Source organism: Anas acuta, chromosome 4, assembly GCF_963932015.1.
Source record: "Anas acuta chromosome 4, bAnaAcu1.1, whole genome shotgun sequence".
NCBI classification, from domain to species: domain Eukaryota; kingdom Metazoa; phylum Chordata; class Aves; order Anseriformes; family Anatidae; genus Anas; species Anas acuta.
This window is the reverse complement of record NC_088982.1, coordinates 29,602,237-30,174,654: the sequence shown is the minus strand read 5'-3', so window position 1 is coordinate 30,174,654 and position 572,418 is coordinate 29,602,237. Positions and strand designations below refer to the sequence as shown.

Genomic DNA, 572,418 nt, shown 5'->3' with positions numbered 1-572,418 from the left:
GAGACAGTCTTGCTCCACACCAGGGTTTGCCATGAAGTGCCATTGTACTTTCACTGTCCCCCTCCTCCTCTGTCCTCCTCTTGCTCCCCTCAATGACAGGAGCCTGGCAATGCCCTGGTCCTCCGTTCTGACACAATAACCTCTTTTGATTTGGGAGTACTCAAAAGCTTTTTGCTTTTTCCACAACAACCTACCAAGCAAAACCCCAAAACCACACAAATCCAGATTTGCATGCATAGGCTGGAAAAGGGATGCAAGCACTTTAAAAGATGGGTCTGACCTGAAGGGAAATTAGTGAATTAAACTGAAGGGCCCTGTGTTGGACAGATCAAAGACTCCTCACAGGCTCTGTAAGCACTGTGGCTTCATCTTCTGAAACGTAACATGAACATTTACACGCCTCACAAGTGCATACAAAGTACATTACCCTTATTTGTTCTGGGAACCTTTTATAGCCCACTAAAGTACATTCTTGGCTATTTAAATGCCCCCAGGCTTTTGTTTCATCATGCAGGGCTTCAGAAACCCCACTTGCCTTCAGGTATCAGCAAGTCAAGTCCTGAGTGCATCAGAACATAAGCCACTCCTTCTCCAGCCTTCATCAGGTCAAGTGCTTTCCTTATACCTCTGCAAAGGAAGCCTTCTGCACATGGACTCAGGATGAGCCACTGAGTATGGCATCCCCTTCCCCAGACTGCAGGCGCCAGGGCCATCTCTTAGTTCAGAGAGCTGTGCTGTTAAGCAGATAAGAGACATTAAAGGCTAATCAGTTCCATGGTTGCTTTGCCAAGTACTGTGGGCCAAGGATCAGTTTGTGCTGCCATTTAGCATAGCCTTTCATTGTCAGAACATAAACTGAAAGGTGGCAGCTAAGGAGGAGATCCCTGTGGTAACAGAGACCTTTTCTCAGCAGCAAAAGCTTCTAAAAGAATAGCACAGCTAATACATAGCTAGACAACATAGTACTTTAGCTTCCTCAAGGGTCTTGAAAAGCTGCCAGAAATTGAGAGAAGATTTTTAGTGCTCCATTTGCAGGGACTTAATCACACAGCCTGTTTCTGCACCTGTGGGGAAAGTATTTCATTTACATGCTATTCTCCAGTGCAGTAACCACTCTTTTCCTGAATGAAAATTCCTTCACTGCTTGCAAGTGAACTAAACTGGATCTGTTATCACCATCAATCCCAATACTTGTGCTCATTCCAGCATTCCTGCTTGCCATTCCACCCTTCACCACTCCCCGACAACTGTTTCCCTCACTCATGTCAGTTTCCCAGATGCTCTTAGGCACACAGGACCTCTTCCCCAGCCACATCATTGAACCTAGACAGAGTGACAGAAGAAAAACACTTTTAACCAAACTGTCAGGCTTCTTATACCCATTCTGTGTCGTTTTATCAGAGCTTCGTTGTTTTGCTTCCAATTCACTCCTTCACCGTGGGACACATTCCCCTTTCTTCTCTCCCATCACTACAAGCAGTGACGAATGCGTTGCAGTGCTACAGTTGTGACTCTACAGTTGAAAATGACATTGAAAAATGAAGCATCAACTTCACTGTTGTCGTCTTGCACAATCAGAGTGAAGTAGCTGTGTTGAGAGCAGAGAGGTGTGAGGCAGAAGAGTGGATTTTCTACCAGCAGCTCCAGCTCTGAGCCTCACAAGCTGAAGATAAGCTGCTCTCTTGCACAAAGCTGAACAGGAATTTCATACAAGTCATGCCACAGGATGAATAACTCCCCAGCGTGCTAGGTGATACAGTCAGCAGCTGAACAGTGCTTGCAGTGCACATCCAAGAGAGGTGCATGAGTATCACCAGGCTTCTCATCACACCCACTCTTATCATGCAGTTGTAATGACCGTGTTAGGAAACAAATTACCCATGCTCATAAGCCTCACTGGGATAACTATTTTGTTTGTAGGGACCCACAGGGTAACAGCAGCAGGTCATGGTTCATCTGAATTGATTTGCCAGCTCCTATTCTCTGAAGCTGTACTACATACAGAAATCATTCAAATACACCAGAAGTGTACCACAGACCCAGCGTAGACAAACTACACATTTCCCAGTGTATGGAAGGGTTATGTTTGCCTGTCACTGCCTGCCCATCCTTCTCCTTTTGTCTTTGATTCAAGATACAAGCCACACACTGACCAGCACGTGGACAGCCACTAAAGAGAGTACAAGGAGGTTCACAAGCACACAGACATACAGCTGAGGCTTTGTTCTGGTCATGTTTACTTGCAAGGCAAACACTTAAGCATTGTTTCTGTTGGACAAATTGTAACTGTCCAGCAAGGAGAGATCTAGTTCCAGCTGGTTAGAGCTGTTTTTATTTCTTACCTCCTCCCCCACCCTCTTCAATAACCCATGAATCCAGCTTATCCACAGGAAAATAAGTACAAGCTGCCCATTGGCTTCTTTCCCACTTCAAATTGACACCGAGCTAACCCCAGTCCATACCAATACTTCAAGTAGAGGAAACATACTTTATTAAGTGTAGCTTGAAAGGTCAACCCAAAATTGACTGATGTGTCCAAGACAAAGATCCTGCACTTCTGTTGATATTAGGAGCAGTCAAGAGTGAGATGCCCTTTCATAGTCCCCACTGAAGTGCTCTCAGCTTGTCACACAGCACTGGACACACAAGTTTAATACCACTGGAGCATAGCTACATGAACCTCAGAGCTATTACCTAATAACTTTTTGCCTTGTGTAGCACCTGACAACAAACAGCAATCATCCACTGTGCAACACCAAATGTCACAAAGCCAGTCTCAGGAGATGACTAGGAGAACAGTACCATCAGAACAAAGCCTCTCATTTTCTCTGTTGAATGCATCGCAGAAAAGTAATACAAGAATGCCACTGTTTGATTTCTATATTCTTTCCAACAATTTAAATTTTTAAAGACAACTTATTCCTTTAGAAGGACATTAATACTCAATCACGGCAGAAGAAACACCAATCTCAAGAAGTACAGTCTTCACAGGGAAGCAGCAGCAGAAGCAGACTGGTATAAAGGGACATCAAATGCGTTTCAGGGCTGCAAAGAGAACCCTGTTGTCCAGTAACACAGAGCCAAAGTGACATTTTGAGTTACTTAACCTGAAGCCCTGCTCTTTAAGAAATCTGTGTCATATGAAAACCATCCCAGAAGACACTCATTAGCTTCACTGTTACGTCAAGAAGGTGGTTTCAAAAATCTCTCCCATCAACCAGTCTTGTAATCTACTACTTCAAGGACTGAACTCAACCATCAGTTCCCATTTGTAGTTTTAGTTGACAGGACTACAGTTCAGGCCCTCTAAGAGCAGCAAGATCAAATGCATTGGGGAAAAAAATGCAATTGCATGGAACATCACCAGGGAAGGTTGTTTCTTAGTATATTTGAGGGTAAGACCTACACACAGAGTCAGCAATTAATTTCACATATCTGTTAAAGGCAGATGCAGAATCCTGAGGGCACAGAGCCTATGCCACCAGAGTCAAGTCTGAAACCCATTTTTCAAATTATCCTAATTTTGTCATACAACATTTGGTAATGAAAGTACAATTCCCCCCCCCCCCCCCCCCTTCTCTAATTAGTAACCACTGTTCCCTTACCATAGTAAGGAAATGCCTTCAAGTAGCCACAGACACAGGGGAGTCTTGCAGAGCATAGTTGAAAGGCAAGATTGCTCTATCATCATGAACCCTGTCCTACAACTCCTGGCCAAACAGTAGGACTGGCAGCTAAGTGCACAATTCACATACATACAGTTTGTGTTTGTATGTGTGATCAAAGAAGCACATTTCAAGGGCTTACAGAATCCAAAGTAACAAACTGAACATAAGCCCCAAAGTTCTTAATTTATTAACCCCACCTCCACATCATTATTCAAATCAAGTCAAAGAAAACAGACAAAATGCACAGCATTTTATGTGCTTCTTTCAACTTCTTTCCATGACCGTGTAGTACGTGAGAATTCAGAGCTTTCTGACCCAGACATAGGTTTTCCCCTTTAGAGGAAACCTCTCCTTGTTCTTCTGGACCCTGAGGAGGGATGGCAAGCTCAACTTCTAGTTGTGTGAGGCTAGCTCATTACAGCAGATCTCATGACTGTCCCTCTGGCCTGTTCCTCCCTTTATGAAGAATTCTGTAGATAAACTTCACTTTATCAAAAGGGAGGAAGTTACTGCCGGATACGGAGAGTCAGGAAGGACAGCAGCCCACTGCACAGCAAAACAGCTTTAGAGGAACAGTTCTTTTTCCACACAGATAGAAAAACAAGACTTAACCATTTGAGTGCCATGCCACTAATTCAGCCTGGACTAGGCTTACCACTCCTGCCATTTTAATTGCAAGGGCCTTCCCTTGCAAGGGGGAACTGAGTAAACAATTTAAGCTTTCTGGTGGCTGGAAATGACAGGAGTGATAATCCCCAAATTTTAAGGCAGGGATTCTGTACTTCAGTGTAGCAGGTACCAAGCCCTTCTCTCTGCCCCGAGCTCCCTGTATAACCTCAGCTGGGCATTATGCTCAGGCATAGCAGTCAGCCAAGAACACAGTGCCCAGGAGAGCTGATAAGTACTGGTCTGGTCAGGTTATCAAACAGTACAGCAGCAAGGGAGAGCACTGTATGCCCAGAAGGAGTCCAACACAGTTGTTTCAAGACTCACTTGGGCTATCTTTAGAGGGACACTTGCAAAATTAAGCAGATTCACAAGAACATAAATAACTGGGATACTCTTTCCACAAGTGCTCTGCTCAGTCCTCCTGTCTTGTTCAAGTGCAATATCTGTGGGCAAGTGATAACACCTCCCCATCTCAGGCTGCAAAGCCCTGTATAACTTCATCTCAGCTATGGCTGTGACAGCTGGCCAAGCTGTTGCTGCAGAAAGCACACAATTCCTGTCCTAGGCTCAGAGTCACATGCCCAGAAGGGGGTTTCACACTGATGCAATGTTTCTTCCTGAGGGATGACTTGGCCTAGTTGAGGCATCTTTTTGTGGGCTTTTCCCTTTTGAAAGGAGGAAAAAAATATCAATGCTTTGTAATCATTTATTTAGCAATGTACGTCTGAGCACATAAGTTCTATAAAATGTATTTCAAAGAAATGTTAATTTTCTTTGACCACAAGAAAAAGATTCCACTGCTATTTCTTCTAAAATCATTTAAATACATAAGAGGTAACACATCATCTTTATTGGCTGATTAACGCTCTCACACTGCTGTTGATATTACAGCACTAGGTTGACATTAGAATGTTAATATATAAAAGAAACAACAGGCCTTTAACAAAGGCAATGAAACCCCTTTCTTTGGAAAAGCGCTATTTCTGTACTGATAGAAAACAGTACCCCCTGAGTTTAGATGAAGTTCCTGCACACCCAGAGCCTATGACACACAGAACAGAAACAGACAAAAAATGGCTTCTCCAAGAAGACCCTAATGCAGATGACAGCAACAGCCAGTGATCGCTGTCACTCCCCACCACCCTTGGCACAGGATTCCCAGGCTCTCTGGGCAGGCCATTAGCTCTAGGCAGGCTGCTTTACTTCTGCAAACTGCTGTACAGAGGCTCAGCCTTGCAAATGTACTATGCAAATGCCCAGTGCACCCAAGCACACTCTGTACCAGTGCCTAGTGTCTGCATGGTGGCACCTGCCCATCAGAAGCACAGCAGAGAATTTAAGATAACAAATATCAGGAGACCTATGGTGTACTTCTCCCTGTTGTCATGGAAAGAAACCACAACCTGAGCAGATGCTCATGGCAGAACACCACAACCCATACACAAAGTGCTGCTGCTCCAAGGAGCTTTACATCTCACACAGCCATCCTCAGGGTGGCACAGATGCATCCTGTGGGATATTAAGGGTGGCAACACCACAAAGCCATCAAGGTAGCTAGAACCAATTTGGTTCAGCTGCTAAGCAAATGACATTGGGGGAAAAAAAAGAGCAAAGCCTTCCAGTGGTTACTGTCCCCTGTTAAACACCTCACTTCTGCAGGGGTGAAGGGTTGGAACGAGCAAACAATTGCAAGTGCCTCACGGAGTCTGCACACAGCACACCTCCCTGTACTGAAAAGTAGAAAACGGTTTGCTCAAGCCCAGCATACTACAACCCAGGCTCTTTGCTGGCTGGCAGGCACAGAGCTCTGTATTAACAGAAGGCAGGTCAATCATGATCTTGTTTACAAAGAGCAGCCACCTGAGTGAAGAGCACAACTTAAACCTCAGAAGGTGGGAGCACTTAAATCATCCTGGACAGTACCACACTACGTCTCCCAGCCCAGGCCTTAGTCTCATTTACTTATAACTGCTATTTTCTGGGTGAGTGCTGCAGTTCATGGTTTGCCTCTTCATTTTTTGTTTCAGTGCTGTAGGATTAAAGTCCTCTGGGACTGGATCACCTTAAAGGATTAAGCCTGAATGTCTTCACACAACCAACAACTTGCCACCTGGCAAGATGCCTTACATCTGCATATTCCGATAAGATAAGGAGACATCAAAGGTGTAACTAACTGCCAATAGCCTCTCCAGGCTCCTTTAACTCTGCCCCTGAAGCATTGTTACTTTGAAGTAGAAGTCATTTACTCCCCACTTATGTAAGTCCTTCAGGGCAATCTCCACCTTGCTTAAGTGTAGTCTATCTGCACCTTTACCAGAGATAAGTTACAGCACAATCAAGAGTTGGAGCACTGGAAGGAGCAGCACACCACAACAGCTCATCAGCACTGACAGTCACCCTGCTCTGGGGCCCAAGTCACCTCAAGGCTCAGGCATCACATCAGTCATCTCCTGGTGCAATGCTCTTATGAATACAGTGACAGGCTAATCTGGGGCTGTAATAACACCTAAGCAAACATTTGTGAAAGTTCTTGTTTCTCTAGGATTTGTATCCAATAGTGTATTTTATTGCCTCTTTGGAAGGCCATCCTTCTCATCCTTTTGTGTGAAACAAAACACTGTCTACAAATAAATATTAATTGCTTCAATATAAAGTCCAACACTTCCTATGGGTTTAACACAGGTCTGTTAAGCCAAACCTCCTGATTCTTATTTTTAAGAACTTGGGAGTGCATTCAGATGCCCTTCATCAGTTCTGCTGGAAAGACAGCAGGTACCATCTAACAGCAGTCACAGAACTAGTAATGCTAACTCCTTTTGATCCTGAAAGAAACACAAGATCTTCAGAACTGTGTTACAGAGTTACATGCCACAGAGTTACTCTCGCTTGCAGAGCTGCAAATTCAACAGCAGCAGTTTTAAATTAGAGACATGCTCCAAGCAAATATGCTAGTTTAAAAACAACTGCAACAGGCATGATACTCAGTCTGAGAACATTATGCAACATTACATCTACATCCAAAAATAAGCTAGGTTAGGCAAATACCTTGCAGGAGAGCAGCAAAACCAAAGTTGCAAAAATACACCATCACCCATCACTGGAGTCACCACAAGTAAAAACAAACAAAAAACAACAGCAAAGAAGTTGCTTATCTTCCTTTGCCCCTTTTATGTTGTATATAGTCAGATGGGATACAGCTGCTGTGATAACTACAAGGTCCTGATTGATCATTGCTCTGGAGGAAGACAGGCATTTAAAGAGGCACTCACACCATTATACTGGCAGTTATTGTAATATTGGCTGCTTGTTTGGTGTGCCAGGTAAAAAGGAGCAGAAGCCCATACACATCCCATTTGGAAGCTGAAACCAAGCACTGTCATTTCCATTCCTGTAATCTGTTCCTTGCAGACTCCATCTATGGTGAACAGTATTTTTCAATAATGTAGAATAGATCTGGACTGAATCATATCACCGAGCCCTACCTCTTGAGCCACAGAAGCAATCTGAGCAGCGGAGATATTTTGCAACTATAACAAAATCTTCCTTCTAAGTCCTTGATATGCTTTCAGAATAGGACAAGGTTAACAAAGTGAGCTGTCCAAACTCAGCTGGCAGAGCTGTTGGCAGTCTCCTGGTCACACAGGTTAGCATGTTATGTGTCATCCAATGTTGTGTAAACTTCATTGTTTTAAAAGTCAAGTCACCCGTTTCAGAAGACTGCCTTAAGCAAGGGTGAAGGATGTTTTGTGCTTCCTGAACTCAAAGTCTCCCTATGCAGCTGTACCCAAGAGACTCAGAAACTTCCTAGTCCCAGTGCTCTTTTTACAGATTCCTTTCCCTTATCGAATCCAGGATCTGGAAAAATGGTTTGGCAATGAAATTATTGTAAAATCTACGGGAAGCTACAGGAAAACAAAACGAAATAAAACAAAACAAAACAAAAAAAAAAAAACAGCCTTTGAAACAACCTTGATATTCAGCCATGCAGAGAATTCAGTGCTTGAGAGAACTATTTTTGGGCGATGGAGAAGAAGTTGCAATTCTCTTCATGCCCCGAACACGTTGACACTAGAGGTGCAAAAAAGCAAGAGCTGTTCCAGACACGGAAGGGAAAGGAGGGGGACGTGCAAAGCACAGAGACAGACCACGTAGGCAAAACAGGAAGCTCTGGCCAAAAAGGAAATGCTTGAATGCTGTCTTAAAAACATTTTTTCTGTGAAACTCCGGGCAGTTAGAAAGAGGTGAAAGAAAACCAACTTTCTGCTGAATCAGCAACTTAAATCTCATGTTCTGCAGCACATGATCTCTTGTATTTTTCCTCACTGCACAGAACGCAGCTTGCAGCAGCTCATGCCACCACCAAACCCGGGGAACTCCTAGTAAGAGGCTCTGAGCACACATCCTTTCACTTCACATGCTCAGTCTGCATCTGTCATTTCAGGCGGTTTCTAGAAGTACAGGGACACGCTCAAACCTTCTGCAACAAATGCTTTTCCACGTTTGGAAGCAGCTTGTCCAATGATGATACTGGTTAAATCACACAACGTGATTTTTAGTCTCTATTCAGATGCCAGGATGGGGAATACAAAAAGTCACAGCTGATCCTGTGTGTCACCTGAGGCTGGTTTCCCCAGAACACTCGGAAAGAGTGAAAATAATGAAAAAAAAATGAAAGTAACATTAAATTGGCTTACTTTATTTCTCTGCAGGTGTAAGGAAAGAGGAAGCAGGTTCTTTATGTAGAGGTAGGAGACCAAAACTTTGAGAAGTGAAGGAACAGTAGAAGTGGCAATTGTCTAGAGATAAGAGCCATCGTTATATATCAGGGTCTGACATCAGATGAAGTAGGTCACAGATCTCACTGACGACTTGGCATAGGCACAGCCACATAGCTTCTTCTTTCTGTGAATTAAAATCATTACAGACATTTAGGTTGCCTCTCTCCAAGCATTCATGCGTACTTCTCATGAATTAATGACAGGGTGAGAATCAATAAACATGGTTCTTCCTACCTCAGCCATCTTAAGAAATAATTGAAACTTCACAGACCTTAGTTGCAAGTGCCCATTTAGTTTGTTAAATGCGAGGGGATCTCTTGTACAAAAGCAAGTCAGCTTCTTAAAGCTAATTTAGATAATCCCATGATCCCTGGAACCACAAACAGGCAAAATTTCCAAGTACAAAGATGGCCCTGTAGTCAAAAACTCTAAAGTTGAAAGCCTCTTTGTTTCCTGCAATCAGCATCATCTCCCAAGTTTTCTCAGAGGCCACTGTAAAGAGGACGCCACTCCAGCCTCCATTTTGCAGAGCGTAAACCTTTGTTGCCTAATGTGCAGAGCTTCTCCAGCACAGAGGGTTGTTGTTGTAAGACATACACAAACTCAAACAGACACACACAATCCACCCAACCTGCTTTTGTTGCTCTGGGGGTTTGGCGAAGCCCATTATACATTTTGCTGAGTATTTTTTTTTTTTCTAGTAATGGTGAAAGGCAGTTTTCAGACAGCCATCAATGGTGATCTCAAACTGACGGGCCAGCAAAACGTTGCAAAACCCACAAAAGAGTTTGCTTTCCTTGGCAGTACGCCCGATTCTGTCATATTAATGCTCTGCCAACAGCTATTGTCCTTGACAAGTGACTCTGCACAGGCAGAACAGGATCCACTGCAAAAAAAAAAATCTTCCCATGTCCTACATCGCTAGCATCTTCTGAGCCTTTAGAAAGGTTAAAATATCTGCCAACGCCAGAAAATTCATGTCCCCTAGAATACAGAACTATGTTACAAAGCTTAGGGACAATGATTTGGCATTGGAATAAACTCTGTCCTGGAGAAATTAGCTGGAAAATGGCACAAAGTATAATCAGAATAGGCCTAAGCAGACTCCACAGAGCAAAACAAGACACAACAAACTGGTGTATGAGGCCGCGCAGAATTTCTACTCCTTGCAATGTCTTTTGTTGTTGTTGTTGTTTGCTTGTTTCCACCTAAAACTCAGTTTGAGTGAAGAGGGAGTGATATATTCAGATGGAGGGGCCTGTCTCCTCATTTAGAGCAATTAAGCATGCAGCCGTAGTGACTGCATGCACATCTTTGCTTTTGTCTGTCAGCTGGGAGAGAGCACAGAGATAATGAGGAGAGGGTGTTTACACTGTGCATGGATAGGCAGTTAAGTTAGCAGTTAGTACACAACTGGCTTCTTCAGAGACTGGATTAGGGCAGGAGGATAAAAGCATTTAGGCGAACTGCTAAAATACTGTGTGACACTGAAATACCTTGTCCAGGTTCTAGTTTATTAATAACCTCTCATTTATAATGAATCAAAGTGCAGAAGTGTTCCCAAATAAAAGATCAAAACATTTTCTTTCAATGAAGAGCAGATTCTTCTTCCTCCCATCACAGACACACTCCTGCAGAAAGGTTTTGTTCCATTTAGTTGTGTTTTCTGATGAATATAATGCTATAATGCTTTGTTGCAAAGTTGTCAGCCAGCTTGAGCTAAGTAGGGCACTATCAAACTGCTTAAATATTGACAGTGAGTATTTTTCTTTAAAAAATAAAGGAAGTGAAAGAACATTGTAAGAGGCACAGAAAAATTCCCCTATGTAAAATCAGAGCTAAAGGGGGATTTCTGGGATCCAGTGAGAGCAGAAAGTACAGAAGTGGCATGTTGATCTATCTGTCATTCAGTGCTGGTACTGGGCATTTAACCTTTGGATAGCTATTACCTTCTGTAGAGGGACAGTATCTCAATAACAGCACGATGAAGTCTGTAGGTACTGATTGTCACAAAGGAACACAGCTACCTGAGTGTGCTTAGCTTTGGTTTAACAGAGAGGACTCCACAGCAAGCACAACTGTGGTTACAGCTGCTGCTCCAGAACACGTCAGCTACGAACTGCTGAACCAGGAAGAGGTGCCCCCAGCCAGCGCAGCGCCCCGACGCACTGCACCTCGCGCTGTCTCAGTAGTTACACCCTCCCTGGGAGGGTTTTCCCGTGCTCAAGGAGACATTAATGCTCGCTACTGAGTTAGGATGTATTAATTAGGATGTGTTAAAAGGACACCCATCCATGCTATGCCAGCTGCTTCTGAGGGGAGAGAACTCCCAGCATGCAAAGTCAGACGGTTCAAATCTCCTTTTGCCTTTCAGCTCCACAAGCTTTCTCACACTTTGGCTGATCTAGAGAGAAATCATGCCCCCCATCACTTCTGCTCTGCTTTTAAGGCAGCAGAAATAAAGGACATATATTCCTTTCAAAGAACGTGCAAATGTTGGTGCAGAACATCATGTGTCTGTTTTATTTGTTTTTATTGTTATTACTGTTCTGTTCTTGCTTTGGGACGTTAGGCAAACCTTTCTTTCTCTGATGAAAGAGCAAAAACACCCTCTGCGTACCTGAAGCAAGATGATAAAAGCTCATAAATGTTTTTGCCGTGTTCTTGTGATGGAATCTGTGCACCAGAAGAGGATGTTCATGAATGAGATCTGAATTTTACAGGAACATATTATGCTTGTGGAGTGCAAATAGAGGTCCACAGTTGCTGTGCTCTGATTAGTGCAATTTTTGCTAGTCTTTACGTAGATCTTTTCATTCACATGAAATTGTGCTTCCTTTCCCACCCCAGGAGATCATGTCTGAGTTTTCAATAGAGTAACTTTTTATAAACCGAGAAAGTGTTACCATTTTTGTAGCTGAGAGCCACCTGTGTGTGAACCATGCATTAAAGATAAAATTTTCAAAGGTAGCTTGGGATTTGACTACTCAATTAAACTAAGAGAAATTGCATGTCCCAGTCCTCTGAGGTGCTTTGGAATAATCTCTCTCTAAATGTAGCAGCCTAATGAAAATCCAAAGGCACATTACGACATTTTCATCTTTTTTTTTTTTTTTTTTTTTTTTAAATTTTATTTTCTTCCAGGAAACTATGGGTTACTAAGAGGAGGTAGAAAGACAACAGGCGTTAAAAAATATCTCTGTGTCCCACAGGGGAAAATCTTTTTTCATTCTTCTGGACTGCAATCCAGTCAGTAATCCGGCTGCTTCTTTCCTGGAGTATGGCTCTGTTACAAGGCAAGGGCAGTCTGCTGCGTTTTGGGGATTCCCTTTCTGAAGGCAGTCAAAGGGCACGGCACAGCAGCAGTCAGCAGCATACTTCAGAGCTCTTTGGATCACAGCGACTGCGGGCACAGCAGGTGTTCATACTGGTCAGGGTGCTTCGTTCAAGCTCACACTTCTGTATTTCAGTTCCTATGGGTATGTAAAAGACCTTGAATAAAGTGACAGGCATGAAAGGCATTAGGGTGCTGAGGGTAACGACTGACCCTGATTCCCCTGATCGGCCATATCTGCAGCACCCACCATCCACCCTCTCTCTGCCCATTGGCTCACAAGCCCTTTTTAAGCTCATACTCGTGTATTATTTTTTTGTCCTGTACAATACTGGTTGTGTGTGTGGTGTTTGGTCCTCTATTTTTCCTGATTTTTTGGGTGGGTGCCACAGTTTTGTCATCACTGTAGGGGTTGTTTTAAAGGCTAGGTTGTGACTGTAGCTGTTATCATTGTTTTACTTAATAACTGATATTGCCCATTGATGCTGATGGCATGGCCCTGGCTGCTGTGTGGTAGTGAGAAACCCTGGCATGTCTTCCTTAGAGCAATCTGCTCTTGCGGCTCCTTCAACCAGATGTGTCAAGCTTCAGCCTGTCTTTCATTTGCAGTATGTAACAAGAGTAAAAGGCCTGAGAGACAGATCCTTGCTTGCTACAAAGTGCAAGGTACTACTGTACTTAAAAAAATGACTTTAAATGCTATTGTCAGTGAGGAATTCAATGCTCAATAAATTGTCAGCCCATTTCGTTAGCTGGGATATGCAAAATGAATCTCTAAAGAGTTTACAGCACTTCTTTATCCCATTACTGCTTAGATGTTGAAAGCTTTTTAATTTGCTGCTTTGTTCAGGGCAATATCACTGTTTCTATAGTTAGTCCCTTAGCTTATTGCATTGTAAAGCTGTATATGTGAGCTTGGTGAGTCATCTGTTTGAGAAACCTGGAAAGAATTAGAGAACGGACATACACGTGCTGATGGGCTGTTTCACTTAGACTGTATTTTCCCTAGCAAAGGTATAAAAACCAGATGACTTGCTTGAAATAAAATTTTTGGGAAAGATGACCAATATTGTCCATTTAAAAGTTACCTGGGATATTCTCATACAATTCAGAGAATGTTTTGCACAAAAGTCCACTCGGTTTGGGATTGTAAAATGCCTCAGTCTGGTAATTGTTTAATGTTTTCCTAGACAGAAACTGTGAAGCTGTCTGGTTTAAGTGATAACTCAATCCAGATGCTAGCCTGCAAAGAGCAAAAGTATTCACTAGGCAGAATAATTCTCTGGTTTTCTGGGTGATAAATTCCCAGATCCCATCTTGCGAGGAAGGAACATACTACCCCAAACAGTAGCAACTTTACCAGAAGTTTTACGTCTTATCAAATGGCTCGCTGAGAACAAGCTGCTGACACCCACCCAACAATGACATCAGGCTTTGTTTTTGCCAAGTATTCATGGTGTGGGAAAGGGGGAATTTGGACTCGTTCGACATTAAAGACCAAAGTTTCCTGCATTCTGGTGTATTCACTAAGCAGGATACATCTTGGGGTAATTTTCTATGAAAGGTCACACAGTCTGTCAACAGCTGAGTGGTAAAGGGCTGGGGGAGCTCTGGTATTTGTTTACTTACTGTCAAATCTATTTCTTAAGGACGATTTTTCTCCTCAAAGTTTGTTAGCTAACTGTGTTTCACACCTGTAAGCTCCCTGCAGAAGCTTGCTCTCCATTGAAGTCATTCCCTGGGTGCGCTGCGGTCATATTTACACAGTTGTTAAGCTCTGTAACACTTAGTGCTAAGTCAATTCAGGAATGAAATAGGGAACGGTACCTTGTTCTCTGATAATCGGGTTAATTGCTTATTTGACATTGCTTTGCAACTGACTGAAAGCAGAGTTTACAGTAGAGAAGGTGAATATAACTATCCATGTTTCTGTTACTGGAAAAACAGTTAAACCTGTTAATGAACATGGGAGGGAAAGGAGATAAAGAAGTAGGAGTGGAAGATTTTTGAAGTAATCTGAAACTTGCTGTGAACTTTTTTTTAAAAAGTGGCCCTTTGTTTTCTCTGCAGCTGAATGCAAAGCTCCCCTTTCCATCTCCTTTCTGAGTTTAAAAATCTCGTGTCTGGTTCTCAGATTTGAAGTTAACTGACAGCGCTGATGGCCAAAGCTGCTGCCCCACAGGGAGAGCATATAGGGAGAAATGCAAATTACACTCAACGCAGGTCACAGGGTTGATATAGGCTCAGACTGCAACAAGAAAATGTAGGTGGGTGGTGTAAACTTATGCTCTCCACCTGCTGTCGAGACAAGAAAACTTCAAGTCAGTTGTTTCTTTTAATCTGTTCCTTGAAATGAAGGGTTTTTGTCAAGGTGAAGGCCTGACCCATGAAGAGAAACCTATCACTAATTACACAAATGCATGATTTTGTATTACTAAACCAACTGTTCAGTTAAATACAGATGTCCTTGGTACAAAGGAAGGTGACTTTCACAAAGCTGGGGCATGGGGAACTTAGTGGAGACAGCTTTTATTAAGAAGCACCTGTAATGGTTACACAGTTGAATTCAAAGGACACTGAACTGAGAAAGGCAGGTGCTTGAACAAGCAGCTGTGGGTTAAGCCCTGTACCTGAAGTATGGCCACAAAGATGTCTTCCCTCCAAAGCAACTTTCTGGCACTGAAGTATTTCAAAGCAGGCACCTGCACCAGCAAGTTGTCTCATGCTTCAGCTGAGAATATTTCCTTGAATGCTATGTGGGGCTTGCAGGCCACATGCCTTGTAAGCACGGCCCCATACGCAGAAATGTCAGAAAGGAGATGAACCGTACCGCTGGGTAGTGCCTGGCTGTACTCCCCTCCTGTGTTGCAGGGATGCTGGAGGCAATTCCCAGTGGACACGTGTGGGGCCTGCGTAGTAGCAGGCTGTGCAACCAGGCAGAATCTTCTGCTGGACCACAGAAGAGTGGGGAATGGCACTGGGCAAGTGGAGCTGGGAGCTGCCTGGCTGTCTCTGGCTTACAGACAAAGTTTCCTGGAGCAACAAGCTGTTCTCTCAAATAGAGGTTAAGGAAGTAGCAGAAGCAGAGTTGAGCTGGACTGCCTGCTGTTGTAGAATTACTTTTAGCAGTTCAATTCTATCATTTTAAATACAGCATTTAGCTAGAGATGGCAAATTGCTTACGTGGAGTTTTGTTGAGGTTGTGGCAAGACATCCTTCCTCTCCCCTGGTTTCTAAGTAATTGCTTTGGTTTCTTTTGGCAGAGTTGGCAAACCATAACAGTACCGGTGAGTTTTCTTATCTGAAGCGTGGCATGCGTGAGCTCTGTAATTGGCTTGCTGCGAGGCAGGATGTGCACATCTTCTTGGTAGCAGCTCCCTTAGAAGAGAAACTGGAGTCTGGACCTGGGAGAATTGTGGAGCCTGCCAGCTGGCTGCTTCTCTGTTAGATGCATTTCGTTATATTCCACTTCCAGTGCGTTTTTTCTAGGGAAGTGACACCACCTGCTGCCAGCCTGAGAAGCTGCCTCTTTCTCTTCCTGGTTGCTACAGCCACCTGCCAGGCGTCCGTGCTGATAGCGTGCTACAGAAGGCTCAAGCAGGGAAATTCAGACAAAGCATCACGGTCTCTGTTTTCTCTCATCTGTTTCCACATTGTGGTGGCAAGGTTGTTCACCGCATACAGATTTAAATCAACTAGCTGACTGCTTTTCATGAAATCCTAACTGGGTTTGGAACTGGGAGATACAAAGCCAGTATTCACCTTGTCTGCTGCTGCTCTAGTGTTTTGTAGAATGTCATAAGATCACCAGCAAATATGAGATGAATCTGTCTTAAGCCCTCCTGCAGAGACAGAAAATCATACCAAACCACAAAGCGTGATGCTGTGGACACCTTCATGACCTCTTATTACAGCTGTGATAGTAGAAAGAACAGTACCAGCATGCTTGCCTTTCTCACCGCTGTAACAGGTATTTCATCTCTGTGACAGGCTGTCAGATTTATGGGCTTTATAGAGCAGACTATTGGATAGAGCTCCTTTACGACCTTTAGCCTCAGCTTCCCATGGTAATGATCACAGTACCAGCAACTGAACTAATACAGAGGCATAAGGTCAGAAACAGACACTTGTGCAACACAAATGGGCAGTGAAGAGGCGCCCTGCAATGACGGTTTTCAGACAATTTGAGAACAGAAATACCCAAGCTGAAGAGGAAGTTGCCATACAGAAATGACAGCTTGAAAAGATTGGTCTTGCAGCTTGGCCAATATGTGAGAAATGAAAAACCACCTGCATCAGCAGCAACTGCTGGAAAGCTGCTCTGCGTGGCAATGGCAAAAGTGCAGTCTGTTTTTACTTTACTTACATCTTTCTTGATTTATACTAGACAGAGTCATTCATTACTGTGTGCTTGACACTACATAGTCCCATTCTATCTTCCATTTTAAAACTCTTAGGTCTCTTTATAAGGATCACCATCTCTTTTTGTTATGTGAAAAGGTATCAGGACAATCCTAAAACTTTTCGTGAAGTCTTCTTTGTAATTGCTTCCTCCAGGACTGGTGAAATCTGTGACTGGAGCTTATCAGCACGAAGGTGGTAACACGTGAAGTGATACTCAAATTTAATTTTAGTTGGTTTTATTGGAAAAGAATCCAGGTTTTAGGTGGCTTGCTGATAAAACACAACTAGAAAAATGGGATTGGATGAAATTTTACTATTTCCACTGCTCCAATGTTGCATCATATTTCCTTAATGCTGTACAGCTGCTGAGGGGCTGTTAACGTTTTATAACATGCTTTTACCTTGCAGGCAGCCACAGTCTGTATTTGGCAGAATCAGCCTTGGATGACTTTTAAGCACGTTTTGCCTAGACCACAGCATTTGGTAAGATAGGGATCAGCAACTGCCTGAAGAGACATGTTTAAATAAGCATTTGTTTATTCTGATACTTAATGAGAAAGCAGCTAGTGTTGCAATTTTACACTTAAAGAGCTTTGCAAAATGAATGACAGTAAACAGGAGAAATGTGATAGTACCACTAAATGACTTTCAGCTATGTCCTCCACAGATTTTCAGCAACTGGACCATGTAGCCCTTAGAAGTGTTAAACTGCCCTGAGAAAAAACCAACCACAGTTGCAAGGTAGTAACAGACATCTGGTAGTAACTTCTATCTGATACTGGAAGAATTCTTACAAAAAATCACTCTGACATCATTAACCCATGTTCACCCCTTCCTTGTTTTTTTGACCAAATTCCTGGTGTGTGGAGCTTGAGATGTTTGTCCATTACAATTCAACTGTTCAATTCTTTTAATTCCTTTTAATTCTTTTTTTTTTTTTTTTTTTTTTTTTTGGGGGGGGTGATTGACGGTGGTGGTAGGCTAATAGATTATTTTAATTAGTTCAATGGACCTCACAGCTCTACAGTGAAAAAATCATGCTCCGAAGAAATAAAAACCTGTCAGACTGACTTCTTGGAGGTTTTTCATCTCTCTCTCTCTCTTTTTTTTTTTTTTTTTTTTTTTTTTTAACCAGATTTACTAAAGGACTGCAGTTTGTAGGAAGCTTTCTAGAGTTAACTGCTTGTCAGAAACTGAAGGCTGGTGGCCCCTGTTACAACTTGACATGGGATGGTTTAAGCAGATCCCGTCAAAAAGCAGAGCTGTAACTCTAGCTGATGCTCTTAGGTTCAGATGAAGGCCTTGTTTCTGAAGTTCTTTAAGATATCCAGCTGCAGTGCGCTGTGCTTTTTTAATGAGTTCAGGTCCAGGGCTGTTTTAGATTACCTTGAAAAGATTCTCATTTCAGCTACAGGAAGCCACTCTCATGAAAGCAGGCAAGAAGTGTTTGCCCCAGGTCACCTGAATTTAGCATAATGGTTTTAGCAAAGCCAACTTCCTTATGAAAGTCTGAGCCTGATGGAGAGTTCCATGGGAGAATATATGTACATCACACGAAGGCTGTGTACGGGTATAGATGCCTATATACGTAAAACTTCCAAACGATTTCTGGTGTGGCAGTCCAGCTGACTGATCACGTGCAATCACCTCAAACTCTTGAAGGAGGAAGGGGACTTGGAAGGTGCCAAAAGATAATTTATCACTCCGGCACATTGGTCAGTTCCTGGAAGGTCTACAGATACTGCAGCAGCTGTGCATACTTAGTTTTCCTCAAGAGCTGGATCAGTCTGTCACTGATTACCCCAAGCCATGTGCCAAAGCTAGAAACCTGCACCATCCTATCCTGCACTATTAACCTCTGTCATGAACACAAAAAGGAGTGAGGTTTAGGACACACAAGGCTATAGCAAATAAGGGCCATAGCACAGCTCCCAGGAAAGTTATTTTTGAATGGTCATCCATGAAAGCTCCCCCACCTTAATGTTTCGTGAATATTTCAGGTTAGTACCACTAACAGAAGTGAGTAGCAGGGTAGCTGTATCCGTGATTGACAGCAATAGCATCTGAGCCCTTCTGAAGGGATGAGTTTTATCCAGAGGGTGTTTTGTACTTGGAGGCATCTTTTGGACAGAGCAGTATGTTCTCCTATGTGTTCTCCTATATGCACTGCACAAATGCTGTCATCTGCCAGAGATTTTCTCAGTATCAGGTCTGTATGCCTTATTTATGGTGGCGCTACTGTGTCTGAACCATGGCACGATCGAGGCTGTCTTTGAGAGAACGAGGAAAACACGATGTGCTGCAGACTTAAGACCAGATGTCCTGTCACTTTTCCAGTGAAGGTGGAGAAGAAACCCATTGAGTTCCATGGGGACATATCCACTCTGAGTTCAGGTGTACTCAGAGAGGGCAAACCATAATCTCGAGTAATTGTTTCAGTTTGCAGTCTCATTAGGCTTCCTTAAACTGATGTGGTGTAGTACATCTTCTGAAGTAACACTCGAGAGCTCATAGACTTCATGCTGCGGGTTCTGAATTCTTCAAAAGTTAACTAAAACACAGAAGTGATGGCAGAACAATGTCACTGCGTTTACCAGCTTCATCTCAGAAGTCAATGCGACACAAGAAGATCTGCAGAAATAATCTCCTCAATGAGAATCTCACAAACTAGTCTCAATTAAATGGCATACTCAGTTGAACTCTGCTCAGAAAAGCATACAGCACAAAAGTATGGTGAGTTTGCTCTCACCTGTACCGAACTTCTGTAGAGAACCTTTCATAGGGAAAAGAAGGAGAAAGAAGGCTGTTGCTGCATCCCATCCTCTGTTCCCCAGCTCCAAGTTTTTGCTGGTCTACCTCAAACCAGTCTCCAACTTCTATTTCTCTTCTGCAGGCTGACTGTAATGAACATAGGGACTTCTGTAGGTATGCACAGGTATTGCTTTTATAGTAGCAGCAGTTCAAGCTTTGCATTTTTTTCATCTTGGTATGAGGCATTATAAAATGCAGAATTCACCTGCATTTTGGAGTTTGATGAGGTCTAAAATGTGAAGAACGATGAACAGTGTGACATTTTTCTGTATCATGAGAATTTTCCCATTCCATGACTATGAACATCGTGTCAATAACTGTATTAAGAAAGATACAATTTTACATGTGAAGCAAATATTTGAATTAATTCCAGTGGGATAATGAGAAACCATTGTTTTGGTACTAATACATCACGTGGTCAGGAAACAGAAGAGCTACCCTTGCCTCATCCCAATCATTTCTGTGAGAAAGCCTTCAGGGTCCCTATTACCTCTTCAAATGTGGACTTGGAAAAGGTCCTCCTGCAGGAAAAGCTAAGGGAAGCTGACTGCAGCATCTGGAGGCAGCTGCCAACATAGCACAACAAGCAGCCTCACAATTACATTTTGAGAAGGTCCTGAAGGTCCTGAGATGCACCACACTTATTGTCCACATCAGCTCAAAATTCCCAAGCCTAAGCTTGAATTTTCATGTGTGTAACACCAATACTTTGTTTTGCTTGGGGAAAGGGCAGTGTAATGGCAGCTTTCCTCCCAGGCACTTTAAAATGTTAGTTAGTACTATTCAGTATTCAAACTTGGAAATTACGTGGGTCTTAATAGGTATTGGAGCCCTTAGAGTTAACAGCACTGCCACATTTATTTTGAGGAATCACTAATGTGAGCTCAGATTTATTTTTTAGAATTTATCTGACTCTTTTCTAGCAATAAAGGAAAAAAAATCCTCTGGTCCTGTACTCTTACTGTATTCTGAAGATGCTCAAAGATCAAATTTTGTTACGTGAGGTCTGTTTCCAAAGAGACATGTTTGTATCACATGGCAAAATTTCTTCCTGCTCAGGCACCATTTCATTTTATTATATTCATGCATCTTTCTCTGCAAAATGTTCATCCACTTTTAAACTTTCACCTGTTCTGCCCTGCTGTGTGGACAAAAAGAATGTTTTACATGAGTAAAACAGCCACTCGAAATTAAGCTGGTTGTTTTCAACAGGTAAAAGTACCTGTAGCCAGCACAAAAAGGATCAGTAGGTTGAGCATGGGAACAAGCATGCAAGGCTGGATATCCCCAGTTCCCCTGATTTCAAGTTTCTGCCTGGCTTTAGGAAAAGCTTTTTGATTTTTGTTGAAACTGAGGCAAAAATGAACTTCAATCAACACAGCAAAGTTAATCATTCCCTAAACCATTTTACCCACCCTTGGGCCTTTCTGATTGAACTATGATGACATCGTAGTTGTTGTAATGCATTTTTGTAGGAAAATATTTGTATTATCACATGCATCAGCAGGGGTTGTACCAAAATATCCCCCTGAGGGGCAGGAGGTATTTGTTTTTTTACAAGCTTTGGATTTTTTTTGAATCCTCATCCTGTTCTAAATATGGGAGAATGACATTCACTTCTCTTTTTTAAGGCTTCTCTCAGACTGCTATTTTCTGCTTTATACTGAAGGAAAACTATTTTGCTTTGGTCCTGACTTAGAGGGGAAAGATCACTGTAGAAGGCTGGGGCTGTGAAAATTGAAATAAATCCGAGTCTTATTTAGCCTAAAAGAAGAATGCATGTAGCTGGCTTACAAGATTTCAGAGAACTAAAAGTGAACAATTAATAAATAATAATTGATAATTGATAGGAAGGTTTCACACCAGATGTACCGTAGCAGATCACTGACCTGCAGGGAGATCAGCAGGGGAGGGTGAATGAATTCCTGACAGCGAGCTCAGTTGGGTGTCAGGGTGAAAAGGAAGAGCATTCTGGTTCAGCAGCAGTCAGTGAATGCAGGCTGGGGCTGTGTGGACCTAGCAACCAAAGACTGCAAGAAAAAAGTTTCTCCACTGTTTCGTCAAGCTCACACACTTCTTGTACAGAGAGGAAAGCAGAGTAAAGCACCTTGCTAGACGGAAATCATGTGGGTGATTATCTGTGGAAAGATTTGCAGTGGAAAGCATGTGAGCTGATGCAGATAGCACGCAGGATCAACTACCGAAACAGAAGTGACGTCTGCTTTTGGCTGTATCCAGGTTTGGGGCAGCCTCCAGTGGTCGTCCTAGGCAGGGTATTTTGAAGGTAGAGTGAGCTGCTTCTCTGCACCACCGCTGGGGAGGCGGCTCTTAATGCTGCGCGGGGCTACGGACTTAGAGACAGAAAAAGCCAATGTTCATTTTTGGTCGGATCTGCGGGTGAAGCTTGCTTGAAAGCTAAAGCCACAAGTTTCCGTGCCTGTGCCTAGCACGCCGTGAGTGTGGCTTGGCAGGGTAATTACAGAGTAATTACCTCAATAAAAGGTATCAGTGAGAAACAGATCCTTAAAAAGAATAACCATGATGCCAAGATTACATTATTTTAGATACTCTGTCTTTCCCTGCAGAGTTCCCCCAGGAACGTAGGGCAACCGAGGCACTGCAATGATTGTGCTCCGTGGTAGTGTAAGGGTAATTGAAATTCGCTGTTCCCTCCTCCATTATTCAGTATAGCAACATACAGAAATTGAGCTTGTAACATATATATTTGCAGAATGATTTTTATATCGCATTAACAAGATGTGACACTAATGCTAATTCTTCATTAGAGGAAACATGACAAGTCGGGTGATTTAATATGCATTTAGCACTGAAAGACTTGTAGCACATGCAGGGGGACTTTTATTGCTGTTTGACTGCTTTGGAAATCTAAATGCTCTGCTTAGCTGCAGGGGAGGTGCTGACAGCAGCACTGCTTTGCCCACCTAGGCCTCAAATGTGTTCTGTGGTCCCGGTGCAGAGACCATTTCTTTGTGGACAGGCATTTCATCTTCATGCCCTTTTTTATTTCAGGTTTCTCTCTGCAGAAATCGCATTGGGAAGGGGAGAGAGAGTTGTTGCTATCTAATAAATGGCAATCTGATCTTAAATGATTTAAAACAAACAAACAAACAACAAACAAACAAACAAACAAACAAACAAAAAAACAAAGATCAACATCAATATGAAGTGCCAACAACATTTGTTTTAAAAACAGGATACACCAACTGCGAAAGGGAGAACTTGAACAGCTGGGGTGAAAAGGAGCTAAGAGGGCCCAGAAATTCCTACTTGTGCCACAAAAGGCTGAACCTTTAGCAGAGAAGCCGTACCAGAGATGCTAAAATAAAGACCCCAGACACATCGAGCCAGCAGCTCTCAGTTACAGGCACCGCAAGTCTCTCAGGTGAGCCTGTGCCAAGAAGCAGCAGGTGTGGAGTTGGTTCAAAAGATGTTTTTCATTTGCTCACAGTTTGCTTTTGGCCTGCAGGAAAGAAGTGGCTTCCTCCCTCCTTCTCTCGTGCATCTTTCTGTCCCATGCACTGTGAAAGGACAGCAGTTGTCACCAGGGCTTTGCTGCAAAGCAACGTTAGTGAACAACTAAGGAGGAAAAACAGCCACTTGCTGACATACATACTTGGAAAGAAAAAAAAAAAAAAGGAGAGAAATCCATACATCCCACCTTATCTCATTTTCTCTTCCTGCTAGTGTTCAGACAATTGAAATGGAAAACCAGAGAGATCCTCAGGGGTGGGGAAGCAAATCCCAGACAGGCTATGAGCTCAGTCTTTCAGGAATGCTGACTTAGTTGCTGGATTTAACAACCCAGCAAACACGTGTTCTCTCATTTCTGCCCTCCTGTCAGCTCCGCTCCTCTGCGTGGGCTGATATCAGGGCAGAACTGCGACAGGAGGCTCAGCGTTCCTGCGGGGTTCTCCTACTGCCGCTACCCTCAGCTGCTGGCAGAGCACCCGCCTGTCTTGGGCTTCGGATGCTTCATTCAGACAAGGCTTTGCTGGTGCTGCAGAAGTGTAGCAAGTAGCACCCGGAGCTTGCAGAGACACCCTGGCGGAGAAAATGAGTTTCAAAGAGAGCAGAATGTGCCAGTGCCAGTGTGTTTCCTGACACATGATGGGGGTAGAGAAACTCGGTGAGGCTGTAGAAAAGAGCCTGTGGTCCTTCACCCTCCCCTTCTTTGGCTGCTTGCTGGCTCTAAGGCTGGGGCCAGGGGACACTCGCAGCCGATCAGCAGCACCACCTGCAGAAAGACTCGTCAGCAGGAGGTACTGGGGTGGCTGATAAAAGCCAGGAGCCAGCAGTGCACTCCTCAGGCACACGCACTGCCCTCTGCTGCCAGATGCCTTGGAGCTGCTCATGGATTGACAACATCGTGTTTGGGCAATGGCTGGCTGGACATCAGGGGACAGCGCTTTGTTATGAGGCCAGCCAGGCAGGGGGACAGCTTGCCTGGGGAGCTTGTGCAGTCTCCATCCTTGCGGGTTTTGTAAACCTGTCTAGATTTGATGTGTCGGCCTCAGAGGTGCCCAAAGCTACCAAGTGCCTCAGGTAGCCCCAGTCCCCAGTGTATGCCTTGGTGGCTCGGTCCCAGTGTGTGTTTTTTGGTGCTTTTTGCAGTGCCAGATGCCTGTTCTTGGGTCTCCTTGTCTTCCCTGAGCATCTCCTTAGCAGCAAGATCCTTACAAGGCCTGCGCAAGGCTCCTCCTGATGGTGATCCCAAGTCCCCCGGGCCATGTGGCTTTCACCCACACCGAGAGACCACACAGTGTCTGTGTCACCGTCTGAGGCCAGCTCTGGCAGCAGAAGCTGAGCTCTCCCACAGGGCAGTGACCCTGCTGTGTACCAGCCCCATCTCAGCCAGTTTTAGCTTCTAAGGCTCAGAGGAAGGTCCTCTCCTGTGGGGAAGGGGTGGGGCATGGGTGAAAGGAGGCTGGAGGCAAGACAGGTGTCTCCAGGGAGCTGTGTTCATCTTGAAGAGGGTGAGAGCCTGTGGAGGGCATCAGACTGGTACAGATCAGATCAGGTCAGAAAGGCAGATGTGCCCTCTGCAGGCACAAGGGATTTACTGCAAACCACTGGGGTGACGTTTAGGGCTGGATCTTGGGAAGTTATTTGGGAAATGGTCATTGCTCATCACCTGCATGATTGTGTCTGGGCTCTGCTGGAGGACAAGGAAGGACTGCCCAGAATGCCTTGCTGTTTTGTTCGTTCAGCTGCCAGAAGCCCTCAGCGTTATCAACACGCAGCTGCTGTTTGTGCAGCACAATGCCCTCTGAAGCTTCCTCCTGGAGGCCGCACCGTGTCTCCTGCAGCAGGCCAGCACTAGGCCAGGAGAGGAGGTGACATTTTCCCTGTGATAGCTACCCCGCAAGGACAGGTGAGCAGCAGTGAGTTCAGCAGGTAGGAGCAGAACCAGGTTGTGTTCACTCACAGCAGTGAGCCAGCACTTCAGCTTCACTGGCCCCGAGGGAACACATTGGTCTGGTTGGATTTACTTCCGTTTTTCTCATGGGGAAGCTTGGACTCTCCATGAAAATCTGCCTCCCCACTGCTAGGTGTCTCACCCGTCACCTGAGAGAAGTGATAGGGAGCAAGCACAACAAAAGCCCCCTGGGGTTTTAAATAGGGGCAGTTTTGGGGCTGCTTTCACCCAGCTGAACCCGACAGGTAGGTGGCCTTGGGTGTGCTCAGCGGAGAGCTGTTTACCCCTCTAGCCTTGATTTATTCTGGTGGGGGGTTGCTTGTTTGCTTTATTCCTGCAGTCTGAGGACTGCTCTGGATGCTGTTCCCGTTTCCACAGTTCTGTCTTTTTGGTGGCAGCATATTTGTGGCCCCACCCCAGCTGTGATGGGGAGGTTACCCAGCTAATTGTTGTATTGTCACTTAATTCCAGCGGCAGTACCGGCCTCGTCCCCCCACTCACTGCCCACCTCCAGCAGCCGTGCGGGGCTGAGCAGGGCCCACTGGGGGCTGCTCCCGGGACTCTGGGCAGGAGGTGAGTGGGGGCTCCTGTCCCCTCCCCAGGGGTGCTGGCAGCGGGGCGCCCACTGGGCACCGGAGGAATGAAGCCTGTGGGGCTGCAGCCCAGTGGGTCCCTGCCTTGGCAGAGCAGTGCGCGGTGACACGGGCACAGCCTTTCCCCAGGGGCTGCCCACCAGTCTTACAGCCTGACACCGCACATAGTTGCCTGTCCCCCACTGCTTGCCCAACATCACAGCTAGGGGCTGGGAACAGCAGCCCCAGCCAGTGGGGTTGGGGCTTGCAAAGAGACTGGGCGCTGTGTTATCAGAGTGAAAAATGGAGGCTGAAATCCCATGGGGTTGTGGCTTCAAAAAGAAATTAAGTCCTTCGTTTTCAGAACTTGAAAAGGGAGACTAATTACTATGGTTTTGGACCCCATAAGCCAGCTCTCTGGGCCCCACAAACAAGATATTTTGGATGTTTGGGGGATTCACAAAGAGACTGTCAGTTTTTTAGGAAGCTCACTAGATTAAACCTTGCTTTTTCAGCAGTTGAAAATGGGGACTTAAATCCTGTGGTTTTGGGGCTTCCCCTCCCGCCCCCACCCCCACCAAAAAAAAAAAAAAAGTTAAAGCTTTCATCTTCAGAGCTTAAAACTGGAGACTAACAGCTGTGCTTCTGGGAGTTGCAAACAAGCTCAGGTGGCTGGTTAGCTCAGAAACAGTCAGGCTTTTCTGAAGCTCACAAAAAAGTCTTTGAAAATGGAGACAAGTCCTGTGGGTTTGGGGCTCAGAAAAATAACCAGTCATACATTTTTCATGCTTGAGAATGGAGACCTAGTACTGCATTTTTGGGACTCTGATATGGAGGCTAAGTGCTACATTTTGGGGACCAGAACTGGAAACTAAGTCCCATGTTTTCACAGCTTGAAAGCAAGGTACTGTGCTTTGGGGTCCCAAAACAAGCTGCAGGAGGTGTTTTGGGGACTCCAAAAGTGAGGGCCCACGCCATGTTTCTGAAGCCCGGCCAAAGACCCAGTGCTGAGTTTTCAGTGACTGAAAATGGAGGCTCGGTCCCATGTTGGTGGGGCTCAGAAAGCGGCTCCACGCCCCATTTTGGGGACCGGGCCATGGTGACTGGGTCAGCAGCGGTGGGATTGAGCCCAGCACCCGTGAGCAGGCCAGTATTGGGCCCCTTGTTTGTTGTCTGTTACAAGCCTACCTTGTAGAGCAAAACAAAGGTCTGACTGCTGGCTGCTGAGGTCTGGAAGCGTGGAGGGGATCGCGCTCCTTCAGAGATCTCTGGCGCTAGCAGGTCTTGTGGCTGAGGCTGCTCCTCAGGGCAATTTTCAGTGACTCAGGCATGGGCAGTTGTCTCGTGCAGTTTCTCATTTCTCAAACCACTTCAACTCATGCAACCGTGTAACTTTCAAAAAAGTAAATGCTGGAATTTGCCAAGCCACCAACCACAAAGGTTGGATCAGGGATTACCTTGCAGCATGCGATTTGGTTCCTCAGCACCACGAAGAAGCAACACGGCAGACGAGAGCAAGCACCTCCAGCTTTGTTTCTTTGATGCACAGTTCACGCCCTTCTCGCTGCCCTCACTGCATCTCTCGAGCCGGACACCGCAGCACCCTCAGCCCTGCGGGGCACCAAGGGCACGCACCTGGAACGTGCCCGAGAGGAGCCAGGGTCGTCCTCCTCCCTGGGCCATGCACCCCCAGCTCAAAGGGATCAATGTGCACCAAGGGCCCGGCCACCTGGGACATGAACCTACCGTGTAGAGCGATCCTGCCTTGCAGCTCCTTTCAGCAGGAGCAACCCACGCCAGCACCCCCAGAAAGCAGCAGGGGACAGGACGTGGCTTCTCAGTGCCACTGGAGGGGCTTCCAGTCCTTGCATCTCTTCCAACAAAACGTCCCAAAGTAATTTATGCAGCTCAGCAAACCAGAGCTTACTGACTCTGCTCAAGTCAGACACTTCAACTCGAGTGTGTGATGCTGCACCAGGACAGCTTCCCAGGCATTTGACAAGCCAGCAAGTTTTTTCCTAAAACATTTTCTGTATAGCAAGGGCTGAAGCAGCACCCTACACCAACCTACAGTCAAGAGAATTCGGGACATTGATAAATGCTGCAGACATCAGTAGTTTATTGGTATGTTTAGTCAAAACACATTCAGAATGGAAACTTAAAGGTAAAAATACTTCCCACCTGCAACAATTAAACTAGAATCTACTAGCATATAATGCTTGACACGTTACAGCAATAAAGATGGTAATCCACTGTCTTGTATAACTACTAAAGCCAAGATGGTCAGCCAAGTTTGTTGAAATAGAACCGTAATGACAAAATACTCCCACCATCCACAAATCAGCAACTAACAGTAATGGTCAGCGAATCCCTTCCTTTGCTCTAAGAGGTACATTTACTATAAAGAGGGTCGAGAACATGTAAAAGTCCACAGTACAGCAGGTGAACTATCACCATGTAAACTTCTCTGGATGACGTTCCAATGGTTGTTCATGTCACTTAAACAAGAAGCAAGCCAGAAAGCTGAATGGCTCAGTAGCTCTTTTAATACTCCATTTTTTGTTGTTGAGATTATTCCCAGTGCCATTTGCCATACAAATGAAATAGGTGGCAGCAAAACACCATCACGCTACAAAAGGGGAAAAAAAAGGAAACAAAAACCCTACAGAAACACACCAGTGGCAAACTGCTAACTGAAGACAGCAATTTGTCTGAAGGCTTCAAACTTAAGTTGCGTTGTGTGCCGAGCAGTTCAAGTACTATAGATTTCCGGGTAACAGCTGAAAATGCAAGAGACTTTCAACCAAAAACTGAAACAAAAAAATGGAGACTAGAAGAAATGTGCCCCAGAAAAAAAGTGTATGAAAATAGTGCAAGACTTACCATGAAACACAGAAGACCTCGAGTCTGGGAGAAAACAGACAGATGCCATTTCACTTTGCCTAATGTATCTGTAAAGTATGTGCAAAATCTTCCAGCTTACTTGAAAACAGCAAATGATTGCATAATCCAGAGACAGATTGATATTTCGCTCTATCTGCTTTTGCTTGAAATTGCTGTTTTTTTGAGGTCTTCCATGCTTAGAAGCAGCTTTAAGTGGTCACACTCGCACAGACTCACACGCCAACACACACCCTCTTTTACTCCTGACGCCTCGGAGCCAGGTGCTCGCTGCATGCCCCAGCACCGAGCTGCACTGTCCTGTCTGCTGCAGCTGCAGTTCATGGGAATGTGCTCCAGAACGTCACCCCAGAACAGACCTCTCAACTGGACAAACCCACAAGTAATACTGAAGAAGAGGACGCCTCCTTTCTATCCTTAAGTCCGGAGCCACTCAATGTCAACTTCAGCTGAGAGTAATGTGCAAAATGAGTAAGAGTTTAAAAAAAAAGCACAACTGGAAAATGCAAATACTTAAGAGCTGCTATTTTGTTCTCTGAAAATTGCAGTATCCTCATTTGATATGCTCACCCTCACAAAGGATGCTCAGTTCTACTGATTACGAGCTGGCCCAAAACGTTCACCATTCTCGACTGGCTTCTGAAATGTCCAAGAGAGATTTCATTTCCGATTTCTGTAACTTTGACATTGATTAAAGAGAAGAGACAACCTGGAGACTACTTGGATGCCTTCTTCCTCCCTTCCCCCCCTCTGCAAAAGAACAGACGAACTTGTTAATTGAAGAGCAAGGTGGATGATAATTTTAGCAACGTTTACTGATTGAAAGATACTGCAATTTTTAATACAATTTTCAATGATTTCTTTTAAATGCTTTGCAGCCGAGTGGCTTTGCAGCACAGTAATTCATACACTATACTGTACAAAATCACCAGCAAGACTGGAATGATGTATTCATAGAAGGCACCATCATGCTTATTACATTACCAGAGAACTCAAATACAGTCAAGACAGTTTTCACTGTACAATGCTTATCGAAGGGGAAAGGGGAAGGAGGAGTGTGTTGAGCAGCCATCCCTGTACTGAAGAGGGGCAGATAGAAAAATCTGACGTGAGCTATCAAACTTGCTTAGTACTCGGGACTACGACTTGGAAACTCTGGGTTCTGTTTAGTTTACAGCTAAATGGATTCCTTCTGGAATAAACTTGTAGTCTTGTTAAGGTTTGTGTGTGTACATATGTTGGTCACAGCAAGCAGATCAGATGCCCGCATCGTTTCACAAGCTATTCTGTCTGAATAAGAGGATGAAGGGTTTTTTTTTCCTCCGATGCCTCCTGCAGATGTCAATATAAATGAGTTCAGAGTACCCATTAGTGCATTTTGATGAGTGCGTAAACACGAGTTTGTTTGGAGCCAAGTGTTCTAAAAAAAAGAAAAAAAAAAAAGGCAAGCTTCTCCAATTGCACAAATTGCACTATTTGTGTTTCCAACAGTAACAGGCAGAAACAGTAACACTTACACAAAATGTGCAGCAGAGGGTTTTTGACTGCAAGGACCTGAATTCTATTGGGCATGTCCTTTAGTTCACTTTTGTTTCACTTTTGTTGCAGATAGTTTACTGGTCTTTTTTTTTTTTTTTTTTTTTTTGATTTTCCAGTCCTCAATTCTCCAAGTCTACATTTATAAATTAACAGCGTGACTTCTGTTGTGAAACTGGGGAAAGAACGTCCACCTCAATTTAAACCGGAAACCAAAGGATGCTTTCACATCAAAGAAATGATCAGAAGGGCTGTGTCACATTCCAAAGCCAAAAAAAATTAACAAGAATGCAAACACGATGGATAATGTACCACTGCCAAGACTGTCTGCCCACAGTGGAGATTTCAGCGACGCTGTCCTGTGAAGCGGCCTTCCATTTGCCCGGTTCCTCGTCCAGAGCCAAGTTTCTGCGCCATGCCACCTCTCGGCGGGGGTCCTCTTCCATCCCGGTCTCGCATCATGCCACCACCCACTATTCCACGGGGACCCCCAGGGCCTCTATCATTGCGCCGAATATCCCTACGATCATCGCCTCCGCCTCTGGTCTCTCTTTCACGAGCAGCTCTTGTTTTTTTCTCTTCTACGTTCAAGCGCACCTCACCCCGGAACATAATAGGCTTATAGGGAAGAGTTTTCAAGGCACACGTTAGTCACCATTTCACAAAGTCCATTTATACAATGTGTATGAAAACACAGCATTCACTGCGTGCCTCACTTACAAGTCAGACACAAAAACTAACTGCTAACAGTTCCCTGCGACACACAGTGTTAGCCCTAACTGCCTGCAGTCAATGGAACAGCATTTTTTAATTCATCTGGCATGCAAAAAATTAAAATATCTTCCTTACTACGGGCAGGGGTTGTCTTTAACCTTTCTGCTTCAAAGCTTAAGCTCCTGAAGAACTGCTCTGCCAGGTCTGACTCGCATACTAGAAATGGCAATGGCTGTTTTCTCCTCTCCAATTCCTCAAGTCACAGCTGCAAATAACTTGGCTCCTTTCTCTCAGCCCCAGGACACAGAATTTACATGTCCTCAACATGCCCTTCAAAAATTCACATGCTGAGCTTTCAGCTTACAGGGGTCTCTAACAGTAAGCGTTCAGTTCCATGTGGTATTGAAGTGCGAGGTAAAATCCCTGAATTCAGTACGACACGGCTGGGGGAATGCTGGCATAGCTCACGTAAGCCACAGAGCACTCTTGACAGACTGAGTAGGCCCAAACTACTCACACAGAGTGCCTGTTTTTCTTACAACTCGTGTTTATGAATGAATGTCAGAAACAACAGTGGCATGAACTAGAATAGAATCATAGAATCATAGAATATCCCGAGTTGGAAGGGACCCATAAGGGGTCATCGAGTCCAACTCCTGGCACCGCACAGGTCTACCCAAAAGTTTAGACCATGTGACTAAGTGCACAGTCCAATCGTTTCTTAAATTCAGACAGGCTTGATGCAGTGACCACTTCCCTGGGGAGCCTGTTCCAGTGTACGACCACCCTCTTGGTGAAGAACCTCTTCCTGATGTCCAGCCTGGCCTAAATAGGCCTAACTATGTGAGTTTTAGGGCATCCTTCAATGGATGCTCAGCGATTAATACTTACTTTTGCAACCAAAATTCTCTGGACCGGCTCAGAGTCATCAAATACCACAAAACCAAAATTAGGCAGTTTTCCTCCCACTCCTTTAGTATTTATGCGAAGTTCTACCACATTTCCGAAACCTGTGAAAGCACAAGGGAAAAGCCACGTTACCAAAACTTACAGTGTCAGCTCTGCTACCTCTCCTTGCTTCTCAGATAACACTCGTGGGGTTACGTCACGTAGAGTTCCCCCGTGTGGCCACAGCGAGTGCTACATGCCTTTTCAACACAGGACAAGCATCTGTTTTTCTCCTTCGTCTCTGCAGCTGAAATTGCTACTTACTCATGAAGAACTCTTTCAGTTCACTCTCATCTATATCATGCGGCAAGTTCCCAACAAAGAGCTGGTGACTGTCTGGATAGCGAATTATTCGACGATTATCCGACTCGTTCTGCTCCATGTCCCCTCTCCCTACCGGGAACAGAAAGAAGAAGGGAGAGCCACCAAGGTTAGAGTTCTGTGTGGACTCCAACAAACACATAAATGTGCACAAGCACCAGGCACACACGCTCAAACACTTCTGTACCTTCAAGCTCTCCAACTCCTGTTTACCATGGATGACGGGGGGGGAGGGATACTACCTTCCTCTTACATAGTCCTAATAATTCTGTCATGTTCCTGTTGTATCTGCAATCATGCTCAAAAGGAGTTTGCTAGTTATTATAATGTAGGTTGATTTTTTTTTTTTTTTTTAATATTTGGATTTAAGTCACTTTTTCATCACTTCCTTAACCTAACAACAGTATCTGTATTTTTGCACTCATTAAAAATCGTGTTTGCCAGTCACCTCTTCTGTCTTTCATCTTCCACCATTTTGTCCCAAACAAAAGCCAGAGTTCCGTACGTTCTCCCACACTCAGCTGAAGTTTATTTAGCACCGTACCAGATGAAAATCTTTCCTGGTATCTCCCTACTAAACCATTTCCTGCCTTGCAGTGTGACAGCAGCACACTATCACCCCTTCTGTACCTCAGATACGACAGGGGTCATACGTACCCCTTTCCTCCATTTCCCCATTTACAAAAAGCTTACTAGCTTGCTTAAATGGTTTTCTTAAGAAGGTAAGATTGCTCACCATTTGAGACTATACAAGCCGGAAAAACGCATCTAAAATTATTAACTGACTGAGGTTGAGATGGTGGAAAGGTTTTATTCCAAAACAAAGAGTAGCGCAGGCCACAACAACAGCCATTTAAGACCTCTCACTTTTGAAGTTCAGCAAAATCAGATAACATGGGGAAAAAAAAACAAAACACATCCTATGTGCAGACTACCTTTTCAGAATTGTATCGAACTGCATAAAAGGTGTTCAGGCACGTAAGCGAGTGGCCTGACTTAAAAAAGAATTCACCAACACAGAGGACCGGAATTAATGCCTAATCTTCGCATCAATTCATCACCGACTTGGACAGGGAACCGTTTTCCCCCATTTCTAGTTGAAGATAGTGGGAACGGACAGTTTATTATCAGCCAAATACAACACAGCTGCAGACCAGATCCCCGAAGGAGATGCCTCTCATGACTGGCCCCAAACAGACACAGAAGCTGTCCCACGTTACCTGGCCGAGGTCCTCGGGGTGGAAAACCTGGTCTTTCCCTTGGGCGCTGTTCACGTACACGAGGAGGCTGAGACTGAGCTTCAGGTTTAGTTTCAACTCTTGGCTGAAACAGGAGAACACACATTGTTAAATGCCATGTATTAAAGAACAGGCCTAGTAAAACAACAAAAAACAGAACAACACAAGACACAGGTAAGTGGCATGCACAACACAAACTCTGCAAGATACACATCCACGTAAATGTGTTTGGGAATACATTTTTTCATCTCTTTAAATTCCTCTGTACCAATCCAGGACTGCAGTGTTCAATTATCTCTGCTAAGAGGTGCAAAGCAAGCATCTCTCCGTCAAAACGTCTCCCCATAGCATGGCTTTTTATTTTCCATGTTTGACCAGGCATTGAGACCCCAACACCCCATAACTGAAGAATCCCTCAACCTGACTGAAATCCTGATGGATTGAATAAAGCTTCCTCATGCCAAGCTCCAACTTCATGGATTAGGAGGTAGCCCAAAAGAAAGCACAAAACAAAACAAGCCTTTCCAATTATGCTATTTCTGGTACAACACAACCACAAAATACACCCTTAAAATTCTCAGGGACTAGGAAACATACATTCAAACTTTTGCAACCAAATACTGCTTGTAAAGGTAATTTGCAAAAGACAAAAGCAACAAAAATATTTCTATGTGGCCTGCTGGCTACTGACGCAATATACAACATGTTTTAAATTCCATCTTCTGTAGGACAGTGGAGCAGCTGCTGCTGCACGGGGTTCTTATCTTGGAAAAACAAACCCATCCTTAGGAACACATTGATGAACAGGAGCTTCTGAGGAAGGTTAACTACAAGGCCAATGGCTACAGGCCCATACTACTACAGAAAAGGAGCTAATGTTAAACATCTCCCTTATTTTCCTTGAGGACTTGAGACAACTGCCAGTTACAGTCAGAGAACCTCGCATGGTAAAGAGACGATGTTATACAAGAAACGCCCTGCTATTCAGCACCAAATCAGCGTTTCAGCCCTCTTATCACTCATGCTCTACCTAGCTAGGCATTAGCTTATCCTTCCAACGTTTCTACGGTGTTTTTCAGCCCTAAGAATAAACTGGAAAAATCAGCTTTGTCTCCTACAGAAAGCATTCCTTCATCGGACCTCCTCGTGGGTCACTGGAGCTCCCCTGGCATCTTTTCCTCACACATTTTTACTGCATGAGGAATTGTACTTCAGAAGAAAAACTCGAGGCCTTCAGACCATGATTTCCTAGAGACTTAACACTATCAGGCTTCAACACTCCTTCCTGCCACCACCCATAGCAAAACACTTGTTAAGTCCCTGATGTCCTTCTGCTAAATCCCAAAAAATGGGTAACTTTCACCCGCTTGCCTTGCCCTCCGCTCCCCTTCTCACCTACCACACACATTCTCTCTCCCAGCCCACCAGCTGACCTCACTAGCTGCTCCCTAATCAGCACCACCCATTTTTGCAGAGTTCTCTGGTGCTGCTCAATGGGAAAACACTGCTGCAAAACTGTGCTCCCCCAAACTACTGTCATTAACGTCAGCATCACAAGAGGCCTGTTACGGGCTGCCATTTCCAATCTAAAAAGCAGCTGACTGCAGACAGCACAGAGACTGGAGTGGAAGCCACAGAATAAGGATTCTTAGCAGACAAGCAGGACTAAAGGAGTTCTCGAGCCCAGGAGCCAAGTATGCCACAAACCTCAGCCTACTGGGGCGTAGAGAACAATTAAAGAGAAGAAGCTATTGTCCCAACTCTCTCCTGGAGCTCACAGTGGAAGGGAAAGCAGTCTCTTGATGCTACAGCAATGCTACTGGCAACCACAGCAAAACCAACCACAGGTCAGCCTTCACTCACAAACTTTGGAAGTAATCATTCCCAAGGGACAGGAGGATGGGGAAGGAAGAGCAAGAGAACAGGAGACTCCAGAGGCTGGTACATTTCTGGTTTTGCAATCTTACGTGCTTTAAAAGCTTCTCTACAGTGCAATGCCTCCCACGGTGGAAACACATGCACACAAACAACCTACTAGCAAGGCAAACCAACAAAAAACCCCAAATGAAACAAAACCAAGAAAATAAGCAGATCGTCTCTCACCTAATTGCCAGCAGCTAGCTAGGATGTATACCACACAACTGCTACCGCCCTGCCTGAGGTAAATGTGGTCCATGAAACCCACTAAGAGGCACTCAGTCACCTTCACAAGGGCATTACAGATCTAAAAATGCCCAAAGCACCTGAAGCGTGAAACAACAAAACACCTTTCAGTTCCTTCTCCTCTTAGACTCAAGTCCATAAAGCCTGAGTCTGCCTTAAAATACATGGGATTTACGTGTGGCTCCATCTAACACACAACCCCCTCTGCAGAAAATCTATCCAGAATCTCAAGAGATTTCAGGAGTTGAAGCAATGCATCTTCCATAAACAGATCCTTCCCTAACTCACCATTTCCATGTCAAAAGACAGAAGCTGAGGAGCACCCTGCCTACCTCCACCCCTCTGGCATCTCCAGGACAGCCAGTGACAGAGTCTGACTACCCGAAAATGCTCTAAGGGACGCTTGAGTTGATCAGTGCGGGCAGACATCATTCCCCGTCAGCTTCTCAATATGACTACAGAAACGGGAGCCAGGAATGCTGAGCTGTTTGACCTCACAGGTGTGAACAAATTGCAGCTGGATCACTGCCAAACGAGTACACACACAGTCCTTCAAGGGGTTCTGACTTTATACCACAGGGGCTTGATTTTCTACTTGATTTATGAGGGCAAACTGAGGTGACGTTGGGGAAAAGAATGAGAAGGGCAGTTACTGGCTGCTTTGTAGCATCACTGCTGCTGGTTCGAACAACACCCAATGGAGTCACTCATCCACTGGTGCCATCTTCTGCCCTCATTTACATGCATAGTATCCAATGTCAAGGAATCGGAAAGAATGGGACAAGGCTGCCACTGATCACTAACCCCTTGCAGAAATTCTTTAGACATCTTTTCCACCAGCTTTCTGAACACCTTGTCTGAAAAGAACGCAAACTAAGGAGCTAGGAACAGATTAATTCTGTCTCCAGAAGAGCCAAGCGTAGGCTCTTCCTACTTCAGAAAATTCCATGCAGAACTACTTAAACATGAAACCACAGCACAAGTAATCTAAGAGGTAAAGAGCATGACGAGCTGCAGAGGCATCATGTGAGTTTAAGGGAACGTCTATAAGCTGTGTTCTACGACTCTCCTGCATGGATAATTTTAAATGCTACTTGCAGTCATGTAACAAAAATCCAGCCTCGCTACTTTAAATAAATCATCATTACAAAACAAAGCTGGTTTTTGGTTTTGCTTAAGGAAAATCTATTTTGTACTAGAACAAAGAGTTTTACTGCTCAAATACCACCTGAATAACTCAAAGCCCTGTTGAAACTGATGAAAACAGATGAGTTTCCCAACCCATCACACAGCCATTATCTGATTTCCACAACAGCGGTAAGACCAGAAGCAACACCAAACAAGGAATGTTTCCTGGTTTTCTGTTGTTGTTTTGTTACACATGCACTTAGCTGAAGGGCAATCCTAGACAGATTCCTCTGTCAGTTAAAAAAAAAAAAAAAAAAAGGAAATCAGTGCAAAAGCAGCAGCTGCAATAACCCAGCTGCTCTACTGAAATGGCAGTCTTTGTAAAAAGGTGGACATGAGGTACTCACAACATCCAGTACTTCTGGAATATGGCATCAGTAGAAAAGATTAAAGCACCTATTTTTTATATTGAGGGGGTTTGGTACGCATAGAGGAGGCTGAATTCAGAATCTCAGGCCGTCTCGCACCAGCTTGGCATGAGCTATCACCTGGTCAAACTTTCTGTCCTCTTTGCCCTCCTCCCCCAGTCAGCCTAGGAATGGGAAGACAGCATTGTCCTGGCCAGGAAATGTGAATCCTTCCATTCCTCACACAGTCATAAGTTGGTACAGGGTTCTGTGACAAAGTAATTGTAAATGGATAATGGAGTCCAAAATACTTCTGTAGATGTGACCCTTTCAAGGCAAACTTGCTTGTGCTCAAAAATTGATGTAATCCCTTTTACTGCGGGGGCACTTCTGCCAGAAGAAATTCCCCCTTCCACACATTCTTTAGGAAACTACTGTCACACAGGGGAAGTGGTTTTTTTCTCTCCTCATAAACCAAACCATATCCCAGTAAGATAGGTCAAAATATCAGTAGTCATTTCCTGATTCCACATCAGCAGTTTTTAAAATTACCATCACCCAAAGTTACACCAGGTAAGTGTACGTGCCTTCACTTGCAACAAGAAGGTGAGTGCAGTAACATTTAAGACACAATTCATTTGTGCAACGTAAGTCAAACAAATTGATCTGTTAATTTAAAAACTGAAGCAGTTTGCAGAAGTAATGAGACAATCCAAGGTGTTCACAGATGGGTTACCTGTGAGACTGGTGCTTTAACATGGGGTGGAATTCCAGAGGAAGAAACAGTACCACTAGGAGGCAGGTTTTTACTGGTCACTGAAGCCCAAGAGAAAGCCTGCAGGAAATGCAACAAACCTAGGCTACTAATCATGGCAAACCACTGACAATCCTACAGGGAAATTTGTCCGCTGAAAATACACTTTTGGTTCACATCTGACTGTTAAGTAACATTTGCGCTAGCATTATAACGAGGATACAGAAGGAAGGATTTGCAGTTGTAGTTGTCTGTGAACTCATCAGCATGTAGCAGTTGTGTACCATATTCGCTACTGCTGCTTGGGCGAGCGTGGTTCCCTCAGCATCCCCAGATCACTGCTTTCCATCATGAAACCAAACCTAGGACTGAAAACCCTGCTGCATTAAGCGTCTTCTGCGCAATGGAACAAAGTGAGTGCCAGGAGTTAGAGGTAAAAATGCAAAAGAGAAACAGGATTGGAGAGATACGGGAGACTGATACTGGAGCTGGAAAACAACCTCTCTCCAGCTTTCATCCATTCCTCCCATCTCTGTCAAACTCCCTACGTGTTACCACACCAGACGACGCATGGCATTCATGGTGTTTTTTGGAACAGGCAGCCTGCCTCTAAGGGAGACAGTCAAAGCCCTCGTACTGTTTTTAGACCTATACTATAATTTTCCAAGTGTCCATGCATTGTGTTTTTATTATTTTTTTTCCCCCTAGGAAGAGCAGTGGTTCCCATTTCCTGAGTTTTTTTTTTAAAACCATATCTTAACTCCACATTTAAAAAGTTTGACACATGCATAAAACCACACGCACACTCTGCAAACATTGCATTTACAACAGGTAATGAGCAACACTGAAAAATAACATTCTTTTTTTTGGCGAAATTTCACAAGTTCAAGCTTCAAGCCTAGCTGTTCATACAGCATGACCCTGAAAAGAGATACCAGTCTGGCCACTCGAAAAGACTAAGTTCAACACCAAGACTCCTCGTTTACCACCTGCACCTAGAAGCACAGATATGGCTTGTAACTAACCTTTGGTGGTTCTTGTGGTAATGAAACAGGTTCTACAGGAGGTGGAGAAGGAGATTTCTCTTCTAACTCCTCGAGGGTCTTTTCTTCTGCTTCAGCTTTCAGTTCCTCAGGTTTTGTTTCAGATTCCAATTCTGGCTCAGGTTCGTGAGACGATTCTTCCAGTGCCTCCTCTATCCCATTGCTACAATAATCAAATGCATTTTATGCAGTTTTTCAATTGGTTCACATTTTATGGCTGTTTCTCAGTTATACTATGGTAATGACTGGTTTGAAAATTATTTGGTTTCCAGTTGCGACCATATGGTACCTACATATATGATACTGTGAGAAGTTAAGCTGTACTCCTGTAGCTGCATACTAAATCACATTTTACTTTTGCTGAAGTGAAGACATTATACTTTTCTCTGCAAAGAATCTGAAAATTACACAGACATATAAGCCCTGAAAGGAATATATACTAAACTCAAGAGCTGCTGCTCCTAAAAAAGGAAAAGCAGCACAATGAGAGACCAACAGAAGATTAAGCTATACACAGAAACGAAGCTGATTTTGGAAGGCTATCAGCAGCTTATTTACAGAAGTGCCATAAAAGTTCATTACAGAAGCAGCTGCAAGTCTTACTTATTGAAATTTACATGCACCTTCTTCTCCACTCTGTGTACATGAAACATAAGGGGCCTGAAGTTATTCACTTCTCTGTTCAGTCACCCCCAAAGTTTACCAAATTCCACATACTTCTGCCTACGCAGCTCCAGCCATGAGTTACCATATGCCTAAATAATGACTACTGCATTTTTAAGCTCTTTCCAATTGGCACAGTAACCCAAGGATAAGACCTGGCATAGCTCTTTAAAGCCTCAAACACTCCCCGCAGAATCTTGAAGAAGCCACTGCCAAAATTTCAGCAGATCCCATTCTCCCATAAGATTTCTCATGAAAAGCACTACATCAGCAGCAGCAAAGTAGCATTACTGCTGATGCACTTAATGGACATCCTCTAATAATTTGATAAACATACTTATTTTTTGAATAAGGAATCCAGTCAGTTCTGCTTGTCTGAAACACATACCTAACTTCTGAAAAAAGCAGTTCAAAACATAACAAAAAATATTTTTCACATAAAAACATAAGGAAACTTCTTTTTTTCTTGTCTTGTTTAGATTTTAAGACACTCAGGACAGAAGCCTATTCTTCCAGTACAACTATACAGCAACTTCTCAAAAATCCATTTTTCCTCTCAGATTTAAGTGCCAGCTAAATTTGAGGACTAATATATCATTAACCACCCTTTTGTTAAGTCATCTGTTTATATAAATTCCATTGTACCACCAACTCACTATTTTAGTTTAATCACAGAATCACAGAATTGTAGGGGTTGGAAGGGACCCCAGCAAGGAGTCTCCAATCACTAAGACTCTCCGCCCTTTTTTGGGGGCACTGGTTTTGATGCAGTGCCCTGCCCCGCCCCGCTCCCTATGCTTGGTACTTCCCCCAACCTTGACATGCTTCTCAGGGTTGCTTTCTGGGTTCTGATTACCATCCAGACCCTCAACCTTTTCATTTTCCTGCCCAAGAGCCTCGAATCTATTACCCAGGGACACTGTGGGGGTTGGTGGCACCGTGGGTGTCAGGGGCAGACACCTCTTTCTGCTTTGAGCCGAGATGAGGGTCCAGCCCCTTTCCTCTTGTGGGCAGTCAAGCCCTCTGTCCTGCAGGTGAGCAGCTGGGTCAGCTACTACCCCATGTAGGGACCTCGGAGAGGGCTGCTGGGCATCAGCAGGGGCAGGTGTACACCTCCTGTCTGTCTCCCTCAGAGACTCCCAGGAGCCCCTCAGGTTGCTGTTTTTTGGTTCAATAGATGAAGACTACATTACATTTTACATGATGAAAACTACACTAAGCACATGCATAAATGTATTTACTACCTTTTCACCTCACATTTGTAACTAGAAGTGAAAACAACCAGTGAACATGAAAACATCCACTACTTCCTCTCTCCATTTGATATCCAATGTTTAAAAAATAATGTTAACATAGCATACACAGATCACAGCACACCAGTTTAAATGCAGTTTTTCCTTAAAAAAGCACTGCCACATAATAACATGGACATCTTACGTCACAGGGTGGTTTTCATAGTAAGTGCTGCTTGCATTTTCTTGCACCGGTTCAGGAGATGGTTGTCTTTCCTCCTGCTCCTCCTCCACCTCTTCTTCAGACTCTGACACAAGAGAAAAAATTCCTTGAACACCTCTGCAAGCATATGCAAGTTGCACTTAAAATACAAGCATGTTGAACTAGTAGTAAACAAAGGAACGCTTCATCAACAAAATAAGGCAAGAATTAGCTGCAAGGAGAGATGGAAGACCCTTCTGTTCTTTCAAGAGGCTTTGTTTCTTATTGTTTCCACAAAAAGGAGACACTAACGACATACTGCTGCTAAGAAGTTCTGGGAGGAGGGTTTAAGGATCTTTAAAGCAGCAGATGGTTTTCATATGCTGGCAGTAAAAGAGAAACACTGTATTATTAGCTCTTAAATCACAGTTTCTAAAACTAAGAAGATAAACCTCAAATAGAAGAGCAATGATTTGCCTAAGGTGTTTTGTTCTATTTTATTCTATTGAGATAATAGAAATTCCAGCTTCAGAATGCACACATACGTACATTCCAGTTGTACTCTCTTGGGCTCAGTGGACAAGGTGGGAAAAAACCCATCCAGAACAATAAAGCCAAGTTCAGCCAACGGATTGAAATGAACTACTCAATGTGATGATGACATAAAAGAGAAAGCTCAGAGTGAAAAGCCAGTTAAATTTTATTCAGAGCACTGTACCTACAAATCTGATTGAGCAGAGAAACCAAGTCTACTGAATGAAACTGAGCTGCAGCAATGTGCTATTACTCACTATTTCTGTTCTGTACCAAGCCTCGTCTGCCCTAAGCCAGTTTAGTCCCTGAAGGGACTGGAAGGATAGAACAGCACAAAATTAACACCACAAGTACAGCTCTTCTCACCTTCATCAAGTTCTCCTTCTGAATCTCCAAATACTTCATCTTCGTACCTGAAGATATCGTTATGTACATAGAACTTGTTTGGAACAGACCCCTGTAAAAGAGCAACAGGCATTTATTTTTTTTGCGTATACAATACATTAGCAGTCAGCAACGCGTATGGATGAGAGGTCTAAGCTTTGGGGGTACATGCCAACATTTTGGAATAGGATTATTTCATAATGGCATTTTCCAAGTGACATCTTTTCTTTAAGCTAACGACTGAATGGTAACTTCTGTCCAAATTAAAAACAGTATTTCAAGCAGAAAGTAACACTTTGCTAATTCACAACAGTCATAGGTACTGCCTAAAGGTAAGCCCCTCCATTTCATCAAGTCACCTGTGGAATTTTCTGTACTGCTAAAGCCTTTTAATAAAAAAAAAGGAATGAAATTCCACAGGGTGACTGTATGCTTAAACTGCTGCACAGAAAAACAATGAAGCAAATCAACAAGGTTCTAAAACATGAATGATCAACCAGCCACACAATAGTTTGTGATGAAAAAGGGGAAGATGTAGGAAAAAAAAATAATAGAAGTGACTCTTTATCACAACACAGCTCTGCTCTCACTCAGAAGTGAATTTGAGCAGTAACTTGCAAAGCAGTGACATGCTTACATGTGACAGCAAACTTCAATCAAGTATAGAACTACACTGGAGACATGATCTGCAGAGCTGACCAGTATTTTTTCACTTGTAAAAATAGCAGTTGCCAAAAGCAAGCTTCAATTTCTATTTGCATTACTAGTACAATACCTCAAATCTAAAAAAGTTCAGGACAGGCCTTATACACTCATTCCTCTGCACACACATAATCACAGAATGGTTTGGTGGGCATTATTAATTATTTATTTATTATTTAATGATAGCCTCTGGGGTAAGCTTTAAAAGCCCGACAGTATCTTCTGTCCCGGTATGGCAGTTTGTGTTCACAGGCCAGTTTTTCATCACTGCTCTTAGAAGTTAAAAACAATCTTGCTGATACTTACTTCTGGAGCAAGTACAAAAGTCTGCATGAACTTCCTCATTGGCTGCCCGTTGTTCGACAGCTCCCCCATAACTTGCACAACCACCCCATCGCTCAGAGTAGCGTGAGCATCCACGTGACGGATCTTGGTGTGGCACTCACTGAACTGTAGTGACATCACTTTCTTGTGTATCTCCTAGAAGCAGACAGTTACATGTTAACTACATTGAGTTCTGTACCTATTGAGAAGCTGTAATGTGTCTGTTAATATCAAAAAGCAGCCCGTTGAAGCGCAAAGGCAAATATAGGAAACCTGAACCATCTTTCACTGTGAAGAATCTACATGAGCTCACGTGATTTTGTGCTTAGAACGAAAAGAAAAAAAAAAAAGAAAACGAACAAACAACCCTCCTTCCTGACTTCCTCCCCCCCCAAAAAAAAAACAAACAAAACACACCTCTATGCATCTATCAAGTACCCAAACATCACAGCAGTGAGTAGCATCTGCACCGTCATGATATTTCTACTGCCAAACCAGGTTCTGCTGCTGAAAAGAGAAGCAACAAAACCTGGTCTGGTCTCAAAGCAACACTGCTCAAAGATGCAGCCACCACACGGACAGATGCTCCTAGGTGCCAAACATTTTGATAAAAAGCTACAGCCACAGCAAAAAGAAATGCTTTTTCTGGACTTAGGTTGTTTCTTCTGAAGTTATCTTCCATTACAAGACACATCCACCCAGAGAAGAATTTGGTAACATACAGATTTCAATTTAATTCCCCAAGATCAAAGTCCTTTCACCTAGAAACCACGTCTAACTGAAACATGATGCACCTAGAGGGCTAGTCTAACAGGTCCTCTTGATTTTGTTTCCCACCCTAAATATCATTTCTGCAGGCCAGATGCAAAGCTGATCTATCAAACGCAACCCACAGTAACAGCATCAACTACCAAGAACATTTAGGCCTCTGAAGAGGAGGCAGTACCAGAATATACTATTGCCCAGGTAAGCAAGTCCAACTAACTGATTACAGAAAATGACTGATGTATACATTAAGCTCTGCACGTTAGTGAGGACTTCAGGACCAGTTTGGATACGCACAGCTTGACCGTACACTGCTTCCTGCGGTTTCCCACTGGCATCCAGTCCTCCATGGACGTAAGAAGAGTTCCTGCCATAAAACCTGCAAGTGAAGAGATGTAATGAAATTCATGCCAATGAAAAAAAAAAAAAAAAAAAAAAAAACAAGAACAAAATCCAACAAGTGTTTTAGCCACAAATTACAGAGCTCAAAGCAGTAGGAATGTCAGGGCAAACAATGATTCAAGATATACCCACCATGTCTCAGGTTCCAAGGCTACAGAAACAAAAAAGATGAACATTCAGAAGTGCAGCTTGCCCGTTCTGGTCAAGGTGGCTGTTTCAGCTACAGGCTCCCCCAAAACTGAAGTCACCTGCCTGGGTTAGTCACACTCACCCCAACACGTGACCCTGGGGAGGAACCACCTCTCCTCTGGACCCCGGTCCTCTTCAACACTTCTGACAGCACTGAGGGCTTCTGACCTGGCTGCCGCCTATGCAGCTCGACTGACCAGCCACCCCACCTGCCCATCCATCCCATCTCTCCGGTACACACGACTGCAATTTTACACTTGACATTTCTCAGAATCAATGGCCAAAGAGCTCATTACCGAACTCTGAGGCATTAGAGAAGAATAAATTCTTTTAGGCACCACAACTGAATAAATTTTGAGCCTAGAACAGTCTAAGTTCTGTTTTGAATATTTATTGCCAGCTTATAAAGCATGTGACAAATGTTTAACAGCTTCTGTAAAATTACATAAATAGCAAAATAAGGCAAAATAGCAAAAGATAAGGCAAACACATCATGTCACACCTTTCTTATTTAGAAGGAAGCCTTACTATGGCAATGACTGCCAGGAGGTCTCAATTCCTGTACTTCACCTCTCTCTACAGCACACCACTATTACCTACCCCTATACTTTATATATGAAATATCACTTCCTTGAAGTGTTTCCACCAGCCCGTTCTCACCCAGAACAGAAGGGATACAGACTGTTTCTACCTAGCCAAACAAGCCAGCACACAGGCTATGTTAAAATATGGAATTAAACACTTGAACTTGGGCATTTGCCATTTCTTGGTTTATCCCACTAAACCAAGAAACTCCTTCCAATTCTAGTTGCTTGAATATACCCATCCAAGATTTTAACTCCCATGATGTCCTTAGTGTCCAGAAAGAATTCTGGGAAATATTTGACTATTTTCTTTGGTACCAGCTGCATAACCCAATTGCTGAGCGTGCTCTAGCACTTTCCAACAGCAAAGACAAACAAAAGTTCTGTGGCACCAATGGGAAAACATCTACCAACTCTAAATTTCAAAGCAAGCCCTCTGACAGGCAGCACATCCTACCAAGTGCTTTCAGAGGGAGACCAGGAGTTTTAACTTGCTTTTAACGAACTGTTCACACTCTCTGGTAGGCAGAAAACACGAGCAGGATCTGCAAATTAGGAAAAGAGCACCCACTGAGTCCCTAGTTAAATGGAAATATCCATTTTAAGTTAAGAAGCCAGTAAAGCCACACAAATTCATCTGAAGCATGCCAGGCATGGCAACTACACTGACTAAAACCCACTTGGAGGGTGAACCCATCTCTTCATACTCAAAAGCTGTGGATAAGCTCTGGATAAAGCATAATGACAGGACTTGGTGCGTTTCTCAAGCTTTTAGTAGGATAAACCAAGCGCATTACCACTTGCTACCAAACTCCCTTACTCACTGCAAGAATAAATCCTTTTTCTTCTGACATCAAGCTCTGGGAAGCCCTGACTCCAAAACCTTTATGTGGCAGTGAGCAAGTCATTGTTTAGACTAACAGCAAGAGAAAGATCATAGATAAGATGCTCTCTCAGAAGAGCCCCACTCAGACACAACATACAGCCAAAGAACACAAAGATAAATGACCTCCTTATCCAAGCCTTGCTGGACAGGAGCAGCCACCCATGCAGCCCCGAAAAAGGGACAGCGGTGGCAGAGGTGAAAACTGCCTGGAAGATACTCTCCTCATGCAGCTCAACAAACAGCTAGCTAATAACTTGTTCACCCAAACCAGATCAAACCTCTAGGACAATCTGTGCAGAGGTATTTAAGAGAAATTTCACAGTTGCTGTCCGTGGTGACGCTCGTGTCACCTTTCAAATGAACAGAGGAGAGTGCTCAGGCACAGAGTGCCATCTGCACAGGGGAGTTTGTGGGATGGCTGCCACTGCAGATCCCCAACCTCAGCAGGGTCACTCCAGGCAGCAGGTAACCAGCCAGTCACCCGCAGCCCCTCAAATTCAAACGAGAAGAAAAATCCTGTTGAGTTCTTGGTTGACAGCCCGTGATAAAAGGGCTCTATGGACAATTGGAGGCTACGGAGTTGCCCGTTCCCACTCAACGTACCAAGCACACAGCACAATTTGGCGAGCTGCATTTCAGAACTTTTAGAGTGCAGCTTGAGACAGAGGGCTGGGAGTACTGCCTACCCTACTGCCTTCTGTAAAGCACTCAAGTCACCCTCAACATGCTACATGTCTCCACAGAAGCATTATTTCCTCACATGTAGCCTTCTGCCAATTTTGTGTCACCCCAAAGTGGAAACATCCCCAATGTACTGGGAACACCAGCTCCATAATGCTCCCATAGCTCACGTTAATATCAATGGAACAGAATTACTGTTGTAATATGAAGGGGAAGCAGGGGGAAGGCCAGCCTGGAACAGCTGCCTGCTTTTCTCTGAAGCAGCTAGGGAAGAAACAAAGCAGCAGTATTTTGCTTTTTAAATCAAAACACACATCTACTCCCCTCCATGTCCAGCCACGGTTATAATCACTATCATTACAGGTAAACGCTCTTGTGAACAAAATCAAAGATTATTTTCAACACCACGTGTGAGGCATGGGTGATTTACCCAACGTTCAACTGCCACCGAAACAGAAATGTCACAAAAAGGAAAAGGCAACCTCACTGTACAATGGTGAGAGTTCTTCTACCTCTGGTGTTAAGCTGTAAAGCACAGCCTAATCATCCCTTACATACTAATTCTCTGTCCCTTTGGTTATGCAAACACTTTCTGGGAATTGAGGTAAAATGACAGCACACTTCCCAAGAAAGCTGTCCTACCAACTTTGGCTTTCCAAGGTGCTTTTGCAGGCGATTTGGGGACATCACCCAGAAAAGACGTGTAAGGAACACAGTCCTCTCTAAGAGCAAGCAGCAAGTTCATGTATCAGGTATCGATGCGTGACACGGACATGTCTGTCCAGGTGTTGATCTGATCCAACCATTTTGTTGAAATTTCAGGAACAGAGAAAAAAAATCTGCCATTACTGACAATGCTGCTTATGATTTCTGTAAGACTTGGCAATGCAGATAAGGAAAGCCCAACATCCACTGCTTGGACAATCCCACACCTTAAAATCTAAATTCAAACACAGAACAAACATGGTTCTACAGCACTTCAGTCACTTAAGACAAAATCAGTTCATTTTCCCCACCTCAAAGCTACAGGTGAAAAGCAACATCATTCAAAAGGCTGAAATATTAAGCTAGCTGTCAGGGAGCTCCAGTTTGTTCTCAAACAGCTCAATTTTTCACCATCAACCTTATGTCAAGTTCTGAGACAAGAGCAATCCAAGCAGTGATTGCTTAAAGAGAAAAAAAAAAAAAAAAAGGAACAAAACCCAACACAACCAACATCTGCAACACTACTTTCAATGTTATTTCTTACAAGTCAGCGCTGCTCTAAGTCCAAATGTGGAAATGCAAAGTCTTACATGACAAACTGCATGTAGCCAATGAAAAATGTCATAAGAAAAAATAGGAAGGATCACATCCAGGGTACCGCTTAAACAGTGGACACAGGTAAATAAAACTACTGAACTGGTCACCTACCTTGTCCGGGCCCTGACTTTTATATCTCCAATCAGTATCTGGATAAAAGCTCCCCAGAGGCAATATAAAATATACAGTATCCTGAAATTATTATTGTGCTCATCTTAGGTGATGCACGCAAGTGCCCCCTCTGCCGCGCTCCTTCCTTTTCTATCTTCTTATAAAACTATTTCTGCAATATGTCCACATTACCATCACATCAGTTAAGAAATAGCTCTCCCTTTCATGAGGGAAATACCTTGTAAACATGGGCCACATTTGGTTCTAGAGCCTGAAGAGTTTTTTTAAGATGAATTATTTTCCAAAAGCCCAGAGGTTAGCCAGGTCAGTTTCCTGCCACACTCAGAAATTCTGAGTATCTCATTTCTGATGAAGAGTACGCACTTTTGTTCCAAAAGATGAGGTACTTCAGCGTGAGAGCATTACCTGTGCAAGAAGTCAGGAGCTTTATTTAGAAGAGTGTAGTACTGTCTCACGAACTCCCGCCCTACGAGCAGGGGACTTGGCTTCTCCATCACCATTTCTTTGGTACACAGTGTCGAATGCTGTAATTAAAAATATTTGTGTTAGTTTGAAAAGAAGGCTGTGTATCACATCTTCCTCATAAAAGGATGAGCATAATAAAATTAGAAGTGAAACAACTATATGAACGGGAACTTAATTCAGGAACTTAACTCACCCTGACCTCCCTTTGAATAAAAAGATGTCTGTCAGTTCACATCCTATTTTGACTAAGAGGGAACAGCACTAACACATCAATTCTTGCTAAGTCCCTTTTAAAACAAGCACTTCCCACCCCCTGCCCCAAAACGATACTTTTAAGTGTCTAGCACTATTTATTTAACATTTTGGCAATAAACTGAAGACAAACTAAAAATCTAACACCAAGAGCACTACAAAATGAACATGAACACATTTTCTTAAGTCAGCCAGTAACATTTCTTTATCTCAAAGCAGATCTGCTTCAAAAAGCTCCTGACACATACGTAGTACAAAGAAGGTAGCACTGATACTGTGAATTTGGAATAAAGTTGTGAATCCACAGGCTGGATTCACACTCCATGAAGACTGGGAAGAGAAACCAATACGTCCCAGAGATGACCAAAGCCTTAGGTTCCATGTGTCCAGGCTAGCTGCATTTCATATTTGCTACAGAAAAAATAAGTTAGGTTGGAAAGGACGTCTGGAGGTCACCTGCTTCAACCCCCTGAGCACAGAACAACCTTTTTGTATCACCTTGCCTGTTCAAACAAATTCTGCAGAAGTATTTACATGTTTGCAATATGCAACTTCTGCTTACAATTTGGACAAGCTGGCCGTTATTTTAACATGGTCCACCTGGGAGAAGCACAGCTCCACATCCTCCCAGCAAGTAGCTGAAAGCAGCAGTCATTTATCAGCCCGGTCTCTGTTCCCCAGCCCTCTGAGTCTCCTCTCTCCAGGTGCTCCAGCCCCAGCAGCCCTGGTGGTCCTAGGCCAGCCCCATTCTGACCCATCAGCTCCTTTCCTGTCCTGGATGAGTCTGGATGTTGCGAGGGGCAACTGGAAAGGACAAATCACCTCTGCTCACACTGCCCGTAATGCCATCGCCCTTCATCACCGCAAGATTAGCGCGCTGACTCAAGCTCAGCTCTTCTGCCAGGACACCAAAATCCATTTCTATAAAGCTGCTTCTTAACCAGTCATCTCCCAGCTTTGACTTGTCCCTGGAGTTTTTCCACCCGCATTTAGGACTCGGTCATTTCCCTTCACTGAACTTCCTGACGCTACTGTCAGCCACCTTCCCCATCCTATCCCTCCAAAAATTTGCTGTGGACCACTGCAGCCCATCATCCACATCACCAGCAAGGTGCTGAACAGCCCCACCATTGCCCCTGGAGAAACGTTTGGTACTGTGCTGGACTTTGTACCATTGAACACAACCTTCAGATGCTGACAGTGCGGTCAGTTCTTACCCATGGGCTCACATTACGGTGCTTCAAGTCCCCCATGAGATCACCCCCAGCTTCTGAACGAAAGCTTTGCCTACTTTCTCTCTTTCAGAAAGCAAACCTGCAGGCAGGACAGCAGGCAAAAATGACCAAGCAACCAAATTTTTGAACTTGGAGATAATCCTAAAATGAGATTTCTGCTTTGTTATCAAAATAACCTAAGCCCAAGGGACAATACAAAGGATTGCTCCCAGTCACAGCTGGCCAGGACAAAATGCACATGGGGAAATTTGCAAGTTCACTTCAGCTCAGAAGAGCCTGGAATTAAAGGTAACGTACATGGGAACGCCACCACAAACACACCATATCCTCCATCAGTAGGGAACTGATGAAAAACAACAACAAAACAAACAAACAAAAACAAAATAAAAACTATACTTAGCTCAAGAAGTTTACTTGTAATGGACTGTCAAAACAACCTCAAGCTGTCCAGCAGAGCCACAAGGCAACACCAAGATCCATTACCAAATGCCGTTTGGCAGGAATCACACCCAAAGGAGCAGCCTCACAAATGTGCCGGCAAGGCAGTAGGCAAAGCCTGAAATACAAATTTCAAGCCAGGAGAAAAGGAAGCAGAAAACTTATTTAGGCTTATCCAAAATCTCAGTTATAACCTTCCAAGACTCTGGAGCACAGCATTAGCTGAGACTCGTAGCGACCCCGGTCGGAAGCCATTTTGATCATCAGGTTTAAAAAACATCGGCCCAAATGCTATCGGACGCCAGCAGCTTGAGCCTTGCCCATGTCCAGGACTGGATCCTCCAAATAAACAAAATCTGAACAGCTCGAGGATCTTCCTGACCTGATTCATCCTACAGCAACGGCACACATGCGGGAATCTTATTGAGAAACCAACCTTAAAAGAGCGATTTCTGTACGTACACAAGTTTTGCTGCTGCCCTGACCCCCAGCAGGTGATGAACACGGAACAATGATCACCACAAGCATTTGTCAGAGTCCACAAGGACAGAGCTTTGAAACTTTTCCCTTTTTTTAAGCAGAACCTGCTAAAAAGCAGATCACAGGCAGCACACATTCTTATGAATATAGCATTAAGCAAAGTACATATGTTAACAAATTGCTGGCATACCACAAGGAACACTGAAAATGCCTCTGGGTACAAAACATAATAATCTGTGACAAGTCATTACACGACATCAGATCACACTAGATCTTTTCTTCATTGGAAGCTGTGCTATTTCAGGAAAGGCCGCCGAAACCTTTCAGAAGATCTGAGAAAGGCAAATATGCAATGATCACACCGAGCCAATTCTTCCCTGACAACCTGGGGGAGAACTGGGTCTACATCCCAAACAAGATGGGTGCAGTCCCCCCCCATCCATGGTTCAAGTGACAGCATGACTAGTTTATATCACAGGATGCTGGTATTTTACAGGATGTCTCAGTACAACTCTTCAGCTGTCTCGGTGTTACTTGTGTTATTTCCTGCAGCACCTCTCAGACCAAACTGCCAAAGGCTTTACGAAGCATTCAGGTCTCCAAGTCATGATAAGGCAGTAAAATAAAAATGCAGGTACTGCATGCTTTCCATTTTTTCAAAAGATTTCAATCTCCACATGTCCCAATTAGTACTATGCCTCCTCAAAGCCCAAGTCTAAGCAGGCCTGAGGGTTTTAGAGTGAATGTCCAAGGGAAACTGAAGCCAAAACTTAACTTGCCAAATTTCCAACAAAAGCTAAATTGCCAGCGAAGGCAATTGCTGATCTGTACCAACAATTTAAACAGTTAAAAATGGTTGAAAACTGTTTAAATAACTTAAAACCCATTGTTATCTCCATGTTTTGCTGGGCACTGATGGAAGGCCCACAGATATGCACTGTATAAAAGCTCTTTTTCCAGTTTTCATAGGTATGTATGTACTTGCGAGTTGAGGAATGACAGCTAAGAAGCAATCTGAGCGTTTTTCTCACTCGAATAAAATGAACAACATTTTTAGATTAGCCCGAGCTGTCTTTGGGAAAGCGTCTTAATGAGAACTTAGCGCTCGAGGCACTAGAGAATGTACTAGCCAAAAAGAAAACACTGAAACAGTGTTGGCAACACCAGGAATTACAAAAATTTGTCTGCTGGTTTCTTGACAGCACAACTGTTGTGCTAACGGACCCCTTTCCATGCCATAAACTGAGGAAAGGCATGAGCTACCCAGATGAAGTCGCATGAACACTCGTGCAATCGCTGCTCGTCTGCAGACAGGACCAGACAGGCTCGGCACCGTTACCTCAAACAACCAAGCCCTATCTTGAAAAACTCCTGTTATGTCCGTGCTCTCTTTGCAAGAAAACAAAAGCAAACAGAGAGTTACCACAGAGACGAACTGTTATTTGCACGTGAAGATAAGCAAATGAACCAAAACAGAAAGGAGGTTTTCTTTTGAAAAGCAACTGCAGGATAACGCTGAAATGACCAGCAATGTTAGTGTAACTTTGTGACAGCACCAAAGCTACATTTGGTTAATTTCAGGTACGAAATTATTACAGACTTGGGACAGCTCTGCAAAAAAGTATCTTTTGATCGCCTAGGATAGCAAATGTCAGCCATGACAACCAAAGGGAGTTAGCCTTTGCAACTAGATGAAAGTGTTCAGAGATAAAAGATGGAGACATAGCTGACACTGGGACTATTGTGCTCAAACACCCGGGTATCTACTGCTGCAATAATTTCTTCAATGCACACTGAATTAATAGTGTGCAAATTCATTCAGCCTGCAATCTTCTTTAGACACAAAACTTGCCTTTATTAAACTGTGTTTGTTAACCCTTCCTGCGGGGGTGAGTGGTAGAAATGAACAGACCTACCACTCACTCACCAGTCGGTGCAGGAAGGCAGCAGCGATTGCTTCTCAAATACTGAAGGCCACCAAGTGCTGGGTAGTCAAAATGTCCACCAGCATGCATCTTGCTCATGTGAGATCTCTCACATTAGTGAAACCTTTTTTTTCCCCCAAAATAAATGCAAGTTTTCTGTTATTCCCTTAGAGGAATTATTGAATTTATTTTTTATTTTTTGGTTTATTAACATGGAAGTCTCATCCTCCAAACTCTGACTACAGCAGTTCTTGCATGACTACAGGCACCCGGCTACCAAGCTACAGTTTCACACCAACCTGCCACAGCATGGTTTGTTCTTAAATCCAGGCTCCTGCAGCTCGTGTCAAGGCCAAATACTGCCTTACAAAGGTGTGCTTGCTACTGGGATCCACGTGAGATCCTACTACTGTAAAACGTTGAATCGGGCTCCAGAAGCAAACTGCAGCTCACAGTCCAAGCTGGGGCATCTGCAATAAAAGCCCTGTGAGGCTAATAGGTATTCTGGGCTCGATGGAAACAAGCAGCAACTACACCGGAAAAATACTGAAAGAGCAAGTGAAAGTCCCCAGCAACCCAGTTCATTACCGAAACCACCTTCTTTTGTTCGTGCTCTGCAAGGTAAGTGCTCAGATCATCCTCTGTCTGCAAGCGAGGGCCAGCAAACCCGCGTAATCTCAGAGAATCACATTACTTTATGATCTCCTTTACCTAATCCAATCCCATCTGAATTGGCCGAGCCCCAAGGCACAACATACAGTTCTTTCCAATCAAGCTGTTCTGTGGTAATGTTTTTTATTATTTTTTTTTTCCTTGAGAAGAGCTTAGCAGCCCCATGTACTTTAGGTATGTGAGTACCACAGCGGACTAGCACCTGGGCAGCTGAGCTGTGTCCTCCAGGAGCTGACACCCACCTGCACGACAGCCCCAGGAATCGCAGGTAGCGGCACCACCTTTGTGGGGAAACCACGCCACATCTCCCTGGGTGCTGCCATCCAGTGCCAGGTTCAGTGCCTTTTTTCTGGGCTCTCTGCAGATACACCAATTAGTCTGACACGTTAGTCCTTTCACGTGCTCCCTAAATTGCAAAGCACTTCTTCGTTTGTCAAACACTCTCAAAAGAAATGACATCCAGTGTCACAACTGCTACAATGAGAAGGAAAAATCAAATCCAACACTGCGTGTTAAGATGCTGTTTCCTCAGCATGTTTTCAGTACTGTAAGATACTCTTTAAGTGTGGCTGTAGATGCATAATTTGAAACCTCAGTTCCATGCAGAAAAACATTTTATCCATAAGGACACCAGCAGATAAGTAGATTGAATGGTCGGCTCATTCCGTTTTCTCTCCAGTTTAAGCTTCACTATCACAGAAGATTTTATTCTGCTAATGAAAAATTCATATGATACAGATCATACTTCTCCACAGCGAGCCAAAATCTGCCAATTACAATATTATAAGAACATTTCAAATGGTAAACAGGGATTATGTCTCTTGAACCCAAGCTACCAGAGTCCAGAACAAGTTTGGGAGCAGGATGTTCCCGCAGGAATGAGAAAGCTTTCCTGATGCAGGTATGGCCCTGCAGGCATACTTACACACAACAAACACACAATGCGTTGGTAATGACAAATGAACTTCAAAAACAACACCGGTTTGTCAGCAATAACACCTTCTCAGGTAAGAAGGCAAGCTGACAAAGCCATACCGGGTCAGAGCGCTGTGATAACGCATCTGTCCTCCTGTTAGGGACTCACGTGTACATCAGAGAGCTTGCTCCATGTTACTTCACTTGACGACTGCCACACAGCACCGAGTAGGGCAGCGTGGCCTACACTGCAGTGAAACCATCCCACTAAGTTGGTCACCGATCTCCTTCTGCTACTGCTCCCTAATTAAAGCTACCCATAAGAGAAATGAGAAAACCCTGAGATAGAAAATGTGCTTTACATTAGAAAGAAAAGCTTATTAAGGGAAATCATCTTTCCCCTTGTACTCCTCCATCAGATCACAGGTCAAAGAACACCGAGCTGGCTTTAAGTGCACCGGTTACACATAAGTAGCCTACCTGCACAAGAATCGATTTACGAACAAAATAATGTACTCCATTTCTCAACGGATCAAAAATACCTTTGGTGTCTTCACGCTTCTTTCTGCAACCCAGCAGAACGCTTGCACACTGAACTTGCAGCACCTACAAGGCACAGAGGGCTCAGGAACTGCCAAAGCCACAGAGGAGACCGCAATCAGGAACGCTACAAAATGAAGCCAATCTTCTTGCTTGGAAGCGAGCCATCATCTCATCTTCCCTCACCCTCTGCTGTGTCAGTTCTTTCACGCAGCGCCGCTGGGCACAAAGCTCCGGGCCCCAGGGAGCTAAAAGCTTGGCCGGGGGGCTGCTCCTGTGCCCCCGGGCTGGAGCTGCAGTGACCTTTACCGGGCTGCTCGGAGGAGCAACAGCAAAATGAGAGGGGCTGGGAGCAGCCCCTGTGTGCGGGCAGCCAGGCCTCCTGCCCAGCCCCAGCCCCAGCCCCAGCCCCGTTAGGGGTGCCACCGGCCGGGCAGAGCAGCGCAGCGCAGCGCACGCCCAGGCCCGGCTCCGGGCGGCGTTTCCGTACCGATGTCTCCCCGCAGCCCTCGGGGGGCCGCGCACGGAGGCCCCGGTGCCTCAGCGGCCCCCTCAGGGCTCCCCTCAGGGCTCCCCCGCCGAGCTGAGGGCGCGCAGCCCCCTCCCCGTCCCCCTCCGCCGCTCCCCCTCTCCCCTCTCCCCTCAGCGCCGCGACCGTTACAACCGTTACCCCCCCACCCCCCCCCTCACCCCGTAACGGCCGCGCTCACCCGCGGGCAGGGGCTCGGCGCTAGGGGCGGGCTGCGGGTCCCGCCCGGGGCCTGCTGGGCGCTGACGGGAGCGGGGCGGCGGCGGCGGCGGCGGCGGCGGCGGGGGCGGCACGGCCGGGCGGGGGGGGGAGGGGAGGGGCCGGGCCGGGCGGGGCAGGCCGGGGCTCCCGTGCGCGCGGGCCTGGGCGCTGCGCGCGTGCGTCACCGGAGGGGAGGGGGCGGCCGCGCGTGCGCCGGGCGGCACGGCCCCGCCAATCCCCGGCGGTGACGTATTGGGGGGGGGGGGGAGCGGCCGTTGGCGGCGCGAGGGCGGCCGTTGGCGACCGTTGGGGCTCGGTGCGCCGCGCTCCCCTCAGAGCCCCCCGGGCTGTGGGGCTGCAGCCCCGTGCCCCCCGCGGCGCTGCCCTGAGGCGGGGTGCGAGGGGGAACGTTTGGGATAACAGCGCCCCTCGGCCCGCTGGGCTTATAAGGGGGGCAGGGGCGCTGCTCAACCTCTGCGGCACCCAGAAGGGTTGCAGTTAGGGGCACTGCTGGCGTTATCATTTCTCTCTTTTTTTTTTTTTTTTTTGTTCTGAACCTCTGCTTAGGGACACTTCTCGTGTTCTTATCGTTTCTCTCCCTTTTCAACCTCTTTCCTCGCTAATAGGCAACCGGCTGACCCAGCACCCCAGAAATTAAAAAAAAAAAAACAAGTCAGAAATTCGCCAAGCTCCCGGCTGGCAGCGAGCCGCCCCCAGCCCCGTGCTGCCGCCCCCCCGGGGCCGCCCCGCTGCCCCCCGACCCCGCGCACGGCCCCGCAGCGCCGTCCCCGAGGGGGCGGGGCTCAGGCAGACCCCGCCCAGCACAGGCGAGGCCCCGCCCCGCGGCGGCCACGTCGGCGCCACGTCGCGGCGCAGGCGCGGCGGCCGCTTCCGTGGCGGGGGCGGCGGCGGGGCCGGGGCCGGGGCCGGGGCCGGGACTGGGACTGGGAGCAGCGGGGCCGGGAGCGGGGCCGGGGCCGTTCCGGTGGCGGCGGGGCCATGAATTTCCTCCGGGGCGTCATGGGCGGCCCCAGCGCCGGGCCGCAGCCGTCGGGCGCCGAGACGGTGAGGCGGGGGGGGCCGGGGCGCGGTGGTACCGGTACCGTGATGGTGCTGTGCCGGTTCCCGTGACGCTTCCCCTCGCTGCCTCCCTCAGATCCAGAAGCTGTGTGACCGGGTGGCCTCCTCCACGCTGCTGGACGACCGGCGGGACGCCGTGCGCGCCCTCAAGTCGCTGTCCAAGGCGAGTGGCGGCGGGGCCGGGCGGGCCGGGCCGGGCACGGGGCGGGGGCCGGGGCTGGCTGACGGCTCCTTGTGTCCCTTGTGTCCCGCAGAAATACCGCCTCGAGGTCGGCATCCAGGCCATGGAGCACCTGGTTCGCGTCCTGCAGACCGACCGGTAAGCGCCAGGCCTGCCCGGCGGGGCTTTGGGGTGGGCAGCGTGGGGCTGGCTGTAGGGCCGGCGGTCACAGCTGGAGGACTGCGAGGGGACAGCGCTGCAGCAGCTCGCACGGAGAGGGCGTGGAGGCTTCTTCGGCAGTACTTACAACCCAGCTGGAGGCCATCCCGCAGCGTGGTCTGTAGGCGATGCCACTGGCTGGGACTGGATGGTCCTCAGAGGTCCCTTCTGCGTAAGGTGCATCTTCGTGCTTCCAAGTGTCCCGTTGCTGCAACAGGTGGCATTAGGGAAGGGTGAATCCAAAGCTGTGGTATTAATTAAAAAGCTTTTGAAGCAACTTCAATCAACCTGATATCGGACAAAAGGTGATGTGGGTAGAATTAAGAGTAAATTAACAAAGTCAGCAGATGTGGCTCTTGGACTTGTGTATGTTGTTAAATGAATGGGTAGAATAGTTTTGTCACTGGGAATGTTACTTGTAGGGTTTGACTAGGAGGTGTGGATCCCCTCATGTTGAATGAGTGCTCTTACAATGCTCGTCTTGGTGCTTTGGAAGGGTTTATGCAATGTACAACTTGGTTATCTTGGCTGTGTTTTCCTTCTGCAGTTGCTTGCACTGATAGCAGTCGTGTGTCGCAACTTCAAAGCTGTTGGCAGGGCTCTGATTAACACTCAAACCCTGCGTGCTCCTGGCTCTTAGATAGGTGTATTGTAACAAGCTTTCAGTATGAGATTGAATGTCAAACTTGTTTTTTTAAAAAAAAGGATATATCTGAAGGGATATGTGGGATACATGCATGCCCACACACCAGAAACAGCAGTGTCTTCTGATGTCAAGAATTAAGCAGGGGTTCAGGGTCTAGAAGGAGGCCTCAGGGATCTAAGTGACTGTGGCATCTTGCTTTGCTGAAGTATACAGGACAAGAAAGCCATTCATGTTCACCTGAAGGCTGCTGGTGGCCCTGCTTACCAGGCAGGCTGTGAAGGTTTGGGGCTGCTGTCTAAACAAGTCCATGCTAGAGTTAAAATTGTACGTGTGGGCTGCATGCAGCTTAAATGGTGGAAACAGGACAAGGGAGGTAGCAGGAGCAACAGTCACCCCAAGGGGAAGCCCTTAAAAAAATGAGGTCAAGGAGCCTGGTTCATCCACTTATCTGCTGTTCAGGCCAGATTTGAACTTGGAGAAGGGGGGCGGGGCTCCACTGATCTCCTTTTCTTTGAGATGCTAAAAGAGAACTTGGCTGGGCATCAACCTGGAGCTTTTCTGAGCTTTTTTCACCTCCACTTGCCCCTTCAGAATTCGTGTGTACTGGAGCTCTGTTCAGGGGTGTTGCGTGACTCAGCAGCTCAAAAACCAGGAGGTACATCTTTGTGTCTTGGGTCTTTAGATGAGAAATACTGGCTTCCACAAAAAGTTCCTAGATTAATTTCCTATGGGATGATGTTAGTTTTAGGATGATGGCTTGTTTTAGAGCCGTGGCTATGGGCTGTGTGTGCTTAGGTGGTGGGAGCACACTGTTTGGTAGCAGTGAGAGCAGAGCAGAGGCTTTGGGGGCTCTTGCTGTGGGAGTACAAGTGGCTGCCAGCTGATCTGCACGGAGGGTTGAGAAATGAGTCGCAGGCTCAGCTGTCGGGGTGGTGTCTTGTGGGGGACAGCTGGCATGCTGTCATCCCCACGTGAGGGGCCACCCCTGCGTGTCATCCATGAGGGACTGTTGCAGTGCCCACTCAAACTGCCCTGAAGCTTTCTGCAGAAGTGAAAAATGCCCCTTTCTTTCTCCTGGCCTCCTTAGTTATTTTTTCTTTTTGGATTGCAGCTGTTTAAGATTATTTAAGAAGCAAGCCAACTTTTCAGAAAACAGAAGTGTGTGATTGACTCAAACTGCCCTCTCACATGGCACTGCGTTGATGTAACTCATTCGCACGTGCTGCTCCTGTACCTTGACTGGCTGTGGTGAAGTTCAAGTTCACAGAAGGTCTAGAAATATGATTAGTAATATGAAAGGAGCAGGGAAAACAGTATGCTGAATCTTCTCTTCCTTTCTTTTTTCCTCTGTTGCGTAGCTTTAGAAGGATATGCTTTTTTGGTGATCATTAGGTTGCCCTGAAGATGATGGGTGAGGGAGCTCCGGAGGTGCAGGTTATTTGCTGGGAAGCTGCTGATGGCTGTTGCCTCACTGACAGGAGATGTTGCTGATCGTGTGGTTGTCTCAGATGTGTGCCTGCAGCTGTTTTGTTTTTCTTGCATCAAAATATGATCCTAGCCCATAGGATTTTCCTCTTAGTTTTTAGTTGAGTAGAAGTGGGTCTTGCTTGAGTTTTGTCAGCTGAGGCTCCTTTTTTTTTTTAATTTTCTCTGGTCTTTTTTGCAGGGGTGGGGTGTTTGGGTGGAAGGAATTTGGGGGAAGGAGCCAGCAACAGGCAGGGGTCACTGAAACAGCAGAGTCTGCCTTGCTAGTGTGCATAACAGCAGCATGGAAAAGCTGAAGCAGCTTTCTGATAAGAAATTATTTTTTCCTAATGCAAACAAGTTTGCTGTGAAATTGTGATCTAATGGAAAAGTTGTTTGGATTAAAGGCCTTTTCAGTCAAGTATGGCAGCACAACAGTTAATTGTTATTTCTGTAGAGCTGGAGTAAAAGCAGGAACATCTTTTATCTCCAGTGCATTTCTTGGTTGTGGTGGATCAATTGCTCCTTCCCCTGGAACTTGATGTGATATGCACATGGACTGCACCAGCTATGTAGCAGTTTTTCTTTGATTTTCTGCCTGATCTCTGTGCTGCTCATTGCCTTGTCAATTGCCTTTTAGCTCTGTTCAGCTGTAAGTCATGCTCCTGTGTTCCTCATTGTGAAGTTGATATGGCAGGAAAAGTAAGAAAGAAAGATTTACAGCTTCATCTCCGAATTTCCTTAGGAAAAGGTCCTGGTTTGCGTGGCTGTGTGGAAGTGCTGGGTACTTCTTTCTTCCTTTTCTTATTCCTCTTCAGATCTTTCATGGTTGCTTCTGGCAGCTTCCTTTTTTTTTTTTCTTTTTTTTTTCCCAGCCTTTATCTGGAATAGAAATAAACTCCTTTTCTCTTTTAAGTGTACAAGATGCACTACCTGGTACACCGTTTCCTTGTAGATTACCATAAACGCCATCTCTTGCCTGGGCTGAGATACAAATGTTGAAACTGGCTCTATAGAAAACTGACTTCTTTCACTAGCTTTTCAGCTATGCATATCAGCCATCCTGCAGCCTGAAAACACTCCGGAGTTAGCCTTAAAATGTTCCAGACCCTTATACAAACCAGCATTCTTTGGCCATATGTTGTAATATGAAGAAGGAACTGTGATCTACAGGAGGACCTTTCCTTCTCCTTGCTGGCTGTCTGGATATTGCCACATCCCACCAGGGACTATTTTCAAAAAAGCTTGGCATGGGCTGTAGCACAGATCAGCACCACTTAACTGTTGGTGTGGAGGAAGGCAGAAGAGCAAAAAATTAACTTGACCTTAGACTCGTTTTATTCTGTTTATATAAAACAAGAATTTTAAAATTTACTTGTGGCAGTTGTAGTAGTTAAAAACCTAATATGAACGTGAGAGACAGAATTTGTGTGCTTCAAGTACAGACTTCAGTTGCTTTGTACTCGTATTTCCAAATTTTTAGAGTTGTGTTATGCTTTTAATTAAAGCTTTTTAAGAGGTAATGTTGCTTGTTAGTCCTTTGATCACTCTTCCATGAGCTGAGTTTTCAGGGTTAAAAAAAAAATTGCCTTCCTTTCCAGGTGTGCTATCACTGATGACATGATAGAAACATTCAGCTATTTCAGACTTCACTTGACAGGATAGATCATGCTTGGAAGAGGAGGTAAAAGCTTTTTGAGGCGCCCTACCTGGGCAGCACAATATGTGGGTACTTTCACTTCCATATGACTCTTCTCTGCTATTGTTTGTGAACTCGGGGAGTGCTGACTTGCCATTTCAGTCGAATGCCACATAAAAGCACTACTAGCAGCAGGAGGATGCCCCAGGTGGCTTACGCTGGATTGCTGCATTTCAGAAAGACTGCATCTTTTATGGATGTGTGAGAGACTGGAAATCTTTTTCTTGGCTGAAGACTTTCACTACAGAGCAAGAATTGCACAGCTTCCGTCTGAACAGAATAATCAGGAAAATACTGTTGTGTGTGATGAAGACCAGATGGAAGCAAGGCAGTGAGTTGCAAAGATACGGTGCTGCTGTCCTCATTTTGTGATGTGTTCTTCTTTCAACAAGAAAAACAAGGCCAGCTTTTTCCATATGCACATAAAATTTGGTTATTCTTTTGTAGCAGCTCTGATTTTCCTGGGAGAGGAAAGGAAAAGCGAGGCTGAGACTTTTTTTTCTCCCCAAAAGTCTCCAGGAAGTCACTTATGTGTTGTTCAGATGTGGAATTGTTTCAGTTACATGCAAAGGAAGCCACAGGCTTTGTAATACTGTGTTGAACTAAAATTACATTAAAGGTAAAGGGTGAAACATGCAGCTGGGAAGTCTGATCATACCTGCAGGACAGGAAGGTTTACATAGACTAAAAGCTTCTTTTATTTGCTTCGACTTAGATTTTGGCAGATTTTTGTAGTTGTTGCTTCCTTTACAACACAGCTTAAACACAGGTGGTGAGTTGTGTGACACTGAGGAAAAAAAAGAAGTGCACGTGTCTGCCTCGGACAACAAGCAGGGCAAGGATTCAACTCAGAACCCAATGGGAAGGGACAAGCCATGCTGAGCTGTGGTAACTGCTAGTTTTGGATTTAGTGTGTCATAGAAAGGGAGGTGAGTTGTTGCTCTGAGAGCCTACTCAAGTCCTTGCTGTAGTGATGCAAGAAAGGTAGGGGTGGGTTGCTCCATTCTGTCTTCTCAAAGCCGGTGGATCACCTTAAGGCAGCTCTGCTTTTTGGCTGTAATAGCAGCTGTAAGTTTGTCATCTTTAATTAGTGGTCTAGCAGAGGTAGCTGGCCTCAGTTAGGGCTTGGCTCTTAACACTGCTGGTTGGACAGGTTGTTTTGAGGGTTTGCTGTGAACTGGCGTAGTAGCTTCCTGAAATATGAATGAATCTTCAATGGTGTGGAATCCTCACTTTGTATGCCTTGGAGATTAGTGAAAACAAAGGCTTAAAAGTTTGAATGAGAGGTCTTAGTTTTGACAGCGTGCCCTTCCAGTGCTTGGCCAAGACATTAAAATAGCTGCTAGGTTTGTCCCTACTCGAGGTTTCTCCTGGCAGGAACAGGTTGAAAGGTGTGACTCAGGAAATGGGAGACGTGCTCACCATGAAGCTTCCTGTGGTTGTCTTGTGTCACCAGACTTTGTGGATGTGGCCACCTCAGGGAGTGGAACGGGCAAAGGGAGTTTGACTTCATTTAAGGGACTGGGAAGTTCATGGTGGGTAAAAACATGGCATTATACAATACCCATCGACGTCAGTTCTCTTTTGCAGTAGTGCTGTAAAGGCAACTGCAGGAGCAGAAACCAACATCGTAAACAAGAGATTGTAAGAGAAGTTGGAAATAAGTAAGTCATTAAAGCAAAGTGGTTCTTTTATTTGCAGTTCAGATTCTGAAATAATTGGCTATGCTTTGGACACTCTCTACAATGTAATATCGAATGACCTAGAAGAGGAGGAACAAGGTAAGCTCTTAATGGTTATGGTTGTATTAACTTGGGGGTGCTTTCCTTGCGGGTTTTGTTCAAGTTATGAACAGGAACAATGTCCAGTTTACTAATATGTAGACTTGCTTTGTTATCGCATAGCTGTTAAGACAATGTGAAGAAAATCTGTTGACACAGCTTGCACTAAAGTAATGCTGGATCTTGTGCTGATCTTAAAATCAGTGTTATGTGAACAGCACCCAGGTTGTATTTTTTCTAGTTTGTAAATATCACCAGGTCATTCTCTGCTATTGGTGAAGGACAGTTCGGACTGTTACTGTCAAATAGGGCTCTTCTTTCTGAGAACTTAACGATACCAAGAGATAAAGTCTCAGGTACCTTTGATAAGGTGGTTATAGTAAGTGTGAAAATGTTGCTTGCCAGCCCTGTTATGGTATTTTATGAAAACACTTCCCAAGATAATTAGACTTGGAAGCACAGTTGACAGTTATGTTGTGGAACTTATTTCCTGAGGCTCGTTATGCTAGTCCCTTAAAAGTAAGGGCAGCACACAGACTGACTAGGCCTACACAGTTAGCCAATGCTTTGCTATTTTGTGGTTTCTGCCCCTCCAGCCTTTATTTTATTTTATTTGTTGGTCAGCCACCAAATCTGGTCTGAAAGGCCAATGAAATTACAGCAGCCATGAAAAGTAACTCCTTATTTTATAAAAACTTTGGTACTCTGATGAAAATGACAGTAGTAACCCAAATTAGGCTTGAGCAAGAAGAATGGTTTAAAAATTGAATAGATGTGCTGGATCCAAGAGAGCCAGATGTTCTGGCAAGCAAAATAGCTGCTGATCATAACGAGTTCAGGCTCTTGAATGGTGCTGAGGGCAGGATGATCCAAGCTCCCTCATCTTTAGCCTCTCGGATGTGTGCAGAGAATAGGGATGGGGTCTGGCAGAGCGCTGTGCAAGTGCTAGCCTGGGAGGAGGCTTCCATCAGGGAACAACATCAGGCTCTGAGCTTGTGTGCATTTCCTGCTTTAACTACTGATAAATATCCTGTTGGGAAGTAGGTGAGGATTGTCTGATATGTAGGCATTTCTGCCAGTATGTTTGCATCACGTTACGTCCTTCTGAGGTGTACCTTCAGCAACGCATTGCCTCTTACCTGAGGAGGCTGCAAGAGATGTGTAAGCTGAAATCCTTTGTGTGTTGCATTACTCTTAACTTTCTCTGAAGTTGGCAGTTAGCTTTACTTGCCCTTCTTTTCCCTGTTTGTGGTAGTAGCTTTCATTCTTGACTCAACAAGAATGTTAATAGCAGTCTTAAGAAGAGCAAAGAATTGACAAATTTGAGTTCTGTATGTGAGATGATGGGTGTTGTGAAGGGTACAGGATGGTTCTGTACAGCTGCCTGAAGGAGTGATTTGCCACAGAAATGAGGATGGCTGCCTTGGAAATCTGAGCTTATGCTACTATTGGTTGTGCTGTTTGAAAAACTATTCAACTTGTGAACCTTTCTCTTTCTCTTTTTCTTTGATCTGCATTGACAGATGATTCTGAAGGTAAAAACCCTTTTACTTGTATAAATATGGCACTTGATAGATGTAGTTGCTACTCACACCCGTAACACACTCTGCTGTTTAAAAAGGACACTGTAAAGACTTGCATTAAAGTTGAGTGCATTTTGTGTTCTGCTCTGAAGTACAAATTTGCTTTGGAGCTGAAGTGGCTTCCCAAGGTACTATTTCATGTGATCTGGGCATGCTGAATGCTGGCAGACTTGTTGAGATAGTAATAATAAATTCTTGTTTGGGATGTCATGCAAGTGCAGCCTCAGTTCTTGTAGGGTTTGAATGGGAAGAAGGATGTGCAGAGTTTTTTGTCTTCAAGAAGCCCTGAAGTTTGACACAAATCCTTCACAGTGTCTCTTTTAAGCAATGCATGTTAAAAATAGTGTTCACCTCTGCCATAAGTTCACCACTAACGCTTATTATTCTTATTTCTTCAACTTTTTATTAAAATGCACTTCATGTGTTGATTCAAAGATGAAATTCTAATTGATAGTGCTGGATATTGGTACATCTTTAAAAGATAATCTTAAAAAATGGAAGCTGTTCTCCTCATTTGAGCCACATCCATGTAGATTTTTAAGAGCAATTTTAGGCATAATTCTGGAAATAGCAAGAGCTTAAAAAACAAATACCTCTCCCGCTGTCCCCTCACTTTAATTATTTTAATTCTTCCTTTTCTTAGAAGAGTCAAAAACATGCTGAACTAGAACCAAGCTTTTGGAATAAAAGTAGATCTCTGGCAAGCTAGTAAGAGGTAGTGTATACTGATGACTGCTGTTTTTTTTTTTCCTTCTTGCCTTAGCACCCAGAACTTGGGCAAGGATGAGGGTTGGGATTAGCAAGAATCCAGAGTTGAAACCCTTGCTATTTGTAGCTGAGCATGGCTGTAGGAAGAGATGAGCAGTCACGGCCTGTGGCAAATTCCAAGTGAAATATTTTAATCTAAGCCTGTATTTTAAATAAAGGGCAAAAAAGTTCAGGTTTATTCCTTGCTTTGTTTGCAGCAAGCTACAGTGTGCACAATCCATATATGATTCCTCAGCTCAGTTGCCCTACTTTACAGTAGCAAGTTTGGCAACTGCCCTTGTGTGGATTTGGTTTGCCTGTTGTGTTTTTTTGTTGATGCACTGTGGGAGTGGCCCAGACTTGATAAGCCCCCTCCTCTTCAGAGAGGGCCATATCAGATGTACTTGGGTTTTGCTAGATGTCAGGGCTAGAGTTACTCCTGCATGTGATTTGTCTTCCCTTTTGCTACCTTCTGTATTTCATAGTTTGTCCTCTTAAAAATTTGCAGCAGATTGGTGCTGCTTCTCTGTCACCTCATGTAAACTACCTACCAATCTCAGCCTCATTGGGAGGATTATAATGAGACTATGTTACAGGAACGATCAGTTTCAGTCTGATTACTCTAAGGCCACATAAAAAAAGGCCTCTTAACTGTACTGAAATCCTTGAAGATAGATGTTATAACAAACTCAGCTTGCAGTGTTTGATGGGAAGGAACAGTTTCAACTTGAAGGAAATTGGCTTGACTGAATTAAATTTTTTTCTTGGCGCCAGTCCAAGCAAATAGGTAGTCCTTTGATTTCTCTGTTTTGGTGTGCCCCTAACAAGGTACAGAGTTTCAAGATTATTTCTGGTCTTTGACCCTATTTATAGGTGCTTGGCTGCCAACAGTTGGTGGCTGTGAATCTTATGGTTCAAGTGAAAGGAAAAAAATCCTTGCTTTGCCTTCCATTACCCAAATCAGACTTTCAGATTTGGTCAGAAATTGTTTTATTGTTTGTTTGTTTTTCCCTGTGCTTTATGCTTCGAGCCATTCTTGTGCCTGTGGTTTCATCAGCTGGCATGGGATGGCATTGCAGTGCTGAATGTATGTGTGTGGTTGGTAGGGTAACCTGGTTTAGAAGATGAGTGGCAGTGCTTTTGCTGCAGGCCTTACCTGCTGTGTTTCTGGTCTGTCCTACCTGGCACATGGGACAGAGGCAGGGCTGATGGCAGCATGCTCTGCGGGACAGGAGTTGCTTTGAGGTTATGGAGAAAGGAGGAACAAAGAAGGAAACTGTTCAGGAGATGTGTGGGGAGAGAAGCTTTGTAGGGAGAAAAGTGCTCAGCCAGAGTTGGGAATGTGAGTGGCTGCGTTGTGTTGCTACCCCTGTGGCTGATCAGTGTGCATTTAGCCCCTTGGTTTGTTATGTTGCTTTGAGAAACCTCATAGAAACACAGCTGAGCAAGGAACTGATGTGATTTTTTAACTCAATGAGATACTAATTTCTTAGAGGTGGCCACAGGTGTCACAGAACTGAATTCTCATCTCTTGAGTGGGACTGGGTTGCTCAACTACCTTGGCTGAAAAGCTCCAGTCCCAGAAACTGTATTGGAGCTGAAAATACCTTCTCCTCCTGTCCAAAACGAAAACAATCTGAAGCTACCTCTGAGTTAAAATTGCTATTTGTGAGTATGTCAGTGGAAGTTCATTAACTGTGCCAACCATTAGTGCCTAAATAAGATAGTTTTGTAAATTGTCACTCAGACTGGAAAGCCAGCAGTGGGGCAGAGATGTAGTTTGCATATTTTCTGTTGTCTTGTGGGATACTTTTGCTTATTATCCATTTATGCAACAATGATCAAATAATTCTGTGAGACTGAATTGATCCGCTACTTTGATTCCGCACAACTGGAGAGTAAATGGAATGACGCTTGATTTTCTTTGTGAAATTAATTTAGATGCCAAGGCTGGGAGGCTTTGATACTTAGCTCTTCCACAGTTATTCTCTCTTCCTGATGTTTAAGTCCCGTCTAACTGCTGTGTGAAAATATAACTGAGGTTACTTATTCTGTGACTCTGTGGCTTACTTTCTCCACTACTCTCTTGAAGCCTCTTGGTGTGAAATATACATGACCCTTGCAAAAAGGTGAAAGGTGAAGAATCCTGTACTGGTTTAGTTGAGCTTTGTGGAAATGTTGAGTCTTTCTGCTCTTCCTTTGTCTGAGTTCTCTGGTCCCATAGAATTGTTTGGTTTTATCTGAAACAGGTGACGGTCTGAAAACGTTGAATGTGGATGTGATCAATGGGAAGAGGATTTTTTTTTTAATATTTATACTGGACTAGGTTTCTGTTTGGTAGATTGTTAGTTCCTTCCTTGATTTTAAAACAGCTCTCAATAAAAATTGTTTAGAGTAGCCTAAGCTGCTGCTTTTCTTTTTGTTTTGTGCACAGCTTGTGGCTGTTTGTTTTTGAAAATTATTTAAACTTATTAACACTGTATCAATGATCAAAAGCTTGTCTGTCACCCTTGGCTCTATTTTAGTGAGAATAAAAATACAACTAACCAAAGTTATTCTGTTTATGTGTTGTAATGCATTGTTTTTGACTATTACAGAAGAAAACTCACCTAAACAAGTTGATGATTTGGGAAGTCAGTTCACAGAGATTTTCATTAAACAGCAAGAAAATGTCACTCTCTTGTTGACACTTGTGGAGGTAAGCAACACCTTGGTGCTGGGAATACCGAAGGATATGTAGTGCTGCACAGTGAGGTTACCTTAATGCATGTTTTCACCTTTCCATGGAAGCATGTGTCAAATGTCAAGTGCCTGACTGCCTGGCAAGTTTGGGGTTGGAAATGAGTGAAGTCTGTGACCTGGATGAAAGCCATTTGTTCCAACCTGAAAACAAGATATCACTGAGAGGGAGGAGGGGATGCTGAGGAAGGGATGATGTATGTTCAGTCTTCACCTGTAACTTGGTACAGAGTTAAAATAATACTTCTCATCTGAATCGGTGATTCAGTGGGTGACTTCACGGTGATGGCTTAAAACCATAAGGGTTAGAAGTACGGAAAGCTCTGTGGGGTGACTCAGTAGAGATGTAGGCCCAGTCACCAGCTCCTGAGTTTAAGCTGACCTGGGGAGCCCAAAGGTGTGGTGGTGGTCGAAGCCAGTGTGTAGACTCATTAGTTTTTGAGCTTTCTCTTTCTTTCAAGATCCTACTTTAACAGAAGTTGTTGTTGTTTGGGAATGGGGAGAAGATAGAAGAGAGCCAAAGGCATTGCTTTTTTTTCCCAAAATTTCTGAGTAACATGGGTTGATCCCATGAGGGCTGGGCTGTCTGTTCTAGAAAGAAGAATTAGCTAGGAAAGCAACCCCTGAGGGGAGGGAGGGAGGGAAGGAAACTGCTGGGACTTCGACTTGCTTGTATAATAAAATCAAGAACCAGTGTTTTGATTTGTCGGCCATGTGTTGTAATACATGTAGGATGAATGGAAAAAGAAATGGACAGGAGATAAAATCCCTTGCCAGTTTTATGTCTGTTCATAACTGTTATCTCCAAGAGGAAGTGGAATAATGAGGAATTTACTACTTAATTACCTCTCTATCTTTGCAGGAATTTGATTTCCATGTTCGTTGGCCTGGAGTGAAACTACTTACATCACTTCTAAAGCAGCAAGGACCTCAGGTGCAGCAGATAATTCTTGTCAGTCCTATGGGTGAGTGCTCCAGTTGTTTGCATGTGAGCTTCAGCTTGGAAGCTCACCAAACAGAAGGCAGAGAGCTAGAGCAGTTTTGAGTGAGGTGTTATCAAGACCTCTAGCAAGAAAAGAACTGCACCTTTTATGCCTGTTTTTGTGTACTTCTTGCAGGTGTTTCTAGACTCATGGATTTACTAGCAGACTCGAGGGAAGTTATACGAAATGATGTAAGTATAGAACAGAGGCTGTTGATTCTCTTCATAATTAGCAGCTGTCAACTGTGTGAGCTGCTTAATATTTGTGCAGAATTTGGATTAAGTTAAATGAATGCATGTGAGGGAAGCATCATGGTTATTAATTAAAAATACTAGAGTCTTCCCTTGAGTCAGGTGGTTTCTGCATGTCTTGCCACAAATCAGATAATGAAGACAAGCTGTTCCTGTGTATTTGCAAGCATCGAGTGTTGTATTCCTATTGTGTTAGCTGATCTTTCTCGTGGCCCTCTGTCAGGTTCAATTGTCTTTTTCCTCTTTACTCATCAGACAGCAGAAAGCTCAAATTACTTAGTACAGAAGAGATGAGGTGTCTTACAAGTTTACTCTTTGTTCTTGTGTATAGCCACTTAGCATCCTTTTTGGCAGTGTTGTGCTTCTCTTTTCAAGTGTGGTGAGGCGTGTGGTAAATACTGGGTGATGTCCATGCTGGGTTTGGTTACCTGTGCCAAAAATGCAGGGGATATGCAATTCTGTTCTCTGATCCTGGCCAGGGCTTATGCTGCTCTTTTAGCATTCTTCTGAGAGCTGTGACTTGTGACAAGTGGTGTTCTTTAGTAAAATTCAGTAAAACTAAGTTTTTAATCACTTCTTCACTCTTTCTACCAAGGGAGTCTTGCTGTTACAGCAACTGACAAAAAGTAATGCAGCCATACAGAAGATTGTTGCCTTTGAAAATGCCTTTGAGAGACTTCTGGATATCATAACAGAAGAAGGAAACAGTGATGGAGGTACAGATGTGTCTAAGGCTCTTTTCATGGTTGTGCCTTCTGGTTTTACACAAGTCAATGGGTGACTGTTTAAAAGTTGACATGAGTGTGCAATTGGAGCTTGTTAAATGGTTAGAAGGATCAAAACACATACCTGGGTTGTAACAAATTAAGCAGAAACATGAGCAAGTAGGCAGGTTTTCAGCATATTTTGAAATCTAGCTTTGAGATATTTGAGTTAAGATAACAGTTAATTTGTATGGGCATGTGTGCATAAGTGTTCATGTTTGGTTTATATTTGTGAGTGCATGTACTTGGGCAGTGTCCCCTTTTGTCACTTACTGAGTTGAGTGTCAGCATTCCTCCTGCGAAATCCCTGGATGCTTGGAAGTAACAGCTTGCTGTGTATCTTCAGCATTGCTGGTGACTTCAGTTTTCTGGTCAGTTCCTAGGCAAATCATTTACCTGGGGGTGAAGGATAAGAAAAGGAATGAGCAAAAATGATGTTCTTACGTATTTCCTTTGTTTCTCTTGGCAACTTGAGTTTACCACCGGCTGCAGTTTGCTGCAGGATCTAGTTGAGTAAAAAGATGACCTTCCTGCAAGCTGCAGCAGTAGTTAACATACTGCTGGTCTCCCAGCAGAGCTATTCCAGGTATTTTGGCGTGGAAGGATTAAGCAATGCTTTAAGTTAAAGCTGCTATTTTTAGGCAGTTAATAATTTTAGGGGACTCGGTATGTAAACTCCCATGTGCCAAGAATCATTTCTTTTCTCCTTCTTACATGTGTGTTCCTCCTGCCTGTGGCCTGCTGAGGGCTGGATTACCACCTGTGGCTCTGCAGTGGGAGTGGGAAGGGGGGAATGTGACAGCTGGTCTCTTGGTTATCCCACTCTCAAGTCTGGCACTGTCTGTGTGTTTTAACAAGTGTAAGAACTAAATATTTATCCTTTCTATGAAGTCCAGAAGGCAGCCCAGCAGTACCAGGAGCAAGCTACCTTTATTTGTGTTGTCCTCTGGACAAAGTTGTCCAAGGACTTTCTCTCAGAGCACATAGTTGATTAGCACCTGTAGTTTGTTTTCAACGCATACAGTCTGTAAGTAAAAACAACAACAAAAAAAAGCAACAAAAGCAAAACCTAAAAAAAAACATTTGCTTCAACTCCAAGGAGTGCAGTTTATATTGGTTTGTTGTAAGGGATGTTGATAAGAATTGCTTCTCTTGTCATTTTATTCTTCATTAAAAAAGTAAAATGAAACTCTGAAATGAGTCAAAATTGTAGCTAGTGATTACAAGCGTGTATAATCAGTTACAGTTTAGGTGCACTTTAAGAGGAATTTAATTTTAGTACTTAAGCAACACTACTGTCTCTGTCTTAACTTGAAGTACATATATTTCAAGACACCAAGTGTTCGTGAAGCTTTGTTTCAAGTCCTTCATGTGACTACCAATTAAATTATCATATGAGCTATGTATTCTTCGAAAATACTGTTTCTGCTTCAGACTTGTGGAAGAACCATAATTTTGGTTTCATTTGAAATATGCTGGATCACCAGTGATATATTTCACTTGATCTTTGATTATTTTTTCATGCTTGAGGTTCACAGTTCTTGATCAAAATTTGATGGTGTTAAGAACAAAGAGTTCAGAAGTGTGTGTTCTGTGCCTCCTAGAATCTGCTGAGTATGTGGAGAAACTAATAACTTCTGTCTCACCTTTGATTAATCTTTTTTATTCCACCAGGAATAGTAGTGGAAGACTGTCTCCTCCTTTTACAAAACTTACTGAAGAATAATAATTCCAATCAGAATTTCTTTAAAGAGGGTTCATACATTCAGCGCATGAAGCCTTGGTTTGAAGTCGGGGATGACAATTGCGGTTGGTCTGCACAGAAAGTAACTAATCTTCATCTAATGCTGCAGGTAAAACATGTCTTCTAGCTGCTAGTACCAATATCAAGGCTTCTTCAGCTTTGCTTACAGTGAGGAACACATGCAACATGTGACAGCTGAGAAATGTGTGCTTTCTTTAGCTCACAGTATTAGTGTGCCAGTATTAATGAGAGATACTCCTTTCAGTGCACGTACGATTTCTAAATGCTGAACTCGTAATGGGTGGTGCATCAAGTAACTTTATTTCATGTAACTTAAGATGTAACAGTGATCGGAGTTAAATATATGACTAGAGGTGTTCTTATAAAGAATCCTCCTGAATTCATGTGTAGTTATGGTGCACTTACAGCGCTGTTCAGTGGATTCATAATTATTGATTGTAGGACGCATTGCCTTCTGCTCACCCCTCCAGAAAAACACATTTTCCTGTTACGGAACACTTCATGTAGAAACTTGAGATTTATGAAGCTAGTTTCTTGCTTCCCAAAATGTAGCTCTGACAAATTGTGAGCCAAATAAAAAATCAGTGTGATTGTTCACAACTTAGTTGGAACCTCTGCAATGGAGTCCAGTGCTTGAGAATTTGAGGGTTACACTAAACTCAGCATCAATTGACCATACTTAGTAATGAGGTGGATGTGCTGTTTAATTGTTGTCTTTTATGCCTGTTTTTAGGAGCAATTGTTTTTCATGGATAAATCATGTTCTGCCTTTTGGAAAGTCTGGGACTCTCTTTACATATGGACTTCTTTTTCCCCTCTAGCTTGTTCGGGTACTTGTGTCTCCCACAAATCCTCCAGGTGCTACCAGCAGTTGTCAGAAGGCCATGTTTCACTGTGGGTTGTTACAGCAGCTCTGCACTATCCTGATGGCAACGGGAGTTCCTGCTGATATCCTGACAGAAGTAAGAGGGAACAAATAGATATGGGAGTGGGTGAAAATAAATGGGTGAAAACAGGAATCTACAGGGATGACTGCAGTGTCTCTGCAGCAACTGGTTACAGTACTTGTTAAGCATTTATCTCAGATGTTGACTTCCTATATGGAGAACTCACGTTTAAGAGTCTTTTGAATTATAATCTGCAGCCAGAAAATACTTGCATTTGCTTATTTTTTTTCTTCTGGATTTCAGGATATCCCAAAGAGGCTGAACTAATTCACGTTCTTCCCATGTGTGTCTATTTCTTTTGTTTTTTGTCTTTTTATTGCTCATATTTAAGTTTCATTTTTTGTCTGCCCTCTTTGTAGACCATTAATACTGTGTCAGAGGTCATTCGAGGATGCCAGATGAATCAAGACTACTTTGCCTCTGTCAATGCACCTTCTAATCCACCAAGGCAAGTGTTCAATTATGTCAGGTAATGATGTATTGGTATAGACAACAACAGTCAAATCCAAAGGATTTTTCAGTTCAGAACTTGAAATTCAGATACAGACAAACAGCTTCAAGTTCACATTGGGCATAATAGGTATAGCATGAAGGTGTCAGTTGTGTTTCCACAGAGATGAGGCTTAGAAGTCATTTTATTTAACTTTACTTGGTGGTACTTACAAAGTGAGTGAGCAATTAGTTGACAAGTTCCTAGGTCAGGAGGGACTGCTGCTGTTAGCCAGAGGATAGTTTGCAAAAGGACTTAGAGGGTAGGAAAATAAGTGGGTAATTAAGAATATACACCAAATGGTTTATCTACAGTTGTCTTCATGCACAACTTTGTCCTAAAAGCTTTTATTTTTATTACCAAATAGGCCTGCAATTGTAGTGCTTCTGATGTCCATGGTAAACGAAAGGCAGCCTTTTGTGCTCCGATGTGCTGTTCTCTACTGTTTCCAGTGCTTTTTATACAAAAACCAAAAAGGACAAGGAGAAATTGTTTCGACGCTTCTGCCATCTACTATTGACGGTACGTAAGACCACCATCTCTACACTGAGTTGTGAAGCAGTGGAATAGTTCACTGCATCAAATGTTATCTTCCCCAAAACTATTTACCTGTTACTGGTGCCAGATCCAAGCATGATGATTTGGTTTAGGGTTTCTCTAAGACTTGAAATAGATGGCCTTTAATTCTTTGTGCATTTACAGTACAGTAATGCCTTAAATATCTTGCTGTTTCTGTGGTGTGTTGTAATCTCATTTGTACCTCTGGCCCCTTTTGGTAGCTACAGGTAACTCCGTATCAGCTGGTCAGCTGCTCTGCGGGGGCCTCTTTTCAACGGACTCTCTCTCTAACTGGTGTGCTGCCGTGGCCCTGGCCCACGCCTTACAGGAAAACGCGACTCTGAAAGAACAGCTCCTGAGAGTTCAACTGGCGACAAGCATTGGCAACCCACCGGTGTCACTGCTGCAGCAGTGCACCAACATCCTCTCACAGGTATGGCCCTGACTGGCCCATCAATGGGATAAAAATCCAGGTGTACAGGAAAAATGGTCGTGAGCAGCTGCATCACAGGAAGACGTTAGTGTTAGCCCAAGGACAAGGATTCTCTCCCCTCCTGTTTAAGATTTGCTTAAAGCACCCTGTGCTGAAGGGAGGGGGGAGCAGCAAATCTTATTGTTCATCAAGCATTTATCTTGCATTCTGTCAGTAGGCAGGGGGCTTTAAAGCACATGGAACTTAAACTTAGTTTAAAAGACAAAGCAAACAGGCAGGATCCTCAGGCACATCTTGCTGTTGCTGCAGAAGTGCCCAGCTGGCATTTAGCCTGTAACTGCAAGCCTGAATAGTCTGTCCTCTATTGGTGGCTGTTGGTTTTGCTGATGGAAGGCAAAAACTTGTTCTGAAGTTGTACAGTATTTTATTACCTGGCTTTGGAAACAGGTGGTTTAACTTGACCTTCCAGACCACACTTCCTTGCGACATTAACTTCTATTACACATCCTTTCTTCCCAAATGGTTGTAATGATAGGGAGATAGTTAGCTCTGGGCAGTGATTAGGCGTTCCTGCAGTTAGGAATAATGGCAAAATGCTGGAGTTTTAAATTAATTGATGGGACTTCTGTAATTTGCTTTCCCTGATTATAAGCAGAACTCTTTATCCTTTTCCCTGCATTTTTGTTTAAGATGAATTTGAGATGATATAACTGCCTGTGGCTATGTAGCCTTAAATGATGCAGGGGATTGAAACTTTGGGGGAATGTTTCTGAAATGTGTTCATCTTAAACGTTCTCAAGTAACGTGTGTATAACTTGCAGGGTGATAAGATCGACAGACGGGTATGTATTTTTTGGCACAGCTTCGGCATTTTCTTGCCAACAGCAGGCCTTTTCCTTTTGTCTTGGGTTTTGCTGGGGAGGTTTTCTTTAACTGCTCTTTGATGTGTTTCCACTCACAGCTTTGTGTTGCAGTTGGGTTTGGGTTTTTTCCTAGCATAACCACCTCTTTCTGTGTCTCCAGGGGATTCTCTGGGGGTGCTCCACAAAACTATGGGGTCAAGATCTTGGGGAACATGGGTGCTTTCTTTCCAATGGGGTGTACTCATTTGCCGTTTGTACACCTGACAGGCGCACTTTGCTTTTAAGAAAAATTAAACTGTTAGAAATGCTGTTTCCTCAGACAGGCCTGTAGCAAACAGCTGGTGCCATCTGAAGTGGGAACATGCTGCTCATTTCCTGGCTGCTAAAAGAAAGATGGTGTTTAACCTGCCTTTCAGCCACTCTGTTACACTTAGCAGAAGCTTTTGAGTTTTAACCATGGAGCCAGTGATTTGAATAGCATTCAAATTACTAGCATTCAATTACTTATTACTAGTGAATGACCCCTGAAGTGAGTTGTCTGACTTTCAGGCTGTGTTCCTTAGAGCGCTGCTGAAGTAGTTGTCAGTTGAAGCAGAAACAGTTCTTGAAATATTGCTGCTGTGGAGTTGTGTACAGAATTAGCTTATTTGTAGTTGTGCAGAGGGGTGGGGTTGGATTGTTACCAGCCATGAATTGTAGGACAGCTGCCATGGAGGACTGGAACCTGTTAGAGTAGTGATTCTCATGGCATGGCTAGAAAATGGGTGTGTATTAATTAGGTGTGTATTAGGCTCTTCTGGGCTGTGTGGGAATGATTAGGCCAAATATTTTAATCTTCAGTCTAGGATGCCATGCTTGAGTACACATGGTGTGCAGCTGCTTCCAGGGGGGTGTGTGTGCTGGAAATGCCAACCTACACAAGCACAGGCAGCCTTGTGCTGCTGATGAGATTGTAATAGAAGACTGGTGGAAGTGTCAGTTTAGAAGTCTGCAAATGTCCGGTGGGACGAGACTGCCAGTTAAAGCAGTTATTCTCAGTGCAGGAGGTCTGGGGAAACAGATTGCCAGCAGTTTTGAACCAGTCTGAAGTGTGAGGAACGCTTGGTGGGGAAAAATGAGCAGTCTGCCTGTTCATTGGGTAATGGAAGGTGGGACTATTAAGGTATGTTCCTCTGCAGGCATTTCTGTGGTAGGCTGTTATGCAGTTGCCTGTGTCATGAGGATGTTAATGCATCTAATCTGGAAGGGATTCAGGAAGAACTGATGTTTTTACATTTTTTTTTTTTTTTTGTGGTAAGGCAGTGTACAGAACAGGTGACTCCCAGAGGCCCTGTAGTGGCATCTAAGTGGCCCCATAGTTCTGTGAGGATGTGAGGAAGTAAATCACCTGCGCAGCAGTTTTGGTCTAACAAGAAGGGCCTGTGTGGTCAGCAGGTTCATCAGCTAAGGTGTCTGACAAGGCAGTACTAGTGCAATCCACTGCACCAGTGTGGCATGGTAGCTTTTTGCTCTAAGAACTTGAAAAATGCAAGAGATATCATATTTTGTCTAAATTTATGATTTACCAGAGGATTGGAGTGTGAACGCAGTTCTTACCTAGTGGGTAATAAGGGCTAGTGAGGGAATATTTGTTGAAACGTGTTGTTAGAAGTCTGTCATGTCATCTCATGAGCAGAGATGTAGAAGTGTTCTAGATCATGGAGGTTATGAACTAATTTTGAAGTACATGGTGGGAGGGGAGACCCCCAATGCAGGTGGGGGAAGCTCAGTGGGCTGGTCCTGAGGACAGAAAGAGCAAAAAAGAGAAAAGTTTACTGGGACTAGGCAGCCTGCAGGGAGATGCAAGTCAGTGGAAACCAGTCATGGGTTTCAGGTAGGAGGTTAGCAGCAGGGAAGATAATCAGTGCATTAATGCAACGCAACAACAGGGTCGCAGAGAAGCTGAACGGTGACTCCTAACAGCATATGTAGTACTTACTCTGGCAATAAAACATGGTAACGTGCAGTTGGTGCTGATGGTTGTAGTCTCTGCTGTTCTGACACTGTTCACTTGGGTCTCTGGAAGTCAAGGTGCGGATGAGGGCCAAAGGGCCAAACACTCCCTTTTCCCATGTAAGCAGTATTATGGTTGGCTGCCACAGTCTGTCCATAATTCTGTTTTCTTTTTCCACTTAGTGGAGATTTGCTTCATTTTAGTGATGACGATATCTTAAAACAGATCATAGCACCTCAACAGTGCTTGAAGGCAATCTCTTCAGGGCATGGTATTTAGTCCCAGTGGAGTTGGTAGGCTCCGTTCCTGTCCGTCCTGCAGTCCACAGTGGCAGATGGTTGCTGGGAGCCTGCTGCAGAAGAAGCTTCTTGCCAGAGTGATGCTCACTGGCTGTTTCGGTGGCGAAAAGGCTTATATAAAGAGCTTGGGAAGCTTGTTTTTGTTGTGCTTTAATGCTTAAAAAAATATATTGTCTCTAGCCCTAAAGTGTAGGGATTTCCAGAGGCAAGGATTGAAGTCCAGTGTCTCAAGCACAGATAATTCTCAGGCATGGACTCTTCTTTGTTGTTGACTAACTTTTATCTTCTTGCTGCTGTTTTGATCCCTGTGACCACTCCCATCAGTGTATTTTCTTGCCTCCCGCTTGAAGGCATCCCAGCAGGTCCATATGCTTCATCTTGTCTTTGAGACTTGACTTAATCTTCCAGTTACTTTACCAAATTCATGAGGTGCTCGTGTGAAGCGGTTTTCCATGCAGGGAACATTTTGCCAGGCTGCCTCGTGAACGCTGACCGTCTGTGAAGGGATGCACGCCTGCCTTAATGCTGCTGTGTCCATATTTATCTGCAGCACAGACAAGGGGGAGAGAACCGATGTTTTCATCCACAAATAGACTTTCTTATTTTTTTTCCAGTTAAAAAATAAATCCCTCAATCACAGTAGCGAGCTTTCCCCTTCCTGGCTTAATGTACATATTGTTTTGTCCGAATAGAAAGGTACTTCAATATTATGTTAAGAACACATGGCAGTTTGTAGGCAGCAGCAAATGGAAGTGGTTGTAGTGATGAATCTCTTAGAGGGCATCCTTACCTGCCTTAATTTACACCTTGTTCCTTCTTTGCAAGGGTTGTGTGTATGTTTCTTTATGTTACCCTAGTATTAATTAAATGCAAAACTAATTTGTTATGAGTTGATATTGATGCTAATTTGCTTTGAGTCATATTTCACATCTGTGTTGCTTGTTTTTTTGCTCTGAAAGCAGCTAAATATGAGTGGTTTAATACTTGTTTCACCAAAGCACTAGAGCTGTGTTCAGTATAACTAACGAATGGGTATTTTGAAAGATGTGACTTTTTGTTCTAAAATGCACTGAAAGGTGAGTTCTGAATCAGTACAGCTTTTTTTTGGTATTTTAGCCTTTGATTGTGGAAAGATAGTAATGAGGGTGGTGTTATTTTTTCCAGGGCAGCAAAGTACAGACCAGGGTTGGACTGCTGATGTTGCTTTGTACTTGGCTAAGCAACTGCTCTATTGCTGTCACACACTTCCTTCACAATCCAGCCAATATTCCTTTTGTATCCTTGACTTGTTAGCAGATTAGAATGACTTGCCTAGTAGTTATTTGGACTGTCCATGTTAAAATCAAATGCTAATCTAGATCAGTTAGCAGGGATATTGCATGCTGTGCAAGGAAATATATCAGGGCAGGAGATAGAAGCAGCCTTTTACTGCCAGAGGTCTGTGTATGCTGACCTGCCTGTAAGATGGGCGTGTAACTTCAGGCACAGCAGAAAGCTAGGCCATCTCAGGGAGGGATTCTGCCAATTAAGTATTGAGTGGCTTTTTTTTTTTTCTTCATTTTAACAAGCCCATTGAAGTATTTATTATGAATTAGGCTCTTCTTCAGAAGTAGGGGGCATGTTTCTAACTTGTATTGAAGCTTGTTTCTATGCTTACTCATGAGAAAAATATCTGACTACAGTACTCTAGGCCAAACTGTTATTTAAGCTAAAGATTTGTTTGGGAACAAGTGAATCTCTTAGGTTAAGCAGAACCACTGGTTTCCCGAATCCTTTGAATTGTAAGATAGCTTGTTGGTGTCCTAATTAAGCTTGGTTTTAGATGTGCAAATAATTTTAAGAGGAAACTTAGACTGAAACAGCAGATTTGGAACAGAGAAGTATGCGGTATGTTTTGTGCTTATTTAGTATCTCAAAAATCCTTAACAAGAGCTCTAGCTCACAGGGCAGATAGCTGAGAACCTTGGAGAAGAGGAACAGCTCGTGCAAGGCCTGTGTGCACTTCTACTTGGCATTTCCATCTACTACAATGATAATTCTCTTGAAAATTACAGGAAGTAAGTATGATGTACAAATAAGTCTGTAGGGAAAGGTCTGAATGGCAGATAGTAGTTTAAGAGTCTCTTAAATACTTGGTTGAATATTTTCTGTGTGTGTTCCTTACAGGATGCAAAGTACCTGGACCCCAATTTTAGCTAGGCAAAACAGATCATTGTTTTGCGTAGGTCCTAACCTGTGTATTCCTAGGGTGTGAACAAATGCCAGTGTCACACTGAAAAATCCTAGGTGTTGAATGTAAAGCATGTAATGCAGATAATCAAAATTGTAACTGGGAAAACAAAAACCTCACTAAGACGAGGGGAAATGGCCTCAAGTTGTGCCAGGGGAGGTTTATGCTGAGTATTAGGAAAAATGTCTTTACTGAAACGGTTGTGTGGCATTACAATAGGCTGTCCAGGGAAGTGGTTGAGTCGCTGTCCCTGGAGGTCTTCAAAAAATGTGTAGTTTTAGAACTTAGTAGTATGGTATAGTGCTAAACTTGACTAGTAGGTTAATAAAGGTTGGACTAGGTGACCTTACAGGTCTTTTCCAATCTGAATGATTCGATGAGCTAAGAATGTTTTTTTTTTCTTGAAGTCTTGCACCGTGGTTGATTTTTCTCCTCTTATTTTTAGAGAGAAACTGAAACAGCTGATTGAGAAGAGGATTGGCAGGGAGAACTTTATTGAGAAGCTTGGCTTCATTAGCAAACATGAACTTTATTCCAGAGCTGCTCAGAAACCACAGCCTAGTTTTTCTAGCCCAGACCACATGATGTTTGATCATGAATTTACCAAGCTTGTAAAGGAATTGGAAGGTGAGATGTATTTTAATTTGTGGGTTTCCTTGTGATGAGCTGATGACTGAATTACCAAACATGCTGAATGTCCTATTAAAAGTAGTGTGATTATATGAAAATACAGCATTCTAAGAAGCACGGGACATGGATTGCTCTACGCTATCATAAATCCAAACTTGCAGTTCAAATATTTTGTAAAATTATTCCCAGTACACATCCGTAATCAGGGCTTCTAGTAATTAGACTTATTGTTAAGTAAAACAATTCTTACTACGTGCTGTGAGTTGCCACACTGTGGCAAAGGAGTGTATTTGTCTGTGTTCACACAGACTGAAATGGGTGGTGATGGAAGCTTGACTCACAGAAGTACACAAGCCAGCACTTTGCAGATTTGTTAAGACAAATTATGAATAATGAATTTCCTGGCTTGTTAGAAAATAATGGGGACTCCATTCTTAGTAAGGCTTTATCTACACATTGCCTTCACACTCCTAAATCTCTTACTTGTGCAGCCACTTAGGCAAATAGTTTTAATGGAGCATAATGCAAGTGAAACACACCTTTGCTGATGGAAAGGACTCAAAACACCCATTCTGAAACTGTCGAGCAGTAAGCATGCAAACCTCCCTATAAAAAAAAAAAATGCTTTTTCCTATTTTTTAAGACTGTTTTTTTAAGACTTGACAAACTGTTGTCAACAGGTGTCATAAGTAAAGCTATTTACAAGTCCAGTGAAGAAGATAAAAAAGAGGAGGAGGTTAAGAAGACATTGGAACAGCATGACAACATTGTGACTCACTACAAGAAAGTCATCAGGGAGCAGGTAAGAGGCAGTCGCTCCATTTCCCTGTTTTTAGAAGCTGTTTATACTGACTTTTGGAGCTATCACCATGCAGATACAGTAAAACAAGTAAGAAGGAATCCAACAATGCAGGTATGCTTGAAAAATACTAAGGCCAAGAATAACTGGCTGAACTCAAGTGTCAGTGCTTAGAATACTGGTTAAGTTTAATTGCTTTCCTGAGGTACATCTTTCTCTTTTGTGTTTATTTCTCTTCAACTAAGTAACTGAGAAATGTGCAGCAACTTTTTTCATTCTTATTTCTATGCTCTCGCTTCTCAAAAGATAATAGATGAAATGTGACTCAAAAGGAAACAAAGTTTCCTTGATCAAATTTGGGTATACTTGGTGAATCTTTTCCAATGGTAGTTTGCTTTTTTTTTTTTCCTGCCACAGTTTAAATTGAGAAGTAAAGGACCATAGCTAAGTAATTTAGCTAGAGGGGAACTGCAGCAGGTTTTCATAGTTCCTGGACACAGCCTGCTGCAGTATACCTGGAATTAAGGGACACTTTTGAACCTCCAGTGAGGCTTTATTGAACATATGACTGCAATTACCACTGTTTCTTTCAAGACTTCATAAGCAGACCAAATGTGTGCAGGATTCAGTGGGGTGGGGAGAAAAATTGAAAGATTTTGTATTTTTGACTCTTTCTGCTGCCCATGGTATGGAGATGGTGGAGCTCTCCTCTGAGAGATTCAGAATGCGTTGGTCTTCTGTGACAGACTACTTCTATCTTTCCCCCACCTTTTTCCCTAGGAAAGCTATCTACGTTTGTATGCAACTTTTCTGCTAATCTGTCATAGGTAGCACTGACAATTTCTGTAACCAGTGATGTCTACTGGTGGAGTACAGTTTTTTCATCTGTCTTTTTGTACCTTAGAGCATTGTATTCAAATGTTATTACTGAAAGTGCTTTCTTTTCTTTTCACAGGACCAGGAGCTTGAAGAGTTGAAACAACAGGTTAACACTTTAAAATCTCAAAATGAGCAGCTTCAAACAACTGTTACACAGCAAGTGTCACAGATCCAGCAGCACAAAGACCAATATAATCTCCTTAAAGTACAGCTAGGTATGTTTCAGAAACAATAACAGTAACCTTGCTAGTGCTGAAGATTGTGTGTAGTTTATGCCAAGCTATAGAACAGATGCAGCAAATAATCCTTTGTCATTGCAGACATGCTGCGTTATTACACAGTATATGAAAATTTCCCATAGAGATGAAGACTTTGGGGAAAGTCGATGTTGAGCATTGCTATAAACTTCATTTAAGCATCAGATTTGCTCTAACTAAAAATAAGATATTTTTAATAATATTAAAATACAATTTAATATAAAATAGAAATAAATATAAATAATAAATATAAAATATTAAATCATAAGTTAATAATACTTAAAATATCTTACTTTAAATGCCTTCAAACTACAGAATAATGTGCAGTGAGAACTGAAAGGACAACCTGAAAATGTGGTGGAAGTATCACTTGTTTTTGATTTGTGCCCAAGTTTTAGGTGTCTTGCAATACTAGTTCCTTTCTCAGAATGACATGTTAGTGTATCTTGAGATAGGGCCTACCTGCCATGCTGCTACCTGGGAAAACAAGCACCTAGAGAAGATGGCTACAGCCCAACAATCCATTTCCATGGACACATGGAAATACTGGGATTAGAAATAGCTTCTGATCCGATGATGGTGTTAATTCAGTTGCCCACCATGACAAGACAAGCCCTTCCTTGCAACCCTAGCTCCTTAGCTGCAGCTGTGCTGGGTGAAGGGCTGGAGCTGATGCTGTGGGAAGTGGTGGCTACCAGGGAACTGCTGGTAGAAGCTTATTCCAAAACAGTTATGCCCTGTTCAGTCTTAAATCAGAGAGAGTCCATGTGTGCTACAGCTTGTGTCTCAGAGTGAAAATTTGAGTCAGGGAAGAATCTGTGGTATGGCAGATGCACAAGATGAAGCATATCATTGTCAGTAGAGGGGGCTAATGGAATGCTTAAATCAGGACAGCACATACGAGTTATTCCAAGGGCAAGATGCCTGAGGAGCTGTGTATGTCATAGACCTGGTTTGTTAGTATTAAACATAAGGTAAGGGAACAACTGCCAGTCATTATAGAATGAACTGTGTATGTATTTCTTTGGTTTGAACTGAATGGCTAGAGCAGCATGCAGATTAGTCACAAATAAGGAATAGCAAATTAGACCTTGTCCTTAGACTTCTGATAGAGAATTTTAAAACTCTGTACTTGGGCTCTTTACTTCAAATAACTTGTATTGCCTTGTGGGATGAGAGGAGGAGGAGCAATGAATTCTTTGATTTTTGTGTTAAAAAATAACTTTGAAAATGATGTTAGTGAACTTTGTTATAATCTGTCTCCTAGGAAAGGACAATCAGCATCATAACTCCCACAGTGATACAGTTCAGATGAATGGCATTCAGGTGGAGGAAGTGAGCAAACTGAAAGAGGAGTTGGAAGAATGGAAAAACAAGCATGAGCTGCTGCAAGGGCAGTTGAGGGAAAAGGATTCTTTGATTGAAAAATTGGTAAGGTCTAACTACTGTCTCAGCAGATCTTGACAGGGCTTCTGTTTTTGTTTTAAAATTTTATTTGCCTTATGCTGCGAAGGTCATCACTGTGATGGCAGTCATGCAATCAGTTATGATTGCGTGCTGATAATAAGAAATACAGTGCAGGATGGCTTAATGGGAGCATGTGTTTTTTCCTTACTTGTTTGTTTTCTGCTTCACGCTGTTCCCAGGAGTAGCCTCTGTAGCTCGTCTGCTGTAGTGTAGAATCTGCCTTCTTTTGCTTGCCTTCTCTGTCTCAATTGGTGAAAGATATATTTTGCTTCTACCTTAGAGGAGACCATTCAGTTGTGCTCTTGCTATCAGAGAGCTTTATGACATGCATTTATTAACCTGTTTTCACCTTTTAACCAGGGAACAGTGATTCAAGCACACAGTTCACTGTGTGTTTGGACAACATAACTATAGTCTGTTTAGTTGTCTGATTGATTTTTCTGTTGCTATTACAGAAGCCTTTGCAGTTGGAAACGGGAACAGAACAGTCTTCACAGACGAGCAAATCCAGTGGCTTGGAGCACAATAATGAACTACAGAAGGTGAACTTGTGTTGCTTGAGCAAAGCTGTAGTGAACAACGGTAGCTTGGGATGGGAAGGGTCAAGTTTCAGGGAGTGTCAGGATTTCTGAGCTTCCTGATAATATTCATGGCCTTCCTTTGTGATGATAGTAGTGATCTTGGTGCACGGAGATCATATATCCAAAAACGAACTGCTTGCCTTTTCTAAGCAGCTTTAAGCCAGGAGTAGAAATGTCAGCTTGTGCAGACTTGAGACATTTTTGTGTTTACCCATTGCCAAGTATTGTTAAGTGTTCTTAAGAAAGCTTCCACGTATTAGATGTACAGCGCAGAACAAGTGCTGCTCTATCTGTAGGTTCAATGATTTAGCATAACTGTTGTGCAAAAAAATACCTAGCAGTTTTGCAAAAACTTGAAAACTTGGGAATTTGGGAATTGTGATTGGAAAACAAAGAATGTCCAGGCTGATGTGCCTTAGTGGCTTTCTGCACAGAGCGGATCCACAGAGGATGCCGGTGGGAGTGCTAGTGGGGTGAAACCCTGTTATAAACATTAGTCTGGCAAGTGGCTTTGGGCATTGCATAGAGAATAAATTCTTCAGAGTATGGGGTGGAAGTGATGTTTGTTGCTGCCTAGCTTTGTCTTCTAGAGAAATGGTTGCTGTGTTGTCACTAAGACATTTGCACCCTTCCACTTGTGTAGCTAGTGCAAAGCAATTTTTCTGGTAGCATTTAACCTAACAAAAATCAAGTGGGAAGAACTGTTTTGCTTTCTAAAACTAAAAATATTTTCCTTTTTTGTTTTCCAAAGGAATTAGAAATGCTCAGGACTCAGATACAACTACAGTCCGCAGAAATCACTAAGCTACAGGCTGAGAATCAGAAGCTACAAGTAATGGTACTAGTAAAATACTTATTTTTTCTTTTGAGACAAACTTTCCTGCCTGTGCTGTCAGTAGCATTTGTCCTAAACCAAGCTTGTTTGAAACGTGCGTGTCAGAAAGTGATTCCAACATTGTTTTAAATGAAGTAATTTATTACCTAGACAAATCCTTCCTGAGGAAAGAGTAGATGTTACTTTAGTTAGTGCTTTGCAAATTGTGAAGCCATTGGTTGTTGGTGATTTTACAGAAGTCATTCAGTGTTTTAAGTTTCTACTGTTACCAAAGGGGAAAAACAAACAAACCTCTCCTGTGAAGCACAACACGTGATACAGCATACATTAGAGGGATGATTATTTTTCAAATATTGGAGGATACTACTTTGGAAACTTACATAAAATTGCTCAGCAAACAGGTACATCGGTCTGCACAGACCTCCAAACATAATATGTTACATGTTGAATACTAAATATTATATATGGAAAAAAATGGCCAATAAAGCCATTGAGGAAAGGTTTTAAAAAAGAGGCAATCCTGTCCTCAGAACTAGCTAATGGCATTAGAAAGCATATGTTGAGCCTGCATACCTTGTTAGGGAGTTGTGTGAACATCCTACTGACATGTTTCTGCAGCAGAGCTCATGGTTCAAGTTGTAGGTCTGTGGGCCCCCTGAACAACTGGAAGGAGAGCATTCAGTGATGGTGCTCAAGCAGAACAGGAGTAGTTGCTGTGTGCCCTGCTTTTGTAGCTCTGCAATGACGAAGATAAGGAAGCTGGGTTAGCTGAAACTCTTGCTTCTGGCTGGCTTGTTCTGATTTATGCATCACAGTATGATTTCAACATCACAAGAAAAGGACTTTGTGTGGGGAGAAGATCAAGTGTTTCATGCACAGATGAGCTTGGTGAGGAAGGGTTTTGATATTTTCCAGTGTAAAAAGGCTCAGCTGCCACATGAGATTCCATTTCACGTGTGTTGGCTGTGTGTGCTTGCGTGGCAAAGGCACGTTCAAGTGTTTCATGCTGCCATCAGCTGTCAGGCCAATTCATTGCCATCCAACAGACTGCTGGCCTTTCCTAGAGCTCTGACTTGAATGTGCTACAACTGCAGAAGCATTATCTTACGTTCATTCTGTGTTGGTTGTTTTAACTGAAAGACAGCTGCCACATTTTGGAAACCTTAACTTTGGGAAGGGCTGGCTTACACCACAATATTCCTATTTTCAGTAGTCACATAAAAGATGCATATACTGCCCCATCTCTGCAAGTATCGAAGGCCAGGTTGGATGGGACTTTGCACAAATGGAAGATGTCCCTGAACGTGGCAAGGGGTTGCAACTAGGTGAGGTTTAAGGTTCCTTCCAGCCTCAACCATGCTGGATATTTAGCCTAATTAAAAATCGAAACAACAACAAAAAAATCAACCCTTTGGCACTTAAGAACCATCTGAGGTGAGAGCTGGTGGCCTGTAAGTGACTGGGTTGGTGTACAAAAAAAATCGGTACACCATAATTTCTGTGAACTAAAGGTTATACCTTCTTTTTTGTGTATGCATATGCATGTATTCAGACCCCAGAAAGCATATGTCTGTTTTCTGATGATTTCCAGTGTATGATGTAAATAACTACCATACTTTGGCTATGCTGTAGCAAGAAAGTAAGCTTTTAACATCTACAGGTAACTGTATAATGTCTTGGCATGCTGACTTTGTGAGGCATTCAGTGCTCCTGACACTGCTTTTTCTTTTGCACAGAACACAAGCGCAGATCCTGCATTAGGTGACAGCAGTGCAACAGCAGCAAAGAACTTGGAATTAGAGGGACGACTTGTGCAAGAAGTGAAAGATTTGAAGGTCAGTAGTGGATGAACGCCAGACCAGGTCACTTGACGCTCAGCCTTCAGTTAGGACTTGTGCAACTGGAAACGCTTTGGATGGAGGGGGTTTGTGCTGTCAGGATTTTCCGTTTTAGACAACAGAAGGGAAATTGAATGCATCTCTTTTGTTTTTCACTTGGGGAACTTAAGCCTTGCCTGCCTTTGAAGCCTTTAAAGATTTAGTAAGAAGGGTCTAGGAAATAGCTTTACTGTGACATGGACAACCTGACTTGACTGTGGGAGGGTAGTCACTCTTTAAAACTCCTACCTACCTTTCTCTTGGCTGGTAATAGGGGGAGTTTGGTTAAGGAACTGTAGGAGTGAGGCCACAGGACGGTTGGTGGGGATCGAGCAGTTACAAGTAGTGTATGCGAAGTGTTTGTAGGAAACAAAGCAGTCTTCCTTGCTTAAGGTGTGTCTTGGTGTGGGATCTTTCCTGTTGCCAGAACGAAGTCAAAGCCCTTTCTGAAGAAAAAGCATCACTAAAACAACACCTAGATTCATCCAACAGTACAGTTGCCATCTTGCAAGATGAGAAAAGCAAACTTCAGCAAGAAGTTGCAGAATCAAAAAAAGAACAGGATGATCTTCTGGTGCTTTTGGCTGACCAGGATCAGAAACTATCTGCCCTGAAGAATAAATTGAAGGATCTTGGTGTACCGGTAAGCAAAACAATGTTTCAAGTAAGTTCTCAGGTCCAAGGCTCGCCTGAGCAGTCGGGGTATGACAGTGCTTTATCCAATACATCTGGTGAGGCATCCTTCTATAAATGTAGGGCTGTTGGATCTACCAGAGTTGCTTTCTGAACTTAAGTTGGCAGCTAGCAAGAAAATTGCCTCTTGGAAGAAGTGTTCAGATGTACCTGCATAAGCATTGTGATGAAAACACCTTATACTGTATCCATGTGTCTGGAATGCTATCTGACCATCTGCCCTTGCTGTTGCTTGTCCTGGCTGCCAGCTAGAAAACAAAGGGTGGCATTGTAATGCTCCAAGGGCTTGCTCTGCAAAAAATCCAAGTGATTACTTAGCAAGCAACTAAAGCTTTCTAGCTCTGCTGCAAATGGTCACTGCAGCATCTGAGAGGAACTCTGGGCAGTTGACTTTGACCTTGTGGCTTGCAGCTGAACTTGTGACTGTAAGGTGGATGTCACTAGGTGATGTGCTGCAGTTCTTGTGGCTGAATGCCAGATTTGAGCCTGTGTTTCTTATGCAAAAGCAATCATTCTTTCTGATGCAAATCATTTATGTATTAAAGATTACTTTTTGGTAGTTAACAGTTAATCTGGTCTAGCTTCTGCTATCTGGATAAAATGTTAGTCTAGGGGGTACTTGTAGCACGTGTAGAAGTTAAACTGTGAGATTGTAAGATGACAATTTGAAGAATTAATTGATACAGCATGATGATTTTAGGTTACCTTTTCAGCCTGTTTTCACTCCCTCTGCATTTGTTTAATCTTCAAAGGATTGGATCCTTTGACGGAAAGGACCTTATTGCTCACAACAGATCTTTATTCATTTCAGGTTGAAGATGAGGATGATATTGAATCTGGAGATCAAGCAGATGAAGATGAGGATGGGGATGAAGAGGAGCAAGACTAATGTTCTTTTGTGTGTTACAATGAAAACTAGATTGCATTGTTAGTGGGGGAAAAAAATCTATTATTGGTATACAACCCAAAACATCTGCTTACAAGAAGCAGAGGGGAAAGTGGCAACTATGGGACAAGTTATAAGTTACTGAAGTGTCTGGAAACCCTTCATACTAGGTAAAGCAAACAAAAATTACTAAGTTCTATATGAGTATCCCAAACTTTACTTGTTTAGAAGTTGCTTTAGACACTGTTTAAATTATGGGGATGACAATGCTGTTCATTGTCATTACAAGAGTTCTGTGCATTTGTTTACCATTTTAACCTTCTGGAACTCTTAACGTAATTAAATACAGAAGTATTTGGTTTAACATCTGTCAAATGGAATCATTGCCTCTGCTGTCAGCATGGAGCTTCAGTGTAATTTGTGGCTTCCTTTAAAGAGCAGTGGCGAGGTGGAAGGGCTGGGGTGGCTGTGGTGTGCGCTGGCCACTCTGCTGCCCTCCTGAGCTAGTTCTCTAGGTGTGAATGGACCTGAGCATCGAGTGCCTTGACGCCTGGTACAGCTGCATTTGGTACCTCCTGGAGGGAACTCGAGGGAACTGCAACGTTATGCTAATAACGTGGAAGAGGCTTCACAGAAATGTGCACAAGCAAGGTAGTGTTTTTTAAGAAGAATCTCTTTGGAAAAACGAAGACCAATATACTCATTCTAAGGATCTAATGTGCTACCAAGTCAGCATAAAAATAAGTTAAAAAGAAATCTGTTGACTACTTCAGTAAGGAAATGAAAACTACTATGATTTATATAACTTATTGGCTCTTGATGAGTGAATAAAAGGTTGAATTTTAAAAGAAAAAAATGAATAGAGTAAACGCATCCGTTCTTGGTAACAAAAATAGGTATGTCCACTTAGCACTCATTTAATTCTCTTGTCTTGTTTTAATAAAATATATTTTAATACATATTTGAAATTGTTTAAAATCCAGTCAAGTGTGACAAATTAAATGAATAAAATACACTGAACTGGGGGGCTAATCAAATGAGCACATAGTGGGGTAGTTCAGTTTTTGCTTTTTCCAAAAGCATCAACTTCAGTAGCTGCTTAACTTAGAACTTTTTTTGTAAACTCACAGTAGTTACTTGATCATAAGATTATTTGATGTAGACCAGAGAACACTGGCTTGTTAATATAAATATTTTTACATGTCATAGTCTGTTTGCGTAACAAGAAATGTTTGGAAGTAGTGTTAAATTAAGCTCCACTCATGCATTCCATCCTTGGACAGTTTTTTTTAGAACTGGTGGGAGAAGAGCAAGCAGCGGAAACAATGTTAGCATAGGAGCTGAATTGTGTTTGTGTGTGAGTACAGATGGGGAGGAGAACTCCTACAGATGATGGCCTGGCTGTTGTCATCAGTGTGACTTGCGTTCTGCTGAATGTGATGGAACACGAAGGAGCTGGCCATACAAAATTCAACAATGAGGGAAGAAGGCATCCAGGCCCCAGGGGCTGTTTAGATGGCTTTACCACCTTATGCAGCGAGAATTGTGGATAGTTCTTGATAAATTTACTTTTGTTTCCTAGGCAGTACTTCCTTAAAAAAAAGGGGGGGGGGGGAAGGAAGCAGGAGATGCACAAATTGCAAAAAGAAAGCCAGAGAATAAGTTGTGAAGTGTTCTTACTCTTTGCTCAGTGATGTGACAGTTCTAAAAGTGAGGTTTTGTCTGCTTGCAAAACCTCCCAAGAAACACTTTGTAGAAATTAAGCCCCATTACCTAGACAAATCTCACTTCATGGTATGACCAAAATTCTCTTGACCTGAAACACAAGGAGGAGGATTCACAAGCCACAATTGTGGCTTTGAGAGCTGACAGGTTTTCCTGTGTTTTTATTTCTATGGAAATGGGGGAATCGAGGGGTATTTGCTTTGCCAAGAGTATTTTGGAGTTCTTGAAGATGAAAAACGGGTTGGAGGGATGCGTGGCTTTTAAAATCACTAGGGGCACTAATAACCAAGTATTGTGACTTTGCCAGTTGATATGTTGCTTCTGCCCAAGCTCTGTGGTTGAATTTGGCACCAAGTCACTGAAATGGTACACTACCACCCTAACTTTAAGGTAGTTTTGTTGCAGGATTGGATTATTAAAAATAGCTTAAGAATCTAAGTGCCTGACTCCCACTGCATGCATGGATATAGGGTGAAATATCTACCACCCCCTGAAAATTCCGGATGTGACAGTTTCTTCCTCAGGTACAATGTTATGAGAGTCATCAGGCAGGATGTTTGCGGGCTACAACACCCACCAAGTCTTTGACGTAAAATGTTGACTGTAAACTGTGTCAGAAACTTAAATCAAGACATTAGGGTATGAATTTTATTTGGTGACCTAGATAATTCCACTTACTATCTGTCCTGACTGTGCCTGCTGGATTTTATTTCATTGTGGCTGGAACACACAAATTAGGTACTCATCTGTGCTGAGGATGAAGCTGTTGTGATGGCTTCCCTGTCCCTTAGGTAAATGGCGTTGATAAGAATTGCAGTGGAATTTTTACTCCAGCCCAGATGGTAATTTGTGTGTTCCCAGAGCTCAGAGAGATCGGCTTGAGTCTAACCAGAGCTATGATGGGAGTTGCAAAGCATTTGACTGTGCCCATGTGCCATTATGAATGGTCCTTCATAACAGAGGAGCAGAAAGGAAGGACGTGCTCAATTTGTAGGGAGATGAAACTTCCACCAAGTGATTCAGTCACAACTGTTATCAATTAACGCGATGGGAACTCATGTCTGCACATCCTGGAAAGTCAAGTTTTAAATTTTTTTTTTTTCTCCATTATCACTGCTGGCAGTGACAGCTTCAGTACCCTAGTGTCCTGTGAGCACTGGCACTGCTGGTTGCTTTTGTCAGCAATACCACCACCAGGGTGCTGGTGACAATTTGTCCTACCTATTTTGAGAAGATAGACTTATATCCAGTTGAAACTCTCCCCATCACCGTTAATTGTCCTGTGGAGCATGTGATGTTCTTTGCAAAAGTTGGCTCCTTCAGTGGAAAGCAAAGGCAGCTATAGAGAAGGATTGGTGTCAGGAAGCCTTGTGGCTTTGTTACCTGTGACAAGTTTGGAAACTTATGTGGCCTGTGAAGTAGGAACAGCGCGGAAATTGGCTTTTTACTCCCTGCATCCTGCTAGGTGATCTGTGCCTTGCACATCTGTTGTCCAAGCTATGCATTTCTTACGTTTTCCCAGATGTTTTTTTTTGTTTTCTGGTTGCTGTTTGCACCAACTCTATAAAAACACTGTGGGCAGAAATAAATACTTTGGAAGTTGACTACATAATCCAAACATATCCTAGAAGGCAAGAGTACCTCTCAATTACAGGGAAAGGGAATAAAGAAAGGCGAATGAGGGGGGAAAAAAACCAAAAACTAGTCATTCCCCTGATGGGACAGAATCACCTGAAAAATCAACATGAATGCAGATTCAGGATGCGAAAGCACAAGGCATGTGGTTGATGGTCTGGCCTGATGTCAGTGAGAAACAGTTAAGCAGGCACCCTTACCCCGGTATCAGTGCCTCTCCCAAAGAATGGAACATCACAATTTTTTATTTTTTTTTTATTGCCACTCTCTGCAGTTATACTTGGGAAGTTTCTACTTTTGGATGCAAATTGAAAATGTTTGAAATTGGAAAGGAAAAAAACTAGGCAAGGTGGAAAGTTCAGGAGACAGACAAACGGGTTACAAACAGGTTTCAAAGAGGCTTATTCAAAGCTCTCTTCCCAACTAGAAAACCTGTTTTTGTTGATGATTTTATTGCACCATTCCATCTGTGCCTCTTCATACTGGTAGTAGATGTGTCTAGATTGTAACTGTACAATTGTCATGGTAGCCTTTGCCCTGCAGGTATTCACTTGATGGTGTCATGACACAGTCAAGAATATAAAGAGATTTTTCTTTTTGTGGAATCTCTTTTTGTCCCATCATGATCAAGCCATCATGAATGCAGGTATTTTTTCTCCCTCTGAGCAGGATGTGAAGCGCTTCCACACTCTTTGTCAAATCAAGCAATTGATACCAAGAAGGTGAATAGATCAAAGATTTCTAGCTTGATTGTTACGTGTGGTGAGAACAGCACACATTAACAGGCTAAGAGACGCTAAGTTGTAGAGAGGATCAGGAGTGAATAACAAACAAACAAACAAAAAAACACAAGTAATTCTGACTGTTGTATGGTAATATTAAAGCACTGTAACTCACTTTGAGTGTCCAGAGCAGGCAGCGTGGGTCTGTTTCTATGCACCTGTTCCAGGCAAAAGGGTGTTCAGGAAGGGTCCAGCCCTCAGGGGGTCAGGGTAAGCTCAAAAATGATCAAATCCTGTTTATTTCTGTGAAGTTCATCCTAGAAAATAAAACGATAACAAAGGGTTGAGAAATGCATGGGGCCTGGAGACGAAATCCTCAGTCTGAAGAGGAACGGGAGGAGAAAAACAGCCTTTTCTGTTCTCTAACTGCCCAAACAGCATCCTCACGTTAAAGAAGTGGGGGACCAGGTTACCTCAGCCTCATTCCTTCACAAGGAAAAGGACCCCAGTACAGAGGGGGGGTTAGCATCAACCAAGAATGAAGTCCCTGTGGTTGCCTGAGTCGTGCACTTTTCTTGGCCTGCACAAGCATGTGATCACTTCCTACTCCTTATATCAGAAGACAATAACCTCATGATGCTTTTTTGATAGAGGACATCATAGCAGGAGCAAATTTTTGTGATGCAACAGACATGGATCCTGAGGCTAACGGTGAAGGTCAGGCCAAGGCAGAGAATACCCTTGCTGCAGAGTGTCGTGCCTCAAAGCTGAGAATTTCACTGCTGGGGAAAGAGAGGGCAGTCTGGTCACTGACAGCCGCTCCAGGCCACACGTGTTTTGCTAGCAGCAGTGTAATAAATCACCAGTTAGACAGCCTGCTTGACTGGAGGGAGATACAAATGCCCATCAAGAAGAGCCACTGCTAAGGGGCTGATGCATACATGTGTGTGAAGATCCTTCAGAAAGCAAGCTTTCTGGGGTTAGTGTTATACAGGGGCCTCAGAGTGACCCCCATAACAGCTGGGCCCCAAGACACAGCCCTAAGAAAAAAGACTCAGCCCTGCCCTGACTGTCGGTGAGACCTGAGGCACAGGGCAGCCGAGACTCCCCCAGCCAGATCTGTATCTCCTGGCTGACCCGGGGTGCTGGGGCTACGTGACAGAGCGGGTGAGAGAGGTGCTTCCCAGCTCACAGGGCTGACAGGGAGCATGCAGCTCGTGGCTGCAGGAATGAACAATTTCTGGCTCTCCCGTTGCTGTATCTCCAGTTAGGCAATGGCAGAACAGCCCGACTTTTCTGCTAGTCCCTGGCTGTGCCTGGAAGCCTTGTCAAGAAATTCAGCTGGTGATGAGCCCAAATAAGAAAAGTTCTGCAGCCACAAAAGGAAACCAGCTTGCTCCTTGGCCTCTTGGCTCCCATTTGGGTCAAGGAGGAGCCAAAGACCGAGTTGATGCTTTCATGCTTCTCAGTTGGGCCGGATGCCGACTTCCAACAAAATTGGAGGCAACCTGCAAAAGAGCACAAGTCTAGGGCGAAGCTTTGCTAGCACTTGCATGACTGCATTTGCTGCTAAAAAAAAGCATCAGGTGTGGACGTTTCACTGGCTAGTCAGCTTAGCTCCCTGATAAATCTAGTCCAAAAGCAAAGGAGAAATGGGGCTTTCCTGGTAATTAGGGACGTCCCAAGATACACAGTGGTTGAAGCTATCAGCACAAGCCTTCCTGACCTCATTTGGTGATAGACTCTGGATGCTGAACACACTGAGATTAAAACTGAGCTGAGACCAAAGCACAGCTAAACATCAACTTCATGTCATTCCCGATGATTTGAACAAGTTGGTAATGAGAGCATGGTCGCACGCCAACTCCACCTGCCCTCCTGGGGGACACCAGACTCTCACCTGCATGCTTTCAGCCCCAAAATGATGATGCAAGGGACAGCGGATTTGCTGCAGGCTGCATTCTTCTCCCGGTGGCTTTGAAAGGTGTGCGTGTGGCTGGGAGGGAGAAAGCTGCCGAGGTAATTAGTTAAAGTTGTTTATCCTTAGGCACGTCTCTGTAGCCGTCTGGGCCTACCACAGCCATACCGGGGAGCGCTTTGCCACCACCTCCCCTGACAAAGAAAAGCACAGCAGGACCGATGCAAGAATAGCACTTGTGTGGTGAAGGCTAGCCAAAGAAATAGATGTGAAAGGAGGGCTTAAAGCCCAGTTAGAACCCTTTCTGCTTTGGACTGCAGTGAACTGCTTTTCATAAACAGGAGAAAAACACCTGGCATGGGCATGGAGTTGCCTGCTGGTTGCGCTCCTGCCCAGTCCCTTCCAGTGACCGGCAGCCCCAGCACAGAGCTGCTCCCCTGGCACTGTGTGTGCCTCTGTGGGGAGGGGGCAGCAGGCACTAGGCTGCACCAGTTGCACCCCTCTGCAAACCAGTGGCACTGGACAATGGGCGCAGTCCAACAGGGCCAGGGCTTGCCTTGCTCGTCCGCACTCCTCAGTCCCTGTGGTGTGAATCCTCCTGCAGCCTACCACTCGGCACCGAGGGTAAGACTCGTCGAGCTCCAGCGTGGCCACCAGAGGTCATGGTGTTCCCACAGACGGCACCAAAACCCGCTACAGCAGCCCTGAGCTGGGTGCTGGGAACTGGAGCTGCGAAGCTACAAAGGTTAAACCAGTGTCAGCGTTTCTGAGCCAGCTAGATGGTAGCTTCTGGTTTTAAACAGAGCTTTAAGGCAAACGCTACTAAAAAATAAAATAAAATAAAATAAAATAAAATAAAATAAAATAAAATAAAATAAAATAAAATAAAATAAAATAAAATAAAATAAAATAAAATAATCCACCAAACTTCTTAGAATGCTACCTAAATCCCTAAATCCAGAAATTCTAAACCCCCAGTAGCTGTGTGGAGCCCCGGAGCCATGTGCTACTGTGCTGCTTGGGTTTGCTGATGACCATGCTGGCTTTAGGCAGTTCAGCCTAACTTTTAGCATTGTCCTGCCCTGCTGTCCTAAAAAAGGCGATTTTATCTTCTGCTAAGCAGCTGTGCTGGGCTGTGCTGCCAGTTCAAACCTGCACAGCATTGTCCAGTGGTGGCACAGATGCTGAGGAAGAGTTGGCTTTGATAGATTTGGTGGGAGTGTTGTTAGTGGTGTGTGTGTACGTGTGTACTTTTTTTTCTAGTATGGTACTCAAAGGGGAAAAATAGGACAGACTGCCAGGTCATAACGCAAGTCTTTCCTTGGAGCTGGGGCCCTGTTCAGCACACATGGACACACACTTTTTACTCTCTGCTTGCAGGCTGCTGCTATGGGTCTTAGCTGTTATAGTCCCCAGAGGTATCTGGATGCATGGAGAAGATACATGCTGTGCCAGGCACCAGGTCCCACGTGCTTTCCCTCCTGGGACTGCTGGCTAGTTGTGACTGGAGCAGTGTTGCACCGTGTGGTTTTATACCTTAGGTGAGAGGTAAGGAGACTGTTCCTGCACGCATAGCTAACCTTGGACATCTCTGGGCTTCAGCATACGCAGTGCACTACAGAAAGCCGTGCTCTGTTTGCAGGAAAGACTGAAGTGAGACAGTCTCCAAGCTTGCACAGAGCTGGGTTGGCAGCCCCTCACGTCTTGTAGGGCTGCAGCTTCGATGAGCTCAAGCCCTTGAGCAGGGTTGGAATAGCTGGACATCCTGTGGGATGCAGGTTCCCACCCCTGCTGCACTGGAGCTAGCAGCTCCAGGCAAACGGTGTAGTGGGGCTTCCCTGCAGTCAGTGCGAGGACACACTTCTGGGCCTTCGCATGAAGAGCAGGAGATAGCACATCTCACAGACATTCAGTGGTTGTCCTGTATTAAATTAAACCACACCGTGGGCACACAGGGCTCAGGGCTGGCCCATCCTGTCCCATCTACTCTGATCTGTCCTTGCAGAGCATTATCTGGAAGGCCCGTGTGGCATTAAGCTTGTGGCCTGTAGCAGAACTGCCTGGGTTTGTGGAGGACAGGCCGAGACATCCCCTTTTGTCTCCAGGATCAGAAAAGCCTTGCCTCCTCCTCTACAGTGAAACTTTTCTGCATGCCTGCAGTGGTTCCCTGTTACTGTGCTCCTGCCTTCCAGCTTGTGAAATCCTGAGATTTCTGTTGTGTATTTCTTAAGCAGCAAACACGGAACTTTTGCTGAATTCTCCAGTAAAGATGGGTGTCCCTGGGAGATGTGGGATGGCCAGTCCCCCTGTCCCTGCTCCTTGGGTGGAACAGGAGGGATCCTGTTATGCTTCAGGCATCAGGCCAATGCCAGCACTTTGTCAAGCGAGGTTCAGACTTAGAAACCTGTTGTGATGTCTGTGGAAACCTGAAGGCCTGTCTTTCCATTCTCTGATGAAGAGGTGACACATTCTAAGAGGAAGAGCGCTGGACCAAGTTAAAAGATCCAAAATTTTCCCTGCACCACTGCGTGACCTCTGCACATGAGTAGCTTGATCTGGGATAAGCTCAGGAATTGAGCTGCCCATCCAGTCTCCTCTTCTCCCCTCTCACAGGCTCCTTTTTGATAAGCTGCTGCTCCGGTGTGCATTGCAAAATTGACTGCAGGGCTGCTCGTTTACTTAGGACGCAGTAAATCAAGGACTTAATAAAAATCACCCAGTCTGAATGAAATGCTTTATCTGACCGGAAATATGAGCATGCTTGAGATCATACAGGGTGTGAGCAGTAGGTGAAAGTGTTTGAGCTATCTTGTTACAGGTAGCCAAGGTGCTTTAAAATACAAAAAAGGGGATGTTGGCTCACCCCTGCTCCCTCCTGTGTACCTGCCCCACAGCAAATGCTCACAAGGGCTGGTGCTGAGGCTGAGCCAGCGGAGGCGAGGACCGAGAACACATCAGCAGGCCACTTGCCAGGGTAACTGATCCTTTTGCTGCAGGAAAAGACAGGGTTGTGTCAGCAAGCCCAGCTGCACAGGCATACGCCAAAGGTAGAGCAGAAACACGCAGGTTCACTCATCAGGCCAGGAAATCCACTTGGATAAGAATGTACTTTATTATACACTCCACTTTTTGTCATAATCTGTCTGGAACTGATTTTATCTTGCATGCTGTGCACTTCAATGGAAAGGAAGGGGGTGACGGTTGGGCAACTGATACGAGGCTTCCACCCTGCGCAACCTCAGCTTCAGGTGGCTGATTACTCACAGCTCTTCCTGGCAGGACCCAGACAACTTGCCTTTCGTAGCATTTTGAAGCACATGTGCAGCTGCAAGCCACAGACCTGGCTGCCATGCCGAAGGTAATGGCGTTTGGACGGGGGCCCGAGGGGGCTCAAACTGCTGGGAGTTTTGCCACTTTCTGGGCCGCCTCGAGGACTCTGTGTTAGTATCCCCTGAATGATGGATGCTGCCGAGGGGAGCTGCAAGCAGTGCTAGGTTTTTCTGGCACTCCGTTGATGGCCTTGAAGGGCTCCCAGCTACAAGAAGTGTCACTGCTTGCATTTGTTTGTTGTGTGGAGGACTCTTCCAACCTAGATGATTCTGTGATTCTGTGCTCTGCATGCCTGTGGAGTCATCTGGTCTTCTGGCAGATATGTCAGACACCTGGCAACTTAGAAGAGATACCCTTTATCCAAAGCTATCTTCTTGATGTGCACTCTTGGGCTGGTTGCATCATCTGTACAAATCCCTGACTTGGCCCTCTGCAGAGGAGCGCTCTTCCCATGCACAGAGAGCACGCGAGTGTCCAAGCTGCGCCCAGCTCCGTGCTGAAGTGCTCTGATGTGATTACTGGGGTCTTGAGACAATTTCCTGGTGAAGTTTCGTAGACTCTTGAGTCACGTCTGCCCTTTGCTCTAGAAATCTGCTGTGACCTCAGCAGGCAACAGAAAAGCTGAAGTGAGAAATTCCCCCCATTTCTGCTTTTACCTTTTTAGCGTAGCTTTTACAATGGGGATGGCTATATAGTATTTTTCCTCATCCTTCAATTCCTGTCTGAATGTTCCTGGTGATGCTCCCAGCTCTTCATCAGAAGTTTGTGCTGACTTCTGATTGAGCAGATAATGTGCCTGTTATTCTTTCCTCTCTGTTGCTTCACGGTATGCAACAGGATATTAGTCAAAACAATTGCTTCCAGGTACCTGCTGCTTCAGGAATGACCTATCTACAATTATCTGATACTTGCAGATTTGCTGCTGTGTTTCCCTGAAGGATCTCCCAAGAGAAGTGTCAAGACACCAGGCCTGGTGATGTAGTACATCTCTCCCTTGCTACATGACAGGACTGACAGCAGCTCTGAGTCGCTGCAAGCTCAGGAACCGCACAGAGGAGCCCTGCTTTCTGCCAAAACCAATCCTTACACCCCATCCTCTCTGCCAGCAAGGGAAAGCAGTACCCCTTGCCTAGTATGATGCTGATGGAGATGTGCTTCTAAGTGTCTGTTGTATCCAGCACTCAGTGACATGCATGAACCCTGGCTGTCTGCACCACATGGAGCCGTGTTGTGCTGCCTGCAAGGAGCAGGTTCTGAAGGAACTCTTGCAGCACAGTGCTCACACTTCATTTCTCCCTGCTTCTCTGACTGAATTTCCAGTCAGTTTTCCAGGCATGTGTGTATGTCTTGCATCTGTCCAGGTCTCAAAGAAATACCAGGTTCCTAGAGAATTCCTCGGGAGAAGGGGAGGAAAATCCCCATTTTGAATGTACTCACTCTTGAGACTCTCAGATGATGCTTGTGCCACCTGTAACCTCACCACAGCCTCCTTCCAGTTCCCTCAGACCTCTGTGAGTACAGGGCAAAACAGTTTCAATCACTCAATTCTCTATTCTTTGACCAAAGAGAGAAACCAGGAGAGAGAGAGGTTGCTGGGTTAGAGAAAAAGCCTCCTCAGTGGGGAGAGACATGGGGACCACATTGCAGTTGTGGCCTACGGACAGTGTCCCTTCACACGGACTGGGCAAGGCCCCTTGCTGCTCAGCCCCTCCAGTGTCGCAGCCAGACGCGAGGAAAAGGAGATGAGACAGGCCCTGCCTGCTCAGTGTTTTCAGGATCAAAGCAGAAGGCAAATTAGGGAGGAAGGAGCTGGCCCCATACAAGCTGGGTTCCTGTAACACCTCAGAAGACGGTCGGCGTGTCAGAGCAACGGGCAGCAGCCAGTGTCTGAGTGTGCCTGGCAGAAGACCAAGCAGGCAAAGACACGCTCTGTCTACTGAGTAAACGGCGAGCAATCTCCTGTGAGATCTTGGCAGTGGGACCTATTCTGCAAAATCACAGCTTCCGCTGGGGTGTTTGCTTTGTGTGGAGCTGGGCTTTGTCCCATCGCCATCGGCAGAGGGGAGCAGCTCAGTGTGTGCGAACAAAGGCCCTTAGGAAGCCCGGGCTGCTCTGACAGATCCCAGCCTCCCACTGGCTTTCCAGGAGCTGAACACGTACAGCCACCCAGACATCCTTCACACGCCACGCAAACCTCAGCCCCAAGAGCTGCTCTTTGACTCAGCTGTGCTGCCATTGGCCCAGCTCTAACGGGCAGAAGAGTTCTTCAAAAACTTCCAGTCCCTGCAGGATAAAGACCTCCAGGTGGTAACATAAACATCCTGCACATCCTGTGTAGGAGAGTATAGAGTAAGAGTACAACGAACATTTTTGCCGCCCTACATCATAGCTTTTGTTTTCTTTAAAGCACCAAGACGCATGGGAATTGCGGGCCCGACAGCTCTAAAGACAATGATGGCATACAGGGAAGCTGCTGCTCTGGTTTGCTTCTGCTCTGCAGGGAATTTTGGCTTTGTCCCGAGTAGTTTCGCTGTATCTGGGCTGTGCGCTGCTGTGGGGTGGGCTGTTAACACTGAAATGCCAGACATTTAGAGTCATACCTTGTATGAGCAAGGAAACTTGAATCACGACGTTTTCCCAAACCTGACTTCATAGTTTCCTCAAAAGTTTTCAATTTTCAAAAAAAAAAACAAAACAACAACACCAAAACCCACAATAAGAGCAATTGTGTATATTGATATCTCCTGCTGAGAAGCCACAGGTTAGGCAAAGTGAGCCTTCGCTGGATTTAGCAAAAGCAAATCAGACGTGGGAGCTTTGACTCTGTGTCTAGGGTGCTGTTAATGCTTTCCAATTCCTCTCTTGTACTGGAAAATTCAGTACAAGAGGGGCCTTGTAGTAGCCTTGTAGTTCTGTTACCATTATTATCACAAGAGGTTTGGAATGGGGATCAAGAAAGGGTACCTTGCTTGAATTCATGCCAACGCTGTATTTATGATACAAGACAGAAGTGTGTCCTGGAGATGCATTTATGGCACATGACTGAAACACTGCACCTCAGAGATGGATTTTGTGTGAGTATGGATACATATATCCGTGACTGTACCTTTACTCTGCCTGTAATTAAATTTTATTCCCATGACTTCAGGTCAAATGGAATACCTTTCAAGTGCCTCAGTGATACTTCCATGCTAAGATCTCAGCTGGCATAGGAGGCATGGGGGACACCTCCCTGTCACTTCAGGGACTCTGTACTGATTTGGGGAGGGGGCTGACCTTCTGCATCTACCTGGAAAGAGAGACACTGCAGTGCTGGGCTTAACTGCACCCAGGACATCCCAGGGAACTGGTATGTCGAGGCCACAGCATGTTCTGCAGCTTCTGTTGAGAAGTTCCCACTGGCCTGTGAAGCCTGTGGCTTAGCATTTGTCAAAACTGTAAAGATCGATCCTGTGACTTGATGTGTGAGAAGAAACTATGGCAAGAAAATATATAAATACTTTGATGGCTGAACTAATATTATTTTAATCTGCAGGACTGTTTATACACTCAAAGCAATACACTTTCAGCAAACAAGGATTTTAACTTGGATTTGGCAAATATGTTAGACTGAGTTAAGGACCTGGGAGAGTGACATTTTTCATTTCAGTTTCACTTTGTTTTCATGTCATTTGATTTCAAGGAAACCCTTTAAATGTTTTCCATTTGACGTGTTCATGATGAAAACAGACAGGATTACAGGCTGGAAAAATGAAAGGTTTTGGTGAACATCAAAGGTGTTTTTTTGTTGTTGTTGTTTTGTTTTGTTTTCCTTAACAAAAATGCCCTTCTCGACCTAGCTTGTTAAAATATATCTACAAAGGAATCTGTGAGGCTGTCATGTGGGGAAATGCATCACTTCCAAGTTGATACTGTTTCCCCAGCTCTACCAGACTCCAAGGTGCAAATGCTCAACTGAAAACAGGCCAAGATGAAGCAGTCATATGTGAAAGCCAGAGAGTTTTGTTGGCAGTTTTGTTCCATTACTGCCTTTCTTGTGTGATTCCGTATCTATCTTGCTTTCTTTTATTATCACAGCAGTATTTGTGGAATAAAACTGAACAAACCTGGCTCACAGTAGGTAGAAGAAGGCACAGACTCAGCTGCCAGGATGGATTCTGCCAGTTGCAGAAGACAGCATTCACTTCCCCAGTTGTAAAATTAAAAATGAGTTAAACATCCAGCGGGTGTTAATGGAAGGCACGAACCACCCTGCAAACCGCAAGCCTTGGAAGAAGTACAAACTAAACGCAGACAGGAAATCCCCCACCCAGCCAGGACCTGGAAGTTGCTTACACCTGAAGGAGAAGTAACTGGGGATGGTTTACTTTAGGTTGATTATTTGCAAATGACTGAATGTGAGTGACGTTCATTCCCTTAGTTCTAGAGAAGCATATCAGATGAGTGAAAAAACAGCCCTTGATATCTCCTCCGACCAGTTTCCTCCAACTGGTAGGTTGCCTCCCCGCTGAAGACCCGATTCTGGTCTCTCTGCCAGCCAGCTAGACAGCTCGAGACAGCTGGGTCACAGCCTCAGGGCATTCAGGGCTGGCTGAGGGACAAGAACAGGGAATTAAGCCCACAAGCTGCAGGAAGGCAAAATTTCTTTGTCGAACTGGGTTGTGATGTTTTGAGAATTACCACTTACAATAAACAACCTTGCTCCTATTTTTTTCTATTCCTTTGCATGGATCCAAAAGCTGACTGAGATTGCAGGGCAATAGATAGAGTGCATATTTTTTGGATAGGGTAAAATAGCTATAAGCATGGCCAAGGAAAAAGTTGTCTGGGACAACAGTTCCATGCTTTTCTGTCTGGTGTCCCATCTCACCTTGCAAGAGTAACAAATCTTTTCTGAAATCCACCCACTCTTACTAGTAGTCAATTTTTCATTTCCCTGTTCACATGCCTCCCCTGTCCCAGCATGCCCTTGTTGGTTCAGACTGGCTCCAGCTAACTCCATGCACATTTATCTTGCAGAAACAATCAATCACTTACATTTTCTGGTTTATGGCTGTTCTCCCATCTGGGACCTGGCTCCATGACAGTTTGTTGTACTACGTGACCTCCCTGTCCTCCTGGAGACTCTGCTCCAGCTCCAGCTCCACGCGGCAGCACCAACAGCTGCAGGTTAGGCCCTGCAACAGAAGAGGGAAGGACTGTGTCTCTCTACAATGGCCAAACAATTCATTCTGTCACTTTCCAAGCATGCTTTTACTGGGAAACAGGAGCTTATGTTGATTGTCTATGACAAAGGTGGATTGGTGAATTTCAGAGCTCTCTGGGAGAAAGGCCTTTGGCTGCTGCTACGGATGAAACATTAAACTGATACTAAGCGTACTCATTTTCAAGTGTCACGTTTTCATTACGTACACCACATAATAAATAAAGGCACAGCAGTACCTCAAGGCCCCTGAAGACAGAGACGATGGCAGTGACGAGCAGAGCAAAGTTGAAACCTGTGCGTGTGTTCTAGCGCGTTCTGCTGAGCTAGCTGTCAGGGCTGTGCTTCCTATGAGAGGTATGAGCTTGGTCTTGTTATCTAATTCTCAGTGTACCAAGGGAGCATATTTACATTGCAAAGTGTTCCTCGTATCCCATTTGGTCTATGCAAGGCAATTAGTAAGGATTTTTAAAGCCTTCCAAATAAACTTCAAAGCAGGAGCACTTCCTGTTGGAAGGGAAGGGCTGCCTATGAGTCTCTCTGAACGTCGGCTGCTAATCGCTTCCTTTCCGTGGCCAGGGCTTTCCCCACCGGTGGGCTTCTCCTGCATTTGCTTTCTTTTGCAGAACAGCCTCATGAATCACACGAAATCTCTAGAAACAAACCAAATACTGAAGAAAAAGGCTGGCGCAACAGAGGCTGGAAGAGAATTACACAACTCCCAAGGCCAGTGCCACGAATAAACAGTTTCCCAGAGTGGGCTGCTGCTTGTCACCTCTCTCCCAGTTAGTGTCCCTCGGTTCAGAGCAGGCTGACCCATCTCCAGTGAGGCCAGTGTGTGAGGTGCACATCTGGCTGGATACAGGCCCATGAGTACATGGGCAGAGCAGAAAGGAGAGGGAAAGGACACTTGCTCTGCTGGCCCATGGGTTTCTGACCCCAGGAGAGCAGAGTGCCGCCAGCCAGGCTGCTGTCCTGACGTCAGCTCAGTGCTCAGCACCTCCTCGCTACCTTGATGCTGACGTTGGAAGGAGATGCCACGCTTTGCACACCCCTTTCTGCACACAAGATGGAAAACGCGACCTGCAGCTGCTTATGTGACAGCTGTTTCCTGTGAACACTGGCAGGGTGTGCCAGAAAAACCTTCTGAGTGAATCTTGGGCCAAGTTGTTTGCAGACACTTGGTGATTTAGGGAGCCAACCTGCAGGGAACCCCGCAGAAGGTTTCTTCTTCATTGCATGCCTTTTATTTTCCCAAACTATCTCAAACCCTGTGAATTAAAAATTGAGACCCAAATGTAAAGGAATCGCTCTTCGTTAGGTGAGAGTCCTTGTGTCAGACAGATGAGTTGACCTGCCTTCTTTCTGGGATTATGGATATTTAAAATGCTCCCTTCTTCTCCCAGTGAAATTCCCTCCTGGCTCAGGATACCACCGTGCTCCTGTGCTGTCTCCTGCTGTCCCCCCAGAGACTGGGTCCTTCACAGGCTTCAGGAAATGATTGAGGCACTGAGCAGAGGCAGAAAGCTTGGCTCTTGGGTAGCCTGAGAAAGCGGTGGTGTTTCTCAAGGCAGATGAGCAATTAACTGAAACGAAAGGCAGTCATTAGGTGAAGATGCTCAGGGTTTACCTGGCCTGCCTTAGCCATGCCCATGGCATTTCCCCTAGTCAAGTGACAGATTGCAGGCACATTTTAGTTTAACTGTGAACCTAGTATAATTACGGAAACGTTTATCTTTTGGAAATGTAATTGACCCTTTGGAACTGACATACCATGGAGGTGAAATTAAGAAAAGGAAAAACACACTGGAAATATTTGGGCAATTTCCTCTTGGCACATAATTGCTTGTTTTGTGACCTAAAAAACAGTATTCCTTACACTCCTGCACAAGGCTATGGGTTACTTAAACTATTTATAGGTGCTTTGATCCTATCTTTTTTCTGCAATCGAGGCGGCGAAGCTTGGATCAACCAAATGTGACATAATTCTGGATGCTGCCACCCTGAGCCATGCCTCAGGTGACCTACCAGCTCCTCGTAGCCGCTGTGGGCATGCTTTATCAGCTCCATCTATTACAGACTTCGAAGAGGTCCCTCCCTAGTGCAGAGGACGCTTGAGAAATGAAGGATACCAGGCATGCTATGTTGTGTCATCAGCCCTTGATGAAGGAGTGAGGGAACTGTACCCTGGCAGTACTTTTCCACTTGCTTTCCTACCTGAGAGCTGTTAACTGGGCTGTTACGACATGTATGATCTTCAGTGAGGTTAATCCTTGCAGAGCCAGAGGTCAGATTTGGCTTGGAACACCTCGTTTGTGTGGTGGTCTGTCTTAAAGCTAACACAAAGTGAGGTACAACACTTTGTTTTCACATGTGAGAGATCTTGGATGTTCCTTCCTTCCAGAAGGGATCTGCATTTGCATTGATAATGTAACTCACATTCATTGATTTGTGTTAACAGTCACTCCAGATATCTGCAAAGCAGGAGGGTTCAAGTCCACGGAGCCTCTTTTCATTCAGCAGTGACTTTCCATCATTTCCCATGGTCAAGCAGGAGCACAACTCTAGAACTGGCTATTTCCCACAGAAAGGGAATCCCAAAGAACTTGATCTTCTTGTTTTGACATTGTGATTGCTTTGTTGCCATAATATTAGTGTTTTGTTTTGACAGTGATGAAAATACTTGGTTGGCAAAAGTCAGTAGCATTCTATTGCATTTGATGCCTGAGACACGGTGTTAAACAGAACTGTGAAAGGAAACTGTAACACACACACACACAAAAAGCATGAAAATTATAGTCTTAGGAGGCAGGATGAGGAAAGAGGAGCAGCACTTCTGAAAAGGAAACCTGAAGAGAAGAAAGATGCTCTCATATCGAGTCTAGATCCCAGACTGCAGCCCATGTCTCAACTTCCTGTCCCAGAAAAACATTTTGGTTTTGCGAAGTGTTTGTGCATCTCAGGGAGTAAAGACTGGGACAGAAAAATGTCAGGTTTTTCTTTTCTGCCAAGACAGACACACTAGAGCTGGCTTCCTGCAAGCAAGAGCGTGACTCCTGGGCATGGCAACAGATGTGGTGAGAGAAAGGATGTGGTGGGACTGGAGAACCCTGCTGGAAGGGTTCTCAGGAGGGGAGCCTGTAAGAGATCCTACTTACCTTGTTATGATGGGAACAGAAAGGGACTGAGGATGTCCTAAGAAACCTGAAGATCTACAGAAGGATGAGGTAGAGGAGCAAGAAGTAGTGAAGGGCCAGTGCTTTGTCGGGTCCGTCCCTCAGGACATCACTCCTTCTGAGATCTCCTGCTCCAAGCCAGGAAGAGGTTTTGATTTCTAAGTGGCAGAGTTGCCATGGGTTGTGTGGGAGCACAGTGGGACTCAGGTTTCAAGCAGCAGGAACGGTGAACGGCATGGCCAGGCTGATAACCCTGTGGATTTGCATGAGATGACTGCCTACAGCTACCCTTAGTTCCCTTGGCCTTCCCACTGAGGCTGACGGACAGTAACACCAGAACAATTTAGGCAGGACCTACCCTCTGGCCATGCGTGGAAGGGCAGGAACTCGCATCCAGCTCTAGATCACAGAAACACCAGGCTTCTCTGCTGAGGTTCAAGGATGTCGAGGATGTATTGGGGCCTGGGGCAAGCTGCAGGCTTTGTGCACCCATGACTTACTGGAACAAGCTAGCCAGATTTTTATCCAGAACAAAAGAAACCCAGAGAAGGCTCTTCTTCTTAGGTAATTGTTTCTCCATTACATCACTGAGGATTAACCTGGCATTTTCAACACGGACCTTTTGCTTGTGAAATCCTGGCCTTTCAAAGTCTCCCATTTGGGCCTCTTCTGTAGTTTTATTACAAAAAACCTTGCAATTACATACACGGAAATTCCCGCTTCTGCCTACGAAATGATGTGACATGTAAGCAAAAGAGCCTCCAAACAAAGCATCTGAAACAAACTTCACTAAATGTCCTGTTCTTCCAAAATTACACTTCTCGTAAATATTTTTCTGCCTCATTTCCTGTGTGCTACTTGTTACTTTATTTGTTTAAATCAAATCATCATGTGGCAACTCTTAACATACATGATGTGAGTGTAAACAGCCTAGAAGCAAGTGAAACTGCATGGATGAGAAGGACAAGCAAGCAGAAAAGGAAACCACTGATAACATAAAATGCAGACTGATAAAACCAATAAAAAGCTCTCATCTTTTCTGACTGGCACTAGACGACATTGAAAAACTGACCTTTAATGTGTGCGCCAGAGGCCTCCTGAAGGAAGGTTTCAAAAGACCAGAGGGCACAGAGTTTGGGCTAACGTGGTGGAGTCTGAGGCGCATCTGCTCATGACTCAGTGCTTCTGATGTCATTCCTGTCGCTGGCACGAAAGACAGAAAAAGCAGCGAGTTCAGACGGGACCAAGGCAACTTGTAACAAAATGGGTGGGATGTCACGCACCAGACTCTAGGAAGCCATTGGTGTCTGGTCTCCCTGACCAGCTCTTCGCTCAAACACCTTCTCCCTCCCCACCGAAAACAGCGAGGGAGAAATCCTCTTTTCTCCCTTGGTGCACAGACCAGGCTGCCATGCTCTGCACACAAACTCTGCAAAGCTTCATCATGCTTAATGGAAGGTTTGAGGCCTTTGCGCTGAGATGGGAGATACCCAGGCCGAGACACAGAAGTGTTTTAGCTTTCACGTGGTTACTGAAGTGAGGCCCTAAGCATGCATGGTGTGTCCACAGACCTCTCGTTCTTTCCGTGCTGCACACAGAGACATTTGCGTATTGTTCTGGTCCCATCTCTGGAATTAGCAACACTGCCTTTATTTCGGGTGGCTTTCAGGCCTTTCAGGTGGCTGTGTCTGAGCACTAATTGTCAGTCCTTCTTCTTCTGTTGTCCTTTACTCCCTATCATTTCCATACTCCCTTTTTCATGAAGCAGTGCTTTCTTCACCACATCGGCATGTCCTCAGCAGCCTGCAGGCAGCATCCCAGACAAGAACCCTAAGTTGTGGCCCATCCTGTAAGAATGCCATCTGCACACGGGAGGCACGCAGCACTGACCTTGCTGGTGGAGGCAGGCTGTGAGGTAGGGAGCTGCAAAAGATAAAATGCACCTGTTTTATTGAAGGCATGTTTACATCGAGGATCAAATCCTGTCTTACTCTGCTAAAACCGTAACGTGGAGTGGCTTTTCTGGAACAGCTCCCTGAGTGGGCATGTCCAAACAGCAGCAGGAGAACATCAAAAGCTGCAGTGATCATCCGCAGATAAGCACCCGAACTGTCTGATCCTGAGCTACCCCCAGGCACGGCTTATTAGTTTGTCTGCCCGTGATGAGCTCTCAAGAGCCTATAGCTCTCCTTTACACCCAAGCCTCTTTCCACGGCGCTGGCTTCACACACACGGTCAAAGGCTAACTGCCTGCTGGTCAGGAAGGTTGGATATCCAAGGTTACTTGATGGAAAACCCACAGCGTGAAGTCCTTTTAGCAGAGAAAGGACTGGGAACGCAGACTTGGGTCAGTGCTAGAGCAAGTCCCCGTTGCAGTGACCCAGCCACAGTGGGAAGTGTGTTTGCATCAACCATCTCTCAGTAATTATAGCAACAGATGACTTGAGATCAAAGTGTGTTTGTGAATGATGTGGCGAGGTAAATGTATGTAAATCTCAGCTTCTTTATCTCTAGATCTGTCTTTAATGCTGACTTCTGTCCGGCTTTAACCTGCCCTGGGAAAACATCTTAGCTTCCATCGCTGCAGCGCCAGCCCCGACAGACCCCCAAGAGCCTTGCCCCATGCTCGCCTCCTCGCCCTGTGCCCAGCACGGCTGCTCCTGGCTGGCACAACTGCCACGGCACAGCAGCTGCTCGACTTTGGGGCCTGATCCCCGAGCTTTTCTCAGTGCAGAGGGGCGCATTTGCTGTACTGGTGACTCAACAGAGTCAGGTGCCCGGGCGCTTTGTGCCGACATGCTGAGGTGCCGCCAGTGGTTGCTACTTCCAGGCCTTCCCCTCCCACTACTTGCACCCCAGTGGGCAGCTGCTCCTCCTCTGGCCACAGCCAAGGGCTCCAGAGCTGATTTCTAATCCGAGTTCTCCCGGCCTTGCACCACCACCAGGCCAGGCTGCAAGCAAGGTTTCACAGGAGGGATGTTTGTTCGGCTTGACACGAAAGAGCACAAGTGTACGGCGGCAGCCAGTGGCTGACCAGCACATGGAGGGGCTGCCATTTGTCCAGCCCTGTGGCTGCCCTTCATCTGGGTTGAACCTGTTCCATCTTCTCTCTGTCATGTATTCCCCTATCAGATTCTAGCATGTTTATCCTGTATTTTCTAACTAGTTAATTGCTTCACCCACGATGCTCAGCTCCACACCAGGTGCTCTCCGCGTGCCATCGATCTGTAAGCACCCCATGGGGATGTCTCCTCTCTGCACATCCTGCTCTGGATAGCAGCACACATGGCTGGCAAGATCTTTGCAAGCCCTTCAGTGCTCTGCAATGCCCTGTCCCACTTGTCTAGTTCCTAGCAGTTTTACAACCTTGCTTTCAGTTCCACTTCATCTGCACAACTGCAACCTTTTTTTTTTTTTCTTCTTTATAACACGATTTTTTGCCTACAAACCTCTGCATAAAAGGAGCAGGAGAATTCTTCATGTTAGCTTAAAATGCCATGTGGGATAAAATCCTGCTGGAGGAGTAGCTTGCAGGGAAGGAGTGCTAAAGGAACCGCAGCTGTCCTTGCCTGTCCCCTCAGAGGCTGACCACCAGGGGCTGGTCCTGGTTGTCCTGCAGGGAACTGGAGTGAATGGCTACAGCTGGAAAGGACTGTGATGATCAGACGTTCGATTTGTTTTGTCATTTGTGCCCTGGATACTCACCTGTCTCACCTCATGGTATAGCACGTAGTGGATGGTCAGTTCTCCAGCAGAGGTTAGAAGACACGAGGCAGGGAGCAGTTTTCTAAATGTGAGGAACAAAGACAGGAAAGATACTTTACACACAGGTCTGTCGTGTGGCTGCACCCTGGCTCCAGACATCTTTCCTGCCCAGTTCCTGACTGAAAGTGTTTGAGTCACAAGCAGTAGAGTGCAGAGACAAGGCCAGGGTGGTTAGAAGTTTGGTAGGGAGAACGAAAGCTGATTTAGAAAGCACTCCCCAGATGCCTCTGAGAAAGTCTCGATCTCTCTTCATGATCTCTGTTGATTTCTTTTTTTTTTTTTTTTTTTAATTCCAAAGGCATCTCCGCGGCCAGTACCTTCTGCACAGTTACACCTTGGCAAGGACAGCCACATTGGGTAAAGTGTTCAGTTGCCACCTGGGCCTAGGTAGCAATGCCATCTATGCACAGGATTTCCCAAATCACATCAATCAATCATCTAGATTTTCCATTGCTTATGTTGAGATGCTGTGTTGCTCCTGCTTGCTTATTTCTCAATAGAGTTGAGAGGCTTAATTATTGGGTTGCAAAGCTCCCAAGGGTCTTATGAAAATTGAACTGGAAGAGCGAAGTAACGTGACATACCGTGCATCCCTAAACCACGATAGGTTGCTATCCAGAGATTTGCTGTAATCCAGGCGAAGTCTGTCCCCAAAAGCAGCTGCCCAACATGCATGCAGTTTGCTTGCTATCATCAAAGTCTACAGGATGAACAGGTGATTCATTATCATGTAGGGTAGTGCTTTGAATGTTATCATTTCAGCCTCTTAAATGCATAATCTTTCTGTCTCTGGGATCACATCTTCCTGATGAAGAACAATTAGAGTATCCTGTGGTGAAACACTGGATTATTATTAATGAAACTTGCACTGCCCCAGAGTTTTAATTGAGTTAAGTGTTTAAATACATACCCAACTTAAAACATGTGGGCACTCTCATTCCTGCCACAGGAGTTACCAGTGCTTTTCACACAATGCCAAGAAATGTTAACTGTTAAAAACACATTAAAAACATGTTTGATCGTTTACTAACCTCAGTTCTTCACATGTCCAAGTCTAAATCCCTCATCAGAAAGTGCTGAGCACTTACTGTTCCATTGAAACCATGCAGGTCTTCTTTAATTACATAGTTTTTTTCCATTCTGCAGTTTTGTAGACAGAAATTTCTGATTTTTGCCAGTGCCATAGCTATCTGCAGATTTTTGTTTGCTTCTAAGTCACATTAAGTTTAGATCTGTCGTGTATGGAATCATTTGTGTCAAAATATTCAAGACAGGAGGCAAGGAGACAAGCTTTGGTGTTCATACAGAAAACTTAACGTAGCTTATACCTTTGACTGTGGCCCTCAGTGGCAACCCATTTTTGTCAAACTGTATACAAACTGACAGCAGAGATGAAATGCTAGAGCAGCTTGTGTGGTAGGGACAAAGGGGGTACCCTGGGCCACAACTTCCACCTGGCTCAGATTTTAAGTAGCTGAGGTTTTTGCCCATGTGCAGAAGGCAAATGAAGGTTTGCTAATAATTTAAAGGAGGTCAGGGCTTGGCATTAATGTTCCTGTTCCCTCATCCCCCCTTCCAATGCAAGCTACCAGATAGAGACAAAGACGTTTCAGGATCAGCCCTGTCTTTGCTACCTGTGTGTACAACTGCAGATACAACTGTGTATCAATTCCTGCACGGAGACCCCCAAGCACTCCTGCTAAACTGGTTGGATTTCCTGGCCCATGTGCTGGAGCAAACGCAAGGCGATTGCGCAAAAAGGAGCAGAGACGGCTGGATTTGCTGCTCTGGGCCTTCCTCTTGCTGTACCTCACCTTCATGGGAGAAAGGCCAATGGGGGCATAGGCACTGGCTGCTGCCAATAGTTATCAGTGAGCAGTTCATGTACGTCTGGTGCTCTGCTGAATGTCATGATCCAGGAATGCAGCTTCTGCTCAGGCATTTGCCAGCTGGCCGAAGCAACTGCAGGTGTGTAACTTTTTATTTGTTTATATATGTAAATCAAGTCCAAAGTCTCAAACGATTAAGTCATGCAATGCAAGGCATGTGACAGAGTGGTTAAGAAATAGTGAAGGGCAGACAAGGGTGACAGGAGGAAAGCATTTCAAAGTGGTAGCTAGCTGTGAGCTAAATCATGTTGGAATTGGGTAACCTGGATTTAGGGGAGAGGTTGGAAAGGAAGGGCGTAGCATTGGGAGTGGAGCTCTTTTTCCCTCTGGAAAGGGCCCTAATTGTCAGGCTTGGGCCCTGATTTTATTTTACCTACACAACTGTAGGACCAGTGTGGGTCCACCAACCTCAGAGGAGCTGGGCTTGATGCCCACAGAAGCAACAGCAGTTACTGGGGTTGGCTGTGAGCTTTGGGAAATGCTCCTGGTACAAGCAGCAGCCTCCCCTTCTTCTCTTCTCTTCTCTTCTCTTCTCTTCTCTTCTCTTCTCTTCTCTTCTCTTCTCTTCTCTTCTCTTCTCTTCTCTTCTCTTCTCTTCTCTTCTCTTCTCTTCTCTTCTCTTCTCTTCTCTTCTCTCCTCTCCTCTCCTCTCCTCTCCTCTCCTCTCCTCTCCTCTCCTCTCCTCTCCTCTCCTCTCCTCTCCTCTCCTCTCCTCTCCTCTCCTCTCCTCTCCTCTCCTCTCCTCTCCTCTCCTCTCCTCTCCTCTCCTCTCCTCTCCTCTCCTCTCCTCTCCTCTCCTCTCCTCTCCTCTCCTCTCCTCTCCTCTCCTCTCCTCTCCTCTCCTCTCCTCTCCTCTCCTCTCCTCTCCTCTCCTCTCCTCTCCTCTCCTCTCCTCTCCTCTCCTCTCCTCTCCTCTCCTCTCCTCTCCTCTCCTCTCCTCTCCTCTCCTCTCCTCTCCTCTCCTCTCCTCTCCTCTCCTCTCCTCTCCTCTCCTCTCCTCTCCTCTCCTCTCCTCTCCTCTCCTCTCCTCTCCTCTCCTCTCCTCTCCTCTCCTCTCCTCTCCTCTCCTCTCCTCTCCTCTCCTCTCCTCTCCTCTCCTCTCCTCTCCTCTCCTCTCCTCTCCTCTCCTCTCCTCTCCTCTCCTCTCCTCTCCTCTCCTCTCCTCTCCTCTCCTCTCCTCTCCTCTCCTCTCCTCTCCTCTCCTCTCCTCTCCTCTCCTCTCCTCTCCTCTCCTCTCCTCTCCTCTCCTCTCCTCTCCTCTCCTCTCCTCTCCTCTCCTCTCCTCTCCTCTCCTCTCCTCTCCTCTCCTCTCCTCTCTCTCCTCTCCTCTCCTCTCCTCTCCTCTCCTCTCCTCTCCTCTCCTCTCCTCTCCTCTCCTCTCCTCTCCTCTCCTCTCCTCTCCTCTCCTCTCCTCTCCTCTCCTCTCCTCTCCTCTCCTCTCCTCTCCTCTCCTCTCCTCTCCTCTCCTCTCCTCTCCTCTCCTCTCCTCTCCTCTCCTCTCCTCTCCTCTCCTCTCCTCTCCTCTCCTCTCCTCTCCTCTCCTCTCCTCTCCTCTCCTCTCCTCTCCTCTCCTCTCCTCTCCTCTCCTCTCCTCTCCTCTCCTCTCCTCTCCTCTCCTCTCCTCTCCTCTCCTCTCCTCTCCTCTCCTCTCCTCTCCTCTCCTCTCCTCTCCTCTCCTCTCCTCTCCTCTCCTCTCCTCTCCTCTTCTCCTATGGTCAATGCATTGTCTATAGATCTTTTTTTTTTCCGATTTGTCATAGTTTACTCCTGGCTTCTCCATGGCAGATGAGAAAAGGCAGAGAGGTGGATGGCATGGGCTTGTGGACTGGACTCTGTCTGCTGGGCTCATGTTGGATCACGCTGGAAGTCTTTAGCAGAGTGGAAAATGCCCACTTTAATGGAAACTGGATTTGAACCTGTAATTACCACAACCATCGCATGCCTAATTTGCAGTTGTGTGCACAAACACATGACTTGCCCATGTGCTAATTGTGCTTTCACATTAAATGCTCCTGGGTCCTGGTCTTTAAAAAAAAAAAAAAAAAAAAAAAAGTGTCTTTAGCAATACTGGTCTGATCTTCCCAGAGATGAGTAGGAATTTCTGTATTGACTTCAGGAGAGCTAGACTGCATCCCTGTACACAACGCCAGCCCAGTGGCAGACATCAAATAATGTTGTTCCCCAGCAGTCTACTGATGTTATCGCTGCTTCTGTGAGTAGCAGAAAGAACAAGATCCTACAATGACAAACCACAACGTTTGTTGTGGTACCTAAAGACAAGTGAAAGAAGAGGAAACCTTCCCAAGTGAAAAAAAACAACATGCATTTCACGTCCCTTTTTGTTTTTCATGGACCAAGCACCTTGGAGACAACTTGCTCATGATCTGCTGAAGAGGACTACAATCCATCAGGGAAGACAGACATACAATAGCTAGAAGGAAAAGTAACAAAAAATTGCACCCAGAGTGCTATTGAAGAATTGCACCATTACAAACGAATCATTACCTTGCACATAAAATTCTACGTCAGTATCACATTTACTAATTTTTAAGGAGTACAATTCCACGGAACAATGGCAAGCTTCTTTTAAATGAATTGATATTGTTGCTTCTTGTTGGCAGCTGCTCTCATCCAGACACTAAATGTTATTTACAGCATTGCCACAGGGAAAGCACTGGAACAGATAGTAATTGTTTCACCTCCACTGAATGTTGGCTTAACAGAAATGAAGTGTTTGCATTTTTGCTATGAGTATTTCTCTTTTAGGCATAAGACTAGTACAAAAGCTGCATGAGGAACTCAATTTGAGTTTCTGGTAATCAGGAATGTCAAATTTTACATGCTGTTGTGGCCTGGTTTGTTCTCAGAAGGGACTCCTAAACTCTTAAGCTCAGATTCGTCAAATCCTGTCATAACAACTTCCAGTCTATGCCTATCTAATGAAGAGTTTCTGAATCCACACTAATTCAGAGAGGTGGGTGTGGAACTTGTGTTAAATGCCGATCTTGTACCGAAAACCAGTCAAACAAAGAGTAAGAAGAGTGCAGACTCAGCAAGGATTCACCATTCGCATTCTGCCATGGACTTGTGGTAAATGAAGCTGGGCCAGGAAACCCAAGTGGGTTTAAACTGGAACATGGTAAATGAATTAACAGGATTGTACAAAGGGGCTGGACTTGCACCAGGAATTACTTTCCAGTCCCATATTCCTACATAAAGTCTAAAATACATACCAAGTCATCTGAATAAACGTGTTCACTGACCTCACTGGATGTTGCATAGATGTGTCACCAGGGAAGAAAAATCAGACCGTCTGCATTTGATGTTTACTCATTATACATTTACACTAACACCACAATTTACACACATAGAATTGAAGTATGTAAATGTTGACCTAAATTTTGATATGCGGTTAGCAGTTTGGTTCCTGGGCACTCCTGAATTCCTCTGCCTTTGAAACGTGGGACTGCCTGCAATCAGTTTGGGCTCCCCCTGGACAGCCCGCTTGCAGTCCCCATTGCCCATGAATGCGAGTGCTATGCTCCAGGCCAGTGCTAGGAAAGTGTGCCCAACACCTGATGATAGCAGTTAGCAAAAGGAAAGATGTGACACCCTGGTAGCTGTCCCATTTTCTCCTGTAAGTTCATGTGCCTTGTATGGCTAATCAAGATACAAGAGCTCTTGTTGTGCAGTTTCACTGAAGATATTTGCTCCAACGAGACATATTAGTTTGGTCATTTCCTTACTAGATGCCCTTGATAGTTCTCCCCCAGGAGAGTAACTGCTCCAAATATAGAAAGACACTAAGAGAGAGTTGAGCAATATGCCCTATAGACTCCTATGCCCTATCATCACGAGGCTGTATGATTTCATTCAATTACCAAGTCCTAATATGTGTGTGGCACTTTGGACTGATTGTCTCCCGGCTTGTGCAGAGCTGCTCAACAGAGAAGGAAAGTACTTTTTCATCGGCACTGTTTGTTTGTTATTCCTCTGTGAACTCCCCCAACTCCTCGGTGTCAACACCTGGCAGCTCTGTCGTGTTGGTACTGCTTGTTTGTCCTGTTGCCCCAAGTGCTGTGGCGGGTGGGAATTTGGCTGGCCTTGGGGAAGCGAGCCACATCAAACACAGGCATTCGGAGTCGCATGTGGATTGTGCTGCCTGTTTACTCCCCGGCTGGGAGTGCAGCACGATGGGATTTGGGTGGGCAGTGGGTTTGGGCTCAGCTCGCTGGGGGAGATGATCCTCTGCAAAGATGTCACTGCGCTGATCAGAACGATGGGAAGGATCTTCCCAAATGATATGGAGCACGGTGTTTCTGGACTAGTGACACCGATGTAAAGGGCACCCTACCCACACTGGTACTGCCATGCACAAGTTCACAGAAGCCAGCTTTAAGCTTGAGGCAAGAAATATCACATCACCATACTGCAGTGAAGTCCTGCATCCACATGTGCATCACAAGGTCTGGCTGCCCTCTTTTTGTGGCTATAGGCAGGCCCACAAACTCTCCCAAGTCAGCTGTAGCCCCTGTCCACTGCACGGCCTTGCATAGCGCAACTTTACCAGCACCTACAAATCCAGTTCTGTCCCTAAAAAAACGTGAGTAGAGCAGTGGTACAGACCATATGTCAGGGCGGAGACTTCTCCCCAAACCAGATGCAGCTGTTTGTTGTGTAATGGTGCCTATGAAGTTTTGTAACTCTCTCACATACTGGGAGGACTCACTTGATGGCAAGGCTAATTTCACTTTCTGACATCTCTCATCCATCAGAAATTCCAGGCCAGAGCTTTAAAAAGCAACTAGTGACTTAGGATCTCATGACTGCTGAACACATAGGCTGAAGTATCTAGGCAGGCGTGCACAATGCTCCTCCTCAAACCTCCTCCTTGTAACAGGCATCAAAACTGTGGGTCACTCCAAAAGCCTGAGGCCGGGATCTGGAGCTAACACTTGCCCAAGACAAGTCACAGAAGCTCCTTCTGAACCAAAATGTCAGCTCTAACCCCCAAAATGAAGATCCCTGCCTTGGACTTCAGCTGAGAAGGTGCACAGGAACACCACCTGCCTGAATTGTCAGAAACACAAAGCCTGGCAGTGCTGACAGGCTTATAGTGAGACCTAAACGTGACCATTCGGCCTCATGTCAGGCTTTGATGCTTATGCAAGCAGTGTGATGAGCAGACGACAGTGGTTTGGCTCTCTTTCCTCAAATGGGAACAGAAAATGGTGCCTTAAGCCGAGCTGGGATGTTTCAGGAACTGGCTGACATGTGAGGGGGGCCATGGATGCTGGGCAGGCTCAAACTGAGGGGGTCTAACAAGGGCTGTAGGAGCCTATGCTCCTCTTACAGCTTCCTCCAGACTTAGCTCACATGAAGATATGGATATCACCTCCAAACACCTTCCTCAAAGCAGCCCTGCCACGTGGGCTCCACCAAAAACAGCGTGGCAAAGGGATGCCCAGAAGGCGATTGCTGCATTACGCTGGTGCTGGCCTGCCTGCCAAGTGGGCTTTGTGGTCCCAGGGGTCTGCTTTGATGAGCGTGACTCCTTGTCCCTGGAGGGATAAGTCCAGTCGTGGTGTTCGTATCGCTTTATCTCCCCTCTTGCATCACAACACTGCTACTGTAACCTGTGGGCGACTGGCAAGCACTAGCCGAAGTGCTGCTCCCTGAAGAGGAGGCTGGCAATCGCGGTCTTGCATCATTTGTGAGTGTCTGACAAGCCAGCTGAGGGCCCTCACACGGGGGGAACGCAGCACAGCTCCTCCATGTGCTCTTCAGCGGATGAGGTCTGTCAGCTTCTCCCCAGGGATGAGGAGCTGAGGTCTCCACTGCTTGGCCGAGGATACCCAGCCAGAAGCAAGGCCACAGTCACGCTGCACCGGCCTACAGCCTCAGCTGTGCCAGGCTGGGTTTGCTGTTCAGGCCAAGGTGATCTGAGTGCCAGTAACATGTAGGGTTTGTACGGAAGTGGTTGATGGCTCTCTACTTCTTCATGACTTGCACCACATCAGTGTTCAGAGCTGGCTCCTGCCTTGGATGCATTTTCAACAAGACGGGGCTTTCTCTGCGAGACCCTGCAGAAATTTCTCCAGCGGAAATGTAGCTAAGTATCTCCAAGACCTCTCCATCCAGCAAGACTGACCCTATTTGGATGATGTTGCTGGTGAAGTGAATACAGCGGAGCCTGGCAACTGTATCTTACATATAAAGGTCTTTAGTTAAGGTATAAAAAAGCATCTTGTCTCCCTGAACCCATCCTGAACTCTGCCCCACACTGATCCCTAACAAAATGGTACATGCATCTGTCCCACCCAGGCCTACAATCAGTGGTGACTCACTGTCATATATTCTCATTTGTGCATTTACTGCCCAGATAACTCTCCATTAGGCTAATGAGTCATTCTTTTACGCCCACCAAATACATAGCTAGGATTCTGTTGCTTTCTGCTATTCATAAATTAGGGGGAGAAGGAGAACACATACAACATCGATCCAGAAAATATCTCCTCTGCAGAAGCTCTCCAAAGGTAGAACAGTTGGATTTGTGAGTCTCCAATGAGTCTCATTCAGCACAGTTAGTGAAAATAGGGGTATGCTTTCCCTACACATCCTAATTTGAATCATGTCTGCTATTTAAAAGGCAAAAAGACCCTGGGAGGAAGAGGGAGGAGACTGCTGGCTAGGTACGGAATGCTGACAGGTTTAATAGGGTTGATTAAAATGTATTGTTAAATAATTGCCCAGCACACTTGAAGCTCAGACATTTTCCTTGCTTGTTGCTTGTGAATTTAGTGAATAAGATCCCCAGCCACACAGGCCACATTCCCAGAGTTCAGCTCACTTTAGGTGGCTAGGGGCTAAATGCATTGCTTGCACTACCTGGAGTTCAGTTCCATATGCTCAGTCTCTAGCAGGACCCAACAGTGAAGTGAAAGGTAATGTTCACACAACTCTTCTTTACCAAGCCCAGGGCATCAGTGTTCTGAGACGTGTTGGCCCCTACAGATGTCTGTGACCATCACAAGGATCAGAACCCAAAAGGCATCCCCTCCTGCTCTGTGTGAATAAGCAGTTCACAGCTGGGTTCAGGTGGGTTGTCTGGCATCTCTAGTGGGGATGTCCACTTTCAGAATTCAAATAACTGGGTTTTTGGGAAAAAATAAGGCCCCAACAACTTCAGACAAGCACTGAAGAGATGGCGCTATTTGGTGAAGTACCTCATGCCGGTCTACTTCTAGAGCAGGAGGATTTGGGTCAGGGCTTTGTAGGCCATGGTTGGGGCTGCTTCTCTGAGGAGAGGAAACAACTTGATTCCATGAGTCAGTAAATTTCAAGCAGGCCAAGAGACAAAATGCTTGGCATAACACAACTGTATGTGTACACAATCCATGCAAACTTCTCTGACATATTAGACTAGGAATTGCCAGCTCTTGCTAGTCTGGTGATATTTGGAGTGCTCCTTATGACCCCAGAAGACAGGGATTTCTGAATAAGGCAGAAATCTTTTCCTTAAAATGGGTTTCATTCCCTCAGAGCTGTGGCCAAAAAATTTGAAAACATGATCTCAGTACATCCAACAGATGAGAAATCAGTTGGCAAATAAGGAAGTGTCTCTACTATATCTATTTTTTTGAGAGTAATGTGGTTTCTGCATGTCTAAAGGTGGCCCAGACATTTATTTTTTAAATGCTTGATGTGGCCATAATGCATAGCTGTAGTTGAATGCTCTTTTGACCACTTTCAATTATACTTTGTGGCTAAGGAGACGAGCTGCCTCGACTTTGTAAATAAAATAGCGCCTTGGTGTCAAAGAGAAAGACGATGGGAAAATTTCTACTGACTTTCTCTCTGATTTGTGCTGCTGACAGGGCAGGAGCTGACCTTTCCTCCTGCCAGCCCAGTGGATGCCCCCTGCCAGTGAACTGACAACTGCTTAAGTCAACAGCCAACTGGTTCAGCTTCTTAAGGCATATCAAATTATTTGCATAAACACTGTAACCAGAGCAAGAATGAAGCAGGGATGGGCTTGAGCTTTCGAAAGGGTTTTTCCGACACAGTTTTCTTATCTTCATTCCTCTGACTGTCCCTGCACTGCCTGTTTAAAGCAGTTGCTCCCCAGACACTGATGGTCCCAGGTTTCCTCTGGATTGGTGCCTACAGCAGGAGCCTGTGGGCTCTTTGAGGAGAGCTTGAATTGCCAGTTTCTGCTTAGTGTGGGCACTCGGTCTATTTTGTTCTTTCTCCGGTGAGTTGTATTCATGACACAGAAACGAACATCATATCCTTGAAATCCCTGCTGTGTGTCTGAATTTGACCTGTTGCTAGAGGCAGGTTAACAGAGAGATATGTTGCACAACAGCTAAGACTCACTTCCTTAATAAAATAACCTAAAACACTGCAGTGTGATACAGGCCTTCTGTAAATGGGCAGTGGCTTTATTGAATGACGTTACATTTCTGTACTGCCAAGCACTTTGGCGTGCCAGTTTTAGGCAGCTTCCCCTCAGCAAAAGGGAGGAAGGTGTGCAAGGGTGGCTTCCATGCTCCTGTGTTCTGCCAGCAGCAGCCAGAGCGCAGGGCAGCATAGGTCAGGAAAGAGCTGTGACTGGGGGAGGTTATCCAGCCCTTGTGCCCCCAGCAGCCACTTTCTGCTTGTACTGTGGCTCACTGCATAATAATCCGTGCAGAGACACAAAGGCCATTGCCACTCGGTGGTTCCCTCTCTGGTAACTGGAGTTTGAAGCCAGGAGAAGTGATCTTGCAGGAAGAAGAAAATATAAACCAGCCCCGTATGCACATGTAGCAAACCAGTCCCCATGCTCCCTCTATGTCTCTGTAGGTCCACATTCCTTATTTGCCTGCTATAGCTACTGCAGATATGTTTTCCTTCTTTTTTCTAAATAACAAAGCACATTTGTAAAAAGTTGAGTTCTTGCTAGGGGCTTTTGCTCATTCCCAGAGCTTGCAGAGGATCTTAGTCCTATCGTCTTTGCTAGGAAAAAAGTTCTTACACCTGCTCTGAAGGGACAGCATGTCATATTAATGATATTGAATAAGAAATGTAGACTCCTCATTTCAGAGGCAGATCCTGGAATGTGCTTGGTATTCAGATGATAACTTGTGTCTGTAGCAACTTGCTGAGTGATGTCTTGAATCACTCTTTGATAAAGTGATGTGTTTGAAGTTTCCCAAGATGGTACCTTGCTATCATTCCCTTTCCAGTACTGTCACTCAGAGTTCTTCAGCCTTGCCTCTGTCGCCAGGTGGTCAGACTCGAGTCCCATCCAACCAAACCAAAAACCCACCTAGGCTTACTCACTTATTGATTCAGAGCAGGCATTGGAAAAAATAAGGAAAACAGTTTTTTCCTGAACAAGGTCACTTAATACCACAAGGGTATCTTTTCCCCCAGTGAACGTAATTAGAACAAGACCCTTCCAGCCACCCAAACAGTGCTTTGAGTAGGCCATGTCATGTGATTTTTGGGGTGTCGGCTCCTCTTGTTTCGAGGCTATCTCCTACATAAATGAGGTTTAATTGCTCCCTCCATTGAGCCTGACAGAAGAGTGCTAACACACCCACTGGCTGTAAGCAGGCCTGCGACTGTCTGGAGATCAAAGTCAGTAGTGCCTCACGGCAGCCATCAGTACATTCCAGGGTAACGAGAGCCCTGCGAAAGGTATGGAGAGCCCTGTAGCCTTACAGTGCTCCCCACCCACTGCTGACTTCCATTAATTAATTAACTCTGCAGCTTTGTTCCCTTATCATAACCCTCCCAGCAACAGCACAATAAATTGTACTTGCAACAGATGCTTAGATGAGATGATCCCAGGTCTTTGCAACTTGAAACAAGGGTGGGAAACTCATAGCTTTGCGGTGATCTCCAATTCATTCATTATACAATCGGATTTTAATTGCTTTAAGAATATGATTCTAGCGAATCTGGCCTCTAGTATCAAACACGCTAGACACTTCAGTTGCTAAATCTCCGCTGCTATGTACAGTCAGACTATCCCTTGTGGTCTTCTTCACTTCAGTGGGGTCTAAGGTATTGAATTATTTGTAGAAATTAATGCTGTGGTTCACTCACCCCACGTTCACCCACTGAGCAGATAGGTGCCACGCTTAAGTTAGCTGTTTCGAGATAGTGAAGGAGAGGGCATCTCCACAGGGAATTCATTTAACATGAGGTATCTACAATAATCCAGGTGAATCATCCCCTGGAGATGTTTCTTTCTCCTTCGGCTGGCTATAAAGGAGGGTAGGCATTAAATGCCTAACTTAATGACTAATGAAGTTAACAGTAAAGTCCACCCTATGTGTACAGAGATCCGAGTATGAGAATAAACAGAAGGTTGCTCTGGTGTAGGGTTTGACATGAGAAGAGCAAGCAGATTGATGCCTCATCCTAGCACCGGTGAACAAGCCTCCATGTAGAGAGATCAGTATCAGTTGCTGGATGGGCATAAAATTCTGTCGGTATGCTTGGGACAATAAATGGTCTGCATGATCAGGTCAGGCAGCATGCAGCTCTCAGTGGGCACCTTCCAAGCAGAATGAATCCCTCACAGATCAGTTAAAAACCTATCTAGGAGAGCTAGTAACACGGGAATTACTCCATGCATGTGTATGTGTGTGTGCTGACAGGGAACAGTGAACGTTCCCGGGGATCTAATGTTGTTAATCTCAAGACGTTGGAGGTGGGTGGGAGAAGATCTTTTTTTCTGATCCTTTCAGACTGTCAGGCAGGATAAGGGTCAGAACATCAGCATTTGAGGCTCATGAGCGATTACCTGATTTACTCTGCAATTGACTTTCCTGGAATTTCATCTTGGGCATATCTCTCAACAGCAGTTTTTAATAGCTCCCATGGGAGCCCTATGTTACAAACACAGACTAGGTATTCAGATCCCTTGAGGTGGTTTTGAAGATAATTTGTTCTTAAAAAGCCAGTCTGCAATGTGCAAGCTCATACCAAAGTCCTGCTATCCAAACTAAGTGTGTCTAAATGTAAACATACTGCATGAGAGTGATACTGCTTTTCAGATCCAGATTCAGAACCAAAGAGCCTGCTGAATCCTGCGCTGAGATCTTTCCCTGCAGCACTGCTGCCAAGTACCTCTGCTTCAGTTTGATTTGGGCAAGACAAATACAGCTTCTTGCAGAGCCTTAGGGTTGGCTGGTGAGGTGTGCACAATGGGCACGCGGAGTGCTAAGAGACACATGCACAAGTCTTGTGTTTGGTGGCAGTAAAGCAACTGGCTCCTGAAGGGCTGGAAATAAGGCTTTGTGTGCCTGCCTGCTTGCTTAGAAACCTCCAAGGCATGCTCAGGTGTCACTGGAGGCAGCTCTGGGGACTCAGTAGGTGGCAGCCTTCACCTTGACTTTGCAAGGAGTTGTCACCCTGTGGAGGGTGTTGGGGTGTTGTGAGCATGGGGGATAAAGGCACCCTGATCCTGGCACAAAGTGCAGAGCCTGGACAAAGCCAGCTGTGAGACTTCATCCTGGGTGTGAAGAGCCCCAAGACAGAGCCCAGAGTAACTCATCTCCTGGTCAGTGAGTGCCCTTGGGGGTTGGCAGCCATTTACACCCCAGGAGGTACTGCTAGCATCTCTGACTCCAGCACTGTCCAAGTGACCTTAACATACAACCAATGCAACTGAAAACACAAACTGAACAGGTTTAGCACTTTGGAAGAGGTTTGGATCTGCAGAATCACATCCACTGCTCATTCATATAGCAAGCAGGAGCAGTACAGTTTTCCCCTATTTTTGGAGGGGGAAACTCGCTACAAGGAAGAAAATGGGGCACAGGAGGGCTGGTGGATCTGGGGGGGCATCATCTTCCATCTGGGTGGGGAAGCTGAGCGATAGCAGTAGAAGCCTCTTCAGGGTGGACAGCTGCAGGCAGGATGGCCTCGCTTACCTCAGCCACGGCCTTCACATCCTTTCAAACCTGAGAGTGCCTGAGAGGCTCCTAAGCAACGTAGCCCCTTTCCAAAGCTCTTAGAGGTTTCAGGCCCTGTCAAGCTGAATGTTTTTGAACTGTTCACCTGAAAATGAGGAGGAACCATTACTAATGTGAGAAACCATCCTGGTTACTGGCAACGCCTACCTTACCACTTGGCATTATGCCTGCCTACCCTTCTCTCTACCCCTGAACAAGCTTGAACGAAATAACAAGCATATTTTCTCTACTTACTGAGAGGCAGATTTATACTCATGCTCTTGTCATTCTCTCTCAATACCTTACATAAACCACCATTGTTTTTGGAGAGACGCCAGAACAGTTTGAAGGAATGTGTACAGGACCTTCCAAACCAGGGTTTCCCCACGTTTCTGACTCTATAATCCCCCTATTGAGAGAGCTAAACCAATAGGCTCATACTTCCTGCACAGAAAATCTTTTCCAATTCCATCCACTGCCTTTAAAAACAAACAAGGAAACCCACAAACTCATGCCCAGCTATTATCATGAAAGGGAAAACAAGAGATACAAAGCAAAAGAATTCGCCGCATGCAGATCTGTGAATGCTACGTCCGTGAGTGAGGAGACATTTGCTTTTGTTCTGCGTAGTCAAATGTGTACTAATCTTTAAAACACCTTCACTCAAAAATTGCAGCTAATTGCTTAGTCAGAGGGGATTTTCTATTTTTGCAAAGATCTCTGCTCAAGCTCCAAGTGTGATACTATCGAAAACAGTATATAGTGTTAGACCATAAATTCAGAAATAACATTTAGGCAAAAGACTTTGAATAAAAAGCTTTGAAAAGCTACCTGAAGGGGGTTGGAGGGACTTACCTGGGACCACTGCATTGTTGCCATAGACAGCAAAATTCAGAGTTGTAGCTCAGAATAGGCTCTGCAGGGTGAGCATTAAGTATGGGAACCATTGGGTGTTCACTAAATGCACAGGTGACTATCTTTGTGACAGAGAGGGGAAACACGCAGCTCAAAAAAGAACAGAATTAACTTTTTCTCTACCACTTTGTCTGCAAAGAGGCTTAAGTGGCCTCCTTGGGTCCAAAGAAGATGACTGGTGACAGGGGTGATATCAGATATAACAGTTCTTAAGCCTCCCCAGCTCATGATAGATCTATTTGTTGGAAAACTCTCCTGCTCCTTCAATACAAGTTCCCAACTGAAACAACCATAAAGATGGCCTGCTTTGAGCTGTCATCCCCCGAATCTGGGAACTGCTGCTCTAAGTCCTGCTGTTATTCTCTCATACAAAGAGGGAGACTCATTAGTGCAGTTATTCCAAAGGGAGTGAGCTGTGGTGTGAGGATTCCTAGGGGACATTTGATAAAAGTAGGGACTTGCCTTCTTTTGGACTTTCTCCTATGGATCTGCACAGGAGTTGACTTACCAGACACTAGCCAAGATGATCTGGCTGGAGGTGCAGACACAGCACGTGGGGGCTTGGGAAGGAGCTGCAGCATTCTCCCAGGAAGGCAGCATGTGCCTGAGGAGCCAGCAGCAACGTGAGGACAAGGTGGGATGGCTGTCTGGGGGACTCTCCTTGTCAGAGCAGTCTGCAAAAGCAAGAACAAACATGTTAGTCTCTGAATGCCTACAAGGATGCAGCACGAGATGTCTGTGAGGTTACAGTGCCCACACCGGAGCAGCAAAAGCTCCATATTCCCATGGGCTAGCTGGGAGCTCCCAGCTTCCTGAACCAAGATGAGTTTTCAGTGGGAAAATGTAGAAGATGAGTTTTCATGGGATCTCCACGGAGGGATGTACACGGCTGGCAGAAGTCTCAGAAATCTCCATGTGAAGGAATCCTAAATCACATAGGAACTTTTAAAAAGGTGACTCCAATGTCCCACCAAGGCCTTTGACAGAAGAGCAAAGGACCATTCACTCTGTTGTAGGTAACAGCATTCATCCCAAGCACAGCACCCATACAAATTAACCAGCTTTACAACACCCTGTCAGGTATTTGACAGGGCAAGAAAAACATCTCCGTTACATTGCCCTGTTATCCAAGGGCATGTGGGAATGAAATTTCCATTGTTAATTATTGGTAAGGTCGTTGGTGTCTGGTACCGTGCAAGGGTTTCATAAGGAATGCAAACGCAAGTGCTCGGATGGCCAAGCAGCTGCTGCATTGGCCATGGCCTTCCTCAGATAAGATAATGCAGCTTTTCACCCTCTTCCTGTGCAGTCATAAGGGTTTTTTGTTATCCATACTGATAACCACACAAATGTCGGGGCATGTCCCCTGCTGGTCTGGGCAGCTAACCTGGGCACGTAGTAATGGTTGCTTGTTTGGTGTGCCAAGGCCAGGAAATGTTAGTACTTTGAGAAATTTCGGCTGAGAAGAGGCCCCTGACTCTCACCAGTGCAGTGACAGCGCAGCAAAGATGAATTATCACCAAGATAACGTAACCTGCTGTGTACGGCCTCTGCTCTGAATCCCCTGGGCCTGCAGGCTGAATTTCTGCCTGTACATGCGCCCATCCTCCCTTGTACATCCCCTCCTTCCTTGGCAGAGAGTTGCTTTTACATCTGAGGAGCTCCACAGAGAACTCAGGGGCATGCAGGTCAATTCCGTCTTTCTGGACTGGAGTGTGGCAGCCCAGCAGAGGCATGTTTGCTGTTTACACGTTTTGCATATGCAGATTCTCACCTCCTCCACAAAGCTGGAGTGGGCCTAATTAGAGAGCAGAGCATCAGTAACCAATCTGCAGAAGGAAGGAGAGAAAAATATGCCCGTGGCTTATCACAAGAGATGGACAAAACCCAAGAGTGGTTTACTTTCTGCTAAAGCCGCCTCTTTCTCGTGTAAGTTTGGGGGTGGTTTTGTTTGGGGATTGTTTGGCAACCAGCCATAGGAAGCATTTTTTCACCTGTGCCTCTGAGAAAACAAAATCATTTTCCTTTCCAGGTTATTTTTAGGCTGCATCCAAGACTGTAAAACTGGCATAGAAAAGAAAGTAAGAGCTCACTACGGTAATCTCTTCTGTAATCGAGAACAGCTCTGAACGTGAGGGACACCTGGGAAGTACCAAGTGGCAGGACAGGAAGTCATCACACTGCTTCTGCTCAGATTCCCTGAAAGACCTACAGATTGTCTGCTGCTTCTCTTCACATCACCTGCACCTTGCTTTGCTCCCATGAAGGTGTGAGTTCAGGTCGTTTTGTCATGAAAAGCTGGGCTTTTTAGTTTGTGCTTGACTCAGGTGGGCCAGAGGCACCTAAACCGTGCAGGCACCGAAATGGAAAGGCACTGGGCACCATTTCTGCATCCTTGCCACGAAGGACCTTGCCTGTGTTTTAAGTGTCTGGTTTCACATCTAACATTTTATAAAAACATCCTGTGATTTTGAGCTGTACTGCTAGTTGTTTGCAGGTTGCCACCAGTAAGCCATTATTTCCTAGCACTGCCACGTGGAATAGACCAGAGCCTTCTAAAAAGGTTATCAGGAAACAGCAGAAGTTGTCCCAGTCCTTTGAACTGTAACTACACAGCATATGAAACCATATGAACACAGACCCTTTTCTGTGAGACCTAAAAGGCAAACTCTCCTTTGCCAGGCTGCTTTTGGAGAGGTAGCTTGCTTCAGACCAAGGACATGTGCCTCAGAGCACGTCTACCCCAAGATGCCATTGAGTGCATGTTCTTTTTGCTGACAGCGGGAGCTGGGCATACCCGTGTAACTCAGTGTGTGCTGACTGTGCATAAGTATATAGATCTGGGAGTATTTCCCATAGCCATACCCAGTACAGAGGGCTGGTGAGGAGAGATCAAAAATGGGAGTTGAAACGTGCCCAGCCCTATGAAAGACTTTTGTCCATTTTCAGTGTCCTCCTTTTTTTTTTTTTTTTTCTCTTGAAATATTCATGCACAAGAGTGTTTCTAAACTGTCAGTGCTTGTGAGCTCCGAGTGCTGTGCTGCACATCTCAATAAAAGAGTCTTGTGGAAAGCCCACAGCCTCCTCTGTGTACACAGCAATCTCTCTTTTGGGGATGTCCATCTCCCCCGAGTTCAGCCTACCATCCTTGAGCAGTTACCTGATGCAGTGCAATGAACTCCCTTCTGGGTGAGCCAACTGCCTTTCTCCTAACAGCATCAGTCCTGCTGGGACCCGATGTCTCCTCTTCTGACAGCTCATTTAGGGCACCAAGTGGATGCTATGAAGCTACGGGGACAGCAGTATGGTGTGCGAGTGCCAGAGCTAATGGCTGAAAGGGTGGCCTGATCCCTGGCACTGCACCCTAGGGATGCACAAGGGCTAGGTGGAGAAAGTGGTGAAGGGCGGGATCCCCTCTGTGCTCCCCCTGAAGCGAAGCTGTTGGTGTCACCGATGGCAGCAGAACCTGGTTAATGCCAGAGCACCCTGTTGATGTGTTTATAATAAGCAGCTAAATCTCTACCTGAAAAATGTTATAATCCCTGTGGGGCCCAAAGGAGGTAACTGGAGAAAGGCAGGCCTGGGGTGACACGCTTAAGGCATAGCTTTTTGAAGATGTTTCTCCTGACCCAAAGGGAACAGGCAAGAAGCCATGGAGACTCCTGTAAGCACCATCTACTACAGCACTGATGCGGCAGACAGACATCAAGCCCGAGGTGCCTAACCTGCTCCGGTGCTTCAGGAAATCCCCCAGGTGTCTCTCAGCCCTTACACGTATATGAACATCCCAAAGTAGCACGGGGGACTTGGGTGCTGCAGACAAAGCTACGTGAAGAGAGCTGAACGTGCTCCTGCAGCCTGGCTATGGAAAACAGGATTGCTCAGGCTTGCAAAACAGCGTGAGAATGTGTGCATGAAGTCTGCAGACTTCTTCCTCATTCCCAGTTCACTTGGGAATAATTGTTTACTTTAGCCAAGCTCTTCCTGATCTATATCCATAGATCAGCACTAGGCTCAGCACAGCAGCCTGTCATGCAGTATCTCCACACATGAAAGCAGACAACAGAGATACAAAGGGACAGTTTTCCCCTCAGCATCACCATGACAGCTTTGAGGATTTCGTGGTTTTTAGGCAAGAGGCAGCAAATAGGAGGCTGGTACAGGTTTCAGTCGCTGTCTTTCAAGCCCGAGCATCTGGCCAGCTGTTTGGCCCCGTGAGTGCGGTGCCATTTTAGAGAGCAAGTGTGGTTGTTCTGTGGTTTCTATTGTTTACGTGCTCAAGAACCCCAGCTTTTATTCTCTGGTTACCTGTCTGCCTCCCACCAGTCTTTCAGGTCTCGTGTTTGGCCGAGAGCGCTGAAGGTATCTCCTGTCGCATCTCGCTGGTCCCAGCCACGTGTTTGGTCTGGGCTCCTGCCTATGCTTATTTGATGTGTGACCCATGCACAGGCTGCCCCGTACCCAAAACGCTTTCAGGCAAACAAAGGAGTGACCAGGCTTTCGGGTGCGATGCAAGGGAAGGCTGAACTCAGACACTCTGTCCTGATGAGAGGCGCTGATGTTAATCGCCTGCCTTTGATCCGTTTGCCTTTCAACTAGAACTACCATCTTCACCTTGCCTTCCTCCAGGCTTTGCTCCAAATGAAGACCTGCACAGCTGCCAGGGCACATGATAGGAAGTGCCACATCCAAGCAGATCAGAAATCTCGAGCCTTGGCGAGGATTTTCTACAGGTAATTGAGGGTGTTTGCATTTTGCACAAGCAAAAGGAGCTGGGCTTGTTCAGCCTAGAGAAGAGGAGGCTCAGGGGTGACCTTATTGCTCTGTATAAGTACATTAAAGGAGGCTGTAGCGAGGTGGGGGTTGGCCTGTTCTCCCATGTGCCTGGTGACAGGACGAGGGGGAATGGGCTAAAGTTACGCCAGGGGAGTTTTAGGTTAGATGTTAGGAAGAATTTCTTTACTGAAAGGGTTGTGAGGCATTGGAACGGGCTGCCCAGGGAGGTGGTGGAGTCACCATCCCTGGAAGTCTTCAAAAGACGTTTAGATGTAGAGCTTAGGGATATGGTTTAGTGGGGACTGTTAGTGTTAGGTCAGAGGTTGGACTCGATGATCTTGAGGTCTCTTCCAACCTAGAAAATTCTGTGATTCTGTGATTCTGTGAAAATCAGTACCGGTTTGTGCAGCTAAGTACACGGCTGCACCACTGCCTAGTCTGGACATGCAAATAGTCCTCGCTGAGAGCAAGCAGAGCCTTGGGAGAGAACATACAAATCTGGGACCTGTTTCAGTTCTGCCGGAACAGTTTTCAGATAAATGGGTTTTACTTTGCTACCCCCAAAAAACAAAGTTCAGTCGTTAGAAATCAATGCTAGTTTCTTGACATCAGTGATCTATTCAAGATGTGTAAGATACACTCAGGGCACTTGCAGATCTTTCTTTTGAGGCACAAAGTGCAATTTCTGCACACCGGTACTAAAAATGTTAAGATTTAAAAGCTACTTTCATCTTACTCAAAATAAAGATTAAATGAGATTTTCACAGCAGGTTATCCTCATGGTCTGGGGGTGAAGTTTTATTTTGCTCCTTAGCTTGTAGGATTTAAACAGGTGCTTTTAAATTGCCCCCCCCTAGATTCGCCTCAGGTTGGATATCAAACTCATCAGTGTTTAGGAGACATTATTCCTAACCAGAATCCAAATTTGACCCTGGACAGAGGCAGCATCAGCATGCAGAGATATTTTTTTTCTGATTTTTGAAATACACAGCAGAAGAGCAGACCCACGGCTAGGTCCGTATCAAGGCACCTCATCAAGCGCCAAAGTATGCTGGTCCCCTCCGCTCCCTGCAACTCCCCTAACTAGCCCAAAAGCGTGCTTTCCCAGGCAGACTGTTTCTAGGAACAGTATCAGCAGAGTAGCCTTGCAGCTCATTAATGCTAATAGCAGTTGCATAACACACAGCTGAATGTGGTTAAACAGTAAGCTAAGAATACATCCCAACTGCATAAGGTACGACTGCCAGCCAAAGTTTGAAAATGAGCAGCATTCCTTATTGTTACAGCCAAATTTCTCTGTGATTGCAAATGCTCTGAAGGGGACCATGTTTCAAGGGGTCGCAAAACCGTGCCTCTAGCATAATCCCCCACTGAACCGCCACACAGATGGCCACAGTGTGGAAGGAGTATGAGCTTGCCCTCTCACTGTTCTCCCCATGCAAGAGCTCAGGACACTTCTGGAAGGCCAAGTGCCCACTGGAGGGAGGGAATTCAGTCCGAGAGAATCACAGAATCATTCAAGGGCCCATTTCTCATCTGTTTTGTAATAGCTCCTTTAAAAGCTCTTGATTGTCTTTAGGTAACCAAGCTTCGGATCATATTAAAACCATAATGCCAGCTGACTGCTAGGGCCATTGGGTAGCATGCGATGAAGCTCTGTATATACAAGCTAGACTGAGCCCTTAGTTTCCATGTTGCCATGAACAGAAAACAGCTCTCTGCTGTCTGCTCCTTGCCAGGGGAAGTGGGCAGAGTGTTTCCCTCAGGAGATGCTTCTCTGCCCTGGCACTTGACCTGCCAGCGTGCAAAGGGACCCTTGTAATTTAGTGACAGGCACCCAAAGTGCTTTCAGCTTTGTTTTCCTTTGAGTGCCACTCAACTTGGCTGCTTTGTCAGATTTCATTACTTTTACAATCCTTCATTACTTTTTTTCTGAGCTACATCTGCGTGTCTTCTGGTGACTTCTTGTGGTGGGCTTTGCTGTTCCAAATGCCACACCATCAGTAAGGATGGAGCTTGTATGTGGCCAGTTCTCACTTGGACAAGTTGAATTTTCCTCCCTGGAGAGCGAGCAGACTTGCTTCAGGTGAAAGCCAAGGTTCTGGCCAGCTTGTAAACAGCATAAATGATGAGCAAGTGAGATGCAGCCTTCAGACACTGATGCAAATGGTCCGTGTTTTGTAGCAGCAACACAGGCAACAGTTGTTTAAATCTATTCCTAAGCTTCTGGCTGCTTCTGCCAGTTCTGGGGGCTCCTGCCACCACTGTGGTGCCCAGGAAGGATGCAAGTCTCACTCTGCCTGCTGGAGTACAATCCCTCTGCCTCTGGCTGGCGACTGCCCTGCACCAGCCCTTGGTGGGGGATTCCCCTACATGTATACCCAGAGAGATCTGGGTTCAGCAGGAAGACAGGTCCTTGGCTCACCAATATTTCCTGCATGCCATGTCCACTTGTTCACAGTGAGGCAGTCTTTTGCTCTAGGTGCCAGGGCTCTGTTGCCAGCCCCAGAAAGCAGCATTTAACTATAAATGCATAGCTGCGGTGCCACTTCCATCAGGGAATGTGTCCTGAATGTAGCTGAGTGAAATGAATGGTAGGGCTGAATTATGAAGACATGGGGCTGTGGGAGTCTGACTTGTGCTGCTATGACTTTGAAACAATGGAAAATATTAAATAAACCCTAATTCCCTTCTGGCACATATACACACTATAAATAAACATTGTAAGTATGTAAATAGCACACAGCTCCTAGCAGCTGGATCACCTTTTGAAATAGCAGGCAGAGGTGTCTGCTACTCTACAATAGAGGGATTATGTTTGGCCAAATTATGCAATTCATTTAAATGCACGCTGTACAGTAGCATAATTTTTGGAAACTATATTGTTTGGCCCTTCTGAGAGATTCCCAGAAGTAATTCCTGCGAGGAGCACACACCCAAGCCAGTCAGAATTTCTGGAATGACATTCCAGTTGCTCAACACGTGGTTATGCAGATAGAAGAGAAAACAGAGCGACGCCTTAGCCAGTATAATAGATAAGGGTGTGAGAATTCAACTCGCTGGCTAGCACATGAAAGTGTGAATGACCTCGCCCCACGTCCAGGATTGCTCAAGCCATAGGAGATGTCAGTATCGATACACACATCTTCGTTTATAGTCACAGGATAATACTCTTCTAAATGTTTGCTTCTGCCCTCAGACCTTAACCCTAGAACGGAGAGAAAGTGCAACGCTTGTTGAACAAAGTGCTTGCAAAGTTGTTCACCTCTGCCTGCAGAAAAAATGATCACTGCAGTTCTGCCTTTTATTATTCATTCCAGCTGAAGACCTGCTGCCTCTTCAGATAAACTCACGTGCAATTAGAGGAGGTCAAAGTAACGGGTTCTCAGTTTTCTGAGAACTGAGACAAGTGGCTCCACGCTGTTATTCTCCTGTATAACAACCGGGTCATCATCCCGACATTACATAGAAAGTGACTCCACTCGGCCGTAAAATCCCAGAGCACATTCAGCCTTCTTCTATAAAGCACCACAAAGCTTGAAACAAACATAATTTCGTGTGTGTCCTCAGTATCTGCCAGGAATGGGCCAAGAATTCTTCTGCTGTGTCCATAACCAGAAGAAAAGACTCTAGACAATTAATTCATTGCCTAGCAGATGCTGGCAGTTATAGCCAGAAGTTACGGGTTAGGAGGGGGAAGGAGACAAGGGGAATTGCTCGATGTTCATTCCTCCTCATGAAAGCTGAGGTGAAGATATCATTTTGAAAACGCAAGATGCAATGAAATACCTGGTGGGTAGAAGTTAGGGATAGGTGCTGGGTGAAGGGGCACCCAAACCCTCGCTCCAGAGGAACCCTGTTAAGTTTTGGGACTAAGACCAAAACAAGCAGTCCAGTGCTAATACAACGGGCCCAGCACACATCCTAGAAAACCTCGATTTGAAAAAACACGATGTTTAAACAGAAGGGCTGTCCACATTTCAAGTAAATGTTTCTTCCTGAGCTACAGGGAGACCTTCGGTAGCAGTCAGTGTGTCTTGTGTTACAATTAGGTTCCTAACTGGGCTACAATGCTGATTAATGCAACCAAGGCCTGTGAATAGAGGTATGAGTAGGAAGGATTAAACGAGAGAGAAAACACAGCAAAGAATGCCTCTCCCACAGGAAAGAAACATGCTTGCAACAGGTGCTTGAACATATCCCAGAAGCATTAAGGACTCCCTCAACCTGTAAGCTGGCCTGCAGCTCCTGGTATCTACCCTTTATTAGCAATGAATCAAACCCTTCATTCCTGATCCTGGAACATGATTTTCTAGTAACTTCTCTGTGCTCCAAGGAAGAGACAGGAAAGGCGATGAATTAAGAAAGTCATCTTTTATTGATCTTTCCCTTTTTGTTTATTTTTAGCCTTTCTAATAGCTCTGCTGTAACTTAGAGACACACAAAAATATATATATGGGAAGCTCCTGTGGCTTGTAACATAAGGTTATATTAGAACGTTGCTGGGTCTCTCCAAATTATGGGAGATGGTCCAGACCCTCAGAGATAGTAAGACCCTTAATTCTTGCTGGAAGAAAAGGATCTTTGAGTACCTGGACCTGGCTGTCTAATGTCCTCATTCCAAATGTATCTGCAACTTGTCACACACTAAGTGACTAATGCCAAGACTCTCAGTGTCTCAATAAAGTCAGCAGGATACCAGACTGCCCTGGTACAGTCTAGCGAACGGTTCTCTGGAACCGCTTGCCTCAAACCCTAGTGACATGGCACATGAACAGTTCCCTCCCCCAGCTTGCTTTGCAATGTTACTGAGGTTGCAAAGCCAGGCATTCAAAGTTCATAAGAGTACAGGCAGTGTAACCTTCATCCTGGCTGCTTACACGTGCTTTGCTAAGGCCTTGAATTATGAGCCACACCAGACCACGTCCAGGTTCTTCTGCCACAGATTTTCTTCAGATGAAGGCCATGGCCCAGACTGGTCCTCTAGAGAAAGCCTTGCCTGTTGAGCAGCCGCATCTCAGTGAAGTACCCAACGGTGTTCAATGGAAGGGCATTTGTATGTAAGACAGTGTGTAGTGGTGGGTGCAAACAGCTCTGGGTTCCTTAAAAATACCACCTATCAATAGGTGATGAGAGAGCAAAGGAATTATCTAAGACATTATGACTATAATGGCTAAATGCCAAAAACGTGGAGGAAGGTGTTAATTGCAAGTTTGGCTGTAGTATAGCCAGGGATTCCCAACATAACCAATTAGGGAGACCCTTCTGTGTAGTGGATCCAACAAGCAAACTCTCCATTATACTCCAGGGACAGCACCGTCATTAGGCACTGCACCCAGCAGTAGTGCTAAGGTGGGATTTGGCTTTCATCCCAAATCATCCATCTTCTCTCTCTGAAGAAATGCCTAGCACTTAAACAGACTTTAGCCTCTAAAAAATATTAAAGCTCTAACCAGAGAAAATCATATGTGCACAGAGATTAATTTCCACTTATTAATGATGTAGTACACAGGATATTGTGATGCAAATATTCATACCAGCCCACCTGCTGCAAAACTCTGACCTTCCCTTTTACAACCACACCTGCACATGCAGCATGTCTATAGCTAGAGCTTATTCAGAGTGACTCCTGTCTGGCATATCTCACACAGACCGAACCCCTTTTATCAGCAGTTCTACCCAAGATCATGTCATACCTGCTGGCAAAGAGAGTTACCAGAATTTCTCTCAGGCCTCCTGCAACACATGAGATGGAAATGCAGTTGACGCTACCCACAGCTGACAGCATATCTATAGAGTCACCCACTTCCTACCATTTCCCTCTTTCACTGTCCCACCATCACCAGCGCTGGTACTGGGACAATCCCTTACTTTTAGAAGTGTCAGGGAGGATACTAGAGCATAGGTTTGGGTAAGAGTGATTGAGAGGTTTGTTTCAATTCCACTGGAACGGGCTGCCCAGGGAGGTGGTGGAGTCACCATCCCTAGAAGTCTTCAAAAGACGTTTAGATGTAGAACTTAGGGATATGGTTTAGTGGGGACTGTTAGTGTTAGGTTAGAGGTTGGACTCGATGATCTTGAGGTCTCTTCCAACCTAGAGATTCTGTGATTCTGTGAAGACACTACTCCTATTTCACACAGCTGCAGATGGGTGCTTGGTCATTTGGGCTGAGCAGTCAGGCACAGCTGGAGATAGTCAGTTCACACTTGTGTGTACTCCTGGCCCAAGAAGCAGTGTGAGAGACCTTGTAGGCATGAAGTTGGTTGGGTCTTTCTGTTGGGAAGAAGCTAAGGGCTGCTGGAAACCCACACTTTTCTGCTTTGTGTTACCCATGGGAATTAAACTTACGGTATCTCAATTTAGCTACATTAGAAGTTAAGCAATAATCTTCACTGGTCTGGGCAGTGACGCCAACCTGCAGGCTGCCTTCTCAGCCTGATGTCAGACCTGCCTTATCACTGTGGACTTGGCCTGTGATCTGAACTCCATGCTGACCCTGGCTGCACTGTAACAGGTAGGTGTGAGATGCTGAACGTCTAAGGAAACCCCCTAGACCAAGATTAAAAATCCCATCTGAAGCTTTTAATGCTGGTTAGCCAACTCTCTACACAAAAGGCAGAAGTGACAAGGGGTATTTGTTTTACCAGAAAAAACTGCTCCACTGAGAATAAAAATACTAACATTTCCCTTGATTTAAAATTTAATAAAAAGATATGAAATTGGTAAGAAGGTTTGGGTTTACCTCAAAACTTTACTCTGCTTATTAGCTCAATAAATGTACGAGGTAAGCTTCACCTTGGTATCACTTTGGTTATATATGCTTTCTGGGAACGGCAGTGGTTTCTAGGGCCATTAAGTATTTGTCTGCATGAACGATGTGTTTTTGCTTTTGCTCACTGGCACACTGCTAACGTACTTTCCCCAGGAGATGTTTGTTGTACCAAAATAGCAACTGAATGAATGAAAGTTCAAGTAGAGCTATAAATAGAAAGGGCACCAGGTTTTCACTCTGCGTATATAAACCATTTCACACCCACTTCCTCTTGTCTGCCATTAACTCTGAGTTCTGAAGTGAAACAACCTTTCTGCACTTTGGAAGAACAAACAGCAGAACAATAAAGAGACCAAATTGCTACGAGAAAGTCACTGAAGTTCTGCGCAGGAAAGAAAAGACGGAGAGACTATTCTATATATAGTGCTAAACCCTTTGGCTGAAGTTGCCAAATAGTAATACCTGGTTTAAATTTTAGCAATACTTACGTGGGAATTTGGGGCTGGAAGAACGAAAATGACTTGGGTGGAATTTCACCCGCTGTTCTTCTTTAATGGTCCCTCTCACGCAGGATGTGGAGCAGAGCCAAACGCTTGGTGTGTGGGTAATGCCGACTTGCACCTCCTGGTGGAAACCAGCCTCCAGAAAAGAACAGGCAGGGCTGAGGGCAGAAAAACAGGGAGAGAAACTTCAGGAGACGTAAAAAGAGAAAGAAAAGCTAAGAAAATAAACTTTTTTTTTTTTTTTTTTTTTTTTTTGTGGACAAACACACTGTCTTTTCACACCAAAGACAGAGCACACAGGCATTCTTCTGATGTTGCTTTTGCATGTAAATATATACCTTTTCTTGTCACCACTGGCTGTGTTTAGGACAACTAGGTACAGAAGGTAAGGGGCTACAAATACAAATGGGGTGGGAAAGTAAGTGCTCTAGGAGATAATCTCTGCTGCAAGATGCAGTCCTCACCAAAAAAAAGCTGATGAACCCTCACACTATGCCATAATTTCTTGTGCTTCCCCTGGGCAGGCACTGCGTAGAAGTTCTCTCATGGAAATGTTAATGTTCAACTACTGGTGCTGAGAGAAAAAAAAACAAATAAACCTAGAAGAATGTAGCTGGGTCAGCCTAGGTTAGATGAGGTGGGAACTCCTTTCAGTTTTAGTTGTTGGAAATAGATACCAGACAAAATCTCACTGAGAAGAAACTCTTGTCCAAAAATGTAGGCTCATAAAAATAAAATGAGTTGGCAGGTTGGATTTATTATTGTCTCAGCATGTGATATGACATCTGCACATATAAAGGGATGTCCTTCTTGCTGTTTATGGAGGTTACTTGGAGCTTGGCATATGTAACACTTGGCCTGTCGTGAGGAGTTTTGTGCTGTTTCTAGGTGCAAATGTGATAATGCGTCACAGAAGAAAGTATCACAACATGTCTCAATGTGTCTCATCTTCTGATGAGAACTCCAGACCACTTCTGCACAGCTGTCTGAACAGAGCTCCCATCTGATCATTATCGTTTCACTCCTAGCAATGGAAGTGGCTGTAAGTATTTTTTTTTTTTTTTGACTTAAAAAACTGTTGAGGAAACTAAATGGAAATGCTGACAGAACAACTTCCTGGCTTTCTTCTGAGCAACTGGACATGCTAGATATTTGCTCAATCTCATTTACATCGGTGTGTATCGCACTGGGGGCTGGGTGGAGAGGTGAATTCGGCTCACACCAGTGAACGGGTTGCTCCTGAAATCTGCTGTTGAATCACTGCTTGTTAACCCTGGGACCAGATTTCCTGAGTCAGATGGTCACTGCCAGTCTATTTTCTCCCTCGTCCCTCCCAAAACTGCACCGCAGGGAAACAGCCTGGATGAGAAAGGAACTCTGTAGCTGTGTTTATAAAAGTGCTGCAGTGCAAAGCTGCTTATCCCAGGACTTGCACTACTGTATACAATGTGAGCAAGGAAATAATCTGTCTGGGAAGATGCTGCTGTACATGAAAGCATCTGCCTGCAGCTAGATTCCATCAAAGAGTAGATCTGTGGATTGATTTTCCCAGTATGACATCTTCCATCTGCAGAACATTCAAAGGTTCTTTTATTAGCCCGGCTGTTGTTCATGATTCCAGCAACATGATGAAACAGCTCATAAAAGGGCACCCGGCTCCACTGCCCCATAAGCAATACAGAAAGTCCCCAGGTGAGGTGGTGGCAGAAGCAGGGCCGTGGTAACAGGGAGGAGCACGGGAAACACATTTCTCAGCTTGCCTTTTCATGGAAGCCCACCTCACCTCCTGGGGACAAAGCCCAAGAGTCAGCTTGTGCCAGCACGGCTCACACGAGCAAACTGCATGACAAACGTGAGCGCTGTCGGTGAAAATGGAACATTCCTTTCCTATTTCTGTCTCCTGCTTGGGTTCTCTGCATGCACAGGCACGTTTCTATGCATTTTCATGGCATTTGCAATGATGTCATGGACAACCTTTTGCTGACTTATGACCCACAACAGGCAAAGTACCATTGGCTTCTGGAACAATGAAGAAAGTCAGTAAGAAAGCAGGAATAACATTAATTAAATAAGTACAGCAAACAGAGGGACAGAAGTGACAGGTAATTCCCACAGTGACCTGCCACGGGTATTTCTGAAGGAGCCAGTGAATAGGGGAGGCTGTCAGAGCACCAAGGAGATTTGGACACAGCAGAATATGTTCCCTAGGGCTGAGTATCTGAAGCCTGAAGAGCCACATCAAACATTTTTGGACACAGTATACAGCATGTCAATTTGCTGGGGACTGGGCTCTGCCACAGGACATGCTAATACCATACAAGAGGTCTGAAAAAATCCTTGGAGCAACCACACAAATTTGCATATCCTCCTCCAGAAAGGGATTTTATTAGATGGCTAAGACAATTTATTTAGCATCAGGGTGCTTTGATGTCCTGAACCTATTAGAAAGCTCTATTAGACCATTATGTTGTTGAAATACATTCTCCTCTGTGTCAGAGCGAAGCTGTTCCTGAGCCATTCCCTGTGCTTCTTACTTATGGGAGAGGAATATGTTGATCCCCAAGAGCATTTCCTACCGATCCACTTCTCTTTATCATCTGATTTACAGGTCTGATCTTGACTTTTCACCACACCCAGACTTCCCATTGACTTCAAGGAGCAGGACTCTGTGGGGGCAGTGTGAAAGTCACCCAATAAAGGTTTTCAAGAGGAAGCAGCTGAATTCATCTCCTTCAGAATTTACATAGATCTGGAAGATGCTGACAGGTTTGCTACGGCAAGCACAACACGCGGTGTCAACTGAAGTGGTACGACAAAACGAAGAAGGACCGTGCAGAGCAGCCCCAGTGTCTGCGGTGACAACCCTTCCTTCCTGCTCCTCGGCGTGCTGACTGCAGAGCCCCCTCTCTCAGCCCCCAGATGGGAAGGGGCTCTTGCAGACATTATCTGTGGCTCACAAGGAACTGCCACGGATGCAGATTCACTGCCATTTCCTACCACCCGCTCCAAAATGACAGTGGAAGCACCGGTCCTAAGGACAGGCTGGGTTATTGTTGTTTCCTCCATGAAGAATTTGCCACAAATACTTTGCTAATCCTCAGCTCAAATTAGAGACTTCTCATGTCTGATGCTGCGTGCATAAAGAACATATTACCTTTAGAGCTGGACAAAGACTAGGGCAGCTGTAAAGGGCCCCAAAGCAGCACAGAGAACCACGTGCAATACTAGAGCAAGGGAAAGCCTGACCAGCCTCATCTCCTAGCCACCTCTGAAGCAGCCTTGGAGACACCAGGACACAGCAAGGCTTTGCCAGCTGCATCACTAGCATGTGGTGCAGCTACAGCAGATTGATCTTGTGCCTGGATAACCCTAATAATGCTATTATAAACCCTGCTTCTGTAAGGTTTGGAGGGGAAGAAACCTCCTCCTTCGGCTGAGGAGAAAGAGAAGCGATGCCCTTGAATAGCACTGTTTGTATAAATGATTGTGTTTTTTACCCAGAGTTCATCTGCTGAGTTCTCTGGTTTGGGAGGAGCCTGAGTGAGTTTTGATGTGTAAAGCAGGGTAATGGATTTTCGTTATTAAAGGGCTTACAAATTGGCTGGCAAGCCCCAGGTGAGAGGTCACTGTGCAAATAAAAGGTTTGAGCTGAGCGAGGAAGCTTGGGTTTGACTGAGAGGACAGGGAAAAAAGGTTTTGCTCTGCAGGATGGCAGGTCGGCCTGTCTGAACAGAAACTATCTCACAGGCCCTTTTTTACTCCGAGTTTCTCTGTCAGGCCATTTGTAGAGTGCTGTGCAGGGCTGATAACAGCAGAATTAATTCAATCACGAGGTTTTAATAAATCTGTCTGCAGCAGAGAGGAATGGAATTTGTCACAGGTTTGGCTAAGACAGTCTGACCACAGACTGACAGAGAGCACCCCTCAGGCCAGATGCCAGTGCTGTGCATGTGGTACTGGTGCCAGTGGGGCATCTAAAGCCAGGCTCTTCATATTTTGGGGCTCGAAGGGGTTAGGAGTGGGATGGCTGCTCACCAGCTTTGAGACTATTGCTGCTCCCCTTGACCTCAGGTTCGCCATGCCATCTGTTTCAGGAGTGGCAAACACAGGCTTCCACCAGAAAAGAGAGGTCTCAAGAAACAAAACTGGAAGGAGCAATTAACAGTGTGGATTTCCCAGAAGTTTATGATGGGCTTGGTCCAGCACTGTCCGTAAAACCGCCCACAGTATCTCCAGCTATGGTGACAGGCTCTTCATCTCAGTATAATCTTTCCCTTTGACAGCTCCAACTCCTGCAATGATATGGGATTCCCACCTCTCATTTTAAAGAAAGAAAGTATAAAGAACTGCCTTTCTAGTCCACAGGCTTACAAAGAGATATTAAAACGTTTGCCCCCTGCATTCTGAAAGATGGCTAGCAAATAAGTGTAACTCAAAATACATAGATTAAAATGTCATATGCCATCAAGTTGATATGAACCTTCAGGTTTTTGAGAACTCTGCTTGTGACTTCTGAGTATGAGGGTTTAGTTACGCAGCAGGCAAGAGTGCCATGCTTGCCTCAGCAATTCCATGTCAAATACACTTCACTGACAAGCAAAGAGATGCAAATGTAAGTTGGGATTTCAGACTCCTGACTGTTTCTGTCCCCTTTGCACACTGTAATGAAGACTAATCAGAAACTGCCTTCATGCAACACCGCTGGCTTTAATTACTGACTTTCAGAAGGCATTTACACAATGGAGGTTTAATAGTAACTTGGGGGGAGGAAGGAGGAAAGAGATCTCAGCAGGAAGGGAGACCCTCCTCTTCCGCTCAGCTCTCCAGGATTTGGAAGGCCAAGAGGGATTCGGCAGATGCAAAGTAATGGCACTTTGTGTACTGAAGGCAGCCCAGCAGCAGCTGTGAAGAGCATCTCAGAGACAATGCAGGCCTGGGGATAAAGGTGGCTGTGACAAGTTCCTTAAACTTATCTAATCCTCTAGCAAGAGAAATATCAGCCTTAATGCTTTTTAACTGCTGGACAAAATGTAGGCACCTATCTCCCCTTGTGGGGGAGCTGCATTAGGTGGCACGAGGGATAGTTTTCCCTTTGTTCCTAAGGCTGCAGGGAAGGAGACAACTTGCACATGTGAGGTACAGGCCACGGTGTGGATCCAACAAGCAGGGATAAGCTTTCCCAGGTCCCACAGTGCTCTTTGGCTCAAGCTGTGCTCTGGCAGCAGCAGTCTAGACAGGACAATTTGGGATGGCAGCTTTACTTAGGGCCTCCGGAGGAGCCTGAGGTAGACTCAAGCTTTTGATTCATATTCAGGCTGTGTTCTCTTGTGTTCAGCACTGCCTTAACCCAAACCAAAGAGGCCTTTTTTTTTTTCCTCTCCTTCATGAACCTCACTCAGGTGTCTTTCCTGCAGCAAAATCCTCTCCTTCCCTAACCATCACTGTTTTCCCAGCTGCCCAGAGCTCTGTCTATTCTTTCTTTGCAGTCTGGTCAACTTGTAGGAGTAAAACTCAAAGACCTCCCCAAAATCCTGCAGCCCAGATGCAGCAGGAGTCTTCTTCCTCCTACACAGTGCTCTGCAGGGGTTGAAAAAGTCCTGAGGATGCTAGAATATGTTAAGGAAAGACAGTTGTGCTGCCATGTGCTTTTATAATGCAGTAACACCTTGGATCCACTCACAGACTTAGTCATCCTGTTCCCCATTTTTCTTCTTGAACTACAAGAGTCTAAGATGGCACAGCTGAAGAAGGGCATAAAATGGCTTTAGCAGCAGGAGAGAATAAATAGATTGGATCTCTCAAACTCAAAAAGCAGAGGACTAAAGGAGAACACACTAGAGCTCCACAGTGACATAGAGAATGCAGTCAGAGAATGATTTTTTTTTTCCCCGTAAAACAAGAAGTAGGAAAAAATAATCATAATTATTAGACTGCAGTTCTGAACCAGAACTTTTCCCACAATGATTTGCTTCAAGGCTGCCACCCGAATTTCCTCGCTGCACCCATCATTCTTTTGAATCTTTTTTGTGCATTATTTACCTGTGGAACTCATTGCCACAGCTTGCAGTCAAAGTCAGAAGCATAAATTGGTTGAAAAGTGGCCTAAAAAAAATCCAAAGAGGGCTCGTCAAAGAATAGTGAACATTATGGTGTGAATGTTATGTTACTGTTCTTAATTTCTTTTTTTTTTTTTTCTCATTCTTCTCCTGCCTTCCCCTTTCTCTCGAATCTGCGTACATCCCATTTCCTATGACATGTTGAGTTTTCAGTGTTACTGCTGGGCTTGAAGAGATGGTTTCTTTTATTTGCCTTTCAGCCATAAGTTGCAATTATGTTTCACAATAATTAAGAGGCAGAAATGAGAAATAAAACTCATTTTAGTAAGCGATAAGGCAGTGAGAGAAGGGCATAGGGAGATCGGTTGCCCCAGGGAAAAACTCTAAATCCTACAGATAGAAAGAGAAAGAAGCAGCATGCCAGAGAACAAGATCTTTTAATACCCCTGAGTGTTTTGTCCAAGGCAATGGACAGCAGGAGGAAGGATGGGGGTAGGGGAAAGCTTTGAGCCACAAACCCCATGCAAGTGACTTGTGAAGGACCAGTTGCAGTGCATTCATAATGCACTTGCCTGTTAGGTCTGAATAGCTTGATGCAGCAGACGAGCCTCATCAGGGAGCTGAATAACTTGCAATTTCACTCCGATGCTGAAAGGCAAGTTTGCACTGAGAGCATTTGCAAGAGGTTTCTGCTGTGGCTGTAAGGGTAACGGAGGGCAAGAGCTGCACCCCTGCAGCATTAGGTGCAGCTTGGTCACTTGGCTGCTGTGGCCAGAAGCTCCTACCATCTGAAGAGAAAATGTTACGATTTTTTTTGCCTTGGGAGGCAGGTGATTAAATGTGTGCCACTGGATGAAAGGCAGGGGATGCAGTACCAGGCTGGCTGTGCTGGGGCGCTGCTTCCCAGCAGAAACTCTGATGGTCCGAGGAAAAGGCAGCTGTGCCTCCTTTCCTGTGCCAAGGAAAGCTGCCCGAGGGGCGCAAGGTTTCTGTGGTGCCTCTGAACTGAGGGTGAGCCTGGTGAGCCAGAGTGCTGGGAGGGGAGTAGAGAATGCTTTTACTTTGCATTTCATGAACAATCAAACACACTAAAATGATTCATTTCTTCACAAAAGGTGAGTGCTCAGGTCTGCAGTTACAAGACAGCTGTTTTTTTGTTTTGTTTTGTTTTGTTTTGTTTTTGGTTTTTGCCCCAATGGGAGGCCAACAAAGACTTTTCCCCAAGCAAGCATACACTGAGCAATGCCAGACTACAAACTGATCTCTTGTTCTCTTCATTTCTAAGTCATAACCGATGTAACAGTGGATATCAAAGAAGTTTCACAGGTAATCTGACTACTGTGCATCCAGCACCAGTGGCTTGGTATCTGATTTCACAGGCCATAAATAATTGTGCATTTTCGGTGGAAAACCTACACATAGAGGTGACAAGTTACTTTGGTTTTGGTTTCTAAAGGATTTGTGGTTGAGCCTATTTCCTGACATTGATGGCCAGGCCTTACCTTCCTGCTCCTCAGGAGCCAGCTGGGCAGTACTCGGGCACAAAGAGACGTTTAGCAAATAATTGCACAAGGTCATTCGGTGCAACTTGTGAAATCCTGGTTTGGGGAAGTTTTCAGTGTGAGGCAGTTCGTATTCAATTGGTTTTCAATAGTGAAATCCCTTCAACTTGTGGACTGTAGAGCACTTCCAGAAGCAACAAAGGGAAACTGACCCTTAAGGAATGTTTGGAAAGGCTGCAAGAGCAAATTTCAGCCAACCTTGTCCCACTTTCCAGCTTGTAAGACCACTCATACAGAGCTGTGCCTGAGTCAGGAGAAGCAGTGACCAAGCAAACCTTCTTCTTATCCTGTACAGAGCAACATGATTGAGTAATGGAGGGCTTGCACAGTGTAGAGGAGGTAGCAAGGCTGATGCTGCTCTGTAGCAGCTGGCTTCCTTTTCTGCATTCCTGTTGGCCCTACAGCTTGACCAGTGCGTCCTACCTCTTTTACCCTCCTTTAGCTACAACGGATGCAAAAAGATGTCGCTAGCAGAAGTCTAGTGGATCTTGATGCAACTAAAGAAGCATGGGGCACTCAAGCTTCAGGTCCTGTTTCCTCTCATGCCTAAACAAAGATTACAGATCTTTGTTTAATCATTCCCTGGATGAAAACACACTGTAGCAATTATCCCTCTCAGCTCACTGAGTGCCTCTCCCTCCATGTCCAGCCGAAGAGAAATACCTGCTCTGTCTCCTTTGACACCGTGCAGGTGCTGAGAGTTGCAACACGCCTCAGAAGGCAGCACTGGACAGCTGGGCTCCCCTGATGGCATGGTTGCACCACAGAGAAGAGCAGCAGATGACATGAAGGAAGGGGGACTGCGACCCGGCAGGTCAGCAGCTCCATCACTCTGAGAGATGTCTCTGGGAGAAATGAATCACTTGAGGTCTGAAACCAGCAGAACGGGACTGGAAGCAGTACTTTATCTCAGGCAGGTGCCTAGACCAACAGGCTGTAAATTGGAGCATTTTCTGTCTCTCTTGGACTTCTCTGCCAGAGCTGCTCTTTGCCAATAAGGATTTAGTGGTCTGTTTTACCTTTCTGACCCCACAGTCCAGCAGAGCTGTCATGAGCTAGACTGCTGTCAGAGCCAGCACAGATCTTGCTCACAAAGCGACAGGAACAACCTGCTCCTTGCACAATGGCAGCACCCCCAGAGTAGGCCTCCTGTCTCAGTATCTTTTGATCTAGAAGTTTCCCTTCACTAATATAAAGAATTTGAGCTGAGGGTAAGAATTCAGATGTGTGTGGCCCAGGTCTGAGGGAAAACGGTACAGCGGATGCCCTAGGGAATGACCCCGAGCATCTCTCAGATCTTACAGAGCTGACGAAACCAAAGCAGAAGCATGTCAGTGGAAATGCAGAGCCTGCATTTCGTGTGTTTGTAACTACCTTAGTTATCACACAACAGTAAGGGTAACTGTATTTTTTCATGTTCTCTTGTAGTAGCTCTCCTGTTTTGACCTAACTCGTCCCAGTCCAAGGCCTGACAAGTAGCTGGTCATAAAAAGAGAACATGAACCTAAGAGAGGCAATGCCTGTGGCTGGAGGCCTTGCTGAACAGAGAAGGGAAGCAGGTTCAAGTCCTGAATTCAGCTCAGCCTCTTGCTGCCAAGATCTACTAAATGCAACTGGCCAGACCGGGGAGGGCTCACTCCAAAAAGCCTGCTGGTTTGATGGAAGTGCTAAGGGAAAGGATGGAATTCTGGAACCTCTGGAGCCCAGGAAAGATAAAGACAGCTTGCCTACTACAAAACCACAGTGCTTGACCCTGTGAACAACCTGTGGGCGAAGAACAGAAGCACAAAAGTTCTCCTTTCAGAGGTGCGTAAGGAAGTGCAGGGGCCTGCTCACAGCTAGCTGGGTGACAAGGTTGATTGCTTTTATACTAGAAAGTAAGACGTCCCCTGCTCAGGGAATGAGGAGCAGACTCCTACCATTGTGAAGGAATGGCTGGCCACCATGCCACTCTTAAAGGTGCTCCAACCCATGTACCCAAACTAGATTTAAGGACCAGTGTTTTGGAAGATGCCTTTCCTAGGACCAAGCCAGCTACACTGGCAGACCTTTGGATATTGTCCAGGCCTTCTTCAGCTCTGACCCCATCCTTCCTCTCTGCGACAAGTCACAGCACCGCTATACAAAGATGACTACTCAAGGAATGGCTCAACAGCCACCCTCACCACTGTGCTCACTCCCAAGCTGTACAGACTGCCACGTGGGAGAATTCACCCCAGAGCTGGTTAGGTCACAGATCTGTCCAAATAGGGCCATTATGGAGGAAGTAGGATGCTTCATTTATTTGGGTACCTTTGGAAACAGCATGTCTGTACAACCCTAATTTGGCTGTCTTATGTGTATGCATTATGAAACAGCCTCATTACACACACGGGCAATATTTTATTTTTGCCTCCTTTCCTACACAGGACAGGGCCTGCTCTAAGGATGAATCAGAGGAGAAGACTATTGTCTGTAGCATCCCAGCTTCAACATCTGCTCAATCTGGACGATGATGTGTAAGTGAAGCAGGCAACTGTAGGAAGAGAAAGGATTAGGGCAGTCAATTGCTGCCCTGAGGACCTGGCAACTCTCCTGCCCCTGCTGAGCAAAGGAATGAAAGTTTTTCAGGGTTGTTCACCGAGCGGATGCAGGCACCCCCCCTTTGCTGAATGCTCATCTGCACAGCTTTGGAGTAGTCCTGCAGAAATGCAGGAAGCTCAGCCACCAAAAGGAAAGAATGTTCTTTTTTTGGCTTAGCCCTTATCAGGCTCAGGTTAGTCTGCACAGTGGGCACCAGTGTCAGGCTTTTTCAACGAGAGGCTTGCAAAATACACAGGCATCACAGGGATGAAGGGTTCAGAAAAGCTGGAGAAGGCAGTTGTTTTTGTTTGTGAGGTACAATTTGAATTATGGATTGCAGCACAGCCTAAAGATCCATGCACAGGCAAAATGAGAGAACTTGTGTTGGCTGCTGGGTCACAGCAGTCTTGTTGCACTGCCATTGTCTCTCTCACTAGAGAATGAGAAGCTGTTTGCAGGTTCTGGCAGAGGGGTGTAAAAATCCACCCAGATTTTAACCTAGCATTTTTCCACCAGGAGATCTCAAAGCTGGAGATGCCTGTTACCCTCCCTTCACTGAACTGGAAACCAGAGCACAGGGAGGTGGAAGTCAACTAACAAGATGCAAAATTGGCTCCCAATACATCTGAGTCTGTCGATTATTCTCCAGCCACTGGGCGCTGCTGTCCCCTTCTCTCAAGGGTTGCTGCAGGGTTTCCAGCTCTTGCAACCCATCTTGCCTTTGCTGTTTCACCCCGCAGCCACTACAACCGTGCCCTCTTTCAGCTCTGTTGTTCCCAGCCACTTTTGTCTCTGTTGAGCTTTACCAGGCTTCTCCAGGTGAACCAATTTCTCCATGGTCGCCCGTTCCCAGGTAAACTAAGTCGAAAACTTTCTGCCTCCAGAATTTGTACTCTGGATGACCTGCGATGGGAAACAATTATTTTGGTAAGGCAGGTCTGTGAGCCCAAGCAGATTGGCCGAAGCATTCCAGATGTACAAGACAGCCAGAACCATCCCCAACTTCAGTCACTACAATAGCCAAGGAAGGGAGTGTTCTGTTTAGCTGTAGCTATGGTTACAGTCACATTAACTGCACACATTTCCGTTTTGGAGTATTCGTGGGGCAATATAAATTTCCGCGATGCCAGAGGCCTGTTAACATGCAATACAGTTATTTAGTGCCTTAGTGACATACCGCTCCTTGGCATGTCAGGCTGGATGTGGGCTGGTGTGCAAACTGAAGTGTCACCAAAGGTTTATGGGAGGAAGGATTGCTTCTTCTCACCTACTTGGGAAGGGAATTAGGTAAGAGTTGCTTGATTCCTCAGTTGCCTAAGCATGAGACCTACATTCTCAGTACACTGAAACAACCAGTCCAGAGAGAGACTATGTAGAAGCCCCACGGGTTTAAGGAAAAGCCACTCAGTGCCTATAGGTGGTCAAGAATCAAACCCTTAAATATAAATAAATTGACTGCAGTCACAGGAGTAGCTCCAGTGGAGCTGTTCTGATGGAACAATTTGAAAGGGCAAAGCTAAGCTGCTGTTTTAAATAGGGTTTGGATTATTTTTTTTTAGATCTGGGGTCTTATGTTGGAATTACCCGAAGCCTTTAAAAAACAAACAAACAAAACAACCAACTGGGTTTGTGGCTTCTGCCCTTACCTCACACCTGAGCACGTCAAAACTTGCTGCGCAGTTATGCTGAGGTAAACTGCAAAAGTGCAGGGGTGAAGGATGCAGTAAGTAGAATATAACGACTTTATTACATTAATGATACAGCCAGGCAAAGAAATTGATGCAAGTGGTTAGGACTTTTCAGTATCTTTAAAGGACAACTCCTTGAGCAGGTGCAGGAGAGTGGGCGTAGTCTTTGCCCCACTGATGTCAGTGGGAACGCCCAGTGTCTTTTGAAGCAGCCCCGATGTGGAAATGCTTTTCTGCTCCTCTCCTGGGAGCGTGTGAATTCTCAAGAATCGGAGCTGCCTTTTAGCTGCAGAGGTGACTGATTTACACAAAACCGGATAGCAAGAACTTCCTGAGATGACCCTGTTTTGTGAGGAGATTCTAATCTCATGACAAGTTTGTCTAGCCAGATAATGACAGTAATTAGCCAGGAGGCAAGAAGGTGGATCTAGGTATTCTGCTTCATGAGTAAGAAGGATGTTTTATGGCAGTGGAATTAGGAGGTGGATGGAAACTGTTAATATCCTCAAAAATGGAGTTGGAACAAGCAGCACAGCACCGAGGACTGAACCTGAGAGATCCCCCATGTTGCTCTCCCTGCAAAGTGGACAGCTCTGAAACAAAGAGGCCTTTTATTCAGAATAAGCCTGCACTAAGCCAGCACCAGCATTTACCAGCAGGAACATTACCCTTATCGTTCCTTCTGCTCGGCAGACCACTTTGTCTGAAACACAGAGCAGGGAAAAAAGGACCCATGCAATAAAAACTTGTCAGCATTTCAGATATTCAAACAAATTTGCAGTGGAGAAATGAGTAAATAGAAGAGGCAGGCTGCAGCCAATCTCTTAGTAAAGACTGTATTGTACAGCCTCAATCTAGGACACAAGGAGCCGAAAAATATCCCTGCAGTTACCAAGCAGCTTGGTAGGGCATGCCTGCTGCAGCATTATCACCTGCCCTTATCTCTTGTCGTTTCCAGTCAAATATTTGCAAAATGCTTACACGCAGGGTAGATAACAACCCACAGACATGGAGAAAACAGAATACTTAAATCAAAAGTGTGTGGATTTTTTTTTCACTGAAAAAAAAATGCCTTTGTCTATAAACTGAAAGTGAGACATTCCTTGCAAACAGGTAGCTCTGGTGGTATAAAGTGATGCAGTTTTGTCTTTTTGGGGTGCTGCCAGACACCCTGAAATGATAGCGTGGAGAGGAATGTGAGATTTCCCCCTTTCATCATAATGGTTACTTTGAAGCCTAATTACAGCCATTTAAACGCCAGCCTATTAGCCGTGCTATCGCTGATCGCCCCACTGAAATGCGCAGCCAGATGGAGAGGTTCTCTCCTGGAGCTGGCTGTGCAGCTTGGGCATCGCACTGGAGTTTGGGATGAGCATGGAGCAGCGGTGCAAATTACTCCCAGCAGATTGATTCCCAACACCTGTAGGTACCATGATGACTGCAAGGCCTGGTGACATTTGGTGCCACATTCCTGTTGCAAAACATGTCCCCGCCGTGACATTTCACATTTCTGTCTCTGCACAGTGCAAAAAGCAGGCAGCAAGGCTCAAAGCCTGGAAGTCCGAGTGCTTTGCCTTCTCCCAAGAGAACTTTGACTGCTAACTCAACTTGTAAATAAAGGCCTAGCACAACCGTGTCTCTTCAACAGTGGAAACAGAGCAGGGGTCCAAGAATGCTGACTCTTTTGCTATCTCATCTTCTGTTATGAGCTACACCAGTTCGTTTCTGCATGGTTCTTGATGCTGCTTCTCCTAGGTGGGCCACCCAGCGCAAGCCAGCTATTCACCTGGTATAACTGGAATAGCTGTGTCTACCGCATGTCTTAGGGGGATATTCAGGAGCAGAAGATCTGACGCTAATGAAGTTCTCGTGCATCTGGTCACATTGTAAGGTACGTGAAACCAGTGTGGGTTTCCTTTAACTTGTTTGGTTATAAACTGTGGCAGTTCAGCTGCTTCATGACCAACCGAGACACCCCTGCAGCGGAGGCGGTATCCTCTGAGGGCTGGAGCAGAGAGCTCGGGCAGGAATAACAACAGCTGTCCCAATACAAAGTGTTCCCACTTGTGAATCAAAGCCCTTACTAAGATCGGGTCATGTCCAGACACGCTTGATATTTATTCTTGCAGACATAATATGAAGGCACGGATCCATCCTTTTTCTAGTGCATCTCTTTTTTTTTTTTTTTTTCTTTTGCAAAGGGAGAGGAACAGAAACTGAAACATGCACTTGCTAAAAGGTTGGAAACAGGAAGCTCCGTTTAATTTGCACATTTTTTGTTTTGATGAAAAGTAGGAAATATGAATAACAGCCTTTTATTTCAAATTTGGCATAAAAATTTGCCTTCAAGGTAATGCCAAATAACAGACTTCACACTGCTTGGAATTAAGCTGATGATATTCAGTGGAAAGTACAAGGCAAAGACTCAGCTCTACGAGCATTTCATTTTGTTAAATTTCCCCACACAAAGCTCATTTCTGAGAAACCCACAGAACTATTACTGTTTCCCCCTCTTTTGATTTCCTACTATTATGTATTCGGGCTTGTTTTTCATCCTTTCTGGTCTTCTGCTGTTTCTATGGAGGAATACCCTGGTTATACTGGAAATTCGGACACAGACATCCAGCAATTCAGAGAAAGCGTCAAGTGAGTTTATGTTTCTAATCCTACAGAAAAATAATTTTTAACTATTTAGAGAAACTATAATGAGTCTTCTATCAAACTCTCTGGGCCTTATGAGAGGAGTACAATTAAAAATATTTCTGAAATTTTTTTTTTTTTGCAGATGTTATCTTTTTTGATTGAAGTTATTTCAGACAGCTTCTGTGTGGACAGAACTGTACCTCATTTATCTGACTTATTCACAGACTCAGAGAAAGAAAGAAAGGATCCTAAAGCAGAACGACACATCTCAAATCAGCTAAGAGGAAAGAGACTGCACCGACACTGGAAAAATTACAGGCTGCAAGTTTTTCAGCACTGACTACACTGGGATCACAAGTAAAGTTTGACTTCATTCTGGCCTTGAGATAAGGCAGATGAGTGGTTGTACACAAGCAGCAGCTGCGTATAGATGATTTTGTTGTTCTTACAGCAGGATGCAGTGACCTGCTGTCACTTTGCCAGAAGTGCTGTTTCCACAGTGGACTGCTCCTGCCATTTGAATTGAATCTGCTTTAATCCCTGCAGGATATAGACCTGACATCTGTGTAATGACAACGAGTAACTGGGCTTGACGTAAAAACTTAATGGAATTATCCCAAACATGTGATGCTAGCATTCAAAAGCAACTACATCACGTAACTTCTCTTCCTTTCCATTTCATGACTGTAACTATGTTGTATATTTGAGAATCTGTGGTGTTGCATAAAGGGGAAAAAATAGATTCCTGATAAACCACTGTCATAGTGATGGTCATTAGTGACTTCATGGTCTTACGATGAGAAAGTGGTCTACAGCGTGATCTGAACCTCTGTGAAGGAGCTGCAAACTACTGGCAAGCCTTACTCAGTAAAAGTAGTCTCTGACTCTACATAGACAAATTCTGGCTGTTCTATTCACATTCAGTGGCATCTCCCTTCAGCGGGTCTCTCCACACAGTGGTGCAGCTACTGTACAGAGGTGGTCTTTATCAAAAGCACTGCAGGCATCACCATCTCATAACTCAGTCATTCTGTGCTCTCTTTCTCAGTTTTCACAACCATGTCAGGAATCAGGTCTGTAGCAAGGCTTCTATCCTCCAAATTGAAAAAGAGGAAGATGTGATTTAGTCTTGAGGGAAAGGGCCTATACAAGTTCTGCATAACTACTAACAGAATTTAGGATCATCAGTTTCTAAAGGTAAAATTTTTGTATGGCTGAACTATTCTAAAGACCAGATGAGTAGTTCTTCATTATCTCCCCCTCTAATCCCTGTGAGAATAACACTTGTAAGAAAGTGCCTCCTCTCCTTTCTGAATCAGCTCAGGAATTTTGATCTGATTTGGCTTTTCAAAACCTAGCAGCATGTAAGTGAAAACCTGTTTTGGAAGGTAACTGCAAACGTCCCTGCCAGGCAAGCTGAAATAGAATGTTTCCGATGACTTAAGTGAAATGTTGTCCAAAACATTCTACACTTTCAGGAAGTTTTGGGCCTAGAGAAAGCATTTCCCGAGGTTAATTCCAAACAAAATGTTCTTTGAGCAGCGGAATGAATGAATCCTAGTTTACCAGGCACCTCTGTCCTTTGTGCCTTAGTCCCACAACAAAAACCTTGACCCCTGTGTAAAGTTTACATGAAATTAGTCAATGCATTCAGAAGTTATTAAGAGGAGATTGACACATGATGAGACAGATAATGCACTCATGGCAGGCTCCCCTCCTTCAGAATCCAAGCTGAAAATGACCCTTCCAGCTTCTGCCCAGCCCAGCAATTATAATTGCTAGCAGTAAATAGCAACACAATATAAACAACATAAGTTCATCTGTATGCAAATATTACATTGGTATTCCATGCACAAGTATAATTCATGTTGTTGGGGATATATAATTCTGAGATTGATTTTAATAACTATTCCTCTTAGTGATAAGGGATCTATTACTACCTGCATTGTTAAATATAATAAAGGAGTTTATGTACAAAGAGGAAATGGTGGCACGGGTTATAGAATTAAACACACAGGAGAGTTCCTGTGTCTTGCCACTTGTAAATAACATGACAAAGCTGGCATCACATGTGCCAGGTGGGTCTTCCCCCATCTCTTACCTAGCACGGTCTGAACAGCTAAGTGAGGAGTCCCATAGCAGTTTCAGCCAGAAATTGTTCCCTCAGTGAAAGTGCAACTAAAAAAAACCATCCAGAACGAGAGTTTCCTGACAAATTTGCCCAGACATCTAGATTATGAGCACTGTAACATAAGCAGGTTGGTTGGGAGTAACATTAAAGACATGGCTTCACAGACCCAAAAAAGCCTGAATATATCTGAAAAGCTTGCACTTAAGGATTGACTCCACCTCCTGAATAGGACCATTCTTTAACGATTCTTTTCTACTGGTGGTTGTACAGAGAGCTTGTTTCACTGGATTTGTTTTTAAAGTCCTGTGTGTTCACACTGTCTTTTTTCACGTTTTACCTCTCATTTATGCATTGCTATAGAAATGGTAGTCACAAACTGGGAAGAGTGACTTCACGAAGGGAGTAAGTATGAGCAGATGGCCATCAGTCTGTCCATTCTCATAACCATTACACAAGCAAATTTCTAATACTTCTGGCATGGTTTGAGACTTCTGGACCATGTTTCTGCAGATGATGTTGCTGAATGGACCACTCCTAGCTCTTGGCTCCTCAACTCAAGAAAATGTGTCCTTTGGCATTTGTTTCACATGAAGACTGGCTTTTTGTGCTACTCACCTCTAGCCACAGGGGCTGGTACTGCTGAACACCTCCATGCTGCTCCTTAGCAGAAGCTTCTGCCCAGGTACAAGTGCAGGCAAATTCGATTCCGAGCACCTGGTAACACTGCCCAAACACAGATTGGCCTGAGTGCTTCAGAGGTAAAGCACATTTGCCCTCCTCTAAGCCTGCCTTGTTGGTTTAGGTGATGTATTTCTATGTCCCCTGTGCAAGTTTTGATTCAGATGGCTTATATAAAGGCATGCTGGAATAAAGGGACTGTTTACACAAGCAGTTCACGTGCCCAGATGGGAAGAGCACTGAGTGCTCGAGAGGATGAAGGTAAAGAAATATAAGGTTTATGAAAAGAAGGAGCACAAAGTGAGGAATGTCGATGTGGGCCTTTCTCCCCTGTGCAAGCACTTAGAATGTTTACAGAGGGATGTTTTTGCATTGCAAGTGAACAAAAAAGGCAGATCTAAGGGTAAGAAGTTCAGCTGAAGATCAGAAACCACCGCCTGGAAGCACAGGTAATCAATCTGTCCTGCTCCTCGGGACAGCCTCTGTGAGCGATGGCCTCCCTGGCACACTGGTGTTGGGAACATTAGGTCTTTCCACTGCTCTGGTGAGGTGCGGGCTCTAGAACCTAGGCCTCTTTCCACTCTTATCCATCTTCTCTTCCAGGAAAGAGCTTCCAGGACAAAGATTATTAATTTATTTTACAGATGGGAAAACTAAGGCAAAGGACAAGGGAGAAGCAATCATCCTACATCAGCCCCTGGGCCTGGCAGTCTGACTCCCTCTCCACCTGAAGGGTTTTGTGCGTGGTTGTCACAAGCACTCTTCGCAAGGCCCAGGAGAGAGGATGCTTGGATTTTCCACTCCTAGCTGACAGTGCAGCTGAAAGGCACACAGCCAAAGAGACCCAGCAGCCCTTGGAAGAAGCCTAATGAAGCTAACGAAGCCAGCTACATCAGTGATCACTATCTGAGTCCCTCTGATCTCCCCACAAGGCCAAGACAGCCCTGGTGGTGGGGATGCCATGAGCCACTGCCAGCCAGCGGAGGGCAGGGCACAGGGAAGCGGGCAGGAACGTGCCCTGCCACAGCGGCCTTGGCACAGCCGGCCCTGCTCCCTGCTCCTAAATAAACGGGGAGAACCCAAATCAAATGCCAAACCACACTGGACATTACATTACATTACAAATGGAGACATGGGCATCACTAGGTAAGAATGCCAGCTGGCACTGAGCTAAGAGGGCTTTTCTCCATTTCTCTCATCATCTTTTGTTCAAAAACTTCCCAGTTATACAATTAAATTCCTACACTTCTTGCAGTCATTTCTGCAAACACGATTTCTGCAGATTCTTAACTTTCCATTTTTCCCAGGAAAAAAAACAAGCTTACCAGTTCAGGAACAGCACGCAAGATTTTTTGATTTCTGAACTGTTAACCAACAGAGCAAAATGCACCCCTGGACTTCGCTTTACATAAATGATAGATCAGGTCCCCATTCCCCACCTTGGTGCTGGGTCCCTGGAAGCCTGAGCAGAGCTGGCTGATAGATGCACTGACACAAATTCGTACGCCTTTATCCTGCTGTTCATCCTGGCCTCCTGCATTAAGGCATTTGCCCTGCTGAGTCCTTTGAGGGTACAGCTGCAGATCGTATCTTGCTGGCATCATGTTGATTGCCTAACCTGAGTCTCCAGCTCACAATTACACCCCGGGTGTGACACCTGACCCTACAATAACTTCCCTGCAGACAGCCCCTCTTTGCAGTGTCACACACAAGGTTTATAGGGCTCCAGTTTGCCAGAGAACACAAAAGCATCGCTGTGAATGCAAGCTAGAGAGGTCGTATGGCTGAGAGAAAACAACCTGCCTCCAAAAACTGCATCTGAAGGATATGAGTGGCCTTGTACAGCAGGTAACCCTGATCCCAAAAGGGGCTTTGAGATACAATGACAGCAAGAACGTGAGATAAGACCTAACAGCTAGAAATATAAACACACGCACAAGCATTTATGCGGGGATGCAAGAGATGATGTCAAAAAAATCCATCTGGAAAAATGTGGTTTCTTCAGGCTGAATGAGAGAGCACCAGCTCCTGTCTTTCCTGTGCTAACAGTGCTGAGCTGTGCCTCACAGCGTGTCCCAGCTGAGGATCCACCAGCAGCTCAGCCAGCATGTTTAACCAGATTTTCCACCACACCTTTGGGCTGCAGCACACTGTCATTATATCATGCGTGCCTGAAATATCTCAGTAAAGCCAGGATAAAGGAACCAAAGGACCTGTTTCTGACTGTGCTCACAGCAACCAGCGACAGCTCTGTGTGGTCTTCGGTTCTTCTTCCAGCCCCAAGCACTCTGGAAGAGCAGCATCCCGGGCGTGCAGCACCTCCCTGCTGTATTTCTCTGTAAGCAGCCCAAGCATCTCTGCAGGAGAAGCGAACCATCGCAGGGCAAGGAAGTCTCCAACGCATTACTGTGCATACGAGGTCCCTCATTAGCCGGGTTCAGCCTGTGACACAGATAAGTCATGTCTGCGGTACATGTGTGGGAGGGTGCATGCATGCATACTGAGATACACATGTGCTACTGCTTAATCCCCTTGCGGACAGACTTCATATTCAGAAGGAAAAAATAAAAAGGACAAATGCAGAGTTCTCGGCCAGCAGCCAATGCAGAATCTACTGGGCTTGGGGGAGGAGAACAGCAACAGAAAGTGTATGGTGACACCTGTGCCACTTGAGAGTCAGAGTGCTGAAATGATGGGCACACCTCTGACAAGTTCCAGTAAGGCCAAGCCCACCTCCTGCACAAACGCCCGCATTAAATACATGGCCTGCCTGTTCCCTGGCCCATGTTCTGAATGGCTCCGTGCTCCACGACACTTTTTAGGCATTTCTGGTTGAATTTCTTCATGGTTCTTCCTGTTCATGGAGAAAGAAGCTGCACATTTCAGAGCTTACTCTTTGCCCAGCCTAAGCCATGATTGTTAACAAGTCTTATTCTCCCAAGACCCAGACATCCACCTTCATGGAAGAACATGAATCTTTCTATAGGATGGGCCCTGTCATTTGTATCAGGAGATAATGTCTCGCACTTTCCTCATTCCTTTCTCCTGAGTAATATCTTCTCCTGTAAATAGATGAGGGAGGGAAAAAAGGAAGCCAAGCAATTTCTTCACTGCCTCGCAAAACATTAATATTCCCCGAATATTTGTTCAGGGCTTAGTTTGAGCCAAATAAAATGGTTTTGCTGGACCAGGACCAAAGCCTGATTTTGACCTGCAGCTGGGCTGCCACAGGGCCTTTTGATCTGCTGTTTGCAGGTCACTTGTAGCTATTGGCTGCAGCATCATAAGAAACATGGCCTGGCTGCATAGCTCAGCCTGCAGAGCAGAGAGAGGGCAGGTGGCACAGCAACTCTGCCACGTCCAGGTTAATCCAGAAGAAACTAAATGCTTTGGCGTTCCCAAGTGGAAATTGCTGCTGCAGACAACACTGCTCTCCTCCCACTTCTCCAAGTTTAATCCAGCACAGAAGCACAACTTTTGGGACCACAAGACCCTGCCGTCAGCACCAGAGCAGCACTGCACTGACATACAGAGGTATCATTTCTTGACTGCCCATTTCTTTAGTCTCCTCCTCTCACCGTTGTATTGCCTTTCTGTGGGCTGGCCTTACGCTGCTTGGTATTGCTCCGCCTCAGGTGTACTTGTCAGGTGGTTTCACCGAGACCCTACCAATTCTGTTCCTGCTTTCCCTGCTTTTCAGTGCCATCCAGCCCTGGCTCAGTCTTGACATATTTCCTCCACACCCAGACTCACGGCGGTTCTTTGCTGTCTCCTACTGAAACCATGAGCCCGTTTGTATCCTGCTTGCATCCTCCCAGCAGGTCTCGCTCCTCTCAATGCCCTTGTTCCTGCAGCACGCCCTCAGAAAACCCCCAGGATTTGCACACAGATGCACACATGGGGGAAACGAAGAACAAACACACAAAACATCACAATTCAGTGCGATGCAAACCATGATAAACTCAAACTGCTCCTGACAGTGCAGTCATCCACCTGTACTGTCTTCCCAACATAGAAAAAGAACTGCTTTAAATGTTGACAATCGTTGTTATTCAGAGCTTTGGGCTCTGCAGCAGTTATGCTGTGTATTTAGTTAGTAGATAGGATGTGTTACGAACTTACGCAGGAAACTATTGCTGCCAGACCTTGCTATTTCTCACACTGGTGAAACATTACTGAGCATGCAACAGGTGAGACCACCACATCCACAACTGCAGAGCAGCGTTTTCAGAAGCCTTCAGCATGGGCCCCAGCTTTTGCCCCATTGAGATCAGTGGAAGAACACCACTGCTACTGATTTCAGGGAGTGCTCCAGCGTTCTGAAAATTAACCAAAGATTTCAGAAGGGCTTCTTCTTCTGTCATCTGTGAAACCTGGACCAAATGATGTGGTTATGCTGCACCTGTATTTTGTCTTAAAGGATCCCAAACTATTTATAGTCACTTACGCTTTACTTTCAGGTGTGTTTGGGTGGGTAAGCAGCAAGGACAACGCCATACACTTAAGTCACCTTACTGTAAACAACGATATCTTCAAATCATACGCAGTGCTGAGTGGATGAGCGGGTATGTGCCTGCACAGACATATTTTGTTCTCTGTCCCCATTGGACCGCCTGGTCCAACGCTCGCCTCACAGTGAATCTTCCCCTGCATTCTTATATAAAAGGAAAACATTCTCAAAGAGAGAAGTCTGAGTCAAACAAAATGTCGGCTTCTACTTGGAACAATTCTGGTTCTTTGAGCGATTGCTTCATTTACCAAGAAGTGAAAAAAATTGCAAAATTTAAACGATCGTTTTTAGAATAAATAAAAGATGTTTGGTCTGAAAAGGGTAGTGTTAGACCTTTCTGCGTTGCTTTATTCCTGGACCAATTTCATAGATCTACCATACAGATGTTCTGACCAGAAGAAAGAAAAACAGCCTGCTCCCTGCCATACCTCCCACCTGCAATCATGGTCAGAGATTAGCAGCTGGGCACTTTCCCAATAATCCTGTTTGCTGATCCGACGGCAGAACTCACCCTGCACAGCCTCCCCATGGAAGACTATACGTTAATCAAAAGAGAGCTCTTGAAGCATTAAATTGTGTTTCTTTACCTCTAAAACAAACACACAAGCCTGCAGATCACAGCCGGTGTTCTGCATACCCGCACCTTCTCACATGAACTCCAGTACCTCTTGCCATATATACTAATGACAGGCAGTTCCTCACTGTCCAGCTCGAAGCTGACAAACTCCACATCAGACTTATCTTCCTAGCTTTGCCCCACAGCCCACTGATTAGAAAAGAAGAGAAATCCCATGTGGTGCCTCAAATCATGTACAGAAAAGGAAAAAACAAACAAGAGGCCTCCAAGCCACTCCCTCTCCACCAGAGGCTTTCCAGAGCTGTTCACAACCACCTTGTAAATCCCTCTTTGACATCTGAGTAGCTGCTCCTCAAGCAAAATCCATTTCCAAAGGTGTGCTGGATCTCAGACATGGTGATACAACAATGGAGAGAGGTTTTTTATGTTTGCTATTTCGACTAAAGGCCTGTGAAGAACCAGAAGGGCAAAGCCACCTCTATGTCTGGTAACTGAGTGAATCAAAGTGGCAAGACACAGCAGGTCCCACAAATTACACGCGTTTCCCTATTTTGTTCCTCCTTTTCTGCTGGGAAATGGTGTCCTGATAGAATGTGAGGCCTCTGGATATTTTCTCAGGATTTCTGAATGTCCTACACATGAGTCAGAGTACTAGATCTCCAGAGATCACAGCCGTGTCTGCAACCCACATACAGACCGTCAGCCAGACGATCCATTTCTGAGTCATGGAGAGAGACAGTATCTGTTTCACTTGTGTGGCTCTCTTCTCTGTGTGAAGCTCTTTAAAAATGGGAGACTGCTCAGACGAGTGGACTCACAGCTGGACCCCAATGATAAGATAAAGGTTTTCCTTTTCCTAAGGGACAGAAGGAACTGTGCAGTTTCCTGCAATGCAGACAAAAAATGAGCTCCTGCAAGGACATAAGGGTTGTGGGTATGTGCAGGGGGAGCTCTTGTTTTCAACCTGCCCTTCGGTTCTACTTAAGAAGTGAATTATTCCAGTTTTTTGTTCTAATATAATCAACTTTGGAGTTTTAAAGCCTTGATGGTCTTCTTTGGAGAGCTGGTGATATGGAGAAGGCCTAGGCAGACCAACCTCAAAGCTCTGGTTAACTTGGGATCCTGCCACAGCCACAGGAAGTCTGCACTTGCACAAAGCATCTGGAGATGTCCTGCTTTTTGTGAAGGCACATTTCAGACAAATATGACTAACGGCATTGCACCTCTGCAAAGCATGTGGTGACAATCCTTTCCACACATACAGGATTTGCATGGCAATAATGACTCGGCAGCCTCAGCTCTAACTGTTGCTGGATCAATACAGGCAGCTGAACCCTTCCAGCCATCACCTACAGGACACAAGAAACATCAAAGCCTTTCCGAGGCAAATCTCCCGGAGAAAGAAGGAAACTGTCACACCACTCCCCTCAGTTTCTTTCCTGCCTTGAGAAAGCTGGGCCTTACAGACTGTGGCTGTTATAACACAGCATGTGTTGGCAAACGCCTTGTTGCCCCCCAGACTGGACAACCTGTGAAAGACTCAGCACCGAAAGGACAGTAATTTGCTCACAATTATCCAAGCACCGTCAATCATGTCAATGCAGCACTAGGCACTGTTCCTGCGTGATGTAGCCTTCTAAGTCAGTTGGGATGCAGAAGGAGCCAGGCACTATCTTCCCTTCAGAGCCAGCAGGTAACAGGCGACTGAACCCTTTGTGGTATCCAGCATTGGGTGCTCTGGAAAATTTTACTACAGCGCTGTTCCTCCCTGTGTTTAGTTCCCTGATGGAAACAAAAGATGGGCTTTCTGTCCTATTTCTTTTGGAGGCAAACTAGATGCAACATGAGAACACTAAGCCACCTTTTGCAACGTTTTGCTGCCTGACTTCTTGTTGTCCCTGTGTCTCCCCAGCTGTTCCCTGCTGCACCACGCTTCACTGCACAGTCACAGTGCACAGGGCTCAGAAGAAAAGTCCAGGACCCCACCTCTAACAGCACCCAAAAGGATGGGTGCTGGGCCTGAGTCTGCACCCAGGTTTCTGCCACCCTGTGTCTTGGGGTCATCTTCAGACGGAGGCTGTACCTGTATCTCTGCACTCAGCACCTTTTGCTGCAGTTCTCCTTTCACTGGCTCTTTGATTTTAAAGCCATTCATATTCCAAGCCAATCCGTACTAAAAATAGGCTTCCTTACTAAGAATGGCACTGGCATTACTCACTTACCTGCTACGTTCTCATCTCACACTATATGGCCACACCTCCGGCTGGAGGAGTGTGTTTCAGTAATCATCCACAACTATGTGCTTCTGTGAGCAGGTTTTGAAACTTTGCCATCCTTTGGAAGCTCCCACTGTTTTTTCTTTCATGTGCTAATACAGTTTGGTGGCTTATCTCCTTTCACATCCTTGGGGCACACCTCTTTGCAAGACTATACTGACAACCCAACCAAGTGGGAAAAACACACAGGAGACAGAGCTGTCCCCCTACTCCCCCCTTGCAATTGAGGGCAATCTGCAGTTCTCAACTGAAGGGCACGCTGTTCCTACTTGCATTCAGGAAGAAACAATTTGCTGCTGGAACTGCTGCATCCTTTGGCTTCATCTGGCAGCCTCTCTGCTCCAGCTGCTCATCAGTTACTAGCACGGAGGCTTGCAGGCTTTCCAGGTGGGAGGTACGCTCTTCCCGCTCGGTTTTGCCAGACACTGAGCGTTTCTGTGAGGTATCGCTCCTCCTCAATGCCCCTGGACATCTAAGGCTATGGGAGGTGGGACATACCTCCAGCCAGATCTAGCTGCACACTTAGATGAATCCTACATATATATTTTTTTAATTATTATTATTTTATGTTATTTTATCTTTCAGTGTTCTTTTGTGTTTTGCACATCACTTTCAAGTGCAGGAACGTGTTTCCTCCTGCTGTCCGTGTCAGAGGTGCAGCCAGTGCTCGAGCTGACTGTCACTTATTTGCTCTGATAAGGGGTTAAATATGCACAGGTAAACCTGGGCGTATGTTCATAATGCAGGTGGCAGAGATACTTTAAAGGAGGCACCTTTCTTTGTTCCCTTAATGATTCATTCATTGGGAGTGTGGGAATTAACCTATATAAATTTTTGCTACTAAGGAGATACACCTAGATCCTGAAATAGTGGATGGGTGAGAACCAGTTACAGAGACTCCACACATTGTCCTGGTAGCACTGAGAGAAACAAACCCACAACGGAAGGCTGGGAATAAATGACTACATGGCATTTCTCACGGCACATTCTCGTTGCCTCCTGTTTTCCGGTGACTCACCAAAAATCCTACGGGGCTGCAAGAGACACTTCTGAGAAGGGTCTGACTTCGCGTGAGAACTTCAGCAGGGCCCCCTCTTCCGGGGGCTAAATTCTGCCCCCTGGAACTGCTCATGGGTGTAGCTGCTACGACTTGGAATCAGCAGCGAGCGCAGGCAGCCACACTTTGGTTGCACCAGCACTGGGAGGCAGGTGTGAGATTGCATCAGGAAGCCAGAATAAAAAGGGAGGCTGGCTTTCCACCAAGGCTGGCTCAGTGCCCCCTTTGTAAGTTGCAGCTTACACCTCATCAGCTGGGAGGTGGAGAAGAAGGAGATTTGTATTTCAGGCACCTCACTAACGGAGAATTTGACTCCCTCCAGCCTAGCTAGAGGAGGAAGGAAACCTTTCTGGGAGGCTGTGCAGAGTAGTATGAAATCTCCAGACTAACTCTTGGGCTCCTGGTATTTTCTGATTTTGTTGGAAGAGCCTTAACGGCTCAGTAAACAAGTTGATCAGTCTAAGACACCTCACCAAGAACATGTCAATCCTGGTTTACCCACTGGACGTTATAAATTACATTAGCATCTGAGGAGCTTGCAGAAGCACGAGGCAATGGTCAAGTAAAGTGCTGGGGTTCCTAGGGAAACACACTGCAGCCCACAGCTCGGAAGGATACGTGTAGGAGAAGGAAGATCTATTCACACACACAGGGATACCACACAGGACATAAACTACAGTCAGGAGGAACAACAAGTACCTGGGCGCTATACTCAGACAGGATGACTCCTTCCTGGCAGTGTAGTGCAGTGAAGAAAAAACCTTCCAGTGGCTCTCTTGTGCCCACTACCCTGTCATTTGTGCTCGGTGGCCCCAATCACACTGGCCAGGCTTCTGAGCTGCAATTAGCCACGCGAGCCAGAGCAGCGTATCTGTGGGCTGTGCGTGTCCTTTGGGAGGCCAGGCAGACATGCCACACCAGGTCAGGGCAGAAGGCGTGTGGGCACAGCGAGGCAATGCAAAGCATTCTCCTGCATGGCATATCCTGTTTCACCCCAAGATATGTACAAGGTCACCGTCTGCTTACCAGTGCTCATGGGTGATACCATCTGTTTAATCAAAGTTCCCCACACGACAAAGTCATCCCAGATGCTTTGCATTGGAGACAGCTTTTCCAATAGTAATTAGCGAGGTGGAGGGGGAAGGAGCAATCGTCGGGCTTCTTTTTGCATAGGTCGCGGCATCGGCAGCAAACGGCCTCTCCTCACCTCTGCTTCCTCCTCCCCAGTAACTGTGGGACTCCCTGCTCTTCGCTTTGGTAGCTACGGCAGGGGAATATTTCATAAACAGGCCCGAGGGTTTGTCTGCTGCCTGTCCTACTTCCCAGCAGAGTACCCGAGATCAGCTGGGCTGGCACATGCCTGCCCGTATCACGCTCCCATGCTGCCTGGTTGGAGACTTACCCACTGAGGTCGAAGATTGCTCCTCACACATGGTATCGGGCTCTCAGCTTAAGTCATGTTTCGGTTCGCAGTTGGGTCTCCAAATCATCACACTGGCCCTAAAAATCAGGAGAAGAAATAAAGTAAGCCCTGTTATTTTTGCGAGTTTCTCAGTCTTTAGGGCAATATTCAATTCATACACTGAAGTTGATCCCATCTGTCTCCAGGGGCTGTAAATGTCCTCGCTCAGAATAGGTATGTGAAACTTTAGGTTCTCAGGCCATGCCTGTCCTTGGTGCAATACCCCATTAGGCACCTCCAGGGACTAAGCCCGAAGGGACTGCTTAGTCTAGTCCTCCGCAGCACCAGGCACCTGTAGATATTTAGATCTGATGCACAAGCATACAAAATACGAAAAGTTTCAAGATTCTCCAAAGATTCACATTGAAACACTGCCAACAAAAAGACCCAAATCTACAACCTCCTTGATGCACCATCTGTGATGGAAAGGTTCACAGTGAAGTCATTTGTGTTGATAACCTTGCACGCAGCAGCCAGTCTGAGACATCCTTTCTGAAAGGCTACAGTGCCTTCCATAAAGTTATCTGTGTCATCAGCAGTTAATCAGCACAGACCAATTGATTTCATCTTCCACTAAACAAGGGCCTGGCTTGTCTTTGTTTTGGTAGATGTTTGGCCGTGATAGCTCTGTAGCTATGACAGTGAAAGACAGCATGTTTCGGTAGCACTTTTAGTGCTGTTTTACCTACTATTTCTCTCTGTCACCAGGCCTGGAGCCCAGGGGAGGGTTAATCCCTTCACTTGTTTTGCCAGGTAACAGCTGTTCCACTTTCAGGATCCGCGGATCACCCAGTGAGATGCTTTTGGTGAGGGAAGTGGATATCCTTGCAGAAGCTCCTGTGGGAGGAGCTTTGGGAAAACCAGTCAGAACTGGTCCCGCCAGCCCAGGAGCATTCCTGCTCCCATGCTGATGCAACTGGATCCAATCTGCTGGCAGACCAGCTGGCTGCTTTCCAAAGAGCTCCCTCCAGAGTGGCTCACACACTGAGAGCCGAGACCAGGGATGGTTGTGATGAAATTTGAGCAAGGGGCCGAAAGGCTTTCACCCTTCATTAAAGCTGGGAACACCTGATGGAGATAATGCTTGCTCTTGATCGGCTCCTCCCAAGAAAACATGAGCTGCCTTGGTTTGCTGCAAGTTTACCATTCTGCATGTAGAGCATCTCCCCAGCACCAGCGAGACCAGGGATGTTGAATCACTGTGTTTAACCGTAGCGCAATCCCTTGGGATGTACGAGTGAGAATCATTTAGAGACTGTTGTGCAACATCAGTGTGAGACGGTAAAGCTCAGAGTTCTGTCAGTGGCAACACTCAACTTACTCCCACTCGGGATTTAGTGTACAGAAGCTTTACGCGACGCTCTCTGCAACCAAACGTGGCCTTCATGCATCCCGAAGATGAAATAGGTGAACTGTGAACACTGCTTATGCATACTTTAGAACCAGGCGAAACCAGATATAGGGTTTTAACAGAGAAGAAGATGCAAATGTGAACAGTGTGTTTAAACTCTACTCCAGGCACACCAGGAAGGCCTCAGTTACATGTGCACATTCTGAACAAAAGCAGCTATTAGCACAAGCAAGGCAATCTCAGCAAAGAGAACTATGAAAAGCTTTAAATATGTCAAAGCAACATTTGTTAGACCACAGTGAAAGGATGGGATCTTCTGAACACTGTTGTTTTCCTTCACCTCTCACTAAATCAGTAACAAAGTTCATGCCAATGCTATTGGGACCGCGATTAGACAGCTGACAGCTGATGAGCTCCCCGCCATTACCGTTCACTATCCCTTCCCAACTTTTCTTGTGATATTTCTGCTAACAGACACAAACTGTCGAGCCTTGCGCTGCTTGCTCATTAGCGTTGCAGTAAGTGATTTCTTATGTAAATTGTGCCAGCCCACAGAAAAACCAGTTCAATTCCAGTCTGCACTGCTGGGATGGACACAGAACAGAGGAGAAGAACTGAGATGCTAATGATCCTGGTGGTGGTTTGTAGTTTTTTTGTTTTGTTGTTGTTGTTGTTGTTTAAAATAAAGGGAAAAAAAAGACTGGGCATAAAAACAGGTATTGCATATGTTCCACAGCAAGCACAATCACCCTCAAAAATACTCCAAATACAAAATTCCCCTGGCTGCCTATTTGCAAGTGCCGTCACCAAGTTTGTACAAACAGCAGCAGTTTCTATGCACCTAATTAGAGGTTTGAAGCTGAGGAGCAATTTTGTCTATGGACCTCATGTCTTCTTTCAAATCTTAACTTTATCTTTTAAGGGCATGTTTATGAAGCTGATGGTAACATGTCTTTTCCCATGTAGAGTCTCTTAAACACTGTAAATGTGACGAAGAAAAATAAACAAGTATTCATGGTAGAAGGATCCTTTTCTTCCTATTGCTGTTGCTAACACAAGCTTCTCAAAGGCCTGGATGTTGTTTCTGGTTTTATCAGTGTCACGGGGTGGATCACTGTGCCAGTATCCTGCCAAGCCTTTCCCACACTGCAGACCAGAAAGAGGTGCTTAGTGCTGAGCCTACAAAAGGGCACTCAAACACTGGCAGAATTGCATGTGCTCTCATAGAACAAAGGCCATTAACACTATGCCCTTCCTTAATATTTGCAGAGGTACAACAGAGATATTGGTTGAATTTGGCACAATAAGAGTTGCTTTAAGGGTGATAACAAAGGTTATGGGAATTACCTGAGATCAGTGTTTAAAATTGAAGGGACAGTTAACGTTTTTCACTGTTGGGGAATTGAAATGGAAAACCTTGTACCTGTTCTGGCCCATTTAGCCTTAGTCTAGTACTCTATTCTTTCACCTTACCTCCCTTCAGCTGAACTCCCAACTACTGCCATCTTGCTCAGACAAAATGCTAGCGCTTGCTTAGAACATCTCAACAGGATTAAAACACGTAGCTACTGCTCATGTTCTTGAAAAGCTTTCATCCTAAATGAGAGGGACTAAGACCTGACAGGACATTTGTTGCCCTAAGCCCTGGTTTGGTTTTGCTCTGTTCCGCTCCACCCAGGAGGTGTCTGCCTTTCATCCCTGACAGTAATCATCTGCAGGCATAAAACAGGAAAGTGCCTTTTAACTGGAAGAGGAGCCAGATCCACAGGAGGCAGGTACTGTATGAAAGCAATGCAGACAGATACCAACGGGAGCCACACTAACTCCGTGCCTATGGAAATTACATTTGAAAGTTTCATTTGCAACTCTCTCTTTGCATTTTCTCCATGTGCCTTTAATCATTTCTGAACATAAATCACACTGGTTAGAAATGAGAGGGCAAAGGATGCATTTAGAAGGGAAATCTTGTGGCCAACATGCGGGATAGCTACCAGGTTCAGGTCTTGTTTGACCTCCAGTAAATCACTTTATCATCCCAGCAGTGAATTAAGCGGTGGAAGACAGATCTCACAACACCTCATACGATCTGGATTGTTTTTGAGGTGCTCAGACCCTAGGCCAGTCGGAGCTGTCTAAGTGGACAATCCAACAGCGACATTTCAAAATATCTAATTGCTTTGGACACCTAAAGAGTCTTTGCTGTTTCTGCAGTTTTTAACTAGTTAACCTGAACTACTGATGTATTTCCTTTCCTAAGCAAAAAGTACCAAGACATGTACTTGGTGATCTTCTGGAAAACTAGTAGGTTTCACCCAGGAACTAATTTGATCAGTAAGTGACTGCAGTCTGGTACCCAGAAACAAACTCATCACCAGCTGTATAAGGAAAACCACACCCAAAGAAGGAAGCTATTTTTTAAGGACTGGACCAAACTGTTGATAGGCAAGAATCCATCAGCAGTTAGAAGCAGTGACGGTGTTACCTGACTTAGCATGCATGGTGTTGGAATGAAGGTTTGACATCTATGTTGGGATGTGTGGGAAATAATGGATAAGATCTGGCTCTCAGATTACTTAGTTGTGTCCGAAATGAACAGAGAGGCTGCAATAATATTTCATTCAAAAAACACTGAGGTGAAGACTGACTTTTTCTGAATTATATGCAAAGACCTGTCTTTCAGACACAAAAAACATGGAGATGAATTTTCTTTTTCAAAAAAACAAACAAAAAGCAAACAAAAACCCAAACACCCTGCCACTCTCCATATCAAGATGATTTTTGAAAAAAGACACAAATCCTCCTTCCTTGGCTTTAGGCCGAGACCCACAGTAAGCTAACAATAGCTGTTTCCCTCTGACATTCACAGGCGTAGCTCTCTCAACTGAGCAATCTCACGAGTCATAGGCAAAGCCAGACCTGCAGTAAATGAGGATTACTTGCTCGAGGAAGGTGTAACCAGCAGAGGAACGATAGGTATGTACAGCTTTGTTCACAAAATGAGAAGGAATCAAAGTTTGCTTATTAAAGGCTGTCTGACCTTTCTATCCACTGATTTATCTCCTGTGAATAGCCTCCACCACCGACACAAACACTTTGCTCTTGCTCCGTGAGCACGCTCACTTACCGCATTCAGTTGTCACCAAGAACATGAAGCCATCACTTCCTATCAAAGAAAACTCCTCAAGAGCCAAGTGACTGCAGGACAGTTCACTGAAATGAGGCATACCGTTAGTGCATTGAGAAAACCTCTTCAAAACCAAGCCGGCATTTGTCCCCGTTAACAACCTTGCCTTCAGATATGTTTGTTCAAGTAGTTTACTGAAGTACTTGTCATGCTAGCAGGATAGCAAAGTATATTGATATAAAAAACACACAGATATTTTAAGAATACTAAACTTTACACCGACTACCGGTAATGGCACTGAACAACTCAAAGATGGATTTAAGCTAATTGCTGCACTATGTCTACTTGCAGCAGCTGCCAATGCAAACATCTTCACAAATGTTCCTGTATATCAGGAAGAAGAAAATATCTTTAACTTGCACCTTTCCTGTGCCACAGAGAAGAACCAGTCTTTCTATGATATCCAGCAGGCCAAGATTTAAAGGAACATCTGCTACTGAAGAGGTCAAGCCTCCCTCTTGAAGGAGACAAGGGCCACTGAGAGGAAGGTAGGAGGAGGGTGCAAGGTTCACAGGGAGAAAGAAGGCTGTTCTGGTTACAGACAACTGCAAAACATGCAAAAGCGTCACGAAGCCACAACAGAAGAAACATAAGGAACTACTATGTCTTCTAAAAAATCACAGAGATCGCAGAGAACAAAACGTTTAGGAAAGGGGAAGGAATTATGCAAGTAGACGTGACCCACACTTTACCAGAATTCCTGGATACTGAGCTGGATACCAAAAATGCTTTGCAAAATCAGCCATGTGTGCAGAAAATTGTGCAAGAGAGGTCAGGCTGCTCTTCCAGGTCTCAGCAGAGGCAGCTACAGGTAACAAGGACACAGAAGCTCTCCTGTCAAAGTGACGCTACCATTGGAAGGCCAAGAAAAATCCGGAGACAAAACTTCCTAATAATGTGCGGGACCATGTGTGGGATGCTTACTAGAATGAAGGAAACTCCAAGATGAGGGGAGCAGATGATGTACATATCCTGAAAAACAGACCTGGCTGTGCAGGACCAGCATTCACGATTCTCTTTGGCCTTGCCCTGCAGCAGATCAGATTTGCTTGTCACACAAATGTCACATCCATGAATTTCAAGAGACTTACATATTTATCATTCCATCCAACAGTTGTTTTTTTTTCCAATCAAACAACCCACTGGGCACACTAGGTCTTAATGGTGCTTGTGTACCAAACTCACATTAGGAAGCTGGTAATAAGCTGTAATTAGTCAGTGCCATAGCTCCAGCAGAAAAAAAAAATATTGTTGCTTGCTAAGAAGAAAAAAGTCATGAGTATTTGCCTACAGTTCCAGTTGATCAAATGCATATTTTTTTATTTTTATTTTTTAACTGGAAAGCTGCATGTTAGTTCTAAATACACAATTAAGTATTATTCCTGGACAGGGCAAATCCACCTCAGTTTTGTGCACTAAATTTCTCAAGAAAGAATATCCTCAGCAAACATTCTACAGTGCTCAGAAAGGCCACCACAAGGAACACAGAAAGCTGCCTGCCTAACACAGGACAGCTGTTAACACATGCACAGCCACCTGGCAGCAATCAACAATTTTCTGTCTTGATTATTGACAAGAACTGCAGTCCAAGCCAGGACAACTGCAGCTGAGGCTTAAACTTTCAAGATCCCAACTTCTCAGAAATGGCTCAGCTGGGCACCTGCATTTTGTAACTCCAGTCACTCAGAGTATGAAAAACATACAACAGATGGAATTTACAAGTTGCACTGTAGCAGCTTCACTTTTGTTAGGCTTCAAAGCTGTAACAGGAAGAGTGAAAACACCTCAGTCTTCTGTGATAGTCTACTATCACACTGGTTTAGCCTATCAAGGAAAAAAAATATGGTATTTACTTTATAAAGATGACTGAAGATGGAAATGATTTGGGTAGAGAAGGCTCATGGCTTTCATATGAGTTGCAATCCATTCCTGGTCTCACTAGGCTATGCCTCAGCCACTACTGAGATTGAGCTTGTTTACTCCAAAGCAAAAACCTTGGCATGACTTACAGAAACAGCTTTTCTTGCCAGAGCTCTAATACCAAATGTCTGTGGAAAAGCCGCTTGGAGAGATGCTATTTACTTTGGTAATGAAGCAAGTTCCCTGGAATGAAGTATTGCCATATTCCCAAGAGATGTTGCAATACATTTACCTGTACCTCAGCTACACGCCATACAGGCTCTCACAGAGAATGTCTGAGAACAGCCTGGCTAAGCCAAAAGGCCAAGGCTCAGCTCTGTGACACAGGACTGTGCCCTTCTCCTACAGCAAGCACACAACTTAGGTCCCAGCAGAAAGTTTGAGGTCTTTTTTTTTTCCTGAAAGTTTTCCAGTCTGCCACAACCTAAGACACAACAGTTAACCTTCTTGGAGACCCATTTGAGAGAGAGGCCTTCTCACATCTTTATTCAAACCATGGATTTTAAGCAGCACTTGTCCCTTTGAATCCCTTTTTCTAGGCAACTTGGACCTCAGACCCCAACTCCCTCCTGGAAATGCTTAGAGGGAACATCAGCACACAGTTGGACTAATAATCACATGTGGAAGGAGAGAAATTAAAGGTAGACTTTACAGGCCGAGGTTTCCTTGCTGTTTAGAGTCACAGGCCTGAGGCTATTCTGCTTTTCCTCATTTACTTAAGATGGGATTCCAAGCCACCATTGAAATCCTCTCTGACCACAGTGAGATGAAAGACTCTCCCTGTTCAACAATCCCAGCTCTCCTTTCACTGCAAATGGCTACTCATCTGCTGAAACTTGAGTTTCAAATTTTGCTTCCAATGAGGTAGCTCACTAATGCCCTCCCTAGTCCAGTACTTAAAAGGCTCCTTTGTAGTTGAATTTAATGGACTTCCTACTGAAGCAAGCACTTGCATTTGCACATTGTTTACAAACAACTTGCACTCTGAGAAGACCACCAAGCTCTACTTTGCACCTGCTGTAGGTTAGGTCTTCCCAGGCCTGTTTTGTGCACTTAAGTGTTAGAAGTCATGCTTAGAGGAGAAACCAAGCTCTAATTTCAAGTGTTTACATGTACTCCTGAGAGCAGGAAAAACTCTTACCATGATAAGATTATAAAAAAGTTTAATTATAAAATAAATAAGTTTGTTATGGAAACATTAAATATTAAATACAATAAATGTACACATTTACAGATATAACTTGACAATTAATGGCATTGCTCTGTTACCAGAAGAATTCTGATCTATTTAGAAAGTGCACACAGTCTTTCAAGAAGAAACTGAACTCAGATAATACTCCGTGCTCAAGATTGCATGGGCATTCAGGAAACAGGGTCCTTGGGTCAGAGAAGTTTGAGGTAAGTAGAGTTCTTCACACCAGGAGGTAAAGCACAGGAGACCACCACTTGCTGAGTATCAGTGCATCAATTTATTTCTTCAAAGGAACAGGATCTTGGCTGAGTTGTCAAATGGTTGAATCTGATTCACATCACTTGACTTCAATGCTGCTCAAAGCAGCATCCAACATCTGGATAACAGCTGTTTGTAGCCAATGGACAGACACCACAACAGGAGTGCCCAGGCTTATTGCTTTTTCAAGCATTGCTTTCCTTCAGGGACAGAGCTTCAGACCTTCTTAGCATCCTGCGGAGGCTAGTTTTAACTTTGGCTAGCACACACACAGATGGATAGCTCCACTCACACAGTAAGTCCTACTGAATTTAGAGAGAGAACCTTCCACACATACAGTAACAGAACCCAGGTGTGGCTAACAGATTTGTCACCAACACCCTGCAAGTCAGAACTGGAGATGAAATCGTTTGAAGCTGGTATCAACAGGGAGCACAGCAAGAGCAGAATTAGTTTTGTCCACTGAGGCCTAGTGAGATAAGCTCTTCTCTAACTTTGGGGAGAGGGAAGGGAACATCCTCCCCTTCGCCTCACTTTCCTGAAAGCCACAACTTCTCCTCAGTTAGAGCTGCCAAAAGAGACTTGCTAGCAGAAAAAAAGTCCATCCACAAAACAGCAGAGACCAGAGGTCTAACACAGGTAGAGAAAGCTCAGTAACAGCAGTCTCCAGCAGGTCCTGATAGCAAGTCCTCTGCCCCTGCAGCAGCAGCTCCCTCCATGTTGTTGTACAAAGTAGAGTGGCAACTGTTCTCCCCAGCAAGTGGTTCAGCAGCAAGTGGCATGTTGGGCATCTCCTTGCAGCAGCCTCCGTCTTGATGAGTCAGGGCTTAGTGGCAACAACTCCAGCCCCCAGTGTCCAGGTGGATGTGGCAGGTAGCCAGAGGTACCCTGTAGCTTGGCAGTGGCCACAGCAGAATTGTTCTGTAAGGGGCAGACCAGGCACGTTAACCATCACCCAAAACATGAGCACTTCGCACTAGAAATAGGCCAAACCTACATCCAAGGCAGGCAGGTTAGCTATGTGCACTCTGCTACACATTCTTCAGCTTCAAGCAAAGATTGAGCAGAACTCAGCAACTGTCACGGGACAAAGCTGGGACAAGCTCTGTAGTTCACATGAGGTAAAGCGTAAGTACTGTATGCCAAAGTTTTTCTGGACTATCCTTTAGTTTCTCCTTCAGCTTGTAGTGTAACTCCTGTTCAATAGAAGTCCTTGAAACTGCTGTTTAATGCAGTTCTGCTCAGAAGAGAGTAACTTACTTGCTCATTAAAAGCCACCACATTTCTCCCTAAAGCAATCCATCTATCCAAGGAGCTTCAGCACTGTTGCTTTGAGTATGGAACTTGACTGAGGAGCTATCTGTGGTGGTCGCTGAGTTGGCAGCTTGGTCTTTCTATATCCCCTAAGCACTGCAAACTTGCTAATGCCTTGAAGAGATGTGAAAAGTCTCAGTACTTCTCAGGAGGGATAATGATCCATCTGGCTGCTGTGCTATATCCTATGATAAGGCCTACCAGAAAGCTAACAGTGCTGTTGAAGAGTTCACAGAACTGCAACATGAGTGGTTTCAGGAAACCAGTAACCTGGGTCACTCGCATGTAACCTACCTGCTTCAAGGCACTTGATGTGTTAAAAGGTAAGGCTAGCTTTGCTAAACATGCATTCAACTCCTGTGTTGTTAACCCCAACCTAGAAAACCTGAAACAAGTTTCACATCAGCTTTCATACCTGCTTTTTCCTCATTTACACACCAACATGTCCATTTCTGTTTTCTTGCCGAAGTTTTTTCCTTTCTTCTTTCTCTTCATACTGCGGACACTTTTTCCTGACCCTGTGGAATAACATCATGTTACAGGTGATTTTGAACCCTGACAAAGCCTTCTGTCACAAGCCCCCCATTCTCTGCACCATTCACACTTATCCTTCAAATTCTCAAGCAACCCCAGAGCACCAGGAATTTTTGAGCACAACTGTTTAAATGTTTAACTATCCATCTCTAAGCTACATCTGACAGCTTGATAACCTGACAGATCCTCCAGGTTAAGTACAGGCAGTTTTGCCACACAGAGCCAGGGCTTCCTGATTCAAGCTTCACTAGGTATCAAGAGGAAGAGGCCTTGCTGCAAAAAGCCCAGAGGTCTTTTGCAACCAGCTGCAAAGTGAAGACTGCTTTGCTCCTTCCTGGAGCAGGACTTGAAGGGAACAGGAATTTAAGAGATTTGTCAAAATACCCATCAAAAGCAAGTTAACTGATTTTTTTCCCCCTGAAGTCTTTTCTAGTGTTCCCAACAAGCCACCTCTGGACACAGGTACAGATAAATGAACCTCACGGTTCAAGCTCATGAGTGTTCATGGGACAGATGCAGTCCTATTGCATGGCTTGCCTCAGCAGCTAACTCTGCTCATTTTCTTACAGCACTACAGAACTGGTTCTCTCTCATAGCAGAGAGGAATGAGGCAGTGTTCAGAGAGCAACTGTTCTTCCCAGCATTCCTCAAGTTCACATCTAAATATGAAGCAACAACAACACGACAAATGCACACCTTGTTTCCTGAATTGCACAAAAGGGTACAGCATGTACCTAATTCAATGTACTTCTAAATCTAAAATTAGACCAGATTTCTGAGTTTCACCCACACTACCCCAAGCCCTGCTGCAGTGTCTGACCTAGAGAATTGCTCCTGTGCTCAGTTAACACCAGATCCAGGATCCCTGTGCCAGCTACCTAATGGCAGCAGCAGAAAGCCTAGAGAACAAGAAGCCAAGGCATAGATGGGTAGAAGCTGCTGCATGTACCTTGTACAGAGAAACACAGGTACAGAAGAGGCATTCATGCAAGGCATGAAGAACATTCCCACTGAAGTTTTTACTGTACATAGAACAGGACCTGAGATGCTGTTTACCTACTGCTCTGCATTGTCTGCAGCCATTAACCAAGGAATGGTTGTTTCCTCAACCTCAACAGCACAACCTTTTGGACAGACAGCACTTGCTCCCTTATTTGGTTCTCCCAAAGCACAAGTATTTAAGCCCAGCAACCTCCATTGAGAAAAGGACAGCTAGAGGACTGTTTCCTTACCTCTAGCTGTGTACCCAGCTGTTGGATAACAGCCACATTAGTCACATTACTGCTGGCAGAATTATTCTGCACAAGGATTAGGAAATGCACTGCTGCATCAGCGTTAATGCTCCTCCTCCACCTCCTGCTGATGCTTTGCAGCACCAGTACTCTGGTTGTAGCAGGAAGGCTCTTGATTTAAAACTTAGCATTCACAGGCTGCACATAGCCAATAATAAAAGAGTAAGTGAACACCTGATATGAACTTTTCAGACTTCGCTTCTACCCTCAAGACATCTTCAAGCCAGGATAAGAACTCTGCCCTTTTCGAGGTCTCACACACAGTCCAGACAAGCCACACAGACTTTTGACACAACCAGACACAAGCCCTGCTCACCCTTAAGCCAGCCAGACGCCCAAGAACATAAATACTTACTGCACTATCACAACGATAAGTACAGTAACGAAGCTGATGCTTGAGAGCAGGACAGCTACCACTACCAACACGGTCTTGGAGTAGTCTGCCACATCATTCTTCCTTTGAGTCTTCATGAACTGTTCACCACAGCGCTCACCAAAGAAATCCTGATGACACCTGCAAGTAAACATCAACACAAGTTCTTATCAGCTCCCGTACTGTCTGGAGCCAACGACGCCTACACACACATTCAAGCCTGACTTCAACATCTTCAGAGTTTCACATGAATCTCAAGATGCTCTCTTCAGAGCATGTTCATGAAATGCAGTCACTGCTCTAGCACAAGATTTGTCAGCATTTCAACAAGTCGAGATTAGTTTGGGCGTGATGTTCCAAGAAGACACGCCTTTTCATTCTTTTGGTTCAAGTTTATGACCAACTGATGAGTTCAGTGGCTTGTTATGCATCTCAGATTCCATCATCACTTAATTTACATGGCAGAAAGATTCTCAGTCAAAATACTGCACGAGATGGATCTAGGCCAACTTGACACCAATTTTTCCTCTAAGCCCTCATATGCCACCAGCACATGCAAATCAGAGCTGGCTCACAAGGTGCATGTAACTTACTTGCAGGTCACCATCTGGAGATGTTCTAGGTATACGCATTCACCATGGATGCAAAAGTTTTTGTATTCCATTTCACAGGGAGTCCCTTTCTTTTTGTTCTTCCCTTTGTTCTTCTTCCTTCTTGATTTGCCAGCATTCTTCTCACCCCCTCTCTTTGTTGTCTTGGGCTTAACCACAGGTTCAACTGAAAAAAGAACAAGAGGACTCAGTCTAGTAATGCTAAACAGACAGATCCTGTGAAAACGAAATAAGATTTGGGAATCACTTCATGAGAGCCTATGATTGTGGAGCATCAAATGCAAGCGAGCAAAGACCTGGGTACTTGACATCCAGCACAAATGCAGCAAGTTCAGAAGCTCATTAAGCTCAACTCTGATACCCTTGAGTCCTGAGCAATGCAGGCAGATTGCAGCAAAAGAAGATGGAGTGGATGAAGAGCAGAGTTAAAGGACTTAGCCGCGTTCCACATGGCTAAGACACTTGAGTGAAACCACATGGGTTCAGTCAAGGACTTCTGAAGAATATGAGTTCACACTGAGCCAAGCCATCCACACATTTTATAGCGATGCAGATGCAAGGCTACCAGCCTCCATTGCTCTAAACTCTATTTGCATCAGTGATGAAAGGCTTTGTAAGTTGCTAGATAGTCCTGGGCGCTTGTCAAGCCAAGACAGCCTGCTATCCCAGTTAGCATACTTGTTTCTCCCAAATAACCTGCAGTGCTGTCCTCAGCAGAAGAGATAGTTCATTTCCAGTTCTCCTACTTTGAGATGAGTGCACCAGAGGAGTGAAAGCAGGAGAGTCCACAAGAGTCAGGTTATTTGTTCTGCCACTTACTGTTGCCCCTCATTATCTCAATTAAAATAAACCTCCCAAAGAGTGTGGTTTAAGAGGCTGGTGTTTTAGTAGCCTTTGGATTTGAGGGCATCTTCCTTTTGCCAGGGAGAACAAGCATAGGGCAGTCACTGACTAGGTGAATAAACTCCACAGACACATGGCAACAAAGCTTGATAGCATTATCATAGAGCAAGGTGGTGAAGCACTGGTTCTCTGCACAGACCATCCCTTTTCTGCTAGCCATAAAACAAGTCTTCCCCAAGTGATGCCACGCTATTCAGGAGTAACAGTTAACCACATGAGGTCTCAACAACAGAGAAGACATTTGCAGTCATCTTCCAGACTGTTTATTTCCCTATAGTGCCTCAAAGAGATAAAAATTTGGGGATTATTTCACTCAGAGCACTACACATGCAGGCAGTTACCACAATAGGATGCAACAACTCCATAGCCCTGTATTTCTAGTGACAAGAGATGGCACACAAAGTACACAAAGAAACAAGGTGTAGTTCACTGTTGTCTAGACAGCAATCATTTTAAGTTCTAGAGCAACAAGCCTGGCTTGAAGTTACTTAAAAGCAAAAACGCCTTCAGCAACCAGAAGTCTGATTCAAATTGTATAAGCTATATTAATATGTAAACTAGGAACACTGTTCCTGCAGCAAGGTTTCCTATCCCTAGAAGTGTGAACTTAAAACTGACAGCTGAAGCCTCCGTCCTGTCCAGTTGGACTTGATATTTAGGTTCACACTTTCGTAATTGAGGCTGTTTCCATTCTTCCTTCTTCAAGGAAGAGGCTGTTGGTTTGATCTACGTCCCCGTTTGCAAGCTGCATAGCCAAGAAAACCATCCACAGTTGAATCATAACAGCTTGAAGACTCCCTCCACAGATAAACCTCATGCCAAGTAGCAGAGCTTGTCTACAAACCAACCACCTTTGGTAACAAATCTGGTTTCTGTGCAGTTAGACAACACAGAAGTCACGGAGCCAGTAGTTTTACTGGCTAAACTGCTCGCTAACTCTGACATTCCTGTTCCCCCTGAAGGTCTTGCAGTCACAGAAAGCTTGAACAAGGGTCCACACGTTCCTGTACATAATATCTGGAACATGCTCCCCTGAGTCTCATTCAAGCCTCAGGGTGTTCCCTCAGGAAAAACAGTAGTTGGATCCCATCCTAGAAGGCAACAGCACCGATTACTATCCTGCACTGAATTGCTAATCACTCATAGGTATTCCTTTAGCCACAGCCTCCACAACTTGTCTCACAACTGCACTTACGATGAGAACCAAGAAGGTCCTCCTGTCCCCTCTGTTTCTGGTCTGGTGGGCTGCTCAAATGTCCTCATTGCTTCCAGGACTGTTTAAGTGTTGGCTAAAGGATGCCTAACAAGCACTTCTGCAGCCACATAGGGGGTTTGCGTTGGTTTCTCCTGCAAAACTTTAGTCAACTCCAAGTCAAGTAAGCATGAGAATACACCCCGAAAAGCCTTCAAGGCAGGACAACCAGCCTCATCTCAACCCCTCTCCTGAGAGGGACAGCACCCAGCAGCCCTGCTGATGCTCCCACAGCAGCTAGACAGTCACTCCACCACAGTTTTCCTGTGAGGAAAGTAGCACAGCGGCTCCCACACCCCTTAACTTCAACTCCCACTGCGCTGCCAAACCTGACACCCTATTTCTAACCCAGCAGGAGCACTCGGGACGAGAAGGGGCAGCACGGAGCAGGCGAAGCACAGCCGCGGGGAGGGACCGCCGCCTCACCTCGGATCAAGTCATCCACGATGTACTGGTGGACGGGCAGCGCCTCTTCACCCTCCTCCTCCTCCTCCTCGTAGTCGGGGCTGGGCACAGCCTCCCCCTGGCGGCCCTCAGCCTCCCTCGGGCCGGGCTGGGTGCCGTTGGCCGCTGAGGCGGCGGCGAGGCGGGCTGTGAGGAGAGACGGCGCCGTCAGGGGGGCGCGCAGCCCGCCAACCCCCCCAAACCGCCTCATAACGGCCCCAACCGCCGCCCGCGAGGCGCCCTCACCGCCCTCCCCCGCACCTGCGAGCGCGGCCAGCGCGACGAGCAACGCCAGGGCGCGCATCGGGGATCGCGGCGGCGAAGGGAGTGTCGGAGGAGACGGCGGCGACAGGGGAAGCGTGGCGACAGGTGGAGTGTCGCGACAGGCAGCGGCGCGCAGCGCTCCATGAGGAGCCGCCCGCCGCCGCCGCCCCTTTTATAGGCGGCTCCGTGACGTCTCTGGGCGGGGCCACAGGTGACGGGAGGGAGCCGTGAGGGGAGGGGGGGGGCGGCGCACGCGCACCTTCACAGAGTCACACAGAATTTCTAGGTTGGAAGAGACCTCAAGATCATCGAGTCCAACCTCTGACCTAACACTAACAGTCCCCACTAAACCATATCCCTAAGCTCTACATCTAAACGTCTTTTGAAGACTTCCAGGGATGGTGACTCCACCGCCTCCCTGGGCAGCCTGTTCCAGTGCCTAACAACCCTTTCAGTAAAGAAGCTCTTCCTAACATCTAACCTAAGCCTCCCCTGGCGCAACTTTAGCCCATTCCCCCTCGTTCTGTCACCAGGCACGTGGGAGAACAGGCCAACCCCCACCTCGCTACAGCCTCCTTTAAGGTATCTGTAGAGAGTGATAAGGTCACCCCTGAGCCTCCTCTTCTCCAGGCTGAACAAGCCCAGCTCCCCCAGCCGCTCCTCGTAGGACCTTGCTGAGCGCGCTCGGGGGGCTCGCGCCCGCCGTTAACGGTCACTCCCCCCCCCCAACGGTCGCGCTCCCGCCTCAACGGTCGCCCTGTGGGGAGCCCCCCTCAGGGGGTCAGCGGCTCCCCCCCCCGGGCTCCGCGTCCCCCCCTCCCGATGCCGTGAGGCGGAGCGGGGTTGCCATGGCGAGCCCCGTACACACACACACAGCGCGGCACGTTTATGGCGGGGCACGCCTCCGCTCTTTGCTCTGCCCCCCGCGCCTCGGAGGAAGCGGGTTGGCGTGTTTTGGGGGGCAGTAAAGGCGGTGATGGCCCCGCGTGTGGGGCCGTGGGTGGTGTGCTCGGGGAGCAGGACGTAAGTAATGACTGACGGAGTTGGGGCAAGGAGGGGGGCAGCCAGCCAGGGTGGGCGCTCACCCCTGGCGAAAAGCCCTACAGGGGTGCGAGGACAGCAGGTGGGTGCCTCTTGGTGCCGGTCAGCACCACAGCACGGCCCCACAAAGGCTCAGCGCGGAGCATCAGAGGGGGACGTACGGTCCCCAGGAGCTGCGAGATGGGAGCTCTCTGCATCAGGTTCCTCCTCACGGGGTGTCGTAAGAGCATCCCCAGTACTCGGCTATAAGGAGGAAGCAGAAGAGGGTGGGATGGCCGTGAGAGTCAGACAAAGCTCTGCTCTTCTAATTGGGATGCTCTGGAATGCCATTTGCAGCTCAGGGAGCTGCCGGAGCCTTTGTTTAACCTGGCTGGGATCAAAGTTGCTCGGTTATTAAGTCTTCTCCCCTCTTCTCTGCAGGCCAAAGGAGGACACACAGCTCCTGGGGCTCTGTTTGGCTCTCAGGCTCATGCCAGCTCCGCGCCAAGCACTCCAGAGTGGGTAAATCTTGGGAAGTGATGCCTGACAGCTCCAAAAAAGACGCTGCCAAATCAGTCGCTCAGTCTTCATTTGGGGGCAGCCTGGGGCTCAACGCAGCTCCCTCCCCTCCACCACAGACCTGACCTACCCACCCATAACCCCTGTAAGGTACAGGCCACAGACCAAGTGTGAGCACAGCTTCTCCAAAGGCAGAGATGCTGACTTTTGGGGACAGGGTCTGTTCTGCCTACAAGTGGGGTTTGTTTTGTGAGAATGGCCAAATAGAGCTGCCTAAGTTGAGACCTTTCCTGCCCCTCGCCTGACATGCTCAAAGCTGGCTCCTACAGCTTCCCTGTTTTCTTTTTTTTGCTGCCTTTAAAATGAAGTAAATTTCTCCCGGCCTTTGTTAGAGAGAAATTTACCGGGAACACTTTGAGGTAATTCTTTCAATCTCATTCCAAGAAGCACTGAAAATTCCAACCTCGTGCTGTGCTTGGCAAATTGCTAAGCAAGTGAAAATAGAAGCTAACCGGGGGAAAGGTTTAATGACCCGAGTGCAATTGACTGTGTTACCTGCACTGTTTAGAGACCAAATATGGCACATCCAGCTACTGACTCTGACCTCGCTCCTGAAATCTCCAACCAATGGCTCCGCTTCACCAGCTGGCAGCGGCAAGGAATTTGGCTTGGCACGCTACAAATTTGTTCGGCATTTTGCTGACTTCCTCCTGCCTCTTCTGCTTCCTGCAAGAAAAACGGGTGGCCGGGCATAAACTAGCACAGCTCAGGAATCTCTTCTCCCTGTGAAACGCTTTAGAAGTGCTGGTGGCCACAGCAAAGGCATGAGAGTGCTTTTCTTTTGGCATCCTGTACTGCCAATGCAGCTGGGATGTTTGGGGCAGCAAGGTGAGACACTCAGCATCCAGGGAACATACCGAGGGTGCTGGCTGCCAGTTGGACAGGAGGAGGGTTGGGGGAGATATCACCAGAGCTTTTCCCAAAATGCTTTCCAGCAAAGCTCTGCGGGCTTCTCTGAGATGACACCTCCAGAGGTCAGGTGTTTTGGGGAGACGTGCAGGGAGGGAAGCCCCCAGTGCTCTGGCTGATAGGTCACCCACACAACTTCCATCGACTGCAGAGGGAGCCACAAGCAGGACAAAGATTTTGGAAACCTCTCCCTTGCTGATCTGTAGGGCCAGCCTCTGACCAGCTTACCTGCCACAGGCCAAGGGAAATCAGACACTTCCTGAGCAGGGAGGGCCTGGATCTGCTCTTCCCAACTCCGTGCCCCCATCAGCTGCATGCTGTCGGGCAGGAGGTGCTCAGCTTGACCATGGCGTTGTTCCCAGGCTGGAAGGACGCTTGGACTTTGTCCCCAGGCTGAGCTGCTGGAGGACGTCCCCAGCAGTGATGGAAGGAGATGAAGCTTTGAGGGGGCTGCAGGACTCACCCCTGTGGGCTGCCCCACTGCAGTGGGGCTGGCAGGGCAGGGTGCTGGGCCAGTGAGGGGCAGGGCTCGCTTTTGGGAAGGTGCTGGTTCCCCGTGGATGCAGAGTGCCACCTACTGAGCCACCGCTCCCGGCAGCACCTGGGGTTTTCCAGCAGGACACCCTGCTGTGGCTGCAAGCCACTGTCCATCCTGCTTGTTGCGGGGCACAGGGAGCTTCCCCAAAGGCTGGTGAGCCTCGCAGGGTGCGATTATGGCACCTCAGCCACGTTGGAGGGGAGATTTCTCTCCAACGGTCTGCCTGCCTTCTCCCAAGCTTGTCTTCTCGAGAAACCATGCCAGGGGTGAACGTAGTGGCTGCGCTTCCTGCTCCGGAGCAGTGCATCATCTGGCTAGCTGCTCCCTGGGGCTGTCAGACCACCCTGGCAAGGGCATGGTATCCTGAGACAGCAGGTCAGACCCTGCCACGCAGACATTTGTGGTGAATCCCAACTGTGGTGAATTTCCCATTCTGTGGTGAATTCCAACAAATTTTTGCTGGCAAAATTAATGTGCTCTCATTTCTGTACAAGTTCAGCTCTCCTCAGCTTTCACTTGGCAGCTCCTGGGACCTGCTGTGCCCCTCACTGACTGTGATCCATCAGCATGAGGTGATCAAACCAGAAAGATGTGCCCAGGATGTGAAGTTACATATTTTCAGCTCTCAACGATGCTGGGAGCCCCCAGACTGGCAAAGGATGTGGATTATATTTCCTTCTCCTCTGGCCCCGCGTATCAGAGTGAAAGCCACCCTGCTCTCACTCCGCATGGGGTGGCCAGCAAGCAGCCTGTCCCTTCCCCGGCCTTGTGGTGACAATCAGGGGCTCAGGCAGGGATTGTAGAGGCCAAGTGACGCCAGTCCTGCCTGGCCTTGGCGGGGCACGCTTGGGCATCGTGTCCTCCAGCAGAGTCCGCATGCCAACCACGATCTCATTATTCACTCTCTTTACTTTTGATAAAACTCCAGAGAAATGCGTGAAGGGAAAGGAAGTGGCAGAAATTGCTGCCCATTAATTTTCTTCACTGACATCAAATGTTTATTTTGTATGGGCGGGCGCAGCTGACCTGGGTGTTTGAACATGAGTTATCCTTTCTCATCCATCCAGTTGAGAACAGGTGGAAAAGGGTGATGACTCAACCCGGAGCAGTGTCTTCTGGGCAGCTCACTAGACTTTCACTTGATTTGTGATCTGCAGATGCCAGTATCTTCTGCTATCAGCAGCTACCTCATAGGCAGGGAGAGAGCTTTGAAGTGAGGCATGTGTCACTCCAGTTCCTGCTGATGCAAGTCAAGATTGCTGTAATTAAGAGGATGTGGATGCCTAGCCTGGGTTCTTGGTGGGAAGGAAGGGGAAACAATACGGCATTTCTGGAAATTGGTACAAAGGTTCTAGTCTCTGAGAGACACAGGCATTTGGAGGACCATGCAGCCCTGCCATGAAAGTCAACAGCAACATCTCTCCTGAGGCGGTGACAGTCTGACAGTGCTTGATTCCTTTCCCAGAGACCTAGGTTGAAGCAGAGATTTCATGAGTGAAACCCATCCAGAAAGGGAATAATTTATGCAGGTGTACTACATCAGCTGCTCACCCCAGGGGAATCTGCCCAGTGGCACATGTCTTTAGCTGCTCCACGTTTGACTGCAAAATCTTCTGCAGCATGCCTAAAGAATAAAAACAAAAAGGACAGAATCTACAGGCGCCCATGACAACTACGAGATCTGTGTTTTTCTCTCATTTACATCAATACAAATGAAAAGCAGCCCCCTGAAAACCCAAGGGGTTCCTAATCAGCTAAGGGAAACTCTAACAGCTGTGTGCATCCCTGCCTCACCTGATGAGGCATGCAATGGCACTGAGGGATTTAATGCTACCAAATCACAGCGGTGGGATTTTACACGTGCTTTCCACATCTTTCAGGAACAGCCAGCCTGAAATTTGCAGAATGTCCTGGGCCATCTCCCACCTCCTGATGACAGGCCGGGCTCAGATTTGCAGTGGTGGCAGGGAACACGTTACAAATCAGGCTGGGATGGAAGTCCTGCCACACTCCAGGAGGATTTTTGGGAAGCTGCTTGCTGTTAGAGCCCTGCCCCAGGCTCTGACTGGTTAATTTTCCACACAGCATGCACCCAGCAGCTCTCATTTGACCAAATACAACCTCCAGCGCTCACCCACTCATTTTTGTGCAATTTGCAAATGCTCAGGGGCAGATTCTGACCCCAGCAGTAATTGTAAGGGCCTGAAGCGGTGAGCGGGGTGAAGCAATGCTGGATTTACACTAGAACTGGGAGCTGGCCCTCAGCTAACAATCTCCTTCTGTAATACCAGCTCCTCCATGCCGGAGAGCACTGAAACCTGCTGCCCTTTCTTCCATTTCCTCGGGCGATCACAGAAACATTCCCCAGGACTCCAGGGCTCGTGGTCCTGCCCACGTCCTCCTGGAGTCAGCCTCCACATGGTACTACAATGCACCACCACCCTCCTGACCCTGCTTCCCTGGCCCCACGGTACCAAGAAGGAAAGATGTTGTACAGGAGTCCCTATAAAAACTGAGGCTGGACCTCTGCTGTTGTAATCTGTGCACTGAGGTACCTGGGCAATGTAACTCTGGCCCCTTACCTTGCATTTCACACTGCTTCACCTGCACTCTGCACACAGGTGCATATATTCAGAATACCCTGTTGCTCTCAGGTGGGCAGAATCACCACAGTATCTCTCTTCTCCACACAGCTTCTTGGGTTGCAGCCCTGCACGGTCCCTATAGAGGGGGAGAGCCATCTTAATGCATTCCAAAGTTGGACGTAGGTCATGTATTGTTTTGCAAGTACCCCCAACATATTCATTTTAAAGAAGAGAAAAATTGTTTAAACTTTTCCACCAAGGTAGCAAAAGCTGCCTGGCTGCTGTTCATTAAGGCACAGTCATCTCCCAGCACTCAGCTCAGAGAATGTGTGTATTTATATGAGCAGTGTGGCTGTTTGAAGAATAATGTCTCCACTTGGAAAAAAAAGGCTTCTTTTTTTCTTTAGTGTCTTAGAGATTGAGCTGAAAAGACCAGAGCAGAAATCTTCACCTTAAATCCCCCCCACAAAACAAACAAAGAACAACAACAACAAACCTACAACAAAATCTAGAAGTTCTATACTACAATGCAGAGTTTTTAAAGCTAGAACATGGTTGCCTCTAATGCCTGGAATTTTAGTTATGAGTCTTCTGTTTCCTTCATTCCATACAACTTCTGGATGATCACTTTTTTGGCTTACTGTGATAAAGTGGCTTTCTGTAGGCAAAAGCCCTTATGTAGTTTTTAATTATTCCATGCCCACTGCAGCTTTCTTTTTAAGGACACCGTGTAGTATAGTCAGAGCAAATAGAACCACTGTTTTAACAGTGGAGGAGCAATCTTTTATGGGCAAAGTTCCTCAAGGTGGTCCTGTACAGATGGGGTGGCAACAATTTGGGGTTACAAATCAGGCTGCCCTAGGAGGATCTTCTCCATGGAAGTCTGTCTGACCTGAAGTGTGTTGATGCCAATGAAAGTTGCAAAGTGTAGCTTGAATAACTGAGTTTGTTAAGTGGGGTGAATAACATATCCCTTTCCTCACCTTAGTGGCTTGGGTATGAAGTCACTGTAGAGATGCGTATCACCTAATTTGAAAGCATGTGAGTAAATTACATGGTACTGCACGTTTTGAGGGATTATCGTCTCATATGAGGACCGAGAACACGTGATAGAAATAGCGTCATGTTTTTCTTTCATATTGCATGTTATTTTCAACATCGTTCAGAGCAGCAGAGAAATAAAGTACACGTGAGAATTGCTTGGGAATTCTCTCCTGGAAGTGCAGGGAAAGTTGTAGCTTTTTAATTTATAATCTTCCTCACACAATGTTTTTTTCAATTTGGTTTGTAATTTTGGATGGCTGGTGAGAAAGATGGATGTACACAGGTGAACAGAGCATGGAGAAAAGACTTCACCTAGCTGTGAGCTGCTACAATTGGGAGCTGCAGCAACCTGGTCAAATCCCTTCAGCCAAGAAGCGGTCTCTGCCATCCAAAGTGAACACGTTTTGTCCCATCATCTTTACAAAGACGCATCTGGCCCATGCCGTGACAAAAGGGCTGTTGTTTCTTTGCTGCTTGCCCATTTCTCATCTCTGCTGCATACATCGGTTTGTTGGCGTGTGACTCAGGCCCCTTAGGAAAGCTCTCAGGAGGAGTCAAACTCAAGTCCTATCTTCCGGTGTGAAAATCAAACACAGATTTTAGAAATAAACATGTGGAAAGCCCTTTGCCTGGCTGTTGGAGGGACCCCTTACTGCAAGCCCAACTCGTGTGCAGGTTTGCTTTGCTTTTGCTTTCTGCAGCGGAAGCAGAGCGCAGAGTCCTTGGTGTAAGCGCAACTCATCATATTTCCCTCGATCTGAATGGTTTTCTCTCTGAATCATCCTGCTCCCAGGAAGAGGAGGACATCTGGCACTGTCTTGCCACAGCTGAGTTTTTGCCACTGGTGCATCAGGAGGTGAATTTTCTTTACCTACCTGAAGTCATTTGGTATGTGAAGAAACAATGAATCACAAAGAGAAGCCTAAAGCAATTAGAAATTCCTTTCCTCTCACCTTTGCCAAAGCTAGATTTTTCCCCAGAACAAAGCCCGGGCAAGCCTTCCTACGCACAACAATGATTACGTAGATCACTCTGGATTTTGTTTTTTTCACAGACCATGAGTAAGCAAAGAAATTGAGGAGAACACTCTATTTCATGGGCATGTTTGTTATGCTTCCTTGGAAATCCCATTGTTAGCTGGTAGTACCTGCATTTGGCTACAAGTCCCGTGCCCTCCTGACGTCGGCTGCCTTTAATTAATTGTACTAGCAAATAAACATGAAATGCGACAAACTACAAATGCGCCACCGGACTAAGTCAGCCCTTGCAATTTGGGTGGTCATTTCACCGTGATGAAGTGGGACCAGTGAGTGAGTGCCTTGTGATGCTGCTTCCAGCCTCACACGTCCATCTGTCAGCGAAACCTGTGCACCTCATGCACCTTCCTCCTTGCGTGTTGTGTCTGTCCCCAGCAGGCTGGAATGTGGAGCCAAAGCTTTCCCAGGAGAGGACTGCTGAGACACACCACATGAGTAAGGTCTCGTTTGCATAAAGATTACATACTCATGCTGTGAAGAAGGCTTCCTAAGCACAGTCTCATTTCCTTCTGCAAGTAAGTTTGCCTTCATGTAGGAAAAAAACAAAAACAAAAACAAAAAAACTGTTCTTGAAGTCCTTGGACAGAAACCTGTTTACATTGGCATGCTACAAAACTGTCCTCTTGGCATGTTTGGGTTCTCCTGGTCTGACTGCATGGGGACACACAGTGCTCTGAAGCAAAACCGAGTCTCCACAGTGAGTGGGGTTCATGTCTTGTACTCACATGGGCTGTGCTTTGCTCGCAAAAAGTCTCGTTCCACTCTCAAATTCAACGTGACCAACACACAAGCATATGCATCGCTCCTCCTGTCCCTGTGGGCTACACCCAAGAGGTTTCAGTGGGGACACGTCTGCATCCAGTGGGGAAGGAGGGACCTGGAGGTACTGAATGCACCGCTGAGCACTGAGCTTTGGTCTCCACCAAATGCTTTCCCTGAAATGTAGAGCTCAGCTCTGTTGCATTGCCATGGTAAGAGGTAGCTCACCTGCACAGTGGGAAATGAACTGGTTTCAGATGAATGCAGGAGCTGGTATGGGAGAGCAGGAGCTGAGAGGAGATGCTGGTGGTGAAAGGGATTAGTGTCAAAATCAGCTTTCTGGCAGAGAAAGAGATCTTTGTCTCTATTCCCTCCTACCTGGGTTATGTTGATCCGAGTTACAGAAGGGCAGGATGGATTTACCCATTTTGTGTAACAGGATTTGTCCCCTGCTCTGCCTTCTGAAACCTTCGTTTGAGATTTACCTGCTTCGCTGATACTGAACGATGTCTTCCATTCTTAACTCCAGAAGGTTGTTCCCAAGCTTGCTCAAGTTGCATAGAATTAACACGTTTCTAAAGAAAGAGAGAGAGAAAATGTAATGTGTTTGACTAAATTTAAATTATTTTAAGATTTAAATAAACACTATTTTAACATGCATGAAACAGGTCACTGCAGCCAGAAAATCATTTTTCCCCACATTAGTAGATTGGTGGCAAATAAAATTAAAGGCACTTAAAAGAAAGAGCTGAGCTGGAAAAAATGAATCATAGAATCATAGAATCATAGAATAATAGAGTATCCTGTGTTGGAAGGGACCCATATGCACAAAACTTTGTTTGAAAACTCAGAAATGGCCATACAGTTTCAAATCAAGAGTCATGTTTCAAGCATCCTGCCCCACACGAATGCCAAATGCTTCATTTTGCAGGTGTTCCATGTGGCACCTTAAGTGACATGGTAGGTAAACACTTTAAAAGTTTTGAAGGAAACTGAAAGGAAGAGAAGCCAGGCTGCTTGGGGCCCTGTTGACCTACAGTGACAAGTGGCCTCGCACTCCAATTTAGGAATGCCTCTGCAAAAGGTATTTTCACCCAAGCTCCATCCCATTCCCACTGCTAACTGGAGAGTCAGTGTATTCCCAGCATGCACCCACACAGCAGAGCTGACACCTGTGCCATTAGCCCCGCTGTGGATGTGGCTCTCGTTTCCAAAGTCCAAGCTGGGCCTGTGAGGATTTTTGGACTGACGGGGCTTTGCTGGTTGGTCCACTGATAGGCAGCATGTACCCATCTCACCATCCATGTGCATTGTGGCATTGCTGAAGTGGCTGTCCCTTGTCAGCAATCCCATGAGCCAGACCTTTGGTGCAGTGAGTGGGGCACCAAGGCAGCCTCTCCACTGCCGCTGAGCTCCGGTGTCTGAAACGGAGACTCCCTGCTGTCCTGCAGGTGGAAATCCACAAGGGAGGCAGCCAGGTAAAGCATCGCATCACCAGTAAACAGAGGAGACTCCGAGGGAAAGCTTTTTCTGACACAGCTCCGCACCCAGTGCGAAGAGAGCCACGAATGCACACACGCCATTTCCTCGCCACCCACGGCTGCCAAATTACCAGCAGGGCAATCAGAGATCTCTCCGTCCTGGGTGGCCGCTGGTGGGCAAAGTGCGTCAGGGCTGAGCTCAGTGCCAAATCCTCGGGAGGACGCAGTGACTCCTGCATTCTCAGACCATGAGCTCGAGTGGTTCGTTTTGAAGTTGATGAATTTGCAGGAAGGGCGGCTTTGGGGTGAATAAAATTCATCATTCCCTTGGGAATTGCTTCCAGCCTCTGCCAAAGACGGGCCTAGTTTCAAGGTACCTGTGGCCATGAGGGACGAGACTGACTAAATGCCCTTGGTGGCCGCACAGCTGTCCAGAGCCTCCTGAGTGCTCTGGGTTTGGAAAGAAAGGAAGACTTTGCTGGTAAATGTCAGGAAACTGAGCCTTGCAGTAATGATTAACCACACCGAGGACAGCATGCACAAGGAACGGTGAGAACCTTCCAGGAGATGTGGTTTGTGCCTTTCGGATCAGGACAGACCAAAGCCGTGTGTCTGCCCCTATGGAGAATCTGACTTTCCAACCTCGATTTCTATTCCCAAAGAGGACAGTACACTAAAATTGCATAAGTATTGTTTCCATGGGGGTGTCAGCAATGCTGCAAGCTTTGTGTTAAGAAAACTCTGAAACTCTTCATTTCTATGTTTTTCAGTGCATACCAAAAAATAAATTATTTATTTATTTTTTATTTTTTTTTTGGTAAGCTCAGAATGTTCTCTGCCATTTGGGGCACAAAATGCTTCTTTTCCCCAGGAGACTTCTGAATGTTGCTTCCTTCTGCCAGCTAACTCCTGGTGGCAGGATGGGGCAGGGAGGCAAAAAATTGGGGATGTGGAAGTGGGAGATGTAGTCCTTGAGGTGACCACTAGGCGGGAATGAAACCAATGGCAGAAGATTCATGGGGCACTGACCTGTACAGGAATACTGACTAATGAAGTCTTTTATTTTTTTTTTTTCCTTTCTTTGATTGATTTGAGATTATTGGAACAAAAAAGCTTGGGTGAGGCAAAAAAAAAAAAAAAAAAAAAAAAAAAAAAAAGTTTTAAACAGTGGCTGAACTGGCTGAAATAGCCCAGTCCAGTGACCCTAGTGGAAAGGAAACTAAGTAAATGGATTAATTTGCTGGGAGAAGAAACAATCCCAAGTCAGAAAGTTTTTGCTTGCAGAATTCGTGTTTTCCACCAGAAAAATCCTTCTGATGGGCCTGCACCAGCAAACCTGACTGCAGATCAGGAACACGCAGCTCTATGCGGGGAGCGGCCGACAGGCCCAGCTGCATCACCACGTGTCCCCGCTCAGGCAGCGGCTGAGGAGGAACGAAGCGAGTCAGGCCAAAGTCACAGCCTGAGCAGAGCGGTCACCGCAGCACCGAGAGGGCGCAGGCAGCCCTGGCTTTCCCAGCAGAGCCTTCCAGCTGCTGATGGTTGGGTTGGGACTACACTTGGCTGCGGTATTCTTGTCCCATTTCAAAAGACAAATGTGATACTAAAGGGAAGAAGAGGAGCCAGGGCTCTCGGAGCAGGTTTGGGAAGGGTTTGTGAGCATCTCTTGCAGAGCTCCCCTGAAAATGATGGCTTGCACTCATTCCTGGGTTTCCCTGCTGATTTAAAGCCCGTCTGATCCTCCAGTAGCTGACCTGATTTGTCTGACCTTGCTCAGAAAAATGCCGCTGTCCTCCTGGCATGTTTTCTACAGAAAAACAGGAGTTTTCTGAAACTTGCTGCATCTTGCTCCACTGTTTTACAAAGCTTCTTATAGGCATGGGTGGGCTGAGCATGCGAACCTCTTGTATGTTTGGGAAGCCAAAGGTGCATTGATCTTGTGAGGTACCGGGTCCTCCTGTTTGCAGCTAACTTCAACATCGTGTTCTTTTGCTATCACAATCTCACCATCTTTTCTTGCCCTCGTCTAAACTCTTCAGTTTGGTTTCCATCACCTCCCTCTCAGAAGTGACCTGACATGGGTATCCTGATGGAGATCCATCTCCCACTACCTATTATCCTCTCCTAAATTAAGCCCTATTTCCCCTCCTCTGCTGCCTAAGTGACAGCCATCCTGGCAGAGGCAGCTAAACTGGCTTTTCTTCCTCATTCATGTGGCTTGTACAACTGCCTCTGCTTCCCGTTATAATGAAGGGCATTGACAACCAGCCTGAAGATCTGGAACTGAAAGAGGACCACAGGACCACTGGGGACCCCTGGCAAACATTCAGGGACCAGTGGTGAAATTGAGGCTGCTGCTGGTTCACTATTGCATCTCCTCTCCTGAATTCCTGCTGGGTTTTCATATCAAGACTTCGATGCCCTCTGATGACTGGGTCAGAAAGATCAAACTGGCATCCAGTGGGGTAGGGCAGAGAGGTTTCTCAATATTTTTTGATCAATTGTTGTAATCTCCCAGTTTGCTGGGAAAGCTTTTAATCATACAGGGTGGAATTATATAATGGGAGTGCTGGAGTAATTTAGGTTTGGCACTAGCTTTATTAAAATAATAATAATTATTTGTGCAAGACCAAACTTCCACCTTTACTGATGGAGCACCTTCCTTCCTTTCTTGCTTGCTTGCTTCCTTCATCCCTTTCATCCATCGTTTCTTCCCTCCTTCCATGTGTTCATCTGTCCATCTGTCCATCCATCTGTCCACCCATCCTTTCTTCGTCACCAAGAAGGATGGCTGCTACTGACCCAGCCCGGCTCTGCAATGAGTGAGTGATTTGTAAGTCTTTCCAGCCCTTTTCACCTCCCCTCCTCCCTGTGCCCCAAATCTGGCCTTCTCACGAGCAGCACCAAGGTGAGGTGCCAGCTGCTCTGCGCAATCTCAGACTTGCCTCAGTGGAGACTGGAACCAGTTGTCCAAACATCCTCCGCCTCCATGATGTAACCCAAGATCGTCAGGGAGGCTTCCTCCGGCTCTCAGCAAGCTCGGGGCATTACTGGCTGACGCACTCCAAGGAAACCCGTCGAGGGGGACACATGACTCACAGAGGCTTGAGATTGCCACAGCACCTCTAGTGACATTACCACGAAGCACGCAACAGGCAAGGCGGCAGCTGGACAGAGAAAGGTCAGCCTCTGGAGCTTGGTACGTCGCCGTGTCCTCTGTTGTGTGGGCCACGGGGGATGAGCGTGCTATGGCTGTGACCATGGGCACTGTGGCTACGAGGGTTCCACGTTTAGTAACAGCAGGCACGCAGCTGAAAAACCTTCCCCCTCAAGAAGTGATAAGCGAAGGATGGCTTAATTTGCTGTGCCTGCTCCCACGCTGATCTCTCGGCAGCTTTGTGCCTGGCTGCTGTGCCTCTTACTAAAACCACTATGCTCCCTCTTACTAAAAAATAAGGATGGATGTTGTGAGCAGGGGAAATATAAACAAAAGTAACTTTTGCACAAAAGCTAAGCACTTTGGAGAGTTCACAGTACTTCAGAAAAGCACTGTCCTTCCACAGAACACCAACACAAGAGTTGTTGCTATTTTCCTAGATCTGACAGCCAAGGTCTTGAAAGCAAGCGTCAGTCATCCTTTGCCTGAATCTCAAGAGGCTGGAATGGGTTTCAGATAGGAGATACAGATGTGTGGGCAAGAATCACACAGCAGGGATACTGACAGGGCAGGTCTGAGGTGGGATAGGTCTGAAAATGACAGAGAGATGTCAAAGACAGCTGATGGGAGATGTGGGTGCTCAGCGCTCCAGAGAGCTCCTGCCAGAAGCATCTCATGGAAAAACTGCACAGTGACATGGTGGTGGCCCTGGGGACATCTGGATGCTTCAGTATCAGCTGGGTCTTGCCATTACTGGTCTCTAGTTTGCATTCCCACCTGTTCCATGCATTTTCTCTGCCGTGATGCAGCCGGACATGGGGACTGGAGAACTTCCCTGGCAGGACACAAAGCTGTTTGGCAAGAAGGGCTTGCACAGGGCAGCCCAGGGGGCACGGTGCAGGCACTCTCACCAACAGAGACAGCCAAAGGTGTCTCTGAAAGCGGGCGGTGAGGGTGAGGAAGAACTGCAGCAGAGAGATGGAGGTGGTGCCAGCAGAAACCATGGAAGGAATGAGGGAGGTTCACTCTCTGAGAGAAATTACCTGGGGTGTGTCGTCAGGACCCGGCTGCGTGGTTGCTGGACTGGCAATCTAAGTCCAGCCGGCAAGCTGTTGAGGTGGCAGGCTGGTATGTGGCCCCAAGCTTCTCAGTTGCTCAATCATATGCAGGAGTGAGAAAAATACAGGGTCTGGAAGGGCTGCTATGGGCTGGGATTAAGATGAGCAACAGGGTAGGTGGAGAAAACCCAAGCCAAACTAAAACAGTCAGCTAAAAGTTAAGACGTAGGAAAACAAAATCCTGCCTAAGTCTGAAACTGGACTGTTTCTCTCAAATTTCCCCAACCCGGAAAGCCAAGGGCAGGGTAATCCTCATGCTGCTGCTGTCACTGCAGTTTAAAACTTGTGTGATTGCTGCAATGGAGGGCTGCAGAGGAAAGAAGCATTTCTGGTACTGAAGTTGCTCATGGCCAGAGGGGCTGGCAGAGAGCAGCTGGGAGACCTGTGGAGCGCAAGGCAGGGAATAATTTAAAGCCTTTCAGACTTGAGCTTTGCTAATAGCACCTCAAATACATGGGGTCATTGTTTACAAAAGGTTAGCCGAGCGGCTGGAGTCTCTGTGATGCCCCAAGAGGAGCAGCAAGGGCAGTGTGTGGGAGTGGGAGCAAAACCTCTGGGTTGAGCCTTGCCGCGGAGTCCAGGAACAGTTTCTGGAGGATGAACAGAGACCGGCCAGAGCGGTTCACAGCCAAGCCGGGAAGCCTGAGGTGGAAACAAAGATGTGTCACCATCCTAACTGGGTCACAGCAGGAACAGCAGGAGGCTCCAAGAATTGATTTTTGCCCCATCTTCCCAGCAGAGAAGGCCATGCTAGCAGCAGGCTGGGGCTGGGGTTGCCATTCACTGTCACCAGTCACCCAGCAGAACAGGTTCCCCGGTGACAACCGGATTACAGGAGAAGGAGAGAGGAAGTGAAAAGCTGAAGAGCAGCTAATGAGGGCCCTGCGACACCGGGCCCAATTAGCAGGGATTGACCAACAGTCCCCTTCTAACTGGATGCCAGGGAAAAATCAGTACCGCCTAGCCCCAGAAGCTGGTGGTACGTCTGCCAGAGAGGGACCCTGAGTGCAGGCACACGAGAAGGTCCAGAGTGAACAAAGCAGAGGTGAGGAGCACAGGAATTGCCGCCGTGCCAGGCCACAGCACTGCAACCAGAGCTCACACCCGGTGCCTTTGAGCATCTGGGCCCTCCTGCTGCGTGCTGCTGGAGCTATCTGTCGTGAGTAACGTCAGTCTGTGCTCAGATCATGCCTTTGCTTTGCTCAGTAGACATCCTTCCTCCTCCTCACCTCATGCACTGCCTTCGGGGCAGCTTGGGGAAGAGCAAAGCGGTGGAAATGGGCAGAATCTGGGCAGAGCTATCTCACTGCAGCCCTGCTCTGCCCGACCACACCTGTGCTGCGCTTGGTGCTTGTAAGCGGGAAGATAACAGGGAAAGTAAATCAAAGTCAGGATGTGAGTACCAAGGCAGGGAAGAAGCAGAGCTATCATTTCACGTGACTCATCTTTTCCAAAGGAAAGGGTGTAGGCCACATGGCCAGGGGCAGAGCACTTGGGCAAACCTGTCCCACCTTGCCTCCCACTGCTAGCTCCAAGGGTCTTCCTTGCACCACTCCTTGCCCAGAGCCTTGCTATAATTGGCCTCCTTTTGCCTGTTTGCTGCAGATGTGCGTGGAAGAGCTCCCACGTCTCTTTCCATGGCAAGACAGAGACAAGATGATACAGAGATGGGATGATACTAGGCAGATTGAAGCACTATTACCTTCAACACGCAGTGGAAAAACAAGGAAGGGAGGTTCTGGTGATCCCCCCTTTCACTTGTTTGATCTTGAGAGCACTTCAGACACGATGATACTTGAAGGAGATGGAGAACGAGCCAGGTTAGTCCTCCACAAGGGCCTCTGCCTGACTGAGCCGGAAGCTTTTGCAATGTGCTGGGCAAGCATCACTTCTCCTTACAGAGATGGGAGCTTCTGCAATAGCACTCTCACTTTGTGATGTTTCAGGTCCCACCAGCTTCCTTACCAAGATCCTGTTGCACACCCACAAACATCAAGCAACACAGAGAAATGCAGTACGCAAAGACCAGGAATGGTGTTGAGGTTGCACTCGTCTCACATATTCTTGAAGCGTGAGAAGTGGTGGGGTTAACGTGGACGATTCAAGTTTTGCAAGGCCCCTTCCTGTTCACAGCAAGCACAACGCTGGGTGCGGCTAAACCCAGCAGGCTGTTCTGTCATTATTTCAGACCAGCAATATATCTGCATGGAGCACAAACTTGCAAGCTTTCCTTTCCCCTGCTCACAGCTTTACAACAGACACTATGGGGAGGATTGGAGTGCTGGTACTGCTCCTGCAGGAGCTTTCTTCCTGTAGCTAGATTCATACACGAAGTTGCAGTGTGCTACTGTGGTCAGCTGTGGAGGCTGATTAACTTGAAACACCACTGTTGTAATCCAGGACATATCCAATACAACTTTCCTGAACATAGGGATGAGCCCAGATCCATGCTGCTGTCACACAGCCTGGATAAGCAGCGCTAGGAGCTGCACTGTTCCTTTAAGTCTTCCTTCAGTTTTGCTGGCTAATAGCTATGTTTGTTGGAACTAAGGTGCATGGTATTAGAAGCAGTGGTTTGTCCATCCAAAATTAACTGCTGGAGCTTCAAACATCCTGCTCAACCAAGCCAAGCCAAGCCAAGGTTCACTTCAATGAAAACACAGACACATTTTGACTTTGTCTAGAACTTTTATTTCAAGGAGTAAAATTGTTTTGAACATATTCACAAGAATAAATATAAAATTACTCTTCAGAGTAAGACCACTTTTTACAAAAATATATCTCTATCGCACAGAACCACTTACGTGGGGTTCGCATTAAGAAATATTTCATAAAAAAAATAAAACACTGAAAATAAAATGCTTGACCTATACTGATTGGATCACCAAACAATTGAAATTTGTAAAAGGATATAAATATTGTAAATATTGTTAATAAAAATAACATTTAAATAGATGGGAAGACTCCGAGTCTGTCCGGATGAACAGAACACTGTACAAAGTGATTGTTTCTTCTACAGGGCACCGACCTCCTTGTATTCACTGGTGTTCGTATGTCTCTTCTTGTGTCGGTACCTGAAAGTAGAGAAGAGAAACATCAGTTCTGGAAAGCCAGTAATTCCAAATGACTTTCTGGGGAGTGAGGGTGGGGGGGGGAGGGAAGGAAGAAGAAAAAAACAACTCTACATGACCTCCTTGTGCTTGTTTCAACTCTAGCAGCTAGGCTTTCTCTGTGCTTATTTCTGGATCTGAGATAACTTGCAGGCAGAGTCTCATTTCTCAGCTTGTCCCTGACGATTTCACATCTGCATTAAAGTCTTGCTGCTGGCAGTAGGCTCATCTTTGTGAAATCCTGCTGGATCCTTGCCTGCAATAGGGCTGAGTACCCTAACCAGCTAGGCCATCTTCTGTTTGATATGACATGCCACGGAGTCTTCAGGTGGGGAAGAGTTGCTACATCAGTTACCATCTAGCTATCAGACCTGTGAAGCTGAGATCTCCCTCGGGGGGTTGTCCCACCTTCTCGGCTCTCTGACAGCAGCTTACCATTAGTTATGAGCATGAAGAACAATTCTTGATGCTTTTGTGTCTGTTAGTGGAGAAGACTGCTGTCCTGCGTAGTAAAGCTGATAAGGCACTGCTTGTGATATGGCACAGTCACCGCAACAACATGGCAGATCACCACGTTGGCTACTATTAATCCAACTGCTCTCCAGTTCCTGCTGACTGGGGAAATGGCATTACCAGCAAGAGCAGCTAGGGTTTTCTGTTCCTTGTCTGTTCTCTCCTTTACCTCAACGTACCCTCTCCAAGACAGACATGAACTAATCTACACAGTTCTCCAACAGGGTCAAAGAGCATCTGCGGGTACTTTTGCCTAAGCATGACTTTGCCTTCAGTTTGGGGTATGCTGTGCAGTCATCACACTACTATTTTGGTTCATGCCAGCAGGTCTTCTCATCAGACCATCTCCATGCAATCAAGTGAGCCTAAGTATCTCAAGTCCAGCTGGAGGCCCTCGGTGGATATCTTATTATGCACACAACAGATTTGCCTTTCTGAGCCACGAAGATGACGTCTCTTACCTTCTGCAGATGTAGTAGCTTGCAATGGAGATGGCGATGAGGGAAAGCAGGATTAGGATGACTGTCAGTGCTACATACTCCGTGCTGAGGGGTTGTCTGACAAGTTCCGAATGCACACAACGGACACCAGAGAAGCCGACATCACACCTGAAGATGAGAGGCAGAATTAGAGAAATTGCCATGGGGTTACATTTTAGCATTCCACAAAGCATGCTATACCACTGGCCTGTTTCCTCAGGGACAAGCAATTTCAACTTAGATAACTGAAGCCCACGTGGTTTTAGGAATGGATGCACATCATTCAAGTAAGTGAGAAACACCCTTAAAAATGCCTAGAGGGTCTTTCTTTTTTAGACTTAATCAAAGGAGAGACCTTGCTGCTTTGCCTGAGGTCTGGATCTCACACTATTTTAACTACAGATGAACAACAGGAGGCAGAGCAGAATGAGTGTACCATGTTTAAGGTGGGTTGGTGACTAATTTCAGGTGTCTAACTAAGACTGTCACTCTGGTTTCACTGCTGCCAACATACATACTTAATGTTTGCTTAAATCCAGCTGAGGTCTGTTATAGATATACTGCTCCTTTTGCAGTTCTTGTAAGCATTAATGCCTTGCAGGGTTGGTGATCCAGCTAAGTGTCAGCAAGATCAAAGACCACGTGCAGCTCATCTCAAAGCCCACCTCAGGGAGGCTGCAGGACACGCTGCACTCTGTCCATACCTGCAGTAGTGCTCATCCAAGTCCACTATGTACACGCACTGTCCGTGGAAGCAGTAATCTTTCATTTCAGGCTTGCATCTGGTTATCCCAACTTGAGCCACACGAGGACTGTTCTCTGTTTGGACTGTGGAGAGATTTGGTTAGCATCTCATCAGCCTTAGTTTCCCTTTCAGTTTCCCAAACAATGTGCAAGTTTTACCAATAAAACTAACAGCCTAGCTACCAACCAAGCTGTAATGCAGCAGGCACTGAAGCAGGTGAGCCTTTTGAATAAGGAGAGGATTTTCCCATGTTAGAGTTACATCGACTCTCTCCTTACAAGTTCCACATTACCTATTTCTGCTTTTACAGAGGTATTCTCATTTAAGACACAGATCTTAGTCTGAAAAGGCAATTTTAATGAAATACAGGTTGTAAGATGGCTCCCGCTCAACAAGAGTGAACACTTTGTGGGATGCTGGAAATGTGATTCAACAGTAAGCTATTTGCAGAGTCAAAGTGATTTCCAAGGGTGGCTCGGTGAGGTCACCAGCCTGAGGAAGATGGGAACCAAAGACTTGTCGCTTGCAAAGAGAGCTGTGCAGTACACTTACTTAGTGCAGTTGTGCAGTTTTCCATTTCACCAGGTTCACATAATGGGATCACTGTTGTGCCCGCGACTGCTTGCAATAGGTAACCTACGAGAGAATAGAGTCGACATTAGATTCTTGTTCAGTATAGGTAAGCTTAGGCGTGACAATTGTGCATTCATCACAGGAGAAGTTCTTTTGGTGATCGAAATAGAGAACACCTTGAGTCACAGCAGTCCCTGGGGAGAGGATTTCCCAGGACTCAAGTCAGCCTGGCTGTTGACTCAGCACCCTGCTGCTGGCTTCAGAGACCACATACCACTTGAGGTAGGCTTAACACATAAGCTACCATTTGGCAGGAGCGAGCTTCCTCAGCCCTCTACTTGCTGTAACCAGGTTGAAAGGGTGGCCAGCTCCTGCACTAACACTCACTCTTGTGCTCACTTGCACAAAGATAACATGAGATACCAAACCCTCTTTGGTCACTGGCTCTGAGACATACAGACCAGCACACGGATCCTGGGCCAGTGTCACTCATCTCAGAACACCCCAGCAGAAAATGGGTCCACTTCCATCCTTCCTTCACCGTCCATACAAAAGCAAGAACTGCACCTTCCAAGCAGGTTTGATGTGGGTACCAGCCACACTGTGAGACTGCACCAGGCAGGCTGAGGAGTCTGGCTGCCAGAGCAGCGGCTGCATTCCCTTGGGGAGCAGGGACCCTTGTTCCCTTCTCAAACAGATGCATCTTATAAAGCATTCTGACACTTTTCAGGGTATCAGCTGCACAAGGCCAGCTTTCAGGTATTTTGCAAGTCAAATGAACATTTCCAATGAGGATTTGAAGGCCAGCAAATGCACTTGTAGCTTCACGGCCAGCCTACAAGGAACAGTCAATGTTTGTGCCCCAGCTGGCCATAAAATCCACTTGGCGAACACTCCTGCTGTGGTCATAAACTAACCTGCTCATGAACTGTTTAGTCATCAGCCCCATTCCACAGAAGTCTGTAATTTGTGTCTTTGGGCTGTTTGCCTCTATTAACTTGTCAGGTCATGCATGGCTAATGGAGGGAGTGTGCCTTCATAATTTCTTGATCACTCTAATTCAACTCCAGTTATTAGAAAGTTTCATTACATCTCAGTGTTAAATCTAGCAGCAATTTACGAATTTCCTGCAATTCATCCATTTCTGGGTGATTAGTAAGGTTTCCTTTCAGATTTAGTTCAGTTAGATAGAAGAACAGCAGGAACATCTACCTTACAGAGATAGGTTTTTTTTTTTGTTTGTTTTGCTTTAAACATGAATCCTTCTCCCTTCATCCCTCTCCACGACATTTCTTGCCAAGTTAATGAGCCAGGTTTCCACCAAGCTTTAGTGAAAAGGACAAAGATGAGGTCCACCACAGCAAGAGCCACAGAAACAGAGCAGTGATACGGGACTCGTATCGGAGACTGTGCCAGAGACAGCTGCTCCTGCTAGCGTGACTCAGCAGCCTTTCACTCCAAGGGGCAGGACCAGAAAGTTTACTTTCAGGGTGGGATTTTTTTAATTATTATTATTGTTTTTTTTTCATACAGCACCTTATGTTCAGTATAGATTTAATCAGAATCAGCGGTTTAATGCTTCTGTAAGAAAAACAGAAAATTCAAGTGCTCAAAAGACAAGTGCATCAGCTGACAGACCACAGCAGCTCAGTTACAGCTAGAACAGCAGGCTATGAGGTTTGACCAGGGACCTGGAGTCCTAAATGATGCTGAGAAAAGAGGATTTACCAAGTCTTCTTCCCAGGAACTAAAGGGACATTTCACGAGTGCTCCATGGACTAAGCTGCTCCCTCAGCAGGGCGCACCTGTGGTGCAGGACAGCCCCATCCCAAAAGCAATGCTGTGCTTTTGGAAGAAGGGATGCTGAGGTCCTGAGACTGGCAAAAGTGCCCTGAGCCTCCCTCCTATTAGCCACCTCCTGCTGCTTTTGTCTCTGTGTGACGTGCTGTGGCAGGATTTGGTCTGGGGGGCCACCTGACTATGATGAACATCAAGCAAGCCAAAAAATGCTGGGTGTACCTGAGACGTCCACTTCTATCACAGTTAGTTAAGCAGATGGATTCATTAACTGAAGATCTCCTTTAGCCTACACAACTTGTCTTTCAGCTTGCGTTCTTCCTTGTTCTCTGAGCAATTTAGGCAGCTGCTTTTTAGTCTAAAATTCTCAGCTTGACAGACACCAGCCCCTGGCTTCTGCATTTGACAAACTCCAACCTGGGCACGCTTAAGAGGCAGCTCAGCTATTATATTTGCTCCAGAAAGAGGCACTGCTTTCCATCTGGACCTGTCCCTAGAGAGGAAATGCCTGACACCTGTAAGGGACAGATTAAAACACACCTGCTCATACAAAGCCCAATAAAAGCTTGCTCCACTCCCACCGTGCACAGCCACCGATAGCCTCCTCCACCTGACTGCAGGCACACGGAGCAGAGAGGCTGGAGCACAGGCGTGGATATTTGCTGACACCCAGCAGTATTTTCGGCATGTGGGCAAAGTTCTTCCTGGTCTGCACTGTTACATTTTGCCCTTTCCCCCATGCACATATTTTCCCTCTGACATCACTGGGAGGGGGATCCTGCAGGAGGATAAGGGATCCACATGGTGCAGGGACAGAGGAAAACCTTTCCCTGAATACTTATCAAGTGATGTATATCAAATACAGGACCTGGGAGAGGTAGTTTTATTTTTATTCCTTCGCTGTTCACTGAGCAAATACTCTACAGGGTACAAGATAAGAGTAATGAGATTGTTGGTATTCATTTATGCTTCACAGGAATGCGAGTGCCACGCGGCTGGCACACAAGCGCAGTGCCCCGGATGGCACCGCGGGTCTCGCTGTACGAGTAGCTCTGACAGCAGCAGCTGCTCCTCAAACAGGAATATTGCTGCTGCTTTCATCCTTCAAGGAAGGACCAGGATGGAGAATAAGGAACAGAGGCCGGCCGCCTTGGCTTCCTGCAGCCTTCATCAGAGATGACATGCAAGGGCTAATTATCAGTTCAGCCACTCAAAGACAGCTACAGTTTCCAGTTGCTGAGTGCTAAGGATGAAGGATGTACATACAGGATAAACCTAACTGAGAACCTTTACAAGATTTACCCCCAATTTAAAGGCAGGTTGTTAGGTATCTGAGAGGTGTTGGGCCCCACCATCATTTGAGTTACTTTGCCTGTCCCTGAGATCACGAGTCACACACCAATTCACCTGGACAAGACCTCCTGATGCTATTTCACAGCAGCATGGTCCCTGTGGCACAGAGACAGTGCCTACACTTTTAACTCGTGTTGCACTTCCAAATTGACGCCAAGCACAGCAATGCAGCTGGTGGATTTCAGCCCATTTTAACTCTAGGGACAGACTGAGCTGGACCCCCATCACCTGATTTCACACACCCAGAGCATGTCAGACTGTCTAGGGCTTTCTTTGCATAGAATAAGCAGAAAACACTGGAGGAAACATTGAAGCTAGCCAATCTGTCCCACTGGCTTTGTGAGCATCACCACTACCACCACTTAACTCTAGTGCTTAACCTTCCCTGTCTCCGCAGCTAACCTCCCTGCCTAGTCACAGATGTTTGCAGGCCACCCCAGACCAAGCAAGCCCCTCTGCAAATAATGGCCAGGTGGGTGGTTGTGTTCCAGATGAGGACCACGGAAATGCAGGGTTAGCCATGGAAGCTCTGCTAACAGCTTGCTCTTATTCAAGATTTGGTTGTGCAACCTTGCTCACATCAACCACAGCATCTCCAGAGTTCAGGCTATCCGTGTACGCTGGGCATGCTTCCTCAGAAAGGGGAAGCAGTCATTTGAGATCCTTTTAACCACCTCAGAGTGATGCATCTCATCGTTGCGCTCAGGATACAACACCTGGCTTCTGACTGATGCTTCAGGTGGGATGTATCCGGTGCTAGTTGTCTGGCCGTGCCCAGCAAAACAGGTGCCAGACACTCCTCTTCCTGAGATGAGACATACAGGCCATACAGGTTGCTCTTCTCACCCATGTGAAAGGAGATGATGCTAACAGCTCTTTCCAACCCCCACCCCCCTGTGGCCTGCCTTACTTTGGCCAGTTCTTCATACGGAGGCACCAAAATTGATGGTGCTGAGAGCGATGCAAATAAACTACCCCTAGGGCAACAGACTGCAGCACCCGTGCATGGTTTGGAAAGCATTGCCTGCATTTCCCCATCTTGAATTTTGTACCCCTGAGTGCAGAATTGCAGACTCCAAGCTGGGGACGTCCAGGGCCAGGCCAGAGCAGCTCTACAGCAGCCCTGGCAACACCAGCCTGCAAGGAAGGACCGTCACTCCTAAACTGCTGCGGGCCCACACGATCACCTTCAGCACTGTGCCAGCACTTAGACAGAGATAATGCGGATAATTACTTACTGTGTGCACCCAGTCATCTTAGTGCTGCTTCCACCCCCATGGAGACCTGCACAACACTGATCTTATTCACATGCTGCCCCTGCTCCTGCACCACTCTGCTTTCTGCCATGAGCACGTGGCAGAGCTCCCTATGCTGCAGAAGTAGAAATTTGTTATTTCTCCCCATCAGACACATCAGCCACTGATGTTTTCACATCTCCAGACTTACCAACCTTTGTGTTGAGCCTACCTGCCCATGGCCAGACAAACACAACACAGTAAACCATAAGACTGGCAGCTCCTGAAGCCCATGAGTGTGGAGATGTGAGGCTTGACTGGGTGTTTACAGCGACTGCAAGGAGACCTTGGGCAAGTTCTTGCCCAGGGCTCCCACAGTAACTCACGGAAAAGGCAGGGCCAGGGCTCAGCTCCATCACTGCCACCTCCTCTCTGGCTGGCACAGTGCCACAGCTCCCTAGGGACAAGTGCCAGCTCTCTCCTGTCACTGCCTTTCTGCTGCGATAGCCCAGATACAAAGCTGACGAGTGCCACTTGAGTTAGGCTTCAGCCTTTGAGTGGCGAACCTCTTGAGCCTGGCAAAACATCAGCTACAGATGGACCTCCCAGCTTTACTGACCTGGGACGGAAGGGCAGTAAAGTGCTTATAACAGTTGCTATGAGGCCATCTAGCTGTGACTAATCTGTCCCTTACTATTAGATTTTGTACCTGTCCCGGAAATAAATAAATCTGTATACAAATCCATGAAGACACACCAGTTCCTTCCAGTGCTAGTTTTGTGCGAAGCATGGCTGAGTCACAGGCTGAAAGATGTTTAACCTGCTGTCACTGAAAGTAAGATGTTATGCTGCAGCAGCTCATCTGTAAGCCCTTGTGGAAATACCCGGCTAAGATGACAGAAACTCGTGCTGCAGTGGGGTTAGCAGATAGGGAACATCTGTCCCAAAAAAGAGGTCTTTGGAAGCGAGCTTCCCCATCACCTGAGACCCTGAGCCCAGCACTGTCAGTGTGAGAACATGCCCTGTCATTACAGCAGTGTGTGAGGGCTCCAGGTCACCATCCTGCCTCCAACACCTGCTGCCCACATACTTTGAGTCATCTCAAAAGGCCAGCTACACGCAGTCCCTGCCAGCACCCAGGCTCTGGGGCTCTCGATGCTCTCAGGACACGGACGTTCAGTTCAGACTGTCAGCTAGCTTATGCGATGCGAGAGGAACACGTGCCCAGTAGAGAGGTGAAGTATCAAGGCACAGGAGGCCACGACCTGTTCTGTAAGCAGAAGGAAGCCTCTACTGCTGTGGGGACTCACCCGGAGCACAGCCTGGGTGAAGGCAGCCGGGCAGGACAAGGTGACAGAACAGCTCGTTCTGCCTCGGCCAGGGCTGCGCTGCAGGCTGAGCAGGGGAGAAGCACAGACACAGAGAAGCAAAGCAGTGCCCTGCTACAGCTCAGCGCCCTGACAGCAAGAGCTGCACGCTCCGCTCCTCAGCCTGCAGACACCCGGCCCTGCCTGCTGCTTTGCCTCGGGGAACAAACGTGCCGCGTTCACCTCAAGACAAGTTTCACCCTGCGTGTGGCCAGAGGTCCTCCAGCAGCCAGCGACTGCCCCAGCCCTGTCCCCGCCGGTACTCACCGAGGAAGAGCAGCAGACTGCGGGCCCGCAGGCGGCCGGTGTCCATCGCCCTCATGTCGCCGGCTGGAAGAGGAGGAGATGAAGAAGAGGAGATGATGAAGAGGAGAAGAGAGGAAGGCAGTGGTGGCAGGCAGTGCTGTGGCGGCGGCCGCGCCGCCAGGGCTCTTTATGGGGCTGCGGGAGAGGCGGGGCGGAGCGGTGATGAAACTCTGGCCAAGCTCCGGGCAGGTGCTCGCCCGGCCTCGCTTCCTGCCCCGCCGCACCCGCACCCAGGGCCCTCCCCGCCTGTCCCCCCCGTGCCCGGTGGCGATGGCCCGAGGGCAGGCAGGGGGCATCCCCAGCCATGCTGTGGGGCGGGCAGGGCAAGGCTGGCAGGGCAAATTCCTCCGGTTCTTGGCTGCTGTCCAGATACACGTGCTTGGGTTATCCTTCATTTTTAGCAAACGTTGCTGCGTACGGCTCTCGTGGCCATAAAACCACCTCAGAGCAAACAGGCCGAGGAGCTGGTGCCCACAGCTCACCCTGCAGCGGTGGCACCGCTGGCACTCAATTTATCGGTGCCAGGAGCAGTGGTGTGAGACTGGGTGGGAGCGGGGTGGATGCTGAGCAGGGCTGTCCGGGGGGCCCTGCCTGCATGGGGGGCTGCGGCACGGCCCCTGTCACTGCTTGCACGTAAAGCAAGAAGGCAGAGCAGGGCAGGCATCCGGAAGGCTACCCCCTCCTTCCTCATCTCCCATCAGTTCCCAAGTGACCCTCAGCCCACGTGAGCCTCAGGGCTAGGGGCAGAAAGGGTCTATTAAGTTCCAGCACAGGCCGCAGGAATGCCAGCACCTCACCCCGCACCTCGACAGGCTGTGACAGGCTCAAGGTCAGCAGGTGCTTACACCACGGTGCCCCCCCAGCCCAGCTGGGTACTAACGGTCCTTTGGTTCTTTAGGCAGGACCCTTGACTGTCAGCACTTGGTTGTTGGTGGTTTTTTAATCCTTTCGTGCATCCTGTTGAAGCCCATGCACTCTATGACTAGGTTAAACAAGACCTCGTTCTGCACTTACATCCCATCATCAGACGGTCGACGGGCACATCCACCCCCACATCCCTCTGTACACGCTTCCCTGAAATATCAAATGCTTCTTCTCTGAAGAAGCTGCTCAGCAACAGCGGATATTTCTTTTCCTTCTAAAGCAAAAACCTTCTTCCTCTGCCTTACCTTTTTTGAGCACCAAAAAAGTCAAGGTGATACCCAATTTATTGCAGGACTGATAAGCATATCTCGTAGCATAAGGTATTTGAGTATTCATAACAAGGTGCAGTTTTAATAGCTGATAACTCAAGTATTCATAGTTTGCCTACTTTACAAGTGGTTGTTGATACAAGAGAGTTAACTATAGAAGATAGATACTGCAGAATATGGCACAATCTATCTCCATGTTCAGATTCCAGTTCTGAGCAATAAATGCATTAATTCAGGCAGTTTGGGAATAGACCTGGTACTTACAAATCACATTCCTGCTTGCTTAGGTAACGTTTTTTCAGATCTATGGAACTGTGGAGATGCTGAAATGAAAAAGATCAATGTGTTACTATTGAACTACGTCAGCACAAGCAAATTATGCAAATGGTGGGAGAGTTGGCAGGATCCATGAAACTAAAAGCAGCGTGCCAGCAGCGCATACACTCTGGTACTCCACAAGAAAGCAGGACATGATTTAATCTGACACTTTCTGAGTCCATTTTTCTCCCTCTAGCATTACGGTCATGTCTTACCCCCATATAATCACTTTACTACCTTAAGGTTAGCAGATGGTAGCTTTTCTGATGCCACATGACTTATTTTGTTGCTTCTTTAATTCGGGCTGATCCCCCTTATTAAGGATTTTATTGTCTACTCTTTCAGTGAGTAAAGGAAGGAATTGCAACCATTAGGAAAGCGTTTCTGTATGCGGGCATTTTTCAGGATGCCTTAAAAGCAACATCACTGTAGAACTTCCACTTTATAATTAATTTCACCCTTAAATTCCTACCTGATTTATCCTCTGAAAAGAGAGCATTTAATTATAGTCCTGTACCGGTATTCAGATACCGAGTAACGCTGACACCATTGGAGCAATTCATTGGAATTTCCTCTTTCAGATTTGAATACATGGAAAACAAGTATCATATACACATCTGTTTCATCTTTCTGTAATTTTCTTGGTCTCGTGGTATGTGATTCCACATCAGACATCCCCGCTTGCAGATTTCACCATCCTCTCCTCCATGTGGAGGCTGCCTCTTTGGATACGGCTGATGCACACTTTAAGAGCCAATTTTCCAAGCAGCTATTCACATTGAGTAGCACCTTCCTGCACTGATAGATTCATTGTAAGGCAGATTCATTACATCCCACAGGTCTGAGTACAGAGGGACATGCCTGCACAATGCTGGAAGGTAGCACTGATTGGGCAACAGACCATCATGGGTGTATGTCAGCTGGTGGCCTCAATTACAGCTGGGGTGAACTGGCACACCCAAGCCAAGCCAGTGATGGATTTATGCCACTTGCCATCGGACCAGCAAGAAGCCCCCCAAGTAATTCCATTTGTCAGGGTTTTCTTCTTCACAAAGTGTAAAGAACTCGTGCAGAAAATGTACTAGCTTTTATTACCTTACAACATTTTAACAACCAACTTTAAAGAAAATTTCTATTTACAAAGCACAGGGGCTCAAGTCAAATCGATTTTGTGTTTCATCCTCTCACTGGAGCAATTATGCATCTATTCTTCTGAGACAAAGCAGCTGATTCACGGCAGTGATCATTTCAAGAGTATGATTTCAGTTTTTTGTTGATTAGTCTATCTCACATTCATGATACAGAGAATTTTCAATGAACAAAATACCCTTTAAACTTAGAGGGGAAAACCAGAGGTTTCATGTATGTTTCTCTGTGCTTCCAAACAGAATACTTGTCCTCATGGTGATTTTCTGTGGAAGATGCATTCATGGTAATGAACTGTCACTTCATGTACATGTATGTGTTCTTACATAACTGTATCCATCAGTGACAGGCAACTACTACTCACTTTAGCTGTTTTCTGTGGAACTTGCATCCAGTTTTACACATTGCCATTCTGGGTGTGGATCTGCATTGGTTTTTGTCCATTTGGAAGACCACCTATTTCCAAAATCAACATCACCTTGTTAGAAAGCAGTTTTGAAAATACAAGAAAATCATTCCTAGTCTTGCACTGAGGCACTGGACACCCTTACACGAGGGAAAAACAAACAAACAAACAAAAAAAACAACAAACCAACATTTTCATAAATTCCTGGGAAAATCAGCAAGCTTTTTTCTTTTAAACATCACAAAAACATGCTTCAGTGCATGTGTACCTCAATTTTCATTTACAATAAACTTTCATTACTGAGCATTAAAGATGCTCAAGAAATGCTCTCAAAATATCAGTATGCTAATTGGAGCATAGTTCACAAGACAGCATTTAAATTTCAACTACAGAAGATGGGTATTAAACACAAACACCTCAAATAGTAAAAAGTATGGGGCTTACATGTGACTAAAAAGGGAATATACTTAACTGGGATTCATGGACAAGTTAGTGTGAAGGAAATGGAGTAAGGAAAAAATCTGGAGCTGAACTTACTCCATAGCAGATCTAAAGCTGACCTCTCTATGTATGCGATGAATCATTTAGGCCCAGTGTTCTTAAACAACCAAGCTCTCCTATAAACTATCCGAGTTCAAAATGCTATCCTAAGGCTGAAAGCGGCTGATGCCACTTCTTGTAAATGCACCATGAGGTCAAAGCTACTGGACAACAAAGATATTTCACTGTTTAAAAAAAAAAAATCAATCCCTCCACCCCCCCTCCCCCCCCCCCCCCAAACTTTCTTATTTCTTAGGCAACTTCTTGGATTAGCATTAACCAGAAATTAAAAAGGAAAACAAAAACAAAAAGAGAGCACTAAACCCCATCCATCTCAATGCATTTCAGATGATGGAAAGGAAAAGGCAAACAGATCTGTCAGTTCGTTCTGGATTGCTCCCTACAGGGCAGTTTTTCACTCTGCTGGCTTGTATGAAATTTTCATTACTCTCTCCTGGGCAATTCCTGAATGGCCCAACACATCTTGCTAGCAGGAAGAGCTTCTTAATGCTCAGCTGATGTTTTCCCTTTCCTAATTACAGCTCCCTGCAAGGTGATTTCTTAGCCTCCAAGGTGGTGATAGATTTTTTCATTGATACAATTTCCATGGCTCCCGTCTTTATTTGTTACTAAACAAACCCATGCAAACATTTGGTGTGTAAAGGGTGTTATTAAACTAAGTCTCGCCTATATATTTAGTCCTTTTTTTCCCCTTCTTGCTCCAAATCATTTGTTGTACCAAGACAGCTCTGCTCAAAGTAGATCCCCCAGAAGTAAGATGCACAGAGCTGATTCACATGAACAGGCATGAAGCTCCGAGCCATTCAGGTGTTATGACTTTTTCCTCCTTTTCTTTTGTCTCAAAACTCAAACTTCAGTGCATGCATACAGTAAGGGCTTTAAGATGCATGCTGCCAGCCTTCTGAATTGCCTCTCATGACCTGACTGCATTTTACTGTTGACAAGCAAGCAAATCAATATGTGAAAGCGTGTTGCTGGCCGCTGACCATTTAACGCTTCTCCTCGATAGCTCAGAGTGCGACATCCCTCTTGGGACAGTGAAATGCCAGCGAGAACCACCGCTGTGGGGATTGACATGACTCATCCAGCACTCACTGGTTCCAGTTGGGCTTTCACCACAGCCGTCAGCCCCGGCTTTGTGTTCTCCTCCGCTACCTTCCTCTCTCCTGCTCTGTCCTTCTGGATAGCTGGCACTAAAACAGGGAGAAGAGAGTGAGAACAAAAAAGACATTCTGTAGAGGAGTGCCACCATCAAAGGGAAGCAAACAGCCTGCCTTGGCCTCCACATTTTGGCTGTGACTCAGTGGTGACTGCCACTTGCATGCTGGACATGCGCACAGGGAGCTGGGGCACCCTCGCCACGAGGGGTGTGGCATTAGGGATGATGGAGTAAACAGCAATTCACCTGAAACCAGATTAGCCAGCACACGTTCCCGAAACAGAACCTAGGAAAGAGACAAGTCCGCGGTGTATTTGTTTGGCCTGGTAACGAGAGCTAGGCATGGGAGCAGATGCACTTAGTGGAATTCCCCCATCCACTAGCATTATGGGACACTCCTATTACTGTTCTTATAATTACTGCTAATCATTACTATTACTGTAGTGACCAAAAAAAAAAAAAAAAAGCAGTCAGGATCAAGCCTTCATTGTCCTGGCTGTTGTCATGCAGGGGCGATGAGACAGCCTGCCCCAGGGGATCTATAAACGTGGGTGCCCAATTCATCACTGCAGTCATATTCAAACTAGGACACCGTGGTCTACAATGAAGCTCCCCTAGGACCTGAGCAAAACGAAAGCCTGGCATTCCCTCCAGCTGAGCTATGATGGCCTTGTTTGCATTAGCTTGGAGCCAGGATGTTGATATCAGGGTGCTCTCTGTTGAAATGCAGCTAGAAAGGCAAGAAGCTGATCAGGAATACCTTGGGGTCTCAACACTCAACAAGATGTTTCCATTCCGTGTTTTTTCTCTGTGGGCCCAACCTGCAATAAAACTCCATATTCTTTGATCTCCAGTGAATTTGGTATCACCAACTCTTGAAATCCAACTGTGAGTCACATGGCATGCGGAAACCTCTGGGGTTTGGTTTGGGAATGACCAAGAATAACTGAAATCATCTTCTAGTCACCTTCTCCTCCCAGCCATGGTTTGAACACTACCTCAGGTATCCAACCTCCCCGAGACAGACCGAAGAAGAGCATTAACCAGCTTCGTCACACACTGGGTACCAACAGGGAGCTCTAAGGAAAGACTGCAGGCTTCTATAAAGATCCTTTCTCTCTGAAAGGAGCTGTGAGTTTGCCCCAAGGTGAAGGAAGCAACCTAAGATGATCCCCACACCAAGACCCCCAGGGAACTTGTCCCCACCTGTCCAACAAGGGTAAGGAGGGTGCTGGTCACCTGCTGTGTGCATGGAGATGGGATGAGGAGAGAAACCTACTGAAGTTGTGTCTTGGGGTCTCAACCCCAAGTCCTGGGGACAAGGTGCCAGCAGCTGACGGTGATACTTCCACGGGTAACTCCTCTGCATGGCACCTCTGCACCCACCTCCTCATCCAGCATTGCTCCCTGCAGCAGGGTGCTATTGAAGAGATGCAGGAGGTTTCCTTCAGGATACTCCAAGTGCACGTGTGTAAAGCAGGAGTGGGAAATGACAAAGGCCAGGGCTGGGTTTAATTAGACTGGTGTTAGTTACTCCATTAAGAACATCACCAACCTGGGGCTGGCAGTTCTTGATTACCACTCCTATAGCCAGTGTCTTGGTCCTTTATACATGAAAAAGGGGGCTGTGGATAAGGGTCTGGTAATTCCAGTGTGAATTGAAGCTAAAGGGTGAATTGCCAGGTGAGGAAGAGAGTACTCCGGGAAACACTAGCTAAAGCTGCCAAAAGCACTCAGTTCTCTGGATCTTGTTCAATCTGCAGTAATAATAGTCCCTCTGAAGGGCTTTCTAGAGAAGTCAGGCATCCCAGAAAACCATTTTTTTTGGTAAGAGTCCAAAGAGAAGCTGCACATTAGATGCTCAGGATGAAACACTTTTGGTCACCGACTTACAGCGTGCCTGCAGCAGAGGTCACCCCTTCATAAATAACACACGTTCCAGCTCCACACCCAGATTAAGCTACCCTGCCCAACCAGGCATACAAGCCAGCTGACATCAACCAAAACAAAGACCATGAAGTTAGCACGGGAGACGGCCTGTGCTGAGCTGAAACACGCCGGCCAGCAGGGCTCATGCAGAGCATGGCCCAGCTCTTTGGCCTCCATCCTGGCTTCGCAACCCTCCCCCCGTTTTGTTCTCGTAACATTCCCCGACGTGGACCAAGGAGCGAGATTTCCAGGAAGGACTGCTGTATGCAAAGCTAATTGCCACTCTTTCCAAATCAACCTCTTTAAAGGGCACATAGGTTAACTAAATGGGAAAAGAGGTTTCAGTGCAAGTCTCTTCTCCCTCTTCCACAGAGTGCTCTTATGCAAGGCGCTGCACACTGCAGCATGCGTGTGATTACATGGGGGCAGCCCGGATTGCCGTGTATACTAACTGTGCGACGTGTCATCTGCGCCGCCGACTGCGCTGCAAATGCTGAAATTGTCTTTTACGTAGATCTACATAAGGCTGGACCCTTTAGGCAATGGCCTTCAATTGTTTACAGGGTTTTTATAAACAGGATACTAACGATTTGTAAATATCCCGCTGGAAATCCAGCAGTTTAATATATATGTGCCCGTCTGTAATAAATCTATCTCCACTAAAACTTCACTGGTAGTGTTACACAACTGTTACTGACCACAACAATTGCGTCTAATTGCATGTACCAATGATTCTGCTTCGTCTCTCCTACAGTTTGATCCTGGGGTTGGTACATCTTCAGCACGTTGCCCGGGCAAGCAGAAATCCAAGAAATAATGCATTATTGTTGCCAGCATTTTCCAGGCTTGCACGGTGCATTTCTCCTCAGTCAGAGAAAGAGCAGGAGAATGTGCTGCTCTGAATTCCTGCTGCTGCACCTTAGCTAGATTTGTTTATTGTGTGTTGTTTAATTTTTCACATCAACTTCTCTCCAGGTGAATGCAGATGGGGACACGTACACGTACACCTACAGACATATGGCACACAGAAAAATCTTTCTTTAATATTTTCTTGGGGTTTCCTTGAGCATTGCAGAAGAGAGTGTTTAGATGGTCAGCAGCTAGGTATCTGTCTGTAAACAGTAAATTTCCTGCAGTCAAACCAAAAGTACCTTTCGAAAAGAAGTTGTAACACAACCCTCTCGTGTTGTATCAATCCACCTACAGACACATCCTCTTGGCAGTGAGAGAGGCCAGCATTTCCCTCTAAGCTAAATATTGTACTAAAATTCATGTGTGCCTACCTCAGTTAGCCCACATTTAAGAGACAAAGTAGCGAGCTCTGGGGGATGGATAAGTTGCCTTCATGCAGAGGGAAACTCCAGCTTGAAAACCAACAGAAGGACTGCACTAAACCCACGGCGTGGGAGAAGAGGCAGCATAATGTTGTGTCACTCCTGATGCAAGTGTGAATAACCCACTGCTGGGAGTGCACTGATGCAAAGCAGTCTGTCAGTACGTCCTTAGCTTCAAAATAAGCGCCTTAAGGAACTGTAATGACAGACAGTAGCTGTGCTAGCTTAAGGTCAGATCCCAGTAAAGCATTTGAGAAATACTTGCCCCAACCTTAAATACTTCTTCAGCAAGTGAGGGAGTCCTTGTAAGAATTTATGTTGTTGCCATCTCCAAACATGATGCACATAAAAAAGATCGTCTCAGATATCTGGTGCCATCCCTTAACAAAACCCTGGGGTTTGCATGTGACACAGATCCTAACGCTGTCCCCTGACTGTTAATGCTTCTCCGAGTCAAGCTGGTTTCCCCCAGCTCCCACACTTACTCTGCAGCAGTGCTAGCGAGGTTGTGCTGTTGACCAGAAAACCTCTGTGGCCTCTCATCCAAGATCTTATCTGCCACAGAGAGATACTCAGTCAAGCCATGCACTACAGCAGAAGCTGTCTGTCCGGGCCAGTCCAGGTTACCATCCCTGCTGAAGATGGTTGTGAGGGTAAACAGGGCACAGCTTACTGTCTTGGCCTCTCTGCCAGGCTACGATAGCCCCCTAGCTCCATCTCTGTCCCTGAATGCGAAATACTCCATGGAGCCTGGTTGTCTTGCAACGATTTTTTCCCCCTCAGTATATATCAGAAAAAAGGACTGCACTTGCACATCTTGTTAATCCTGCCTAAAACTATGGGAAAACTGAGAGCAGCTCTCCCTGTGCTTCACAGCCTTCCTGTTCTGCATCTCCTCCCACCTGCACACACAATTCCCCCAGACTTTGGTAGAAAGATGTGAGTCACATGCTGTGTCACAAGCAAGAAAAAGCTAGAACATTGATCTCATTTCTGTCTGCTTCCCAGAATAAGGTCAGTGACACCAAAGCCTTCAAACCCCGTTTTCTTCTCATCTCCTTCTATGCCCGTCACTTAGGTGAGAGGACTGGGAGGGCAGGAGAATTGTCTCCTGCCATACTCGAGGCACGGAGAGCAGCCTTCGCTCCGGATGCAGGAGCTGCCTTGGCTGGACCCAAGGGGAAGGAACACAGACTGCTCTGGTGTCATTCCTGCTGCCACCACAAGTGGGAAACGTTGGGCCTGTTTTTCACACCTCTATCCCTTCATTAGCACCAGCTGAATGGAGACAACTGGCAATGAAATTGTGGCAAACTTCGTAAATTTCAAAACCAGGAGGAGAAGGCAGTGTTAAGTCCTGATGTCACTTGTTCTGAGGTAGATCACTGTTTTGCACTATGAACTCAGCTGGGCTTCACAGATGGCTTTGCAGATAAAGCACGAGGAAACTAACTTACACCCATTGCAAGTGTATCTACAGCTAAGAAATGAGATAACTGAATGCCCTTGGGGAGATATGAGAGGCATTTAAAGCATAAAAATTGCTCACCTTTCCCTTACCTGGTAGGCAGATAAACAGAAAAGTTCCTGCCCAAAACATCTAAAGGTCTGATGTAAGCCTTCCAAAGCAAAGGAAATAGGACTCGGTGGCAGCTGTGGCAAGAGAATGTGCTACCCAGTGGCAGAACATTCCCAATTCGCTCAAACTGGGCAGCTCTGGAGAACTGCTCAAGTCTGCAGGGATCACGGGCAAAGTAAGTGTGGGAGGGCAGAGGCTCACGCTTCTGTGCTGGACACAGAGGCCGGGGTGTTTCACAAGGGCATTCGCAGCCTCCCAGGTGCTGCGCCGTGCTCAGACTTTCAGTCACGTGGCTGTTGGGATAGACACTGCTCACCACACGCTAAGGGAGGGTGGGAGCAATTTGCTTTACTGCTCTTGCCAAAAGCCTCTATTAGTAGATGTTATGAAAGCTCCACAGAGGCAAAGCATTCCTAAAACCACTTGATTAAAATTAATAACACCCGAAACTCCCCCCAGTTGTTTATGGACGGGAGCGCCGAAGGAGGCAAGCAGCAAAAGCAAAGGCAGAGAGAGAGAGAGAGAGAGGTGTTCCCCTTCCCTACAGCGTGATGGGCCAGGGGAGTCCCCGCATCCTTTCAGCTGGCTGCTGAGATGCTGCCTGCTTCCCCCGCACCGAGGGCGAGACTGGTTTTTGATCTACAGGTGCCAAGACCTACTTAAGGATTGAGCGTTGTTCCAGCGCCTATGAACTACCCTCGCAGTCTTCAATGCTTTCACCCCCACGGCATCCCTGCAGCTATTTTGGGACCTCTTGGAGGGTGGAACCGAGGCACGCGCAGCTTACCCGAGGCGCGTGTCGAGGCACAGGCTTCCACCTGCATCTCCCGTGATCCCTGCTCCTGCCCTGCTTGCAGATCACTTCCTCTGCAGGTGGCGAGTGAGAGCAGCACCGGCTGCCTCCCAGACTCCTCTTCCTCATCCCAGAGCCCAGATCCACGCTGTAGTAGAATAAAAATGTCAAGCTGAACGAGGAGGAAGACTTGCAGTAGCACAACTGTCAGGCTGCTATGCTTAAAGGTGACAACCACTCTGTCCCTTGGGCACACTGACTGCCAGCTGGCAGATGTCAACTCCTGTGCGCGGTGGTCTCAGAGACCCAACCCGAGCTTTTTTCCCTTGGCTGCTTCCTCACCCTTAGCACGGGCAAAATGAACTTGCAGCTGACATCCTGATCCCAGGCACTCTGTTGCCTTACAAAAGGGATGGGAGATTTAGGAAGTCTGCAGTGTGTGACAGACACGTTTTGAGCTCAAGCTTCTGAAATAACAGGTCTGCTGAAGCAGGTGTAGGCTTTCTTTGTGCTGCCCCAAAACTCATGACACAGGGAAACCTTGGTCTGAGAGTGACCTGCATTAATGCATATGAACTGTAATGCTGTCTTATTTGTATAAGAAAATCATTTTGCATACAGCTTAAGACCATAATCCTTGGGGAATTTGATTTGTGGAAAGGCCTGGACTCAAGATCTAGTGTAGAACATGAAAAAATCTCTGTATCACTAACTTTTGCTCTGGCTGGAAACAGAGGAGGATTTACCTTTGCAGCCAGTAGCTATTAACTGGAAATCATTCATCAGATGGAGTCTCTGAAAGCTCTTCCATCCGAACCCCAGAACTTTTCCACACACCCTGGGATATACAGCTCCCTGTGCCCCACTGTGCTGTGCTACCAGGCCTCAGTGCTATGTTCCCTTTCATCTCGTACTGCTACTGGTACACATATGAGTGCAGAGCTTCTGCGCTGGCCTGGCCCGCTATCCCCCACAGCCAACAGCAGTAACCAGACTAACTCATGTATAAGACTTTTGGGGTCTCATCCACAGGGCCTGGCTGGGTCCAGTGACACAGATCTGCCACCACACCGCAGCAGAACCCCACACAGCACTCTCACATGAGGCTCGGGATGGAGATGGGTTTGTGTTGTTTTCTACCCAAGTTCCTTCGAGGATAATGGTATGTTTTCCGCAGGGCTTTCTGCACATGTACTGATCTGTGTGAACCTGAGTTCTAGGTTAACCAAGATATTTTTATGAGAAACAAAAGACAAACTTGCTGCTCAACAACATTACCAAAATCCTTGGGATCTAAGTCAGAGCCCGAGCTTGGCAGCAGCACAAGGTACATCCTGTACATTAAAATCTGAAGTTTTCTATTGTACATTCAGGGTGCATGGGTGAACATTTCACTACTTATTTCCATGTCTGCTAGACACTGAGCACAGAAAATGTTATTTGGCATAAGAGAAATTGTGTACGTGGCAGCAGAGAGCTAGTGTGCTGAGCGAACAGCAAGTAACAGGAAACAATGCACAGTCTTTAAGGGATTCAAATGTTTGATGACAAAGGGAATTTGGCTCCTATCTGTGTCATATTTTCTTTTGAAACAGCCACAGCACAGAGGAGAAAAGCTAGAATTCACTTGCATTGCAGGTAGTGCACACACTGTTCTGAAGTCCTATGCCAGGCTTTAAAAGCTGGTAAAAAGAAAATCCTACAGAACCACACAAAGGCTAATTCCCACCACTGCCAGGTGTAATTTCACAAGTCACCCCTCAAAGCCAGCTGTGCTAATTCTGGTACAATTTCATCTGCAGAACAGGAGAGGAAGAACTGGCACAAATACAAGAGATGCTCCCAGATTCTCCTGTGTTACAGCAACCAGAAGGCTGTTCATAAGCCTCATGAAGTTGATGGAAAAATGACCAGGACTTCCACAGGCTCTGTCCAAATTGTCCTGTATTTAGAAAAATACTCAAGTTTTGTCCCCCACCCAGGGGTTTTTAACCTTCCAATAGTATTCAGAGCATGCTTACATTTATGAGTTGCTGTTACTGCATAGCATGGTGGCCTGCATCTCTCATCCTGCTCCTCTTACATCCCACGGAACTCCCTAGTAATATAAATATTAAAAAGTACATTTTAAGAAATTTAAGTAATTGAGTGCCCATGGCAATCAAAAGCCTAAAAATGCCTAAACACCCAAACACTAATTCCATACCCACTGAAATCAACAGGGGTTTTACTACAGCCCGCGGCAGGTCTTGGAGTCAGGCCAGAGCTAATTGGGAAAATCCCAGATCCCTTTTAATTCTCTTAAAAATCCTCGTGTTAAGACATTAAATGGCTGCATTTCACAAACACTTAATGGTCTAAAAAGCAATCAAACTAACCCTTTGCGGAATCATCCTAAATACCTCTTTTAAGACTTTCCAGGTTGTAGTTTGAAAGTGGCACCTGAAATACAAGAATGTGCTGGACCAGTTTACAGCGGGATCCCACACCGGGATATCTGTCCTCTGCCTAGATGAACGGAGAGGTCAAACCAGTGCAAACTTGCCCTGAATAACAGGAGGGGAAAGCAAGAATGGCAGGCTCCATCTCTCCTCCCAACCCTGTGAAAGCTCGCGGACTTTCTTCTCTTTGGGGGCCTGGCCCAGCCCTTGGCATTGCTCAGAACCCGGGCAGAAACGCTCCTTGGCACCTCTGCTCTACAACCCGTTGGAGGCCTCCACACAGAATAAACCCAGGGGATTTCCTCCTGCACCACAGCACTTGCTGATGGTGGAAGGAGGGGACACCTGCACTGGGAAGGCCAGGAAACCTTGGCCTGTAAGGAACCATGCTGGAAAAGAAGAAAGGGTTGGAGGGGAATGTCCGAGGCCACACAACCCAGTCCAACTTCCCCTAAATCCTCTAAGGTTTTGCTGAGGTCACGACCATTTCTGTGCAGATCTCAAAGCACGCGCGCGTGTGTCTCTGTAAGGTCATGCCCTTCGCCTGCGTCACTCCCCGTTCTTATTTGGAACAATCAGGAAGAAACTCCTGGTGTTTCTTGGCTCCTGCACACATTTTTCATGCATAGGGGAGCACCCAGCCCATAGAGAACATTTTTTGCTGCTGTAATCTTGATGGGAAAAGCAGTTAGTGATGGAGGAAGGCATTCAGATGGCTGAGATGTGCCTGAGGGAGGAGACCTCACAAACATATTTGCACTTGAGAAGCAATGAACGTGCCACCAAAAAAAGTCAAGAGAAGTATTAACGAGGCGAGGGGAAAGGGCAAGAGAATTTCCAGTCTTTCAGCTCCTCGGGAGCCACACTGCATTTGTGTGCTGGTTCATTCTGGTAAACCAGGACAGCCTGAGCCGGTGCTGCTCTGAGAGCAGCAGGCAGATCTGCAACATCACTTTTACCTGGAAAAGGAGGAAAGGCTGAGCTTTAACCCCCAGCTGCTGGACACACACCAGTCCTCATGACAATGACAGCCAGTTGTGGGAGGGCAGTGAGCTCCCAGGCACTGCTGTAAAAGGACTCACATTCTGGAGGGCTTGGATTAACAAAATCCCTGTCTTGGTTCAGTCAGGTTGTCTGATCACCAATCCATATGCAACTACAAAACCCAGCTCAACTGCTGGGGTCTGCATTCATTTAACAGGGGCTGCATGTCCAGCAGGGATACTTCAGAGCTGCTCTTTTAAGCAATCTAAGCCAAGCCGCACGAGTTCACCGTTGTGTAGGGGCTGTACGGTCCTAAGTGGGAAACCAGGACACAGCTGAAGCAGAAGCCACAGCAGTGAGACAGGCATCTCCTGCACCCTTCCACGGGTCTTACCACTCTCTGTGCAACTGGTCAGCTCTTTCCAGTGGTCATTCTGGGTTTTGAACTTAGTTTTGCCTTGTAATGCTCAATCCTGCTTCTTCTGACTTGTTTTACAGGATCAGGCTGGAAATTACAAGCTTCACGGGTTCATCAGCCTTTGTCTTCAAGTTCATGCCCATCTTCAAGTTCACAGTTCTGCCCCTTGCCACCAAGGCAGCAAGAGAAATTAGCACAAATTCCTACTGGATTGTTTTCACAGCCACCACTCTACCTGCTACAACCTTCAGGTATCCCAGCATTTGCTCCCATGCGGACCCAGGTCTGATCTTGAATTGAACAGAAGGATGAGGCCCTGTCACACGGCAGTTAGTCAGTCATCCAGTAACTCTGCACCCACTTATTTTCCTTGCTGGAAAATCACACAGCATAACCACCATCCTTCCCAGCAGTTCTCCCGCTATGCCCACATTCTGTGCCAGAGCTGCCAAGACCCAATGTCTAAGATGCTAAGAGCTGCCACAAAGCACAAGTGCAGATGAGGCCACCTGAGGGGCCCCTCCTCGTGTTTTGCTGTCTCAGCAACATCCCTCCACCAAATAGGCATAAGCATGTGCATATAGTCTTGAAGAGAGGGCAAAGACACAAACACTTAGGTCAAAATCTGCATGTTCTGGCCATGTGGCATGGCCCCATAAAATCACGGTCCCCACACTGTCCTCTGCCTGCCAGTGCCTCATCTTAGATGCCTCACCGCCCTGTGGGGTGGCTGCTGGGCTGGTTGGCTCGCAGGGCAGGGATGCCCTGAAAGCTCCTGGGTCCTCCCTGTTACGTAAAGCTGTTGCAGCTACCTGCCAGGCCTACCGGTTGCCCTGCAACCTTCCAAATCCCAAGGAGTATCTATTAGACAGCTTCCTGGAACAGCGCTCCTATTCACATCTGCCGCTGGGGCTCCGTCAAACGGCCAGCAGAAGTCAATAAAACGCAGCTCATCATGGGATTTGCCGTAACAATGGGACACAAACAGACTTAGTCTTACGTACAGAAATGATGTCAAACAAATTAGCTTTGCTCAGGTTAGTCAGATGCTCTTGCAAAGCACGGCCCTATCTTCTTGTGTCTCAACCCTGGCTGTGCTATTTCTCAGCAGGAGCTACCAGGAGGCATCTTTGTGCTGGAGTCCTGCACAGAGAAGACAGAGGAAGAGTTCTTGGCTTTTTCTTCGCCTGCCATAGCAAAAACGATGACAGAACACCACTATAAAATAATTCAAAGTAGCAAAGAGCAGAGCATATGTCGTAAAGTGACAGTGACGAGCTGTACCACTCCCAACCCTGGGTCACATTGTGGCTCCTTGCCTTGGGAAGCTGAAGACAGATCAATTTGCAAACAGAAACAGTGCTCCCAGGAGGTCTGCAGCCCCTGCACAGCATAAGGGGTGCACTCAGCACCAGGCTCCTGGACGTGCTGTGCCTGGGAAGCCTTCTCACAGCTGCCTCAGCCTGGCTCCCCATCATCTGTCTCTCCTTGGCCAATGACAAAGCCACCACACGGTATTTTGGGTCAGTCATGGCCAGGAACCACAGCCACATTTCAATTTCTAGTACTCAAAGAACCACCTAGCTGTGCATCTGCCTGTTAAAGGACAAAGTACTGTTTAAATAAGAGTGTCAAAATGGAACTGTTGTTAGGCAACCTGTTTGCAAACCTGCACCAGATAAACTCAACACGAAGATTTCATTAAAATTCTGTGTTTAAGTGAGTCACTGTCAGATACAGAACCCAAACGTGCCATCTGGATACCTCTGACTTCTGAGTTGGAAAACCGATCCCAGAACTACCTGCCAATTTCGCAGGAGTCCTGATTGCCTAAATGGGGAAAAAAATTGGATGGGCATCTCCCAAAATGTGGCTTGGCAAGACATGCCTCAAGTCCCACGTTCAGCTCATCTTGAACTGTTAGAGAAGACAAGCTTTTACCCTAGCTTGGGAATTTCTCATATTTTTAAGATTAAAATTTTAATTTGTCCAACTCCATCAAACTAACAATCAATTGGACCAGCTATACAACAGCCTCAGTGTGGTTATGTGACCTGTTGCTTCTACAGGGATGTAAGAGCAGGACACAGACCATAACCCATAATCCATGAGCTATATGGAAAAATCCCATGATGGAGAGCATTATATTTGTATTTTTCTGTGTCACTTACTGCCTACATTGTGCCTTTCTCTTCTATGTGAACATTTATCAAATTGAAGCCCCAGAAAGGAAGAAAAGAAAAGATTTAGATGTGAGACCATGAAAACATGATCGTAGGTGCTACAGATTTCCATCCTTTATTAATAAGATGCCTACTGAATGGCTACCCTGCCTCGGGGTCTCTTTCAGGGTCTCTTGCCAGGCCTCATACCTCTGCTCTTTCTTAATAAAAACAAAATATTGGGCTGCAAATGGGAGAAAAAGCCATTACGTAGGCTGTGTAAGGGCCCAAAGGCCCAGGGTCTATACACCCATCTTGTTTTCTGGGATTTAGATCAAGTGACTTGGCCTCCCCGTGCCTCTGTTTCCTCTCATTTCATGGGTCCTCCTCCAGAGGAGGCACAAACCAGCAGCAGCAGCTGTGCTGCGACACCTCCTTCAGCTCGCTGAGAGCTGCTTCTCAGAGCCTGCTCTTGCTCACACTCACTTCAGCGAGAGTAGGAGCAGCCCAGAGCCTAGTCATAGTACAAGATTTTATTGCTGTCATGATAATTAATGACTACTTACACTGAGCTTTTAATGAGTAGCTGCGCTTTTCTGTTTGTTTGTTAACTGGGTCGTAAAGGCATCCTGAGTGATTTCCTGGATTTATAGTACAATAGGGACCTCTACAGGTGCTTCCCTCTCCAGAGCCAGGCGAAGGACGTGATGTGCACGAGCAGCCACACGTCACTGCAGATGCCATCAGAGCTCTACAAACGCAGTGACCAAAGCACTGAGCTGTGCAGACAGCACTTTCAGTCTCTCAGTCGTCAGGCCAATTTGCTCTCTCGTGCCTTTGAGCCACCCAACACCTTGAAATGTAAACAATAACCAGTACATTCTCCCCCCTCCTAGTTTGTCATGTTCACTTTTCTCAAGGCTGCCCTGAAATTGTTCTGTTCCTGGCCAGGAGCTCCTGAAATGAGCAGGACTTCCACAAACCCTGCACACAATGGGTTGGAGCTAACCGCATACAACCTGCTGATCATTTACTTGCACATGTGAATTGCCTTTTTTTCCCTCCCCTCCCAAGTACTGGTTTGTTGTCATACTTCTCAAACAAAAACCTTGTCCTCATGTCATACACCACCCAGAGCTCAAATGAATATTCAAGAAGGAACTCTTGTTCTTGCCTTTGAACTTTCATCTTACCTAGAATTCCCTTCTTTTCCCTCTCTGAAAACTACTAGTGCATTATCCATCAATGTGATAACCATTTCTTAAGAGCACTAAAAGGAGCAAAAACATGACCTATTGGCTACAGCACAAGAGGCTCCGAGGAGTCTGGATTCGCTGCCCTGATGCCTCTCACTCACGTGAAGTTAGTCCGTCCTCGTCTCAGTTTCCACAGCACATCATCCTCAAAGCACTGATCTGCTTCACGTAGATGCTGTGAAGTCAAATCCATTAAGTTACAGAGGTCATTGCAACTATTCCTAACATAATTATTAAATTCATTATTTTGCCAAATTGGCTTTCTCTTTGAGGGATGCTTTTCCAACCACAGCACATTACATGGACCAGAAATTAAATAAAACAGAACTAGTGTTAAGAACTAAAAAGTCAGGAAGTTATGCTGAGCTATGTGATTGTTTTTGCCTGAAATAGAGAACTGCTAGCACTTCACCTCTAGTTCCTAGGACATAACCCAGCATTTATGGCTCAAATGATGCCCAAGGAAGCCTTTTGCCAGCCACATAAACACAAATCTTTTTTTTTTTCTTTTACTACACACTAGAAGAAGCTGTTCTTCCATTGTATGTGAGAAGGATCAGACACACTGCTGTATTATCATCCAAACCCTGTTCTCAGTTATCAACAATAAGAGAAAACCTTCTCTGAGGGAAAACTCTCCTACCTGCCTGCCTGCCACCACATCTCTCAGACTAGCTCCGGGAGCCTCTGGCACTGCCTGCTGTTGCTGACTGGCTATGAGACGAGTTGGGCCAGTGGCCTGGCTGCTTGCATGCCCCCTGCTCAGGCTGCTGATGCACTCATGGGTGATCTTGGGCACTGCTGGGAAACAGCAGCACACCCCGTCAGGAAGGTGGGACAGTTTTCAGTGCCCACAGGGACACTTTGTGCACTGACTGTCAGCCAGCAATATGCTTCCTTCCAAGATTAAGAGAAGTATTTTGCCAGGACATTCATCTTTTCCACAGGCTTGCATCCCAGCATTTTAAATGGGCCTTGCTGCCAGCAGGTACACTGCGGGCTACCCAGGTACTTCAGAAGAAAACGGGTGTCAGATGCTGGGGAGGAGCTCAAGTCCCAGCCAAGCATTAGTGACAAAGTGCACCCAGATGTTGAGAGAGGATTGCTGCAAAGTAGGGAGAGGGTTTGGTTGCGTATGGACAGCTAGGCTCAAGTGATGCACTGTGAGGCACTGTGGTGTGGTTCCAGCAGCCAGGATCGCATGCAAGGCAATGCTTCATCCTTTGCAAAGGCAGGTCCCAGTCTTTAGCATCTCTCTCCCCTCCCTGCTGAGCTGGTGCCCCCACTACGCCTGATGCAGGGGTACCCAGAAGCCACACAAGCACAGGGTCTCCTCCCGAAATGGCAGTGTTTTTGGCACGTGCAGCTAATAGGAAAGAGAAGCTCACAGCTCTGTTAATTATGCCATTACAGAAAGAGTCTGAGCCTGATAAATGAGACAGGAAAGACGATCCCGATCCTCTGACGGGCCAGTTCTGCAGGAAATTCAGCACTGTAAGCAGCAACAGACAATACTAGCCCAGTAGCACCTGTCACTTATCAAGGCAGGGCTCAGCACAGCTGACTCCACGAAGCAATCTGAGGCAGCACAGACTTCCTCAGCAGGGTCACTGCATCAAACAGCTGAATGATTCATTCCTGCAGGGATGCCTCAAACACAGCTTGGGCCTGATGAAATCCCTTAGAACAGCAATGACAAGGCTCTTCTCCCAAACGGGCTACAGCCCGTAAACACTGTGCAGGCTGACAGAGAGAACAGTCATCTGTGCTGGTGCCACCAAGCTGGGATGTTTGAGGAGCTGGCAGCCTGCTCCCACATCATGCTTTGGCACAAAGGATTTGGCACCCAAGTGGTGAGGAACCCACATCTGGAAGCCTCACTACCAAATGGAAAAAGAAAAAAAAAATAAAGCAAAGACCTCCTTTCTCTTCCTTCTTCCATCTGTCTTTCCATTTTACTCTCCCCGCGCTTAGACCAAGTTTTATTTTGCATGCCATGGACTCATCTGGTATTTCACTCTGGAGCTTTTCTTCCATTAGCACAAAACCCCTGCAAAATTTCGCAGGCAGCCCTCACAGAGCTACCTTGGTCCTGAAAGCAAACTAGAAAAAGTTTCCTGCCAAACTGGGGCCTTGAAATAATCTCCCTTTTCAGCTGGCATCCATGTTCTAGCTAAACATAAAAAAATATCAGTGTGCGTTTCTCTAGGTACAGAGTATCTCTGTTTTGAATAAATACTTTTCAAGAAGCACTTCGATGACCTGCAGCGCACCCATTTGGCCACCAGATAGTGAAGAACATCAGTGAGTGGATTCACAAATGGTTAAAACACACACACACAAATCCATCTCTTTGTTGACAGCTCTTTAGGACAAAAGAAATTCCAGCTGTTCAAACTCCTGCCTTGAAAACTCCTCAAGCAGCTGCATATATGCACTAAAAAAGTTGTGCTCCTGTGAATGGCTGCTCCATGACAGACTTCTTGATGCAGAAAGATTTTTTTTCTACAAGCGAACACAACACTTGCAAGGTGTGTGTGGGAAGAGACACTGGAAAAGATTAATTTGCATGACAAATGCTTTGCAGCTTTTCCTCTTTTTGGCCTGTCCAGCGATTAAAATTTTCTCAGAGATACAAGGAAGATCTTTAACCTGTGTTTTCCTGATGACGTGCAGTTTTTAACAGGTACTTCAGTTCAGCCTTTGTACAGTGTGTGTGTGCAAGGGGTGAAGGGTGTTTTTTGCATGCCTAAGTGCATTTGCACAGGCATTAACATCTGATTGCTCTCTCACTACATACAGGTGACACAGAAAACAGGGCAACAACTGAAAGCTGACTTCAAAATCATGTCCAGTCAGGGTGATGTGCTGTGAGGTTTTTTTGTTTTCCTTTTTTTTTTTTTTTTTGTATGAAATCAAGAGCTGAGACGACTCAGTTACTGACCAGGATCCCCCATGTGAGGAGCCCACTGAACTTCTGAACACTCAAGTGCTCAGTGTGCATTTACCTCCTCAAAATCCAGCCTTCCATACACACTTCAGCATTACCATTGTAGTCTCACAAATACACAGCTTATTATTATTATTATTTTAAACAAAAAACAAATGACAACCATCCTCTGGTAAAAATGAACTTGCATAACAAAGAAATTGAACCTCTCAGCAACGCACAGCAATTTAGGAGCCTGCATTATTCCACAAAAATCCCAAAGATTGTTGAGGTACCTATCTGCCTTTTCCTTGTAGATGACTAAGCACAGCAAATTTGTCTACAATGTGCAACAGCTGAAATGAAAAATCTCTGGGAGACATCTCCAGTCTCATCGGCACTGGCAAATCCTCCAAATGTCAGTGAGAAGTCACAATTAGTGCCACCATCCTTACAACCAACTCAGTCTCTTCTTGACCAAAATCCTCCGGCCTTCGCATTTCTTTGTAGGAAAGATGAAGGAAAACAAGCACCTGGTAATAATCTGTCTGGCCAGGACGAAACAAAATCCCTGTGGCCATTTCTTTTTTATCTGAGTGGTCACATTGTGCACCGGATGTGCACAAGGAGTAAAATGAATATGCTTCCTTGGCAAAGCTATGCTAAGTTGCATAACAAAATTCCAGATTCTGTAGCAGCTGGAGTCTTGCTCTGAAATCACCGTGCAGCAAAGCAATGTTTTGCATTAAGTTTCAGCAATGTGATGAGCTGCTATATGATGTTTAGGAAAACTTGTGTTCTTTGTCACAAGCACACTCCATAATCCATTTCAAGAAAGATGTTGAATTCCTTCTGTCGTCAAAAACGTTAAGAACTTGCTGTGTCCCAAGGTGTCATAGTCTGATTTTCCAGAAATTGCATACCTGTTATTCCAGATTTTACTAAGTCTCCGAGAACAATGTATTTTCCTCAGTCCAAAGCACTTGATGATTTTGTCCCATACGGCAATAGAAGCAGAATCCAGATGGCTTCTCATCAGCACATGATGTTCAGAAAACAATTCCATTGTGAAACAGGTTGTTTCAGGGAAGGAGAAAAAAAAAAGACAGGAAAGACCAGAGCAGAACACTGTACTAGGGCTTGAAATGACCAAAAACTAGATATAATGACTCAGTCCTCTCCTGGACAAATATGAACCGCAGGAGAGCGCTGAGAAGGCTGCAAGTATCCCTTGCTGTTCTGACCTGCTAATCTAGCAGCCTTCACTAGAAATATCAAGTCTTTCTTCAAAAGTGAATGGAGCCCAGCAGTTCTGCAGCAGTTCCGTTTACACACTCGCTCCGTCACTCCCTTCATTTCACCTCGTCAGCGAGGCTGGGGTACCTGCTAGATGGTGGGGGGTGGCCCTCCAAACAGAACAGCCTCTTGCCTACAGGCAGATTGCTAAGTGTCCCAGCGCCACGTCTTCACAACGCCGTCTCTCCTGTGCAGACTTTGTAGGGCGATTTCAATTTCCTGCATCTAAAATGGAAAAGGTTGTGTTGTTTTAATCATACACCTGTAAAACCCCTGTAGTCTGAACAGAACTAGATGTAATTGCTCAATTCATTTAAGTAGACCCAACAAAACCCACTTTTAGCAAAGCTGCACCATGTTATACAACCGGCAGATGAGAAAGCAGAAATATTGAGCGTCAGCTCCTTTAAGATCACACAACAAATGCAAAAACACGCTCCCAATGCCCTTGTCAAAACTCTGCACAGCTTTCCCCCCCACACTGTAATTCAGTTGAACAGAATGAGAAGGTTACACGTCTCCCATACCTCTTTCTTACGTAGCAGTAGATGATGGCAAGTATCCCACTTGTCAGTATCCCTACACCAATTCCCACAGCAATGTAGCGTTCGTAAGAATTATGTGCATAGGAATTTAGTGTTAAATGTTCACACCTCTCTCCATTATAACCTGCAAGGCACCTACAAATTAAATATACACCGTGTAAAAATTACTCAGAATATCTTAGACTTCGTACTGCAGAAACACATGTTAGTTTTGAGTAGTTTTAAACAATTTAGAACAAGTCTAAACTAGGATAGACTGAATCTGGGACTCAGTCAGAACCTCTTCAACAAGACCACCAGTTGTCCCAGTCTATCTAGGTTATGTAAGCAGCTGTACAGTAATGGAGTTGGAGCTGACATCCTAAAATATCCTGTCCCCTTTGCTGCGCCTGCTGTGAACATTCTTTAACTATGGCGATAGTTCTGATCTAAGATGCCACCGAGGCTGTGGATCTAGAGAGTTAATTCTCCCTCTTTCTTCCTTAGTATTGTAACAGCACAGCATTATTGCTTTGTCATCAGTCCTGAGCCAGCACAGCATCCAAGACTGCGCCAAGCTTTAAGCCTGCAGATACTTCGATGCCACTTGAAAGTTGTGCTCTGCTGGAAATTGGTTACATTACAACAATAAAGCATAGCAGAAAAAGAAACAAGGCTAATTCTAGAAGAAGAGTACTTATCAACAGTGTTATTTACTTGCAGATGGGTTTCCTCAGCTCACTGTGGAAAGCGCAGAGTCCATTAATACAATAGCTGTGGTGTTCTTCCAGACAGGTCTGCATAAGCTTCAAGAGCCTCGGCTGCTCTGTGTACTCTACTGTCAAAGGGGAAAAAGCCGTGTTATATTTGGAAAAAAATATATAAATCGAATAATTCAAAAATATTTTCACAACTCAAGAGGAACAGACAGCTCCTGCAGAAAGACACCTAATATACAGATTCACTGGGATAGGTCTCTTGACAAACGCTGCTATCAGAACAAGCTTCTAAGATCCACCAGCTTGACTTTGGAAGAAGAACAAACTGCCAGTAAATTACTTGCTCTTGAGGAGTGCGTAGAAAAATGATGATGGAATATTTGCTCAGGGGGCTATGGGTACAATGAGAGCACTGAATTATTCTTAGTATGCTTCCCAGTCTGAATTCAAACGATGGATTCTTTTTTCCTTTTCCTCCAATCACAAGACAAATTACTGCACTCCTGTCTGTCCGTGCTGCAGCTACAATTAAGCGAGGAATGGCGGGATTGCTCCCTCGATCTGTTCTCCATGGTCTCCTGTTAGCAGAGTGTCCAGTTATGGATTTATCAATTTGTCACAAGAAAAGGGCTGCAGCAAACAGAAAGAAGGCTCAAAGTCAGTTTGAACTGGTCTCTCGACCCAATTTACAGCAATCTCTAGTGGGGTGGGATGTCCAGTGTGTTACTATCTGAGGGGACAGTTCTAAGATGACTGAAGATTATTTATTTGCTCACTGAGCCTACATCAACAGCAGCTTTCCATTAGGACCACAAGAAACACACAATCAGGTGGGAAGGTGACAAGGTGACCAGGTCTGCTCAGTGACTAACCAACGGTGCAGCAAGCAGAAAGCCTCCTTTCAGACTAAGTGCTGAATCAAGGTTTAGAAAGCTTATACTGACGAAACAATTATCAGATTCAGGACTAACACCACCAATTCCCCCCATTTTCTGAGCCAAGTTCAGTGTGAGTCGTTTCACAGCAGGAATCCACTCATGCACTCAGATTGAGCAACACTGCTTTGAAAATAGTGCCCCCTAACATCTTACAGAGAAATCAGACTTTCAGCTTATGGAGAGGTTTCTACAGAACAAGGGATGATTCAAGTCTTCTCGAAAAAGAGCAGAGGGATTTCTTCTTTCTCAGGCAAAGTTACAGAGGAGAAGGAAAAGCATGTCTTCATTTAAAACATAATTCTTTGGGCTGAGAAAACAGCACGTTTCCAGCACGTTTCCTAGTCTTGTAAAAAGTAAAACAAAGACTCACAAGTGCCTCTCAGTGATTTGTGGAGAAAGAAGTCCTGAAGCTACAAATGCAAGGCCAGAAGCTGTATTACCAGCTGCATATTTTTGGCCTAGTAATCCAGCGACAGACAACACGTGTGCACTGCGGGAGATGCCCGAGCTCAGGCCCTGTCTGTACAGCACACTGCAGCGCAGCAGAGAGGGCCTGAAACATCTCCCAGGTCAGCCCCGCATGCAGCAGCACTCAGTGGTGAGCTTCACGCTCCCACTGCTAGGTTGCCAAAGCATCCCTCCTGATTTACACCACCTTTGCCGAGAGATGGCAGCCTTCCATCCAGCGACTCCTGGAAGAAAGTTTGTTTAGTGCACACAGACACTGCCCCGGAGTACCGAAGTCAGCACTGTCATCAGAAACCAAGGTCAGCCCTGAACAGAAGCCTGCCTGGAAAGCGCTCAAGACAAACGTCTTGTAACACAGGCCACAAGCGAGCGAGCCTGCCCTCCCTCACTTCAGGAGCGAGAGCTTTGTCCTGTGTGGGTTGCAAGATCCCATCTGAAGTGTATGCACGCAAATCCCAAGTGCTAATTATTCTGACATTGCAAAAGTACAAATGATTACCTTTACAAGAATGATGAGTCTCGAAAACAAAAAGAAAGATTTTCTAACCCATCCCAGAGCATTATGCTAATTCATATCACATTATCCACCTAGATACTAAACGAGCTGTTGAACAAACACATCCATGTGCCCTTTCAAGTCATGTGAGGAAAGAAAAGCATGCTGTGTAAGCACCCGACAGCTGCCTACCACTGAGTCATTCCTGCAGATACACTTGGCAAGATCCGACATGAAATCAAAAACGACAGGAACCTGGAAGCCCGGGCATGCCAAAACTGACAGACCGGCTACCAAAAGAGTGAGCCACTAAGACCACGACAGCTCAGCCTCAAGGTATGGTGTGCCAGGGAGGAACGGGAGCGTCAGAAAGGGGAGGGAAGGGGTCAGCCCCAGGTTCGGGACCTCCCTTGAAGTCACACAGAGGAAGTGGCTTGTGGCAATGAAGGGGCCTCGTTTTTCCCCATTAAACCAAGCCCGTCCCAAATTCTGGCTGAAAATTTCACTACAAAGGTTTCATTTTGGTTGAAAGAGCATCTGAAGTTGTTCGTCCCTGCTTTGCAAGCTCTCCACACATTTTTTTCTCTGACTGATCACAGAGCCTAATGCTTCCCAGTGCCAGCACTGGTTACACTGGCCTGCCTAAGGTATAACAACAGGAAACTGGACGTGGTCTTGTAAATGGGATGAAGATGGAGTTGTTCCTCGAGCAGAAATTGGTCATTTTCCACAAGCTGCACTTCAGTCCTCAGAGGACTTGCAGTCCCACAGAAAACTTCTGTTTCCTCTAGTGATTCTTACCCGGGAATTCAGTTTCTCTGGTGACTCTTCAATCATTTCTTTCTCAATCTTCTTGCCAGAAATCACATTTTCTGATTTATCAAGGGCTGCGTATAAGGTATGCCTACATATACTTTTAACTACCTGTGCAAACGTGTGCTTGAAGGGCATTTGTGGTATTACTGAGGAAAACACGCTCTCAGCTAACAGCACGGGGACCTAGTTGATTTGCACAACTGCAACTAGCAGGGAACAACTGCAGTCACGGTTGTGTTCCTGTAAACACAACTCTTATTTACTAAAATATGACCCATAACTCCTGCTGGCTAGAAATAATACAGGGTACGTATCGAGTCCCAACAAATACGGCTACTTCATTATACTCCTGCGCTAGAAGAACCATGTCAGACACATCCACTAGGCCAGACCACAGACGCTGGGCTAATAAATCAAACTACTGCAGTCAAAAATCAACACCACCTTGACTGTTACAAGTATGTAGATATGTGTGCAAGTGCATATACATATGTATTATATACATATATATACACATACACACAAAAATAATACTGTCCAACACATACAGCATGTGTACGAATGTGCTTGTGTCTATAAAACTGTACCACGTTGACAAAACAGACACAAAAAGAGAACAGCAGTTTGACTTGTTATGAGAAAAATAAAAAGCTTATGGATCTACTAAAAAAAGCTTGCAAGACATCCCAAGATGACTTACAATTAGCAGAAATGATTTGTATGCATGTTTATGTTCTTTTAAAAGTACAAAGACATTAATAAGTATCACAGTTAAAATCCTTTCCTCCTTTACTGACCTGCCAAAACCTCAGTTCCAGATCGCACAGGTCTCCAAAAGTAATGACATCACTAGCACCTGAAGTAACATCAAGAATGCAGCTTGCAGGATAAACACAGCACTCTGGTCTCAGATGTTGGCAAGTAAATAGCTTGAGTTCACATTTCAGTCAGAAAAGAAAGTGAAGAGAGCGCTAGCACTCTGAAAAGGGCTGGGGAAGCTGTGATAGCCGAAAGCAAAACTGCAACAAAGAAAAACTACTGAGTAACCGTAATGAGAGGCATCACTTTAAGTTATGTTTGCTGCATTCTCACTTCAGTGCATAAAGACTCAGACTGAAGATAGCTAGAAACCAAGCACTATTTAACATAAATGACCAGTAAAAGTGTAGATAATCTATCCCAAATAGCCTCAAAATACCTTCCCCTAATTATAAAAAGGGTTGAATAAGTGATTCTTGAGCTGGTCAGCAACGAGCCTACCACAGCTGAGTGACAGCCATTATTTCAGAGAGGATTTTAAGGCTCCATGAATAAAGTAGCTCATCCCACACGTACAATATATTCAAAACCCAACTTTGTCTAACTGACAGGAGCCTTACAGGAGCTATTAGCATAAAACAAAATAAAACCTATTCAGTGGCAGATTAATAGAGAAAAACAGAATGGAACACAAATACCTTCAGTGTTGTTTTTTGTCCAGTTATTCCACAACTCTGTGCTGAGGGATGAAACAGTAATAGCCGATTCTTCACTCAGTGCCCCCATTGCTGTGTAATGCAAATAGATGCTTACTGTAACAGAAAAACTCAGCGTATCTATTCAAGGTTCATTTCATTCAGAAAGCATTTACCCACTTATTACAAATTCTGATGCAATGCAGAAAAGTAATAACAGCTCATGTGAAATGTTCCTGCCTCAAACCTCCTTTTGTCATGGAATAATTATTATGATTGTGAGAGAAAAAAAACCTCTCATTTGCAGAAATCCAAAATCCATCTCCATTCGATTATCTATGTAACTTCTGACAAGGCTACCTGCAATATACTACAGACGATACTACGCCTACTTAACAAAGTAGCCTCTTTTCCAAGTCTAAATTATTATTTATCTGTTAAAAACTTTGTTGAGGTTCACATTAACTAAAACAATGCTGCTTCACAACGTCTTTGCATGTTTTCCACTCCAACTGCTTATTTCAGGTAGAGTGATCTCCTGCTCCAGAAAGCCCGGTGTACTATGCCATAGAAAAGCCCCTCCAAACCTACCTTTCAGCAAAATATAAATTAGCATTCCAAATGCCATTGCAGGCAGCTGCTTTAGCACCTTTTCAATTCTTCTTTCCAGGTAGCTCGTTTGCTCTGCTTATCTGTGCTCCCGTGTGTTTTCTCTTGCACTTATATGCCATGAAGCGTCATCTGCTGTTCTCGCCAATCAAAAAAAGGTGCATCTGGCAACAACCTCAGCCCCCGGGGCAACCACACATTTATTTAGGAAACTACTATTATCTAGCAATGGGATCAGGTTTTCTTTTGAAACCCTAGTTTCCTATTACCTGTGGGCATTATTGTGCATGCAAAGATGCAGTTTTCAGGAGCCCTGGTATGTGCCAGAGCAGATCAATGAAATACAGCAAAAACAGAAGTGAGCAAAACAAACAAAAAAAAGATGTATTGTGAACAAGGTGCTCTTTCTTTCCCTTAGCAATGCAAGCCTTGTGATAATTCTAGGCAGATGGTCAACATTCAGCTTGCTGCCATGGATTTCAGGAAGCGGGGTCCAGCCCCTGTTTTGCCCCAGTCCCTACTGTGCCCCAATTCGCTGCTATCCTGACGAGGAACTGTGAGTGCAGCTAGTGCAAGGAGTAGGAAGCGATCAGACACACAGATAACGGCTGATGTTCTCCAGCAGTGACTGCCAGCAAGAGGCCTTTGATCACAGGTTCTGGGGAGCCGGAGGGGCGTGCTAACCACTTTGCATTCAGCCTGCCCTGCGCACAGGCCTCTGAAGCAAGGCAGGGCACCAGCCCCAGCGGAGTCTGTGGTTGTGCAGGGTGGCAGGTGGGAGCCGGCAGAGCACAGAGAAAACAATGGAGAGAGAAAATACTGGCTGAAAGAGGAGGCTGTACACGGCCATGCCATCATTCCTGCTGCCTCTATCCAGCCACGAGAGCGCATCGCTCCCCTTTCACGGAAGTGGGTAGCATAATGAGAGCAATCATGGTTTTTACATCAAGTATTTGTAGGTCTTTAAGACATACCTGACATACACAGTTCTTGTACTAAGCTGCTCTCCACAGCCCTAAATACTCTCCTTTGTCACAGGCACCTTGGAACAAGTAGGACTGGTCCCTCCAAAGGGTTCTTAGGCAGCCACACACACTAGAGGAGATCATCAGAAAGGCACAGTTCAATAACATAAAGTCACTTCAACATCCCCAAAACTCTTGACTCTAACCCCAAGAAAACTGCTAACTTCACCCCAACTTGCGGTTTCTTGACTGTGAGCTCTGAGCAACAAAAAACTTACCACAACTGATTTAAAAAACAAAAACCACACAAAACCTTCTGATAGATGCACTAATAACTCCGGTCAGCTCAAGTTCTCCCTCTACGCCACGCTCTCCTCAGTGATCTATGGGATTAAATCTAACCACTTCATAAGTTCAGGGAAAAACACAAGCTAGTTATGCACATTTTAATTATGCGTTCTCCTGCTCATGGACTGCATTCCAGGAGGCTTTTCCCTTCCTTCAGTATCCTGAATTGCCACATGCCTGCACACTGATCTAGTGCAGCTCGTGCATTCCCCGGATCGACGGGAGTGCGTGTGCCTTCCTGGGTAACCTTTGCTATCAGTCCCAAGCAGGGGTAAGTCTCATGAGCCTTCCTTTCAACACACATCTGCACAATGGGAACTTAATCCGGCTTGAATCCGAGAGGCGGCTTCATCATTAGGCAACAGAGCTGGGCGCGGTAGGCCTGTGAGAAGGGTTCAGCAGACGAGGCCGTGTGGCTGTCCACCACGGGGTGTTTATGCTCGGACCAGACCTGGCTGGGTCCTGGCACACGAGCGTGCTTTTCAGGCTGGAAACAGGCTGTTACCTCTGGACGTCACGGCGGAGAGCACTCTCACAGATGCGTCTGGCAGCTCCCAGACCAGCACGCCGCTGAGCGAAACCTCCGTCTGGCTGGCTTTTGTGCAAGGCTAACTCATCCGGGAGAGGTGAAAAGAGAAAAAGCTGAAGATGCACAATGAACTGCTTGCAGGATATGAAAGAGGCAGACTCATTCGAGTGACATAAGCAAAATGCCTTAGGTTGTTCTTCTGCCAAAAATGTGGAGTCCGTTTTCAGTCAAAGCACAGAAAATGACCGTCGGTTCAGGAAAGCAAAGTGAACAAAAAATAATACTGAACAAGCAAAACACAAACAACGTTCCACTCTTAACATGCTGAAAAAGAAAAAAAACAACACCAACTGTATTAACATTTGCCACAGAAAGATCTGCAGAACTGAACAAGTTTTATTCCACTTCAGCCCATGATGGGTTGACCAACTGCTTAATTTGAACAGATAAGCAAATGTCTGCACTATTGCTTCCACGTGCTTAGTAATGCATCTGTAAAGCTATTTTACAAAAACTACATTAAGCAAAACTCTCAGAAAGACCATCAGAAGAACAAGCAGCACAGAAACAATGATCCATTTCCTTCTTTTTATTACAGCAAGCATTATTTTTTTAAATAAACAGAAGCAATATTGAGTCACACTTCTTTCTCTTCCCCATTCAAGTAATCTTGAGTCTACTGGCATATGCCAAAGGCTCATGACTGAAATAAAGTTTGCCCAAATGAGATAAATTTATGAAGACAACAGCCCAAACTGATTCCCACTGACTTCAGTGGGAACTGGGGGCGGCTCTTCACGTCGATAGTGCATACACTCAGTAAACCTGGCATCTTCACAGTAATGCCATCTGAAATTTCATATTGCATGAGACTATTCTGGATCTGTCTTTGGAACTAAAAGATTAAGGTATAGAAACATACTGCTAATTATTCCTCTTCCCACTTATTTTCCCAGTCTCTATTTCCCTTTAAAGCAAGCATCTTATTATCCCATCCAGTTCTCTCTAAGCAGCAAAATGTAAACAAGGAAAGGGCTTAGCCTTCCACCATGAACTAAAATCCTTCATGCTGCTTCAGAAAACAAGAGAACAAGTAAATTATTTCAAATTCCAATACAAATATTTCCATCATGGATAAACTTTTGCTTCTCTCTTTCTCTTCCCCCCCCCAGCATCATAGAAATGTACATTAAAAGTCGCTTTAACAACATTCTATCCAGGTCAAGTCCAATCCAACCAAGTCACCGATTCAAAGCTTTTTTTTTTTTTTTTTTTTTGTAGGTACCATGTGTGAAAACATAGTCAAACAAATCCAGACGTGGCAAGAAAACAATTCTGGCCTCAATTCTAGGTGCCTATTCATGAAGTCTTCTTAAGTATATTTAAGAGGAGAGTTTAGTCAATGTTTAAGTACACAACTGTTTTAAAATGCATACTAAGCATTTGCATTGATTGCCAGCAATACTGACTGACAGGTGAAACAAATTCCAGTCTTTCATTCCTTTCAGATTTAAGATTGATGCTATCTAAATGTTTACCCAAAATATAATATTAAAGACTTTAAACTACACGTGGAGTGCTCCATGACATCAGAACCTAACCCAAAAGGTATCTAGCAAGCTGAAATCCAGTTTTTGTATATTTTAAACAGGGTTGAGGGTCCCAAGTATTTAAATAAACTCGACAATAGCACCCCATCTCAAAATAAACAGGCATATTTGTAATTCAAGCTTTGTTCTTCATTTTCACACACGCAGTCGACCACCACCAATACATCAGCACAGGTCGCATTCTCCAATTCAGTTTTGCTCACAAGTCAGTGGGAGGTAACACAAAGCATCTTAACATTTTGTAAACCATCACCTTCAATATAGTTTACATGAAAAAATAAATACAACGTAGAAATAAATATCTTTGTAGTAAAAAATAAAGGTTTTGTATGTCAATAAATAGAACAACTTGGATTCTTCTTCCAAGACAGCCTGCTTGCTCTAGTAAAGGAGCTTTTTAGCAACTATGAGGGTGTTCTTCAGAAGCATTGCAACAGTCATAGGTCCCACCCCTCCTGGCACTGGTGTGATAAAGCCAGCTTTCTTCTTTACTTCTAAGAGAAAAGAGAGAAAAAAAAAAGAAAAGGTATTGACTAAGAACATGCCCAAAAACGTTTTTCTCCTTCATTTGTCCACACACGCCTAACTGATATCAAACACGAAGGCCCATAACTCGGGACAGGACTGGAGAACACGGGAAAATGAAAAGGCAGAAATCTTGTTACAACCATGGTAGTCTTGGGATACAGTCAGAGCTGTGAGGTAGTGCTGTTGATTTGAGTATTACTATCCAGGAGCTATTTGCAGGGCATAGCTTCACAATCTGCTTAAGCCAATCTACCCACAGAAGGCTTTCCTCAAGGGAGGAAACTCCCACCAAACCTCGTTGCTACCAAGACAGGACTGCCCCGGGAAGGCGGCTCTGCACCTGCGGACCTTGATGCCACCCTCAATACACCAAGGATCTCCTTCTGAAGGCAAAATGTTAAAGGCCCAAAGCAAACCTATTTCTGAGGAGCTGCAAGAAGAGCAGGACACTACCAAAACTGACGGCAAAACACAATCAAGTTACCACTTCTTTAGCCTCTTTTCCTCACTGCAGTTTGCAGCTTCTAACAAAGACATTGTACCATCATAAAAAAGAGCTTCAGAAAAACGTAGTGGGAGAGAACAGTTTCCTGGCTGATTTGGTTTTTGCTTCCTAAGGCGGATAAAGAACAATAAATACAACTGTGCATGAGGAAAAACAGATGGTAGTGGCAAAATTCCCACTGCAATGACAGCCATAAATACTCAGCTCCCTCAGAGAAGTTTTATTTAAAATTCTATTTATTTATTTGTTTTAAAAAAGCACCGAAGTGTTACTAGGGCGCCTATACTAAAGTGGAGGCACTGATTTTATTTAAGTCTCAAAGACAAAAATGAATTAGCTCCAACCACATAGCATGTCAGACTAGCCAAAGTTAGCATGTATCTCAAGTGCTCGTGCTAGAAGATCAGTATGCCTGTATTTTTTTAAAGCATTTAAGGTAATACCCATCAAGTTCAACTCTTTGCATGAGGAATTAATATCACGTAGCTAAAAGTCCAGACATATTCACTGTGCAAGATATAATAAACTGAAATTTCAGGTTACTTGTAAAGGAATTCTGTGCACCTGGCTGGGAATTCATTGCATGGCAAACCATAATGAGCAGTTATTTGCTAAAAATGGTTAGTCCAAATGGCATATTACTGAGTACTATGAAGTTTTTTTCCAAATGCTATCGTGAACCCTAGCCCTTGCTTAGAAACAATTTCCTGGAAAGTCGCATTCACCCTGCTGTCACCACATGTCTGAAATGAACTGGGGAAGGAAGCTGCAAGCTTGCCACATAGATGCAGTCTGTGGTGAATCTGACTATTTGAAAAGCATCGTTTTTGACAGGGTGCACACACACAGAAAACACCAAGCAAGAGCAACCCCGAAGCTACAGCCATTTCATGTTGGAGATGAGGAGACATTTCTTCTCAGAAAGAGTGGTCAGGCATTGCAATGGGCCCTCCAAGGAGGTGGTGGCATCACTGTCCCTGTGGGTGCTTAAGGAGAAGTTGGACGTGGTGCTAAGGGACATGGATTAGTGGGTGACAGTGGGTGACATGGGTGGTAGGGGGATGGTTGGACCAGATGATCTTGGAGGGCTTCTCCAACCTTAACAGTTCTGTGATTTTACAGAACCCACTACATAGCAGAATCTAAACGTATACCTAACCCTGAGAAGCAATCAATGGATGGAAAATTTAGCAGCTTGATTTTGGAACGAGCAGCATATCTTGCCTCTGCTTTAAGTGTATTCCTCTTCAAAGTACGTGGTGCTTCATTGTTCTGAATAACAAGCTCTTAGAAAAACTATCAGAAAAGAATTTGAAGAACTGGATATTATCTTCTTGAGCAAAACGTTTATTGAGACTTTCAGGGAGGTTAAAGGGAATGAAAACCACCATCTGAACTCCTCAATGCAGGGCCCTAACAACTGGATTCACAGAAGTTAGCGGCAAATATCTCTCTGAACTGAAGAGCAGATTAAGCCTCACTGAGGAGAGTTGCTAATTACAGCTGAGAAGGTTTTAATTACTCTGCTGATTGGTACCACCAGATATACTATTAAAAAGTTGGAAAGCTAAACAAATTGCAATGTGAGTTGTTGGTGTTTTTTTTTCCCCAGTTATTCTTAGTATTTTCAAACACAAATAATTTGTCTTATTAGTTATACTATTTTGAGCTGCCTACTGTTTGAGATGGGTGTTTATGGTTAACACTTACTGCAAATTCCCAAGTCAATGTCATAATTATTGAAATGTACCCACATCTGAAGTGAACACTGTAACAATTAACATACAAAATGTTTTAGACATTTTACATTGAAATGAGCCCATTTCCATGGCAATGTTACACGTTTCTCTTTGCGGTGTTATTCAGAACACTCCTATCTTACTTACACAGAGGTGCAGTCCAGAGCTCGACCGTGCCTTACTGAAAGCAGCCTTCTAATGAACATCATGGATAACATCCATTGCCTCTAGTGCTAGTAACTGTGCTCAGGAGTAAACACAATATTCTGTTTTCACAAGTTGTTGGGAAATTTCTCTACCATACTCTGTCATTATGGAAATAGCTGTGGGTCAGCCTGGCAGAAGCCTTATTTTATATCAGCTAGAATACAAGCACCTGGATATCTTATTCACAAAAGCTAATCCAGATTTTTAAATAACAGGTGTCTAAGTTACATCTGATAAATCTCCACCTCTACGAGTTAACTTCCATCTGGTGAATGTAATTCTCTGAGATGAATGCCAGTGATCAAAGGGGGGAAAATAACCTGGTCCTTTCCTTGCAAAGTGTAGTTGGCCAGATGGTCCTAAAATAGCACTTTTAGTGTGACTGATCTCATCCCAGCACATCAGGTGCTGCACTGTTGCTTCCTTCAGAAGGTCTTGTTTCTGCTTCTCAGCAGCAGCAGCACTTTGTCCCTAGCTTTACCTTGGCTTTCTGGAGATGCGTGCAGTTCTCCCAGGCATTTCTCTGGCCATTTTGAAAATGTCGGTATACAAATTAGGTGCCTATGGGGGAGGAGCTGCTATTTTGCAGCTTCTTTAGAATCTGAAAATCTTCCTTTGATTCTTCAGAAGAAATGAAATGTAGATTATTTCCTTGAAAAACAGGATCCACTGCTTTGGAAACAGCCCTTCATTCCTACGTCCCTTTAAAGCTAAGAACATCAGACACCTAATAGGGTTAATCACACAAACCAAGGGCAAGTCTCAACCTGAATGCAATTCTGGGTCTTGTGCATCTGCATTAAGTGATGCAGAATAATTCCTGCCTAAGCATTGTTTCCACACAGCTTTATTAGTCCCTGTAAAGCTTCCCTGGGATCACTGCATCCCTGCAGCACTGTGCAAGTGTAACTCACGTGCCCAGCACTGACAGTAGATAGCCCATGCTCTGCTCTACACACATTTTGGGATTATTCACTGTGCACTGTGGGATACCATTCAGCTAATACACCCCCCATTTCTCACAATTCCTTCTTTTTGATATTACCCGCTAACGATCTCCAGCAGAAAATTATGCAGCATGGCTAATTTCAAATTTAGCTTATTAGCAGAGACAGGTGGATGGAATATTGCAATAGCCCTGGGATAATAAGCAGTGGCAGCAGAAATTCAAGATGCTAATGATGACTTCCTTAGACCCCTGCATGACATGCAGACTCCTCTGTGAGGGAGTATCCAAACTCTCCTATCCAAAAGCTTACTGCCAGCAGTCAGTGATTGCTCTGTCTGGCCTTCTGGCAGTCATAACCCAGTGCTAACATTCCCATCAAGCAAAACGTTCTGCCCACAACCCTCTTTAGAAGCATCCACCCGTTGCAACTAGTAGCCTACACAACTATGAAAATAGGCAACATGCCACTATTTTGAAATGGAGTGAAGATTCGAGAATTTGCAAAATAAGATGGTTTCTTGCATTAGCAAAGTGTAACAACGGGCAATGCTACCCCTGGTTTTTATCAAGGAACAACGTGGTGACTGGATTACGAAGACTGGACTTGTAATACTGGGACTTGTATTACTTGCAGAAAGAATGTCACTTCTTCAAATTGAACAGGAAAAAAAGCAGTAGCAAAAGCAGCTGGAACATCCACATTCTGTTTTCATGACCACTGTTTGGATAAGCGGCACAGAGAGATATGTTGGAAAGGATTCAACAGTCGGTGAAGAAGCCTACAGCCTGGAAGGTAGCACAGCGAACGCAGAGCAGCAGCAAACAACCATCAAAGTGACTGCTGTCACAAGGCCGGGGCATCTGCATCCCACAAACCCTACCTGAAACAACTGCAGAGCCCCCATTTCCACCAAGGAACTGGCTTCTTTCAAATCTCAGAAACTTGTCACCTCGCCCGACGGCTTGGTAGTCATCAGGACAGGATCTGTTTCCCAGGTTTTTATTGAACTGATGTGTTTGCTCCACCTGGTAGTGCTACAGGAGCCTGTTCCATTCTCCTCCTTAACAATATTCAACACCTCCCTTCCCTCGTTTTCCTGTGGTCACTGCATCTGATCATCCCTCCTTGAAAGCAGATTTACAATACATGCCCACCACTGGTCACTGTACTGCTGGTTTGTCAGGGTACTCCTCTCTGCTGTTCAGTACCAGAAACCTCTCCCTGCTCGTGGTTGGGCACCTCTTGTCCAAAATCTGTTACATTGCCTAGGCATTACAGAACAATTCTCATGTATAAACCCCTCCACTGATGTTCCAACTATATCGCTTAGAAAGCTTTCTTAAATAAAAAGTTGTCTTCATAGGTACACAATAAAGACTAAAAACTGAGTATTAGCAGCTGCTTGTCAAAAATATGGGAAGAATCACACAAATGTAGCCAGCAAAAGCTGTTTTGCTCTTTAAGGAAACTACACTACCGTTCTATACACTTCAGCCTCACAGGCCTGTCCCAGTTCATTTTCAGATACTGTTAGTGATCATTTTTGACATGTTTTGCCCAACACCACAAAGACTTGCGTACCCCACAAACAGCACAATTCAGCACTAACACCACCTTTAATGAGCTGGAAAAGCTGCAGTGGCAATTTGTGTACCAAAGCTCCTTCCTGGTTCTATGACAAACCTCCAATGCTAGGGCACCGGGAGCCTTGGAAAAGGGCACTCTCAGGCAGGAGCTACCTGGGGGTGATGACAGCAAACTGAGGGAAGCCTTGCAGCTGCTTTTTAGGGCCCAACTCAGGAAGTAGCTCTGAATGCTGTGCTTTTGGAAAATAGCTACTATCGCCTGGAAGGTCTGCTACCAGCCCCGGACAGGTAGCAGGGCAGGGAGGTGAGCAGCTCTTTGAGGCTCCTGTGTAACAAAGGTTAGCTCCTACACTGGTGTGCTGCCACCCTGCTCTACCAGTCACACCTGGCAACAGTGCTCCACCCAGAAGAGCTGTTTCAGTTAAATGCTCTGGGTAAGCTGCTGCTTTATTTCTCGTTCCTGGTCCTCACAGCCCTCCTCTCCCTTTAGCTTTAATGCTGTGGCAACAAAAGCCCTAAAAAACTGGGCCAGCTACACCCACACGAGCATTATCCTGTCCACAGAAACATGTGCCCCTTTCTGGAACTGAAATTCACTGCCTGAAAGTAACTCAAGTGGCGCTGCGATGATCTAAGGATGACACTGCTTCCCATCCTCCCTCATGGTGGCTCACGGAAGTTCCAAGGCGACCCCTCCCTGGTCCAAATATTTTGGCAAGTTCTTCACATAAATAGGAGCACACTGAACATGCTGTGCTGGTAACTCGTGGAGAGATGCCCATGCAGTCTCGAACATCCCAGCGACATCGAGCTGGGTACCTTGAAGCTGCACAGGTGACCTCCACCTAAATGCAGTGTTTTCTCTCCTGCTCTTCTAGATATCTTAGTACTGCACATGGAAGTGTTCTGGAAAAAATAAAATCTTTTTAATGTGAGCAACTTGGAGCACAAAAATAAAGAGGATCTTGAGGGAAAAATCACAAGCCTTATTTAAAGACATCCCAAAACACAGCCTGGGATTTTTGCCCAGAATGAACAGGTAAGCCTGGAAAGTGCGAAGGGTCTGGATGCCACTACCACAAAGCCAGCCGCCTGAGCAGCTGTAAACATGATATTTAGGTTACTGTTAAATTGCTTTCAGCAGACTAAACCATCTCGTCGTTTCTTCTGATGTAGTGGAGTTTAAAGGACAGCCAGAGTGTGTCCCTTGGCTTCAGGGGGTGTACACACACACACACAGCAGCAGTCAGTCCTCAGGCCACCATGGGAAGTACTGTCACCAGCAAGGTCTCTGGCTGCAGGTGACTGCATGGAGCTCAAGCTGCCTACAGCCCGAGCGGACGTGACTCTAACACTTGCAGATTTTAGAACATATTTCAGAACCGCAAAACTAATTTTCAACTGCTATCAAATTCTCCTGGCCTGTGGTAAGAATTTTTTCCTTCAGGTACTTCTTATACCGAATTTACAAATGCATTAAAAAAAATCATTAAAAAATACAGTTATTTCAAGTGTCATCCCCTTCTTGTTAGAGATCAACTCCTGTTTCAGACCTGCTCCCTAGATTAGAAGACAGATCCAAGCATTGCTAAGACATTACAAAGGAATAAAAGCTGTTTCCATCTACCTCATCAAGTGTATTTCCTCTACCAAGGGTTTTTAGTCCGATGGCCCGGTTAAGTCAGCCACCCCCAACCATTTCTTACAAATCAAGTTTAACCTCTGACTTGCCAGTTAAATCTTTTTCATACCACCAAACCCCCACTCCCACCCCAAACATCCTTCTGCTTGAGGAAGGGGATGAGAGAATAGACCCTGGTGGGCTACGTTACGTTAAACAGGTGCCGTACGTCATGCCAGCTTGTGTGCTTGGCCTTAAACTGCAAAAATCATTTTCACTTAAGCTTAAATATAAATTCAGTCAAGTGATCAACAGGAGGGAAAGGATAAAATGATTTAGTACATGAATACACTAGCTTGTTGCATTTCCTAACTGCCAGATCAGTGCTTGGCAAGGGTGACTTACTCTTTGGTATTTTGAACTGTATACACAGGGATAGTTTTTTTTGTTGTTAGAGATTTAGTGAAACTTTCACCGATACTAATGAACCAACAACAATTTCCCTTTGGCAATGCACAGTGAAATGCTACTTGGAGCTGCAGTGGCATAATCCAAGTTGAAGTTCCTCCCTCTTTTTTTGGATCTTCCCTCCCCCCAGGTAAAATCCTGAGAGCAACCCACAGCAGACATGACGAGACAGATACAGTGCATTGCTGAAACTCTGAATCATGGCATGGCCATTGAATCTAGACTCATTACATTCAGAAGGTCATACATTTAAAGAAAACAAACAAAAAGGACACGCTGTCAAGTTTCTGAAAGTCATATTGTTTTTCAAACATGCTAAAACAAACAAGCAGGAAAAAAAACCTGCAACTCCTCTCTACTTCATTTTAGTTTATTTCTGAATACGGAAAACAACCTTTTAGTTGTGATGGCAGAAGCAGGGTAACAACTCAAAAAATTTTTCAAGGTGCACTCTAGAAAAATATTTCTAACAGAACTATTTTATACATCCAGCTATAAATTCCCAAATGCATGCTGAAACAATGACTTAGCTACACCCGTGCGGTTAATTTCATTGATTTTAGCAGACAGATATCATGTGTGATGAGTAAAATACGCAGGAACTAAGCAAGTGATGTAATTTGAAATACATACAGTGGGCTAGAAACATTCTGAATATAATTAAGCTTTGAGACATTATGCCAGCCAAGATGTTAATAACTATGAAAAAAACCCTGTGGGTTATTTTCATACTTATCAAAATAAGGAACTGTTGAGAACCATTAATAATGTGGGTAAATGCTGTCTAAGCTTCCCACACAACTCTGCCAATAAGCTTTAATTTTCGACTGCAACAATCCTGCTATTCCAGTCTGGAGCTTCTCCAGAGCAGAGATATTTAATCCAATTACATTGTAAACTTGCTCTGCAACACATTAAACATAAAAAGATCAATATGTAACATCACATATTATCTCAGTTAGGCTTGCCTGGACCAAGATTTTAAAGAGCCCAAGATGAACCCACCTTAAACTTTAGTATAAAAGGTACTTCTGAAGGAGAGGTTAACGTTTTCAAAAATTTAAGTCTAAGTGTGAAAAGAGGCTTGAGAAATTGTAGTATCACAGTATTTGCTATGATCAGTGGGAAACCTTACACTTGTGAAAGGGCAGAAACTGTGTGTTGTTTTTGTGCAGGGTTTGTGTGTGAGCGTGCATGCATACTTCTGAGACGCTTTAAAGATTCTCAAAGGATAAAGAAGCCTGGAGACAAGCATCTCTCTAAAACTGCTGCCACCAAACATCCATAAGAGCTCATCTGCATCTCTTAAAGGCTGCTCGTATATGTAATTAGAAGTAACGCTTGCTGTTAAATAACATATCATTTCTTAAGAGCAGGTACATGAACAAATTGCTTGTTTCTTATTTAAGAAAACAAACACACACTCCTTCAAGTGTTGTCTTATCTGGGACATGAGCAATTCAAAGTATTCATCATCAAAGAATCCCACCAACTTTATGTGAACCTATTGGATAAAAACATTAGTGTTTCACTGACCTTCAAAGTCCACATCCCCAACTAATTTGGTCTTTCCCGTAAGAGGATCATGGATATGATTGATGCCTATATCTATCACAGCTGCACCTTCTTTGACCATATCGGTTGTAATCAACTTCGGGATACCTGGAATCATCAAGGTATTTGATTAACACAGACAGATAGTCTTAGGTCATCAGTTCCAAGTTATAGTAATGTGTGTATGCAAGTGTTATGTATACTTACACCAAAAAAATAAAAAGAAATCTTTCACTTAAACTTTTCTTGACACATCACACAGAGAATACAATTATTCCTTGGCTTCACACAGCCTGTAACTTTTAGACAAAAAGCTTGACAGCTGTTTATTCTGAGCGAATATTTTCAGATAAGCCTGTGGTCACGAATGTAGTCAACATGATTCCAGTGAACCATGTGCTTGCCGGTTTGCGGTGGCAAGTCACCTTCATAACTTTTCCAAAGAAAAAAAAAGCCGGATGATAAAGGTGTTGCATGAGCTACAAGAAATTCCACCAGTCCAGAAATGTCAGGAACTTCTGAAACAAACCATGTATGTTATCTTGGCAATGTTTTCTTTTGTCTTGGCTTTTTTTAGCATCTGTATTCGATTCATGCTACTCTTCTTGTCTTCTCTGACCGATCACGTACTCCTTAGATGCAATACTTTTCAGGCAGTTAATAAAATACTAAATACAAGCTACACAAAATGTTATTGTAAAAAATTAAAAAAAAAAAAAGCACGGTGAGAGAATCTGATCTATGTCACCAGCTTATTTTTCATTACTCCAATATATGAATGAGGTAAACAACAGAAACAAACAAACAAAAAAAAGGGGCCAACTCAATTTACCCATAAGTGTCAGATCCGTCTGCAAGAGAAAAGCAACTGCCTTTCAAATAGAACTTCTTCCACCTGACCTCCTAAGTGAGAAAAGAAAAGCATACTGGATAGAATCCTGGCCAGGTAATTGTACTCAGGCATAACTGGTAGGTAACAACAGGCTCTGGTGGTTCTTTATGAAAACCTAAGTGTGTGTGGAAAGAGTTCTACAAGGGCCAGGTGTTCATTTATAATGACACTAATGTGACAGAAGAGAACAACTACTATTTAGTAGTGACACAAAATGCAAATGACCCAAAGCTGGAAAGAACTTGAAACAGATTAGCTTAGATTTCAAACACCGCCGGCAAAAAGGAGAAAAGCACCAAAAAGCATCTGACATTCAACAGCAAGAAAGGCAAGATACCATTCCTTTACATACAAATGATTACTCCTTGCAAAGGCAAGGCAGTCAGCAACTGGTTAGGTGGTCACTTTTCAACAAGAAAAAATTGGAATTAGATCAACTGAACCTGAACAGACAGTCACACTACTGCAAGACATGCAAAACTCCTGATCCCTTCAACAGACAACATCAGCTGGGATACCATGTTCCTGCTGTGGATGCCAGCTTTCTCTGATCTGCCTGTCCATCTCTATGAGCACCAACAAGAACAATGAAGGTTATGAGGAAACGCTGCCCCGAATGAACTTGCCTGATTTCGTGGCAGCCTTCAAAAACACAAAAAAGCTTTTGGCACTAGAAAAGTACCTAGGCTTCCCATCCCCACAAACATCCACAATCGATGTTATGCAAAAAAATAAATTGTTCTTTGCTGCGCTGTCCAGAACTTTTAAACCATAAGAACAGAGGAGCAGGGGAGCAAGTAGCCGAAGAAAAGAACCATGTCTCTATCACAGGAAATGTTAAAAGCAGATTGAACAGGTATGTCAAATATCCATCGCAGTGCACCAAAAGTTAAGACAGGGGCTTTCAAAAACCTTCCTTGCTCTACTTTTCTATGATTTGCCATTCTGCCACTTGGAACAGACTTCCCTGCTTGACCAAAGATGCCTGACCTCAGCATCACATACCTTCATCAGCTCCAGGTGAGCTACATCTGGATAATTTCCTGGGATTTGACACTTCTGTTGTAAAGAAACCCTAGCTAGCAGAGTGCTGTGACAAGCCTCCACAGCACTTTCATATACAACTCGTTTTCTCAATGCCTTTAAATTCCAAATATGTTGATATTCGTTACCAAGATGTTTGATAGTCAGCACATATAAATGCTAAAAGGTCACTTCAAGTTCTGGACAAAAAACTTGAGGCAACAGCATATGTTCCCAGTCAGCACAGTTCATCTATCTGTATACATGGCAAGCAACACCAAAACAATTATTTAGGTGCTAGGACAAGAGAAGCACAACAATGACAACTTAATTGCCCACAGTATCTGAGCCGGTTCCTACTAAAGGGATAGCAAAACACTGCTTTCTAAAGCAGCAGTCCCAAACTGTAAGCATCTTCCATTTCACAAAGAACACTGCCACAGCAGACAGCACTACACATTTACTTCACGATTAATCTCACTGAACTTCCCAAGCGTTCTCAAGTAATAGGTAATGCCTTTCTAGCATACCAACAGCTCCAATGAATGCACACAAAAGACCTTTCTTTCAAGTACCAGGAGTTCAGGAGAAGCTCTCTTAATGAACAGCAAGTTTAACGCTGCCCTAGAACAGAAACACGAGCACTGCTTACCAACAGCAGCATTATGTGTGACCAGACATCTGAAAATTAATTCCTGGACAGACTCAGAACAAATGAACCACCTCTTCAAATGCTAAGGCAAATTACTATCTGAGACCTACGTCTAGTGCTATCTAGTGCTAAGTCAGTACACGCTATCAGAGAGTCAAGACTACAAAGTCATCAGCCATCATCTGCATTACATTAGCCTATCACACCTTAAAGGCAACAGCTGCAATCTTTTCTGTGCATTTGCTTTAAATGACTTCCAAAATTTCTTTCCTGCTACACAGACTCCAGCTTGGAATGAAAGGAAATTGCAAATTTCAAATAAGTTAAATTTTTACCCTGCTTCTTCAGTTACCCCTTCAGTTTTACGTTCTTTGAAGAACGTCTACCTTGGTAGTAGTATCTGCGAAGGGGGAATCTAAATTCCCTCTGCTGCCCTCTCCATGAAATCAGCCTTCTCTCAGAAGGAAAAAAAAAAAAAAAAAAGAAGAAAGCACATCCATGTTTTTTGGGAGTACGGTGTTATTGGAGGCAACTGCTGGCATACAAGGGCTATGGATTCATTTGAAGTGCTGGATGTCTGCCAGCAAGTCATTTGGCTACAAGCAACACAAGAACCTTCCTTTCCTTTCTCACTCCCCCATAGGACGCAAGCTTGAAACTCTGCTTTTAATGTTGAGCAAGCCAAGACCTCAAATTCTTTCCTATGCCGTTGATAAGATCTGGCTGCATCTACTTCATCGCTCTTATGCAATCAATCGCAAGCTGGCTGGTAATTGGATAATGCCTTCGTCTTATGGGGGTTAATGATCTGTGTGTGATAGGGATGGAAGCACATTAACGGAAGTTGCACAGTTACACCCTTTGTAAAATGGTTTGATAATAGGCCAAATACTTAATAGCAACAAATAAACTAACCCCCAAACCAAATGAGCAGATCTATTTACTTAAGCCTACTTTACATACCAAGTAGGGAGAGATAAGCGTTAGAGCAGCTATTCCTAAAATGCAGTGATTGAAGAATGTGGGAAAATCTTTCTTCACTAGTTTTTGTCAAAAAACAGTGAATCATGCTTTCAATAAAAAAAATAAACTCCTCCGTAATCCCAGTTTAGGTAGAACAACTGTAAGGTAGCTGAATCCTGAGGAAGCTAACCAGAGACTGGCTGAATAAAGCACCCTGGCAAATCAGCAATTCCCATGCAGGAGGACCACAGATCATGTCCTGAGGGACAGCTAAAGTTTGCCCAGAAGAATTTCATCTGGCATTTGGCACCTCTGTTCCTTCTCTTCACCTTCTCTCCGAAGGTAGCAGGCAGGTGAGTTGCCTCTCCCAAGACAGACTGGAAAGCCCAGAGAGCAGCAGCAGCAGATTACAGAAGACAAAGACTGCTTACTGCCTCCATCACTGCCCTGGAAACACTGCAACAGCTGCATGAGCACCATAACTAAAGCTGTACTTAGTCTGTCAGTATGAGACCGGTCTGATTGCAACAGGAGCAGACACCATAGGATGTCTGCATAGGCAGGGACAACGGCTTATGAAGTCTGTAGTGGGATGCAAAGTGCCAGGTGTGCTTGGGAGGAAATACTACAGTCTGGCTAGAAAGGCAAAAGCTGTGTGGCACAGAGTTGAGAAAGCTCCAGCTGGAAGCAGAGACAAAGATTTCAGGGAGGGAATGAAAATGAGAATTAAGGGAATGCCTTATGATGCAATGAGTTGGGAGGGGACGAGAGAGAAGGAATAAATTGCATCAATAGTTACCATCACAGAAATCCGTACAACCAGGGTACCTGGACAACCAGGGTACCAAGGATGGGAGCAAACAAGAAGCAGCCTCTGAAGATGGGCATTCCCAAACTCCAGCATAAAGACAGAAGCATCTGGTGTGAACTGTTTGAGAACCATGAACGCAAGTGAACAGGAAACTCCTCAGAGACAGAGCACCACAACAGAATGAACACACTTACTGTCACAAGTCACCAAAAGGGGAGGCAGAGGGCAGGTGGCTCTTAGAGCATTATATGGGAAGAGGAAGATAGGAATCTTGCTCTTTTACACAGTGTATTGAATTTACGTGGCAAGTTTGGTAGCAGCAGGGCTGAAAGAGAAGCCTCAGTGAGGAGTCCACAAGTTGCCCCACGTTAGCTAAAAGCCAGTTCCAGCAGACTCTACAAGGGATAAAAGGGAGCCGATGCTGGGCAGAGCTATACCAATGAGCAACACTGGTTTGACTTCTATGAGAACACAGGCAAGAAAGGAAACAAATGGCTGCACAACAGCAGCTGGGAAAGGAGATTGAGAAAAGATGTAAGAAACGAGATTGCAGGCACCGTGGTCAGTGAAGAAAGTGAGGATGAAGTGGAACACAAGTTCCTCAGCAGTTCCCCTGCATGGTGTACCATGGCAGAGCAGTTCTTTGTCCTCATCTCAACCCTTGAGCCCTTTTTCATCACATTGTCTCCCCTCTTGCCTTGCCTGGGAGAGAGAAGGCAGTTATGGTGGAGTTCAGGGTGAAACCGACTCACAGAAAGCTTTCTTCCCATTGCACATCTTGCATGGTGGTCTGTGACACTGTAAATGCTTCCTTTCTTGCACTGCTCACTTCATAGGTCACATGTTTCGAGGGTTGAACCCAGCACCATCCCAAAGGCCCAATGCACACAGTTCTAAAGAAGGGGAACATGGAGGGACACCTCCTCCCCAGAGTTCTCTCTGGGGCAGGGCCGCATGCTGTTTGCACAATCTAGCCCTAGGTTTTTTCATCATTCAAAGCATATCTCATGTTGTGTAATAAGTGTTGTATCATGCTCTTCTTACAAATGACATGAGGAAAATAATGTGAACAAACACAGCTGAATTGCTACTGAAATGTTTCACTACAAGCGTAACTGATGACAAAGCATTCAGCAGACAAAAAAACCTTAAACTATGATTAAATCAGAAGCAGTATATGTTGATATTACTAGTTTATTTCCAATTAGCAGACACATCATTATTTTTCTTTCCGTGTGAGAATTCTGGTCTGACCCACAGTTGAGTAATCCCATGTGGGAGAACTGAGCTGTTTCTTGTTCCTGACCTGGCATGAGAAAGAGGTAGCGCAATTAAGCTCTGAAAAAAGGACATCTTGCTTCAACAGGAAGTGATGAGCTTTGGACATGTACCTATCTGTCCAAATCTGGAAAATAACTTCCCAGGACTTGGTCTTGAGAATGGTGAAGACAGAGGAAGGGAAGAGAAAAGGACAAAGACAGAATCTGTTTGTGGTCCTCCAAAGCAGTATCAGAGAAGGAAGATGGCATGAACTGCAAGGGGACACAGAATTTGACCAGAGGCTGTTTGTTTTTTTTCCCTGCTTAATTCATATTTGAATTAATAAATTCCAGTCAAGTAAAAACAAAACAAAAAAAAGCTCAGAAGCACTGCTACTTGTTTCTTTCTTCTAGACAAGTCAAACAGAAAGTATTTCGTTCTACATTGCTTTAAGAACATAGACATGGATCTTTCAGAGCCCTTCCTTTTGGCAATTACCATTCTTTTCCTCTTGACATGATAATTGTCAACATACCAACAAAAAAAATCAGCCATGAATAACATGCATATGTTACCAAAACTACCATTTAATTTGCCAAGGCTGCCCTTAATTCCAACAGCAAGAGAAAGATACCATTGTTTCATGAATGCAGCCTCCAGCTGATTTAAAGAAACCCTCCTGTCAAAAGTTAGATGACTCATGGTTTTTGCACTGTACAGAGAATGTTTTAATTTACATAATTATACCTGTATAAACTATGCACTAACTGGTTCCCAGTCTTGAGTTCACTCTGAAGTCTCCCTAAGGGAAAGGTGTCACATGTGATGAGAAACAGTTTATGAGTCTGCAAATGTGAAGGGCAAGAACAAAGAGCCAGATCACTTGCCTTTCTTACAAGAAATCCTACATACTGCAACACCCTCAGCAAGCATGAGCACCAAATATTTGGTAAAGCAGGTGACATAGCTAGTAGTGCCATCAACAGACACTAAGCTTTTCTTTTTACGTTGTAAACATTGTGATGAGAGTACTAACAACTAATATTACCTGCAGCTACTATGACAATGTCAGCAAGTTGAGTATGGATCTTGAGCTGCTCTTTCGGCGTGTATCGGTGAGTAATGGTCACTGTAGCATCACCTGAAAGGCAAAAGACGGGCAATTAATTGATACATACAGAAGGCCTGTAAAGCATTTACTTTCAGGTACATGTGAATCATTGTGGTCCACCAGAAACAGTAAAGATGACTGTCAAATTTGTCTTGGGATGCATCACTTACTTCAGCACAGTCAGAACGCTTGTAACACTTGCCTTTTACACGCATGAAAAAGTACTTATCCTTAAAAACTCACGCAGGATTAATTGATTCATATACCGTGGACTGACTCCATCAGTTTCATTACACTTAGTAGAATTACACAGAGAAACCCAGTATGGAATTTGTTGCCTACATTATTAAGCACAACCTGTGGAATGCACCGTAAGGCTGTTGATTGTCACAAACTAAAGCTTCAAATATAATATCAGCGTGTTCAGACCTCTGTCCTCAACCACATTTGTCATTCATCTGTCCCGAAACTCCCTGGACGCTCCCTTTGACATCCTGTTGTATGGTCAGTGCTTAGCCTTTGGCCTCTGTTTCTGACGAATTTTGACTGCTCAAGGAACAAACAGTAATTCACGTTCAGTGAAGTAGCATCATTTCTTACTGATGTGCTCCCTCTCAAGAATGAGCACGGCTGATCATCTGACCAAAGCCACACGATGACAACCAAGGCTCTTCTCTTCGCAGGGCCTAATTGCGTAGGGAACAAGCTTAGCAGCCATGACAACAGTGACACTCTGGGCTAAAGGTCTTCGCTTAGACACTGTCTAAACAACAATTGCATGCAGGGGGCAGACAGCAAAATCCCCCTGTTAACTGGAACACTAACAGATTTCAGTGAGGAGGGATGTTCTTCAACATACATGCAGAACACAATCAACAGCAGCGTCAATATTTATATGATCTGTAGGATTCCAGTTGGATGGATCTGAGCATGTTTATCCCTGTAACCACTTCAGGAATAAATACATCAAACGCATACATTTTTCCACACACACACAAAGCATTTAAAGTAATTGTTTTGCGTAGCTCAAGTGCAAGAACAGGAATGGAAGAGACTGACTAAAAGGCGCTCAGATTTTGCAGATGCCCTACCAGCTTTTCTATCTCCTGATAAAGGAAAAACTGCTGAACACTTACTTGATACCAGAGTAGGAAGTGTTTGAAGTTATCACAAGCAGAAGACCACATCCTTTTAGGCAAACTCAAAAGCTCTGGGGCCTGCTCCTGCATGTATCCACATTGCTTGGCAAGAAGCTACAAATAAACCCTGCTGCTAGAGCATAAAAAACCTTGTGCAAATGAAGGGAGATGCTTTGGAGAGACCACTGCACACAAAACGAAGTGACATGGCAATAGGGACTGAGGTCTCATACTGAGTGCAACACCAAGGGTAGCAGTCCCTCTAAGACCGCCCATGAAAACAGCAAAAATAGCAGCTATTAAATGAAACTCCTGCATATTCTGATGCCATGCTTCTCCCTCACAACTATTTGTACTGCATAGTTGTCTGGTGTTATATCCCCTCATTTCCACCTTCAATTCATCATGGGCTCCAAAGTCACATTATTAGCCATTAAACTTAAGATTTTTGCCATCTCTGTCATTACAACCACAGCGGCTGCCTCTGGAATGCATTTGACTGTCTAATCTGGACCTCTTATCTCATTACTTGTCTTCCTCAAGCATCTCATCTTCAACCTGACTGCACTCTGACTTCTCGGCTCTTTTCTCACAACTTTCATCCCCCTCCTCCTTCAGTTATCACCTGTCCTCCTTCAGTCTCTACACCTCATACCATGTCCTCAAGGAGAGCAAATGAAGGTATTTTCAGTTAATGACAAAGAAGTACAGATGTACAGAAGCAATTTCTTGAAATGAGAATTGCCAGCAGACATCTTTCACCAGTGTTCTTTTATTTCCTATGTATGCAAGTCCATCAAAAGCCTAGACAGACAATCGTCTTAAGAACATCTCTGCACTGCTAGCCTTTCTTGCGATAGAAACATCCCAAACAGTACATAAAGCCTGCATGTCTAGATTCCTTCTATTTTCCCTCTCTCCAAAGTCACTTATTGATCCAAAGGGTAACTAATAATAGTAAAAAAGAAAAAAAAAAGAGGAACATGACAAAAGAATTATTCATTGTTACTTTTGATTTTGCTAATCTAAAGCATCATCTCTCCAATTGTTGATTTGTTTTTATGGAGGTCTCACACATTCTTGAGTCATGTACAGACTGTAGAGACAGCTATAGTTTTCCTCCTTTGGAGGCCTCATTCTAAAACAAATTAAAAACAAAACGCTGCCTGCTGTAGGACAGTCATGTCTGCTCTTTGGTGAGACACACTTCCCTTCTCTAGGAAATGTTCTATGAAGGGTGATCCTTCACACATGGAAGTCAACCTTAACACTGGATTCTGGAAATAAAGGTTTGAATAGAACAATAATATTCTGTTATCTAATGTTCAGATAAGGATAAGAAAGATATTCTATCTGGAGCTACAATCATTACTTCCAAAGCTACATATATAGTAAGGTTATTTTTACTTCTTATACTATATTCAGCAAGCAGGATGAGAGAAAACAATGCATTAGTTATTAATATTCACAGCTTTTAAGAATTAAAATAATTTCCTGTCAATAATTTTGAAATGCATGTCTGTAGTCAGCTCCTGAAACCAAGCAATTACTCCCAACACTAAAAATAAATAAATAAATAGCCAACCCCACCTTCCAGAGGGGTAAGCCCAGAAGCTTACAGACACCTCCAAAAGAGTAGATTTTCCATTTGAGATCAGGCCAAAACAGACAATAGCTGCTTTTACACTGTTACTTGTACTGTAAGAAGTCAGAGGAAGATATTTAGGAAATAAGGTTTAGCATGATACTGCAAAGCTAATTCCCTAGCTTATAATGTAAAGTCTCTTGACCTGTCTATGAAGAACACAAATTGCTCTGTAAGTTTACAGATAGTTTTCCTACGTGATCAGTTATCGCCACCTGCAGGACGTTACAGTTTCTACATGTCACAGATGAAGACAGACCCCAGCTTTCCAGTTCTGCTTCTGAAGAATCGAAAACCTACTAACAAAAAAAAAATAAAAAATAAAAATACACCAAAACAAACCTAAAAACCTATCCATACACCTTGCATCACTTTTCAACCACATTTATTTCACGAAGTCAGTACCAGTTGCTGTTAAAACCCTATCCTGACTGATAAACCGAACGCATTTTATCAGCACTGGCAATGTCTCATCTGGGCTCTAACCTCATCAACAGAAAGTCAAAAAAAAAAAAGCTTCCACTTAATTTGTCTTAACGAGCTTAAACCATTCTATATGTGCACATAGAGGAAAGCCTGCCACTGCTCGGTAATAAATAAGAGTGTGCGATTTTACAAGTCATTTTCAAGTTCAAAATATTTCATCTAGCAGCTGCACACTTACAAAACGAGGTAGCTTTAGCATCTCTAACACATATATCTTGCCCTGCTACCAGCTGCTAAAACACAGGTGGAAAGGATAATTCCACTTCAGCCATTACTTTTACTACATTCACATTTCCAATCTGTACTTTAGCTCCACCTCCTCCATTTCAGGCACCATTAGCTTTATGCATTCTCTTTCACTGCCTGTCTCAGCTTATCTCAACTGACTTCAGCTTCTCCTCTGTCACAATACGTCCCTCAGTTGTGATAACCACTGCGGTAGAGCTGAAACCGCTGTCTAGCCTGCCTTCCCTTCCACACCCAGCCAGGCTTTTGCTCTGAGCAGGACAAGATAGTTAACTGCAGAACACCAACCAGATCTTCAAAGGTAACCCACTCCACATGTCTGGAGTGCAAACTGTATTCTCAGCTTGGAAAGGATTTATTAGCAGGTACACAACCAATATGTGTTTAGTGCCTGTTCAGTGTGCAAGAACAACAGATGTTCTTTTATTTTCTTATTGTCAGATGCCTTACACGGTATACTACTGCTTTGCAGGTTGGAAAACAAGAAGGACTGCCTTATAAAGGCATCCACTTGTTCAGAATAAGCAAAGATAAGGTTAATAGGTAACAATAACAAGTTAACTCTTCTCACATCTAGATTCCAGGGTGGGGAGAGGTATATTTGAATGTTTTTCTGTCCCCACACAGCACACTTGACATGCATAGCATAAATGACAACCCCAGCAAATGGCACTACTGGTGAAGTACATGTGCATTATGCCAGAAATGAGAGCCTAGGCAGGCTACCTTGCAGAACAAAGCTCATTCATAGCCCAGCAGGCTCACAGACCAGCTCCCAAGAACAAGTCACACTGTTGGCCAGTACAGCTGGTACAGCTATAGGTACAGCTACAGTCCCAGAATATAAGAAAACTCAGATAGGACCCAACTAACTCAAAAGATGACAACTACAAAACACTATTTACAGCATAAAAACTTATGCACCACTGCTTAGGGTTTTAGAATAAGTTGCTGAAAGAACCACAGGTTGCTAAACCTCTTAATTTCCCACTGAGAAACATGGGAGTAGGTTACAATGTCAATCTGCACCAAAGAAAGCCTCTTATCAGCTTCATTGCTGGATCACTGAAAAGCACTGCCAGTACTACATGGAACCCAGTATTTGCAGTAAATGGCAAAAATCCTACTAATTTTCACAGGAATGGGGATGAGACCAAAATTACACACCGATGGTAATTACAATTCAAACACTCCGAGAAGTTTCAAATAGCAACTTTCCCACAGAGGCTGAATGGAAAAACCAACTCTATGATTAGTAAGAAGCTTTTAGCGTTTCATTATATTAATAACAGATTTCACTCCACTCCTATTAAATTTGCCTGGGATTAAACATCCACGTTTACCTCCTTTGAGCACACCATTGTGGCAGTTTCTAACATCAAAATGAACCTGCAAAAATAAATATTACACAGAATACTGTTGTTGTTTCCTACAACATAGTTACAGCAGCACATACATGCTTCTATAATTAAAATTACTCCAAAACATTTCCCTTACAGCCTATGATTTCCAAGGGGATACAAACTGCACTGCAGAAAAAAATCCCCCAGACCAACAAATAGTATCATAAAGCTTACACTGAAAAGCTACTTCGTTGGTAATTAGTGTCCTCATAATCACAGCCTAACCAGCATAGCACAACATAAGCATCACATTTAATGCTTTTATTTATGTATGGAAAAACTTGAAATCAGCATTATATAAGTGTGAAGATAAGACTTAGAAGCTATTGTACTTAGTATAAACATCATACAAACTGCTGTAGCTCTAAGGCTAGGCTGTCAGGTACTATCCTCAATGTTTGGTGCTAGCTATTTAGAATTATAGAATGGTTTGGGTCGGAAGGGACCTTTAAATACCATCTAGTTCCAACTCCCCTGCCATAAGCAGGGACACCTTTCACTAAGTCAGGTTGCTCCAGGTCCCATCCACAGAATCATTTAAGTTGGGATATGATCCTTAATTTAAGTGGAAGCTGTTTCAGAAGGTTAAGAAAGTGATGATGTAACACCAGAAAATGTTCAGTCCAGAAACTAACCTTCTCTCCTGAGAAATGATCAGGAAATAAATATATCAGCAAATTAACTTCCTTGCTCCAGTTGCAACTACCACACAATACAGAGAAGCTCTCTCTTTATCCGAATCCTCAGGTTAGCTTAATTTTAATGATTTTGCAAGTTAAAGCATTAAAATACTTGACAACATTGACCGTCTTACCGCCAGGTCTTTCATGCTCTCCATCAGTATGTAAAAGCATTGAAATTGGCATTCCAACATTCTTAGATCTCCCAGCTACAACAACATTTTTTCCAAATGTTTGGATTCCTTCAAAGAAAACACAGAACAAAACAGAGCACAAGATTTTATTTTGCTATTTGGAGATAAACCCCTTCTTCTCAATGCCCAATATATAATTATTTGCCGTTGCAGAATGCTGATACCAATATGACTTGGAAACCCACAACATTGAAGCCCCAAAACAAGTTTTGACTTTCAGAGTAGAAACAGAACTGGCAACTAATTCAGGTCATCTAAACTTCCTTTCGGAGGGACTTAATTTCTGTTCTCTGATCACAAAGTGAAGCAGAAGCTCGTACGTCAGTCAATAGGAGCATCTATAGCTACACATTAAAATGTCATATTATAACTATCCTTTCCCCTTCTAGTGACCAATTACATGTTCTCATTTCTGTTGTTCTCCCCACCACCTTGCCCCACAAGAAGTTACAAATTGATATCTTGTATTTAATAATTAATCACAAAGTTAGGTAATATTCTAAGTTCCTTGCAACACTAACAAGCAGAAAGGAAGTAAAAAAAAAAATGCTTTGAGTATTTCACATGAACCACCACCTACGCTTAATTAATAGTTACAATACTGGTAAAAAATAAAAATAAAAATCTCATTATCTTTGGCACCTCCTTATTTTTTTAGACTGATCCCCTAAACACTGTTCTTCAATGAGTGCAAAACATTAGGATAGCCCACACCTTCTCATTCACACCTGACTTCATTCATTTTCTGCTTCTTAAATAAAAGTTTCAATATTGTTCAGTTTCTTACCTGTCCGCTTTATTATTTCCCACACGGCAGCAGCAGTTGCAGGTATTATCGAAGGCTGATCAAGACACAGACGTCCAATGTTAATAATATGAAATCCATCCACATCCTTTTCGGGTGCGATAGCATTACAAACTGTTCGCTCATCTATATGGTCTGGGAAACATTGCTTTCTAATTACATTTCTTTCACTTGTCAGGGGTCATCAATCCTACCCGAATCATTACACTGAGAAAAAAAGTTTCATCTAGCTAAAATAATTATCTCCCCCTCAATGATGAAAGTTAGAACCTCAACCCTCCTAGTCATCTCCTGGAAATTCAATGAGTCAGTGCACAACATTGCTAATAGAAAAGATTTGGTCAAACTTTAAGACTGATACTCAGCTATCAATGATGACAATTATTGAAGAGTTTAAGCACAACACTTGAGTCTCTTTTACGATCTAGAAGCATTAATTATCATTTGGCTCACAAAAATCATTTTGTGCATATCACCCCTCTAACAGACAGCAAGATACATGACCTAAGTTTTAATCAAATGTAAGGAAATGGTAATCTCAAACAATTTTTACAGGTCTTATCTTCAGTTTTAATTTTATAACATGACAATTGCTTTAAAGAATTTGCCAATTTGGGGGTGAAGATAGATCCTACTTCTCTGGGAAACTAAGAATGAAAAAAATGTGTGATAGCAAGGAGCTCCAAACATTAAATACAGTTGAAATGAAGATACCTGCACATAACTTATTATTTATAACTATTCATTATAAGCATTTTTCATACATGCTAGCAACACAGGATAAGTCTGCAGCTGCTTAAAGCTTACAATACATAAACATTGATAGTAATAATTATAAAGATGTGTTAGCCAGTTCCAACTCTGAGAAGTTACAAAACCAAATATAAAAGTTACACACATTAGGACACTAGAGAAACAGCTCTATAAAGCATGTCTCCAATCTGACCCAGAAAGGACATTTAAAAAATATATTTAACATTTTCCAGAACTACATTCAAGCTTTAGTACCATCTCAGAACGAGTTTTTGCATCTCTTCTGTAAGGATGGAATGCCCATTCTAGGCTAGATCCCTAACTGAACTCTGCTATTGTGAGGTGACACATCCCAAAGGCCAATTCGGGGTGCATAACAGGATGTTTAAAAAAGCCCAATAAAGGGAAAATGAGTGTTGATCATGAAATTGAGACGTTTCCAATAACAGTGTTTTATAGACATCTTTATGGTATTCAGTGGTCACCCTGCTCTATTCATGTGTTGTCATATTTTGCATAAAAAGAAATGAGCTAATTAAAATATATCATGCATACTAAGGAACTTAAAACATAATGAGCTCATGTTAAAAGCTTTCCAATTAAAACAAACAAAAAACACCTTAGAGTTAAATCAGACCACGCTTAACAGGTTTTACTATTATGATTTGAGATTGGAACTTTATCCCTTGGGAAAATGGAGAATTCCTTCTGTATCCTACTGATATGGGCCTGTGGAAATTAAGGTGTTAAGTAGTAGAGCAATGTCTTTCCTGTCTGTCTTTAGCTTCCCTGAAACAGACAGGCAAAAAGTCAATTTCATGTAAGAGGCAGAGAAGTCTGTTTCATATGCATTTTTTCCACTAAGAATTGATTTATGGAATTTCAGAAAAAGGGCACAATGTACTGGAAAGAAGTACAACTTTATAGCTAGGAACATGTCAGCTGGCACGGGCCTGAGAAACAAAGATGCGGACACCTTCCTGGCCTCATCAGAGTTGCTTATAGAACGCCGGCTTGATCATCATCATCATCCCCTATGCTCCTCCAACAAGAAACAACAGCTGCAATTGTTTATGTAGTAGAGTAACTACCTAATGTGTAGCCTTTACTTGCCACAAGATATTCTTCCTGGTTTACTTCCACTGGGCTACAGTATCTTCCCCCCCCCCTTCTTGCTCCAGAGGAGCAAAGCCATTTCTTCAGTGTGTTAGTGCCAGTCTCACAGAACACGCTTAGCCTTCTTTCAGCTGAGGTTCACCCAAACCTCCTTGCTGTCATTCCAAGCTCTTATTTACACAACAAATAACGCGTGCCTCCAATGCAGACATACTAAAAATGAAGACTGGTTTTCAAAAGAGAGGACTGATGAAAATGATAACAACGGAACAAAAGAGATTCTTAAATATGCCACGTGGATCGAGAAACATGGACTGGAAGCAAGGAAGAAGCAGTTCAGCAGCAGCGACGAGCTCCTTAGGAATCTTCTTGAGAAGCTGTACAGGGCCCTTGCTATGATTTTAGTGCTTGGCTCCATGGAAGCAGGTTGCTCTTTGGCTGGCACTGTCCTTCACAACAGAAGGACGTGATGTTTATCCCAATTTGTCCCACACCTCGTCACTGCTTAGAATGCAAAAAAAAAAATCATATTTTCATCATTTTATCTCAGACAAGCATCTAACATGTCACAGCCATCTTCCAGGCAAGGGAAGAGATAAGGAAACTCTCCACGAAACCATTACCATATCAGAAGCAATGCACTCAAAAGGTGCACAGAAAGGAAGTTTTCCTCGGGCAAAGATGATAATCCTCAAAGTTAAGTTGCTCCATCTCACAAAAGTCAAAGAGAACAAAGCTATTCTCTGCTTCTATTTTTATCCCAATGTTGATCAAAAGCCACACCTGTGTGTGGTTTATTGAAAAAATAAATAAGTATCCAAAACCACACAACCATCCCAGCTGTGGGGTAAGCAGCCACTACTGATCAAGTTTTCACAACTTCTGGGCTTTGTATCCTTCCATTACACTACAAGTTGAAAGGACTTTGGAAAATTGGAGGTAAATAACTTTTCTGCCCTTCTCTCTAATGTTCCTTTGCCAGAGCATGATATTTAGCAGTAAATAAATAATATCAAGTAATAATTCAGCACTCTAAGCTACATCCATTATAAAAAGAATTCCCTGAACATTTTCAGTTCATGATGGATTAGATATGTACCTTTACTGTATATCTACATGGACAAAGTGGTTTTGGAAAGGTTCTGCTGTTAACTAAATTACTCCAAGGTTTTACTACGGTAGGCAACAGCAAGGCTTCAAATTACCAAGTTCTACAGGTTAAATGAAAAATATTTAGTCTTAACATAGTTACTGTGACATGCTGCAGTTCTTGAAGGGGATGTTAACCCAGTTATTTGTGGCCTTAAAACATTTAAAGGTACTAGCAATAGACACATGAATTGACACAACTAGAGTCATGTTCAGATTGTTTCTTTTAAACCTGTTGAACATTTGAAAAATCACTAAGGCTTCAGTCCCTTGTTGAATTATGTATCACTCTGTACAACGAAGGCAGACTGCTCAAAAGCCTATTGCACGTCCTGATCCATCTGATATCAAGTATTTCTGCAAGCGGTACCCAACTATTTTATGTAGGGTCAGCACAAGATAGATATGTGACACACAACGCCCACACCACCTCCCTTTTCTGGGGAATGCCGCCACAGATTGCGGGTCTGGAGGGTGGCTCTCCCCTATGTTACACACACTGCAGAAGTTTTCAACACTGACAGCTGAGGGATGAAATCTCTTGTATCAGTTCTTGTTAACTAACCTGTCTGCCCTGATCTCTTCTTACAGAGAGAGATCTTTGTTCTAAGCAAACCCACCACTTTCAGCCAGCTCCACTAGTTCTTTACTTTATATCCAAGACCTCCTTCTTACTGGTGTTATACTTCCACCTCGTGGCCAACTTATTCCAGCAGGTGGCAAATTTGGGCACAACCATTAGGTAGTTTTCATATAATATGAAGTGCAAGAATAAGAACATAAATCAGTGTTCATTTTCCAAAGAGAGGACAATGAGTCTATTATCAATGTGAACAAAACACATCTTTCTCTTCCTCCGTAAACATACCACCTGTCCCGTTGATGTTTTGGGGATACACAATTAAGACTGTAAGAACTGCCTGAAAGCAAAAACCAAGACTACAAAAGGGGAAACAAAGAGCTTACTTAAAAACTGATCTTCCACTTCACGATCACTAGTTTTGTTTACAAACACTAACACACATCAGGTCCCACCTTGTGCTAGGAACTTGCATCTATAAATCCCCAAAAAAGACCACTTCTGCACTTCAGAGCCTACAGTCTAAATATGTGATAAAAAGCAACAACTGGAAATACCAAAGTGGAGCAAACTCAACACGCCAGTCAGTTTATTACAGTTACTCTAGTAATTCAGGCACATCTCTACAAGAAAGTTTACACTGGTTTAAATAAGTTGATTTAGGTAAGTTTGTAAGAAAATCTGCAAAGTTTACCTCTGTCTAAGGACCATCTTGCCAGCTACTGACAACTCATTTGTACGGATCAGCCAGGTGAGTTTTTAGTATGGACTGCAAAGGGGTAAGTAAATCAGCTAGAATATTATAGAGGCTTTTAGGTCCTTAGCACAGAGCTCACCTGGAACACTGGGGAAAGCACAGAACAGGCAAGAATTGGAACTACTGTGAGAAAGGCTGTAGCATCATCTGCTAAACAGCATAACTTGGCACAAGGTGGGGGGATGAAGAGCAAAGGTCTGTGGCAAAGGTCTTGGAGTTCAAGGAAAAGCAGTGCAACATGTTAAGAAGAAAATAAAACCAGAGAAGTCAAATAGATAAAATGGACAGGGTTGTTCTGTATACAACAAAAAATATTTCTATAATCTCTTCATTTAGTCCTTCATTATATGTGTCCTCTTTTGAGAGTTTCTTGTATCACTGAGACAGACTTGCCACAGCAAAAGGCGTTAAACATTTTTCTCTCATGCTGACTGTATTAGAGGGGTGGGATAAGAGATCACTTACCTGGGAGAGGTAGCTGAACTAATACACCACTAACTGATGGATCCTTGTTGAGTTTCAATGTCATATCTAACAGTTCTTCCTGAGAAACATCTTCAGGCCTTAGTACGATCTCACTAGAAATGCCTGATAACAGAAACATATTTGTAATCAGGAAATTGATGTACACAGAGCTTATTCATTTTGTCTATCAACCTGCCTGATGCTTGACAAACATCTTCAATAATCATGCAGTACTTCCAAAAAAAATCCCACTTAAATTCTATGGGCTTTAATGCTGTATTTCCAGTTGTCAAGTGCAATCTCACAATGAACCATGCAAAAAAAAAAATAAATCAGTAGTTTGACCAAGTAGCTTCAAAAGTAAAAAAAAAAAAAAAAAAAAAGTTTTAATACTGGTAATATGACTGTTTTGTTACTATGAGATAAAATTCAGATTTTTCAAGTTACTTCACAAGATTGCAGCTCCATGGTGAGCAATAAAGTTGAAGTTTTCTGTTTAAGCTACTTCCATTTGGAAGTGAGATGCTGTACTGACTGGTCCTTATTCCAGGATCAGGGATTTACTTGAGTAAAATCAAGTAAAGATACAAAGGAGATCACTCTCCTACTTCTAGATATATATGTTTATATATATATTTAAAGCACTGTATCTTGCCCTTACTACAATAACATTTATATTATATTGTACATACCTACAGCTGTAGCTGCTTTTACCTTGTTTCTGACATATATATGGCTAGCTGGATTGTCTCCTACTAATACAACAGTGAGATGAGGCCTCTTGTTTCCAGAGGATATCCACGATTCCACATCCCTTTGAACTTCCTTCAAGACTTCTTTAGCAAGCTTGGTCCCTGAGATAACAGTTGCTTCATCGCTATAAAGACAAAAAGGCACACAACATTTACCTCTAAAAAATTGCACGAACAAGACACTTTTTAGTTTGTAATCTACTGTGTTAAACACTTGCAAGTCCTTGGACTAGCCAATTCAGTAGCATTCCAAATATTATTTGAAAAAATTCTAATGCAGTACAAATCCACCTGTGGAAAAAAAAACCTCTCATTTAAAGGGAATTTTATTATCTTCAAATGCTTTTCAAATAAGATCATCTAAGTGCTACCAGTGCATACAAAAGAGAAGCTTCACCTGCCTTCTGCCTCACACCCCACCGTCCCAGCACACATAGCCAATCTGGTTTAGTAGTTATCAATTCCTGTGCTTGGGAACAGGACACAAGAGCAGTCGTACACCGTGAAGTTGTTTCTGTCTTAAGGAAGTTTTCTACTCACTCTATAAACTTACTTCAAAAAATATATGTGACATGGGATTCTGTCCAAAGCTTGATTATAACGTATCTAAGCTAATTTTAAGAAAGCTGAGAAACACCTACACTGATTAAGTCAAAAGCTGCTCTTACACCCTCTGTTTTCATGTCCCCGTCCTTCCCAAAATCTTGCTCTTCACCTCAACCAGCACTACGGCAGACAAACATCCTCCTCCTCCTAGGAAGTGCCCACCACCATTGCCCTGCCTGTGTAGCAAAGCCAGAGGAAAACTCAAGTGTCTCATGCTTCCAACTGGCTGCAGTCCCCCCCAGCATCATTCCCTCCAGTGATCATGACCCCAACCAAGGATGTGGAACCCCCCAAATGCACCCCTCCAACCTGCAAGAAATAAGCCTTTAGTATGCATCGCTTTCAGGTATTATGATATTAACTTTTTAATGAAATAAACCAACCTTTGTAAATCAACTTTACTGCTTAGCAGGGGAAGGAAAGAATCAGCAGGAACAGAGAGAAAGCCAGAGAGCAAGGAATTGTGGTGTCACTGACTCAGTTAGAAACAGTGTATGCTATACAATTTGACATCATGCTTTTAAGCAGCCAAGACGATGAAGTTCCATTTCACTTCTTCCAGAGATACGTGCACCTTCTGCCATTCTTGGTAAACCTTAATAACCCAAGAAGCTAAAAGCAGAAGGGTGTGAAGTTAAGTAAACTGGGCAGGAAGAAATTCCCCAGAACACCAAAATACCAGGCTAAGGCTTTATATAAAAGAAGTCATCTAAACTTCACTTCTCTATCTGACTGACAGATGAGGAAATCCTGTCTACATTTCAGACCACTAAACAATAGTGCTATGAGGATTCAGCTACAAAGAAGAACAGAATATCTGAACACACACTTTTCTGGGCCAGAAATAATAGTAGCCAACTCTATTTTCTCCTACAACTCATTCCCTTCAAACAATATGACAATTTTTGAGCAATAAGATGACAACTGTTGAAACGTATTTTAAAATAACATTTATTTCAAGTGGAACACAAGGTAGATCATGGGTGGCAGAGGGTGACATTAAGTAAGAAATTCAACTGACAAGTCCAGCCCTGGACCTTGAGTGATACTGGTGACAACAAAATTCAAACTTAGCCTTTAAGAGCTTTACCAATTTCTTTTGTCAACTTCCTGTGCTCTCCTCAGTGGCTAGCTGCTCAATGATCAAGTGCGTCTCTACCAAAACTGCTCTTTAAAGCCTGTTTTATTGGCAATCCCCACATGCCAGCTTGATCTTTCCTTGCTTGTTGCCTGTGTGCTTACTGTCAGCAGAGGTGCTGCTCACCTTGCACAGTGTGCATGACGTTTCTGCACTGCAGAAGCTTTTACCTATGCTGTTTGAGCCTCTTGCTTCCTCACAGAAACTCAACCACTCCTAACACAATATATACCTACAGTTAAGCTTCCTTCCACAACTCTCCGATATTATGACAGCAACAGCTTTTCTGACTGTGAAAATGCAGCAAGGTAACACCTAGTCCCTGGAAACAGAACTACAGATGCGGAGTTACCAGTGAGAAGACAGACTTGATCTTACCGAGCTGAAAATAAACTCGAGCTTGCTCCTTGGAAAAAAAAGGCTTTACAGGTACACACAAACAGACCATAAACCCTGCTTGGAAATGAATGCATAAATTCAACATGACTACCATTTGACATATTATAAATGTCCCCAGTAGAATTATGGCACCAACATGGAAGAGACTTAAAAATAATAACAAATAAATAAATCACAGTGCCTAGTATTTAAGGGAAAAAAAAAAACAAAAAGCAAAAAACAAAACCACCCTGCTGAAACCAAACTATCCAACCATTCGTCCCATTAAGCAAACCAACTTAGGGCACAATACATGAACATCTTGTTTCCTTCAATTTTACTCCAGCTTTAGCTACTTCCCAATATAACCTTCAGCACTGCTTAACTTGCATTAATTTTTAAATTAAAAAAAAAAATCAACATGTGGTTTTATTTTTTTTTTTCCTATAGGCCTCCTCTTTATGTTCTCATTTCCATACTTCTCACATCTGAATGATTTATGCTTTGGCTATACATGCCTTTGGCACAGGACACTTGATTCCACGTACTCATTATGCTAAATAAATAATCAATGCTCATCTATGTAGCAATGGCACGTATATTTAATGATACAAAAATTTAACAAAATACATATTTAATGATACAAATGTATATTTAATGACACTACTTAATTTTTTAATGGCAGCAGATACAAAAGCCACATCATATTTCATTTGTACTCTAAATGCATTGCCAAAGTATTAGTTCTCCTAATCCTTAAGCAGCCAATTTTAAGTGCATGCCTCTTCCCCAAAAGACTAACCACATACTCATTAAGTTTTGAGGATCTCATGTAAATCTGACCATACTCACCCCACCACATTCAAACTTCTCAGTCAAACAAGGACCAAAAAAATCAAAAACAAATGAACAGAACCACAGTGCTAAAAAAAAAAGAAAACAAAATACCACAATACACACACACAAGAAAACAATCATCCCCTCCCCATACACATACTATAAGCTAGGACAAAACGTACATAATATGTCATAGGTAGGAGGTGCATTGATTACACTACACGATGCTTGCATCTTTCTCAATACAGCATAAAGCAAATTTTACAAGCCTAAGTGAAAGTCAATTATAAAAGATAAAAACTTGACTGAACAAACAGCTTCAAGTTTAAAGTACTCTAAAAAAATGGATACTCTGGGGCATCCCAGATTATAGGAAATCAAAATGATCCCACATTAGTTCACATACACAGAAGAAAAAAAACAAACTCAGAACATGGCATGAAGGTGTGGGATGGCCCTACTTCCAATGGGCTATCCTCTTCTGATATTCCCATAGCCATGTGGATACTTTCAAGATTTAAAAAATAATAAACAAACAAACAAAACAAACAAACAAAAAAAAACACAAAAAACACAACTTATCACTTGACAGTGTAGCTCTATTTGCCATATCCATAACTTAAAGGTGCTGGGGAGTGAGATGCTAATAAGTACGTATGCATTTATGCTCTTATGGAAGTGACTCCAGGTCTCAAGGATAATCTCACTGAAAATGATGTATAAAAAATACTTATCTAAAACTGTGAGCCTTTGCTTTGGAGGCTGACTGTGAAACACACAGCAACTGAAATCACTAAATAATTTGTGAAAGGTCAGTATCTTACAGAATTACAGATAAATAGCCTGTGAAGTTTCAGATGCATTGTTCTCTACTCATCTCCTCAAAAAAAAAAAAAAAAAAGAGAAGCAAAGTAAAACATAAGCTTTTTTTTTTTTTGTGCTGATCTCTCTAAATCTTATTATTACTTGTAGCAGGCCGGAAAGCTTCCCCCCACCACCATCCACTCATGGATGGTGATCACAGACCTGATTCTACCCATGCAGGCTCGACCACGCACGATTTACTAATCTCAGTACAATGTTATCAGCACAATCCTTTTTTTGAGCAAAGCAAAGCACAGTAGCTTGATAATGGTTCTGAAACTCAGCATCCCTGTTGCCACAAGGCCCAGGCTATTAAAAGCTTTCCACATGCCCACCAGATTCCACCAAGAAGAATCACTGGAACCAACCTGTAAATATTGCTACTGCAACAACCATCGCTTGGGTTGAAATGTTCACCATTTCTTAAAGTTCCCTTGCACAGGTTGTGTAGTAGATTTGAAAGCTTATGTCACTATCGTATATAGCAAACATAACCCTTTTTCTAATCTTCCTTGAAGACTATCTTACTATCTAAGAAAGAAGTAGAAGCTTTGCCCTATCTCAGCCAGCACCTAAATCATAGGTTTTACAGAAGTAAATACAAATGAAACAAGTGTAAAATAACCATTACATTACTTAGAATATAAAGATTGTATTCTTCCTTCCCAAAGTTAGGTATAGTGCAATCAGCAGGTATTAAGTTGTGTTACCATTCTGCAAATCTACTTGATTAAACACAATTAAGAAATCTCAGTACTTGGTGTTCACACTTAACCATACATACATGTATATCAGTTATACAAACCGAAATCTCGGTACTTTAATAGGTCATCTAGAGAGGTCCTAAAATGAATTACTTCAGTACTTATATTATCTTAATTGATCATCTTGTAGAAAGCCAATATATTGCTCTTCTTATAAAAGATTTTAACGATTTAAACTCCCAGAATGAATTACTTATTTTTACACCTTGTGCTCAGTTAAACTTCAGCTTCTGTTACTTGAACTCAGCTTGACACATCAAATAAGAAAAGTACACATTTTACTTCTATTTTCTACAGGGACAGCAGCATTTACTACTTTCCTTCATTATTATTTTCTGTTGAGTCCAGAATTTCATTTAGAATTCTGTACAAATTCAGGATGTTGTGGAAGCACAAGTTATCTGTTGTCTAACAGAAGCGTGGTTTAAATTAAATAAAAACCTCTCTGGTAAAAAAAAAATAAAATAAAGAGACCTAGTATATATATAAAAAAAAAAGAAATTGATTAGCTATTAAAAGAATAAAAGGTTGATATCTCCAGCAGAAATCACTTCCTCAGCCTGAGAACCCTGACCATCCAAAACACAGACATCTGAACCTTCTCTGCAAATACGCATGCTTGATGCTTTAACATGCATTTGTACACACAGGCAGTTAGCACTGGTGGTGTTTAACATATGCTGAGTTAGTTTGCCCAGATTAATGTATTTCATGCTAACTTGCAAAAGCAAATAAAGCCTTCTGTTTTAGATAAAAGTCAGAATGACTTTCAACCACTACAGATCTGATCAGGTTTTCGCATTACTCCTTTCTGTACTATATCCTGGGGGGAAAACAAGGCTGCACCTAGAATAACATTCAGTGGGAAAAAAAAAAAAAGACACACAAAGAAATGATCTAAAAAACAATTTTGCATTGTCTCAACTATAAGAAGCCACACAAAAATAACTTGCAATTAATACTAATGAGTTGCACATTTGTCTATTAGCATAGCCAAACAAGGAAAATATTTGGTGACAACTCACCATATGGGCCAAATAAAGCCAACAAACACCAGATTTATTGAGGGACTCGTGTCTAAACCTTGTGAACGCATGGGTGTTAGAACATTAAGGATTTTTAAGTATTACCCTAACAACATATGGAAAAAATGCAGTGGTGAGTTCTGAAAAAAAAAATTATTTCCTCTGCTAGTCTTAAAAATAGGGAGAAAAAGAGATTAAAACAAAAACACCACACCTATCTCCACATTAATAAGACAGTATATACATCTGCTCAAGGAAAAATGCTCACGGCTGTCAAATTGAGAAATAGCAAATACTGTAGCATGTTGATGCTTAAGCAGATTGAGAATCTAGGTTAACTCCTTCGATGGAAATATTACTTGAGAATCACACCAAGAAAGGCATCAGGTATACAGAAAGGTTATACACTGCAACAAATTAGCCAAAGCACTCAAAATAACTGAATTATTTTTTTAAATATATCCACACGGAAAACTTGACAGGGTGGGATGTCAGTGAGCAAGCACGTTTGTGCTCCTTGCCCCGCTACCATCACACCTGCTCGTGGATGCTCTTGGTCTGAAGCCTGTCTGAAATTACAACAATTCACGTACTGAGTCTTTCTTGTGACTTGCAAAACGTTACACCAAGACGCCAGCTACTCTTTTAGATCCACATACACACCAGTCCAAAATCATATGAGGCTTCACAACAGGATCTTCTCAACTCTATATATACACCATAATTTCCAGTGAAAACCTCAGTAAAAGCATTATCATAGGAGCACCTGCTTTTACCTGAAATTTAAAAAACAGTTACTGCCAACAAGGAACAGAAGTGGGCATACGTTTTTCCAGAAACACAGACATTTGTGCAGAAAAACTGCAGAATCACATGCACCAACAAAACATACACAATGCCTAGAAGGTGAAGATGCTTAATGCGGTTATCACGGTTTTGCTTACCAAGCTTTTCATGTTTGAAAAGAGGCTACAAAGCTTTCAGCAAACACTGCAGTGCTATGTGAGATACACAGACACTGCTTTTAGTCTTTTTCCCCCATTTTTTACTTCATACTCATCCAGAAGAGAGCAGCTGCCTGCCCTTCTGAGGGCAGAGATGCAAAAAGATGGACCCCCACCACCGCATTTTCTCTCTTCAGAGAGAAATTCTCCAGTATCCATTAAAATATCGTTATACGACCTGACAGACGCCAAAAAATCAGTACAAGCTAATTCTGCGTAAAACAATCAAGACACAACTGCAGGTCCCGGGAGCAAAATTATCCTGAAAAGGCCGATTTCTGCCAGCAGGGGGAAGGAAAGCCGAGCCGCCAGGGCTCTCCCGCCCAGGTCACCGCGCGGACCCCCGGGGAGCAGCCGGGGGAGGGGGGGCCATTTTGTGTCGCCGCCCCACACCTGAGGGGGGGCCATTTTGTGGAGCCCCCACCCCGCGGCGGGGGCGTGGAAGGCGAAGGCGCCCCGTACCTGGCGGCGCTGCGGGGGGAGCCGCTGGCGCTGCGGGGCGCCGGGCAGGACAGGGCTCGCCATCTCCTCAGGGGAGCCAAGCAGGGGCGCAGCGAGACGGTGAAGGAGGAGGAGAAGGCGGCGGCCGCCATTTGCCTCCCGCCGCCCACGAAGCGCAGCCGCAGCCCGGCGGTGGAGGGAGGAGCACGGGGCAAGTAGCGGGGCCGGGGGCGGGCTCGGAGGAGGAGCCGATGGCTCGGAGTGGGGCAGCGAGGCTGAGGGGCGAGGCGAGGCGGCAGCCCGGGAAAATTAAAAAAAGGAGGGGTTTGAGGTAGAAAACTCCTCAAGAGAAGGAGCGAAGGGCGGGCGGCGCCTTTGGCTTTTGCTCTGCCTGGATCCTGTGAGCTGCTGTTCCCGCCAAAAGGCGGCGTGGCGAGCCCGGCGGGCTCAGGCAAGCACAGGATCCCAGAAGTGTTTAGTGTGGAAAAAAAACTTAAGGTCATCGATTCCACCCATCCAGCTAACACTGCCAAGGCCACCACTAAGCCAGAGAATCATAAAACCATGTCCCTAAGCACCACATCCACACATTTCTTGAGTAGCTCTGGGAATGGCGATGCCACCGCTTCCCTCGGCTGCCCCTTCCAAGGCCCAGTCAGCCTGTCTGTGAAGAAATTCTTCCTAATATCCGATCTAAACCTCCCCTGGCACAATTTGAGGCTGCTTTCTTGCATGCTATCACCTGTCACCTGTGAAAAATGTCTGACACTAACCTCATTATAGTCTCTTCAGGCAGCTGCAGTATGATGCCCCACATAATTCTCAGGTACATCCTCTTGTTTTCCCAGTGGAAGTTTCTTGGACTTCCTTGTGATTCATATATTAGTGCCTTCTGTCATATTTTATTGTAGACTTTTCTCTACATCCAGAAGAGAAGAAGAAAACTAAACAAGATCTGAAATACAAAGCATGCCAAAATAGTAACAGCAATCTTACCTGCAATACTGAGCCTGTCTGAGAGCTGGCAAATTCCTTTATGAAACTGGGGAACGCTGTGTAAATGATACAACAGATTACTATGGCAGTTTCTGCTATAGCACTGGCAAATTTTTTGATCATTTAGGTGTTCACATAAGGCTTAGGTGCTTACACAGAAGATGTACATACTGTTTTTTAATGAGGTATCATCCTAGATATCTCTCATATCTCTTCCAGTCTTGTGTATATTATTTAAATCTTCCCTTTTAGCTTGCCATCTCTTATTTTATATACAGTAGCAACACCCTCTAGCATGTATGTACTACATTAATTGTAAAGCTTTCTTGAAAAGCACACTTATCTGAGATTCATTGACTCAGTTATAAACACTGCCCCTTATTTCCATGATTATTTTTTGTCACTACCCTGTTTGGAGAGAACTTAACATGTGAGGATATAGGAATTCTCATGAAAATTTATGGTCCTAAACAGATACCAAATCTTTAAGACATAATTAGATTAGATTCTAAATCAAAATACTGACACTTACATGCTGCTGGAAAGGAAAAAATGTATTTCTTTTTACTTCCTTTCAGATAATCCTGAAAATGAAGTAGGTTACTTGAAAGATATATATATATATACATATATATATATATAAAAAGAGGAGGTAATATATTAAGTTAAAGAGGATAACAGAGAACATGACAGAGAACTGAAGAAAAAAAATCACATTAGTACTAAAAATTGGTATTACAGAGATGAGAATTCTGTCAAAAGTTTCCTTTTGTCAAGGAAGAAGAAGGTTGTCTACTCATTGTTTTTCATTATTATTTTTGTGTGTGTGTGTAAAGTGTATACTTGATTATAAAATTTGGAATTGTTGCTGTTAAAGTTTTCCACAGACAAAATATCCAACAAATATTTCTCTTACTCGTTAGTACACTAGAAAAGTAGTTTTATGATAAGTATTTTTGGTAAAATTTGCTATTCCGGTTGTGACTGAAAAACTGTTTTAGATCAAAAGTACATGAGTTACAGAATGTTTGCGAATACAGGTGAGTATATTCTTATATTCAGTGACGATAAACCCAACAACAACAGAAAAACGAAGTTATCTACTATCTTTTGCAAACTCATCTTTTATATCAGTTGAACTCCTTCAAATCATATCAACCCCTAAAGACATATGAAGCCAGGTATTCGATACCCAGTAATATGAGGATGAAACCTTTTTTCTTGTCCATAGTTGCCTAGTTAGGCCTTAGATCCTATTTAAGTTTAAAACTAAAATATCACACTTTTTTTTTCTTTTTATTATTTTTAAATAAATTAACTTTTGCATCATATTGGCCATCTCAGCTTTGACCTTGAGGCTATATCTATTAATAATTACCAAAAAAAAAAAAAAAAAAAGCTATTTTTATCAGTGGTTCACACCACTGCCTTTTCCTATGACTCCTGGAACAGGATAATCTGAAAATCCGTGTCTGCTGTAAGAACAGTTCAATCTAACAGCTCCCAGAGCAAAGCCTACAAAAAGTGACCCCATTGCTATTGCTAAAGGTGCACTGAATACATTACATAGAAAACCTTATATAAATACTACAATAATAAAAAATAGTAGCATGTTATCCACACTGAGCTGGTGAAATTGGTACAAAAGACAAAGCTGAAAATATGCCATTTTTTTTTTGCTTAACAGTTAAAGCAAAGTTAAGCATCAGCAGCTGCGAAAAGGTAGGTAGTCTTAACAGGTTGTTTCAGAGTATGTTATACTTTGTGTGTTTTTATGTGAAAATGATAACAGGCTATAATCTTTGGGTATTAACAATCCCACCAACCTAAAAATATCACTTAATAGTTATTTGTGTCTAAATGGGAAGTTGATTATTTTTCTTTTGGTATGAAGCCATATCACCGTTCTCTCATCTTGTAAAAACCCTTATCAGGAAATGTAGCTTAAAAAAAAAAAGTGAATAATTTCTTTTTATATAATTCCTTTTTATATCCTGGGGGAATAATATATCTTTGATGGCTGCTCTGCTTTTTCTTCTCTTTTTTGTCTTCCCAGCTACTGGAAGCTGTATATTTGTATAAGATAAAAAGGCTGAGAAGAAACACAGTCTTAGTTTAAGAAAAAAAAATGAGTCTTACTTTTGGAAAAACATAAGTCAAAAACATTTTTCCTCTTAGGTAGCTTTGTATTTGAATTTATTTATTTATTCATTCGTTTATTTTCCAGCCATTCTTTACTATCTCTACACCCCTCTCCTCTGTTTTTAAAGAACACCGATATCCTGGATGAATTTATTTCTGTACTTGCACAAAGGGATGTGCTTTTCTTCCCTGGTTTTCGAGGTCATGCTGGAAACGAGCCACCAGGAGGCGGCATTTCCACGCGTTAGACTCGCTTTACGTTGTTGCCTTGTTCTGGTGTCTGCTGGTTTTTAGGATCTGGAAGAGAAAATGAACCTTGAAGCACAGGCAATCGTTCAACCCCCCTTTTCCTTATGCTTGTCCTGAAACTATTAAGAGCCTTCAGGCTGCCAGTGCACACAGCATGTTTAGAAAAATCTTGGCTCAAATACACAGTTTTAAGGCATGAACTGAAGGAACAAATACCTTGCCAAGTCTATTTTAATGAGATTTTTTTTTATCCTAGTTACTTTGGCATACCTTTCTTAGACGTCAAAGCAGTAAATCAGTGCTCTCAGAGCACTCAAGAAGGCTTGAGCCCTCCCAGAGCGCTCTAGTTTATGGATAGATTGGGATCAAATTTTGAGCAAAGATTCTGGTGTTACTTTTAAAAACTAAATACAATAGGAATAATTAACCAGTATACGTTAACCAGTAAATGTATAACAGTATACATTTATAATGCGTTTCACAAACTTTATTTGATCCCCTAAAAGCATGTTTGGATGAAGAAACAAGGAAATTATTTTCATTTGATTTTAAATCACACAACAATCCGTCTTACTACAAAACCATTAATACCTAGTAATAACTACTATTATTGTTACTAATATCTATTGCTAAGTAGCAGCAACACCCAGATTCTGTAGTCTACTTGCAAAAATACATAATATTTTGACTATTTCATCATTTTTTATTCTTAGCCAAAGAAACCAAGTAGCCTGTTTGAATCGCAAGGAATTTAAAATGTGCTATAAATACACACAGATTCTACTCAAACAGTGTGATTTCCCAGTCGAGTTTAGAGTTGATAAATTTGCAATAGTCTGCATACTTGTTCTGCCACAACTCTTTGAATATCTTGCCTCTGTACTTATAACTCAGCTCAAGTGAAACCAAGGTATTTAGTCAGTGCTGCCGCTCCTTGCTATGAGCGCAACAGCAGGAAGCATGAATTTTCAGCCTTGGAAAGCTTCTCTTAAGCTTCATTCACGTGTTAATCGTATTTGTATTTTTATTTTATGTTATTTCCAAATAATCATTAACAACGATAAACATTGCTGAGACTTAGCATGTGGTTTAACGACACAGCATAAATTATTTCTGAAAAAGGGATCTTCCCATGGGTCTTACATTACAGGTTGTTCTCAGAAAAAAATGCCCATGAAAATTGTTTTTCTGATGACGTAAATCAACAGAACATAAAACCAGCATTAAAGGTGGATTTTTACTTCAGTATACTCATACAGTTAGCACTGTTACTGAAGCGAACACATGTTATGAGTTTACATCAAAGTAAATTTTCACTGAAGTCTCCAGCATACCCATACTATTTATCTTCATTCTTGTCACTTGCTAAACTGTTCTTCATCTGTCTTTGTTTTTGAAGCCCCTAGAACTCATCTAGCCACTAGGCTGCTACATTTTTTGGCAAAGCACTCTTTTGTTCACCATCCCAGGATGTAACTTTATCTCCAGTTTATTTATATCACTCAAAAAAAAAAAAAAGGAAATTCTAAAGACACGTTACAATTTTCAACAGCTTTTTCATGCCAAAAATTTAGAAAAGATGTTAGTATAGCTACAGTTACCTGTATGAGACTCTAAGCTCATGGCATTTGCCTTATGAAAATATATACTGTCTCAAGCCTTCTACAAAATTATAGACACTCCAAAATACCTGTCGCATGCATATTGCAGTTACTGTTGCCTTATATACTTTGACAGTTTCACCATCTTTTATGGGAGGGAATGAGTGACTTGGCAGCAGTAATATGCCAGTGGTACAAAGTTCCCATCTTTTTTTTTACCTGGGTTTTTGGTTTGTTTATTTATTTATTTATTTATTTAACTTTAGGGGCACAATATTTCTGTCTAATACAGGATTGAAATTCCATTGCTGACTATTTTTTTTTTCCTTTCAGGCAAGGACAGATGGTCCCTTCTCAAGTTTCATTTCCGAGGGCTGAGAGGTGTTTCCTTCTGAACATGCAGCAGAATGCTGTTGTTTATGGCTGAGGTGAGTAGCTAATCAAACCTGATGAGCAGGGCTGCAGAGGGTTTAAAGGTGTCTGGGAAAAAAATACAAATACTGTGATGGGTGCGGGCTGCAGAAAGATAAAGACAGATTTGAATTGAGTTGCCAAGTTAATTGCTGAGCACTCTTCTTTTTGGAAGCTAACTTGATGTGCTGGAGGGAATTGATAAATCGGAGTCCAGGGACCAAGGGATTTGGGTGTATCACTGTTGAAGAGCTTGTGTGCTGGCAGCTGTCTTTGATCACCAGGGGAATTACAGGAAAGTGCTTAAAAGAATCTGTGAATATGTGCAGCTGAGCTTGGTCATTCTCTCTTTGAGAAAAAGGCGGGGGAGAAAACTTATGAAGAAGTTTCTTGTAATGTTCTGATTTGCCTTAAGTGTAAAAAAAAATGAGGTCCATCTTAAACAATTGCATGACAGTAGAAATATGGTTTAATACACTTATGATGATGAGTGCACTGTTCCTGGAAAGCAGAAAACACTGATCAGAATCAAAGTGCAATCTGGTATATCACACAAAAATGGCTGGACAAGGAATAAATTGGTCTTTTAAAAGCCAGTCTGTAATCAGTGTGTTTGTCAGGATCTACATTTGTTTTCTTTCTCTGTATTTTAAAAAAAATTAATATAATTTGATTCCTTGTTCTTCAAACTGGACTATTTGCCACTTTAATTTAGATTTAGTTACAGACTTAATTTAAAGTTAATATTCCAATGAGGAGAAGAGGAGTAGCCAACTTCTTGAAATAAAAATAGGCTGGTGTGGGATATATTATATTTATTGTCTAGGTACTACAGAAACAGTGTTTTTCTGGAAACTGATATGAATCCAGCACTTTACTGAAAGGTCACCAATGTAATAAAAGTTATAGAAGAATGTATGCAAAACATCCTAGAATGAATTATCAACAATCCATTGATGAGGAGCAACAAATATAGGTATCAAGTGCAGCATCATACCTGAGATTACATACATCGGGTAGATGTGCTGCTAGCAGGTAGGAGGATTACTAAGGAAAACTTTGGGCTGGGATGAAAAGTCATATTTATGCCAACACACCAATCAGGAAAGATAAGGACAAATTTATCCTTAGTACATGTATAATTCTTTTAGGTTAGTGGATGACTTTTGCTTATGATGCCAGCTGGTTCACATAGAAAACTAAGATGTTTTATCTTCTCTGTGCAAAACCATTTCTGTACAGAGCATAAGAACCTGCTTTTTTTGTTTAGCCTGACTCTGGAAAGGAAAACCCTTTAACTACAAGGCCTTCACTGAGAATGTGTTTTGCTACTTCACTGAAATAGTACTGGCAAAAAAAAAAAAAAGGCAAAAAACAAAGCCTATAATAATTGTTGCTGGTTTGCCAAGTGAGTTTCTACGTGCTGTTCAGCTCATTTTGGGATATACTTTCTGTGTTGAAGAGGATGAATACATCTTCACTGAAGCACGCATCACTCTATTTTTAAGGCTAAATAGAGTGTTTACAAGAAATTATCCTGGCTGCCTACAGAGCTCATTGCAGAGAACAAACACATTATGACACAGACTGACTGTGCTGAGGGGGAAGACTCCAAAGAGACAAGGAAAAACAATTGGTTTGGAATTAACTTTGAGGCTTAAAAAGGAAAATAAGTTAATTAAAATTAGGCGACAGTTACAGTATGCCACATGCTTTTGAGATCTCACTAGGTTCTGACTTAACATCCCATTTCCAGGGAATACAGCTTAGTTCAGGAACACAGAAATCAAAAGCAACCTCTTAACTGCAGCCAAAACGTTGTTAGCAGTGTTCCATAGTTAATTATTTTGGGAGTGGCTGGAGTAGTTATAGAGGATTACTTCTCGATTTGCTCTTGGCAGAGAGATGGACTCACTAATTTCCTGGATTGTTTCTGTCTCTAATTTCTTCTAGTTTCCATCCCCATGGTGAAAATAACAGAAAATGTCTTTATTTTGTTTCTGATTTGTGTACAGGTACAACAGTTACCAGCTATTACTATTTAATTTTTTTTTTTACCTCCAGATGAAAACTCTGAAATGCAAATTTAAAGCAATTTTAAGTGCTGCAAACTCAGCATTTAATTTTCAGAACTGGAGCAAGTGGTGTGCTCAGGTAACCTAGAACGCCAATGGCATCCTGGCCTGCATCAGGAATAGTGTGGCCAGCGGGACTAACGAAGTGATTGTCCTGTTGTACGTGGCACTGGTGAGACTGCATCATGAATACTGTGTTCAGTTTGGGGCTCCTCACTACAAGGACACTGAGTTCCTTGAGCTTGTGCAAAGAAAAGCAGTGTGGCTGGTGAAAAAAAAAACCTGAAAAACTGGAAGAGAAGAGTTATGAGGAGTGGTTGAGGGGAGTGGAGTTGTTGAGTCTGGAGAAAAGGAGGTCTTTACAATCGATCTTTACAACTAGGTGGAAGGAGGTTGTAGCAAGGAGAGGCTAAGTCTCTTTTCTCAGGTGGCAAGTGGTGGGACATGAGGAAATGGTTTCAAATAGTGCCAGGGGAGGTTAAGATTGGATATTAGGAGGAATTTCATCATGGAGAGGGTGGGTAGGGATTGGAAGGGGGCCCAGGCAAAGTGGTGGAATCCCCATCCTGGAGGTGTTTAAGAGATGTGTGGTCATGGCACTAAGGGACATGGTTTGCTTATGGGACTCAGTAGGTCAGGTTGAACTTGATGACCTTGAAAGTCTCTTCCAATGGAAATGATTTGATGATTCATATGGTAGCAGTGACCATTTTCGAGTACTCCTCTAGGGTAAGCAATTTCTAATTTCTGCTTCTAGAGTCTGCAACTATGGATAACAAAAGAATTTCCTAGCAATTTCCATTGAAATATCATTTTTATTTTTTTTCCCCAGCTAATCTAGTTTATTACCAAACTGCACAAAGACTATAACAGTAGACTATCCAAAGCTGGAACTTTAAATGGAAACCCTCCTTCCAGTTCCACATTTCATGCCATGAAAAACAGCTTCAAGGGTCCAATCCAGTTTTAATTTGCAAAATTAGGCTTAATGTGACTGTGTGTGTTTGACTATCTATAAGCATATATTTGAAGTTTGGAGAGTACTGTCAGGCTTATCTTTCTTTATGCTTAGTACTTTTAGAGTTGCAAGAACTGATTACAGAAGGTCCTAGGTCGCATGGAGACTTTGGAAAAAAAAGGAGTCTTTTTATGTCTTGCTTTCCTTGCATTTATTGTTGGGCAATATAGTCTCAAGTTGGGTGGGAGGCAAAAGTCCAGGGTTGCACAAGAACATATATTTCCATTGCTGTTTTAGTAGATTAGCTTGTATGTGAAGAAAACATATGACACAGAGGAGGAGGGAAGAATTGCAGCAGTCTTCACTGATCCAAAGTTTTCAAAAACAACATACAAACTAGCAGCTGTTCCAAGTGGTAAATTACCTCTGTCAGCTCTTTAGGGAAACTGTTGGCAGATTTTTTTGCCCCACTCTTTGGTATGCACCAGGTAGTCAAAGTAAAAATTCTGCCTTGGAGACCTGTGATTTTTGCAAACAGCAAAGTCAAGTGGTCAAATGAAACTGGACGTAGCTCTGTCTGGAATTTGTGCAACTTCTGAGACAGCGTTGCTAACAGGACAGTGATGCACTAAAAGTCTGTTGAGTGGTGGCCAGTGCAGGCAGGACTTTCTCAAGGGTGTGGAGAAGGAGCAGAAATCTCAGGTCGCCTGTGAATTGCAGGAAAGGAATGGTGAGGCAGAAGGCAGAACACGCAGCATATTCATGGGTGTGGAGTGGTACTGCCAAGGTTGGGGACGGAGGTTGCTTCCCTGTGGTAATTCCCTAGTGCCAGTGATGGAAACAGCTCGTTTAATACCTGGGTTTGTTTTCTCCTGGTTTATCAAAATACACAGTGCTTTGGTGTTGCAACACAGTAAGGCATCACCTATACTTGTGCCTGTTTTCCACAAGAGAGATGAGGAGGGACTAAATCCAACTTCTCTTAACTGTGGCAGACTGCTGAGTGAAGTACATATTAATTTCATAAGAACAGCCACCCCAGATGGGATTGAAGACCCATCCAGCCCAGCCTTGTCTCCTTTGATGGTAGCTAAAAGCTTCTAGAAAAGAATAGATCAAGTGTGGGGCAAGAATTTCCCAGAACTGCCCCTGTACTGTCAACAATTCGTGTTCCACAGACTTCCTGAGCTAGTCTTTAGATTTTATTTTTTTTGGCCATATGTCTACACATTATCCATAGGAGACATTTGTAAGCTCCTAATATTTGCAACATCCTTGACTATGACTTAGCCACATGTTATGTGATTAACCACCTTTATTTGGTTTCCAGCTGTTTGCTGCAATCAGGCCGCAGAGCACATCTGTGTAATTCTGAGGCATTAAGACACAAGTGATTAAACGTGGGCTACTTGCTTTAGTGGCCTTTCAGTATAAATGCCTTCATGTGGCATTGCTCTAAATAGAAGCATTTCCTACACCCTCAGGGCTGTTGCAATGCTCTCCCAGGAGAGCTGTGTTTGTCAGTCTAACCTAAAGGACTGGATTTGGGGCTTTTCTACCCCTCACGCGACAAACCAAGAGGCCATTCATCCCTCTGGCATGCCCCATGGAGCCTCTATCGCAGTAAATCCATATGATAAAATTTGTGTGTACTAAACCTTGAACACTTTCATGCAAACCACTTAAGGGTAATTGTGAAAATAAACCAAATGAGAAATAAGTAAATTACAGGATACACAAAGAGTAGGAGTATGTAATTTATTTCATAATTGTTTCTGCATTGTTGTATTTGTCATAAGCACGTAATGCCATATCAGGCTTGAACAGATGTAGTAACCAGGCAAGTGGCACTGGTCCAAGAGAATAACGGGAGCTGTTGTATTTTGCCCAGTGCCTGTTTAAGGTAGGGTGTGTGCAGTTGGCATGACAGCTACATCTGAATGTTTTGTGCAGGAATCAATCCAATCTGTAGCAGACAAATGGGACAGAGAAGGGAACCGAGTGTGTTGATGTGATTAAAAAGTCCTCTATTTACTTTTCTGTGTAAGAATGCTAGTTTTGAATGAACTGAGAAGTAGTTCTTCTGTCTGTTCAGCACAAGTAATTTTCCTTAATGCCCTTCTAATCCTGTTTTCATCTCCAAAGGACATTTAAAATGCAGAATGTCTCTTACATTGTGAAGAGGGCTTGCCACGACAGAAAAGATTTGATGACACCTGAATATCAGGACTCACATGATTCTTATGACTTTGAAAAGAACTGGTGCGCGCTCAGCTCTTTGGAAAACCCTGGTGTTATTCCTAAGACCCAGTTCTATACTCTTGGACTGTACCTCTGTCCTCATCTCTGTCCAACTGACTTAATTACTGCCTGTGTGTGGAGAAAGATTTGCGAAATGATGGGTAAAACTTAAGCCAGGAGACCCTGCTGCTGTAAGAATTTTATAAAGTATAAATGGTGAGGGTAAAGATGGTTGTCAAGGCAAAAGTTAGGAGTATAATTCATGTGGGGATGCTATGCGCTCTATGTTGGAGTCAAGGTGTGAGGAAGAAAATAGCTTTTTGGAACTAGTATATATATTTTTTTTTAATTGCAAGGGACATAGGCAATGATTTGGCTGTATTTAAATGTAAGCAGGATATGTGAATCTTTTATTTTGCCGTCTGTGGTTCCTGGCCTGGGTGGGCAGGAATGATCCATTAAACACAGAGGGAAATTTGCTGTGGAGACTGCCTGAACTCCTTCAAGACAGCTCCAGCTGAACTGGGAAAGAATTAGCTGTTCTGTTAAGGTCAACTGCATGATTTGATGCCGCTTGTGGGCTTAAATATAAAGTGCTGGGGTTTTCAGCATTGAGGTCTAGTAATTCTAAGAAATATGAATGGTAAAGTTAAATTCAGGGCAAGGTTTTATGTTGGGGTACATTAAATTCTGTGGAATTCATGTTCATTAAGGTTAATAAGTTTGCATAAAAGGTAATGAACAAGCACATTTACATGGGTGTGCATTCTCTGGTTTAAAAATATGATGTGTGTAGAGAGCTGTTGAACAGTATGTGTGTAGAGGGAACAAAAGCCATTTATTTTAAATCCCCCTTGAAAATGAATTAGAAAAATTCTGCAATTACCAACCTAATTTACACAATCTGACCACAGTGGGTATTTCCTAAAAAAACACAAGTATCAGTCACCTATACAATGTTCAGCTCCAACCAGCTGTGCAATACAGGACTTATTTTCACTTTCTTCAGCCTTTCCAACTTTGTGGTAGTGGCACAGCAGTAGATAATGTCTGGAATTTGACAGCTGCTTATAAAATCCTTTTGATTTCTTCTTGAGAAGGTGAGGGCAGATACAACTGCACCCTAAAAAAGCTCTGGGAACATAACTAAGGGCATAAGCCCTAACACACAGACAAGTTTTTGAATAAGCTGTGTCCAGTAAGTGAGGTAGATGTGCTGGCAGAACAAAAATGTTCCTTATGGATCTGCAGGCTTTGCCGTGGCTTCTCACAGCACGAATCTCCAGGGTAGCTTTCCAGAGGGATGCAAGCAGCAGTGTTGGTGCTGTCATGCTCCATTGCACCCCCTCACAAAAGATGCAACTCTTCCTGACAGCAAAGAGTTTCTTATCTTAGACAAAAATGCTATCCTGGGCAAAATACTGTTTGTTTGTTTGTTTGTTTGTTTGCTTGCTTGCTTTTTTGTTTGCCTTATTTTTAAATCTGCTTTCACGTTGCTATTTGAATAACACAACTGAGTCAGGGAGCAAATTTCTTCCATGTTCCTAGATGACTTGACGCTTTTTTACCATTCTGAATATAGATAAAACTAAATATTTGCTGATGTGGAAAAAGTCTTTTTCTATTCCTTATACAGGTAAAAGCTTAAGATTTTTTATGCCACTCTTTAATGTGTGTTTCAGAAGCGTGAAGGAATCCAATCTGAATTGCAGCTTCTTCAGGTCCTGAATGTCAAGCAAAGGGTTTTAAGCACATAAAGATAAGAAAAACATAGATGTGATTCATCCTGCTCTGGATAAACTTAGCCAGAAAGGAAATAAATTCTCAGTGTCTGAAACCACAGGATATTTACAGCAGGATTCTGTTACTGAAGTTGAAGTGTATGGGCACTGTCAGTATAGCAAATCAAAAAATCAGATTATTTTATTGTTAGTTTCTGAGTTTTGTAAATACAGTTAGACTATTTAACTTCCTTGGTAGGTGTTAAAGTAGAAGACGATAGCTATTTTCTAAACTGTAAGCCATTATGTAGAATTCAAATGATTCTGACCCTCTTTGAATTGATGCACTTCAACAGAATCATCTAAAGCTTCAGAGAGCAACACTCAAATGCTGAGCCAACCTAAGGCATTCCTGGTGCAGTTAGTAATGGTGTTAAAGCTCCAAACAGATTATAAACTTCAATGTCCATGTCTAATAGCACTGTAAAAACTCTACTTGTTCTGGAAGTGACACCTTGCTTTTAAAAACAGAGAAGCATGAAGCCAAACTAGAATGGTGTAACTGTGATATTACTAATTGTATTGGGATTGCTACAGATGTGAACCTGGGCTTTTTCTTACTTGCAGAGTGGTCAGTATGAACTGGAAAAAGCCATTTGTGTTTCAAAATCAGTGCCATCAATCAGTGATACCAGTAAGCTCATACTTTAAGTTCATAACCCATGAGCTCACTCAGCCGTGTAGGTTCAACCGGCTTTTTGTCTGGCTTAGACTTTTATATGCTTACATCACTTCTAAAAATGACATTTATTTGAGGAAGTTCTTGAGCGTTTTATCTTAAATCATAATTATTTTTCTTCTTTATTCCACAATCCATCTCCACATTAAACTAGGGTTTTGTCTAAGTAGGTCTTTGAGATATGGCAGCTCTGATGTTGCTCATTTCAATCTTCAGTTTTCTATCCAACCACAATATTACTAGGGGGATAAGTGTGTGTCAAGGGGTACTTGTACTTTCACATACACCTCAGCTGTCATCAAAAGATGTGACTAAAACCCTCAATGTATGAAAATCCTCCAGAGCAAGCATGTGGACAATTCGGTCTCAAAAATAATTTGTCTAACAACACTGTTAGACACACAGAAAAGTAGAATGTCAGGAGAGATGCCAGCCAAACTTGATCAGAACCTGCTACCCAGTTCCTGTCCATTACTGGGTTTAAGGCATGTAATGCCTTCCTACCATTGCAATTACTACTATTTATGTGCCATGTAAGGAAAACTTTGCTAATATTTAAGAGATGGTGACTCGTAAATAGGGTGTAGGGTGTGCCTTTGGAAAAACCCTGAAATGAAAAACTGCAATTGCACAGAAGGAGGGAGAACTGGTATTTTCCATCGTTCAGTAAGCTGTTCACAGAAAATGCTGATGAGTTCATTCAAGGGACAAGTATTTAGTATTTATATATGGCAATCATCAGACAAAAGAAACTGCAGGCTACGTTCACTTGTAGTTTAATTCTATAGACTTCATTGAAGCAACTTCTATGTTGAACTGTACTGTTTAATATCAGTATAAACAGAAAATTTGAGACTGTTTTCTAATAATGCAAGGGTAATGTTTCACACCTTGTGACTGAGATGTATTGTATGTCATGTGGGGCAGGGCAGAAAGTCATTGGAAGAGTAGACAATTCAGATCACGGGAAAAATCCCATGAGATTTAAGAACTCTTATACTGCAAACTTTGTCATGACATAGCTACTGAAGAAGAGCTCTGGAGAAGTCTTCCTCTTCAGTACCAGTTTATCTACTTTTTAACTACCCCACATTCCCTCACAGGGTGTGAAAATAATTTGATAATATAGAAAAGATTTTTCAAACCACCAACGACCTGTTGTAGTTTTGTACAGAAAAGAGTGCTGAGGTACAGCTTGGTGGCAAAACAAAAGCAGCAGGACTTTGCTGTAGTGCAACCCAGATGCAACCCTTCTGCTAGAAAAGTTTGTATCAAGTGAAAATAAAAAGAAGTGAGAACAGAAGTTTGGTGGAAATGCATGTCTTGTTATGTGCTTTACTGTGTGTCTCAGTAGGAAGCTTATCTCAGCTGGACGGTAAGAGAAAAAACAGTGGGTGAGTTTTGTGTTCTGTTTAGAATAAATGGATTGGCAAAGAACACAATTGCCAATACATTTTTTTATTCAAATTCCTGCAATTTCATTTAATTGACAAGAGCAGATTTTTGTGTCTGTAAGAAAGATTCCTGAAAATGCTGATCTGCTGATTTGAAGAAGTGGGAAGACAGTGTTATAGTGTTATACAGCATTAGAAATGGGAAGACCTTGCTCAAAATTCTGGGATATTTATGACTTCAGTTTCCCCATCACTAAACCACAGGTGGCAGTAGGTCTTTACCTCCTGTAGAGTGGAGATTTGGTTCTTCACTGTAGCAGGCTCTGAAGTTTTCTAAGAAAAAAATCTTTTTGGTCGCGCACGTCAGTGTGGAGCTCCATCAGTGTACTAATGTGATATAGAGAAATGTGGCCTGCTGTATGCAGTGGTTTGGAAGTGCTGTTGTTGAAGTGTGGCATTTTATCAAAAAGACAAAACTCTAGCGGACAGTCAAATAATCTGTGTATTTTCGCTGTATAGGGAAGTAGAACAGCAGGCTGGCAAAGGCTTTTTGGTGTATATACTTATTCCTCCCAGTTAAAGTAGCTGGTCTAAAAAAGGTATTAGTGTTACCAATAGGTTAATAAGGATGTTATCACCAAGAAATCTTGTCTTGAAGACCAACAGACATTTGTTCACTCTGACATAGAGTGACGCACTGGACAGAAGAGCCCCTTCCACACCCTGGGTGCTGGAATTCAAAATGTAAAAATGAATCCCCAAATTGCATTTCTTTTCTGACTTTGACTGAGTGTATAAATGAAGAATTACATGCATATTCATCATTTTAATTTCATACAGAATGTAGGCTATTTTTATTCAGCATGCCCCAAGCCTGAAAGGTGACTTTCTATGACTTTACTATTTTCCTTGCAGTGAATCAGTATTTCCCACATAATTTCCTACATCTGGCATCAGAATGGCACATTTCCTTGTGACGTATGATGACATGGGTAACAATTTAGAGTGCCAAAACTAATTCTCTAATTAGTCAGGCCAGTGCAGACAGGAGCAGGAAGATTCCACACCCTTTAAGGAATCTTTACTGTTTCATTCTTTTCCAGATTTCCTTCTTGGTTTCTCATCCTTCTTTCTCTTCCTTTTAGTCTGAACTTGTCCAGCTTCATTGGATCAGTTATCTTCATTAATCTCCTGTTCAGCTTTTCGAAGAAACTATTTCCATCAGCTCTTTCTGTGAAACCTGTATTACCTGAGATGGGATATAACATGTAGCTGCGAAGTAGAGCACCTCAGAATGCAGCCCATTGAAGGAAGTAAAAATGCTGCAACTAACTTTGCTGAGGTATTGATCTGAAGATTTATGCAAAGGTTTCTCTTCTAGAATTATTGGTGCTTTCATACTCGTTAACTGGATCCATTTCAGAGTGCTGACCTCATTCATTTGCACATCATTTACCAGCCTTGCAGTCAACATGCTAAGCCTTTTAAATGCAGAAATCTGGTGAAGATTAGTCCTGTTTTTTTCATAGAACAATTTCTCCCATAATTCACAAGATTCTTAAAGTAGCTCATATTATTAAAGCCTCGAGTTATCTAAAGGTGGCACAGAGTGCAAAACGAAAGAGGATTCAACATCCTGAATATGGCTTTACAACACGGATTTCAGCTAGTCCAGTCTGAATGTGATCTCACCCTGGTACTATGCACTCACTGGCATACTCCCACAGCAGTGTTCAGTTTGTCCAGTCTTACATCAACTTGGCATTAGGGACAAGAACAAGAACGCTGGGAGAAGTGCAGAAATCAGACTCTGCAGCTACCTCCCTGTTAAAAAAAACTATAGTGTTACGTGAGTGGTGCCATACTTCAGGCTCCTAAGTATCCCTGTTGGCAGCGTGGTGTAATGTATATTTTTCTGCTGGCACCATTCGGTGTTAATATTTAAGTAGTGAGTGTCCAGGGAGCTCTGGCTAATTGTTTTCATTCTCCATGCCAATTTACTCAGGACCAATATGATCTCATAGCTTGACCTTGCTTTTTGGTGGTTTCGTCTCAGTGACAACTTTATCACTGAGAAAGGGCAGATGGAAAAGATACCCTGAGACGGTGTCAGTCTGAATGCAGACAATTTGTTAGTGATGGGATGCAGTAGGTCAGGTTGAAGGTTGAACTTGATGGACTCGTTGGACTCTTCATAAAGACAGACAGGTTTCTTCTATCTGCTACTACTGCAGGTGCAATGGAAGTGCTGGGGTGAAAGCCCTCTTCCCTTTCTAAGGAACAGAAGACAAAACAACAGGCCATCAAGATCTGAGGCCTCACTCAGTGGGGGCTACACATTTAGAAGTACAATCCAGGAACATACACGGGAAGTCCTTTTCCTCTTACTTGACACATGTTGGCGGAGATGACTCTAAGTTTCCATATACTTAGGTCTTTCCCACAATAAAAATAAGAATAAGAATAAGAATAAGAATAAGAATAAGAATAAGAATAAGAATAAGAATAAGAATAAGAATAAGAATAAGAATAAAAATAAAAATAAAAATAAAAATAAAAATAAAAATAAAAATAAAAATAAAAATAAAAATAAAATAAATAGTTGAAGGCAATAAGGGCATTACCAGTGTCCTAAGAATCTGCAGTACTAAGAATCTCAAATACTGAAGAATTAAATAGAAGTTACTTTTATTAGGCAAAGTATCCCCTTCTTGCCTTCTGGACCCAGCTGTTGTTTGCTCATCTGACTTAGAAAAACATTCTTCGTGTTCTGCATCTGATAGTCACATAGGAAACAAGCCTCAGGAGACTTTTCTGTGCTGTTGAGGATAACATTTTATATCCTCTTGTTTCTCCTTCCTGACATTTTTTCGGAAGAAGGCAGAAACACGATTCCAGAGGTGATTAGGCAATGCATTTCAAGGCTGGTAGATGTGTCTGTCAATTGAATAAACCATACTGAACTGCGTGCTGGTTCCAGGAACAAGAAAACTCAATTCAAATCAGAGGAAAAATGTTTCTGAAATTGTATGTTTTCTGTAGTTTACTTGACATGATTAATTCAAGGAGAATTTACGCACCAGTCCTAACACGGTTCCAGTGCGCAGTAATGGTGCAATCTTTCAGGTTATTTTCATTCTTCCTCATCATGCTATGGTGTTTCTAAGTCATCCTTCCACAGTGGAAACTAGTTTCCTTTTTTTTTCATGCTGACATTGCCATTCATATGACCAATCTAGAATATGAAATCAGCAGCATTGACTCAGCATACTTTGTGAAACAAACTGCTTTGTTTTATTGCCTGTTTCATTTCCGTAGGTGTATAGGGGAGATTTTCTGAGCTCTTCACATGCAAGCTGACAAGTATCCTGTAAATGTCATGACATTTCAATAGCCGTAGGACAAAAGCAGAAGAGCAGCTGCATCACCATCTCATTACAGGTTCACGTAGAACAATATCTTGACACCCACTGTGACCAATAAGGAATGCTTAGGAAAGAATAGGGAAAATATATAAAGATACTTTACACTTTTAATATTCCTCTGTATTTTTCTAGATGTCAAGAATTTGCAGCTGAGGAACTTCTTGAGCCAAACAGAGCATCTCTGTGTTGAGTAGGCCTGATAGGATTTTCAGTGATGAATTTGCTTAATCACTGTCTGACCCCTGTAAACATTTAGTATCCACAGAATGGTGTAGCAAAAATCCCACAGTTTAACTGTTAGATGTAAGGAGAAAACATTCCTTTAGTTTCTCCTGAATCCGCCACTGGCTGCCTTCATTTTTTTTTTTTTTTGGCCATGTTTCTTTTAGATTGAAAGCAGTGACTTCCTTGTTCGCTTTATGCATGCCATGTGCAACATTACAAAATTTTGTCACATCTCTTTCCCAGGCTGAAGAGGTGTATTCTACTTGGTTGTTTCCCCTCCCATAACCCTTATCATCCTCTGAACCTTATCTACATTTACCGTACAGACAGACTGATGCCCTTCCTGCTCTCTGCTTCCCACTGTTAGCTGGATTGCCTCCCAGTTCTTTGGAACCAGGGTATTTCAAAACTGTAGCTTGTGCCTGTTCTCATTTGCAGTGCAACACCTGCATGATGATCAAAGTGCCATCAACACTGCCAGCTCTCACTCATCCTCTCCCTGGTGACTGCTGCATGTGGAGTGATGCTTGGCAGCTTGTGTGCTGACTTTGGGGAAATGGTTTGTGTTACGTATTGCAGGTCATGCTAGTGCATTCCTATAGTGTTTTGGGTTTGTGGTTGCTATTTTGTTTTGTTTTAATTTAGGCATTGCTGGTATTTTTACATGTATATTTCCAACTTTTTCTCCTAAGTGCAGCCTCCTCACAGTACGGTGAAATCCTTGCAGAACCGGTTCAAGGCTTCTCAGCCATGTAAACAATACTGATTTTTGCTGTCCTAAGGAAGAGGAACCAGGACTGGAGCTGGGCCAGGAGGGTCTTGCTAGGGGAAGGAAAGGGGATGTTGTGGGCAGACAAAGAGCTTGGGGTAACCCTGGCAGAAAGCTTGCTATGCCTTTCTGGTCTCTGTGGGTGGGAAGTCCTCCCCCTCCCATAGCTGTCAGTCCTGCACGCTCTGATTTCTCTTTCAGCAGCTTGCCTGACTTTCCAGGAAACAGACCCAGGGCCTTGCTACTGTCCCCAGCACTCTTCTTCCAGCCAAGTACTACTTTGTCTGTGGTTTAAGTTGACCTTGACTACTCAGCTGTTTCCTTGAGGCACTTTTTATGTATCCTATCAGCCACTGAATTGTTGGCATCACTATGTGAAAACAGAAGATGTGGGCCTTCTGATGTTTTGCTTTCACCTTGGAGGGTAACCAAAGGCAATTTGTGGGATTTTTCAGTGTATTTTCAGATCCGCTAGGTATGCAGAGGTTTGGGTTTGTGAATTGGCCTTCGTACCAGTTCACTTCAGGGCTGCAGGTTTTGTCTTCTGTTCAATCTGGAGGTGTTAAGGTTCGGGCATAATAGAGGCTTGATCTGCATGTCAGCTGCTCATCCTATTGGAATAACTAGTTTTAAATAAATACCCCTCTAGGGTCTTAATGCTTAAGGTGCTTTTGTACTTTTTCCAAAATATTTTATATATGACCACATAATTTTGTCATTTGGACATCCCTCATTTTTATGTAACTGATCACCAAAAGGCTGCTGTTGCTATGAAGGTCACAAAATACTAAAGGGACAAAGTTTTGTGACTTTGCTGCAGTGTCTTACCTAACAGTACATAAAATGCAGATTGTTTTCCTTGACATTGCCACAGAGCAAACACCTTTCCATCCCTCTGGCTGCATTATCAAGGGCAAAAAGCTCAAAAAGACAGCCAGTACCAAGAATACCTATTGAAAATGGACTTTTTCTCGTATTATTTTTCCTCAGAAATCCTCATAAATAGCGGGTATCTGAAGCACACCCTCTATTTCTGGAACGTAAGAACTGAAATGAGGAGAGCTCCCTCCTGCTCTCCTCATTTCAATAAGAGGTTTGTCCCCCACTTTCAGCTTAGAGAAGAGGAGACTGAGGTGCGACCTCATGGCAGCCTGCAGCTTCCTCCCAAGGGGAGTGGAGGGGCCGACGCTGAGCTCTGCTCCCTGGGAACAGCAACGTGATCCTTGTGGGTACCTCTTAGCTCAGGATATTCTAGGATTCTAATTCCCATATCCCAGTGAATGCTAAAAATATGCCTGTAGCTGTGTCACATTTAGGCTGGAGTGCAACATTCTTTTGTCACAGATGCTGAAAGACCAAAAGATTTGCCACAGGATTGTTTTTCTGCTTCTTGACATATTTCATTTACCATCACAGAGACCAGAAGTTCTCTCCCTGAGAGTTAAGCCACATCTCAAAGGAATATTGCAGCTCTGTGCCTACATCCTGTCTTGCATCATAAAAACAAGCCTTGTTTTCATTCACATCAATGATCTTTGTAAGGCAGACTGTTTACAAAGGTCTGTTATGTGTGGATGACCATCTACAACAAATAAAATGCCAGCCAAACAACCACAACAAACTGGTTTTAAAATCAGCATCATCATTTCATGCCAAGATGAAGATTTTATCTAGAAGATTATTACTTATGTGCAAGAAAGATTAGCTTAAATCAAAGAAGACACAGGGAAGAACTCTGAGAGTGCCTAGAAGACTTCATGTTCTGCAAAGAGATGTTCTGCAAAGAGATGAAATGGGTTTACATTGTCGAGAGGAGCTATGGGGACTTTTTACAGGTACCTTAATGGAAAAGACCTATTAATGCAGCGGGATAGAAATGGAAAAACATCAAGAGATTTTGCATCAGTGCTGGGTGAAAGTACATTGGAAGTTAGAAGAACTTTTCAAGTATCTGCAAGAACCTTTCCAATGGCAGATGTGAGGGCAGAGACCTTAATTACATCTTTTTAAGATGATGTCCCAGAGAGGTGAAGCAACATCTAGTATCAGATGTGTTTTTGTTTCTTACGGGCTTGGAAGGAGATTCACTTGCTTTTTCTGCGTCATAGTTATTCTGTATTAATCTTCTGAGCCTCTGCAGCCACTGGCTGTCTGCAGAGATAAAAACTGGAATCCAAGATAGCAGTTTTGGGTGCACAGAATCACACAAAACTGTGTTTATCAGACATTTTTCACTAACAACTCCTACTGCAATGTGAATATGCACTTTATGTACCAACACGTGCTTTTGGCAAAGTAAACTGATCAGAAAGCTACCTCACATCCAGTAAAGCTGAAAGAAATATTCTTTTGATCCAAATAATGATAAAAGTATCGACAATTTTGCTTCTAACTAATTGACTAGATCAGCATATTTTTCTGTATACTTGGAAAGAAATTTTTCTTGCTGAGCTATCAATTACATTTACAAGTAAGTCTTAGTGGCAAACCTGTTCTTTTGTTTTGTTTTGTTCTTTCATTTATTGAGTAGTCAGATAGACCTTAAATAGTCCCTCATGCTAAACAGCTGAGAAGTGAGCTCTCAGCTGTGTTTGGAGACCAACAATGTTAGTATTCAGTGACAATATCATGATTACATGCATAAGAACCAAAAATACATCTGTGTTTAGATGGGGAAAGGGGACTTCTCACTTTGAAAACAAAATAGTATTCAAATATGTTATTTAAATGCATTTCACCAAGTCTTTCCGTACTGAAAATAAATGTAAAATCTATTTTTTCCCTGTAAGAACAGGCACAGCAATTCAGAAGATGATATACAGTCTTGTATTTATTATAAATTTTGTTTTACATTTCAGCCCCTGGTGCATTATGAATAAAGCCTCACAATGGCTTGCAGGTGGCAAAACTCTGTGCATATCTGAAACATTAAGATATTTCATACACATTTTCTTTACAGTTGAATGGATGGCTTCTGAAAACGTAAAAACCTTTTACAGAGAAGAACCCTTTTGAAATTGATAGTATTATTGCAGTGATGCTTGGTGACAAAAACCAAAATAACTATGATTATGTTTTTAAGGTTAGAGATGTATTTAATGACCATGAGACAAAAAAAAAAAAAAAAAAAAAAAAAAAAAAGGTTTTAAACACTAAAATCTTACAGCATTTGTTTCACTTCAATTGATCATATTGCCTCTAAGCAAGCTGCTTACTGATATCAAGAAATTCCGTTTTTTCCTCTGTCTCTTTCTTTCTTTTTAATACATTCACTTAGAATCTCCTTTGGTTAATTCCTTATTAGTTTGAAAACTGCAGCTTTCTTAAACTAGACAAAACCCAACTTTGTAGTTCTTCTGAACGAAGCTTACGGATGACTTAAGCTTACAGATAACTTGGTATTACCACCAGTTTGGTGACAGCTACCTCCTTGGTGTAGCTAAACCTGTGCAGGTGTTTCCAGCTGAGTGATGCGATGCTAGGCTAGGGCTTGGCTAGGATATTGCTTTAAATGCTCTGCGGTTAAGCACAGTGTAAAATTTTGTGATAAAATATGAGAAGTTGCTTGTGTTGTGACAGCCTACTGAGCCCAGCAGTTTCCTTTTGAAAATCGACAGTTTGTACATGGAAAGAATTGAAGACAATAAAAAATGAGAGTAAGATGATGAATACCTAGCCCTGGAGACACTGAGAGGCTACTGGCATTTCCATGCAGCTTTTGATCGTTTGCAGAGATTCCTCTCTTTTCTTTACTGATGCTGTTTCTTGGCTGAGCTGCAATGCAGACATTGTAATGAATTATCAGAAGGCACAACACAGTGAGATTAATTTACAGACATCAAAAACAGTAAAAAACACTCCTAGTGGAAAAAAAAAAAAAAGAGTTATTTTCTTTTTTGTTTCTTTTTAGTTGATTGTAGGTTTAAGTTGCACTAGTGGGAAGTCACTTGCAACTATTCTACACTAAGGTTCTCTGGATAGCTGTTGCATGCAATTTATCTCTGAGGAGATGCATCCATCCACAGCCATGAGGGAAGCTTGTCCTAGTGGTCAGCCTGACCAGCAAGGCAGTGCTGAGCAGTGCTCTCGTATTACTTCCGAGGCTCTCCCTCCAGAAAGCCCAAACATTGCCTGTGGCATTGTGGAGCTGAACACAAGCTCGAGGAATCCAAGACCAACATACTCATTGGAAATACGGGATGGATAACATTTAGTGTGGTTGTTTGCTTTAAATTACAGAGATATATCCAGTAAGCCTTGTTCCTGCCTTGTCCAAAGATTGACTAATTCTAGTCCGTCCTTATTCCCAGCCTTGCATTTCTCAAATGGCTCTCGGAGACAGAGTGCCAAACATTGCCCTCACATTGGTGTTTCTACCGGAGAAAACGCCCTTTGGTGGAATAATTCCAGTTACTAGGTAATCCTGACAGCTACCTGTGCAGAATCCTGTTAATTATCATCTTCACCCATTTTGCCTGGGGATCTAAACAGATTTGCTGGCTGTTCTTCAGTGTTGCTCTGCAATGGAATGAACATTTCACTTTAATTAATGTTAGCACCAGAGGAGGCAAGCGGAGGACACAGAGATGGCTGAAGGTTTCAAGCTTAAGGGCTGCCAACTCTTCAGCATTTACAAGCTGTGCCTTCCATCGCCTGCTGGATGCATTTACTTACATGATTTCCACAGCCTTGCAGTGGGGGCCCTTGGGAATGATTTCCACATTGGCCAGGTGCTTCGGCAGCATTAATCGCCTGACGTTCCGGATGCAGTGACACCGCAGCTCCGCTGCCAGCATCATCTCTGTGAGGAAAGGAAAGGGAAGCTCATAATGTCTGCAGACTTTGCACAGGTAACAATGAATAAGCTCCTGTTGCTGCCACAATTCTCTTGGCATCTCACAATATCAAGGACAGTGAAAGGCTACTGAAAGTTTGGGGGCCCTGTCTTAGGAGTGGAAGAAGAAGCTAGCCAAAGAGGTCGAAGGCTGCTCTCCATGAATACAGCCTGGAGGTGAAACCTGTTTGGGCTAAATTTCTGTGTTGGCACCTGGTGTGAGAGAGCCACAAATACATTTAGCTTAGAAGCTTGACGTCAGAATCAGGCTGCAGAGGAAGCCATGCAGTGTAAGTACTAGGAGCAAGAAATCTATCTGGCTTTGGGATGAAGCTTAATTGAATTGTGCCACATTCCCTACAGCTCCCAAGTCCATGGATCTGCTGTTGCCTGACAGTCCTTCCAGTCCCACATTTCCCTAGCAAATCAAGAACAATGTTATCCCAGCTTTAAAGATTGGGCACAGAAAGGTGATGGAGTTTCCCAAGATCACAAGCCATAAAGCCCAGAGCTCTCCCAGCTCCACTCTCTGCGGACACTGGGATATGTTCCTGTTTTCAGGTCAGACAGCACAGGGTTAAAGTGTACAACCACAGCTCTCACATTTCTTCATTTTTCCTGCTAAGGCAAGCTAGAGCTGCAGCCTGCAATTCCTGACACTTGAACTGTGGAATCTAGTTGAAAGGGAAGTTCAGTACTTTTCAGGGCAGCATCAACAAGCAGCAAAGATAAGCTTCAGATAAACAGATGGTGGGGGAAGGACAGACTCTTACTGAGATGAGCAGGGCCACAGAAGCTCAAATCCCATTCAGTTCACCAGTTGTCTGTGGATAGTATTTACATCCTTAATACCATCCAGCTCTGCCCTTTACCTCACCCTGTGCTACTTCTTGTACCTTGATAAGATCATCCACCTATTTCCCTTCTTCACTTATCTTCCGGCCAGCTGAATCCTCCAGTGGTTCTTTTGGCTGACCAATACCTCCCTCCCTGCCTGACAGAAAGCAGAAACAAAGGCACTTGAAAGTCAAACACCAGGCAGCACAGAGCATTACTGCATAGCAGCAGCACCTTTTCTTCTTCAGGCTCAACAGAAAAAAGTTTCCAAAGGTGATGCCAGAGCCTCACCATGGATGTTTATGATGATACTGGTGTCCTGTTAACCAGTTGTCCAGCCTGGAGATTGGTCACAGCTTATCCAGCTCTGTTCTGGCCCAGGAGGGACTGCACATGTGTGCCATCCCAACGTGAAGCCAAGATGCATGGACCTCCGTGGTGCTGAGGCTTGGGAGCATTCCAGACCCCTAAACTTGGCAAACTTTCTGCCCACAAAATACTCTCTGGACTATCCCAGCAGACTTTGCTTTTGTTTACCCTCATGCTTCTCTGGGAAGAGCTTTTACAGATTGGTGGTGATTAGAAATAAATTAACTCAAATTAAGTTGAATATTCCGGGCTTTAAACTCAGGGGTTGTTATTATAAAAACAACGTGAAAAGTCATAGTGATGAAACATGCCGCAGTTACCGCAGGCTATAATTCCTCAAGCCTTGGTTCTAATCTCATTTTTCTCAGAATATTTAAGGGACAAGTTTTCAATGTTAGTGAATCTGCAACAGCATAAGAATAATAAGAGACAAGAAATAGGCTCACTCTGACAGTTTGTGGATATCTTTATCTTGACCTGCTACCTTGAAGACAGTGTGAGTTTGGAAGTCCTACATACCTTGAAAATACTCTTTAGTTCAACCATATTGCAGAAAAATTGAAATATAAAGGAAGATAAATTCAAATTTCTTACCAGGAAAGTTGCCCATAAAAGCAAGAATCAGGAGGGAGATTGCAATCTTGGTATTCATGACTGCTCTCTGTGCCTTCTTATGGTGAACTGAAAACAAACTCTTCTGTCTCCAGACCCACATGGGACTGCTGACACTGCTGCAGGATTTGCTTTGCAGGCACAAGTACATACAGATGGAATTGCTCTTGCTCCTGCCTTTTGCCACAACCAGAAGTAGTGGAAAAATCTGAGATGAAACAGCTTCTGCTAACATACCTGTAAGCGAGCAGCAACCTGAAGCCCCTGGGCTTGCTCTGATTCCTTTAATTCCAAGAAAACAGTAAAATACTAAAATGCTTTCTTTATGGAGTTGAACATTGTGTGCCTTGCCCTCTTACTTCAGCAGTGTCATTCAGAAGCGAGCACAGTGGAATCAGTGGATGATGTTCAGACAAAGCTGATGTGAAAAGAGATTGAGACTCTCTGTCTGAGGTGAGACAGACGAATTGCAAGAGAGTAACGGAGAAATGCATGAGATGCATGAGTATCTAAAGGCTGAGCTTTTCAAACATGCTGGCTGAAACAGTGAGGAAGATATGAAGCTTCATTTGCTGCCAACTTTTATAGCTCAGTACTTGCTTTGTTTTTGCTCAGTGAAATACAAGGCAGAATTAACTTGGTAACAGAACAAAGGCAAAAATTTGGGTAATTGTGTAATTGGGAAAGAATAAAAATAAAATACAGATATTAAGGAGGTATGAGTTTTCAACATGTCTGAATATTACGCACTGTTTTAGAAAGAACTTAAAGCCATGTTTAACTTTGTCATTCCAGGTAGTAACAAAATAAGCTCTCCTTCCCTTCAAAGGGAACTAATAATGTGTGGTTCACTAAATGAGGATTTGATTTAATTGTGCAATACCACGGATACGCACACAAACCAGCTGTGGAAATACTGGGAACAGCCACCTCACGGTCCCTCCTTTGCCCTCCTTGGTATTTCTCTCTTCTTCTCGTTCAAGAGCAATTAATTCCTTCTTGTGAGTCCCTTTGGATTTGCAAGCACAAAGAGATTGTTCTTCTTTGTGCCTGTGTGTTTAACCCTTTTGAACATGCCTCTTTTTTTCAGATCTCTTCTTCCCACTTCTTTCTTTGTGTTCCTCCAGAGAGGAAAATGAGGAAAAAAAACAACAAAAGAAAGCATGTGTTCGCCACGTGGCTAGTTGCTCTCCCCATGTCTATGACCAGACGTGTGCACTGCACGCTGCTTGCAATCCCAGTCCAGCCTTTTCTTCTGCCATAATGAATTGCTGGTGATTTTGCTATGCCAAAAATACTGTATTCAGAAGAGGCACTCAGTTTTACCCATTCTATATATGAATGTTTGGCATTGGCATGCGAGTGAACGATAGCCCACAAAATGGACAAATAATGTTTGTGGTTTTCTGTGCACATTTGCATGTTGTGAAATTGGTTGCTCCATGAAATAACTAAAACGTTGGTAACTTTAGAAAAGGACTAAATAAAAGGTAAAAATGTGAAGAAGTACCTAATTACCATCAGTTTTGCTTGTGAAGTGACAAGGACAAGAACATTTCTCTACAGTATGAATTTAGAAAAGCTGCTTTTTTTTTTCTTCTTTTTTTCAAAAACAACCAGTAAGGCATGCCACTCTGCACATCTATGGTAATGCTCACAGCTGAGGTTGTTTCATAAAGCAGTGGAAAACTTTGTTTTTCTGTGAACAGTTCCCCATGGAAAAGTATCATTATTTTCTCTAAGGAGCAGGATGAAAAACTTGTTCCATGTGTATCTGTACATATGTCATTGTGAGAAATTGCTAACACTTCGTGCAAAATAATTTTTCAGCTTTGGTTCGTATGTTGGTTGACATGGAATTTGGCTTCAATCCTTTGTAACAAATATGGTGGTACATGTTTTTTGTGGTTTCAGCAGGCCACAAGTGCAGGACTACTCTGCTGTATCTGAATGCCTGTGTGACCTTGTAATACTCACATTTTTGGAACTGGTGGAGGAACCTGCACCTCCTGCTTGGGTAACAGCAACCCAATGGGCTTGTTACCAGCACCTGCAAACTTACAATCTCAAGCTTGTCCTTAAATGGAGCAAGGCAAGCCATAAATTTGGGAACAGGCGAGTGATTTCTGGTGTGAGGCCAGCATAGGAGTATCCTATGGGATTCCTCAGTGAAGCAGGAAACACCTCTGCAAAATGAGCAAGGTTGGGTGCTGGGGATGGTCAGGAAGAGGGATGTGTGGTTTCAGCACGATAACTCGGTCCGCTAGAAATGTGAACTACATTGGTTCTGTCTTGGAAAGAGAAACCCACTTCTGTGGTGGTCAGGCTGCTGGAGAAAGAGTCAGATAGAAGATGGAAGGAGGGAGAGAGGGAGAAGCCAATGGTAACTGGTTCTGCAGCCCTACACGGTGTGAGTAGAGGTGAGTGCTGTGGTATTACCTGGCTGGCAGCTAAACACCACACAGCCATTCGGTCACTCTTCCCCCTCCCTCTCTGGGATGGGGGAGAGAAATGGGAAAGTGAAGCCTGTCAGTTGAGATAAAGACAGCTTATTAAGGCATAATAATAATAATAATAATAATAATAATAATAATAATAATAATAATAATAATAATGTGTATTAAATAAGTGATGCACAATGCAATTGCTCATCACTCACTGACCAATGCCCAGCCTATCCCCGAGCAGTCGGCCCTGCACCCCAGCTAGCCACCCCTATCTATTGTTTAGTATGACCCCATATGGTATGGAATACCCCTTTGGCCAGTTCGGGTCAGCTGTCCTAGGTCTGTCCCCTCCCAGCTCCCGCTGCACCCACAGCCTGCCTGCTGGCAGGACAGAGCGAGGAGCTGAAAAGTCCTTGGCTTGGTGTAAGCACTGCTCTGCAACAATTAAAACAAAACATCAGCGTGTTATCAGCACTTTTCTCATCCTAATCCAAAACATAGCACCCTACCAGCTACTAGGAGGAAAATTAACTCTGTCCTAACTGAAACCAGGACACAGAAGAGACCTGAGCTCATTTGTCATTGTGCTTCCTTTTTAGAAGCTTTTTGCTCGGTTTGGAGAATTGCCAAATCCAGTAGACTCATTTTGGTGTCTGGATAAGCCTCACCAGAAACTGCCTAGAGCAGTGAGGTCTCGTTGTGGTGGTGTAACAGGCAACTCTGGTATTCTAGGTGGCTGCAGTAAAGCTGGCATTGCTGGTGTGGAAGAAGTGCGTTGGCCAGCACAGGCCCAGTCACAGACTGGTAGCCAGATTTGCCGATGTGAAGACCATCTCCTGGATTTTCTGAAAGGCTGTTTTGCACCATAAAGTTGCTAGTCCATTAGGGTGCCAGTAAGAGAGGCAGCCAGGCTCTACAAAGCATCACCTAAAATGCCATGTATTGGAACTAATGCTACATAGAAGAAGAGGATAGTAAAGATCATCTGATGTCTCTTCAGATGCTGGTAGCCCCTCACTGTGCATTACAGAGCAGGGCTCCAAGCAGGGCACAGCATTCTCTGCAAATCCTGGCTGCCAAAAGGTTACCCCATTTTGCTTACACAAGCTCTTTTGAGGGTTTGCTGAAACTCTATTCATCATTTCTATGGTTAGATAAGAAGGGTGCTCTCATGAGGCCTTCTTGCTGCAATTTTCGATAAGGGCAAGGATGTGTAGGTGGTGTAATCACCAGCATTGAGCTCCGAGTAACCCTTACATGGGACACCAGTGCCTCGATGCACCCGTGTCCCAGCCATGTCTCTACAAGGGGGACCTCCTCTGACCCCAGTGTCAAGTGGCACAGGGACATCTGTATTGTAAAGGACTCCCACAGGGAGAAACAGAGCAAAGTTTCTCTTTTTCTCTCCAGCAGAAAAGGGTATGAAGTCTACAAAATGTGGGAAAATGCAAAAACAGTCTAATAAGATAAATTTTGAGAAGCAAAATGTTCTCGGATAGGACCATAATAATCACTCCAGCTCACTTGGCAATGTGGGGAAACTCGGAATATTTTTGTCTGACAAATAGCATCGCAGTCATTTGGAAACTGCTGATTTTCCTTACAGCCAGATTTCACTGTATGACCGAACCAGTAACACCGGTCATTTCATGAAATGCCTTCAACTCCTTGCTAAGTCATGTTGTGACCAAGTGCACTAGGCAGTTGGGCAATAGAGCATCTATAATTCGAGTCATTTTGAGATTTTGTAATGTGCGCCTGATACAAGTAGATGTGTGTGTCTTTGGCATATTGTAAAATCCACCCTTTGACAGAAATTTTATTCAGTTAATTATATACGTAGCTGTAAGCACCTTCCCATCCTCTGCACCTTTTTGACATGTACATTTGTCCATTACCCCCCTAACTTCTCTCTTTAATGCTTGAAGACATGCATAATTGGATTCACTGCTTTTCCCAGATGTGTAACATCTTTTAGCCCTTTTTCATTTTAAATTTCTGTACTCATCAGATGGATAAGTTCAGGCAAAATAATTTATTTTCCTTGGAAAAGCTGGTAATATAGTAACACTTTATCCCTTTACTTCCGATAGCAAGAATATGGTATTACTGAAAAAAAATAGTTCTCCTTTCTGAGTGATGGAACAATTCCTCTTAACCACAACAGCCTAACTATCGGACTTTAAAAATTTTGGCATTACAGAGAGAAAAGCTATTTTATACATCAAGAAGTTTTCAAAAGTCTGATTTTTTTCTGTGTCCACAACTAGAAAACATAGATCATCTGGACTTGTCAGGTAAAGAGGAATAAATAAGGAACAACAGTTTTTCATAAAAATTTGCTTTCCTGCGATTTCTCACAAAGAAAAGCTAGGCAGTGTTGCGAGGATGTAGTTTTCCTTCAGTTACCAGAGGAGAAAATTGTTAGCTGTGTCCCAAGGCCAGGATCTGGCTACATCTTCAGATAAGGGCTCGTATTTCAGGAGCAAGCAGCACTCTATTTTTATGTCACTAAATAAGTGTTATGTACCTAGTGATTGAACATACTTTTTGTACTTAAAATGTGTGCTAAAAAATAATAGACAGGGATTCTTTGCTTTAAAAGGTGACAAGGCTTCTTGTTAGAGCTGGAACCTGAACAATTTCATTTCATGGAAACAAATTCCCTGTTTCCACTTGCAAATCGTCGTGGTTCTGTACCACAGCAGGCACCGTTGCTCCTTCCTGCCCTAAGTCAAAGCAGAATACAAGCTCCTGGAGATCACAGGGGTGTACTCGGGTTCGGCACCTGAGGGCTAACCTGTCTTCACATCGTCAGCTCCACGGGAAGGATTTAAACGCTGTGCCCAGGAATGGAAAGGCACATTTGTTCACTACAAAGCATCCTGGGCACCCCGCAGAAACCTGGACTGCAGGCAGGTGGGTGCAGAGCTCCCCCTTCCCAACTTCTTGGCTAGCCAGACTGATGCAGCTGCATGGGCCTATTTTAATACATAATTGGCAGAAAAGCCCACTATATTTCTCAGCGAAAGAAGTATTTGTATTGCATTACATTTCATTACGTTAGCATTATATGATAAATCCGCCTTTTCATGTAAATACATTTTTCCACAGCAGAGTAAGGAAAATGCCTAACTCAACATGAACTAGGACAGTATGTTATGAGTAGACATAAAATATCTAAGCCTTATCAGAACATTTACTGTTCCACCTTCCCTATAAATACCAAATAATTAAATGTAAGTTCCTTTAAAAAATTATCATTAGGAACCAAAAAACAAACAAACAAACAAACAAACAAACAAACCACTAGGGACAAAACCCCACAGTTTCATGGAAATTCTTAAATTGTGCAAAGTGGTGAATAGAGACCTTGGGAACAACAGCAACAAAAGATTTGGCTCATTTAGGCAGCTGAGGCAACAGACAGGGTATGGTAGCACAGAACTGTGTGTGATTCAACCAGCTTTTATTTTGGTGCCATCCTGAATGGGCACTAAAACCCTGAAAATGCATAAACACATACTCAGGAATAGGCAACAATAAAAAAAAAAAAAAAAAAAGTATTAAAAAAAATAAATCAAGAGTATTTGGCCTCTGAATTTAGCCTAGCCCATGTTTTCTTGAAGTTCTTAGGTTTGCAAGGTGCTGGTGGAAACCGAGGCATGAAATCATTTGTCCAGTGCACCTAGGGATACGTTCACAATTAATTTTAGCACCCGGGTTTCTCTGCCAAATGCACAGTAATTTCATTGCAGATTTACCTGTTATCTGCAAAGCAAAAGGTGTGATGTAAAAGACTGCATGGCCTCCCCTCTCCAGCATGCTCAAAAGGCTTAAAGTCTGCCGGGGGTTCCAGGGACACCTCTGGGAAGAGGTTGTGGCTGGAGGTATTAGAGCCATCCCACCCTCTTCCCACTCTTTGCAGACCGTGCATTGTCTCATTTCAGTTCTCTGCCTGCAGGAGGCAGCTAGGGGACTGCTCTTGTGTGTTCTGGAGCAGTGAAGCAGAACTGAAAATTTTCCACTGCAGTCTTGTCAAAGATGTAATAATTGTGCTATCTTTTTTTTTTTTTTTTTTTCCTTCCCTTAATCATTAGATCATTAGGCAATGGACACCTCATTCTTTTTGACTTGGGCTGGGGGGAATGACAACACAGACTGATTTATGACTGTGGTATCTGCAAGTCTGTAAACCTATTCTCTCCTTAATTGCAAAATATTCCAGGAAGAGGGAAGCGGAGAAGAGAGACCATTCTAACTTTGTGCTCACCATTTGGCTGTCAGGTATTTCCCCGTGCACTGACCAACTTGACTTCACAGTTAGTGAGCTGACTTGTTTTCCTCTTGCAGCTGTGTGTGAAATGAGAGATTTGTTCAGATCCAGGCAGCACTTTTTCAGCTCAGGCTTCTGTAAGAGTTCCTTTCCTCCCTGGTGTGTGTTACAGCCTGGCACTGTGTGGCCCTAGGTCTGTCAGACCCAAAGCCTTGGGGCACTTCAATATTTCTTGCTTCAGCCATCCTGCAGGAAGTTATGACAGTGCTAAACTAAGCAGGAGGGGCAGATCTGAGAACTGAAGGGGTTTGTGTTTCTCTTCAAAGTGCCTGCTTCTGCCAAAGGGTAGGTAGGGAGCAAATAATGTGATTTCTGCTAGCCTGTAATTCCTTCTGCCTCGCTCAGGAGCTTTCTGAAAAAACTACAGGTTTGGGCTCAATAGGTAAGCACTGTCAAACACTAGTCTGGATGCTAGCCCTTGCCCCACAACACCCAACCTCAGCCACAACCCTGCCTATTACTGTGGAACCACCTTACAAGATGCCCAGGAAAATATGTTTTCCTGCTGAAAATCCCATTTCTCCAAGACAAAAGTATTCTTAACAGTAACTGAAGTGATGTGCTGGCTGTGCCAGATGCAAAGGGGTCATAAAGACACAGGCTGGTTTTAAAATGTAAGGAATATAGCCTCTCTGAACTATTTTCTGCTGTTTTTTCTCTCCTTATCTCAGGTATTTGGTCCACCCCAGAAAAAAATTAAGCTAACATTTCCCAGCTTGTGGCTGTTTATAATATATGGCATTATCTGCTGGCCTTTGCTTATTTAGGGAAATCTTTTTGATGTTATAGGTTTGTTTTTCTTTTTGCGGTGATGTTCTGTGCAAACAAGCTTTCTTCTCTGGAGAGCGCCAGCTCCGTAGCAGCACGGTTTGAATGCAGTCCTTCTTCCGCTGGCATTAAAGGCAAAGCTCCCGTGGCCTGCAATCGAAACACGCTTGTTGGGTGAAGCCCTCATCACACTGACGTCAGTGGCAAGATTTCCAGTATCTTATGAAAGCCAGCTCTTCACTGCTGACATTAGGTGCCATTAAATAGGCAAGGGATAGAAGAACAATTGGGGCTGACCTGCATTTTGCCCCTTTTTTGAATAATTTGTGGAGGGCAGCAGTGGCTGAGCTCTTAGATCACTACACGTGGTACATTAAGAGCCCATTTCATAGAGGAAAGGATTTCTCTGTTGGAGTGTGGTCAACGTCTCGTGTCACACAGAAATCTGCATTAACAGAGCAGAGTTTGTTAGAGTAACTGTGTTAGCTTTATTCAAACCTCTCAGCAGGAATTCAAGTCCAAGAACAGGCTGAGGTAAATGCAACATATAAGAGTGCGAATTACTAGATTGGGCTGGCTACTAAACATGCATAAGGTAAGGCAGCAGTGACAAAGTCCCTGTGCAGTGAGAGTCTTCTGTGCTGTGGGTTTCAAAGTGTCCAACTCCAGCAATGTGGTCAGAAATAACACTGCTTTCCCGTGCCTTCTCAAACATCTGGATGGCTGCTTCCTAGCCAGGGAGGTGTCTTAACAAGTAACTGAGAGGGCCTAACAAGAAACAAGCTATCTTCAAATAAAGCTATGCTTCTTGTGAACTGGGAACTTTTCCATCTTTTTCCTAGAAAAATCATGTCCAAAATCTGGAGGACAGGTGTTGGTGGAATGTGGAGCTTGATCTGTTCAGGGCTCGTAAACTCGACTGGACAACATGCCCGTGTTCTCCTGAGCCTAGCACCTCCTCCTTGTGCTGGTGCAGCTTTTTGAAGCAGTCTGCATGATTGCTCTTCAACTAGGAACGTTTCATTCCCATAAATTTATTTGCCACTGACTGGTCTTGACGTGAATTACAACACGATTCAGCATGAATTCAGCAGATAAGCTGTTCAGGTACATTGCTTCTAAGGGGAGACCTGAGTGCTGAGCAGCTTGGGGCAATGAAATAATTTCAGTGACGTGCTGGGGAAGCAGAAAGGCACTGCAGAAAGGGGTGAAGAAGCTCGCAGATTGCTTCACCATGCCAAAAAGGAAATACTCTTCAATCAGCAAATGTGGCTTGTTGACAAATGCGCAACATCTGCAGTGCTTATGAAGCTCATTTGCTCAGTCATTTTCCTGTGGTGTAATTAACCATTTTGTTTGACGTTCATAAGAACATTTTTGATGGTCTAGAATGTCTTAATTCTCTGACATATCAAACTCCTCAAGAGCTGGCCTGACCTTTAGCCCAGGCTATGGTTCTGGATAATTCTTGTGCAAATATCTGCCATGCCAACCGAGTGCGAGGAAACTCGAGTTGTGCTAAAATGCAAAAAATGGCTCATGCTCAGGACCATTGCTCAGCCCCTTCTCTTTAATCTGTGTGATGGTAACCCTACACATCTGACCCCATCAGGATACTCTCAAAGCAGTACTACCAGGAGCCAGTTTTAGGAAAAAAAGATGATAAATGGTCAGATGAGCACCTTTTGTCTCTGTCCCCGTGAAACAAGAGCACCTTGTGCCGTTTGTGGTGGTGCCCAGAATATCCTACAAGTATTCCTTTTTATGGGAACCAGTAAAATCATCTTTAAAGAAGTCTGTGACTAGGAGGCAGCTGAAAACATGAATAGGTAATCCACGATGTCACTTTTAGATAGACTCTTAACAAAGTTATGAGGAAAATAAATCAGGATCATCCCGAATCATCTCCCAAGGATCATGTCTGCATCACTCTGGGCAATTAGCTGGATTTTGCAGGTGGGATCAGCCCAATCTCCTGGCCAGATTTTTCCGGCTATGGGGATTCCCCTGCTTTTCCTAAGTGGCACAACCACTCGGTCATACTTGGTCATTAGCAACTGGTGAGAGATAAGAGAGGCTGACAGGTCCCTTGCCAGTTCGCCTGATGAGAAGATGTAGCTCTGTTCTCCTCATGCGCTGGTGCTTCCTGGAAGTAGGCACAGGAAAGGGAGCATGAATCAGGGAAGCCCAAGGAGAAGGAGTAATTTGAAAAGCATTTATCTGTGGTGAGGTTAGTGTGTCAAGAGTTTGATCTGATGACATAAAGAGAATAAAAATACATGTTGGAACATAAGGAAAATATGCGATCTGCACAGCTCATCCTGCTGCTCTGCACGGGTGATAGGAAAGGCATTCTTCTTGGGTATTGAAAGTAACACTAAGCTCGCCTTGTCATTGGGAAGTGTCAGATCTGACCCTGGTCCCACCAAGTGAGGATTATTGGGGCGGCTGATTGAGGTGCTTTGTGCAAACAAGCAGCAGAACTGACGATACCTGCTTTTCAATGGACGTGAGTTTTGTAATTGGATTCTCTGGTGTCTAATTAGGTATACAACCAACCGAGGAAGTTCCCACAATTAGGGCCTTTGTGACTTCTCCCCCTCTGCCATAGGTTCTCGAGTGTGTCATGAAAGTTTGGTTGACAAGTTCTGATGGGAATTTCTATCACTCACTGTAGACTTTCAGAAACCATCTAGGAAGTACTCCGAAAATGGCCAATACTCAAAAGATGCCAGGGGAACAGAGGAGTATAGAACAAATGAAGCAGCTTCAGCCCGTGATAGACTTTTTTTTTTTTTTTTTTTTTTTTTTTACTAAGAAAACCAGGCTGGATGCTGCCAAACAGATGTGAAGCTGGATTTCAGTCATGTTCCACTCCAGGCAATCATCCAAACAGAACAATCAAATTTTCACAGCGAGAGAGCTGCACAGACAGAATATCTTCTCATTGTCCATGGCAGCTACAGACCCATGGCAGTGAAAAGGACACTTAGCCATCCAGGATCTATTTAAGCCTGTTGGTACTCGAGATGGGTGGAAGGGTGGGAATAAAAATACCCAAAGAAGGACAGAAATGCCAAAATGTTGCTGTCACTCTCAAAGAGAGTTGGGAATCACTGTCACTGCTTGGGCTATCCCTCATTAGGAGAGAGCCAGGTGCCGAAGGACGTCTGCTGGGCACGGAAGGAGCAGTGGGGCAGCTGCAGCTCCTCGTTACTCCTCCAACCAGCCTTGCCAACCTGCCTGCTTTGCTTCTCTGTTGCCAGCTTTCTGATGTCCAACCTTTCCCTGACCAATGTAAGAAGAATTCAGTTCATGCGTGTCCCAAAGGAGTCTCACCGTGCAGATGTAGACCAAAGGGATTGTTTTTGTCCCAAAAATGCTTTTGCCACACCAACCGTCTCCACGCAGTGCAGCGTCTGTGTGAACTGGGAAAGGCCAAGTCAGGTGTTGCAAACAACAGATACTGTGATACATCCATATGGGTCTGACTGCACATCTGCAGGGTGGATTTATTACTGGAACAATTAGACAATTTGTGAAGCACGTCTCACAAGCAGTTTAATTTCCATGTTCCCCAAATTTCACTTTCATTAATGGGAACCTCCACCCTGCTCATGTTTGCTGCAGAGGCTGGGAATTAACTTAATGAGGCCACCACAAAAGTTGTCATGACCAGTATTTAACTTCAGAAGTGAGTTTGCCTGAGGAACTAATTAGCAGCTGGCTAATTGGGGCTGAAATAGATTGTATCGCCCTTGCTTTACCCACAGCCTTCGTGAAAACACGGGACAGAATGTGTTTTTCAAATATATAGTAAAAACACTGTTGCTCCTTTGCAGTAGGCAAAATGACAGAAGTGTTACCAGCAGGGCCAAAGAGCCACATGGTTTTGAGAAGCCTGAGACAAACACAGAGCTTCACACCTCAAAGAGTGTTGCCATCTGACCCACGAGCTGTGCTGGCTCACCTCCTCGTGGTCCTGCACCCCTCATTTGAAAAGGAACCGGAAGGCAGTACAAAAAATTAGGCTGCTATGTGGAAACACATTGTTTTGTTGTTCCAACCCCTCTTGTCTCCAGCCTAGTTCTGTTTTCAGGTGACTGCTGTGAAATTTAAGCAGATGATGGAGCCTCAATGCTTTTCACATCAGCCTCTCACATAATTTCATTTCTACACAAATGGGACCAAACAAAAGAGGCTCAGTCCCAGTGCTCTCACACCAGAATGCCACTAAGACAAAGGCACGATGAGGGCTGTAACTGTGGAATGGTGACAGTGCTGATGGGCACAGTCTATATAAGCCATTAACTAATTGAACTTGAAAATCTGGTGTTATCCAGATAACATCCGTGATGTTATCTGATGATGTGAACGCATGGGAACAGACACCAGGCATATTTAACTAAATATTTATTTTTTAAAAGCAAAACACCATAAGTAACAAAGGAGAAACTCTTAATTAGGAAACACATGTAGCAAACAATACATTAGAAAAATCTTCTGTTTAAGTTACAGGCACTTATTACAATCAGGCTGGTTGTACAATGATGTACCTACACAATAATTAGATATAAATAACTAGCAGCTTCTTTGACATTTGGAGAGGTTGCAGTTAGCAGATGAATAGAACCCATAAGGTCTCACTGTGAAGACAGTTAATTACCAGTAATTACAAAGAGGCTGAGATTCCCCCTTCGTTTTCACTTTCTGCTGGACAGAGCTATGAAGAGTGGGGAAAACTACATACGTGCAGTTCCCAGAGGGGATTTGGACTATAGCAAGTAAACATCCACCAGTGCAACAGTCGGTTTTACGTGACTCAATATAAATTATGACATTATGCCATACAAAAAAAGACATCACTTGTCTAGGGTTGCCATCGCATGTCTAAGGTGGACATCGCTGCCTGCGGACATCCCAAGCCCACCAGTGGCGTGCCAATACTGCAGCCCGGCAAAGTTTGTGCGTTGAAAGGCGGCAGGGCGGTTGCTGGAAGTCTCCTCGTGCCATGCCTCACAGCAAGGATTTAAAGGCAGAAAATGAGTAGATCACTTAAAGCTGGGCTCTAAGTGCATCCAGGTACCACGGCGTTAACGAAAGGTGCCAAGCCCAGGCGCGGAGTCTCAGGAGGTGTCCACTGAGGGCTGAAGCCAAGAGCGTCGCAGGAGCCCCTTCCCCATCAATTCTGTGCTGAGCTGCAAAGCAGGGGCCAGGAGCTCAGCAGGGCTGGTCCTGGTACCATCCCATCCCATCCCATCCCATCCCATCCCATCCCATCCCATCCCATCCCATCCCATCCCATCCCATCCCATCCCGCTGTACCTGCGGAGGAGCCTGGTAATCAGCAGCTGCACCCAGGGCGCCGAGTGGTTCAGGCACACCGTCTTGCCCGCCTTTGTGGTGGCTCTGCAGGGTGAGAGGGGACTGAGGAGGGGCTCTGCGAGCCGAGGGACCCCGGAACGGGGACAGGGACAGGGACTTGGCACTTACATCACTTCGGGCACGGCGCAGTGCGGCCCCGCGGGGATGAGCTCCAGCCCGGCCAGGCGCCGCGGGGGGATCAGCTCTGTCACAGTCTGCACGCAGCGGCACCGCAGCTCCCCGGCCAGCGGCGCACCTGGGGAAGGGGGCACGGCCTCAGCGAGGCTCTGGGGCCGTCCCTCCCGCCCCTTGTCCCCCCGTCCCCCATCCCCTATCCCCCCTAAGCTACGTCCCCTCTGCTCTCACCCCAGCAGAGCGCGGCGCAGGTGGCCAGGAGCAGGAGCAGGAGGTGCGGGTTCATGGCTCGGGATGCCATCGGAGGTGCCACGGAGCTGCCTGAGCCTCCCCGCTGCCTGCCCCTGCTTTTATGGCCCGGCCGGGAGCTACCGGGGGTTTTCCCCGGCGTGGAGAGGGGCCGGGTTCACCGCTTTCGGGCCAGGAACCCCGGGGGCTGGGCGGGACAGGGTTCCCCGTCCGTCCCCTCCATCCCCTCCGTCCACAAGGACATACAAGGGCTGGAGCTCGCCTTGCTGGCGACCTCTCGCCTTCACCCAGGGGGGACTTTTCCCCCCACTCACCCCTTTCTGCACCTGCCGTTTGAGAGGTGCGAAGCGGTGTTGCCTGCAGATAGGTGGCACTCGCGTTTGCGTACCTGAAATCCCCTCCTGCAAGCTCCTACTTCGCTTCTCTGCGGATAGCTCCCTCTCGGTGTTCAGTACACTCAACAAATTTTGCTAACTTCTGCTCTGAAGCAGCGAAAAAGCAGCTTTCTGGGAGTCTTTAAAAGGAATTAGATGTTATTTAGATTTATTTATTCATAGATTTAGTCAGAGATATAGAAACATTGGCAATTAGCTTTAATATGAAATAGCACTTTGCAGGGTTGCGTTTTGTTCTGCTTGCAGCTGATGCTTTTTGCTCTTTTGCATGAATGTTTGTGAACAGACTTCAGAGAAGTGAATTGTTCCAGAATTGCTGCCATGGGTTTTGCTCCAACAGCTCACATACCTTGTTCGTCCTGATTGCTGCTGACATTTTTGTACCATTTGTTGCTTCAGTTCGGGACATGGTTATGGCTATGCAAGCAGTAAAGCCTTGTAAGGGTGTTCTTTGGTCTCCCTCCCCTTGCAATGTTCTAATCTTTATTTATTAAATAAATAAATTCTTTGCTGGGGAATATACATCTACAACTTGAAGCACTAAAGCAAGATCCCATAAAAACAAATTTCAGCACTACATTCCTGGTTTATGAAGAAGAGACTTGCTCATGAATCATTATTAGACTGACTTGAGATCAGGCATGTTATAGTGGCTATTTTGAACTGGCTTGACTTGATTTTCAGGGGAAAATGGGTATTGTTTCCTTATAAGAAGACTCACTACAGAGGTGGCTTCTTGCAACTGAGGTACATAGGTTACATTTATGTTTTTTAAGTGACTAGCCAAGTACGCATTTTAATGACAGTAATAGGACAGCGTAGGCATTAGCTGCAGGTAAAGCTATAGTGGTGGGGACACCAACGTGGAAAGCAAAATCAAGTGATTATTGAAGTCACAAGGATCACAGTACAGCAGTCCCATTAGAAGATTTCCTGTCTGAAAGCAAAACCAAGCTCAGGACTGAAAGCAGGTGGGATGCAGCAGAGGGAAGAGCCCTAGTGGGGATAAGGGGTACACAGAGGCTCTCTCCTGAGCTCTGTCCTCTTTGCAGCCCAGATGGCTTGTGAGCTCCTCGCTCAGTCCCTCAGGAGACCAGCAGTGCAGGCAGATTGCACGTCATAACCAAATGGTGATTGCCCCATGTAGGCAGGAAATATCTAATGACTAATTTGCACCCCTTTCCAATGGAAAGGGGCACAAATGGTCATGTCATCCTTTTGGGCTGGCGGCTTTTAGCTGAGTCTTAGAAGGAAATTACGTGCTCAAGCTCTCTCTCTGTCCAGCTCTGTCACACCCCGCTTCCCCAGCCTCACTCCTCCAGTAAAATCTGTCTCGCTTGGCCAACCGCAGGAAGATTTGTCTAAGAGCTGTGGGTCTGCAGGCTCCAATCAATCAAGCTGATGCGAGGCGGTGTCGTGTTGGGGTGGGAGGGTGAGCGGGGCCAGCACTGCCATTAAGGGAGAAGTGCAGCGTCAGCCCTGCTCCCTGCCTTGCCAGCTGGACAGCCCGTCCACTCCTGCCTGCAGCCAGCGCATAGCTTGGCCTGCCTGCCTCCTGCCCAGCTGCTTTGGCGTCCCCAGAGCATGAGCACAGCTGGGGAAATGTTGGGGCAGCTACACAGCCACAGGGAGAAAGGGAACAGCCGCGGACACGAAGAGGACCCATAGTCTGTAGAGGGGATAGGGGTTGCATGGGGTCCAGTGCATGTTGCATTGGGTGGGTTGGAGGAAATACCTCTTTAAATCTGGGCCTGTTACTGCCCGTGAGTCACGGAATGCCATCTCTTTTTTTTTAGTTTAGTGAATTAGTTTTAATGAGGATGAATTCTCCACCGATGTGTGTATGAAATTCAGCATCACTGATGCATCATAACTGTGGCTTCAGGCCTCGTAGCAGAGGTGCTCTTCCAGGCTGCATTTTTTTGACCTGACTCTTTTACGTAGCAATAGTAGTAATAGACCCCAGTGAACAGTGTTGTATGTGTGGTTTTTTGTTTGTTTGTTTGTTTTATATTTTTTTTTCCAAGCCAGAAGAACATCAACTGAGGAGTTTGGAGCCACTGAGAGGCAGAGGACGTGTTTTTCTCAAAAGCTAGAGAGATTGCTAAAAAAATATAAAAATGCAGCTGTTAAGATGACACTAATGAACAGAGATTTTAATTGCATATGCATGTTGGTAGGAACACATTTCAGCCACATTAATCTGCAGCAAGCCAGTCCCCTAGCCCACCCTGGTATCCCTGTGTGTGTCCGTAAGTGGTTTTCTCCTACGCATAGCCTTTGCGAGCTGAACGGCGCGCTGTGTTACCAGGAAGAAGGATCTGCCCAGCTGTAGCCAACTGAGGCAATAAACAGTTAGGATGATGCACAGATAATCCAGTGCAGGTCACTGAAGCTTTCATCAGAAAATCCTGCTCTGAATAAACGCAGAGAGCAGATCTGTTGAGTAAGAAATTGTCACAGTCAGATTACGTGTTGTTTTTGGACAGCACACATGTGTAAGGACAGTTTACGTGACAGAGCTCGGATTTATGCTTGGATAACTACCCACAATATCTGACCCGTCAGGCTCATTCCACAGTGGTTACTGCTGGGGAAATTCCAGGAGAAGTCTCCAGGGGTCTGAAGCGTGAGGGTGTTTTGGATGCAGAGCAGCAATGTGTGAAATTCGGCAACCAGTTCTCCCGGAGAGTCGTGTGCTGAAATGAGCAGTAGTCAGAGGTGGTGAGTGTGCTGAGGTGCAGGGGGCAACACAGGGCTTGATCCTGTGAGTCAGGACACACGCAGACAGGCCTGGTGCCCATGAAATGGGGATCTTTGGGGGTTCTCCAGGAGCCAAAACTATATGCATGAGCAAGGCTTTGTACCTGTACATTTCCAGATCACCTTTAGCTGCCTTCCTTGTGAATGTGGGTAGGCTCTTTTCAGTCCAGATAACACTGGGCTGCAGATGAGCCCTCTTGGATTCTGCCTTTTCTTTTTGATCCCTTCTCTGTCCTTGGCACATTTCCTTTTACAAGGAAAGAAAAGACAGGAAAGAGAGAACCATGTCAGCCAGAATTCAGAAAGCCAGGTTCTTCCCTGCCTCTTGCCTTGCTCATTTTGGATCTATCATGACTTGGCTGCAGGTGGATGGCCAAGTGAGATGTTAACACTTTCATTTAAAATAATGACCTATAGCAAACTGATGATCAGTATTTTCTTAGCTCTGTTCCTGGTCTTCAACTGTTTTCAACACTTTGGAATTTTGGGGTCTTCATTTGTTTCCTAACAGAGTTAGAGGTTCTCCTTTTCCTGTGCTCTGTGGTGGCAATAAAAGCATGAATAAACACCATGTTAATAGCTGCAAAGGAATGTGCTTATATTACTCAAGCATTACCTTAGCAAATACAAATGCTTGGCTTTGACATCAATTCATCCGGTAATCATTTCTCCATTCTACAGCTTCAAGTTGCAATTTACCCCTTTAAGGTAGCTACCGGGATTGCCGTTACTGCCACGCTTGGACCTCGCTTTTTGTGACCCTTACACATGCAAGTGTTTCAAAAGTGTGTAAACTGTCCGGCTCCGGGAATTTTTACCTGACATATAAATGCAAGAGGGGCTTCGTTCTGGGACTGGGAGCAGTTTGTTCAAGGGAACACTTGCCTGCCTCACCCTGAGGGGGACGAAACCCTGGCTTTATGGTGGCAGGCTTCATCCTGGATGAAGGCTACAATTTGGTGACACCCTTCCCCTGGAGCTGTGCATCTGGTAAGCTCTGGAAGTCAACATAGGTCCCAAAAGGCTTTATGAGTTCATTTTGGCCTTGCAAACAGCTGAAAATGCTACGAATTGTGCAAACTTCCTGTGGGTTTTTGCCCTTGGATCTGTAAAATCATCAGGAGCAACTCTTTGCTCAGAAGGTGCAGAGGATCTCTTGCTGTGGGCTCTTAGGACCTGCTCGCCTGTCATTAGCAAGCAGGTTTTTTGATTGCTGGGGCAGATTTGTGGTTTGCACGGTAATTCAGGTATAACTACACTGAATACACATCTGGATTGTGCTGCTTGCTGTCTGACTAACATCTGAGAGCAGGACTTGTACTTTGGCAGTGGCTTGTACACGCGTGGTACAGCGCCTCCTGCAACAGCTGATGGTTGTTCCAGAAAGGATGTGGCACCAGCAACAGCCACTGACACTCGTACGCTGCCACTCTGCTGATACTTTCTAGGTGTTAACATTTTGCAGTGGTAGGTATGAATATGTGAGTTAAAATAGGAACCATTAACCACCACCACCCCCCCCCCCAAAAAAAAAAAAAAAAAGAGGAAAAAAATTACCCCTACCCCAAACCTGGGTTTTAATCCGATTAAGTTTTTGGGTTCAGTGGAGCTGAGTAATGCTTGCGGGTGTGCTTTGGATAGTTGTGGTCTTCGGGCTGAAATGATGACATCAGTTGAGGAACCGAATGTGTGCTCACGTGAAAAAGGGGACAGTTGTTGGAATCATCCCAAAATCTTTGAAGGCTTCTCTTACGACATGCACACTTTGATGCTCTGTTACTTTCATTGGTTGTGTTGCAATGAAGGGAAAAAAAGAAGCTGTATTTAACTTACAGGCTAGAAGATATTGAAGCCGTTATCTCAGGGAATACTTTCTTAAAACACTTTTGAGTGCTACGTTCATGTTTAGTTTTCAGCCTACTTGGTGGCAGTGGTAAAATCAATTGCCTTGTTCCCAGCAACAAATGATGCCTGCTACTTAGTTCAAAGGAAGAAAAGATAATCTTGGTAAGTTTGCGTGATTCTTGGTGAATTATGCAAAGTATTATACAAAACAGAAAGAGGGAAGGGTATTCATTTCAGCCGGTTAGAGGGAGGAGTTTAGAGAAGGACGTGTTTGGAGGGAAAGCATGAACAATGTTTTTGATAACTAAGATCGCCCCTGAGGCTACTTCCCAGTTACCTTATCAATGGCTGTCTTCTGCATTGTCTTGCTTATCATATCAGGAGCACACGCAGAGGGCAGAAAAGTAAGAAAGCTGCAGGGAGTCTGTGAAAAATAGGCTATTGAGAAAAGTAACTTCTGATCTGCTTGCAATTCAGCCTTTTTACCTTTAGATTTCTTCTAAATAGCCTAAATTCCCCCTAAACCCAATTGATCAGGACACTGAAAAGAATCGTTTCACTTTTCCCTAAATACCGTGTTGCTGTGTGATCAGAGTAGTTTAGTATATATAAGCAGTTTCCCATTAGCATTTGAATATTAGCTTGCATTTGACAAAATCCATGCATTCTAGTGAAGTTTTTCAGTTTGTTTGACTCCATCAGCACGCTTTGCATTTGCAGGGCTCCGGCTGTATTCATGGTGCACATCATTTGAGACAAACTACTCAGTACCTGTCGCTGAGAACTCACTCTTAGCGTCCTTACTGTTTGAAACGCTTACTCTGTTTCTTTTAGTAGCCCCTTTAGTATCAGAAGACACTTGCATGTTCTTCACATCCTTTCCTCCAAGCAGGAACAGTATTATGAGGCTTTTTCAACAAGGACATTTATCTGTAGGATTTGGCCTGCCAGCAGGCCAACTGTGTGCTGCCAGATTTACAGTTCTTTCCCACGCTTCTTTCTCAATCTAGTCCCCTGATGATTTCAGTGAAAGATTTGGGTATGCAAAAAACACTTTTTTGTGGCTATGTGTGTGATGTTCATCTTAACGAGGAGTGAGTGAAACTACAGTGTTCAATATGAATCAGCTACAATGTCCGTTTTCTTTGTCTCTCTTCCAATGAAAACGGGGTTCATGGTGGGCAATGCTCACATGAATTGCCTTTCTTTTGTCGAATGGCATCTGTGCTGTCAGAAGGGAGCGAGAAGGAAGCAGCAGACTTGAAAGCTGTACCCCTAAACACCAGATGAATGTGGTTAAGGCAGCATTATGCTCTCCACCTCTCACAATAGCAGTCTGAGGACTCTGGGACTCCACCTGTCTTAACTTTCTGGAAAAGGAATTAGTAGAAAGTTGAGTTGATAGAATTTTGACAACAGAAATGTAGTGAGTCAGCAAATGTTATTGTTGGCGTCATTACTGCTACTGCTGTCAGCGCCTGACTTAGTCATCTACGCACGAGCCCAGATTGCTGCACATTTATCGGTTATTGATCATTCAAACACAAAGCTTTTGGGGTGTCAGACTTCCTGACAAGTCACTCACTCTTCTTTATTTGTGTTGGGTAAGTGCCTTTCACAATAAGATCTGACATCTGCATGGACAACTCTTACTTTTCAGTAGAGCAGCTGAGCTGCTTTAAAGAAGATTTGGCACTTAAGGAAAGGCCGAGCAGGCTGTTGGTCCAGAATTATGAGGGAGACAGAAGCTGTGGTTCACATCTGTATGGAGAAGGTGCAATACGAGGTCCTTTTAATGAAAATTCACACAGAGGATTGTGCTCGATTTTAAGCATGTCCTTTCACTTCCAGTTGTGTTATGACGTCTCCATACTTCTCCCGGATTCCACACTGCACAGCAAGGCAGAAATGAAATCTTTGCTCTGCTGTTCTGCTTGCAAACGTATTTAACGGTTGTTCTGATTTGTAATAAGGAAGTAAGAGTATGCAGGTTGTGTTCAGACTTCATTAGCACCCATTTTACACTGCTGTCATTATGTTATGGTGCTGGGTGAAGCTCAAACTCAAGCTGTCCTGAGGCGTGATTTATATCCTTACTGACTGATGTTCAGTAAGCTCTTAAAAGTGATGGCATATGCCATCTCCTGCACCTGTGTTTCATCCTGCAGAGGCAGGTGTTTCACTTTCCCCAGGAGCCATTGAGCTTTTTTTTGATCAAAGCACAGGTATGCAGACATAGGATGGGAAATGAACCTAGATTTCATTCAACTGTTTAGCCACCTACATCTCCAGGTATGATGAGTAATTCTTTTCCCTGAGCACCTGCTACTGTCTCAGCAGCAAAACCTTTCAGAAAGTCAGTGCCAGGCTGCTTTATGAAGCAGTTAGTGCAGCAGTGCCAGCTGAACAAGGTACCACCACTGTCACGGTTGTACTTGGATTTAGGAATTATACTGGGATCATAACAGTGCAGTTTGCAACTTGCTGGGGGGTTGTCCCATTTTTATGATTTTTTTTTTTTTTGATAGGGGGTAAGATTTACACTCACCACAGTTTTTATTTTTTTTTTCTATGCAAAAAGAAACAAAAAAATGTTAATAAAAACTACAGGCTAGATGAAATTTTACTTTGGAGGAAACCTTAGACTTGGGCTTTGGGTTGTTCAGTCAGTACTATTCCTAACTGTAGGCATTAGCATCTGCATCTGTTGCGAAAGAAATTCAGAAGCCTGGGCAATTCAATTCAAGAGCTTCTTTTGTTGGCAAAAATGCTGAGTAAACGTGGTGCTGACCATTGAAGTGCTTCCCTTTTTCTCTCAGCCACTATAATGATTTTGCAATAAAAATAACCCCAAAATAAATCTTGTGTAACATAAAGAGAAATCTATCAGACTACGCCTCCAGACTTGTTTGGGGACTTGGCCAATTCTACAGACCTTCAAATTTCTCCTTGTAGTGGCAATCCCCTTGTCACTGAGTTAAACTAACTTTTTTAAAAATTTATTATTATTATTATTATTATTATCATTATTATTATTATTAATAATAATAATAATAATTTGGGTTCAGTTTCGGGCTTGGAGCTGTAAGTTTATTGCAAGCTATTTGTCTGTGTGTTAGTTCATGTTCAAAAGCATCAGCATGCTCTTACACATCAGAGGAGTCTAAAAAAACAGCAGAGAGGGGCTTTCTTCTCTTCCACTGAGCTTCCTCCAATGGGGCAAGTACCTTGCACAAACCAAAAGCTCTCAAGGGATTGCCACTAGCCTCACCTTGCTGAAAAATGTATTTTCTTGGCTTTCAGACCCATTGGTCAGTATGCAGTTTAGAGCATGGTGGGAAGATGGATGGAAGCTGTCACAGCATCTGCCGCTGGAGATGATGGTAAGAAACCTTTCAGAGGATGTCCTGTTTCCTACGCTGGTAGCATGCTTGATCTCATCACTCATGTCCTCATACTGATGGTAGGGTAACTACACAGATTTTGGTCTTCAATACACAATCAGTGAACAAACTCCTGCAGTTCTTTAGGTGATGTCTGAACTAGATTGTGGGAATGGTTCTCAAGCCTCTCAGCTTTTTCCCCTTGCTTTGGGATCTCTATATCCTGAGATGCCAGGAATTTTTTCTTTCTTGCTCTTGGCGTTGGCTCGTGTTGCTTAACCACACACGTTACAACACTTCTTGTAATGGCCTTTTTCACAATGCCAGCCTTAACACAAAGGTCAGCTGTTGCATTATTGTGAACGTCCTTCATTTTTCTAATGACTCTGTAATGTTCTGACTCTGATGAGGATTTACTTTTCCTCAAATAGCTGAGATAGAACGGACTTACAAGGCATAGAAATTAGCTTTCTTTTTCTGTGGTGATGGCTGCGGTTTCTTTCACTGCAAAGACTGGGGACCCAAGTCCTACCATAAATCTAGCATTTTTTTATAGCGTCATTAGCTTCTTTCAGTGCTTTTCATCTTTCCCTATCAGAATCCAATAGAGTACCCCAAATTTGTCCATTATCACTTTACCCCAAAGGATACATCAGACTCCAGGTTTGGATGCTTCTTTGTGTACTGCTAGCATTGACATTACTTTGGGCAGCTCAGACTGGATTCTTCATAGCACTGAATGACATGATCTCTTTTCTGGGAGCAAAGTCTTCTGCCATGTCCAAGCTGAGCTGCTTAACTTTGCTTCTAGAAGCTCCCTTCAGTTCTTCTCAAGCACTCACATAGATAAAGACACCAAGCATAGCAAAGGACGTGTTATAGAGAGAAAAGTTGTGTTTTGGGTGAAGGCAGCCTCTCATTCTGAGACCTCTGTAGATCAGAAAGAGGACCAGAAAGTATTATAAGTGGCTGGTCTTATCCAAATGGGCTAGTTCTGCATCCTAGAGAGGGACTTCCATTGTGATGTCTCTCACCAGTGCCTTAGATCTGGTGATTTTGAAACACACAAACAAATAAAAATACTGTCCCATACATTTTTGAGGGGAGGATCACTTTGCCTCGCTCCTCCTTAATTTCTGCACCATTCTGGACTGGCAAGTATGCAGCTAGCCTTCTCCCACTGAGCAAATCTTTAATGTTTGCTGTTCCAAAAATGTTTTCATATCTAACCACAGATATCTTCTAGTTTTCTTTGTAAGACCTCCAGCCCCAGTTTTGGAACATCATGGCTTATTTTGAACCTTCTCCATCTCCTGGATGTCCTAGTCTCCCTTTCTTTCAATTTTATTTTAATTCCTTCTATTTTTTTCCAGCCACCCTCCACACGCACACATTTACCCATCTCCTTTGCTTATCTTATCTTTTTCCACAAGGGATCCTAGAAGACAGTGTATCTTCTTCAAAAATTGAATCTGCTTCTCATAGCAGCAGCATCCTTCCTTGTTATTTGTGCTAAATCAAATGTTGGGGCTCAAAGTGCCTTTTCAGTATGAAGAAAAGATAGATTTGTTGATAGAACTAGATTATTATTATTATTTTTAATGTAGTCCCATAAATTAATTATAACTAACCAAACAATCTTTGTGATCCTATTTTCTGGGCATTTCTGTATTCTCATGTCCTGTATTTGGATTACAAGAGGTGTGAGTTTGCAATCAGCCGATTACCTACATAATTGCACCTTAAGCCCTGTATAATCTGGAGGTATTGCCATTTCCCCCACTAAACATGGGGACCGGACTGTTGAACTCCCATGGGTTTGCCTTTAAAGGAGAACAAGCAGTGTCTTCCTGTCACCACCCCACACTGACTTTTGTCAGTATGTTTGCTCTAATAGGCATGAGTTTCCCACCAGTGGGGAGCAACAATTAGACCAAACCAAGAACCCAAAACGTCTCCAGCCAAACATTTGTTTAATGGCACCCTGCATTTGTGCAGGCAGTCACTGCGAGTTTGCATGCATTGCATCAAAGAAGCTGTTGGCTGGGATGGTAAACTGCTGGGTGGAAGGGTTTTATGTTGTTTGAGCTCCAGTGGGACACTGTCACGTATCCTGCAGTGCTGTCTCCTACCAGTTGTACAGTTCCTTTTCTGTTAGGCACCAAGCGTGGACGCATAAACTGTTAATTCCAGGCAGCGTCTTGCGTAATAATTCAGTGAAAAGTAAAAGCTAGTGAAGGATCTTGTGTTGTTTTTAGTTACACTTTCTGTATTCACCTATACTGAACACACATATAATAAAAAGCTGCCTGCCTCTGCAGAAGTCTGAGCAAGAAGTGGTCTGTCTCCCTGCTTAGTTCTTTCTAGTAGGAGGAATGGCCCACAAACAAGTTCTGAGCTGCACAATCCCCACCATTTTTCTGAGAACCTACTGGGTAGATCCTGTGGTACCTGGCAAGCCTGCAGCAAATAGATATATTCCCCCAAATGTGCGTCTGTAAGATGCTGTCAGCTTCCCGAGAACTCTAGCTTGCTTGGAAGAATTCAGCTGTGCTCTTGTTTATGAAGAGCTGAGGTCTGGAAAACTGTGAATGCTACTTAAACAAACCACAGATGCACACAAACAAACATAGTTGCCAAATCCCCAGCAGCATGACAACTGCGACAGTGTCCTGTGGATAAGTTAAAATAAATTTTATGTGCTTTACAGCATTTCAGGATGAGAGTGGCAACTGCAGCTAATGGCATTTTCTAACTAACTGGAAGAACACATGTTTTAGATGTTCCCATCACAGCAGATAAAAATTAGATGCAGATTATATTAGATGGGATAAAAACAGGCTGCCATGTTGTAAAGTACTGAAAAAAATTGGCTCATCTCCTTGTTTCCAGATGCAAAACACAGCTGAGTGCACTCATGAGATCTTTTCTGTTCTCAAATATTCTGCTTATATATAAGTACACAGACTATTTCCTTGGGCAATATTTGATCTCCAACAATGCTGCAAACTATATTTAACTTCTATTTACCCCATGTGACCTCAGAAAAACAAAAGATCAGTTTTTTAATTTTTTTTTTTTTTAATGTCTTCAAAATTCCTTTCTTCTGGAATTCTATATGCATGTTGTTGCTTATAAAACTCCTATAACATTTCATTATCCAGCAGATAGATGAGATCCAAGGGGTTTCTGATGGTCGGATCCACAAGCAAGATTTTTATAATGTGCCAGGTTCTAGGGCTTGTTTGGAGGTGCACAGTCATTCTCTTTCATTGACCCTGTGTCCATGTGCTTGGGTTTCTGGATCCCAAGGCCATGTGCATAAGTTAGTTTTTGGATTCCCCCTCAAAATTTCCCTCCATAGTTCACTGTAGGGACTGCAGATAATCTACTGGGAGCTGAAAATAAACACCTTTCACTGATTCAAGTGGCAGACCTAAATTCTGGGTTCAGGGGGTAAATTTGGGAAACAGGAGAAAGTCAAAATGAAGTCAGATATTGCTTTGTTAAATTGTTTCTCTTGCAAAGATAGCACAATGTTGGTTTTGCCTGAATGAAAATACCAAAACTTTGCTTTTGCACTATTCTTTCCAGACAGCAATTAGCCTGTATTTACAGTGCTATTCTTGCCAGGATATACCTCCTTGGTTGTACCCTGCTTCATTTCCATCTCCAACTTTGTTTCCCTAGTATATGGGAAAGAAAAGTTTTCCAGCCTGGTGCCTGATTCTGCTCGAGGTTTCCTTCCCATGAAGATCAGGACGTGGCAGGGGATGACAGAAACCCAGATGTTGTCCTGACAGGGAGACAGGGTGCAGCTGGGTCATCTGCGCAGTTCCCAGAGCTGGGAAGTGATCTCAAACCTATCGTTTTAGATGGAGCTGCTGGAAATGACTATTAGTCTGGCTTTCATCAATCAGCAATGACCCTTTCCTTACATATGCTTTTCATATGTCATTGTTTTGCATGGTGTAATGTACTTTTGTTGCTAATTTTTTCATCTGGAAAACATTGTACTTGTTCATAAAATTATTACTAATGAAGGACAGCAATTGAATCTATTAGTTTCAGTCTGATTTCACTTTAACCCATGACACTCTAGTCCTTTGTCTTCTGATCCAGTATCTCAGAAGCCCCAGGGAGTTGTGCTTGGAATTTTGGTGGCATGAGTATATACTATTCTTATTGTCCTTCTGCCATTCCTCGCGGTGGATCCATACCTGGACATTCCCCTTTATTCTCTATTCATACCAGTTTTAAAGTGGATATTATAAGTCTGTTCAGTGTGAGGCAACCAGTTCTTTATGGACACATGCTGAAGAAATCCTCATACCCATCTAGAACTCTCTGCAGATTATTTAAGTCTACGATAGACATTTCTCACATATTGCTTCTGTGGCATTTGCAGGGCTATGGTGATTACAAGAGCCGTTGGCACAGCAGGTATAAAGAACAGCCCAGGCCTGGTCTCAGGACATGTTAAGGATGGAATGGACCCAGAATGCGCTTGTTTCAGGAAGGTAGGTATATACGTAGAGGCTAATTCTTGCACGGATGCCAGATATCTGTGGATTAACTAATCCAAACAAGTCTTTTCATTAAGCAAGATTTGTTGTTTGAAAAAAAATAAAATAAAATTCCAGAGACACAGTTCATCTGTTCAGCAATCTCACTGAAAAGCTAGAAAAAGGTTCCCATCCTTGAAGTATGTGCACGATCCACATGTCAGGCTACTCCTGAGGCAGCACGTGCAGTTTCCAGCCTGACATGTTAGTCTGAGATGCTTTGCTTTTGGTTTATATTTATATGTTGGGCAGTCAGGGATTCCTAATTCTGTGGGAAAATATGCCATTCTACACATAGATGTGTAGAATCTGCAGATGGGAGGAGCCTCAGGTAGGAGAAGAAAAAATATCTGTTTCTACAGAAAAGTCGTGGATGGCTATTATCAAATTAGCATATCATGGTAATTTTGCCAAACAATGTACTGTAGTAGCCCTATTTCCTCCAAGAGTGTATGACACCACACAAGACAGCTCAGAAGAAGCAGAGCTGCCCCTTGATATTTGTCCTCAACAAATTACTGTGAGAAGGTGGGAAACCCAAGAGGTGAAGGGGAGATTTAAAGAAACTATTTGAAAATAAAAAGGAGAAAAAGGAAGTGGGATGTTTTCCAGCTGTCCTTTTCCTGTCAGGACATCACTAAAATTTTGGCTTCAGTGGTTCTTCTGCAGTGACACATGGGATTTGAAGACCATTTGAAGACTGATCTTCCAGTCTCTTCCACATCTATGCCTCTGGTGAAGCTACTTCGTGAATGGCTTTGTGGAAGAGGAATTATATTTCAATGTGAGCCTACATTGCTGGTATTTTTATAACTACGATGAAAATAGAAAGCTTTTTATAATGAAAAAACAACTGAATAAGAAGGTCGAGAGAAGAAAAACCATCATTTTAAATATACAATAATTTATTTGCTAAAGGTAGGCAATTGGGTTGAAAAACAGCACAGAATCAAAAAAATTGCAGCTGATCTTCAGTCTTACAGCTGTCCTTGATCTGAGAAGAGCAGCTGCCTTGGTCTGAACTGGGAATGGTTCTGAGGGGGCCTCAAATGACCATTTTTGCTTATGCAGAATGCACATCCACTTTGTTCTGAGTAGGGGGGGCTCTAGCTCTTTGTGTCTCCATTGAGTTCCCACTGGTGACATACCATTCATGAGCATGAGGATTTGAAAAGAAAATGAGAAATTCTGGTGAGAAACAGGGAATTTTGTTATGCCTATTACTTCCATCTGTAGAACAATTCAAAAACAAATGACTGTAAATCTGAGGAACGCCGTGATTCTGACAGATAGCCCTTTGTAGGGGAAAGGGTAACTGTAAGTTTCATCCCGTTTTATCAACACAGTCATTTCTTAGTGAATCAATCATTATTTCTGAGGAGCAAAATAAAACAATAGAGCTTAAAGCATTTCAGAAATAGCTATGACTTGGTCAGTTCTTTTGTTAAGTTTAAATTATTTTAATATCTTCAGAATTTTAGAATAAGATTATGTGTGTGCTTTGAGATTATATTTATGCTTTGAATGAACACAGTTGAATTTGTGATAATAAAGGGATGTAATTCCAGTTTAAGCATTTGTAGAAACTAAACACACTATTACTCATCCTTTTAAGTTGGTGATGAAAACTTGACTAATGCGTATTTTAGGGAAACAGGCGGATGAAATACAATGCTACACCAAAGCAAAGGGATAGGCACATACCTGGGAAATGCTCAGGAAGGTATTTTCGTTATGCTTTGGGGTGGAGCAGTCTCTGGACAGATCATTTGCAAAGCTGTAGTACTTTCAGTTGGTTCAGTTTCATCTTGACCCAGGTAACAGGAAAGCAGAAAGTCTTTATTATAGCAAATATAATATACAAGCATCTTTGGGTATCCTTAGATGCAACCTTTTGTCTGTAGGCTACCAACAGGCGATGGAGTAGAGGCACTGAGGCTGTAGCTGACAGAGCTTCTCTACAGATAATGCAGCTGTGATGCTGAGCAGGATGAGAGAGAGTGCAAAATAAGAATCGCAAGGAAGCGATGGTGCAGAGGGAGATGGCATCGCCCTTTGGCATTGGTAATCATTGCAATAACAGCACTGCTCAGAGAACAGAAAGTGCCCCTGGGAACAAAAAAATGACTCAGATGAACCTGAGTCTCATGACCACCTAGGAACCTCTCATTACTCTCCATTTACGAGATCTGTGAACTCAGAGCAAAGCTTGAAAAAGCACTTCCAGACACAGTAATAATGCTGATGCATAAAGGAGGGACAAAAAAAAAAAAAAAAAAAAAAAAAGAAAAAGGAAGGAAAAAATCAGGATGCATTACATTTTGCTTCTAAAGTGTAATGCCACATGGTGGGCTGTCATTTGCTGCTCTGTCAACCTGCTTTATAGGTGGATTTTCCCTCGTGTTGTTGTGGTTATGCCATGTCCTTCCATGCTCCTCTTGGGATGTTTTGCCTTTCCTTCTCACTGGAAAAAACTTGCTGGACAGGGAGGGAAAGGCCTAGTTAGGATCAGCAACATTTTAATTTTGTACCAACCTTGAAAGAAAGAGGCAGACAGTTTTTGCCTTGAGCCTCTTCAGCTCAGGGAGACTGTGCAGGGCAGGAATTGTGGCACATAGATTGAAAAGGGCTTGCACACTGTCTCCAAATGCTTTGAGCATTCAAAGTGGGAGGAAAGGTGCTTTTGTACAAGCGTTTGGCATGAAAATATCAGCCAAAAGTGTTCGTGCAAAGTACCAAATGCCCAATGGCACCATTTTGAATTGCTCTGCTAATTATGGCTAGGCCATTTTCTGAATTTTCGGAGTTTCCCTGAGCAAATAAAAGGCTCAGTTTCTATGGTTTCAGAAGAAACAGGCATGGGGTTTGAGTGCCTGATATTGATAAACCTTTTATTTGCTGTTCCACACTGTAGTAGAATTTTGTTACTACAGTTCCACACTGTAGTAGAATATTTGCACTGTAGTAGAATTTCTGTTTCTGTTTCTTTCAAAGCCAGTTACTGTAGGGTTTGGAATCTTTGCTCTCGAGGAAACAACAGGGTGTTTTTTAAAGAGTCTGCAATCCATTAATATAGAGCTACCAGGATTAAAAATAAAATAAGCATAAATATAAAGGTATAAAGATTGCATAAAGCCTGTGCATCGATTACTACCAGTTCAGATCATCACAGGGCATCATCAAGTCCCAAATGCAAGTAATTAAAATCTGTAGTTAAATGCTGTAGCTCAGATCTTGTTCCTACTTCACTCTGCTTCTGAATGTGGAAAAACTCATGTCTTTCCATTATGTAATGAACAACAGAAAGCTGTGATGCTCAGCCACTGTTTATCAGTTGGTAGCAATGGTCTTTGTATGAGCTTGAATTAGCCAACCACAGCAGCAGACTTGTTTGCAGATAGATTTGGGACCTAATTCTGAAGAGTACTGCAGTATGGAGAAAGGAACCATGCAACTGGAAAACCCTTGAGATGTTTCACCCATAGGCATACTTATACAAGCTACTCCTTTGGCTGAAAATCAGGCTCAAGGAGAAGAGGTGAAAATCATGTCCTTAGATGTCTTACAATGACCTCAGCCCCTAAGTCCTGTCTTCTGTTTCTGTGCCAGTAAATGTTTCCAGTGTAGACTTGAAAACACTCTGCATCTGTCATGTTTTATGGTATTTTCAAGAACTGGCCATGTTAAACACTTGTTACATGGCAGTAACATGCATAATCACCATCACTCCTTGTACTGGGTCTGGTTGGGATGGAGTTGACTTTCCCTGCAGCAGCCCATACAGTGCTGTTCTCAGCACTTGGAGCTAGAACAGCACTGGTATCACACCAGGGCTGTGTCTGCTGCTGAGCAATACTGGCACAGCATTAGGACTCCCTCTAACACCCCCAGAGCCAGCAGGCTGGGAGTGGGCAAAAGGTGATGAAAGAACATCACCAGGGCAGCTGACCTAAACCAACCAAAGGGATATTCCATGCCCTGTGGTGTCACACTCAGCAATAAAAGGTGGAAACAGGAAGAAGAAGGGAGGGGTGGGCTCTCATGAGAACGTCTGTCCTCCCAACAGCGGCTACGTGCATTGAGGCACTGCTTCAAGGATGTGGTCAAGCATCGTTCATTTGTGGGAAGTAGAGAGTAATTTATTTCCTCTGCATTTCCACACAGCCTTTGCTTGTCATTGTTGTAGTTGTTTTTCCCTTTTTCCTTTTAGTTAAATTATTTAATTAATAATAATTTTTCCTTAATAATTATTTTTCCTTTAATTAAATTATCCTTATCTCAACCCATGAGTTGTTTCTTTCCTTTTCCTCTTCCCTCCTCCTCCTCCGAGGGGGAGTGAGAGAGCAGTTGTGGTGGAGTTCAGCTGCCTAGCAAGATAAAACCACCACACTTCTATATATAGATATTATTCAATACATTAAAAATGTGTTTGGGGATTGAGAACACATCAATCTGACACAGAATTCGGATTCTGACAGTGTCTGTAAACTGTAAGTCTCAGCAAATTAAGATTGCCATATACATCAGCTTAGCATTGTCTTTATTATACTACTTCTAATACATTATTTTAACCTCTTTTCCTAAGGAAATATGCCTCATGCAATCACCACATGCCTGTCTCCCCAGTCATATATAGTTGCATTTGAACCGTGCCTTTCAATTTGACAGAAAAGAAACATGAGAAAGATAAAGTGTGTAGGAAGTTCTGGGAAATAGGCAGCTAGGTATCACCAGGAAAGTTTCTCATATTCCCTTGTGAGACAAGCTATGAATGCCTTGACTACAAGAAAAATACTTTCAGAGCTCAACATAGCTCAATACAAAACTTCATGCAACTCCAGAGTAAATTGGACTTCATTAATCTTCATGGTAGAACTTCCTTGTGGATATTTATCTGAGGCATTTCCTTAAGTGTTCTCCTGTTCCTTACATGTACTGGCAATGAGCAGTGTGGAACCACAGTGAATGGCTCTTTATTATAACTACAATGTTGGGTTTTTGTTCGTTTGTTTGCTTGTTTGTTTTGTTGCTTTTATTTTATTTTTACCAATCCTCTCATGTTATTGTGTATAATGTGCTGAAACTTGCAAAGCAGCATCTAGGAAGTCTTTAGGTTTGGATTATTATTATTTTTAATCCAAAGCCAGAAATGTAGCACTGAGAGTGACTTGAGAGGATGGCCTGGTTCAGACTCAGCTGGGAGATTTAAGTCTACCCAGTCTTTCTCTGATGTGTCTTTGGGAATGATGAGGATTCAATGATCTTCCTGGATAACCCATTCCAGTGTCCAAGCTTCCCTAGCATTCCTGTATAAAGTTCTTAACATCTGAGTAATACCTCACTTGTTAAAAAGTAGGCTATTTTTAAAACCCACCCTTGTGATGTTCTGCTGAACAACTGACCTCTATCTTCATCCTACAAACATCATACACAAAAGAAGATATATCTCAGTTCCTGCTCCAATTTATCTAAACCAGACTAAAAGCTTTCAGGTCTTTGATTTTTTTCCCCTCCAAGGCCATATTTTCTTTAAATTGTGCTGTCCATGCTGTTGTCTTACTTGACATTGAGATGTATTTAGAATGTGTCCGTTTAATGTATAGCTTTTCTTAAATGCAGAAAATGCAGGATTCCCAGCACTGCAGCTCTCAAGGTGTGCTGTAGAGTCTCAAAGTACACTTCAGCCATATATGATGGTTGTTACTGTGAAAGGAAATAAATTTAGTTTGTGAGTCACATTGTTTTAGAGCCTAAGCTTATGTGCTTAAAAGCAATTACTGCATTTGCACCAAAGAACACTGTTAGGCTTCAGATTCCCATCTGTGAGGTCAAAATATTGATCTGAAATTGATACTGATCTGATACTGGTATTTGTTGCATGAAGAACCACCTCCTATTGAGCTTTATGTGATGGCTCTAGTTTTCATATTACAAGAGAGACTGAACACTTCTCTTTCTCTATGCACTAGCTCAATCACATCTTGTTTGAAGAAACACTTCCTTTTCTTTGTTTTTAACCTGTCACCTGCAAAGTTCATCTTATACCTTCTGGGCAAGATGTACAGTCTATAGTTTCATAGTTATGTGGGCACAGGTCCTGCACTCCCATGGATTGTGGGTCACTCATAGTTCTTGGAGCTCTGCACATTTACCCTGGACTCAGACATAAATGCAGTAAGGCATTCCCAAGGTCCAGCATCAACTCTCTTCTCTTGGACCCCAGAGCCCAAACCCAGTCACACCTTTACCAGAGGAACCAAAGGGCTCAGGATGTGCTGCAGAGCCAGTGTGTTTTCTTCTGGAATCCATCATTTGTTCCTCCTCATGGAGCTCTGGTCTGATGACATTTTGTGAATCCGAGTTAAGCCTTTTATTATACAAAAAATTGTTAATTTGTTGGAAGCAAGAAGGTTAGATCAAACACTTGAAGAAACATTACCTACAATACATTTTAGAACAAAACAAAATAAATAGATGGACTCACCAGCCAAATTCTCACACGAAAAGAAATAGCTTTGAGTAGTTATAGAAATGAGGAAAGAAGAATCAAAATGTATTAAATCAGGAGGGAAAAAGATAGCATTCTAGCTAAATTTTGAGCCTCTGAGTATGTGAGACCTAGAAAACCTATAAAACCTCTCAATATATTAACCTAGAGCATTGTGAATGGCTCCCCCAAATGATAGCATCAAAACTGGTGTTCATGAATTTGATTTGGCTCTGTGTTTGTTTGTTTGTTTTGTTTTGTTTTGTTTTGTTTTGTTTTTTTCCATAAGGCATTAATGTGCAGTCAGTATTCTGGCCTCAGGCTGACTGCAACTCAGGATATTTTTTATTCAAGTGCTGCCTCAGAAAGGAGAAATCTTTCCCAGCTCACTGATTTAAGAACAACCAGATAAACTATAATATAAGTACATGTGTGTGGCACTGATAAACTTAATGATTTGCAGTTGTCATCTGGCGCAGCAGCTCCTTTTTTCTAGTCTGATCCTTCTACTGACTAACATATATCAGAGCCTGTAAAACCTTTAAAGATTTTGTTGAAAGGATGCTTTAGCAGTAGGAAATTAACACTTTTGTACTTTTTTACGGAATGCTTCCTCCTGGAGTAAAATAGGCTTTCTTCTGTCTTGTATTCAAGTAGCGTCTGAATATTTGTTTCAACACTGTAGAGAAAGGTAAGAAGAAAAGGAGACTGATAAATTAATTCACAAATTACACTTTCCTAACTGTCCTGTACTTTAGCATAATTCTGTAATTGCCTGCTGAATAGGAGAAGCATAGGAGCAGAAAAATACAGCAAAAATAAATATCAATGGTTGGGCATTATGAACACATAGATTCGTTTTGTAAAGAAAAATTTTAAATGACAAGTAGAAGGAATTTTTCAAAGGCACTTATATGGCTTTCTCACTTGGCAGTGAGGTCTGCTTCGGATCCATCTTGCTACCTGAGTGTCCCTGCAAGGGAAGGGCTCGTAAGTGTTTGTACACGGACACCAGAGCTCACAGCCCACTCGTGCCAAGTCTGACCCGTGAAAAGAGAAAAGGAATGGAGGTTGGTATACAAAGGATCTCTCCAGCTGGACCTGGTAAGGCATGTAATTGTCAAAATTGTTCTCATACTGACAAAACTTGATAGATTAATCACCTCTGATCCTTGTCCTAAACAGATAAATATTTAGAATGTAAAGCTTTGTTTTCAAGTACTTGGAACCTGATAAAACCAGTCTGTGGTATTAAATCTGTATTAATGCCTTTGTAAATATCATTTTCATTGCTTTGAAACATGTCTACAGATGCTTCTTTCATTTGTACAATCCTCTTTTTATATGGCATAATTGTTATGGTGGGAAAACGAACACAAAACAAACTGCCTTCCATTAATGTTAAGAAAAACAAAGGAATGCTACATAGAGAAAGACCTTACCTGCATCAGAGTGAGGTCAGACAAATAGAAAATACTGCCTAGCAATTATTTTCTACCATGAGTAGACTGTTTCTTTAAATGTTCACTAGGTTTTTGTTCAGAGTAAGTACTGAGGATAGGTAGCTTTCTCATTGAGCGTAGGCTGTTGAAACTGAAAATCAGGTCAGTGTTTTTGTCACTGCCTACGTGTATGAACACACAGATCGGTTTTAACAGGTAGGTCACTGGGTATTTTGGAAAACTACTCTGGCTTTAGTCATAAGGGTTTGAAGGATTTGCTCACTTTCAGACACAGCTTGTGATACCAGGGAAACAGTCAGGGCAGCAGCAATGCCATTCATGATTAGATAAGGGTCAAGAATATCTTCTGCTAGTGCTTCTGTGTTATTTGTACTTCATAGCCATAAGCAGAGCTTTCTTTAAATGCATAGAAGAGGACAGTTTATTTTCAGAAAAAGCACGTCTTTCATCTTACCTGGATTTTAAGGTCACTGCAAAGTGAGACAAAAAAAGTCCTATCAAAAGCTAACAGTAATCACTGCTGAAGACTGCTGTACTTTGAGTATACACTAACAAACTTGAAGAGTGATGATAGTCTAGCAGACAGACAAATGTGCGCCCTAAATATGTATCTTACAGTTCATAAACAGTAAAGAAGGAAAGAATGCAGTGCAAAGAGTTAAAGCAAAAAGAAAGAAAAGAAAATGCTCCTATTTCTTAGAAGTAAGGTTTGACTTCCTATCATCTGCCTACGTTTTTCTTTCTCTTTCTTATTCAATATTTCCTGGAAGGAAACTCTCCCTGGCACCACCAGATTCCTTTATGTTGCCAAGAGTCCTGTGGTAATAAGCCACTTGAAGTAAGATGAAACAAATAAAAAAGTATCTTAGAGGGCAGAAGTTTGAGCAGAAGCCCAAAGGCCAGGCACCCCTCAGGTCTATTACAGCAAGCATCCTAAAATCAATCCCAGTTCTCCAAGCGTCCACATACGTGTGCTTTTCCCAGTATGAAATCCTAGCTACTGCCGAGCATTACCACTTTCTCCTCCACTGAAAAGGTGTAAGCACACAAATGCTTTCCCTGCTGCATCAAAATGCAGTAGAAATGTTCACAACAGTATTATTAATTGCAGAAACGCTGGACTTGCATCTCCTGCTGAGCTAACACAGCCTTCTAATAATATTCATCCCATCAGAGGAATATGAACGGGCTGTAAGAGCCAAAAGTGTACCTCAGAAGGCAGAGGGGTGCCAGAAGTGTGATATTTTTCTTTCTTAATCCTGGGATTAAGATTAATTCCTCTCACCATCTTCACACCCATGTCTTGATCTCACTTTCATAGCAAAAAAAAAAACAAAAACAAAAACAAAAAAAAATGTCAAGAAATAACAGATATGAATCCAAGAAACAAAAATACACTTATTTTCCTAAATATTGGTGTCTAACCATGTAGCAAAGAAAGATGAAATTGTATCCATGCCCCTGGCTCCCTCCTTGGTGACATACTTTTGCAATAAGAAGGTAAACAAAGGTGATAGAAATATTTCCAGAGGAACTCCCTAATTGTAAATAGAAGCGTTGAGTATGTCAGACTTTTACAATCATACTGACATTTCAGTTTTAGCATGGGTGGTTGAATTCTGATTCCCTTGTTTGCTTGTAATATTGAAAAAAAAAGTGACCTCAAAAAATAAAAAGGAGGGAAAGAATTGTCAGTGGTTTTGAAGTTATTGTGATTTCTGTGGTAGAATGAAACACACATCTTTAATTTTCAAAAAGCAAGCTAAGAAGATGGGCTTATTCAGTTGTTGCATGTATGTGCCATGGAGTTTTCATTATTTGAGAAAATGCTTGTAAGAAAAAGCTGGAAATCATCAGTCTCAGCAGCTCAGTGCAAGCGGTGCTTCAGTGCTTAAAAACTGATTTTGGCATTTTGGCATATTGTGTTAGCTGAGTCTGAAAAGTTACTTTGCTCTCCTTTTTCCACTGCCTTCTCCAAAAGCTGAAAGCTCCTTGGAGGAAGAGCAATTAACTGGGTCCAAATGTGCTTTCAAAACAAGCTACTTGTCTAATGAAATTTTACTTCCACAAATTTTGGTTTGTATCTATGAAAAACAGTGATCTGCAAAGGAAGAACACATTGGATTTTTCAGTTTCTCCATCCTCTGGTAGAGAATAGGTGAAATTACTAGACTGATACTGGAGATGCCAGTGTGCCGTTTAGAGAGGAAAGTCTTTCTTCTTATATTCTCTAGAGTCTTGACTGAGTCAATAGAGATAGAGGCAAGTGGGATCTAGTCAACCTGGTATACCTTTCTTTCCAAAAAAATTGATCATGTTCCTCATGAATGAGATAGTTGGACCCATTAGAGGTTGATAATTGGTTAAAATGGATGATATTTGTTCAAAACAAAACAAAACAATAACAACAAAACCATATCTACAGTGAAATCTGTCTGCAGAAAGTTGTAGAAAGATGTCACAATGATGCCTGTTAATGAAAGGGTGATGTAACAGCATCAGTAAGTATCAGTACATCTAGTTATACCTATAACTAACAGCATATGTACAGAAGGAGTTGTCATTTTGTGATTGCCCCTGAGGAAATGGATCTGGGTGTCACAGGTTTGGTGCTCCTAGACAACTGTGTACAATGTATGGCAGTCAGAAAGGCATCTAGAGTTCTAGGAGGCATTTAGAAAGGGATTATGAAGAAAAAACAATGAGAAAATATGAGAACATCTTGTGTGTCGTGTTGAAGGCAACTAGATGTGTGTAGTTCTACAACACATGATAAAACCATGAAAAAATCATTGTCACAGGATGGTGAGAAGGCAAGAAGAGCGATGGGTTTGAAGAAAACATGTCATAAGCACTATAGATATGCAGTTGCAATAATACAGTGTTTGGACTTGAACTTTAGCTAGGTGTTCAGTCAGATGAAAGGGAAACAGCTTATTCCTTTTGTAATTCAAAATTGTAATTCCCAAATTACACTCAGATTCTCAGACTACATTATAGATTCTTCCCCTCATACTGTCTTCCTCTCTAGAGATCCATAGAAATGGTGAAAGAAGGCATCTGTACACTGACTACCACTAACACTTACTATTAAAAATAAATGTATTTAATATTGAAAGGAAATGTTTGCTGTGGTTTTCAACAACAAACATCTCAGGCTTGATTTTACAGGTGGCAAAGTTCTTGTTTCACTTTTGCACACAGAAATAAAATGTCCATTTCCTGACTCAGAAACATCCATGGAAGTCTGACTCCAAGAGGGTCCATTTCCTGTGGAGTCAGTCCTAATATCCTCATATAAACAAAAATAAATGCAAAGCTGGGAACAAGTCTGCAGTGCCAAGCCGGCACTATGTGTAAATTTCCTGGGATTTTCCCATGTTAAGTGATAACAACTTAAAAAATGCAATAGTTTCCAGAATGGGGAGCAATCCATAAAACAAAAGAAAGCAAAACATGGACAAAGCATCTGTCACCTGATACATGACCAGGATGTTTGTATTAGTCAATATACAGCACAGACAGAAAAGGGGAGACCAGCAAGCCAATGTTTGTATTTTCAATTCTTTTAAGGAAGACTTTAGAGTGCTTGTTCAGGGACTTTCCAGTGTTTCTTTCAATGACTTCCTCTGTGGTTTGCAACACTTATATATTAGAGAGAAATACACTTTCAATATTTTAAGAAAGCATGTATGAAACAAAGCACATGAAACATATGAAGCTTGAGGGAACACATTACAGTTCACAATGGAGTTTTTCCAGCAACCAGCCATGGGAGAGAGAGTTTGAAGATAAGGGAAGTGATGTGAGGTTGCTGCTGGGTTGTTTGGTTGTTGTTATTGTCATATTTCCCCTAACTTGAAATTGTTGCTGTAAGAAGGAAGAGAAAGTGGTTTTGAAGAATGGTGAAGGGACCATGAAAACAGCTGAGGGCAGAAAATATACATAAGTACCTCTGTTGCATTTAATTGTGAGGACGGCAGGAGAGAAACAAAGGAGAGTGATGAATGAAGATGGTTGTTATAAAGGGAATGGCCTTCTGGCAGGGCTGCAGAATACAATTGAGATGCAAAATGAGTGGCCAAGGGTAGCAGAAGCTTCTGCAGGATTGCAGAAAGGTGAAGACGGACAACAATGTAGAGTTAACTACAATGAAATCTCAGGGTTCTTTCAGAGGTGGCACAAATGTCCGGAGTCTTCCTCAGCTCACTGGTGTATTACACAGATCCATCTGCAAACACACACACACGTGCATACACACATTAAATAGTCTACGTGTGTTCAAAGGATGCTGTTTTCTCCTGTTTCTGCATGACATGACAACTGGAGAGCACACTGTTCAGAGGTCAAGTGGCTGAACACCTCAACCTGATGCCAAACTCATGTGGGTTGTGTAGAGAACAGAAACTGATCTCACTGATCAGCGTCTTCAAGAAGAAGCAAGACAAAGACTGTTCTCTGGCTTTCTAATCACAAAGTTACCTGGCCAAAATTCTTTTGAGGTTTTAAAAATATGCAGATCACAGGTAAAGGTGAAGTACCTTCAGAAAGAATGTACGCCGGGTCTGATGGATACGGATTCACCTGAGTTTCAACTGGTTTTGTGCCAGTGATAAAGAAGGAATCCAACTTATTTTTGCCATATCCTCTGGAAATGCTGTTTACTTGGGGCTACTGTGTAGTCAGTCTCTTGATATTCTGTTTTATCTTATGAAGGTTTCATTTTTTTATAGCAATGCTTGTATTTGCAACAGGAAGAAGTACATGCAGACTGGCATATTAGGTCTATCCTTCCTACATGGGCTTAAGGCCCTGTTCCAAATCCAGCAGGACAAGGTCTTAAATCTGATAGATTTAGAGTTTCCAAAACATTCAATAGCTCTCTTGCAATCTTCTTTTCCTCCTGTCTGGTATCTCATTTTCCTCTTCCAACCTAGACAATTCTATGATACTGATTCTGTGGTATAAAGCCCTTCAAATCCTAACCATTTTCCTCTCTTGAGAGAAGAAGCAGGCCCTTTCAGCCTTTCGTTCAGCCTTTGCTTATGTAATGGGCAAACAGGTGGGCAAATTGGTCAAGAATTTGCTTTGCACAGGCATAAATTGGGATGGCAACCCCATGTTGCTGTGGCACAAGGACTGCTGGTTTTTCTGCACAAAGTGCCTTTCACTCTGGGAAGTGATCCTGAAGAAAACAAAACAAAACAAGACAACAAACAAACAAACAAATAAAATTAAAGAAGAAAAAAAAATAAGCCATGTTATGTTTTCATATCAGCTAAGCTGATCTGGTTACTCCAGAAGAGCACATACAAAATGCCCTTTGGGTCAGTGCTGCTGTCCATCCAGCCCAGCAGCCCGTGTCCAACAGCAGCAACAGGGAGTTGCTACCCACCGTACCATGCCAGGTTCTAGGGAAGTGAGAAGTGTGTCTCTGCGTATTCCTTTTAGTGTCTGAATCTGTCTGCCTCCTCCCAGAAGGTCTATACAATACAATTATATACTGTGTAAAGAAATACTCTTCTCACCTATTTTACACTGACCTGCAAGTTTCATCAAGTAACATTGAAGAGTTAATGTCATCAGTTGTCTATGTCATTTCTTAAATCTTGCTCAAATTCTCCTCAATGTTCTCCTTTCCTAAGTGCAAGACATTTTCAGTCTTTCCCTCTTTTCAAAGAGGCAGGCGTAGCACACTCGGTGCTCTCCGTTCCAGCAGTTGGAGTAGCAAGCTGTTGTTACACCAGGGCAAATGCTTGATATCTGGGTGCCCAGAGTACAGACCCCAAAGTTTTGACAGACAAATAGTGGCCTTTTGATGCAGTCAGGATTTACAGCTCTGGGGCTGATCCAGGCACAGGCAGCATTCAGGCATTTGAGGGTAAAGTTCTTGTATAGCAAGGAACCTAAATTAGGAGCCTTGCCCCACAGCCCAGCAGTCCCCAAAGCCAGAAGAGAGGTGGGTGAGTGTTTTACCCTACCCTCTTCCCAGAGCTAGGAGTTCTCTATTGCATTCAGTAATGTCACATTACTGAAACAGAGTGACTTAACTACCAGGGGCCCCAAATTGGCATTTCAGATCCAGAAATCAGACCAGGATGGCAAAACTGGAGCAAATTGTTTCCAAATAAAGTGAATGAAAATGGAAAATAACAAAGAGATAACAAATAGATTCTTTTTTTTTTGTAGAAAGCATTTATTAAAATATTGTCAGGAATAATGACATTCTCACAAGCAAATTCTGTCTATATAAGCCACAATTTTTTCCATTTGATGAATAACTTAATAATTAGACATAGAACCAAGTCCTTACACAGTGTAACAGGTCTGTGAACATTTCTTTAAAAATTATTATTAAGAATGGAAAATACAGTAGAAATTAAATAAATGGTCATCGTTTTCTATCTTGTGTAGAAGCTACTAAATAAATATATTTATAAATACCACAGAAATCACATTAAATAAACACCAAAGCCATTCTCTTACAGATTCTGCAGGCTAGATTTTTTGAAGTCATGAAGTCAGAGCTCACAGTGAAGCCACGGGCTGACTGTGACTAAGGAAACTGCTGTTGACACAACATACTAGAGCACTCCAGGGGAGCAGGAGGATTTACCGGTTTGCTGTTGTAATAGCAAAATAGTAGGGCTTCGTACAAGCAAGCTGTGCTGTACGTGCATTGCACTTAACTGGCCGTGTTTGACTGAAGTGACTTCCAAGGGATCTTCATTTCCTTGAGCAAGCCACTTCTCCTGTCCAGTGCCTTCAGTTTCAATGGGCAGTGTGCCCCACGGACAGCGCTGACCATTTTGAAAGGCTTTCTTAAATAGATGCAGTTAAATAAATAAATAAATAAATAGACACGGTGATCTACGGTGAAGATAAGAACACCGATGCCAGAGGAGGAAGGTGGCACGCCTCCTGAGGGCGGGATGAGATGGTGCTCTCCTCGGGTGTTTCTCTCAGCAGAGGAGCGGGAGCGGTTCTGAGATTTTCTCTGTCTGTATTTTTCTTACAGCGGTGAATCAGAATTGAACTGAGCCCTGTTAAGAGATGAGGGAAAAGGGTGGTTTAAAAGGTGGTTCAGAGAACAATTATCATTACTTAGCATTGCATGAACAGTTAAGGAGTGAGTGCTCTGCTTTCAACTCTGTCTGCTGTCACAAGGCACAGAGGCAATAAAGGCGATGTTTCAAAAGCAATCACTGGAGTGCCAGTGTTTGCATAGCTGGTGCCCAGCTAGGAAACTTCTGCATCAGGAGTTTCTGCATTCACTCATATCAAAGAATTCATTAACTTCCAACTATGGATTATTGACATAGGATACTGCAAGTAAGGGGCAGATGGGTTGTACTAAAGCCCCGTTTTTCAGGGGCTGTTCATTTCCCTGCAGACAGAGTTGCCAGTACGTAACGGTTTAGTAGTGGCATAGCAGCTTGAGCAAGGACCCTGCAGCAGAGCCCGCAAAAGAGCTCGTTTCTATAACTAAGCAACAAGTATCCTTGTTCTTTAAATCTGAGTAAGAGCAAGTGGAAACTATCCCTATGAAACCCTACAGGTTGGCTATCTGGGGAGGCTTACAACTTAACTGCCCAAACTGCGAGTAAACAGGACTTACTTGGCCAGAATTGCCTTTACGATCCGCTGTACCCAGGGAGCAGTGGGGTCCAAGCACACCTCTCTGTTGTCCTTCAGAGTAGCTCTGCAAAAAGGAAAGAAAAATAAAGTCAGGAAACTAGTACGTGGGTTTGTTTTATGCACAGAGTGTGATACTGCATTTTCAGAGTCTGTGTGCCTGCACTCAGATGGCTCATACATTCCCATTAATTTTCCTCAATATTTATAGGTACTTGTTTGGAGTTTGTTTGCATTAGTAAAGATTCTCAAACAAGCACTGAAACCTCCTGTGCATAAAGGAGTTTCAGCAGTATACAGATTGCAACATCTTATTCCCTCCTCCATGCTGTCCCAAACCCAGTTAGTTTCAGGGGGTCCCTAAATCTGCTTACAGGAACGTATTTTGTCTCTCTGAGATGGTCACAGGACTGTTTTACTGGGAGTTTTGCCTGCTAAGTAAATGCAGGATTCAAAGTAAATTAGTCCCTCGTGCATTAAGCACTGGCCAGTCCTTGCAATTCATGTTCTACCTCCGTAGAACAAATACTTGGTCTCTCCCATGACAGATAAATACCCGTCAGCTCAGGAGCATACAGGGTCAGGGAGACTACACAGAAAGTCTGCAGCCACAGCACAGTGCAGAGGGCAGGTACAGAAGAGAGGCTCTTGCAGAAGCACTTACATGATTTCAACGTTCTTGCAGTGGGGGCCACTCTGCGTCAGCTTCACATCTTGAATAGATTTAGGGTGGATGAACTTCGAGTGAGTGCTTATGCACTGGCACCGGAGCTCGTTTCCCATCCTTACCAGGCTCCTGCCTATAAACAGAAAAGGAAGATTGCACTTTGAGAGGCAGTCTTATCATCGCTGTATTGACATAAAGCATGGCTGCTCCATCTTAACAACATTCTAGATTAGAGTCCTGCATTTGGCCAAGCTGACTAAATCTTCACAATGTAAAAACCAGTTGCTTATTTTTTTTAGAGTATCCGATACCTGAGCACATTTAAAATTAAATTAGCATGGCACTTTAAAATAAAACCACACATTTTGTTGTTACTTGCACTGACAACACTGTTGATTCCATCATTTCACTATCTGGATTGACAGACTGGCAACTGTCTAGAAGATAGAGCCCTGCATTTTTTCCCTAGCTTGAGACTTGTCTTTGCTGCATGTTTTCATTTTTCTCCATTGCCAGCTGTATACTGCTTGCCTGAGGCAGCATGGGCAAGAAGTAACAAACATGAGCTGATAAGCTGGAAAATACTGTCCTTCATATGGGAAGGCAGAGGAACATTCAAACACTTTCAAGAAGATCCTGTCTCTAGCCAAATGCACTTGAAATATAGAAGCATAGCAGATTTCAGTAATCCTTAAAATTTTTCCCACAAGATGTCAGTAACTCTTCAGTACAAGAGCTACACAGTACATTTCTGACTGAGTAGAAGCGGCTGAAAATATTTCAGAAGAAACCAACTTGCTGAAACAAGCATAAAGCTACCTTTCTGCAAGGACACGCGTCTCGGCAGATGCCAAGGCAGTGCTGCAGGCAGGTGGGTCTCGGCAGGGATTCGCTTACCTTGGGACAGAGCCACGGAAATCAAGAGAAGAGCCAGGACAACCCCAAGTTTGCCGTTCATGATTAGAGAGGAGTTTTTAGCTTGGCTGTTGAGCTCAGGTTCTGTGGAGCTGTGACCTCTCCTGTCAGAGGATTGCTGATGTCTGATCTGGGCGATCCATCGTGCTTTTATACAGTTTTCTGCCCAACTTGTGTGCTCTGCTAGCTTGTAGATTGCGTTAGAGGAATTTCCCAGATGCAGTAAAAATGAGTCACATGACGAGTGGAGTTGTGAAACTCCTTCCTAGATGACGATGAATTATTCTGCTGCAAATAGATAATAATGCATTCATTTATTAAAATATGCATTCGTTTATTAAAATATGCATTCATTTATTAAAATATGTAAATAATATCTCTGCAGTCAGTTTCTTTTTTTTTTTTTTAATTTATTTATTGTTTCATAATATAACTTTCTGATGCTTTCAATTACTTTTATGTTATAACTGTATTTTTTTCTTCATGGTAATAACTGTTTTTGTGGGGATGTTTGAGATATTTAATTTCTTCTCTCTCTTGCTGGTGATAACTTCTACTTATCTGATTTTACACAATTGGTATGGAAATCAGATAGTGCTGAAATCAGTGAAAAGCTTTTCCACTGCATTCAAAATTTTACCTCTGCACTATTTTGCTTTTTAATGAATTTAATTTTTTGTTTGTTTGTTTGTTTTTTCTGTTGAAGTGGTATCTTACAAAATAAATTCATCTCCAATACTTTCTGCTTAGTAAAGGAATTGAGGGTGTAGTATTCAAAGCTTCCCAGGAGATGTAAATATTTGATTCTATGCAACCTTGAAAATCATTCCGCAATTTTCTTGTAACACATGTTAATGAATGAGGAAGCTTTGTATGCAAACACAGTGACATGACTTGCCGAACACAATTACTTTTGTTTGCTTTATAAATGTTGGCATTGTTAATAACTCGTTTCTGTTTCAGTTACGGTAATCCCAGGTCTTAACACAGGGAAATAACAATAAATATTACGGTACTGCTGTAGACAAGCTTGTTAAAGAACCTCGTTGCATGAATGCTGAGTATTTATTTACTGTGGCTGGTAGAAATAATAGCCATTTCAATGGAAAACTTGGGCTCAAATGGTGATCTATCACATAAAATAAGATATGTTTTTTAATCCACCTGGCGTGCATGTGATTAGGTGAAGACATTCTGTTCTGATGCTGTAGAAAAGTTTTTCTTTTGACTACAAAGACCTTTGCTGCTCGTCATCTCCAACCTCAAAGCTTCATGTTTCTGTGATCTGAGGATTTATAGAGATATTTCTCCCTAGCTTTGAGGAGTTTGTAAAAACTCAACTTATCTTTAGCATGTAAAGTGTTGTAATTTATTTATAAGAACAACTGAATAGTTTGTTTACAATTCTTATATTTTACTACTTACCATTAGTCATTAACTCCCTTGATAAAGAAACACTGTGATAAAAATTCATCTGTTTCCTATCACTATATCAGCTGGTCCAAGAAAAGATAAAGCAAAGTTTGACTCTCCTACCACTTTCTGAGTACTGAGTCAACAAAAGATACCACTTCTGGCTCCAAATGGTGTTTCTCCTTGACTGTATGTCTAGCTTACAGAGCTTTCCTGAAAAATACCTGTAGTTCTCTTACGGCATGGAAAAGGAGGAGATTTTAACAGATATTTAACTGAAGCTTGTTTTTTGTGTATGTTTCATTTAAATTAACAGTGTGGTTTAACTGGGATCACATTGTAGATGTCAAACTTCTAGCCAGCTTACTTTGAACAAGATTTGGCTGATTCTTTTCCTTTGGGATCTCTTTCTGTATTTCTGTCTCTCTACATATACATGCATACACACACAGGGTAATTAAAATCTGATTAAGGATCCCACTTTTCTTTGTAACTATTTACAGCTTTATTATCTAATTGTGGCATGTGCTAAAATGTCATTAATATTTGAGGCAAAAAAGAAAAAAAAGAAAAATCCCCTTTGAGTCCCCTAGTATTATCACTGACTTCTTGCCCTCCTTAGCACTAGACTAAGCTATTTCCTGAGTGTGGCAGTAACAGAACCGCAAAAAATCCCCAGGACAAAAGTGAAGCCAAGAGCCTGCTCCACCTATATGATTAACCCTGCCCCTGAGCTAAGAGTAAGTATCAGTTTAAAAGAGCAGGATATTTGTAATGAAATACAAGTCCACTATGTTTTCTGAGAGCTAAAGCATTGCCTCTACCTACACTTTTTCTCCGATATGACACAGTTTCACCAGGACCATGTAAGGAGCGGCATAAAAAGGTTGAGACATGAAATCAAGCCCAAAGGCTAGGCACTCCTAACCTGTGTTCCTGGGAGTGCCACGCTTCACTCAAGTTCTCCCTAGATCCCTTCAACACTTTGCCCAGTATCTGATCCCAGCCCCTGCCTGTGGGAACTCCAAGCCCATTATCTGATTTTGGCAGCATGTGTTTTCCCACTACGATCCAGATGACTTGTGCAAATGGAATTGCCTTCCCTTTTGAAGGGTAACGTCATTAATGGAGCTGATACTGCCCCGAGCAGAGACCTTCCATGCTTAACCATGTTAAAAGCATGCTGCTGTAACAAAGAAAGCAAAAGTTATGCAATAATCCAGTTGCTGAAAGACAGCTGAAAAGGGAAGCAAATACTTCCCTTGCTTGTGCTTTAAGGCAGGGTATAGGATGTGTTCTCCGTGCTACAGGATGGAAGACACTATTTCTTCTTTTCAATGACTCATTGCATTGTGTAATGAAAACACAAGTCAAAAGGGATTTTTTTTGGATCTTGGCTGGCATCATTTAGAGTCTTTTTTATGTAGCAAGAGACACCCAAACACAAGGGACATGGTGGAGGGGATTCAGGCATATTCTGGTGACCAAGACCATCGAGAGGGGTGGGAGAGAGGTAGGCTCTAGTACTGTTGCTGATTTGAGTTGCCAAGTCCCAGGTGAATGCTTTAACCTCTGCATTCATGAAGTTACTGTCTCCAATAAAACTAGGAATCTGTCTTTTCTAGACAAATTCAAAACTCTCACTTGAAAGGTTGTAAATGCCAGACCGCAAAGGCACAGGAGCCAAAGGTTTCCCTGGAATTGAGCTCAGCCAACGCAAGGTGAGCTCTACCAACTACTGTTTCCTGTGTGCCCTCTCTACCAGCCTACTCCCTTTTTCCTCCCAAGAGAAAAAATATCAGACTCTTCTGAAGTCACCTCCTTTTTCCTGCCAATGGCTTAGCATTTGCTTGTCATTCCACTTCAACTGTGGAGCACGGAAGGGACTAATACTGGGGGTTGGGAAATAATCATTTCTGCTGCTGAAAAACTGGGCACGTTGTGCAAACTCTTGTGGAAGTTAACAGTGAGGCAACATGTCAGGAACAGATATGTAGAGAGCTGACTGTCTGCTGAGCATCTGTTTTTTGACTTGTTGTGTGAGGAAGTGATGGCAAGGAAAGAATAAGAGCTTAGGTCAACTGTGGTTTTTGTTTTTTTGTTATTAGCTTTTTTTCCACTTAGGTGTCTAAGTATAGATGATTATGTACCCAGATCACCACAAGCATTGGACTTTCCTAAATCCCTCTGAAATCATAAAATAGCAGGACAGCTTTTTAATTGATTTGCCTTTTAATTTGTACATTTAGAAATACAATAGTACAAGTATATATTTAAGTGTCTGTTACAGCTCTGCTTGCAAACAGTCAATTCTTTGTTGTAGTTGTCATTTAAAAGATTGTTGTGGGCTAAATGCAATATTTCATTTGATCCAGTTCAATATGAAGTCACTGACTACCAAATATCTAGTAATACTAGTACGTGATACATTAGTGTCATAATATTAAGGCACAATATTAACCAATCTTCATATTAAAATATATATTTGATCTACTTGATATTAACAGAAGAGATTATAAGTCCTACTAGAGAATTCGCAGGGAGAAGCAGCTAAAGTTTTAACTGCTAGATGAAGGCTACATTTATTCCTTTAGTTGCATTTCCCTTTCGTGACTGTGGCAGGAAACATTTTCTTCCTGTCCAGCAGACTGTGGAAGTAAGATATGGAAGCAATGGGAAGAAACATATGAGATGTTTGAGGAAGTCATCCTGGGAATTTCTGATTAAATTAGAAGTGGTTAGTAGACCATTTACATCGTGCATTCACCTCTGGTTCTTCAAAGGTCACTTGCTGTTAATTTACTGGCTGCTTAAGCTACAGCCAGTGTAGCTTTGCAGATGTCAGCATGAATGTTTCCTGGCAGTGTGGTCGGAGCAGCCCACTTTAGCCTGAGCCTCACCAAACAGCTTGCAGACAGGTCGGAGTGCTGAGCTTCGTCACGCTCTAGCCGCACAGCCCTTTGTCCTCCATCTCGCTGCATCTGTCAGCATCTTCCGATCTATAAGTGGAAACTAGAGCACAATAAATATCACTTCAGAAATAACAGGTAATTTAGTATCACTAATTTTAGCTTCTTCCTTCCAAAAGCCATTAGTTCATAGTCATTAGGCTACCCTGAGGCTGACAGCAGCTTAGAAGTGCTCATGAGACATCACGAAGCATCTCATAGAACATAGTTTGGTTGCTAGTTTTCTGGCAGCAGCAGCGAATCCATGCCTATCCATTCCTTGCCAGGAGTGCTGCAACACCCAGTCAAATATTGTTCAGATAAGTCACTTCTAAAGACACTTCATTTCATTAGTCACTCACATTTTAATCAGTCTTCCTCCTTTCAGTGAATGGCATCTCTCAGACACCCAAATCTCCTCTTAAAAAGATCATTTTAAAGATATGCTGCCAAGAAACTGTTTTCTGTACACACAGAAAGTGAAATCAGCTTTGGCCCGTGTACTACACATTACAAAGCTGTTTTAAGGCTCTCTGCCTCTTTCTCAAGGATGTTTTTTTGATGGAGAAATAGGTATGGATTCACTTCTGTCACATTCACCCAGGGGTAGCTCACTTTTTAAAGGAAAAAAAAAATCACCTTGCTTGCTTCTTCAGTAGCAGGCATTCAGTCATCTTGGTTGCACTGCTTTAAACCTTTCCCATCTTCTTGAAGATGGGAGACCAGAGGTGCAGCATGAGGGTAAATTTACACAGTGGCAACACACATTTCAGTAGTTACTCCTTTATTCATACTGTAGTAGCTCCTAACATTATATTTGTGTTGGTTGATGCTTTTTTTTTTTAAATTATTATTATTATTTACTTTGCTTCTTAGGTTCTATTCACTGCTGAGCCATGACCTGCCATTCCTATCACGCAGCTTCATATAATCCCGTGATCTCCCTCATATGCTAATATCCAGCCAAGAACACCTCATTTTTATAGAAGCTTGGGAATTTTCCCTTTTGGTGTGAACCATTTTTGCTACATCCTGCAGTTAACTTCATCTGGTAGTTTATTGCCTACTCTAGGAGTCTTCTTATGTATTTCAGTAGTTCTTCATAGTTGATCTTGGTCTTTCCTATCCTTCAATTAGTAGCATGAGAATACCACAGCTCATGGAGAATTACCTTCCCAGACCACTTGTGGCTACGCAAACCCAAACAGAACCCCATACAAGCTGGTGTAGGAGTCTCCAAGCCATGTCCTTTCATCACAAAAAAATGATCTTCCAAATTTTGTCTTTCATTTCTCTGTAACCATCTGTTAACTACCCCATCCAAGACTTCTTAGCCCTGATGTCTTATCTCTAATGCTTGTTGAGGGCTGTGAAACCCTTTTAGGAAGACAGTTGGGCTAGACATAGGGGAACTTCCATATCTGTAAGCTACTTGTCATCGTCTAAGATCTCAAAGAAATGCATGAAAGAAAATTTCCTTCAACAAAACCTTGTAGACTTGTCCTTAGTATGTTTATTCATGTTTTATTTATATGTTTACCCATTTTATCCTTTATACTTCTACTTTCAGTAGGGCCATGTAAAGCTAACTCATTTCCTCTTGATCATTCTCGTCCCTACAACACTGAAAAACTTGTTAAGCTTGAATTGCTCTATCTATTGCAGATGCAGTTTTAGAAACACAGCAAATGAAATAAGTGGAATTAGCAACAGTCTCAGAAAAAACATAGTAACAGAAAAGGAATTCTGTTGTGACATTCTGTGATTCTTCTGAAAAACTCATTCATTTCATTTTGCATCCTTAAAAAATTTCATGATATCTTTTTTTGACTTCTTTTATACTTATGAGCCCATATTGTCCCTGTAATTAGAGGAAGTATGAAGTGAAGTGAATGATTCATTTAAAATAAAATAAATCACCAGCTACAAAGAAAGCAACAGGTAAGAATTCATGCTCATTTTTACAAGTAAATAATGAGCAATTTTTACTGCAAAAAACAATTGAAATATGTGCAAATTGTGTTTACACAAGTACTGCTCCAATAAAATCTACTCCCATGTGTATGTCCAAACTGAGTGAAATAGGGACCTGCCTGTCCCCAGTTATACCTGGAAGAGGTAGTTAACTTAAAAATGCCACCTGTAGATCTATATTCCCAAAAGAGGAAATTAATCTTTGATTTTTATAAGTGTCAAAACACTAGAATTGAGGCATCTTTTAACAGACATTTAGGTGCATCATGAAGACAGCCTATTGGCTGGCTTAATGCACAGGGACTATATCAGAGCTACAGGAAGCTATTTTAATCCCATCACTGATCCTCACTCATTTAAAATTGTTGATTTTGAGACAATTGTTGGAAAGAATTAACAGTGCCTGAAGAGGATGAGTATGTTTCATTCCAAGAGATTTAAGTCTGCTTTTTTAAAGTAGCTTTTAACCGAAGTTGTTCTAGTAAAGAAAACAACTTTGTTGGCTCAAATCACCTTTGTGGTGAGCCAGACCCAGGGAGCAGTGGCTTCCAGACATGCTCATCATCACCTTTCAGCATTGCTCTGCCAAGAAAGGAACAATGCAGTTCAGGCAACGGGGATCTCCCAGCTCTCCCAAAATGATTAAATTTATCTTGGCTATTTGGCAATTAACTGTCTGGAGGACTTGGTACAAACATCTGTTTGTTAAAGTTCTTGGATATTTTCCAACTAGTAGTCGGAGAACAATGGAAAAATAGTTTTCCTATACTTTTTCTATACTAAAGTCTTTTTCTTTTTTTTTTTTTTAATAATAAATTATGTCTGTATAGAAGCTTATGATGCAGGTTTTTTTTTTTTTTTTTTTTTTTTTTTAAGCATTAGCAAGATTTTTTTTTTTAATTGGGTTTCTCATCTCTATCTGGTCATACTTTAACATCTTTCAGGAACTTCTTCACCTTGGCAAAGTGTTCATCTGTCCATTTTAATGAAATGAAATTTCACTTCAGTTATCAATTACTGGTGAGGAGGACACACAATACTGCAGAGAGGGTACATTCACTCATAGACTATTTTCTGGTGAAATTGTAATGAAAACCATATAACCTGAAAGTCCCCTTCTGCTCGTGTGTATGCATTGATTCAATTAATGCAAATAGTTTTTGATGTCAATTTATAGGAAGCTCATCATGTCTTTGACTTGGTACTCGCGTGGATTTTTCAATTTAAATTCCATGCAAAACAAAGTACTCAGTAAGCAATTTTCAGAATAATGAACAAGATGGGCCATTTCCAACTTTTGCCACATGCAGACCAGATTAGTGGAAGTACTTCAAATTCCCGTCAACAGGATCAAGACTTTGTCTTTTATTCTTCATCATCAGAACTGTTAATCATGCCATGAACGTGTTATGGTGGTCTAATTTTCTCCTCTGATATTGGTCTTCATTAGAATACTAGCATAAAGAAACTCTGACAGTGTTTTCTGACGTGGCTTATACCACTGTTTGGAAATTAGTTCATTACTTTCCATTGAAAACCTTTTACGTTATACTTACCATCTAGAAGGCTTTGCAGGGGATGTAAAATTCCACTCCAAGTAAGTAAGTAGGGTGCGAAACACTAAGTCACTTCCTCCTGTAGAAAGCAGGGTGCTGTGGTGCAAAGCTACTTATATGATTTCCACCTTTTTGCAGTGAGGTCCTCTTCAGCTTAGTTTCACATGCTGAATTGCCTTGGGAGGGATGAAATTGGAATGAGTGCTCATGCACGAGCACTGGAAGCCATTTTCCTCTGTTTTTGCCAGGGCCTTACCTGTAAATATGTAAGTAAATAAAAACTATATCTACTTAAATGAACCATCTCATTCATTGATCTTATGAAGCAAACAGTACTGTTTCCCCATCAGCCCGGTTCATGTTATTTATAAGCATGATGATTTGCTAAGGATTTGCAGATTACAATTTACCTGTGTCTACACAACAGCAGCAGTGCCACTTCAGAGCTGTTGGGAGGCAGATTCATTTAACGCTGATCATGCACCTCTCTAAAACTTATGTTTTCATAGGTGCAGAATCTGGCCAGGAGCAAATGCACTAAGTTACAGCACTTGAACAAACTAGATGAACATCATTAAGTATGCCCACATATTCATTACTACTTTCTGCCATGATCATCTACCCATTGTTTGTTCTCTGCTCCAGAATGCATGAATCTTAGGTCAAGGAAACACCTTCATTATCCTCCCAACCAAGAATAAAAACACATATAGGAGAAAGTTGTGCAGAAAAGACATGCATGGGCATGTTTAGAAAAAAGATCCTGTCTTAATCACACATAGCTTAAAATCTAGGGTTTGACATACTGAAAACATGACATACAAATAGCTAGTTTCCTGGCAGAGGCACATTCTACCCCAGCATCTATGCAGATACAAATGATAGTTTTTGCTGCTGAAAGAATATTTATTATTTATTATCCATTACTACTCACAAGTTTTCTTCTCAAAAAGTTTTCTTCTTTTCTTGCTGCTCTTCTATTTCCTGTCTGACGCGCAGAAAAGACCCCACAATCATAGGGTTGTAAAGCAGATATACTTTATTGCGGTGTACCGGGCGCACTGGGAATAGCTTCCCTCAAAAAGTGCACACCTGCCCGGTCATCTCTCACAACTTTATACATGAATACTGTTACATATTACGTGAGCTCTAATACATATTCAATATTTTCCCGAAAAGGCAGACCTCTTCCAAGTACTCATTTCCATACTCCCTGCCCTTAGCTCCTCCCAGTTGCGCCTGCGCAGTGTAGCCTGGTGGTCATGGGCAGGGGTCTTTCAGAATGAAGGCAATGAGGAAGAGGAGGTTAAACTTTTTACCTTTCTGGGCTTTGACCTGCTGTTGGACAGTATTTAGAAGTTTTTTTGTTTATCTTTGCCTTGTTTCCTGCCAACAAGTTGTTCATCCTTCCCTAATGAGTTATTCGTCCTTCCCTCATCCGTTGGCCTTGAGCGATATCTTCTTTTTTACATCTGCTTCTCATAAGGTTCTCATCTACCTCCCTATAATTACGATATTTTTAGGTTCTCATCCACATCCCTGATAATTAGGGTATTTTACCATATATATAGCTAAATACTAATTCGGATAAGTTTTAGCATCTTCCCCATCTCAGTCAGGCTTTTTGGAAAGGTATGCTCCCACCAGCCTAAGTGGTTAACATGTGCTGTGGGTTCTGTACATGCATATTTCCTAATACCCAAAAGCATCATGAAATAAATCCAGATTTTGGTGCCAGTAGCACTTCAGAATTTGATAACTTACTTCTGCTGCTGTGCGTTAATTATTTTTGTTACATTTTGATCATTATCTACCTCATTCTGTTTGAACTTCATAAAATATTAGTTTTAATTAGCAAGATTGTGCTTGCATTTTCATATCCCTGCCCCGCCTCCCCAACCCAAAATAAAGTAGCTTCTGACCCTCTCTGCACCTAGGATTTCTGTAGAGCTCTCTGCATTGAGTTTAAATGCCTTGCACAAGAGCTTGCACCCAACATAGTTGAGGTTTCATCCCAAATGTTGTGAATTATCTCTTGATACAGCTCTAATATTGTTATTTAGCCAGGGTGTTACAAAGGCAAGACATAACTAGTTCCTATCTTTATGTGAAAGGTTTTCAGCTGGGCTAAAGAGATTTAGACACTTTGTTCTGGACTGAAAAGCTTCTCTGTGCATTGAGCAGGAAAAGATGAGCAGCTTAAAATGACTGAAGAATTATCACCTAAGGCACTTAAGCTCTTACGAATATGTCATTTGTTCTGAGTATGAAAGAGATTTATCTGACACTAAGAGCTGTAATAACACCTGATTCAAATAAGCACTTAGCAAATCACCTGTTTTTCTAACACCACATAGCTGGTATAATAATATGTGTTTAAAGGAGGAAAAACACATCAGAAGTGAAATCTCTTGCGTATTGACTGTGTATTGTTTGCTCACTGGGATACTGATATGCTTTTTTTGGGGGGGGAGGGAGGTAGGGAGGGCAAGGAGGAAATGGCGGTCTAGAGGAAAATAACCAGATAAAAACTGATCTGATAAAATATATCATCTATTTGAAGTAAATTTTTCATTATTATTTTTTTTTTTTTAATTAATTAACAACTTGGGTTTTGGAAAAGAAGGCACGGACTACGTGAAAGACCTAATACTGTGTGGGGAGCAGGTTATAGTTTTTCCTGGACATACATGATGCCTAGCTTTTGCTCACTGAGGAGCAGAACAACACTTGGGATATATTAGCTCAGACTGTTAACTAGTTCACATGAACCTAGCTCAGGTATGTCAGCATGTGCTGCTCTGATTGTAGTGGGGAGATATCAGATTGCTTAGCCTGCTCTATTTATGAAGTGTGCTTGTAAATATCCCCAGCTATTTATAACGTAGTGATGAGGAGAGAATCAGTTCAGCTAGACCTGATGGTCAAACGAATACCACGCTGTCAAAGTATACTCTGCATTCTGGAGTTGGTATGTAAAGCTGTTTGGTTTCTGGAGTCCCACATCACAACAGAAAAATGTAGACCAGTTAACTAACTCTGGTTTTGATGACTCCATGGGAGTAAAGAACAGGCTGGAAGAAGGATTGTTCCCAGACCAGGTCTGATGATCGGCATGGCCATCTGGAGGGAGCACCAGTCACTTGCTTTATCACTCAACTTCTTACCAAGGTCAATGTGATCAGTTTAAAATAACTTTAAAAATATATTGCATCTTGACAATGTAACCTTTTACTTACCTCCTGTGGTTATTTTTTCTTCTCCCTTTATGTAGTGGTCAGTTATAGAAATTGTGATCAGCCAGAGAAAAGGCATTCTTGATAGAATTATTCTCTAAACTCCTAGACTAGAATGATGACTTAAGACAGGGAACAGCACTGGACACCTGCTCCTTAGAGTTCAGGAAAAAAAAGGGACACCAGGGCAGAATACACAACAGCCAGGGCTCATCTCACACCACTGGAGCAAGACGAGCAGAATCCACCCAAAGATGACATCCAAACTCAATGAGGAATTAAGCTCACCAGCCATGTTCCTGGTTATGAGACAGGTCCAAGATCAGGTCCACAAGTCAATCCACAGGTCAGGAACAGGATGTGCTCGAGAGGCTGCCATAGAAGTCCATGGTGGCAATGCAGACACAAGACCAAGCCAAGAGGCCTCAAATCATCATCTGGATCAGTAGGGTCCATGGTTAGGACCAAACACAACAATAACTCAGCTGAAGAGCAACGCTTGTGCAATACAACTAGGAGAAAAGGCAAATAACCCATGCTAAGCTTAAATGAGGCTCCTGGGGCTATGGGCAGGTGAATAGTTAGAGGCCCCATGTGAGGCTGATTGAGGCCACTAGGGTTTAACAGTGCCCGCTGGGCTCTTACAGTTCCCAGTTCAAAGGCATCTCACTTGATCTGATGGTAGCTGATTACAGACACTGAGATAGCCTTGTACTGTAAAGTCATTTTAATTCACAGTCCTGATAACCAGTTTACCCTGATAACATGCTAACAAGATGTCTACGTGGCATCTGTATCTGAAGAAGACCTGAACTTTCAGATGTTTAGCAAAAGCCCAGCATATGTTTTAGGTGGACTCAGGCTATAGTAACCAGAGGAAAAACATAAGTGAAATTTAGTAGGATGGAAGGTGGCTGAGCATTATGCACACACTAGATTTTGTTATCAGTACAGTTCTGTGTCCTAACGGCATACTGGCTTGAAATTGACTCTGCATATTGTTATGTTCCTAAGAAAGGTATCTTGTGATCACTCGCTGAACAGAAATGCAATATTTTATCATTTCTAGTCAGCCTCTGACTCAGTTTTCAACTATGGATAAAGAAGAGATATGGTTAAGCTTCTATGTAGATAGCCTGCCCAGGCTCCCAGGTGTAAGCCATTGCTGACATTTTGGACAGAAGCACTGATGAGAAGAGACGTTCCTTGGCCATGACTCAGCTCAGTTGCTGGTAACTTCACTGGAATTTGACTGATGATAGAGCTTGTGCGCTTACTGTAAATATTTGTGGAGCAGTAATATGGGTGCCAAACCTTTAGGATACATGCATGCTATTATGGGTGTGCATATAACGTCTTTCTTCTGCACTGCTGCCACTTTTTGGCTAGTATTTCAGACATGCTTGCCTCCAAACTGGAGATCTGAAGGAAAACAGCTTTTAAAGATCCTTCAGAAGCCAGGAGTCTTACTGTTGTAAGATGAGTCTGAACAAAACCTGGTCCCACGAGAAATTTTCTCCTCTTTACATCTTGAGGATGAAGTCTAGCAGTCTCTGTAGTGCACGGGGACAGGAGCAGAGATAGGGATGGAGGCACAGTGTGGTTGGGATTGTTGCACAAGAGCTTGCTCAAGCAGCAACAGAAATTCCCTTTTTATCTCCTTGCACCATGAGCAAACATACACTGTTTGTGCAGAACATGGAGTGGCTCCTTGTTGGAAATGACACGAGAAAAATCAAAATCAAAACATTTGCTCAACTTTCCCACTTTCTCAAGTGCTCACTGCTGGTATTCCAGCCATTTCTGTCTAAATCACTGTGTCACAGAAAGACGTGGCTGCCCAACTGGAGCACATTCCTCAGGATTGCTCCTGATGTAGTCCTCCCTCCTCACTGGAATTTGGGAGGGTGCTCACAGACTTCCTTAAACTTTATCAGGTATCCCTGATAACTGTAGGTTAATGAGAAACCTTGTTTTGTGCCAGATCTGCAGCTGACATGCTGTTTGAGCACCACCACTGCTGTGACCCTGGAATTTCTTTGACTCATCACTGTTTGTTCTTTAGTTTCTGTCTGTGGTTTTTAGCACCCAGGCCTCTGAAAACACAAAGAGGAAGAAAGTTGATGGCTTTAATATTTCTTCCTACTGGAAATCGTCTGCGCTCACTGGAAGCAAGCATTTGCTGTTTTAATCAGCTGTCGCCACAACTCAACTCCCACTCGCTCTTGTAAGACCCCTTTAAGTGATACACAGTGAAAGAAGACACATCCTCTTTTTCAGTTCTGTATTTAAATAAGGAAATTAATAATACACCATATTGAAATAAAAACATTTCAACAAGCATTTATTAGGTACATAAACTTCCGTATTTCCATAAAAAAAAAATTAATGAAAGCATGAAGACCAACTACATTTCATGCCAAAATATAAATTAAATAATTACCTATAGAAACAATATTAAAAGTCTAACATAATTCAAATAAATAAATAAAGTGCTTTTTTTCTAACTGAAAGGTGTCTTTAAAATAGATGCTTATAGCTTCACAGCACTAATTCACAATAATACCTTGAAAATGATGGCACAAAAAATGGTGCCTCAGAATTATAGCTTTTTTAATTTGAAGCCCTCGTCCCCGACCCTCCCCCCCCCCCCCCCCCCTTTCAGGTCTGCAGCCCACTGCGAGTGGCAGTGACCTAGGCACAGTTGTTGCTCCCTGTCAGTGCATTCCTGGAGAAAAGGAGCTGTTGGTCAGCTCCTAAAGGACTAGCGAAAAGGGAAAATGTCCTTTAGAGAAGGCTCTGATGAAAGTCAACTGCACTGATCCAGCTGTGGCTAGCAAAAATGACTCCAGAATCACCTCCATCACTTTTCACAAGCCGTTTTTTCTGTCTGCTTTTTCTAGTTTCAGTGGTTTCTCTCCTGTCTGAGACCTCTTTAAAAGACTTAGAGTACTGTTGTCAACTAACTACGCAATCAGGGAATCCCTACTCTCTAGATGCTGATAAAAACGTGAACGTATGAGGCAGGAGGAAATGAGCTGCCAGAAGCTGGGCGGTGACATCTCCTATTTTTGCCTTCCTGGAGGAGGTAAGACAGTTTTGTTCTTTGCTTTAGGACAAGTTGTCAGGCCTGGTGTTTGCCCTAGAAAGAAATAAAATGGAAAAGGAGAAAATTAAACGTAGTCCATGGAACGAGTATCATAGAATCACACAATGATAGAATGGTTTGGGTTGGAAGGGACCTTAAGGACCATCTAATTCCAACCCCCCTGCCATGGGCAGGGACACCGCCCATCAGACTGGGTACCCCTTGCTGGAATCACATGAAGTCAGCCACTAAGGGTTTGTGCTTCTGTGTCTAAGTCCCTTAAAAGCTGTTAAATAGGATGCAAAGGGACACTGGTCTGTAGGCACCTTTTCACAAGTATTCAGTAACTCCATGAGCTTCCATATTTTGATGCTCCACTTAATACCTTTTGGGAATGATTTTTGCCCACTTATCTAAATATCTAATTTTTCATTAGTTCTGAAAATGTATTGGTACTTTGTACTACTGCAAGCAAAAGAAAATCAGTCAGTTAATGCCTGAATTTCTAGAGGACTGAGCTCTTGAGCTTGGTTTTTTAATATGCTTGTGCCTTACGAGAGACGTAGCTAATATCTGCGTGGGTGGCATGTCACCGCAAGGAACTGAACCTAACATCATACTTAAACCACAAAGCAATCACAATATTTGTCCCAGTTAGTGAACTGAAATAGTAGCAACTGGCTGAGGAGATAGAGTTTTTGAACTATTTATGCAGTGAATGTTTGCTGGCTTATTTAAAATACTGCTTTTCAATTAACTGTGCTCATTGAGAACAAATGACTCACTTGTCCAAAATTGCCTTGATAATCAGCTTCACCCAGGGAGCAGTGGGGTCCAGGCACACTTCTCTGCCGTCTGTCAGAGTAGCTCTGCAAACAGAGAAAAAAGGAAGGGGAAAGGTCTATTTAGTGAATTCCAAGGCAATTGGACTCGATGATCCTTGTGGGTCCCTTCCAACTCGGGATATTCTATGATTTCTCTTGTAACATCAGTTTTCTAGATATACACTGACACGATCTTCTTTAAACCATATCATTTGAGGCTGCAATCTAATCTATAGATTAATCTAACCTAACTGGTTCTTATCATCTCACATCTCCTTATTTGAATGCATCAAATTATTTCATGGACTCACTGTTTTCAAAATTGCTTCTTTTTTCACATTGCCCCATTTGTATTTATGATGTTGTTTAACTGAGGAGCTGAATCTTTCCATCTTGGTTTAGAAACTGAACTGGATTATCCATAGGAATTTTGTCACAGAAATTTCTGGTTGTGGCTTTAATTCTCTTTTCTTATGCTGGTGAAATTCTGAGGTTTAGAAATTTATTTGTTTGTTTGATGGCTGCAGGTTTAAGTTAAAATACTGCAAGGAGTGTTTATGAAGCAGAGATTTGCAGAACTAAGATGCAACAGATGACACATGGTAGAACATTCGTAGGAGCATCACGCATTGCTCTCTTGGATTCTGAGTAGCCACGCCTGCTGGCTTGTTACATCTTTCAGAGAACCCTTACATCACCCTTAATGTAAAATCTGTTTCCTTCTTGTTAAGTAACAGGGAGGATTTTGCATAAACACTTACATGACTTCAACATTCTTGCAGTGAGGCCCGCTGGGGGTGAGGTTCACGTTCTGGATAAATTTGGGGTGGATGAACTTGGAGTGGGTTTCTATGCACTGGCACCGGAGTTCAATCCCTGAACGGGCCAGGGCCATACCTGTAAGACAAGAAGAAAAAAAGAGGTATTGTATGGACTGTTTCACTATTTATGCAGGAAACACAACATATTCTTTTTGCTTAGAGTATTAGAAATAAGTCTTCTCTTTAGGAGCCTGAGGACTTGAAAAATTTGCTTTCACCTGTTCTTTTAAGCTGCTTAAGCCTTTAGCTATCCAAAAACTGCTGTTACAGCAACCAGTGGTATAAGGAAATGGAAAATAATAATGACTGAGCCCCGGCAGTTCTAACACTGGGCTTTTATTTGGCTTATCTCTGCACCTGGCCACATCAGATTATACGTGGAATTACACCTTGTATCTGAGAATATGATCTAGCTCCACAGAGTTATTCGCTGCATTTTTAAGACGCAAAATACCTCCCTTACCAGCATTCACACTAGCAATTACTTATGAGAATGTTGGGAAGGATTTCTTTACCTTCGGTTCCGATCACTGAGATCAGGAGAAGAGCCATGCCAGCAGCCACAACCTTGCCCATCATGATGAAAGAGTTTCTTCCTGGTGTCACCGGCGTCTGGTCGTGCAGTGAGGTGAGGAGAGCTCCTAAAGCCCTGAGGGTGGCCAATGTCTGTACTCTGGTACCTGCCCTGGTTATATACTGCCCTGGCCCCCCCGCATCCTCCAGTGTCATGCATGGGTCATACCCATGGAAACTCCTGAACCTGTAAGATTCCGTTGTAGAATGAGTCACGGTGGCACGGGTAAACCCCCTTCCCTCGATGACCACAAATTGCTTTTCATCAACAGAAAACTCTGTGCTAATTAAAACAAGATAAAACATAGAATATGTACAAAATAGCCCTTTACTTAGCTTTCTGTAATCAGTATATTTCGTGTAATACTCGTTTTCTTGTGATTGTTTTCTTCTGTACCTGCATACTTTTGCTGTTTTTATTGTGTTACTTGTTGTGACTTTCCCTTCTAGAGGAGGACATTTGATCTCTGACTTTGCACCTTTGTGTCTATAGGCTTTGTGTATGTATGTTTTAAATACTGTCATTATTAGAAGAAATTATGGAACCAGAAACTACTGTTTTTTAGAAATGCTGGGTTTTAATGAGCTCTCCTACTGATATGCAATTACATTAAAAAAAATATTTTCTGAGATTACTTATGGTACTTTTGAATACATTAATACCTAGCATCACTGAAATAAGCAACAAAATACAGAATGACTTTGGAGTGCTACCGAGAATGTTGAATTTTGAATTTAGGCAGAGGAAAATTCCAAAAGCTGCTGTGGGATTCTGGTTCTGGCATTAATTGAGGTATTTTTGTAAATTCAAATTTGGTTCTGCAAAGAAAAGAGTTCTCCTATTATGATAAAACTAAAGAAAAACTGGTAATGAGATCGAGGATCTCATATCAACTGGTAATGATAAGAGGATTATTCAGATAAAGTCAGATATGTACAACCATTTTTATTAACAATAGAAAATGACACTTAAATACAAGCATGAGATTTTTGTTGCTTAAAGGATCAAGGAATCTTTTTATTGTTTTTCTGTCAGTTAATAGGGACAATCCAAAGAACAAAACATAGGACCAAATATGAACGAATATGTTTCTTGTTCTCTGACTCATCATGAAGGACACAGATTTAAGTATGCCAGGTGTAATTCCACTTAATATTACCATAAGTACCAGTGTCTGTAGTTGTAGAAAGCTATATAAATAGAGGATGAGTTCTGATTAATAGCCAAATAAAGTGTGTAGACATGGAATTAAGCACCTGTTTTTCCCGTAAACTTTTATCTTGCAGTGAACGTAGCTGGATCAGGTAATGTGAGCATCTAAGCACTTAATAACAGCCTTTCTTTGTGAAACCAGAAGTCTGCCTGATGAGTATCCTCTCTTCAAATGTGGCTATCAGCAGATGTCTGGGAACACATAAGAAAAGGTCAGGTGTGTTGGAGACTTACCCCTTTTACTGTCCCATGTTGTTTCTGGTTTTGTTTGATGCCACCTGCTACTTTTATGGAAAAACAGGTGTTTGGAATTAATCCTTATTGCTCATTTCCATCTTGTTCTTAATTCTATAGACCTCTATCACATCTCCTCCAGATGATTTCGATACAAATTGTCCTGTTGGGTTGCTCATTCCCTTATCTGGACTTTTTCACCCCCCAACACACTATTTCCATGAGCAGCAAACAGTCTACAGAAATGTAAACTCAGGTATCAATGGAAATTCTTCTGGCCTACACACAGGGAGAACATGAAAGTAAAAATGACATTGGTGTGCAGACCTTGTCCAAAGAAACCCAAGAAACTATTCTTTGTCTTAATTTCATTAAAGTTTTTCATTAACTCAGAGATAAATTTATTGCTTCTGTACAGCGTGTGGAATGAAGGTGATATCCTTTGTGCTCTTTGTGTAAAGCTGACTGCCTGTTGCATTTTAAGGAAACAGCATTTCTGCTTTCTTGATTTAGATAGACAATTTGTGGCTATTGTACCTCATTACTAGTCAAACACAAGGAAAGGGCTTAGATGCCTTACATCTGATGCAATGACTACAGGGCAACAAGTTTGATATAAAGCAATAAGAGCAACTGAGAAGAGAGTTCTGGAGCCTGTGTTTTGATTTGCAATTTAAAAATCAAAGACAGAAAAGCAAGAAGTAGTGAGTGGAGACTCACCCTTCAAAAACCCACAACCAACAAATGTAAAATTTCTTTTGTGGTTACAGAGAGAAGTCAGAAAAGATGAACCATAAATGAAAACATCACATGTTTTGTTGTAAACTTCCATGATTTGTGTGAAAGAGAGGAGTTGCTGTTTCAATTGCTTTACAACCTTCTCTTCTGGGAGATGGGAGGCAGGTAATGACATGAACTAAAAGCTACTGAATTTTTAAAGCATACAGTCTCTGACTAAAAATAATACTTTCCAAGCCTTAAATATGACTATCATAAACAACATATGGCAGCCTCCAGCTTCAGAACCGTTTTCATTATCATAAGTTTTATTACTTATTGGTGATAAGGTTTCTGAGAAATGATGGACTTGTCAGCAATATGACACCCCTGAATGCCGGCTAGAGGCTAATCTAACATCCTGCATCTGACTTTTGACATTGTTGTGTGGTACAGAAGTCCCTGCCCAAGTCACATAGCAAACTGGCACACGTTACAGTATTTTGAATCAATTTGTAGGTGCTACCACAAGCCTAGAATTAGCTAATTCTGCTAGTGGAGGCTTTCTCATCAGTTTTGCTATGACATGGCAAAAGGCAGGAAAGCACTTGACTGAAAAAAATGGAGTTTCTCAGATTTTTTTCTGTGTGCTTCTCCCCAGCTTACCCCGACTAGTGAGTGACCTGGAACTTTACATTTCCTTAAGCTCCTGTGAGCAGCGGGGGATTTTTTCCCCCTGGGGTTCCTGCAGCACTGCTTTGACCTCATCTCCCCCAGTGGTTCCTCACCAGTGTCTTTACATATCCTGCCTCTAGGTCTGAAATTTTAGATCCAAACATTTAAAACATCATTTAGAAACAGCTGAATAGCTGAGTCAGTGAATGTGATAACTTCTGTTCTTCCTTAAAAGAATATTAGGTTCAGCAAGAAAATGTAGCCCTGCTTGAGCTGTAGATTTCCTTCAGGGAAATTCTTCCCTGTGTTTTCTTGTATTTCTGTGACCCTGTATGCAAAACCTATGCATACTTTTGATCCGCAAAGGGAAAATGTCTCTTCTTCTTTGCATCTTTGTCTGGCAGTCCACATCTTTTGTGTCACCTGTAGTTTCTTTGGGCTGTAAGACAGTCTCTGCTGTGAACTTTACCTGGGGCAACTTGACTGACTTGAGAGGGCCAAAACATAGAATTTACTTATAGTTACCTATACCATAGGGATGTATTTTCCCCTTACCCATGTCTTAATTTGGTAGTGACAAAAATAAACAAACAACATGAAGAAGATCTTAAGTTTGCCAGCTGTCCCACTGAATGATTTTCATATGAAAAATGTGGACTAAAGGCAATCAAGAGATACATGTTTAGTACCTATCTTCCCGATAAGCTTCAGCAGTGTCTGGATCAGCCCTCTGCCAAAATATTCTTTCTCTTTTGTTTAGGTAATATGCAATTCTGAAAGATTAACACATTTGGATGAGTGCTCCTTCTCAGAAAAGGCTTACTGAAATTTGTGTGGCTGTCTGTGCCCCTCTTCCTGAAGCTGCTTATGCTTGATATTTAAGACCATTAACACAAAGAGAAATTGCATTCATTTGTTTCTAAAAGCACTGGGCACGGAGTGAAGTGCATTTCCTAAATCAGTCTTCATCTGGGCATGTGTCACAAAGGTCACTGTGCGAGTGATTTAACAAATGAGCATCAATGCATGAAGTTGCACTAAGCATTGAGAACAGGTACGAGAGCCTCAGCTCTGCTGTCCCACAGCACCACTTCCTCACCGCCCGGGAGGCGACCATCCCTGTTCCTGGATTTTCCGCACAGTCTGGTGATTCTTGCTGCAGAGAAGTACAGTTGCAACACCTATGTTGGTGAATGGTTTTTTCCACATATGCTGATGATGAAAGCTTTACTTTGATGGCACGAGAAGAGCTTTCGAGTTTTGTCTCAAGAGAACCTGGCACGTGGATCTCCTTGCAGTACAAGCAAGTGCTCTAGCAATAGATGCCTATCTAACGCATCTAAACCCATCACTGTCACTTCTTGCTCTGCAAATAAAAATCATCTTCTTCGCTCTGTCTCTTCCTCTCCTGCAGTTTCTGCTAGCTGGCTTAGTTCCCCTTTTTGATCATCTTACTAGCTCTTCTGGATCCTAGTCCAATGCATTTTTTACTCCACCCTTGCAGCTTGGCTTCAAAAATTCATTGGTGACAATGTCGAGCATTACTTCAGCAAAGTCCCTGAGCCTCAGTCAGAGCTTTTATTGTTGATTCAGAACTTTATTCACAGTTCTCAGTAGTCCAAAGGAATCCAAAATTGCAGTCCTTCCTTTCTGTGCCCTATGACCTATTCACAATACAATCAAAAGCCGTTAAAGTGTCAGTTTTGATGGAAAATATTTGTCTTTGTATATTCCTGGGGCTTCCCCATGTATGTAGTAACTGCATAGGAAATGAAGTCATCTCCAGAAGGGGAAGTAGCATTAAAAAAAAAAAGAAAAAGTAAAAAATAAAAAAAATGGATAGGATGCTGCCTGAAGAGTGATCAAGGTATTCATGCTACTCACAGCTATTTTTTCAAAACAAAAGTGATCACCGTGCTTTAGTTGCATTACTAAAAAATAAACATTTCAGTAGCATTACTCAGGGGCTTTCCAAAATTTCAGTCAGTATCATCATATGTTGTCTTTCCTATTAAATAAATACCTTTTTCATTAAACATCTTAAGTAACTGAAAACCAATCACAATACATGAACCAAACTGTTTTTCAAACAAATATTTTAATGAGTGTGTCAAAGCCAAGACTTCCAGGCTAAGCAGAAACAGTAGTTAAGAGTAAAGAAAGAGATCACAAAATATGTGTACCACTTGCTCTTGTTCTCACACAAATTCACTCACTTCCTGGCCTCCCCTTTGAAAGTTTCTATCACCTGTGCTATTGGCAAAACTAGGTATCTGCTTTCTAGGCAGCCCAGATCTACCTGAGGGAGGAGAATGAAATGATGGTAGTTTTCCTGAAGTTATTTTCAAGCCTACTGCCAGTTAAAATTGCAAAGCAAAGCAGAATCGACAACCTCATCCTAACTGGGTATTGCAATTCTAACCATCTGCCTACAGGTGTAAATCAGGAATAAGAGAAAATCAACGGAGTCACGCTTCTGCATCAGATCAGACTACAAAAAGAACAAGGTCTTGAGCTCAGATGCAGTGGGATGATGTGAAGCATGACAGCTACCAGGAGACAGAAGAAGGGTGCGTTGGCCTCACATTCCTGTGTGAATCACCATGGCATTTTTTCTTTCCAAAGTTTCAGCTGCATGGAGGAAAAATCAGTTCGAACAAGAGAGACAGAGCTTACGTATATTCTTCCTGCCTGCACCAGAGCGAGGGGTGAAGACAGAGGAATGTGGAGAGGAAGGGAACTGCAGTCTGCATTTTATCCATGAGGGCCCATCCCCACTGCATGGGAAGCCAGCTGGCTCCTCGTGGGACTGATCTTCATTAAGCAGACTGTATGTATACATCATGTGAAACCAAGACAGAGTTTTTAGCTCCTTAAACTATTCACCTTTAGCACTGGAGCTGAGGGAAAATGCTTCTGACCAGGAGCCAAACTGGAGGCTAAATTGGAACAAACGCATCCTAAGAAAACTGCTCCTGGTGCAGCCCTGCTGGTAGGACACTGCAGAAACCTTAGCTGACTCCAGGCAGGTAACTTCTGAGGAATCGATTCTGCTGGTTTATTTACAGGTTCTGCTTAAATATTTGCCTTACTGGGTGCGTGACATCTGTTTAGGCAGATTAACAATTTGTATTTGTTCTGCTCTATGGTATGTTGATTTTCAATATTTGCTGTGGAAGAGTCTGGTTCCCCCTATTAATATTTAAAAATAAGGATTTGCACTTCAGTTGCACTTGGGTATTCCAATGGCTTCTGCAGTTATTATAGACACTGGGCAGGAGTCAGGAAAGTCAGCAGAGATGGGAACAGACCCTGACTGCTGTCTCTTCCCCCTAGCCCTGCTCTTCCATAAAAAAGAGCAAAGGCATTTGCTTTTTTAGATTACTAAGACAGTGCTGGAAGGTTATGTTTTTCAGGGGAACCAAACTCATTTTTCTTGCCACTGGCTTTATTCCTTCTTTTCTTCATTGTATGTCATAATTTTATTCTTATATCAAATTGATTATTCTGACTTCTTGGCAACTCCTGCTGTAGAGAGATTCTTCTAACTCCCACAGATCCTGTAACACTGATCAAAAGTCAACACTTTTACTGCCTATTGCCTCAATATCAACAATGGGTGAGTAACAGTAGAGTATTCCTAATGGCAGACCAAAGATGTGAAACAAGACAGAAACAATACATTCATCAGCAGGTTGAACAAATGCTTTAGTTAGGACCTGTTTTACCTTCTCCCACTGCTCACAGACATGTAATAGCATACCAGAACTCCTGTGAAGGCAGTAGTTTGTGAATTTGCACCTTGATTTTTGCACAAGTAGCTCCCTAGTTTTTTAAAAGCCCAGTGATACGAAGACAGAATTTGTGGGTTTTAAGCCCTGTAGTTTGCCTGCTTTTGGAAAAGTAACTCTGTTTGCATGTAAAACATCTCAGATTTTGTGGAGCTGACATTAAGAAGACCGTTGTTCAGCAGTATAAATATATGTCTAACCACCCTGGATTAGTTATGCTCTGAATCATGTCTCCTCACATCCTATGATTCTTGTGCATTTCCAATTCACCCTGGTGCTATGGGGAAAGTGATGAAGCTATTCTTTAACTCTTCAAAATAAAGTGACAATTGAAAGTAGTCATTTTGTAATCTGATTGAAACACCTCCAACACAGATCACTTTTAACCTGAGGCAGATCCTACCTCTGTATGACTGGTAAAATATGACTGTGGGTCTGGTGTTTTCCAGACCACCATCAACCAAGATCTGACTTAGCCTGTATGGTCATGGTTACAATTGCCAGTGGTTTTATGCATTTTTCATTTACTAAATTGCATCCTGAGCTTCTGAAAGCCCACCTCTCCCACTGCCAGTCTCCCTCTGCCATCTCTTTCATACTGTTCTTCAGTGTTTGTTCTTCTGGGCTTAGATGTGCAGCTGTGCACAGGAATCCACAGAGCAACAGTGCTTCACCGCTGAAGTAGCAGTCAAGTGCCAAGAACTTCCTTGTGATATGCAGAAATCAGGGCATTCTCTGGGTAGGAAAAGACCTCAAGCCAACCTTTAGCTGCAACAGTATAAGCAAACAGCCCTTCCCAAAGGACGGCTACAGCTGTTCTTGCTGACAGAATCCAGGTTCCAGCCATGGCTGTTAATGAACAAGTTCTTTGAATAAGTCTTCTTTGCTTATTTGTTCTAGGGAAAATATTTGTCACTGAAATTCAATGCAAGATGTAAAATTCTCTCTTATGTATCATCATTTCTCTTACTTCCATCCCAGACCTAATTTAGTGTCATATAAATTAACGTAACTAGAACACAAGAATCTACCCGCTTGCCATTTAGCTTAAACTGTGTGTTGACACAGACCATTAGTGCTGTGTGCCAGACCTGAACCAGGAAAAATGTCTGAATCTTAAATGTGGATCAAGGACGTAAATATGCAGCCAAGGGTATGATTTGGTCAGCACTTTCCTGAAGGTCTGCTAATACCTGTTCATTAAGTCCTATCTGTTGTGATATCCAGTCCCAGTACAGTTAACGACAAGACGATTACGAGTGCAAGGCATGCACTAGAAGTAGTCACTGCTGAAGGTTTTACCACCCACACAAAACCCTACGCCTTCCCCATTCTTCTGAAGTGCAATAATCGCTGGAGAGTCTGGATCCTGTTAAGAGTCACTGTAAGTTTGATTCCAGCATCTCATTTATCATTTCATTTCCCAAGCAGTATGCATGACTGCACACTGGCTGACAGTCTTTATAAGGTTCATCCTGCTAATCACATGTATTCTTCAGAAAGCAGTTCCCTGGATTCTGCAAAATCTCCATGATTTCTGCAATTTTGGCAGACAAAACCTCCTTGGGTAGAATGATGATCTCAGGCAGTTTCTCACAGACTGTCAGAGCGTAAATGACAAATGCGGGAGATCTTAGGGCCCCATCTTCCTGGCTAGCCTTCACGTTTGCATCTACTTTTTGGCTTTGGTGAGGTTTTAAAAGTTCTCTCTCAGATACACGAGAACAATCTCATGTATTCTGGTTTTACTGTTCTGGTCAAGGCATTTGGCTGAGATCTGTTACACTGAAACCACTATAAATTTGCCAGTTTTTAAGGATTTCGGGCACTTTGAGACAAATTTTTCTCCTTCACGCTTTGGCTTAGTGCATCCTTTCATAAAATCTTTCTGATGATCCAAAAGTAGCTCTGACTTTGCCATTACCCAGGAGGTCTGGCAGAGCTAACCTTCTGGACTTCAAGGTATAGAAATTGAAAGGAATAAAAACGACCTGATTATTTTGATGTGGTAACAGAGGGATATTGTCATTTCCCAGACCTGCAAGGAACACCATTACAAACGATCCAGTCAAGTTTGGCCAGAACCTGACTCCATGACTCAGTTTCACCTGTAACAAGGGGTGATTCATTGCTGCTGGCAAAGCAGTTAAGTGACAACAGTTACTTCTGCAACGTATGACATTGGAAGCTGGAACTTTATGTGTGAAATCTTATGTTACAAGATCGGGATGTTACAGCAATTCAGCATGGCTGCTCTAACACTCCTGCTACTTACTGCACGCAGGTGTTTGGTACTTGTGGGTTGACCACAAGTTTGGTATTGACCTCAGGTGGTGAGTGTTTGAAAAGTGGCAGCACCCTTCATGAGCACTGAAGGCCTAGCAAATTAATACAGATGACATAAAAAAAAATAAATCAGGTTGTAGCATCTCAAAGAATGATGACCTCATATTGTATTCAACACCCTTTGGCTGTCCAGCTGAAATAATCTCATACTTATTACCATGGTGTTAATTTGGAACCAGCTTTGGAGAAAGCTTTAATTTACACTTCTGGAGCTGCAAATGTCCCATAACCACACTGCACCTCTCAGCTCTATTGCTGCAGTTTCAAACGCTTTTCTCCATGAAATGAGAATCACTTTGGCAACTATCACAGATAATAAAACTGTCCAGTTCAATGCACCAGGAGCAGCAATGGGGGCTCAAATGCTTTGTCTCATTTCCTACAGTTAGTGCTTACAGGTAAAATTCTCTGTAATTAATGGTTTGCAAGCATTTCTTCTGCTCTTTAGTAAGGGAGATGTAACAACTTAGTTGTATTTTTGACCAGGAAAGGTTACTGAACTACAATTTCCTTCCAGCTAATGTTGCAAAATGAGCAGGATGTGCATTTGTTGACTTGAACGTCACTTTTCATGGAAATTTTTGAAGAACACTATAGAAGTGTGTGAAAGGGGATAGCAACAGATTACACTTCCACTCAGCCCTCGTTATTAAATTAATTAATAAGGCTTAAACTTCAAGGAACAGAACTGGAAAGGAAGGAAAAAAATGACTTCAGGAGTACGTTTGTGCAGCCTCATCCAAATGTTTAGGCTTTTATGCCCAGTTTAAGATAGGGCTCAATTTATCATAAGCACAGCGTACTGAAAGGTCCACTCAAAATGAAAAAGCTGATATATTTTTTTGCCCTGGCATAAATACTTCAGCCATGATAGATAAGAAGAAGTCCAAAGCTTTGTGCCACGGTAGTTCTTATTTTTCAAATCAGTGCTTTGGGACACTGCTCAGTGTTTTTCTTCCTAAAGAACTTCTGAAATAAAAATTGTGTCATCCCTTAAAATCAACATCGTGCATTCTGAAAGGAACGCTTGTTGTCCCATATCAGCCAGTATGTGTCCTACTCTTTTCACAATCCACTCTGAAAGGAAATGCCAAACATTATTGCAGTCATTCACCAAAAGAAATTCCGGATGAAAAGCATTTATCTGTTGCAGAAAGAATAAGAGTAAGTAAGGTTTTCATATTGATTTTTGAGTATGTGTCTGAGAATGTGATTTGATGCCAGTACAAAGCATGAGCAGGGTGGCACAAGTTAAGACAACTAATGCATTTCTTGCCTTCTGAAAACAATCAAAATTATACTTTATCGTTCAAGCAGAACATTAAGGCAAGTCATATCATACCATGATGAGTTCCTCCCACTCCTTTATTATCCTCTCCTTATTTCTTCTCTGAATCAAAGATATTTCCCAATAATCCACACCTACAATACTGTTTTATTATGTTTTGGACAGATTAATCCAGAAAGGAACAGTATTTCTCATTAGCATGCAGTCAAATTAGGGTTTCTGTGAAGGACTTCTGGAACTTATTTTGAGATCTGGAAATAAAAAGGGTTGAGATTTCCGAGGTGCTCATTATTATAGAGAGGTTTGTGTTTTGTTTTGCTTTTTTTTTCTCTCCCTGCTGTAGTGCAGTGCTGATCATTTTATCTTTAGGGTGATTCCTATTTTTTGATGGAGTCCCATTTTATCTTGTGGCTCGATGACAGCGGAAGTGAAATAACCAAGAAGGCAGTCCAAGAACTGTGCTGCAGCAGTGTGAACAAGAGATCAGGGCTGAGGAAGGCATAGGAATATCATCTTTTGGCATCCCCAAAGTTGTATGCCTCAAACTACATCTTAAGTGGCAGTAACGTGGCCTAGAAAATTACTTACTGTAATCCATGGTATGAGACATCAGGCATGCTGCACAGGCGGGCAGACAGCATCTGAAGGATTAGCAACAATTGCTCTAAAGCCTCAAAGAACTGAGGTGCCACCAAGTAAGTGGTAAGACAGCAGAATTATAAGACATCATGACGTTTTTATTGCAGCAGGAAAGCTACATTTATTGAGCCGTATATATTAACATGTAGATCACCTCATTTCTTGGCAAGTTCAGTCACGTTAACTTTTCCTGCTAGCAGCCATGGGCATGAATTAAGCAAGTGTTGGGCATCTCTACAACTATGCTCGATCCCTTCACCCTGACAGAAACCAACGAGGACATCAGGCACGCAGCACTGCTCAGGAAGCAGTCAGATCACACTGTTATTACTTCTCCTTTACAAAGACTATCACAACTATCACATTACAGCCGGAGCACTGGGCCGCATGTGGCTGCTGTAGGAGAAAAAGAAAACAAGCAGGCTGGAGGCAGAAGAGCAGTTGCGTAAGGCAAGCAACAGGTGCCTCACATCCTTCAGATCGTGAATATGTCTCCCAGTGATGTTTATCTGCAAAAGGCAGAGCAGCAAAATTGCATTTTGGCAGTTTTGCTGGGTCCTGTCCTCAGGCAGACGTGCCAGCCATGGCTCGTTTCAACGTGAATCATTCCTTGTGGGGACATCCACCGGCCATTGTCATGTCATTTTACTTCGAGAGAGGAACTTTGTAATGTCTTCCAGCAAGACAATAAAGCCATACCACATCCTGTTGCAATCGTTGTGTTACACGGTGTCATCCTGGCCATCCTGTGTAGGAAGTCACTTCTGCACTAATGACACGCAAACAAGGACGCCATCATTTTGAAACAGCAGTGGTGGTCCCTCCTCAAGGACAGCAGGGCAGCTTCCTGCCTAGGAGTTGTAATCAGTATTTTAACATTTCTGCTCATTGAGAGTGCTTTTCTTCTGAAAACACAGCATTGTGCCACGTTTCTACCTAAGGTCCCGGTGTAGTTCATTAGCAAGTTCAGAATAATTTTCTGTCCCTGTAAGAGGTTGCATTAGATTCTCTCTTTCAGCATAAACCCACAGGTCAGGAACAGAAGAGAGGGGACATGTGCATGGTTTCTGACAGCACTTGTGCTCTTACCAGATGCCATCTGATAGCATTTAGTGCAGGGCTTACCACAGGTTGCAAAACTCCAGCACCTGACCACAAGCATCCCATTTTCCTAGCTCTTGAGGAGTATCAAGAACAGCATCCCCTTACCCACAGTAGGGCTTTTGCACACTGCCACAGCAAGGCTGAATAATGCTGGCAGTGACTCAGCATGCTCTGCACGCTGCCCGCTTGCAGCGCCACAGTTCTTCCAAGTCCAGGGAGCCTTTCCACACCCTTCAGCACTCTTGCACAATCAGCTGCTAATGGCTATGGTCCTAAGTATCAACGACGAAGCCAGAACCACAACACCAAGACCAGAACCTGAAGCTCCCATTCCAGCATCGGTGTTTGACTGGAGAAATTGTCTGAAATTCCCTCCAAAGACACAAAAGGGCTTTGTGAAAAGAGAACATGGGCATGTGTATTTTCTGTCTAGTCCATATCTAGTATGGGTTAACATTCTACAGGCAAGGTATATTTGATATTTGAAGTCATACACTTGAATCTGCATGTGGATACTTAGATAAATGACCTAGTTACAACATCTGCTCTGCGTTTATAATTGCTGCTGAGGTTGCTGGATATCTGTAACAGTGGTAATCAAGACAATTTAAGTACCTTGCTTAAGGAGTGCCCATGTAAGAACATGGGCCTATTAAAAATTATCAGGTTAAGGCAAGTCCCTCATGAAATAAAAATGTTAAGAGCCACCCAGGACAAAATGAGCACTTCAATTACATTTATTGCATTTACATGATGTGAAACATTGATTAAGTCAGAGGAAAGACAATAATGTGCTTGAAGTGCTAACCTGGAACTCAGGAGATTTCAGTCCACCTTTTGGCTTCACTGGAGAGTTTTGAGACTCTGGGATTATCAGTCAGGGTAGGATCTGCAAAGATGCAACTGTCATCCTCTAAGGTGATTCCAGAGCAAATTAATTACATTTGAAGATTTAGGCTTTATTTCTTTGTGCCTGACTTCCCCACTGTAAGATTACCTAGCTGCATAGCTAGAAGCTGCCTGTCTCCCAGGACATGAATTACCACGAGTTACCACAGTTCTGTTCCAGAGGTTCAGAAAAAGAAACACTCTAAGGCTTACAGCCTGAAGAAATGTTAGTTTAAAGGCCATAAGAATTCAACAATTAATGTTTTTATTTTAGGGAAAAGTGTGCACCTTTACAAAATGGGAAGAGGGGATTGCTGTAGGTTATGTGATTAAACGAATGATTAACAAAATTCTTAGACATAACAGGTACAGACTTCAGACAAGGCAAGTAAATCTAGGTTTTCTTTTTGCACGCATAGGATTTGTGAGTTATCAAGTAGGATTTAAGACATGGATCTGGAAGACCTTTGAAAAAAAACACTCTCATTCTATCTGTTGTGCTTGAAAATAGGCATCTTAACAGTATGAGCATAACTTTAACACTTCAGGCACTTGAACATTTTCAGATTGAAGCTGAATATGGGATTTAGTAATGCAAAAGCTTGCTTTCTTGCTTTCTACAATCTATCTACTTTACAACCCTCTAGGAAGGATTCCAGCAATACCTTTCGCCCTCACTGCATTTCATAAACTAACACAAAAAATAGTATTTATGTTGGATTATGGTTTTGCTCCACACCTTAGAACAAGGAAATTTAGCTACAGCTGACACCCTGTTTTTCAATGCAAGCTGTTTTGTTTTCACAGTAATGGCAGTGATAAACACTAGTTGGAAGTTGAATTTCCTTCTAAAAACTGAATCAGGTCAAATGTAGGATTTTGATGACTTACTTCTCTTTTGCATTACTTGACCTGATACTTAATTGGAGATTACAAGGGTCTTATTCATCCCACTGAAGTCACTGGGATGGTTTCCCTTCTGCAGTATTCACTTGTGAAATCTAAGATTTTTTCCCTTTGTCTCACATGCCTTAACAATATCATTTAAGTTAAAAATACAAGAAGGATTTTGGGCCAGTATGTGACTTGGTGCACATTTCAAATGCATAGTCATTAAAGGTATTTATGACTACCCTGTAGTCGTGCATAAGTCCTACCACCACTGCCATTTCTGCAGCATCAAATTCCTTTTAAATACACGCAACCCGGCGGTCCTTTTGAACTTTTTATTGTACTCTCTCAGAGCGTGTAAGATAAGCAAACATAACAGGGGGACAGCTGTGAAAGGAGCATTATATTCCACTGTAATCTTTTACTTCAAAAAGCCTGAGATCATGCTTTACAGAAGTAGATCTCATTAAAGAGATGTTTTAGGATGGTATTGACTGAAGGAAATTATTAGTAACACTGGAGATAAACAGAATCCACTTGAGTGCTTCTTTATATAAACATGGATTGCAAAGTAAAGAGTCTTCCCGGTTATTATTTGAATACCATTATATAAATATCTTCCTTTTCCAGTTAATATCTAGTGTGAAACATCAACCAGATGCTAGCATCAGGAATCAGGGCTCATATGTAGTAAAGCAAGTCAACAACACATTGATGTGAGGCCCCAAGAGCCAGCTGCTCCCCAGGGACCAGGGAGCCAAGTACAAGAACCCAGCAGGCAGGGCAGGAGCCTCACTGCCCAGAGCCCATCCCACCACAACTGAACAAGGTGAGCCAGGCAGGCCCAGAGATCACAGCCAGGCTCAACCCAGAGTCAAGATCATGGCAGTAAAACAAGTCCAAGGTCAAAGGGGAAAGCCAGTTCACAGTACAGGGGAGCAGAGCAACACAGTCCTTGACCATACAGGTCCACAGATGATGCTGAACAAGACACCTACTTCCAACACAGCTCAGGAAAAAGCTAAAGCACCAAAGCCAGAGCTTAAATGAGCTTCAGGGCCCCTGAACATGGGGGTGTGTATGGAGGAGGCTGCAGATGAGGCCAGTCAAGGCTATTAGGGCCAATTAAAATCACAGAATCATTAAGGTTGGAATAGACCTCTAAGATCACTGGCACTCTCAGAGCCCCCAAGAGCAGGCAATCCGTGGTGCAATGAGATCACTAATGCTAGAAAAGCTGTTTTGGCCTGCTAGTCATTTTTAGTGGGCTTTAATGAGGTTCTTGAAAGACTCAGCTGGAAATACTGAAGGGGCAAATCTTCTGCAGGAACAAAAAGCTGTAATAATCCACAGCATTTCTTCCTTCAGTTGTAGAGTAGGAATTTTCAAGTTTCAGCTTTAGAAGGGACCTCTGTGCTTTTCCTGAAGGCTTGCTTTCTTCCCCTATCTAATAAACAGAAATAAAATTCAAACTAAATCATTTCTGAAAAGCAAGGGAAAAATACAGAGGCCTTTCTTCCAGTTCTGGCACATCAGTAAAGACTTCTCAGAATCTCTTTGCCTCCCATCTTCAAACAGCAGCCAAGCTGTAGATATATTGCTTTATTTGAATTGTATCCAGTACACACCTCTCAGTGTAAACAGTCCTTTACTCTGTGAGAACACCTGCCCAGTGCCAGATATTGAAGGGATTTTTAATCACAAGTGCTTTCTATGGGCTTGATCTTTTGTCCTTTGTCACCAGTGGCAAAACTTCCTAGCGCTGTTTCATGGTCCAGTTGTTAGCTGTGGATGCCTTTGGTTTTGCTGAAAGCTCAGAAGTGCCACTAGTCATGAGATGTTAGACTGAATTTATTCACATTGCCCAATGAGAGGTGTTACCTAGACGCAGCTTGTTAGCACTAATAACCATTGCTCACTTCTTTTTTTTCTAGGTCAGTGGCTTTTACTGTTGTAGCAGGAAAGAAAAAATGCTGAAGCACGTGCCCCAAGACATGGTGCAGAAAGAGATGAAGCATTTTCCCCCACATTTGGTAAGGTATTTATTTTTGAGCAAGACACAGCAGTACACTAGCAGGATATTTTGATAACACCAAAAGTGTCATCAATTAAATGAATGTGAAAAAGGTAAAATGCCTGAAATATGATCCCACTTCCCCTGAAGATTTTCAATTGTATGTTTAAATGCTTTGTGACCTATTTTAAGGGTCTGCCCCAGTACAAGGACTAAACTGGTTTCTTTAGTATAGCTTTGAACCAACGTAGAGAATGATCTGATATTCACGTGATTTTCAAAACATGACAAAGAGGTGCTCACATTCTATTTTATGAGGAATATCATTTATGATACAATATCGAAAGCAATAAGCAGTGACAAGTTACTGCACGCATAGACAAACCACTCAGGAAATAGCAAGCTGTTGAGAGTTCCTCTTCCACACAGGTGCTCCATTGTATTATAAAGCCTGTTCTGGAGTTTGTGCTTGCTGTGGTTTTGCTGTGTCAGTTTCAGGCATACCCACCTGGTCCTGGAAGTTCGGATTATCCTTATGGGTCATAACCCGTAAGAAGCTTACGTTTACTAGAGAGACATGTCACACATCAGCCTCAGTGACAAGTGTATGATTGGGAGGATGTCACCACATCTAAGCCTCTAGCAGGTGATTCCATGCTGGCAAACCTCCCAAGGACTGCAGCACACCACTAGCTCAATCATTTTGTGCTCACAGATCCAGCAGGCAAGAGCTCAGTGCTATATACAGTACTGGGACCTATCTTGTTTAATATCTTTATTGATGACCTAGATGAGGGGATTGAGTGTATCTTCAATAAGTTTGCAGATGACACCAAGTTGGGAGGTAGTGTCAATCTGCCTGAGGGTAGGGTTGCCCTTCAGAGGGATCTGGATAGGCTGGACTGCTGGGCTGAAGTTTAACAAGGCCAAGTGCCAGGTCCTGCACTTTGGCCACAATAAGCCTATGCAGTGCTATAGGCTTGAGGCAGAGTGGCTAGAGGACTGTGAAAAGGAAAGGAACCTGGGAATGCTGATCAATGTTTGGCTGAACATGATCCGGCAGTGTGCCCAGGTGGCCAAAAAGGCCATTTGCATCCTGGCTTGTATCAGGAATAGTGTAGCCAGCAGGAGTGGGGAGGTGATCGTCCCCATTTACTTGGCTCTGGTGAGGCCGCACCTCGAGTCCTGTGTTCAGTTTTGGGCCCCTCGCTACAAGAAGGACATTGAGGTGCTTGAGCAAGTCCAGAGAAGGGCAACGAAGCTGGTGAGGGGTCTGGAGCACAAGTGTTATGTGGAGCAGCTGAAGGAGCTGGGATTATTTAGTCTGGCAAAGAGGAGGCTCAGGGGAGACCTTATTGCACTCTACAACTTCCTGAAGGGAGGTTGTGATGAGAAAGGGGTTGGCCTCTTCTCAGATAACTAATGATAGGACTCAAGGAAATGGCCACAAGTTGTGCCTACGGAGGTTTAGGTATCAGGAAAAACTTTTTCTCTCAAAGAGTGGTCAGGCACTGGAACAGCCTGCCCAGGGAGGTGGTGGAGTCACCATCCCTCCCTGTGTTCAAGAAGCACCTGGACAAGATGCTACAAGATACGATTTAATAGCTTAGTGGGTAGTATTGGTGATAGAACAGTTGGACTAGATGATCCTGTAGGTCCTCTCCAACCTTATGCTTCTATACAACTGCAGCATCTGATGGGAAGATGTTTAGCCTCTTAGCAGTCTAGCCACTCATTCATCTGAAAGCTCAAAGAAAGGATATTTACCTCTTCACAACAATGGCAGAAACAACTTTGTGCATTTCTGACAGAAAAACCTACAATGAACATTTCTTCAGGCTTCAACATTTTTAATCCAGATTATTTGCTTTAGTAGTACTTGGCCTTGCTAGGAATATTTGGATTTCTCTTTGCAAGTGCTTCATAGACTGTAGTATCATTTAGCTTTGTACATGACCATTTGTTTATTTATTTTTGCCACTGAACCACAGTGGAGCTTGTAAATGAAGGTGAACATCTTATGGCCTTACTCTGCTATTATTTCTTGCCCATGAAGATCTCCTGATGTCCTTGACTATGACCTCCTATTCACATCAGCTCCCCCAGCCTCAAACTCAACACAGGTAGGGTAGCGCTTTGGTAGGGAAGTGCTAAGTATGGGTCCTCAGGTGCAGCTGGCTGGCCATGCTGGGGAGAGCTTATGACCATCCAAGTCTGTCCCCTCCTGCCCTTTTCTCTGTCCCAGTCACCACAGTAAAATGCAGCACAAAGTGTAATTATAGCACTCCTTGAAGCAACCTCATTAGGAAATCAATTTTTTCCCCCACAGATGTTTTAGCCAGGAGCACAAAACATCCTGCTCCCGGCAACCCACTCTAGAAGTTTTGCCTCCCACCGTTTCTTTGATCGAATAAATACAAGGTAAGCAATTCCTAGCCCTGTCGTAGTGAGTTTCTCCTTACACAGCAGGAGAAACGCGGTTAGCCCTTTCCGTGCTTCCTTTACCCTTCCTGTGGCACAGGCAGGCGCACAGTTCCACCTTGAGGCCAAGTCGGACACAGCAGCCTTTTGTCACCGACGTTCAGAGCTTGCCCTTAATGGTAAGGAGCAGACCAACACCAAGCCCCAAATCCTAGTCTAGCCATGCACTTTTCTAGCACGTTGAGTTCATTCCACCTGACCATTATTTGTGTGCAAGATTTTGCTCTTGCCCCGGAAGCTGTGGCTGTTGTGACTGTAGTTGTTCCCCACCATTATCCCCAGCTGTCATCCCATTACTGTTATTAGATCTGATCCTATATCCTCAAAAGGCCACTGATGGGAGACTTAATTGATACATGCTGTAAAGTACTTACAGCATGCAACTTAGCCTCTTGAACTGGAAGTTTTCACTTTCCTTATGGACTTCAGGTCAATGAGCACATGCCCCCAGGTAGAGCTGTGGAACTTTGATACATTTGCGTTTTCATCTATCTTCTTTGCTTTAATGGAATATAAGATATGAAGATATTCCTTTCTTTTATATACATTTTAGTAGTTTATTTCTATTCCTATATTACATTAGCACACTTCTGAAATTTGTACTTAATAGAAATAAGCATTTTTATTTTGAACAGTAACTTTTAAAATATTCATTATTGACCTACTGGCTAATTCTAATTCTTTTTATATAGTTATAAACTGAACATTTTTGTTCCTTTGATAAAAGAGACTACTGCATCCTGCCTTTTGTTTCTAATATTTTATTCTTCTACATCAGCCCTTTCTCCTCTCATTTACTGAGGAATGTGGTGGACACTGATTTCCTCTGGGAAAATACCAGAAAAAGTACCCATATCACCTGGGTCCTCTGCCTGCCCACCCACCAATTCATGCTGACACCTGAGGAGGTCCCAGTCCACAGCTTTCCCTGACAAAAACTTTGTTAACCCTTTGTCCGTGTTCTCCGTTTAGCCCCCGATTCACTGACTCATCTTCATTTTTTTTTTTTTGATTTTATTTATTTTTTTTGCCTCATCCAGACAAATGACTTAAAGGTCTGTAATTTCACAGACTCACAGAAGACTTAGCTTTCAAAATGGGCTTCTAGATGCCATTTTCAAGTCTGGTTAAACCAAGACAGGTTTAAGTGAGGGGTCTGGCATCTGGGTTTGTATCTACACATTTCATATACCAAACTTCCTATTCCTTTCATCTTTTCTGTATTTGATGTTTCTTTAAATTTTGAAAGCTACTTTTAGAAAGGTCTAATAGCCTCATTAACAGTTTAATTACACAGGCTTTTAAAAGATCTTCCCAACACAAACAACTTATTTTTCCCTGAACTACAAAGAGCCACTAGAGCATTCTCAGCAGTGCCTTTTACTCTGATACACAGATGCTGACAGGCCTGACAACCCCTCAACCAGCAAGAGAGCAATTTTATTCCAGCTTTGCCAAGTGAAATACAAGCTTCTGTCAAGAATAACTCAATCAGCCAAGTAGCATCCTCGGGGCCGCACCACCTGGTGGTGTTTTCACTCCACTGCATCTTTATTAACCAAGGGTTACAGGACAGGTGTTACTCAAAAGCTCATAGGTGTTTCCCTGTGTTATTTTGTTGACAGAAATTAGATGAGATGGTTAGTATTAATACTTACATTGGAATGGCATTTCTGTTTCTTTAGAGACCAGCACGAAGGCTCAAATATATATCAGGAGCTTTCATCATCTGAAGAGTGAATAAAATGAAGAAATAAGAAACAAGCCCAATGTAGGAAAGTAGTTAGCATATCACATTATTTTTGTTAGTATATAGCACTTAGATTAATCTTTTGAATTCAATACCATTTTCTGAGTTAATATATCTAAAGAAGGCTTGCAATAAAATATCTTTCTCAAAAAGAACTTGAATGAAAGCAGAAAAAAATCAGAAAGCAGAAGGGTAAACAGCTTAAGTAAGAACTGACAGAAATTTTGAATTTCACAAGAACCTCTGACAAAAGAGTCTTTTTTCCCCATCTGGCTGCTACATTACACTTGTATTCATTTTACAAGAGAAACTTCAAGTTCAAACATTTTAAATCCAAATACATGTTTGCATGGATACTGTATTCAGACCAAGAAAATATATCCCTTCTGAACATGCTTTTACAGCAAATGATAAAAATTACTATTATACAGTAATGCAGAGCCCCATCAGCTTGTATAAGTGTTGCAAATATGTGCACAATGACCACAGATTTAAGCTCCATGGTACAAAGAATTTGAAGTTCCTTGATTTGAGTGTCTTAGCTCAGCCACTTTTAACTACATTTGATGCTATGCTTGTATTTTGTGATAAGAAGGCAAAAAGCACAGGTAGAGTAAAGTCCTTTAAATGAATACACCACGGATGTTATGTCCAGCATTGCAGTCCCAGTCACCCTGGAAGATGGAGCAGAGTGAGAGCAATGACTCCTGCAAATCCCAGGTGCACATTTTGCTGTAGAAACCACAAGAGGCCAGTGCAAGCTCACCCTATGGGGCTGCAGGTTGCCTGCAGCACAAGCTCAGCCGACAGTAGCAGACACCCTGCCCCACTGCTTCCCTGACACTGATTTGGGCTCACTACACCTCTTGGTCACCTCAGCTGCAAAGCAAGTCCTCTTGTAACTTAGCATAACAAGCCAGGCAGAGCCACAGATTGTAGCCATGTTGAACCACACATCCAGTTACCAGGCAAGGTTACAGTGATGATGCAGGTCTGAAAAATCCACACAGGTCAAAATCAGGTCATGCAGCAATTGCTCACTTAAGTCTATAACAACATCAAAGGAATTTAGTTTACATATCACAATCAATAGAATCCACAGCTAAATACAAACATTACTATGACCAGGACAGAGACAAATCCTCCTATAACACAACTCAGTAAAAAGATCAAAGATCCTTTAATTGGATCTTAAATAGAGTCTTGGACCAATGGTCAGGGATCAGGGCTGGGGAGATTCCAGGTGAGGCAGATCAGGGTCATTAAGGCCAATTGTTGCTGTTAGACCCCTAATACTGAACGAGATCATACTTTTCATTTTGCAGTGTGGAATTATGCATGTGTTTGCTGTGCAGAGTCCATCATGTTGGCAAAAGGTATATTCTGAACCAGGCAGGGCCTTGCCCATTGCTGTGGAGTGGACAAAGCAGAAGGATCCAGCCCCAGAAGAATGTCACCATAATGAAATTTCAGGTAACAACGGCAGCTGTCTGTGAACAGCAGAGCACTGTCCCTTTTCAAAGATACTGTTGTTATTTAAGTGCAAATTGATGATGTCCTATGCCAAGACAGTGATACCAGGCTGAACGTTTGGGTGACTATTGTAGAAAGGACCAGTGATTTGTGAGTCCTCAATTTCAGAGTATTTTAGTAGATATTCTTTCATTTCTTACAAAGGTCTCTGAAATTCTGACATTTGTTGCTGTAAAGCAAAGGCGTAAAAACTTAGTGCCAGCTCCTATTGCACTGCCAGACTGACTGCAAGAGAAACACACAGGGACCCAAGAGGATCTGTGCAGCTACAGGGTGCTCTGTAAGCATTTTGCTTCCCATTTACATGCCTCCAGTAATGCTGGACACTTGCTGCTCAGATGCGGTTTCCGTTTCTTCAATATCTTTTGCATAAAATTTCACGCCTGAAATTGCTTCCATTCCTGCACCTGTTTGAACCTGTGCTTTCTGCACAAAGCAGGGGGAGCATACCATGCAACTTACAGTCCTAAAGACACTCCCGTTTCTCTACAGCTTTTTGATTTTTCTCTCTAGCTGATCAAGCTTTATCTAGTAGGGCGCTGCCTGTGTCCCCCAGCAGCCCATGGTTTCCTGAGGTGAGAACTGCCTCCTACAAGCGTGGTACATTTTCCTGGTGTGGAGTGCACAGCGAAATCTGGGACAGCACGGTCCCAGAGTCTGAATTTGCATTTCCAGTGGGCAGCTTGTTCAGATTTTTCACTTGCAAGGACATGTGTACGGGCTGGAAGCAAGGGATTGCCCTCAGGGCTGAGTGACAGTTCCAGATGGATCAAATTCCAGACTGGAAGACACACCCTCCGAACAACTGTGTAGGGAAGAATCTTTCCAGAATTTCAGCGTTTCCTGAATGGCTATTGATTTGTTTATGTTGCTTTACACAGGAGCATAGTTCATAGTCCAAATTGGACAGTAATTTTACATGCTGCTGTGTTCCATCTGCCTCCATTGTCATCTGGCTTTATTGTTCCAAAGCACCTCTCAACCAGAAAGATATTCACACGTCCTCAACAATGAGATCAAATTTTAGCCTTGTTAATTCCTGTGAAACCCTAGCATGGGTTGTAAACATGTTAGCCGTGCACAGAGATCTAGCACTTCAGAGTTAGAAACACTATTGTGTCATCCAACACCACCGAAATGCCACCGCCTCTGCTGTGGAGCTGGCACGTAACTGCCTGCCGTAGCACACAGCGCTCACTGTGCTCCAGGACCCTACTTAGAAGAGTTTGAGCCCTGGATAGCTGAACGAGAAGAAAAATGTGATCCGTAAGGTCAAACACTTGGAAGAATATGAAATGACACAGTAAGTATGTAAATGTATTTATTCTTTGCAAAGGATGCTAAATAATACCTAATGGTTATTTGGTATTGTAATCAAAAAGCAGAATTGTGCAAGGACAGAAGGGATTTCCAACAAGCAGTTACGGTGTCTACGATGTGATCTTCTGCAAGAAGAGGGAGTAAAGGTGAGGAATGTCTTAGTGTCAGAGGGAAGATTTTCTTAAAGGGAATTGAGGAGTCACAGAGGTCTCTTCAGGCCACCAGACATGAGGCAGAACTTCACGGAGTCAGCCCCATCTGTTTTGCTTTGCACTCTGCCCTTCGCAGTGCTCTCTGTGCTCATTCGAGATTTTAAAGAGTAAAATAATAAATAAAGGTGACAGATGCTTATAGTTCATCTGCTTTACTGTCTGTTTAGATATCTAATGCAATACAAAAGGTAAAAAGTTGGTTCTTTCTCCAGTTTTTATGGTGTACTTCAGGGATTATGAAATCAATAGTCAGTATGAAAATGAAAGTTTTTAAGTCTCACATTTCACATGATAGCTTCCCAGCAGCTTGGTGTATCATTCAAGTTGCTTGTGCTTAGTGGCACACAATGAAGAACTGTGCAGAGACCCCAGGATGCAATGTGAAGAATGCCTGCGCTGCACAGCAGCACTGAGCAAGGGAGCGTGGGCTGCTCAGACTCAGAGGCGGGCTGTGATTGCTGTGCATTCCCTCCATGTGAGAGAGCTACTTGCCATGCTCTTCCTTTTCAGCCTGGACTCTTCCATTGCACAAGGTGTTATTATGTACATGTATATTAGGCTATCTGAAACTCGTTTCAGTGCGCTTTGCTGCAACAGCAAACTCTGATCTCATCTGTACAGAAGCTGTGGTGTGTAATGGCTCTTTATGAAAATCTGACTTGCTTCTAGAACAGGTGCTTGAACAAATGACTTATAAGATGTTCTTCATACTTTTTATCAGGGTGCCCGACCTGAGAAGACAGTGGGGTAGCTGATCTCTTTCTAGGTGACTTGTGGTTCAATCTCCGAGATCTTCTAATCACATTGTGTCTGCTAGGAGGTTATTTTCCTTCAGTATTGATGAAGTTTCATCATTTTATGCCATCAGGAAATTTGGTTGAGTAAATTACAGTCATGTAAATGGAGGAGATAACAAATACCCTTTATATCACGTTTTTTAATAAAATTAATTTATAATCTCAGTTTCCCCATCTTGTTTTGTCATCACCAGATAACTAGTAATAGGACAAGAGGAATGGCCTCAGGTTGCACCTGGGGAAATTTAGATTAGATATCAGGAAAAAATTTTTCTCTCAAAGAGTGGTCAGGCACAGGAATGGCCTGCCCAGGGAGGTGACGGAGTCACCGTCCCTCATGGTGTTCAACAAGTGCCTGGACAAGGTGATACAAAATATGATTTAGTAGCTTAGTGGGTAGTATTGGTGATATGAGAATGGTTGGACTAGATGATCCTGTAGGTCCTTTCCAACCCCGTTTCTATGATTCTGTGATTTTCTTGAAGTTTGTATGTTCTTACAATGCTGGGTAGCAAGGATGTCAGTCTTCGTTCATGTTGCTTCCACTTGGTGTCCCTATGCAGAATGCCTGCAGAAAATATATTTTCTGTTGACAAGTATGTCTAGAAATCTGGACTCCTTTTTTTAACCACTAAAATGTTTACATAAATGATGACAAGGTGTTTACATGAATGCTCTCTCACCCATATCCAGCCTAGTATTAAACTAATTAAACATTTGGAGGTTTTTTGATTCATAAGTATAGTTCAGCTTCAATCACTATGAAGTAGCAATATTTATCTTATTTTAGTAGTATGCTGCACTATACCTTGGTAGTACAGTGTATAATGGTGACACTTGTGAAATACAGTTTACTTTCAAATATATCTTGCATTTTACAGAGAAAAAAAAAAAATGCTGCTGAGCTCTTTTGTGAAATTTGCCAGAGACCTGCATGTGCTCAGGATATTTTTAAAACGAGCAGAAAAGAGAGGACAGTCCACATTATGACTCGGCTTCTTTAACAAAGAAGTAACTGAAGAAAACTTATTAGCATATTGGAAATGGGAGTCAGGTGCTATAGTCAGATGAGCCTCAAATGATCATTACAGAGGAGTGACCAGAGCATAAAGGCATCGTATAAGGGGCATGTGAGGAAGGGTTGGTATTGTTTTAAGGGCTGAGGAGTATGTAAGGACAGAACTAAGGGGGTGGAAGGCAGACAAGTGATGGCCTTATTTTGAAGGCAGAAGATGTTCATAAATAGAAAGATAGTTAAGAATAAATCAGAGAAAGCAGTGTTCTATAGAAAACTCTGTAGTTGACTTTGGCTTAGATCAGGAAATCTCAAGAGTAAAGAATTGAGTTTAGAAGCACTGTGAGAGTGGGCTGGGGTTTTTTCTCCCAGTGGGCTGTAATGTAGTGAGAAGCTATGTGACTGCTGCTCTTTTGTGTGGCAGCCCTTAACAATATTGTTTAGCTCCAGGCAATGAGAACATGTATATGGCTTTATGAGACTGTGTTATCGAATGGATGACTTCATAGGATGTAGGATCAAGTTATGATGCATGACTAAAGACGGCTTAGTCTCTGAAGTTGGACCTGCCCTGACTCATGAGGGCAAAGGCAGGTAGCTTTTTACTTACCCAAGGATTAGTGCCCCAAACATTCCTGCTTTCTTATCTGGGTAGAAAGCTGTCGCTGTTGGTACATGTACTACCACAAACAGCAGGTCTGCTCTTCCTTCTCTGTGCTATTTTTGAAATCAAGAACTTCTGGCCCTCAAAAGTCATCTAATGGTATGCAGAAGGGATTATGGCCCACAGGAGATAGCCTTGTAGTGGATGTGTGTGTTGCGTATTTAGTGATTTGAGCTAATCATCTGTTTCCTAGTTTCTGCTCTGGGCCATGCTTATCAGCTGTGCCAGTGAGACATGTCCTGGCACAGGAATATTGCTGTTGGCGGTAGGGTGTGATGACAGAAGATAATATTGTTAAAGAACAGGAGGCCCTTTGCAGGGCAAACCCACTTGTTCTGAATTCCTTGGTTTATTGCTATTATCAGTGCAATCCTCATGGTAATTTCTGTAATGTGAAGCAAAGCATTTTTTTGAACTGATACCTGTTGATTCATGTGAAACTCTGATCTTGTCATTGGAAGCTGCGTCTTTGCCTTGTAGTGTCTTGCTCAAGAGGTCCAAGGAGTATTTTCCACAACTGGGATCAATGCTGGTCTGAAGCTGTCCAGGAACAGCTGTTAGCAAATGATACAGGTGATTTTCTTTTTCACTGTGAAGCAGAGAAATCGCTTGTGATCTCATGCATATCCTATTGCATTTTCAGAACACTGCCACTGAAGTCCAGCATACCTGCATGATCTTGTCATGGCCAGCTTGTTCACTCTGATTGCATCCTGTAAAAGCAGGAGAATAAACTTTTATTTTTTTTTAATTTTTATTTTTCACCACTGTTGGAGATGCTTTTCTAGTTTGAGCAGTCGGACAGTTAATGATCTGAGGCCAGGTTATAAGACAGCTGGAACTCCAGCCTCCAATTATTTACTAACTTAAAATTATTTACATTAATCATGCAAGGAACCAGAAAAGTAACACAGCAGTAAGGACTCAAGGATCACTATATTACCTGCCTGTTTGGAAGAAAAATTATGATTACCCTTTGATTTAAGGGCTGAAATAATATTACCAAGTTATGACATTTTTAGTTATCCAAGGCACATGAACTGCAGTTACTAAGAAAGACGAGCAACAATGCTTGCTCTGCATGTGGTGATTTATTTCTCCTGAGAGGAATAGGAACTTTCTCTCCTTCATGTAACTAACTGTAAACTAACCATTGCTTTGTGGTCCTAAAGACATCTTTTTTCTATGTAACACTTATTCCCAGTCTGCAATGATGAGTCTCCATGAAGTAGCTAGCACTTAATTGCATGTAAAGAGATCAGAACTGGGACATGGATACAAGTAACTAAGTGTGAGAATAAAAACTAGACACAAGCCTGAGACATGTTCACCAAGCCAATCTGAAAATCAAACCATCTGGTTTAAGTGGAAGTGAGGACTATAGCCTGTTATTACAATATTTTCGATTATGGCTCTAGTATATTACAGACACTTTTGCATGAACCTAAGTAATTACAACATAGGGATTTCAAAACTTACTTGTAAATGTTAATATATCTATAACAATTTCATAGAATGGCTTGGGTTGAAAAGGACCTTAAAGATCATCTAGTTCCCCCCCCTTCTCATTTATATGAATCCTTTTTATTAAAAAGAAAACACTGTCGCCAAACACTTTAAATATTGGTTATCAGGATGAACACCAATGGGGTAACCTCACATTGCTCAGTTATGAGCTGCTGACCTGCCCCTCAGTTCTCAAAATACGTGGTTACCTCTTGGCACTGGCCAGCTTCATGATGTCAGTGTCCAGCAGGGTGGCCTAGCTGTCAGCTGCAGATCGATTTGACTTCATCTTGTTTTAGGAATCTGAAAGGAGGCTGTGCTGTCTTTCTGCTCTAATCTGGGACTGTCAGGGAGAGTGCTCAGGTGGCTGAAGCTGTTGACAGGAAAAAAAAAAAAAATCACACTTCTGGATTTAAACAAGTTGAAGTTGTAGAGGTTTGTGCTCAATCATTGAGGAAAAGCTGGAGCAGCTCCAGAAGTGGAGCTTGATGCAAAGTGCCAAGCTCACTGCAACATGGAGCTGCTTTGCTCTTGTGAATTGAGCAAAAATCCCTTTATGTTCACCCCTTCATGTGTTTTGAGAAAATTCTTTGTATTATACAAACCAATAAAATCCTTATTTTAACATTTTTCAGGGTGTAGGGCTAGAAGATCTACAGTATGGACTATAATCCCAAATATTGAGTCCATTTTGTTGCATGTACAGCTGTGAGTCTAGCCCTTGAGAGGAGTACACCAGAAGATAAGGATATGAGCAGAGATCAAATATTAATGGGTCTGTTCTGCCTGTCTCTAATATGAGATGATACAAGCCAGAAGTAACTCAATGTTACTCATGGTATAGTAGGACTGGTATGAAGGCAAATTCAGGTTCAGTATTTGTCATGCTCTTCTTTCTGTGGTCCAGTGATATTCAGTTTTAGGCTTGATCCTTTGAATAAATTGCTTGCTAAAAATGGATGGGCAAACAGTGGGAATTTCAAAGGTCTGTGTTCTTTTCTTTTATTTATTTTTTTAACAGCTCAAACATCTGTTTATATGATTAGTTGCTTAGCAATTAAGCTGAGTAGCGGTGCTTTCTCTCCTACAGACTCAACTCTTGCCCAGTGAATAACGTAAGGTATCTTAAGCAAGAAATTGAGTTTATAGCTGAGTGATTAAGTGATCAAGCTATGTTGACACAATTTTTGTCATAATGTTATAAACCCATGTACTTAGACATCACCTAATTGTATGCTTTTGTTACTCCACTAAACACTAGAGACTTAAGCATAGCCAGAGAAGGAACGACCACTTTATCCAATGGATTAGAAAACTGACATGACAAGAGTTTAAAGCATGACAGTGCTTTCAGCACAGGATGTTTCAGGGTGAACTCTGTCAGCAAATAATTACTAAGAGTCAGCAGGTTGCCTCTCATTATAAAGTTAGTGATTAAAGCGTTAACCGGAGCCTCCCCGTAGGTGTAACCGTGACTCAGGGAGCACTCCTGTCAGCAGCTGGGAGGAAGGAAAGCGGGTAGGTAAATGCTCCCGACATGCACCGAGGTGTGGGGAGTGTCCTGGGTTGCCAGCACTCTCAGTTTGTTGAGCAAAATAGTAATTACCAGCTCTGTGGGCTCCACAAGGTAGCAGAGGCGGCTGTCAGCTGGTGCCGTGCTGTCATGCCTCTCCCAGGGCTCAGTGCAAGGTATGTGAAACCCCTCTGCTTCTCCTCTGCTCACGTGTGCAGGTAAGCGAAACGCGAAGCTGGAGCTGTTCTGCTTGCTGTGTAACCTGCAGCGTCAGTAGAAAGCAAGGTCCTTCGCAGTCATCCAGAACTCGAGTCAAATTCCTTTCAGGTAATTAGGGTGCCGGAGGGAAGGAGAAATGTGCAGTCACTCAGAAATTCTCATAAAAAGTTCTGAAATCTCAAGGCATGAGTCACTTGTGATAAAATAGGTGGATAATAGGCAGTGCTGCTGCTCACTGCATACGTGGGCACGAGCCTTCGCCACCCGTCGCTCAGTCACCAGAGGGACTGTAAAGGTTACGGCAGTCACCTTGTCTGCTCTTTAAAGTGAGTAGAAGCTACCTTTCCTAAGGGACCTGGAATAGCAAGTAACTTCGTAGTAACGGGTGCTTCGGGTTTGAAATCCGTTTGGTGCAAGCCCTGCTGTGTAATCCTTGCTGGTGCAAAGGGAGGGAGCCTGTGTATATCTCCCCCTGAATGCTGAGGGGCCGCGTTCCCTGATAAACAACTGACTTTGGGTTTCCGTAATCCAAGCCAGTTCTGAGCGTGTCTGAGCAGAGGGGTTGCACTGTTTTGTGTGTTGGGGTAGTGCAGGGTTCTGTGCTGTAACAGTACATTTTTTAATTGAAGTGTAAAAAAGTCTGGAAGATTAAAAAACTTGTCTTCAGTTGGGAAAAATGCAAGTGTTGGGAATAAGTTTCTTTTGGTTAGACATTTGCTTTGGGGTAAAGCCATGTAATTTCAGAAGAAAAAAAAAAAGGAAAAAAAAACTCCAAAGCATAAAGGCTTGTAGAGTTAGAGCTGTGGCTAGGTAAAGACCTTATTCTGCTGATACTGAATGTCTTATGCACATGAATAAACCCTAAGCTCATATTTTATTTCTTTTTAAGATATAATGGTTCAAAAATATGCTAAGTAACAGGCACCACAGAGTGTAGAAGATGACTTGGGTATTTGTATGTGCCGTCATGCCTGCAGAGCAAAGCATGTGCCGTACAAAATGCTGTTTGTATGTTTGGCTGATAGCTAAGTAAATAGATAGCTGAGCCTTTTGGTTTCTATATGAGAAAGTGAGAGTGCTCACACCGTCCTGACATCCTGTACTCTTGGAATGCCTTTGGGAAGCACAGGGTCAAAAGACATAGAAATCTGCAGATGTTTTTGTGGGTTTACTTTTTTTTAACAGTGGTAGGAGCGCTGTATAGCACACTGATGGCTCTGCAGTCCCCATCTTAACATATAGATGTGCCAAAAAGCACATCCAGGCAGGAGCATCCAGCCTCTTCCATAGGCTGTAACACGCAAATCCAAATGCTGCTTTGCTGCTCCTCCTTGGCTTAACTCTGGGGGTCGGGTGGCCCTCTCCTACCAGCCCTCCTGCTGCAGCCACCTCCTTTTATCCTTGTGTAAAAACCTGCATGGATGCTTGCTCCTACCTTTGCTTTGTCACACAGCCACTGTCCTGTCCCTGTGCTGTCCCCTGAAGCAAAAGACTTTAGAATCACTGCATTTAATAACACAAAACAAGACCTATCATCTTCCCTTCCACTAACAGTTGGACTTTTTCTTGGGAAGAAACATTTCCAGTGAGACAAATCTTGTATGGGATTTTCTTTTAGTGTAGTTGTTAGATTTGTCATGTACCCGATGTGGCTGTTGATCCTCTCACAGCTTTGGGATTGTGTAGTAGTCTGCTTTTCCTTATTTACCTGGATTTCTCTGATAGTGGCAATCTTTGATGTCTGAATTTGCATCTGCCTCACCTCTCGCTCCTGTTTTCCCTCTGTTTCTTTCATTTCCTTCCAGTTGTATTTTAGGTTTCAGTCTTCCTCCACGGCTGAAATTTCCCCTTAGTTAAGTCTTAGGCCGTGAAGTTGGCCCAGCTGGGGTCTGACACCAAGGCATTGCCTATCTGAGGGGATCTTGTGGTTCCAGTCCAATTTAACGTAATGTGGAGACCTGTTTGATATGAAGCAAGTCAGGAGATACAGTTGGATAGATGGCCATGGTCTCACACTGTTGGAAGAGCTGGAAAGTCAGCACTTTTTTGATTATTTCATATTGAAGGGAACAATGGAAAAAAAATCCCCCTCATCTCTTCAGTTTGCTTCCTCAAATAGCTGCAGGGAAGTGACATGTACGAAAAAACAAACAAACAAACAAAAACACCAGGCAGTGACAGAAAATGTGACAGCCCTGTGGATTTAGGGAGGACAAGTGTAAATATGCTGTCAGCTGCGGTGCCATATAACTGTGCTGGGGAAGTCACTGCACACTCTCAAGCCACAGGTTTCCGGGGTAGTTACAAATCAGGGCCATAGGATGTTTTAATGACATTTGCTTAAATGATGCTAATACCTTGCATAAAGCACCAAGTGAATAAACATAGCTCGCGGACTCATGCTGATCCCTTGGGGAACTCCTTCTCTGTGACAGGAGCGTGTCATGTGTAACTCAGAGGGCAATGCATGAATTCAGTCGGCTGCCAGGGAAGCCCCCTGGCTTTTTGGGCAGGGCTGTCCTTTCAATCCTGCTGCTGCCAAGGAGCCAGCTCCAGGGGTGAGCTCCTGGTTTGGAGGTCCCGTGTCATTCAACTTCTGAGCGCCAGCCGAAACACGCTGGTGGGAAGGGCACGTGGAGGGGAAGCATGTTAGCTCTAGGGTGTGCGGGTAGAAATGTGCTGGACCATCCTGATGAGCAGCAGTGCTCAGAAGAGTGAGGAAGGTGGAACAAGTGTTTGCTGGGCTTCTGCACCAGCTATTGGGAAGAGGCCTGGTTTTGTCCAGGGCTATCAGCCAGTGAGGGAAGGGAAAGGGGGAGGCACTGGTGAGGGGCCATTGCCATCACCAAATCCACTTTGGTTTCAGTGCCAGTGCTTTGGTGGCAACCAGCAGACTTAAGGTATGCTCAAGGATTCCTAAGGCAAATTTAGTTAAGAACATGGCACTACTGAGCAGAATTCATAGTTCTGCAGTAATCTCCTTTTTGTGTAAGGATCACTCAGTCCATAAAGATAAGCTTTTTCCTTCATATGAATCATTTTATGGTCAAATTTCTACAGAGAAGTATTCAGTTCCGAGCAGTGGGGCTGGAGTCACGGCTCTGGCCACTAGCCACCCGGCTACCTGCTCTTCTTTGTGAGTTGTTTCCTGACTGATGGCAGGATGCTCGAGCCTGTATCCAGTTATTCAGGTGCCAATATACACAAACTCCTCTGCATCTTTTAAAACCATTTTGAAATGAGGTTGGCATGGGCAGTTGATTCAGCTAGAGGTATTAGTAAATCGTGTAAAAGCAGATTTCAAGGTGTGGCCAGTGGTTACTGCACTCAGTTGAGAGGCCAAGAAACAACATTATTAGTCCGGGGTGCAGCAGTCTTTTCTGTATGTACAAACTCATCTCTGGACAGAAGTCCTTGGGCCCGCTCAGTAGTCAGGTGGATTTCACTTTTATGTGAAATCACCCAAAGTGCAGTGGGTTTATGGGGTCCGTCACACTGTTTTCAACGAGCCTTTGCTCAAGCGTTGTTTGAACCCCCATCTGCTCATGTAAGGCTCGTTTCGGTAGTGCACTTGGGTTTTAGGGGTTGTGAAATGGCTTCTGACAGAAATCTTCTACATGTTTTGTAGGTGCGAGACAATGTATTTTTATGCAGATCATCTAATTTGTCCACATTTTTTTCATAAGTCATGCATCTTTGAACTTTGATATGTAACTTTAAAAAAGCAGCGCACTGGTGTAGAGTCATTTTTACATAAATTATTCCCTTTTTCAGCTAGCTGTGATCTTCTTAAGCTTTAACTTCCTTTCTAAATGGATTTCCTGGATGCTACTTGCCATTGGTACTGTTGACAATGAACGGATTTTCAGATGGCTTTTAGTGGGCTGCCCCATGCAGGCTGACACCAGCCTTAAGCCAGTCTCCTGGAATAAGCACGAATGGACATCAAATGCTGCTGGGCAAATTCCTCTGTCGCAGCACCTGAGTAAGAGAGAAATAAAAGTGGAGTCACTGACTTGCAGTGCAGTCCTTGGGGATTCTACTGCTTGTGATGTGATTCGCCTTTCCCTGTTTGCCACTTCTAGGGCTGTTTTTTTTTTCAGTGCAGTATCAGTTGTCAATCTTGAGTCTCTGAGTCTCTTTGGTTCCTTTGCTCTGTCTGCCTTTTCTTCTAATACCTGAGGGTGGATGAAAGCAGCCAAGACTCCATAATTAAGCGTATTCAAGAATGTACTGTTGGAGTCTCATGAGCCTGGCTTTTTGCCTACACAATATGCTGAAATCTCTGCATGGAGATCTGTAAATTGTATTGCTACATCACTTTAATTATAGCCTTGTTCTCGTTTTAATATTGCAGCTGGCTTCTTTGTGTGCTGCAGGACGCTGCCAGTGAGCAACGCTTCTTCTCTTGCCTAGTCCTACTAACCTGGTTAAGGGTGGTTTGCTGAGTCACTTTTTTTTTGGTGACCCTGGGCAATGCTCTATCCATAATTAACAAATGAATCCTAAGCAGTAAATGGGTTTCAGTCTACTAAGTACTGAATCATTGTGATGGAGTTTGAGAGTAATCCTAAAACTCCTGGAAGAAGTCAAGGCGTATGTAGGATTTGGGATTTAAACCACTGCGATATGCTTGGTGGGAATGGCTTATAGCTTTTTTACTAAGAGTGGGAAATATTTGGATATTAAGGATAAATAGAAAACAGCTGAAATATGTGTATTTAAGCCCATGGCTTGAGAGTTTGGGTCTGTTTTGCTTTGCGAGCTAAGGCGTCATTGTTGTTTTTACCATTCAGTCTTTCTTAGTGACATTAGTGGATGTAATTTTTTTTTCCTTTTGTTTAGTTTCATCTCCTCTGAATAAATGAAGAAAGTGACTATGAAAGCACAGCATCTACCTTCTGTTGCCATCAATGAGGAGAAGTTTATAACCAGGTAAATTATTATAAAAAATAATAATAAAGTAGTGACTTTGCTCTACTCAAGTTACTCTACATTAATTCATTAATTGCCCATCCAGAAGAGCAGCTCCAGCAGCAATGCCTCCAGCTTGCTTCCTGGGAAGTGTCTATAGAACAAAGTGGCCTTTTATATTGATTTCAAAAACCAGAGCACTAAACCTTTTGGTCTGTGGACTGTGTTTATTAGGCAGACCAGCACTTTCAAAGGTACTGAAATAAAATCCCAAATTAGGGAAGATGACCTTCCTATCTTGGAAATGTATTGAAATGGAACGTGGATTCCAGTGTTTAACATGAGTTCTACTAGTTTGAAGAATGGGGCTTGGTTTCGAGCACCTGATGGCAAGGTTTCTTTGCAGAGAAAGATGTGTCAGGCTGCCAGTTCTGTTCTGTGGTAAGCAGAAGTTCTTGAAACTGTTTAGAAGAGGCTTGGAACTGTACACGAACTGTATTTCATGGGATACTTTTCCACAGTTAAATCTGTCTGTTAGGAATGTTTCCTAATGTTGCCATATACCCTGAGCCTCCTGGTGTATGGTTCCATCACCTTGTTAGGGAATGGCTTTTTTCCCTGTTGTCCAGAGCACAGGAGCTGGAATAAATGGCAGTTTTCTCACATCATTTCTATCCCTCTTGACGTTACTGTGGGAGCATGGGAGAAGCTAATTAAATGCACCCAGGGATGGGGCCTGTGGTAGAATTTCTGCAACTGCACTAAATATTTTTATCTGAACTTTAATACTCTTATAGGGTTTATGTGAAGTGCTGTTGATTTCTCCCTTTTTAAAGAAGGTCATGCCCAAAGCACACAGGCAGTAAGTGCAGCCTGTTTCTCCTAAATGCTTGTTCCCTTTATGCTGCTACTGCTTTGGCACGTGCTAGTTTCATGTCAGAGGTAATTAGTCTGTGTTAATATTCATATGCTTGGTATACAAAAGCATTTGGATGTGTTCCAGATGAAGCAGTCTTCATACTTCTAGGTATTCCGTGTGCACTCAAACTTCAAGCTCCCTTCCGTTGCAATTTGCAGACTCTTGTCCTTCTCCACCTTGAACTGGCTGTCATACGGCTCCTCTACTAGCTGTACCATGCAAATTGTGCTGATGTGGCCAGCCTGCTGTTTGAGGATTCCAGAATGGCCAGATCAGAAGGGAGACCAAGGCTTGGCTGGCTAAAGCATCACGTGTCTAAGCACAACTGCTATAAATATCCAGGGGTAAATGCATGGGTCTCAGGTAAGAGGAGGACACAAGTGAACTGTCTGGGATTAGTGTTTGGAGTGAACATATGATGCTTTCTATTGTGGTTCACCACAAGGGCACTTGACCTTACTGCTCCCTTGTGTCCTGCCTTCTTTACTGAAGAAACTGGTGAGGCTGCAGTAAATGCTACATTTTGAGGATTTGGCAGTAAGAAGTTTTTCCAGTTACTTAGCTTTGGCTTCATTAATCGCTGTGTTTGGCTATTGTCATGAAGGCATGCTCTGAGGAACAATATTGCAACACAAGGGAGCCACTGATTTTTCTGGCAGTGTAACTCAGAGGAGATGGCCATCTGCCTCTGTTAGGGCAGTCCTTAGTGAAGATGGGCTGTGCTGGGACTCACTGTGGAACCAGCAGACTGGTAGGTGTGGTAATTCTTTCTGGGGCTAAAAGAAGAAAATAGCCTTGTCTCTTTGATACACAAGGACAAAGAGGTCTGTGTGGGTTACTGTCAGATCTCTCCCTCGGGGCTTTTCTAATGGCTTGCCTGGTTTGTCACCGTCTGTTGCACTAATGCAAGAGTGAAACCCGGAAGATTTGTTTATGCAAACTTCTGTGGAAGCTAATAGGAAGGCAAGAAACAAAAAAATCTCAGCTCGCTCTGCTAAAAGTTGAACAGAGCCTGTCCCACAGATTACCCTTACCACATCGCTCTGCTTTTAGCCTGGGACTTTAATTGCCTTTGCAGCTGACATGGCCTAAGAGATGGGCCTCAGAGGCAGACTCAAGCCCTTAGCTATTCCCTCATCTGTCCTTGGGGAACTGACTTCTACAACTTTCCACTTGGAAAAAGCTTGCTAAATAACAGCTGTCAGAAAAATGATTGCCTAAGATGTTAGGCTGTGAAGTATAAGAAGATTTAAGTTTTCAGCATCTTGAAAGCAGGATCAGCAGATCTATTGCAACATCTGTCAATCAAAAATATGGATCTCATACTTGGACCTTCACCTTGCGTTGCATCTGGATTCTGCCTGTGTATGAGGCCAAGATGTGCTTAATCTTGCTTACCTCTAGCCAGTGTGAGGAGAATTTTGCTTGCACCTGATTCATATCAAAGTGTGTGGCAACTTTCCATTTTGGAGGGATGGCCTGAATATAATCCCCCACGGCTCACAGAACGAGGAATGAGTTGTTCCAACACAATGGAAAGAAGGTCTTCCACCACCCGTATTTACAGGATTTAAAATTGAAGTGACTTGAAGATGCTGAAAATGCTGCTTTAGGAGCCAACAGGATTGATAAAGCCACTTCCAAATATATTTTGGAAGCTGTAGTAAGTTAATGAAGTAAATAATTTACATCCAGTCTCAGAAGGGAATGCAGTTAACCTTGCTGAGTTCAGTGGTGCAGACCTTGCCCTCATATGACCTGCTGAACAAAAGCCCTGTTTCTCTTTTCTTTTCCCTCCCTCTCACAGGGATGGAAAAGGATCACTGAGCAGCAGGGCACAGCCAAGTTCAACTTATTAAGTGGAGTGAGCAGGAGATAAGCTGTAACAGGAAAGATATTCACATGCTTGCTGCCCCATTCCAAACACACACACATTAACCATTTCCCCTGCTTCCCCCAGCTTGCTCTGCGGCATGTCAGCAGCCTGGCCTAATGAGAGGTGTCCCTGCCCATGGCAGGGGGGTGGAATTGGATGATCTAAGGTCCCTTCCAGCCCAAACCATGCTGTGATTCGGCAGTCTGGCTGGGGAAGGCCATGCTCCCCTGGGCTTGCAGACAGTGGCATGCACTGGTCCCATCACCAGTGTTCTGCTTCAGTAAGTTTTGGGAGTTTATCTGTGTGAGCACTGCCCCATCCACTGAAGGGAGAGGCGGGTGCTACAGCTCTGTGTCCCCTGTGGAGACGCACTGAGACAGAGCTCCACGTCTGCTGTTCAGAGAGACTCTTGTCTGGATGCTTTGGATACCCAAATGGTGAGAGGTGACTGAGATGCGAGGCAGCTGCTTTGAGCTCTCAGGGAGACCGTGGACAGCAGAGGCTAAAGATGGAAGAAGAGGGCAGGTGTCACAAGCCACAGGAGAGGGTGATGTATGCCCTTGGAGTCAGACTGTATGATGGAGTCGCAGGAGAAGATGCTTTCGTTGTCTAGCTGTTGTCACTTCAAATCACATGCACCAGTTTCTACCTGCATGTTTTTCTTTGTATAAACCATTATTCTTCTAGTTTCTTGTACTGATTTCTTGGATTTCTTACATTCTTAGGTGCGATACCCTAAGCAATGCTGTCTTTTATTGCACTTATTGATGTCACAATCTGATCATAGGGATGCTATGAACTAATACTCATTTGATCCCTGAAAATGGCCTTCCTAACTGCACTGCGATGACTGGGAGCCTGGGCACACTCCTAGCAGAGATCACTCTTAGGCTTGTCATCTCTGATAAGGGCGGTGCTGTCACCGTTGATAACGTCCCTGTGTATTCCGGGACGTGGCTGTGCTGTAACCGATACAGGAAAACAAACATTAAAAATTCTCCTGAAACTCTTTGTGCCAGTGTTTCCTATTCCCCAAGGTTGTATCATTACCTCCCTCATTAAATGTATTTCTCACACAAGCAGGTGTTTAATGCAAGGTTCCTTTGTTTGATTTTCTTGGTGAACTCTGTGACTTGCAATACTCAAAATGCAATTTCTCCTATCCATCGTTCCAGCGTGTGATGTGTTTCAGTGACACCGCTGTCAGTCAGTTCTGCAGTTTTTCTACTTACACTCAAAACTGGCGTAGGAGTTGTAACAGCATTTCTGTCAGTACGTGGATCATGAATAATTTCTCTAAGTCTCTGTGGGACTTTACAGTGAGAGGAGCTTTCAGATGCCGTTTGTTTTGCTGATGGTTGGGCTGTTGTAATATTTCATACTAAACGAAATGGAAATACCATACTCTAGTAGGAAATAAACTTGGTGTCTTCACTTATGACTGAAAGACGGTGCTTTAAACTATCTTGATTGTTAGTGATCTCATTTAGTTCTTAAAGATTGTCAGTGAGGCAGAATTTGTACCTTTCCATGCAATTGTTTCCTATGCTTAATTACCCATGCTGGTGGAAATTACCTCCTTGAATTATAGTCTAAATAATCTTTAATTGGAATTGGTGTGGGGAAAGGTGCTTATTTCTTGGTGATATTGGCTATACCACTCCACCCCTTACCACTCCACCTGTTCTCCTTTGGACTCCTGTCAGCGTGGTGTGTATCCTCCTTCAAAAGCTGTGCTGAAAAGCAGAGTACCTTAACCAAACTCAACCTTGAGCTGTGATTCAAGCAAATTTGCTCTGATGAGGGTGTTGCCATGAGCACCTTCTGTGCAGTGGTTACTTTTTACCCAGCAGCATGGCATTGTGCCCTCGAGACCCACTGGTGCTTACCAGTGAACAGAAGGTGCTTTTCCAGAGTAATCCAAGCAATAGCACCCCGTGCTGTGTTTGTGCAATGTGGCTTTTATGGCTTCCTCCCTGCTTCAAGGCCCTATGGCAGCAGCGTGAGTGATGTGGGTTGGCTGATGTGTGGCTGCTGTTAGCACGGGTGGGAGCAGCTTTTGTACCAGATGTCAGCGCAGAGCTGGCATCGCCCCTGCCCTGTGCTTTAGAAAGCACACACTTAAAATCCAGTAGCTGGAGTTATTTCTTTCCAGACCAAGTCCCAAAAGGGAGCAGGCAGTGGCTTAGGCCTAGAAATTTGGATGTTCAGCAGTTCTGATTTCATTGCTTTGAAAAGCTATCAAATTTGAGAAGTTTTCTGAATCAGTCTTCTGCAGCGTTGTGAAGTTATCAAGGATAGAGATGGGTGTTTTCTGCAAAGGTTTCTCTTAATATTAAACTTCAAGCCTCATCAGCACCTGTGGGCCTCACACTGCCTTCTGTGCATTTTTTTTCACAGCAGAAGGTTGTGCTGCCATTTTTTTTAATTGCAGTGTGGATTTCTGTTTGAAATCTGAGATGATGGGCTTGTTATTAATTCTTGCTTGTTGGCAGATGTTTTCTTCATATCCATCCTTTCTCTTCTGAGCAAAGATTTACCACAAAACTGTAAAGTTGCACGTGGAAGGAAACTGAAGTGTTTTGTCTAGGCACACTGTAGGCATTTTGAAGTCAGAAGTGTAGAAACAACAACAAAAGAACATTGAAAACTATGTCATGGAGGAAACAAATTGTAACCTAAATGAAATCTGCAACCCTTGTGTATGGGAGTGCTGTTCCTGTTTGCTTTCCCCTCGCAGCTCTAACATAAGTCCAAAGTACAAGTTATTCTACAGCAGTGTTGTTAATGTCACCTCAGTCTAACTCATTTCCTCTGTGTATTAGGTCTCTAAAGAAGTAACGTATAGGCAACCCAGTCTTCTGATGGAATTTTACTTGTGGAAAATGGTGCACTATTAACAGACCTTTACAGATTCACTGGGTAACACAGATACAGGGTGTTATTCTCATACCTAAGCCCTGGATTTTACAGCAATATACATGTTTTAAAATGTTTTTTTTTTTTTTTTTTTAATTGGGATCTTTTATTCTAGAGAGCAGCTCAGTTCTCTCCTGAAGACCTATAACTCTTATTATTCTGATCAACAAAATCTGCAACTGTCACTTAATCAGGTAAGAATCTGTGCAAATATAATACAAAGAGCATAAAGTAATAGCAGGAAAAGCACTTATGGGTGCTGATGCTTAATGCAGTTGGACCGAGCTATATAGTATACATGTTGCATGTTAATATGTTAGCTGAAATGCGTCACTGTAATCAAAGCACCACAGCCGTGATAGAGCCAAATGCATGAGGAGAAGAGAGCAGAAACAGGTATGTTAAGACAAGTGGGAATTTAAGATTATGAATTGTGATCTGCTTGCTGTCCCATTCACAGGAAATTATTCTTTGGGTTGACCTCTCAAGTCTTACATCATTAGTAGGGAGGGAGGAGAACTGCAAAGCTTTCTGCAGCATGCAGTTCCTCCCCTGCCCCTTCAGCTTGAACCAGCTGCCTGCAATGGCAGCACTGCCGTCACTCAGGTCATTTTACAGACTACCAGTCTCTCAAATGTGAACCTTTAGTACAGAGAACGTGCTTGTAACCACAGACCAGAAGTTCCCCTTCTGTGGAGACCAGAAGAGCCCACATGGCTGAAGGACTGATGAGGGCCTGAGTCATATCTCTGATACCAGAGTCCCTGGTTTAGCAGTCTGAATGTTCTTTAGCTTCACAAGCTGTGTCTCTGTTGTTTTACCTATATCAGGACTGAAAGGACATAGAGTAATTCTGGGCAGAAATGGTCTGAAAATGGGCAGTTTTCAGCTGTCTTTCCCAGCTCTTTCTGCTGGGACAAAGGCTTAGTGTCCAAATTTGATGTCACCAAGAATGGGCTCTGGACTGATGCAGTGCCATGTGTTGGTGAGGATGACTTCATTAACTTTGCCTTCCTTCCTTGCCACTGCTTGTTCTTCCCCTTTACTGACTTCTTATCACCTTGGTTCCAGAAGAGCTAGTCATCCAAAGCAGAACAAATAGGATTTGGTTTCTAATTGCATGAAATTATGGAAACATTGGTAGGGAAGCGCCTCTGGAGGGGTCGTGTGGTCCAGCCTCCTGTTCAAATTTGGAATAATGCTGGCACAAGACCAGGTCAGCTGTGGCTTTAGCTGAGTTTTGGAAATCGCCAAGGAGAGCAATTCCACCACCTGTTCCAGGTGCAAGCCTCAGTGATTTCAGTATATTCCTGTTTCTTTGAGGGGAACTTGCTTCTCCACCTTGATTATTGAGCAGCATTAATTTTTCTTCCTTTTTTTTTTTTTTTTTTTTTCCCAGCGAGAAGGAAGTGTACCATTTATTGAAGGAATCTTGTCAATATTTTGGGGACTCCGACATCCTATCCGATTAAAAATTCATGATGAGAAGCAGCTACCTTCTTTTGTAACCTTGAAGTCGACAGAGAATGTGGGTTTGTTCCCCGGTAGGAGGTAATGTATTAAATTCCATAAGAAGGAGGCAGGCTGACATTTCAAGACACCTCATTTAGGTAGCTTCAATGGCTATAGCTGATTTCATATCCCAAATTCCTTAAAGGCTGTGGTGGTTGATAGCACAGCAATAATCAGTGTCAGGTGTAACTGATCAGGCCTTTCACCAGCTCCTGTTGGGCAGAAAGATTCATCTGGCTTCTAGCTTAAGAACAGTCAAGGAGGAGGCTGCTCTTGTCTATACTGATAATTCCCATGCAAATACCAGAAAAATTGTGTACATCAGAAATTATTCAAAAAAAAAAAAAAAGTATTCATATATACATATATACACCCAATAACATGTAGCCCCTGAAAGATCTCCTGTTGGTACACATTCTACAGCATGAAGCAAAAAGCTGGTAGGTTAGTGCCAAGTGGTCATCTGTCCCGGGGTATCTTACCAGATACTTCAAGTCTGTCATCATTGCTTCTCATGGCTAAGTTAAATTCAGGAAACAAAATACTTACTCCGTGTAAAATCTGATGTTAAAACACATCAGAAATATACACAGACGAGTTGTGCCTTCAGGCAGCTGCCTATCAGATTTTTATATCAGAGATTTCTGTGTTGATCTGAGCCCTGCTAGACTGCCCAGATCTTTATAATTGGTTTAGGTGCTTAGAATATTTTTTTTCTGTTTTTAAGATGATTTCCAGAGCCTTGGTTGGTGAATTTGGAATTACATCTGACAAACTGAAGTTGAGCAATTTGCAATATGGAGGCTGAGCCAATGTTTACCATGATTGAATCCCTGATAAATTCTGTATTTAAGAGCTCCTTTTCTTAGTTATTTGTCATCGTAGTTTGCATGTGATACATGTTTGAACTGTGGATTTAATTCTCCCATTGTTGCAGCTGCATAGCCCTGATAAAACCAGGGACAGTCTTTTCCCTATCTCTTGCTGTTGAAATTAATGGGTAACCCCACAAGGAGTAACCAGCAAAGAACTTGAGTCTGAACCAGATCTGGTTCTCTTGGCTGACCTTCAGTAGGTCTGCTGATGGTCAGTGCATGTGGCCTGTGGCCTGTATGATATGGTCCAGTCTGGCAGTTCAATTTCTCTTTGCCTTTTATTCCTTCAAAAATATACGACTGGTAGCAGATGTGAATCGTAAGGTAAATATTAATTCATGATCACACAGATGAGAAACTGCCCTGACATGCTTTAAGGTATGCAGAACAGCTTGACTGTTTGATCTTAAATGAACTTTCTAAACACATGGAACAAAGCTGAAATAGTTGTTTGGCATGCTCATTGGAGTTAGACGAATATTGTGACTGTATATAGGAAATAATTTCTTTTCTTTTCTTTCTTTTTTTTTTTTTTTTTACTGTTTTCCTACAAATTGGTTTATTCTTGGTCAGAGCAGTAACAGTAACTGGCTAGAGACTTTATTCAATGAATTATGCAATTAATGTTATGCATAAAGTTGACTTTAAAATAGGTATTAATCTCAGGAGCTAGGTTGAATTCCCTGCTCCTCCTACACAAATGGTTTGGAAATCTCAAGAGGGCGGTGTATGCTACTATAATCTTTCCTGTCCCTGTCTGTGTAACAGAAATTACATGGCCTGTGACTGAATGACAGCATTTTTCTGTATGCCCGTGTGTTTTCCTACCTGTGATCAATCCATGGCATTGCTGTGCTTTATTTGCAGTAATTCTTTACCTGATTTAAAGGACATCATGCTCAACATTCAACAGGCTCTAAATGGGGTTTTGTTATGTTTGGGATCCCTTGTCATGCCACATTTTACGAGCAGTAATTTATTAGGACATGAACTAAAATAACTTGCTCTGTATTCCACATTGAAGACTGCAATTGTGTTCTGTTAGGTTTTGAATGGGGATAGGAATGTATTACATGAAGCCAGGCTACTAGATAAATTGAATTCACTGAGTTAATGAGGAATAATCAACTCTAAATATATGTTTTGTGTTTCAGTGGAATGACACGCTGGGGAGAATTTGACGATCTACATCATATTAGTGGGGAGACAGTGAAATCTAATGAAGAAAAGCTGAGCCCTGAGAAAAGTTAGTGTCTGTGCTCTGATGTTCACTAAGAAATTTTGCAATAATAATTTGATATACTAGGTCTGCCCTCTTAGCAAAGGGAAATACTTCTCCGTCTCTGTTATCTCTATCTACTACATGCTAGTGAAATAGTGACATGATTACCTAGTAAAAGCATGGTTGTACAGATAAATTTTTAAATGACTGGTGCTTACAGGTTGTCTTTTCACAAAAGAAAAAAATCTCAAGAAGTAAGCAAAATAGCAAACTCTTGCCTATGTCCACTGCAGGCAGCCTACTGCTTTTTGTCATGTGCCCATGCCCAACTCCTCCGCAAAAATATAAAATAAAATAAATTCTTCCACCACTAACCTTCTTCCTGTGTTGGTGTTGGCAAGGAGGGTGGTGCAGCTGTACAATATGCTGATGCGGTTTCATTTGTTTCATTTTGTCCAGGTTATTCATGTTATGAAAGCAGCACTCTGAAGTCCAAGAGCGAGCAGGAACATGACTGTGCTACCCTGCCCAGGGCGGTCAGCGATGGTGCAGCTGTAAGGAAGAGGACCAAGTTCCCCATGATAGCAAGAACAGAAGTGGAAACGCACAGGGTTTCTATTAACGGCCACTTCTACAACTATGAGGTACAGATGTAGATGCTGGTCCTTCTTCCCCTGAAGTTGGGCACTGGAGCAGAATAAAGCCTCCAGTGAGCTTCTGGACCTCTCCTGCACTCCCTGAGACAAGAGAGGTGCTCCCCCCTTAGTCCCCTGTGTGTGACCAGGCCTTGAGCTTTGGAGGGTCACAGTGGTCCTTCCTTCCCATGGGGAGGCCTTCCCTTCTCCTGGGGATACCGTGTGCCCTTTGCCTTACACTAACTATGGCAACATACCTGACAGCTTGCTTTTATCCCAGAGCTGTGCTGTGTTAGATCTTCTGGAATCCCAGCCACTAAGTACAGAAGTCCTCAAATTCATGCCCTTTGCTGTTGGTTTTGTTTCCTAGACATCAGTTTTTACTCCAGCTTTTGGATCAGAAACCAAAATACGTATTAACAGCTATATGAGAACAAGAGAAGTAATAGAACAATTGCTTCGAAAGTTCAAGGTAACTCTGCATGCTTGTAGAAGCCACTACAGCTGTGGTCTAGAAATACTAACTCACTTGAGTGGTGTCCCACCAGCACTGTGTGACAGGCAGGAAATAACTGGAAGTACAGAGTATGAAACAGCTTAGAAAAAGCACATGGACAGTTTTTAAGGAGAAAGTTGCTGTTACTTTCCAAATGCTTCGTGGCTCTTCGTCTAGAAAAGGCATATCAGGTGTACAGCTTGCAGTGAAGAAAGAACCGGGGAATGGCTTGTTTATACCTTCTTGGAAAGAAGGGGAAAATGCTGCAGCACCTTCAGCATTACCCAGCACAAAGGACGTTTAATGGACGTGGCTGTGCTTCCCTCTAGTGACAGGCTCTAGTAATTAGATTTTTCTTGGAAGAAAAGAGAGCTTTCATCTAATCCGAGTGCCTGGAATACACATTATATTGGACCCAGGCACATATAAAGCTCAAAAATGCCACAGTTAAAAATAATACTCAAGGCCAGTTTGTCCGATTTATTTATTATTTTCCTTGTGATTTGTGAAAACTAAAACGTTACAGATGCTCTGGAAAGATCTTTTGTTTTCTAAGATGCTGCATTGCCGCTTTGGGCAATATGGTAGTGTTAGTAAGGATAAGGTAGCAGGGGTACAGGAACAAAGAAAATGCAGCCTAGCTCTAGATCTTACCCAAATCCAGTATCTTTTAACTCATCCATAGACGGTGTCCTAATTACAGGCTTTGATTTAAACATTTGAGTTGAGAAGCAGGCTATATCTGCTGATGATGCAGTGCTCAGGGGATACATTGGTCAATCTGAATAGCCTTTGGTTTTGTGTTTACAGATAGAAAACAGTCCGCATGAATTTGCACTTTATATTATCCATGCATCCGGAGGTAAGCCAGACATCACTGTGCGATCACTTTATCTGTAATTATCCTCTGCATATGTGTGGGGGCTGCTGATCTTGGAGCAACAAGATCCATCACAGGCAACTGCCCTTGCTCAGAGTGCCTAGGCAGTGTGGCATTTTGGCTTTTCTTGGGACCCCTTAGATATGTGCGCTTCTCTGATGGAGAGGAAAACCTGAATAATTGTGTCCTGAGTGCTTTCAGAGTACTGCAAGTACAACTGCTTCAGCTAAATAGTAATTTAATTACTATTTAATTTAATGTAATATTACTATTACTGTTACTATCCTGTAATTAAAGACTGTTTAGAATGCTCCTCTGCTGTAACTTCTGTTCTGTATGGCTGCATGGCAGTCTTGGGATGCCAGGCTCCAGCTGGCAGTGTTAGGGGATATTTTAATTGAAAAAGTGGTACAAGGCTTTTAGGGAGTGCTAGGAGATACCCAGACTGTCTTTGAAATGCTAACCTGATGAAAATCAGACTGGCTAAACATAATTCATTTGGACTTCACAATTTTAAACATAGTCTTGGTTCCCCCAAATGCCTAACTGAAAGTATGCAAAATTTATTGGAAAATATACACTTATACAATGTAGTCCAACTCTATTGCTTAATGAAAAACATTTTTTTTGTTTGTTTTTGTTTTTGTTTTTTTTTCTTAAAAGCAATACCTAAAAGAATGGGAGAGACAACTGAGGAGCATGTGCCTTAAATGTCAAAATAGAAATTTGAAAGGATATTTGAAAATTATGAAGTAGATTTTATTTGTTAGTCATTGACAAGCTCTCTGGCCTGGAGCCAGTCTCTTAAATGTGTACTTGGCTACGTAAGTTGCAACTCCTTAGTGTTGTATGTGCCAACATCTTTCAAAATGCATAGTTCAAATTTAGTTACCACATCCTCTTGAAAATATGTTAGAGACTTGCTCTATCTGTAGTAATTGTGCATCAGACAAGGATAGGATCTTTGCCAAGAAAGAAGACGTCTGATTGCATGAGGTTTTAGAAGCACTGTTGTATGTTCTGTACATCATCGCATTATTTTTAAATCCCAGAGAAAAAGCAGTTGAGGAGTGGAGACATTCCCTTACTGCACAGACTTCTACAGGGGCCCTCAGAGAAGATTGCCAAGTTTTTTCTCATGGACAGGCGTGTGGAAGAGGTCAGCGGCGATGTACGTATATCACCATTCCAACAGTTCACAATGTTTTTCTCCAGTAGTGTACTCACTAATGTGCATTTCTTGTCATCTTCTTGATAGGTTGCTCAGTATATTCAATTTCATCTTCCATTTTTGGAATCAATCCTGCACAGAATAAATGAAGAAGAAGAACAAGAGATTCAACAAACTATTGCAAAGTAAACAGAAGTAAAATTAGAGGGTCACTTTAAGTCCAGGAGAATATTTACAATCATGGGTTGTCTCAATAGACAAATGCATTTATGTAGCAGCGTGCACTCAGAATGCTGCACTCTGACTGCTTACACAAAACTTTGTGAGAACTGTAATTGTTTCTGTATCCTGCATCCCTAAATGAGCTATTGCTGTTGAGGTTTCTAGAGCGTATACCAGTCTATATGTAGAAGGTGGGAGCTTTCCAGAAAATTAGGAGCCCCAGGGTAGCTTTGTTGTATTTTGTGAAATGTCTTAGTGATGTGGTTTAGTGGAGGACTTGTTAGTGTTAGGTCAGAGGTTGGACTAAGTGATCTTGGAGGTCACTTCCAACCTAGATGATTCTGTGATTCTGTCTTCTGAGCCTTAGACTACTTCTTCAGTTCCTACTTGCTGCTGTGTAGTTCTCTAGAATGTATCAATGCAGCAAATAATGTGGTACTCTTTAAGTGGTACAGCATTCACTTTGGATAGGTGTGAAACTCTTAATGTCTGTCTAGAACTGAATTTCCAAAAAATTGTATGAGTTCTTCTGATGGTAGCTCAAAATTCACAATGGGTATGGGTTGGAAATATACCAGTATTCCTAAACATATGAGACCAGAGGTCAAAAGCAATGCGAGTCTACCAGCTGTGGATCTGTTACCAAATGACCATCAAATCATTTTGAATCAAAATTGCCAGGGAATGAAAAGAAAAAATAGATAGCAATTGCCATTTTCTATCAGAAATACTTTATTTCCAACTTTTTCACCTGTTCAACTGGCATGTTAAAATTGGGGTTTAATTTTTGAAGCATTCTGTCAGTAAATGCATTCTCTCTCCCTCTCTCCCCCAGATACCTTAAAGAGAAGCAAATGATAAAACAGCACCTTCAAAATCGAACTGTTAAAAAAACAGAGACTACTGTTTGATGCACGTGGCGTATTGCGAATACCACCCACTGCTGTTGGCAAAGGAAAGTCTGTGTGCTTTCTTGAATGTGCCGTGACTGAAGAAGACAGAGAGCACACGGATGTGCAAAGTGTTTCTTTTGACAATCATGCAATTGAAACTGCATATGCTCCAGTATGGCTCTGGAATACAAGTTGGGAACCACCTAAGAAGATGCACTAAATTGTCCAAAAGGCAAATGCTGAATCTAACTTGAAACTTCAGATAGGGAAAAAATCCCATCCTGGAAAGCACAAGGCTTTATTTACCACCTAGTAATTTCTTAACCATTGCTGAGAGTCTAGTATACATGCAAAGTGTTGCAGTAACTAATCTGCTAATCATAACAAAAAAAATGAAAAAAATGAAAATAGTGAAAAATTAAAGTGGCTTTTCTTCTATTACAGAAATGTTAAATTTTATTAGGAGGAAGCTGTTCAGTAGAGTGACATGGAAAAAGGTATTTATGTATCTAAGGTTGCAGCTAGGCATTTCACTTAGCTTACAGAAACACCTACACAAGAGAGACCTGATAGTCCCCTGGCTTCAGACTGGTAGATACCTAACTCATATAAACTTTGAGCACAAGTTTTAAAAATACAAAGAGAAGCTCTCCCAATTTATTGGTACTCAGCTCTTAAATGTATGAGTGAATGTATCTCTGATGTCCATCTTAAGCTGCAGAGTAAGAACTCTCACTAAGTGCTGTGGTATCTGCTTGACTGGGTGCTGGAATGTACCCCAGTGTGTGTGTTTTTTTGTTTTGTTTTTTTTTTGATGAGACAAATTATTCCATGTTATTTGCTGTTTTGATTCAAAGATAGAAAGGAAAAGAGTTAAGTGAGAGAGGCTGAATGTCACAGCCATGATAGGATGGGGTTGGCATCTTTCTGCAGATGCAATTTGTGGACTGTCTGGTTGTTGCTCAAGCATGCAGCAGTCACCTGTTGGGTCCTGTCTGTTCGAGTTACGCTGAATGGTAAAGTTCAAATTGTAGAGGTGTAAATAAAATCCAATTTGTGCACAATTAAGTGCCTTCCTGTAGTAGCTTCTTTTTTATGTGGTGCCTGTATTTTACATCAGCTGTGCTGGGCTTATGCAGGTAACAGCATAAACGCTTTGAGAGAACTGGTGTGCAGAATGTGTTGTCTAGAAATCGTGGAATAAATCAAGAATGAAAATCTGTACTCCACTTGAGGTGATGTTACTTGGATGATAAGTCAAAAATGAGACATCAATTTGCTAATTAAGCAAATCGATGCTTGGGGCAGATACTTACTTTAATGTACAATCTATTATAATCCTGCCCAGAAAAATGACTGAGAGGAGAAATAAAAATAATTCTGTAGTCAAGATGCATGGTATAAAGAGTTGCCCTAGTTGTGCAAATATCAGTTCCTTGCAGCAACAGATGTATATACACAAATGTCACTGATATTACCCAAGCAAACCATTCAAATATTGATTAGCCAAATTATGGGAGATAAGAAGCTGACCATAAAACATCACAGGTTGGACTTGCAAGGTAAGCTCAAATTTCAATGACATCTAAACTAGTCCACGGTCAAGTATTGTTCTCATCCAAAACCAAGCAGATGTTGGTAGTCTGAGCCGAGTCATGCACTGAGGTGGTTTTGGTGTATTTTGGCACCAGCTGGCCATACTGAGACACTAGCAATGGTGCCAAAGTCAGCACAGGAGCAGACCTCTTGGTCTGGATTTCAGACTTTGTTCTACCTAACTTACTGTAAGGAACAAGTCAGAAATCACATACAGAGCAATATTCAGGTAGCTCAAATTAATGGGCAGGGAAAGTCTAGCCTGCTCTCATGAAACTGTGAGTGATGCAGACCCCTCTGCCTGCACTGCTGTACCTGCTCATCATTTTAACCAGAAAAAAAAGTATTTAAGGTTTTTATGTAAATAGGCTACTTCTGTTAGGTGTTTCACTTGGTAAATGCTTGTAGTTTTATGAATGTAACTACTTGGTCTGAGATGTGAAAAAATAAAAATAGGATCAGTGCACTGACCAGGTGGAAAAGTGTTTGCAAACAGACTCTCCAATCCTGTCTGTATGTACACATTTCCTAAGTGGAACCATTTCTGTAGTCATCTGGTGTTAGATACTAGGATCCCATTGAGGTCACTTGTCTTGCTGAATTGGGACTAAAAGATACTGAAAATGTAACAATGAAACCTAGCACAGATTACCTGTAAATTGTTGGATTTCAAGCAATAGTAAAAAAAAAAAAAAAAAAAAGCTACTACATTGCAGTGGTGTGAGTTTTGTGAATACTGTGTCCATTTTAATGAATTGTTTCTGACAAACACAGACAAGAACAGCAGAAGAATTTATTCCAAAGCAGTACTGGATATTCAAGGTAACAGCAATAAGAAACATGATGGAGGAAATATGCGTGTGGTTTTTATGTTTAATTCGGGGTCTAAGACATTATCAAAAAGGACAACAGAATAAAAAAAATGATGTGATTTTAGTACTACTAAGCTAGCCAGTGAGAAAAATCTTAAGTCATCACTGGAACTAAGTCAGTGAATGAGTCCAGTCCTTGAGGAGGAATACAAAAGCAACCTCCCAAAGCCACGCCCAAAAATTCCAGAAGACTGACCTTTATCGGAACGTTAACTCCCCCGAGAAAACTACACTAAGAGAAACTTAAGATGGTTGCCTATTGTCTACTGTTTTGTTGTGTTTTGTTTCTTTTTTTTTTTTTTTTTTTTTTTTTTTTTTTTTTGACTGAAGACATAATTGGCACTTGAACTGTGTGTGTTAAGTATGTCGCTTTCTTTCGGAGCATCCCACTTTTCTCAGAATGTCAATTATATTTTTTCTCTGTACTGGGTGCTGATGATTGGCTTTTCTTTGTCTTGGGACCTGAGTTTTTTGATGTATTTTTCAAGTTCTTGCAGCCTTCCTTATTACACTACAAAACTCCACTCTATTCTGTCTTTCCTTTTACATTCTTTCCGGATCTTTGACTGCTAACCATTATTTTCCATTATTTTCCAATGTTTAACTATTATATATCACTCTACAAGTGAGAGACCCAAGACTTGTTCTATTACATGTACTCCAGCAAAGTCCTTACCAAGCGTGAGGAAAACAAAAATATGATGTGATGTGTCATGTATCTTATTTGTCTGTTTTTTCTGTTGTTACTGTTTATGCTCCTACTATGCAAGCACAACATTAGACTTCAGTTAGCCACAAGATATCAGTGTCTTTGGTCAGCTTGTGATTTGTTGTTAACTGCATTTGTTATCTATGCAAATCCCTAATGTGTATTTTACCTGTTCTGTGCTAGTGTGGTTGCTTAATCATACTTTTGTCATGATAAATTTGTCCTCGTAGAACATAGCTGTTATTTTTCTAGGCTATTGCTGTAATTTGCCAAGATGATTTTGACATGAAAATCATTGCAAAGGGATTTGCAACCATCTCTGTACACCCTGTTGTCAGACACAAATTAAATGATTAGTTTGCCTTTTATTGTGTCATTAAGGAAAATATTGCCTGGAGTATACATGTATATAGGATGGATTCTGATGGGACATCACTTGGTCAATCTCTGTACTTCAGGTTTACATTTTAAAAAAGATTTGTTCGGTGAATGTTTCTTTATTTTACTAACCTTTTCAGATGCCCATTTGATAACTACTTCTAATTCTTTTGTTCATGAAAAGGATCTCCTATATGGTAATCTTTTGCTTCAAGACCAAGGTTTCCAGAAAAATTTATTTCTTTTAATACTGTTTTGACTTTGGATTTTTAACATGCCCTCTTATTTCTTTTTAAGCAAAAGGAAGATAAAAACTCAAATGCTGTTTGAATGTAAAATCACCTCAAATGTAAGTTTTTCATTCTAACAGTGGTTTCTCTAAGTACTTGTCTGTTAACTAAGTTTCAGCATTTCATGTTCTTTTTCCATGACTTTTTGCTCATCTGTCCTCTTCCTTTCTGTTTGAGATGCCCAAGATAACATATTTCTGTGCTTAAAAGCAATTTTACAATTCCCATACAGCAGAGTTAATGAACGAATGTGTTGTATTTCAAAGACATTGCTTTTAAAATGCTAAAACAATTATTTTGTGTTTCACAGTTGAAAAATGGTTGCAGACAGATTTTCTCAAACTTTTGTCTTTATGCTGTGTAAGATTTGAAACTGTCTTTTTTTTTTTTCCTGTTACTATTTCATACAAGGAAAGTAGTATCCTTTAGCATAGGATGATGGAAAAAATTAAAACCTCAATTTCCATCCAGTTAACTTTTAGTAAATTTCTTTAACATGATGCTTCTTTTTAGACTTAATTTAGTTTTAATTTACTTGTTTTGGTTTCACATAACCTCAATTATTTCGAATCAAAGTGTTACGAGCCAGATATGAAGTTTGAACAGGAATTTCTCCCCCATCTGAATGAAATTGATATACTTAATTTTCAGTTAAGCTGAGCTCTGCAGGAAGGTGAGATTTACAATTTTATATCTCATAACATTCTTTCTGAAATTTGATATTTTACTTGAGCCACCCTTTTTATCTTGTTCACAGTGGAAAATCAAACAGTGGCAGAACTGTAGCAGGTCTAAGTTATCATGACTTTGTTAGGTTTATGAGTAAAGAGCCACAACACAGTATTCTCCACTATAACAACACCTATGTTCCTATTTATACCTCATGAATATTTAGAAAAGATATGCTCATGGTTAAATTTGTGCGACTCCGTAACCTTCAGCAAATACCTTCCAATATGCTATGTGAGCTCTTTATGCTGACAACATTTTTTCACTTCTTTTTATAAGTTCTGGACCCTGAAAAAAAAAGTGAATATTATCAATGAAATAGGGAAGGTAATGTACTTGCGAACAAGTTACATGTGTACAAGAGCAGTAAGTCAATTCATTAATGTTTTATAATCTCTGCAAGTTGTGTACAAGCACTGTATATACAGTGTGTATATACATATGACACTGTTTAATATACATTTTGCTTTTATTGCTCAGCTCAGGTTGCCTTAGATGGTTTGGCATTTGGTAGAAAAATACTGAAATACAGCTTTATTAAGTAGAAGGATGATTCTTTCTGGATGATAGGCTGGGTGGACGTGGAGGTGGAAACTTTTTACATAAGTAAGGTTTTTCTGTACTTGATCATTTGAAGCAAAGTAATGCAAAGACTTAGAAGAGAGGGAGTAAGCCTCAAGGGTTGTGGGAAACATGTTAAATTTCAGTTTATCTTAAGGAATATATCGAAGATGAGAAGTAAGGAAAAGCAGGTTTACTGAAAGGCAGAGAGAAACCAAGGTAGCTCTGCGTTATGAAGGTCAATAAGCTAAAATAACATAGGAAAGACAAGTGCCAAGTCCCAGTGATTCCCCAGTAGCAATAGATGTAGCTGAGTTCTGTGTCTATAAATTGCTACACAGAAACACAACGATAACTAGCTATGTTCTCTAGCAGTCATGCACAGCTAAACTGACATGCCTATCTACCTGTGCAGGCAATAAAGTTGGTCTTTAGAAATAGAACCAAAGGAATTCTGGCTAGTCAGGCTTTGCTTTTGTTGCTTAATGGAGAAATTTACACTTTTGTGTATATTTTCACTTTGATTGAGAATATAAAGGTGAAAACAGAAACAATACCTCTTTCACAAAACATGCTTCGCGGTTTTCTTCTTTGCAGCACTGTTCCCTCATGGCAGTAAAAGCCGCAGTGACGGAGGTCAGCTGTTCCTGTGTGATCTGGGGCTTGTATTTGATGAGGTTGATGAGCATTCTGCAAGAAAAGCAAAGCAAGCACTGTGAACCTGGAAGGGTAGGCACACGGATTAGGACCACTTCTCAAACACTACTCCTGCAAAATCTTGTCTTTCTTATTGCCCACTTGCTTTCTATAGCTTTGTTTTTTTTTTTTCCACCACTCAGGTAGGTATTTGCAGTGGGGAGTCAGTATGTGCCTCATTCTTCTGTGGGGAAAAAAAAGTGGCAATGCTCATTTTTGGAGTTGTTCCACTGTGAATGCCTATAAATACATACAGCTGGTTTGTGTTGTGTACCACTCCAGAGGGTCCGAGGCAGTATGGGATTGCCATAGCACAAGTTGAGCTCAAAGAGTTGTTTTTTTTTCTTTTTTATGTTTTTACACTGTGTCTTGTGCAGCTCCTGTAAAGGACGGTGCAAGGGATTAACTTTAGGCACCTGGTGCTTCCATTCTGGTGGTGTATACACCAGTGCAGATTCCCACCTCTGAAAACGACTTTCTTTAATCAAAGGCAGGTAAATATAGGTTGAACTAGAGAGGAAAAGAAACCACGATAAACATGAGAGGAAAGCAAAACAGTTCGAAAAACATGTCGGTGTGCATTGCCAGGATGAGAATAAGAAACGGGGAACAGTAAAACAGGCATGTCTTACTCCTGCTTCTTGTGCTGTAACTTTTCCTCTTCTGTTGTACACAAGTCTTCGTGGAAAGTGAACAGACCAGGAGTCAATGATAAGGGCACATAATTCTCATCAATTTCTAGTTTCCCCATGCATGGCCTCCTAAGAGCGTAGGAGCTACTACAGCAGTGGCAAACACCGGGGTTTATTGGGTTGGTTAGGTGTCTTCTACATATTTCTCCAAGCACAAGATCCAGCTTTACCAAAAGAGGTGAAAAAAAAACAATCTCATGTCATTGCTTTATTTTCTATTCTTCTCTGAAATAAACCACTCTTAGTAAAGTTGTAAATAATAAACAAGAATTTAAATTAAGCTTTGTTTATGATATATAAGTTTATTTTTCTACTGAATGCTGTCTTTTGTTAGTGCAAAACTGGTTCAGATTTATCAGAATATATATATGTAGTTTTAGAGACTGTTCTTTGTGCATAGATATTATGTGATTTCTTCATAAAATGGTGCTTCCTTTTGATGTGTATTGATCAGCAGGTTTTGTGGGTATGTTCTACTGTTCCTGTAAACATAAGGTTTCACAAATGATGGCTGGGTACATGCTGAAGCTTACGTGTTTTGACTTATGGGCTTGGAGAACACTATGGAAGAGCTGCACAAAATGTATCACTTTCATAGAGCAGTATGGCTTCAGGCATCTGGAAAGGATGATTCCTCTAGAAATAACCATCTCTCAGATGAGATCATTAGCTCCAGAGAGAACAGGGTCAGTCTGCCTGTACTGCAAAACTGTTAAATGCTTAGCGCTGGCATGACAATTTCCTGATCCTCACAGAGCATCATTCAAGCATTAACTTCAGTGACACTGCATTATGCTTACTTCAGCTGTGTACCTGGTAGTACACCATCAGTGCAGCTCAGTACCTGAGTCAACCTTTTGCTCATTTACTGGTACTGTAAGTTCTTGGACCCTGCTAGTAGCGGGAATTGTCACAGAAAAAGTAGGAGAAAGATGAGGGGGGAAAAAAATTACTCACGTTTTCTTCAGCACAAGGCAATAGCTTGTCCTGGCCTAATTGGCAGCATTTGGAGCCGATTGTAGTCATTTGTTTGGTGAATTTTATTAGCTCTGCAGATGTTAGCTGAGGCATCTTCTTGGTGAAGCTCATGAGAAGCCTGAAATTATAATTGATTTGTTATTGGTGCTTTTGATTCCACCAGGCAGCAGTGAGCAAGCCACTGCCTTCACATGAATAAAGCTCCAGCCAAACCCCACAGAAAAACATTCATTCATACAAGGGCAGGGCGAAGCCTGGTGTTTATAACTCCTGTAGGCAAGTATAAGCATGCTCCGTTAGTTGGAGATCTCTCCTTCTGACCAATCTCTTACCAGGTTAAGTAAAATTAATGGTAAGAAGGTCATTGATATGTTGGTGAGCCCTCTTACGAAACAGTATGTATACTTTTCCTGTGTTATTCACTTCCTTTGAATGTAGGGATCTTGTTTAAAAGCCAAATTGAACTCAAGTGACTTACTGACAGACTAAATCAGGATAGAAGATTAGCTCCAAAAAAGTTCACTTTTTTTTTTTTTCTTTAAAAATATGCTTATTAGCCATCATGGCCAGGAGAAGCATAGCAACTGTTAAATAGGCAGAAGTAGCATACCAGATTTATTGGAAACCTGGAACTCCTAAGGTCTCTTAAAGATCAAGCATGCCCAGGAGTACAAATAGCCTACTCTATCTCCCCAGAGTAAGACAGCAGAAGCCTAACTTTAAGTATGCAAGCAGTTTACAGATTTCATTGAGGTTGCTTACATACTTCGTTAGGCATGTGCTCATTAACCTTGCATATCAGGGCCAGAGTTCCTCCAAGAGGCTTGTGCCTGCATGTTGCATTTAAGCGCAGCATACATTTAAGCTACTCAGGTTTCATTCTGTCTCCTGTAGTTAAATCTTGTTACAATTATTAATATTTACATCTGCTGCAGGAGATTGAGAGCAAAGTCTTTTGCAAAAGATGCAGCAACTGCCTTTTGGCCAAAATTACAACTCTTAAGTTGGAGCTCATAGCTCAAAATGCAACTATAAACCAAAATAGTCATAGGAAACATAGGTGCGAGATAGAATAAGTTGTCATTTCACTGCCTCAGGAGTTTGGATAAGGACAGAACCCATAAGAAGCAAGAACATTGTTTCAGAAAAGAAAAAAAAGTCTTTAAAGTAATTAATGTAATCTTAAAAGCAATTAACGTATTGGACCACACATTCTAGTGGTGTCATTTAGCCTAGCTTTTTTGCCATACATGGATTTACTCCAGCCTGAGTTGTGCCAGCTGGTACAGCAATAATATACGCATAAAATAAAATCAAGGAATACTCGTTTTGGAAATAGTAGTCTCCTTTCTCCTTGTAAATGTCACAGCTTGTTTTCATCACACTTTCCGTTTCATAAATGTGTTTCTTCAGTTCTTCTTCCTGAGGAAAAGAAATTAGTTTAAGGAGTCACTTTTCAGGGGGAATGCAGAATGCCCTACTGCCTGATGGTGAGGCCTTGATATACAAGGCTGCCTCTCGCCTGATACATACCACCAATTTTTAATTTCATGAGAAGTCTTTATCTGTCTACAACCTCTATACTGCCTGAATGTGACTATTGTCCAATTGAAACAACTTCATTAAATTCTGTATAATGGACGGAAGGCTAGGTCTGAAACTCAGGGTGGCTCCAAACTGCAGACAAGTACAATGCTAAATGTCTGTATCTGAGACAATAACCACAAGGGTCTTTCACATTTGCAAGAGGGCAACTGTTACTGCAAGGGAGCCTAAAAAAGAGTAGGTAGTGGCTCACAGACATGCCAGCTCCACCCATCCCCCCAGCACGTCTGTCTATTCCTTATAAATTACTGGTGTACCACTGTGGCACCAATGCAGTCTCTTACAAAACATCTTCAGGGAGGAGAGGTTGGGTACCTCTTAGCTGATGTTTGCAACAAGAGAGGAGTTGGTTCTTGTCCTGTCCCCAGAAAAAAAAATTCGTCTTGACCCAGAGGGCCTGAAGTCTTTCCCACCTACCAGCTCTTTTGATCTACCAGTCTTCTCCCCAGGGTGAGGTTAATACCACGGGAGGAAAGCAGAGGGCTGCCTGAGGAACCCAGTCCCTCCAGGTGCTGCTGCAGGGGTGCATCCTGCTCCCACTCTGCAATGCCGCGTTCATTTCCCAAGCAACCCTTATCTGCCTCCAGTCACTGAAGTCTGTGATGGCTCTGCTGATGCTTTTCTGTACAAGAATCATTTGGGCCTCACAACGTTTGCTACAGGAACTGTGGGTACTTGCTCTAGACCTGGAGTAGGGATAGTCACTATTTAGCCAGAACCAGTCCTATGGTCATGTGTCTGTAACCATCAATGTATTGTGTGAAGCATGATGGCACCCACCCCTCTGCTGCAGCAGTCTTGTGGAGAATCAGTTTTGCAGCACTCCTCCAGCAGGTCCTCATATCCTTTACCAATTCTTAAAAGCATTTGAGCAGAAAATTCAGGGTGTCTTCTGGAATATTCATAGAGAAACCTGCAATATGTGGAGTAGGTATGTAGTGGATATTAGAGATAAAACAAAACTGCCCACAAGCGATCAGGGATGGTAAGGACAGCAGGGTGCTTTTGGGATGGTCTCATCTGACCTTGCATGTAACGGGGAGAATTTCACAGAATCACAGCATGGGACTCAACCAAATCAAAACTGACTGACTTTGTATGGTTTGGATTTTTGTTCTTTAAATCCTACCTAAATGATGATAAAATAATTTCTAGTAGCAAAGCCATTTATCAATAGACAGAAAAAAAAAAAAAAAAAACTCTACTAAAAGCAGTCACCTCACCTGGAGTAGTTGTGCTCAATCTATTTCTTGGGGACTTGATACTGTTTCTGTTGCAGCCTTTTTTTTTTTTTTTTTGCCCAAGTTTAATACTAATAGGATCGGGGCATCATCACACAAAGGAATATGGCTAGAACAGAAATAGATCAAACCTGTTTGGATCAAGACATAAGCCTGACTTAGATAAGTGTTTTTTAATTCTCATTTAAGAGTGGATCAAAGCTATATTTTGACCTTGAGATCAGAACTGATAGTGCCTAATTTTCACATGCATTTCTTCAGTTTTCTCTGAAATAACCATTGTGCCCTGTTCAGCATTTGTTCCTATTCCATATCCTCCACGTTTGAGTGGTATTTTACTCAGGTAAACTTGTACAGTATCACACGCCCACGTGCTCACAGAGCAGGCATCTGAGACTAATAAGCTGAACTTAAACTTTCAAACTGGCTCCTTTTGACCAAAGTAGCAAAACAGCAAAATGGAAGGGTAGAGGAAGATGTGTTACCTGGCTAAGTGCGTATCTTTTTCCTGAGCAAAGCGTTCACATATTCCTTTGTCTTCTATAAACTCCCTGACATGGGGGGACAAGTTCGCAGGTTTGTCATCATTTTCTGCATTAATTATGCATTCACTTCTTTGTAACAGTGGCTTTTCACAGCACTTTTTAATTTTACTTGATATGATGTCTTGGTTGGTGCAGACATAGTGTAGAATCTCTTCCTGAAAGGTAAACAAAGAAAGGAAAGAAATGTTATCATGTTTTGGTCTCTATTTTTTTGATCAGTATTCTTATCCCTGTTTTACAGACAGAGAAGGCGACACCCAAAGAAAGGAGGTGCCAATGCTGTGCAATGGTCACCTAGCAGAACAAGGAAGACTGAAGTCCTCTCGCTCTATTTGCTGAAGCCTCTTGCTTGCCATTTGATAGGTGCTAGGTAACCACCTAAACAGAGAAGTTAACTCTCTAGCTAGACAGCACAGACAAGTAGTGAGATAAATGGAATTGGTTTGTTAGAAGAAAAGAAGGAACGGAGGACAGGCAGACATTATGTCTTGCAGAAAGTTGCATGGAAAATATATGGCACTGAAGCAGTGTTAGGTCATTTTAGTCATAAAGTGGTTCTTTCTGCCCTTTTGGATGATTTGATGCTGGAAAAATCAAATGAGAGAGCCAAGCAGATTTTTAGACTGAAGAAACAAACTCCAGGTTTGGCAAGCAACCAGAACCTCACATGAGAGAGAAAAAGAAAAAGAAAAAAAAAAAAAAAGGCATTTAATTTTTCCAACCATATAAAAGTTAAATGAATTTTACCCTATCGTGCATACACTCCAGCATATCTCCACGACAGCAGTCCTTGTGCATGTTAGCAACATCCATCACAAGTTTGCTAACAGTAACAAAATCAGCTTTAGGAAATTTCTGGCTTATCTGAGCAAGTTTCCTGGAATGAAAAACAATACATAACTGCTTATATTAATGTGAGACTGACAGTTCACACCATTTTCCTGTAGAGGGCGTTATGCAAACTGATCAGAAACGGTCGGCTCCTCCTCCCACTGAAGGTGATAAAAATTGTCCCTTGAAGCCGGTAACTGAGATACTTAAAGTTACCTGAGGATGCTGAGTGAAATACAGTGTGAGATAAAAACGACGTGGTAGGTGAACATAAAATTACAGGAATAACCTTATGTTTTTAGAGCTGGGCTGTACTGTGCTCACGATCACTCTTTCATCACAAAGAGCTTGGTTAATTTCAAACTTTGTTTTTCAATTTTTGAAAGCTAATGGCAGCTTTTAGGGAAACAGTGGCTACTGTCATGCATAAATTTTCTTCTTAATCTGTACGCCTTGTTAGATGCTGCTAGTGAGCTGCAAACAAAAATGACGTGGCCAGTATTTGGGGTCATCATACTGTGTGCAGGTGTGGATTCACTTTTAAGCTAGTGTGCGATATCCCTACTTTATTTTAATATGTGTGTGCCAAATGGAGCTTACAGAAGGAGTCAGGAAGGATTGCAATGAGTGTCTGTAGCAAAGCATTACATCTTGGTGATGAATTTGGCTGTTCTGTAGCCAAAGCAAACAAATGCAAGCCTTGTTTGGCAAGCAGGGGGAAGACTTACAGAGCCTTTATGGTCCTTTCTCCAAACTTCTTCAGAATTCCACATGTGTGTTCCTGCCTCAGGCCATCTTCTCTGACTGGCTTCACTACCTTTGGTGCCTGGTAGAAAGATGTTAAAGGCCATGAAAACAGAACAAAAGACAAGACAATGCTTTAGGGTAAAACTACTGATTATTTATTTATTTATTTATTTATTTATTTAGGAGGGATTTTTAAATAGTGATAGAAAGACTTTTACTGTCCAAGCTGCAATCTGAACTAAGTGTTGTGCCTGCTATTTACTCATCAGCATGTATTAAATAAGTATTCTGCGAAAGGAAACTAGAACCCTTCTAGAGAGTAGTTTATTATTTTTAGGGTGGGGAAGAAATCTTTACGGGGAAGCTACAGGACTGCCTTTGTGTTACTATTAGCTAATGTTAGTTGTCATTTGTTAGTGGTATTAGCTGTCATCTCTTGCAGCCCAGCCAGAGCGTAAGAAAGGTATATTCAGCAAGGGCAGGTTTCCCATGCTTATTTTCCACTGTTAAGGTAAGTTGCTGTGAATTTCTGACTCTAGTTACATGTGGAACATACCTCTACAGTGCAAACACTTGTCCAAGCAGGTGATGCACTATCATTATGGGGCTATAAACAGGGAAAAACAAACAAACAAAAACACCACACCACGTATTTCTGCACTCTGCATACTACCACTTCCTCTCCAGGCATCCTTAAAACAAACGTTGTGCACATAGCAAAGGCAGAACTGATACCATGGCAGGTGTGGGGACTGCCCTTGGCTCCATATACATCTACCCAACATCCCAATTCAGGTATTTTCATTTAAAAATTTAAACTATAATTTCAGAGAGCATTTAAATCTGATTTCAGCCCATCCTTAACAAGGTGAATTCTAACATCAGATGCAGATGCTGAAAAAGAAACAGACAATAGCCCTGCTTTGGCATTTGTTTAGCTATGGGAAAGCCACTGCTCACATGTTGTTAAACTAAACCCCTGATATGTCATACCTGTCTCCGAAAGCATTCCTCCAGGTTATGAGTGGGGTTTTCGGCACTTCTACAGCAGTCCTTCATCATCTCATCATAATGGATAGCAACAGAAAGGATTGTTGGGGCATAGAGGAAAGGATGCCTTCTGGAAATCTCATAGATGAAACTAAAACAGAGAGCAATGTCTTTACTTTCAGAATAAGCCCCCACATACAGGGGACTGCAGTGTTATTGTAGCATCTGCCAGTACATTAAAATAATAGCTACTAAAAGTGACTGTTTTCCTGTCAAAACTATTAGCTGTATAGTGCAGTGTTTATCCTGGAAAAAGTCTGATGGGGCTAGCATTTTCCTAGAAATGAGGGGCTCAAATCTTGATGGTCCTGGCCTAGAGGTCGCAAAACATCTGCTTGCCTTTTTAGGACTGAAGGGAGGTCCTTGGTTTCCAGATGAGCCCTCTGGATAAACTACAATGAAATAGATCAGATTGTTTATCATTTGGACATATATTCAAAGCAGGAGGTGGCCGAACAAGGTTCATATAAGGATAATCAGAGCTGGCTGGATTATATAAATGTTTCTCATTAAGAAGGAAAAAGAAGATAGCATTACAGAGAGTCTCATATTGAACCTTTGGTTGGTACTGCATTTATGGTCTCTAGGCTTGTTATTATCATATCCAGGCAACAAATCTATGATTTATTTACTTACTATCCTGTTAACGAATGTTGATTCTGTGAATAATTTTTGCAGGCAGCTTCAGCATTTGGCCTTTCAAAAGGAGAAATGAATGCTCTTGATGAATTTTTAAGGGAGAGGAAGCAATCGTTTCTTTCAGGGTCCTTTTTAGCACAGCAGTCAGTAAACCTTGGAAGATTTTCCTCCTGGCATATTGTATCGAGGAAAATCTTGTCCTGTGAAAAATTAGAAAAAAAAAAGTTGATGCGTGTGAGCATTCCATTTTACTCTTGTGAGCTTTCTGGGGAGACTTGTTAACCCAACAAGCCCTCACTTGCATAAATGTATAGATTCTCTCTTTTTCTTTCCTCCTGCTTTGACTGCAAAGCATATCAGACTGACCTCTAAAACATAAATGATATGTCACGCTCTGATAGCTACTGTTATGCCAAGACAGACTTTGAAGTAAAGTGGTTTTGGAACACACTGTCCAGGTTTCACTGAACTTAAACCAACATTCAGACCCTTGTTTCTTGATTACATTTGAGATGATGGTAAGATTTGCACAGTGTTGTTTCTAACATAGCAGGATTTACTCTTTTCTAATTAAAGTCAGCTGATGAGTCCTTGTTTCTTGTTCATAAAATAGCAATGTTCAGGTTCAGCTGTCAGTCATGTGTCAGCTGGGAACTGTTTTTATTCAGGGTTTGCTTCAGACCCAAGTTTAACAAATAGAAATGTGTCATAACACAGACGGATAGTCATGTTTTGTGATTGAATCTGCCAGCTCAAAAGTGTGTTGGAGCAGACGCCACCAAAAACTAGCAGTGTGAGTTAATGGAGTAGAACAAACATCTATAAGCATCATATTTGCTAGAAACATCTAATTAGGCTCTACTGGTTTATTATTTTTTTTTACACTAGCCATAAAAGCACAACTTTGCAACCATCTTTTACAAAGATATAGATGAAGTAATTCAAAAGTTGCTGTGATATATGGTGGGGGCAGAACATTTTTTTCCTCCACTCATCTTGAGATGCCTTATAGGTGAGAGCATGGCAAGGGAAAAACGTCAATAAAAGCAAATCTATACACAAATAAATCACATCTCCTAATAATGTGTTCCTTTTCGGAAGAAATATGTACCAGTACTCTGAAATTATAAGTCACGTTTGAAAGTCTGTGCCATATTAGAAGTATGGACAAGCTTACCAAAGGCTTCAGACAATCTGGGTTGTCTCCATCTGCAGCAGCGCACCTTTTGGCAAGATCTGTTACAGCTTCAGCCATTTTAACCGCTTTGGTGAATGTGCTTCCTTGCACGTACTGAGCAAACATGATCATGGCACTACAAGAACACAGAGCGATAAAGATGTTGCTGCCTGCCTAAAAACTCATCACATTACTTTTAGTGTGAAACAGTAAGATGATCATATTCTGTGATTTTTGTCATCACAGACTGAGTTTGCATGGGCTGGTGGAAGAAGTCTTTTGAGTTTGACTCACTGTATGTGTTCATTTCCAAATGACACAAAATACCACAGGGATGTTCACTGGCAGCAAATTTGCAAGTAGACTTTATCTGGACAACTTACATGGCTTTAAAATTATTCTCCTGCAGCTGAGAAAAACGCTGGCCAATGCTGTTTTTTTCCTCTGAAAAACAAGATAATTAGTCTTTGAACAATAATAAAAAATGTTAAGTGAATTCTTCAAATGCTTTATATATATATATATATATATATATATACAGGAGTTTCAGAAAAACATAATTCAGTGCCTGAGGTAGTGGCACTAGGTTTAGAAGGCATAAGCTCATATTACCTATCTGACTTAAGTATGAAGATGTGAATTAGTTTTTGAAGTACAGGACCAATATAGTTCCCCTGCCTCATTCAAGTGTTGTGGAAGGAATTTGCTGAAACCTAGAAGGTGTTCAGCTACTTAGATGATGCAAGTCACGTGATTAAACTCATTAGAAAATACCTTTTAACCTTATTTTAGCTATTTAAGGGTGTACTTAACTGTTTCGTTGCAGATAAAGGCTTCTCTATGTAGAAAGCATGGAATAATTTGAGGGCTACATTGGTAGTCAAAGCTCCACAAAAATTCACAGAGCCACATCCTTCTGTACAAGCTCTGCATTGGCCCAGTGGAAAACAAATGTGCTCAATCTACCTGAAGATTATGTGCAAATATTTTTCTTTTGTCAGTGGATTATTTATTAATGGAAAAACCTAAACCTAATCATTTCTTGAGTTCCTCATTCATTAGAGAATATTTTCAGAGATTAATTTCAACATAGTGGGTATATTCCCGAATCAGGATGATACTGGCTCACATCCATGTCAGTAGGGCTGAGAGCAGTATAAAAAGATCAAAGTGAAGAAATAAGCCAGCTTCTCCAAGTAACTAGGAAGTGTGAATTGGGATGATAAGAAGAGATAATAAAAATAGCAGTTGTTTTATGGTCTTGGGCTATTTACTGCATTTGGATGTTCTGAAGATGAGAACATGACTAATGATAGAAATATGTAAAGTGAAAGACTCATCTGAACTGCACACTACAGGAGGTTTTCATTTGCCTCATTTTTGGCACTTGACCTTAGTGCAAGGCAGGGCCATCATAAGCCTCTCCAGGAGTCAGTGAAGAGCAACTTAGATTCCTCCAAAGCATAATAAAGAGAAATTGCATAACTTAGCTACTGAATAGCCATCTGGATGTAGCATCCTTCTTGTGCCTTCACTGTGTCACTCTCCCATGGACTATAGAGGGAAGCTAAAACAACTGCAGTCTTTACTTCAGCAGTTCTTGGAGTACCTGAAATTCAGTGGAATAACTCCCCCAAAGATTAAATTACCCTTCAATACACATCCTCTCAGTAAGTTCAGGCTGTCCCACTACATGGACTCTCAAGACATTAAGAAGCATCATGTCTACGGTTGATCTCAAGAAACAAGTTATACAGCTACAGTGTTGTCGTATATCTTTCACTGCTAAGAAAATACTATCTAAAATTGACAGTGATAAAGTGAGATACCAAATAACCATGCATGCCAAGTTGTATTTATCAGCATTAAATGAAAGAATAGAATAAAAATATGAGATATATGCTTACCTATGTCCCAATAACTTCTAGGCAGGGCTTTGACTACAGTAAAGCTTACTAATAAAATGATATAAATTACTGTTCTCCAATTCATAATGTCAGCCTTTGGCAGAAGCCTGAGATGGGTTTGGTTTATCTCTGAAAGGCAGAAAGATTTAAGAGGAATGATCTTATATACTCTACCAAATGATTTCTGGTTAATCAAAACCCTTTTAGTGCCATATATAACATTAACCCTTTTAGAATATTCCCACAATAATTAAACATGACATTATTTGCTTAGTATGATGGACCGACCAGCTTGTTGCAAAGAAGGAACCTTGTAGATTCTTTTTCCCCCTGAAATTTAGACAAATAGACATTTTAAACTTATCACACTTCAAACAAGAAGTTTAAACATTCTTTGTGCTTTTTATCATGAATGTAGATCTCTTCTACTTACAGATTTGTTCAAAGGTGATTGCTGTGCAGAAGATGCCTTTGTAACACACTGTTGACTGAAAGAACACAAGTTCATCAGTTACCCTGAGATTTTTGCATCTTTCCTTGCTGAGCAAGCTATCTCTTGTTCCCACACTTGGTGGCTCCCACACTTGGCATGGTGAAAAAGGTGAAATTAAGCAGCCCATGCAATGTATTTGCAGCATTAACAATTAGCATCAAAGTATGTCAGAAATCTTGAGACAAAATCAAAACTATAATGAATGGGAAAAATAATAAAGTTACTTAGTGCCTTCTTAAAAAGTATTCTATAATCATCATCACGATGAAAACATCATATTTTTGGAGATAGAATGGCTTCAGAGAGCCATGGGTATTTGTAACTAAGAGACAGGCGGGCAAGGATATGTATATTCGGTCTGAAGGAGGCAACAAAGATAGAACTTCTTATTTTTTTTTAGTGAGAAACTGGCAATATTCTTTGTTCCATGCTGAAGAAAGATGATGAGGGTTGTTTGTTATCGCATGAGACAGTATCAAAAGGAAAAAGATTCTGAATGAAGGTGGGAGCATGGGGACAATCTGGGGACTACCTACTGCAATCCCACATCACTTCCCCTAGAAGCAGCAGGGAGAGATGCAGATTGATCCTCTTAATTTCAGAATGGTACCCTAATACAACCTTGCTACTCTAAGCTCTAAAACTAAGGGAAGTGGGGGGTGAGTATTTGCTTGAAGAAAAACTGCAGAAACAGCTGAGACACTGATGTTAGAAACTTTTTTATAGCAAGTTCTTTATGGCAGGAGTGTGTTTGAGAGTTTTTTTATGTGTAACATGTTGTCCTAAGTATTTCAGGAAGCTGTACTTGGCTGCTGCATTTAAAACCCTTAAAATCCAGTTCTCTATTGAAGTTTACAATGCTTAGGATGGTTTAATATTTTTATATATTTAATCACTATTAGAGTAGCAATGTATCTATCTACAATGAACACTCTCTCATTTGCAGGAGGAAAATGTGTGTACAATATTTAACCAGAAGGAAAGAGTGTGTCAAACAGCCAAAATAATCAAGAATTCCTGCTTTTCAAACTTCAGAAACCATGCCAACAAAATCTGTTTTACACTTATAGAGACCAGAGTTGTCTCCAGACCTTCTTCAAACTATCTGGCAAAGGCCAAGGTAGAGCTAGAACAAGCTGATTGCAGTCAGGGTTTTTGGAGCTATAAATTCCCATCAGCTGGGGATGGCTGCATGCAAGGGGGAGAAATGTCCTCAGCAGACTCTTGAAATTCCCAGGTAGCTCTTATGCTGCAAAGTTTTTGTTTTGTGTATTATTGTAAGCAAAGAGGTGAGTTGGTTTGTGTAGGTTGTTTTCCTTTGTTGTTTGTTAGTTTTAGGGGAAGGTTCCTGTGTTTTGTGCTGCTCTCTGTTCATGCTGCACTTTGGTCATTGATTAGCATTCTCCAAGTAGGCTCCCAAAGAGCAAGAATGTCTCCCCAAAGCTGAAGTATTTAGTCTCTCTTCTTACTAAGGAGAGCAGAATTTGTGAGTTTATTTTTCTTCCTTAAATTTTTTATGATGGTATCAATATATCCACTGCATTTCTTTAAAGTCAATGTTGGTACTTTCTGGTAATGTAAGTAATACATGTAAATCATTCCATTATACCCTTGCTTTATTGCACTTGGAGAGTAGTATTCTTACTAAATCTTGATCATTCGTTCTAAAATGAGTGATGTTTGTAGGAAGTTAATCTACATGGATGAATTAAACTTCTTCCTGAGTAGTGAGATACTTGGTTTTTACAAAATCCTAAGCTGCTTTGATGTGATATTTGGAGTTCTTTTCCATGTAAATAACTTCCACTAGTCTGATGTGCTGTCTAAAACTCGCACTGGAACTTTCTTAACTCTTTTTGTAAAGAAAATATCACTCATATTCATATTTTTAGACTGTGATTTAAAAAAAAAAAAAGGAAGATAGCTAGGCTTAATCTGGTTAGGTGTTTTGGAATCTGTCTTGTTCTGATACTGGGGTATTTCGCCTGCAGAAGACTTTTTACAGCAATTGTTATGAACCATGAAGTTTTGATTTCTCCCATGCTATCTCCTTTTAAGTGCTTGTCTTTGTTGCATGCCTAAATCTCCACAGGCCTTATCAGCTTCTTAGGTAATAAAAGAAGTTTCTCATCCCAGGGTGCATACTGCAGGTAGCTAACCTCTGCATGGCTTGGCGCAGGGTTAGCTCTGAGTGAGCCAGTAAATGGGGTATCAGCAGTCCTACATGTCTGATCTCTGCAGGCTGGTTACATTTCTGTAACTTCTGTGATCAGTCTCCTTAGACGGCTGTGCAGCATGCATCTTGTTAACCTACAGGTTATTGAACCCTCATTATTCAAATAACTTGTAATATGTTCTAAATTCAAATAATGCCCACAGTACGATGGTTAGCAGCACCTGTTCTGCCCCTACCAGTGGTACTTCCTGCCCTCTTGGAAATAAGCAATAATTCCCTGCTCTGAAGGGCAAGTACTTGTAATAGTTAGCTCTAGGAAGGAAAGGATAGAAGTATGGGTTTATATGTTAAAAAACTGAAACAGAAAACCTGGCTTGCTTTTGCAGGTTTTTGTTTTGTTTTTACACCCTCCTTTCATTGAAAATCCTAACCCTTCTCTCTTCCCATCTTCCAATAATTGTTTTGTGATTGAACATATAGAATTTTCAATTGAAAACAAAAACTATTTTTCTCTTGGATCCATGTTGTTCAGTTAATTATCTGTAGGTTCCTTAGGAAAGCTTGTTTTCCTGGAAAGTGTTTGAGTTTTTCCTGCAAATATTTAGCTAAAAAACTGTGAGCAGTTCTCTGTTCTCTTACTGCTGTGACACACATGTGAATAGCGTTCCAAGTGCTCTGAACTAGTATTGTTCTCAGCCCTGCTTGCTAAAACATACTGAACTTATTGTGCATACCATGGAAGTATTGGCCAAAGCCAGATTAATTCAAATGAGAAAGCATGTTAGAGCTTGAGGGCTGCCAAAGGAGACCTAAGTTTTTTTTTCTGTCTGTATTTTAGGATCTGCTTTGAAGCCGATTGAAGGGAGTGGAAGACTTTCCTTTAAGATCACTTGTGACAATATGACAGCTAACACTCACTGCTGAATATATGCCTCAAACAATAAGGCCTTTATGGGATGTATTATAAAGAACTTTCTTACCTTTTAAAAGTAAAGATTTACTTTTAAAGGTAAAGGTTTGCTCTTTAAAGAGCAAATCTTTTCCAGTGTATGTAGCAAACCTGGAGGCAATACAGGGAGGAAACCCATGTTGTTAACTTCATTTCTTCAAATGATTTAACAGGTTATTTGGCAATGCTAGGAAGTCTGATGGTAAAGAATTACTCTTTTCAGTCATGAAAGTGACTGATTATCATTTGTGAACTTCTGTTTGACCTGGATAACTTCCTGGATTGGTATATTTTTTGCCAAAACCGCATGTCTCAACAGTTTTCTTACTGCATACATAGTTCAGTTGTGATTCTTTTAGAAAAAGATGTCTAAATTCATGGGCTATTCACCATGTGGAGAAATATGACTTGTTTCATAAGTAACATGGAATGTTTGATGTGGAATTCAAGTATTCTATACTACACATTTAAATATCTTCATTGCTGATATAAGCTGAAAAAGATGCGTGATAGTATAATTTATACCATTTTTCTCGTTAAGAGGAGTCCGTTCAAATTCCATTAATTTTAGAGAATGAAAAGATTTGTGTGTACTATCTGGCTTCTCCCCATTTTTCAGTCACACTTGGGTGCTTTGTGTGGCCCCTTGATTTGATATGATCTGACATTTTTCCCTTGAGTGCCTGTTGTAAGGAGTGTTCACCCTGTGGGTGTTGTAAGCATGTCTGCACAGGAGACTGGGTAACCTCTGGCAGTACAGGTGGAAGCATGCCCAGGCCGCGCACGCCTACCTGCTGCCGTAAGCTGGCAAAGATGTCCTCTGTCCTTTGGTTCCTCTGAGTAACTTGGCTGGGAATGAAACAACTTTCCTCGCCACTTTACTGGCAGTGCTCTATGCCCTTTGTCTCTGGGCTCGTTTGGACACATTTGCAGTGTGTTATGTCAGAGTGGTGTGTTGGTGGAAGGTGCAATGGGTGCTTTGTTTGGTCCCAGTGTTTGGCAAAAATTGACATGTCCCAGGAGCACTTCTTTGTGTGGGTGTTAGTACTATAGCAGTCTTAGCATGTCTACGCAGAAAGGAGCTTACCCTGTCTTCAGTTTCTTTTAATTCTGGTAAAATTTTCTGGTGTACTTTGAAGTGAAACAAGAAGAAACAAAGCCTGTTAGCAAGTAGACAAATTAACGCCTTCATAAATTGGATATATTAGCTTCAGACTCTGTAGCCCTCCTTGCAGCATAAATTCACGTACATTTCACAGCCGTTCTTCCATTGGGACTTCTCTTCCCATTCATTTTGTCTGTGACGCTGCTGGGATACTGAAGGCAGACTGATCTGTCCAGGATAACTCTGTAGGCCATGTAGTACCATGTAGCTACCAGGGTGGCACAGCCATTTAGTATTCCTAAAGAGGAAACCGAAGAGGTTTAGTCAGTGGCTGATACAGCCACGTCATTGTCCTAACAGATGGTTTGTTATTTATATGTGATCAAGGATTCCTCATTAGCCTGTTCTTGAGGAAATTATTCTTGAGCTTCTGAGAAGAAATCTAGGTTTTCTCCATATGAAGAGCTATTCTCCCAGCTACAGTTCTCTGAAGCTGTGCCTTTCTCCCAGGCGTGCTGCAACAAGAGCACAAAAGGAAAAAGCAACCATCCCATTGTTGCTGCCTGCTGGAGCTCCATGGCACTGTTCCTATTTTTTTTTATTTTTTTTTTAGCAGACAGACAACCTTCCACTTGAGTCTTTCCAGGTACAGGATGTAAAGTTTCTGTCCAAAAGGACATTTGGTCAATTCCATGTCATAAGGACTAAGTAGTACCCTGCAAATCTTACTACTCTGACTTCTATCTTGCTTTATTCCTCACCTTCTCTTTCATTTCAGGGCCATGTCAACAACAAAATACACATTTCCTGTAGAGTACAGAAGATATAATTGAGTAAATAAAGTGGTTACAACTCACCTCAGAGGGGATCTCTGTAACAGACATCATTTTAGATTGTAGAAAGAGGACAGAAAATGGATGTGTATGTTGTACTTGGAGGACTGCCATCTCTATTCAGGAGTGCAAGTTCTGGTTTCATTCAAGGGGTGCCAATAAGGATTCACCAAGAGAACTGAGAGCCTGCTTTAGCTCTGCAGGATGCTTTCTTTTTCTTTCATGCCATATTGAGATGATCTTATTGGATCTTACCTTGTTTTGCTTTGCGTGAGGATCATGTTGATGAGAGGCTCTTCTACTTTCCTTACTCATTGCAACAAAATGTCCCTCTGGAGGTTCTGGGCTGAATTGGTTATCACACCCTAAGGACAGAAAAAGTAATCATTGATAATGGGTGGATTGTGGGTATCAGAAGTGGGATCTGCAGCCTGGTATTTAGCATGCAAGCTTTAAATGAGTTGCTGTTTCTGCTGAGGTTGCTGCATTTGTTACAATACAAATGCTTTTTGTAGGGCAGGAAATCATATACCAGTTAAGTATGAGAGCATAAGACAAACCCACAAAATCTGGAAAGGAAGAAGTAAGCTATCATTCAAGTTAATATCCTTTTCCTTTTTTTTTTTTTTTCTTCCCTCTCTCCCTAATTTCCTAAGCTCCTACATCTATGTATGTTCCAAATCCCATAGGGGGTTGTTTACAGCTGAATGGGACACAACAAAGTACAAAGGGTGACATTTACAACTCGTCCTTGTCTTTATCTGGCACCTGTAGGCGTGATGGTCTAGCCAAGTGAAACACCATTGCTGAATGTCAAAACAAGCTATCTTAATAGCACAGAATCACTGTTATCTTAATACAACACAAACTTTGGTTGCAGTGACCTGCTTACACAGCGTTTTTGATAAGGTGGGGAACTTACTATGCCTGCTTGCAGGTACCAAAACAAAATGCATGCACTTTAGAAGGCCCCAAACAATTTCTTATGGCTACTCTGCAAAAGACTGTGCTCCCAAGATAATGACTGTTGTACAGCTCACTGTGGACCTACAAGAGTTTTAGCTTTTGGAGTACAAATCGTCTTTTAACTCCTCAGTGTATGGCATTGCCTTATCTGGGGTTCTCTTCTGGTCAAGTCATTCTCCCACTGCTGCTCTGTCTGCTCCCCTGTACTCCTAACACCACTCAGTTTACAGCCTGACCCTCAGGGCTGACTGTTCTAGCAGGCCCACAGAGTGGTGACAGCTGTCAAGACTAAACACACTTTTGAAACCATCCTACCAGCTTTTACAGATCACTTCCTGAAAAGGATGAGGACTTGCCTTGGTACAAGTGCATAGAGCAGTTATTTTTGAATTGCAGGTGGAAAGTTTGTTGACTTTTGTTCCACCAGGAATCTATTTGAGATGGTTCTTCTAGCAAAGGATCCTGTTTCTCAGTGGAATACTGCCTTATGACCTTTTATTTCTCAAAGGCCAGTGGCTCCTATATTATCTTATTCTTTTCCTGACAATTTTTAGGTTGTTCATGCAGCAAAAGTGTTATGGTTGAATGAACAACTTTGAAAGGTAGACGTGAAGTCTACCTTTTAAGTGCTAATTTCATATATAAAGCTTGTTTTTACTTAAACATTTGTAAACCTACTTTTTCAGTCACACTTGACTGTTGTCCACTGAATAATATCTCTTGTGTGTGCTGCTGGATAGCTAAAATATGGCATGGCAGTTGGTTAGCATAGCACTTTGCCCAGAAAACTCGTTAGTTTCTGGAGTAGTACTAATCAAGACCAGGAGGGGGTACCTAGGGTATTTCAAGTGGTGTCAGATGCCACCTTGTAGTCAACTAAATTTAGTCAACTCTCTGTAGCTTCTGCATGTCTGAAGAATGAGACAAGCAGGCCGGTTGTATAGAATGCCTTAGAATTCTAGAGACTTCTAATGACTTGCCCCTCTTTCTTTTGAGGAAAAGGTATGTAAAATTGCTCTCCCCATTGAATTATGTCTACCTGGCAGAAATCCATGCTAGAAGAGATAGAAAGACAACCATTCTGGACTCCTGCTAGAAATGAGTCAATGGAACAGGTCACTCTTGCTGCAATTCAGCACTGAAGTATGTAAGGGTTTTTTAAGGAAGGGATATGGAAGAGGGAGGAAGCAATGGCTTTCATTTCTACCATGTCTACTCTTGCATTAAGCCACTTCTGCAGTGCATGTGTAGTTTGCTTTTGCTTTACAGAATTAGCCGACAACTGGAATAACATAGGTTTCCCAAGAGTTTCTTCATTACCCAAATAAAAAAGAAGATATAAAAAAAAAAATAAGTTATAAAATCCATGTTCTTTCAGACAGAGTATGACTCCCAAGATGAGCAATCCAACAACCGCTTTTTCCTGCACAAGTACTACAAAGGACATGTTGCTTGGACCATGTAAAAGATTCCCAGGCTCTGGGAGAACGCACATCCTAATAGACATGTCCAGGTGTTACCAGTCTCTGTATGTATTCTGAAGATGAGCTTTTTCACTTCACGTTCTTTGTGAAATTATGCAAAAAAAATACCAAAAAGTTACCGACACAGTTGCAAAGATGTAAGGTCATCTTAAGGAAAACAATTCTACTAGGATTTTCCTACCTATATCTTGAGCAAGTCTTTTCTGATTCTTTTGCATATAGCAAACTGGAAAAGAAAAAAATCAAAGAACAAACCGGTAGTCACTTCGTTATTGTGGATTATATGTGACTATGCAGGAGAACTTCAAAACAAAGAAGACTGGAAGCAATGAAGTTACTTACATGCTGTTATCAATGAATGCTTGTAAACAATTAACTACACAAATGTAAATTTCCATTAGACTTCAGTGAGGCTTCCCAACTACAATCAACCTTGCTGAAAAGAAGTGTGACAAAATTATTTAATTAGGTTTGTGATTTTGGCCAGACTATTTTGAAAGCACCTTGTAAACTCAGATTTTTACTTTGCCCAGCTACTTAAGAAATAGTGTAAATAAAGATTGGGAAACAAGTTTTCCTGTAAATTATAACTTGGTGTAATCCTCAAACTGTGCAGCCTTTTCTTTTGTCAATATTTCTTGAAAATTGGTCTGTATTGGTATTGGCAAATGATGGCTCAGGCAGAGGGGAGATTTGCCTTTATTTTTCACTTAGGACTACATATCATTAGGAAGTTAATTCAGAGTATCAATTGCTTTGCATAACTTGAGGGACAGTTTCCCCCATCTTCTCCATGTTTTATATGCTTCCAATAAAAGAAGTAAATGAAGTTTCATTTTTTTTCTTCACCAGAGAAGACCAGAGGGTACAGCATGCTCTCACAGGTCTTTTGTGACACCTATATGCAGTTAAATTTGATAGATTCAGCAACCAAAGCCAAATGAAATGTTTCAATATTAGTCCTAGTGACATGTCGTTTTATCTTGGTTGAAACTCAACTTACTAGTCCTGGTTGCAGAAAAGTCACTTCCAGGTCTTTGGATCAAGACGCTAACACAGCATGAATCAGAAAACATAAAAGAAAATAAAGTCACTTAGCGCTGATTACTAAGCTATACTTATTTTAATTAACTTAAAAAGCACACCCACTGCTGAGCAGCAAGTCATGTGCTACCCTTAGTAAGAGGTAACAGAGAACAACCCCTGGGCAAAAAGATCATAAAGATTTATATTATGAAAAAATATACCTGATGGTGCTAAGGGATACATGATGATGGTAGGAGACTTTCTTGTATATCTTAAGATGCACCCAAAATTTGCACACTTTTGATATCATACAGTCATAAAGATCTTCTGACATGTATCTGAGAACAGAAAAGCTGCTGTTTGACCAAGAGGAATTTTCTGTAAACTTAGAAGCATGCCTTGGTCCAGAGCCACTACCCATTGCCAAGCTCTGGAGATATTCTACTGTTTTTTTTTTAAAAAAAATCTGAGCTCTTCATGATTAGCATCATACGCTGGTATGGAGAGCTAGAAAAACGGTCTTGCTAACTGATCAGTTTGCTGTTTTCTTTCTCATAACCTGTATATAAATATTATAAAAAGATATACAAAGATCAGGATGTCATCAAATGTTCAAATGAAAGCTGAAGCCTGCATTAAAGGAATTCCCATTTATTAAAGCTGCAGCAGGTGGCTTTACAAGAGACTCTCGAAAATCATGAGCTCCCAAATATTGAGACTGAATGCAAAGCAAATGGGGCCAAGAGGGCGTGGCATTTCATCAACCTCAGAGGGACTGTGAGAAATCAAGCAGTAACAGGGAAATGCCATGGCCAGGAGATGACAATACTTTGTGGGGATGTTCTTACAAATACCAGTAGCAATACCCGATGTTTTAAAAGACAATGGAAACTGTGTTTACACGCAAGACAACTGTTACTTCATAATTAAGAGTATAGTACAGGTATGGACAGGAGGAGGTAGCTGATTAATTCAGGGATGAAGAAAATAAGCTTTGGGCAGGTGGGAGAAGAGTCTGATGGATGCAGATGATGAGTGGTCAGCTGAAGGAATTAAAGACTGAAGGAGAGGGCAGCAGGAAATGGATATGGTTTCTTACCCTTCTGCTCCTGGAGAAGTCAGATAAAGATCTTGCTTTCTAACCACCTAAGGGAAAAGCATCATTTCTAACTTCTGGATCGTGCTGTTATTCTGGAAGCTCTGGAATCTGCACAGACATCTTCTTCACACAGCAATGGTAGGTTTTGCGCAAGAATTAATGATTTTGACTTTGTTTTGTTGGTTTAGCATATGAAATCTAAATATAACAAACAGGTTAATTTAGAGGAGTTTTCCATCAACTAGTGTTAATGGATGATACTGTCAAAACTGTGTTTCATGTAAAAGATGGGTTTGTAGCTGCCATCAGGCTTTTCCCAAAGACTGAAAAACTTGATTTGCAGATGTAGTCTTTGTGAATATTCGAGGTTCACTGGTCATGGTTTTATTAACCTTCAGAGAGGGTATACAAAAAAGAGATATGAGCTATTAAAAAAGTGATAACAGAGAAAGTACAAATTAGCTTGCATATTACTGAGTGGCTATAGTACATCACAAACTACAGCTAAATATTGATTTGCTATACTGTGCTGTTGTAGGAGGAGGAATAGGCAAATAGGGCATACAAACAGGAACAGAGTGCAAGGCTTTGTAATTCTCTGGAATACTCAGCACTGCAAGATCTCACTCTTTTAGATTCCTGTGTATTACAGCAGTACCATGTTCACAGAATCACCTAGGTTGGAAGAGACCTCCAAGATCACCTAGTCCAATCTCTGACCTAACACTAACCAGTCCTCCACTAAACCATATCCCTAAGCTCTACATCTAAATGTCTTTTAAAGATCTCCAGGGATAGTGACTCAACTGCTTCCCTGGGCAGCCCATTCCAATGCCTCACAACCCTTTCGGTAAAGAAGTTCTTCCTAACATCCAACCTAAACCGCCCTTGACACAACTTTAGCCCATTACCCCTCGTCCTGTCACCAGGCATGTGGGAGAACAGACCAACCCCCACCTCGCTACAGCCTCCTTTAATGTACCTGTAGAGAATGATTAGGTCATCCCCAAGCCTCCTCTTCTCCAGACTGAACAAGCCTAGCTCCCTCAGCTGCTCCTCGTAAGACTTGTTCTCCAGACCCCTCACCAGCTTTGTTGCTCTTTTCTGGACTCACTTGAGCACCTCGATGTCCCTCTTGTAGCGAGGGGCCCAAAACTGAACACAGTACTCAAGGTGCGGCCTCACCAGAGCCAAGTACAGGGGGACTATCACTTCCCTAAACCTGCTGCCCACACTGTTTCTTATGCAAGCTGGGATGTTGTTGGCCTTCTTGGCCACCTGAGCCCACTGCTGGCTCATATTCAGCTGACTATCAATCAATGCTCCCAGGTCCTTCTCTGCCTGGCAGCTCTCCAACCATTCCTCTCCCAGCCTGTAGCTCTGCTTGGGGTTATTGTGCCCCAGGTGCAGGACCCAGCACTTGGCCTTGTTGAACTTCATACAGTTGACCTCAGCCCATCGGTGCAGCCTATCCAGATCCTCCTGCAGAGCCTTCCTACTCTCGAGCAGATCGGCACATGCACCTAACTTGGTGTCATGTGTAAACTAAGGGTGCACTCGATCCCCTCATCCAGATCACTGATAAAGATACTAAAGAAAACTGGCACCAGTACTGAGCCCTTGGGGACTCCGCTAGTGACCAGCCTCCAACTGGATCTGTCTCCATTCACCACGACTCTTTGGGCCCAGCTATCCAGCCAGCTTTTAACCCAACAAAGTGTACGCCAGTCCAAGCCATGGGCAGCCAGTTTCTTAAGGAGAATGCTGTGGGAAACAGTGTCAAAAGCCTTGATGAAGTCAAAGTAGACCACATACACAACCTTTCCCTCATCCACCAAATGTGTCACTTTGTCATAGAAGGAGATCAGGTTCGCCAAGCAGGACCTGCCTTTCATAAACCCATACTGACTGGGCCTGATCACCTGGTTGCCCTGCAAGTGCCATGTGATGACACTCAAGATAATCTGCTCCATGAGCTTCCCCAGCACTGAAGTCAAAAGACTTAAGTCTTTCCTGAGACACCATCTCCCTGGGAAGGCATTTCTATTTTTTATCTAGACAGACACAACAAACATTAGCCTCTCCAGGGCACACCGTGTACTAGCAAAACTGCCAAGTGAATTGTCACACTGCAAGAAATGGATGCTTACAACAGTGCTCTGGCTGGTTTGGCATATTATTGCAAACTCAGTTGTCCACAGGCAATGAGACAGGCCTTCCAAAAACCCATCACAGAGTACAAATGTGTGTGCTGATTTGTGTTTTGATTTTCCCCTTGACTACTTAGGAATACTTGTGTAAGTTTTCAGTGAGTTCTAGGGACTAGAAGTTAAAACAGAAGTATCAAAGCAAAAAGTCTGTTGAAATACCCTAACAAATGTTGCTATATGAAAACAAGTCACAGGTGTCATGCCAAGAGTTATCTTAACAGTTGGCCTTTCTGAAACTTGAAGTCATGGTTCAGGTTTGGTAGCAGAAGCTTAAATATGTTCCAGGAGAGTTTTCCCTACCTCTTTAGGAGACACTTATGTGGTTACAGAATATTTCTGCACTGTCGTCTTAGCTAGAGCTGCAACTCTGCTTGTTCCTCTGCCTTTTGAACTCAGACACAACTCAGACACTACAAGGAAAAAAGAAAAGTTACCTCATTAGAAAGGAACCTGGATTGACAAAAAGCATCAGTTTTGGAAAAACGCAGCCCAAAAGAGACCTTAAGAATACATGGAAAATTGCTCAGCATGGGAGTAAAAGCTGTTAAGATGTAATTTTAGAAACCACAGCATTACCGAGGCTTTAGATACTCCTTTAAGTGCTGTAGCTTGTCTAGGGTGCTCTTTCTGTAACTGAAAGATGCTTTCATGTACGAGAGTGAAATGGATGGATTTCTATGACTTGTAGAAACTGGGTAGGGGTGTCAGTTCATTTCTTTCAGATTTTTTGGTATATTGATATTCAACTTTACTCTGTTCTCTTGACACATCACTCTTCTCAGCAATTATACATGCAGCCTGGAAATCATACATATGAATTTTTTATCCCTTTGGAGTCAGCAAAATTACACAAGCAGTAATTAAAAACACATTCTGGATTTCTAAATCTTAATGGAATTGTTAACTTGCTTTGTATATGTAGGTATTGTAGCTGTTTAAAAGATCTACCAGACATTACAGTGAGCTAATCAGCTCATGAAAGACTGGAAAACTACTGAGAATTCCCCACTTCTTTATAGTCTTGTGGGGCTAGACCTGATTTTTCTGCTTCAGAATCCTACCCAAACATTTTCCTTGGACAAGCTTAATATGTTCTAATTAACTACAACTAAACTACAGTGTCCTAGAGCAGGTTAGTCTCAGCTGCAGTGAATGACTGTGAATTAGATAATGGGAATGGCCTTTATAATGACTTTTGTGCTCCTTGCCATGAACATGGAGTAATGAAGGGAAGGTGTTTAACTGCAGCTGCTGAACGTTTCTTGCTCAAATTCACTAAGCTCTGCATCTCTAATAAGACGATTGTGAAAACCTCGAGATCACATACATTCTTCTAAAACAATGCGTAACTATGTCTAACTGACTGAAATTTCAAACCTTCCAATTGTATCAAGATTCACAAATTCTTCCCTTTACATTTTCAACCTCGTGTCTGTGTTTCATTCTGAGTGTATTTATGTGGTCCTGTAGAAGATTCTCGGTTCATGAACTAGAGTCACAAAGGGTTTCAAGGCCAAGAAAACTGCCCCCATAAAATGCTTTATTATGCAAGGGCTCTAAGCTGGAAAACAAACAAACAAAAAACCATGTCATCCTACATTCAACTGTACAAGATTTGTACTTTTTTGTTGTTGTTTGTGGATTGAAACTAAGTATGTAATAGAAAATCATGGTGTTTTAGTGGTGTGGAACCCAACAACGTCTCTGTTAGGAACGCACTGAAATGAAGGGCATGATTTTGATTGTTGGCTTCTTAAAAGGCATCTCTAAAGTCAGAAGTTCTTTTTATAAAGAACTAAAAGCCTAAACAGACATGTTTAAAAACAGCTCACTGTGCAGTTCTTTGCAAGAGAAGAGATGCTAGATCTGTGGCTATAAAAATAATAAAAATAAAAATCTTATTTTCATTTTTAAGAGAACATTACTAGCCATCTTCTTTAGACTGATTGGTTCTTTGTAACATTCTCTTACTGTGTGGTTATAATCGTGAAGAGTCAAATGTTCCTATTAAAGTCTAGCTAAAAATCATACCACCTTTCATATTATCCGATTGGTGGGACATAAATATTTTAAAAGAGCAAGAAATAGAGAAAACAATGGGGTGCCTATCCATAAATACTGCTGTAACAACCATCTTGTGTAACGAGTGCCTGTAAGATCTTTGCCTTAGAGCAGTCACCAGCAGACCAGGGCAGATGCAGATTTAAAATGATTTTATTTACTATTCATTTTTTGCAAAGTAATAGAATTGGAAAGTTTCTGGAAAAGCATGTGGTTTGACAAAAAAAAATGAAGATTTACGAAACTGTCATTCAATACCAAGGAAAAAAGGTAATGGGCAGGAGAAGTTACACAGAAGCATTTTATCTTCATATTTTCTCCTTGGGCAGCCTAGATGGGATTAAAAAAAATAATAATATTATTTTGCAAAGCAGTAACATTCTAGTAGCACTTCAACCTTCCATATGCTGTATGATTGTAGTTGGTTGACTACCCATTGAGAAAGCCAACATGTGGTGGCTAAAGGGCAGCTAGATGCTCTTTTTGAGTTGAAGTTAAATGGGTAGAAAGATGGGGAGACAGGGATGGGATTACCTGTTTTTATATAAATGTTATTTCTTTTACCTACCGTGTCTTAAGCACCAATTCCTAATGTGGCTCTGCTCTGGACTATGAGATTGGCACCCTAGAAAAAGGAATTCAAACAGTTGTGAAAGAGAAACAAAGGGAACACAGTATGCAGTGCTTGTGCAAGAACTTCTATGAACTTCAACTTGTGTCTGTGTTATGGCTCAAAGGATAATTCTAATGGTACTTTCTAAGTTTAGGAGCTGTGTGTTCTTGTGTGCTGGGTATCTTTCAATTTTGCGAAGGTAGAAAATAAACATTTAGAGTGAATTACAGGCAGAATAATTCCTTCTAAGGTCTTCCTAATATATGTACCTATGCGATACTTTGGTTATAAATAATAAATTTTTTTTTTTAAAAAAAAGGATTCACTCAATAATGCAGATCCATTAATGCTTCACATGATAGAGATTGCTCTTTGGAAACTGACATTTCTACCCCTTTCCTAGTGGCTGGTTTCCTAGTGAGTTCCCTGTTTCCTGTATGCTTATTTTTATTTTTAAAGGAGCTAGGAAATACCTCTTCGCCAAAGCATGTCTCGATATCTGACTGCTTGCAGCACTTGTCTACCATGGCAGTGAACCCACCAGCAATTGTCTTTATTTGTTCTTCTGTCATCTGGGGCTTGCGTTTAATGAGGTTGATGAGCAATCTGAAAACAAAGCACCAAGCCATAGTTAATGCTACCTGTTGACATTTGTTTTGCCAATGCATAATATGTCATTCTATGCAGATACAGTTCATTTAAGAGGCTTTTTGTCATGCGTTGAGAGGTCTTTGCCAAACTCCCTGTCTACCACCATCACTTGCTGGGTTTTTGTTATCCTGATTATTGATGTGAAAGAACTTAGTGAAATGATCTGTATGCTGTGTTAACTGAGTAAATCCTAAGACTTGCACTGTCTGAGGCAGTATATGAAACTGGTCACATTTAGTTAAGACATTAATTTCATTTGAAGAAAGTAACTTATTGTGCCTCTTCCTAACTATGTGATGTAACATGCTGACAAGCTCAGTACAAATACATAGATCCATCTGGTTTTCTCTGTCAGCAGTGAAGTCCCAGTCAGACAACAGATTAGGGTTTTTGTTAGCTTACTTCTGTCCCTGCTCAAGTGTTACGTTTTTGAGTTTATTCTCCAAGGAATTTAATTTAGCTTACTTCATCTGGCCTTCTGCCCGTTCTTCAGCAGGAGCACTGCACAATTTTTCATCGAAGTTGAACACGTCAGGATTAAACGGTGGAGGAACATATTTGGTATCTACTCCCATGGCACTGAAACATGGTCTCCTGTAAGCGTAGGAGTCACTGCAGCAGTGTGAAACATTGTCATTTATAGGTGAGGTCTCCTGTCTCCTGCACATATCCTGAATCACCATGCTCAGCTGGTGAGAGATAAATGGAAAAAAGTACAAACATGAGTTAAACCTTCTACAATAACAGAAGAAATGTGTGATGTTTGTGTCACTATAGCATAGCTGAAAGTGGAAGCTTTCCAACCTAATCAGCTGCTCAGAAATGGCACAGTTTTAGAATTCAAAATTAATGTGTGTTCCCGGAGTCAGATGTTTTTTAATCTGTTGATGGTATGACCATTAGACTATAATCAATAAGAATGGTTTTCTTTTAAGAGGCTCTTTTTCTAAACACAAGCTCCCAAAGACTCAATCATCTGACTTTTGCTTTCTGAAGGAGAGCGAAGCTGAGTTACAATTTTCACAAGCTGCCATCTGAGAGAGCTATTTAGGTCCTCATGTCCATTAAAAATGAATGGACTTCCAAGTCTGTTACGTTGCTAATTAGCTTGAGGGCTATGAAAAATCAGTGTTAGTTTACTATCCCACCAGATTTCCATGTTTTTGAGAATAGAAGAAATCTCTCAGAGGAATAAAAAGAATAAACAAATGTACTCACATAACCCTCAGAACAAGGTAGGCGTCTGTCTTCAGGAAGCTTGCAGCACTTGGTACCAACGCCTGTCATTTTCTTTCCAATTTCAAGCAAGGTCTCAGTTGATACCTGAGGCATTTTCTTAGTGTAGCGGATCAGCAATCTGAAAAAAATGCATTAAAAATGACTGCTCACTTTTGAAGAATTCTCTGCTTAACTACACTAGTGAACTGAAACTAGAAGTCAGGTTCAAATGCATATTCCCAAAGCTGCCAGAATCATCGTTTACGCTGGAGAATACTTATCAGAAAGTACTTACGCCTTGAGGAAGTCTGCCTCGCCATGGGTAGTGAGAAGATCACAGTTTGTCTTTACAACATCCTGAGTTTCTTTGATATGTTCATTCAGTTGATCTTGCTGCAAACAAGTAAAAATTTATCAGTAACAGAGCAGGACATCCTGGTCATGATCATGCAAATATATCTTATGGTCTCTTCTAAATCTTACTAGCTCTAAGATATGCATTTTGAAAGGCCAACTGTTTGCTTCTAGCCTAGCTGGAGTAAGGGGGACTTGATTCATAAATAAGCATTCAGTTCTAACAGAAATTCAGTAAAAAAAAAAGCTGGGATGATTTCATATCTTTGTCATGGGCTTTGCACTGCTTCATGTCCCATCAGAATATTAACTTCTTCTGGGATTAGTCTCTCAAAATGCTTTTTGTCTGCTCCTCAACTGAATTGCTTCATGATTGGTACCAACCAAGCATTCTAGTCACAAGTAAACAAAGCATTGCACCTACAGCATTTGCATAGCACTCAGCAGGGTTGTCAGTTTTGCAGCACTTTTCCAGGAGTGTTTCATATCCTTTAGCAATTCTGAGAATCAGCTGTGTGGAGAACTCAGGGTGTCTTCGTGAGTATTCATAAACAAACCTGAAAGACACACAAGCTGACAGCATTAGAGCTCCTGAATAACATGCTGCTTTCCTCATGCACCACACAGTAATTGACAGTGACAGTCCCTCAGATGAGATCAAGTAAGGTGGACAGTAAGTTTGAAATGTTCCCTGCTTTTTTTAGTAAAATTTTTTGGGTTTTGGCCATTCTTTTGACTGCCAACAGGGCAAATTTAAGAGGAACGAAATAGTTTCCCCAGGACAGAATGCTTCTCAAGCAGACAATGTATGTGGACCAGCACCAAAATAAATAAATAAATAAATAAATAAATAAAGTAAAGGCAACAATAAATTCAGCTTTGATAATAGCCACAAAGTATGAATGAGAAACTAGGCCTGAAGTTACATCTGCCACATTGGACTTCTATGTGGTCCTCTCTTTCCTCCATACACACTTGAAATATCCAAGAGGATTTATTTATTTATTTTTTTTCCAGTGATACAAAAGGCCATAGCCCAGAAACAAAAGCAGATCATTTACAGGACAAGCACACGTACTGTTTGTACTACTTACTCTGACATGAATGCATCATGGCCTGCCTCAAAGCTTTTACAGACTTCCTTATCTTGGATGTATTTTTCGACTAGTGAAGGAAGATCTGCAGGTTTTTCATCAAATTCTGCTTCCATAATGCACTGGCTTCGTTCCACAATGGGCTTCTCACAGCAGTCTTTGATTTTACTTGAGAAAGCCTCATGTTTAGAGCACATGTAGTTCACAACCTCTGCCTGTAAAATTAAAATAAAGCTTCAGATAAGCTATGAAATAATAATTTAAAGATAGATCAATTCAACTCTTTTCTCTGTTTCAGACTTTTTTTTTTTTTATTCAGGTTACTTATTTACTTAGCAATTTCCTAAAGAAATGCTGTCTCCATACAAAAGGAAATAATGAGAGGTACTGGCATTTCCTGCATGTGTTAAGCAAGATGTTCACAGGCATGGGGGAAAATCAGCTTCCCTCCCTGATCTTGGAATCTTTGAGGAGACAAACTCTGGAAAGGCAGTTAAAACCACTGAGACTGTCACAAGAATGCCTGATTAATCTTTTCAGTCCTGTCACATGTCCAGCTCTGATAGAAAACAAAACATTAAAAACCATAGTTTTATGAAGCCAAACCAGCACACCAGCTGCTTATAAGTTTAAGAAGTATGTCTAAGTTCCAGCTGGGCAGGCAATATTTAGATACGGTTATTATTGCAGTTTTGCAAATCCTCCCATGCAAGCTGTCCTTTAGAATTAATTGGGACTACAGAAAAACTGGATTAATAGTGATTAAAATCACACAGCAGGATTGCAAAGAATTTCTTTCTGCCTCCACTTTCTTTTTCTTTGTTTACAAATGACTTAAATTGATCAAATGCCATCAAACAATCCCCCTCCCAGATGAACATTTTGATTTTGACCACATACACACACTATATGTGTGTGTATATACATATGTATATATATATGTGTATGTGTGTATATATATGTGTGTGTGTGTGTGTATATATCAATAAAAACTCCTTGCCATCATGATCATGGTCCAAAACCTAGTTCCGGTAACAGTCAGCTGAGCTGACTGTAAGTTTTTAGTGACTGAGAAACCTTCCAGCAGTGTTGAATAGAAGTTCCTAGGACTGTGAACTTCAGCAGGTATTCATGCTACTGAAATTTTTAATTTCTTACTGTTTTTCGTGTATGTAAACATTTTTAAAGAATATTTAGCTTACCCTGTCATCCATGCACTCCACCATGTCCCCTTCACAGCACTCTTTGTAGACATCCTTAACATCATGGATAAGTTTTGAGATTTCTGCGAATGAAGCCTTGGGATATTTTTGACTCAGTAAAGCAAGTTTACTGGACAGAGAATAAGAAAAATACACTTGATTCAAAGCTCCATATGGAACAGAAAACTTGCAAATCACTAACACTTATGCTATACATCACTGATGACATTCATTCTTCTCACCTAACTTAAGGCTAAAAAAAAAGGCATTGACACCTGTACCTGCAATCCAATTCTCCTTTAAAATGAACAATAAGAAAGAAGTTTGGATTTTTCTAATCTGAGGTGTATATATAAGAATCACACCCTAGAATTCCCCCTCTCTCAAATGACTGTAAAGCATCTCTGTATTAGCACAGACACAGTACAGGAATCAGAACAGGGCACAACTTTGGAAAACACATAGATTAAACACATTGGAATCTGGTTCTAGTGACCTCTCTCAGGTCTCTGTATCTTGTGTATTGGTTCAAGGGATGGCTTCATTTCTTTGTGACTCACATGGATGATCTTTTTACTACTACTCACTATCCACTTGGAATACAAAAGTTCCCCTCTGCATCCAGTCTTTATGCTGGAACCTGACCAGAACTAAATTCTACACTTGAAAAAATAGGCTGAGAGATCACTGCAGGTGTAGTCCAGAAAGACTGACCTACTAATCTCTATTGTGTTGGACAGTGTTCCTCAGCCAAAGTTACACTAGGAAGTACCGTGAGTACAGTTATCAAACTCAGCATATAGAAGTGAATTACGTGTGTTGATATTTTCCTCATGAGTAGTTGCAGGTTTAAGCCAACAAGCCTACTTTTTATAAAACACTGATTGGAACTTACTCTGCTTGGAAAATTCTATCTCCAAACTTCTTGAGGATTCCACAAGAATACTGCTGCTTCACACTTATTTTCTTGACTTTTTCTCTTATGCCAGTTTCCTATAGTAATAGGATGCACATTGTCACATTAAGCTAATTACATTTAATGGACTGAGCAGAAAGCAAATCTTGAAATCCCACTTCAGAAACAGTACAGGTTCTTGTCCAGTTAGCACTGATGTAAAGCCAAGCAAACTGAGAATTCCTTAGGCAGCCCTAATCAGTTCCCAGTCCAGCATCTAACTTCTAGCCTATACACTATGCCTTATGGCATAGTGCAATTCACCTAATGATAAGCTGCTCTTATAACCAAATATTCAATTTCATTTAAACTCTGTGGCCCCAAAAGAGCGTAAGTTCTCTTCTAAAGCACCACAATGATCACATGGAAGTCACTGGAACTGAGTTTAGAGACAGAGAGAGAACTTGGCTCATGCCAAATAATCTTGAAAGTTAACTTAAAATCTACGGTTCTATGTGGAAGTCATCTGATAGTGATCAAAGTGCTAGCACATGATTAATCCTGACCCTTCTTTACAAGTTCTTCTTACAAAGAATTACATAGCCAGGAGCATTCCACTCACTTCTCACTCTTTCTCCTCCCTTTGCTCATGCAAGGAACTGGGGAGGAATAGGAGAGACCTCTCATGCACCTATCTATTGGGTGTGGAAATTGAATGTTAGGCTGCCAGAAAAGATCTGTCTTCCCCTAGAGTCTCTTTGGTACCACGTCTTCTGGCTATGGATCACCTTTATGTTGCAGACCAGCTACAGCGTTTTCAAGCAAAGTGAAAGATTTGCTTTACCTTGCCATCCAAGCAAGCACCGACATCACTCTCTTTACAACAGCTCTTAAGTGCGTGTTCATAATCAGCAGCCACACCAAGGATTGTAGGGGCATACAAGAAGGGGTTTCTTCTTGCAACAGAATAGATGAAACTATAAGAAAAAGGAAAACATAAGTTACATATTTCAATGACAACAGCAAATGGCCTTAAATGTCTTATGGCTTTGCATTGTGATTTTGCATTGTGAAATATTTGAAAATTCTGAGTGTGAAAAACTAATCTGTGGCCATTTTCCCAGGATTTTATTGCCAATTTTTATTCTCTTTATTGTTACCTTTCTTCATATCCTTTCTGGTTAGAATGGGGTTAGTGGAGAGCTGGAGTAAGTAAATTACTACAATAATGTTGGAAAAATTGTGTTTTTTCAAAAAAAATTTTTTTTGCAAAATGTCCCCAAAGATTTACAAAATTTGATCATTTAAGGCCCATTTTGAATGGAAAAACCTGCTCCGGCATGGAATGAAAAAAATTTGATGAGAGCTTTGGATATTAAATCATTAAGCAGCTGTTTTATACATGCAGATAATTGATTGCATGCTTACAGCCTCTTCAAATGTCCTTACACACTCACTATGCCTTGGGGATCGCTCAACTAAATATTTAAACAGTACAAAATTGCCATTTTTCTTACTGTCCCAGAAATGACACTCTGTTGTCCTCGTATTCCTTGCATATAACATCAGAAGCTGGTCTTTGGTACGGCTGAACGAAGTCTGGTTGGGGAATTTTAAATGACAGGAAACACTCATTTCTTTCAGGATCAGATTTAGCACAGCAGTCAGCCATTGCACCGTATGAGTCACGGAGTTTTTCTACTTGGCAGATTTCATCCAGGAAAATGGAGGGCTACGAGGGACATGATGAGTTAAAATTATTGTTAGAAAGATACTGTTGTATGGGTAGTGTAATGTACTTTCTATCTATCTGTAAGAGAAAGCCCAAACTCAAAAGTAAGTAAAATTTTACCAGGGAAGACCATAAATCAGAATAATCCATTGCTTTCAACACAAATTCATAGTTTTATTTTATGTCGTCCAATATCAAAAATTACAATGCCCTACTAAAAAAAATGATAAGTTAAAATACTCCATGCTAGTCAGTGGTCTCCTGTTACTTGTAATCTGACTAAAGTGAATTCTCAGATGAATTGAAGCAGGATTTGGTGTTCTATTTGATGATCAGCTTGGGTAGCCTTTAGGGAGAACTAATATAGTCATGTAATTTGGTTTGAATGTGAGAACTGGCAAGAACACAAGCACCTAAATTTCTCAGGGGCCTGGCTGAACCTGCTAGGCATCCAAGGATCTTATGTACCTGTAAACATCTTAGGATACCTGATCTTAGCAGGTTGTTGTTATTGTTTGTTTGTTTTTTAACTTTTTATGTTAAATTATGACAGGTATCTTTTTCAAGTCACCCCTGTATGAAAACCCACACACTATGGCTGCTTAAATTCCTACAGTTAGACCTGTATTTTGCAGACAGGGTACTTGTACTAATGGTAACATTTATTTATGGACAACACTATACTTAATGTACTGAAGTCTGCTTTTGGGGCTCCAATATGTAACTCCACCCATCATTATGACACTTCTGAAAGGCAGAGTTTCAGAACCTGACAAAAATACATTCTCTGTTTCAACATAAAAATTAATGGAATGATTCTGGTAGCTGCATATAATGAGAAGAAACAGAATACCAAAGGATTTGCTGCCTACCAGTGATTTTGAGCACTCGGGAGCATCTTCATTGGCTACACACTTTTGTGCCAGATCTACAACATCCTTCACAAGCTTAGACAGTCCATCATAAGAACACCTCTGGAGATACTGGGCAAATGTGATCATGGCACTGAAACAGAAAGCAAATTTTGCTATATGGAGATAAGGAACACAAGATTCAAAATTACTTGTTCAAACAATATGCACAAATGCTTAAATAGTGTACTACAAAGATCATTAATACTGGATCCCATATTCTTGCTCTTCTCACCTCCTTAAATGATAGACTAGAATTAACATGGAAAAGACTGATTTGAATTTTCTGCCACTTTAACCAGTACATTCCTAACTACCATAAGCTAAGCTGCTTTTGCCATTGTTACAGATGATGTTCTTCACAGTGTCTTCTTTCAGAAATAGTTATGTTCCTATAAGGGCCTTCTGCCATTCCCAAAACCCATTTCAAAAGGAAATCATTGAATTGTCTCAGAAAACTTGCTAGAAGGTTGTGGGTTTTTTTGGTAATGTCTTAGTCCAGAATAACTCCTCTCCACCCAAAGGTTATCAAAACTGTATTATTTACATGTATTTTCACATGAGGAACACAGGTTTCCTCATAATGCAAGGAGTTGTGCTCTCAGAGAGCAAGAAAGTCATCATGACTTTTGCAGCTCTTATAGCACCTGTAAGCTTTGCATACTAACAGTAAGAAGGCTAATTCAATGCAATGGTTTGATGAGACCCATGCACCCTTCATGAGCTCATACAGTGTTTAAGTTTCCCTTTTTAATTCAATATCAATAGAGATGGAAAACAATCAGAACATGTAAGCAGAACATTTACTTACACTGCTTTAAATGTCTCCTCCTTCAAATCATTGTAGCGGTGGGCAATCTCACTCTTGTGATCTACAGGAAAAAAAATAAAAGAACAGTGATGTTCATTTGCTGTGCTAGACCCCCTTGAAGAATACATTCTGGGCACCTCAGGCCAGATTTCAGAAGTGTGCATCATTAAACCAGCTCTTGCACATATCATTATTTTGGAACAGACCAAGCTAATCCTGAGTGGTTCCCATCTTTGGATACACCATCCTGTGTAATCTGCACAGCTATTCCAGGTATGTCATTCTAAAGGTTTCTTCAGGCCATCTAGAATTCTTTGTTGTCTTAGATGACCATTTGTCTGCAAATACCTAATTCTTATGCATGTCTATCTTTCTGAAGGCACTCAGGTGTGTATTTTTTTTTTTATTTTAATATAATATTCACCTTTGTAATTATATTCAAAATGACTGCTGCGACTTCATATTAGTGGTTAGCACATGCACTTTACATAACCAACATGATCATATCTAATCTACAAATAAAGAAATGCAGCTGCAGTTTGATTAGACTAAGCATTAGTTGATTTTTCTTTCTTCAAAGACAAAATTATGAACTGGGCAGTCACATATGATTTTTTCACTGAATGCATACCATCTGAGCTCATCACGAGCAGGAAAACAGATGAGACCCTTCACTTGGTCCTGATAGTAATAAATCTAGGTTGTGGTTATAGCTTGTTTGTGGTAAGAAGACTCCCACAAGATTTTCCAAACAGATACTGAGGCAGGTGACCACAGTAACAATCAACATCTGTTCATGTAATTCATTCACGGTACAAAGCAACACGTCACCAAACCTACTTGCTCGGTTAAGTGATTGTCTGGAGTATTCTACCCATCTCCTCAAGATTTCTTAATTCAATTTCTTTTCAAGTCAATCACTTTTCTTTTCTTTTTTATTTTTTTCTTTTCCCTCTTTGGATCAGGCTTGCGAGATTTGTTCACGAAATTGCATTGCAGTCATTAAGTCAATATAACAAAGACCATAAGGGCAATTAATTAATCCCTTCTTACCTGCATCTCGAGCAACTCTTTGCAGATTCCTGGATGTTGCTGAACTAAAGAGGAAAATAAATGAAATTAATGTTACCCACTTCATGGTTGCAGATTATGATGTGGGCTAAATTATTCAGAAATGCTAGGAAGATTGAAGGGAAAGCATTTTCTTATATACCTCTTTACTACCTGTTTCTGTAAAATATTAACCATAGAGCTGGCATTTGGAGATTTCCATTTGGTCTGAAGAAGATTACAAAACTTGCAATGTCCTTGCCAAAAATGAATTTGATATTATTTGTTCGTTATGTTTTACACTGGACCTTTTTGTCCTGAAAAGGTTGAACCTTCCAGCATCCAAACAGATAAAGTTTTGCGTAAATTTCCTTATCAAATTACAAACAGGGAGTTCAAGGCATCAGATCAAAATGTCATCGTCTAATCCTATAGCCGTGCTTCTTCTTTGCTACTATTTGCTCAAAAGTGCAGCAAGTTGGTACTGTACAGTAATAATTCACCTAGATAGGACTGAGTTCACATACTCATTTAAAATTACAGAGTTTTAATTTAAAATCCCCTTACAAAGACGAGATGGCAATCTCTTTAGGACAGGCTATATGCTTTCAGTCCTTCAGGGACAGAAACAAATTGAATGTTTAAGAAGGAAATACTGGTGTTTCCCACCTAGGAATGGCACAAGGCACACAAGTGAATCTAGCCTTTCATTTGGAATAAAAATTCCATATTGGTAAAATATAACAATTAGTGCAAACGTACCAGTAAACAGCATCTCCAATTTTAATTGGCTTCTGAATTCTTGAAGAAACAGAGTAAAAGTTTGAAACCAAGGAATCTGAATCTCACAATATATGTAGCTCCAGGGTGGAACAATTTCATGTGGACAATAAACCTATGTCAGTAAGTTGGAAATGACAATTTTATTCTGTGTAAGACTTCACCTCACCCCAGATTTCTGGACATAGGCTTAGGGTAAAAAAATGAGGGCTGCTAAAACAGCAAAAGGGCTGTTTGAGCACCTGATTTGGTAGATCCCATTCTGGTTTTATGGGGTACTGCTACTCATCAGGATCCACAAAATTGCCAAATACATCTGTAAACATTTGTAAGAGCTGTCATTTGATAATTTTTCCAATGAATGTTCATTTACCCTGTCATCCTTCAAAGACTATTCTCTTTGCTATGCACCGCTCTCCTCTTTTAATTAGTCAGTAATTTAGGAGATCGGGTACAGGAAGAATTGTGACATTTGCATGGAGTGCCTGGGCATGGTATAAAGCTTAAACTATTTTTCCAGAATATTCAGTGAGAAGCTTCAAAAAATATCAAACATAAGGCTTGATCCCTACTGAGTGCAAAGTGATGCAGTTCCACAGCAGGAAATCGTATAATGTACACCAGCTGATTTCAACTTTTTTTTTAGCATTGGGAGCTGGGGAAGAGTACACAAGAGAGCTGAACTCCTCCATATCACTCACTCTGAATAGTTTGAACAGCCAGAAATAAATGGTTACACCATGAAATAAATGGTTACACCATTGACATTTTAGTCTGTCCCTCAGCCTCTAATACAGAACGTAAGGAAGTATTCTTATCTATTGCAGGTAATTATTTAAGTTTTAATTAACAAGAGCTGGATAAATTTCATCTGGAGGAAACACTCATCGGCTTGAAAGAAGTTGTTAAAATGATTATATAGCCATCCAGGAAGAACTTTAAATTTCTTTAAATTTCAACTGTGTATGATCTGCTGATAATGATAACTTGAGGGACAGGCAAAGACTGACCAACATCTTAGAGCATGAAAAGCATGCCCCTCTTCTGCAACTTTCCATCCTTCTGCCTTCACTACCCAGGATGCTTTCCTCATCCTTCCTGATCCCGGGTTGTCACTACCTAATTCCCACTAACATCACAAAAGGCTTGCCTGTCTGGTTGATTCGTTATCTCCTCCTCCTAGAAGTGAGATATCTTCATAGTGGTGTAACCTGTGTTCTAATTCTCTCCTGAGTTCAAAACCCTGTTGTTGTTGCCAGTGAGTTTCATTCAATTTAGCCATATTTACATATAAATTTCAGTGAGACTAGATTATGTCATGCCACTGTACTTTTCCCAAAGTACCTTATTTTGGCCACTATCAGATGCAGCACAGATATGATCTCTGACAGTAATTGCCCTGCCTATCTATCTATATACTTAAAATGCTCTGGTTAGGTAGACCCTTCTCTTAACTTGAAATGTAAACAGTTAGTAATTTCAAGTCAAATACAGAGTTGAAATTAATTAGCTTTCAAGTTTCTGGCAACCAGTACCTGTTGGCCTTCCTCCTTTCCAAATCTTCTTCCAGTCCCCCCATCATGTCCTCTCATTTCTTCTGATCATTCTACTCCTGTCCCATGACCTCAGTGCTGCTTGTGTTAGTTCAGTAAAATGCTCTTCTTCTGTTATTACAAAATATACATGAATATGAATATATACACCCAGTGCAGACAACACTTGGTTAGGCGGAGCTGAGATGGAGAAGAGACAACAAAGCCTTAAAATCTTATTCCACCAAGACTATTAGAAAAGGGAAAACAAACAAAAACAAATTAGGAGAGGCTCTAGTAATTTTAAGGCTTAATGTTCAAGATTCTTAAAATGGAAGGTCTAGTGGGAAAAAAAAAAAAAAGGAAAAAATTGTAGAATTGTAGTAACTAACATATTCTCTCCAAGAGGCTAAAAAGTGAATGGATTTCCAGATCATAGAACCATAGAATAGAATCTATCACAGAACCATAGAACAGAATTTATCTTAGAGGTCTTTTCCATTCTAAGATCATCCCAACCAACCCTTAACCTAGAACTGATGAGTCCACCACTAAACCACCTTACTAAATTCAATATCTACACATTTTTGAAGACTTCCAGGGATGGTGACTCAACCACTTCACTGGGCTGTCCCGGGGAGCTCTCCTGCTGCTGCCCCTCTGCTCTGGGTTGCAAAGCACCAGTATAAGCTCACTCCGAGAGGGGGCTACTGCTTTTAAGGAGTTTCTCCCTCCAGTTGCTGGATTTCAGTCCCCCTACCTATTCTCAGTGCATTGCTGGAGGTTGTGCTCTGCCTCGCAACTCACTGCTTCTGGTAGCAAGTAAACTGGTATAGCTCAGAGCAAGGTCTTCTAATACTTCCTTAGTCTTCTACTCTCTCTCTCTCCTTTTCTTTTTTTTTCTTCTCCTGATGCGAGCCGTTCTACTGCAATGCTATAGTATTCCTGCTGGGAGTTATATGAGTAATTCAATTTTGAGATTTCTGGAGGTTTTACAAAATCAAAACCAAAGCAAAACAACAAAAACCTTGTTTCTGAACTTGAGTTTTTAAATGTATCCAAAATAAATCTAATGACATATCTAAGACAAAGATATTTCCAGGTAATTTTAATAAGAAACATGTTAACACAATGCATCAATGCATCCTGTCTCTCAAAAAGACCATTCTGTGCTCAATGAAAAACTGCTTAAAAGCTAGATGACTTTACATTATAGCTTGATACAATGGAATTTATACAAGCTGCTGCTTCTGAAAAACAACAGCAACAACAAGAAGAAACTTTTCACTTTCCCAAATCTGCTCCTGATGTGTTTGCACATGAAAAATAGCTTTTTTTGTTGTTGTTGTTAGTGATGTAAAGGATCAAGGCCCAGTTTAGCAATAAAGGCACTCAGTGAGATATAAACATGTAATTAGGTGTATTGTTGACAACCATAAAGTGAATGGGAAATGCAACCAGACTGGGAACATTGCCCAAGTCACAGTGCTGAAAAAATGTGATAGTGATAAATCATGCCTTAGACCAGCTCTGGGAATGTTCTAAGGGTATATCAAAGCAGTCTGAAGAAAAGGCAGTAAGGACTGGGAGATGAAAGTCTTTTCTGTTTTGTTGAAATTTAGCACAAGAAAAGGTCTCAATATTTACTGTTGCATCTTGAAAGCTATCTGGAATTTTCCCCTGCAGCATTGTGCAGTGTTAGCAAGAACACTACTGGTCCCCTGGAGTTAATATGTAAGTTTGTAATACAGGGTCCATGTTTATTTCTAGATATCTTCTGTTGTCTGTCCTGTACTTCATGCCAACATTTCATATTACTGCTGAAAAAGAGATTTGAACTCCAATGCTGCTGTTTGTTTAACAATATTAAGTATTATACTGAGCTTCCTGTTGCTCAATTCTTCCATACTGCTTTGAGTAAACTTTCAGCAAAGCTGTCCTAGTATTAAGAAAGGAACATAGCAATTGCATTTTAAGATGGAAGCGCTTGCACATACATTAAGATGAATCCATTTACAACCACATTCAACTGTAAAGTTGCAAACAGTAACTAGTATTACAATCTCAGCTGTGGGGAACCAAGGGCAGTAATTCCAAGCCTAACTGGCCTGCAAAAAAGGAAGCATCATTTAAAAATATTTCCATCACATCATGCTATGTAAGGTGACAGACTAGATACAGAATAGGTAACTTTATTCTCAGACTCCTAGTGGAGAAATATGTTCAAGGATACCTAATTAACAATCTCCTTCCAGTCTGCCTATTGACAGGCTTCATTTTGTGCTGTCAGCTCTCTTATGATACAACATAATCACAAAGAATGAAGAGATGCCATGGTAGAGCAACAGTTCGTTTGGACTTTCTGAACCATGAATTTTACAGTAACTCTTCCTTTACCAAAAAGAAACACCTATTCATCTTTGTGTCCAGGTGGTTTGCACTTAAAGGAGACTGCAAGAGAGTGGAAAGCATTCAGAAATAGAAGGGAAAGATATTCATATTTCACAGGAATTAATATTCCTACTAAAAAGTACATACATGCAGACCAAAATGTACTAAAATTACTGAAGCTGTTTGAATAACAAATTTGATATATCATCATAAGAAAACTGCCAGAGCACTTCTGGAAAGTAAGTCCTGTCACAGCGATCTCCCAGACCTCCTAATTCTGTGGCCCTCAACTTATTTAATGCTATTTCTTATTTGTGTTAAAGACCAAAAGGCTTCTTTGTGTTAATGAACTTTGAGATACACATCAGATCTCGAGATGTTTGTGTGCCAGGACCGCATCTACTGCCAGTAACCACAGTTCTGTTTTGGAGGTGGTTTTGTTCTTTGTTTTTCTTTGGCTTTTTACCTATCTAATGAAAACACAAAGGTGGGCAGCCAACTAGCAATTTTGTTCTTCCTCAAAATGAAGAATAGCTTTTTCCTAAAGTGGATGGAACCTACAAAAAGAATGCTACTTCCCTTCCAATCTACCAGCAGGCTGAGGTGACATAATGCTTAAAAAGGTGTTGTCATCTCCTATTTCCAGTGCTGGGCCTACGGACATGTGCTTTACCAGTATTTTGGTAAATTATATTGCCATTGTGCAGTAATGCATTTTTAAAATAACTTTAATTAGCAGTACATTTCTCAGTAAGTGTCTGTAGTCTGAGACACACGCTCAGGTACCAGTCTTTTCCTGCTGCGGTGCATTATGTTTGCTATTCTTATCGCTGATGTTTGGCTCCAATGTAAAACAAGTCAAACAACTGAAACAGATATATGGCTTTTATTTGAACAGAGATGGACTCAGAGATATAAAGTGAGCAAGAATGCCCATCCAATGAGCAAACATAAACATTGGAAGGATTTGATTACTGTAGCAGAATAGGCAGAGACCTGCTAACAGTATTCCACGACAGGGCATGCCTTTTGGGAACATCCTTAGTTCCCGTGTTAGGCCAGTCATCCTGAGAGACTGGCCACTCATCTTCAGTTTTCCAAAGGTGTTGGTTTTTTTTTTTGTTTGTTTGTTTGTTTTCCATCAAAATATGAGTGTTTAAATCAAGTAGAGTTTAATCAAGTAAATCCATAGTTTCACTGCACCTTAATAATTCAAATACCTAATTCCAATAAGTTCAATTGCAATTTAGTGGGTTAATTTTGTACTCCTCTGCTGGAACAGATTCAAGAGCACAGATCTGCATCCTCACCACCAAAACAGTTTTGCAAACCTGAAATTCATGCCAAAATCCAGGACACAGACTGTGTCCAGAATATGCAGTATTTAGCACTTACTTTAAAGAGAGGGAGAAAGACTTCAGACTGAATAACATGCAGACCTTGCTGTCCTCTCTGTGGTCTCTCTCTAACATCAAGCCCACCTAGAAAGCAGAGATTTCTTAAATATGCTGAAAAACATACTTTAAACAAATTGTTTTAGACGTGTTTTGAAATATTTTCTATATATATTGTTACAGATGGTGGATGTATGTTTTCCAGACTTCAAAGCTAAGCATGAATTGAACAACCTGATTGCATAATGTAACATTATACCTTCCAAAGTCCATCTCAGGACAGGCACACACACATTCATGCCCCTTCTTTTTAAGTTACTCCTTTCTTTTTGCTTAGGTAGTTCCCTAATCACCTGTTAATATGGCATTTACCATGGCAGGAGTTGGAAGAAGGCTCTTTCACGCCATACTAGCCCTAAAGGCCTTGAGAAGGCCTTGCAAGCAGATGTAGGAGAAGCCAGTGCAAATCTGGTTTTGGCCTTGTTGATCAGGTCTCAGTGGGTTCTAATGGCCCCAGCATATGTTTTCAAAAATATCTCTTATCAAAAATATGTTTAATAGTATACATGTATTGCTTTTATATATGATGTTAGTAGTAATTATCAGCCTGTCATCAGAGCTGATTCTTGTTCTTTCAAGTTCCTGCCTTCAATCTGGTATATAGTTGCTTTAAATGGTGCTTTCCCTTAGAAGGAAAAATGCATTTTTCATATTTTTCTCTTTATGATCTAGGACTGCTGCAGAAAAAATCTTCTCTGTATCTCATAGTATCTCAGGTTTAGCCCTGCTATTCCAAGAACATCATGCAACAGTATTCTCTGTGTGTATGAGATGCTTCATAAAAATGCCTTCTGATCATCTATAGTAGTTTCTGGAGTTTCCTTCTGGACTGTTCTAGTGGAGCTTATTATTGCACATATATGAGAGTGAAAGATGCTTCAGTTGTGCATTTATCGCTCTGTGGGTGTTAGTAAGATTAATATGAAAGCTCCTGGTTGCCATATATCTAGAAACATTGTCGTAGTCCCTATCTCTGCAACAATGTGCTTTTATTCATTCTCATTCCATTTACCATGGAATTTCAGAATGGGGAAGTTAGTTCCTACTCTTTGCTTCATCTTTCAGATGACCTGTGTCTTTTCTGCACTCCCATCCTTGACTCACCCAGAGGGCTTATACACAGTAGGCTGACATAAAAGAACAATGTGAAATATTTTTTAACAAAGACTTTATGATGATTTTAGTAATGCCTTTTGGAATGGATATCTTCTTTATTGTTTTTGCCCAGTGAGAGGAAACTGCAAGTAAATTAGTAAGTGTATCGCATATGGCATAGCAGTCAGCCAGCAATCTCCTTTTTCTTCAGTCTTGCTTATTTCCACTGATCAGAAAAGATTGACTTCAGACATCACAGGATTTATTGCTATGCCCCTTTTTCATCTGATGTATTCTGTTTTGACATTAATCTCTAAGGTGTTTGAATCCTGTTAGTGAGTCCTGTTGCCTGTCCTGCTTTTAAGCCACTGTATGTTTGATCCCTAGGGCATTCTACCATCCCTATCAATTTGTCTCATGAAATCCAGAGCACAGTGACGTAGCCATTTTCCTTATCAAGCAACAGATGCCAGTACCAGCCTTTGGCATTAAAAGCATGAGAATGGTTTTGCTTTGTCTTACGATGTAAGACAATATGATGTAAGACAAAATGATGTAAGGTGTTTGTAGGCGTTTCATATTGACTCCTTTGTAATGCATTAAATTGCTTCAGCCTACCCAAATGAGCCAGCACTGTGCCACGTTGTCTGCAAGTCTGGCTTCCATAATATAAAAAGGATGTTATGATACCTGAATGCATCTAGAGGATGGCAGCAAAGCTGACAAAAGGGTTGGAGAGCATGCCTTGTGAGATGAGGCTGAGGAAAATTGGTTTGTCTGGTCTGGAGGAGAGATGGCCAAGAGGTGATCTCATTGCACTCTACAATTTCCTGAGGAGGGCAAGTGGGGAGGGAGGTACTGACCTCTTCTCCCTGGTAACTGATGATAGGATACACGAGAATGGCACAAAGCTGCATCAGAGGAGGCTCTGACTGGACGTTAGGAAAAAACTCTATACCATGAGGGTCATTAAACACTGGAACAGGTTTCCTAGGGAGGTGGTTTATGCCCCATGCCTGTCAGTGTTCGGGTGTTTGGATAATGCCCTCAATAATATGCTTTAAATTTTGGTTAGCCCTGCAGTGGTCAGGCAGCTGGACTGGACCTTCGTAGGGCCCTTCCAATGGAAGTAATCAAATTTCTAAATGTGTAGCCTTCAATGTTTTGTGAGGTCTATCAGCTGGAAAGTTCTGTGAATTTTATCTTTTAGGTCTTTTTTTCCCTGTTTTCCTGACTCTTTTTTTTTTTTTTTTTTTTTTTTTTTTTTTTTTTTTGTCTATATAAGTAGGTAATCTGCAGACTAGGTGAAATACTGACGTGATCATTTTATCAATTTGTAGCTACAGGGTCCCTCCAAAATATCATAGTGATGTTTTTGTATGAGTATAGTGCATATCTGTCTACAAAATAGTTACAAAAAATGAATTATCCTAGGTACAGTGTTACTGGGTTCGTGACACCTTCAGTTAAAAGAGCTTTTTTCTTCAATATTTTTTAGACTTTTCTTTGATACACTGTTTGTAATTTGAATTGTTGCAGTGGTGTGATTGTTGTTTGTTCCATGATATAACTGTCTGTGGTGATCTTTTTTTCTTCCTCTCTTACATAATTCTCAGGAGGCCTTTGGAATCCAGCACATTCACTTGTGCCCTCAAAACTATTTGGCACTCAGTTTCCAATTTCCATGCTGCTGCCTGAGCTTTTCAGCCTCTGTCATTCTGAGTTTTATGATCTACCTATTTTTGCTCTTTTATATCCTGCCGATGTTATAAATCTGCAGAATCTCATATTCTCAGTGTCTGCTTACATTCTTCTTTACAATACCATTAAAAAGTGGTTGGCATAACTGATACACATGGAACCGTATATATTAGATTAGTATGTTTTTACAGTAGTACACACTGCAATGATTTTGTTGCAACTCTATTTCTGTGCTTTCAATTTTAATACACTTTTTGTGTGTTTTCTTCTTTGATAAACTCTTTTTGGATCTATTCTACTTATGCATAGGTTTAGCTGTGAGTCACTTTATATATTTCTAATGACCTTAACAGATTTGCTCCAAGTTCTCTGAAAACTTTCACTCAAGAGTTTCTGTGCTTCATTCTTTTCACCAATCCATCTCTGTTGTGGCTACTTTATTGTCAATAGCTAATAAAAGGCATTCAACCTCAAGGAGTTGTTGATGGCACTGTGCCTGGAAAAGTCCAACTGCAGTCAACTGTAGCTCAATTGTCTTTGGCAGTATAGTACCATTCAGTGCAGAGAGCCAAAGCTGAAAGCTTTTGTTTGGTAAGAGATTGTTAATATTTCTTCTCTAAGTTTGATGCGGTTCAGGTTTAGCAATGAAAGTGATACTGAAAACTTCTGACAAATGGCAGGAAGTGTTTGGGCTGTTTTTATTCTGAATTCATTTAAGATGTATATCTGTGATCTCCAACTTATAAAAGCCATGACTACAAACTTTTTTCTAAGTTTAAGCACGTGTGTGGTAAAATCTGAAGATAAGCATGCCGAAAATTAACTAGTGATTAGAACTAGGAAACCACTGTTTTTGCTCCCAACTTCAAACTCTTGAAGACTTGAAGAAATTACTTCATGTCTAGTGGGACTGTGGGACCTCTACAAAATTTCTGTGATTTTACATGGACTCCCCAAATTTGCAGCTGACACACCCAAATGCTACAGCACCACTGAGAGCCTTTGTCCCTCAGCAGTACACTCTTACTTTGTCTTCCTTTTTATTTAATTTCATTGTAAACTCACAATTTTCCTATTTTGACCTAAAAACTGTGGAGTTGACAAATATTTTCTCTTTCATGTCTATCTCCATAGAAACAGATTTTGTGTTCCTGCTATAATTGTTCTCTGAACTTGTGCTGCTTTTTTTCTGTTAGGATCTCTGGAATTTTTGCATTGGTTTGATTCTCACAAAGTTATTATTTTATCTATTTGAGACAACTTGTAAATGTTCTCATTCTGCCCTCCATTTCTCAGTAATCAATTCTTAAATGTAAAGCTTTCACAACACTGGAAACTGGAAAGATATTTCTTTTAACAAAAGCCTTGGAGCAAGAGTGGCATTTTCCTCCTCAAATGCCCCCTTTGGCCTTTGTGATTTCTTCAGCTGAGTACCAGCCTGAGCTGGTACTTTAAAAGGGGAATGTAAGTTTATAGAACCATTTGTAGGTCCTCTTCCCTGGAGCTTTGCTAGATATTGTCCAAGGGAGATAGACAAATGTGCAGGGAAGGTGTAATCCTTTCCATCCCATGCATTGAACAAAGCCCTTTCATCGTCGTAGTTGAAAATATTGCTTCCAGCACTCCTATCAGAATCCAAGTTTTCAATTTCCTCAGAGCTAATATCTGCATAGAGGTAGGACTCACCCCCTGATATCCCAGCAGGGAACACTGAAGCTCTGAGAGCAGGAGGGTAAGGATGAACCAGAAGACACAGGGTCCACAGCTCTGCAGCCTACCAAGCAGGCCTGCTACAGCTAGGACTGAGGCTGTTCTATTTTTTTGAAGCAGTGTGGTTAAGAGATTTTGAAAGCTGACAATTTCATCTACTCACTGACATAAAGAGAATCAATTCCTGCATATTACTACCTTGTAATGAATTCTGAGGCCCCACTGTCATGAGCTCAACATGAAGTTTTAAGTCCCTGCATGTTAATCTAAAAACACAGTGAAATATTTCAACATTTTTGTCTAAGCCTCAGAAGCAAAGTTCAGTTAGTCAAACCTGAGCATGTGTACTTTTGTGTCTGAAAAAATCAATTGTTTTTAACAGCTAAAAGCTTTTCAAGCAGCATTCAAACAGACCACATTTATTAGGTGATCTCTGACTTGCAGTTCCAGGTCCACTACTCCCTTAAACGTGAATCAAACCCCAATGATATTACCAGCATGTCATGATCTATTAGAAGAGAATTTGATATGCAGCAGCAACAAAAACTCTTATTTCTGCTGATTGCCATTTTCCTTCGTATGTTCTCCTTTACCTGTATTTGTTATGATGTAGTACATAATACTGGAACCTGGGATTGCTAATGCCAAGGAATTGACTCAAAAATAATATAAATCTGAGGAAAGGTTGCTTTTTTTGATTGCTTGTTTTCTTTAGAGTACTGTTTTCAAACTCTAGCTACAATTTTCAAATTGGACAAGTGATTTGGGGTACCAAATTTGAGAGCCTTCAGGAATGCCTGATTTTAAAAGAAAAGTTCCTCAGTACTTTCCAAGAGTCAGAGAATTTCATCTGGGACCAAAAAATGTGATCAAGCCTACCAAAGCTCTATACGGTTCATGTGGTTCTCTAAATAAATAACAAAAGGATTGGTTCAGATACTCAGTGATATGAAGGAATTAGAAAGAGGCAGCAGATACAGCTGTGGCTTTGCAAAGCCTGAAAAGCATATATATATTTTTTCCCAAATTTCAATGCTAACCAGAGAATTCATCTCAAGTCATGAAAAGAAATACTAGCAAACTCTTTGCACATGAAGCTTTGTCTTGAAGCTTTGCACATGAAGTGTTGTCTTTTGGATCAATTAGACAGTGGCTATACTCGCTAGGCCATTCCTCTACATTGCCCTCCAGCCCGAGTCCTTGACATTTGCTTTCTGTTCAGATGGCTTTTATTCTAATACCAACAGTGTCTCAGTTTTGCTAATCAAGCATATTCATGATCTATCTATAGGTCTCCAAAATATTTCATGCAATTAAATTAAAAGAACTAATTTAGAATTGCCCTTAACTGACTTGATCTTTTAAGTGAACTCTGCAACTAAGAGAGCTGCAAACACACAGTGGGTTTCCTTTTACCAAGCTTCAGGTGTCTGGAGGCACCTTAGCTAATCTGACTACAAAGAGACTCGTGACTTCCTTTAAAGTCAGTGTGGATCTCATTCATATAGCCACAAAGTTAAGAATGTATGTCATCTAACCCAAAGGATCCTGCCCTGTGTTCCTGGTGGTAATGGGGTGATTCCCTTTACCCTGCTCTGAAATAGTTAGTCTCTAGTTAGATTTATATGTTATATCTACCTCCCAAGTCTTAGTAAGTGTTTTCTATGCCAGGGTTGCCTCAGACTGCCAGACTCCTGGCTCCCTGAGTAGGGATTTTGGAAGCCGTGCAAGTTCTGTGATGAACTAACTTTCTCACAGTTGCTACGGGCCGAGTGGAGAGCCTAGTGCTGAGACAGGACCAAGGACTCAGCTCATTGTGTAAAAACAGGAACCCTGAAAATGTTGAGAGCCTGACACAAACACAAGTCCTATAGCTTCCAGTGTCCTGCTTCAGGGTCGGGCACTGTAGCCTCATTGCTGTCACCACTGTATGAGTTTTGGGGTTCACAACTTCCTGTCAAGGAGCCTGGATGCTTTGGCATGGCCATTCAGCCCAGAACACTGATACTCATGCTTCACTTGACTGGGTGCTCCATAACTATAAATCCTGCAAGCACAGGGCTTGTCTTCCTGCATGTTGTTAAAGCCAGTATGTGTCTGTGGAAAACTTAAACTTTCACCAAATCTGAGGTTATCAGAAATGTGATGCTCCCAGTGAAACATTTTGGATTCAACAAATTGGCATTTTATGTGAAAACCGTCCAGTAAGTTGACTGGGTCTACTTTATGCAATAACGGCTGCTTGAGGAGAAATACACCAGCACATCTGAGCTCCTACTGAAGGTAACAGTAAAATTCATAACAGGAGTCTGAGATAGGGCTGTACTGAAGCCTTGGGAAATCTCACTTCCGACTGCATTCAGTGGCCCTGGGGCCACTGGTCAAGACAGTGAATGCTTAGAATATTCAAACCTTTCAAACAATATATATCTTTTAATCTGATATCCCTGACCAATGTCCAATAAGAATTCAAAACAATTTAACAAATTACAACACTGCAATCCTAGAACTAGCATTCAACTATGACCTACACGGACAAATGCCCATTTCTGACACCAGCAAGTATACCTGACATCTTCTCAGAGACCAAGAGTGCCCATTTCTGAAAGACTTAGCCTTTTTACAGTGGTTATTATTTCCCTCTGACTTCTAGAAATGTGCAGATTAGATTGTGTTAGTCACAGTGACATGTTCATGCACTTACACCCACACCTGCTCCCTGTCTTCCAGGTTGCAAATGCAAATCTGAGCATTGAATTTAACCTGCCAAACATAAGAAACAATCTTCAATCTAAAAACTTGAAAGGACTGAAAATGTAACCCAAAAGATGATTAACATAATTCCTGGAAACCCTACTGGAAAATGTACAAAGTTCAATGCGTGTCAAAAAGACCAAGCCTCATGTTCCTTGTGTTGTTTCTTTCTGTCAGAAAATCTGTGTAAAAAGGAACACTGTGTGAGCAGAAAGTGGATGTGCAGGAAGAAGTGGGGCTTCAGTTAAAATCCTGCATATGGAAAGCATGGGATCCATCATTATCACTGGTGCTTTTGCTTCTAGACAGTGAATTTCAAACCTTCAACTCTATTCCCATTAACCCAAACAAAAGTAACATTTCTGATCCTGCAGGCCCCATTTTGTCTTACACTGGGAATCCCATGAAACGGAGTGAATCTAAACTAATGTAACCTGAATCGGACCCGCAAATCTGTTTTGATGGGCATGTGATTTCATGCAGCAGTAAGATGTGAATTAGAAGGTATCTTGTAAACAGAGCTTCCATTAAAAATGTGACTATTTGAACCCAGAATAAAATCAAGAGAACAAAGAGAACAGAAAGATACCAGCTTATGAACAGGTCTGCCTCTAAAGTTAAGGTATTGTCTCTATGGAAATTCAAGAATGACCTTTCCTTCTTTATGATCTATGAACTTAGATCCTAAAAAAGATTTGTAGTTGCCATGGTTTTAGCACAACAAATGTGGAAGCCAATGGCTAGTAACGTTCACTGTTTTACTGATAAGATGTATTTTTATCAGTCTTCATGGCATTTATTCATGAGACTTTGAACTGAATTTTCTGCTCTTTGGAAAAAACACGAAGTTATTGTACTGTGTGGTAACAAACAAAAATTCCACTGACATGGACTTAGGTCATTTTATCTTGCCACCCACGAAAAGAAAACTTCATAATCAAGGTGCTCAGAAATTCAACATAGAACAACATGACAATGGAACTAAAAATTGTTTATTGGAGAAGCTGAAATTTAGAACAGGCTTCCAAAGGAATTTATATGTCATTCATTATTGTCATTTTTTTTTCAAAGAAAAATAAACTAATTTTATTTGATTCCTAATTATCAAATAGGCAATCTATCTGCTTGCACTTCTGAAAGGAAAAACAAGTACTTGCACCTTTTAGTACATAACTGCATTTTAAGTTAGGCAAGGACAGATTTAAATGAGACAAATCGGAAGATACTGTCTATTGGGCACCTATATTGCCTAAGCAGCTATCTGAGAACTCAGTAAGGTTATCAGGTCCTCACTGTAGGATTTTGAAATATGCTCAGTATTAGCCTAATTCTGGTTATGCCAAAGTCAGTTCTAAAACTTGTCTGGTTTCACTGGAAACCAAGTTAGATAAAACAGCATGCTTTTGAAAAGTGCTCTGCTTATTTGGCCCAGACGAGAGAAATGGATCACTGATAAAAAGATGAAAACCTGGAGAATAATCAAACAATAATTTGTCTTATTTCCTTTCTTTCTTTCTTTCTTTCTTTCTTTCTTTCTTTCTTTCTTTCTTTCTTTCTTTCTTTCTTTCTTTCTTTCTTTCTTTCTTTCTTTCTTTCTTTCTTTCTTTCTTTCTGAGAAAACTAATAGCCGAAGTCAGAGATTCATTCATGTCAAGTCAAAATTAGAATCTTATTAGAATCAAAATTAGAATCTGCCAAGAGGTCTGTGTAGTCAAGACTTTGTATTGGCAGGTCTTCTAAGATAGGAATTACAAACATGCTTAATTGTGTGCTCTGTGTATAGCCACACTGAAGTTAACAATGTATGCAACGTCAAACTGCAGCAGAGACACTGGCTAGCATAGAGTATTTTAGAAACTGTTTATTTTATTGCAAGTAGGAAGCTGTTCTTCATGCCAAAAGCTTTTTATTATGCCTTGGTTTTGGAAGGTAGGGGGTTTAATTTACAAAAGTGACAAGAGCTGTAATACTTTGGATTTTTCTGTATGGATGTTAGATATTCTCTGTAAGATTTTGAGGCAGTTATTCCACACCAAATTACACAAATATTTTCAGTCTGGTTACCGGAGGAGCAGGAAATGTTTGTGTCACACAGCAAAGACTTACTATGGGTTTAATTACCACCTGCATGCGAGGCCAAGCAACCCATTTGAAACTGCAGCAGAAGCCTAGTGCAGATGGAACTGCAGTAGTGGATAAAAAGACTGTTGCAATGAGCTGTGGGAAAAGTACAGGCAGGGAGAGACACCGGGAAAAATGGAAAGATACAAATATAAAGAGTGAAAAGCAGGTTTGCCTCAGATTATACCGAATTTATTCTAAATCTTATGTTCATGCCTAATTTTTTCATAAAAGAGAGCTTTGGCAGAGAAAGCTACCATGTGTGCTGAGCTACGTCGCTATCAGCATTTGCTTGGAGCTAGTTTTGACTAACATGCCGCCTCTACAAAGTCGTCAGTCAGCCGGGAGAAGTATGCCACCTGCTGTTAAGAAAACTCTGCACTGAGAAGCTGTGCATCTCAACACAGAAAAATGTAATGTTCCTGTGGGCCAAGAAAGTAACTTTTTAAGTAATCAAAGACAGTGTTGCTACAGCTATTTCGATTTAGTGACCAACTATTACAGGATAAAAAGCTTGTGAGGTGTTTCTCCATCCTTTGTTGCACTGGTGAAGGATGCTAAAAGATAATTAGTGCCTCAGCAACATTTGAAAACAACAGGATATCAATTATGTGTGCTTGTTGCACAGGTACTGCAGCATTCAGGCCATACAATTACATCTGGATACAACTTGCCTGCATTAATGGTACTTCTTTCCCCTCTTTTATTCAGGCTGCTTAGAGTAAAAAACACTGAATCTATAATTGCACATTACAGGTGGCTAGAAATGATTAGAGTCACACTGCTCACTGCAAGTTATCTATTATAGCAAACGGCCACGTGTAGAGAAGCATAGGAGCAAAACCAGAGAGAAAAAAACATTGTCAATGGATAGGTCACAGAGCTAGAAGCTGGGTCCCCTTCTTGGCTCTGTCATTAACCTGCTGTGTGTCCTTTTCTACTTCACTAAATCTTTTTGCACCTGCTTCCTCTCTTACCTTTTGTAACATTTATTGGCCTGTAGCGCAAGCATTTGAGGTTGGGACTACCTACCAGGAAGGATCTGTATAGTACTAATAGCGAAATCAGTTCCTTATACAACTAGTAAGGCCAGGGTTTTTTTTAGGAGGCAAAGTCTCTGTGTTTCTTCATGTAAGAATGTTGCAGAAAAGTTTGCTATTTTAAATAGCAGAGCCAATCATTCATAAATTGCATGGCTTTTAGCTATCTATTTCTGTGAATATGCATGACCCACACAACACACAGAAATACACAGGTTCTATCCTCGTGATTCAATGGTTTCATCCAACATTCTATCCAATGGTTCTATCCTCAGAGAACCTGTTAAAAATGTGGCTACCAAGGAATTAAGGGATATGTTAAATGAAAGAAGTGAATAATGTTTAGAGAAACTATGATTCATATCCATAAATCTCTTGCATTCACGTTGGAGGAAAAAATCTTTAACTTCCCCTTGTTTGGAACTGGCGTTGGGGAATACAGACAGCACCAGATATTTGTCAAAAAATGAGCAGAAACCACAGTATAGGGAAGCGTCTGATTTTTTTCTTTAGCTCTAAGTGGTTCCAGTTTCTTTTACAGCTAAGTTGTCTGAAGTTGAATTTTATTAAAACACTGTAGGGAATGATCACATGTTGGTTAGAAAAGGAAGAATAACTTCAATTTGAACTACTTAAATAAGGTCTCACAGGAAAGTTTACTTTACCAGATGAGCACGCACCCTCAGTTTTGGACAGTTAGCCAAGCACTGTCTGCCATTTGTGCATGTACAAGTGCTGTACAAACTGCAGTATGTCCCACTGAACGAAGGACTTCTTGTATATTTTGAACCCTACAAAGTTCCAGACAAAATATATTTGTGGTCAAGATCCAGATAGGAATTTGACACTTGATTCCAACTTAGGCTAAAACTTAAATGAAAGCTATGTGAAAGAAATATTTGTAATTATTATTACAAATATATACATATATACACATACCTCTATATATACAAATATATACAATATATACATATACCTCTGAACTCATACACAGTTCAGAGGTATATGCATCCACATTTATACTTAACAAAAAAAAAAAATCAATCCATAGATCTGATGAGACAGTCAAATTAATTGCATATTCCTTTAAATGTATCCTTTCAGAAATGATTTTTGGAAAGTTAGGTTCCTAGATTGTTACCAATCACATAGGGTGATTGTAACTGCACACAGAAACCCTCATTGTCCTGAAAAAATCCGCTTCGTTTTCATCGATGCTGAGATTCACTGTCTGTTCCAATTCAGACAGGTGTTATTTCATTCTAAAAGAAAAGCACAAACTGAGCAGCCTCCATTATTTTTCAGGATGTCCAGAGCTAATATATATATACACTGCCACCTTCTGTAAAGATGCTGATCCTGCTTCCAGAGAGTAAACTCCTATTAAAATCTCATTTATGGTAGTGAGCGTTCATAGAGGAAAAAGAAAGAAATAAAAGAAGGAAAACTCTACTAAAGAAAGAAAACAGTTGATCTGCTTGTTCTCATCCAGTCAGGTAAACTGGAACAGAGAAACAGGAAAGGACACTGTGTGTGAGAAATTTGAAGATGGGGCTGGTAGTTTGGGGGCTGGTGAATGAGCATTTGAAGAATCAGTCTGAGGACGGATAGGAAAGATGGAACTGAATGTCCAAAGCAGACTCAACAGGGAAGGATGTGCCGTGCCTGGAGTAAGGTTCTGAATCAAGAGAAGACCATGTGACAGGCTCAGAAGACTGGGAGTTGGACAATGAGATAAAGATGGGGGGAAAGGAACCTAGACAGGAAGAAAGGAAAGGAGACAGGGCAAATGAGTGGCTGAAAATTGGGAAGGGAATCTGTGCTTCCAAGGACACATCTACTTTGGTGACCTGCAATACCACTTGGTAGGTACCTTTGAGACCATCTGTCCCTCCCCGCTGCATTGTTAGCAACTAGCATGCTGCCTTAGGATGTACCTGCCCACTGTAGACACCAGCTGCACTGCTGGTTCAAGCATCAGAGAAGCCTCTGAAGCAAATGAATTTCATGGTTTCTCACAAAACACTTGTAACACACTAATCAAATTTCTTCTGAAAGTGTTTTGAATAAAAATATGTGAGTAATGAATAATCCAATTTAAATTTGAAAATCTTTTTTTTTTCAAAGTGAAAACACATTATCTCATTTTCAGTACTAACAAAAAGTTACTTTTTTCCAAAATTTTTCAATTTCTTCTCCTTTCAGCTGACACTGAATTTGACACAAATCTGCGCACAATTTTCCAGTCTAATTTGCATGCAATTTGCTATTTGAAAAATGTTGGCTTCTTGCTTTGAATCACTAATTGTGACCTAATGGTTTTATGGATGTCTAGATTGAAACTCAAAATTCTGATCTAGAGACAAATTGAGTCCTCAGAGCTGCAACTGAGGTTAACAGGAGGTGGGTTTTGCAAAGACACAATGTTAAAAAATGCAACACTATGATAAAATCAGGTCATTTTGAAAAAAATGCGTTGAAGAGTTTTATCTGAATCCTGACATGTCTTGGATTTTAAGTGTAAAATGTAGAGATAATCATACCTTCATCTGTAACAGATGGGTCTGGAATAAAAAATCCAACTTAAGACAAGACTGAGAGCTGAGTGCAAATTACTCATTGAAACGCTTGGCTAATAAAATGATTAGATTGTAATTATAAACAACAACAACAAATCTAACCAAACAAGCAACAAACAAACAAAACAGAAAAACTAGTAACATGTAGTAAATAATCCCAGGAATCATATACTGGAGATAGAGGAAAAATCAAAATACTCAACAGATATTTGTTGAGAATGCAGACTATTCCTCACACCAGGTGAAACAGCAATGAGTAAAAAAGCAAAAGACTATGACTGCAGAGGCCATTTATTTTAGCCTTTCCAGACTGCTGATTGTAAACTTCATCTTAATACAATGCACTATGTCTCTTTCCTATGTATTTGAAGCATATGTACATTAAATACACTTTTCAGAGATGCTGAACATCCAGTTTTGTGGCCAAGAGGAGTTACATATTCGAATGCAGAGAGAAATCTCTACCTGTCCTTCTATGAATTGGCATATAATCGTGTAAAGTTCATAAAAGCTTTCCTGGTTCTCATTTATCTTCCCTCTCTTTGGAGGTTGCTATTTTGAGATATTTATGTTTAGTGTATGTGAAATACTCATCCAGACTTATTTACATTCTCACATTTGTGAATGAAAACTTTTCATTTTCTTGACAGCCTTTCATTTTCCCTGATCCAAACATTCAAAACAAGCTTTTAGAAACCCATTTAAATGCAGGTGGGAGAAAGATCCTTCCTGAAGTGTAGCACAAAAATAAGAGGTACCACTCTCCAATCACGATGTAAGAGATTTCAATGAAAGACTGTACTAGTACGGCAAGCTTCTAGAAAGAAACCAGAAGCTTTTGTTTTAGGAAGATTACTCTGTATGCTGATAGTTATGCTTATAGTTGTAAGCACGGAAATTCCCTTCTTATGCAAAATTGAGATGACCCTACCTGTACTAAGGTATTAAGATTCATGCTTGAGAAGACTAAACTATAACAGTCAGATGCTAATTTGGGGTACAAGATCTATGGTGTATACTCCTGTACAGCAGGGGAGAAATGTCAGGGCTTCAGCTATGAAGTTACAGTCTACATCTGAATTTGATTTGTTGAAGTGTTTTTCTTCCAGCCAGAAGGTGAGATTGTCTTTTTTATTTTTTCTTTCTTTAAAAGCTCCACTTTAGGCTCAGACTTTTTTCTTATGATCAGAATTCTCTAAATGCATTGATATCACATCTAATGTCTAACCTAACAATCTTTGAAAACTGCCATAATGAGGTGTATAGCAAAAAGACCAGCTCTCACTGTAGCTTCAAGTATTAACAAAGAGAAAACTAGACTTGTTGATTAATCAGGATGTGCAATTTATTCGCTGTTCTTGTGGGAAAGTGTTTGTGTAATTCTTTTGGAAGTACTTTTATCGGAAAATGTTTTCATTGCTTTTACACGAGTTGTTTTAAATGAAAGGTATTTTAAATAAAGAATGTGAAAAATTCTTTAAGACACTAGGTAATGCTGATAAAGTACAATGTTTGAAAAATTATGAAGAGCTTTTTCTAGTTTGTAACAGTCACTAGCCAACAAAGCAGCGTGCAAGATGTGGAATTAGAGTACACAGAGCTTATACAGAAGTTATTTGCTGAATGCAAATGGAGTGAAGAAGACATTTGAAATTTGACTGATATTCAATAGAATGTAAGAGCTTTGCAGAACCTGGGGAGACTGTAGCAACATTTGAATTTGTGTTCAGAAAGACTTCTGGAATACAAAGTTAAGTATTAAAAAGTAGTATCTCATGCATAGTTGAAAATCACACACCTGAGAAATAAATTTTAGTCTCAGCTTGCGTATCTAAGCTAACAAATGAAAATAAACAATCCAGATGTACTTTCAACACACTTATAAGCCTTCTCATGACACCTATGGCTAAACGTGTATTATGACTTGTTGCAGCCCTCTTTTTAAGTACTTTAGAGTCTTCCTAGTGATACATTCTTGATTAGTAATATAACTGAATTCATATACATGAATGAGAAAATAAGAGAACTACAGGTGACAGATGAAAATTTACCTCATCAGCAATGTTCCTCCTGTGTATGTGAAATCTGCATTGAAAAGAACACTAATTCAGGAACACCAAGCTATTCAAGACAGCACCTAACCTTGTAACTAGTTTTCATTAAAAGCAATAGTATTTTAAATGTGTTTCATATATACAAGAAAAAAAATCCCTGTTTAATCTGCTGGAAATAAATAGAAAACAAACAAACACCAAAGCACTATGTATTGCATGCTGAATAATAATAATTAAAAAAAGGATATGTATGTTTAAGAATGAAATGCTTTAAGTATTTTTCCTTTCTAACCTGGGTTTAGTGGGTAATATTGGTGGTTGAGGAATGGTTGGACCAGATGATCTTGGAGGTCTTTTCCAAGCATAATGATTCCCTTAATTTGTCCTTCAATTCTGACTAGTTTTAGGTGAACGTGGATTGCCAGCTTCTAGCTCCATCTACTGTGGCAAACTAAAATGACAGAAAGTTTGATCTTTCCTCTCTTTTTTAAAAGACAGCAATCTATGGCTTTTGAAAGCAAATGAACTAACGTAAAGGCAAAATGGCAGATATATAAGCCAATAAGTAGAATAGTGCAAAATAAACAAGGTAAGGAAAGTTTTGTTTTGAAAAAAAAAAAAAAAAAAAGAGGCTCTGCAGGATCCTGGGTAGCTGGACAATTCTGGACAACTGGGGGCTATTAGACAGTTTTTCTAAATGTCATTATAACGCTGGGAAAGAAAATTTTCTTTCATTTTATGCACCATTTTGAGATATCACAGAGACTTACACTGCCTTCGCTGAAACCAAGGTCTTACTAAGGTTTTCACAGAAAGACAGAGACAGACTGTCACTCCCTTTCTTGTCCAGAGATAAAGTAGCCTGGTATTTTCTAAGTATTTTCTATGAAGATAGAAGAGCAACAGCCTGAACCTTGTTATTCTGAATCCCAGCAGAAGGCTGTTTCCATTAAGATCTCCTGAGCTGCACCAAGAGCAGCAATTTCAAGGACAAATTTCAGAACTGATCAATTGTTTACTTAAAAAATGGTTACTATAGAAATTATCATTAAAGACCGGCAAGCCTCAAAGCAAAACATAAAATGTAAGAAATGTTATACCTCCTAGTCAATTCTTGTGTAGTCTATATGCGTGCTAGCTTCAATGTTTCTAATAATAAAAGCAAAATGAAACAAAACACATGACTTAGACAGGTAAATTTTGATGTTTAATACAGGTAGTTTTGGCATGAGAGCTCTCGCACTAAGCTTGGGATTAACACAAAACTTCAGAGGACCTGTGGTGAATATATGAGTAGTACTGAATGGCAATGACCTACTTCTGCACTTCTACTAAGCGTTTCTTCTATCTGTTCAGCTATTTCTTCTGCTGAAGACTACAGGGCATTATTTGGCAGGTTTTGGTGACCCTGTATGAAAAAGCTTCTCTCCCTTTCCCCAACAACTAATCTACACACTAGCACAAGCTGGGTTCCTGGTAGAGTTCAATCACTAGAAAAAAACAAGGACTAATTCAGAATTAAAACCAAAGGAATGGAGCTGTAGATGTCTCATGATACAGAAAAGGTGTTTTGGTGAGTAACAAAGAGTAGCACGGGCATTAGTGTTATATTTGCATGGTTGGTAGACCTCACTCTCTGTAGATTCAGTCCAAGACTTTCTCCAAGTCAAATATCTGGGGAATTTTGTACCACTCTATATCATACATTTAATACAGAAAACTACATTAGAGGTTAACCTTCCTAAACACTTCCCCTAAAAAATCCCAGTGTTTCTCCCCACTGATCATATAGAGACTAGGTTAGGTGTCAATAACCTCACCTTTTATTTCTATCTTTTAAAGCACTTGAAAGGAACCCAAAGAGATTCAGAAGCTCATCAAATACTATTTGCCTCAATTCGCCATGGTATTTTTTCATCTTATACTCACAAAGTGTATACTCACATTTTGAAAACGTGAAGCAAATTAGGAACCTGAAAACTACTTTCAAAAATGATTTATCCTTGTAAAAAAGAAGTAAGTTTCGCAAACTATTAATAAATTTTCTTTCTTAAATAAGATACAGACTTGCAAAGTACTAAATATATTACAAAATTAATGTTCTTCTCCCTTAATGCTTCAGACCAATTTCTATCTCATCAACCCTTCAGAATTTCAAGTTTAAAATTATGTTTTAAATTATGTTTAAGTTTAAATGTTATATGCTGGGTAGTACTGGGAGGATTCAGTAAGGTATGAAATGCTGATGGGTTTGTCAAGCTGAGTGTTAAAATATATAAAGTTCAAACATTACATAAAAGACTCACTGAAGGTTTTGCTTTGTGGGTGTGATTTTACTTTCTCAGTCTTCCCCAGGAGGAAGTGGTCAAGCACAATGTTTTTTCAAGTTTTAAGGGCAGTAATCAGAATGTATAAAATGAGCATCTGAGATGGAATACAAATAATTTTCAAGACAATGAAGGAGGATATAAGTGTATTTCAAATTGAAACTGGTGTGGTAACCACTGCAAATGGCAAAATGTCACCTGGTTTACCATGCCAAGTGGAGGCAGAAGTCACTTTTGAAAGGGTCTTCAATACTGGATGCATTTGAATATTAGTATTAATGTAAACGCTTTACCTTCTGCATATGTAGAGGTGCTGTCCCTTGATGAACAGTGCTGCTGTAACTATAAGCAGTTCTTCCAGACTGACATCGATCTTGTTCTGTTCTGAATCTGCGTGGACTTTCTTTATTTTCTTCACTCACAAAGCCACTCCAGTCGAGATGCTGACAGGAAACCTGTAATGGAGAAATGCAGATATTAAGAAAATGTAATTTAAAGTAATTTCCTTGGCTACATAAAAACAATTTTAGAACTTTCTTTTGCATAATTTACTTTTATTAAAAATGAGTTTTAGACAATCTGAAAACATAGCACAGAAAAAGTATTTCATGAATGTAGAGACATTTCTTTTCCTTCTTTCTCCCTTTGACCTTATCATCAGTAATTGCATAATTGCTGAACAAGCTCTATTTTATTATTTCTTTAAAAGAATTAACTACAGACTAATTTTAGTTAATCTTGTCTCCAATTTCAGATATGTCTTTTTTATTTTGAAACAACGCTCGCTAAACCAAGGAGGTTCAGTGAGCCAATCCTTGTGGAACATGTGTCGAAGGAACACAACAATTGTAGGTTCACAATTCCCAGAACAACATGAATAAAAATACTGCAGCACGTACAGGAGCTGCAACAGCTGCATCCTGTCAAAACTGTGAGCATCAAAGACATCCAGTGAAATCTCTGATTCTATAACCAGTGAGAATGGCATGATTTGGGTTTTGCTTTACTTTCTTACCTCATTTGGATAACCATCTAATCTGGAGATGTGTAACTTCTGTGCTCCTCCTACGTTCCTCCTACTCTCACAAATATTAAAACTAGATGCATTCATTCTTGAGATGAAGAGATAAAAATGGGGGTGTGGTTTTAGCTGAGAGCATTCAGATTTTTTAAGAGGTTGTTGCTCTTTAGCACTTACAGAAAATCAAGCAAAGCAGCTGTATTCACAAAAAAAAAAAAAAAAAAAAAAAAAAAAAAGAGAGAGAGAGATAAATTGCTATTGAAACTGGCTATAGGGAGACAATGGGAAAAGGCAGCTTTGAGGCAGCTGGATTAGTCCTGAGTTGGGGTTAAACGTTCAAAAAATTTCACAAAAATGGAGGAAAAAATAAATTTACCCCCTGCCAAAAAGGAAAGCATTTTAGCATCTCAAAAGTATCATTTCAGTGCATTACTAACAGAAGTTTTCAAAGATGAAAGTAATATTCATCATTTAATCTGTTCACTTCAAGAATGAGACACTTCCCTTCACCCATTTTTTCCTCCAGCCCTCAACAGATCATTTCATACATTCTGATTGCTGTTTGGGAAATTCTAGGCTGAAAAAATATGTGAGAAGTAAGAGCTGGGTGTGGAAAGGGTATGTTTTGGGTTGCGGGATGGCATGGCACAGAGCACATGTAGGTTGATTTAGATGCCACGTGTATGAATCCGGAAGGAGAGGGTGCATATTTAAAATCAGAGCAGAAGGGCAGAGGCAAAAGTTGGGCTGATGGGTCTGAAAGGATGCATATTCTGTGCTAGTGTGTGTTGTCAGGGTTACCAAGACACAAACCAATAATATCTTTTTTTTTTTTTTTTCCAGTTCCTGTATCAGCGTAATTGCAAGTCAGTATCCCTGCTTCCTGATTGCAATGGTAATACTTTTTCCTGTACTTGTAAATGAAACTGAAAGCAGAATCCATGCCGATACTTACACCACAGCGTAGGTTTAAACACGTGAGTTGTCTCACAGAACTTTTTAAAGAATCTTTCCCTCCCGAAGACAGTCCCCGAAAGCATTCACTGAATTCAAACCTCACATTTATCTACTATTCATATTTAGCTTTCAGTGCAGTGACCAACAACTAGAAGGGAATTGAATAAATACTCAAGTAGAAGTCACAGATGAAAAAAGTAACAAAGGACTGGTGTTTTTCTCAAGATTTTCTGCAGCTTTATGCTAGCAACAAAAAGAAATATCTAAAGCTAATCAATCTCAGGCTCACAAAAGGAAATGTTTTTGTTAGGTGTTACTTTCCTGATTAGATCCCGTTACTGACTTTCTATAGTTATGCAATCCACCACCTCAAAGCTCTGTGAATGGCAAATACAGCTTTGGGTTATGTGCTCACATTGATAGTGGGATACAAAAGACATTATCTTAATTATTTACTTATTTATCATAAGCATGTTTTTCTCAGGGGTTTTAGAATATAAAGCACTATTATGCAACTGGAGGAAGTTTCATGCCTTCCCCAAATGTGCTCTTGTTTAAACCATCACAATTCGTACCTGACTTCCACAAGCAGCTCTTGCCCATGACAAAAAAAACACGTTATAAGCATGACGAATCTAACACCAACCTTCTCCAAAGGCCACAAGCGCTTTTACTGCTGCTGCACACACAAAAAGTTCAAACTAGTAGAGGCGGTGGGGAGAGCAGGTATAAACTGTGTTATAAAACCATCGGAAAATGACTTGTTGTATACTGCACGATTAGAAGGAGCAACTGTTTGATCAGAACAGAGGTCACCACCATAAAATAAACTGAACAAATAGCCTCAGATAGGCCATCCTGTTTCTGCCTGGAATGGTGGTGCTTTGTAGTTACTCAACCTGATCCAGGACTGGATAATGCAACAGAGACTGATAAAATTATATGGTTGCTTTTATTAGCAAGAAACCCAGATTTGATGGCTGAAAAGACCCTTTCCAAGCCTACCAACTTAATGGATACGTGAATTAATATGTAAATGTTGAAGATCATTATGAAAAAGCAGGTTTGGAACAAAGTTGAACAGAACGTTACTGCAACACCAATCCCTTGTTGCCATTTTCTGACCTTATGCTGCCCTGAAGAGACACAGGGAGGCAACTCCTTGCTAACAGCTCAAAGGGTAAAATCCAGCCCTGCAACTGCCCTTCCTGAATCCAAACAGGTGAATTTGGTGCATTTGGACAGTCTCTCCTCTGCCAAGCTGCTGAGACTGTCAAAGATATTTAAGATGTGTTTTGTCTTAAATTTTCTGTTAAAGAAGTAAAGGTGATGCCTTTTTCACATGTAAACCATTAACCTCAGGTGGAAGGGCTGAATTTACCTTATTCTCTTCATTTTTTTTTTGTTTGTTGTGATAACAACAAAACTTAACGCTTGACTTGTGCTTTATTTCACTATGCAGCAGTAAAAATCCATGTGTTTGACACAAGAAGACAAAACCATAATTCTGATAGATCTTGCGCTGTTTTGCTTTTGTGATTTTTGTGTAATCACACCAGTTTGAGAGGGAATCTTACTGATTGTAGAGTCAGTCCATTTTTCGCAAGTGACCAGGAAGTAGTAGTGAGGTGGCTAGAACATCCAGTTTATTCCTCCTAGATCGCATCAAACAGTCATCTGCAGAGGTATGTATAAAGGTACTTTCACTTTAGGTCTTCTACCTGAGGATGAGGTGAAGAGCTACAGCCAGAGCCAGGTGACTCGCAAATTATGACATAACTTAATAGTGGTGCTGTTACCACTGCTGCAGTCCTTTTCTTAAGGGACTAGGTTTTGGTGGGCTGTGACCTAGAGGGAAACTCTGTGGACTTGCTTTCATGATAAAAATTAGTTTGAGAAGTTTTTTTTAAATGCAAATGTTCATTTTAGAGGTGCTGCAGACGCAGACAGTTCTTTTTAATCTTATCCAAATAAGATGACAACTATGAAATCAAGTGTAACTTCTTTGCATTCCTGTAAAATGTGAATGGAATAGACCCTATTAGCTTGAAACATTAAATCCAAAACATCACTAGCATACCTGTGCATCACGGCCATTATCAACCTGTACACTCAGGTGTTTCTGAGGTGAAAAAAAATATTTTCCTTGGTGATTTCCATCATCTTGAAGAAAAAAGTTCCCGTTCTTTTAGTGAGCTTGCATCAATGGCCTGTATTTCAGTGCCAGAAGACTTTTGCTAAGAAAAGAATGAACCTGCACTGTGCTCAAGTGGAAGTGATGATATTTTTCCACAGAAAACCAAACCAAAGCATTTGAGTATGGATGTCCCAAGTCCAATTCCGGGGTGGGGGGGCCTTAGGAAGGAAACGGGATATGGTGACAGAGTTAAAGGACAGGGCTGCAGCGTGTGGTGACAGAATTAAAGGACGGAACTGGAGTATGCGCTGCTATTTGTTGGCAACGACGCCCTAACAACGTTTTTTACCACAGAACTGAGGGGATTGCCTCAGAAAAATCAGCTAACAGACACCATTCCACAGAGTTTGACATAGTTTTGACTTAGAGTCAAAAAAGACGTGTGTTTTGGCACAGTGCTGTGAGTTTGGGGGGACGGGGACGAGCCCAGGGGTGGCGGTTGGAGCTCGCGCCCGCTCTGACAGACCCCGGGAGGGGCGGAGCTGGGTGGTGGGGGGGGGGCTGTGAGGAGGAACGGCCGCAACGGCGCCGCCGCGGCGGGTGATGACGTCCCGCGCTCTTCCGGCGCCGGGGCGGTGACCGAGGCACGCAGAGAAGGGGGGGCCCCGCCGGGAGGGCGCTGAGGAGGAGGAAGAGGAAGGCGCTGAGGGGCGGGCGGGGGGAGAGAGGGAGAGGGAGGAGCGGGAGCGCGGAACGGGAGCGAGGAGCAGCGGGCGCGCGCCGGCGGCCGTTGCTAGCGCGCGCGGCGGCCGTTGCCGCTCCGGCGGCGCTCCCGCGGCGGGGCAGAAGTATCGCGAGAGCTGCCGCGGCGCCGGCGCTAGAGGTGACCGAGGAGCGGCGGCGGCGGCGGCTCCGGGTGCTGCCCCCCCCCCCCCCGCTTCTTCCTCCTCCTCCTCCTCTTCCTCGTCCCTCAGCGGGGCGGAGCGGCCATGGAGAAGGCGGCGGAGGGAGGCGACGGCGAGGCCGGGAGCGCCACGGCGGGGCCGGGGCCACCGGAGGGGGGGAGCGGAGGGAGCGGAGCCGGCTCGTCGTGCCCCGGCGGGGCGGCGGGGCCGCGGGGGCTGGTGCGGGTGTGCGACCTGCTGCTGAAGAAGAAGGGGAAGGCGAAGCGCAGCGGGAGGCCCGGCCGGGCGGCCAGCAGCAGCGAGAGCGGCGGCGGCGGCAGCGAGAGCAGCAACAACGGCAGCGAGGAGGAGGAGGACGAGGAGGAGGAGGAAGAGGAGGAGGAAGAAGAGGAGGTCTCCGAGGTAGGGCCCCAGCGGGCTAGGTGTGGGGGTTGGCCTCGCTGCCTGGGTTTCATAATTTCATAATTCCTCCCTCTCCTCGGGGAGGAAGGGGGCAGCACCGGGCCGCCTCGTGGCGGGGCGGGGCGGCCGGCACCGGGGCACGGCGGGGAGCTGGGGCCGCCCCTGGCTTCCCGACCCTTTTCCCCCGAGTGCCCCGGGGCTCAGGAGGTGGTCCCGGGGCTCAGGGGGCGGCCCCCGCCCTCGTGTGGCTCTCTGGGCACGTGTGAAGGGGTGGCTTGTGTCTACACGTGCTAAGGGGCAATCCGGATCGCAGCCCGGAGCGGGGGATGAGCCTGAGTTAGGGTATGTGGCTAGGAAGCAGTCCCCGCTCTGGATCAGGTAAACAGGTCGTTTTCAATAAGAGCAGGTGGATTTGCAGCTAGAGCAAACGCTTCCCGAGATCTTGGGGTGTTCTGCTCATGTCCAAACAACTCTCTGAAGCTGTCAGCAGCCATCATTTATATGCCACAGAATCAAAGAATGGTTTGGGTCAGAAGGGACAAATTCGATGCTGAAAGAAGCACGAGAAAGCATGGTCAACTTGGTGTCACTTCATGTTGTTTTCTTTCAGGTTGGTATCACTGGAAAAGGCAAATCAAGATTTGAAGCACCTTTCCTATTTGCATAAATAGCCATGCCGAGTTGGTTTGCTGGGTAGCTTTAATTCCGTAACGTTCCACAGAACAGTCACTTCTGCTTTTGCTGAACAGCATCTGCAGAGCAGTCCACTCCAAGTTTTTAAGCTTTTCCTTGAACTTTATTTCCAAGTACTTCTGATGTTAAGTGGCATGTTCTACTTTTGGGTTAGAAATGAAAAATGAGCAAGGAGGAAGAATCTCATACAGTTCAGGAAGGGCTTGGCTGTTACTGTGGTTGGTTTTTCCAGGGTAAAGAAGCACTCTGCATTTTTTTTCCCTACAGAAGTAGATACAAGGAACTTCGTATCTAGTTGTTGTGAGATAAATTGTGCACAGAGAGCGCCTGTCTCAGTTAACAAGTAATTATGTCTGGCTTCTTGTTTTTCAGTGTCTATTTTTAGCGAAGTGAGCATCCTGTAGGTACAGGTTTTCAAATCCTAAAACTTAAGAGTTAAGCAGCAATGTTCATGTACTTGATGTGCTTTGCTGTGCCATCTAGCAGTCCTACAGATATTTGAAATACTCTTGAGCAGAGTCCATTGAGTTTTATGTGGCAAATGGATGAAGGCTATCTAATGCTACAGGCAATGCATCGGTTGGTGGTTCAGTATCAAGATGAGTTGTATGGTACAGCAGAATTCAACAGAATTTATGTCAAGTGGGACTTACTGGTAAAATCATAGGTAGGTTAATTTTGTGGTCTGGAGCCTCTTATTGAAGGGGCTGTTTATGCTGCTGATTTACCAGTGGTATTGAGGATGGTGTGATGAGAAAGGTGAAGATAACAAAGGTATGGGTCGTCTTGGACAATGTGAGCCTTCTTAGCTTGTATGCTGTACCTTATGTAGCCGTGGATACCTATTTAGTATGCTTGAAGATGTACAGAGGTGAGAAAGCAAGTGGTCATTAAAATATCACGGGGAGGCTAAATAACACTTCTTTTTTTTTTTTTCTTTAACAGAAATTCCATGTCTTGTAGGTATAGGTAGCTGGGGAAGCAGTTTTGGCATCTGGAAGCTTCCCTGACGCTTTTATCTTAGTCATAGTAAGGGAAGGCTTGCCCAGTCTGGGTGGTCGGGGTTTAAATATGAAGCAAGAGCTCGTAAATAACAGACAAGTTAACACTGTGGAGTCTATTAAGTCCAGGATATGTGAGGAAATGTATCTGCTTAATTTATCTTAATTCTTTCTTGTCATTCAGGTTGCTTAAAAAAGCTCTTCTGTCTTCTTTCTCCAGACTTCAGGATGGAGTGATGCGGTACAGTAGCATATGCACAGCTGAAATCACAGTTTTTAGGAGTGAGAACATGAGGATGGCCTGGATAAGGGAGTAGGGGGTCCAACTTCAAAGTAGTTCCCAACAGCTCCTGGGGAGGAAATGTCTTTTGAGTGTTGTCAGCGAATGAGAGTTTTCCTCATCTGAAAGCAACCTGAAGTTTAATTTTGGCATTTAAAGGCTTAAAAAAAATAGTTAGAGCTCTACTGTGGGATTTCTTGGTAGCAATTTTTTGTTCTAGTGACTTGTTTCAGTTCAGACTTAACTTGACGCATGCAGCCTGTGTGGCTTTCAGCAGTTGGACCGCGGTCTTCTGACCACTGGCAGTCTGAAGGCACATGAAATGAAAAACAAATCTAAGTGTATGGTTTTGCTGGAAATGGAAACTATTGTGGAAACACTGCATTAGATGGTGTTCCCTCCCAGCCATTCTGTTCATTATCTGGGTGAACTTAGGGCAGTTTGTTAGGCTATTTTTTGCCTTTCCCATGCTTAATACATTAAGGCTCTAATCTCCAAACTGAAGTACTTCTGGATTTGACTGTTAATGAAACAGGTTCTAAAAATTGGGAGTGCAGTAGCAACAAGTCAAAGGAGTTATAATTGGAAACCTGGCAGACGCTAAATCAGAAAAACCCCAAGAGTGGAAAGACATTGTTTTGGCTCAGTTGTTGCTGAGCTGATGGAATGGAATAAAAAGTTGTAATCAGATGTTTTCATCTCATTCTGTTTCTAAACTCAGTTAGATCCCAGTGCGGAAGCATAGGCGCCGGACGGAGCTCTGGGAGAAGTTAAATTGAGGTGTCATACCAGCAACTTAATAAACTCCTATTACTATATTTGTGGCAAACTTCAAGCTTGCTTTCTGAAATTGCAGCAAACTGCTGTTTGTCAAAAAAAGAAAAAAAAAAAAAAGCCAAGATACCAGGTGGTGCAGTCTGATATTGTCTATAAGTGGCAAATTTGCTTTTCATTATCCAAAAGTTAATAAGAAAGTGAACCGTTTTCAGTGTGCAGGAAGAATAATCTTAAGGTGAGAGGGAAATGACAGTAGAAGTAACACCAAGGGGTGTCTGCTCGCATATTTCTTGGCAGAGTTCTGGCCTTGCTTCGTGATGACCACATGCACCAATCAAAGTGGTTTTGTTATCAAAGAGGTAATCTCAAGCTGTTTAAGGAGCTGTATGGTTAAATAGGACTGCTTGATCACATGAAACCTCACAGAGGTTCTGTGCATTCAGGCAAAAATCACATAGGTGTAGTGACGTGTGGAAAACTTAATAGGTTGACACATTAAACATTTAAGGGTGAGGTCAGGGTGCTTCTCTGTATTCAGAGCTGTGTGAGGAGTGTCACTTCACTGAAGAAGAATTCTTAGGCCAGGCATTGCATCCTGAGTGGGAAGATGCTTCTGCTTTTTACTGGGTCTCTGTGCAGTATTCCCTCCACCCTTGCTTAGCATGGTGTGTTGCTGATAAGTACATCTGTGAAACACAAAGAAAACTGCTCATCACATTCCATGTGCTCTGGGGCAAGTCCAAGGTTTCTTTTCTGAGGGTCTTAAAAGAATGATTTTAAGGACACAAGTCAAAAAAAGTGAAAATTGACATTGTGAAGCTTTGAAACATCAGAATTAGTTAAGAACTTCCTTATTTGTTATCTTTTTTGGTGAAAAACTGGTTTAGCAGTTCATCTGTACAGGTTCAGATGAAGTATGTAAGCGTGCAGAAGTCTTGCAAGGGTTTTTACATGCACCAGTTTAGCTAAACATTTGTCTTCAATAAATAGTGAAATTCTGCAAGAAATAAGCAAGTTGTCATATCTACTTGAGAGTCTGATGTCCAGAATGCATTAGGACTTCCCTTATTAAACGCAGAAAGGTTTCTCTATAATATGAAGCTTGCTTACAAGCTGTTTTTTTTGTTTTTGTTTTTTTTTTTTTTTGAAGTCTTTGAACTTGCAGGATGTTTGCAGCTGGCACCGAAGTTTATAATTCCTGTTCTTAGTATCATATCCATTACACAAGTGTATGAGTTCAGTTTTTTCCTTGACCAAATGCTTCTTGATAAGCAGCTGTATATCGGTTTTAGGTTTGTGTGTGGCTTTCTCCTAATCTCCCCACCCCAAAAAGGGCCTAGTCTGATACTGGGTTCTTGGATGGCTTCTGCAAATCTGCATCATTAAACACAATCCTCAGTAACGTTCGGTATACCTCAAAGCACTGCCATATGCAAAGGATATTTTGGAGAGTTGTTAGCTGTTTATTAAACATCCTTGGTTTTACTTTGGCCTTGCAGCTTCTGTAAATAAAAGTTCATTTTTTTAGCTGCAATAGAATTAGTAGTTGAACTGAGCTAGTGAGATGAAGTAAAAACAACAGAATACCCCTAGTCCTCTAAAATTTCTTCATCCAGAGGAAGTTTGTCTTAACAGCTTATTTTAGCTTCGGATACAAGGTGTTATTCTGAAAATTTGAGTTTACTGATGTGGCTTTAAGTGTCAGAAGCACACAGGTGTAATATATTTAAGTGTCAAAGTAAGCTGTTGATTTCAAACATAAAATTTATTTTCTAATTCTTTTTTTTTTTTTTTTTTATCCTGATTGTCTTAATTAGACTCCTGGAATAAGAGGCCTTTGGCTTCTGCAGGGCTGCTGAAGAGACAGTATGTCTTGCTTGACTGCTGTTACTCTGAAGATAAGTAGAATTTGAGACAGCTTGGAAGTATGTAAAGGGTTTTTCTCGAAAATACTGAAATATCAGGGCTGGTAGAGCTGTGGGTGGTTTTCACAGTGGTGAAGTCTGCTGTAACTGACCAGGAAGAAATAGTTAACATTTGGAAAATGGGAATCATGTTTTGTCTGGCATTGCCATTCCCACTAACCACTGTTCAGTTGTTACTGGCCTCACTCTGTAGGTGATGTCTGGCACGTGCTCCCTTATCAAAGGAGCTAAGTTACTAGATTGCATACACCAGTCAGGGGAATGAGTGTGCTTTTAGGGGCTAGAGAGGTGCATTTATGTGCATGGAAAGATTCTAGGTATCCTGAGCTAATTAATGATGTCTGGCTAGGCCTGGTGCATATTAAAAAATAATTCTTCAAGGTGTGAGCGTGTGTACTCTACCGAATTGAAGTTGTTAGTGAGTATCTGGGTCTAAAAAAAAAAAAAAAAGTACCCTGCATAAAATTACTGTAGAAAGTGGAGTCAGGTATTGGTGGGACCACTTGAATTTGTTTACTTCCTTAGGTATTTCTGCAGGAAATGTACTTCTAAACAACTCCAGTCTGCAGGCTGAAACCAAATGCCTTTATTTTAAGATAGCAATTTAGTTCTTCATAGAATAGTTTCTCTGGAAGAGATGCAGCTGAGATACTAGCACATCTTGTTTGTCAACTCTGAAGTCAAACTGGATTAGTTAGGTCTATTTTCTTCCTCTCTGTTTTGGAAACCTATTTGATCTTATTTAGGATGTATTTTTTGGAAGTTTTATTTAGGTATTAAACAACTAATGCTGTGGATCCAGGATAAGTATGTAGGTGTTGTTTGGTTGGTTTTCCCCAAGGTAAAAGAAACAAGCCCTCACAGCTTGGAAGCTTTGGATGCCCGATCCCTGGTAGTGTCCAAGGCCAGGCTGAATGTGGCTTTGAGCAGCCTGGTTTGGTTTGGGGGGTGTCTGCCTATGGCAGGGGGTTGGAATTAGATATCTAAGGTCCCCTCCAGCCCAAACCATTCTGTGATTTGGTGAACTCTGAGTGAAGTAGAAAAAAAATAGACAACTTAGCTATTTGCATTTTAAGCCATTTGAGGCAAGATTTGTGGCTGCCTTGGTAGGCAGCTTTCGTTTTTGTGAAGTGATGATGTGCCTCTGTTTTCTGGATGCTATGGTTGGTATTTTAGGTGACTCAACTGACACAGCATCTTGAAGGTGTGTTGTATCCATAGAGCTTCTGCAGCTATTTTTTTGTCAATACTGTCATTCTCAAAATAACTTTGGATGCTTTGAAAGGAATGTTTGAGTAGGGAAAGGCTTACAGCTTGTAAAAGGCTCATTTAAGGTCACTTGAGTTATATATATATGGGAAGAAAAAAAAAAAAGGAACATGTGAATGGCCTCAGCAATGAATGTAAACATCTTGGTGTTGGTGTGTGATGTCTGGTGACCTCTGTACAGTCATTGTGCAATAATAACTGGGATACCTGAAGGAAAAAAAGTATATAATTGAGCAATAAAGGCAGCATTTCCATTCATTTTTCACTAAGCAGTCAGTACTTTGTGCTAATTGGTATGCAGAGTTTTTCAGTATTCTAAATGTTCTTCAGCCGCATTTTTTCCACCCTGTATGCAATCCTACACTCATTGTCTGAAGAGCTAAAGCCACGGAGAGGTGTTTGTTAACTCTTCTGTCACCTTATTTTCATATTAGGTAATAGCTCTATACCAGACTAAAAGTCAGGCATGAGACCGAACGTGCTCTAAATATATCTTTATACTTGCACTGTTTTCTTTAAGGTTGCGTGTTGTAAGTATGCTTACCCAAAGCTGTTTGTGACAAACAGAAATTACTGTTTTATGTGCAGCTGCTTTTCCTCTGCTGTGTTTTAGCAGGAAGTTCAAGTCTTAGAAGCGTGGTGGTATGTTCGAGGAAATAAGCTGAAATTAACCCAGAGGGTTTTTTGCCTGCTCCACCCCAATATCTTAGTTTGAATTAGGATTTTATGGTGTTATACATTATCCATCAACAGTGGATAGCGTGTCCAGATACACAGCTGTTAAGATGCTAAAAAGCAGAGCTAGAAAGACAGTTGGAGTATTATGTAGTGTGATGAAGTGTCACTGTTTAGGGTATTAGAGTATCAGTTAGCGGTTTTGGCCTCAGTTCTCCTCAGGTTCAAGAAGTTAAGTGTCCATATGTTAACTTCATATCCTGATTATTTTTATCTCCTGTCCCTCCAGTTAAAATTGAAGGCATCTTTCTCACAGTAACAAGACTTTTTTTTTGTTTTTTCTGTTGCCAAGGAAGCTACCTTGTATATGGGCTCAGGTTTTCCCTAATCCAAACGGAGTGATGGTTCCTAAGCCTTAGCCAGGGTTGGTTTATGGAATAAATACAGCTTCAGCAGAAGGGGAACATCTGAAACCTTTCTCTAGGCAGGGAGTGATTCAGAGATAAGAGGAAGAAGGTCACTTCTCTCCTCCTGTTTTTTCCCACACACGAGAATAGAACTAAACTTTAATGAGAAGCTGGAGGTCCCTCGTACATCTGTGTCTGTAAGGTATTCAGTGACTCAGATGTTTTCCTGTACCTGAGCTTTACCATGTAAAAACTTGAGGTATTTTTTTCCCTTTTGTTCAGTCTTGTCCTGAAGTGTTGTGCCAGCGGAATTTTCCTCCTTAGCTGTTGTGCAGCTGGGAATTGTTCTCCTCCACAGAACGGTGAACAATGCTTTAATCAAGTTGAAAATTTCAACTCACAATGTGACTTAGCTTCTTCCTGGAGTCCTCAGCCTCTGTGTCAGCGTGGGTACTGAGCCCACCACAGTGCAGGCAGGGGAATAGGGCTTGTGGGAAGGTTGCAGTGACCCCAGGGCTTGGGGAATAGGGGGAAAGGCAGTCCTTGCTCCTCCCAGCTGCTTGGGAAGTCATCTCCTTTACGAAAAAAAGCTCAGCAGCAGAAAAAGCGTGCGTACAGCCGATGGATGGGGTTTTGATCCAGTTTGTCAGGCAGCCGCACAAGGGCTTGTGCTGACACAGTGGAGAGCTGGGAGCTTGGACAGTGTGAGGGGTGAGGACTGCCTCTTTTGGTGCAACTCCTCATTGAAATGCCTGTCAAAGAAACACTTACATTGTCTTTGAGGGTTCGAGCTGTTGAGAATGCTACAGATCTGTGAGTTGTGGTATTAAAGGGCAAAGTAATCCTCTTCACAGTTCCTTTGGATCTTGCATTTGTAAGTGGCTGGCAGAGTCTTGGAAAGATAAATAGTGCAGAGGGTTTTTTTTCCTTTCAGTATTAAAACTTGAAAGCTTTTCGAGATAAAATCAGTGCTGACTTTTTTTTGTCTCTGGCATTTCTTAAGGTTTTTTAAAGCAGTGTTTTAGGGATAGGGTGAAAGAGAATGGAAGTGGTGTCACACTAAAAAGTTGCCGCACTTGTGAAGTATAACCCTTGCAACTCTCGTGTCAGCTGATGGAATCCAGCAAAGGAGTCATTTTGTACTTGGACCAGTACAATACGGTCACAAAGCGTGACTGTGAGGAGTGTGGCAATTGGAGTACAAATCACCAAGCTAGTTTTAGGGAAAAGAGCACTTGCTTTCAACTTAACAGGCTGCTAGATAGATGAGCATATGCCTTCTGTCCATCTCAGTCACTAACAGAAGTGAAAGTTGGCATAACAGCATGCTGGTATTTTTGTGAAGCATCAGCTTGATCAAGGATCTCCTCACTCATAAATATAGTAGCAAAGTTTAGCACGTAAACTTCCAAAAGGGCTTTTCTGAACTCTGTGTGTGTGGGAAATGGTTGTGCTTGTCAACAACTTGTGTGTAAAAACTGCTCTAAATTTACTTAGGTCTTTGAGATGGGTTTCTAAAAGTGTGTTAGTATGTCTACCCAAGTTGGGTTCTTCAGTAATCTTTCTGATACAGCATGGAGGAACAGGATGAGTTGATCTAGCAGCTTATTTCTGCCACGAGTGGGGAATCTTTCTCTGAGCTGTTACCAACTGTGCACGTACAGTTGGTAATGGTAAAAGTGGGTTTGCAAGCCCATTTTAGTAGGTCAGTGGCCTGTGGTCTGCCTGAAAGGTACTAATGTGGGTACAAAGGGAGAAGGAGAAATAGCTGCAAGAATTTATTTGGTGGTTGTTTTTTTTTCTTTGGAGTCTAGAACTGAACTGTTGTATCAGCTTGCCATGTGCCTTGTTCGTGGATTTGGGACGGAACAGATTTTTTTTCCTCAGCTGCACATTGATCCAACAGCTCTGCCAAGTGCCATGTGTGGTATGGAAGTTAATACAGATGCAGGTTCCCCCTGTGTTTTGTAGTGTTGCGTGCTGTCCTGTCCCATCCCAGCATTGCTTCATTAGGTTAGAGCATGGCTGAAACCTCAGCTAGCGGATGTCTTGCCTTCGCTAACTCAGTCGATGCTACCACTTCTGAAGAAGCGGGTCAAGTAGTACTACCTAGTAAGCACTTCCTTCAGTGAATGAGGATTGAAATAAGAATACTCACAGTACTCACAAATAATTGTATTTAAAATCCATTTTTAAGTATGAAACAGTCACCTTCAGGAAAAGCAGGTGTCTTCAGTGGCGGCTGTCGCTGTAATCCAAAGATGGGTTTTGCAGAGTACTCAGTCTTTGTGAACCATTGGCATACGCTGTTAATAGAGATAACTTGACCAATGTGTGTTGAAACAAGTGTTCTGTACGCTGTCTGGGACATATTTAAATGGTTTTGCCTAACTTTCTGTGATAACAGGAAGTGGGTGTTTTCTTTAACCTCGGAGTAATTTCTTAAGCGTTTATTAAAATTTGTCTTAGTAAAATAATTCCTTGAGGCGAATGATTAAATTTGAATGTAAGTGGAGGGGGCGAGGTCCCTAATGGAGAGGATGCACATAGGTTGGGCTGAGAGTGTACTTCAGTGTCAGTGCAGTGAGTGTTGTACAGCAAAGCTGTTTAAGACCTCTGAAGATTTTTCATTTTTCTGTACTCATATAAACCTTGAGAATTAGTTTTCACCTAAAATGAGGCTCTTAATGTCCATGCATCTTGAATTGGAAAAGGCAGATGTTTGAGACTTATTGTGTGTTTCTTCTGGTGATGTGAGATAAAACTGAACCTGTGGTTTTCACTTGGAAGACTCAGTAAGGAAGAAATGGGCAGCGGAAGGTACTGAACTCCAGTGAACAAGCAGTGTTCAGCTACAAATATTTTAACCTGGTAGCCAGTTTGACCGTCCCCATACTAAATACTCGGAGCTCTGCTGTGAGGTTCCCAGTGTTCCTTCATCTTCCAAGCAGCTTCAGATGAAACAAGAAGTCAACGAGTGCATTATAGTCAACACAGAAGTCTCTCATTGTTTTAATTCAGTTTTGGGGCTCCTCCTCCTCCAGCATTTTTTTTAAATAGCCTTTTTTTCTGTTCAGTTCGAGGCTTTTAGTATTGCTATTGATAAATGCAGTAGCTCTTGTAGATGGTTTGTTTAATTTGTGAACTTGAAGATGCCAGCAGAGATTAAGAGCTTTCTAAAAGAAAAACTGTGTACGGTATTATGGGTTCTGCTCATTTTCATGATTGTGAGGATAGGCCTAGAAATGTGATATAAACCAGGTTCAAAGTGATTTTTTACTAACTTCCCACCTAAATGCAGAATTGCTGAATTATTTCTTTGGCTTACAGCTGGGAAAATGGAGATGGGAAAATCATGGATTAGAATTCGATAAGAAAATGTTTTGTATCAGTGTTCATTTAACTGTATTATTATGCACCAAATGACAACTGTGGAGATGTGATTCTTTTAAGAGATGAAGGGAGGGGGGGGAAATAACAGAATACTATGGGAAAACAGTCAACGCAGATGAGGATCTTGACTTGAGAGGATTTTTGAGGTTTGGTTTTAGACTGATCTGATTTTATCTCATCACAGAAGATCAATAGTCTGAATTTGGTGAACGTGTCTGGAGAGAGAAATCTAAACAACGGGTTTATTTTTTTGTATTGATGTAGGAATAAGCGACCTTAACGAATGCGCCAAGAGGTGACTGATACAAACTACTATAAAGTAGAAGTCATGTTTTTGTGCCATATATATATTTTTTTTTATTAAATTATGAATGGTATCAGAAGCAGCAGAGGGTAAAGAACATGTTTAGTGTCTTTGTGGCTACTCAACCTAGTTACTGATGTGATGAGGTAATGAAGAATAAATGCACAGGTGGGGATTTAGGTGGTAATGAAGGCAGAGAAATATTAGTGCAACTTGGCAGTAGTGTTTACACTTACAGGTATCAGTTTGGGAGAGATGGAGTTCTGACTTAATTCTAGAGGGATTTGAAAAACTGTCTTTACTCTAAGAGCAGATTGAAAGAACCTGGCACAGTCCAGTGAAATGGATGTGGGTAGGAGTATCATCACTGCCTTAAAAAAGGATGAAATGGATAAAATGCAAAGCTGGAAGTTAGTATTTGCAGGAGGAGGTGTACATTAGGTAGTGGATAACTGTAGTGTCTGAGCTATTTGCTTGTTAGTAGGTCTCCCAATTAAGGTAGGCTTGCCTTTTTTCTCCCCCTTCCTGTGCTCAAGATGTTGTTTAAATAACGAATGCACCTTGTGTTTTTGCTGAATAAGGTGTTAGTATCTAAGCAGGATACGATTGAAACAACCCAACCTTGACACTGAGCTCTCGGCTCTGGAAATGCACACAAATTGTGTTTATATGCTTCGGGGCGGTTGGTGACCAGTACTGCTTGATCAGCTGTAAGTAGCTAACAATGTGCTTTTGTGATATAAGAGTGGGAATTGTCTGATCAATTGTTGAAACGCTTACATTTCTGGGTGCCAGAATCTCTCCCGGATCAATTGAGAGAATGCTTGTTTCAGGGTGACATAATCTGAGCGATGTGAGCTCAAAATTGGTGGTGGCACGTGTGATAGGAGGCAGATAGAAATATTTTTTCCTTTTAAAAGTTGTCCGCCAGCTCCTCAGTGTTCATAGCTTCACAATGTACTTCATCCTGCATGAACAACTGTTCCTTGAAATGTTTTTACTCTCCCTTTGATCAAATCATATGCTTTTCACTTGGTTTTAGTTACCATTGCTGTATGGGGAACATACCACAGAGTAAACCAGCCTCGTTTTATAAATGTCCCTGGCTTTGGCTTTCACTGAATGCTGCTATCTCAAGATGCTTTTTGGTCTTACTCGCTTGAGCGCAGCTTGAAATAGGACTTGTTCTGTTTTTTAAGCAGTGCTATGATAAATTTGTCTGCTCAAGCTGCACTTGAAACGTTTACTCTTCCACCTTCTGTGTGGGAAACATAAGGACTTCTCTTTGCTTTAAACTCAGAGAATGTAAGGAGCTGTCGTGAGACAGCATGATGGATGCGTGTGACTTGGACAGCTTGCTTTCTTTGAAGGTACCACTTTTTTGGAAGAAAGAAGCTTTTTTAGTAGCAGATTGTAATAGATGAGGATGCTGACTAGCTCATACCCTTCCGAGTAAGGAAAAATGAAGATAATAAGTTTTCAACAGAAGCAGAGATACTTTAAAAAGATAAAGATGCTTTTTCTAAAAACAGCAAGCTGAAGTAATTGATAGAGCTGGACTTGAAGAAAAGAAAGAAATGGCTTTGTGTTCACCTGTGCAGAACTTGAAGATATGTTTCCTGACCTGTGAACTCTGTGATTTTGGGTTTTAAACAGAGATGTAAGAAATAATTGATATGTTTAAGCAGTTCCTATTCTCCCCAGCCCACGTATACCTGCTTTTCCTGCAGGATCAGAATGGCAGTCTGCATCAAAGCAATTGTCTTACTGAGGATATCATAGCACTGCGAAGTTTAAAATGTTGGGAGTCAGCTTTCTAGAATTTGTAATTCCTTACTGCAAACGAGTTGGAAGTACTAAGTGATGGGGATGTCATTTGACAAAAGAATATTTCTTTTGAAGGCCTTGCACAGGGCTGCAGGTGATGGATACACTGCTGGGCCAGGAGACAGGAGAAGGTGAGGGGAGCAGGGGGAGGTTTGAATATTTGGATCCCAATTGAAAGCAAACCAGTGTTGAACATGACTTGATTTCAGTGGGATATGCAGCTGGTTAGCTTGCTAGCTGCCTTCTTCATTGCTCTTGCATAGCAGTAGTGGTGTTTATGATGGTGTAAAAACTTGTCAAGCTTTGGGTGTTAGTCTTTTGGTTATGGTTTTGTAAATGGAGTTATGTTGCAGACACAACCCTGTCTTCCAGTTGGGACTGGAAATGGTTCAGCTCTTGAGATGAGCTTGTTTCTTCTCAAAATCTTGCACTTCTTCAGTAGAAAATGGAGAAGGTGCTGCTATTCCTGTTGTGTAGATCAAGCAACTTTTGTTCTGCTCTGCTGTCTTTCCATTTTAAAATGTTTTCGGTGTTGTCATATGTAATGTGTCTTAGCATAAAACCGAGTGCTAAAATTATGTTTTTTGGGGTGATATAAGGTATTTGTACTTTCTTTTCTTATGCTTGGAAGATTGAGGAACTGGTCTTCTGAGACATAGCTGTTATGTGGGAGGTTTGTGGGTTTTTTAGCTCTGCTTTTTCAAGGAATGCTTCAGGCTGGAAGGGCTAGCTTTGTACTTGCCTAACATTTCTGTATAATCAATGCAGTGCAGGACCAGTTGCAGGGGATTGCCAAGGCTCTCAGAAATGACTGGAAAGTGGTGCTTGAAGGGAACTGTGGAGTTTTGTCTGATGATTCTTCACGTGGACAACACTTTCCTACAGAAAGTAGGCTGGGATAGGTAGTTGTCTGTATGATTCATATCCCTCAAGGCAACTTAGAGTTGTATTAATCTTCTTGGCTATCTAGCTGCTGTTACAAGTACGCATGCCCAGCAAAATTTAATAGGGTGGCATGAAGGCAGTGCTGCCTCCAGAATCCCTGTGCTGTTGGTAAATTTCCATGTGTTGAAGCTCACAGAAATTGTTGCTAAATGTATTGTCTGCAGAGTTAACCTCCTAAAAGGTTTTTGTTAATTTTTTGTTGTTGTTCTGGAAAACTGGTTGAATAGCAGCCTAAATAGTTTAAAAAAAAAAAACAAACTACATTCGTCACTTTGCTTTTCTGGTGTGGTACCTCAGCTGGGTAAATTTCCTCTCAGAACAGGCAAAAGGCAAGCAAGGGTTCACTAAGGTATCTGATGTCACAGAAAAATTCTCATGCCCTTTATAATTATGTAAGAACAAATTCTGAAAGCAGGCTCAAGGCAGTGCTGAGGACAAACAGCCCATCGAGGAGGTGCTCCTTGAGTAAGTTATAGTAAAAAGATCAAATTTGGGGCATTCCCTAGAGTGGTAAAATAGGATGGAGCACGTGAGCAGGTGTAGAGCTCTCGTAAAGTGAGGGTTTTTTGTGCGAGGTGAGTAGGGTGTATTCCCCATTCATTTATTGCTGCAAGTGTGGAAACTGTAACAAGAGAACAGGGCTGTGCCTAAAACTTGGACTGGTCCACTGTAACTCGCTACAAGTGAGGCAGCCTGGGCAGCTGTCAAAAACTTGTTAAAAATATTTTTGGTGAGAGAGGGTATTTGTTAGCAATGAACTTCTCATTTTTAAGAAAATATTCAGTTTTTGCCAAGTTATTTGTTAGCATTTTAAGTCTGAATGTAAAGTTAGTTTGGCCAAAAGCCCTATTGTGTGCTCTGCTAAAATGAGTTGGGGCTGATTTTTATGGGGTCAGTGATGTTTATTTTTTTGAAAACTGGAAAATGAAATGTATTGAAAGCTGCCAATAGGATAGGTGATTTTTGTGACCTGCTGTGTGCAGAATGGTTACCACAGTTGTGTGCTGTTTGGAGGAGGCTTTGTTGCGAAGGGAAGACAAATCACAGGCCAAAAAAAGAAGTAAGTGAGCCGGCCGTGTGGTACTGCTTGATCTGAGGTGTTGGGTATTTTTGTTTTTAAGGGTTATGAGGGGTGTGCTGTGCTACCACAAGTGGATAGGAGAGGGAGGCCGCAAACAGCCCCACGTCTGCTTTTGGGGCCGGAAAGCAGCTGGCCCATGGGCAGGAGCACTCAGGGCATCTCGCTGAGCTGGGCGAGGAGGTCGAGGCCTCGTCCGGAGCCTTTGGACGCCGAGCTAACTTTTCATTTTTTATCCAGCAGAGCCTTCGACGAGCCCTTTGTACTCGCTCCCGCGGGGTTGCGGAGGCCACGGGAGGAAGGCGAGCCGCCCACCCGGGGCGAGGCGCAGCGACGCGTGCCCGAAGCCGTGCCAAGGAGCCGGGGCTGGTTGGGGATGGCGCCTTTGGGCCTTGGCGGTCAACGCCCGGCTACCCCGAGGGGCCGCAGCCCCTGACAGCGGCCGCCCCCCCCGCGCTCGGGTGGTAGGCGCCCGCCCCGCGCTGGGTGGAAGCGTCCATTTCCTCTTCCCGTGCTGACAGCAGGGGGGGGGAGCGAGCGTGCTGGTGCCGGGCAGCCCGTCCGTCCTTCCGTCCGTCCCGGGGGCGGCAGGCAGCGGGGAGCGGGACATGGCTGGGCACTGAGGCTGGGCAAAGGAGGCAGCCGCCGCGATGGAGGCCTACGTGCTGGAGGACATCCTGGAGGTAGGGCGGGAGAGGGCCGCAGAACAAAGGGGCGCGGGCTTGGGGTGGCGGCCGAGCCCCCCAGGGGCTGCGGGCGGCCACGTTCCCCTCCCAGCCTCTGCTCGGTGCTGCACAAGCCTTGGGCAGCCCTCGGTCTTGGGGCTTTTTCCGCACGCTGCTGCCCTGCCTCCGCCTTCTGCCAGCAGCCGGACAGCGGCCTGCAAGGGGCGGGGAGCCCTCTGGTCCCGGGGGACCCCGCAGGTTGGTGGCTGGGGACCTGGCGCAGGATGACTGGCTGTCACCATGCATCTCATAGCTAGGGCTGCTCCTGCACTGTGTGTGATAGGCCTGCGGGATTCCTGTGTGTCCTGTCTCCTTGAGTAGGTACAGGCTGTTCTTATGTCCCCTGCAGAAGTAGGATCCTGTGTTACAGAAAGAAACGTTTACCTGTCTTGGAGTGAAACTTCAAAATGCTCTTTGAGTTTAAGAAGGAGAGCCTGTCTTAGGAATCTCCAAGTGACACAGCTCTGTAGTCCACACTGTACTAACAAGTAACTGTTGCAGTTCAAGGAAGACTTTTTTGTTGTGCTAGTGGTGGTGGTTCTGGTTTTGCAAGCAAGAGCACAATCGCCTTGCCAGCTGACTTTTCCAAGTATTTGCATGTAGTCTTAATTATAAGGAGAAGCTGCTACCTTGTTTTAGCAGCTGCTGAAACTTCAACAAAATGCTGCTTACAGTGATGTTTGTTCAGTAGTTTTTTTCCAGAATGGCCATGCTGCTCTTTGGCCTAAAATTTTATATCCATAAAAACACGTAGTGTTGGTGTTAACTTCCTTGTGAGCGCTGTGATTTAAGCACATTTACATCCAGAATGCTAACACAACTGCGCAATGCATGCTTAAATTGTTAGAGATGTCTGGACAAGGCACTGCTACCGGTATTTCTGTGTGGCTGGGTTTCTGTGGTGAGCTAGGAAGACCAAAAGTGAACTGGGCTCTTTGCCATCAGAAAAACATTTCGGTACTTCATTTGTCTTTGTGAATGTGGAAAGCTTTTTCTTTCTTTTCTTGTGAGCTATAATTGTCATGTGCAACTCCATGGTATGCCGAGTTAATAAAATACTTGTCATTGCTTCATTTTTTTTCTAATTTTTGGAAATGTGAGTATATTACTTGTCTTAGTATAGAAGTATTGTGGGTTTGTGTGTATGAGCTAAGCAGTTCTTGCTTCTCCGATTAGTTTGGATTTGGTACCTTTCAGTAGTTTTGTAGCATGTTATTTTCATGGTAATGAGACTAACTGTATCCAGGCAAAACATCCTTAAAAATCAAGCTGCTGTATAGCTTACATGATGCCAGGTGAGCGTAATGTGACTGCATCTCTGTTTATGAAACTCTGGAAGCAGTAGGGGCAGTTTCTGATATTTTAGTGCATCATTACATGAAACACAGCTGTCTGGAGTTCCCATTGGGGATTCAAAAGTCAAACTTGGTCATCCCAAAGCTTGTTTCTATTGAAGCTTTTAAAAGTGTGCTCTTGTCTGTGTTTTATTCTTCATTTTAGGGCTTTTTTTCTCCTGTGGAGCAGTCAAAGAGTGGCATGAAGGTTGGGAGAGCTGCTGTTGGTTAGATAGCAGAGTCTAAGCTGGATCTCACTCACTGGACAGTTTGTACTGCTTAGTATTGAGTTAAATTCAGATGAAGCAGTACTTGCATTTTCACAAAATCTTCAGTAATTTTTTTCACCTAGACATTGCTTAGAGCTTAAAACAGAAGAAAAAAGGCATTTCTGTGGCTTGGTAGTTTTGTCATTGAGTTTGCCTGGAGACTGAGGCTCTAATGGTGTTAGAGGTCCTAACCGCAGGGAGAGAGTGGGTGCTTCTGGGGCAAAAATCACTTTGGGGTTGAAAAATGTGGATAGTAATCAAGTAATTCTTAGTTCACATGTTCAAGCTTGCCCTCTTGTGAGGGCTACTTCTGTGTGGAAAGGGTGAAACAAGATGAGGTGAAAGCATGTTCTGTGTTGGCTTATTTCATTGCTGAAGTTGCAGGACTCTTGGAAATGTTTTTCCCTAAGACTTCTGCTTTCTTTTGTGAGGATAAAACTAAAATATTTCTCCAGCAAGCTTAATGCAACTGCAGTCAGAAATGGTCATTAGGTCAACAGCATGAAGGATGTCATTTAGTGTTCTGGCTGCTGCACGCTTACACCGCCTTCAAAGAAGGTTGTATTTACTGCAGACCTTGTGCTGCTCTCCTGCTCTCAGCTCAAGGTGAACAGGGTCCTGGCTGTGCTACTCGCATTTGGTATTGAAAGTACTGCGAAGGAATGCAGCTGAATCAAATTTAAATACCACGGGGTTCAGCTGCAGTTAGTTTTTGTTCCTTTGGTTCTTCTGATATGCGTATCTTGGCAATACCTTTTTTTTAAACGTGTGACTTAACTGATGACAGAAATTTTGTTGTTAGTATAACATTTAGGTTTTTGGCTCATGTGCTACTGGAGAAATTACTGTGCTACAGGAGACTGAAATGTGGCATTCAAATAGAGGCATAAACCAGCAGTTGCTCTTTGGTCGCTTGAGTTAATCAACAAACACTTTTTGTTGTTGGAAGAAAAGGAGGTATGTTGCTTCCTGACAGATGAGGGTGCGGTCTGTATTCTGGTGTGCAGAAAAGCACTTAACAAAGCTTATGGAAGCAGAGGGGTGGCCTGATATTCCCTGTGTTGTTTTGAAACTTGTCAGGAGAAGCAGCCATGTGTTCTGACCTTCAGGTGGTTTGAAAGTTTGTCTGCGCTTGACTTGGCAGAAACTAGCTGGAGTATAATGCCAGCCCACATGCAGCAGTTGATTATTAATGTCCTCAGTAAGTGCATTTTAAAAAAAAAAATCAGCTTTTCAGCATAAGGTAAATATTCTTCACCACCTTTGGGCAGAGACTCGAAGTCATTGTGAGCACACACCTTTCTTATTTTAACACATGGAGTATTTCCTAACTGCTGAAGACTTCTGAATTGTTTACTGGAGCCATGGGGTAGTTTTTACAACTCTGAAGATCCTGCCTTAGTTGCTTCATGCGTGGCCGATACAGGATTTATATTGGTAAGAAGCAGGATGATATGAAAGGATCAACTCCATCACATCTTGATTAGTCTAGAGCCACAGTGCAGATAGTGGAGCATAGCTTAGATAGTGACCAAAAGCTTTACATGGAGTGGAGACTTTCCTGCTTGAGTATGTGGGTTATTGATGAAATGCTACGAGAAGGAAGAGCAAGGAAATCACTGAATGTGACATAGAAAGGTCATGTCTAGTGCACATCCAGAGATCAAGGAGGCCTCTGCAATGCTATTTTTAACACACCAAAGCACATATTTATAAACCTTGTGTTCTTTTGGTGTGAAGATGAAGACTGGGATGATGTTGCAGTATTTTCACTTGGGGCATTAGTTTGTGTATTTGCTACGTGCTAACTCTTAGGCTAATATTTTTCCTTCTCTGTTGCTTATAGTTTCTGTGGGTCATCTTGCCTGTTTAACTTTATGCCTGTTTTCCCATCATTTTGAAATGTTTTTGTTTGTGAAGAAGACAATGGCTACTAATGTGCTCCAGCATTTCCTAGAGATAAGTTGCGGTTTTCATAAACCTTCTGTTAGCAACTACCTCATGTGTTATTTTCAAGGAAATTGGAACGCTACTGTACTCTTGTCTTTTTTTTTTAAGGCAGCATTAAAAAGTTTGGGTAATATAGTCCCAAGCCTATGTGATGAATATTGGTTATGTTACTGTCTGGGTCCAAGGTAGTGGGATATATAGGGTTCATTATTGAAATAATGTTAACAAGAATGCTCCCACTTAAATGCTGTGATGTGATCATGTCTCTCCTTACACGTGCACGCACATAGATTTAAAGGTTTAGTGGGATATCATGGCAATGCATTAAGTAAGGGAAGAGACACTTCTGCCTGCTGTAATGCAGTAAGGTCGTGCTGTGCTCTGCAGTACGGTTGAGCTTTGTTTTGGGATGTGTTCTGCTGGGTATGACCTTACGTTCTGTCAGTTGCTTGTATCCAGTCAGTGTTCATGCGGTTGTCTGTCAATCGCTAGCTGATGGTGGCATAAGTGGCCCCAAGTTCAAGAAGAGCAGAGCATTTGGTTGCTGTTTCAGGTGATGGGACTGCCTTGCTGAGTGAGGGACTCATGTTCCAGGTGAATGAGATTGTAAGGTAGCTGAACGTGGCTCATGTGAATGTTCAGATGAGCCTGAAGGTAAACTGAACTTGGTAGCTAACAGAGGACAGGAGGCTGAATTTGATCAATCATCTTGTTCTCAGGTGGCATTAATATGCCTACTGACTTGCAGCCAAGGTGTGTAACAACAGTCATGGTAAGGCTAATGCAACAAGGAAGAGCAGGATGTTAAAATTTGCACGTGCCCTGCTTCTAGGAAACGCTGATGGAAAAAATGCTTCTGTTGCACCCTTCTTGAGTCAGCTGGAGACCTCAGTCAGTTTACCTCAAGTTTCTGGCTGAGCTATTTGCATGGCTTACTGATCTGCTGTGCAACTGATTATGTAGTGAGAACCTTCTGTGGTTGCCATCTTCTTGTGACTCCATGGAACTGACAGAATGGTGTCGCTCTGACAGAAGAGCAGTGATGGCCATCGCCTAGCGCCTGGTAGCTTGTGTGTGCTTGCAGCTATGTGGAGGTGAGTGGAAACCAGCAGTACAGGGTGCTATTTTTCAGCTGCTGAAGCCGGGTTACCTTAACTGGCTAGCAAGATGTAAAAGCTGGTCGATGTTTCCTTTGAGTTTTCATCTGTTTCTACTTCCATTTGCAGGAAGAGATTACAAGCCTGATGGTACAACTAAATACCATCGTTGTTTTTTGTTTTATTGCTTTTATCTTTTCTCAGTAACAGTTTGTTGTTTGTACATTAATATGAAAATACAGTTATTGTGTGAGAAACTTTAAGGCAGTTAAGAGCTCCATACTTCAGAAACTTCCATTGAAAAGGTCATCATTAAGTGGTTGCGAGTGAGCAAGTTGCTAATTGAGATCATCTAACTGGAGGCTTTGATTTGACAAGCAGGTGGGGTCAGATAATTTGCGAAGGTCTCCTGGAACCCCAACTCTTCAGCTTTTCTAAGTGGTTAGTTCAAATCGGATACTTGATCAGAAAGAAAAAGGAGTCAAGTGTTTTAGGCAGGTGAGCTTATTTCCAATTTCTTTTTGTACATTTTCTCTTCAAAATTTGTAGAAACATACAGCAAGGTTCTTCTCCTGGATGAGGTACTTTTCCCTTTTTTCCTAAATATGCATGAAATCTCTTCACGTCTTTATGTTGCTGGAATTACCTGGTTCTGTAGGCAGATAGGAAGTCACGTACATACACTACAGCTGTAACTCAGACTCAAAACAACCTGTTACACTTCACATTGAGTGAGAATGAAGTGTGAATTATCTGTTAATATAAATATTGGGTCTTCATCAGTTTATGGCTACCACCTCTTATGTTGCTGCTCTTGCACAATTTCCTCAATGTTGTTGCACTTAGAACAGTAACATTCATGTTGGTAGGTGATGAGTTGAACATCTGAGATGGTATTTGAAGAAGAAAGGGGTTGTGCCCATCCCTCGCTGTGGACAGGATTGTTGTAATCTGAAAAGCAGCTTTGTACTCTAGCAGTTTTGAGATCTGAATATAGCTGAGCGTGATTTGTGCTGGAGGGAAGGAAACAAAATTTGATTAATGATGCGGTATGTCCTACTGAGAAGCTGATGTTGGAGCTGGGTTCGTATTAACATGGAATAAATGTGCTAAAACACCTTCATTGAACAAATGTGATCAGAAGCATAAAGAGGAGAGCAGATATCAAAGTGGCAATAGGTATTTGAGGGAGCGTGGCATATGACATTTCTGTCTAGCAGGCTGGAGCAAATGGTGAAAAGAAGGGACTACTTTAAGCTGCTCCCTTTGTTTTGCCCTTAAGCCTCAGTTTTTCAAGACCTATTTGATGAGCAGGAGGAAGAAAAATGTATTTTGATTTGGTCAAACACTCATGCATTTCTTACGCTGCCTTTGCAAGTCTGTTAATTTACCATATGTAAAAAAAACCATGCAGATCTGTTCAGTGTGGAGAAGCGCTCAGTGGGGTCTGCTAAACACAGCAAAATGCATTGTTGTTCATTTGTTAGGTATGCTTGGCACTGCTCTGTATCGAGGGAAGAAATGGACGGCTACCAAGCTTGTGAGGATTTTAACCAAATGAGTGGAAGTTATTAGAAATAATTCCCTCTGTGCTCAGTTGCCTGGGTGGTAACAATAGGAATCCTGATCGGACACTGAACCCAACTGTCTCCTACCGTAACTTTATACCCTCGCTTCTCACCAGAAGAGAAGACTGGAAAACTAGGCCATACCAGATCCTTTATTGAATAAAAGGCTTCAATTGTAACTGCTAAAAAAGACACTTTTAGCAGTGGGAAGTCAAGGAAATCAGCATTATGCTTGATCACATTTTGTTGTTTTTTTTTATTGGCCTTGGTTCTTGTCTGTGAGTATAGTCAGTTGTTTCAGGACAGTTGCATTGCTATTTCTCCATTTATAAGACAAGAATGAATACCAATTAACAAAACTGGAGCGACTTGAATTAATTTCCAAGCTCTTGACGTACTGAATCCTGTCTTCCCAAACTATTTTTGGTTATTTTTCTAAAACTATCTACATAATAGTTTGACTTGGCTGTGCTTCATGATGCGGGTTACTGAGCGGAGACTTGAGCGAGCTAATTACATCTGGGAAAAGTAGATGTCATTTAAGGAACTTGGGTTTCTATTTTACTGTCCCTGATCCTGATGGGTTAAGTAGAAGGCAGAGCATGCAGCTCTTGGAAGCAGTACACCAGCAAGTTTTTAGTGGTCATCTGTACAGAAAAAAATGAGACTTGTGGAGTTTGTTCTTCAGTTGAATGGCATATGATTTAAACGGCTTGGGACAGTCCCTTCTCAGTGACCTCAACTCAAATAAAGCACTTTTCTGCAGGAAGCATTCTGCAGACTTTTGGAGCACTGCTGTGGTTTAAGCGGTAGCAGCCTGGCTGATCTCTTGGCTGTTCTCTGGCTTAGAAATTAGGGTAGAAGGGAACAGTAGCTGAACCTGCAGGTTCTGAACAGAGCAGCAATTTTATCAAAACACCAGGCATGCTGAGGACAAAAAGGCAACTGTCTGGTATGTCGCAATCTTTTTTCTCTTGGTACAGGAGTGTTTGGAAAAAGAAAGTCCTTCCTAGTAAATATTTTTTTCCTTTTCTTGTTCACTTTTTTCTTATTTCTGTAAGTATGCATGCATTACTGTGTAATGTGTATTAGGGATTTAGAATGATGTGGCTTGATTTAAGGGGCTGCTACCCAGCAATGAGAAACATAAACTATGGGGCAAGTGTCCAGCGCAGTTGGTTTGTTCTTTTACTCCAGGGATAGCTTATTGAGTAAAGACCATGGGAAGAGGGTTTCCAGTTGCCCTGTACAGTGCACTGTATGGTGGAGTGGTGCTTTAATCACTTGGATCATGTGAAAGAAAAGCTATGGCTAAGCTACACATTACACAGAAAGAAGAAAAAGAAAATTGTTCTAGTGTTCCTGAATTTTGTTTCAGATCCCTGCTGCAGACAGGCACATGCAAACACGAGTTTCATTCATGCCAAAGGGAATTCTGGGTTTGACTGAGACAGAATGGCTCTTGGAGCATTTGTCCTGTCCCTCCTCCACATGTCCTTGTTACCTTCTGCTGCTTCATCTTTCACTGCAGAGTGCTTCCAGGCTGTTGTGAAGACTAGCTGACAAAAAGGACTTGCAGAAGGGAATGATTTCCTGCCAAATTTGTTTAAGAAAACATGTGGGCAGTTTAAAACTATTTCTGTTTCAAAAACAAGTGGTGTTATGCAGTTTGGGTCACTTGCTGACTGTTTTATGCTCAGTAGCCACAGTGAGGGATAAAATCAACTTTAAAGTCCTTGCAGTGAGTATGGGTCTAGTGCCTCAAATAAGCTTGTTGGCGTATGTGCAGGAGCGATCAGAACTGAGAACTGGAAAATGTTTGATTTAAACAAGAAAAATAAGGAAGAAATATGCAGCTTGGGTGAACAGGAGTGCTAGTGCTGTTCAGCATCATCCCTTTGTGGAGAGCAATGAAAATGTTCATCAAAAATTGCATGTTAGCTCTTTTTTCCCAAAGCCTTTATTCCCTGGTACTTTCTTAAATGAGAAAAAACAGCTCTGGGAGGGTTGTGCCTGAAGGGCAACCCAGGAAGACTGCAGTGGGAGGCAGAGAGCTTTTCTTCCTTGCTGTTCTGGAAGAGGTGGGTAACTGCCACTGTCAACGTCTTTTTCTGTAAAGTAGGTCTTCATTTTTCTGAGCACAAGCGAAGAGACCGTTTTCCACTGAGTGTGACAGCTTTTGTAACTTTCACCTGTGTTTCTTCTTTGATCTCTTTGATCTTTCTGGGTGCTTCGTTTTCATTTGTGCCCTCTCCTACTTGATGTCAGAGAAGGCAGGGAGTGAGCTGGTGGCCCCAGTGGGACACTTAACCTCACCTGGGGCTGAGAAAGTCTCTGCTGCACTTTCCTGCATTTCTTTGGTCCCCTGTGCTGCTGTCACAAAATCCAGGTTTGCTGCCCCGAGTTTGGTGCGTCATTCTTAGCGGCAAGCTGGCTGATGTTACTGAGGCCTTATGCCGATTTCCACGTAGGCTTTTATTAAAACAAGAGAGTGGGATGCTTTGGGGGAAACACGACTCAGAAGGCCTCACAGAGGCCCTCACAAAGCACTGATGTAATACAGGTGTGCAGCTCACTTTGTGCCTTCAGGTAAACCCTGAGCGCCATAACCAGTGTGTCAGTAAGTAACTCATTAAGTAACTAAGTTTTGGCAGCGTAGTGCTACTAGTGCAGGGTGGTGAGAAGCTATCTATGAAAAAGCCAAGTGGTCTTGTAGAAACAGAGCTTCTTGATGCCATTTGGGCAGTCTTTCTGGACTGCTTGGGTGGTTCATCAAGGGAAGTTGGCTTCAGGCAGGGTGCTGTCAAAGCACTGGGTTTTTGCTGTGTTTTTTCCAGGAAGGAGTTCACCTAGCTGCCTGACAGATACATGTGATCCTGAGCATAAAGAAGGTGGCAGAGGGTTTCTTCCTTTCCTACTTGAATTGGGGTTGGTTGTTGTAGTAGGGCTGTGGCAGCTTTGAAATGCGGCGGGTTGGGTGACTGATCTGTTGAGGGAGGCTCTCTTGCCAGCCTGATGGTTTTTGGATATGTGAAGGATTTCAGGGTGCCAATATGGAAGTGAAACTGGAGTTTATCGTGCAGCAGGGGAACAGCGTGGCAGCGAAGGGGAATTTTAACAGTCATGTTTGCATGCTCTCCCTGCCCTAATTCAGTAGTACAGTTTTGCAGGAAATTGATGTGAAGCACGGAACCTTTTCAGCACCTGTTGAATTCACCAAAGACAATTGATCCATGGTTTCAGGAAGCTGTAGCATGGCGGGTTCCTCTTCCCAGGAGAAGAAAATGGGATGATATTCATCACCGCAGAGTCAGGAGCAGCTGCAGGGCAGTGGGTATCAATGGGCACTGTCAAAGGACCTCAGTGCAGCTGCTACTTGGGGTGTTTGGGGCAGGGAGTCGTTTTGTAGAGATGGGGGTGTGGTGTTTTAGTGAAGCAGTGCCTTAGGCATCAGGATGTTTAGTCTTGAGGTAGCATGTGACATAATACGAGCTGCTTAATCCTTTATTTCCACTCCTGTAGTATCTCTTGTGTGTGATGTGATCAGTCTCTGTCTCAGTATCTGTATTTGCAGACGAAAATGTGTGGACAAGCACAGATCACTTGCCTTCTGGGGGGTGTTGAAGCCAAGTGCTGTTGTCCTAATGGCTCTTGTGCGCATCATGAGTTGCAGGGCATGGAGGTTGTACTGTGTGTGGATTACAGCCCGCACCGTGCAGTCATCTGCCTCCTGTTTGGAGGCACTGTGGCAAACACCAGCATCTGAGCTGCCCTCTGTTCTACACTCGAGTTAGGCTGCGAGACCGGAGATCAGAAATATGCAGAAAAAGTCATCTGACAACAGCGAGGGAACAGAAGGAGTAAGCTCCTGGAGGGAATTGGAGCTGATACACCACTGCTGTAGTTGCTCACGGATACAGGGAGGAAAGAAGCCAAGCTGACTAGGCTAATTGTCAAGAGTCATGCTGGCTGAGGAACGCTTTCTGGCAGGTTTAGCACAGCAATCTCAAGCATTTCATCGTGGAGACTGGGGAGGTTGGTGTTTTCCCTCTTTTTAACCTCCGAAGTGCAGCGTGCTGTCAGTGAAAGCTCACCAGGTAGACATGTTAGTGGCGGTTCTCTTTTTGGCAATGTGTTTTGAATGGATATAGGACTGTATTGCTGGAAATCCCATCTTCTGGGAGATGGGGGAGTGGTCTCGCCTCTGACTGATGTGAATAAATGAACAAACAATTTGCAGAGTTCAGCAGCTTCCTTGGCATAGCCTACAGAGAAGCTGCCTTGGGTCATTTGAGGCTTGTCCTCGTCACAAGAAATAAACGTGTGCTCAATCAGAGGGAACTGCTCTTGTTTTAGCAGTCCTAAACTATGCCGTTAGGAGATGTGGGTGAAGGCAGGGCGCCGCAGCACTGTTTCTGCACTGAGCTTTGCTTCTGGCTTTGTCTATATAAAAGTTATGATGTTGTGCTTCCATTGTTCCGCAGTGCTAATCTCAAATCCTTAGAAAAACAACTTCTTCATCTGGCAATGGAAATGGGTGGGTGTGCACAGCTCTGAACTGGAACTGAGACCGAGTGCGTTGGGCCAGTAAAAGCGCTTGTGGGAAGCTGGGCCACCTTTAGTTGTGCTAAGCTGCTCTAAACTCCCTTCTCAAAGGATTAGTTAAGGGTCTTGATCTGTTGCAACAAAGCCTGAGAGAGTGACAGAGAAATGGCTGCTTATCGAGCTGTGAAAAAAAGGCTCTAGATACTTCTCCTTGAAGACTCTGCAGGCCACAAAGATGCAGACGAGCTCCCTGAAGTTAGCTACGGATAACAATACTAATTTCTGTTTGGGATTTCAAGCCTGAGTTTTTCAGAGATAATATAAACAATGTGTTTGTCCTTTTAATAACTTGGGATTTTTTTCACCTTTTCCTTAGGTGTCGTTTTCAAAGAGGATACTTGAAGGTCATACATCAGTGGTTGTGGGATCTGTAGCAGGGTGCTTTGTTGTGGGGTTAGAGATGCTCATGTTGAGAAGGCATCCTTTAAATCTCTCCTTGGGGTATACGGTTAAGGCAAAAGGTGAGTCCAGTTGAAAAGAAACATGACCAACTGTTAAAAAGGATTTCCTTTTTCTTCTCGGCTCACCTTCCTTAAACAAGGCTTAAGAGAATAATTAGTCCCTTGAAAGTAGGGCAGCGAGGAATAGGCTGTAACCGCGCACAGCAGCACTGCTTAGGCCTTTGTAACGTACACACTGTTCAGAGCTGCTCGTGTTGCTGTGAATCCAGGCGCTCTTCAGGTACATGTCCAAAATCTTTTAAGAGCGGAGTCACGCTTAATGTACTTTCCAATTTTTGTGTAACGAATGACAAAACTGAAAGGACTTGGGAACAGCTAAGATGTTCTGTACTGCTTATGTTCCCTGTGTTTGTTGCAGTCTTACTAATAGCTGAGAGCTGGACATGCCACGCTTGCGGGTTAGTCCATGGTGGTGAGGATGAGCTCGAAGAAGCACGGGCTGATCCAGAGAAGTCTTTGAGCAGGAGGAGAGGTGAGGAAGCTCTAACAGGCAGTTTACCCAGTGCAGAAGGCTTGTCTTTAAAGAGCTCGTGATACAGCCTGGGTGGAGAAGTGGCTAGATGGCAGCGTAACGTGTCCGTGGAGCTCTCTGCAGCTGTAATGAGCAGGCTCGTGGATGTTGTGTGGCCCTGTAAGGAACTTGGTGAGTAGCTGAAGTGATGCTTACGTGAGGTAGTGGAGAGAGAGTCTTAGGGGGCTGCAGTTGTCATCGAACCATGACGTGGGGGCACTGGAGCAGCAAGAGGAGAGGGTGACTCCAGGAGACCTGGCTGTTTCATCTCTTCGCTTCATGGTTGTTGCATGACCACTTTTCTGTGTTTGACAGGATTTCTTGTCGGTGAAGACGTGACAGGTTACTTGCTGTGGGTAGCAGAAACTGCCTGTGTCAGGTCAAGTTCTCTGTTGTAGCATTCCTCTGACAGGGTTATTTTGACAGAAAACTTTCCATGGTGGCTGCCCAATGGTATGGGAACAGCCTTAGATCGAGATCTATATTAGTGGCTTCGTTGTAGACACCAGCATCTCTGGTTTATCCAGAGACGTGAGCAGTTTGTTAAGTGAGTACACCATCAAGGAAACTTTGCTTGCTGCTGTGATGAGTTCTTTTCAAGCCCAGTTCATAAGACAGTTAGTATTAAGCGTTCGTTCAGCTTTTCTGGGGGTGGAGGTGTGAGCAGGAGTGAATGTGTATACCCGTGTTCAAATGGTCGGAGTGAACCCATCAGCTATCATGTGGTGAGTGAGTACTGTCCAGGAGCACGATGGCAGGCAGTTTTACAGCAAGTTATGTGCAGATTTTGTGATATATTTTTTTTTAATATACTGTTAGTTCATGCCAGTGACGTAACTTGTAATTTGTCCCCCGGTAGTGTGAAACTGGGGCAGGGAATTGAATAAGCTGAGTGGAGGTGGTGGTGTTTTTCTGTTGGCATGATATTTTTTTGCGCACGGACAATTGTAGCTGAGTAGCAGTAAATGTGTAAATTTGCTTGATGTGGAAGTATGCCAAGTGCTTGCTAAGATCTGAAATGGAAAAGAAAATATTAAACTAAAGGTCTTTTTTCCTTGTGGCTCCACACTAACAACCTTTCTGTAGCTCTGTTTCAGTCTGCATGTCTCTTTTTATTGTTGTTGGTAATACGGAGGATGAACCATAGAGGAGGGGAGGGGTTTCTGATGCGAGTACATCAGCACCTGTCTCGTCATCAGAAACACTGCAGTAATAATGCAGGTGTCCCTGCAGCAGAAACTCCGTTGGTGCCAGTCATGAGGACGGTGTTATGCCATCTCAGCAGCACGGACTGTTAATCTTCTTGTTCCCTCCCCCTCCTTTTAGAGCAGCAGTGGCAAGAGAACTGGAGTGTACAGTTGATGGAATAAGATGAAAGAAGACACTGTTGAGACATTCCAGCTGCCAGACTTGGGATTTCTGCTGAATAAGGCATTTCGGCTTCGGGAGGGTCATGGCACGTCAGAAAGGCAGCACATCTGATTATCTGTCCCAGATAACTGGAAGCAATCCGCACTGTGCAGAAAGGAAACATTGCTCTAAGGCTTTGTGTCTGTGCTTGCAACGCTCCTGTAGTAGTGGGGTAGGCTAAGGAAGGATCGTACAACATGTTTCTGGTTCAAAATAGATAGGAAGAAAACCACAAAAACAGTGAGGATGAAATTGAGTGGGCAAGATCCTCTGGTTCATTTGGCTTCAGCATATGCTTTCCCTTCCAATAACCAAGAATTTGATACAGTTATTTAAAGAAAATGGTGTCTCTGGTAAATATCCAGTAAATCATCACTTCCTCTTTAGAGCTATGTTGTGTAAATTAGGTGGTGATGTGTTTTGTCCACACAAAAATGACAAGCACTCAGATGCTTGTTCTCAAGGAAGATTTGATTGGAAAATTTTTAATGATAGTCTTAACAGTGGAAAGGTCTGCATTTTCAAGTGGCTTCAGACCTTAGGGGTAGTTACACCTGAGGATGTATAATCTTAGCTGAAGAAGTAGAACCGTGCAATTTTTTTTGCCTTACTGTTTAGTTGGATCAAGTCGTACTGCTGCTGTTCTGTTTTGGGGTGCATATAACTAAATAGCTTTGTCTTGGTGTTTCAGAGAAAGAATCCGAAGCTTTCACCGAGCTGGCCTGTTACTAAGATGTGCAAAAAATGCAGTGCATGGATGGTGTATGGACATCACAAAGTACAGTTGGAATAATGAGCGTTTCTATTTATAAGTCTCCAAGTTAGTTCTTTGCAATTGTAATTGAAAGCTGGATATGAAAATGTAGCCCATGAAAATTGAAAACAGGATGGAGTTCAGCATCATAACCAGCAGAGTTCTGGGGTTATGCGTTTGTGTGTTAGGTTTTGGATGCCTAAGTCAAAAATGAGCGCCCAAAATAGGTGGCTTGGTTTGCCAGGTTTCAGTTACATATCATTGCTTTGTATCAATTCACTCTTCCCTCATAAATCCTGTGACCATTGATGGTTCAATGTATGAAACAGTTCAAAAATACCAAGCAGTGATGTGCAAAGAAATCTTTGTACATTTGAAACATGTTTTATTTCCTCTGGTAGGTACCAATTGCAAGGTGATAGTATAGAGACTGCTATTATGTGTAAAACAGGTTTCTGGGTCAGTAAATGAAGTGAATGGTAGAAAATATTTTGAATTTTCAGGGAATGCTTGTGGAAGTTGGATGAAAGATGCGTGTGCGTGTGTATGTATATATTTTTGTGCTGTGTCTTGCAGTAACTTGGAACAATTACACAGCAATCCCCAAGGGTGTAGGAGGTGATCAACAGATGCTCAGCGGAACTGTTCAACAGCCAAAAATATTTAAGAGCTGGTTTCGATAAAAGCGTGGGCATGTGAAAATCCTGATGGGGTCCTGATCCCAGGCTCTGGAGGAATTTGTAAGCCCATCACCTTGAGTAAGGGGTAAGGAGTTGGTCTGTATGCTAACTGGGTGCCTGCTCCCTGCCCTGAGTGGTTGTGGGATCGGAGTGTTAGTGTCCAGCTCGGAATAAGTAAGTGACATGGGTGGTTTAAAAAAGATAAAATCTGTTGTCTTAGCAAGATGAAGGACAAGGACAGGGATAGAAATAATGAGCTCTCTGCCGTTGGAGGTGCGAGGGCTAAAACTGTTCTGTAGTGAAAGCTGAGATTATCTTGGGTATGAGTGGCTGGAGAGCAAGGGGTAAGTAGTGTTACTATGGTCAGGCTCTGCTGTCTTGCTGGGTGTTCCTGATGTGACTCAGGACTAAATCCGGTCACTGAATGCCTATCATTGCAGCAGAGAAAGTCAAGAATCTGAAGCCGCCTTGACCTCCTCCATGCTGGTAACTTCTCAAAGTAGGGGGACTAAATCTCACCAAGCTGGTAGATTGCAGCTTCAGATTGAAGGTGGCTTTGCAATACCTGATGGACATGAAAATCCATGTTAAATATCTTGTCATCTTTAAAAGCCATGTACTGCTCTCCAAAAATTTTGCAGCTGTGCCAAATCGATTGTTACAGCTCTTCAAAATTGGCAGTTAGTCCTTTGGTACCTAACTAAAAAATAACAAAATTAGCCTCTCAGATAAAGTCTGCTTTAGGTGGTGAGGTTTGCTACAGGACAGCAGTGAACGGCTGTTCTCCAGTGTGAGGTTCTTGGGCAAGGCTTTGTGCTAAGGCTTTGCTCTCAGCGGATCAATTTGGCAGCCTCTGGATATCAAGCACCAAAGGCTCAAGTGCCAAGGTAGAAATTTAGCAAATTCCAAATTAGCAATCGGTGCCTACTAGGAGGCAAAGTGTGTGGGAGTGATCTGTCAACAGCTGAGAAATAAATTGGCTTTTCAATTGTAAGGCTGTAGAAGATAGGGGTTAGCCTCCACCCCCAAGAAAAAGGGAAAACCTGCAGAGAATTTTTTTCTTTTTTTCAGAAAAGGTGTTTTGGGGCCTTTTGAAATGCTTGTCTGGGCTCATTAGGTTCATCCAAAACAGGTTTCAGATGCTGTTGTTTATGAAGCTTGGATACTGAAGCTTAGAATGTTTCATCCTATTATGTTAATAACTACAACTTGCCAGTTCACAGCTTTCGAGGGCTGTTGTTAGCACCCTAACTGCTAGACGTTGAAACTGGATTTCACTCTTCTACTTCATATTTTTTTCAAGATATGTTTACTACTATTTAGAGCGTGGCTACATGTATGGCTTCAAGACAGAGGAATATTGTCTTGTGTGCTTACACATTGTAAACACTGTCTAAAAAAACATCTAGGAACTTGTGTTGCTTCCAGGAAGATATTGCTGGATGGTTGGCCCAAACATGTATTCATGTTTGTTTTTTTGTTGTTTTTGAGCAAGTGCTTTGACTGGGCTAATGACAGCATGCGCCTAAATGTGCTGCAGGCTCAAGCAGCTCCTTGCTGCCCTCGGTCTGTGCATCAGCTTTGGGATACTGCATGTTACAGGAACGTGGTGTTTATTTTTACAACTTAAATGGTGGGTAGGGTCCTGAATGATTATTCAGTGTTTGTTTCTGACAAGATGCTGGAAAGCAGTGTGCTGTAAATGCTGTATGCTTTCTTGCAGGATGCCCTCTCTTAGAGAGAGGCTATGAGGCTTTCTTGCAGGATGCCCTCTCTTAGAGAGAGGCTATGAGATGGAGCCTGTAAAGTGTGCTTCTTGGGTGTGAAAAATCTTATAGGTGGGAAACCTGATAGAAGGATGAGAATGTGACTGCTTAGAGCATTTTTTTTTTCTTTAGTGCTTCTGGGTTGTCCTTATGGGACAGCTGTGATCGAGGGGAAAATACCTAAAGCAATGGTAATTAAATGCCAGAGATGCTCTGTAGACTAATGATCAGAGCTATTCATGGCAGCTATGTACTGATTAAATGAATAAATAAGTCTTCTGTCGTTTGGCAGTAAGGGCTTTAGTAGGTGGTGGGTGTTGAAGAACTGTTTTCTACCATTGCTCATGAATGAAATTTTAAATAGTAGCTTTATTTATTCCATATTTTGAGGGAAACTCCAGGCAGAAGCTTGTTGGATGTTGAGTTGTATCTCTGAGGCTACATGGAGGTATGTATGTAGATTTGGAAGGCACTCGCGTGGAGAAAGCAGCTGGGGGGGAGTTCACAGCACTGTGTGTGGCGGTTGGCGTGCTGACGGCAGTTCTGCACGCACGTGGCTTGCTGGTGAGAGATTGAGAAGTGTGAGTCAGCATCGAGCACCGAGTGTCTCTAGATGTTCTACATTGCACAGTGGAGATGGAGATGTTACCACAGTAAGTAGTTATACCACAGTAACCCAGTTCATCATTTTCTTTGGCTCTAGCCTTGCATTTATTAAACTCTATGTTCAGTATCTGGCATCTTGCAGTCAAAACATAAAATTACTGAAATGTTGTGCAGGTTTTTTTTCAGGGCACATGCACAGGAGTATGGTGGATCAGCTTTTGTCCAGCTGATATGCCTGTAGGTTCACGTCTCAGGTGTTAAAGCAGTATTAAAAGTGCAAAAGTACTGGGTTTTATGTAAGTGAAGTTGTTGCCCTGCTTACAAAATATGCTTTCTGTAGCAATTTATACCTCCTGGTTCTTGATTGGTGAAGAGGAAAGCTGTTTATACAGTAGCTCCCGCTTGATGGGGAAAACAAAAGGAGCAAAACAGATTGTTCCAAATTTAGAGGATGAAAGCACAGGAGGGGTTTTGAGTCTGCACTTCAGAAAACAGAAAACAAGCAGTGCATGTCTGGGTGAGTGCCTGCCCACAAAGATGGGGCTTCAGAGGAACCTTGGGGGTGTGCTCGGGGGAGAGGCCAAGTATGCAGCCCCCGACCTCAGTATTGCTGCTGGGCTTGGTAAAGCAGCGAAGAATTCTGTTCCTAATTAGAGGTGATAAAAGCACATAATGTTGAATGTTGCAGTTAAACCTAATATCTCAATACTTGGAGTACTTGGGACTGTGTTTTTTTTGCCTGGAAAAAAAATACTTGGAACATATACTGGGGCACTTGTTTCATGAAACTTCATTGAGGTTTGGATTAGTCCCTCTGTTAACACTGTGCTTTTCTAGGCACTCTTACATTTCTCATCATGGCTGTATTTCATGCATCAAAACTCGTCTGTTTTGTTGGAAAACAGTCAAAACTTGGTACTTTTCTTCCCTGTAACATCAACTTCCATACAAATGATTATGGGCACAACAAACGTGGACGAGTGCAGAACATAACGTTTTATTGCGGGCTGAGAGAAGGAGAAATCTCGTAAAAGCCTTTCTGTTGGGACCGACTGAACAATTGGATTATGTCAGAGCATTGTTTGATCAGAGAAGTACCGACCGAGAACCCAGACTGATTGTTCTGATATGTGAGGTGGAGCATTTGTGTACTCTTCTACACGTTTTTAGTTAAGGGAAATAAAATGCATCTGGAGACTGTTAAAAGGAAATGTCTGTTTACTTGGGCTGGTAAATGGAAATGCTTTGTCTTAGGTTTGTAGTGTCTGTAGGGAAGGCAGTATTTTCTCAGAAATGAAAGAGAATTTTCACTCCTACCAAAAGGCAGTTATGTTTTTCCCTGGTAAGAAGTCTTTTACCGCTATCGTGGTGTATTGAATGCAGCGTCACGTTGAACAAGCTGGAGAACAAGACTGTGGATTTAACAAAACTCTTAAGATAAAAGGCAATTAGAGAAAGAGAGGTGTAGCTGTGGGCTTCGTGAAAAGTTCTGCAATTCACAGGTCCAAGATGGATCTCCTAGAAAAGGAAATCCAGGTGTATTTGATGTCAGAAATAGTCTAAAATAGGTATTTATAAAGTTGCATTTCTTGAGACACAGCTCTGAAATTGTGCTTGAATGAGAGTGCGTAATATAAACCTTTTCCAAAACAGCCCACAAGACTAAGTCTTCTGGTGCCTTGGGCTTTTGTTGGTGCTCAGTAGTTTGTAGGTGGATTGCTTTTTTGCACCACTTTCCTTGTGTTATAGTTCAGGTGATTTAGTTGTTTTTACCACGCCGTTTTTGCTTTCTTAGTGGGAAGGGAAAAATGGCAAGTTTTTTCCATTTGAAACCTAAGCTGTATGAAAGACCTGCTGTCAAGGGAGAGGATGTGAGTACGGGAGAGGTTTTGGGGTTTTGACTCGTCCTAGCAAATAGTTTATAGTGGTAGCAAGATTCATGACCAGCTGTTAAATATCTTGCTCAGATGAGATTTTTCAGTTAGTCTGAAAAGTAGGTTGTGTGTTTTTTTTTTTTTTTTTTTTTCTTAAGAGCTGGGTGAGCCAAAAATCTTTGCAACTGCTGGGTAATTTGCATTTCCAGTGGTGAAATCTGTCTCTTGGCTTCTGAACAGCGGAATAGTTCCTTTCTCTTGCTGCCTGCTGCTGCAGCAAGCTTTGTCCTTTGGAAGAAGACAAATGGCAAGTCCTCAGATGAACCAAAACCAGCCTGGAAAATGGTCAAGGAGATGCGTGGAGCAGAGCTGGCAGTGAGCAGCTTGGGAACCTGGCAAGGCAGGAGTGGGCTACTCCGTAGTACTGGGGAGGAAACTGGGAGTTGCCTTCACCAGCATGTGTGAGTATCCAGTTGCACCGGGAGCATGGAAAATCGAGCGTGGAGAAGCAGCGTCCAATATTGCAGGGCTGTCCTCTTGTTAGCAGCTGCTGACACATCAATGCTGCTTTAAGCACAAGTTGGAAGTCATCCTTTCGAGCTTGCCATGTTCCCAGCTTTGAAGATGGATACTTGTATGTTACCAGAAGCTGTCCAACAGGAGATTTTTTTATCAACGATAACTTTTGAGTGGTAAATTAAACAAAGCCATTTTGGAAGTAGTTCTCAGCCTAGCTTCCTAGGCAAGCAAGGTGTTGAGGTTTGAGCAAAGTGCTAGTGTCATATCCTATTAAGTTTTGAATGCAGTGTTTAACTTCTACTGAACTGGGCTGGAGAAAGTTAGTTTCCTCCTATTTGTAAAAGAAGCAGGGAACTGGAGTCAGGCTGCAGAAGGACCAGTTACAGTGTAAGCTCCTTGATTGTACCCAAGAATGGATGGGAGGATGGAGGACTTCCCCTCAGGAGTCCTGAGATGAATTGGTTACTCTGCTGGTTTGTCTGCCCTTAGATTCTTAGGGTGTTTATCTGCAGGAATCTGAACTCATGACACTCATGAGACTGCTGGTAAGCTTTGGGGACAGACATAAACATAAGAATCAAATAAATTGTATTTCCATCTTGATAAATGGTATTCCACGTGGAAGTGTATTACTGCTTTTACCCTGAGACATTTGGAGTCTTCAGTGATACATGGGTGGCTGACAGGTGGTTTATTTGCCTGGCAGACTTGCATCTACTTGGATTCTTTGGTTGTGGAAGAAACAGAGGCTTTTGAGCTCTGGCGTGTGTTAACATGGTCTTGATAGTCTAATAAATGGTTTGATCACTAGTTAATAGACTTCAGGGTGTGTTGATGGAACTTCTGGAGGAATGTCTTTGCTGAACTATTTGACTGTGGTCTTTCTTCAACAGGCAGTGAAGGCTGCAATTGCTGGCCCCTTTTTTTAATGGTTGTTTAGGAGACTGAAATACCAGAGAGAATTTTTCTGCTGGTCAGAAAAAAACAGATAACTTGAAAATAGCAATGATAGTTAATTTTTCTGGTATCATTTCTATCAGTTCTGCTGATAGAATTGAATGCTGTGTGGGTGTAGGTCACATCTTTGGAAGGTAACTGGGTTTTGTGAAATAATTCTGTCTTCCTTCAGTATATTCCTTGTGCTATGGGGAGGTGAAAAACATACTGTCTAGAGAAGAAACTCATGACAGTTACACCTGTGGGCCTTCTGGAGTCATATCTAGTCTTTGACATTTCCCTTGTTGTATAAAGTTGTACTTAAAGCTTGTTGAGTGCAATGTAGAGGTGTGAAGCCAGTTTCCTAGTGTATTGTGGCTTTTAGTCACAGAGCAAATGGGCAAGGAGACAAAAGATAAGCTCTTTGTATGAGATTTTGGAAAACCTCATTGCTTTCTCTGAGGAAGAATACTCTAAGTCAACTCAGGTTTGGCTAACGTAGTATTTAAAAAGCAAACACAGAAGTGATGATGATTGTACCTATATTTTTGTTGTATTTATTAGAATTTGGTCAGTAGTTACTCTTAAACTACATCTGTTATTTTTTCAGGTTGAATCCTTCATCTTGGATCAGGAAGATCTCGAAAACCCTATGTTGGAAACTGCTTCCAAATTGCTTTTGTCAAGTACTGCCGATGGTGCTGACCTAAGAACAGTAGATCCAGAAACCCAGGCAAGATTAGAAGCTTTACTTGAAGCTGCAGGTAAGTACTCGTGTCCCATACAGGTTTAATCCCAAAGCCCTGATACATGAGACCATACTGGAACTGCTTGCGTAAGTCTAATCCATACGAGCATGATATATATTCAGGATGCAACGCAGCATGAACGTGGCAAGGTTGTGCACATCAGGGAAAAGAAAGGAATTCATTAAAATCCTCTGAATCTTTGAAAAGTAAAAAATGAATTTCATGTAAAGGCTGTGCCTCTGATAGGATTCCTCCAAATTTGGATTTCTGAAAGCCAAAAAACTGACACCCGCCCTTGGCTTGCAGCCTTCTGTCAAAAACTGAATTGCTCAATGAGGCTTTGTTTTGTAATAATTAGTGCACAAAAAGCATTGCTGGTTGCATATACTGAGTAGTTGTGAATAGTTAAATAACGTGTTCTGTGGCTTTGAGGGCTTCACTCGTGCATCTCATCTGAGCACAGCTTTCAAATTAACGTTGTAAACAGTTGATCCTTTTTTGGAAGCTGTAGTTCATTATACTTGGAATGCTTTACTCAAGAGATCTAAAAGGTTCAACCTCAACTTGTCCATTTACTTCTTTTCTGGCATGTGTACCAACCTGTTGTAAATTGGAATGGAAGGAATAGGTAAACTGTCGACTGCTGATGGTAAAGCGTTTGCAGATCCTGAGGTGCTTCGCAGACTGACTTCTTCAGTGAGCTGCGCGTTGGATGAAGCTGCTGCTGCACTTACCCGGATGAGAGCAGAAAGCACAGCAAATGCAGGGCAGACGGACAAGTAAGCTGTGTTTTCTATACCATCCAGTTTTTAGTTGTTTGCTACTTAGATGTGGGTTTTTTCCCTGTGTACTTTTGGACTATGAGATGATGAAACTCAAATGGAACCAGTGCCAAGTTGTCATCTGTGATTCTCTCCTGTTAAGTATACCTGCAGTGTCAGTTCCTGTACTGGGTAGTGAAGCGATTAGTATAGGTTAGAATTCAACAATCATTCTTCAAGTAAACGTCTTTTACTTGACCAATAGTAGAAACTAAATCCCGAAGCTTGTAAGTAACCTGCGGCTTTGAAAAATACTGAATCCCCAAATATCCCCCTCCCCCTCCCAAAAAAAAATAATAAAAAAAAAAATCACAACTTCTGAGCTCTCCTTTTCAACTGTGGTGGAAGGAAAGCAGTCTTGAGAGACTTGAGCCTTCAGCTTTCTGCTGTTGCATAGGACCTTGGACAGAGCCCCAGCCAGAAAGGCTCAGCTTTTTGAGGCAGCTTCCTGGCTTTCAGTGTTTTTTAGTTTTAGTGAATGTTTGAGGGAAAAGTAAAAGCTGGTTCCCTTCTAGGCACTTGTTAAGGTTCAATGCAACAGAAACAGACTGCTAGTACACATCTGCTTTGCTAGTTGGCAGATTATTCTTTGTATACTGAGTAACCCAGAAGAAACATTTTGTGATGTGCTCACCTGGACACACGAAGATGGGTAGAATATTTTCTTTTTGTGTTTGCTTCTATTCTGTGTGTTTGTTCCTGTCCCCGGCTACCCCAAAAAGCTGCTGACAGCATGGTTGCCAAAGCTATTGCTAGGATGGGGGATGTCAGAAATAAAAAATAAATGTGTAAAATGTGGTGCACAGTACGTGTTTCAGAAATATTTCTCTATGTTAGTGTATGTATATTCTGGTGGCACAAATGAAATAGGAGTCCTGGGTAAGATGCACAGGTTGGTCCTTGTTGTTGTTTGTTTTTTTTTAAATCCACTCCACTTTTAAAGTTCGTGTTTTAAGAATTGCTCATATTGATGTTGAGTAGCGAGGCTTGCAGAAGTTTCCTGTAAACTACATTATTTTTGTATTGCCTTTTGTCAGTTCTTTTTTGATGCAGCTTGCAAAGTGGACAAGAGATTAAAAGTTGGTGGGTGGGATGAGGCTGACCAAATCAAATAGATGTGGATTTATTATTAACGATGGAATTATTTGGACCAGAATAGAATTTTAATTCTTACAAAGCAGTAACTTCTAGAATACACATACCGTATATGGAGCACAGTATTAGAATAATTCAAAATAAGTATTCAGTAAATTATTTTTTTAACTGAAACAGAAGTGAAGAAATGTAAGGGATCTGGAAACCAGAAGTTCTCTGACTTTTGGCTTACTAAACCAGGAGAAAATTACCTCTTCCTGCAGGTCTGAGTTCGGGCCACAAGTGAAATGCTTGGTTGTTGTTTGAAAGTCAAGGCATTTCATTATGTTGTAGGTGAAGAACATTGGAGGTGATCTGCTTTAGTTTCATCAACAGTGCTGAAAAGAAAGTACAATAAGACTAATCATTTCCCTGTCCTTTAGTTCCTGGGACAGAGGAAAATGTGAATACAGTTCTGATTAGTGGTTGCAGATATGAAATGGAATACTCATAAAATAATACCCAATTAAAGACACTGTATTTGTGTTCCAATCATGTCTCCTTTTCTTTGAGCCTTACTTGAGAGAATGAATGGGACAAAACCTGTTTTCAAAGCAGTAATACAGAACCGGCATAGATGGAGACTGTATGCTAGGTAGTAATTAACAATATAGGGTTATGTTTCCAGTACCGTAGTAGTAGCCTTTCAAAAGGGCAAGTTGTTAGCTATCAAAGACATGTATTTGATTGCAAAAAAGGCTTCATACTGACATAACATTGTGTTGAGTGCACAGTGTCCTTTCTGAACATGTCTTCTGTTGCTCTTGCACATCTTGCAAAATATAATTAAAGTGGTCATTCTTCATATGTTTCTTGTTGTAATCTTATGCTAGAAATGAGTAACAGGAGTGGTTGAGTACATGTTGAGTTTTCAGATAAGTTGCTTGGAAAACTTCAAGTGTAAAAATGCCAACTCTTTAACAATGGTTGACAATGGTTTTTAGGTCATTCTGTGTCCTCATGGCATGTGGGGCTTTTTGTTCTGTATGTAGACCAAGTGTTTCATGCGTGGTCCATTTTTACTTCTTAATGCTTTTTATTTTGTTAGCCGCAGCTTGGCAGAGGCTTGTTCAGAAGGCGATGTAAATGCTGTGCGGAAGTTGCTAATCGAAGGACGAAGTGTGAATGAGCACACAGAAGAAGGGGAAAGCCTCCTTTGTTTAGCCTGTTCAGCAGGATATTATGAGCTTGCACAGGTAGGTTTTGTGGCTGTTTTCTGTATATCTCATCATAATAGGTAGTTATTGAATTGATGTTTTTTTAACTTGTGCACCCGAAGGCGGTGTTAAAGTACTAGAATATGTCAGTTAAATGACAAATGAGGAGTTGCCCACAAACTGTGTGTTGCTGATGGATTCCTTGTGCATATTTTTCAAGTGTCTGACACAAAACTGTTCATGAAGGTGTCTTTGTGTAGCATTTTAACCATCTCAACGTTCTGGTTTGTTACCTAACAAGGCTGTTGATCATCCTTCTGTTCACAGGTTCTTCTGGCGATGCATGCTAATGTAGAAGACCGAGGTATTAAGGGAGACATAACGCCTCTAATGGCCGCTGCTAATGGCGGGCATGTCAAAATCGTCAAGTTGCTGCTAGCTCATGGTGCTGATGTGAATGCACAGTCATCAACAGGTAACTAAGTGATAGAGCTTGCTGAAAACAATTGGAAGGCTGAGACTTGTGACTTGTGGGAACTTGATGTGCAAGTTTGGTAAGAATGGCTCTCAGCTGAGCATAGCTCTTCCAAGGAGATCTCTTCCTCTAGGTTTTACAGTTTGGCTCATGTATTTTTCTGTGTAGCTATAAGACAGTAGTTGGTTGTGGACATAAGTGGATTAAGTCTATTACTAGCTGACAGGTATTTGCATTTGCAGGGTTGGTGTACTGAGAAAATAATTTGGTGGCAGGTCTAGTTAACCTAGGGAAGAGAGTAAGCATGAGAAGATGGCCTTTTTTGCATGTTTCTTGGCAGTTTGGGAGGCATTTCTGTTTGTGACCAAATTGCTTTAAGAAACTTTCCTAGTTAATGCAGCTGTTAATTGGAGAGATTCTGTGTAGTCTGTTATCATGGGCAAATTGATTATCGACTGTAAATGATGAGGCAGGTTAGGATGTGAGAAGATGTGCATGTGGACATTTTTTAGTGAAGTAGTTCTAAGTAGTAATACTGCTTTGTTGTTTTCCTGCTCTAACAGTGTGGTATGTCCCTGCTGATTAGCAGGAAGGGTGGTGGGATTTTGTGGTGCAAGTTGGGATTAACCAGGAGAAAAATAGGAGGAGAATTGTATCAGTACTGTTACCAGGCACGTTTAGATCTTCAGCTTGTCAGCACTGAGTTGTGTTTTGTAGTTATTGCTTTTTCGCCCTTTATTTTTTATGGTAGTTAACTCAGTAAAAGCAGTAAAGTGGAGCACCAGGTTCCCAGTAGAAATTGTCAAATTTGATGTTGTGTTTTTTAAAACTTTTTTTCTCTTCTGCCTCTAGGCAATACAGCCCTTACATATGCCTGTGCTGGAGGCTACGTAGATGTTGTGAAAGTACTGCTGGAATCAGGTGCTAGTATTGAGGACCATAACGAAAATGGTCACACTCCCCTGATGGAAGCAGGAAGTGCCGGCCATGTGGAAGTGGCCAGAGTGCTGTTAGAAAACGGCGCAGGCATAAATACGCATTCCAATGAATTTAAGGAGAGCGCACTTACACTGGCTTGTTACAAAGGTATAGTACCAAGGCCTTTGCTTAGGTGTGTAAAGTCTTGACAAATATGTATTTATTCAGCCTTGTTGTCTGTTATGAAATTAATTTAAAGGCTATGAATAGACACTTAGACTTTTATCCTGGCTTAAATACTGCATAGCACATGGGTACCATATGTAAAATGATCCTCAGCATGGAGACTGTAAGTACTAAGATACAAAACTTCTGTTTGAGTCCTGTAATGCTTTGAAATATTTTTCTCTTAGTTAAATTAATTCTGAAGCAAGAAATTAATTCTTCATAGAATGAGTATGATAAACTTTATGTAATGAGTATGATAAAGTTTATCTGTTTTACAAGATACGTCTGCTTAGGTACAGAAATGCCAAATAATTTGAAGGACATAGCACTTATAAAACATGCAGAATCTGGGGCTTTGCCTTTTCGGTGTCAGTGCTTAGGCACCAGGACTTTCCTGCCTTCTTTGGAGTATTAGGCAGCTATCTTGCATCATCTGAGCAAGAGACGAAAATGTTTTATTAAAAAGCCAGATCTGTTCAAACAGAGCAGTTGTTGTAATAGTCATTTAGTATATGTTTTATTAGAGCTATTGGAATGGCTCTTGGAATCATAGAATAATTGATATTTGTAACAGAGATACTTGCTCTGGCATCACAGTAGGTTTTTCTGCCTTGAACACTCCTGGTGCAGTGTTACCGAACACCTTCACAAGCCCTGGTAGTTGTCTTTGTGATGATTATCAGGGCAAAGGCTCTATTTGAAAGAGCATTGGGAACCCAAACTATCCACTCCCTGAAGAAGTAAGTCTGGGCCCTGAATCCTGAGGTGAGCTTGGAAAGCTGAGTTTTAAAAAAATAAATAAATAAAAATCTAAAAATTTCCCCTTATCCACGTATGTTCTGTCAGTATCTCTTGAATTTGTGTTACTCCAAATCTCATGTTTAGGAAGTAGAAATATGGTACTCTTTTTTTTTTTTTTTGTGTTGCTTGCTTCCTGTAGTAGAATGATTTTGGGTATTTGAGACCAAGAAAGTTACTAGCTTCTCCCAAATAAAGGGGGAAGGGTGGAAAACAACTGTAGCCTCATTTTGGGCAGTATCTGTGTGCTTCGTGTTGTTGCTAGGTGTATTCCTAGTGTTAAGATTTAGCTTTATTCATGTTGAGTTACGAAGCAGCTTTTTTCTGGCTTGGTTTTATGTTTGCTTCTTGAGTGAATCATAACTGTATAGTGGAGTTGACTGGACTTGACGTACCTCCAGAACTTGGGAAGCTATAGCCATGAATTAATGGAGTGGTAGAGAGTAAATAATTTCCAAAAGCTTTTAAGTGCCTTTGTAGTTGGAGGTTTTCTATAGGTGGTCAAATTGTACAAATTTCAGCGTGAAGGTCCATCTGCTTTGTTTTGTGGCCTAAGGATTGATAGGAGCTCAGGGGCTGTTTACAATACCATTTATAACCACAGTAACCCTAAATCCCTAGTGCTGAGCAGGAAGAAGCAGAAAAATCTGTCAACCAAACAAAAGGCTGTCATTCTGTAGTTGAAAAAAAATAAGCATAAGGTCTTCAGACATAATAAATCACCCTGGTAAACCTGATGTTTGCACTGCTCGGCTCTAATGTCACCTCAAGGAATGCATACAATACAGACATGATTTAAGCCACTAAGTGAATCGGATGGTATTTATAGTGAGTATGCTATTGGGCTTCTGCAGTTGTTAAACCTGTAGATATGAACTTGCCTACTGAGACAGTTTTACTGACATTTTTTTCTTGTAACATAGCCTTTTGCTACCTTAATTATATTATGCTAGACCTTCTCTGTGACAGTTGTGAAATGTACCTGCTGAAAGTAGTTTGTAACTGTTAAGTACTTTCTCTGTACAGGCCATCTAGAAATGGTGAGGTTCCTTTTGGAAGCTGGTGCAGACCAGGAACACAAGACAGATGAAATGCACACTGCTCTGATGGAGGCTTGCATGGTAAGAGATGCATGACTTAATCTGTGAGGCATATGTATTGTCTTTTCACTTGCAGGAGATGAACAAAGTGATTCCTTTTGGCCTCTTTTGGTATCAAATCCAACTGTGTGATATTTTGATTCTCTGTATGTCACGAATTTTTGTTACACAATGAAGCAAAAATGGGAAAAAAAAATCATAGTGGAAAAATGGTACTTCCTAAAACAGTAAAATGAAAATTTTTGCTCCCAGGGCTGACAAAATAGTTAATTTCTTGAGACAGTGAGAGAGAGATATTAACCCATTCTTTCAATAACAAGGTTTATGTTATGTCTAGCTGCACTTACGTTTTTTTTTTTCCTGAAGTGGTAGGAGTCAGCAAGTAAGGCTCTGCTTGTCCTGAAGCAGCTTCTGTAGGCTGTGTCTGCCTTTGTGTTATGTCAGTTACTTTTGGCTTTTTGTCCAATAATAATCGTGTAGGGCTGGTTTGATAAGAGATACTTTTGTGACCTCAGTTCAGAGGAATTCATGAGTTGAGAGATAGCCAGACGTAAACACCAGTTAAGTATTTAAAGAAAACATAGTTTTTAAATGCTAATTCTGTCAGTTTCTGGGACAGCAACTCTGAGCATACAATGTAGAAATGCTTTTTACAGCCATCTCCAAATGAAGTAACTTAAAGAAGATTGAGAGTGGCTGTTGAAATGCTTTTGACTATTACAGTATTCACTAAATATGGGTGATGAATGTGGTTGTAACCTGGCTATTGGAAGCATTTAACATACCTAGGCATGTTTAAGGAGTTTGTAAGCCAAGTTTTCATCTTCCCATGTTGGTGGTTATGTTTAGGGGTGTGTGTGGGACTTGTTTCAGTATGATTCACCCAGTCACTTATCATAGAATCCCAGAATAGTTTGAACTGGAAAGGATCTTAAAGACCACCTAGGTCCCAGCATCTGCTATGGGGCAGGGACACCTCCCACCAGCCCAGGCTGCCCAAAGCCTGGCCATGAACACTTCCAGGGATGGGCATCCGCAGCTTCTCTAGGCAACATGTGCCAGTTCCTCACCACCCTTGTGGTGAAGAATTTCTTCTCAGCAATCTAAATCTATCATACTTTGATTTAAAACTCCTTGTCCTATCACTACAATCCCTGAAAGAGTCCCTTCTCAGCTCTCCTGTAGGCCCTCTTTGGGTACTGGAAGACCATTATAAGGTATCCTTCAATTCTTATCTCCTCCAAGCTGAAAAACCCCAACTCCTTCAGCCTGTGTGCATAGGAGAGGTGCTTCAGCCTACTGATTGTTTTTGTGGCCATCCAGGAAGTTCACGTCCTTATGCTGGGGACCCTAGGGCTGACCTTGCTCCTTGAAAACACAGCATCAGAGGCTGTGTGGGGAACAACTAGAAAACAGAAGGGGAAATTGTTAAGAAACTTAATTAAGAAAAATACTTCCATGTTGCTGGTCTGTTAATCTGAGGTAATTGTAAAATGACAGCATAAAAGAGATTACCTTTTTATAAAATTTAATAAGACTGAGAAGAAATCTGATTTTTGGTTTCTTGTGTTGTAACAAATATTGGTTTAACTTTCACTTGAAAAGGTTATGTATGGGTACATCTCAATGCTGAAATTGCAAAATTGATGCTTGATTTAACATTATTCCAAGCTTTTGTGGTGAAGAAAACTTGTTAAATTGCAGTCTTTATATGGTGTTTTTGTTTGAGGTACTCATAAGCTTGAACCACGTATGTAACTCTGGTTTATCTGCATCACCTTTAAAGTGCATATCTTACTGGAAATCCATTTACTGCTACATATGGGCTCAGGTTGAGGTTTCAATTCCTTTTGCTTTTTCCTTTGGAGTTTACTTCTGCGTAACTGTGCTCCTTGATTCCTTTTTTCTGCACCAACAGTTCAGGCTTTGTTGTGCCCCCTTTCAGAGAAGTGAGTACATTGGTATGAGTTAGCCCTATACTGTTTAATACCAAGGGTTGGCAGGATTAGCACAATGAGAAATTCAGCCAAATACCAGTTTTCATTTCTAGAACTACATGTGAATTGGAACCTCTTCTGGTGGAGAGAAGGAAAATAAAAAGGAACAGAACTAGGCTCCCCCCCCTTAATTTTTATTGTATTTAGTTAAAATAAGTATCTGTGAATGCCTTTGAGGCTTTGAAGAAACCTTTGTTGTAGAGGTTTCTTTTTCTGTTTAGGGTTTGTAGCTACAGCATGCTTAGGTCAGAAATTTTGTTAATGCTTTATGCATATGTTTTAGTAATTCTTCATCAGTATGTACAATTTCAACATAAAACTTAAAACTTGCCTCCTTAATTACTTTCTTATTTTCACCTCTAGCTAGATTTGTTGTGGGTTGTGTTGTTTTGTTTTTTGTTTTTTGTCACAAGCCTTGTGTAGTATCTTGTGACTGTGACCATAGAGGACTGCCACAAATGCTTCTTAGAAACTTAACTTAGTAGTCTTCCCTTTCCTGAAATAACAACAGTAATGATTCTAAATTCAGCCACTGTTGTCTGTTGAAAGAAGTTAATGACTGCAAATAGGGGGATCATTAACAGTGGCAGTTCTCAAGAAGTCATTAGAAAGCAAGGCATGCAGATAAACAGGACTTCAGCTATTCTTTCTTAATCTGAAATATTAATAAGTGTGCCATATAGTTATGGATTCTGTGCTTGCAGTTAGTTCCCTAGAAGACGGCAATAAAATAATCTTGTTTGCAGTAGTCTTTCATCAAGAGAGCTTGGCAGACTGCAGGGAACGCTGCTACTTTGTGGAGCTGCGGAGCGAGCTTTCCTTGCTTTGTTTTACTCCTTTCCCCATGTTCCTCCACCAACAGACTAACACATCCATTGGACTCAAAGAAATGTTGGGACCCATTTCTTCCTAAGCAATAGGAAAACTTCTTGGTGTCCCATCTTTCCTCCGGAAATATTTCCTAAGTGGGCATTTCCACACATTCTCAGAATTAATTGACTGAGAGATGGTTGATGTTACCAGGATCTTCGGTTTTGCTTCAGAAGGAGCAGCTGTCTGTGGCAATATTTAAAAAGTTTGCAGTCTGAAATACAGCAGAGGCTTCTCATCTCGACATGCTTTTCCTGCAGTAATGCAAGAAAACTGCCCTTTAGGATAGCACTGAATTGAGTATATGTTAGCGAATTTATCTGTGGCACAGCATTTACATACAGGCCTAAGAGACTGTGTGAACCTTGTCCTACAAAGCATTCAGGAAGACTTCTGTCCAACAGCTTTTTTTATACACAGCAGTAGTGGTTTAATGCAAATGAGTTGTTAAGCAATGTGACTTGCCTGGTGGGAGCAAAAAGCAGGTTTGTCTAGTTTGGGCTTCCTCTTACTGAAGTAATGTAATTTTCTCCAGTAAGGGACGAGTACTGATTGCCCACACGGGTTGATCTTCAAAATGTGCCTGGTACACTTGTGCAGATTCATCAGACAATGTTTTGTAATCAAATAACACTTACTAGGTGTTTTAAACATATTTTAGAAGAGCTGAACAGCACCATCCTGTTGCAAAGTTTGTTAAAACAGAGATAAAAGTCCCTTGTGTGGTTAATCACCAGCAGTTATTTTCAAGACTGCCCAGTCCATGTACAAAACTTAGAAGCATACTCTTATATTGCTGTTTGCCATGCTTGAGCTAAATCAGTCTATAATGATTAGTGAGTTATTCTGCACCATCCCTGTATTTCCTCAAGGAAAGAATCTTTGTGGAGTTTTGGAGGTTTTCCCTGAAATAATGTTGTCACTTAATGTAGGAAAAAAAAAGTGAGTATGTCCTAGTTAATGGCCTAGATCTTTTTCTGAGACAAAACTCTGCTGTGCTCCCTGGAAATGATATGGTATAAAATGCTTCAGATAAAGAGGTTGGAATGTGTCAGATGCAATTTTGTATTTTGTCTGGGAAACAGCTTTTAAGGTTATGATTTCTAGCTTCTTGACGGTAATGATGGCTTTGGTTTGCTGTTTCTTGGTGAGGATGTCAATGGCTTCAATTGGCTGCTTCTTAATAGTTAATCTGAGTTCAGAATGTACTTACCTTGTCAATGACAACCTCAAGAGAGCCTTGTGTTTGTGGTAAGCAGCTGCTTTTTTTATGCTGCCCTCCTGTGTTCTGTCTATCAGGCTTTTCCCTGCCTGGTTACTCCAGGCTTGAATGATCATAACTTCCTTCTGGAGAAAAGCAATGTGGAGATTTTCTGCTGTTGGACTACAGTGACCAAGCTGATTAGTCTCTGTTATAAATAAAATCAGATTTTAATGGCATTTTGATATGTCATTGTCAGGATTTCAATGTAAGCATACAGCTGGAAAGTCACTTCAAGTTCCTGAACCTAGGTGTGCTAGAAATATGACAAAGATCATATGCTCAAATCTTTTTTTTCTTTGTTATCCGAAGGAAGCAAGCAAGCAAATGCAGGAGCTCCGTTTGGGTAACCAGTTTTACAACTTAACAGTACCTCAAGACTGCTGCCAAGGGAAAGCCATAGTTTGAGGTGGCTCTTGTGATCTAGGAGGAACTCCTGACAAATGGTCTTGCTTTCTCCCTCTAAGGGAAAAGACTAAACAAGTCCTGACTGCTCTAAAATCAAGCAGGAAGTGCAATAGTTCTGCAGGTGCCAAGAGACAAGCAGTGTAGTTGCGCATGGCTTTTTACGATAGTAAGGAAGCAAAATTGTTTAACTTAGGCCATGCCCTTTCTTTCATCTCCCTCCCCAAATGCTGGGAATCGGTAAATATTCTGAGGTGCTAGCAGTCTTCATAGAGATGAGGACCAACTGTGTTTCTGATGTGTTGAAATGAAAATACACTGCATAACAAATAATGCAACTGCATGTTGAATCTAAGTTCCCTCTTCTTGCTGAAGCGTGGAGCCTTGACGTTGTGACCTGTTGACAATGTATTAAAGGCTTTGTAGTCTTTTAGAAGAACATTGCAGCCTGTTCTCCTGTCCAAGTAAATAGATTGATTGGATTCTCTTAATGCTCTCATTTAATACACTGCTTTGCCTCATTAGTAGTAAATTTGTTGAAAGAACATAAATGCACTTTGGTGGTAGCTTATTTCCTAAAATTTTTGCTCCTTGCATAAATTTGACAGTCTTCAGTTCTGTCTGCATTGTTCAGTGAAGACAAATACTAGGGGTTACAGCATCTTGGTATTGTTCGTGTGGAGGAGGTATGCTTTTAAAATACTGTCAATCTTGCTGGGCTGTTTTTTTCCCTCTGACTAAAGTGATAGCAAACACTTGAACTCGTATGTCTTCTGTGAAGTCAGCCAGTCTGCAAGTTGGAAAGCTTGGTATGTGTATACTGATGCTGTTTTTGAACAGTGCACATCCAATAAAAGCGTTCCTGAAGTTCTTCCAGTTACCTGTTTAACAGTGGACCTTTAGCCTTTATCCAAATATTTAAGAAAAACTGTAAGGAAGTTTTGTTATATTTTTGGACTTCCTTACTTGTTGCTCTTACGTGTCATTTGATGGAGTTTAGATGGTGAGTTCTTTAGGCTTTGAAAAAGAACAGCAAGTTTCTTTTTGTTACGAGTTCTTAAACTGTTTTGGTTTTTTTCCTCTTCGTAGGACGGCCATGTGGAAGTGGCAAGATTACTTCTTGATAGTGGAGCTCAGGTGAACATGCCTGCTGACTCTTTCGAGTCTCCGTTAACTTTAGCAGCCTGTGGTGGGCATGTTGAACTGGCAGCTTTGCTGATTGAACGTGGAGCTAACTTGGAAGAGGTGAATGATGAAGGATACACACCGCTGATGGAAGCAGCTAGAGAAGGCCATGAAGAGATGGTGGCACTACTACTTGGTCAAGGTAACTATTGAAGTGCCTTCCGTTAACTACAATTCAGTAGGCATGTGTCTCCTTGTTTTTTTTAAATATATTACAGTTATATTGGTTCCTTTCTGAACAACCCATCACCCTCTTTTTGAGCAGTTCTTTAGCAAAATACTCTTTGTTATACTTCTGTTTGGTAAGTGGTCATCCTGAACTGTTCTTCAGAGCAGCTTTGCATTTTTCAGACAGGTATTTTATACTGAAGGGCTAATGTGGGTAACTTGCACTCTGCACGATATCCTTGGCATATCTCGATAATGTTTTATTACTGAAAAGCTGTGGAGAAGCGCTTTTGCGTTCTCAGAGGGAATCCCCGAGTAGTTAGAGGAAACTGAGATTTGATGTATTATGATTTTAGAAGGATACTTCTAAAATCATACTTCTTCTGAAGCTGTAGAAATGAGATATAAACTGATACCTTGTGCAACAACAAATAGCTTAATATGCTGATACTGCTTTCAAAAATCAGTATTTTCTGATATGTGTTTATTTTCTTGAAGGAGCTAACATCAATGCTCAAACAGAGGAGACACAAGAAACCGCTCTAACTCTGGCTTGCTGTGGAGGTTTTTTGGAGGTTGCCGATTTTCTTATTAAAGCAGGAGCTGATATAGAACTTGGTTGTTCAACACCTTTGATGGAGGCTGCTCAGGAGGGTCATTTGGAGCTGGTTAAATATTTATTAGCTGCAGGTATGGAGTAATTTTGTTAGTCCTTTTGTAGAAACTTAATGTAACCTTAAAAAAAAAAAAAAGTGTCCCCAAATTGGTTACACTTTGATTAGCAGCTTATTGAAGTTGGTTGCAAAGGTTTGTGGAATTGTAAATAATGTACTAGTTGGACCCTAATTTAGCTTTTATAGACTTGAGTTTATGTAAGTTTTCTGGGAACTTAAGTTCTGGGTTTTGGGTGGTGTTTTTTTTTTTCCCCTAGAGTATTGTTAAGTTATTTAATAACATTGTATATGTTGTACTGAAAGGAGAAAATTGTTTGCTACCTGATCTTATAGAAGATTATTAAGATACTTGCATATTTTCTGTTATGAACTCCATAAAGCTTACATGCTCATTAATACTGCTTCAGGGGCTAATGTGCATGCAACAACAGCAACAGGTGACACAGCACTGACATATGCGTGTGAAAATGGCCATACTGATGTAGCAGATGTCTTACTTCAGGCAGGTGCAGATCTGGTAAGTCATTATTTTATTTAGAAATTATAAGTAGGAAATACCGTAATTAATGACGTGTGTTTTGTTTCACGTTCACTGCTGAAAACTTGCTGTTGAGTGTTAATTGTTTTAATTGGATTTATACTGGTTTTTGACCTTTTTACTTTCAACTAAGCAAGAACTGATGATGGCTTTCTAACAGATACGAGACTGTTTTGTTGCCTAGAAGTGTGTAGGTCATATCAAAAACTTTGGCAGTTAATTCTTAAAGCATTTCTAAACCCTTCAAGGTTGCTTGTACAGCAAAGTTGAGGATTCTGTTTTTCTGTCTTCTGCAGTGCTGAAATGTACTAAGCTAGGAATTGGTGAGCTGATTATGGTTTAAGACTTGCATTTGCAAACTTGTTCTGTTACTTAAGCAGCAGTTGACAGTTCTGATGTGATCTATTTGGTATACCATAGTGGAATTAAGATAATGAAGGTCAGTTGATTTTTACACCAGGTTTGTGCACAAGTAAGTTACCGAAAAGTGCAGTTAAGCCTGACAAAACTATTTTTTAATCTATAATCACCAGCACGTGCTTTGAATACTTCTTATCCAGGCATCTTAAACCTGTACAAAGGTAGGTAGATGTTCGCATTTGTTGGCAAGATATACTTAAATGCTGTGCTGTTTGAAATTTGATGTTTGTAGACTGTCAAGCACTGAAAAGGAATCTTCCACATCTGATGTTTTCCAATTAAAAAAGCAAACGGTTGGATTATGTCCTTTTAGATGTGCTTCTTGTGATTCCTGAATTCTAAGTCTTTATTTACCTGTTCTAGGAGCATGAATCAGAAGGTGGAAGAACTCCTCTCATGAAAGCTGCAAGGGCAGGTCACGTTTGCACTGTTCAGTTTTTGATTAGCAAAGGTAAGTTTGTGTAAAGGCTTTTGATTTTGGCTCTTAGAGATGCTCTGAGTTAGGGACATAACATCAGTAGTAGTTTAATTTAGATTTGGTTGAAATATTTTAAAGTAGTTCAGTGATCCTTAAACTAGGCTCTTAACAATCACCTCTGGTTTCAGGTGAGATTAGTGGAAACTTCAACAACTTTTCAAAACAGTTATATTCCACTCACTAATTGCTAGTAAAAGCAGTAACAACTGTAGCATTTACTGGATGTTGCTGTGTTCGTGGTACAACTCTTGAGCACTGTCTTGTTCAGAAGTTCAATTTCAAGCACCTGTTTGTTTCAGCATCTTGATTATAACTTGTTCCATGTTGTCGGAACTATCAGCCGCAGCCTTATGCCACTGGGCGTGTAGTGTGCATACAGAGCTCAGAACTGTTTTTTTTTTTTTCCTTTCTTACCAGCTGAATGATATTTCTCTTAGCTTCCTAGTGTGGAGCAGGACTAGGCTGAAGTTACCAGTATGATGTAGTTTTTTCTCTGTAAAGGAAAAAAGCAGAGCTGCAACTGGTAATCTGCTTGCTGGCAGCCAGCTAAGATCCATGTGTTGAATCATTTCTAGAGAAAGATACCACTCTATAAAAAACTGGTAGCAAACTTAAAAGGAATAGGTTTGCCTACTGTGTGAAGGTTGGTATGAGCTAACATACCAGTTAGGACAATGGGCTTGGAGTGTTAGTGCAGGTAGTGTTTCTGTTATTCTTGGAGGCACATATGCTTAGGGTCAAATTCTACCTGACAAGACTGAGATGTTGAATTTGGTGACTGTGACAGGTTAAATGGGCTTCTAAAATAGAGTTTGACTTGAATTTTATATAGCAGTTGCAAAACTGCAGCCAAAGACGGTATTTTTGTGCTTAAGAAGGCGGCAAACTTGGTATCCATTCTCTTTTAGTAGAGGAGAACCAATTGAAGTCTTTTTTTTTTTTTTTAAATAATCTTTTCTCTCTGTTTTTGAAGGAGCAAATGTGAATAGGACCACTGCTAACAACGATCATACAGTATTGTCACTGGCCTGTGCTGGAGGTCATTTGGCAGTTGTGGAGTTACTGCTAGCTCATGGTGCTGATCCTACACACAGACTGAAGGTTTGTAACTCAACTATCTTCTTCTCTGACGTAGTCTTCCATTCATCTTATAGCTGAAGATATGCAAGAGAATTTACTTCTGTATTCTCTGCAACTGACCCAACACGTCATGATATCAGTAAGGTCAAAGAGCAGGTATTTCAGTGAAAACCACAAGCAGGCATTATGTTCAGTAATGTGTTTGTAGGAGTTGGTGTGTGGAGGAGCACAGACCTGTTAATTAGCATGAATCTGAAGGCTGAGCTCCAGTTATAGTTGAGGAAAAAGAAGGAAAAAAAAACAACTGTTTTTTAAGTTCAGTTGTGGACTTGCTGCAGGTGGAATATTAAGAAGTCTGAATATATACTGTTGTATCTCTCAAAACATTTCAGCATTATCGTGTTTTTCTAATAGTGTGATCTTTGCCTTTTTAGGATGGATCAACGATGTTAATAGAGGCAGCAAAGGGTGGTCATACCAGTGTGGTTTGTTACCTTCTAGACTACCCCAACAACTTGCTTTCTGCTCCTCCACCTGATGCTACTCAGCTGACCCCACCATCCCATGATTTAAATAGGGTAAGATTTAACAGCTGACGGTCTGTTTTGTGGGGCTTTGTGTGTGTGTGTTGTAGTTCTTTCAAAGTTGAAAGAAGAGAAGTCAATCATGTCATTTCATCTAGTGCTGAACTGTAGGTCAATTTTGAAAATCTGAGTTGTTGTGAAAACGAAGATCCTCTGAGCATCGCCGTGTAGTCCTTTATTTTTCCTATTCTGTAAAGATTATTGAAAAAATGTCAAGTAAAAAGCCAGTAACTGAAGTCTGCTTTAATGAGGCTATTCTTCAGAGTTATATTTGTAGCCGGCTGTGGCTTTTATTTCCTTTTGCAGAGTATAGCACTAGCACTGTACAGTACAGAGATGAGTCATCTTTGGCAAGTTATTTCCTAGGTGAAGAATGCCAAGCATATGGAAGTCAGGCGATCTCAAATGGTTAACTATTGAACTCAGCATATTTAAAACGTATGAAATGTTATTAGTTACCATGAAAGTCTGCTTTTCTAACAGGTTTTGTTTACCTTCTATTGAACTATCACTAGATTAGAGTATGAGGAAAATAATCTATTAGTATCCAACATTTTAGGCTCCTCGTGTACCAGTGCAGGCGCTGCCCATGGTCGTCCCACCCCAGGAGCCTGACAAACCCCCTGCTAATGTCGCCACAACCCTTCCCATCAGAAATAAAGGTCAGTCTTAGTTCTGGAGCTTATTTTCTAAATATCCATTAGAAGACTTAGGGTTGCGCTTACAGCAGAGTAGTGCCTATGAAGAGTGTTAATGAATTCAGTCAAGGAAACTGTCAATTTTTTTTAAAGGATTGGTTATCTATCAAATATGAAGTATCAGTCATCTAACCCTGTAATCACAAAGCGTCAAGAAATCTGCCTAAGTAAAAACATACATATATATTAGTTTGACATACTGGACTAATGCAGAATGTCACCCAGAAACCTACATAAATTTGCTAGTGCAATTTGTAGTAACTGTTACGTTCCATATGGTAGTTGATTGGGTAACCCGTGTTTTCTTAGGATAGTAGTCTTGGAGTGGGTTTGACTAATTTGATTGAAGGCGGAATTTCTTGTGCTACAAAACATTTAGTCTGATGTGGCTTAGCTCCTCCTAGGACTAAATTTGCATCTATTTTGATATCACTATTTTGATAACTTTACTCTTTCTGTACTTTAGAAGTCTCTTCCAAAACATTTTTTTTTATCAAGGATCAGCAATAGTGCAAATACAGGCGTGCATGTCATAAAATTAATACTGTGTGTACACTTGTATTGTTCTGGAAATACAGCAAGGATTACTGGAAGAAACTGGGCACCGCCACTGGCTCAAATCCTGGGTTTTGATTTGTCTTTCACCCTTCAAAATTAACAGATTGTTCCTTCTCCAACTGGTATGGCAGACCATGTCAGCTGTTTTACTGTGGACTTCTTCATAAAAGATGTATTGGATTAGTCCATCGCTCATTCTTACAGGAAGGCTGAATTATTTGCCTTGCCTGGGCAGAGCTGAGTTTTGACACATCCAAAGTCATGTCTGCTATGGATAAAACGTAGTGGCTAAACATACCCTGTTAGATCATGTTAAATATAAATGACTATCCTGGGTTCTAGCACTGTTTGTCAACTGAGCAAAGCTGGATACCTGTAGTGAAAGGATTCAGTGTTCCTAGAAAGTGTAGTACTTCCTAAAACATACTAAACTACTCGCAAAACTGGTGGCCTGAGCAAAGTCACGTGTCCCTTGAGATGTTTTTGCATCGCTTTTGCTGTGCTTCAGGGCTGTAACGATACACTTATGCCTTAACACGATGCCAGTCGCAAAAGATCAAGTGAAGAGACAGCATATCCTACCCTTTTGTTTCCATTTATCTTGTAGCACCACTTGATAACAGCGGCTCTTGAGACAATCGCTTCATTTGGCGAAAGTATAACAATTGTTGGAGTAAATATATCAACGTAGCCTAGGGGTTATTTGGAATGTATGCGCAATAATCTATACTGTTAATTTGCAATCTGACTGCTGTGTTAAAATTGATAGTGAAAGATACCGTTTCCTTTGAGGGCCTTACAGTACACTGACCTTCTGTGGGTGCTGTGTCTTGGTGCATTTAGCATCCCAACAGTAGCTCTATAATGAGGATGCCATTCATATGCACTTCCATTGGTTCTGAGGGGGTTTCTTTTTCACACAGCTGCTTCTAAACAAAAGTCCAGCAGTCATTTGCCAGCAAACAACCAGGATGTACAGGGTTACATCACCAATCAGTCTCCAGAGAGCATTGTAGAAGAGGCTCAGGGCAAGTTGACAGAGCTGGAGCAGAGGATAAAAGAAGCCATAGAGAAGAATGCTCAGCTGCAGTCCTTGGAATTGGCACACGCTGACCAGCTCACCAAAGAGAAGATTGAGGAGCTGAACAAAACGAGAGAGGAACAGATCCAGAAGAAACAAAAGATTTTGGAGGAACTGCAGAAAGTGGAACGAGAGTTACAGCTGAAAACTCAGCAGCAGCTAAAAAAGCAATATCTAGAGGTAAAAGCGCAAAGAATTCAGCTCCAGCAGCAGCAGCAGCAACAGTCTTGCCAGCACCTGGGACTACTGACTCCTGTTGGGGTAGGAGAACAACTCTCAGAGGGAGACTATGCACGATTACAACAAGTGGACCCCATCTTGCTTAAAGATGATCCTCAGCAAGCTGCTGCGCAGACGGGTTTTGCACCAATTCAGCCTCTGGCGATGCCACAAGCTTTGCCTCTGGCAGCAGGTTCCTTACCTCCAGGGTCCATCGCAAATCTTACAGAACTGCAAGGTGTAATAGTTGGACAGCCAGTGTTGGGCCAAGCACAACTAGCAGGGCTGGGGCAAGGAATACTGACAGAAACACAGCAAGGGTTAATGGTAGCCAGCCCTGCTCAGACGCTCAATGACACGCTGGATGACATCATGGCAGGTGGGTTTATATTGTTACGAGCAGGTATAATATTTGCTTAACCAGTTGAGGGTATGTCAACTTCTTTGTGTGTGTGTGTGTTTGTGTATTCCCGCTAGCTCTGCAGCAGTACCTCTAGCCTACTGATAACCCTGTGTTGAGGTTTTCAGAGAATTAGTTTTAACTTTTCGATTTACAGGGTTGCTTTTCCTTTTGTTGTGCTAACAGGTGCCTGTTTGTCAGGTTGGTATGTCAGAAATAGCATTTGTACTTCTTTTCTGGTTTGGGGGGTGGATATACTAGAGATAAAAAGTTTTTTAGCCTGTCTGTAGCTCAGGAATGATGGTGCTGTTTGTTAGTACTTCTGGCTAGTTGACAGAGAGCTGACTTGAAGTGCTCAGAATAGGCTTTGAGCCTACATTATGCCTACAACTTGTAGCAAACCTTTAGGCTTGTCTTGAATGAGAGCTGCTGTAGTTGGCCTTGAATAGTGAACCATTAGGAAACTTTTACTTCTGTTCAGAAGAAAAGGCAGTAATTCCATTAACTTTTTTTTCAGTATATTCATGGAAATTGTTGGTTTGTCAATGAAAAAATCTAGCCTAACCAAGTTTTTTGAGTTGCTCTGGAGATTTCTTTGCCCATGTTATATCAGAGCTTTAAGGCCTTAAAAGGTAGCAACTAAAAATAATGAAACAGGCCTTAAATACTTGGGAAGTGTGAGCTGCTAGCATTGCTTTCCTTTACATGTGCTTTAGTTGCATGTAGTCCCGTTAGTGTAATGGCTGAAATACTCGTTCTGAGTACTTGTTTGAGTACAAGTTAACTATTCAGGAATGCTGGGAAAAAATCATGTTACTTGATTGAAATTTGTTAGGGTGCTCTTTGTGAAACTGATGAATGTTTATTTTTAAAAATGCTCTCTGTCTTAACAAATCTCCTTTATAAGGAGACAGTGTAAGACTAATGCAGCATGTTCAGATGTGAGCTGGCAAAAAGGCAGGTCTCCAAAAATATTCTAGCCCAAAGGTGCAGAGGTGTGGAGCATCTCTTGCATGTACTGCAGGAATTAGGGGAATACAGTAATGGTGCACAGTGAATAGAGGATTTGGTAACTAGGAAATTCCAGGTGGTGATTGTTTGAAATTGGAACAATGCTTCTAAAACTGTGGGATGAAAATTAGGCTCCTAGTGAGTACTCTGATGTTTGGGCAAAGCCCCCTTAAAAATCACTGAAACTTACGGGAGACACAGATTCTATTCCGAAAATATGGTGTTAGTTTAAGCCTAGACACAAGAGTTGGAAGCTGTCAGTGAATACACATCCAACAGGAGACATGAGACGGTAGATAAAGCTACTTACGTCGTGATAGTGTGCACTGATGCTGAAGGTCTCTCATGTGGATCTGCTGGGATATGTGCCAAAATCAGATACTCAACTCAAGAGAGAAAACGTGGTTTGTGGGTAGCTATGAAGTATGCACGCAATGCACTTTAAATATGACTTAAACCTTCAGTTAGAAGACACTTGCGATGTATTTAACTGCATGTAACATATTGAGGATCTGGGATTTTAGGTCGGCTGGCCCAAATCCAAGTGCTTGTGCATCTTTTTTGTGAAAGTCAGATACTTCCAATGAACATTTGAGTGAATGTATTTGTACTCCTTAGTCTCAGTTCTTAGTACATGAGCACACACATGCAATTGGAAATGAGATCTAAATTGTGCTTTGGAAGGCCTTTGTGGGAAGTCTGTTATAGGCTGTACAAATGAAATTCCATCTCTATTTTTCTGCCAAGTGGTAATTTTCAAGAGAGCAGACAGACCTGACTATACAGCTCTGATGCCAAGTTTATTGCACGCTTCAGAACTTAGTGTGGAATGGAAATGGGTTCAGTGTAACACAAAATGTTTAAGCACAGCAGAGAAATACTTCAGCAGTAGTTTTCGGTACTGCTTTAATGGGAACCCTCTAGCTTGTCCCGCATGGATACAAACCTCCTGTTCCTGAGGCAGTGACAGACACGTGAAGGTAGTTCCAGCACAGATGTGTGGCTTGCAGCACTAGGTGAGTTTCACCAGTTACAAAAACAAAGTTTACCCAGCCAAGGTGTAGCATTATGTAGTATTCATCTGTGTTTTTATTGCAAGTTGAATTGTCCCATGTTAAGTACTTTTTAGAACGAGGTCACGTGTGTAAACGCTCTTATTAGTGAGAGGCTAGGGTAAGATAGCAATGTTCCTGGTCAAGTGCTGTTGCTAGATCAACTCTGGGATGATAAAGTATATTTCCTTGTTACTATAGTAGCTAATTGGTGTTACCAGAGCTCTGCAGAAGTTGTCTGGAGACACAATGGGAAAATGTACTGACTTGAGGGTTTTGAGGTGATTGTGGCTTTTTTGGTTTGTTTTGTTGTTCTTTTTAAAGTAATAGGGAAATTGAAGAAGTAGTAAATAATCTTGCAGTTGCAATGTAGGGTTCCTTTCTGATCCTGCTGGAATCAATGACAAGCAGAGGGCTTGCTCTTCAGCTTCAGATGCTGGACAAGGTGTTTGCTTGCTGAGAGGCTGGGTGAATTAGAAGTGTGTTTTTGGCAGTGGAAAAGAGTTTATAAAACTCTTAACTCAAAATACTGCATATGTTAAATGATGTGTGATTTAAACCATCTTCTGTTTTTAATGCTAACCCTATGTTGAAGTAGATCACTGTTTCCAAAGGAGTATGTCTGGGAACAGCCTCACAAAGTATTTCTGGAATCTTGAAGTGCTTGATAGTTTAATTCCTGGAAGCTACCTTGTGAGCTGAGTCAGTGATAGTTTTAACTAGCTTAATTAATACATGAGAAGAGAATACACATTGACTGTTAGGTCTTACTGGGAACTCAACACTGGAAAAAACTACAAGAGAGAGCCAGCATCACAGCAAAATAACAAAATTGAATCCTATCTGCAATGCATGCAGGAGATCTGGAAAACTATAAGGATGGAAGCTTTTATGCTCTGGTGTGACTATGATCAGTTGTTGGCAATGGTTATGCTGTTCTTACAAATGGATGGTAGATACATTTAGACCATTGTTCTAGGAGTGTTAAGAGACTTGTGTTTATTGCTAGGCAGCTGGTTTTGTACGGGGTTGAGCCTGTGGTAGCCTGCCTTTTAAGACTGGATCTTGACATGGAAGAATACTCAGGATGGGCTAGACTCTAACAAAAAATCATTGAATTAAAGAACACAACTGCGGTGTGGTTTTAGGGCTTCGTCTGCAGAGATCTTTGTGTATAGAAGTAATGCTATGTGTTTGTATTAGAATTCAGAACATTACTTGGGTCCTTGTAATTCAAGGCATGTTATGCATCTGAAGTGTTTGGTATTGATTTGTAAGCATGCTGGCAGGAACATAGCTTTTAATAACTTGAGGTACTAAAAAAGCAATCGCAGTATAAGATAGTGGGGGTAGATGAGAAGAAACTGAGGCTGTTGAGTTGCCTTAAAGCAAGTTGGAAGAAGCTGCAGTATCTAGTATTTTTTGTAACTTTATTTTATCAGTCCCTCATCTTGCCTCGTTGCAATGGTGGTGTGTGAAACAGCACTTTTATATGCTTACTGTTGAAGTTATAAAGGAGATAAAGAATAAGCACATGAAAAGAATGCTGTGCCCACAATCAGACAACACTAGTATCAATCTTGATGGTTGACAAAGATAATAAGGTGTTTAGTTTCTGCAAGATATTGCACTTAGTGAACATTGGAACTATTCAAGGAAGGAACAAACTTGATCACCATAAAAAAAAAAATCTTCCTTTGTGAAATGTCGGGCTTATTTTTAAAGGCATGTCTTTTATTTTAGGGCATGTAGATCAGTGAGGAGAGGAAAAAAAACACATTGTCTCAGCTGCTACGTATCTTGTGTTTGTTTTGAAGTTTTTTGAAATTTTTTGTTAACTTGACTGTTGTCTTTCCTCCACTTGGCTTACACACGCAGCGTGTAAGGAAATATTTCTGAATGGTGGGGCTGCTGGGTTTGTGGGAGAAGGCAGCAGCTGCGATGTCCTTTTTTTATTTGAGCTAAGGAAAAGTTGAGATGTCCAGTGAGAAACCAGGACGAAGAGCAACAGTGCTACTAATGGCAATAAGTAAAAAACTGATTGCCCAGTGTCTTAACAAATGCCAAGACTTCAGTTTGGGTAGTCAAGCAGTGCTTGGGGTGGTATAAGCTGACTATTAAACTTCTTGGAGTTTTACCTTGTATAATCGTGTTGTTAAGATTGGTAGTTGCACCTGTACCAAAGCAAGTGTATACTAAAACGCTTGAATTGTGAACTAGCTTTGAAGACATCGCTATCCCAGCCATACAGTTATGAGGGTCTAATGTTGGAAGTGCAGTATTTGTTAAGTATTGCAACTGGTCTACTAAAGCAGATGGAGGGGCAGAAGGGAAGTACGAAGCTTTAGCTGTCGATGTGTTTAGACTTATTTCAAGATAAAGCTAGTTGGTTACTCTTATTTCACTGCTCAAGACTGGTGTAAAAACCTTTTGGTTTATTGAGAACATCTAATATTTCTGTTTGGACACAGTCAAGGTTCTAGTTCCTGCACTTGGCATGTTGATTAAAAGTAAGAACTCTGCATAGGTGATGTTTAAAGAAAAATAATCCAAGTTTGTTAGCCATAAAAAATAGTACTTCAGTGAAATGTACTTCAGGGAGATGAACTGTTTATGTATCTGTGAGTTATTTCTGAAGCACACTTGAGATATACTTAATGTGAGAACTGTAAGCCACCATGCATATTGATGGTCTTTTCTGCTAGCATTCATAAAAACATTTGCATATGGATTGTACAATAAAGGTTTTCTTCCCTGGGGAACGAGCTGTTGGCTTTTAAACACCTCTTTCCCCCTGCCCTCTCCTTCAGTGCAACGCAGTTGGTATAAGAGGCTTTACCTGAATTGATTTGCCCAACTAGCTTGATTTTTTTCTTATTTTTTTTAAATGCTAATAGTTTTAGTAGTGGCTCCTGTAATGCAGTGCGTAACAAAGCGTGTACTCCCCAGCCCATATATTGGGGTTCTAGTGGTAATCCTTAACAGCTGTAGAAATCCCTTGTGCTACTGTAGCGGGGTTCACATTTTTCATGGGTTCATTTTACCATCTTTTTCTGGTCCCTTGGGACCAGATCTGAGAGTAAAGAACTGTGTTTTTTTCATTCCATTACTGTTTTAAGCTGATAGAGCTTTCTCTTAGATCTTGGAGAAAGGCAAATTTATTCTTTTTTTTTTCCTCCACAATTACTCATTATGGCCATGTGTGTAAATATGAGAACAAGAGTTCAAACATTATTATTTTCTATGAAACAAATGGGCTGCTGTGTTATTAATGAGGTTATATCTCTTTACAACAAGTATAAGAAAACAGATGAGTTTAAAGTAGGCTCTCTGCTGAATAATATTAGATGAGACTTGAGTTAGCTCTGTACAATACGAAGTTCCTGTACGCCACAGTTTTTGACTTTACATCAGTCAACTTTGGCTCAGCATCTGCTTTTTTCTTTTAATCCATACCTAGTTTGATTTTTTTTCTCGTAAGGTGAGAACAAAAGGTGATCTGATAGGAACATCAACGGAGGTTGGGTCTTGTTTTAGTCTTAAATATAATGTTAGGCATGTTTCTTATGCCATAAGTAAGTTGTTTGTGTTTTTTTTTTTGTTTCCTTTCAATGGCATTTGTTAGCTTTTTTGCTGGGATTTGTTATAGGAAGTCCAGAAATCAAATTAGTAATGGATTCAAAACACAGCTGCCTTGCAGAGAAGGGAGTTGGCATGATAGGCATGTTATGGTAAAATTTTTGTGACATCTGTTGAAAATGTTATCCCTTCTAACTAATTTTTAGAGCAAGTAGCCATGGGTGGTAATCTGGGACACAGCTGATTATTAAACCTATTTGAAAAATAAATGTGATCCCAAAAGTTGGGGATAAAGTAAAGGGGCGTTACGGAATACTGAAATAAGGTTACTCAGTGTTGTGTATTCAATCAGTGTGGACAATGTGTAAACCATATTTCTTTCATTTTTGCAGTTAAAGGTCCTTTTGTGAGCTTGTCAGGAGAATAGTATAGCACTTCTTCACTTTCTCCTTTTGCTGATCATACCTGATAAAGACTTGTAAAAATATGGGAGAAAAATCATGAAGAGAAAGCACTGAATTCCTTTAAGGAAAACTGGATTTTTTTTTCCCCCAAAGGCTGTTTTAGTATCAAGTTACCTCGGTACTTGCAATCGTTATATGTATGAAATGAATTTCAGGGAAGTGTGGCGGTTGGTGCTATTTTGTGTCATGTCGATATACTGTCATCAACTGTAAAATGGTATTACCTTTTGCTTGTCCTAACCTCTTTGACCAAAGTCTCTGCAAAATGGCTGTTAAGAAGCTTCTACCTCACTAGTTTCAACAAGTTCTGCCATGTGAGCATCCTGGTGCTAGCTCTGCTGCTTTTTTTGTGATGTTTGGGGAAGGTGGTGGGTGTGGGGGAGGTAGTTGCACTTCTATGTGGGAATCCTTAAGCTGTTTTAAGGGAAAAAAAAAAAAGCGTAGATAACCATTGATTTGACTTGTTTCACAGTTCAGCTTTTAAAGGTATGTAACTCCTGGTCCAAATAATGAATGACTTGTAGGAAAGATTTTTGATATATATATTAAAAAAAAAAAAAGTATATCTATTCTGTAGTGGGCATCTAGAAAACATGACAATCTGATACTTATGTATTTCTTTGGTGATCTGATATAGTTAACCTTTTTTCTAATTGATAAATTCAAAGATTGGGATAAATGTGTGGAAAATATGCATTTATGAATAGTAAAGTATTTGGGGAGTTATGTCGGTGGGAGTTTGGTCCCACTGGCTGCTTACGGTCATATTAAAAACACAAGGTAAAATTTTTGCCTTTACTAAGTGTAATTATTCTGTTCAACAGCAGTGAGTGGAAGAGCATCTGCAATGTCAAACACTCCTACCCACAGCATTGCAACTTCTGTCTCCCAGCCTCAGACGCCAACTCCAAGTCCTATCATTTCTCCTTCAGCCATGCTACCAATCTACCCTGCTATAGATATTGATGCCCAGGTAAGCCTGCCATTGGCACTGCAGCATAGATGTGTAGCTGTTTTGCCTCTGTATCCTGAATAATTCATATGTAGTAAACAGAGCTGTTGTATAATGAATTGGGTTCTAGAGACTTGATTAGCTGCTTTTGGAAAGCCAGCATAACTCTCTGGAGAGTTGCAACCCACTTTCCTCAGTGCTGTAACTGAACAAAAGGCAAAGTCATCGAATGATCAAACACTTCGTATTTCTTTTTCTTCTAAATACTTTTGGGGCGTGATTTCTGAAGACAAAAACAAGACTTACAACTTGTACACTGCTTTTCCCAGTTGTGCTTTAAGTTGGTGGCCAGTGACCACTAAGCTTGACAGAAGCATAAAAGTATTGAAAGAAACAATCATTTTTGTACTTGTTTTAGCAAGAGGATATAAGAGTTCTCTTTTCTAAGTATAGAGAAGGTGTATTTATAGAAGATAACTTTAAAAGCTACTACTTTATATTGAATTGCAGCTAGCTGGCCATCAAAAAAAAAATGTGCATACTACCTTGCATATATATTTGCGTGGTTTTAGACTGTATGTAACATGGTTAAGATGTTACGGCTGAGATACAGGCAGGGTGAATAAGAGGGAGGGTGGATTGTTGTGGATTGCAACAAGAGATTATTGTGGTTTAGCGAGAGAAGTCTCTGGGAAACCAGTTCTAGCTAGTTCAGCCACTCATGGCAATGGGCTTGGTTTCTGCAGGAGACTGCTGCTCCTGCCGTAACCTGATGTGCCTCCTTGGTAGACAACAATGCTTATCAGTACTGGGCTTGGTTATCTTGGGTTATAATAGTGTAAGTCAAAACTAAAACTATGCTCTCACTGATGAAATTTGTTTTGAGCAATCTCAGTTCTTGTCAGGTGTTCATAAATCTCCCAACAGAGTTGACTTGAGTAGCGGAATCCTGTTACGAAATTGAACACAAAAGTAAACTGAGGTACTTGATCAGTAGATGGGTCTTAAGCTTACAAAAAGTTTTTGTTGTAGATACAGTCATATTTGGCTATTAGGCCTTATAACAGAGTTTGTACCCTAAAAGGAATTATTTATCTTGTATATGATGTCTGTTTCTTTTAGACTGAGAGTAATCATGACACCGCATTGACACTTGCTTGTGCCGGTGGCCATGAAGAACTAGTGCAAACACTGCTAGAGAGAGGAGCCAATATTGAACACAGGGACAAGAAAGGTAGGTATTTTGCTATGGCAGTACAGACCAATTCTAGCCTTCCAGTGTACCCCAGTAAATACACAATACATGTAGTCTTTATGTGAAGCTTTTAGGCTTGCTTTCTTGGTGGTTTAACATATGTCACTTAACCTGAAGTTACGAATGCATATTCTTCAAACATTCTTTTTCGTTCTAGGATTTACTCCACTTATTTTGGCTGCCACAGCAGGCCATGTGGGTGTTGTTGAAATTTTACTTGATAACGGAGCTGATATTGAAGCCCAGTCGGAGAGAACCAAGGACACTCCCTTGTCTTTGGCTTGTTCGGGAGGGAGACAAGAGGTGACGTAAAACTTAAGTCTTCAAAAGCAGGTTGTAGATAATGTTTTGTGTCAGTATACCCAAGTATTTTTCCAGCATATCTGTAGTAATTTAATTCACCATGCTGTTTCAGGATGGTGTTTCTTAAAAAAAAAAAATGTGAAGAGCTTAACATTTTTCAAGTTGTGTATTGCAACATGTGTGATAAATTTATTTTCCTATTTTAATAAGTTGGACCAGAGCTTTGAACAGACCTTATAACTAGGGGCTAGTTATAGAGCTTTTACTAGCTTAATTAGATGCGAATAGGAAAGTAAATGGGATGAACGTTCCTGTTGAGAAGCTAGAGCTAGGCATGAATGGGCTTCATATAGGAGCCAAAGGAATATGCTAGTTGATTCTGCACAGGACATAGGCTATCAGTGTACTGTAGATCTCTACAGTTAAAAATGATAATAACACCAAAACATTTTTCAAATGATTGATCGGAAGTAAATGTATGGGAAGTCTTTCTAATGTTATCAGAAATACTGTGTTCTCTGACTTCAGAAGAAAATTAGAACATATGATCAGAAACAAAAAATGTTTTTTTTTATTTGTTTGTTTTGTTTGTTTGTTTTTTACAAATTTCAAGTGTGTGTTTCTGTTAATGCTTCTATTTGGGTTGTAAAGGCCCCAAGGAAAGCTATAGAACCTGATGCAGAATACTGTGGTTTTGCTAGATAATTACTTCCTTAGACAAAATGTTACTAAAAGTTGCTAGCTCTTTATTGCCTTTCAGAAGATGTCAAATACCTGATTTCAAGTCAGAGTTTTGTAATGAAAAAGCTTTTGGCTTCAGCTCTGTAGGACCAATCAAAACACGTTTTATGCTTGCAAGATGAAAGTGGAACAAGTGATGCATTGGAATGTATCACAAGTGAAGCATTGGAATGGGCTGCCTAGGGAAGTGGTTGAGTCACCATCCCTGGGTGTCTTTAAAAGACATTTAGATGTAGAGCTTAGGGATATGGTTTAGTGGAGGACTTGTTGGTGTTAGGTCAGAGGTTGGACTAGGTGATCTTGGAGGTCTCTACCAACCTACATGATTTTGTGATTCTGTGCAAAATGCTTTCTCTCTGGGAGATGTCAACAGCATATTTAGGTTTTGAAAAGCCCTGGATAGATTTGTGTCAGATTTGCAAGTTTGAGAGAAAACAAGATGTTATTTTTCAAAACACTGCAGGTGGTGGAGTTGCTGCTAGCTCGAGGGGCAAACAAAGAACACAGGAATGTCTCGGATTACACACCTTTAAGCCTCGCTGCTTCTGGTGGCTATGTGAACATTATCAAGATTCTGCTAAATGCTGGGGCAGAAATCAATTCCAGGCAAGTTTCCTTTTCACTGCTTCTTCATGGTCTTTACCCTTTCCAAAAGGCTTTCTTGATAACTAAGTAGAACAAATTACTGTTTATTACATGAAAGCAAGCAATGTATTATCTTACCTGTATTAGGCTTCATGTAGGAAGGAAGGGTTTTGATTGTGATTTTTCTAATGCTTGCTTAACTTCCATCTCCCTCTTCTGTATCTTGATAACTTCTGTCCTATATCATATTTTATCAGTTGTCCTTGATTCAAGATAGAAATATTTCTTCTTGCTCTGGTTTGCCTTCCAGTTTGAAATTACCTGTGGGTTAAATAAGAGCAGGTTTTTGTTCCTGATGCCTACTTTAAGGAAAGATTGTGTATGTGTGTTTGCATTTATGTAATGCTTCTTGCATCCATTGAATGGGAGAAAGTAGCTCAGCCAAGCACTGTACAAGTCAAAACATTAAAGCAAAAGTTAAGCTCGTGATAAGAGAGACCTTGCAATTTACAGCAATTAAAATGCAACATACCTGTTATCTTTTAAATGGAAGTATTTGTCCAAAGCTGCTGTCAAGAACCTTTTGTTATTTCAGTAGTAGTTACTTTGTAGACTTTCAGTCTTGGTTAAGTACTCTGTTTTCACTCTTTTTGTTCAAGTCATTTCAGATATGTGATTGATTCAAGTTTTTTTTCTCTCCTTTTTCAGAACTGGTAGCAAATTGGGCATTTCTCCCTTAATGTTGGCAGCCATGAATGGGCACACTGCTGCTGTGAAGTTATTACTGGACATGGGCTCTGATATAAATGCCCAGATAGAGACCAATAGAAATACAGCACTGACTCTAGCTTGTTTCCAAGGGAGAACTGAAGTGGTTAGCCTGCTACTTGATAGAAAAGCTAATGTGGAACATAGAGCTAAGGTAAGAAGCAAATACATCTCCAGAAAGATATGCTTGAAAGTCTTGACTTCACTGTGGTCATCTGATGACTTCCTTGCCTTTTATGCATGCCCCTTGGAAGTGAACAGAACTGGCCAAGTCCACATCAGCTATAGCTCAATTCAGTATTTCTGACACTGACAAAAAGACAATGTAACAATAACGGCTGTATTTGAAGACCTACTATTTCCATGCAGCTCAGTGAAAGAGAAGCAGTTCTGAAGTCTTACTTCATCTTCAGGTGCTTACAAGCAGAAGACAAGTAATCCATTAACCTGAAAAAAAATAATTTAATTCAAAAAGTCAAGATTCTTGATCTAGGTTGTTGTGCTCATGGTGTAATCTGTCTAGCTGCTTCTATCCATGGCGGTAACAGAATTGAAATGGAAATTTGCAATTCTGTGAGTCTGTCTGTTGATCCCAGCTTTTGAAATTGCAGGGAAGACTGTTTAGTAGAAAAACTACTAGAATACTGAAAACTAAATTAAAATGAGAGGAAGAAAAAAAAAACACAGACGTGCCATAGATGTGGCATCCTGTTCTCCTTTTCCCCTGTTTGTAGTTATTGCCAAGGAGAAGCTCAGAGGGAGCTGTTCAGTGCTTGCTTATGGTAGGTATCCTTGCTAAAGTAATGTGCCCTTGACCTGGCCAGGCATTTTCTGGATGTTGCTATGTAGGATCTCTTAATGAAGGTAGGAAATGGGGTTTGCATCATCTGTACAACATCATGTGTGGTACTTTGCTGATATTCAGCTGTATCAGATTGGTTGTGTTGGTTCTGAGATAACGGGACAGCAGCAGGTTTTGAGTGTCTGTCAACATTGTGTAGCAGTGGAAGGACACTGCACTGTGTCTTTCCTCCCAAGTGCTGCTCAGTGAAAGCTCTTCTCAGTGCAGCTGAAGAGGATTGCTCCTACAAAACACTAAGCTATTACAAAATTGGCCAGGTAACAATTAGAGGCTCTATAGCAGAACTTGAAATGTGCTTCTGGAAGTAGAAATCAGTCCTAGCTCTTAGGTGAACATACCCCCCACTTCCTTCAAACTCATTGCTTGTTTTTTTTCTGCTTGCTTGTCATAGACTGGTCTCACACCATTAATGGAAGCAGCTTCTGGTGGATATGCAGAAGTGGGCAGAGTACTGCTGGACAAAGGTGCAGATGTAAATGCTCCTCCAGTACCTTCCTCAAGAGATACAGCTTTAACCATTGCAGCAGACAAAGGGCACTACAAATTCTGTGAGCTTCTTATTAGCAGGTACTGTGTCCCTTCCAACCCCTGGAATTCTGTGATTCTGTATTTGAAAGTGTGCTGGTTAAAGATGATCCTGAATGTACTCTTCTTTAACCTGTATGTTCCAATATATGCTGTAGTAAGAAATAGGAAAGGTTTTGTCTGTTGACCATTAGTAGCTACATACAGCGAGAGTGATCAGGGAAAGTTCTGTTTAGTGTTCGAGTTCTTGTGTTTGCCTGAGCAGACGGACTAAGCTTTTTTTTTTTTGTCTCCCTGACTTTTAAATGTCAGAAATAAACAGTTTCTTGTGAAGTTCACATTTATGGTCTGTGTACACCTGACACCTCCGTTTTAGATAGCAGTGTAAAATTGGTAAAAAGCACAAGATGTGCACATTATTTTTTTTTTGAGAAAGATTGATCACAAAACATATTCAGAGTCATTGTTGCTTGAGCAACCTTTGGTTACGACACTTTCCAAGTAGTGGCACCAGCTGTTGGCTTTCACTTGCAACATCAGAAGTTGTTCTCAGTGAGTTTTTGAGGAATAGAGTATACTAATGGATGGGAGTTAATGAGGTAATTAGCAAATCTTTTGACAGCTGACAAACAGTAAGATTCAGAGTATTAAAATGATTTTTAGGCCAACTGTAGGTTCTTAACAGCATCAGAGAAACTAAAGATATAATTTCAGAAGCTGAAGCACTGTGGATGCATGTTTCCTGTTCAAGTGGGTATCAAATTAGCCTAATGTTCTTAGGTGTTGCATGTATTTTTTGCAAGTCCAGTTGATGTAAGTAACTAAAATTTAATTCACTGTTTTGATTCAACATGTTTGTTTTTGCAGAGGAGCTCACATAGATGTCCGTAACAAGAAAGGGAATACTCCACTGTGGCTGGCAGCAAATGGAGGGCATCTAGATGTTGTCCAACTGCTAGTTCAAGCTGGAGCAGATGTGGATGCTGCTGATAACAGGAAAATAACTCCTCTTATGGCAGCCTTTCGAAAGGTAGAATGCGAAGTTAAGCTTTGGTCTTGATTAATACTGTCTTGATCATTTGTACATGGCGAGAATAAACAGAACATAACTGACAAACTGTGTTTTTAAAAATGTGAAGTCATTTTAATATTTAGCATTGAATGTTCAAAAACAGGTATGTATGTTAACTGCATAGTGTCTGTGTTAAATTCTAGTAGAAATTTGCTTGATGGGCATCATACAGTCTGGTTCTCATGGGTCAGAGAGGAGAAAATGGACAGCAATGTATTTGTGTTAAGAGGTGGAATATGAGATAGAACTAGAAAAATCACGTTATAAAAATTGGATTGGATTCTTAGGCAAGAGAGGATGAGCACTTTACAAACTAACTTTGATTTAGTCCAACTTGACTTGAGATGATTCTTTCCACATGAGTGTAGTTCAAGTGCTGTAGTAGATTCTTACAGTCATTTCCAATTTATAGCTGTAGGTTGCCAGAGCCAGGCATTTGAAAACTACCAAAAATAGAATACAGAAGTATATGAAATTACAGTTGTACCAAGATCAACTTGAGAACAGATTCTTTAATTACTTGTCCATTTCTTTTTTTAAGGGTCATGTAAAAGTGGTGCGCTACCTAGTAAAAGAAGTAAACCAGTTTCCATCAGATTCGGAATGTATGAGGTACATAGCAACGATTACTGATAAGGTAAGATTGTAAGAAAGAAAATATTTCAGAAGGAACAGTACTGTTACTCAGCTTTAGAGTAGATATTTTGAATACTTTTTAGCTTGGCGCACCAAATTTCAGCCAAACGATAAGTCCCTTTGAAAAATGTTCAGGGGAAAATGCATGGAAAAAATGGGAGCACGTAGCCACTGCAACTTAGTAAACCTTTGTGGTATGAATGGAGTAGTAAGGGCAGTGTTGTTTAATGTGCATGTTTATTTTCGAGTTTTCTCCATGTCCTTTCCTCAGACTGCTCTGAATTCCTCCTGTTGAGTATGTTTCTATTGAATTTATGATGACTTTTTCAGTGAGGCAGAGCTAATTAACTTCTGCCAAGAGAGTGAGCTTAAGTATGAAGCTTCATGCTTACATTAAAGCTTGTGCAAGAAGGAAAATTGAAACCATACTTCACAGTAAAGCTTTTTTTTTTTTTAAACAGCTTATTAGGTGGCCCTTCAGTCTACATGACCAGGGCGAAGAAGTATTTTGTAAATAAGAACTAGAAATAAGGAGAGCAATTGGTAGAGAAATGTGGCCATAATATTTCTTTATGGGGTTCAATTTATGTTATGAGCATGTTGAGGCTGAAGAAGGGCAGATGCTTAAATTGATAAGTGTTTTACTGCCAGTAGCAGTGACCAATGGTCATTTGCATGATGCTGGCTACCCTATGCATTTAAACCTATTTACTGCCATCCTACTAATATACGTTAGTGAGTAGTGCTATAATACAGAAATACTTCCCAAGGGATGGGGGATAGCGTTGGAGAAGGCTACTTTGTCAGCCTTTTAACAATTTGCAGTTGGCATTATGGTCTTATTCTGGAATGGAAGGAAAATCAATTCCATCTCTATAATGATGCTATGTCACTACTCATTCAAAAAATCAATGAATGAATCGTTTGCAGCTTATTTACCTACGAGAGGTTAACTTAGTATTAACATGGATGTTTGTGATAGTACTGCAGTGGCACAATGCAAAACTTTTCTCCCTTAAAATTCTCGTGTGCAAGTAATGAAGCAGTCAGTAAATCACTAGTGTAAGCTTGAGAGTGTATATTCAAACACATGTCGTTTTATTTCTTCAAATAGAAGGTTCTTGGACTTTATCGTTTTAGGAGATGCTGAAGAAGTGCCACCTGTGTATGGAATCAATTGTTCAAGCCAAAGATAGACAGGCTGCTGAAGCCAACAAAAATGCAAGCATTCTTTTAGAAGAGCTGGATTTGGAAAAGGCAAGTTAAGAGTTTGGAGTTGTGAATATTTATTTGATTAAAATTCCAGTTTCACCTTCCTTCAAGATCCTAAGATCTGTGAAAGTCTGTACTGAGTTATAGGAGTGTTTGTAATCATTGCAGTTGGAGTGTCTAGAGATGAACATAATTATTAAGGTTATCTTTGTACTTTACTTCCTGACTGATTCATTGGATCAGGAGACTGATAAAGCAATTTCCTCTGCAGTACTGTATCAAAAAAGGATTTTTAAGTAGAATATTTTTGTCAGACACATAAGTAAGCATTTTCCAGTGACATTAGTATGGATTTTAGGTCTAAAGCCTGTTTTGTCTTTAATAAAGCAAAATAGATTAATCATGTTCTTGGAAGCCATCGTACTGTAGCAAAAATGTTACAGAAAAATCTAAGTAGAAGTGTAGTGTCAAACGAGTGCACATTTTGTACCCAAGCTAGCTGAAGACATTTCATGTTCTAATATTTGAAAGGGACATGTGTTTGGACTGTACTGCTGAGATGCACAAGGTTGTGTAAAGAATCCTGAAAAATCATTTTAGATGACTTGCTTATTTTGTGCAGTGTTCTCTATTTCTACACTAACCTTCTGTTAACATGAGTGAACGATCTGTTTGGAAGATGTAAATGTGTAGAAATATATATAGATCATGGAATTGAGCTTTGGCTTCATAAATGTGTTAGCCTAAAACACAAGTTCAGCTTCTTAATAAATAAAAAGCATCTACATTTCTTGAAATGCACGGTCCATCCTGTAATGCTGTTCAATGTGCTTGACTTGTAGCTGCGGGAAGAAAGCAGAAGATTGGCTCTGGCTGCCAAAAGAGAGAAAAGAAAGGAGAAAAGGAGGAAGAAAAAAGAAGAACAAAGAAGAAAGCTAGAAGAAATAGAAGCAAAAAACAAAGAGAATTTTGAACTTCAAGCTGCTCAGGAGAAAGAGAAGCTAAAAGCTGAAGGTGATGTAAACCATTTGCTTTGTTTGTGAAACATGCATCTGATTCTATTTCCAGTATTTCAATGGCTTTTCTTGTCAAAACTTGAATACGGTCTTTATGACCTGCTGAGCTTTGCATTTGTTTACATTTTGTTTACATTTTCTGTGAAACCCGTAGATGAGCATGATGACTTCTCCAGTGTCTTGGTGTGGCTAGAGACTGCTGATAGAAGCTTCAGTGAGAGTTGCTGGTTAAGTTTACCACAGGGAAGACTTGAGCATGTTTCTTCTTCCAGGTCCCGATACTTGAAACTTGTCCAAATAACTCCTTTGCTCACAAACTAAATGATAATTTGGATCAGGTGAAAAAAAAAACAAGCAACATTAAATTCCAAATGTGTGCCATTTCTTTATCCATTCAAATACCAGCTCTTTTCTGTCCCGAGCTTCATCTCATATGTTGTACTGAGAAATGGTCTTCACTGATAGTTCCATGACTCTGGTAGGCTAAAAGAAAAAGGAGTACTTGACAACTTTGTTTCTGTGGTTTCATGTTTGTTTGTACTGTAATTGCTTCTGTTGCTGTCTTCCATGTCTGATTTTAGTTTCACGTTTGTTGCAAGATAAGAAATACTAGATGAGTTACCATAAACAGGGGAGAGGCTCCATGGTATGACATGTATACTAGTTTTACAGATGTTTGCTTAGTTAGTGGTTCTGCTTGTTTCTTTTAAGGTTGCTAATGAGTCATTAGACATGACAAGTGTGATTTGGAACACAAAACCACACAGGCTTTTCTCAAGCCAGCTGAATTAGTGATGGTTTTTTATTCTTCCATCAGATGATCCAGAGGTCCCAATGGAACCTCCTAGTGCTACCACTACAACCACCATAGGTATATCTGCAACTTGGACGACTTTAGCAGGTTCTCATGGGAAAAGGAATAATACCATCACCACAACAAGCTCCAAAAGGAAAAACAGGAAAAACAAAGTAGCCCCTGATAATGTTCAGATCATATTTGATGACCAGCTCCCAATTTCCTATGGCCAACCAGAAAAAGTGAATGGTGAATCTAAGAGCAGCAGTACTAGCGAAAGTGGCGATAGTGACAACATGAGGATTTCCAGCTGTAGTGATGAAAGCAGCAATAGCAACAGCAGCCACAAAAGTGACAATCATTCTTCCACAGCCGTTACTAACACACAGAGCAACAAAAAGCAACCATCGGTCCTTGTCACTTGCCCAAAGGATGAGAGGAAAGCAGTTACTGGCAAATCATCTATCAAGTAAGTTGCTGTGACAATGTACGCCTATTTAAAGTGGTTGTTGCCTGACATTTGCAAGTTGCATGCTTAACTCTGCGGACGTGGCATATTTAAATTATTTTTTAGGAAGTGAACAAGGCCCTGTGTCTTTGCTGTAGTGCGTGAGGAGTGTAATAACTTTTGCAGTTTGACTATGAACTGAGTAGTAGGTTCTGAAGGGGAGTCATGATTGTGGATATGAAACTTAGAGAACTGTTAGGTTACTGGGAGATGTAAGCATCTCAGTTGAAGCCACCTCCTTTTAATGCAATGCTTTTTGTGCTGTGTGGTAGCTGCTTTGTTTTTTTTGCTGTCTTCCTCTTCCAGGCTTGCCTAAGGCTACTCTGGCTTTAATGTAAAGGTTTGAGCTGGAGACAGTCTAGAAGTACTTTCCTGCCTTTTGAGGAACTGTACGATATCAGTGTAATTAACAGAGCTTTGCAGAGACCTCTGTGCTAGCTCTAGAACCCAAACCCATTTGGATACACTCAAGTTGAACTGCTGGTGAGCAGTACTTGTTCTAAAATGCAATGTATCATTTCAGCCACTGTATGGTACTTTCAGAACCCCAGGTCTCAACACTGAGATAACTTGGTATTTCACGAACTGTGGTGTTTTGGTGGAAAAAAAAAATAAAAGGTGTTGAGCAGTAGGGATATATTCCTTGGAAATTCCAGTTCCTGGGATACAACTATCATTTAAGTCTGCATAAGCAATGTTGTAACTTTGTAGTGGGTGCTGACACCACACAAATGCTTTACAAAAAGAAAGTAAATCCTCGAGCTCTTTCTAGGGGACGGGGGGTGATGGTAACCTACTTTTAACCCAGTGTTGTTATTAACCTGGGTTGTGCACTCTAATTTTTGTGTGTTCCTTGTGCTGAAAGAGAAGTTTTGGTGGGCTGGGGATTGAGCCAAAAGGAAGTCATTCTTGTTGTCTTTGTGACCCTGCATATTGAGAGAATTTCCTTTCTTTTAAAGGTTGTCCGAAGTTATCAGCGAAGTGACAAGTAATTCCTTGTCTACTTGCACAAAATCTGGTCCTTCTCCCCTTTCTTCTCCAAATGGAAAGCTAACCATCGCTAGCCCTAAACGTGGTCAGAAAAGGGAAGAAGGGTGGAAGGAAGTTGTAAGAAGGTAAGCAAAACCTTCCCCTAATTTTATCTCACATATGTCCCTTTTCAGATCATTTTAATTAGAGATCATTTTAATTAGTGTAGACCTCTCTGGGGCTAGCGAATGCAGTTCTTCCTAGAACAGGTTTTTGCTATGTAGGTTTAATCTTCATAATGTCCTTGCGGCTAATCTGCCCATTTCTTCATGCCATCGAAGTGTTTCCTAGCTAATGTTGTTTCTTCTTGTATAGATCCAAGAAGGTTTCTGTTCCATCAACTGTCATATCCAGAGTCATTGGCAGAGGAGGATGCAACATCAATGCTATACGTGAATGCACAGGAGCACACATAGATATTGACAAACAGAAGGACAAAACTGGAGATAGAATAATAACAATAAGGTAAGCAGGCCACTCCATCTGTTCGTTCCTGTGAGGATTTTCTCTTGGCAGAACATGCTTCTGTATAGAAAAATTGAAAGGTTTGACTTGATTGTCCCTTGGAAAAAACAGATGCTACTTTAGGCTAGTGGAGACAAATGATGTGAAGGGAAACAGAGATGAACTATGGGTCTTCTAACTTTGCCTTTGTACAAAAGAAACCTTTGAAGACGAGGTGGAGAAGGCGGATATGTACTTGTTCTGGGCATGTCTAAATATGTAGGCATACTTAGACAAATAAACTTTCTAATGAGGCAGGTTTTTTTTTTTTGATTAGAGTACTCAGCTTCTTAAATAACAGTCAGTAGCAAGAAAATGCCAACCTCACTCCTGAGAGGTTTTTTTTTGCTGTTAGAATGACAGAAGACAGGCTGGATACTGTGCTTGAGGTACTTTAATGTGTGTAAATGTTTTATGTGCACTTTCTTTTTCCCCTCCTCTTGTTCTTTAGGGGTGGCACAGAATCAACGAGACAGGCCACACAGTTGATTAATGCCTTGATTAAAGACCCAGATAAAGAAATCGATGAACTTATTCCAAAGAACCGCTTGAAAAGTTCTGCTGCGAACTCCAAAATAGGGTCATCAACACCTGCCACCACTACAGCTGCTAACAGTTCTCTTGTGGGGATCAAAGTGACCACCGTAGCTGCTTCATCAACATCTCAGACTGCCTCTGCGCTCACCGTGCCTGCAATTTCTTCAGCATCCAATCACAAAACCATTAAGAATCCAGTGAATAATGTGCGGCCTGGTTTCCAAGTCTCTCTTCCATTAGCATATCCTCCTCCGCAGTTTGCACATGCTTTACTCGCTGCTCAGACTTTCCAGCAAATCCGTCCACCTCGGTTGCCCATGACCCACTTTGGAGGTACTTTCCCACCAGCTCAGTCCACGTGGGGGCCGTTTCCCGTTAGGCCACTGAGCCCCGCAAGAGCTACCAACTCACCTAAGCCTCACATGGTGCCTCGCCATAACAGCCAGAACAGCAGCGGTTCTCAGGTGAATTCGGCAAGTTCTTTGACAACTAGTCCAACAGCTACAACAAGTTCAGTGGCTTCTACTGTGCCTGGTTCTTCTGCAAATGGCAGTCCAAGTTCACCTTCAGTCAGAAGGCAGCTTTTTGTCACAGTTGTGAAGACGTCAAATGCCACGACAACCACGGTGACAACCACAGCGAGTAACACCAGCACAGCGGCTACGAATGCCACATATCCAATTCCTACTGCCAAAGAACACTACCCTGCATCTTCCCCATCATCTCCTTCTCCTCCTGCACAGCCAGCAGGCGTTTCTAGAAGCAGTCCTTCAGACTGTGCAGCGACCTCTCCGAATAAAGGTGCACCTTCATCTGATCAGGAAGTGGGTAGTCCGCCAGCAGTAGAAGCGAGCAGCTCGACCAGCAGTAGGCAGCCCAGTACAGGTTCTGGGAGTACTTCTGTGCACCCTGTTCATCAACAGCCTCCGGGAACTCCTCTGCAAGAGGCAAGACCCCCTCTTCAGCAACCTCAGGTTCCTGCACCAGATCCTCGAATGGTTGTGCCTCCCAGTTTAGCGGCAACGAGCTCATCTGCTCCTGTGGCAGGTCCAACAAATGCCCCGATGACCTATCCCATGTCTCAGACATCAATGGGGTCTTCTCAGCCTGCAGCTAAGATGGAAACCCCTGCCATCAGACCGCCTGTCCATGGAACTGGTGGTGTCCATAAGAATCCAGCTCCTGTGCAAAATTCTTCTGTCGCAGTCCTCAATGTTAATCACATTAAAAGGCCCCACAGCGTTCCTTCTTCAGTGCAGCTTCCTTCTACCTTAAGTACACAAAGTGCTTCTCAGAATTCAGCCCATCCAGCAAACAAGTCCATGGGTAACAATTTCAGTGCTACTTTACCATTTGGGCCCTTCAGTACGTTGTTCGAAAACAGTCCGACGTCTGCTCATGCCTTCTGGGGTGGTTCTGTCGTTTCATCTCAGACAACGCCAGAGTCTATGCTGTCAGGAAAGTCTTCATTTTTGCCAAATTCAGATCCTTTACATCAGTCTGATACTTCCAAAGCCCCAGGTTTTAGGCCACCATTACAGAGGCCAGCTCCAAGTCCCTCAGGTAAGTCTGTGTTTTGTGTTTGTATCTTCATAATGTATTCTTCTAATAACTGCTGCGTGTTTTCATTTTAAAGACTTAATACTTTCTGCCTCAGCTTTTGTGGTCATTTGTGGTAAATCACTGTCTGCCCTGCAATGAAAGCATGCTCTAATACAGTTTATTGTTCTTGTTTCTGTAGGCATAGCTGAGTTCATCTTCCTTTTAAGTGCCACCTGTCAAATCCCATAACTATTTAGGAGCTGATGAGCTTGATAAAAGTTGAGCTGTATTCTTTGCCGTTCCACTCTACTCTTCTGCAATAGCTGAGATAATAAAACACTTTGCTGTTGTTTCCACCTTCTTTCTGTGCCACCAGCTAATAACTATTCTGTTTTGTGATAACTTTCTGCTTGTTCTTAGACTACAGAAACATTTACGCCCTCTTCAAAGTGTTAGGCTGATTAAAAAAATAAATGTATCCCTGTTTTAATGTGGGCTTAGAGAGAAGGTGTATTCTCTTAAATACTAAATTCAATTTAAAATATAATAATTCCATGGACTTGCTGACTTCTGTAGCAAGATTTTTAGCCTTCTGCACAAATAGAAGCCAAGGAGTTGTCACAGAATTTGTTCTGAAGCTCCCAGAAAGTACACACACAGTTCATACCATCTGTGCTTGTTTTAGTAGGATCTTTGAGTTGGTAGTGTAGCTTCACTTATCAACTGAGAAATTTAACAGCTAGTTTTCCATGCTCTGTAAATATAATAATGTTGAGGAGCTCTTGAGGAACTACCCACGAATTTTGGGCAACTTAGTATCTTTTTTTTATTTGTTTGGACTTTTGCACATGCATATGCTATATATCACTTGAATATGCCCATCAGGTTTCTGAGTAAAATCAGTGCTCTGACCATGGTAATACCACGATCTCAACAGTTTGGAAACCTGTAGGAGCAGTAGGTGAGGTTGGAAATGTCTGTAGAGTCAGGGAGTGTCACATCAGTTTGTAGGAGATAACCTGAAGAACTTGATGGAAAAGGTTGGATTTTCATAAGGGGTGGTGCAGAGGAGGCAGCTGCTGTGCTATTTTATTCTTCTGCCTGTTTGTGGTGAAATAATTTTTTCCAACTATGACTACAAATAATAAACTTTTAAAAATAGCTTTGAGTAGGAAAGTGATCCAACTGTCACAGCAGTTGGACATAAAGCTTTTTTGTTCACTGGGTCATAAAATTCCTGTTTGTTTTTACATTTCTTCATTGAGAATATTAAGAGGATAGTATTGCTTATAGTTTGGACACCTCAGCTAAGGTGAGTTGCTCTTATAGAATTGGTGCCACTGGGTCTTAATAAGATGCCTTTTTATTAAGCAAAGGAAAATGGATCTCTGGATTGGAAAAACAATCACTTCAGTGTTGGTCAAGGTGTATATATAGAAATTGTTTTCCAGTAAAATGAAATGTGTATGGGAAAAAGTCATCAAATTTTTAGTATTACCTCAGTTTTCCCTTGTACCTACAAAAATTTAAATTACAAGGTAATGAAACAGTTATCTTTCTGATGTCCACTTACATCAGAAGACATTGTGTTCATTAACTGATTTCCATTCGAGGTATCTGCATGGTAACATGAGTCATGGGTGATTTATGTACAGCACAATTGATGCGTACTATTGAAATTTGTGGAGCATGAAGCTTAAGACTCCCAATTACTTTGAAAAATAATAAGAGAGAATCCTAACTGTTTGGGTACAAGTTTTCCTTCTTTCCTAGTTTTTTCCCTGACACGAGAGACCTTTTTCATAGAGATCTGGCAATAATGGGAGTCACTTCTGCCAATTTCTCTCATAGGTATTGTCAGTATGGATTCACCCTATGCTCCTGTAACACCTTCTTCTACACACCTGGGTAACTTTGCCTCAAACATTTCGGGAGGTCAAATATATGCACCTGGGACACCTCTTGGCGGAGCACCTGCAGCTGCTAATTTTAACAGACAACATTTTTCCCCACTTAGTTTATTGCCTCCATGTTCATCAGCATCAAATGGTGAGTTCTAGTCAGCAAGAAATTAGTTGAGAAGCTATTGTATTAATAGGAAAAAAACAGCCTTGTACTGCCTATTTTAGGTAGGCTTTTCTGGCTCTGGTTATTTTTAACTTCAGGGTTTTTGATATTTTCTAAACCTTTAGGCAGCCACAGATTGAGATGTTTTTTACAGGCAGCTAGAAATCAAAACTTCTATCAGAAAATTTTAGTAGCTATGGTTTTGTCATGCTTCTGGAGTTCCTTATTCTTGTTGCAATTAGCACTAGACTACTACTATATATGGCACTCTTTCAGTCACCTTGCAAAAAAAGAGTGAAGGATTTTAGTTTGAGGGTATTATTGTAAGTGTGAGCAGTGTAAATCATGTAATGATATTTTTACGAAAGCCAGTCCTACAGGTGAGGAGTTACTTGATGTTTTTTAAAGCAGAACTGTGTAATGTATTTCAGGGGAAGATGCTTAGGGCAAGTTCTGGTACCTTCCTCCATTACTGGCTCCTGCAGTTCTGGCTATGCAGCAGAGTTTTCTGGAAGGAAAAATATTAACTCTTAAAAGCCATTTTTTTCAGGGAGTAAGTTAATCAGTTTTACTGGCGATTATGAAAAGAAAACAAAAACCCCACAGAACAACTCACAATTAGAAAAACAACCGTAAAACCCCAACCACCACCATTTTGGTTTATTTCAGCTATGCTCAAATCCTCTATTGCTGATACACAGTAATGCTTAGTTAAGATTTTAAACTGTCTGTTGCAGTGCATGTCCACTAGCTGACAGGGCATGGTACTCATTTTATGTAAGAAATAAATGTTGAATGTCTCTGATTTGCAAGTACAGCTGTTAAAATTATGTTGAAATGTCTGCTGTATGAATAGGGCACTAACAAACTAGTCATTTTCATTTTTGGTGTACAGCTTGACATTAAGTGACAGGCTTATAGTAATGTGTGTGGGGGTCTGGCTGCTGTTCCTAAATGTGCTTGTTTTTCTGTAGAATCTCCTGCTCAGTCAGTGTCTTCTGGAGTAAGAGCGCCATCTCCCACCCCCTCAGCAGTGTCCTTGGGATCAGAAAAACCCACTAATGTTTCTCAGGACAGAAAAGTTCCTGTTCCAATTGGGACTGAACGGTCTGCACGTATTAGACAAACTGGAACTTCAACTCCATCTGTTATCGGGAGCAACTTAGCTGCTCCAGTGGGACATAGTGGAATCTGGTCCTTTGAAGGTATAGGTGGCAATCAAGGTACGTTGTGTTAATAGACATCCATGTGCTTGCAGCTTGCTGCAGTATTTTCCTAATTCTCCTTTGGAGCTGAAAGGTGACAATGAAGTAAGATCTTAGAGATGTGTTTTTTCCTGCTATCCATTTGTCTTGTTTTATCAAGGTCACAGAAAAACTTTTTTTGAAACATCTTGGCTGTGAAGGCTTTTTACTCAAAGCAAGAAATAACAAGGGAAGTAAAACCATCCTGTACAGGGATGAACTGCTGGAGGATCGATTCATTTAGGAAGAGAAGGAAATGAAGGCCTTGTCATTCTTTTTGTGCAGTCACACTATTTGCCTTTTACTAAAATAAGGCTCTGAACTATAGTCTCATGGAACTCAGTATTTCACAATTGATTAATAATTTACATTATTGACATACAGTTTTTCTCAGCAAATAACCCTTGGATGCAAATTACGTGAGACCTGTTTTTGTTTTTTAAAAAAAAATTTTTGGATCTTTTTCTTCATTTGGGGTGAGGGGGACAGAGTCACGAGAATATGTTGGATTGGAACCTGTAGAGGTCATCTCAACCTCTTGCACAATACTGGATTTGCTGTGAGGTCAGACTGGGTTGCTCAGGCCTTTATCCAATCTGATCCTGAAAACCTCTGAGGATGAAAACTGCTCAGCCTCTCTGAACAACCTGTTCCACTGCTTCACTGAGCAGCCCGAACATCTCTTAGGGTTTTAATAGGCTGACAGTGCACATTCTTCTCATGTTTTTTTTCCCTAATGCAAAATAGGGTGTATCCAAAAGCTTTTAACCTGTTTTCTTCATCTGTGTAGTGATTGGCTAGTCATAATGAAGACTCTAGAAATTAAACATGTTTCTATGCGTTCTCTAGGTATAAAAGTTTGCCTTCACGTATCATAGCTTTGGTTTTGTACTGCTGCTTTGTTTCTGCTTTGTACAGGTACTTCAGCATTTGATATTTAGTTTAGTTTAGAATGGAATAGACTTTTCTCTTGCTGAGAATTAAGATGGCTTCAGAAGAGTCTGTGTTCACCCCCAATCAAACTTCCTTATTTTTATTTTGAAAAAATGGTTTGCCTGTTGTTGCCTGTTGTTTGCTATTTGTAGTAACAGTGCTAAGTTGCCTGTGATGAATTCATGCAATTAGAATATAAGTATACAAGTCCACTAGACATTCTTTGCTTGTTGAAAGTACTTCTATGTCTGTGAGTTCATGATAAAAAGCATGAAAGAATGATAACAGAGTGGTGCAAATAGCCTTCATAGTATGCATACCTCTTTCTCAGTATAAAAGGTGCAAGGAATTGAGTTTTTATGAGGAGGAAGAGTTAGCACAAATGCCAGGTCTCCCTCTCAATTGAAGGAAAATTGCAGAGGTGACACCTTTGCTGTATGGAACTGTTCAAAACTCCTTGCAATGACTTTGGAGAGAGTTATTCCGCAGCAGCAACCGAGGTACCGTTTCAGATGCTATTCATCTCACATGCAACCAAGTTCTAATACAGGTGGATGCAAGGGAACTGTAAACTGAGCAAATACCACTTTTAGAAATGTGATGTGCAAACATTGATGCTGATGATTAGCGAGTGTCAAGGCTAATGTTGTTGCTGTGTCATTCTGTTAGATAAAGTGGACTGGTGTCACAGCGGAATGGGGAGCCACATGATCCACAGGCCCATGTCTGATCCAGGCGTGTTTTCGCACCAAGCCATGGAGAGAGACAGCACGGGAATCGTAACGCCTTCCGGTACATTCCATCAGCCCGTTCCTGCAGGATACATGGACTTCCCAAAAGTTGGGGTAATGATCCTCTTGTACTTTGTGTGCAGTACTGCTTTATTTCTACCTCCATGTGTCTGGCAATAAACAATGTGAGATACTGCTCACTGTGCAGTTGAGCAGGCATGAGCTAAAACACAGACTGGCCTGACAGTATTGCAGAAGCTGACATCTGTCAACAATATCCATAATGTAATAAAAATATGCTGAGAAAGGTTTTTCTTTAATTCAGGCTTTTTATTACTGCTTTAAGACCATTTCTTTAACATGAATTCCCTTTTGTTACTGTCCATGTTTAATGGGTGTAGTGTTTCTGAATACATACTGACTCTTGCTTTTTCCCTCCCCCTTAAGGGTATGCCTTTCTCTGTGTATGGGAATGCAATGATTCCTCCAGTAGCCCCCATCGCAGATGGTACTGGAGGCCCGATATTTAATGGGCCTCATGCTGCTGACCCATCTTGGAACTCGCTGATAAAGATGGTTTCAAATTCCACAGAAAATAATGGGCCTCAGACGGTAATTTTTTTTTTTATCTTGTATTCACCATTTGCTTTTAGATTAAGGGAAAAGAAAGTATTAAAACAGAAAAGTAGAAAGTATGAAAATCACCTAGTGTTTTTTCTTGTTGCTCATTCCTTTAAATTTCTTTGCTCTTCTTCTTTCTAACCTCCCTCCCAGCACTGAGTGCTGTATGCATGTACACAGCTTGTAAATGTCAGTTGTCTCTCCAAAAATAAGCTCAAGTTGACACCCAAGTTAAAAATCAACATCAATAAGTTAATGCAGTTTAAAGGAGTGTAGTTGATTCTGTGAATGTATTTGTGCTTGAGAAATAGGATGTTTGCTTCCAGCTGAATATGGAGAAACTGCCTATTCAATCAGAGTAGACACCTGGTTAATTACTGCAAATGAGTTTCCTTGATGGTGTTGTAGGCAGGTCCTTACACAAAAGATATTCCTAAACCATGTATTTTACTCAGATGATAATGATTTGTCTGTGCAGTTCTACACTTGGAAAAACACAATCAGGTTGCTTTTATGAGAAAAGCCCTTCATTTGCTGTTATATAAGCTTTCCCATCTCAGAAAGCGAAAACAGCATTAGGTCTTGCTATGGTTTAACCCAGCAGACAGCTAAGCACCACACAGCTGTTTGCTCACTCCCCCTCAGTGGGATGGGGGAGAGGATTGTAGACAAAAAACAAAACAAAAAAAAAAACACTCATGGGTTGAGGTAAAGTCAGATTAATAAGAAAGAAAACAAGGAGGGAAAAAATACCCCAAAGAAGCAATGATGGCTCATGATGGCTCACAGCCAGACTGTTCCATAGCCAAGGTACCCCCCCCCCCTCACCTAACTCCCCCCAGTTTTATTGCGGAGCATGACATGTGGTATGGGATATCCTTATGGCCTGTTTGAGTCAGTTTCCCTGGCTGTGTTCCCCTCCCAGTTTCTTGTGCACCCCAGCCTCCTCTCTGGCAGTGCAGCATGAGAAGCCAGAAAGACCTTGAATTAGCATAAGCACTGCTCAGCAACAACTAAAACGTGTGCTATCAACATTATTTGCATCCTAAATCCAAAACATGGCACCATACGTGCTACTAGGAATAAAACTCTGTCCAAATGAGACCAGGACTGGTCTAAAGGGTCGTTGCTAGGTTTTAAAAGGTATGATGTCTTCACTGGGCTGCGAGTTGGTACAGAAAGGGAGGAAGTAGATCATCAGGCCATTACTTTGATCTTGCACTGGTTATAAGCATGTTGATTAAATGTAATTTAGGTACTGGGCTGATGTTGACCCAAACCTCCTTGATGTACTCAGCCAGTCACTTATAATGGTTCATCACTAGTTCTTATGTTGAAACCCCATGTTTATTCTTAATTATACACTGAGCTCTGTTGTACTGTTATTAAACAAAAATATTTCTGGACATTATTTGCTTGGGAACTACTCAAGATGTATTACTCATTTGAATTACTCAAAACCACTTTCAGCTCTGGCAGACCACAGGGGTGCCGATATCTGTTGTTGCAGGTGGTCGGTCTGTTTGGGCAGTTTCTGTATTGCTCTAAAGTTGCTTATGCCCATTATCTGGTAACTTCTGATTTAGTTGAACAAAAACAATAACAAACCCCTTTGCTCCCCAAAGGTGGCTGTGCTTTGTTACACTTAAGTTTTCCCAGAGCTGCGTTGCTTGGTATGCACTGGGAGAAAATAATTCAAGGTGTCAAAGTCAAGTTCTTAATCATCCTAACATTTTGAGGTAAAGAGGAAATAAAGCCTGTTGTTCTGAAAGCCAGAAATCTTCGGGAGTTGTGGTCACAAATAATCTTGCACATGCACAGAGTTGTGTTAGTTCTCCTTGACAGTGGACCTGGCATGCTTTGAGGGCATACCTTACTTCCCTTGGTCTAAAGGGATACATTTTTCCTGTCTAACACTGTAAAATATATATTGTACCAGTGTTGCTGTAATGGAGGAACCAGTGGACATAAATATTATTGATTTGTTTGGTTTTACTGTGGAGGAAAGCATTTGGGCTGGGTGAAAGTATATTTTGCACCGTGTAGAAATGAGGAACAAGATGGAACTTGTGGCCAAGGTGAAATGAGTACAGGCAGACAGATGAAAAACCTATTTCCCTCTCCAAAAGCCTTTTATGACCTGAACTGCAGCAGGGTAACAAGTGATGAAAGTAAATCAGGGTAGCTTTTTGATTATTTATTGCTACGTTGTCCAATGTCAGAATTCACCGCAGTGCAGTGGAAATTGTAAGCACTGCAATGTGGCTTTGATTTCTGAAATACTTTGAGCTGAAATATTTCCTACGTGGTATTAAGTTAAGCTCTTTTTCTTTTTCAGGTGTGGACTGGAACTTGGACACCTCACATGAACAGTGTGCATATGAACCAACTTGGCTGAGTGGGATCAACTTGCTAGCCTTGAGATTCCTTTTTTACAGAGGAAAACACAAATGGCAGAAACAGTTTATGTGCTCCCAGATCATTCTACTGATGTGCTTGACTGAAGTGTGTAGGCTTTTTGCAGAAGAACTTACTAACTGACCTTTTTCTGTGAACATTGTGACCGCCCATTCCCCACCATCATACGTTTCAACTTAGTTAGCCTTTATTCTTTCCTTTCCTGTTTGTTTTTTTTTTTTTTTTGACATAACTTTCTGTTGAAGCTGTTCTTTGGCTGGTTGGTTTTAGTACTGTAAACTGCTTCTGAGCAAACACAGAAATTTAGCAAAATTATGTAAACTTGATCCTGAAGTTTTAGAATGGCAAATAAATGTACAATTGTTTACATAACAAATGGCTAAGCAGAAAGTAAATTTCAATATGTCAGTATAGAGGCTCTACTTTATGTAGACTTAAATTAATGTGAGATATGTACCTTCATATTCAGAAATCTGGATGTTTCCTTCATACATTAAACTATTAATAAGCATAACTTTTCTACTTGTGTAATTTAAGTACAGTATAAAAACTGGGCATTATCAGAGGGTTTCTTCCAAATGTGTGTTGGATTTTTTTTTCAGGAGGTATACGTCAGTTGTAACTAGATTTTAAGAGTTACCATTTTCCTTGCATGGAAGGCTTTTCAGCCGAAAGTGCTTGAGAAAACAGACGTTTGGTACATTAAGAGCTGTCTCCACACCAACTCCCTTACTTGCCCAGCAAAGGAGGCAAATGTATCATGCTGCAGCATCTATTCAAAACTTACTCTTACAGTTGGGTTGATGCAGCTAGGCCTCTTCTGTTCTGTAAGTGCTCCCAGAGCTTCTGCTCATCCAGTTCCTTCCTTTGCCTGAAAAAGTAATTTCAAAAGATACATACTTGGTATGTGTTGTTTCAAGAACAAGAATATTAACTTGCAGTTACAGTAGAACTTCACCGATGAAAACTGGCTCCAAACGAAGGCTTATTTCAGAATAAGTGGCTTTGTTTTAGAGGATCATGTTATGTTCTCAACTTGCTTGCTGACCAGAGAAGGTTTGTCTTGGGAAGTCCAAATGAAAAATTCCTTACTGTCATCTTCAGTAGCTGTCACCTTCCTCTCTTAGTTGTGGAGCAAACATCAGCATTGGGAAGAAACTCAGGGGTCCTGTGAGGAAAGGCTCAGTCAGCAGTGATGCAGAGCTTGAGTCGAGATCCCTGTACACTTCATATACATACAGCTTAAGGTACATGTACAAGTTGAATGTCTTCTTACACGAGACAGCAAAGGACCACCATGATCTGTTGTTACTGGTTATCCTCTGGAGGAAGGCTGAAGGGAAAGCTTATTATTTTTACTTTCTGTGTCACTCAAATTCAACCCTTCTGTTTTAAGTTACTCTCCTGAGACATACAATCTGTCCAAGAAACGACACATTAGTTAAATGGTCTGCTTTTAAGGCATGAATTTTTGAAGTGCTATTTTGTATTTATTATGGTGGTACTTAAGCAATGGGGGGGAGGATAGGGAGGAATATTTGTCCAAAGAAACCTATTGCCTTTTAAACATTGGGCAATTTTGTAGAAGACCGGAAGTTTTGTGTGTACTGATGTCCTTTTACATACCCTTAGGTGATGGTCTCATTAAGCAAGCTAATTTTTCCAGCTCTCTGATCACTTGAAGTATGTTGTATAAAGGGGGGTGTATCAAAATGGATATTGAACTGAAGAACTGTTAAGAAAAATTATTGCAATTCCATTTCAGTACCTTACTATGAGTGGAGAATAGTGCCATTCAGCTCTTGTGTGACCTCTTGCCCTCTCCTAGAATCTTAGGCTTACTGCTTCAGTGCTAATTGGGATTATTTACGTTCTTATTCTGAAATAATCCTTCACAGAGAGATTGCTCAATATTTATTACTACAACGTATTCCGTGGCACAAACTAACAGAGTTTCTTAGGATGTGGTTTCTTACTGTATTTTGTCAACTTGAAAATCAAACTGTGGCCAGGGTAGAATAGGCTTGGTGCTACAGCTGTGGCATTGGGCTTGTTAACTAAAAGCCTGGGCTCTGTGCAAGTCTGTACTAGGAACATTTTTTTTCAGATACATTTTTTTATATTTCAAATGTACTGCATTTATTTGACCAATAAAAAAAAAAAAAAGGAACGTACTCTTTTGAGACCTGGCAGGTCTTCTTTATTTTAAAAGAAAACAGCCCCGTGCTCTAGATAGAAGCCTCATTTCAACACAGGACTCAAGGGGAAATTTAGGGAGAGTGAACACAGCTGATGCAGCAACTTTGCGATGTGGGGGCAATTGCTTTACAACTGTGGGGCTAGGAAGGAGGTACGTTGGGGCAAATAAAAGCATTCAGTGCAGCAGTTGTGCTGTGAGACGCTAATTGCCCTTCTCAATGGCCATTTTCCTCTCAGCCCTCTTCCCTTCCTTTTGCCCTCATCCAAAATGGCGGCGCAGGCCCGGCACCTCACCCTCCCTCCGCGCCCGGTGCATGCGCGCTGGGCGGGCTGCGCGCGCGGCGGACGTTGAGAATGTGGCGGCTGGCGCGCGGCGGCCGGCCGGTAACGGTCGCCGCTGTGGTGGCGGCGTCGGCGAGCGGGAGCCCCGGCGGCTGGTACGGGTGGTTGGCGCAGACGGCGCCCGTGCACTGGGCCGAGGGCGGGCTGGTGGCCCTGCAGGCGGCCGCCGGGCTGCCCTGGTGGGCCGCCATCGTTTGCGGCGGCGCCGCCCTCCGCACCGCCGTCACCTTGCCGCTCGCCGCCCACCAGAGCCGCCTCCTGGCCAAGGTGGGTCCAGGCGGAGGGGGGGGGGACACGCAGGAGATGTTGGTTGTGGGGAAAATAATAAACGGGGGCAGCGCGGTGTGCGCGGTGCTGTTATTTTACCACAAAAATGCGGGTCTGGGGTCGTGGCGGCTGTTACCGCCTTTGCCCGGGGTCTTCTTTGCTGACTGGACTCGTGTGGAGAGGGGCGCTGCAACCCGCGGATGGTTTTTTTTTTTTTGTAGTTGTAAACTTGCCTCCCTTCGTTTATTTGTCATTCCTTGAATTCCTAAAGCCTAAATATAACTGAAAAACGTGAATATGTTTTGTCACGGTAGCCACATGAAAGCTTAACAGCTTCAGCGTGAGTCAACTTGCACTTAAAAGGTGCTCTCTGTGCCTCGAGTTACCTTAAACACAACTGCGAATCACGGCGCTCCTTTAAAAGTCTGATGTACTTTAGCCTTCAGTACCTCCTAAACGTCTATTTTTTTTTCTTCAAAAGTGAGGAAAATGAAGTTACTAAAGAGCCTATATACTGTCCCTGCAGCAATAAATGATAGGAATGATCGGTTCTATGATAGGAAGTTTTTCCTTTTCTGTTCTTTCTCTTTGTCAACTTCTGAGGATTTTAGGTTGATGCACCTAAATGGTCAGAGCTCAAGGTTAATTTGGAATTAATGAGGTCTTTGCTCATCATCTGTATATGTTGTGTGAGATAACGATGGGAAACGTTGGACAGGTCTTTAAAAGCACCTGTGTTTCTCAGATGTGAATTTTCAGTGATTATAATTCAAAAAGTGATATGGCAAAATAAGTGCAATTTAATTTCTTTATTTTTTTTTCATGTAGAGTTATGTGTTTTGTTTCTTCTATAGTATTCCATTCATTTTCTTCTCTTTTGATTGCAAAATCGAAAGTTGTATTACAGCATTCCATAATGGAATCTGTTCTTATTCTTCAGAACATTCCTCCTATTCTTCAGAGACTGTCCAGTTGTATCCTGTGGGAGTTTAAAATATATTTGAGACTTTTTGTTACATAAAGTGTCTTGTTACGATCCCTTGTGTGAAGACAGAAAGATACTAATTAAGAATAAAATTTAAAACCCAATTAGTTTTACTGGTATATTTGATTGGTGTTGTAAATATTTTTAATTAGCATTCTCAAACGCTTATTTTGTTTACATATAAAAGGTATTCATGGATTTGTGCTTTGTCCTTCACAGTAGTTTTTAATGTATCCATATGAGTATCCATATAAGGTGAGGAGAGGAAGTGGTTCTTACATGTAACTGTTTGTCTGTTCATAAACATGTTTCCTTTTCTTTAGCTAGTTGGAAAATTTACAACCTGAAATTAAAAAACTTTCTGAGCGTCTTCGCTATGAAGTTTCTGTTCGTGGGAAGCAACTGGGTTGGTCTGATAAGGTTGCCAGGTAAGATGACAGTTGCTTGTACCCTACAAAAATGTTCCAGAGGGGAGGTGTGAAAAACCCTGCAAAAAGCAACATTATAGAAAAAGAGTCTGTGCTTGCCCTAGACTTAGGTGTTTTTTACTGCTTTTTAAACTTTTTTTTGTGTGTGTGTGTGTGTTGGATATACCCTAGAAGGCAATGCTTTTAGCTCTGATTTTCTGAGAAGCTACTGATTAGATGTCCAAATCTAGGCACTTTCATCTTTACTCACAACTAAACTTTCCTTAGCTATTATGGTGTTTAGGAAAATGAAGGCTTGGATGGTTGTGGTTCTGTTCATTTCTTAGTGGAGAACTGCACCTCATTTACTAGCAGGAGATCTTAGCTAGGACATTGAAGACTGCATAACTGATCCATGGCCTCTGTGTTGGAAAAGTGATATCCCAGTTCAGACAAAAAGCATTGTAAAATAAAATATTGTAGTCACTTCTAGCGTGATGATGTGAAAACTCATGAGAAGTTGCTTACGGGAACAGAGCTAAAAGTTGAGAGGAACGGGGGCTGGCAAAAAATAGGGGGAGAGAGAGAAGCATGTTTTAAGATGAAAGACCTTCAGGTGTTCCAGACTTAACATGTAAATAAGTCAAGTTGACATGCCCAGTCTGTTGAATTACTATTTTAGAATTTGAGAATTTCTGCTGTATCATATTGGAAGTGTTTTTGTTTGTTTTTGTTTGTTGTTTTTTTCATTATTATTTTCTTTCTAAAAGGTTTCATTTTAAGAGGAACCTGCGGAGGATTATCACGGAACTGTACATTCGAGACAACTGCCATCCCTTCAAAGCCACCTTACTGGTGTGGGTGCAGATTCCGATGTGGGTGTTCGTGTCCCTCGCTTTGCGCAACTGCAGCGTTGGTGCCTTGAACTCAGAAGGTGATCTGCCTGAAGAGATGCACTCAAAACAGTCATTTTTCGTTCAGTTACTGTTTTTACAGGCACTTAGATGGTTAAAGAGCATAATGTCCTGAGTCTGACATACAAGCTGTTCTAAAAATGACTCTACTATTAAGTTTTTAAACTTGAAATAGATAAATAAACTTAGATAAATATCTAATAAAATGGATTTAAAATATTTTGATTAGGTACATTGTATGTGTTGTGTTAGAGTAGAACACAGTTCATTTAATCATGGAGCTTGCTTCTGGACCACACCTACACTTTTCTTTGATCTGAACTACTTCAGTTGGATCCAGATGCTTAACTGATAACAGTTTATATGCTTTCAGTGTGTATAATGGGGTTGCGAGCTAGGGGATGCCTGTTTAAAAGCAGTATCAGGATTTGAGCTCTGAAAACAGCATGGAATGTTTCATTAGGTCATATGCACTTGTATTGTTTTGTAGTTTACTGAAGACAGAGTTACATTTTGTTCTTCTGAAAATAAAAGTGACAAGTGATATTGTTATTAAGAAAAATACAATTACTTCAAAAGCACAAAAAGTTGACATTGTGTCAGTGTAGGTTTTTACAACATGTATTCTCCTTTTTTGGCTTATAAAATGGCTGTTCAGATCAACCTAATTTGATGATTAATCAGCCACTGGCTGTCCTGAATCAGTGGCTATCGTGAGTTAACCTGCATCTCTCTCGTATCTCCCACCATTTTGCCTTTGTATTGGTAGCAGACTGCCTTGATATGTGATCTTTTACACAAAAGGCTTTTTTTTTTAAATGTCATTTGTTACATAAATAAGGTGCACCTAGAAATGTGGGTGATTTGTCTGCCATATTTGGCACAGCTCTGACTAAAACTGAGGTAGAAAATCATACTTAATTCCATGCCTTCTTTTCATTTTTGTTCTAGTTCAAGAACAGTTTTCGACAGGTGGAACATTGTGGTTTACAGACCTCACAGCTCCAGATTCTACGTGGATTTTGCCAGTTTCACTTGGGCTCTTGAATTTGCTGATCGTGGAGGTATGTTGGTGGAATAAACAGAATGATTCCAAGAGGATAATTTTCATTTCAGATTTTTAAGACAATATTACTTGTTTTTAAAACACAGTAACATCGTGCTAGCTTCAGATTATGACTGCTTTAAATGCAGAACTGAAAAATAGCTTAATTGTTCCATGTATTTGAACGTGCATGTGTCTCGTTTAGAGCTGAAAAATTCTGCTGAGACATTTCTGATATACCTCATTTACTTGACTTGAGCCTCAGTAAAATTTTGTGTCAGCTCTGAAGTTGCTCTTAAAAGACCTCTCTAATGAGCTGCCTGGTTTTTAGTTTCAAAAAACACTTTTTTAACCTCTGAAAAAAACTGTTTCAACCTTGTAGTCAAAATTAACAATATTATTTGTTCTAATTAATATATTGAAAAATCTAGAATGGTGAAAGATAGCCGGGGAGAGGAGTGAATAGAAACAAAATGAAGAAAGTAGTCTTCGTTTTTTTCTTCTTCAATGGAAATGTGTTTTTTGTTTTGTTTTGTTTTTAACTCTTTCTGTTAGTTGCCCTCATCAGACTAACCAACTGGATTTTATTCTTCCTCCATTGTCTTCTGTGTCACATGGACTAAGATTGTGTTATGAGAATACAAGACTGTAGACTTGATGTTGTTTTCATTTGATTACCCATCAACCAGTTTTGATCTGTTTCCTCTCGGTAGCCCTTTATCAGAGGACTGTTCTTGAGGACGAGGTGCTGGAAATTCTGAATGTGCCATAACGGCTGTGTAAAATGATGTTGCCTTGAAATGGTTTAGATGGGTACTTTGATAGGCCAATACAATTATTTTACAAAAATAAATAATCACATAAAACATGAAACAAAGGAAAGATTGTACTAGGTTGTTAATTGAAATGGATAATGAGAAAATGAAAATATGTGAACAGGGGTACTAGGTTACAGGAAACCCCACTGTTACTGTTATTTTCTTTTTTCTTTTTTTTTCTTTTTTTTTTTTTTAAACAACTAACATGAGACAAATACTTTATTTATAACTGTGGGCTTCTTCTCTCTCTCCTTCAGATTTTTGCCTCACAAAAAATGGAAGTTTCCAGGTTCCAGAAGCTTGCTACAAATTTCTTTCGAGTGTTGTCAGTAGTAATGATCCCTGTTGCTGCAACGGTCCCCTCAGTAAGTACAGAGTCTTGGTGGTGTCTCCGTTTACCTGTGACTTTTGGCCCTATGAATGTATGAAATAGGCCAAATCACTGGTCTATGTGATAGATCTCTATTACCATTTATATATATATATAATATTCTCTATTTAATGGTCTTTGTTATAGTGTGCCCTAAAACAGCTAAGACTTTCTGCCTAAGCATGCATTTGAATTGTTGACACACTGGGATATCATTGTCCAAAAGGGAAGAATATACAAAATCACAGTTTCTAAACATAAGTTTCACAAACTAGGCTTGATATAAAATTCAGTACTGCTAGCTTGCTTTCTGTGATTTCAGAAATGAGAGGAAGTGCTTTTTTAAGGAGATGCAAATGAAGCTCTAATATGTATTTGCTTACTGTAAGAGGAAAACAGCTTAGTTTTTAGATTTGGAAGTTTTCCATATCCTTCTTAGAACACTTCTTATTTTTATCAAGTGTTCTACTTCTGAATGTTTTTGCAGTGGTTAGCAAAACAATGCGTACAGTTGGCCGATCAGGTTTATTTAGTCTGAAACACAGGTGTTTACGCAAGTTGGCCATGAATTAATTTATAAACTGTTATCAAGCTTCAGTGTAGATGACTTTTTTTCCCAGAAGAGTTAAGAGAGAATGAAAAATACGTTTGAAATGGAAGTGATTTTGTTATCGAGAGGAGTGTATTTAGGTGAGATTTTTTTTGATTACTAGGAATAACTTGTGGTTGTGGTTTGTGAAGAGCTGCCTGAAATTGTAGTGTCTTCATTGCATCTAGGGTGGCTGAACTCAGTATTTGTCTTGTTGCAGTCCATGGCGTTGTACTGGTTGTCCTCCAGCTTCATGGGACTCTCACACAACCTGTTGCTCCGTTCTCCGACCTTTCGCCGACTGTGTTGCATACCAAGGACCAAATCTGACTCGGATACTCCTTACAGGGATATTGTGTCTACCTTAACTACCAGATACGGTTTTAAGAAATAATGTTTTGAACTGTTGGAAGAGTGATCCCACAAAGCTAGCATGCATAATTGAGAAGTGGTATTTTATTGAGATGTACTTATTTTACTTACTGTAAAGTGCTGCAGCTGAAATATATTTATTTTACAAAGGAAATGCTGACCCTCTGGCTATAAGAATGATTCATCAGCACAAAATTATGTTTATTGGGAAGTTTGGTTTTGAGGATGCTGATTTTGCAATTAGTATGGTCTGGTGATGGAAGTCCATCACCTAAATTGTTGTAAGGAATTGTGAAGATGAATATTAAATAAAATCGTGACTTATTTAGGCTGCCTTCTTGTAGTGAAGCTGATCTGACCTGTGGACTATTGAACTATGAATTCAAGGGTGAAGAGAAAGAGTAGATGGGCTGACATGGTGTAGTTATTGGTTTGTTGATTTAGACGTGAATGCACGTTGACTGGTAATCAGTTAGAGTCAATTGGAAAATAGAGTCAAATTGTGTGGTTAATGTGACATTTTACAACAGTTCTGACAGATGATTCTTGCAAACTGCAAAGTAAGCTAGGTAATTAGCAGTCTTTTGTGCATCAGATTTGGAGTTAGGAGGGTAAGTGTCTTGTTTCTGGTGTACACCTGTTGAGTGATGACATTATGGTTTTGATTTTTTTTCATGAATAAAATTGAGTAACAGCAGCCCATTGTACCTGCTAAAATGATGCAAGTAGCATCTTGATAAAGAAGAAACCAAATATTTCATGCAACTGTACGTCAATTATTTTAGTATAAGTTCTAAAGGTAAATTGCAAATGCTTTATGCCTCAAAGGACCTGTGTTTCAGTGTGCTTTTTTTTTTTTTTTTAAATGTAAGCATCTGTGTAATTATATGTAAGCACTTCCTGGAGGGGTAATTTATGTTTATGTCTAACCTTGCTTTGCATACATTTAAATTAGTAGATGAAACCTGTGCACACTGATGTTCCTTTGCACAGAAGTTTGTGCAAGTCCAGTAATGTTTTCTTACAGAAGCAGCAATCAGGTTAGAAAGCAAAATATTTCTTTGCTGTCATATGGTTGTCATACAACAGAAACAAGGTGATTCATGTTGTAACTGTTCAAGTCACTGCTCATTTATCTTTCATAAGAGCAAGTGATTTTAAAAATACCTGTGGTGGTTTTTGGTTGGTTGGTTTGTTTTTGACAGACAAAACCATTTGTCTCTGGGAAAACAGAAGCAAATAGAGCACAGGGCTGACAGCAGACAACAGTACCAAGTCAGTGATCACATGCCTTTGTCATGGCAGAAAGACTCTGGAGTCTTCTGTTTTATTTCTTCCATTTGTTTCTAGTGTCCTTGTTCTTGTAAATGTACTGTTTAACACTATTACTGTTTCCTTAAGAATAATGGTGAATTTAGTCTTCTATAATAATGTTTCTTTCCCCAAAAGGTGTTTCCTTCCTTTTTGAGGTTTCAGTCAGAGGTTGTACTGTTGTTTGCAAACATGCATGCAGTTCTTCAGGTACAGGAAAGTAGGGTTGGTATTACAGTAAGGAGGTGCATTTACAAGATTTTGTATGTTGGTTGATGAACATAAGGGGTTTTGTCATTTTAAATGTTGGAGAGTGACTCATGTCACAATGCTAGCTGGCCTGGCTGAATGGAAAAAAAGGTAATGAAGCTTGGTGAGATATTGAAGTTGATTTTTGCTCACAGATTTTGAGAATGGGTGAGTTTGGTATACTTTGTGACCTCAAATAGCATAGCAGGATTTAGTGAGTTTACTAATGCTACTGCTAAAGCTAAAGGGAAGCTTTTTGTCAACTAAAATGGCAACAGGATAAGACCTAAAGGGCCTGGCTGATAATTTTCTTCTGCTTAGCAACATAAGCCTCATGTAACTAAAGATGGCAGGAGCAGGCCCTTCTTCCTTCATTATGGGTTTATAATTGTTTCATAGTAGATCTCTACTAAGGTAGTATAGAGTGTGATTTTTCTGAGTGATGGTGAGATCAAGTGGTAAGTTTAGCATTTGTTAAATAAACACGAAAATAATAGAAATGAATAAAGACTTGAAAAGACTTGAAGAGTAAGCAGAAGGATGACAAGATGTTTGATTAAATGGGAACTGGCCATAGATGAGCATATTTAAAGTAAATATAAGAGGTCTTGAGTGTTTTCAAATCTCACATTGCAAAACTATACCCAAACTCGAAGCTACGAAGACTAACAGGAAAGTGCTCAGGAAGCGAATTACTCCACATTCGTGGTTTACTTGCTTCCTACACTTTGCTTTGAAATACCTGGGGACTGTGACCAGCACAATTTGAGTAGAGCTGGAGCAGTTCTCAACATTTTCAAAATGGACACCTGGTAACTTGAGCCATGCTCGCAGCTTTGCAAATTAGAATTCTGCTTGCTTGCTGATTCTGATCAGCTCCGGTGCTCTCTGTGACATATTCATTGTTTTTGTCTCGTTTACTCCTCCAATTAAATTGCAAAGAACACTTTCTCATATCTATGAGATATTTGCAGTTTTTGGCTTGAAATTTTGGGTTTGGAAAATAGCAGTGAACTGTTTTTTTGTCCTTGCTCCTTACTTTGATTAGAAGTCAGTCTGTGATACGAATTCCTTTCTTATGTGTGCATTCTCAGTCCCCTGATCTACCCTTACTGGGTAGGAGTCCAGTAAGGCTGAAGCTATTTCGTGCTGGTGATGTCATTATTCTTCCTCTCTGAAAGGAGTTGAGACATTGTACTGGCTTTGACTATTGTTTTTGTGTTGAGAAATTATTATATATGGCTTTAAGGTGAACAAAATTTAAACTGTTCAGCCTAAAACTGGGGAAAAAAATAAATATTTCTGCATATTATCTGAAGCAAACGAATATGAGGCAGAAGTATTCAACCATTCACCACTTCGCTTTTAGGAATTTTGTACCTCTTTGGCCAAGGAGCTTCAAGTCTGTTAACAAGTGGAGAGCTATGTGCAAGGCATACAGTGTTTGATTGTCCTTCTTACAGGGTAAATATGACAACTGAAACTGTGGTTCCTCAGAAGCAGACTGTAGTCAAGAAACTATGATATATCACTGTGGAGAGCATAGCACAGCTCATGGTTTGTACAGCTGACCAGACAGGAAGAATTTTATAAAGAGGAATGTGTTTCTTTGAAAGACCAGGTAGGATTCCTTAGTATTAACATGACTGTTATGAATATAACACGTTGAGTTTCTTCAGTACCTGAGGAAAGCATCATTCCTCAAATTTAAGAGGTAATATGACAGAAATGTAATTTATTTTGAGATGTGTCTCATGGAAGGTGCTCATTTAAGTCAAGTAGAACCTGGAGATAAATTCCATAGTACACTGAGCATTGGTTTTCTGTAGATCTGCAAGTTTCCTGGCAGCAAAAAAAAACTGTACCATGCAGCATGTTTCAACTGTTCCAGATACTGAGGTGACAAAACTTAGTCTTCCAGCTTTGTTGAGCCAAGTTTGTAGCTGTTTTGACAATTTAGTATTCAGTATATGTAAAATAAGGGCGAACCTCTGTATTGGAAGAGAGAGCAAATATTAGGTGTTTCTCAGAACACTGTTGGTTACATGTAAAAAAGAGAACAAAACAAAAAATCCTGTGTGGTTACAAGTTGACAACTCCTACAGGCAGAATATTTCAAGAAATAACTGTATAAATAAGGAAAACTGGTTTTATCATCAAACACTCACAGAGGAACTTTGTCTTTGCCCATTCCAGTTTGCATAGGCTGACACTGGAGAATCCAGCATTTTCAGTATCTTCTGTTTATTTGGAAATGCATGCATTTGTGCGATACCACTGTTTTATCTGTGTCAGAAATGTTAGCCATTTTGTATACAACACGTTTCATAGCTGTCCCTCAAAGAGATGGGAAGGAACAAAGTGGATAAAAGGAACAGTTGTTTCACTATAAGTATTTTCACTCTCAGAATATACAGGTACATAGGTGATTCATCACAAACAGAGTGAGCATTGCACAAAAGAACTGTGCAAGGATATCCTGCAGAGTACTCCTTTCACTGCCTGGCACAGGGCAGCAGATTAGGGGAACTGAGGATGTTTTTGTTTGTGAAGCAAAAACAGTGATAATCACAGACTGGGAATTCTAATTCTTCCAGTATAAAAAAGCACTGTTATCTTTTACTGGTATTTTTGTTTCTAAATTATGTAGCAGTGGTTCGGGTATAATGTAGGTTGGTGTGGTGGAGGGCCACAGGAGGGCTGTGAGGATGCTCAGAGCACTTCTATGAAGACAGGCTGAGAGTTCGGGTTGTTCAGCCTGGAGAAGAGAAGTCTCCGGGGAGACCTTGTAGTGTCATTCCTGTACCTAAAGGGGGCCTACAGGAAAGCTGGGGAGGGACGCTGTCAGGGAGTATGCAGTGATAGATAGTACAATGAGTAATGGCTTTAAACTAAAAGAAGGTAGGTTTAGAGTTAGATCTCAAATTTCTACATTTCAGCAAGTATCTGCCAAAGTACTCCCTAGTAATAAGCTTTCAGTAAAATAAAAATAAAGCTTCTTAATTTATGTATAGTTTCTGAAATTCAGTTAGTAGATCTTGCTGCACAAATTCTTTAAATTCTTTTAACACAATCAAAAGCACTGGAATTTCTAAACTGTTTTTCCTAGCATTGCCAAAAAAAACAGCCCTCTGAAAAGCAGAAGCAAGTTCTGTTCATCCCTGGGATCTCTTAACAACATAAAGCTGACCTTTAAACAGTAGCATAAATAAGTTAAATTGACTGTTTCTATTCCAACATAATGGATGAAAAATCTAGAAAAGGGGATTATTAAATAACACCTTAGGCATGAAAGAAGATTCATGGACTTCAGCCACAAAACTGTGTGAAAGCTGTTGAAATAAAAGGCAGGATAAATTGTAAAATAAACTATAAGTCAAGAAAGTAAACGTTCCACTCTAGGCTG

General features: G+C 42.5%; 15 protein-coding genes and 9 long non-coding RNA genes across 59 annotated transcripts in view; 9 read left to right on the top strand and 15 right to left on the bottom strand.

Annotated features, from left to right (window-relative positions):
• Nucleotides 1-7,496, bottom strand: part of BMP2K (BMP2 inducible kinase) — a 103,279-nt gene extending 95,783 nt beyond the window's left edge. Inside the window, exon 1 of the mRNA XM_068680459.1 lies at nt 7,383-7,496. Coding sequence (XP_068536560.1) covers nt 7,383-7,425 — 43 coding nt within the window. The 5' untranslated portion in view covers nt 7,426-7,496. The remainder of the gene's footprint in view (nt 1-7,382) is intronic.
• A 20,272-nt stretch (nt 7,497-27,768) lies between these two features.
• On the bottom strand, nt 27,769-55,591 carry G3BP2 (G3BP stress granule assembly factor 2). 2 transcript variants are annotated; one of them, XM_068680454.1, is made up of 12 exons: nt 55,441-55,591; nt 48,214-48,332; nt 43,930-44,011; nt 42,850-43,023; nt 41,824-41,914; nt 40,927-41,029; nt 38,809-38,989; nt 37,766-37,864; nt 33,314-33,416; nt 32,037-32,165; nt 31,716-31,834; nt 27,769-30,728 (listed from the first exon to the last, which is right to left on the bottom strand). In XM_068680454.1, the coding sequence occupies exons 2-12, from the start codon at nt 48,306-48,308 to the stop codon at nt 30,456-30,458; spliced, it is 1,449 nt and encodes a 482-aa protein (XP_068536555.1). In that variant the 5' UTR covers nt 48,309-48,332; nt 55,441-55,591; the 3' UTR covers nt 27,769-30,455. The 2 variants fall into 2 exon arrangements, with proteins under 2 accessions (XP_068536555.1, XP_068536556.1); XM_068680455.1 differs by lacking the exon at nt 37,766-37,864.
• A 762-nt stretch (nt 55,592-56,353) lies between these two features.
• USO1 (USO1 vesicle transport factor) lies at nt 56,354-89,019 on the top strand. Of its 7 annotated transcripts, none has more exons than XM_068680448.1 (26): nt 56,354-56,525; nt 56,617-56,703; nt 56,795-56,859; nt 62,430-62,509; nt 64,033-64,044; nt 67,437-67,537; nt 68,441-68,543; nt 68,697-68,752; nt 69,408-69,528; nt 71,251-71,429; nt 72,163-72,303; nt 72,648-72,736; nt 73,146-73,300; nt 73,564-73,769; nt 74,591-74,611; nt 78,089-78,199; nt 78,863-78,981; nt 79,600-79,781; nt 80,465-80,586; nt 81,539-81,677; nt 82,987-83,150; nt 83,642-83,728; nt 84,519-84,605; nt 86,339-86,437; nt 86,907-87,122; nt 87,984-89,019. In XM_068680448.1, exons 1-26 carry the CDS (start codon nt 56,460-56,462, stop codon nt 88,059-88,061), a joined length of 2,886 nt encoding a protein of 961 aa, XP_068536549.1. In that variant the 5' UTR covers nt 56,354-56,459; the 3' UTR covers nt 88,062-89,019. The 7 variants fall into 7 exon arrangements, with proteins under 7 accessions (XP_068536549.1, XP_068536551.1, XP_068536548.1 ...); XM_068680447.1 differs by having other exon boundaries at nt 56,355-56,525; nt 73,558-73,769; XM_068680450.1 differs by lacking the exon at nt 64,033-64,044.
• Nucleotides 89,020-90,995: 1,976 nt separating this feature from the next.
• Nucleotides 90,996-163,886, bottom strand: LOC137855844 (uncharacterized). Of its 3 annotated transcripts, none has more exons than XR_011095985.1 (7): nt 163,485-163,886; nt 136,328-136,500; nt 124,799-124,964; nt 110,117-110,232; nt 109,473-109,554; nt 92,316-107,690; nt 90,996-91,355 (listed from the first exon to the last, which is right to left on the bottom strand). It is a non-coding gene; the product is annotated as an uncharacterized lncRNA (long non-coding RNA). The 3 variants fall into 3 exon arrangements; XR_011095986.1 differs by having other exon boundaries at nt 90,996-93,648; nt 102,426-107,690; XR_011095987.1 differs by having other exon boundaries at nt 90,996-92,457; nt 102,426-107,690.
• On the top strand, nt 135,235-140,191 carry LOC137855843 (uncharacterized). The gene is made up of 3 exons (XR_011095984.1): nt 135,235-135,581; nt 137,231-137,384; nt 138,951-140,191. It is a non-coding gene; the product is annotated as an uncharacterized lncRNA (long non-coding RNA).
• A 6,711-nt stretch (nt 163,887-170,597) lies between the features above and the next one.
• AREG (amphiregulin) lies at nt 170,598-178,593 on the bottom strand. The gene is made up of 6 exons (XM_068680445.1): nt 178,434-178,593; nt 178,155-178,319; nt 175,556-175,739; nt 174,945-175,103; nt 173,179-173,281; nt 170,598-172,370 (listed from the first exon to the last, which is right to left on the bottom strand). The coding sequence occupies exons 1-5, from the start codon at nt 178,474-178,476 to the stop codon at nt 173,194-173,196; spliced, it is 639 nt and encodes a 212-aa protein (XP_068536546.1). The 5' UTR covers nt 178,477-178,593; the 3' UTR covers nt 170,598-172,370; nt 173,179-173,193.
• A 16,738-nt stretch (nt 178,594-195,331) lies between these two features.
• On the bottom strand, nt 195,332-204,294 carry EREG (epiregulin). The gene is made up of 5 exons (XM_068680441.1): nt 204,103-204,294; nt 198,063-198,146; nt 197,470-197,593; nt 196,748-196,894; nt 195,332-195,737 (listed from the first exon to the last, which is right to left on the bottom strand). The coding sequence occupies exons 1-5, from the start codon at nt 204,155-204,157 to the stop codon at nt 195,677-195,679; spliced, it is 471 nt and encodes a 156-aa protein (XP_068536542.1). The 5' UTR covers nt 204,158-204,294; the 3' UTR covers nt 195,332-195,676.
• On the top strand, nt 200,143-201,335 carry LOC137855838 (uncharacterized). Its single transcript, XR_011095983.1, has 2 exons — nt 200,143-200,757; nt 200,857-201,335. It is a non-coding gene; the product is annotated as an uncharacterized lncRNA (long non-coding RNA).
• Nucleotides 204,295-216,532: 12,238 nt separating the features above from the next.
• EPGN (epithelial mitogen) lies at nt 216,533-233,184 on the bottom strand. 3 transcript variants are annotated; one of them, XM_068680444.1, is made up of 5 exons: nt 233,044-233,184; nt 231,464-231,553; nt 227,287-227,407; nt 226,573-226,725; nt 216,533-226,270 (listed from the first exon to the last, which is right to left on the bottom strand). In XM_068680444.1, exons 1-5 carry the CDS (start codon nt 233,048-233,050, stop codon nt 226,216-226,218), a joined length of 426 nt encoding a protein of 141 aa, XP_068536545.1. In that variant the 5' UTR covers nt 233,051-233,184; the 3' UTR covers nt 216,533-226,215. The 3 variants fall into 3 exon arrangements, with proteins under 3 accessions (XP_068536545.1, XP_068536544.1, XP_068536543.1); XM_068680443.1 differs by having other exon boundaries at nt 231,464-231,577; nt 233,044-233,159; XM_068680442.1 differs by lacking the exon at nt 233,044-233,184 and adding an exon at nt 232,052-232,192.
• A 910-nt stretch (nt 233,185-234,094) lies between these two features.
• On the bottom strand, nt 234,095-270,853 carry MTHFD2L (methylenetetrahydrofolate dehydrogenase (NADP+ dependent) 2 like). 3 transcript variants are annotated; one of them, XM_068680439.1, is made up of 8 exons: nt 270,640-270,849; nt 263,502-263,686; nt 262,810-262,932; nt 257,972-258,124; nt 257,125-257,232; nt 251,329-251,421; nt 244,662-244,787; nt 234,095-234,235 (listed from the first exon to the last, which is right to left on the bottom strand). In XM_068680439.1, exons 1-8 carry the CDS (start codon nt 270,768-270,770, stop codon nt 234,228-234,230), a joined length of 927 nt encoding a protein of 308 aa, XP_068536540.1. In that variant the 5' UTR covers nt 270,771-270,849; the 3' UTR covers nt 234,095-234,227. The 3 variants fall into 3 exon arrangements, with proteins under 3 accessions (XP_068536540.1, XP_068536538.1, XP_068536541.1); XM_068680437.1 differs by lacking the exon at nt 234,095-234,235 and adding an exon at nt 234,486-236,015 and having other exon boundaries at nt 270,640-270,845; XM_068680440.1 differs by lacking the exons at nt 234,095-234,235; nt 244,662-244,787 and adding an exon at nt 234,486-236,015 and having other exon boundaries at nt 270,640-270,853.
• Nucleotides 270,854-275,047: 4,194 nt separating this feature from the next.
• LOC137855834 (uncharacterized) lies at nt 275,048-324,748 on the top strand. The gene is made up of 5 exons (XR_011095982.1): nt 275,048-275,798; nt 275,940-276,034; nt 317,822-317,901; nt 322,310-322,421; nt 323,097-324,748. It is a non-coding gene; the product is annotated as an uncharacterized lncRNA (long non-coding RNA).
• LOC137855833 (uncharacterized) lies at nt 284,341-293,445 on the top strand. The gene is made up of 2 exons (XR_011095981.1): nt 284,341-289,902; nt 290,439-293,445. It is a non-coding gene; the product is annotated as an uncharacterized lncRNA (long non-coding RNA).
• Nucleotides 292,377-296,652, bottom strand: LOC137855832 (interleukin-8-like). Its single transcript, XM_068680436.1, has 4 exons — nt 296,199-296,652; nt 294,239-294,365; nt 293,999-294,082; nt 292,377-293,338 (listed from the first exon to the last, which is right to left on the bottom strand). The coding sequence occupies exons 1-4, from the start codon at nt 296,449-296,451 to the stop codon at nt 293,314-293,316; spliced, it is 489 nt and encodes a 162-aa protein (XP_068536537.1). The 5' UTR covers nt 296,452-296,652; the 3' UTR covers nt 292,377-293,313.
• A 4,742-nt stretch (nt 324,749-329,490) lies between the features above and the next one.
• LOC137855827 (uncharacterized) lies at nt 329,491-367,683 on the top strand. The gene is made up of 4 exons (XR_011095973.1): nt 329,491-329,644; nt 329,888-330,057; nt 358,284-358,416; nt 361,341-367,683. It is a non-coding gene; the product is annotated as an uncharacterized lncRNA (long non-coding RNA).
• On the bottom strand, nt 336,589-339,773 carry LOC137855826 (interleukin-8). The gene is made up of 4 exons (XM_068680435.1): nt 339,616-339,773; nt 338,716-338,851; nt 338,035-338,118; nt 336,589-337,459 (listed from the first exon to the last, which is right to left on the bottom strand). Exons 1-4 carry the CDS (start codon nt 339,674-339,676, stop codon nt 337,429-337,431), a joined length of 312 nt encoding a protein of 103 aa, XP_068536536.1. The 5' UTR covers nt 339,677-339,773; the 3' UTR covers nt 336,589-337,428.
• On the bottom strand, nt 343,442-350,250 carry LOC137855829 (uncharacterized). The gene is made up of 3 exons (XR_011095978.1): nt 348,459-350,250; nt 347,525-347,780; nt 343,442-344,058 (listed from the first exon to the last, which is right to left on the bottom strand). It is a non-coding gene; the product is annotated as an uncharacterized lncRNA (long non-coding RNA).
• Nucleotides 353,088-356,142, bottom strand: LOC137855825 (interleukin-8-like). Its single transcript, XM_068680434.1, has 4 exons — nt 356,009-356,142; nt 355,434-355,569; nt 354,634-354,717; nt 353,088-353,902 (listed from the first exon to the last, which is right to left on the bottom strand). Exons 1-4 carry the CDS (start codon nt 356,070-356,072, stop codon nt 353,872-353,874), a joined length of 315 nt encoding a protein of 104 aa, XP_068536535.1. The 5' UTR covers nt 356,073-356,142; the 3' UTR covers nt 353,088-353,871.
• Nucleotides 367,684-373,312: 5,629 nt separating the features above from the next.
• On the bottom strand, nt 373,313-377,409 carry LOC137855828 (uncharacterized). Of its 4 annotated transcripts, XR_011095977.1 has the most exons (5): nt 377,063-377,409; nt 376,864-376,976; nt 376,006-376,076; nt 374,722-374,847; nt 373,313-373,606 (listed from the first exon to the last, which is right to left on the bottom strand). It is a non-coding gene; the product is annotated as an uncharacterized lncRNA (long non-coding RNA). The 4 variants fall into 4 exon arrangements; XR_011095976.1 differs by having other exon boundaries at nt 373,313-374,847; XR_011095974.1 differs by lacking the exons at nt 373,313-373,606; nt 374,722-374,847 and adding an exon at nt 374,854-375,896.
• An 855-nt stretch (nt 377,410-378,264) lies between these two features.
• On the top strand, nt 378,265-404,478 carry RASSF6 (Ras association domain family member 6). Of its 13 annotated transcripts, none has more exons than XM_068680422.1 (11): nt 378,268-378,933; nt 389,722-389,811; nt 395,620-395,698; nt 396,904-397,055; nt 399,046-399,137; nt 399,573-399,757; nt 400,119-400,220; nt 401,055-401,106; nt 402,177-402,295; nt 402,383-402,480; nt 403,353-404,478. In XM_068680422.1, exons 2-11 carry the CDS (start codon nt 389,741-389,743, stop codon nt 403,426-403,428), a joined length of 1,026 nt encoding a protein of 341 aa, XP_068536523.1. In that variant the 5' UTR covers nt 378,268-378,933; nt 389,722-389,740; the 3' UTR covers nt 403,429-404,478. The 13 variants fall into 13 exon arrangements, with proteins under 13 accessions (XP_068536532.1, XP_068536523.1, XP_068536528.1 ...); XM_068680427.1 differs by lacking the exon at nt 378,268-378,933 and adding an exon at nt 382,072-382,211; XM_068680426.1 differs by lacking the exon at nt 378,268-378,933 and adding an exon at nt 384,638-384,662.
• On the bottom strand, nt 380,226-384,891 carry LOC137855830 (uncharacterized). 2 transcript variants are annotated; one of them, XR_011095980.1, is made up of 5 exons: nt 384,751-384,891; nt 383,354-383,517; nt 382,308-382,351; nt 382,061-382,192; nt 380,226-380,527 (listed from the first exon to the last, which is right to left on the bottom strand). It is a non-coding gene; the product is annotated as an uncharacterized lncRNA (long non-coding RNA). The 2 variants fall into 2 exon arrangements; XR_011095979.1 differs by having other exon boundaries at nt 382,061-382,351.
• A 2,542-nt stretch (nt 404,479-407,020) lies between the features above and the next one.
• Nucleotides 407,021-435,050, bottom strand: LOC137855822 (alpha-fetoprotein-like). Of its 2 annotated transcripts, XM_068680418.1 has the most exons (17): nt 433,295-435,050; nt 426,465-426,574; nt 425,522-425,674; nt 420,654-420,782; nt 419,130-419,190; nt 418,747-418,882; nt 417,567-417,769; nt 416,874-417,021; nt 415,862-415,959; nt 415,050-415,179; nt 414,243-414,457; nt 413,297-413,429; nt 412,236-412,333; nt 410,891-411,029; nt 409,874-410,097; nt 409,103-409,235; nt 407,021-408,272 (listed from the first exon to the last, which is right to left on the bottom strand). In XM_068680418.1, exons 4-17 carry the CDS (start codon nt 420,736-420,738, stop codon nt 408,228-408,230), a joined length of 1,848 nt encoding a protein of 615 aa, XP_068536519.1. In that variant the 5' UTR covers nt 420,739-420,782; nt 425,522-425,674; nt 426,465-426,574; nt 433,295-435,050; the 3' UTR covers nt 407,021-408,227. The 2 variants fall into 2 exon arrangements, with proteins under 2 accessions (XP_068536519.1, XP_068536518.1); XM_068680417.1 differs by lacking the exons at nt 425,522-425,674; nt 426,465-426,574; nt 433,295-435,050 and adding an exon at nt 421,087-421,144.
• A 140-nt stretch (nt 435,051-435,190) lies between these two features.
• LOC137855821 (albumin) lies at nt 435,191-445,746 on the bottom strand. The gene is made up of 15 exons (XM_068680415.1): nt 445,590-445,746; nt 444,537-444,597; nt 443,687-443,819; nt 442,600-442,814; nt 441,927-442,059; nt 441,083-441,180; nt 440,188-440,317; nt 438,986-439,200; nt 438,316-438,448; nt 437,833-437,930; nt 437,538-437,676; nt 436,785-437,008; nt 436,142-436,274; nt 435,624-435,680; nt 435,191-435,385 (listed from the first exon to the last, which is right to left on the bottom strand). The coding sequence occupies exons 1-14, from the start codon at nt 445,672-445,674 to the stop codon at nt 435,630-435,632; spliced, it is 1,848 nt and encodes a 615-aa protein (XP_068536516.1). The 5' UTR covers nt 445,675-445,746; the 3' UTR covers nt 435,191-435,385; nt 435,624-435,629.
• Nucleotides 445,747-473,887: 28,141 nt separating this feature from the next.
• On the top strand, nt 473,888-559,658 carry ANKRD17 (ankyrin repeat domain 17). 6 transcript variants are annotated; one of them, XM_068680396.1, is made up of 34 exons: nt 473,888-474,546; nt 510,796-510,949; nt 511,557-511,713; nt 513,938-514,085; nt 514,374-514,521; nt 515,374-515,607; nt 517,492-517,586; nt 523,188-523,425; nt 523,950-524,141; nt 524,533-524,642; nt 525,447-525,534; nt 526,535-526,662; nt 527,076-527,219; nt 527,785-527,887; nt 529,405-530,160; nt 537,115-537,260; nt 538,362-538,473; nt 538,652-538,797; nt 540,002-540,144; nt 540,832-541,045; nt 542,145-542,320; nt 543,146-543,308; nt 543,892-543,987; nt 545,127-545,243; nt 546,041-546,212; nt 547,032-547,479; nt 548,478-548,633; nt 548,863-549,012; nt 549,503-551,151; nt 552,982-553,179; nt 554,172-554,420; nt 556,044-556,219; nt 556,553-556,717; nt 559,065-559,658. In XM_068680396.1, exons 1-34 carry the CDS (start codon nt 474,229-474,231, stop codon nt 559,122-559,124), a joined length of 7,749 nt encoding a protein of 2,582 aa, XP_068536497.1. In that variant the 5' UTR covers nt 473,888-474,228; the 3' UTR covers nt 559,125-559,658. The 6 variants fall into 6 exon arrangements, with proteins under 6 accessions (XP_068536497.1, XP_068536496.1, XP_068536498.1 ...); XM_068680395.1 differs by having other exon boundaries at nt 537,112-537,260; XM_068680398.1 differs by lacking the exon at nt 473,888-474,546 and adding an exon at nt 489,488-489,803 and having other exon boundaries at nt 537,112-537,260.
• Nucleotides 559,659-561,656: 1,998 nt separating this feature from the next.
• COX18 (cytochrome c oxidase assembly factor COX18) lies at nt 561,657-568,149 on the top strand. Its single transcript, XM_068680414.1, has 6 exons — nt 561,657-561,952; nt 563,265-563,365; nt 564,115-564,278; nt 565,210-565,322; nt 566,379-566,486; nt 567,301-568,149. Exons 1-6 carry the CDS (start codon nt 561,698-561,700, stop codon nt 567,472-567,474), a joined length of 915 nt encoding a protein of 304 aa, XP_068536515.1. The 5' UTR covers nt 561,657-561,697; the 3' UTR covers nt 567,475-568,149.
• Nucleotides 568,150-572,418: the final 4,269 nt, after the last annotated feature.

What these genes read in the sequence shown, in the direction of transcription:
- G3BP2 (XM_068680454.1), bottom strand. Translation starts at nt 48,308, where the DNA reads ATGGTGATGGAGAAGCCAAGTCCCCTGCTCGTAGGGCGGGAGTTCGTG. An exon ending in TACCACAAGAACCACCAAAG is followed by an intron (nt 37,865 to 38,808) that starts GTTAGTTACAAG and finishes CATTTCCTGCAG; the next exon opens with GCTTTCTCTTGGGCTTCAGT. An exon ending in TTAAAGCACCAGTCTCACAG is followed by an intron (nt 33,417 to 37,765) that starts GTAACCCATCTG and finishes CTCCTGTTTCAG; the next exon opens with CCAAGAGTTGAAACTAAACC.
- USO1 (XM_068680447.1), top strand. Translation starts at nt 56,460, where the DNA reads ATGAATTTCCTCCGGGGCGTCATGGGCGGCCCCAGCGCCGGGCCGCAG. An exon ending in CGCGTCCTGCAGACCGACCG is followed by an intron (nt 56,860 to 62,429) that starts GTAAGCGCCAGG and finishes TTTTATTTGCAG; the next exon opens with TTCAGATTCTGAAATAATTG. An exon ending in GGGAAGTTATACGAAATGAT is followed by an intron (nt 68,753 to 69,407) that starts GTAAGTATAGAA and finishes CTTTCTACCAAG; the next exon opens with GGAGTCTTGCTGTTACAGCA.
- AREG (XM_068680445.1), bottom strand. Translation starts at nt 178,476, where the DNA reads ATGCGCGCCCTGGCGTTGCTCGTCGCGCTGGCCGCGCTCGCAG. An exon ending in CGCGCTGGCCGCGCTCGCAG is followed by an intron (nt 178,320 to 178,433) that starts GTGCGGGGGAGG and finishes CTCTCCTCACAG; the next exon opens with CCCGCCTCGCCGCCGCCTCA. An exon ending in CGTGGATGACTTGATCCGAG is followed by an intron (nt 175,740 to 178,154) that starts GTGAGGCGGCGG and finishes TTCTTTTTTCAG; the next exon opens with TTGAACCTGTGGTTAAGCCC.
- EREG (XM_068680441.1), bottom strand. Translation starts at nt 204,157, where the DNA reads ATGAGGGCGATGGACACCGGCCGCCTGCGGGCCCGCAGTCTGCTGCTC. An exon ending in AAACTGCACAACTGCACTAA is followed by an intron (nt 197,594 to 198,062) that starts GTAAGTGTACTG and finishes ATCTCTCCACAG; the next exon opens with TCCAAACAGAGAACAGTCCT. An exon ending in TTGGATGAGCACTACTGCAG is followed by an intron (nt 196,895 to 197,469) that starts GTATGGACAGAG and finishes TCTCATCTTCAG; the next exon opens with GTGTGATGTCGGCTTCTCTG.
- EPGN (XM_068680442.1), bottom strand. Translation starts at nt 232,088, where the DNA reads ATGGCATTTGGAATGCTAATTTATATTTTGCTGAAAG. An exon ending in GACAAAAAACAACACTGAAG is followed by an intron (nt 227,408 to 231,463) that starts GTATTTGTGTTC and finishes CCCCTTTGACAG; the next exon opens with TAGAGTACACAGAGCAGCCG. An exon ending in CTGAGGAAACCCATCTGCAA is followed by an intron (nt 226,726 to 227,286) that starts GTAAATAACACT and finishes TTTAATTTGTAG; the next exon opens with GTGCCTTGCAGGTTATAATG.
- MTHFD2L (XM_068680437.1), bottom strand. Translation starts at nt 270,770, where the DNA reads ATGGCGGCCGCCGCCTTCTCCTCCTCCTTCACCGTCTCGCTGCGCCCC. An exon ending in TCCCCCCGCAGCGCCGCCAG is followed by an intron (nt 263,687 to 270,639) that starts GTACGGGGCGCC and finishes TTGTCTTTATAG; the next exon opens with CGATGAAGCAACTGTTATCT. An exon ending in AAAAGCAGCTACAGCTGTAG is followed by an intron (nt 262,933 to 263,501) that starts GTATGTACAATA and finishes TTCTGTTATCAG; the next exon opens with GCATTTCTAGTGAGATCGTA.
- LOC137855832 (XM_068680436.1), bottom strand. Translation starts at nt 296,451, where the DNA reads ATGTTAGCAGAAGCTGTTTCATCTCAGATTTTTCCACTACTTCTGGTT. An exon ending in TTTTATGGGCAACTTTCCTG is followed by an intron (nt 294,366 to 296,198) that starts GTAAGAAATTTG and finishes CTTTCCTCACAG; the next exon opens with AGATGATGCTGGCAGCGGAG. An exon ending in TGCAAGGCTGTGGAAATCAT is followed by an intron (nt 294,083 to 294,238) that starts GTAAGTAAATGC and finishes ATTCCATTGCAG; the next exon opens with AGCAACACTGAAGAACAGCC.
- LOC137855826 (XM_068680435.1), bottom strand. Translation starts at nt 339,676, where the DNA reads ATGAACGGCAAACTTGGGGTTGTCCTGGCTCTTCTCTTGATTTCCGTG. An exon ending in TTCCGTGGCTCTGTCCCAAG is followed by an intron (nt 338,852 to 339,615) that starts GTAAGCGAATCC and finishes TTCTGTTTATAG; the next exon opens with GCAGGAGCCTGGTAAGGATG. An exon ending in TGCAAGAACGTTGAAATCAT is followed by an intron (nt 338,119 to 338,715) that starts GTAAGTGCTTCT and finishes TCCTTTTTGCAG; the next exon opens with AGCTACTCTGAAGGACAACA.
- LOC137855825 (XM_068680434.1), bottom strand. Translation starts at nt 356,072, where the DNA reads ATGATGGGCAAGGTTGTGGCTGCTGGCATGGCTCTTCTCCTGATCTCA. An exon ending in CTCAGTGATCGGAACCGAAG is followed by an intron (nt 355,570 to 356,008) that starts GTAAAGAAATCC and finishes CTTGTCTTACAG; the next exon opens with GTATGGCCCTGGCCCGTTCA. An exon ending in TGCAAGAATGTTGAAGTCAT is followed by an intron (nt 354,718 to 355,433) that starts GTAAGTGTTTAT and finishes CTCTGTTTGCAG; the next exon opens with AGCTACTCTGACAGACGGCA.
- RASSF6 (XM_068680419.1), top strand. Translation starts at nt 384,682, where the DNA reads ATGCACCGAGGTGTGGGGAGTGTCCTGGGTTGCCAGCACTCTCAGTTT. An exon ending in AATTGCTTCGAAAGTTCAAG is followed by an intron (nt 400,221 to 401,054) that starts GTAACTCTGCAT and finishes TTGTGTTTACAG; the next exon opens with ATAGAAAACAGTCCGCATGA. An exon ending in ATTCAACAAACTATTGCAAA is followed by an intron (nt 402,481 to 403,352) that starts GTAAACAGAAGT and finishes TCTCTCCCCCAG; the next exon opens with ATACCTTAAAGAGAAGCAAA.
- LOC137855822 (XM_068680418.1), bottom strand. Translation starts at nt 420,738, where the DNA reads ATGAATTGGAGAACAGTAATTTATATCATTTTATTAGTAAGCTTTACT. An exon ending in TAGAAGTTATTGGGACATAG is followed by an intron (nt 419,191 to 420,653) that starts GTAAGCATATAT and finishes CTTGTTTTTCAG; the next exon opens with AGGAAAAAAACAGCATTGGC. An exon ending in GAGAATAATTTTAAAGCCAT is followed by an intron (nt 418,883 to 419,129) that starts GTAAGTTGTCCA and finishes GTGTTCTTGTAG; the next exon opens with TGCCATGATCATGTTTGCTC.
- LOC137855821 (XM_068680415.1), bottom strand. Translation starts at nt 445,674, where the DNA reads ATGAAGTGGGTAACATTAATTTCATTTATTTTCCTCTTTAGTTCAGCA. An exon ending in GAGGAGACATTTAAAGCAGT is followed by an intron (nt 443,820 to 444,536) that starts GTAAGTAAATGT and finishes TTTCTGTTTCAG; the next exon opens with TGCCATGATCACATTTGCCC. An exon ending in AGAGTGTCATTTCTGGGACA is followed by an intron (nt 442,060 to 442,599) that starts GTAAGAAAAATG and finishes TTTTTCTTATAG; the next exon opens with TTTCATCTATTCTGTTGCAA.
- ANKRD17 (XM_068680395.1), top strand. Translation starts at nt 474,229, where the DNA reads ATGGAGAAGGCGGCGGAGGGAGGCGACGGCGAGGCCGGGAGCGCCACG. An exon ending in AGCTTTACTTGAAGCTGCAG is followed by an intron (nt 510,950 to 511,556) that starts GTAAGTACTCGT and finishes TTGGAATGGAAG; the next exon opens with GAATAGGTAAACTGTCGACT. An exon ending in TTCAGGCAGGTGCAGATCTG is followed by an intron (nt 524,643 to 525,446) that starts GTAAGTCATTAT and finishes TACCTGTTCTAG; the next exon opens with GAGCATGAATCAGAAGGTGG.
- COX18 (XM_068680414.1), top strand. Translation starts at nt 561,698, where the DNA reads ATGTGGCGGCTGGCGCGCGGCGGCCGGCCGGTAACGGTCGCCGCTGTG. An exon ending in TGGTGCCTTGAACTCAGAAG is followed by an intron (nt 564,279 to 565,209) that starts GTGATCTGCCTG and finishes TTTTTGTTCTAG; the next exon opens with TTCAAGAACAGTTTTCGACA. An exon ending in TGAATTTGCTGATCGTGGAG is followed by an intron (nt 565,323 to 566,378) that starts GTATGTTGGTGG and finishes TCTCTCCTTCAG; the next exon opens with ATTTTTGCCTCACAAAAAAT.